The sequence below is a fragment of the Poecilia reticulata genome, chromosome 21 (genome assembly GCF_904066995.2).
Source record: "Poecilia reticulata chromosome 21, P_reticulata-male-v2, whole genome shotgun sequence".
NCBI classification, from domain to species: domain Eukaryota; kingdom Metazoa; phylum Chordata; class Actinopteri; order Cyprinodontiformes; family Poeciliidae; genus Poecilia; species Poecilia reticulata.
The window spans coordinates 22,822,176-23,325,038 of NC_088850.1; the positions used below are offsets into that span (position 1 = coordinate 22,822,176).

At 40.2% G+C, this 502,863-nt stretch overlaps 14 protein-coding genes, 3 long non-coding RNA genes and 1 pseudogene across 31 annotated transcripts; 8 read left to right on the forward strand and 10 right to left on the reverse strand.

The window, feature by feature from the left end:
- Window positions 1–2,102: 2,102 nt before the first annotated feature.
- Window positions 2,103–79,667, reverse strand: cdk19 (cyclin dependent kinase 19). Its single transcript, XM_081602851.1, has 13 exons — window positions 79,402–79,667; window positions 72,941–73,016; window positions 43,721–43,831; window positions 43,310–43,450; window positions 21,192–21,249; window positions 19,461–19,592; window positions 18,352–18,495; window positions 18,095–18,164; window positions 17,864–17,936; window positions 16,634–16,731; window positions 16,400–16,478; window positions 13,349–13,594; window positions 2,103–10,138 (listed from the first exon to the last, which is right to left on the reverse strand). Exons 1-13 carry the CDS (start codon window positions 79,527–79,529, stop codon window positions 10,013–10,015), a joined length of 1,482 nt encoding a protein of 493 aa, XP_081458977.1. The 5' UTR covers window positions 79,530–79,667; the 3' UTR covers window positions 2,103–10,012.
- LOC145549832 (uncharacterized) lies at window positions 29,418–34,089 on the forward strand (annotated as a pseudogene).
- A 1,510-nt stretch (window positions 79,668–81,177) lies between the features above and the next one.
- On the forward strand, window positions 81,178–94,584 carry amd1 (adenosylmethionine decarboxylase 1). Its single transcript, XM_008398545.3, has 9 exons — window positions 81,178–81,507; window positions 88,263–88,349; window positions 88,508–88,634; window positions 89,672–89,774; window positions 89,863–89,905; window positions 91,045–91,189; window positions 92,340–92,432; window positions 92,511–92,666; window positions 94,306–94,584. The coding sequence occupies exons 1-9, from the start codon at window positions 81,395–81,397 to the stop codon at window positions 94,447–94,449; spliced, it is 1,011 nt and encodes a 336-aa protein (XP_008396767.1). The 5' UTR covers window positions 81,178–81,394; the 3' UTR covers window positions 94,450–94,584.
- Window positions 94,585–97,511: 2,927 nt separating this feature from the next.
- rpf2 (ribosome production factor 2 homolog) lies at window positions 97,512–103,035 on the forward strand. Its single transcript, XM_008398544.3, has 10 exons — window positions 97,512–97,714; window positions 98,397–98,529; window positions 98,821–98,858; window positions 99,511–99,550; window positions 99,637–99,718; window positions 99,863–99,939; window positions 100,403–100,502; window positions 100,583–100,685; window positions 101,368–101,512; window positions 102,630–103,035. Exons 1-10 carry the CDS (start codon window positions 97,692–97,694, stop codon window positions 102,804–102,806), a joined length of 918 nt encoding a protein of 305 aa, XP_008396766.1. The 5' UTR covers window positions 97,512–97,691; the 3' UTR covers window positions 102,807–103,035.
- Window positions 103,036–107,848: 4,813 nt separating this feature from the next.
- On the forward strand, window positions 107,849–147,032 carry slc16a10 (solute carrier family 16 member 10). 2 transcript variants are annotated; one of them, XM_081602263.1, is made up of 6 exons: window positions 107,849–108,401; window positions 133,096–133,240; window positions 134,466–134,886; window positions 139,102–139,245; window positions 139,447–139,675; window positions 142,652–147,032. In XM_081602263.1, exons 1-6 carry the CDS (start codon window positions 108,080–108,082, stop codon window positions 142,879–142,881), a joined length of 1,491 nt encoding a protein of 496 aa, XP_081458389.1. In that variant the 5' UTR covers window positions 107,849–108,079; the 3' UTR covers window positions 142,882–147,032. The 2 variants fall into 2 exon arrangements, with proteins under 2 accessions (XP_081458389.1, XP_008396764.2); XM_008398542.3 differs by lacking the exon at window positions 107,849–108,401 and adding an exon at window positions 131,988–132,096.
- A 1,287-nt stretch (window positions 147,033–148,319) lies between these two features.
- On the reverse strand, window positions 148,320–166,459 carry LOC145549677 (solute carrier family 60 member 1-like). 2 transcript variants are annotated; one of them, XM_081602260.1, is made up of 5 exons: window positions 166,392–166,459; window positions 159,438–159,564; window positions 153,246–153,414; window positions 153,020–153,136; window positions 148,320–150,020 (listed from the first exon to the last, which is right to left on the reverse strand). In XM_081602260.1, the coding sequence occupies exons 2-5, from the start codon at window positions 159,480–159,482 to the stop codon at window positions 148,777–148,779; spliced, it is 1,575 nt and encodes a 524-aa protein (XP_081458386.1). In that variant the 5' UTR covers window positions 159,483–159,564; window positions 166,392–166,459; the 3' UTR covers window positions 148,320–148,776. The 2 variants fall into 2 exon arrangements, with proteins under 2 accessions (XP_081458386.1, XP_081458385.1); XM_081602259.1 differs by lacking the exons at window positions 159,438–159,564; window positions 166,392–166,459 and adding an exon at window positions 155,541–156,350.
- slc60a2b (solute carrier family 60 member 2b) lies at window positions 161,576–173,639 on the forward strand. 2 transcript variants are annotated; one of them, XM_081602262.1, is made up of 4 exons: window positions 161,576–161,825; window positions 169,334–169,502; window positions 169,612–169,728; window positions 171,943–173,639. In XM_081602262.1, exons 2-4 carry the CDS (start codon window positions 169,337–169,339, stop codon window positions 173,178–173,180), a joined length of 1,521 nt encoding a protein of 506 aa, XP_081458388.1. In that variant the 5' UTR covers window positions 161,576–161,825; window positions 169,334–169,336; the 3' UTR covers window positions 173,181–173,639. The 2 variants fall into 2 exon arrangements, with proteins under 2 accessions (XP_081458388.1, XP_081458387.1); XM_081602261.1 differs by lacking the exon at window positions 161,576–161,825 and adding an exon at window positions 165,974–166,870.
- rev3l (REV3 like, DNA directed polymerase zeta catalytic subunit) lies at window positions 173,557–235,766 on the reverse strand. Its single transcript, XM_008398541.3, has 32 exons — window positions 235,069–235,766; window positions 216,641–216,830; window positions 216,473–216,547; window positions 214,223–214,383; window positions 211,459–211,597; window positions 211,294–211,388; window positions 210,266–210,370; window positions 209,008–209,092; window positions 204,673–204,809; window positions 204,328–204,456; window positions 200,839–201,076; window positions 200,573–200,715; window positions 195,302–199,061; window positions 193,138–194,006; window positions 191,458–191,531; window positions 191,172–191,297; window positions 190,058–190,250; window positions 189,047–189,158; window positions 188,817–188,932; window positions 186,530–186,648; window positions 185,522–185,640; window positions 185,256–185,397; window positions 183,976–184,220; window positions 183,008–183,116; window positions 182,602–182,808; window positions 181,659–181,768; window positions 180,890–181,004; window positions 180,666–180,803; window positions 180,261–180,451; window positions 176,213–176,459; window positions 175,533–175,751; window positions 173,557–174,298 (listed from the first exon to the last, which is right to left on the reverse strand). Exons 1-32 carry the CDS (start codon window positions 235,205–235,207, stop codon window positions 174,158–174,160), a joined length of 8,988 nt encoding a protein of 2,995 aa, XP_008396763.2. The 5' UTR covers window positions 235,208–235,766; the 3' UTR covers window positions 173,557–174,157.
- Window positions 235,767–243,330: 7,564 nt separating this feature from the next.
- traf3ip2a (TRAF3 interacting protein 2a) lies at window positions 243,331–250,127 on the reverse strand. Of its 4 annotated transcripts, none has more exons than XM_008398538.2 (10): window positions 250,015–250,127; window positions 249,528–249,561; window positions 248,972–249,412; window positions 246,302–246,398; window positions 246,023–246,204; window positions 245,852–245,940; window positions 245,706–245,774; window positions 245,521–245,625; window positions 245,313–245,387; window positions 243,331–244,204 (listed from the first exon to the last, which is right to left on the reverse strand). In XM_008398538.2, the coding sequence occupies exons 2-10, from the start codon at window positions 249,541–249,543 to the stop codon at window positions 244,058–244,060; spliced, it is 1,221 nt and encodes a 406-aa protein (XP_008396760.2). In that variant the 5' UTR covers window positions 249,544–249,561; window positions 250,015–250,127; the 3' UTR covers window positions 243,331–244,057. The 4 variants fall into 4 exon arrangements, with proteins under 4 accessions (XP_008396760.2, XP_017157555.2, XP_008396761.2 ...); XM_017302066.2 differs by having other exon boundaries at window positions 249,528–249,558; window positions 250,015–250,107; XM_008398539.3 differs by having other exon boundaries at window positions 249,528–249,594; window positions 250,015–250,091.
- Window positions 250,128–251,862: 1,735 nt separating this feature from the next.
- Window positions 251,863–259,618, reverse strand: LOC103458011 (putative G-protein coupled receptor 139). The gene is made up of 3 exons (XM_081602780.1): window positions 259,301–259,618; window positions 255,123–255,228; window positions 251,863–254,552 (listed from the first exon to the last, which is right to left on the reverse strand). Exons 2-3 carry the CDS (start codon window positions 255,199–255,201, stop codon window positions 253,543–253,545), a joined length of 1,089 nt encoding a protein of 362 aa, XP_081458906.1. The 5' UTR covers window positions 255,202–255,228; window positions 259,301–259,618; the 3' UTR covers window positions 251,863–253,542.
- A 9,261-nt stretch (window positions 259,619–268,879) lies between these two features.
- On the reverse strand, window positions 268,880–342,917 carry fynb (FYN proto-oncogene, Src family tyrosine kinase b). 4 transcript variants are annotated; one of them, XM_008398532.3, is made up of 14 exons: window positions 342,711–342,917; window positions 324,372–324,451; window positions 293,973–294,229; window positions 288,141–288,237; window positions 283,711–283,809; window positions 282,866–282,969; window positions 282,625–282,774; window positions 278,686–278,850; window positions 278,253–278,408; window positions 276,012–276,191; window positions 274,220–274,296; window positions 272,881–273,034; window positions 272,018–272,149; window positions 268,880–270,478 (listed from the first exon to the last, which is right to left on the reverse strand). In XM_008398532.3, exons 3-14 carry the CDS (start codon window positions 294,217–294,219, stop codon window positions 270,270–270,272), a joined length of 1,770 nt encoding a protein of 589 aa, XP_008396754.1. In that variant the 5' UTR covers window positions 294,220–294,229; window positions 324,372–324,451; window positions 342,711–342,917; the 3' UTR covers window positions 268,880–270,269. The 4 variants fall into 4 exon arrangements, with proteins under 4 accessions (XP_008396754.1, XP_008396757.1, XP_008396755.1 ...); XM_008398535.3 differs by lacking the exon at window positions 278,686–278,850 and having other exon boundaries at window positions 342,711–342,916; XM_008398533.3 differs by lacking the exon at window positions 278,253–278,408 and having other exon boundaries at window positions 342,711–342,910.
- A 5,280-nt stretch (window positions 342,918–348,197) lies between these two features.
- Window positions 348,198–388,948, reverse strand: LOC103458009 (solute carrier family 22 member 6). Of its 4 annotated transcripts, XM_081602701.1 has the most exons (11): window positions 388,860–388,948; window positions 368,388–368,684; window positions 367,624–367,727; window positions 367,353–367,507; window positions 365,490–365,658; window positions 364,995–365,118; window positions 360,888–360,994; window positions 353,584–353,795; window positions 353,355–353,463; window positions 351,178–351,390; window positions 348,198–350,747 (listed from the first exon to the last, which is right to left on the reverse strand). In XM_081602701.1, the coding sequence occupies exons 2-11, from the start codon at window positions 368,664–368,666 to the stop codon at window positions 350,669–350,671; spliced, it is 1,551 nt and encodes a 516-aa protein (XP_081458827.1). In that variant the 5' UTR covers window positions 368,667–368,684; window positions 388,860–388,948; the 3' UTR covers window positions 348,198–350,668. The 4 variants fall into 4 exon arrangements, with proteins under 4 accessions (XP_081458827.1, XP_081458826.1, XP_008396753.2 ...); XM_081602700.1 differs by lacking the exon at window positions 388,860–388,948 and having other exon boundaries at window positions 367,380–367,507; window positions 368,388–370,596; XM_008398531.3 differs by lacking the exon at window positions 388,860–388,948 and having other exon boundaries at window positions 348,198–350,744; window positions 368,388–370,579.
- On the forward strand, window positions 377,308–389,762 carry ccn6 (cellular communication network factor 6). The gene is made up of 5 exons (XM_008398529.3): window positions 377,308–377,634; window positions 381,617–381,896; window positions 385,416–385,652; window positions 387,568–387,740; window positions 388,690–389,762. Exons 1-5 carry the CDS (start codon window positions 377,587–377,589, stop codon window positions 388,969–388,971), a joined length of 1,020 nt encoding a protein of 339 aa, XP_008396751.1. The 5' UTR covers window positions 377,308–377,586; the 3' UTR covers window positions 388,972–389,762.
- A 556-nt stretch (window positions 389,763–390,318) lies between these two features.
- tube1 (tubulin, epsilon 1) lies at window positions 390,319–413,317 on the reverse strand. The gene is made up of 12 exons (XM_008398528.3): window positions 412,615–413,317; window positions 412,415–412,488; window positions 409,240–409,292; window positions 409,100–409,157; window positions 404,528–404,643; window positions 402,571–402,692; window positions 400,049–400,236; window positions 399,777–399,949; window positions 399,015–399,155; window positions 396,534–396,674; window positions 391,345–391,519; window positions 390,319–390,613 (listed from the first exon to the last, which is right to left on the reverse strand). Exons 1-12 carry the CDS (start codon window positions 412,637–412,639, stop codon window positions 390,455–390,457), a joined length of 1,425 nt encoding a protein of 474 aa, XP_008396750.1. The 5' UTR covers window positions 412,640–413,317; the 3' UTR covers window positions 390,319–390,454.
- Window positions 413,318–413,711: 394 nt separating this feature from the next.
- On the reverse strand, window positions 413,712–457,387 carry lama4 (laminin, alpha 4). Of its 3 annotated transcripts, XM_008398526.3 has the most exons (40): window positions 456,558–457,366; window positions 448,811–448,909; window positions 448,604–448,731; window positions 447,678–447,758; window positions 447,294–447,508; window positions 445,642–445,742; window positions 444,675–444,855; window positions 443,238–443,318; window positions 443,002–443,153; window positions 441,971–442,081; window positions 441,263–441,374; window positions 440,602–440,766; window positions 439,210–439,403; window positions 437,495–437,611; window positions 436,524–436,672; window positions 434,990–435,131; window positions 434,808–434,901; window positions 434,607–434,723; window positions 433,327–433,512; window positions 433,068–433,207; window positions 431,688–431,852; window positions 431,051–431,196; window positions 430,037–430,199; window positions 429,816–429,949; window positions 429,152–429,323; window positions 427,919–428,050; window positions 427,698–427,840; window positions 427,471–427,600; window positions 425,891–426,028; window positions 425,444–425,577; window positions 424,626–424,790; window positions 424,343–424,481; window positions 423,632–423,816; window positions 423,328–423,517; window positions 423,085–423,240; window positions 417,131–417,290; window positions 415,760–415,887; window positions 415,585–415,678; window positions 414,337–414,456; window positions 413,712–414,264 (listed from the first exon to the last, which is right to left on the reverse strand). In XM_008398526.3, exons 1-40 carry the CDS (start codon window positions 456,669–456,671, stop codon window positions 414,119–414,121), a joined length of 5,619 nt encoding a protein of 1,872 aa, XP_008396748.2. In that variant the 5' UTR covers window positions 456,672–457,366; the 3' UTR covers window positions 413,712–414,118. The 3 variants fall into 3 exon arrangements, with proteins under 3 accessions (XP_008396748.2, XP_081458824.1, XP_081458825.1); XM_081602698.1 differs by lacking the exons at window positions 413,712–414,264; window positions 414,337–414,456; window positions 415,585–415,678; ... (1 more) ...; window positions 417,131–417,290; window positions 423,085–423,240 and having other exon boundaries at window positions 423,379–423,517; window positions 423,605–423,816; window positions 456,558–457,387; XM_081602699.1 differs by lacking the exons at window positions 413,712–414,264; window positions 414,337–414,456; window positions 415,585–415,678; ... (1 more) ...; window positions 417,131–417,290; window positions 423,085–423,240 and having other exon boundaries at window positions 423,386–423,517; window positions 423,596–423,816; window positions 456,558–457,387.
- A 4,731-nt stretch (window positions 457,388–462,118) lies between these two features.
- Window positions 462,119–463,543, forward strand: LOC145549654 (uncharacterized). Its single transcript, XR_014085495.1, has 2 exons — window positions 462,119–463,355; window positions 463,458–463,543. It is a non-coding gene; the product is annotated as an uncharacterized LOC145549654 (long non-coding RNA).
- A 6,555-nt stretch (window positions 463,544–470,098) lies between these two features.
- On the forward strand, window positions 470,099–470,646 carry LOC145549855 (uncharacterized). Its single transcript, XR_014085707.1, has 2 exons — window positions 470,099–470,458; window positions 470,561–470,646. It is a non-coding gene; the product is annotated as an uncharacterized LOC145549855 (long non-coding RNA).
- Window positions 470,647–488,672: 18,026 nt separating this feature from the next.
- LOC145549750 (uncharacterized) lies at window positions 488,673–490,035 on the reverse strand. Its single transcript, XR_014085594.1, has 2 exons — window positions 489,858–490,035; window positions 488,673–489,056 (listed from the first exon to the last, which is right to left on the reverse strand). It is a non-coding gene; the product is annotated as an uncharacterized LOC145549750 (long non-coding RNA).
- Between the last annotated feature and the right edge of the window lie 12,828 nt (window positions 490,036–502,863).

The window sequence follows — 502,863 nt, forward strand, 5'->3', positions numbered from 1 at the left end:
CTCTAATCTGACCCTTGTTTTCAGTAACAAGTATTCTAACACGTTACTATTTACAATCCAATAATCAGATTAAAGTTATGCATAGTATAATGACCGTCATTCCAGGATGAACACTCACTTTAGCATTTGCCTCACAACTAGCAAGCTACATACTCTGGTAGCACAGACAGGCTACCAGATTCTGATATATCTTATTGGTCAAAAGACATTTGATTATTGGTCAAAATGCACTGATATAAATTGACTTGCAGTTGAACTGGTTCTACATCTTACTAAAACCAAAGTAAAAAACAAATAATAAAATAGGACTCGGCAGTTTTAAACTCAATAAGGCAATTTGACCAACAAAAATAAAATCTAAAAAACAAGTTTTGTTCTTCTTGAACATCTCTCTACATCAGTGCAACAGTTTGATCTACAAAATAAATAAAAATGATACTTTTCACTTCTAACAGACCCTTAGCTCCTCAGTTAACTCAGTATCACATTCCAGCTCTGCATTCAGTAACTTACCAAACATGAGCCATAAAAAACACTGAAGCAAAAAGCCTAAATGATTTTATTCTCCTGTCATTTTTAGCCGCAAACATTTAACTAAAATATCTACAGATATGTGTTTCTGTCTCTGCCTCCCTCTGACTCTCTGCAGCCTGATGTTCCTGCATGGATTCATGGATTTACAACAGACACTACAGTAATGTACAGTGTCAAATTGTGAGCTAAATAAAAGTATGTTTTTATCATACAGAATGAGAATTTAAACAACTTAATTTTCAGATATACATTATTATACATCTCAACTCTATTTACTGTGTAGCAAAAATTTTCACTAATTTATTTTCAAACCTCTCCTCAAGCACTTTTCTTATTATCTCCTGTAATTAATATAATTTTTTATATAATTAATATAATTTTTATATCTTCACACTCTGAAACTCCACCTGGCTCTCCTATGCCTGACCTGCTCCTCTCATAATAAAATAGTTTAAATTATTTAAAAATTAAAAACAGTTCATACATATTTCAATAAACTAAATGAAGATCTCACCAGAGCTTCTTCACCTTTCTTCATCATTCCAACACTGCTGTTCTCCTAAATATCTAAATAATGTAATATATAAATACACGTTAAGTGGTCGAGTATGATCAGGTGTTGCTCACTTTAAATAATAAAAAGGCTCATTTCGCTGCTTTTTCAGTCTCATTCTAAATCATTCTGACTAGACTAGCTAACTTTTAAACAAAGTTAGCAGTACAATTTTGGACATGTGACTATTTCAGAATTAAAACAGCTTAACCAAAAAGATTTAGTTCTATATATGAAAATAAACTAACAAGATGTTATAAACGACCGATATTCATGGCAACATTCCTGACTGGTCGTTCACCTCATTCAAACGGAGTTTCTCTGACTGGGTCTGCTGCTGCCTTTACTCTGAGCCGTTCAGAGGGGGGAGGGAGAGGAAGCGCTCAGCTAATGCGCTGTTGTGCGCCTTCAAAATAAAAGCATGCGAGTGGAAGATTTTAAAATTCTTCGCAACTGAGGTGAAATTATTGGGGGGGGGAATGTGACTGTCTCTAATATTGCTTCCTACACCTATGGTTGGTAAGCCTGAACATTAAAGCACTTTTCAGCATAAGTTGTCTATAAATTTCATAGAGTAATTTTTAAAAGACAATATACCACAAAAATAAATCAAGAACACCTCAGTGTAAATGTTTGAGTTCAATGAACAAACACTTTTATCATTAAAAGCCATCAAGTTTGTAGGAAAAGTGAGTAGTAGTGTAGCTGTTCCTGTTAGCTTAGAAAACATTTCACAATTGGTTTGAAAAGTTATTTAAACTCGTGACAACAAATTACATCAATATTTATGAGTAAAATATTTTGAATAGCTCAACTATTTGTCAACTTAATATTACCAAAAATTCTAAATTAATATTTGTTTAATTTAGATTATTTATCTAAATTAATAGTTGAGTTAACGGGACCTAAAAATGACATGCTGGGTTTACTTGGTAATAAGCAATGGTAAATTAAAATGCTGAGTGGAAATTGTTGCCACAATTTTTCTAAATGAATTTTAAAGGAAAAAAACAAGTCAGACAAAAGAGGTTTTTATTATAGAGGATATAAAATAAATATACATGACTTTTTTCTCATTAACAGTCATCTGTACAGTGACATTTGGACAAGTTTGCTAAAAGCAGCTAAATAAACATCTGATTTTCCTGCGTGGGGCTATTGCTGCCTCATCTATAAACGCTATGAAAAAAGACAACACATTTAGGCCATATGTAGATTCCAAAGTCATGTGCAGGCCAACTCTCTCTCTCACACACACACACACACACACACACACACACACACACACACACACACACACACTCATACCAAATACAGATAGGAGAGTGGACAGACGCTCCAACAAGCAAAGCTCTGTTTCCTCCTGCAGCTCAGGGAGAGCATTCTGGGACAACCAGCGAGGGGGGATTGGAAGGGACTGGGTTCTGCGCCAGGGGGGCAACACCATTAATGATGCGGCAGATGTCACAGTCAGGCAGTGGGGAAGCGGAGGTTTGACCAGTCTGACTGTCTGTTCCCAAAACCACACACACACACACACACAAAATAACCTGTAGAAGCACATGAAGGGTCAGTGCAACCCCACACAAGGTAAAAAGCTCATGGGGTTGAACAGATCCTGTCTCTTAACAGTGCGGGAGGGCTAAAAGAACCAATGGACGCTTGGCACGGCAGGAATGGCAGGAACTGAGCTGTGCAGGTGGAGCATCTGTCCGTCTGTACAAACTGTGGGACAATAAGTGCTAACGTTCTCCACTGGAAAAAAGGCAGGCACATGCAACACTATTCAAAAACAGCGAGAAGAGAAGGAGAGTGGCCTATGGTGCACCAGAGTTTAATAATGTGCACTGCCAGGAACTTTAGTGTCCAAAGCGAGACAATAAAGAACAGTAAATACTTTCTTTCAACTTATCACTATATAAGGTATCTTAGCAACAACAGTGCATTAGAAGACAATTATCTTATTAGTATCTCAATGAGGAAGTCTTAAAATGTGGTTATGTACAGCATCTCAAAACAGACTTGGAACTAGCAATGTGTGACAATAATAATCTGTCAACAGAGGAACCACACGCTCGCCCTCAGTCGGGATTCTCTGCAGTCCTCTGAGGTGAGACGCGTCAAAGTCATGCTAACTGTGGATGCTTAGCTGCTAGGAGTTAAAAAAGGCCAGAGAGCACAAACTGAAATGGCATGTTCGGACGATAAAAAGAAAAGGCACCATCCACACAAAACAAAAGGTGGACCATCATCATTTGGTGCTGTGAAGACAGCTGTGGGCCTACAGCTGCGTTTCCATTGACCTTCAAATTGCGCAAATTGGAATTATGAAAATAGATCCACTTAATGGAAACATGGAAATTTAAAAAAAGGAAACACTCAAGTTTATTGATAAACAGTTTTGGGGCTAGAAACTGCAATTCCGAAATTGTGAGGTTTTTTTTTGGCATTGTTTAGCTTACTGTTGACAAAGTTTTGCACACATTTGTAATGGAAAAGCAGCTTATGTTGGGCTCACAGAAGAGCAAGTTGGACCAACGACCAATCATTCAACAGCAGTTCATCAAAAGGAGCCAGAAAGTATTACATCTAAACAGGTTAGAATGTTGTGCAAAGTGGAATATTTCTTGTCAGTCATCCTGTTTTCTTTACCTGTAAGCAGTAGCCACTAAAATTGCAAAAAATAAAAATAAATAGCTTGAAGCATTTTGCTCTATGCCTAATGAGTCTCTATAAAATGACCGGTTCACTTTCTGAGATAACTCACAAGAAATATTGCACTCTTATTTTTTAAATGGGGGATAACTACAGGTGACAGTGCCTGTAAAAATATTCATACTCAATTTTTTTTCAGTTTGTTGTGTTACTGCCACAAACTTCAGTGGATTTTATTAGGACAGACCAACACAAGGTCATTTTAAACTGTGGAGTTGAAAGAAAATGACAAAAGATCTTCAAAACATCCCTTGATCCTTTGTCTACACCTGCCGTTTCTGGTGGTCAGATCATTTGTACCGTAGTGGCAAAACTACAGTGTAAATGGGTTTTTGTTACAATGTCAGATTTGCAAATTTAAAATCAATAGATCAGAATCTGATCGATCTGCAACAACCTAAAGCTCAATGTAGAATTTAAGCCCCAGAGTTTTTTGGTGCCTACCTCCATCATGAACTCCTGAGTTTTGGTTTATCACATAAAATCCCCAAAAGACAACTTGAGGCTTGTGTGCACATAACTTTTTTCAAAAGTTAAAATGTATGAATGAGTATGAATGTTTTTGCAAAAACTGTATCATGGTCCAATATCAATGTTCTGTAGACGTTTGATGAAAATCTGGGCCCTCAAGAGCCCTGCAGTTTCTGGCAGGTATTAACAGACTGACCCAGCTAGGAGCTATCCCTGCTTCCCAACTGGATCAGACTAGAAGGTGTTCATAAAACAACACAATGGACCCTATACAGAGCCCAAATCAACCTGCCTGACCAACACCCACATGGGGCCCATATTATGGGTGCACTGATAAATTGGCCAGCCAATACATTTCCTTAACTTTGGGACATCAGTGATTGGCTGATGTGAAGCCGATCTTTTCCACTGATCTTATCGACCTCAGCAAAGGTCTAAAAATCAGGCATGAGAAGTTTGACTGATAGACCCGCCCACCAGCTCACATCTACATGTGTACGGTTAATCATAGTCACCCCACTGTTGCCAACTTAGCAACATTTCAGACAAAAAAAATGGCCTAATTAGAATCAGCAGGTCAGGTTTTTTAAGGATCGGTGATCGGCCAAAAATCTGCAATCGGTGCACCCATGGCCCATATCCACATGCTGGTGGACGAAAAGTAGGCTACTGCTTAAAAACATACCGGGTTCATTTCTACAGCTGTCTTTGTTAAGGCAGAGGAAAGTCCGCTGGATGTAGATGCATGGAAATAATAAATATGATAGTATAATATTGATATATATGCATTTTTTTTTACAATAGAACATTTAACATACATTTTAAAAGGAAGTGAACAAAAGTAGGAGCACTGTGTGTGCTGGAGTCATCATCGCAGAAGCTAAGCACGGGTGAAAGCTTTAGTCTGGGGTTTGTTTGCATAGGAGTAGTTTGACGTGACCTGCCACTCACTCGTGCCTAGAGCTCAGTTAATACTTGTGACACCTCGCTTCTTGTCGAGAGAGAAATGTACAACAAAGTGTCTTCAGGTGTCTTTGCTGCAACTCCCTTCTAATATGCATGCTGAAGGGAGGAGGAAAACCTTCAAATATAGCTGCTGGTTTTGATCCACGGCGTCGTGTACAACCCAACCCTGCCCCCCTCCCCATTCGGCTCCTGTCTGCCAAAATGCCATAACACACAAAAACACATCGTACAAAATAACTCAACCACACAGACTTCACAGAGAAAAACTAAACTTCCAGTTTCTGCTTGAATGCTAAGAAATCTAAGCCAAAAAAAACTAAAAGCACAAAAATAAAGGTTAGGAAGACAACTTTACAGATGCCATATGGCAATGTGTATATCAAGATTATGTGTGAAATAGAATTTAGGATCTAATTGGTGGGTCATAATTCTGTTAAACTGTTTTATTCATCTAAAAGTTTGTCCTGTTTTTACTTCAGTTGTTTACCAGTCATTGTCCTGCCTCAACAAATCAAGTCCTGCAAATTGAAAGCAGAGGGTTTAGTTCTACTTTCAGCCACCAGGTGTCAGTGTTTTCCTAATGCTATTGCAGGCAAAATAAAAAACAAGTCTTTTAAGCCTGTGTGAAGACAAACACACACACACACACCTAACAGACCCACTGGGTGCGTTCTTTAATACAGCCTGGATTACAACTGGTCACATGACCAGCCGGGACCAATAAGGATGAAGGAAATGGTCTATTCTTTCATTGTTCATAATGTTCAGTCAATAAACAGCAAATATAGGAGTAGAAAAATACCAAGGATGGTTTTACATCTAACTGATTCCTAAATGTGTTTAGCTAATTTAATGTAGTGAGCTCATTATGGCCTGACAACAAAAGCAAAAACACACAGAAATGCATCATGAAGATCACAATAAAGAGGAACAAGTCTAATGTCAGGCCTTCTGTCTGCAAGGAATCTAAGGAAAATGGACCTGAGTGGAGTTAACACACTCTCTCCCCAACGTAACCTTACTCAAACCAAATCAAACTGGTGTCAAATGCCTGTACAGCAAAAATGTGTGTTTGTGCCTTTATCATTTTAAAGATGTTAATAAAAGTTGCAAGAGACAAAACTGGTCAACTCTGCTACGTTCGTGCTGCTTTTGTTATGAAGATATTGTTTTTAAAATGTGAAGGTTGGGTGCTGTGGTGGTGAAGAGGTAGAGCATCACCCACATATGGAAGCTTTAGTCCTGGAAGCGGCCGTCGCAGGTTTGATTCCTGGTCTGATGACCTTTGCTGCATGTCTTCCCCCTCTTTCAGTACCAACTTTCCTGTCCAGCCATTCTCAAATAAAGGTGGGCTAAGCCAAAAAAAAAGTTATTATATATATAAGTCACATTATAAATGTAGCACAAATCATTGACCAATTTTGTTCTTATTTGGTTAGTGTGAGGTAGGATTGGTTGACCTATCAACAATGTAAATCCTTCATATCCTCAAAAAAAAAAAAAAAAAAGAACAAACAAAAATATCTGCTGCATAAACGTTTGACACCAAATTCGTTTGATTTGAAGAAAGTGGAGGGGATCAACTTCACTCAGGTTTGCAATGGTCCAGTCAAAGCTCAGACCTCAAGCAGACAGGAAGGCAGCAGTGTGACTTTTGGAGAGCTGGTTGGATATGAATCCTTACTTCCATTAACTTTATGAACCAAAAACATGTGGCAAAATTACTCTTAAATAAACTTCTGAACTGAAGAATAATCTTCCTGCTTCTTCCCAACGGCACAAATAATTGGTCCAAGACAAACTGTTTTAGTCTGGAAGATTAAGGGAAAAATAAGAGAGGAGGAAACGCTCTACATCAGAGCTCCTTGTTTCCACGCACAGATTTTCTCAAATCTGGACTCAAGATAATTATGAAATGCAAAACATCTACAGGGCCGATCTGAAGTTTACATAAACTCACCAGGTCTAATGATGTCATATTAATTTTGGACTGTAACTGTTCTGTTTGGGGTTGTGTAGTGTTATGGACATTGGTTGGCCTACGCTCTCTCTGCTTGGTGAGAGCGTAGGCGATGCAGAACATTTGCCGTGGCGCCCCCTAGAGGGAAAAACCAAAAGCGAAGGAGCGCTGATCCAGATGTGTTCTATTAATATTAAAAACAGGAATTTGATGAACAAATTTTACATATTCCACACAGCATCAAAATTATACATGCTGGCTCTAACATATACACTCAAACTAATATTTGGCTTAATGTCTGTGAGAAAGTTGCAGAGAAACCACAAGAAAAGATGATAGCTTAGTTTTAAGGCTGATTAATTAATTGTTAACTAGAGTATACAGACTCAAAAAAAAAATAGACTAAATTTACTTTGCAAATATATCCTATCCAGAACTCCTCTAGTGGCACAGTTTTAGCTTCTCTTATAAAGAAATATGGTTCCATTCTGCGCCGGCCAGATGAGACTTGATTAGCAGTCGGCTACTGATTGGTTCACTGGCTGCGGGGGCGGGTACAGATATGGGTCATCTCCCAGATCTCTCAGGCAGAGGAGTGTTTAGACTTTCTCAGTCTCCATCATTTTGACTGACAGCGTCAAAAACATCCCGTCACCATCTGTTTTTACCTGTCGATTTTTAAATGTCGATTTTTAAATGGCAACTGCATTAAATATTTAACAAGATCACACATCAAGCAGATAAATACATGCAACTTTTTGTCTACAGTGACAAAGAAACCACCAACTGTGTTCCCAATAAGTACAAATAAATATTGAAATTAAACGATTGCAACTGAATGTTTACTTGCTTATGCTTTGATGTTGATCTGACTGGACACTGGAATTGCAAACGCCACTTCACCCATAGTTTTGAAATCTGGGAACATTTCCGGACGTTTGCGGTTTGATATGAAGGTATACACCCACTTTGAAGGCAGAACGCTGTTTAATGCAAGCCAGGCCGAGCTGCGGTCAATGAAGAAGGAGGGCTACCAAGTAATTCATCAGTTAGTTTCAACTCATCAGCTAGATAGTTGAATGTGGAATACACCGTTTGAGTGTAAAAAAGATTCACTTTTGTATCACTTTTCCAAAAGCTAAAGCAGGCTAACGTTGGGTTTCTGGACAATCCTCATCTCAAACATGTGGAAAATGTTTGGATTATGCTCATAATCCAGCTCTGTGCTTGGAAACCAACAACTTTCAGTAATCTGGACCGATTCTGGTAGGAAGAGTGAGTTATGAAAAAAGGCAAAACAAATCATATGGTTTCTATGCAACTTGCTAAAAATACCTACTTAATCTAAGTACCAGTGGGGGTGCATGCACATGTGCACTGTATGATTTTGGCCCTGTAAAAAGCCTGAATAAATCCAAAATTTAATAAATTAAAAACTAACGTGGCATTCATAGAGTTAATAAGCTTAAAAGATTAAACATATTAATGGTAGTAAAGAACGCACCCTTTATCTCTAAATGTGGCCAAATGAGGCTATTGACAAACAACTGTTTGTCATATTTTGGCAAATTTGTCCCAGAAAAAAAGGCAAAAGTTCAGGTGACAAAAACTCACCCAGCGTTTGTTCCAGCTCGTTGCAGAAGGGGTCAGCGCTCAGTGCAATTCTGGTAGGTTTGAAAAAACATGCAAATAAAAACTCATACATGCACACACACTCTCACACACATTTCGTAATAATAATTAAACCTTAAAAAAATAAAAAATAAAAATCTGACATTAGGCAGTAACAGTCTCAAGAATCATATTCCGGGGGGAAGGCAGGGTAATTTTAGCTGCCCTGTACGTAAAGCGCACGTTACATCTCTGTTTAAAATACTAGTTTAAAAAAAGACCTTAAAAGTTCTGATGGTCCGAGATAAGATGGGTATCTGAGCAAAGTTTCCACCGGCACAAACAGGAAGAGTCTGGTAGTCGGCAAAAAGCGGCGGGCTGATCGGAACCCCCAGAAGGTGGCGCTCTATAAGGACGACTGCTTCTCTCGCTTTCCAAATCCAGGTTGAGATGAATTGGATCTAAATATACAAAGTCTATATTACAAAGCTTCCAATAAACTGCGCTTTAATATTTCCCTGCACTGACATCAGCTCAACAGCTGACATCACTCCCCCCCCTGCTGTGTGGGAACAGGAGTCTCTGGGTTATGGTTGCATTTAGGCGGACAGGGTTAACTCCAACGCTCCTTTCCTTCTGATTGGACGACGGAGATGAGGATGAAGGTCTGCTCCTCCACCGTTTCATTGCATCCAGTTGCTCCCATGTGTAACAATATTTCGAGTGACATCAACTATTAAGGTAAACTCCGAAAGTCTAGCAAACGAGCAAGAGAACAAAACAAAAAAGAATCAAATAGAAAAAGGTGTTATATAATATACATATATGAACACAGCTGCAAGTCTTCCTGCTGAGGAACTTTGCATTTATAAGTGCCATGATTCTCAGTTTGCGTGATGCCTTCACATCCCTTTTGCATTTAGTTTCCTTTAGTTTCACCCCACAAGGCAGAACCTGTCTTTTTTTTTTGGTTCCTATTTGTGTTTGCCTTTATGTTTCAGACAATAAGATGACAGATGAGAGCAGCTTCGAATGGAGAAAGGCCAAGTTGGAATGACGTCACCTAAGATTAGGGGTCCGACCGAGGCGAGGAAGGCTGCTGGGTGTCGGTTAAAGATGAGGAGTTGCATCCTCTGCTGGTTCCAGAAGCGGGGAGTGAAGGGTCAGGTGGAGGAGGGGTTCTGGAGGCAGTTCTACGGCTACTAGTAGCGGTGCGTCTGATGGGAGTACTGGGAGCTCTGCTGGGATGATGACGAGTATCCCATGGTGCTCTGAGACTGAGTGGACCCTTGGACGTTGCTTTGGTAACCGAGCCGGGAGCTGGAGTGCTGTGATGGTGAAGAGAAAAATGGTGTCAGAACAACTGTAAAGACATTCCACTGTGATTTCAAAGCCGTCGGTTCCAAAAACAAACTGACAGAAGAATAAAAGAAACAATCTGACTGGTTTAACACAGACTGTCTGATATTCTGTAGTTTGTCCAAAAAACAATAACTGATTTTATAAATTATGAATCTGAGTCTTATTTGTTTATTTATGAATATATATTTATAAATAAATAAATAAATGAATAAATAAATATCAGTGACGTGCGGTCAGGGGAGGCAGGTGAGGCAGAGCCTCACCTGTCATCATGGAAAAATAATATATAAAATCATTTATATTGCTATTTTCACCCTGTGGTTTTGTACTATAAAGTATAACATTTTTTACTTAGCTTAACCAATTCTGATTAGTTTTTTTTCCAAATCGCTGGATTTTTGCATTTTCCCATTCAAATGCTCAGAAGTGAAGCCGGTGAGGCAGCAGCGAGCCGAGCCTCACCTGCGATTGCGCAACCTCTCGCTAACTGCACTGGCTGCCATTATATGACAGCATGTTTGTCCTGTCTGTACGCCGGAAATAAAATGGCAAAGAAACATTTAATATATGGACTGATTTTCCATAATTTTGCTTATGTATATAATGTACAGTGTTTTTTGTCACCAACTGTGTGTGTATCGTGTTTTGTGTGCGGAGGAGCGATCAGAAACGGCAGAGAACAGACTCGAGGTGAGGCAAGCAGTTCTCTTGCCTCACCGCTGGGGGCGCTCATGTTCCCAGATATTGTGACTCCACAACTGCAGAGTAAGACACAGTGAGCTAGCCATGGAGCTAGCTGCACAGTAAATAAGTAAAGTACAGCGATATATTTGTTTTCTTCTCTCTTCCGACGTCAACATGAAAGACAAGACTACATTTCTACACTTAAACAGTTTTCTAAAGTGGATTTTCAATTGAAGCAGGAGATGATTGGTAGAACTATCTGCCTGGAAAATATATTAAAAAGCACTGCAGCTTTTTCATTATTTTGACCATTTCTCATTTTCTGAAAATAAATAAAAAAAACTTTTGCTTAGAATTTTGGAGGCATGTTGTCAGTAGTTCATAGAATAAAAGAATAATGTTCATTTTAGTCAAGCATATACCTATAAAAAGTCAAATCAGATAAACTGCTAACTTTAAGTGATCTCTTAATTTTTTCCAGAGCTGTATATATTTCTAACACTTTTGATTATTACATCTTGATGCAGCTATAACACCCGACTTTCCTCACTATCTGATAGCAAAGGCTGTTTCTATTCTGTGTCCTGCACTTTGATCCCACTGTAGCTCTGACAGTGGAATCAGAGCTACAGTCCCAACAAATACCTGGTAGTAGCAGCACAAAACTTAAATATTGTGTGAACAGCACAATATTTTGTGCAATATTTTGTGCTGTTCACTAAAATATAATTTTTTTGCCTCTGATTGGATGTAGCTAGTCTCCACAAAACACCAAAGGATGTTTTACTGATGCATCAACAGTGAGTTTTAAATATTTCTATTCTTCCTGAGTGAAGTCAGAATGAAACAATTCATGACTTCCTTTGGCCTTTCCAACCTTTATTCCTTACAGAGTGTAGAAACATGGCTCCCAGTCGGACAGAAGAACAATGTTCTATGCTTTGGGTAGGAAGCCTTGTGAGGTCAAGGTGGTAGTAGGTATTTGTTGGGACTTAGAATATGATCAGAGAGGCGTGATGAGAACCAGATGTTGCTTTGATGTGTTGAAAGCAGAGCCACTGCTCTCCTGCTGTGTCAACATGTTTCAAGTTTTAAATGTGGACAACTTGGTCAAGGCAGCCACGTCAAAAAGAGAACTTAAAACGAAATAAAATCTCAGAGTTAGTTAAGTCATTCTTCTGGTGAATTTTGATTAAATGAATCCCAGATTTTTTCCCTGAACAAGGCAGTACTGAATCAGATTTTCCTTCTTGCTCACATTCTGCCTGCCACTTTGGAGGGATCACTGCTTGGACCGGGAAGACTGATAAAAACCCAAAACTTCTCCTCTTGATGGGATGTTTACACTGTTTCTAATGATATGAGCTGTCTCCGGTTTATTTATCACAGTGGCGTTGCCTCAGGAACCTTTCATCAAGGTTTGTTTTCTTCATTTCAGCTCAGCAAACTTCTGCCTAGATGTCGCTGCTCCCTCCCAGATCTCTGGTTTCATTGACGCAGTGATAAGGGTCAGGCCAGCAATACAGCAGGCGCCCGAGTGGACAACACTGATTTCTCATCAGTGCTGTCAGCAGGACGCTGCGGAATGCTCCAATCGGCAGCTGCTGCTGTCTGCTGAGTCAATACGAGGCTGCAAACCAACCACAACCTCTTGCCTTCACTCAGTGGCTTTTACACTGAAAGGTATAGTTGTTAGCAGGGTTAGAATAGTTTTGGGGTTTTTCAGTTTTTACAGTTTAGTTGTTATTTGGTTTGACTTAATCAGTTAGTTTTTATTGCTGGTTTTTAATAGTTAAGTCTTGTTTAGTTTCATTTAGTTTTGATTAGTTATAGCAGTAGTGTTAGTTTTTTCCTACTTTGGTTAATTTATAAGTGTAAAAGGTCAAAGAATATTATTTGTGATTATGTATACATAAAGACTTGGCATAAGTTTACATTTTCAAAAAATGTATTTATTGAATGATAACTGACTGGCATTTTCACTCAACTTTTGCTGACATCTTTTTGCTGACTAGCATAAACAACGCCAGGAGGAACAAAGTGTTGTAATTTACTAACAGCTGACGTAAACTGTGTGTGGGGGGGAAAAATGAGTTTCACATCAGTTCAAAAGGCAAATAAATGAATTCAGAAACACAAAAACAAAGGATATTATATATATATATATATATATATATATATTTTAGTTTTATAAACAACATTATTCCAGTTAGTTATAGTTTTGCCCATTAGTTATCATTTTTATTTCACTTAACAAAAATGTTTTCTTATTTCAGTTTTTGTGATTCTGTTTGTTTAGCGATAACATTAACAGTTAGTTGTCAGTGCCGTCTGTAAGTACTTAGACACTGTAAACAAAAACTAGCTTAGCTTCGTTGTTTCTAACTGGTCAATCAGTGAAAACGTGTCAGTAAAGCATAAAACGTCCTGATTGCAGCAGCCAGCTGATGTTTCTTTTTGTGTATTTCTCAAAAAAATCTTCAAAAACACACCTGATATTCTGACTGTAGCACCCCTGTGCCAGAGGAGGCCCCAGAGGGCCCGATCCGAGGCTTCTTGTTGGGCGGGCCCTGGTCCTGCACATGCTGCATGCCACCTCCCCCGGTGGCCCCGGTGGCCCCCGCGGTGCCGTTGGTCTGAGCCGAGCTCTGCTGGGACGGGGCCTGCTGGGCCGCCGCCTGCTGCTGGGTCTGGGCTTGGGTCTGGCCCGTTGTCTGCTGGTGCTGCTGGGTCTGGTTCTGCAGCAAAGAGGTCAACATGAGAGAGGCCTCAGAAAACTGGACCGTGAGATATTCTGGTTCCTGACTCCCGGCAGACCTCTTTGTTTGCCTCTCTATTTTTATCTTTCTGTCTCGCACCTGCAACCCACTTCTTCCCTGAGATAATCAAATGTTCTGCAGGGAAAACTGTCTGAAATGTTTTTCTCTTGTGAATAATTTTGTTCCCACTGCCGAATGACGACCTTTGAAGTGTTTGGAAAAGGATTTCTAATCTTTTCCAGATTGGGGGGCAGCAGTAGTTATTTCTCTATGATCACAGATACAGAAGCACTGATATGAACATTTGGGTCAGTACTGATATCCAGTATAAATATTGCTGTGATGGCATGTTTTTATATGCCTAAATGAAATATATAATAAATATTTCACCACCCATTTGACACCTTGAAATAAACAACCACAGATAGGTAAAATATCTTAGCTACTAACATTCAACTCCTTTTTTCCTCTGTTCTTATGTTTTCTCTGCTCTCGATTCTTATGATACATATTTTAAAAAGATATGAGAAATGTGTATGGAATATGAACAACTTGGTGTAACCTCTAGATAAACAAACAAACCAAAAAAAAAAAAAACGACCACACTTCCCCACTGCTTCTCTGCTTCAGTTAAACTCCCACAATCCTTTGTTGCATCACTGCCACTATCACATGGCTAAAAAAATACCATATGACCAACCTCCAGAAATAAACAAGATGGAAATAAACAAAAAAAAATCTTCAAAAACACACCTGATATTCCGACTGTAGCACCCTTGTACCGGAGGGGTTACAGATCGGCCCAGTTTTATTTATCGGCCCGATACGATATAAAAAATGACTAATATCAGACAATACAGATATTAGTAATGATATGTCGTACATCCCTAATCACACTTGATGTCTTCCTGCCTCTGCATTGTTAACACACTTCTCTAACCTCCAGTCCTTTATTCCTTTATCAGTACATCAGATGGAAAATCCTTCTGATTCCACATCAGAGAAATGTTTCCTTAACCCAACAACCATCTTTGATGAGAGCTGGATCTTTCAGCTGCTTGCAGCGCAGCGACCTCCACCTCCTGCTGCGGTCCGTCACTGCATGGATGGTGCATTCCTGCCTTTGGCAAAGTCACAGCTGAACCCTTTCAGTGATATATTACACTGTAAAAATAACTGAAAGGCAAGAGGAGAGACTGCAGATTCTAACAGGCTCCAGATTTCTCACAATCCGTTCCACTGTCGCAGTGTGTAAGAAACCAAATCTGTGCTTTTTACAGCAAGAATGTGGAAGTGTCCACACACATCTGGTACTTTGAAATATATGCATAAGGCTGTGAAGGGATCAAACTGCCGAATGTCCCCAAAGACTCCAGAATCAAAGTGACCGTGAATCCTGTGGATATCAACAAACATTCTGATGCCTTATTTTGGTTTAAAGAAGCCAGAATTATGTTGGACAAATCCATAAATTACTGATCTTCATCTCAGAGATGATTCTTTGGGAAATCTTGAGTTTATAACTTATCACAGACCGACTTTTTTTGTTGTTTTTTTTAAATCAACATTAAGACATTTTCTCAGCCTCAATGCAGGATGTTACAATATTACTATCCTGGGATTCTGAACATTTCAAAATAAGAGAGAAGCATCATGTTCTCAACTCAACGCTGTCAACCAGTGTCAGAAAAGTCTGTAATGCTGAAACACTGAATTCTATAAATCAAGACTAGAACCTATTTGTTTAGAGCTGAACAACTGGCTTTTCAAAATGTGGGCCATGTCCCCTCTGGGAGTCACCAGAGTCCAACAAGAGGACAAATATTTAACAAAAAAATAAATGCAAAAATTTTTTATCCAACTTCACCTGTTCATTCCTCCAGCCACCGCAGGCGCTGTTATAACCATTCTGGCTGTGCATGGCTGGATGAAGCCGTTTGGCTTTTATGTCCCAGAACTGGATGAAAACTTGACATGGTGTTACCAAACTCAGCGGTGAGCTGCTTGACATTTAGACTGTTTGGATTGTTTTGTCAAGTGTTAATTTTTCCACTAGGATTTGTTTTCAGGTTTCCTTTATTTTAACACTTCCACAGTTGTTCGATAGCTGAGTTTGGTTATTTTTGATAAGTTTGTGTGTAAAAGTATTTAAGATCTTGAAATTGGACTACTGATTATTCTTGGTTAATTAAGTTAAACTGCCATTAGCCTATTTATTTATTTTCATGGTGTTTTTTGCATCTATTGAAAAGCTAATGCTCGTAGCATTATTAGTGAAGTGCTTATGAAATCTGTGCTTATTTTCAATTTATTCTAACAGTACTGAATGTATTTTAGTGAAGGGCATCATGTTTGTTGCGCCACATGATTGGTGAATTTCTGAATAAGCTAATTTGTAATTAATGTAAAACTCAATTATTAATTGAATCCTAAATATTTATTTTTATTTGTTTGTGCCAAAAACTTAACTAAAGTTTAAAAAAACAACAACTTCTGAACTACCGCCAGAGTTAGTGGGGAAAGACTGAACCTTTTGAAGAATTAGGGAAATGACTGTTGGTGTTATTGGTATAATTTTGTCTGCATGTAATTATTTGATGTCCATTTATTTATTCATTTATTTCTTTTATGCATTTTTTTCGATGCAAGTCAGGTTTTTTGTTTTGCCTGTCCATTCACCAGAAGCCTTAATGGCGAATCTAAAGCAGGTAAATCCCACATCAGTGAAACATATCTGAATGAATCCTGGAGTACAGGAACAGCAAACAGTAGAGAATAAATCACCTTGTCCGTTTTCTCTTCAGGTTCATCTTCGTTAAGAAACTCTCGCTTTGGGTAGGGGATCTGACAGCCAGCAAACACACTGGAGAAAAACACATCAGGTCCTCACATAAAGCATTTCTGCACCAACGTACAGTGTCAACACAGGATTAACAACAGGAAGACATGATGAAAGGGAAAGAGGGAACCTCCCCCCCACTACTAAAGGTCTCGAGGAACAAGTTTTCTTGGGCTCACTCTGTAGTTGGTAAAGGCTCCTCCAGGAAGTAAGCGTCCTGCAGAGCCTGCTCTGACGTGATTCGCTTGGTGGGGTCCATGGTGAGGAGCTTTTGGAGCTGGGGGATAGAGAGCAGAAAGTGTTGCATTAAATAAACAGTTTTAGACCCCACTGCCACTATTCCTTCATTTTTTATATGATACAGAAAAAAAAAATACAACTTAAAATTAAAAACACAGCCATGGTTCTCATTGAACCACAGTGCTGTGGGCCAAAACCTCCCTGGCTCTAATCTGAAATGACTGAATTCAAGAGCAAACATTTCTGTAAAGGAAGGATCCCTTCATTGATGTCATGACCTTTTAAATGTTTTAAATGTCCAACATGGTGAAAATATGAGGCTGGGCAAATTCACATCGAAACACTCATAATGGTCAAGAATTTCATTATTTTTCATTTAATTGAATTATTCAATTCAATTTAATTGAATTATTCAATTCAATTAAAAAAATACTTTAATTTATCCCAAAAAGAAACTAAATGTGGTGTCTTACATCATCCAAGTATCTTCAAAGAGTCACTGTGGATGGTGATGCTGTGGGCAAGAAGGAGCTCCAGTAGCATGAATCTAATGAGGCCTCTGACTGAAGAATGCTGCTGTATGACACTCTCATGACTTCTATGATCTACTGACAGGTCAATATCCAGCCAACAGAAACAATATCCCACAATCATCCTGGATGACATCATCAGTTGTTGTCTAGCTCTGCTAATGCGTCTCATTTGCTTTTGCTGCTCCTCTTCAACTCTCTGTCTGGCCGTTTGGTTAAAAAGCCCGGAAGAGAGACACAGGAGTCTGCAGATATAACTACTGCTTATTCTTTATTACGTACTTCAGAAATTAATATTAGATATTTATTTTTTAAGAATGCTAATGATTTACTCGATTTCTTTTCTAGAAAGAAGTTATTATACAACATAGAACTTTTCGATATTTTAAAAACAAGAGTTGAGTAAAAAATAACTGCTACTTTGTGAGGAGCAACTGCTCCTTATGGGGCCCAAAGCACTGGTCCCAAACAAGCAAGTGCTGTTTTTGAGTTAGGCTATGGAAATAAATTAAAAACTAACTAATGTCAATGACAAGTCCTTGTGAAGACAGAAAGATATACTGTGTGCATGTGTGTGTGTGTGTGTGTGTGTGTGTGTGTGTGTGTGTGTGTGTGTGTGTGTGTGTGCGTGTTGGTTACCAGGAGGAAAACCTTGCTGTCAGGCTTCACTTTGTGTTTCTCCATGTACTTGATGAGGCTGCTGTTTGCATACCTGCTAGGATGAAAACAAATGATGCCATATCTGGTACTTTAGATGATCGGACATCATCATAAACTCAGAACCTCTTCATCAAATTAAAATTCAAAAATACTTTATTGGTCCCAGAGGGAAATGAAATAAAATGCTAAATGAAATAAAGGTTCACTCACGTTGTCCTCCTGAAATCCTTCTGCAGTGTGGGATACTCTGGCATCTTTCTGATGTCCTCCCAGTCTTTATCTGCACACAGAGCAAACATGTAGCTGCTTTAGGGCTAAAACTGGTCAAATTCCTCCAACATTTGTGTTTGTGTATTTATGTACTTTTTAACACACAGCTTAAAGTACACAATGAAAGCTAATGTAACTAACTCAACAGTAAAAGGGTGGTTTGTTTGAAGCTGTGGTTGTGTGTTCTGGATGCAGACCTGCAGGGAAACCCATCACACTGAATATCCTGTCCAGCTGGTCATGGTGGAAAGGGTTGCTGGTCTTGATGTCCTCCTGGCGACAGTGGAAGATGGGCTCCGATGTTAGCAGCTCCGCAAAGATGCAGCCAATTGCCCAAATGTCTGATGTAAACACACACGCACACCCACACACACACACACACACACACACACACACACACACACACACACACACACACACACACACACACACACACACACACAGAGTTTTTAAATCAGTGTTGTTTTGATTACAACTTTGAATCAAGGAGATGAAGGAAGGAGATTAAAATAATGAAAATAATTGCTAAGTATTCCTTGGCAAAATGTTGTGTGAGGGATTTTAAATGTTACGTATGTTGTATTTATTGGTTTATTTACTGTTCACCTTTTCAGTCTTACCAGAACTTGATAGTCAAGTTTTGTGTTTTTAATAACCACTGGTTGCAGCAGTGGAATGTTAGTGCCACGCCCTGCAGTTAAATATTAATTGTTGGTGTGTTGCTATTTTGCTGAAAAATTAATTACCCACTGGGACATTAATGAAGATGACTGAATTCTGAATCTAAAAATCTATTTTATTTATCCAGAGTCTCCAAATCCAACCTACTGAAACAATGGATATCTTTGTCAGTAGGTGGCAATAAGATCAAGATTAACATCAAATTTTAGAAGAGTCTGATCAAAGGTAAAGATTCTTCCAAAGCAATTTTCAGTTTCTCAGTAAAATCTAATTTTACGTCTCAGCAAAAAGTTCAAATGCTACAAGAATCTCTCAATTTAGCAAAAAAATCTGTTAATGAGAAAAGAGGTGGAGTTCTACTTAAAGATCCAACTAATTTGTCTTTTAATTTATACAAAGAATTCAGCCCCTTTTATGTTTTACTGATTTCTACAATATAATGACAGTAAAATACAGATACGTAACATAAATTAAGTGATTGCAGAAATATTCACCCCCTTCAAGTCAGTGGTGGTTAATGGATGCCCCTTCAGCAGCTCGCCTGTTTATGCCCCAGAGTGACTCAACATAAACCACCAAATGCCCGCCTGTTTCATATCTCAATGCTGGGATGAATCACACTCACCGATAGCTTTGGTGTAGTGCCGGGCCCCAAGGAGCAGCTCAGGGGCCCGGTACCAGAAGGTCACCACCACAGGGTCGAGGTCCGCCAGGGGCTTCAGGGGAGAGTTGAAGAGTCTGGCAAACCCCATGTCAGCTGTGTGGTGTTCACAGAAAAGACAAGATGTGCTGAGCAAACAAAGGAATTATGTGACGGTGACATGAGTAAAGGATGCTGTGATTCTCACATGTGACATTCTTCTAAAGCCCTCTCGAAATGTTTCAGACACACTAATGAGACTGTAAAACGGTGCAGATGTCCAACATGACCTCTGCCTATTAGAAGAACTGAAATTTAGAGACACTTCCTTAAAATATTGCACAAATAACCATTTAAGGACATGCACTGACAACTTGTGGCTTATTGCTACAGGTAGCAACAAGTAATAAATCAATTAATCACATGATAAATTAAGATTATTCAATAATTCCTTTGGCATGATTTATTGATTTTCTCTCAACTTTTTTCCTCTTTGGTCTCAACTAGCCAATCTGAGAGACACTTTGTTTACAGAGATTTCATAATTAATTTTATTTGCTCTTTTCTGTTGTTTTGTTTATTTATTTGGGGTATTTAAAATGTCTTAAAGTTCCAGTGTTAAATGTTCACTAAAATTGAAAGTTTATTGATATTTGAGAATGTTTTCTTGAATATAAATTAGCTTAATTTTGAAAAAAAGTTCTGTTTTTTGATATAAAGTTTTGGCAGTAGCATGTTTTTTTGTTTTTTTTTGACCGTATTAACATTTGTGTATTTTGCAAAACTGCAATGGAAACACTTGTATTTAAAATGTCTTAAAGTTCCAGTGTTAAATGTTCACTAGAATTGAAAGTTTATTGATCTTTGAGAATGTTTTCTTGCATCATCATGCTATGGTCACTGCATAAATTGAAAATGGTCTCAAAACAACAATATTATCATTTATCACAATAACCTTTGTTACATTTGTTATTGTGATAGACATACTTGTGGCCCTTAGTCAGTCGATGTTTATTTGGACTGGCTGGTTAGAAAGTAAAAAATAAAAAAATCGCCATTTTGCACAGTTGAATGGTTTCCATAGAAATCATAGGATTTCTCAATCAATGCAAAATTTCAGGTATGTTTTTGATAAAGGAATAAGATAACATAATATAAAACTAAAAAAAGTAGATTTTACATAATACTACTCCTTTAAGGGGCAATGCAAATCTCCAAAAATTGGCATTATGTTCAAAAAAGTCTGATTGATGTATCTCTAATTTAAAAGCCTTGAATATAATTGTACAATTTGAGAAACACGAGCCAATTTGACCAGTTTCTTTTATCAACATAGAAAACTGAAGGTATAAACTAACTGAGAACAAAGTTATTCCCATTCCACTTCTCTTGACTTCTGATCTTCTTGCCCCTGCAGCTCAGCGGGGCTCAGTGTGTCCGCTGCAATCCTCCCTAGAAGCGGAGCTTCAGAGTGTGGCTGTACTGGTACAACACCTTCATTCTATTAGTGGGAGGGTTTAAAAATAGATCCCAGTTCTGCAGCATTACCCTCCAACAGTCTCTTGCCAGATGTCTTATATAACACTGATCTGGGTTCCTGATTTTACCTCCCAAAGGAAGGGTTAAACACCGACAAACCTTCCTGACCCACTGCAATGATGATATCACAGTCTCTGCATTGTATTTCAAACAGACATGAAAACAAAAAATTGTTACCAATTTTAACTCTGCCTCGTTCCAGACCTTCTCCCATCACCAGGATGTTGGCTGGTTTCTGTAGAAGACAAGGAGAGGACACTTTGAACACCACAGAGCAGGGAAATGCTTGTGCAGAAAGCTTGATAAAGCAACCCTGGAAAAGAGAAGTTATAGGGTCCAATATAAGTGCTCCCATCACAAAAGAGCGCAAAACCTTGTTGATATTTGTTGAGAGTTGAAAAACAAAGCAAATTTGCAATTGCAGCATTTCTATTAAACATGAAACGCAATTAAAATCACACAATAAATCATTAAAAAACATTGTCCTACCACTTCCTGTCAACTTTGTCGTTTCCGACAGTAGTGATATCCATTTGTTGATAGGTGACTCGTGATGTGAAACAAGTGTTTCCATTGCAGTTTTGCAAAATACACAAATTTTTATACGGTCAAAAAAAACCCGCATCATCCTACTGCCAAAACTTTATATCAAAAAACATAACTTTTTTCAAAATTAAGCTTATTTTCAAAATTAAGCTTCAAAATGGTAAACTGCGTGATTTTATGGTTACAGAGTTGACAGCTACTGCCGGGTCATTCATGCAGGCATTGGTACCTCTGACCCTCCTAACAGGCTGCCTGACTGGTCACTAAACCGTGCAACCACATGACCGTATCAAACACAGATGGGAAATGAGGTTAAACTCAGAAGTACACAGCTGATCCTCGAGGTTCAGGTTAGAAACTAAACAAAAAACATTCATTTGAGAGAGTGTAAGCTGTTATTTTGCTTCATATGTGGGGGTTTTTTTTAGCATGAAATGAACATAGATGTAAGCAAAATAAACAGTCATCATACAGAGAGGTCATGCAAACGCCATTAATAATATTTTTTTTCTTTTTACACTTTAATTTCCATACAATCAGAGAATCATAAACCTTCAGATGAAGGAACGAGAGATGCATAACAAAAGAAAAAACAAAACCGTGTGGTGATCAGAACTGGATGGTTTTTATTTCGATTGGCAAAAAGTGCTGGCTGGCTTGATGGAAACTCAAAAATCAAACCTTTTTCAAGATCACTGAATGCATCAACTAGTGCCAACAGCAATCTTGTATTTGAAAGTTACTCAGAGAAGAAGACAGAAAGTTTTCCATTTTAGTATTAATTAAGTGTTCAAAAAGGTTTGCTTAGGTGTATTTATGTAGCAACAGAAAACAAAACTTCAAAGGGTGGTGGTCATTTCTTGAGTAGATTTTTATATTTAAGGTTTTTATCTTTAACGTTAAGAATAAGATGGGAAAAAAAATCATGCTTAATTTAGGCTTTGCACACACATAACTGTGCTGTTAAAAAAACAAATATCTCCGTCATATTGTTAAAAAAATAACATGGTACACATGGGATCAGTTTCAGAAGAGTTTTTATCTGCTTGAACCCACACCAACCATTCCGTAGTGTTGCTTTAAACATGCCAAACCCATAGGGGGCAGTGTAGCGCAAAGCTAAAACCTATGTCAACCAATCAGATTGCTTGATTGGGAAGCATATCAAAGCAAGTTCGTGGATATAATGGCAAATTATTTGTTACAGAATGTAATGCGCAGGATTCTAAATCTCCATTTCTCAAATCTCCACTTTGTTTTTATAAGTAATTGTTTTTAATTCTATTAAAAGAGGCCAAAATACATAAAAATTGTGTTGTTTTCCCAGATATCTGGATACATATCAACTAAGCCCTAGTATTTCTGTACTTTTCAAGACTTGAAAAATGATTACATTTTGATCAATGGGAATATAGGGAAAAAAACTTTTCAGAACATGAATGATCATTTATGGCAGGAAGGAAAAATATTTTCTATGCTTTTTAATAAGAGTGCTTAACAGTAAATGTTTGAAGGTCTAATTTCACCATTCAACTCATAAGCAAAACGATCCAGTCTCTATATGTTTTAGATAACTACTGCTAGAGGAGGACGTGGTATCTGCATCTTTATCAGACACTATAGATCACTAGAATCTGCTGAAGCTCCCAGGGTGTCTGCACGTACATGAACCCACCGACTTCCCAGACACAGACCTGCCTGGCAAACACGCTGTGTTGCTATAGAGACGGCACTAATAAGGAGGTCTATTATTCACGCCCACCACATGACCTGCTGCGATCAGAAAACACAAAGAGGAGCATCTCTGAAAAGAGCCGACAAGTTCAAGCTCACCGGCTCGTCTTTGGCGTTTCCCACGTGTGTGATCGGTAAATGACCTGATGGGCCGTTTTCACTAACACAGAACGGAACAAATCAGATCATGTGGACAGTAAACTGAACAAAACAACACAGAACAAAACTAAGTACATAATTGGTCTTGCATTTAAATTAAGTTAAAAACAAACAAATTAAAGAATGAACCAAAACAGAGATTTTGTTCTGAACATTTCCTGGGAGGTTCATCATTTCCAGTTGGTTAGTTTTAGAAATGGATCAGGAGCTGAGGGAAACCCTTCTCTGTCCCTGCGGGGACACAGAAACTCAGTCCTTAAGGGACATGGCCTCTTTTCACAAAACCATCTACATCTTTGTCTTCACAAATAGGCCAACCAGGAGCGAGGAGCTCACTTAAACAACTGATAAACAGAAAACACAAAAGTCTACAGAGGAAATGTATCAAAAGTCAAGGTAGTTTTCCCCTTCCTGCTTTGCATGAACACATTAGCCTCAAGTGGTAATTTTCGAGGGGGTTTGTTCCAGTTGCTACTTGGCTAATAGATTTTAGTGCCCTGCAGTTTTGTGTTGTATCTAGGAGACAAGTTTTATTTTTACTTTTTCTTTCTTTAGCTATATTTAGTTTCCTCGTGTCTTCTTTGTAAGACCCACAGTTGATTCTGCTCTGATTGGACACAGAATGAAGGAAATTCTGTGTCCAATCAGATAGCAATGACATTCCATCAGTGCTTAGATTGTTTAAAGGGGAGGGAACAATGTTTTACTACCTATGTGATTTAATCTTTACCTCTGCTGTCTGCCCTCCGTTGGCATGGCATATGAAGATACACTGTCTTTAGTAGATGTGTTCCAGCATCATCTTTGTCGAAGCCAATAAAATAAAATGTGTAATGTGATCACCGGCTAAGTCAAAGATTTTTAGAAAAAAAAGTACTATGCAATAACTTTGGAATATTGGGACATCATATTTACTGCATGCATTCACCACTGCTTTTGATTCACGTACTACTTTGCAAATGCTGATTACTTAACCTCAAAATACACTGTGCAGATGCTCTGTCTGCATCGACAAAGATTCACTTGACTTGGAATGGCAAAAGCTTGGGTTGGCCTCAACTGAACGCAGTCTGGCTTATTTTTGGAATTATTTAACAAACATTTTTTTCTGAATACTATCAGGCTGAGCACAGATTATTAGTGTTATTAGTATTATCTTAGATTCACAGATTATTGTGAAGCATGGAAGAAGAAAATAGATAACCAAATTCCTGTACAGGCTGTATATTTTATATTTCAGATGTTCGAACACACTTGGTAAAAAGAAAGAGTTTTTCCAAGTTATCATTAGGACCAAATTGTGCCTTTTTAAAATATGAGCAGCCTAAGCAGAGAACTCCAGATACCCTCTCCCCAGCTGCTTGGACCTGCTCCTCTGGTGGAATCCCAAAGCGTTTCCAGGCAGCTGAGAAACATAGTCCCTCCAGGGTGTCCTGGGTCTTTCTGTGAGTCTCCCACTGGCTTCTCACCTTAACTCTGAGGGACAGCCCAGACACCCTGCAGAGAAAGCTCATTTTGGTCGCTTGTGTCCGCAATTTCATTCCGTCATTACCCATCGCTCATGACCATGGATAAGTGTAGGAACGTAGATCAAACAGTAAATTGAGAGCTTTGCCTTTCCCTCAGCTCTCTCATCACCACAACAGACCAGTATGGCGTCTACATCACTGCGGACGCCCCACCAATCCGACTGTCTGTCTACCACTCCATTTTTTCCACATTAGTGACCCACAGAACCGCTGAGATTATTTAACCCATAAAAGTCAGGTGCAACAAGTCCCTTGTAGCCAACTCTAGAACACTCTAGGCCAAGGATCCTCAAGTCCAGGCCTAAAAGGCCAGTGTCCTGCATCAAATAATCAGGTTATTAGCAGGACTCTGGAGAACTTTGCTGCATACTGAGGAGGTAATTCAGTCATTTGACTGAAGCGTATTGAACCAATGACACATCTAAAAGTTGCAGGACACTGGCCCTAAAGGCCTGGATTTGAGGATCTGTGGCCTAGTTTATATCGAGCTGATATCTTTTGTGGTCACATTCCGTTCAATGGAAAAAAGCAAGGCACTGAAAGAAAAAAGAGAAATATGTAAACCACCAAACATTATATTTGGACTTTACAGCAGCACGATGACCAACTGGATACGCAGCTGGTAACACATGTATTTCTGTCCGGAGACAGAAATACAGACAACGGATGGTAATCGTATGCAATGTCTTTGGATTGTTTTGTTGCCAGATGTCCTGGTGCCCTCTGCAAAGACATTGCTAAAATTATCAAGTTTAAAATGAAAACTATGACTGTGATTTTACTCTAAATTTTTTAAAATATTTTAAGTTATAGATGGGTTACTATATCAGTTTAAACTTTACCATTTCACAGATGCATCATTTTTCAGTGACACTGTTTCATACTCCAGTCATCCAGGTGAGCTGTGATGGTTTGTAAAGCAAAGGACCTTGAGCTGGGTCACCTGGTAAGTCAATGTGGAATTGTCGGCTTCGAACAGACTGGATGCACTTTCATAACCCCTGAGCCACACCACACAGCTGGCAGGGGCAAGAAAGGAGGCAGCGGGGGGACAAACAAATAGGGGGATGGGCACTGTGCAGCAGTGCACTGCAGAACACATGCCTGTTCCCAGACAGCCAGAGAAAACTACACAGCAGCACACACTGAAGCTTATGTAACAGCCCGAGTACTGCAGCCGTGAAGGAAGTGGTGGTAGGAGCACTGCTCCCCATGGAGACACAGAGGGCTGGAGATTATACGGCTGCAGTGTCGCTCCTATCCTCCAACTCCTCAGAAAATTTCTGATACAGGCCCAGAGGTTGTTTTCAACCAAGCGTCAACAATCACTCACTTTTCTTTCTTTATTGCTCCCACACAGAGAAAACTAAACAAGAGGCACTGCAAGAGCACCTTCAAGACTCACGATAGTCTGGTCTACAATGAGAGCTAAAGAATTACGCAAGTCAGAGCTTGAACCTGCCACAATGACAGGAAGTCCTGGCAATGAAACATTACAACAACAGGACTAAGGGCAATGCATCACAGTTTAATCTGGCCGCACAGAAAATAGTTGTGGGAGGACGGAAGTGTTGGTGCACCGATAAGACCAGTGTGACCTCCAGAGAGCAAAACAACCACAATGCTCCTGTGGGAGAATTCAGACCCAAGAGGTTTCACTTTTGTCCCTTCAGAGTGAGCTTCTGTTCAATCTATTTCAATCTATGGTACAATGTAAATTATTGCATATAATTCAGGTAAAATATGAGTGTTTTTCTACAGCAGTGAAGTGTTGGAGCAGCGCATGACTCCAGACATACTGCAGCACAGTTTTTGTTCGTAGCTCTAATTTCCCACTGCAGTCGCTGCAGCTCGTTGTATTTCATGTGTTGCAGGAGCAGCAGGAAGAGTCATATCTGTTATCATCTGTAATTTAACTCTGCTACTGCACGGCTGTAAAAGATAAACTTGTGAAACAAGCATCTTGTCATCGCACTCATTTTCTATGATACTTTCCTGATTTTCTTATCTAGCCTTTTCAACTAAAAAATGTCAGCAAATGAAGTTGTTTGAAAATATCAAAGTGCTGGGGATCTGCACACTGGAAAGGCTTCCAATAACCATCGAGAGGCATGACGGTACATGTGCCTTACAGCAGATGGTCACAGGTTTGGTGCAGCTGACTGAAACAAAGCAGAGTCACAATGGCGTGGCTGAATGCCCACATACCCCTGTGCAGGACCACATGTTCACGGCCCATGTGCAGCTGCAGCAAACTCTCGGACCAAATCAGGACCGGTACCAGCGAGGATTTCAGCACCCGGTCACATGGAGGATCCACAGCTTCAGCATGAGCTAATGTTCCCACATGGCAGCTTTATGACGACAGTGACCTGTCTACAGTCAAAACAGACCATAATATCGTTGTTTATTTGGAAACACAGTTCCAGACAGCTAATTACACTAAAAGCTTGAACCAGTGTTCACTGTTCGCCGACACTGGTTCTGTTCCGGTTCTGATCAGGTCTGTGCCTGAGGCAGAGATCGAGCATGTCAATAGCTGCCTTTCTACAACAAATGAGTGCAAAACTTTGTCAATATTCCACTAATGTTGAAAAAACATAATTTCATAATTGTGTGTTTTCATTAAATAAGAATCACAATTAAAATCATGTGTGAATAACTTTGTTCACGCAACAGGTCACTAAAAAAATGCTACACCATCATCCTCCAAATACTTCCTGTCATCTTCATGGTTTGCACCAGTCAAATTGCGCATTTATATGGTCAATGTAAACGCAGCTAATAAGTTAGTCACATCCACTAATGGGTTACACACACCTAGTGAGTATAGAACATAACACTTGAATGTAAAGAATAAACTACAATTAATTTTAAACATTAGTCTGAAAGGTGAAAAAATAAGTTTAATTTATGAAACTGGAATTTTAGAATCTGCAGATGATTTGATTAACCCACCGGCTGGAAATCAGAAGACTAAGAGTCAGGCTGCAATTTCAGTTTAGCCATGGCTCTTCCTATTGTCATTGTCAGTTTTTAAGGTTTACACATAAAGACACAGTTTTTATGTCCAAACCACAGTTCAAGTCCAGTTTAGTCCACAATATTCAGTCAGGAGCAGTTTAGATTAAAATGTCTTGAAGAAGACTACACCAGGGGACACATCTGTCGGTTGACAACAGTAAACTGTGGCTACAACAGAGCTCTCTGCTAACAGCGAAACTAACAGTGGAGCCAATTTTTCATTTAGCGCATTAGCAATTTGCTAACTTTGAGAACATTTAGCCCACTTAACTTTCCTTGAATTAATTTTTGCGGATAAATTCTAAGGTGCTAATTTACTTGGTTGTTTTGTAAACGTTCAGCTGAAGAGAGTTCCAGATCTGTGCTGGAACTCTCTTCAGCGCAGAGAGTTCCAGCACTGCTGGGAAGTTTTGGAAATTGACCATTAGGAATTCTGAACATGATTAGATGTTTATATTCACGCCTCTAGTGGGTGAAGACTGTTTACGCAGCAGTTCTGTTTCCTCTCCAGAAGTTCTTGAAAACTGACGTTGATTCTGTACCCAGAATGCATCACTGTGACAGAGTAAACAGTTTAAAATCTAATGATGTCCTGAGTGCTTTCTGATCGAAGATCCATTGTGGTCAGCTTGGCAAAATAAGCAACGGAGTTAGCAATGCTCAGCTGTAAAACTGCAACTATAAAGAAAATGTATCCAAAGAATCATGTCCTGAAGTACAATGTGACGGAGGAGCCGTCACGAGCCCGGACTTAATTATGAGTCCGTGTCAACATGCGCACACACTTACACATAATCGCTAACTTACTTCTGTTGCAGGTTAAACTGATGCGGTTCATCGTGGGTGCACACGGTGTTCCTGCTTTAGTTGGCATATCCATCTTAACCTGTTTTCAGTTTTCAAGCAGAGTTATTTCCGGATAGTGGCGCGCCAGGGGAGAGTCATGTGATGACGTCATCGGAGCATATTGAGTGTTCTCTATTAAATTGATTATTGTATTTTTGATTACAAGTTTTATTTATTTTTCTTATTATTATTATCATTATCATTATTTTGTATTCTTTAAGAGTTCATTTGAGTGGGAAGTAATTGTTTTTTTGTTTTGTTTGTTTGCTTGTTTGGTTTCTGTGGGCGGAGCCTGTGGCTTTAAAAGCAGGGCTCTGCGCCACAGGGAGGCAGTCTGTGGCTAGACGCCTGCCAGATCACAGTGAAGGTGATAGACTCTTACATGGAAGGTACTGTTGTCTTGTCTGCTGTTAAACCTGCCTTGAACGTCTTTGTATGTCGCCATTTTTTTTTGTTCACTTGAACTGAATAAATTTCACCAAAGTGATCTCTGGCCTTGGTCAGTCATTTTTTGTTTGTCCAAGCATAAGAGAACCCCGTCACATATGGTGTCAGAAGTGGGATTATGGCGAGCCGGAGAAGAGGAACTCGTCTGGTGAAGCAAAGATCTGGTCTTCGATCCCAATCAAAGATGGAAGAACAGGTGGCTGACAAAGCATGGGAAAGCATGCCAACATCTGGATCAGATGAAGAAGGTGAACCAAAACCTGTCCCCAGTGGATCAAGTGCGTCTGGCAGTGAGTTTCTCACTTTGATGAAGGACTTTATGGCAGGTCAGCAAAAGCGAGAGAAAGGGCTGCTGAATGAACTGCGAAATCTTAGGATGTCCCTGCAGCAACCACAGCAAGTGCCACGTCCTTACCTTCAGTCAGGAGCTGGTGCAGAGCAAAGTGATAATGATGATGACAACAGTGATCAAAGCCATCAACCTCAGCCAGTAAGTTACACCACTGATCCAAAGATTCCTCCTTATCAATTAGGAGAAGACCTTGAAAATTATCTACTGCGGTTTGAGCGCATTGCCAAGACCTGGAGGTGGCCAGAGAGTGAATGGGCGTGTCGTCTCATTCCACTCCTTTCTGGGAAGGCGCTGGAGGCCTATGCTGCCATGGATGAGGACCGTGCTCACTGCTACAAGGACTTAAACTGCTTTGTTAACAAAGTTTGACATCTCACCAGAGACTTACAGACAGAAGTTCAGAGCAACAAGTATCCCTGCTGGTGAAACTCCTACTGAAACCTACCACCGCCTTAGAGGTCTCTACCGATGATGGATCCGTCCGGACCAGCATTCCAAAGAGGTCATCGGGGAGCTCATCATCCAGGAACAACTGCTGAGTGTTCTGCCCTCTGATGTAAGGACCTGGGTGAAGGAACATGAACCTGAGGATGGTCTGACTGCGGCAAAGTTGGCTCTACACTACATGAACGCACGTCGAGGAGGAGCAGCACGTTTCTCCAACCCTGTCCAACGACCTGCTCAACCAGCTGGACATCAACGGTATGCCAGAGAGCCAATTCAGGAGGTTAAAGGTACCACCAGTTCTGTGAATCAACCGTCTCATGGTAAGCCACTGATTTGCTATTATTGCCAGCAGCTGGGCCACAAGGCTTCAGTGTGCCCAATAAAGAAAACCAAGTTTACTGGTTCCTGCTATGCTCCTAGAACTGAAAATCAGGCTGGAGTCAAAAACTCTGAAACTAGAACTCATAAAACTGTGACTGTGAATGAACAGCAGGTAACTGCATTAATGGACAGTGGTAGTTCCACATCACTTATAAAAGAGACTCTTGTGCCTGTTGGATGTGTGAACTATGAAAAGAAAACTGAGATTTTGTGTGTGCATGGAGATTGTCATGTTTATCCAAAAGCAGAAGTGACTGTCATTATTGACGATCAACCATATTTGCTAACTGTTGGTGTGGTGAAAAACCTACCTTTTGATATCATTTTGGGTACAGATTTACCTGTCATGTTTCATCTTTTGGGAGAAGTGCAAACTGAGGGGGGCAAAGTTGGCAATGTTTCCTGTCCTGTGGTTACTCGTTCTCAGGCCAAAGAACAAGTTGAGTCCTTACCTGATTTTGATGAGAGTTTGTTTGAGGTTTCAAAGAAGTCTAGAAAATCCAGAAAGCAGAAAAAATTTGAGAAAGTTAATGCTGAGTGGAAATGTGTCAACAGATTTAACAGTAGATGACATGTGGAACGTACCTGAAAATATTGCTACTTTACAGAAACAGGATGTGTCTTTACAACCTTTGTTTGCCCGAGTGAGTGGAAAAGATAATGCCAAGTGGAGTGGGAGAGAATCTTTTGTGTTAAAAAATGGTGTATTGTATGCTTGTAATGAAAAACAACGGTTGGTAGTACCAACTAGCTGTAGGGCACTTGTCATGCATTTGGCACACACCATTCCATGGGCAGGGCACTTGGGGCGTCAAAAAACCTTTATGCGTGTTGGCTCACGTTTTTACTGGCCATCAATGTACAATGACGTTAATACCTTATGTGCTTCTTGTCCCACATGTCAGAAGACTCGTCCCGTTTGGAAGTCAGATCGGGCGCTCCTCCAACCACTACCCATCTCCACTCCTTTTCATAAGGTTGCAATGGACATTGTTGGACCCCTAGTGAAGAGTGGGCGTGGTCATCAGTACATCCTGGTAGTATGTGACTATGCCACCAGATTTCCAGAGGCTTTTCCACTACATACCATTACTGCTCCTGCAATAGTTCGAGCTCTGGTCCAGCTATTTTCAAGAGTTGGAATTCCAGATCAGATTTTGACAGACCAGGGAACTAATTTCACCTCCTAAAACTCTTTCATAAACAGCTTGGGATCTCAGCCATCAGGACGACACCTTATCATCCGCAAACTGATGGACTGGTCGAAAGGTTCAACCAGACGCTAAAGAGGATGCTGCAGAAGTTTGTGAATGACACTGGTAGAGATTGGGACCGCTGGTTACCATTCCTTCTGTTCGCCTATCGTGAGGTGCCGCAAGCGTCAACCGGGTTCTCTCCATTTGAACTCCTGTATGGATGGGATGTTCAGGGACCGCTAGACCTGCTGAGAAAAAGTTGGAATGCAACAGAGAGCTCATCCAGTGCCAAAGGTGTGGTCCAGTATGTGCTGCAGATGAGAAGTCGACTTGCTGAGTACCAGGAAGAGGCTGAAAAAAACCTACTGCAGGCCCAGCAGAAACAAAAGGGGTGGTATGACCAGCAGGCTCGGCAAAGAGTCTTAAGTCCTGGTCAGAAGGTATTACTTCTCCTGCCTTCATCCACCAGCAAGCTTTTGGCAAAGTGGCAAGGGCCCTATACCATCAGCCGACAGCTAGGACCCACCACCTATGAAGTCTACCATCCTGACAAAAAGAAAGCTACACAGGCGTATCATGTGAACTTGTTGAAGGAGTGGAAAGAATCAGCATGTCCAGCTCCAGAAACATCATGCCTGGTGAGGCCAGTGGAGGAGGAAGAAGAGGTTCCTGGTATTGAAGTGATGGCTGAGCAGTCAACCCCTAAACTCAGTCACTTGACCTCACAACTTCAGCAAATATTCCAGAGACTGTCTCCTCTCTTTTCTCCTAATCCGTGCCGGACAACTCTGAGCATGCAATTCGACTGAAAGAGAAGCAGCCAATTCGTCAACGCCCATATAGAGTTCCACAACAGTTGGTGGGGCAGCTGCAAGAAGTTGAGACCATGCTGACATCAGGTATTATTGAACCTTCAAACTCTGAGTGGTGCAGCCCAGTAGTTATTGTGTGTAAAAGATGGCTCACTGCAGATTTGCATTGATTTCAGAAAGCTTAATGCAGTTTCAGAGTTTGATGCCTATCCCATGCCCAGGGTGGATGAGCTTCTGGAAAGGATTGGAAAAGCCAAGTTCATTACCATCCTTGACCTGTGTAAAGGGTACTGGCAGGTTCCATTGGAGCCTTCAAGCAGACGGTACACAGCATTCCGTACCCCGTCTGGTCTTTTCCAGTTTACTGTGATGCCATTCAGCCTGCATGGTGCTCCAGCCACCTTCCAACAGCTGATGGACAAAGTACTGCGAGGAAGTGAAGACTACAGCGCTGCTTATCTAGATGATGTAATCATTTATAGCAGTAGCTGGGAGGAGCATGTCTCACATCTAGCAAGAGTGTTTGAAAAGATTGGAGGAGCAGGACTGACACTTAACATTTCAAAGTGTGTTTGGGTACAACAGGAGACCAGATACCTGGGCTACCAGCTGGGGAGAGGAAAGGTGCGACCACAGATGGATAAAGTAGAAGCGATCCAAAAATGCCCTCGTCCCCGAACCAAGAAGGAAGTGCGGTAATTTCTGGGACTAGCTGGTTGGTATCGAAGGTTTGTGCCTCATTTTTCTACACTTGCTTCTCCACTCACAAGTTTGACAGCTAAAGACAAGAAGAATCCTGTTGTGTGGACCCAGGAGTGTGAAGATTCCTTTAACACTCTGAAAGCTTACCTATGTTCATCTCCTGTCCTCCAAAGTCCTGATTTCAGTAAAAGATTTCTGGTCCAGGTAGATGCATCCACAGTCGGCCTAGGAGCTGTTCTGGCTCAAGGAGATCCTGGGGAGGAGCAACCCATACTCTACCTGAGTCGCAAGCTGCTACCTCGAGAGGTGAGGTATTCTGTGGTGGAAAAAGAAGGCCTGTCCATTAAATGGGCTCTGGAAAGTCTCAAATACTATCTGCTGGGCAGAGAATTTGAGTTGGAGACTGATCATCGTGCCCTGACCTGGATCAACACCATGAAGGACGGTAATCATCGTCTAACTAGGTGGTATTTGTCCTTGCAACCTTACAAGTTTACCATCTGTCATAGGAGTGGCAGACTTAATAAAGTGGCAGACTTTCTTTCTAGGTTGCCGAATTTTGCCAACCTTGGAGAGGAGAGGGGTGGTGTGACGGAGGAGCCGTCACGAGCCGGGACTTAATTATGAGTCCGTGTCAACATGCGCACACACTTACACATAATCGCTAACTTACTTCTGTTGCAGGTTAAACTGATGCGGTTCATCGTGGGTGCACACGGTGTTCCTGCTTTAGTTGGCATATCCATCTTAACCTGTTTTCAGTTCCAAACATTTTCCCGGTTTTGTTTTCAAGCAGAGTTATTTCCGGATAGTGGCGCGCCAGGGGAGAGTCATGTGATGACGTCATCGGAGCATATTGAGTGTTCTCTATTAAATTGATTATTGTATTTTTGATTACAAGTTTTATTTATTTTTCTTATTAGGGGCATGCCATAGCAATGCATAAGGAGAGCAGTACTGACTTGCGAAGCAAGTCAGTACTGCCTCCATGCATTGCATGGCAGGCACCTATTGTTCTACACCCAATAGAATGTCTGTTTATTATTATTAGGGGCATGCCATAGCAATGCATAAGGAGAGCAGTACTGACTTGCGAAGCAAGTCAGTACTGCCTCCATGCATTGCATGGCAGGCACCTATTGTTCTACACCCAATAGAATGTCTCTTTATTATTAGGGGCATGCCATAGCAATGCATAAGGAGAGCAGTACTGACTTGCGAAGCAAGTCAGTACTGCCTCCATGCATTGCATGGCAGGCACCTATTGTTCTACACCCAATAGAATGTCTCTTTATTATTAGGGGCATGCCATAGCAATGCATAAGGAGAGCAGTACTGACTTGCGAAGCAAGTCAGTACTGCCTCCATGCATTGCATGGCAGGCACCTATTGTTCTACACCCAATAGAATGTCTCTTTATTATTATAAATATAATTTATTATTCTTCCGTTACCGTTAATGCGGCTCGTACCGCTGCATGCTGACCCACAAAAGTGGTATCAAAACGTGCGGCTCAATCCCGGCAAGTGAGCTATTACTTTTATTGGGGATTGGAGTTAAAATGATTACATAAATTAATAAAAACGAAAAAATTTGAGATTTTGTGTCTCACAGAATCAGTAATCTTTCTCTATGAAACACACACACAGGACTGTTTATGGCTGACTCAAAAACCCTTTTTAAATCCCCCTCACAGGCATAAATATCGCCCTATTGGTCTGAAAGTTGGTCATAACATAGATACACATGCCTGCTCATGTACAATGTTTACAAAAATTTGCTAGGGCTTATGCTTTTTGTCAGGGTCCTTCAGACTGACGCCTGGTGTCTCCCAAGTATAGAAACTGTGTCTGAAGAGGATTTTCCCGCTCTTTGGCTCTCTCAGCTGCAGGGGATTAATTACCATAGCAACAGAAGAAAAGAGTGTCTGGAACTGCAGCTCCCCAGGACTGCACTGTAGGGTTTACTGGTATTTACAACTGCTTGTGTTTTCAGCATTATACTACTGATTCAAGACTATAACCATTACACATATGTCCCCCATGTTAAAATCTGACATAAATAAGAATAAATAGCTGATTAAAAGTCTATGGACAGAAAATAACGTCGCTGCTCCTTTAAGGAACCAGCGGCACAGACGCAGCGCCTGCGATGCTACAGATCACAAACCTGACAGAGAGCGGAAGAGGATTCGTAGGAAAAGAGCGGTGATGCTCAGCAAGGCAGGTCATTAGCATTTGTACAAAAGTTAGCATTTCACTGTCTATGACTAGTGCACTAGCACTTTTACCTAAAGTTAGCTTTTACCTAATTTTCTCATTAATTAGAAATGTTTAGTATACTGAATAGAGTAGTAAAATTAAAACAACATGGTCGTGTTGCTCCACATCCTACTGCCAGCATTTGAGCTAACATTAGCATATTGGCTAATTTTAGCATATGCATCAATTTTAACATAATGAATGGTACAAGTACAGATTATTCTACATGCTTCTGCCTCTCCACAGGTTATTGACTACGTTGCAGCTTTCTTTAGCATTAATGCTAATTTTTAGTATAAAAACACTGGCTCAAAGCCGACGGGCACACTTTGGCATGCCCCTTTAAAATTTCTGCAGGAATTTTCTAGTTATTATAAATATAATTTATTATTCTTCCGTTACCGTTAATGCGGCTCGTACCGCTGCATGCTGACCCACAAAAGTGGTATCAAAACGTGCGGCTCAATCCCGGCAAGTGAGCTATTACTTTTATTGGGGATTGGAGTTAAAATGATTACATAAATTAATAAAAACGAAAAAATTTGAGATTTTGTGTCTCACAGAATCAGTAATCTTTCTCTATGAAACACACACACAGGACTGTTTATGGCTGACTCAAAAACCCTTTTTAAATCCCCCTCACAGGCATAAATATCGCCCTATTGGTCTGAAAGTTGGTCATAACATAGATACACATGCCTGCTCATGTACAATGTTTACAAAAATTTGCTAGGGCTTATGCTTTTTGTCAGGGTCCTTCAGACTGACGCCTGGTGTCTCCCAAGTATAGAAACTGTGTCTGAAGAGGATTTTCCCGCTCTTTGGCTCTCACAGCTGCAGGGGATTAATTACCATAGCAACAGAAGAACAGAGTGTCTGGAACTGCAGCTCCCCAGGACTGCACTGTAGGGTTTACTGGTATTTACAACTGCTTGTGTTTTCAGCATTATACTACTGATTCAAGACTATAACCATTACACATATGTCCCCCCATGTTAAAATCTGACATAAATAAGAATAAATAGCTGATTAAAAGTCTATGGACAGAAAATAACGTCGCTGCTCCTTTAAGGAACCAGCGGCACAGACGCAGCGCTTGCGATGCTACAGATCACAAACCTGACAGAGAGCAGAAGAGGATTCGTAGGAAAAGAGCGGTGATGCTCAGCAAGGCAGGTCATTAGCATTTGTACAAAAGTTAGCATTTCACTGTCTATGACTAGTGCACTAGCACTTTTACCTAAAGTTAGCTTTTACCTAATTTTCTCATTAATTAGAAATGTTTAGTATACTGAATAGAGTAGTAAAATTAAAACAACATGGTCGTGTTGCTCCACATCCTACTGCCAGCATTTGAGCTAACATTAGCATATTGGCTAATTTTAGCATATGCATCAATTTTAACATAATGAATGGTACAAGTACAGATTATTCTACATGCTTCTGCCTCTCCACAGGTTATTGACTACGTTGCAGCTTTCTTTAGCATTAATGCTAATTTTTAGTATAAAAACACTGGCTCAAAGCCGACGGGCACACTTTGGCATGCCCCTTTAAAATTTCTGCAGGAATTTTCTAGTTATTATTATCATCATCATTATTTTGTATTCTTTAAGAGTTCATTTGAGTGGGAAGTAATTGTTTTTTTTTTGTTTGTTTGTTTGTTTGGTTTCTGTGGGCGGAGCCTGTGGCTTTAAAAGCAGGGCTCTGCGCCACAGGGAGGCAGTCTGTGGCTAGACGCCTGCCAGATCACAGTGAAGGTGATAGACTCTTACATGGAAGGTACTGTTGTCTTGTCTGCTGTTAAACCTGCCTTGGACGTCTTTGTATGTCGCCATTTTTTTTGTTCACTTGAACTGAATAAATTTCACCAAAGTGATCTCTGGCCTTGGTCAGTCATTTTTTGTTTGTCCAAGCATAAGAGAACCCCGTCACATACAATAACACAGGTAGCACTTTAGCTTTAGATTCTGCTAAAAACCATGTTGGTAAAGTGCCTTAGTGCTAGTGGAAGTAATGTTTATGATTAGAAATATGATAGCGTCCAAAAGGATTGTCGAAAATCGGTGAAACATCTTGCTGTGTGAACTAGGACATAGACATGGCAGTGAGCTGACTTTACTCCATCCTCCACAGATTCCAGATGTCAGTCCAACAGAGAACCGTTGGGATGTGGAGGAGCAGTACATTCACATCATGTATGTGCAGTAGACAAATCTACAGCCAGTAGATTTGACAGGTAATTTGACATTACCATGTCAACACGGATAAACATTTTTGAGGAATGTTTCAGATATCATTTTGGCTCTGTCAAAGCAATAAGGCAGAACCTAACAGTTCAGTGTGCTTAATAAAGTTGCCTGTGAGTATAATTTAAGAAACTATAGACGGACATCAAATTGGGAAGCGTCAAAATGCCATTAAATATGATTCCGCCATCAAACAAAGAGAACGACTGAACTATAGCAAAATATTCAAGATGGTAGCAACTCTAATTACAACAGTAACTTATGGAGGAGAGTTATTGATGGTGTGGGCTTGTTTAGCAGCAATGAAACATTTTAGAAAACAATCATGGATTAGTGATACGCACACAAAATCTGATTTAAAGTTGACAAACAGATCTGCAGACCGAGGCCTGAACTGCTGACCTCTGAACTCCACTTATCCACAACTGACAGCTCAGCTGTTTTAACTCACATAGCGTAATATCAGGCTGCTGGGAATTACGTAAAGACAGCCTCTGTTCTGACCATCTGATAATCAAATCAGCGATGGCACCACTCAAGTTGAAGTTCTCCCACCTAATCTGCTCTGTTTGCTTAGTTTTTATTACAGAAAGATCACACGGGCCTTTTTTGTGAGCGGCTGCTGTAGAGGGAACTGGGATGGAAGTGTGGGAGCTGACACACAGATGGGCTGTGGGAGTCTGCAGCGCACAGTCACATGTGAGATGCAGCGAAAGCAAATTGGATCAGTCCTGTTGTTTTAATCTAATGTGACAGATCTGTTTACTAAGAAGCTGCAAGAACACCAATGTGTCTGGTTGTTGGTTCTGCTGCTTATGTAACACACTTAGATCTGTGAGCTGACTGTCAGATACAGAGCTGTTTTGATGAGGGTTACCCTTACATCTTAAGTTTGTTGTTTTAAAGACATCAGATTCATCCTAATTAGAGATATACCGATCAGGTTTTTTCCTGCCGATACAGATTCCGATCACCCATGAGGGCCGATCACCGATACGATCACATTATTATTTTTTTAATCAAAAGCACTACCGGTTTCATTATGTGGAAAAAGGAACCATGAATTCACCTTAATTTAGACAAAAATTTGTTTTTCATAACTTTTTCCAAGAAAAAAACAGGCATTGTGCAAATTGTACTGCTATCAGTAATACTATCTTTAACAGACTGAAAACATATGAAGGCTCTGAAGAGGCTAAATAATGCAAAGAGTCAAAATAAAACCTCTCGTTTTGTACATGCAACTCTTCCTATTGTAACAGTGAATATGAAGTGAAATGTTTCCCAAATATTATTGCTTCTTTCAGAATAAGAATTATTTTCTGTATTCCGGCTATAAGATGCTTGTGGATTAGTTTGTAAAACACTTTGAAGTTTTCTACAACTTCTTTAAATTTAACACTACTGTGTTGTGATACTGTTCAGGGGTATTTTTGAAGTGGATATGTTAAGTGCAATTTGAAATAAAACAGTAAAATGTGATAAAAATACATTTTTGTGTTTATTTGATTCCTATTCAAGATACTTTGATAAGAATGACTATATATGTAATATAGGTGGCTACAGAGTATCTTTGTTTCCATTTTTGTCTCTAAAAATGGAAACATTTGTTTCCAATTTTCCATTAAGTTAAGTTACTTAACTTAATGTTAAGTTAAGTAACTTAAAATGTTAAGTTACTTAACATTTTAAGTTAAGTATAAAACTTAACTTATACTTGAATAAGTATAAGTTAAAACTTAACATTCAAAGGCAAATGCAGGTTCCATTACAATAAACAATCCTGAGTTACTGAATGAAAACGTCCTGATAGCATGGCGGCTAGCTGATTACTGCTAGTTCTGATTGGCTGTTTCTGACTGAGCGGAGTAATTATGCAGAAAAGGGAGGAGGCAGAGGACATTGATTTTTTTTTTTTTTGGAGATTATCTGTCTCATGTTAGGACAGCGAAAGTTTTAATACGTATGTAAAATGTATTTTTGTAAGTTAGATGCTGCAGCTTTAAGCAGAGGTTCGGTGTGAGAGTCACTACCAGGTGGAGCAGAAGCTCCACCTGGTTCAACAGCGAGAGCAGAACCAGCGTCTTACATCGCAGCTCGAAGACTTAAATAATTTTGCGGTTTATTTTTTAGCTTTCTGATGGTCATGCTAATCCGTGTGAGTGTTTGTAGCTGTGCGCTGCTCTACCTGCTGTCTGACCCTCCATATGTCTTTTTTACTGCAGTGAGCCTCGATATAACCAAACTCCTCAAGTATGGCATTGTTTTTATGCCATATTAGATTTGTCGCGTTGATGCATTTTGACGTGCTTCAATTTTCCGCCGCAACATGCAAACTACCCCATTCACTCAGTGCGTTATAGTTCAACATCGCTTAGGATTTGTTGCTGCACGTTTGCGCAGAGTGAAGAAAAGAGGAGACCAGCTGCACAGACAGGCTGCGAAATGAGAAGCAGGTGATCGGTTTGTGTGATCGGCAACAAGAGACCGTGATCGGCCATCACCGATCATACACTTTTTCACGGAAATCGGCCGATTATGATCGATGGCCGATCGATCGGCACACCTCTAATCCTAATGTCTACAAATATTAAGAACTACACAAACATTTCATATCTGAATCTCACCAAACACTGAAACACATTCAGACAATATTTTACATCAGATCTACAATGAGAAACATTTTGAATAAGAAAATCAGGGTATGTACAGAAATTTTTTATTTAATTTAAAACCTTTCAATATATTTTGTAATACTACCACAATATTTTACAAACATGACTTCGAGCTGCAGCTTGAACTTCAGTTAGAGGTAACTAATTACAAAGTGATAGGTTGGTGTCTTTCTCTTAACTTTTGTAGTGAATCTAGTAATATTACAGTTACTAGATCTTCAAGTCTCTTGGTTTTAAAGTAGACATGAAAAATAATGTTGAACAAATAAAGACAAAATTGAAGGTGCTTAAAATCATAAAGAAGTTACTGTTATGATCTAAAAAAAATTATTTATTTGCAGTATTAAGTCTGGCCTCAACAAACTCGTGGCACATATCAACTTACCCTTTATCTGAAAAAAATGTTGAATATTAATTTCCTTTAGATTTTTTACTATAATGATCTACTGTTGTACCCGAGTTCAGGTTTTACCATATTCTGTTCAGCACTTTATTGCTTGAAAGGTCTTGCTATATAGTTTTATTCCTTTGTATTTAGTTTCTTAGTTTATCCAAAATAGAAATGTTCTTTGTGCATTTCCATTAGGTTCTTTAGATTAGTGTTAGCTAAAGAAAATCTACCAGATGAAGGTAATAATAACAGAGAGGTGCCAGTACATCTACCAGCTGATACTGGAAACATTTGCCAAGATTCTTAAACTCCTTTTATTTTATTTTATTCAAATTGTTGGTAATCAGGGTAGTTGAATCCATCACTACCACGTTTTTGTAGTTTTTTGGCCACAATATTTTTATGAGCTATACCAGAAACTTGTACACCACAGTTGGCATTATGTTTTCGACTATTTTAAGGAACACTTCATGGCTACTGTGGCCACATCAGAACACAAATCAGATGGTTTAAAACCTTCGTGCTGTGGTTAGGGCACCAAGTGTTTAAACACAGACAGCATATGAAGGATGAGTCAGATATTTACCAACTCTGATAAGGTCAACAATAACCAAAAGTTACAAAGCTATTATTGTACTAATGGAAAAAAAAAAAACCCACAACAAGCAGCTTTTATTATGAAGTGAAAAGGGGCGGAGCCAGATTGCTCTGGTTTTGTCATCATCATGCCCCTATCAGGCTGTAGTGGACTGTATATCTCTGAATGGAACGTTGAGACCAGATCAAACTAAGATAGTCTACAGGTGTTTGGAATGGTTCACATTCTTCTTAAAGTAGCAATAGGATGAAGATTTTCAGAAAACACTTGCAGGTCATGTTTTTTTCTGACACACACTTTATTTATCCTTTCCTCTCAGTTTCCTCTCAGTTGCTTCTGGCGGGGAAACCGATAGTGAGCATTAGGGTTGCACCGATTGTAGTTTTTTGGCCAATCCCCGATTACAAATTTTTAAAAAGCCTGACCTGCTGCTTTTGATTTTGGCCGATACTGATTTTTTTGTCTGAAATGTTGCTAAGTATAACAAGAACGTTGTTATACGTTGGTAACAGTGGAGTGACTATTGTTAACTGCAAACATGCAGAGATCCATCCATTCATTCATTCATCCATCCATCAGTAAAACCTCTACCACAGCAGAGCAAGACATTATTTTTAGACCTTTACTGATGTTGATAAAAAATTAGTTAAGATTTTCTTCACATGGAAGTATCGGCCGATTAACAATCTCCTAAAATTAAGGAAATCAGGGTCAATTTATTGGCTGGCCAATTTATCGGTGCAACCCTAGTCAGCATGTGTAAAGTAGTTTTCAAATGTGCCAACGGGGATCACAGAAAATGTTCTTTTCTCCAGAGGTCTTGAAGCAGACTGCCTAAAAGGGTTTCTGTTTCTCAAGAACCTGCCCACACATTCCTCCTGGTTCAAGATCTAAAGTCCTTCAACTAGTCAAACTTGAAATTTTGGAGGCACTCTTCTGAAGAAATCTATTTGTGGAATATTATTCCACAAATGTTGGGTTTATTTATTCCACAAATAAACCCAACATTTCATTTTCATTGCATTCATCTGCCAGCTGAAGCATTGGAACACTCCTGCTAACTACTCAATAACATTAACACTCATCAGACCAGGTCAACAAACCCTTATGCAACAATTCAGCTTGTGAACAAATTCATCTCAACCCACGGCTCACACACACGATACTTTCAGATTCCTCCTGAAGGATTGTTGTTGTTTCTGTCTGAGTCTCAGAGAATGTAACTTCCCATCATCAACAACAAAAGAAGTTGTGTGGGAAAAGAAAGAAGTGAAGAATCTCACAGTAACTAATGGTGTGCTGCAGTCAGATTAGATGGTTGAGTTCAGGGCGTTCTGCTCCTCACAGTCCCACTCCTTCACACTATCTCATTTATAATAATAGAACACACTGGGACATAGCAACACCTGCACAGTAGCACAAACACATCTCTGCTGACTGCACTGATTCAGCGTGACAAACTGGAGAGCCACTCAGTCCTTTAGTTTCAGCATTAATTCAGAGACAGCAGCGCTGCTTTAGGCTAATGGAGGATAACTGATGGCCATTGGAGAGTTTTCTCATGTCACACTGCTCCTCATCCAGCTCTACTGGCTCCCATCCACTCTGCAAGATCTTACTTCTTGCTTATAAGGTTTGAATGGTGCATGATTTTGTAAATTATGATAATTTAATACAAAGTTGGCATTTTTAATGGACTTTCAATGCAACTTTTAGAGCAACTTTGCATTAAAGGTGTCATTATTTTCCGAATGACGCTTCATGACAACAGTCAAACATTCATAAAGACTTCTTTATGTTTATGACAGTGTTATGTCAGTCTTATGCACACCCCTTCAAATAAAGTGTTACCGTATATACTTCCAAACTTCAAAACCTGTGTGTCCTTAGGATGTGACCAAGGTCCACTGGTTGTTCCACCTACAGCAGTAAAGTTAGCCGCTTACCAGATCCCTGTGGAGCACCCAGTTGGTGTGGAGATAATGGATCCCATCCAGGATCTGGTACAGGAGAGATTTCACCATCCCTCGGGGGAGCTGCATGGGCTTCTTGTTGGCTTTGGAGGCGCGGTGGAACTTAATGATGTGCTGCAAAGTAAACAAAGTTTGAGACGGTTTGAGTTTCTAAGGCCTCACATCCACCACTCTGTCTGTGGATGTCACTGGAGCAATTTACTGTGACAGACAAAACGCTTTATCTTTCAAACATCTAGAGATAAAACAAAATACTTTTTTAAAAAATTGTAGACAAAATTCGAATCAAATGACTGTTTCGGTACAAAGAGTGTGGATTTGACTGACATCACCACTGCTGCCAGATCCCTGTGAGACAGCGCTGCAACATGCAGAAAGACTCACCCAGAGATCATGTTCGGCATAGTCGAAAAGGAGCCACACCTTCCTGTCGCTGTGGGACAGGAACACTTTCTGAAGGGCGATAACGTTCGGGTGCTTCAGTTCTCGTAACAGCTGGAAGACACACAGAAGAAATATATGAGGAAATATGCCAGAAAATAAGTCATACCCATAAGGTGACAAAGTGTAATATTGTCGCCTTTCTAAAATAATGGCCAAAGTCATTATTTTGCCAAAAATAATTTTGGAAAAAAAGAAAAAGAAGAATCGTCACCCGTTTCTTTCCAAATGATGATTTACACACACACACACGCACACACACACACACACACACACACACACACACACACACACACACTCTCTTGGCAAAATATTTATTTATTTACTTATATTCAGTTATATTTGAATTATTTATATCACTCTTAGGTATATTTAATAAATATAAGGTTTATGGTTATATTTGTATTATCAATATTTAACACCTTGGATGGAGCAGCTTGTCAACTAATAAACAGCTTACACTTGATAATCAATAAAGTATATTCTATTCTATAAGTGATTTTACGAAGGTGACAATACGCCTTCTGATTAACTTTGTGACAATAATGTGTTCACTTAAAATCCTGCATCCTTTAATTTACTCAGTGTATATTATATAAGAAGTGTAATGTAGAAAAAAAATATAAAACCTCAATATTCTGAACTACATGCACATTACTCTGTGAAGAAGTAAACCTCTTGAACAGACCAAAACCAAAACACGGCGATGGTAGCATCATGCTGGGAGGATGCTTTTCTGCTTCGACTGCTAGAAGTTGCAAAAATAAACTGAGGTAGAGGTTTGTCTTCCAGAGTTATGGTGGAATGGTTTACATCAAATTATTTCCATGTGTCTGAACAGCCCAGTTAAACTACAAACCTAAATCCAACAAAGAATCAATGGCAAAACTCAAAAGAACTGTAGTTTACATATGTTCTCCATTCAATCTGGCGGAGCTTCAGCTCAGAACAAAGGACAGAAAGTTTCAGTTTCTAGATGTGCACAGCTGGAAGAGACACTACACTGAGATTTAGATCGACATTTGGAAATGTAATACAGCATGTGGGAATATTGCCTTATGAAGAAATGCTACAATACATTTTATATAGAAAATGTAGAATATACTTTTAAATCTTGTAATGAATGTACACCTATGCCTGCATCACAATAATACATTTCACTTGACCATAAAATGTCCCAGAAATGATTTCAATAAATGATAATATTGTTATTTTGAGACCATTTTCAAAATAATGGCATAATAATGCCAGTTCAAACTCAGAAAGTCTAATAAACGCTCATTTTGTACAGAACACTCCTCAGTGGAACTGGAAGACATTTAAAACATTAAAAAAACAACCCCCAACAAACAAAAACAAGAAAGGAAGAAATAAAAGGAAATAACAACCAAAACCATAAATAGAATGCATTATGAAGAATGGAAATATTGAGCTCAGTTATATTTATTATGCAATTACTTGCTTAATTGCTTATTGTGACAAGTTTATTGTATTTCTGAAAGTGTTACTTGAATGACAAATGCAAATCCACCGACCCAACGGCATGACAACATGACAGAGAGCTGCTGAGTGTGGAGCTGTAACAGCAGCTTATTGGACGTAAACAGTGACAGTATAGTGACAAAGCTGCATAACTGCATTCTACACTCTGTGCTGCACCTTTTGTAATGGTTCACTGATCTGAACAATTCCCACTTGCTCTGCGTCATTCTCTGACCCATAACAGTCTGTCCAGAATCAATCACTGCCTTCAGACAAGCCTCCATTACTGCGAAGCTGGCTCAGCTAAAGGAGAGCTGCAACTGAAACACTTTATAATGAATCCTGTCATGTGCATGAATTATTCAGTAGCAGAAGCTGCAAGGAGTCTAACAGTAAAACTGCTGCAAAGAATGCCAGAGAATCTACAGGTTTTCTTGCATTACATGTCTTTATATATGTAGACTTCAATATCAGAACTTATCTTTGAAATATGGTGCATTTCATTTTGATAGAAAGAAGAAGAAAATGTATCTATGAAGGACCTGGTACTATATCTATGGTGAGCTTATAAGACACTCCACATACAAAGCGTACAAAACAAAATGGCCTCATACAAATCACCAGCTCCACAGAAATAACATTACATCTTTAAACTCAACCAGGACATAGCACTCGTTGTTTTCTTTCCCAAGCTTTACAAACAAAAGCAAAAATGTCCCTAAAATATATCAAACTCAGATTTTTATCAGAGATTTTATGTATTACTTTTTAAAAATTATTTAAAATTATTATTGCCCATATAAACAACCATGGTGGTATACATTACTTTAACAGTGCATGCATTAAAAATTGTTTAGTGGTAAAATATCTGAAAATAAAACAGTAGAACAATAACACGACAGAACATGACAGTATTGTGTGAAAATTGAAGTTTATGTAAACGTAAATAATTTTCTTTGTGAAAACTGATATTTTCACATTTTTGAAACATCTTTTTTTAAGCATATTTGAACAACACCATTCTGACTCACACTTTTCACCAGTCGTTCCCCACTGTGGGAAATGTAGGAACGCTCTGCAATGAAATCTCAAGCGTCCCCTTTCAGTATGCACGGCTCTCCACAGTGCTGCTCACCGTGGCAATAATCGATTCACTGGGTTTTCACAACCAATATTTAATTGGGAAAAAAAATGTTTGTAATGCACTAATGAATAGACATTTTACTCACTCCTATTTATTCTTTTGAGTGTGTCAGCTGAATTTTGAGGGAGAGTAAAAACAGGGAATCTTGCTGTCAAACCCCCATAAAAGAGTTATTTAACTGTTTGCTCTTCACTTTATAGCCAAGTTTAAAAATAGAAGGAGTTAGGAGGGGTAAGTCCAGGAAAATAATGGTGGAATTGTACACAAGCTGTTTGATTCAGCCTCTGGCTGTGGAAGTAGGGTTAGTGTTTGATTACAGCCTTAATCCAAAGACTATAATGGAGCATTGTGGCATTGAGCCCCTGGGTTAGGGGCTGTACAGCCCCATCAGACTGCCACCACTAGTAAACCTGAGGGATACTTGCTGTATGAAAGCAGAACTGTGACTTCAGTCGCCGAAGGCACTGTCACGCACAAGACATCATCAACGGTCGGAAGTCTGTAAAGTTCATCAGGGGTAAGTAGACAGCACAATCAGCCAGTTATCAAAACAATAATTTAAGAAATGTTTGGAGTGGCTAAGCCAGTGTACCAACTTTATTAGGAAAGAGAATCAAGATTATGGTGATAGTAAGAAGACCTTTCCAACATCTTGAATGATGGTGAATCTACTGCAATCTCCCCAAAACACAGCATATGTAGACGATCCCAAGTAGGCGGGGCTTGTTGCTCCAACGCCTGAATAAGATGCCAACATCTCCTCTGATGGCTGATTACCAATCAAACAATTAATCCACAGATAGTCACAAAATCCCCAAGGAAATGTAAGTATCCAGTAGCACATAAAGACCTCAACAAAAACATAAAACATACTTCCATTCATTAATCATTTTGAGTCTACCATGCTGTACATTGTTGTCAGCAACAACAATGTACAGCAATAAAAACAGTGCTCATCAGCGGCACAATTAAAAATATAGAAGAGGAGGAAAAAAAAAAAAGATGTGGTTCATGGTTTAAACTTTAACCATCTAAACACAGTGGTGCTGGTTTGTTGTCCCATTATTACAAGTTCAATGCAGTTTCAAAAAGGTCCCGCCTCTTGGCGTAACATAACAGACAACCACAGAGAAACAGCGGCTGAGCTGATTTTCTAAAATTACCTCACATATAGAAACACTGGGATTTACATGTAGAATATTTATTGTGTGGACTCTGCTGGTGTAACATTACAGCAAACCAACACAACACCGCTGCAGGCTTTAATCATACGGCTGTAATCCAGCCTCAGCCGGAGCAAGCCGGGTGGGAAAATTTTCCATGTGCAGAAAATCTTGTGACTCGCTTTCACGCACTATTAAACAAAGACCATTTAGGCCATTTTAAATGTGGAGGGATGGAGGACACGCTGGGAACACACTGCTGGCTGCTCTGTCCAGTTTTTAGAGATACAACAACTTCAATGGGGTGGAAGACTGAACGAAGTATCAGACATGTTTATTTTGTTTAAAAAAAATACATAGAAGATGGTGGATATTTTGCCAATGTTACTTGAATAACACAATGGGATATTTATGTCTGCAAATACACATGCAGAATGTACACTGTAAAAAAAAAGTCAGTAAATTTCACGGTAAAAAATGGTAAAATACAACAGTTTCTGACCGTAAAATCCGAAACATTTTATTACCGTAGAAAATACATGGAATCACCGTCAATCAACACTGCAAAATAAGTCCGTAAATTTACGGCAAAAAATGGTAAAATAGTTGCAGTTGCTGACTTTAATATAAAAAGCAATTAATTATTGTAGAAAATACATGGAATTACAATAACTCCATAAACATATATTTCAGGTGATTTTGAAATGTAGAAAGCAGAGAAATCTATTGTAAAAATCTAAGTAATTATAAAATTCATAAAAATATATATTATAATATTGCCTGCAGTTAATAACCTTAAAATTAATGGAATAATCAGCCAAAATTCCAAATTTTGCTGATGTTTTTTTAAAGGTTCTGTTGGCTCTGGTTTAGGGTATTTTGGCAGGCAGGAGGGTAATGAGAGAGGGAGAAGACATGTGGCAAATGTCACCAGGTCGGGAATTGAACCTGTGACTACCGGCATAAAAACTAAGGCCTCAATACATGAGTTGTGTTTCACCACTGCGCCACCACAGCACCCCTTGCTAATGTTTATATCTATGATGTAAAACCATAAACCAGACTGCAAAAGTAATTTACATAGAATAGAATGCTCGTGTGATACTTTGGTTTGTTTTTTTAAAAACTAAATCCAAAATGGCTTTGATATATCAAACCGAAATCTCAAAGGAAGACCAGGTATTGAACTGGCAATCGATTGCCGGGCAAACTCCTATAGCTGACGCCACCATCTTTATGAGAGAATTTGATCAAATGATGTATTTGGGATTATTTAATTTTAGGTCGACCATAGATTTATCACATTTAGAGAACTGTATGGTAGACCCTGCTGCTTGGACGAAGGTGAAGTTGGGTAAAGGGTGATTCCACCTAATTTTTCACTACTGTCAAGCATCTTTAATTTACCAAAAGGATATGGTCAATTTTACTAAGGGAAAACCGCAGCTGCCGTTATCTTACCATATTTTAGAAAATACTGTAAAATGCTGGGAGATGTGGTCGACAGCAGTGGCGGAGCAGCGGGGAGCCGCGTATGACTTCAGGGATCCAACCCTTTATCATGACTGACGAGAACTGGAGAAGGCAAACCTACTCCTATTGAGTATGATGTATGGAGGAATATATACAATATTGCCCTAATAGATTATATAGTAGCCTGGCTCCAGTCATTGTTGACTCATGGTTGCTAAAAACTTTACAAGACCAACTGATTTTAGTGACATAGTGGGTGTCAAATATCGAATAAAATGTTGTGCTACGTGACTGGCTTCATTTTCACTTACATTTAACTTCATGACACATTAAATTACAAGTGGATCGTCTTTATTGTCTCCAAGTGCATTCTGGGTAAAGCTCGTCACCAGCCGACTAAGTTAACGTGAGTGGAGCTCCATGAAGTGGCAAAGTGAAAAGGATGGAAAAGAGACCAAAGAAAAGCCAAAGACGCATATTTTGTTCCTCGTCTTGGAGATGAACCGGACCGAATCAGCAAAGGAGCCGGACTAGTTACAGGTACACTGATTGTATCAACCGAGCCGCCTGGCTCACAACCTCTTTTCTCTCTGTCGGTGGAACAGCGGTGATGTCAGGGACTGAAGGCTGAGTTATTGTTGCGCTTTTGACAGTTCGGGTTGAGCGAGTTTTTGAGCCAAGACAGCAGTATGGCGTTTCTAGTTAAGGGTTCACATTGTAGCCGCCTGGAAGGCCATCTTCCAGATTGTCCAGTTTGTATGAACGGCGGCGCGCGCGATCTGCGCCGAGTTACAAACATCCAGAGGTGCACGAGGTGCTGCTACAGGCTGCGCATGCGGCGTGAGTTTTTACGGTGGAATTCTGGGAACCCCACAATGTAAAAAAAACTTTGATTTTAGGTAAAACACCTAAAAATTTTAGGTGCCGCGTTTCATTGGCTAATGCCCATTTTACGTCACAACGCAGCTACTACGTGCGTGACCGTCTCACAAACGCAAGCTACAGTATGCTAATGTACATTGTGGACTAGCAGACCGGCAGAAAGTTTTTGCATCAAGACTCGAAAAAGAATGGTTCTCCACTGTCAGTGGGGTATCTGCACAGGCGATGTCAGGTATCCTGATCGTGTTTGTGGAACTAAAATTTACAGATTTCCAAAATCTGAAACGGAATGGCTTGCTTGGATCAAAGCTTGTGCACAACCGCATTTGCAGCCGTCGTAGGATCAATAAAAACAAAGGAGTGTCTGCTGGTGTAAGTATTATTGCTTTGCTTTCTTTGTGTTTAGTGAATGAAAAAAAGAAAGTCAATAATAAACACATCCATTATGAAAACCTTTTAGCCAAGTACAGCATAATGGCAGTACCGATACATCTACACCTTGAAGCCTGTCTGTTACAGTCTTACGTTAGCTGAACAGATCAATATGCAATGTGTACCGTATCTGACATGCATTAAATATTTTATTTTACCTGAAAAGGCTTTTTACTAAACTGTAATTGTGTTAGCCACGCTAATCGTGTTAGCCTCCAAGTACTGTGTATCAGGCCTAGGCACATACAAACATTTGTCAACAGAAATCACCCTCAAAACCATGAATGCCCGAATTACCCAGCCTTGCAAGAACAATAGGCGTCAGTGATCTTGTCAACAGCTATATTTATGCTGAGGGTGTGAGGATCTGCTGTGTTCCTCATCGACCAGTAGCATTTAGGTGTGACGCGCACAATCTTGGAGGCATCGCGCGGCTCACAAACCTTAATGTCGTCCAAAAAAGATGACATGAACTTGTTGGTTCCCCTGTCCATTGTTGTGGCTGATATTTTTTGAAAATCCGGCAGAAATGCTACACTAATCGACTCAGAAAAACTCTGCAGTCAGTCGAAATGAAATTACACTAAGCACAGTGAGGCTTTGTTTGTGAGACATTTAGTCACGTGAGATTTTCGAGGGGCGTTTCTGGACGGAGCTTGGTAAGGTCCATTTACGGTGTTGGGAACCCGGGTTGTTGGAATGGTTCCTTTTTGCTGCCTTCCCCCTCTTTTACCACCAGAGGGTGCCAAGAGGCTGTTCCCTCCCAAGGGCGTTGCCGTTGATTCTTGCACAGTTGCAAATAATCAGACCATCTGGAGGAGTATATGAGGACGGAGCTGCCAACACTTCAGATCCAGAGTGTTAGCCAGTATTTGGTACTCCAGCCCTCCATGCTTCTCACCGTGATCTCCTGCTGTGGACTTCAAGTGATATCTCTTTGTGCTTCTTCCTCAGGTTATTCCTGGTGATGCTGTGGACCCACTGGTTGCCAGAGCTCCACTGACACCTCCTCAGTAAACCAAACCTCTTTGGATTACCCTGTTGTCAGTCTCACTTAGCGATGGGTAGATGAGGCGTCATGAAGCGTTTCGACCCATAGAAAAACTGTGTCGATTCTGTGACGATACTGTGTCACTGAATACTGACACCTGCTGGACATTAAAAATTCCTACAGGCAACGCAGTGATTTGATGACCTACTAATTTGTATGTTACTGTGTATTATGTCGTTACTGTGTATTATGTCATATCTTCAGTTAAATTTAAAATATATTTGAAATTCTTAGATACAGTCAATAAAAAATGTTAACATGTACTATAAAGTGAAAATTTAAGTGAATGTGTTTGGAAATAGGATGCTTGTGGACTGTTTTTTTCCCCACAAATTTTTTATTTAAAAAAGTAAGTTTTTACAACATTTTGAAATTTAGCCTGTTACGCTTTTTTGACAAAACTTCTGCTGTAGAAAAAAATGAAGTAAACACTACATTTACAGCGAACCAAGAATAAACCCTTGATAGGCGAAATCCATGAAGTAGGTTTTTACAATTATACAGCATAAATAAATACATTGAAACCAAATAACAAAACCTGTTTTCAGGTCAGTGGATGTGCGTGTGCATCAATTCATTAATGTGATCCGGAGTCGTGTCATTAAAGCGTCTCCTCCAAGCTGCTTTGCGAGATTCACAGCTGTATCTACGGCAGAGCGATGGATCTCGTCAAGCGAGCCTCCGGTTGAGTTTTGCGCTGATTCTGGCCAGTTTTTTCCCAGCAGGCATTCAAAATTTCAGCTTTTATCTCCTGAATGGCCAATCTGTATTAAATACCGTCATTTTATTGGCACTCAGGTAGAGAAGAAACTCCGACTGTTTTTTACCAATCATAGGGTCAATCAGGACGTAGAACATAATGCACTGAAAAAAAAAACAGCACAAAAAAAATCTGCATAGCAGCGAGACCATGAAAAGTGAACCGCGTTATAATGAGGGTTCACTGTATATGAAATAATTTATAAAATGCAACTGAGTAATTTGTAGAATGGCTGCATATCTGAGTTTATCTAGGTGTATCTGGGACTTCATTCTCATGCCTGGCCTCATAATGCCTCAGCATTGAAAAGGTGGATTTATTTAAATAAGGCAGTTTAGTTAAACATATGCGACACTTAACCTGCAGAACACAATATGAAAGTAAACTAAGAGTCAATTCCAGCTGAGTTTGGATTCAGATAGATCAAGTAGAACCCGACAAGAACCGGACGAACAACAAAATGAAAACAAATTTATCTTCCAATATGAGATCAAAATGGTCCCACACTGCGGAAACCTTTCGTTTGGGGCTGCTCCATAGTTAACGCTGTAAAAGATCAAGAATTCTTTTGGCAAATGCTTTTGACAGATTGACAGATCACTTCCTTATAAACACAGTTTGGCGCCTTGCTGTCATTTCGAAACAGTTCCTGTATCGGTCACATGACTTGCTGAAACCAATATGAGCAACGACACGGGTTTTGGTCTATGGGCTTGACACATGCGCACTGACGCATCGGTGTTGCTGGACCCATCACTAGTCTCACTCGCTCCTCGCCTTCTGTGATTCAATGCTTACCTGTCTGCCCTCCAATGCAGTCTCTTGGTCAGTCAAGCAGCAACCCTCCATCTGAACCAAACCCCGGTAACCACAGTGATTCTTACCCCCGGACAAGACCTACCTCCACCCAAGTAAGACCAGTCTGTTTATTCTGACACTGCCATTTTCAACGACCCCTGAACTCACCATCTCTCTTTTTTTACCTCCCAGTGCTCCAGTGATCCAGATTGCAGACTTTCCCCAGAACCCAATTGTTGATCATTATTTTGTGTTTACAATAAACTTATTAAACTGATTTCTGCTCTCCGCCTGGTGTTCTGCATGCGAGTTAAGAAATTAGACTCCATTATGACATACAGGTAAAATCATTTTTTTGTTTGTTTGTTTTATGGTAAAACACCAGCAGCCGTGGTTGCCAAAATAATTATGGGTAAAATCTGTTTTTATGTTTTACGGTAAAACGCCGGCAGCCAGGGTTGTCGAAATTCCACCGTAAAAAACAATTACGCGTCAAATCCTTTTTTTTATTTTATGGTGGAATTTTGGCAACCCCAGCTGCCGGAGTTTTACCGTAAAACTACCGGTATGTTTTATTTTTTACAGTGTACATAGTCAAGAAAGAGCCTGCTGTTTCTTTGTTAGTTATAAAGCTAGCAGGGTAGCAGGGACATTATTCTGTACAGCCTTCACCACCAATCAGCAGGTACAACCACTTGTTAATGTTGATTTTGAAGATGGCATTTGACAAAATGTAATGTTTAGTGCTTGTTTCATAATTGGATGCTGTACAATGTTTAAGGTATGATTTAACATGTAAAGCACTTTGTACTGCATCGTTGCTGAAATGTTTTATACAAATAAACTTGACTCTAGTTCATTTGCCTTCACTTTCTAGGAAAACAAACTAGAGTTTGAGATCAATTCAGATAATTTATTTGCTCTATTTCTTCACTTATGCTGCTGCAACATTGAACCTTTTAGCTGATATTGGACAGGAAGTCATATATTATCCATGAAGAACTTTAATGAATCACATAGCATGAGCAAAATTTCTGCAGTCGAAATGGGAAACTCAAAACAAGTAAGGCTGCAAAAACGGCAGTTTATTGCTGCAGCAAACCGGATTTGCATCACACTGACGGAGCAACTGGAGAGAAAGAAAACATGCTGTCCTGCATCAGCCAGCTGCTGTGGACTGATTAATGGCTGCTCTCATGCTGCTGGCGAGCAGCAGATCGATGAATGCTGCAGAGTGCTCTGTGCCAACCGCTGGTTACAGACAGACAGTGCAGGGAAAAGCCAGCTCTCTTCCCTGAACACAGCGGCGGCTAGTTTAGCAGCAGACATTTGGTGTTATTGCATAGAAACCGCTGACTAAACTACAGGCTGCCGCTCCAAGTATAATAGTGTGGGACTGGGCAGGAGGAATGCAGTAATGCGTATTACTGACAGATTAAACACATGAATTATTGTATTATGTTGTTTTTACTGAAGCAGTGAATTCTTTAATGGTTTACCAAGCTTGATCTTCTTATAGAAGTCTAAATCATGGGTTTTAGTAGCCATTTGCTCCATGGTAACCATCTTTTAGGGCTTTATGATCGCCGCTCTTAACATTAAACTGCGGTCCTATTTGCACAGTGATCCGTGTGCTTCTAGGAAGAATTGTCAACATAGGCCAGCACAAACACAGCTTATCAGCCTGGGGGCAGTAAAGATAAAACCTCACCATTCTGTTTCTACCACTGAGGTTAAAGGCCACCCAATGCTGCACAATTTAAAAGGAGAAGTCCTGATTGGACACATCTCCTAACCTGGAACAAGGTGAGGAAAAAACAAACCTGTCAGTCATGTGTGCCAGGCTTTGCTCCACATCTGCCACGTGCTTCTGGGGGCCCGGAGGTAAAAGATTGCATTTGTGAGGCCAGGGCTTTTCCAAACAAAAGCCATTGTGAGCAAACATGGAAATGCTTCGGGAATTACAAGATTCATGAACAATGTTTCAATTCATGAAGGTCAAACTAAGAATGCAGCAGGGTGGAGATGGAGCAGAGGGGAGAGCTGGTGACGAGACTTCAGAACAATGACTAAAAACTGAAAGGCTTTCAGCTATACAGTTCTTTAAGGAAAATTCTGATCCCCCCTAGAGAACAATGGCCACGCACACACACAGGTCACAAGTCAGTTACAGACATGCCACTTCAAGCCTGGTCAAATGATTGCAGTCAGGTAGAAATCAGTCCCTCCAGGAAGTTCATTAATTCATCATTTGGAAATTTTGCAAAGACTTGCCATTTTCATCAAACAATGCAAATTTTCCCCAAATCTGACCAATCACCTTCTCATTTTCCACTTCCTTCCTGCTGAATTTTGAACAATACTCTCGATCCCATTCTATTTTAACTTCCTATTTCACATCTCTTGAAAGTGGAACCTGCAAGACAAAAGCATGTTTTTTGGGGGTTTCTTTGCAAAAACCATTTTGAGATGTTCTTTAGGATTTGTGTAAACAGATCATGTAACTGTAATGACCAATATGGAATTCTTCTTTTGCACTTTGACAGTTCCTCAGGACAGGATTTGATTTGTATTACTTGAGTAATATTACTCAAGTAATATTACTCGAGTAATATTACTTGAGTAATATTATTTTTGCTTCGACTTTTTTTTTTGCTACGATTCATTTTGCCCCCACCAAAATAAGCCGATGCACTGAATATGGGACTGCAAACTGGTCAAACCCTTCTGGGTTAAACATGTGGATTTGCTGAGTAACTGGTTGGATATTGCGGTCCCATTGACACCTGCCCTACTATGCCTGTTAGGAGATAGAACCCAAATAACAAATAAAAATGGGTAGGACGGTAAAGTGGAGGGGCCAATGGTTCCCTGTCTTTATTCATGTTAACTGATAAACAAGCCTCCGGTCACTAGGTGGCAGCAGTGCCACCTCCGGTCACTAGGTGGCAGCAGTGCCACCTCCGGTCACTAGGTGGCAGCAGTGTTCAAACTAATCAACAGCCTGTCTGTTCAAGCCAGTAGAAGTAGCCACAGCCCTGTTGTAAGCGGAGCAGAAGAAAAGAAAAAAAAAAGAGAAAAAAAACGAAGAGAAGGATACAAGCGCGGATGTTTTGAAAAAACTTATAAGAAAACACTTATTTTCTTAGTGTTTCTCAGAAAATTATTGAGAAACACTGATCTAGAGGGACTGATAAATTATTACGTCAACTGATAAAACGTTTCCTATCAAAGGAAACTCAGTCAATTGCAATGTGTGACTGGACTTTGCTGGGTGAATGATACACAAATTTCTGCCCATACGAGTCTCTAAATACATATTTAGTGTGTTCAATCAGGTAGTTAGAATCTTGGAAGTTTGTATGCGAAATAACATTTTTTTAATTTCAAATTAATTTGCTCCAACCCCTCACCACACTTCAACCTGAACATGAAGAATACTCAAAAGCCCTCAAGGTTGTTCTCGGCAGAAAAGAACAACTAAGATTTAAAACGCCCTAATGTTCTTACTGCACAGAATTATCCTGCAATGCACAATAACTTTGTTAAGGTGAAGATGCACAAAGGAGCAGCTTCACCTTTATCCTAATGCTACCCACACCTCTTTTACCGTTCTGGAAGAAAATCCCTCTCCGCCACGGTTGGCTTCATTGCTGTCGCCATAACATCCAGAGAAAAACAGAGAAAGTACAACAATGGATGCAAGGAACACATGTAACTGCAACACAACCATCATGCTGGCAAAACAAAGCCAGGGGTCATGAGAGGAGCACAGGCGGCTGGCTTAAACACCTCACACATGATCATCTTCATATAATGTATGTCCAAGAAAATTTGTGTTCAGGACATTCAAATCTGTAATATATCATTTCATATCATTAGATAAGCAAATAATGATTGAATGTGAATTAGTCAAACTTGAACTGAATTATTTGTCCTTCAGTTACAGATTCTTTAAAACACTTTACGATTTGTAAATCTGTATGTGCAAATAAAATTAATGCTTAGCTTCTGCAAAATCTTGCAAATATCTCTTTCTTTTATGTTCTAGTGAACTTGATACCTTTGCATATTATCACACCTCTCCTTAGTTGGTGCATTATGTGTTTTAGATGCGTCCTGGTTCAAACACACCTGATTCAAAGGGTTGAATTATCTCGCCAGCCTGCTGCCACTTCCTGCAGGCAGGCATGCAAACAAATGCATCATTTGCGTCAGGAAAATATTTTAACATGCAGATTTGTGTAGGACTCATCTCCTCTGATTTAAGGTCATTTGTAACCAACTACTATTCAAGTTCTCAATCTCAGGCAAGAGGGAGTTACGGAGTCCAAATAAAACATACAGACAAGAAGGAGGTCCGTCATGTTTACCTTAATTTGACTGAACTAATCCCAAACAGATTATACAATGGAAATATGGTATAGTATAAAATATTTTTGAAAAATGTAATAAAATAATTATAGATAAACTGTAGCATTTTTAAATATATAGTTACTGATCAAATGCTAACCCTAAATGCTAACAATACCTAAAGAAAAAAGCGGGTCTGGTGGGTCAAAATAAATTCTTAACACTGTTAAATATCATTGTTTCCCGTATTTATCTTAAATTATGATGGCTAAAAGTGAACTAAATTCAGCTGTTCGTTGTTAATAGATGCATTGATTGATGCAAGAAAGGCTCTAACTACTGGGAGGATGTGCTGCAAATCACTTTACTTCAATAATCAGCTATGAAAAAAAATTTAGAATGTGCAACACCACCAAGACTCAAGTACCAAAACCAGGCAAGAAACACCATAATTCAAAAGTAAACATGCACTAACTGGGAGTGTTTTTTCTGGAACTACCGCAAAATCACCAAGTGTTTGGAGTCTTTACACCTGAGTTCCTCCACCCAGACTAAGCTCCGCCCACACTGTTAAACTTAGCTTTGACCTATCACCTCAGACAACCAGAGCATTTACGCAACTCACCCAAGCAGTAGCTAAACCCAGACTGTTTGTGTTCTAGAGCTTTACATGGTTGTGAAACTTTGCTGGGCTTAGTTAAGTAATCTCTGCCTACATTTCCTTCCATTTGTAGGTGGAAGCCCAACAGTGAAATTAAAACAATAAAATATGATATTTGATATTTTTTTGCCATCTAAACTTTTCATACATTTCATACATTTCATCATGGCCAATCATTGAACAGAAGTAGGATTTGTGAACGGTTGACATCGAGTTTTAGAATTGTAATCTGAATATGGTTGTAGTTTAGCAATGGCAGTGGAAGAAGTGAACGAAGCTGTTCAGCTCATGTTGGCCACAGTTCCAAATATTGAGCAGTTAAAGTCGGTGCAAGAGGAATGTGTAAGACATCCTATTGTTGCCAAAGATGCCATGGTTCTACTCGACTCTTCTCTCCTCGCAGTGGAGGATGGTTGTTTCCAGCTCATGCAGTTTTCTCTAAGCTTCCCAGAGCAGCTTCCTTCGTGATCGAGTTGGTGCATTACATACGTCACGGCCAAACGTTAGCATTTGGGTAAAAATCAGTTCTAGTCATTTGAAACGTCAGCACAGCTCCAGGAAGAAATTCTTTCGCAATAGGAAGGTTTCCCAACCCAGAAACAAACCTGACAATAAACATCTGCTATTATCAGTACTATATATTTTCCTGTCACCTAGTGCCGTTTTATAGCACAAACAAGTATCAATCTTACCTTCAGTTGTTACAAAAATTCTACAAACAGTACATCAAATATGACTTAAAGGAAATGCAACTTTGTGATTTAATACCTTGCAATTGGGCTTGTATCTCTTTAAAAACTCCTGCTCTTTCTGAAACGCCGCCTTCAGGAAGTAATCACAACATGGCTCCTCTATTAACTCTTTAACAAGGTTTTTAACAGCATAGTATTGAGGAGTAGTTGGTATAATGAGCTCAGCTGATGTGAAGTTCCACAGGGTGTTTGCTAATTGATGCTGGCTAGTCTGAAGGATCTGAGTGGGGGAGTCACGGGGTGGCATCCTCTGAGAGGTGGAAGCTCAGAAGCTTAGAAACTGCAGCTCTGAGAAGTAGCTCAGTAGATCCAACCAGGCCTTTTGCACAGCTGAATGGTTCCCATGGGAGATAACAGGATTTCTTAAACATGCATGAAAGAATAAAAGCAACACTCCAGGTATATTTTGGATGAGAAAATAAAACTGAGGCCCCGTTTACACGACAACGATTTCGAGGAAAAACAGAAGAGTTTTGTTGCATTTGTAGTGCGCATTTACACGAAACCACCGAATGTTTTCTCTGACAACGGCACAGATTGAAAACGGGTTCCAGAATGCGATGTTTCTGAAACGTACCGTTTTCCGTTGTCGTGTAAACAGAAAACGGATCTTTTCTTCCAGAGAATCCCCAGCTCATGCATAGTATGACGCAAAACATAGCTGCTTCCTACAATCCACAGAAGAAGAAGAAACTACTCACAATGCTGGTGTTACTGTTTCCCCATCAGATACGGTTCCCTTAGCGTCTCTTCACCGCTCCGCACCGCCCAGATGGCAAAATACACGGCTGCTTGTTCAGCGCTCTTATCTAGAGAACTACGGACCAGGACCAGCCCTGCTCCAGACAAGTTTAACAGGGGGGGAGGGGCATCGACTTATTTTGAGGGGGAAAATAAGTCTACGTAGCTGAACATAGACAACAACATCAATAGCCTCAGGTTACTTGTTAACAAGCTTAACATGCTGTATTGATATTAGCTAGTCATCTTTTAGCTATCATCACCTGCATCCAACAGCTTTACTCAACTCAGTCGGTTAGTTTGGGGGAAAAAACTGTGCAGTTATTTGCGTTTTGCTGGTTTGCTGCCATGATTCTTACACACACCCAGTGGCGGAGCTAGACTTTTAAAGTTGGGGGGGCTAAGGAAGGGCCAGGACTACGTCTGGGGGGGCAAAATTTTAAATGTGTGTATATATATATAATTTTAAAAAATAACCAAACTGAATAGTTGGTTATTTTTTAAGCCCCTCTGTCATTTGACATGTTATAATTAACACCTTTGACTGGCGCACATGGAGACATGATAGACTTTACAAAGAGTTCATCGCAGAGGAAACTAAAATCAATCAAATAAAAGATCCTTTCTGAATATCATCTCATGGACACTGAACTAAATGTGTCTTTCTGACCAGGAGCTGACAGCGTGTTGAAGAGTTATGGACACCTTGGTTAGGAAGCTCTGTTTTGACAGGTAATTTGACAGGTAAAAAAAGTTCGGGTCGGACCAGAATTATTTGCCTGATGGTGGTTCGGGCTTCTAATGAGTTTACATGTAATGAGTTTGGAGCACACAGAGAAAACCTAAAGAGAATGTTATGATCTACTTATTGTAGTTTAAGTAGAGGAATAGCAGCTGACTGTTGAGAGAGGAAAGAAATTAAAGTGCAGATCCGTTAGAAACAAGCGCAGTGCGCTGGGCAATAAATGTGCATAAATGCTCCACCGTTACGCTCCAATTAATCACACATGAGATGACAAACGCCAAATATACAAAATATAGTTACACTGCTTAAGTTAATGGTGTTTTAAAAACAAAACCAGTAAAAACTTAACTGAGTTAATATGTCAAATTCCCTCCTCAGCCTCGTCTTGATAAGAACAGAGAGCAGTTCACTGGTTTCTGTCCAGAATGTGACCAAGCGCAGCTGACCACTTGGTGCTCAGACAGTTTCAACTTTACGCACAGAGAACATCGTGGAGCTCATTATTAATCATACTAAGAACAATTTCTGGCAGAGAATCACCTCTGATCCGGAATTGTTACCTGATTTCAAAAACGTTCTCGCAGAGAAATAATAAATGTTTCGTTTGATGACTACAAATGGGAAATAAAATGATTTTTTTCTTTGACGGGCAACGAAAAAAACTCTAGCGCAACCTCTGCTCCAAACTACCAACATTGTCGGCCCCTCTTCGGTTTTTTCTCTTTTTTGCGGAGGATCAATAAATAACTTATTGGTGTTTTACCATCACCACCAGGTATGAAGTGCTTTAGCCTTTGATTTGCACCACAGTGCAGCAACTGAAACACCCAGGAGAAAAATATCAGCTTGTTTTTATGAGTATAAAGGAGGCTGGTATCGCGCCTGAAAAAAATCTATTTATTTATGTCATCACATGGACTTATATAAAGTTTTATACATTTTCTTTTCATATATTTATTATTGTTTTTCTTCTTTAGATATTAGGTTGACTTAGAATGATTCCAAATAATGTACAGGAATAACCTGGTGCTGTTACATGTCAATCATCAAGGGCGACCACTGGGGGGGCCAATCAGATGACGGGGGGGCACTGGACCCCCTGGCCCCCCTCTGGCTCCGCCACTGCACACACCTGCGCAGCAGCAGCAGCAGCAGCAGGTCTCCTTCGCTGCCTCACAGGTGTAAACCCAGCGCAAGCGTCTCAGCTTTCATGTTGCGTCTGAAGGCGGCTCGGAAAAACAGGTTACGACTTGTTAGCGACGGATAAAACTTTTAACTGCTGAAAAAGGTAACAGAGGACACGGATATGGGAAGTGCGGGAACTCCTATTTTATCAAATTGATATAAGAATAACAGACTGTTGGCCATTCCAGATGTCCCCCCTTTAGGGGACATCCCCCTCAATAGACGTATGTTAGTTATGCACCCTCAATAAAGATCCACTTACGTGTCTCTGAATTCAAGGTCTGTCTATATACAAACTTCAGATAAAAACCATATATGATACAATGAATCGTTATATCATGCCTACTTAAACCAGCCTAAAGACATTTTGTCTGCTGCTCAACTTTCATATCTTTAGGAAGAACATTACTATGGAAAAAAATTACCAGCCATTCTGCAAAGCCAAAAACCTAGAGCAGCCAAACCAAACTCTTTCCACCCTTCCCAACGTAACTCTACCACATGTGGCTTGCCAGTTGCTGAACCCGACTGTTTGCTAAACGAAGCGTGGAGGCGGTCTGGGAGCCACAAAGACTCTTTTGTTCAGCTGGGAGAGTCTCAGAGATGTTTTTGAGGAAGACCAAATTCTGGTGGCCATGAAATTTGAGAAATAAATGAGTTTAAGCCTAATCTGCTGAGAAAAAAGAGGAAATACTCTACATGAACATTTTAAACCTCACATTTTAACTAACATCCAGGTGTAGATTATTTTTCTGTGTTGAATTCTATCTACAGGATGATGTGCATGCAACAGTTTACAGGTTTACAAAAAATAAACCCGAACAATAAGGGAAACTCTGAATTTTTCGATTTCAAGCTCTATAGAAAAGGTATGCAGCATGTAGACTCAGTACCAGTTCCAAAAGCAGAACTTGGATCTGAGCTAACAAGCTAACAAGTTAAGTGATGTTTCAAATAGTTTAAAGGGATCCACGATTAGTCGAACATGCCTAAATATGTTGTAATTTTCCTTTTAACTAAAAAATAGCTGTTTATGATACACCAAAACTCGTGATTTCTTCCAAAAATGCATCTTTTGTTATAATTTTCACCCATGGAGTTTGCCATTTTTTCACCTGCTGGTTTGGGTCCGTTCTGTGCTGGAATCTACAGAGTGAACACAGAAAGGCTAACTTCACCTGAGTAGTTGTTTATCTTATTGCATTTAGATAATGCCACACTTGTGTCACTATTGGCTGTAATAAAAAAAAACAAAAACAAAAAAAAACAGCGGGGTGAGTCTGGATCGCTTCCCACATGAAAAAATAAAAATAAAAAGAAGAGCGCAGTGGGAGAGAGCCAAACACAAATTCTGAAGGACCTATTTATGCATTTCTTTCAAGAAGACTGAGTTATTTGTATGAGCAAAATTGGCAAAGGCTCTAACAGATGGCCATTACCTTTGCAAGCTAAAAACAAATACAGTGCTCACCTTTGTTTTTCACAAAGTGCTTTAACCCCGCTGCTGCTGGCTAGTGAGTGAAAAATGCTAAGAGAAACATCAGACATGCAGGGCTGGACATTCTTTTAAATGCTACTGGAGATATCACTACTGCTGCCAGTACTGAATGTGAAACCACGGACCCAACATAGTATGTATGATACAATATTGACCTGATATTGTATCGGCTTAATATTGGTATTGGCCAATACTCAAAGTTGCAATATTGGTGTTGTATCAGAAGTGAAAAAGTTGTATCGGGATACCCCTAATTCGAATTATCCTCCATTCTTTTTAACACAAATATAAAAGGTGAATTCAGTGTAGCAATCTTATCACTGGCTGATTTTTTTTTTAGTCATACTTATATTTTAAATCCTGTGGCTGTCACAAAAACCACAGGATTGGATGTAGTAATGGACTTGAACCTTAGAGTTGCTTTAGAACCATAATCACTGGAACATTGACCAACATATTTGATGTGTATTGAGGACTTTAACGATGGCACTTGTCAAAATGCAATGTCTGTAACTGGTTTCACAATTGCTGACTATATGATTTGTTTATGACGTTTTTATGTTGTCATGATGTAGAGCACTTTGAACTGTCTTGTTGCAGAAATGTGCTATAGAAATAAACTTGATTGATAGATTAAAACAGTTCACATTCCCATCTCAGAGTTTTCTGATTCATTTTAGTTAGTGAGTTCTGACTGAGAGTTAATATATGTGCTGACAACCGTTTGTCCAGGTAAAGGAACGTCACAATAAATGGGTAGTTACACCAACGAAATACAAGGAAATTACTGCAAAGGGGGTTTGTAAACAGGCATGACTCACCATCTATGAAGTCATCAATAACAGGAGACAGCAGTACTCTAGCCTTCCAGGACATAAGTCACTGACCTGTTAGGTGACAATTATGTCACCTAACTCTTAGGCACTTTATACTATTAATTGTCATAGTATTAATTGTCATAGTATAAAGTGCCTTAATCAATAATTGATTAAATTCACAGAATGACTGATGGCAACTTCACCATCAGTCATCCTGGTGGCAATCTGGCAAGAGTGGTGATACTGCTGATTGACAGAATTTTATTTAAAGAGACAAGAGATTTAACCAACCATGATAATAGCACACATACGTCTTGAACAAGGAAATTGTCAAAAACAGTCAAATAGATAACATCTTTTCACCATAGTCACCTTTTTGGATCCAACACTACCTCTGTACCAAAGGAGTGCATAACATGCTTTCAGGGATAAAATCATTTTGAAGAACACTTTCAAAAAGCTACATAAAGGTTCCTAAACATCTGTCGATCCATTGTCTCTGAGCGGGGCATAGGCTTTATCAGATCAGGTAATCCATAGCAAAAAAAAAAAAAAATCACTGCATTTAAGTAAAGAGTAGACATCAATGAGTGGATTAATAAGAAAATTAATCACGTATATTAACTGACCTTGTTGATTTCCTTACAGGTTTAATCTTAGTGTTGTTTGAAGTAAAATTGTAACCCTGAGAAAAAAGTAGAAATCTCCGTTTCTTTTGTATGATGTAAAGATAAAAATAAAACATATTCTCCTTCAGGTTAAACTTGAGATTCAGTTTAACCTGAAGGAGTCCATATCACCTACAATGTGACGGTCATAGAGAAGCAAATGGATGGATGGATTGTAATTCAGTCACGGCACTGGTGCTCATCATCAGCCATCAGAGGAAACGTCAGAGTCTTGAGGCGTTGGAGTGACAAGCCCCTTTTACTCGAAAGCAGCTACAATTGCAACATTTTGGGAAATGGTAGTCAGTGACTTTACAGAACATCTAAGGATTCAACAGTGTCAAATGACAAACTCAACTTTTGATGAACAGTGCCATGCTGTTAGAGCTCTGGTGTGTATTATCCAAGGAGGCCAGCAGGTTGCTGCTGTACACAAATTAGCATGACTCATGGGATATGAAAAAAAGTGTTTCAATTGCAATTTTGTAAAATACACAAATTTCATTATGGATAAAAAGAAAAAAAGAAAAAAAGAAAGAAAAGAAATCTTGAACGGCAACGGTTGGTCTGGAGGCTGATGGATGTTGAAACAACCATTGGATCTGTGTCGCCACCTTCAAAGGCCACCGTGAAGCAGGAGCAGCGCACAGAGGGAATAGTAGGCACTGGCACAGCGAGTGACATTCCAGTGGTTAAAATCAAGCTGGTAAGTAAAGGTAAAGGTAATTTTATTTATATAGCACCTTTTCAGTAACAAGGCAATACAAAGTGCTTTACATGAATGAAAAGGAAATACAAACAAAATAACAAAGCAAAGGAAAGAGCAAAAGAAGAAAAAGCTAATAATGTTGATCGAAAGTAAATAGACTAGATAAACTAGATACTCCTATTCAGGGTTGGTAGACAAGTATAAGTAGGTATCCTCTGATCTAATTCCTTTTCTGGGTTGGGAGAAGAGGAGGCTAGAAGTAATTGCTAAGGTAGTTTTTCTGGATTCCAAGTTCTAATTCCTGTTCTGGGTTGCTAAATAAGTGTAAGTAAGTAAGTATCATCTGGACGTCTGGGTTGCTAGATAAGTATAAGTATTCTCTGGACTTTTTAAGTGTGCTCTAAATTTGTAAAAGTAATGAGTACTCCACAGTTTTTTAGTAATAATAAAAACTAAATGTTCCTGTTCTGGAAGAATTTTTTCTGGATTTTAAGTTTGTTCTAATTCCTTTGAGTCGATGCTACAAAAATTCTGTCCTGACCTTGAACACTCTGCTTGGCTATCTGATTGAGAAACTGTGCCAATTGATGAAATGGAGAAAAATTGACTCAATGCGTAACCGATTTAGTTTGTTTCATATAACTGCAGAGTGCAATTAAGTTGCAGAAATGTACGACCAAAACTCTGGTCATCGTTTTACGCACAGATGGTATGTGTGTCGCTACTTTGAGGCGACCTTATGAATGTCCTCAAAATGAAGACGAGTTTCTTTACCAACTACGACTGATGGTGTCATTGAGGTTACAGAAATTACTCATGACAGGACCACTACAATGCACTGTTTAACTGTGCCAAAAGTAACCCTTTCGTAGTGAGTGAATGTATGCCCACAAGCAATACATATTGCACAGAAAGAAAACAAGGCCTACAATATTATTATCCATCCATCCATTTTCTTACACCCTGGTCCCTCAGTGGGGTCGGGAGGGATGCTGGTGCCTATCTCCAGCTAGCGTACCGGGCGAGAGGCGGGGTCACCCTAATATTATTAATATTATTATTATTTCAGTTCAAACTGGAAAAAAAAAAGATCTGCAACAGAATAAGAAACAGAAAAGAGCTCCCGCAGATGAAGACAATTAACCTATAAAACGTGTATGACAAACGCTAACTGACATCAGAGTATCAAATAAAATGAAAGAGTGCACAAGGAACAAACTATTCAACAAAATACCCCAAATACCAAATACTTTGCTGAAGCAAGCAAAGCACCAATCACACTCCGTTTTGGAGTATTTTCTACCATTTTCTTAACCACAACCACAGTAAGGTTAGGCAGACGCAGTCGATTTTAACTCTTCAATGACTCAAGGCTGTACAGAAATTGCCTTGTATTTATCTTGACAGTGGCTGTAAGGATGGTTTTAGCCAGTTGTTTTAATTGAGCAGTGCCTGTATACCTCCAGATATGACTCTTGGATTTCAGACCAAACAGTAGCTGTGTCTCTGTTACAAATGTGTGCAAAACTTTTTCTGGACCTCTGGTGGAGCCAGCTGTGCATTGTCCAAGGAGGCCAGCAGCAACTATTTGTAAACTGGTGTGACTCATGTAATGTAAAATAAGTATCTCCATTACAATTTTGCAAAATACACAAATTTTGATACTTAAAAAAAACACCATCTTAGAACAAAAGAAAATAAATTATATATATATGTTTTTTTTTTTTAAAGGTTTTGTTGTTTCTAGTGGTCCCCGTCTGAAAGTAGTTTGTCAGGAAATAGGGCAATGAGAGAAAGGGAAGACATGCGGCAAACGTCGCCAGGCAGGGAATCGAACCCGCAACTTCTTAGATTACTCAGTCTGGCTGAGAAGACATGCCTGGGGTGGAGGGATGTTGGTGGTTCTGAACTCCTTCCATTTCCTAACAAAGGAGACTACAGCATTTTGGGGGGCTTTTCTATACTGTCATTTTCTTATCTATACTCAGATTTATGTTCTTAGAAATAAATCTACAGACAGTCATTTTGACTTTGTTGCTTGGTATCTACTCTGTAAAATGTGAGGCCAAGTGTGCTTCATTCCTAATCATCTCCAAACATGATGAGCTCAGTTTTGAGCTCAGGTTGTGAATACTCATGTACATGTGATATTGTTGAAGAAATTAAACAGCCATCGTTAAAAGTGACAACAAGAAAATGAGTGATAAAGGTTTCAAAGGTTTTGTGAAAACTTTGCCACTGTAACATGTCTGGTCATTGTACGCATGCCTTAAACTCGGCTCATATTTGTATGTTTTGGCAGACATGCATGAACAGTCACAGAAGTAGTTTCACTACAGGAGAGCCACCAACCTGTCAGCCCTCATTCTTTTTCTGTCAGAGTTGAACTACGTGAACACAAAACCACAAATATTTTTTAACTAGGGTTGGACAATGTGGTTGAAAAACATATCATGACATAAGCATTTCATATCAGTCAATATCAAAAATTATTGATTAGTCTTTTTGTTTTAAACATCTGAAATACTGCCAAACTGGTGATGTGACCATTCTTGTTTTATCCAGTTTTCACTTCACGTTGTTGTTTTTCACTTTTTAAAAGTTATGAGGCCCAAGTTACTCTAGCAATTGTTGCTAGGTAACAACTGTTCAGTAACAACTCGCTAGAGCAAGTCTCTTAATTGATGCCAACAACTTTTCTTAGCAAGCTGTGAGAGGTGTAATGGAAAATTTTATAATGTGCTTCTCACCCCTCTTCTGCTTTATGTTTTTCTATATAGTCTTATCATGATATTGGTCAAGCTGCTCTCAAGACCTCTGTAGTGTCATATAACAGAAGGGGAGAGCTCCTTAATCCTGGAGACTATCTAAGTGTTACTTCCCCAACGCAGAACTTATCTGCCCTCTTTAGCATGAAAGAACAACCCTCTTTCCTTAACAATAGACATGGCCAGACCATCTGTGTTGGGCTCCACAGAATCCCTGGTACATAACAATCAAGCATTCACACCTATAGTCCAATGAAGTCTCTCTTCTCTGACCAGAACCTATAAAAGGAAGCCAGATCCTTGTTAGTCATAGCAGACTTGACAGACACCTTTGACTCTGTATTTCTGTTCTCACCTTACAAGGTTTTAATATTTTTTTTATTTTCTTCTCATCCAGACTCTTGTTAAAGTCATGTCTTCCATGACAGAGGCTGAGCTGCTAAAGCCTTTCCTCTGCCTTCATCCCCCAGAATGCTGTGTGTTTCTGAATCAGAGTTCAGTGAATCTTCTATAGTGAATATTTTGTCAGATGTGTTATATATTGATACTGATCATGTGTCTATCATGATATATATTGTTACTGATTTATTGTCAAGAATAATGATTGGGGCTGAACAGTTCTCAGTGGCTCAGGATTAAAATATCAATAAATTTGAAAAAGTGATTTAATGCTCTTAATGTCCAAAGTTTAGAGATACAAATCATACTTCTGTCCATATCGCCCACCATATAGTGGTCATACAGAAGCAAATTTTCTGTGTTGTTCATCACAATCATTGACTCGTCAGCTCTTTGAAGCAGAGTTTGGACAATTTTTTGTATCTAATACCTCAGTCCTTAAGTCATGATTCATATCTCATCCCCGCAGGTGAAGGCCGTAATGTAGACAGAGACAGGTAATCACTTTGTGTTCCTGAAAAGTGTGACTTAAATTAGTTAGTACATTGCTAAAATACTTTATCATTTAAAGACCAGGGCTTTATAGCAATTCATAACATACAAAGGCTATTATTATCTTGGGGCCGAGAACAGCTGCGGGGACAATAATTGCACAAAAGCCTGAGCTGCTACCTCTGTTAGGGGCAACAAACCCAGGCTGTCAAACAGTTACTGAATCACAAGAAGTTCAACTATATGGAAAGACACTAGCCTGAAGCTATTAGCATACAGAAGTGCTAGCATAGCTCGGTATCACAGCTCACACACTTAGATCGCTAGCCTGTGTTGGTAGTTGCACAATTAAATCGATTAACCCAATGGTTCTTAACCTTTTTTGAGGTACCAAACCCACCAGCTTCATATGCGCATTCACTGAACCCTTCTGTAGTGATAAATAAAATATGATTTTTTTCCTCCCAAATTCAAGACATATGGGTGACCCAACTAGTGTCTAGTTGGGTCACCCCATGATTACTAAGTCTTCTTAAAAGGTAGAGTCTCTGAGAACAGTTCTTCAACATATAGTCTGTGTTTTCAGCAAAGTTGAGCTGACTGTCCAGGAACGACCCAAGGTATTTAAAATATGCCACAGTTTCAACAGGTTGGCCATCAAGAGAAACTGGAACCACTTTAAGGTCTTGTTTAGATCATTTAATTAACTCTATATTCTTAAGAGAATAAAAAATGTATAATAAATAAAGACTTTGTGGTATTCTGATTTAGTAATGTAATTATATTAGTTGTGTTACCACCCCCACGCCACTAGAGGCAGTAGCAACCCCGAAAAGATGCGACTAAGGAGCAGATTTAGAAGTACACCGAAAGCTACAGAATTTGGTCAAAACTGTGAGCTTTGCTGAAGTAATTAAAGACACAAGTTCAAATCCATGCTGAGAGTGAAGCTCCTTCAATCAGTGCTCCTCCGTAGCACTGATTGGCTAAGCAATGTAACATGATCCTCTGCAGCAAATGATGGCAAAGCGGGGCGTCATCACGACTTTACACAAGTGTGTCTTTACCTCCGCGGCAGAGGCTCTGCCGAACCCCTGAGACCGACTCATCGAACCCCTGGAGTTCAATCGAACCCAGGTTAAGAACCACTGCTTTAGACATCAATAATCATAATAAGGGGACAAGTAGCTAAATATGTTAAATAGATATTTCATGGGTTAATGTTATACATAAGTTATCCCAACGTGGAGGTCCGTTTATATGATTGATTGAAACAAGGAAGTTCTGATTGGTTGCTGATTATTCTGTTAAATAAAAAAGGCGTTTGTGGATTGAGACATCAGGAGAGTCTCAAAACTCACACAGAAATGCAGCAAAGTCCAGAGACCAGAAACGGCTTGTAGATCAAACAGATTTGTGTTTGCATCAAAAATACAGCCAATCACAAGTTGTGAATTTCGTCCTGTGTATTTGTAAATCTTGTTCTGTGCATTTGTGAATATTGACACCGTTTTAGCCACACAGTAAAAAGATAGATTTTCAGATCTTTGCAAAGGTCGATAAACTTGGTGGATAACATCGTTTTCTCAAGTATCAACCAATCGCCAATCACTGAAACTTAAGGAAATTGGAGCAATTTCATAATAATGATGGTGGTTATGAATTGGCGAAGGAGAGTCACAGTGGACTCCAGAGGGAAAAAAACACACCTTAGCTTTCTTCAAACCTGTATAAAAGAGAGACAACTTCAGCTGTTTCGAAATATTTCTGCTGGTGAAAGAAAGAAAGAAAGAAAGAAAGAAAGAAAGAAAGAAAGAAAGAAAGAAAGAAAGAAAGAAAGAAAGAAAGAAAGAAGTGACTGTATCAGTCTCATTAAGATAACTGTTAACAGGGCTGTAAACCGTCAGCGTATCTGCTAAGGAGTCGATAACAGTCGATAGGCTGGCTATCAGTTAAAACCAGTTAATATTTATTTATAATAGCTGCATTACTCATAAGAAATCTTTATCTGTGCAACACAATTTTGAGGGTAAATGAATATAACCTCCTGACTGCCAGTAGTTCATTTTTGTCCTCTGTAGAGGACATTTCTGAACTTGAATATCTCCCACCCCCTGCATTCTACTGAATTAATTCCTTTTTGTATCTGGAGAGGACATTTATGGCTTTTCAATGATACCACATGTGAAGGGGTGGGACTTTTGTACATACCTTTTTCTAATTCCTAAAAATGGCATTTATCAGTAATATGGGAAGAGACAAAGTAAGTGCATAAAACCTTTTATTACCTTACAAAGACTGTGGGATTTTAAAAAAAATGGTGATTGGACAATATTTTTTTTCCTGGTAGTCAGGATAATATAGACCAGTACTTGTATTGATCAATGAATGAAATTATGTCAAGAACATATACGAGTTTCAGGTAGTAAGATTTGTTATTATTATTACTCACTTGTATTATCACTCAGTGAGAATGTCACAGTAGTGCATGAGTACAGGTCACATAGAAACCCGTAATCCTAAACATCTGAATGTATCTGATTAAACAGCGAGTTTACCACTGGCCTTAAATAAATAAACTGGGAATCACTGCAGCGTGGTGAATTCACCAATGCCATCAGGTTCAGAGACAGATAAACTACTGCAATCTAATCACAAACGGCAGCTCATGTATTGGAACAGGTTCCTATACATGATGAGATTCAGTGAGTGCTGTGCTGTAACGGCTATGCTAAGTGTTAGACAGCTATGTTCCAGGATGAGTTGGTGAAAATGCACTTTTTTATTCCAGCACTGAAGCTTCAAACGTCATGTAAATGATTCACTGTGCAGCATTTCCCTCATCTTTAAAGACTTGAACCAACAAGTCTTTAAAGATGTTGCATTGTACACCAAAAGGAACTCCTTAACCTGAGTTACAGAACAGGTTCCATTCCCCAGGAGATAAATGTCCTTACTGCAGCTGAAACATGTCTGAGTCAAGTCAGAAACAAGTGGAGAAAAGGTACACGAGGCATGCTTTGCACTGGTTTAGTCAGAAAAGATGTGACTTCTGTTATGTAACCACCCACACACCTGACCTTAACAAACCTTCTGATTAAACATTACTCAGTGTGTAGCTTCATTCTCTCATGAAAGCCATGCCAAGTCGTGGATTCAGGTCTGTGAACTGAGACGGCCAAGGAGAAAGACAGAATCTGTGTCTTTTGAACCATCTCATGGTTTGGATCATTAATCTGCTGTCTGACTCCATAATGGCTTCTTTCAGTTTATTAACAGAGGACAGCAGCTTTCCAGGAGTCCTTGATGTCTAATTCCTTGAGACTAGCCAGCAGCAATTAGCAAACACCTGGTGAAACTGTGCATCTAATGAGCTCATCACAGGAGCTAATTCTCAGAGCAACCCTGGTAAAAACACTATTAAAGGGTTAATAAAGGAACCATGTTGTGATGACTTCCTGAAGGCAAAGTTTTAGAAAGAGCAGGAGGTTTTTAAAGAGACAGAGGCCCAATTTCAAGGCCTTACATTACAAAGTCAAATTACTTTTAAGTCATATTTGATATACATTCTAATAACAACTGAAGGTAACATAGCTACTTAATTTTGCTGTAAAATGACACAAAGTGCCTAAAAGACACATAATTCTGCCCCTTTAAAGAGATTTTTTGTTTCAAAAATACATTTGTTAAAAGAAATAATTTCTCAACTTGGGAATTTTTTGTCCCCCACTGAAAAACATTGAGAATAAAGATGGAATATTTCTCGGTTTTCCTGTGTGAGATTGTGCTGCTGCAATTAAAGAAATTTATGGTACACATCTATGAAAAAGCTATATATTCAGAGTTTATAGTACTGTACATAAAATAGATATAAAGCAAAAAGCTGTCTTTTTAGTTTTAGCTCATCAACTTATAATGTTCCACCATAATCTGGTGTTCAGTGAGGCAACATGTAATGAATATAGACATTCTCATCTTTACAGTAACTCTTAATATAGAATAATATACCGTATTAACTGTGTAGCACTAAGGGACAACAAAGAATTAAATGTTATTATAAAGTCTAGACTTGAAATATCTGCTAAAAGTGCTTAAAAAGTCAAATGTTTGACTCCATCATGAGATTCTACTGGAGTTTTCTTAAAGGATGGGGATCTTTAAGGCCTCAGTTCGAAAAAGTTGGACTTACAGCAATTTCTCTACAGGCTGACATAGATATTCCAGTGCCTTCAATTTGCTTCAGTGCATATTCCTTCTCATCCTTCCTGTGGAGAGAAAAGCAGAAAGGAGTGGAGATGTTATTACTATTAGACGATAGAGCAGCACAATGTTCTCATGTGAAAAAATCTGACATGAATGTGTTCATATACATTTTAACACTGAGAAACACAAATAAACACCTTATGAAAGAATGTGCTATTCCAATAGCAGGGTATGTGGATTTGTAGTTTTAAGCATAGTATTGCAGTTTTGAGGGAATAACTTCATAACATGATGTAAAACTTTAAAAAAAGAAAAAGAAAAATTGATTTTACATAATACTGCTCATTTAACTTCAGTGAGTTCTCCTGGGTTCTATACAGGCTGATCTGCTGTAGAATTCAGAATGTTCCGCAGCAGAACCACTGGCCTGCAGGAATTCGTCCTTGATGCAAAGACAGAAACTCAAACTGCACGCCGGCCTGGCTGCAGCTCTCAGCTGGCACATTTCCCTTTTATTTCCCATATGCCCTTGAGAATCAGATCTGTGCATGAAAATCAGTTAATAAGTGAAATGTGAGCCTGCAGGGCAGAGCAGAGTCTGCAGGCTAACAGCAGCTTCAACTGAGCAGCCTCCCTGTGTTGAGGGCCACGGGTTGGAGAGGCAGACTGGAGGAAATCAGGGCCAAAGGGAGACACGGCCCCATTAAAACCTGCGCTGAGAGGCATGATTAAAGCGTAAGCAGCATCCAGAGAGGACTTGACAGAGTGCGGAGCCTGCACAGATCAAACACTTCCTGATAGTGCTCACATCAAACCCTCTCCAGCCTCATTTGCATCCCAGATGGACGCGGTTTAAAAAAGGAGCTCTCAGGCACACTTGGCAGACGCTAACCGAGCAGCACAGGCACTCCTCACATTTCAGCTTTTGGTCTGCAAACAAAATAGGTGCTTGTAGTTTAAGCAAATTCAGACCATGAAGTACTTTATCAGGCACTCTGCAGGGCAAAAACACAGATACCCAGAGGTTCACTAGGAACTAAGAGACTTGTTGTCTCTTGTATTCACTCATACATCACTCAAAGCTATGAATCAAACACTTCCTCGCAAAAATGTTAACGACATGTTCAGCTACAAGTCCAGCACAGCAACTTTTAAGATGTTTTTGAATGTTTTTCCTTTAAAATTAATGTACTGTAATATAATACAGACTTGGTCACCAGACAGGTATGAAGCGAAAAGTGCCAAAGTACAATAAATAAATAACTCATAAAATAATTGTTTAAATCAGTGTTTCTCAACCCTGGTCCTCACTGCCCCCCTGTCCTGCATGTTTTAGGTATTTCCCTTCTGCCACACACCTGAATTGTATCTCTGGGTGATTAACAGGCTTCTGCAGTACTTGATGGTCATGCAATCATTTGAATCAGCTGTTCTGGAATAGAGGCACATCTAAAACATACAGAGCAGGGGGATGTGAGGACCAGGGTTGAGAAACACTGGTTTAAATGATTCATTAATTTACTAAAACTGGAAATAAATACTGAAAATAATCATTACACACAAATAATCATATGGGCCTGAATTGTATTGCTTTCATTTTAAGATGTAGATATAATTATTTCAGGATTGTCTCAATTTATCATTGCTCATTGAGACAGGTCTGTAATTTTACAGTAAAAAATAATCAGCTGCTCACCAGAAAAAATGAGATTTTTAATAATTATTATTGAATGCATCATAGCAAAGCAGTTCCAGATTGTGCTAAGAACAACTGTGTAGACAACAACAACTGGTGTAGAAGTTGTTACCAAGGGAAGAGTCAAAGTTTTTGAAAAAGACTGCTTGCTAGCTTGCGCTAATTACGGGTGTCTCGTCAATTGAATCTTCCTCGGTCAGAAGGAATAGGCATGCAGCTCAGAAGTTTTTTTACTGATGGATGTTTTATTGCCACCGAGCCACAGAAGCACAGAAAAACACGATGACTTACTCATCTATTTTTCGCCATCAGAGATGAAACTCAAGGGATGGAAGCAGCTGTTTGAAAGAGAACATGAAATCCTACGAAGACAGCATTTTTAAAGACACTACCATTAAAGAGTGAGTGACGCTTTAGCAGGTCACAAAAGGCTGGTGCTTTTAAGCCTTTGAGAAGTCTCTGTGACAGAAAATACTGGACTTGAAAATATTGGCAGGCTTTTGGAAATTTCACAGTTCATTAAAATTCCCTGGAGATTCCAAACAGACACAGATGCATATAGTTAGTAGCGCTAACCGCCTCAAAAGCTAACACAAGATGCTAAAGACAGTTAACCTAGCTACCTAATTAACACAGAATGTTAACAAGGTAATCAATTTGTTTTTGGAATAATAGTGACTCCATGTTTTACAGTGACTGCTTTCTCTCATGCAACATGCCTTCACCTGTACTCCCAATATAAATACTGTTCAAACAAGAAGTCTACATACACTGACTAAAAAGACACATTCATATTTTATTCTTTACTGTCGAAAGAATAAAATTAGTACAATTCTTTTTTCTAAATGCCAGAAAACATAGTGAAACAATTTTAGAGATTTTTTTTTACTTTCTGTGAATGTGTGGAATTTCAGTCACTTTAAATAATTAATGAGGTTATTTCTGACTAGATTTTTTTTAAAATCACAAACAATTATTAAAGTCTACTCTTCAAATTTAATTATGGCAATACTAAAACTTGAATTTCTCAGGGTGTTTTGTCCACAAACAAAACAAAAATAACCCATTCTCCTGGATCCTCAACCTTTTTTCTTCAGTGAATAGAAACAAACTGGATTTTTTAAAACAAAACTGTAAACAGCTTTCACATACATCATACTTTACTTGTTCATATGGGCACATTCTTCGAGCCACACACTCCTAATCCTGTCTAATAGTCCAAGAGTAGAATTCCAAACTGAATCTGAGGGACAATCCTTCAATTTCTTTTTGCACATTAAACCCTGCTCACACTTTGTTGAGCTCTATCATCCCTCTTGTGGGATTAACTTGCTAAAGCAGCGTATTGCTCTGGTTTTAGGTGTGAAGCGCACCGACGTTAAATAAAAATCATCGAGTATCTTCATATTACCCAAGAAGGTGGATTAATTCGTTCCCGGTGTTCCACTCACAGGGGATGGCACCAGGAGTTTTCACTTTAATAAGCTTTACAGGTTGGGTCCGGTGAGAACAGGTGATGCTTTCTTTCCCTGGAGCCTCCCCTGCTGCCACTGACAATCCAACCCAGGCTCAGGCTCCATCAGAGGGAACCAACTCCTGATACCACTGGCTAATGCTGACTTTTTATCCGCTCCTATTTGGCCACAGTTCTTGCCTGCTAACAATCCATATTTAAGATGTAGCTAAAGAACAATATAAATTGTGAATGGCTGATTTCATTTGTATGTTACTTGTTAAAATCAAATTTTCTAGAAACTTGTTATTAGTCATTTATAACTTTGTGAGTCTTACAAATGGGACTAAAATGCAATACAAATATTCTTGACAGTGTTATGCAAGTACATTACATCACACCTAAGATTTGAACAAATTTATGACCATTTATTGTCTATATTTCATGGCAACACTTAACTACAACATCAAAAAACGGAAACAAATACATTCTGTATGTGCAAAATTATTTATAAACAAGTACAGGAAATGCCAATGTGTAGGCAAAAATTAGAAATAGACTGATTGCAGTTTTCTGACTGATCAGTGATCTTTAAAAAAAACAACAAAAAGCAGCTCCTCATTCCGATATTGGCCAATACTTTTTTTTTGTCTGAAAAGCCACAAAATATAACAATAAGGTCACTAAATTGGAAACAGTCGAGTGATTACTAGTTAACCACATGACCTGGAAGGCGGGTCTGTCAGTCAGTCAGCTTTCTATCAGGGCAGAACAAAACGGGACAGTGGCCAATTTTCAAACCTTTGCAGATGTAGATAAGATCGGTGGAAAACATCGGTTTCACATCTAAGCATCGGCCAATCACAGATCTCTCAAAATGGAGGAGATCAATTTATCGACCGGCCAATTTATCGTTGCACCTCTACAAAATATACCACAATATGCATTAATACAAACAATGTATTGCCTTTGCACCATAGCAAAGGCAGTGTTCATATCCACAGTCGTCCTTTTTCACACTCTCAGAGAGTTCAGCCAATCAGTGGCAAGGAGAATAAATGGATTGGTGGCTTTGCAAGCCCCAGCTGATGATGTGTCGAGAAGCATTGCACCATTTCAACTTCCCATAGCTCCTATGTCTTTTGAATATTTTACTTGTGCTTTATAAAAAAGAAATCTGCAAATACAGAACAGTGAATAGGTGAAGGTCCACTAATACAAAATATATGGTCAGATCAACAGAAAAATGGTTCACCAGGCACAAATTCATCATCATCTCAGTACCAGGAGCTACATCCTACAGAAAGCCTGCAGACTGAGCTGAACTGGAGAGAGCATCAGAGAGGACCAAAGGTTCAAACATCCCTCTGACTAGCATTTGGCCAAAGGGAACTGTGCAACAATTATGCCAAAAGTTAGTAATTTAGTGAAAAACAACTACCTTTTAGCTTGCTCAAGTAAAAATGTTTACTAAAGGGAAATTATGTTGCTACATTTAAAAATATCTATTTTATGGCTTTAAACATATATTTACCAGAGGTGCTAACTAATTTATCTGCATCTGTATGCAACATTAGCAGGAACCTGGGCCCACCAGCGAGGTCACTGGTATCCATGGCCATGTGCGTACAGATACTTATAGGTTTTTCCAGGCATTAAGCTAATGGTACGACTCCATTTAATTCTGCCCAGAGTTATAATAACAGCTTAACAAGACTGAACTGATGAGCCAGACACATGTAAACTGATGAACTGATAATTAAATATGCCTGGGAGCTCATAAATAAACCTAATAATTGAAAATCTGGCTCTTTATTCTTTCGGCGCTCTTCTTATCCCGACCTGCTCATCGCCCTGCGGCAGAGTAAATATGGCTCCATTACACCACATGACATTTTTCCATTGTTAAGGGCTAATCTTTATGGACCCTGGCAAACTGTTTTGATTCGCCTCACTGATGAGAGCTTTTCTAAAAGCTACACAGCTGTTTCATCTCTGTCTACTGTTGACTTTTCTCAATTTCATCAACTCCAAAGTTCACATTCATTTTCATAATCATGTAAGTATGTTTTCCAAACGCAGTATTTCATTGGAGGCAAAAAAAAACCCCATGAGATGAGAGCAAACTGCTTTTTTCTTGTACTTTTACGTCAGATGTGGCACTTCGTGGATTTCAGGGAAGGAGATCCTCAGTACTTAGTATGTTCTTTGCTTTGGGAATTGAAATCTCAGCGGCTGCTGTCACTAAGCCACTGCTGCAGGTATTTTGCAGTCAGTCAAGGACTACGGATCATCCTGCCTCCTCAGAAGTCAGTTGGGAACCTTCAATAGTTTCCCCTCTCTGTTACTGCTTCTCCAAATATGTAGAACATGTATGTTTCATGCAAACATTTGTGTATCATTTCCCTAGTTTTTGAAAAGCAATTATCTATTCTGTGAACTTTCTTTAGTTTTTAAAAATAAGAAACTGTAATAGTTTGATTTACCAATTTAAAACAAACTTGCTGTGTGCAATTGGTAAGTGTGCAGTATGCGTCTCCTATGTCATATTATCACACAGAACTGTCAGAGTATGACGGGGGAAAGTAGCTGATCTTAACCTTTGTAAATAGCACTTACTGCCTTGTTCTCCTTCTATGCTGAAGGGTCAGAGTGATTCACCTCTTGGTTAGCATACAAACGTCAAATAAAAGCCCACACGGAGATAGAAACAGGGTTTGGGTAAGTACTGACAGTAGGAACAGTTAAGCAGAAACGTCAACATCCCATTTACTGTGATGTTGGGCTTGTCTTCTGCTTCACACGGATTGTCAAAAATATAAGGAGCCCCTAATAACCTAGTGTGTCTGTAAACAAAGTTTGGTATTGCTCACTGTTAAAGCTGGGGCCACCGTAACCCGCCGAAGTGTCGCTAGCAGCCCCCTACGGAGCGCTGCAGCACACCGAGCTACCTTCGCCGCCACGCTTTCTAAGAGATAACCAGCAGCCGTGGTTTTAATGTTGCTGTTTGGGGGTGTTGGGAGAGAAGTGGAGGAGGAGGAAAGAGAGGAAGTATGCGCGTGTGTGTATACGTGAGTGTGAGTGCGCGTGAGTGTAGAGGGGGACCGTTGGTGAGTGAATGCGTGCGTTACATGAAAACAAAAACACAGACACACACACACACACGCAGAGGGTTATCGTTTCAGGGAGGTTCAAATCTAACGCTGCGTTCAACACACAAGCGGGACTCGCGGTCCCAAAATGCATCCTGCAATGGGCTGAATCTCAGAACAAACAATACCGATCACGGTTATCTTACCCGTCTTTGCGCTTAGCTTTATAAACGTGCCCGTAGGTGCCTCGACCCACTTTGCAACCTTCATATTCGAACAGATCTTCTACTCTCTCCCTCTCGGCTGCCAGCTTTGTTTTGAAGTCGTAATCCATTTTAACCCATAAATACGTCTTAAATTACAATAAAATAAAATATTAATTATTACATGCATTAATTAAATAATCTGGTCGTTTTATTCCCCCACCATTTCCTTGTTTGGGATTTTGGTCTGCTCCGCTTAATGTTCACTGGCTCGTTGACGTTTCTAATTGGGGCGCGTGGGTTTCTGGGAAAAGCAGTCCTTTGGCCAGTCGCCTCCGCTCGCATACTATCAAACTGAAGACGCAAAAAACTACAACCCGCGTTACTCGCTGCGGTTTAGTGCACTTTGCGTACCCCTGAGCGCTGTTCAAAAATGCAGCTCGGATATTTGAGTTCATGGATAGCTTCAGCTTTTAAATAACCAAATATATCATATTTTGGTAATATATATATATATATATATATATATATATATATATATATATATATATATATATATATATCTATATCGTATTTTGGTGATATCATATTTTGAATATTTACAATATACGCAATTTCCAGTAAGTTTCATAGCGTCCAATCAATGCCTTACATAAGCTGCAGCCAAATGTTATCGACTGGGTAGAATGTACAAATTTCAACAGCAAGCAATCATTTCTCAATAGCCGAGGATCCAGACCTTCTTTGCGTAGAACTGTGGGCTGGCTTTTACCAAGTGGTGAATATGCCACAGCAGTAAATGTCTCAATAACGTGCCATGTTTCCTTGAATATCAATTACAGCTTCACAGTACTACTCATGCTGTTCACAAGTCAGTTCATTGTCTGCTGAGGCATGGCATCCCACTCTTCTTGAAAGGTGGCCTTCAGAGTTAGAGTTGTTTCTCTGGCTTTCATATGGGACTTAAGTCTGGAGAAATTGCAGGTCACTCCGCTAGAGGAACCCCAGTCTCCAGTGTCCATACCCTAATGATGCAATCTTGATGATTTGGAGGCGCCATGAATGTGAAATGAGGCCTGTGTTGTTTATGTAGTGACACAATGACTGGATTCACAAAGTTATTCAGGAAGTCCAGGCTTGTCATTGTACCATTCTCAAACTGTCTTGAAGAATATGTAGCAGTGTACCTGCTTACACTGCAACAGTGGTGGTGTCTGGTAAAAACAGCGGCTGTTGCATAGCTCTCACCTAGACATCTTCAAATTGTCATTTCTGGTCATATAAATATGCAGGGATGTGTGATACTCCAATTAAACTTAAGCTGAATATTAATTCTTGTATGGATAAAAAAATATATTTTCTGACCTAGAATAAAAATCGGTCAGAAAAAATAGAATAAAAATCAAATAAATATTTCATTTGATTATTAAAATACTGTTTTAGCTCATTTCAAAATATGTATTTTTCTTTTTCCCATTATAGTTTGCACAAAAAACATACACATCTTTTTTTCTTAACAAAAAAGTTTTACAAATTCAAATAAAAAAGAAGAATTATCAAATAGTAATGCCCAATATTTGATATTATGTCGTATAAAAACAACAAATCCCCATTGTGCGGTAATTTTTAGTACCTGTAGAAGGGCACGTGAGGAAACCGTTCTCTGTCATAAGTGACATGTCCTCGGACCTATCAGAAATCACAAGAAGTGGCCCTGCTGTCAGATTGGCTCGACGCAGTAGTGACGTAATGAAGCTTTGGTATAAAAGCAACACACGCACTTCATTCAGCGCTTTACACAGTATGGCCGGCGATATTAGCTAGCACTCGCTTACGGTATTCTCTGCAAAAGGGAAGGCGGTAACTCAAGATAATTAACACCTGGATTGCTTAAAGGACTGTACCTCAATAAATTATAACTAACCGAGGAAGGATTAAATAAGCTGTAAACGTTGTAACTGACGTTCTAATAATTCTGTTGGGTGTCTGTTGTCTCATGATGGAGGATAACGGTGCACATTTCTTCGAGGGGACCGAGAAGCTGCTGGAGGTGTGGTTCTCTCGCCAGGACGAGACCAAAGGGACCGGGGACCTCCGCACCATCCCGAGGTTTGAGTCTTTTTCTTGTCTGCACTGTCATGTCATGTCTGTGTAGCCTATTGCGGTAAGCCTTGACCATACTTCAGGTATTGTGTGACATGTAGTTAGTAATATGTTATAAAGTCCAGGCCCCCAGAGACTGTCATTGGTTTACCCGAATCTGGCCTGCTGAGAACCGAAGCAGTTTCTGGCCTTACAGCCCCCTACCAGCGAGTTAGCTAACACCATCTCTGGAAAATGGTCACCTCCCCCTTTAACTGTGCTACTCAGAGGATGACTCATTCATTCATCGTACTTTAAGTTTATCAGTTCTTCCTATTCCACTACTTGACGCTTTATGGTTCGTAATGGATATTTTCTGTCGTGTTTAGAAATACGTAGACTAGCAGGTGGGCAAGCGGTTATTAGCCGAGTAACTCATGCTACTTCCTAAAAGAAAAGTATCAACATCTTTTAAGCGTTGTCCTGCTGACTTTATTGGCCTTTATTTGGATCTTAAAATGCTGTGCTATTTAGGTGACTGATTCGTCCGTCACTGACATGTCTGTCAGTTTTTGCTGCCAAAATTAGGCGGGCTTGATAAATTTTCTTAAACCTTTCCCTATGCTCATGACTCCGAAGTTGGTATCAGATTCGGAGCTTTTGAGTTTCGACTTTCATTAAAGCGTCATTATGCTGCTTTTTATGGAATCTGGGTTTCGCAAAATATGAATTTGTAGAAACACGAATAGATTTTACATTAGTGAGACGCATTGTTTTTGGTAAATATAGTGAACGTGTGAAACATGTCATAACGTGCTGTACTACGGATCTATTTAGTGTAGAATTACCCAATATAACTTTGACCAAAGTATTACACTTTTCAAGTAGGACTCTAAATTAAGATGGAACTGATCATGGGTAGTTCGGGTTCCTTTAGAAGTGTTGAAATAGCCCTTTACTGACGTGACAAAACTGATGCCAACTTCAGCGTCGTGTCTTTGCTCGTATACTTCTGTCACGTTGCTGTCTGCGTGGTTGGTTTGATGGTTTGAATACATTCGAGAAGCGGGGGGGAAAAAAGCAAACTCCATTTTTGTCTTGTCAAACTGTAGCTGCGTTTGTCGTTGAGTTTATTTCTCTCTGCGTCATTCAACAACAAGGAGGGAGGGGAGCGTGAAGCATGTGGTCGGCCTTCCTTTGACTTGTAGCATGGCCACTGCTGCGCTCACCGTTCTAAGAACCGCTTCTGGACGGTTTCATCAGATGCATCCTTTTATTGGACAAGCTTTTGTTTCTGACTGGGTTCCGTTCTTCAGGTGAATTCTGTCAGGTGGGAGGCGCACAGAGACACTGGTCATCAGTTTTTGTTGTACGGTTTAGGTCCCGAATTAAGCGTTTCTGTCCAGTCATCTGCAGTCCTGAAGATTGACTTTCATTGTTTTGTTAAAAAAAAAAAAAAAATCCCTACTGGTCCCTGCACGAGTCACGTTTCCAGCCATGAGGACGCTCCCCTCCCCAGTCCTCTGATTGGTTCAAGGGTTCTGCACTCTGATTTGCTCAGTGGCCCTCGGCTGCATTTGAACAGGATGATGGGACAGGAGGTTCACAAAGATTCACGTGGGGAACTGTTGACCTTTGCCCTGGTTCAGTTCAACAAAATTCACTTCTTGCATGTGCCTCAAAAGGTTATGTAAAAAAAAAAAAAAAAGTTGATCATAGACACAGCAGGTGAGCAGAATAGTGATTCATACATCTGATCAGAATAGGCCTGTTTTGGTTTTGATCAGCTCTGAATGCTGGTTTGCAGCTCAAACTGTTTGCACCTAATGAATGAGAGAAAATGAATTCTCACTGTTTTCAGCCTATAAACACACTTTTTGGTTTTAAAGAAATGAAAGTGGTGCCTATATCTTAAAGCATAAATGGGGTGTGGAGGGGGTATTACAACTTTTATATTGAAAGAGCCTGCAGTCTCACCTGATGTGTGGCATTTATTCCCCTTTTTGTTTTCTACCCTCCAGAAAAATGAAATGTGAACATTTCATTTTCACATTTTCACATGTCTCAAAGAAAAATTTGTGTTTTGGAAAAAGTCTGATTGGTGGAATAATTTAGGTTCTATAATTGAACAAATGCGTATGTGTGGCCAGTGGTGCGATTGAGGAGTGGCATTAATTTACAGCAAAAGGACAGATTAGCGGCTTACGGGGACCCAGTCAGTGGATCAAGCCCGCTGGACATCAGCCAGTGTCCAAATAAGTCCACAAGGGCATCTGAGTGACCGGCGGGGCCGTTGCTCAGATTACCTCTGCTGTCAGGCCTCAGATCTTATGGTCTGCTGCTGGTGACTGCAGGGCAACTTTCCCAAAGGCTGGGAAAGGCTGTGGTATCAAACTTTAGATCTGATAATGTGGCTGTTGGTATCGTGCTCTGAAAGAACCTGCTCATGTTAAACTTTAGTTCATAAATGCTATGGGTGTTTTCTTTTTTTGCGTGTGTGGGATGCTACAAACTTTGTCTGAGTGACATGAAAGCAGAAAAATGGCATTAACCAGAAACCTGGAGTTCTTCCTTTCCTGAGCTAAATGCTCTGAAGGTCCGTGTGAACCTGTTGAACGGGTGAAGACCAGCAGGTCCTGGTAGTTCCCAGGAGTTTCTTGAGGAAATGGGATCGCACTGAGCGCTCTGAAATAGCCTCTGGTGTGCATGTCGCTGTGAAACAGGAGCTGCCTCAGGTTTCTGGTAACATTGTTGCAATGGGCCGAGGAAGGCATGTTGCAACAGTCCTCCCATGCGTTTGTGTGTGAAATGGCGGCCTGTAGCACCATCCCGTAGAGCCAATGGTCACTGTTGTTTGACCTAAATGCTTTGCAAAACGAGCATGCAGCCTGCTGTTGGAATATCTCAATGAAGCTGACTGCCTTTCACCACTCCAAGTCTTAATCTGTTGCTGGAGATGATCAGAAAGAATATCGAGTCAAGATGGCTTCAAGAGACCCCCCCACCCACCCTGCAGTCAGAATCCCTAAGTCATATTTGTCTGTAGGGAAGCTTCTGAGAAAACGGTGTAAACATGTGTTTTCTTGTAAACGATAACTTAAAAAAAAAAAAAAACACCTGGAAATTCATGCAAGCCCCACTTTTTTGGTCTTATGAGATTATTTTTCTTCAGATATGGTGAAAAATATTGGGCTTAACTGTCCAAGTCCCACCTGCAGGTATTTCTGTATATCTTTCTTCTACCACACTGCTACTTAAGCCTTACCTGATGTTGTAGTCCATGATCAATATGGGAGTAACAAAATTTGAGCTATTCAAGTTGGTTAAAAGAATGGAAAAGCATTTCTCTATTTTTTCTTCCATATGTAGATTTTAAAAGGAATTTTAATGAGGAAAACATACAAAATTCCTTTGAAATTTCTAAAGTAGCACCACAAAATCAGTGATCACAAAAGCAGTCATGAAATCCTGCCGGTACTGAATAAATTATTTTCCTTGCTACAAATGTCTCAAGTATCTGATCTGTGAGCCGATAAGTGTGCACCGAGATTCCACCCACATGAAGATGGGACTAAATGAGCATAGTTTTTATTTTGCTTCCTGACCTCCTGTTTAATTTTGTAAACTGTAAAATAAATCTTTAAAAGCTCCTTCAACAATATTAGCAATTCACCAAGAAATCTTTTGGTGACTGACATTGAAGGATTTTTTTCCCCCCTGCTGGTGGCCAGACTGCTACAAACTCAAGACCAGTTTTTGTGTTTTTGTTTTTTTATCAGGCAGAACATAGGGCAGATCAGTGTAGAAATTGTGACTGCAGGAAGATTTAGTGAGCTTTTTCCAGTACCAGTAAGGTGTTTTAAAATTAATTCTGAATATTTTCTTATCAAATCTCTTTTTTTATTATTTTGGATGAGTGAGGCAGTTAGCTGTTCCCAGGAAGGCTGAGTGAACTACAACAACTTTATCCTCTTCAGATTTCAGACTACATCTCTGGTGGAACATGCTGGATTTGGAAACATTGGTGTAATCATAGTTTAGGGTCTCTGTTCTGTAGGGAATGGGCCAGGTATTGAAAACAGACTGTAGAATTCTAATCAGTGTATCTCTAATATGTCATAACTTCATGTACAGGTCTGGCACATGAAGATGTATTGGTCTATTTATGAAGAGATTTTTCAAATCCAAGCAATTAATTGGAAGCCTTTTGGAAACTTATTTGTATTCACAACAAATGCTCTGTGGATTAAATTGGCTGTTTTCTGTCTACAGTCATATTCAGTGTGTTCCATACATTCCAGCCCAGTTGTAGATATAGTGCCGTTAAGTTCAGTTCATTATTCCAATTCCAAAGTTTTCTCTGAACAACTCAGTCGCTGACTTTAGAGTAAAGCTGCGCGATGTAGAAAATCATGTGATGGTCTCTGTAAATATTGCGACATGCAACGCTTCATTCCTAACATGTGCTTCCTGCTCAATGTGAGCTTTAGCATTTTGGTGTGTGTGTGTGTGTGTGTGTGTGTGTGTGTGTGTGTGTGTGTGTGTGTGTGTGTGTGTGTGTGTGTGTGTGTGTGTGTGTGTGTGTGTGTGTGTGTGGTCAGAGCATGCTGCTGTGAGACTGTCCTACTGGCTAAATATTACATTAACATAAAATAATACAACTTCAGGACTCTCAAAGTATATTAGCCAAAGTGCATTGCTCTCCAAACAGTCCTGTTTATTTTGATTTAACACGACATGAAATAAAAATTCTTAAATTTCTCATGATAAACAATACGATAATGCCCACCCCGGTTGACTGCATCGAGCCGTTAACTTGGCAGCGGACTCTCACACCGAGCAGAGATGTGCATGGTGGAGGGGGTCAGTTAACGGGAAGAAATCCTCAACAGAACCAGAGCAGAAGTACAAAAACACTGCAGCACTGAACTAGCTGTACTTTCCACACTGAAGACAGAGTTACTGACAGCAGCTCCTCTAAGTGACTTCATCTCAAAGTGAAACCTAACTAAACATAGAACCACTTTGCACACAATCACAAATCCTAAATTTTGTGCCCTTCCTACAAAACTGTTCTATGTGAGGAATTGCAACACCTCAGCCACCGTTTGTACTGTGGATTAACTGGATAACTTGAAACATAATATGATCTAAGGTGGTGGAGTTGGGCAATGATAGATGAGACAAATAATATCAGAACTTGAACTAGTTCCTTCATGTGTTCATCCAGACTCTAAACATTGACCTGTTGATTATATATTATAGGTGGGCATTTATTGTGTAACTTGCCATTTATTCAGAAAATTTTACGCAAATTTTGATTTACTGTCTTGATAAATGTGCATTAATGTTAAAAAACAAAACCGACGTTACTGGAAACTTTCACATTTATTTTCTTCACTTTCTTCCACAAATATTATTAAATTTGAAAATGTGATTAAATGTAGTTACTGTGAGCCGTTTGTTGCAAATCATGCAGTAAGTGGCGCCCTGAAGGAGCCGATTTAAAATTGGAACATTTTCCAAAGAACAGTATTTGTTTGACACTATGAATGCTAAATCCTTAAAAACGCAACACAAAAAGCAGGATTTCACCCAGTGTGTTATAAGCCTGGTGGGCCACCAGGCTTTACTTGTGCCCCCACCAGGCTAAGCATTGCTTATTTATTTCTTTTTAAATGTTTGCATTTTTTAAGAATTTATTGTTGGTGTTCAGGTATTAATCTTCCAATCTTTCAATAGCACATATTTATAAAGTGATATTTTCTAATTTTCTTTCAACTTTAAACATTTAACTCAAAAACACCACAGGCTGCTGGATGAATGACTGGTGTAGCCAAGTCACCCAACTACCAGGCGTAGCAAGTTTTCTGGGGAAAACCTTGTGTAATAGTTTTTCATTATCATTTGTAGTATCACAATGGTACTACAAACTATTGTAATCAAATTCTAGGTCCATATCGCCCATCCCTGCTACAGATCAGCTGTTGATCTGATTTATTGTGGCATAAACAAAGTATAGTAATAGACATTCACCTCATCTGCAGACAGAAACTCATTCAAGTATGTGCTGATGTCCATCGGGGGTGTGTGTGTGTGTGTGTGTGTGTGTGTGTGTGTGTGTGTGTGTGTGTGTGATGGAACGGTTACTAGCTGAGGGCCGGGGTAGCTGCTGGTACAGTCCCCATTGAGCGCTGCGCTCTTCTCCCGAGCTTTCTCTAATGGCTGATGCCGAGCTGTGAATGGTCCCAGACTGTTCTTCCAAGGCTGTGTTGGAAAACGTGACGCAGCTGCTTTTTGCACTGCAGCTGTTTTTTTTTTTTTTTCCCCCGGTCCTGGTGGGAGGGCAGGAGGAGCAGCAGCAAGTATCGATCCTCCTGTGGAGGAGCGTACAGTGTTTATCTCCTTTTTACTCGGCTATTAATTTCATTTTGCTGAAATTTGTTATTATATTTTAAGGTTTTCGGGCCACACAAGCACATTTTTGTAAATTACTGCAATGATTAAAAATGGTCAACTGGTAGATACTGAATGTCTTGCAAACACTAGGTTCCCTTCCTACGACATATTTTAGGACAGCGGTCTGCAACGTTTGGATGCGTCCCTGCTCCAACACACCTGAATTAAATGACTGGTTGACGTGGATGTGTAAAACACGCCGACATGCTATGAAGGCGTTTTGGTTGAGGTGTGTTTGAACATAGGAACGTTCAAACGCTGCAGCACTGGGAAGGTGTGCAGAGTAATCCCAACATCTATCCTCCTCCTCCTCTGTTTTTCAGGTTTGAGTGGGACAAACTTTTGGAAAATGTGCATTGTTTGATCATAAGTGTGACAAAGACTGACAAGCAGGAAGCTTATATACTCAGGTAAGAATGGCCTGTCCTCTCCAAACATCATCTGGCTCAGTGGTGTCCAATTCCAGACACCACTGGTGTGGATTAACCCTTTACTGATTGATTTCTCTGCTGCAGTAGTATATAATGAAGTTTTACTATTAAAGTTTCTTCTTTTCTCTGCGCCACAGTGAGAGTAGCATGTTTGTCTCCAAGAGACGTTTCATTTTGAAGACATGTGGAACCACCCTCTTACTGCAAGCACTGGTGCCTCTGCTGGAGCTCGCCAGGGAGTACTGTGGCTTCGACGCCATCGAGGTTGGACACACACTGCCTTCATTTAGACACACACTTCCTTCATAATAAAACTCATTACGCTTTATGTATATGATGCAGGAGAAGACCCTTGCTAAGGCTTTTATTAATGTTCAAACCTCAATGTATTTAAACTTGCCAGCTATTCTCTATTCAAAGTTTAGACATGAATACGTTTTGACCAACTTTGCAGCTGTGGCTCATCCAGGATGTTGTCCTGCTGGAAGGTCAGCCTCCATGATGTGTTCAGGGTGATGCCGTGTTGGCTTTCTGTACAGTTTAGGATTTCATGATACTGTTCTAACCAACCTCCAAGTCCAGAAACCGAAAAAATCCATTTGCATTGGGTTTAGTTGCACTGAGGCGCTCAAATTACTGATTAAACCGGTTTCTGGATGTAATCAGTAGCACTAGATTTTATTTAGTGGGAGCAACAAGGGATGAAAACTACATTTTTATTTTTTTTGTTGCCTATACTACTTTGCTCCCACTTCACAAAATGTGGCTCTTTGTTAGTCCGTCACATAAAATGTCATTGTGCAACATTGGGGTTGCACAGTGACAGTAGTTGCATTTCCATTTACTGTGAAATTGCTCAAAAAAGTTTTTCACTCATCTTTTTTGCATTGGTATGAATTTTTTTTTTTCAGCTATATTCAAATTTGTGTATTTTGCAAAACTAGTGGAAACACTTAATTTGCATCATGCTCTTTTATAGCTTCTGCTCTCCTTAAATAATGCATAGCTGGCTCCAGAACTATGACGGCAACACAGTTGATCAAAGGTTGACTTTGACATTTGAAACGTGATGAATCCACAGCTCTTATGTAAACTTTCAGCAGTTTTTTGTTAACTTAAAACATGAACAAATTTTAATGTGATTTTTAGTTGCGTTTCTTGCTTAATGCAAATTCCACAATTGCATTTTTTTTTCTCCAACATTAGCAGAATATCAAAAGTCTTAAGCACATTTGTAATGGAAACAGCTAGTAAGTGGACAGTTTCACCGTGGGGTAACGTTTGGGTGCGTTTTGTTGCAGAATTTCTTCTATTCCCGTAAGAACTTCATGAAGCCGGCCCACCAGGAGTTCCCTCATCGAAACTTTCAGGAGGAAGTGGATTTTCTTAGCCAAATTTTCCCAAGTACGTAAAGCAGGTCTGACCAAGTGTAGTCGTAAAACTCGGACAGTCTGGGATTCCGGTGATAATACAAACTCTGATTTCCTTCCAGACGGAGCAGCCTACTGCATGGGACGTTTGAACTCTGACTGCTGGTAAGTGTCCCGAAGCTGACCGGCTGGAACTAAAGTGCATGTCCAGTGTTGCTGCTTTCACTGGAAAGGCATTCAACAGAATTGAGTAAGCTTCCTCTGCCATAAACGACGACACATAGAACTTCTCATGTTCATCTCTGAACAGATGAACCATCTAGTTGTAGAGCACATGTGTCAAACTCGAGGATCGCTGGCCACATGTGGCCTGCCATGACATTATATGTGGCCCCTCCAAGCGTTTTATAGGCCCATGATTGACTTAAAATGGGTTTTAAGCACGAATTGACTACAAACTACATCTCCCATAATGCATTCCGATTGTTACCAGCCAACATTGCGGCTTCTCGCCACTAGAGAGCAGCAGAATCACCTCAAGCTGTTTATTGGCTTTCCCAGCGAATAAAACTGAGACATCGACAAGCTAACATCAAAATGTCCAACGAAATAAAAATTGATTTACAAGTAAGACTGTGAATGACGATGTGTGTGAGTTGGTGTCAGGGCGGCAGGTCGCGCAAGACTTTTTTTGTTATCCGTTATCTTGACCGACAACATAAAAAAATTAAAAAAAATCTGTCATGTACCATTTTTATCCGTGAAATTACAATCATATTAACATCGGCTATTTAGCCGCATTTTTTGCGGTTTAGCTAATATTCACCGTGAATCCAGATCCCGTCACAAATTAAGCAGATAAATGTAGACATTTTTCTCCGTATTGACAAAAACCACTGATCATGGCCTCAATAACTTCTAATTAAATTAAGCGACTTCACTTAAATTACCATCACTTCACCCGCTGGGGGTCTGAACACACTTCTTCCTGGTCCCCATCTGCAGAAAAATCTGCGCTAATTCATCAGTCAGTTGGATCTGACTGATCAATTGAACTCTGTGTTTTACTCTGCGCGGTCCGATGTGCACTTTTACCAGGATTTTTTTTGTTGTTTTGCGTGGTTTCGCTTCTCAGAAACAGACAGATGTTACGTCTGCAGGGCTCCTCCAGAACACCGCTCTCCTGGATAACGTGCACCAAGAAGGCTCCTGTTGTTAAAACCGCTGAATGCTTAATGGCAGCACATTCCGAGGCGTCAGGCCCCTGCCCCGTGAATCGTCCTGACCGCTCCGTTGCCTTGCAGGTACCTGTTCACCCTGGATCTGCCGGAGTACTGGGAGAACAAGAAGGCCGATCAGACGCTGGAAGTTTTGATGAGCGACCTCGACCCAGCCATTATGGACCAGTTCTACATGAAAGACGGTGTTTCCGCAAGTGAGGTCACTCGTGTAAGTAACCTGAAGCAGCAGTGGCTGTTTGGCGCGACGGGGGAACAGTCCTAATTAGAGATGCACTGATCTGATGTTAAAGGGGCAGTATTATACAACATAAGCTTGTTTGAGCTTACATCATGTTATCATAATATTCCCTCATTTAAAACATAATCTGCAGTATTGCCTTGATTTTTATTTTTTTTCATGCATGTTTGAGAAATCCTTTAATCTCCATGGCAATCTCTGAAAAAAACACCTGCATGGACCTAGCTCCGCCTTCGAGACGCAGCTCCTCCTCAGAACTGCAGTTTCTCATCTTGAGCCTCACAGAGCAGTCCTACCCCACAGAGTTCCTTCAGACTAGCGGCAGCAATTAACAAACACTTGATGGAACTGCACAATTGCTGAATTCATTATACAAGCTACTTCTCAATGCAACACTGGTAAAAATGTTGTTAAAGGGTTAATGTAGGAACAATGGTATGACTTCCTGAAGCAGGAGTTTCAGAAAGAAGTTTTTAAAGACAGAGACCCAATTTCAAGGCATGAAATATCAAAGTCAAATTTCAAGTCATATTTGATAAATATAGCATTCTTGTAACGACAGCAAAAGATATCACAATTACTTGATTCTGCTATAAAATGCATAATATTGCCTCTTTAATATTTGTATTGGTCCCAGTATTGAAAAATTCCAGATTGGTTATCGGTGCCAAAGTCATAAAAGCAGACCTATTCAATCATTATACTTAGAATTCCTAATTGCACTTTCTGAACCATTTGAAAAAGATTTTTATTTTAGGTTTATTCTGAACATGTAGCCAAGGTAGCCAACCTATTATCAGTTTCTTTATTTCTTTTCCATTGGCCGTCATTCTCCTACCTGTACTGACTGAATAAATTGAAGTTGTTTTTACATGTTTAACCAAGCTTTTGTAGCTGTTGTGTATTTAAGTGTGCTGTACTGATGCAGAGTTATTAAATAAATTTGTAATTCAGTACATTTATGTATTTGTATTTAAAAGAAACCCTTCAAGTTTTTCAGCAGTTTTTCTGTGTGGGATCAGTATGGCCCAGAAGTAAACCTCAGATATCGGTACCGTACGTGAAAACAGCGGATGGGTGCATCCCCAGTCCTAACCGTCTCTTCCCATTCTGCCCTCAGAGGAGTGGAATTCGTGACCTGGTACCAGGTTCTGTGATCGACGCCACAATGTTCAACCCTTGTGGATACTCAATGAACGGAATGAAGACTGATGTGAGTTGCGACATCGCCGTCCTCTGCGCCGACGGATGCGAGCGCGTCGGTAACATTGCTGTTGTTTGTGGCGTGCAGGGAACTTACTGGACCATCCACATCACCCCGGAGCCAGAGTTCTCCTACGTCAGCTTCGAGACCAACCTCTCCCAGACGTCCTACGACGATCTGATCAGGAAGGTCGTTGATGTGTTCAAGCCAGGAAAATTTGTGACTACACTTTTTGTCAACCAGGTGTGTGCAGCTGTAATGTCGTTTCAGTCCATTTAATTAACTTCAGTTGACAGCTCATGTCATCTGGAGGCACATTAAAAGCCCAACAGGTTGGATTTCCATCCAGGTATATTGACATATCGTTGAAAATAGGGCTGTTAGAATTAGAATTTATTCTCAACTTAGTTGGTTAGATAAACACCAAAGTAAGGTATTATTTTAGTAACTGAGTAAGGTGGTGATTATTCAGATGACTTATCAAATAAAAAAATTTGTCCTGTGCTGTTTTAGCTACTTAAGCTTGTACAAAAAATGTATGAAAGAGAAAATGCTGGTAAAAACAACTAATTCATATTTTAATAAGAAAACTTTAATTATTTAATGTGCAATACAGTTCAAACATCACTTTTATTCCCTACTTTGAAGTAATTGAAAAAAGTTTTAAGTTGCAAAAACGAATATCTCACTTTAATTTTTAAATACTTAAACTGAGGAATTGTTAAATACTGGCTTTTATGTTATACTTCACTTTCAGTCTCAAGTTTGAAGTATGAAAAACGTAACATTTTCTAATGTATTTTCCCTTTTTTTGGTCATTACTCTTATCAAGAAGTACAAATTTTAGCCAAAATGTATAAATGCAAGATTGTGTACAATCACAGAAGTCTTTAGAAAAGGGAATAAAAATATCACCCAGTAGCAGCCAGAAAATTAGTTTTAGCAACATATAAATCTCCTAAGTTTCTCGTTTTTAACCAGTTTTATTTTTAGTGACTTTTACGTCTCATCATAGTGAGATGCTGCTCCAGATTTTTTTTTTTTTTTTTTAAGCTGTGGTAAATAAATGCTGCCAAAGTTTATGCACTCAAAATAAAGTTTTATATTTGGCTAGTTGTCCTGTGGTCAGAAACGGTCAAATACGTGAACATAAAGCAAATTCTCATGTTAGAGGAAAAACTGTGGGATGCTTCCAAGCCTCAAAGGCCATCCCAACTAGAGCATGGGAGTGGTAGCATCATGTCGTGTGGACACTATTAATACAGTAGGTAATGTCCTGGTTTTATTTTTATATAATCAAGTCAGTCCCATAATTATTAAAAGCAAGTTCTGGTTTAATTGAGTTTATTTAAAATGGGACAGTGTACAACATCCACTGAAGCCTGTCAGACCGTCCACTGACGGAGAGATGTACTGTACCAGGTTATAGCTACCTTCTGTAGTAGCATTTAATCATACAGTAGTATTAAAATTCAACATGCAACAATACAAAACCTGAGGACAAATGATCTCACTGCACAAACCATAAGAACAAAATAAAAACAGTACTCCCCTCTAAACACACAGATAAATATGGGTAAATATTGACAGTTATTTTGAGCATATTTTATGCGAATAAACTTGGTGCAGAAGGAGCCACAGTTTTACGATACCAGAAAACTTACAGAAGTCTGTACATGGTAACATATCGATTGGCAATGTGTTCCAGAACTGTGACACTGCACAAGGAAATGCTGACTTCCTAAAGGAAGTTCTACACTTCAGAATGCTACACTCACCCCTAGTGGTCCATCAAGTATAAATCAATTGTGTATATAGATTAATTGCACTTTGTTTCTTTGTATATTTTCACTCAATTCCCCCCCTTCCCCCCCTTCCACAGAGCTCCAAGTGTCGCAGTGTCTTCTCTTCCCCCCAGAAACTCGAGGGCTACAAGCGTCTCGACCGCCAGTTGGCTCAGTTCAACGATTACAATTTCGTCTTTACAAGTTACGCCAAGAACCGCCAGCAGAACCAGCAGAGCTGAGGGTTGAGAATGAAGAAGAGGCGCAAAAAGAAAGTTGGTGGCGGCTGCTGCCGTCAATCGGGCGCCACATCCTCGCCCCTCGGCGCCTGCTTGGCGCCTGCCCGCCTCGCCCTGAGTTTACCCTCCAGTTTGAGTTGTTTGCGTTGTCGTAACTGTGACTTAAGTCTCTTGCATGAAAGCTCTTCTTGCTGTCTTGATATTCTAGCTCACTCTTGCTGTGATCCTGAGGTGCATGTAGAGGAATTAACTGCGCTCTGTTCCAGGCTGTCCATCGGCGCCCAGTACACCGGTCCCTTCCTGCAGGTCTCCCCCCTCATCCCCCACAGACAGGGTTTCCGCCCACACTAGAGCAGGGCCCTGGCACGCTCAGACTGACCTGCCTCTTCACGGCTCAGCGGTCTTCCACTCTCTTCCCACTCACTTAAGACGCATTGACCTTCCAAATTCTCAGATCTTTTGACTCAGTCGGGATGTTTTGAGTTTTCCTAAAGTTGCGTGATACTTTTCGTTGCTGTACTGAGCACTACAGCAGTGGATCTCTGCTTTGCTGGGCCATAAAGCGTCACTTCATTTCCCAGTTTCTTGGCATCAGCTTTTTTATTTTTCTCCACAATTTGTTCTCGTTGGGCTGATGTGATTTGGCCCACCGTCTGAATGTCCGTTTCCATGGAGAACAGCCTGGAGCGCGTTTGAGCTGAATGTCCGACTCCAGGAGAGCAGCCGGCGCAGTCACAATGCCCTCTGCTGACCAAACGTTTTCCAGTCCTTGCAGACCATGGAGCCGACCATCCTGGCTGCTACCATGTCAAACGCTTTCAATGAATCAGACACATTTAGCTCAGTTGAACAGCAAAGCGTTTTTTTTTTTTTTTTTTTTTCCTCTGTGTCCGTCCTCTCTGTCTCTTTCCGCCCCATACAGAAATCTGTAAAAGCACAATAGAGGCCCACCAGTCTGAGCATGCCAGGGTGAACCCGGATCATTCCACATATAACTCCTGCCTAAACTGCCATTTTATTAAATTGATTGTCTCCCCCCTAACTTTTGAATTAGTTGAAAATAGGACTTCCTAGCAGTTTTCTTTGTTTGGATGGCCGGTCCTTTTGTCCGCTGAGGGGGACGTCCTGTGACACTGTGGTGCATGTGACTTCTAGTACCGTGTTGCTTGACAGCCTAGTGCCACCTCTTCCTCGTTTTGTTTGTGCTTCACCTTCCAGCTGGAAGCACACATAGAAGCTGCTGCATCCTGACAAGTTAAAGGGTTTTATTTTCTTTTCGATATTTTCACAGGTTCAGTTAAGTTGTAGTTTATCTTAAAGCTGCGGGAAAGTTCTTGGAGCAGGTTGGAGGGATTCCCTACCCCTCACTCTTCAGACTTCCCAACAGCTGCTGTGGGATTAAGGACATCTTAATGCTACTTTTTGGGGATCATTGCCATTTTTTTTTTGTTTTTTGTTTTATACAGTGAAGTCAATGCATTGTTACAGTAAAATAATCAGAAAATTTTATACAAAGCATTTTGTATTTCTGCTGCGGACCAATTTTTCATTTCCTCTTTTGTGTTCAAATATTAAAGCGGTTTCCCCAAACTAGTTTGTTCAGAAGTTAAGGGATGACTTGTTTCTTTTTATTTTTTATTTTTTAAAGCTGAATAACTCTTGTGAATAAATAAATGACTCTCCACTCCTTAAAGTTGGAGGGATTTCCCCCTCTGCAGTTATCTGGGTCTGTCAGGATGTACTGAAGGAGACACTTTGCTGTTCTAATTTCTTTTGCTGTTCTTTGGATGGTCAAGATGTGCTAAATATATCTGTGCTATGAGCTTGATGCTTCAATAAAAGATATTTACCTGTTCACTGACTCCGCTTGTTTTCATTTATGTGGAATTTTATCAGCTTAAGTTAAACTTTTCAGCTAGTGCATGGCATATTACTGTGGTATTTAACAAAACCTGATCAGAAGCAGTTTGGTTTAGGGAGGGTTGGCCCAATACAATATTCAAAAGTAAAGACTTGTGTGATCTACTTGGGTTCTCTGAGTAAACTATAAACTAGCTTCAGTCCATATAAGGCATCTTTCTGGCTCTCTGAAGGTGCCACCATAGCATCTTTATCAGCCTGAGGTCCAGAATCAGTAGGCCACTCAACATCAAACTTTTTGTTCAGGTTTTTGAAATGGATTTGTTTGGGATTATTCATCCATTTTGACATCTCTTACAGTGGTACCCCAGAAAAGTTTCATATGGATGGCTAGGCTAGTTAAAATTTTGGAGTGACAACTTAAAAATATTTCGAACATTTTCTTTGGTTTTACATTTATGTCTTGAAGACTATGCTTTTGAACTGAAGTATTTAGTTTATCTAGCCCAAATAGTATTTTTAAGAGGGGCTAGCAGCGCACCACTGATCCAGTTTAGCCTAACGGTCATGTTTTTGGACTGACTTTTTCTTCTCTGTAGAAGCTACACCTGGTCAGTTTTGTTTGGCTGTGGTACCTTCCTGAAGGAAAGCGTTAGCTGAGATGATGCTGCCAACAACTAATCGTTCTCACAATCCTGCACAGTTTTACTTTTCATGGGCAGAAAGTAGTTCTAGAAAGTACTTCCCCACTCAGCCGTGGCAGATGACTGCTTGCACTGCACGAAGTTCTGGTTCTGCTGGAGGTTTCTTCCTGTTGAAGGGGAGTTTTTCTTCCTTGCTGTCGCCACAAGCATGCTTGGTATGACGAATTGCTGTAAAGACAACACAAGCGATTGTCTACTGTCAGTACATGCTGGTTCAGGAGGACTGAATGCTGCTAGCCTACTATTCAATGCAATCTGCTGGATTTCCTTAGAAAACTTAAAACTTAGAATGAATGCATTTGAATTAACTTTTTTTGTTCTCAGTGGCTTGAGATAAGGTGTTGTGAATTGCACTAAAGCTGGAAGACACCAGTGCTACCAACTGCGCGACTCCCAGCGTTTTAATGAGAAGGATCATATCGCCCTCTGATGGACAGAATGTGAATTGTTCACTCTTTTCTGATAAAACTCCTCTGATATCTTCTTAGTATAACTTTTGACAGAAGGATCTGAACTGCAGTGTCAGAGTTGTGACTGTGGGTGGCAGTAACACACAGTGATATTAACCAAACATGAGCAAAGAAGAATCTCTTCCTGTTGTCTTCCGGTGCGAAGCTTCACGTGGATATAAGAGCAGCACGAGCGCAACACTGCTGAACGACAGTAATAAACTCTAAAAAAATGACGCAGTTAGACGGAATAGTGTAAGTAAACTATGATAACTTTTTATAGGAAGCTGCTGGGTTTAAATGTCTATTTGTTCCACATTCATGCAACATTTACTTGAAAGAAAACTTACACTAACTTGCGTGCTCGCTAGTTAGCTAACTAACTCTTGCTGTATAAGGGACGGTTGTTTTCACAGTAACCACGATAATGGAATTTTAAGCCCACACTCATGAATGTTCTCTAATCTTTAAAGTCTGTAATTTCGAGCCCAAACTCGTACCGATATTACTAGTATTACTTAAGTAGTCACATGTACACGGGTATCTGGTGACTATCTGGCGACTTTCTGTCAAGATTGCTGTCATAATTAAAGTCTTGGCAAACGGTTTCCACAGTGACACAAGTTTTGTGTTTGTAACACATGTCAACACAAAGCCAGCAGTTAGCATAGAGAAACCCTTACTGACCAGCGTTAATCAGGCGTATATGGGCGTAACAATGCAACGTAACAGTTTCTAAAATAATTTTCTCAAACGTTTAGCTAACAGATTTCAAATAAATAACTTATTTAAATACAAAATGTCATGTTTTTAAACTCTTTTCCTAAGAGTAACTACACAGTTACGGATTTTAAATGTCTTAAAACACCACTGCCTCAGCTAACCGTGATGCAGCTCTGGTGATTTGTTACTTTTTGCCTTTTCTTGGTTTCCTCAGAAAACCGAAAACAAAGCGGTCAAAGCGGTTCTTGGAGAGCAGAGCGCCCAAACTAATTGAGGATGTGAAGAACACCATGATCATGAAAGGAGGAAACACCAGTCAGACCGTCACTACGGCCCTCAAAGACATAGTAAGTTGCTACTGATGAGGTTATTAAGAAACGCTGTGTTTTTTCTGCTTAGTTTCATATTATGTATAACTCGCTTCAAAACTAGATGGGGGGGAAACGTGCAAAGTTATGCCATTGCTTGTAGTGTTACCTCTACGTGGCTGACACATTTTTATTACAGGGAGAAAGAATAGTAAGCACATAAAGGTGGATCTCAGCATTTGTCTTTTTTATGCCAGATTAGTGAGCTGTGAAAAAAAAACTATTGACAAAATATTATGTAATCTCACAGAAGTGTTTTCTTTTTTGTAGTATTCCTTGAAGAAACCAAATGCTCTGCTGTATAAAAAGTAAGTGAACCTAAAAGCTTATTTGTGACAGATTCAACACATTTAGGAGTCTTAGTCAAATGTAGGCTGATTTTTTTTAATGCTTATTGAATCTAAGCCACATCTAATGTTGTTTTACCATGAATGACCTGAAACACGTGAAATCTGAATATTTGAATGGCTAGAATATCCCTTTGTACCAATCTGATGGTTGAAAAACAGAAATAAAAGATTAGAAGCAATAAATATCTCTGTTTATCTATATAATAATTTAGCAGCAAAGTGGATCCTTGAACTGAAAATGTTGTTTATTTTAGCTATGTATAGTTTTAGGTTAAAATCTGATTATCTAATCATAGACTCTGTAATTAACCTGATTAAAGTCCTGCAATTAATTTCAAGGCTAAAACATGTTATGTTTTTACAAGTTGAAAACTATCTGCTGATCCAGATTTTAGACTTTGACATTCCTGACATTCTTGAACAAATAAGGAAATGGAATCAAAAGTCACACAAACGCATTGTAAATATTTCTGCAGTTGGTAATGGTTTAAGTTAGTTAAATTTAGGGTTGATTTGTTGCACATTACGACAAATCAACCCTCTTATGACTTATTCAACAGGTATATACATATATATTCTGAATGGAGGTACTGTTGTGTGTTATTTCCAGAAAGAACATTACTCGGCCTTTTGAGGACTCCACATCCCTGGTAAGTCAGTGTCACGGTTATCTGACTTGCTTCTTTTACAGTTTGAGTTGCTGTATTCCCAGTGTTCCTTGCTGGTCCCTTTTCAGGAGTTTTTCTCCAAGAAATCAGACTGCTCTCTGTTTCTGTTTGGCTCCCACAACAAGAAACGACCCAACAACTTCATATTTGGTAAATCCTGATCATCTGCTACCTGGAGACTCTCCATGAGTCTGCAGCATGAAAGTAAAGCTGGCACCATTATTTGGTGTGTGAAATGTGTTTGTATTGACTGTGGGTGGTCCCTCATTTATTTATGTTTTTCATACTTTGCAGGTCGAATGTTTGATTTCCATGTCCTGGACATGTTTGAACTAGGAATTGAGAAGTTTATATCTCTGAGTCAGATCAAGGTAATGGTTTGGTTGGGTTTACCATACATTTTATCCCATGTTTAAATTAAAAAAAAAATAATTATTTGCATTTTCAAAATTGTATAAAAAGGCTTAAGTGGTTAATTGAAAAATATGCAGAATGTGCCAATTTCTTATTTTTATGTTATTAATTGATTACTAAAGTAATCATTAGTTGCAGCTCTAGTTGTGTTTTTCAATGTCTGTGACTGAAGTGTTATAAGTAAAATGTTTATGGAAAATGTCTGTAACGATAGAGTTCAGTAAAGCTTCGGTGAACCAGGGAAAACTGGTTCACCTTCTGCTGGGTCAAACATCCAGCTTCTTCTGCTAGAAACGCATACAACCTGGTAGAAATGGATTGTATTAATATGACAATATTTTTTCAGTTCTTGTCCTAAGATAACAGCTCCAGCCTGAGAAACAGATCCTAATAAAAACACCTTGTCTTTGTTGGTTCCAGACCAGCAAGTTTCCTGAAGGAACCAAACCCATGCTCATATTCGCCGGAGAAATTTTTGATACAGACAACAATTACAAACGACTAAAGAGCCTCCTCATAGGTATGCAGAGATCACTCAGAGGGACTGGAGCTCATTACTGCCATGCAGCTGCTCTGCTGACGTATTTGTTTGTCTGTCAGACTTCTTCAGAGGCCCCACTGTGCCTGCAGTGCGTCTGGCAGGTCTGGAGCACGTTCTGCACTTCACCGCCCTGGAAGGAAAAATCTATATGCGCAGTTACAGGCGAGTAAAGGACATGATCCTTAATCCCTTCAGATGCCACACCCTCTGTAGTGGACGTGACTCTTTTTCTGGGTTTAAACCATTTAAAAAACTTATGGAATTTGTAATTTACATTATGCTGCTTGCTAATTAGTTTCTTATTAACCAATGACAATGAAGTTCAGACTCTTAACAACAGAAAAAATTAACATGGGTATGAAACTACAGCAGGGAAGGTGTGATGTATCTCTTTTCAATCAAAAATATACATTTATGTTCATGGTAGACTATAAAATGATGTCAGTATTTGAAGTTATTTTGAAAATATTTTCTGACATTAAATTGTAGGATTATAAGTTAAGTGGTCATCCCAATGGACATCAGGAATTTGGATGCATTATCTAACATTTAATTATTTACTATAATCGCACAAAATAAAAAGTATCTAAGCATTTTGTGTCTAATTTGTGGTTTTAAAATGATCTTATTTTGTGTTTTTTCCTGCTTGAATTTATATTCTCATATTTGCTTGAACTGCTAATAAATGGAGACAAATCTGATATTAGCTGTTTGGATTTAAGAAATAAAGCAAGTGAAACAAGATTGAGATGTATATTGTGAGAAGTGAAGGAAGTTCAGTTTTTAGTAGTTTTTAGTATACCAGAGGCTCCGCAGTAACAGGCATGTCATTGTGGGGCTGCAGGTGTCTGTTGAAGAAGTCTGGGTGTCGCACGCCCAGGATTGAGCTGGAAGAGATCGGCCCATCGTTCAACTTTGTCATGAGAAGAACACACCTGGCGTCAGACGACCTGTACAAGCTAGCTAACAGGCAGCCCAAAGCCCTGAAGGTAAACCTGACCGCTTGCTGCTGCTGATGACAATATACAGCAGCATCTCAGTGGATTAAAGCATCAGAGAGCAGATGATCTATTAAAAAAAATATTGTAAACATAAGACTTGAGACCCAGTTTAGACTTTGGTTCTGAAGACTTGACTTTGTCTTGTGGTCTGAGACTCAAGTCTTCATTGTAGTTTTTATCTGGTGTGATGAAGAGTGACAGGAAGCTGGTATGTTAGCTGCAGACTGCAACAGCTGCACGTTTTACTCTGAATGTATTGATTATTAGTAATTGATGAATTATTGGACATTAATGACTCGTAACCATCTGTTCATGTTAGCTGTAGCTTCATAGTAATGATCACTTTGGGCAAATTGAACACTGTTTAATGACTACAAATCATTTCAGAACAAAATAATCTCTTGCTGCTAAGACAGCTGCAACATTCCAAGGACACTTCCTGCTAAAAATGCCAAAATAAAAGCACTTCCTGTTATGTTCACTCACAAGTTTAACATTTATTTATATACTTATTACATTTTTGTCTTGTACATTATGTTGTAATTTTTACCTTAAATTTGAAAATCTTTACTGTTCAGATTAGTTTTAGATGTGGATGTAGGAAATGTCTCCCAGAATTTAGAAATTACAGGTCACTGTACGGTTGTCATGGTACTAATATTTCACACTTTGTGTCGATACAAGGAAAATTACTCGATGCTATTTTTGATACCGTGGCAAAATCTTTCAGAGGAACAGGATTCTTTCTTCTAATGATCAAAAAATATGATTAATTAAAATATAACTCCATTTAAACTTACTATATTGGGGCAAAGCCAATAATTAGGGAACAATCCAGTTGTAGTAATACATGATTTCAAAATTTTACTTCCCCATGTTACCACAACAGTAGACAAGAGTCAAGAGTAGACAAGAGCAGCCAAAGTACCTAATTCAGTACTAAGAACTAAACTGTTAAAATGTTTTTATGTGTAATGTCTGTAAATGTCCTCAAGATGGTGGTAGAGGGCACCTTACTATGCAGTGTAAAATGAAAACCTTGTCCATCTTGACAGTCCTGATGTTAAAACACCTGTTTTTGTTGTTGTTGTTTTTATTACTACAGCCAAAGAAGAAGAAGAACATTTCCCATGATGTTTTTGGAACCTCGTTTGGCCGGGTGCACATGCAGAAACAGGATCTGTCCAAGCTGAGAACGAGAAAGATGAAGGGCCTGAGGAAGAGGAAAGGGGAGGTGGTTGATGAAGATCAGGAACCTAAAGTGGCCAAAGTGGAGAGCTGAAGCCATGGAGATTTATTCATGGACATCAGCTCATGTGTTGCGGTCAGGGCCTCCTGGCCTGTGAGCAGCCTCCAATCCACTGCAGACCCATATGTAGGTCCTTTTTCATGTGACTTTCAGGAAGTCAGACAACGTTCCAACATCTCCTAATTATCACATTGTAGAAACATTTCGGTCAGTTTTTTTTGTCTACATCATTTAAAAGGAAAAAATAAAATCTCAACTTTTAGGCTTTGTCATTTTATTTGGAACCCAATAGTTTCCAACCCATGCTCACTGCTCCTAAATGGCAGCGCCAAAGATTCCAGGTCAACTTTGAAGCACAATGGTGCAAATCTCAATCTAAAATAGTCTTAGTGTAATGAAGCTTTAAAAAATATTTTTAAGGATTTCTTGAGGTCTGAACAGTATTAAGTATTTAAGAGTTTGAAATGGTCAAATACTGTGTAGATTCATAAATATGAAATACCCCTTAAACTTAGTGTTAAGCCAAAAGCTTTCAATCAGATACAGAATTTTCTATCACCAGCTAATAATGGAGTTCAGCAACGTGATCCCCCTGCACACCACAAGAAGGCGCCTATTCGCCCCTTAATGGACACGCAGTAGTAAACTTCTTCAGAGCACAACTTCCATTATTTTAAAATGTGTCTTGTTTCTCCCCAGGTGTCTGGGCAGACAGCCATGTGACCCATTTCTGAAACTGCCATTTTGGTCAACAATAATTTTTCAATTGGAGAATATTATAGATTTGTTTTAAAAATGTTGATGATAAAATGGTCAAAGCACCATTGTATCAGCAGTTCAGATAAGTACGTTTGGAAAAGTTTTATATGGGGAATAAAAAAATGAAAGTATTTCTGCTAGCAACTATCAACAGTTAGACTAAAAATTAAATGCAGCTTCCTGAATAAATCAGGACAGTAAACAACAGTGTCCACTCACTGCAGATGGAACAGTCTGGAGGCTTTTCAAACTCATTTGCAACATGCATCAGCAGGAAATTAAGTTATGGTTTATCAATGATGACAAGTACTTTCAAATTAATCTGGAGGGTTTGCTTTTCAAACTGATTCTGACCTCTGATCCCTGGACAGATGGAAGCACGTTCCCTGTGTTCGGTTCTTTTTATGGAAAGGAAAATATTCTAAATCTGTTCCTAGCAAGTGTTCCAGATTAATGCTTCCTGTATATGTATGGACAGACTGAACTTAGAAAAAGGTAAGCAGTATGCACTAGTTATTTGTCTTGTAAGTAGTTTATAGATTTAAGACTCTTTTCCAGCCTCCCAGGAGATTTTCTTACAAGTTTATATTTTATTTGGCAATCACCAATTCAGACCAGATTCCCTTCTCCTGCTGGTGGAAAATCATCCCCTCAGAATGATGCTGCCAATACCACCATGTTCACAGTGGCATCAGTGTGTGCAGTGCAGCCATAAAGTTCAGTTTTGGTCTTATCTGCACCGTCCTCTACATCATGTGACCTGCATGACTTGAGGTGTTGTGAACTTCCGGTTTGATTCAAAAGGCAGATTTGTGGAGAGCCTGACTGATACTGTACTATTTACTTAATTAATCATGTGTATTTTTTGCTTTGACTCGGATGTTCAACCATAACAGTAAAGTTCCAAACACTTACCCCAAATTGTGACTTTTTCTTTTAGTACATGGAGTCAACATTTAGTTCTTATATTGCAAAAAGGAGAAAAGATTGGACAAAAGAAACAAAATTAACAAAAAAGTAAATAAATACAAAATGGGCTAGCCTAGATCTTATGGCGGACCAAACTACTTCGACTTATTTTATTAACTTTTCACAGATGTCTGGTTGGCCTTGTTTCTAAATTGTTATTCGTTACTGTAAATTGTTTTTAGCTTACAAATTGAATTTCTAAAACTTCATATTGTTCAATGTTGTAACACAAATTACAGTGCTACAAAGACTCACAATATTTGTACAGAATTGCTGACAAAAATGTTCCTTGTATAACACTTTAGTCAGCAGATTCCAATCTTCAAAATATTAGCTTTCAGATTTGTTCTGTAAATGACTAATGCCGTAGTCATATATTCAATAAATTAGAATATGGATTCGGATGAGGCCTGTTGGTCAGATCAAAAGTACTTTTTGAAAATAACCTTTCAGCAGGTATACTTTCATTTAAATGAAAGGTAATGGTGTTGGTGCCTGTCGCGGCGGCAACCCTCGAACACGTTGGTGGACACCTTCGGTGAGGGATGCTGTCAAGCTGAAGGAGTCCTCTCGGGCCCTTTTGGCCTGTGGGACTCCAGAAGCAGCTAATGGGTACCGGCGGGCGAAGCGGCATGTGGCTTGGGTGGTCGCTGAGGCAAAAACTCGGGCGTGAGAGGAGTTTGGAGAGGCCATGGAGAAAGACTTCCGTATGGCTTCGAGGCGATTCTGGTCCACCATCCGGCGTCTCAGGAGGGGGAAGCAGTGCAGCACCAACACTGTTTATAGTGGGGATGGTGTGCTGCTGACCTCAACTTGGGATGTTGTGGGCCGGTGGGCGGAATACTTCGAAGACCTTCTCAGTCCCACCAACATGCCTTCTGTTGAGGAAGCTGAGCCTGGAGACTCTGGGTTGGGCTCTCCAATCTCTGGGGACGAGGTCGCAGAGGTGGTCAAAAAGCTCCTTGGTAGCAGGGCCCCGGGGGTGGATGAGATCCGCCTGGAGTTCCTTAAGGCTCTGGATGTTGTAGGGTTGTGTTGGTTCACGCGACTGCAATATTGCATGGACATCGGGGGCAGTTCCCCTGGATTGGCAGACTGTGGTGGTGCTCCCCCTGTTCAAAAAGGGGGACCGGAGGGTGTGCTCCAAATATAGAGGGGTCACACTCTTAAGCCTCCCTGGTAAGGTCTATTCAGGGGTCCTGGAGAGGAGGCACTGTCGGATAGTCGAACCTCGGATTCAGGAAGAGCAGTGTGGTTTTCGTCCTGGTCGTGGAACACTGGACCAGCTCTACACCCTCAGCAGGGTCCTGGAGGGTTCATGGGAGTTCGCCCAACCAGTCTACATGTGTTTTGTGGACTTGGAGAAGGCGTTCGACCGTGTCCCTCGGGGGTCCTTGTGGGCGGCTTTCCAGAAGTATGGGGTACCGAGCCCTTTGATACGGGCTGTCAGGTCCCTGTATGACCGGTGTCAGAGTCTGGTCCGCATTGCTGGCAGTAAGTCGGGCTCGTTTCCAGTGAGAGTTGGACTCCGCCAAGGCTGCCCTTTGTCACCGATTCTGTTCATTACTTTCATGGACAGAATTTCTAGGCGCAGCCGAGGTGTTGAGGGGATCCGTTTTGGTGGCCTTAGGATCGCATCTCTGCTTTTTGCGGATGATGTGGTCCTGATGGCTTCATCAGATCGTGGTCTGCAGCTCTCACTGGAGCGGTTCGCGGCCGAGTGTGAAGCGGCCGGAATGAGGCTCAGTGCCTCCAAATCCGAGGCCATGGTCTTGAGCCAGAAAAGGGTAGAGTGCCTTCTCCGGGTCAGGGGGGTCGTCCTGCCTCAAGTGGAGGAGTTTAAGTATCTGGGGATCTTGTTCACGAATGAGGGAAGAAGAGAGTGGGAGATTGACAGGCGGATTGGGGCAGCGTCTGCCGTGAAGCGGGCTCTGTACTGGTCCGTCGTGGTGAAGAGAGAGCTGAGCCAAAAAGCGAAGGTCTCGATTTACCGGTCAATCTACGTTCCTACGCTCATATATGGTCATGAGCTTTGGGTCATGACCGAAAGAACGAGATCACGGATACAAGCGGCCGAAATGGGTTTCCTCCGCAGGGTGGCTGGGTTCTCCCTTAGAGATAGGGTGAGAAGCTCGGTCATCCGGGAGGGACTCAGAGTAGAGCCGCTGCTCCTCCACGTCAAGAGGAGCCAGTTGAGGTGGCTTGGGCATCTGGTAAAGATGCCTCCTGGACGCCTCCCTGGTGAGGTGTTCCAGGGATGTCCCTCGGGGAAGACCCAGGACACACTGGAGGGACTATGTCTCTCAGCTGGCCTGGGAACGCCTTGGGGTTCCCCTGGAGGAGCTGGAAGAAGTGGCTGGGTAGAGGGATGGATGGATGGATGGGTGGGTGGGTGGGTGGATGGATGGATGGATGGATGGGTGGGTGGGTGGATGGATGGATGGATGGATGGATGGATGGATGGATGGATGGATGGATGGATGGATGGATGGATGGATGGATGGATGGATGGATGGATGGATGGATGGATGGATGGATGGATGGATGGATGGATGGATGGATGGATGGATGGATGGATGGTGTTTTTGAACAGCTAACACGTCCCAGTCTTTTGTTGTCCAGCCTTTTTAAACCCGCTGGTAAAAATCTGAATATTAGCCGCATCGCAGAGTTCAAAGCGTTAGAGAAAAAGTAGCAGTCCGGAAATTACAACACTTTAAAAACTTAAAATATAAAATACAATGACAGAAATCAGTTTCTGTGAGTTAATGAAATGAATTAGTTTCCTGATTCAAACATAACATGAACCACTGTTAACATCGTTTCAGTCTATATTGGAATGTTTATTTTTGTATTTAAAAAAAACGTGTTTCTTTGCATCTTTTAATGTGTTTCAAATATTGCATGAAAAAGGCTCCAGAATGTGAGATTTTTAAAAATCTGATTAATCAATTAATCTTCAGAATAATTGTTTGAATGATCGATTGCTAAAATTATAAGTTGCAGCCCTAAAAGAAATTATTGTTTGAAAGCTGCATTTTGGATTTATTCAGACTATCCTTAAGATTTGATTATTGATGTGATGCTTTTGGTTGAAATAAATAAATAAAAATAAATCTGCCATGAGCCAACAACTTTGCTTGGATCCTTTCCAGTTGTTTTGGGGAAACTGGTAAGTAAAGAAGAAGTTCCTGATGCCGGATCAGTTTCCTCTGTGGAATTCTGTAATATTGATAAGCAAAGGGGACGTCTGGTTTCTCCAGAGCTCTGCAGTTAGAAATGTGACTCCTCTGATGCAATGCGTGGCCCTCAGCATCCAATGAGCTGCGGGGTGCCCCGGAGCCCCGCCCCTCCACGATATCTATTTATAATTTTGCAACAGCAGCTTTTTGACAGTTATTACCCTCTGTGTTAGCAGAACCTCAGGAACCACAGCCATATCTCAATGAACGCAACCTCACCTTGACCCAGAGGGGCCCGTTATCGTTCCGACAACTTCACTTTCATCTCCCCGAGCCTCCGTGAGAGACTCCTCCAACTTTTTCCTTCTCTAAGCTGCTTCATCTTCAAGAGAAACAATGACAGAGGGGAACAATGTGACGGAAAGTGACAACAAAGACACTACCGCTGGAGACGTGCCCGTTGAGCCGGTCCCTGCAGAGGAGGAGAAGAAGGAGAACGGAGAGTGTAAGGTGGACTTGGTGGAGAAAGCCTCTCCTCCTGCGGCGGAGGAGGTCGAGTTCGTCCACCCCGAGGGCGGCTGGGGCTGGGTGGTCATGCTGGCATCCATGTGGTGCAACGGCTCGGTGTTCGGGATCCAGAACTCCTTCGGCATACTGTACGTGTCCCTGTTGAAAGAGTTCGACTCGAAGGACGGCGTGGACATGAGCTCCAAAACCTGTGAGTAGCTTCAGCTTACCGTCTGTCAGTCCTGGGGTGAGACCGTGAAGACATGGAGTTGAACCAGCAACCTTTGTAGAAGCAGCATCAACACAAGCACACTCTGTTCTTTCATCTGCTGCATTTCTTTAGGCTCATTTTCTCATATTTAGTTATTACTGAACTTACTGTAAGTGAGCTACTGACATCTAAAGGAAAAAAAAAAAAAGAAAAGTTGTTTCCTGTTGTGACAAGAGGAAACAACCCACACAAGTCAAACAAAAGAGCAGTGGTCCAAGTTGATATGACTACAATAACTGTTGGGGAAATCCCTTCTGCTCTTAGCTTCATAGAATAATACATAGCTAAATATTTAATTTAAGCTTTTACTATTTTTTTTTCATTACCCATGGTATAATGGGTGTTTAATAAGAACTATTTGCAGCTAATAATAAATAAATAAGATCTACAGTTGCAAAAAAATATTAAAAGGTATATTTTTTATGCTATAGTAATAAGAAAAACAGATGCTAGTCTAATTTACTTGGAACATTCATCCACAACGAAACTCAGAGGAATGGATGGATAGAAAATGAAATTCAAGAGAAAAAATAGTCTCATGAAATGACAGTAAAGGTTGAGCTCATGTTAAAACAGATTCATTCCTCAGACATGAAGTATTGTTTGACCTTTTTTGGGAACTCTGGTAAACAATAAGATTGTTGAGTCCCCTTTTTACAAAATCAACCACTCTCTGTACATCTCGAGTTTTCAGAGGGTTGATTCCAGAGCTGAGGAGCATAGATGTTAAATTCTGTTTCTGTATGTTCTGGATCCAGAGTCATCACGTGTGTCTAATGGTTTTACAGGTCTTGAGTGGTAACATCCAACAAACATGATAAATGTCACTGATTTTAAACTTGTAATGTTTTACAATTAAGGGCCACAATGACTTAAAAACTAGTGAAATATGATTCATTTTCTATGTCCTAGTCTTGGTTTTCACATTGACATTGAAAGCATGGATTCGTTTTTCTGTGTCCTGTTTATTCTTTTCAGTTTATTCCCATTATGTTTCTAAGACAGTAATACAATAATTTATTGTATTACTGTAATTGTAGTATTAACAACAAACAAAGTTTGTTGTTAATACTATATCCCATAATTACACCAATTTTTCTTCTTTATGCTCTTTGATGTTTTGGCCTAATGGTGTTGGTCCAGCGCTGATTTTGAACTGTGTATGAAATTGGAAGAAATGCTGACCCATTTGCTCATATAATGCACAGAATCCGACTTTAATGGAGGGGCGGTGGTGCAGATACATAAAGTTTCATGTTATCAGCATTTGATCATAGGTGTCATAAGTTTATGTAAAGTGAGTCAAGAACACAGCCTTGAGGAACCTCATATGTGATCCTTACTGACTTAGATTTCCATATGCCAAATGAAAAAGTAGTTTGGATTTCCAAAATAAGATGTGAATCCCAGCCTTGAGGTTACGTCCTCTGAGTTAATTGCTTATTAGACTTAGGGTTTGAATGATTTAAAAAAAACAAAGCAAAGTAAAAAAAAAAACTATTTTATTCCTGACTGAAATAATTACATCCATCCATTTTCTATACACCCTTGTCCCTTAGTGGGGTCGTGAGGGTTGCTGGTGCCCATCTCCAGCTAATGTTCTAGGCGAGAGGCAGGGTCACCCTGGACAGGTCGCCAGTCTGTCACAGGGCAACGCAGAGAAAGACAGGACACCCAACCATGCACACACACACACTCACACCTAGGGAGAATTTAGAGAAACCAATTAACCTGACAGTGATGTTTTTTGGACTGTGGGAGGAAAGAATCCACCATGAATGAATTTTCCTCAATCCCCAGTGGGTGGAAATGTAGATACACCTGAATCACCTAAATTTGTAATTAAAAGATGCTCAAAGTTCTATAATGTCCTTTTTTTCCTTTTCAAGGCTGAAGTGACTCTTGTTGGTTATCTTTATTTATCTTTATTCGGTTTTTCTTTTTTGCAAGGAAAACCGAATGTATTCTGGAGAAACGTTTTTAGCAGATAAGACTTGAACCGAACAACACTATCAGTTGTCAAACATGGTGGTGGTTGCATCATGCTGTGGGTCTTCTAAACTAGTTTTAAAATCAAGAAAAAAAAATCACCTCAAGTCTGCAGCTGAGTGAGTGAAAGCTGGCCCAGTGAGCCCAAAGACATAAAAAGTGATTTTGGAATAACTAAATTCTTTTTTGGATGTAGATTTACCAAGATCTTACTAATTCACAGAATTCATTTTTCTGCATATCTCTTTGGTCTAAAGCTGTACACAGTAGAAGACTGACAGGAGTTAGACAGGAAAAGGCTATAACAGAGAATTTGTGTGTGTGTTTGCGTGTGTGTGAGTGAGTGAGAGAGAATGGATTTGTCCATGAATAATGTAATTATGACCTTGCTGTTCCACTGTGATGATAGCCACCTGTTATCAATGCTGCTGTCTGAAAGATGAGCATATTAAAAACAGCACAAAGAAGCTGTTGGCTTTCTGTTTCCTGAACATCTCAGAAACCCATTCTGGTGCTGCAGCTTTTGGGAAAGCCTGACCGTACCACAGTCCTCAGTTTCTAAAGGATGAACTGATATTTAACTCTGTTAGAGATAAAGTTGTGATGCAACAGGAATGTCAAATTAGGCTGTTAGATTCAGCAAAAAGTTTTGGTTGTTGCATATTTTGTCATGATTTGCTAGCTCTCTTCAGCAGTTGAAGTTTAAAGAATCTCCAAAGCTCCAGCTCTTGCTCAACCCCCTGCATGAGGCTGTAAAAACGTGCAGTATCTCATATGATGACTGGAGGCATGGTCATGTGTGGACAGGGCATTGACACCAGGGATCAAGGTTCTGTTTTCTGTTATCTTTTCAAACCCACAACCATTCTGTGAGATGCAATCTATAATAGAAAATGTAAATTAGACTGCTATTCTTCTTATATTTTGTAAAAGAACAACCATACTTGTTATAATATCTTAAATAATTATCTGTAAAAACACTAGAAAAAACAAACGAACAATGTATTTAAATACAACAGAATAAATAAAGCTCTGTTTTGATTTGAATCAGAGTACGGTGTAAAGAAGTAGAACCTGGATGGACCTAGATGGTTCATGCCTGACAAGTTTCTAAGATTTATACACCTGAGCCTGGTGGCCCAAAATAATAATAATAAATCTCCTTTTTGAAGACAGAAAACTAGTGCACTGATTTTAAATATCGGCTCAGTTTTCAGTTGTTTTTGTGACAGAGATATCTTCATCTTAGATGTGTTTTCTAGAGGTTCACCAGTTGCAGTTTTCTGGCCAATCGACGATCTTTTGAAAAGCCTTACCTACCGATTCCAATACCAATTGGTATTGACCAATACCAATTTTTTTTTTTGCCTGGAATGTTGCTTAAAATAACAAGAACATTTCTGAATTGGCAACAGTGGGGAACTATTGTTAACTGTAAATGTGCAGACATGACCTGGTGGGCCGGTCAATCAGCCAAACTTCTCTCACAGGAGAGCAGAGGACACTGGCTGATTTTTAGACCTTTGCCGAGGTAGATAAGATCGTCTTTACATGTAAAAATCTATTTCCCAAAATTAATGGGCACTGAAATGAGTTGGCTGGCTGATGAATCGGTGCACCCCTAGTGTTTTCTATGGTCATGTTAGACTGATTCTATTATAGACCAGTAGGTTGTTGTTAAAATTAAGTTCTTAAGCCAAAACTACACTCAGGCTCATCATTTAAGCTATAATATCCACTCAACTCACTTTGAGTAGATACTTTTACTCAATGGAGCATTTATTTTGCTCACCTGATGGATGTGATGTACATCTTGCGCTATCTGATGAGTGTTTAACTTTTTTCTGACTGGATTTGTGTGACAGCGCTATTATTTCCAGCTGTTCTGCAGCTGTCCCTGTCTGTTGTCACACTGGTTCTCGCTGCTTCCCTTAAATATAAATCACAAACACAGAACTCCAGGGATGCTGCCTCCAAGTTTAAACTTGTTAGTATCCTTTGTTAAACTGCATAAACCTTTACCATAAAGGTAGATTAGCTATCTAGATAAGCAAGATTTGCTGTAGTGTAATATGAACTCATTGGCATTAATCTGCAGAGTTCCATGGAGCCTTACAGAAATGCAGCAATGTTTATTATGTCACAGAATGGCTGACGCTCAGAGTAGGAAGCCCTGCTTTAGAAGTGACTGCCACAGGAAAAGTTAACTGTGCATTTCCGGTAATGTCTTTATCCTGCTCTGCTCTACTCATTGACGTAAGCACACATCGACTTATGTTGTTCCTGAATGTGCTTGTCTCCATGAAGTACTACTTGAACGTCTGCATTCAACAACAAGCCTTCCTGTCGTGAGACGTTAAGCCTAAAGGGAATAATAGGCCACTTGACAAATCTAAAGTTGGACCTTGTAGTAAAGGAAGTGCAGTAAAGGCCAAGAGGCATGATATAATAAACATAGTGAATCAATAGAGTTTGGGTTTGACTTTGTAATGACAAACATTTTTAACAACTAGAAAAGAGAGAAACTTTGTTAGATACATGTGAAAAAATCAGAATGACAACTAAAATATTCAGTTGTTTATGAAGAAATGTTCACATCCTGATGTCTTCACTGCAAAAACACAATATCTTACCAAGTATTTGTTGGGATGCTGTGAGGGGATCCAAAGTTAGCTGTGCAGAAAATGACATCTTGGTAGAACAAATACTTTTGATAATGTTCTGTCCTGTAACATGCTGGAATTGAATCAGGGTATACTTTCAGTTCATCTACACAAAAAGGGGGGAGAAAAAAACAAATTTAAAATGAAAAATGATTTAAAGATTCTGAACTGTTTTTATAAAACTTTCAATTATCTCCATACACTGAGAGGCTGATGTGTCTTATCCCTATTCTTAGGTAAAAGTTATATCCCTAGGAATACAACTTATTATTGGCTGTTTGTTACAAGTTTTCTAGGTGTGAAAAACCATGAGTGTACATTATTTATTTGTTATTATTTAGAAAAATAAAAACAAATCCTGGTTCATTGAGAGCAAAATACTGAGTTTTAAGATGTAAAACTTATTCAAAATTGATTTAGATTGCCACATATATTTGTTCATTAATTTATATTAGTTAGTATTAATATTTTATTGTATTACAGAAGTGATGCACCAGCAAGCTAAACTTGACTTAAGTTTAACTTTTAAAAGAAAATGGTGATTTGAGCCAGGTTGACCTGGTCACAGTCACAGCATAGAGACCTATGAATTTCAAATGCGTCAGCAAAAACGTGACACATTATCTTACGAAGCATAAAAAAAGTCATTGTTATGAGCCCATTGTCATGTTTTTAGGTCATTACATAGACGCTGATCTCGGCAGCATCTATGTAAGGACGCTGATTCCTTACTGCTCAGCAATCTCCCACATTTCTTCTTCATGCAGGCAGATCAGAAAGAGGAACATTTTTCCATGACACGAGTTAAACCTCCCTCTGTTTATCTTTGACAGCAATTTTTCTTCCGTAGACGCCACCCAACTTCTACTTTTCTTTTCCGTTTTCTTCCTTGCTTGTATTCTGCTTCACTGTCTGTGACATGTAAATGTGAGGTTTACCGTCTTTTCCCACTCTTTAGACTCAAGACATGTTTAAAGTGGTCGGACTGAATGGGCAATTAGTTTATTTAAAAATGTAAAATATATACACATATAATGTGAATGCTATTGGAGTGACGTAAAGCTACTTAAAATAACTTTAATTTTAAAAAATCCAAAAAGACATTTTAAATGGACCTTCTCGTAGGTGAAAGTTCATATACAAGGAGGATAGTCTATGCCAGACCTCACTGGAGTCACATCACAGCACCTTCATCTGTAGATAGAGACCACTTGTGACAGGCAGCAGGTCTTTTTCACTTATCCATTGATCAGTGTAATTCTCAATACATGGAACTATACTGAATCAGTAAAAAATAACTTCTCTCTATTATCTTCTTGGTTATTATCTTCATTACTGTCAGTGTCATCGTGTTTCTCTCAGGCAACTTTACTTATCTTTGGGGTAAGGTCCAACCTGATATCTAAGTACATCCTTCATCAGTAAGCTATAAGATAAACTGGGATCATAAAATCTCATTATGATGGATTAGTAGGGATAAATTACATCCCACAAGTCTTGTGTACCAATAGAAATAATGTAAACAAAAGGTACAACTGCAAGAAACCTTGAACTTCTGACATTAAAGATTCCCTGATCGATGGTTGATAATTTACTGTTTGACGCCTGTAGCTGTGGGCAGTTTTTGCTCTTTCTACAGTCTTTGCAAACAGAACCTGCATAATTCCCAGGCTTAATGACCACCTCTGGCACATTAATGTAGGTAGTTACACATTAAAAAAACCCCACCTGAGTGTGCTGTGAGCAGCGCAGCATACCAAAGCACATGTCGCAACATGATTCTTTCTCACAAAGTCAAGCACACAATCTCTAGAAGCACCTTAAGCCGTCTGGGATGGTTAGAAACTTTGGAATCAAAACACTGGTGAATTGATGCTTTGTTGGAGGTTGATTTGTCTGTGTTGTATTTTGTCTTCTCTCTGTTGACTGTGGGTCAGTCCACAACTTACAGACTTGTTTGTGCATGTTTGTCTGTTCTTTGGTGTGGAAAGCTTGATACTTTGAGGCATAGCAGAGATTAGATCAGTGTTTCTCAACCCTGGTCCTCACTGCCCCCCTGTCCTGCATGTTTTAGGTATTTCCCTTCTGCCACACACCTGAATTGTATCTCTGGGTGATTAACAGGCTTCTGCAGTACTTGATGGTCATGCAATCATTTGAATCAGCTGTTCTGGAATAGAGGCACATCTAAAACATGCAGAGCAGGGGGACGTGAGGACCAGGGTTGAGAAACACTGGATTAGATGGAACATCTTAAGGCCCTCACATACTCAGGCATATGGTTGAGTTTTTATCAGTAAGCATGCTAATTGCCTGCATTTCTTTTGACAGATTCCTTCATTTCCTTCATTCTGAGTGGATACTAAGAGGTTTGAGGAGTTAGTTGCACACACAAGTGACAGTCTGTGCACAAAGTAGAAGTCTGGCTGATGTGCACCCTTTTGACTGGTTATGCCAACTCTCAACCTCATCAGTTTGGTGTCCTGCACAAAACAGTGTGATGTGATCACCGTTTCCCACCATGCAGTTTTCTGTGTGACACAGGGTACGCAGTCGTAAAAATATACCTTTGCAGATATATATATCTGCCGGATGTCCGCTTTGAGTACGCGCTGATGTCCATGATGTGAAGTATGCCTGGGGTTCTTTAGTCATTCTGTAGTTTAAGAAAAGCATGTGTAGGGGTAAATGAAGGTAATGCAACTTAAGAAGATGAAGAATCAGGATATGACATATATTGCATTATTGTTTTATTGCTTTTGGGCCTCAAATTTGTCTTCATATTCCTTTGATCTATAGAAGAGTTCATGGTGCACTCATTAGCTACAAGTTGCACAGGTTTATTCCTGCATATACAGTCTAAATCGTCATTCCTCTACCACCATGTTTGATGGTAGGTAAAGCTATTGTTGTTGCATGGACCTCAAAGATTACTCCAAAATACGTTGGAAGGCAAAGGAGTTCATTCTTGACTCAACAACCACAATGTTTCCTTCAGGCTCAAATCATGATGCTTCCACCTCAGCTCTTGAATGGGCTGTATGTGCTGATATGCTGTGTTTCTTTCCCCGTCCAGACGTTGCATTGTGCATTAGTGCCGAACACATCCTCTTTGTCTGATGTCCAAAGTCAGTGAACTCATTATTCTTAGATTTCAGACAGAAATTTATTTATTTAACAAAATGAGAGCCGAAATGCAAAACTGATGTCAATCCACCCATTCAGTTGCAGCATGAAGCATTCATCTTCTATATTTCTTTAATATTGCTGATGAAGAATTTTAACCCATTCTTCTTTACAACATTTGGGTTTTAGGAAATGTGTTTCTGCACTACTCTCATAAGGTCTCATAATATTTCCACCACATTAAAGCCTGAACTTTAAGTCATCACAACACAATGATTTGTCCCTCCCAGTCTTTCATTTGCAGGTTTGCAGTTGTATTGATGTCAGTGTCCTGTTGCTCAGTCAAGTCTGGGTCAAGATTCAGGTTCAGTGGTCAGGTACCAATTACATTTGATTCAAGAATAGTTTGGTGAACAGAGGAGTTCATGTTGAGTTCAGGGACTAGAAGCTACTTGGTTTCTGTGAATGTTGAACGAGCCCGTATCATTAGTCCTCCATCTCTGTGTTTTACAGTTTGCCTGAGGTGATTCAGGAGTCAGACGTCATGTCTAGTTACCTTTGTTTCTCTGAAGGACCTCTTTTCAGAAGTCTTGTAATTTGTCCTGATGCAGTGTTGCAAACCTGAGCTATCCTGCTGTTATGTCTGGACAAACAATAATAATAATAATAATAATAAAAATAATAATAATTCAGTTGTTTTTTATTCTTTCATAAACTTTAACATGCAAACTGTAGCTTGAAGAGTCTGAGAATTAGTTCTTTTCTTGTTGCAATTTCTCTGAACATTGCATAGTCTGACCTCGCCATAAATCTCCTCCTGGGAAGAACTGCAGCTGCTCTGAAGGTTTTCCTCTTTGGCCTGGCCTGAACACAGGCCTGAATGCTTCATGAAACAGCAAACTACCAACATTTCTTCTCTAATAAAGCTGTTCACTCTTGCTGATGATCAGTCAGGGTGAAGGTTTCTGTTAATATACAAGGATATTGTGTAATATTTTGTTGTGTTGCCCAGATTTATAGTTTCCTCTCTCTGAGAAAGAATTCATATATTTTGTTCTGATCCATAACTCTCAGAATGTTAAAGAGGGTGTACTTACTTAAATGAATAATTTTATCTCAATAGGACATGTGAAATGAGCCTTTGCTCCCATTTGACCACTAACTTCTCCAGTGGCATGATAGTTGTTGACTGAAAACAGCCATTTCTGCTCAACCAATCACAAAGTGAGATCCAGGGGCGGGAACATCCAGTCCATAGATTGGCCTCAGATTGTCAGCCTCAGTGGTCTTCAACATCTGTTAGGAGTTCCAAGTCCGTCCCTCTGGGAATGCCACATGGTGCTAATCATGGGCTTTGTGCCATTAAAAGCCACATTCTTATTTATTCTTGAACGTGCCAACAACCTTTGACCTCGCCAGAGAGCGTTTGCAGACCTTATCTGCAGTGTTTTGATGACGCTGCTGACAGAATATCAATAACAAGGCATCATCTGACCACATTTTGGCTGAACTTTTTTTTCTTCAATGCCTACGAAATAAAAAGCATAAAATAGGAAGTAAGAAATATGAAGCTGATGTTTTGGTTGTATAGTCGGATAGAAAATATTATTTTAGTATCAGTTCTTGGGAAAACCTGTTGAGATACTGAAGCCTACCTGTGACCCAGTGCACATAAACAGGAGGCAAAAGGCATGTTTCCCCTCTGGTTCACTGCCTTCCTGTCCCAGCTCTGGCACGGTTTTGTAATGGAGAAGCACCATAGTGAGCCGGGTCGAGTTCTGCTTTACAGAAAAGAGATGGATGCTCAGTTTTAGATGTTCTTTGCGTTTTGTTGATTTACCTTGTCTCCAACTTGGCATTAAAAATGAAAAGCAAAAATAACCAGGATGGATCATTCCAGCAGAGCTCAGCATGTTTGAAACATACAGAGATTAATAATTGACGGGGCATTTGGTCTTAGGCGAGCAACATGTGGCTGCAGGTGAAGGTTGTCTGCAGATAAAGTCTTGGAAAGTTGCACGTTGGCTGTGCTAAAAATGTTACACATGAAAGATCAATCTTAAAGCATTGACATATCTTAAACTACAGCCATCGTGTCAATGTGTGTAATATTTAATTTTGGATATGATTGACTGTAATATTTCAAGTGTGACGTATTCACTTTTTGGATGCCAATACCTTACCTCCAAAGAGTGGAGGCAAGGTATAGGACTTCAACTGTACTTAATGCCCCCACAGCTAATACACAGTATTTACAGTAACACTTTATTTGAAGGGGTGACATGACACTGTCATAAACATGACATAACATCTGTCATGAACATAAAGAAGTCTTTATGAATGTTTATGACAGTTGTCATGAAGTGTCATTCGGTAAATAATGACACTTTTAATGCAAAGTTGCTCTAAAAGTTTCATTGAAGATCCAACTTTCGATGCAAAATGCAAAAGTTGGCAAAATGCCAACTTTGCATTAAATTTATATTATTTACAAAATCATACAAAGTTGACACTTTTAATGGACTTTTAATGAAACTTTTAGAGCAACTTTGCATTATAAGTGTCATTATTTACCAAATGACACTTCATGACAACAGTCAAACATTCATAAAGACTTCTTCATGTTCATGACAGATGTTATGTCATGTTTATGACAGTGTCATGTCAGACTTATGAACACCCCTTCAAATAAAGTGTTACCGAATTTACTAGTATTGGATTTCTTCTATTTTTGCTTTTTGTCTCACTTAATGTCCTCATGGCAAGACACACAAACAAATGTTTCAAAGATGCAGACAGAAACGACGCTAACATCGACATCCTTCAAACATCAAGCATCCTCTTTCAAAAGTGCCAAGCTTTTGAAACATTCTGAATTTACTGAAACACATAATACCTAAAAGAGATACTGCAGTTTATCTTCCTCACCCATATGAAATAAATCTGGGTAAACATCAAGGACTTTACCAAATAATTAAATTCTGAGAATTATACACAATTCTCTGAATAAAAATGCCTACAAAGTGCATTTTTACTTTCAATTTCATTTTTAAAGTTTGACCCAAAAGAGCAATTACAGGACAGTTCAAAGGAAATGACTGTATCATTCTAAAGTCATAAAGTAGACCATACATCACAGAGAGCGCCAGGCAGACGCACACAGATCCAACATAACAAGATTCAGAGTTACATGAGAGGACAATCAGTCTGCAGACAACTGCAACATACAGCGTATAACAACACATCCATCAGTTTTACTGTCACGACTTCCTTTCACCATGCTAAACATATATAAAAAAAAAAAAAAAAATTCCCTTCTCACCCTCCGCGGGTGGTCTGTTTCATCCTCTGAGCTCGGGTCCTCTACCAGAGGCCTGGGAGCTTGAGGGTTCTGCGCAGTATCTTGGCTGTGCCTAGAACTGCACATTTCTGGACTGAGATGTCTGATGTTGTTCCTGGGATCTGTTTGAGCCACTGCTCCAGTTTGGGGGTGACTGCCCCGAGGGCCCCGATGACCACAGGCACCACTGTGGTCTTCACCTTCCAGGTCTTTTCCAGTTCCTCCCTGAGGCCCTGGTATTTCTCCAATTTCTCATGCTCCTTTTTCCTGATGTTGTAATCACTTGGTATTGCTACATCCACCACAACGGCTTTCCTCTGTTCTTTATCTACCACCACAATGTCCGGTTGGTTCGCCATTACCATCTTGTCTGTCTGGATCTGGAAGTCCCACAGGATCTTAGCTCGGTCATTCTCCACCACTTTTGGGGGTGTTCCCCACTTTGATCTTGGGGCTTCCAGTCCATATTCTGCACAGGTGTTCCTGTACACTATGCCCGCCACTTGGTTATGTCGTTCCATGTACGCTTTCCCTGCCAGCATCTTGCACCCTGCTATTATGTGCTGGACTGTCTCAGGGGCCTCCTTGCACAACCTACACCTTGGGTCTTGTCTGGTGTGGTAGATCTGAGCCTCTATTGCTCTGGTGTTTAGGGCCTGTTCCTGGGCGGCCAGGATGAGAGCCTCTGTGCTGTCCTTGAGTCCAGCTTTCTCCAGCCATTGGTAGGTTTTCCTGACATCAGCCACTTCAGTTATTTGTCGGTGGTACATCCCATGTAGGGGCTTGTCCTCCCATGATGGTACTTCCAGCACCTTGTCTTCTGTTCCCCATTGCCTGAGACATTCGCTGAGCACATCGTCTGTTGAGGCTTTGTCCTTGATGTATTTATGGATCTTGGATGTTTCATCCTGGACAGTGGCTCTCACACTCACTAGTCCTCTGCCTCCTTCCTTACGGCTCGTGTACAGTCTCAGGGTGCTGGATTTGGGGTGGAACCCTCCATGCATGGTTAGTAGCTTCCTAGTCTTAACATCCGTGGCCTTCATCTCTTCCATTGGCCAGCTAATTATTCCGGCAGGGTATCTGATTACTGGTAAGGCATAGCTGTTTATTGCACGGATCTTGTTCTTGCCATTGAGCTGGCTTCTCAGGACTTGCCTTATTCGTTGAAGGTATTTGGCTGTGGCTCCTTTCCTTGTGACCTCATCGAGGTTGCCATTTGTTTGTGGTATTCCCAGGTACTTGTAGCTGTGCTCTATGTCTGCTATTGTTCCTTCTGGGAGTGAGACCCCTTCTGTGTGGGCGACCTTTCCTCTCTTTGTAACCATCCGACCACACTTCTCTAGTCCGAATGACATCCCAATGTCAGTGCTGTAGATCCTGGTGGTGTGGATCAGTGAGTCGATGTCTCGCTCGCTCTTGGCGTACAGCTTGATGTCATCCATGTAGAGGAGGTGACTGATTGTAGCCCCATTCTTGAGTCGGTATCCGTAGCCAGTCTTGTTGATGATTTGGCTGAGAGGGTTCAGGCCTATGCAGAACAGCAGTGGGGACAGAGCATCTCCTTGGTATATGCCACATTTGATGGACACTTGTGCAAGTGGTTTGCAGTTGGCTTCAAGGGTGGTTTTCCACAGCCCCATCGAGTTTGCAATGAAGGCTCTTAGAGTCCTATTGATGTTGTACATCTCTAAGCATTCAATGATCCAAGTGTGTGGCATTGAGTCATAGGCTTTCTTGTAATCAATCCAAGCGGTACACAGGTTGGTGTGTCGGGTTTTGCAGTCTCGGGCAACTGTGTGGTCTACAAGGAGTTGGTGTTTGGCTCCTCTGCTATTTATGCCTATGCCCTTCTGTGCCTTGCTCATGTATGTATCCATGTGCCCGCTTATCTTAGCCGCTATGATGCCTGACATGAGCTTCCATGTTGTAGAGAGACAGGTTATTGGCCGATAGTTGGATGGGACTGAACCCTTCGAGGGTTCCTTCTGTATCAGGATTGTGCGCCCTTCAGTTAACCATTCAGGGTGAGTCCCATTTTGTAGCAGCTGGTTCAGTTGAGCTGCCAGTCGCTCATGGAGGGCAGTGAGTTTCTTAAGCCAGTAGGCATGGATCATGTCAGGTCCTGGTGCTGTCCAGTTTTTCATACCCGAGACTCTGTCTTGGACATCTGCCACAGTGATGGTTACCGGGGCTTGTTCAGGGAGGTTGCTGTGGTCCTCTCGTAGAGAGGTTAGCCACTGTGCATTGCTGTTGTGGGACGCCTCCCTTTCCCATATGCCTTTCCAGTATTGTTCAGTCTCCAGCCTGGGTGGGTCTGCTCTATTGTTATTACCCTGCCATTGAGAGTACACTTTAGCTGGTTGGGTGGCGAAGAGCCGGTTAATCCTCCTGGCTTCATTCTCTCTCGTGTATCTCTTTAGGCGGCTGGCCAAGGCTTGGAGCCTTTGTTTGGCAGTTTCGAGTGCTTCAGGTATGGGCATCTGGCTGTACTTCTTGGGTACTGATCTTTTCATTGCACCCCTTTGGAGCTCTGACAGTTGACTCACTTCCCTCCTTGTTATCTTGATCTTAGCCTCTAACCGTCTTTTCCATGGTGGGTATTGGGTCTCATGGTTGCTCTTATAACCAAGCATCTCAAGGATCACTGATGCTGAGTTGTATATCAGCTCATTGGTTTCTGTTATGGTGTTGGTAGGGATCGTTCTCAATGCCGAATTCACATCTTCAATGAGACTTTCTGATGGTACTTCACTCAGCCGTTGTAATTGGCGTCGGGGTCGTCTGGTGTCCATTCGGGCCATGATTCTCTCTCTCAGGTCAGTTGCTGCCTCATTCAGCTCAGATGGTTCGTTCATTACTGGGGCTACATACCCAGTCTCTGGGCGGGGAGTTGTAGTTGACTCTCTTCTGACCTGGCATCCTGGCTCCTTCCCGTAGCACTTGTGTCGTACCTCGTCAATCTCCAGTTGTGACAGCAGTTGCCGTTTGCGGATGTTGGAACACTGAGCTACTAGTTGTTTGGCAGTTAGTGTTGACTGGGGATGTCGAGCTAACCATTCCTCCCACAGTCTTTGCATGTAGCCCCTCTGACTAGGATTACTTGAGTAGTAGCATTCCAACAGATCCATGTTTTCATCTCTCGCCCATTTCCGTCTTGTTCCAGTAGCCCACTTTTCATCAGGGTGCTCTGGTCCCCCAGCACCTGACGCAGACCTTGTTTGACCGGGCGACGTCTGAGCCGGCATGTCATGCTTATTTGTGTCTCTCATGGTATGAGGTAGGCTATATAGCTCCAAGGGTCTTGCCTAAGGACCCACACTGACAGCTCAATGTCACCGTTGTAACTTTGCCCCAGCCCCCAGCCTGGCCTCGAACCCGGGTCTCCCGGGTGGAAGACTGGTGACTTACCTATTGAGCTATACAGTCAGCTCAATAGCTCAATATATAGCTCAATATATATATATATATATATATATATATATATATATATATATATATATATATATATAATATATATATATATATATATATATATATATATATATATATATATATATATATATATATATATATATATATAAAATAAAATAAAAATTCCCTTCTCACCCTCCGCGAGTGGTTTCTTACAACCTCTGAGCTCGGGTCCTCTACCAGAGGCCTGGGAGCTTGAGGGTTCTGCGCAGTATCTTGCATGTGCCTAGAACTGCACATTTCTGGACTGAGATGTCTGATGTTGTTCCTGGGATCTGTTTGAGCCACTGCTCCAGTTTGGGGGTGACTGCCCCGAGGGCCCCGATGACCACAGGCACCACTGTGGTCTTCACCTTCCAGGTCTTTTCCAGTTCCTCCCTGAGGCCCTGGTATTTCTCCAGTTTCTCGTGCTCCTTTTTCCTGATGTTGTAATCACTTGGTATTGCTACATCCACCACAACGGCTTTCCTCTGTTCTTTATCCACCACCACAATGTCCGGTTGGTTCGCTATTACCATCCTGTCTGTTTGGATCTGGAAGTCCCACAGGATCTTAGCTCGGTCGTTTTCCACCACCTTTGGGGGTGTTTCCCACTTCGATCTCGGGGCTTCCAGTCCATATTCTGCACAGATGTTCCTGTACACTATGCCCGCCACTTGGTTATGTCGTTCCATGTAAGCTTTCCCTGCCAGCATCTTGCACCCTGCTGTTATGTGCTGGACTGTCTCAGGGGCCTCCTTGCATATATATATATATATATATATATATATATATATATATATATATATATATATATATATATATATATATATATATATATATATATATATATATGCGGTTTATATATAGGGTTTTATGAAATTTAACTTCATTTTGACATTTACAAAGAGACAAACAATATGAACATTGCACATTTTTATATGATTGTAAAACCCATTGTTCATCTTTTCTTTTGTACTTTAAAAAGTTTTTATATCTATTTTATATGAGTTTTTGTTTAAATGTATTACGTAATATGCTGGTAAAGAAATTCAACTCTTTACTTCTTCACCAGCTTGTAGATTACATGTGTGCTAAAATATAAGATCATGTTATAAAGGTTTAGTACATTATGCTCTCTTGGTTAGAGTATGGTATATAAAATGTTAGAACTAAATAATGAGTTAATGTGTTTCCAGAAATTAAAAAGTAAATTAAATATTCTGGTGTTAGTGTGGGATTTTAGTTATATATTAGAAAAGTCAAATTAATTTATCATTTTATGTTTGGTATTGTTAACTTAAAGTGCTGTATGTCTCTCTCAGTTTCCTTCTGATGTTTCCTTGTTTACAAGAAGCTGCCAGAAATCTAGTCTGTGCTATAGTTAGCCACAGATAGCTTCTTGGAGTAAATAGTAGGAAGGAAGAATCCTGACGTGCTTCAGCAATCTCAAAAAAGTCAAGTGTTTCTAGAACACAATAAAATGTCTGTAAGAGAAGTTGAGCTAACTGGCTTCATGATTTCCAACAGACCATGTGTCACGTTACCAAATCTTGTCTGAATTTTGTACAGGCAGTCAGTGACAAGGACAACAACCATTGCCTGTTTAGCAGCAACACTAACATAGTAACCATTTTGAGCAGAAGGGATGCCTACAAAGTTAATGACTTAATGCACTTGGCAGCACTTTTTTTAATACATAATGTTATACTTCTTCATGTGGGCTGCACAGTGGTATGGTTGGTAGAGCTGTTGCCTTGCAGCTAGAAGGTTCTGGGTTCGATTCCCGGCCTTTGGTCTTTCTGCATGGAGTTTGCATGTTCTCCCTGTGCATGGTGGTTTCTCTCTGGGTACTCCAGTTTCCTCCCACAGTCTAAAAGCATGACTCTCAGGTTAATTGGTCTCTCCAAATTGCCCCTAGGTGTGAGTGTGCATGGTTGTTTGTCTCTGTGTTGCCCTGCTACAGACTGGCGACCTGTCCAGGGTGACCCCGGCTCTCGCCCAGAACGTTAGCTGGAGATAGGCACCGGCACCCCTCCTGACCCCATTAAGGAACAAGGGTGTAAAGAGGATGGATGGATACTTCTTTATAGGGAGGTATACCTCCCTTATTTAAAGGGATCAAAATCCTTCTTCTCCCCTATCCAGAACTGGACCTATTATTGTGGACTACCAGGATTTATGATTCCCAGTGCTTGTTTTTCTAAGATTTCATTGGTGTAGCTTGTATCTGATCTGCTGGATAGGAAACAAATCCAGTAAAAGACCTTACTAGACATCATCCTTCTATTTTAAGCCGAGGTTTTAACTTGTAGCTTTTTGGGAATCACTTTGCAGGTGATAAAACAGGCTACCCTAAAATACAGCAGCGATAAAAAGCCCACGCATCCTTTGATGCTTTATCCTTTTTATTGCTTTTACAAATCAGTTATGATCAGTAAATATACAAGAAACCCTTTAGAGCTGTATTTATGAAAAAATACTTCTTTATATATATATATATATATATATATATATATATATATATATATATATATATATATATATATATATATACTGCTCAAAAAAATAAAGGGAACACTTCAGTGTTCACTAAAATGTTAAAGTGTTCCCTTTATTTTTTTGAGCAGTGTATATAACTTGAAGAAGGTTAAACTTTCTACTGGCTCTGTACATGAGAGATCACAAAAAGAAAGTTTCAGTTTGAAGGTAAACGTGATGTATGAGGAGACAAGCATTTTTTGCTGTATCCTCTAATTTAAATACCAGACTGGCATGTTTGTACATAAAGAGTTAACTCTTTGGGGTCCGTCTACACTCTTACGTTTTACCATCTGTAGATTCTGAGCTTAATAAGTGGGTGGATGGTAATGTCCCCCAATCAGCAGCCAGATTCAGCATACCACCCCTCTTCCTCTGCCCCCCTCACATGAAACACAACCCCCATTTAACGTTTTTCATCTGGTCTTCTTCCAGCCACAGAACTCCGGAGTAATTCCAAGCATGCATATGAATTGTTTTCATCTGTGCTCTTTGCTCAGCTAGGAATCAATCTGCGACTTTCCTAAACATATTTGCCATGTCATCAGAGTGGAGCTTTCACTTCCTGCAGCACAAGGTCAGAAAACACGTACCAGACAAATGTTTGAAACACAAATAAGGACAACCATGACTTACTCCCTTCCACCCTCCGTCTCAAGCGAGGCCAGCTCTTTTAAATGCTTCCAGCTGCTTTTGTCGAGACACAGTGTGGATGATGGACGGTACGCTGCAGCCCAGATGTGGAGCTGCAGCACCAAGAGGCCCTGATCGGGGATCTCTCTTTCTCTCTCTGTAGCTGAACAGCATCTGCGGTGCGCTCACCAAGTAACACAGACTGCAGCTGCAGCACAAATACTTCCTCAATTAGACAGAGTTTGGACTTTAGCTGTGGAGCTGTGCCATGAAAAGTCACAACAGTTTGAACAAACCGTTTACTTGGACCACTTCTTTCAGTGCTAGGAGTGTTGAGCAACAAGACAGGAAGCTTTCACATCCTATGAAAAGTGCAGAAGGCTTTTGCATTCTGCTCATGTGATTCTGTATTAAGCTTAACTTGTAATCTTTGTCCTATACTCGCAAAACTGACTTTAAAATTCTATATCTGAAGACTCGGTTCTGATTCACCTCAGGTCAGGACTCTTATTGTTGCCTGGTCAAATATGTTATATTAAATAGATATGATCAGAAATGTGAAACTGAAGCTGATGCGACATCAGGGTGCGAAGAGGATCTTAGAAAACCCTGTAAACCAACAACTCACACTCCATGTAGTCATCCATTAAAGAGTTGTTGTCTTAGCAACCCTCAGTTTTGTCCACCATTAACCCCGCTGATTTTTGGTTTTAAACATGATGCTATTTCTGTGTGAATTTATGGATCACTGTCCCTCTGTTGTTTACCTTGGCAGGTGTGGAACATGTCAGACTGTTGCTGTGCATTGCCTTTGCTCCTGGTTGTAACATCAACACATCTTCCTTCAGATAAGATGCTAGGCATCACTCTCAGTTAAGTGCTGACTTATGAACTCATAAATCAGCACTATGACAGTTTTAATTGGAGAATAATTTGGTCATTGTGACCTAATTATATGAGAACAAGTTAGCATGAAGGCTATTAGCATCTCCAAGACATGCTTACTGATGTTTAACTTTACCCGCCAATACATGCTTCTGTTTTTCACCTTCCTTTTGGAGCCAGCAGTGTGCTGAGTGCAGTTTTATTTACTTCCAAAACCTGCAATGTTGTCTAATAAATCCCTCACTATCATGTCAGCAAGCATGTGTCTTATTTGTGATGCAAGTTGTCTACCCCCTCATGATTCCTTTGGATGTATTCAACCATGCTGTAAAAAAGTATTCATAAATTTAATCTGCTGTTGTTTCTTTGTCACATTTAAATGATTCAGACTCACAAGCAAATTGAAACAATTTTTGTATATCTTGTTTCCAGGTTCTGGGACAAAAAGTGTTGCTTTGAACATTAGGTGTTAAATTCACCTGCGGTTTCCACATATTCTAATTTTACTTTCAAACACAGCTGATTAATATCCAATATTTTAATCACTGAAATGGTCCAAAATAGAAGCAAAGCGTAGAGCAAGAGGTTGTTTTTTACAAGGTTACCCCCATTGATTGATGGCCGTGTTAATATAAGAGTTCAGAAATGAAAAAGCCCTTTTGATGAGAGGCGTAACATCAAGAAGCACCAGCAGAAGTCTAGTTGCCTTCCACTTAAGGACTTAGGGTTGGAACTGAGAAACTGCACCAGCGTTGTACAGCTGTTTATTATTTATAGTAATATTCTGTACCTTGGGGGTTTTCTATCAATGTTTTATTTTTATTTCAATCCAACAACATTGCAGTGAGCTGTGATAAGGAAGGTCTCAAAAGAATCTCCTTAAGATTCTATCAACATAATGACAAAACAATAATACATCTGTCCAGGATGGTACTAAGTAATTTTTGTCTCACTATTCACAAAAGTTTCTGAATTTTTAAAAGCTTTTTCTCCTCCTTTGGCTGTTCATTCATCTGAAAGAGCTGATGACTTGGAACAGAGTCCTAAGTGGTGTTGGGTGTTAGATGAGGCTTGTCTTCATCCAACACATAGAATCTGACATCAAAAGAGTCTAAAAATGGACTGTTTATTTGAACTGTCGGAAAATCACCTGCCACCTCACTGCAGCGTAAGCTGAGTGTTCCAGTTCATTAGCTGTTTCCATCAGTTTTATTTAATGCAGCATCAGCCTTTACATTAGCCCTTTGACTTTATTGACCAAATTAATTAATGAGGTTCCATTAAAGCCTTTAAGTGGATGTTTCAATCTGTCTTATTTGATAGCTTAGACCAGTTACTTCAAAAGGGGGACACCTACTGTGGGCAACTGTGGCTGTGTGGGTAGTCGTCTTGCAATCGGAAGGTTGTAGGTTCGATTCCAGCTTTTTCCTGCCACATGTCGATGTGCCCCAAATTGCCTACCGAGCTGCGTATCGGTGTATAAATGTATGAGCGTTTGTGAGTGGGTGAATGTGACTCTAGTGTAAAGCGCTTTGAGTGGTCAAAAATGATTGGATAAAGCACTATATAAGTTCATTCCATTTACCTAGAGCTGGTTCTGTACATAGAAAAGTAATATTAGTGACTTCGTTTGTTAAATATGAATTCAATTGATTAAAGCTACTAAAGCCATTCTAAAAGCAATCTCCAACTGCTTAAAGTAAGCAGATAAAAGTTTAAATTAGGTGAAACTTAGTTTTAGTTCTCACTTAATCTTCCTAACTGAAAATTTGAATAAGTGAATTAAATTGACTGGATGAAAACATTAAGATAACCCTGAAATAGTCAGACATTTTTTTGCTTACTCACATCCAGTTTATTACCCACTCAAAAGAATACGCACAATCTTTGGCTGCTTTATTAAGTACACAGTAGTGGGTTGGACTGCTGGTTTCCTTCACAGCTGCTTTAATTCTTTTTGACAGAACCAACATTGTATCAGAAACATTCCTCAGAGATTGCTGTAGATCTGTTGATTGTACATCTAGGCTGTTTGTCTCCACATCCCAAGGTGCTCTGTATGATTGAGGTCTGTGGATTGCACAACTGACTCATTCTTAATGTTCAAGAAACCGGTTTGAGATGATTTGAAACATCATCTGAAGGTGGGTACACTGGAGTCATAATGCATGGACACAAACACCACATATGGTGTTTGTGTCCCAGTAGACAGAAGTCCATATGGACCCTTTGCGACTACGTCACCTAAACACGTTGAAACGCTATGACAGATGTCGCAACGAGGGACAGGAGTATTGAAGGAAGTGAGAGAGAGTGTGATCCATATCATTTCTCTGTCAAACAGAAAATAGGATAAACAGTTACACAGGTGACCTCTCCATGGTTTTTGAACCCATTCTTTCAGACTGATAAGCAGAAGTATGCCAGGTAGGTTGTTTCTGCTGCTGCTTTCGTCATTTCAGGGTGACCAGGTTCACAGCACAGTAGTGTCCAACAAAGCTCTTAGCAGACAGACCACACGTGGCAACCAATTGGGAGAGCCTGTGGCTACTGATGGATGTTGCCGGGGCAAAACAAACCCTAATATTACATTTTTGAATTTCTTTTTGGTCTGAAGCGTAAATGCGTTTAAATCAAGACGGCCGGCACAAGACAGCTGCAATTTCCTGTTGTCTTTGAGGCATTCTGTGCTCTTTATGTTCACAGCCATTTATTACATTATGTAGCTTAAAGGAGGATTTCTCCATAAATATGAAAGTAAACAGAATCAACTCCATCAAATTCAGGGTATTTTTCTGACTGTGTGTTGTCTGGACAAGCTTTACGGAGGCTTTGACAGTTTATTAGATCACAGAGGGAATAGTATTATGCCAAGGGATGCAAACAGAATAAAAAGTGTCCCATTTGTATTTTTACATGGACTTCTGTCTACTGGGAAGTTGCTTTCATCTCTTGGTCTTTTAACTGCAGATCAACAGAGTACACTAATCCACAAAGCAACGGCACGAACAGTGGGCGACAGAATGTGTAAATACAAGTAGATCTAAAGTGGGAGGAACCATTCCAATTGATGAAAGGTGCTACATGTAACATTGATTTTAGACACACTCTTGAATATCTTCGAAAATCAACATGTCTCGTCTTCCCAGTCGGAATTTCCCAGTTCTGAGTACAACTGAAAAGCAGCAAATAACTAGACACCAAGCAAAGTTGAGAAATAGTTTAGTAGATGTAAGAAAGGCTCCCAGGTGGGAGTCTCTTATAGCCAAAGTGTTTGAAGTTCGCAATGAACTCAATTATGCATCACCACAAAAATATGCTGGGATCTGCTTATTTTGCATGGATTTCAGGGAAAGTGGTATCATGAAAAACAGGAGGAATTGATTAGAGAACAACCAGCATCACGAAGACTGAGGAACACAACAGACAGGTCAATCAAAGGATGGCACAACTGTTTAAACCCAACCCTGTATAAAGTTTTTCACAATCCATCCAAGAAAAAGTGACAGAAAACAAGTTGGCCTGGATGAGAAGTAGCCAAAATGGAACTTTTTTGCTTGCATGTGTCAGAAACTTTACATTGAACACACCATCCTCACAATGAAACATGGTGGTGGCAAGATCATCACTTCTTGAGCAGAGACAAGGTCAGAGCTGATAGGAGCTAAATCCAACAGAGTTGAGGTGGAAATCCTGTTAAAGACAGCACTGAGACTGGTGTTCACCTTACAGACTGTTGAGTAATTCAAGGGGTTTTGCAAGGCACTAGGTGTGCTTCATTGGCTGGCAGCAATCCCAACCATCCACCAAATAAGAAGGTTCAGATCATTTTGAAACAAAGGCTGAGATGATGACATGGAAAATGCTTCCATGATTGATGTCCTTAATGACAGAGTGTTTTGATCCAGTCAGAAGCTGTATTTTACTCCATGAAAAAATTACAGATGTAAACAAAATCATCGTCATCAGTTACAAATATTTTCAGATTTACAGACGACTACCAGCTACTGTTGTAGTTTGTTCTTTCTATTCCCAGAACAGCTAAAGCCCCACATCCAGCTGGATCACTCTCTCTCTCAGAGCTTTTAACAAAGTTCATATAGACGCTGTAAAATGTAAATTTTGTTTGAACTTGACCCTTATTGAAAACTTAACTCTTCAATCTTTGAAGTGAATCTCTTTAAATTGTTTTACATGGACGACCTGACTAGAACCAGTCAATAAGTATTTTTGTGGCCTCTACGCAAAAATGTGAACTTTTCTCAGTTATTTGTTTAAAATGAACCTAAAAAACACCCATAAAACTACTGTGTGATTGACTGTTGAGTTTTTGCGTGTTTCCTTCGGTCCTGTTAGGGTGTTTTTCTGTTAAGCCTCATACCATCAGCATTGAGTAGGTGGAGCTGTTTAATCGCATGGAGTGAGATAAGGATTCAGACAGATTAAAGACATCAGTCAAGCAGGCAACAGCTCAGAACCCGGAGTTTCTCTCAGTGCTCTCTAGTTACTCACGTATGAAGCGGATGAGAAACCCCCCCGCCGCCAGCTGCTTTTTTTTTTATTCTCACAGGTTTCATTTGACTGAGGTTAGATCTGAGAACAACAATTAGACATGTTATCCTCGGCTGGAAGGCTGTGTGGTACTACTGGAAACACTTTAATGGTCACAAAGTTATTTCTTTCTAAATGCACCATCTGCTGACTTAACTCAATTTACTTAAAAATTGGGGGAGTTGTACATTTTCAGAAATACAATCTGATTGAAATGATTCAACGAGTTTTATTTTGAAACTCTTTCAATAATTTTTTTTCTCGTGCCGTTTAGAACTTGCCTTTCTGCAGGGCTCTAAGTCTGTTCCCTGTGTCTTTACAGAGGGATCTGCTGCACAATGGCTGAGTGCTGTTTAACTTTAGACTCACATGATGCTGCTGACCAAGCAAGCAGCAAAAGTACAGCTGTTTCCTCTGATGGAGGCAGCTCCAGCTCTGCTAAAACTACCAAAAGGTCATTTTTACTAGACTCAATATGCACCTTAAAACATCATTGCTGATATTCTTACAATTTTAAAACGTTTTGTGGAGTTAATGAAAAGGAAGCATTTAGCAATTTTTAATAAGTTTCCTTGTGTATTTGACCTGCAGCACAGGAAAAAAAGAATTAAAAATCAAAATGATTTTTACTTTTCAAATACAATCCAGTCAAATTAAAACTAAACAACATATTTAACTAAACATGATTTGTGTGTCAAATACCAATGTATCTTGAAGACAAAGAAAACATCCTCATTATTTATCACAAAATGAGGTAAAAAGCCATTTTAATATGTTTTTGCATAATAGTCACACCTTTAAAAAATAGCTAAGCATAAGAAAACTTGTGCAAAAATAATAAAAACAAAATCCCCTTCAAATTAGTAGTTCAATTGTATTTGTTGACAACACAACTTATGGAGCATCCAAAAATTGTTTAGAAGTTAAGCTGTGGACAGTGTTATCCATAGAGAGCAGCCATAAAGGATTCTCTACATACAGAGATCTAAATATCTTGAGTTTCTGCCATGTAATTGGTTAATTTTTGTGTTGTGGATGACCATGGTAACCATAGGGAGGTGTTTTATTTGCCATAGCATAATTGTCTTCAATAAGAGACTTACGCTAACAGGACGTGTGGTTTGAGGACTCTCGCAGCTCACTTGAGCTTTGTTTTAAAACCCAGACATTGTAGTATTTTATTTAAAAATGACATAAGCCTAAATGTTATGGCAGATTCTTTTATTAATAATACACACACAAAAAACATCTGAAGAATAGCAACAAATTTAAAGGTTCATCATTCATTGAAATCGAAGATGAAAAATCAGAATGCTCCTTCTGATTTCTGTGTTTGTTAGGATACAAAAATTAAAAGCATAATTTTACTTTACTTACTTATACATGTATTTTTTGCCTTTCACCTTTTAGAAACATGATTTATTCATATTTGCTCCGTGTGTGTCTCTTTCAGCATTTGTGGGTTCCCTCTCCATGGGGATGATCTTCTTCTGCTCCCCCATCGTCAGCATCTTCACAGACATCTTCGGCTGCAGGATTACTGCAGTAGGTGGCGCTGCTGTCGGCCTGGTCGGCCTCCTGGCCAGCTCCTTCATCAAGTAAGGAAGTTATGATGTTTATCATCACATTGAGACGGTGATGTGGGGTTTTATTTTGCGGTGTGAGTGGCAGATTACGAATGAAAACTTAATGATAATTTTCATTCTGCCTGACAGCTCTATATTATTTTGTGTTGGTCTCATTAAAATACATGAAACGTTGGGATTTTAGCAAGTAGAATGTGCAACAGTTGTGTATAAATATTTTTTTAGGTAACTGAATATGTAATCAAAGTCACATATCCAGTACTAACGGGTTGTACACATCTCTGTAAAATTAATATTGTATAACGTTCTCTTAGCTGGCCTCTGCTGGTTTTCTAATGTGAACAGAAGAAGTTAGGATGAACAAAAACAGGGAAATGTCCAAATATTACTCCATTTTATACCAGGTCAATAAATTCACTGCTTTTAGATGTACCTTTCTGTAGGTTGATGTCTTTGCACTAACCCTGTAAATCATTTCCTAAGAACTCATGCTCATCTGCACGTGAGGCAACAAAGCTGCAGTGTTCTCAGTTTTGGGTGGACTGAATAAGTAATAAAACTGCTGAATTACTGCTTATCAGGTGACTTTTTAAAGAGGCTTTCACAAGACCATGGGTAGGATGGCAGCCAACTTCTGCACAGGACAGTGCATAGGGCAGGTAACTCTACTAGTGCCAAGTTATTTTCAAAGGCTAGAACACTGATCTTTTTACCCCAATCTGGATAATAAAAATCTATTTGAAGTTTAGTACTTGATATATCCTGACACCTCATTACAGTAAAATCAGAAAAATGAATCATTTTTGTGTTATTTCTGTTCAACCTAATGTGTTTGGCAAAATGAGCATCTGGATTAATCTAAGCCATGTATTATATCTAAAATTCAAATAAACTGAAATAAAGCTCAGTTTGGTCCTGTTCAATATACAACTGATTTTATTTGGTGCATATTCATTATGGAGAAGGAATGCATATAATGATTAGTAACCCTTTAGAAAATGTCCTACTACAACGTACATGAAAAAAACTGGTGAGCAGAAACTGGTAACGAGATCCTGTTAGTGTCAGACTATTGCCTAGTTTCCACTAAGCGGGACAGAGTGGACTCTCACTGGGAAGACCAGGTCAAACCCAAGGCATGTTTTTAGATACACCATGATAAGGTGGGAGACAGCAGCTTCAGGGCTGACCCATACTGCTTTCCTTTGAGTTGTCTTTTGTCTGTCTTACCCCACAGGAGCCTTGATGTGATGTATTTCACATATGGCATTGTGTTCGCCTGCGGCTGCTCCTTTGCCTACCAGCCCAGCCTGGTCATCCTGGGTCACTACTTTAAGAAGCGCCTGGGCCTGGTGAACGGCATTGTGACGGCCGGCAGCGGCGTCTTCACCGTCACTTTGCCCTTCATTCTGTCAAAGCTGCTGGATGAAGTGGGCCTGCAAAACACTCTGCGTGTTTTATGCATTCTCATGTTTGTACTGATATTAGCAGGCTTTACTTACAAGCCCCTGCTGCCAACCAAACCCGCCGAGACCCAAACAGGATTCCGACTGAGTCGGCTCTTCAACAAGAACATCTGGAAGTCTGTGGGATACCGTATTTGGGCCTTCGGAATACCTGCTGCTCTTTATGGGTATTATGTACCCTATGTCCATCTGGTAAGTTCTGCTGCCTTGTAGTGTTGACATCGATATCAGCCCAAATTTTCATATGCAGCCATTGTGTTAACACAAACCAGTTAACAGCTCAGCCAAATGTATCTCCATCACTTCATGTATTCATGCTTCCTTCTTTTTCCTAACATGCTTGTGGTTGCTACTAGCTACGTATGCAGTGATTTGGAGAAATTATAGACAGTGATTTTACAGAAGAGCTAAAGATTTAATACATTTTAATGACAAACTCAACATTTTATAGGCTGTGTTATGCTGTGAGAGCTCTGGTGGACCCAGCTGCATATTGTCTGAAAAAAACAAAAACAAACCATCATCCTACTACTACTTCCTGTCATCTTCTTTGTGATTTTTGCCAGTAATAACATTTGTCTATTGATGATGTCACTAGTGTGATATGGAAAAAAGTGTTTCCTTTGCAGTTTTGTGAAATATGTCTATTTCCATAGAGCTGAAAATAACTTCATTTGTAATGCACTTTTTTTTAGCTGAAATGTTGAGCTTTATCATACTTTACATGTTCCCAGTAAGCAAATTTATTTTCATAATTTCAATTTGTCCAATTTTATGGTTAATGGAAATGCAAACCTTTACAACAAGTCTTGTCATTTGAAGTCTGTTTAGAGCCTTGAATTGTTCTGAAAGAGTAGACGACTGTTTGATGAATGGAGTCAAACGTATTTTTTACCTCAGTCCTATGATCTACTGTTAGTCGTAAGTGATTATTTTATCTCTGCTTGAAGAAGAAACACGCTGACTTGAAGTAAACACACTCTCAGTAGGGCCGTGAAGGAGAAGGGCTTGGACATTCTGGAGAGCCTCAGGGCGGGGGGTTCTGTTTATTTGGGCACCAAGACTTTGTTATTCGAAGGAGATCAGCTGTGTTTTCACAACACTTCTCCAGTGTCGGCTACTCAGACTGGGTCGCCACGGGGGTGAAGCTGCGGCCTCAGCACCAACGCTGGCCTTGTAGCCACAGCAGCCCCTGTACTCTCAGAAAGACCCACAGTTTCTTTGTCTCCTTGAGAAGGAAAATCCCACCAGTCACATGGCACTTTGTTAGCTACAGGAAAGAGAGGGCTGCCAGGCATCATCTGTGTGTAGTGTATGTATGGGTGGGTCTGGTTGCTTTAAGTGTCAGGGAAGATTGTCTGTAAAAAGGGAAGAATGAGCTAATCCTTCTGTCGCACAATTGATTTTACTGGACTAATGGAATGACTCACAGTGTCAGGTTCATGCAGTACGCCTGGGAGACAAACCAAAAACACACAAAAAAAACAAGTTTGAGAGAGGAAGAAGGTAGAGGGTCACCTGCGAAACCTAACACAAACGATCACATCAGTAAGGCATCTGAGCTGATGCATTATTCCTGTGTCTGAAGATGTGGGCTAGCTCCTGCTCCCATGACCTTCCTGTACAGACGTTCTGGCAGAAGCTGCAGTTAAATTGTGGGATCAGGAAGGATAAATTCCCATCGAGGTTTTGAGCAGACACCTGAGCTTGATAACAGAATGCTACATGCTGTTTTTAATAGTATTTGGTGTCATCGTTGTTTCATTCTATGTTGACTTTGCTCAGGATTCTCTTCCATCAGACTAGACCTGTTGAGTCCATGACCAATAGTGTTCATGCTAACCACTTCTCCTACCTAATGTCAGTGAAGTCACTGACACCTCACAGAGTTTGGTAGCATTACAATACGGCTCCGGATGAGGCTTTTTAAACACTGTTAAAAAGTGTTTTAACCATTAAAAGTTAAAACATTTTTAACTGTACTGAGTAATTCAAGTCACATAAACAAAGAATGAGAGCTGAGACGTAAAAACCGTTATGTAATTTTTTGAGGTAAATTTTGATAAACTTTTGCAAAAAAAAAAGCAAATACTAGTGATGTGAAACACCTCCTGGTGCTGGTAGAGCAGGGATGTTAAGTTCAAACATACAAGGGGCCAAAAGTTGAAACATGGGTGACTTGCATGCCGAGCAAATACATTTCCATTTGAAATTCCATTCAGTTTAATTATTTAGTAGCCTGGTAAAAACCAGCCCTCTGCTCTACGCTTTGCTTCGTACTGAAGGGCTGAACTAAAGTCGGCTGATATGGCTGAAAAATGTATAACAATATTAGTGTTTCATATCGGTGAATATGAGTAATGATTGATTTGTTTCTTTATTTTACCTACTTGAAACAAGAAATAGAAGAAAAAAGGAAACGGAAGAAAAAAGACTTATTTTTAACCTTTAAAAAGAAGTCAAACAACTATGAATAACTGTCAAATAAATAAGCATACTGGTCAATGTGCTGAAGGAGACATTAAGCAAACAAAATGTGCAAAGCGGCTTGTAAATGATGTGGAACGGACATGTTTGACATAAACTGCAGACAATAGGAGAGCAGATGGAGAAAATAGCAACGTGAGGAAAGTGATCAATGATTACCTGAACTTTTGTAACTATGAAAGATCTGCGTCATGTTCAAGTTTAAAAATAAAAACTAGAAATCACTAAACCTGCAGTCTGAGAGCCAAGGGCTGCGTTCGGAACATCGGGGGTTAATTATTAACAGAGAGGAGAGGAATTTCTAATTCTATTCAGTGAATGAAGAAAAGTACATCAGTGAAAGAAAACTTTCAGAATAAAACGGCAAAGACTGAAACCAATAAACCATCCATCCGGTTGGAATGTCGGACACATCTGCTGTCTTTGTCTGATTCCTCCCTCTGGGCTTCAGTCTCAGAATAGTTTATGTATCATGAGTTACTCTGCTGATGCATGCAAAGTATGCATACACACACACACACACACACACGCACACACACACACGCACACAAACGCACACACACACACACACACACACACGCACACACACACACACGCACGCACACACACACACACACACACGCACACACACACACGCACACACACGCGCACACACACACACACACACACGCACACACACGCACGCACGCACACACACACACACACACACACGCACACACACACACACACACACACACACACACACACACACACACACACACACACGCACACTCCCCCACTGAGCATCCCGTTAGGTCTGCAGCATGTAGCTGTCTCTGAGCTGGAAAGCTGTGAACACAGAGCATCTTGTTGTACGTTGATGGAGACAATAAGTGAGCCGGAGGTTGTTGCAGACAGATGTGAGACCTGCAAAGGGCTGCAGACAGACGGGCTCTTTGAGCTGGACTGCTGGTGCGTGCCTGGAGGTAGAAGTAGCTGGCAGCTCACTATCTGACTCTTAAACAGTAGAGAGAACTTGACTGCACTATAATACATCACCTCTCCAGTAAACCAGCAGAACTGGTTTACTGGAGAGGTGATGTATTTTACTTGCTGCAGGAACCTTAAAAATAAACACTGCACTGATTTACTCCTTAAGTTACAAGATTCTATTTCTGCATCGTTTTAAAACATTAATGTGCACACATTTTTGTCAGGTGGGTCAAACTGATCATGTCAAAGTACTCGCAGGGAAGGCCCCAAAAAATTCTGAAAATACAAAGAAATTACAGTATTTTTTATTTTTTTATTTTTTGCTGTTCAACAATAAAATAAGCAAACAATAATTCTAATTAAATAAGTCAGAGTTTGTTTGTTTTTTGTGAGGGAAGTTTAAATCATTGTAGATCCAAAACTTGAAAAAGCTCATGTTACTCAAAGAAAGACATCCGGCTTGCAAATTCTTCTGGGCTCAGATGAAAAAACAAAATAGCAGAAAACATTCAGACTGTTTTCAGCAATAAGAACAGGATTCAAGTCATTCTCTCTTTAGAATGACTCCAGTATCAAGCAAGGTTTAATAAATTCAATAGAGGCAGATTTGAGTTCTCTAAAGTCTGATTCTAAGTAGAAGTCAGTTAATATATGTGGTTCTATTTACTTTGACATGAAAGGAAAACCAAAAAGCAGGGTTGTTAAGACAAATACTTTGTGTAGTGCTTAATATTTTCCATAGTAGAAAATTTTATTTAATCTGTATTATTTTTGCTCTAATTTAAAAGAAAAGAAAAAAATCTCCATCTGTTCTGGCGGGCCACACAGAATTAGTCAATAGGTCGCAAATGGCCCCTGGGCCGCAGTTTGAAGACCCAAGTTTTGACTATGATTGAGTTTTTTGAATGTAAATATGTCATTCTCATCTGTTCCACCTGTCATGCTCAGATGAAACACGTGCAGGAGCGCTTTGGGCCAACCGTAAACAAGGAGATCCTGCTGCTGTGCATCGGCATCACGTCCTGCCTGGGCAGGTTCATCTTCGGCAGCGTGGCGGACTTTGTGAAGGGATCCAACAAAGTGTTCTTGCAGGTGAGGCCTCAGAGAGAAGGCGTCATATGATCACTATCATGCAGTGAGATCTTAACGATGATGAAAAGAAGAGCAAAAAGACATTCAAAAAACATGTAGATTTATGAGAATAAGCTATCATGAATTGAAGACAGCCAGTTTTAGGCGATACAAAATTCTTTTGCCCTGAATTTGTAAGTGTGAAACGATCTCCTGCTGCAGGTCCTTTCGTTCTTTATCATCGGCGTCATGTCCATGATGATCCCGCTGTGCAACATCTTTGGAGGGCTGATCGCCGTGTGCCTGCTGATGGGGCTTTTTGACGGCTGCTTCATCTGCATCATGGCGCCCATCGCCTTTGAGCTGGTCGGAGCCAAAGATGTCTCCCAGGCTATCGGCTTCCTGCTCGGCCTGATGTCCATTCCCATGGTTGCAGGTCCCCCGATTGCAGGTAAAATGGAAAGAAAGGATGAATTGAGGGCATGCTTTTTTAAGAGACAAGCTAAAATCGGAAATAAAGTGATTTATGATTTTTTGCTTGTCTTTGAAGTAGTTGCCCTGCTGATGCGAATGCACTTTTAACATCTTCTGTGTTATGTTGGGACTTACCTCACTCTGGAAATAGATTGCTTCTCCCTGTCAGCCAGAGAGAATTAGTGCAGCAATCTAATGCAGCTCAGTTACCAGACTGCTTATAGAGCACTGAGATACTTGTCACTTATTTTTAGGCCTGTTCCCCCATCTAGTGTCTATTCCACCTCATGACCTTCCCCCAAAAAGACATGATTTTAACCTAGTTTATAAAGTGCAAATAACATTTTAGGTACCTTCTTGAAATAGCGCCTTTAATACAAATCAAATCATGTCCTGAGGAGTTGTCAAAGTGAAAAAGAACAATTCCACACCAGTCATTCCAGTTAACATGAATTGTACACAAATTATGAGTAAATCCTACAGAATATATCAAAATGTTTTTCACAAAAGAAGAAAAATATTACCATTTGGCATCACAGATACTTATATTTTTTATTCTGAGCTTGGGTTCTACACCAGAATCGTCATTACCGGGACAATAACGACAATTTCTATCTTCTATCTCCATCTTGAATTAGTCATTGTAACTTATGTTTTTTTTCTCATCGTCCCTCCAACTTTCTGAGGCCGCCCTATAGCGCCCCTTGGTGGCGTTGAAAAACACTGTTATAAACCACCACTCCCTCCTGCAATACAAAGAGGTTCTTCTTTTTGTATTTTCAATCTGTCTCCCAGATTTGATGGTTCATGCAAAGAGAACAGAGCTGGATTTTCTCATCATTACTCTGGCAGTTCAGTTCAGAACCCTGAATGGTTCTGAAAGTCGTTTCATAATCCCGTTATTAAGAAAAGATATGAGAATGTCAGTGAGGATTCCTAAAAGGAATTAACCTTTGAGGCTTAGTTTAGATTTTTGGGAATTCTATTGAGCGGTATGAGATTCTTACTGTATGTAAAGACCTATGTGTGTGTGGTGTGTGTGTACATCCATCCATTTTCTGTAGACTCTTATCCCTAGTGGGGTCGGGAGGATTGCTGGTGCCTATCTCCAGCTAATGTTCCGGGCGAGAGGCGAGGTTCACCCTGGACAGGTCACCAGTCTGTCACAGGGCAACAAAGACAGACAGGACAAACAACCATGCACACACACACTCACACCTAGGGACAATTTAGAGAGACCAATTAACCGTGGGAGAAAGTCGGAGTACCCGGAGAGAACCCACACATGCACAGGGAGAACATGCAAACTCCATGCAGAAAGACCCCAGGCCAGGAATCGAACCCAGAACCTTCTTGTTGCAAGGCAACCGCGCCGCTGTGCAGCCTGTATAATATATATATATATGTATTAAAGATTTGCCGATCAGGTTTTTTCCTGCCAATACTGATACCGATCACCCATGAGGGCCAATCAACGATACCAATCACATAATTATTAATTTTTTTTTTTTTTTATCATAAACACTACCGGTTACATTATGTGGAAAAAAGAACCATGAATTCACCTTAATTTAGACAAAAACTTGTTTTTAATAACTTTTTCCAAGAAGAAAACTAAACAAAACAGGCATTGTGCAAATTGTACTGCTATCAGTAATACTATCTTTAACAGACTGATAACATATGAAGGCTCTGAAGAGGTTAAATAATGCAAAGAGCCAAAATAAAACCTCTCAACATTGACAAAAAAAAGTAAGTATAAAACTTAACATTCAAAGGCAAATACAGGATCCATTACAATAAACAATCCTGAGTTATTGAATGAAAACTTCCTGATAGCATGGCGGCTAGCTGATTACTGCTAGTTCTGATTGGCTGTTTCTGACTGAGCGGAGTAATTATGCAGAACAGGGAGGAGATCGATTATTATTTTAGAGATTATCTGTCTCATGTTAGGACAGCGAAAGTTTTAATATGTATGTAAAATGTATTTTTTTAGGTTAGATGCTGCAGCTTTAAACAGAGGTTTGGTGTGAGAGTCACTACCAGGTGGAGCAGAAGCGGCGCTCCGTCTGTGAAATATTACTACCTGTAGCGCGTAGCAGTGGTTCAACAGCGAGAGCAGAACCAGCGTCTTACATCGCAGCTCCAAGACTTAAATAAATAATTTTGCAGGTTATTTGTTTAGCTTTCTGACCATCATACTAATCCGGGTGAGTGTTTGTAGCTGTGTGCTGCTTTACCTGCTATCTGATCCTCCATATGTCTTTTTTACTGCAGTGAGCCTCGATGTAGCCAAACTCCGTCAAGTATGGCATTGTTTTTATGTCGTATTAGCTTCGTTGTGTTGATGCATTTTGACGTGCTTCAATTTTCCGCCGCAACACTCAAACGTCCCCATTCACTCAGTGCGTTATAGTTCCACATAGCTTAGGATTTGTTGCTGCACGTTGTGTGAAGGAAAGAGGAGACCAGCTGCACAGACAGGCTGCGAAATGAGAAGCAGGTGATCGGTTTGTGTGATCGGCAACAAGAGTCAATGATCGCCAATCACCGATCATGCACCTTTTCACGAAAATCCGCCGATTAGGATCAGTGACCGATCGATTGGCACACCTCTAATATATATATATATATATATATATATATATATATATATATATATATATATATATATATATATATATATATATATATATATATATATATATATATAGACAGGAAAACTGTTAACCCTTCACTGTCATCGGTGGCCACTCTAACTAGCCTGAGCATTCACAGCAAGTTCCTCTGTGGGGAACTAACTGTAGCATAGAAGAAAGTAAGAAGGGTAATGTGTACACCAGGGTGATTGTTAAATTTTCTTTCTTTTCATTTCAATTTCCATTTTGCCATCTGAGGCTAAATTTGCTGCCATCTTTCCATCCATGTAACCTCCTGTTTTGTTTTGCAGGGTTCCTGAGGGACAAACTGGGCAGCTACGACATGGCCTTCTATCTGGCAGGCATCCCCCCGATCATTGGGGGGATCGTGTTGTGTCTTATACCATGGGTGGAGGCCAAGAACAGGAGGAAGCAAAAGAAGGAGGGCCTGAGCAAGGAGCAAGATGTCAGCCAGAAGATGATAGAGCTTGAGAAGGCTCAGGAAGATGCAAAAAACAAAAGAGGAGATTCTGTCCTCTAAGGCCTTTCCACTGCCGCCTCCCCCAAAACAAACTGAAAGAGACAATCATTGGGTCAGCCTGGGGTCAGTGCTGATCGGCAGTGTTAAAATGCTGTTCCTTTGTTTGGTTTTTTTAGCCTTCAGTATGATGGAATTCCAAAGCAATGCAACATATCAAAGGTAAAGTGTTTGAACTAATTTCAAGATAGACATGATCCTGATCTCTTTCCAGACAGTAGACCTCACTATAATGCTGCTCTTTCAGTCCTCAGTGTCTTTACCAAAACACAGAAGTCTTGTCTTGCAGCTTAACCTGCAGCTATAGCTGTAGCTGTAGCCATATAGCTCAAAACAAGCATTTAAAGGATTAAGCATGTTTACATTTAGCTTGCTTTTAGCTTTGTTTTACAGATGAATCAGCTTCAAGGATTCCTGCTTAACCACAATCCTAGTTTCAGTAAAGTTGGGTAAAACATAAAAAAAACAGAAAATAATGATTTACAAATTCTATTCAACCTCTATTCAATTGAGTTCACTACAAAGACAAGATATTTATTGATCAAACAGATAAACTTTGTTGTTTTTTGCAAATATTCACTTATTTGGAATTTGATTTGTTCAAACCCATTCCAAAAAAGTTGGGACAGTTTGAATGAAGCAGTAACACCTGCAGAATGTGGCTCGGTGTTGTCTATCTGGAACAACCAGGGACGTCCCTGAAAAAGACGTAGCTTGGACGGTACTACATGTTGCTCCAAAACCCGTATATAGCGCTCAGCATCAATGGTGCCTTCACAGATGTGCAAGTTATCCATGTCATGGGTTATTTTCAATTCCCATACAAACATCTGAGGTTTAGTACCAGCCGACACAGATCAGATACAAAAAACATAAATGTACTGAATTACAAATTTATATAACTCTTCACCAGCACAGCACACTTACATACACCGGTTGCTTCACAAGTTTGGTCAACATGTAAATAAACAACTTTCATTTGTTCAATCAGTGTAATTAGGAGTAGAAAAGCCAAAGGAAAATAAATAATAAATAAACTGAAACTCACAAAAAAACAGGTTGACTACTTTGGTCAAACATTTAAAAATAAATAGCAAAGAGCCTTCTTTCAAATGGTTCAGAAAGTGCAATTAGGAATTCTAAATATAATGTAAAATAAATAAGCATGACGTTGCTTTAGCTTCTTGGCATGGTAGAGTTTTACCTGTAATGTAGCGACGAGCTGTGTACACAGACCATGGTGTTCTGAAGTGTTCCTGAGCCCATGTGGTAATATCAATTACCAAATTATGTCAGTTTTTAGTGCAGTGGAACAGGAGGGGTCAAAGGTAACAGATATTCAATGTTGGTTTTCGGCCTTGCTGCTTTCTTGCAGAGATTTCTCCAGATTCTCTGAATCTTTTGATGATATTATGGATAGTAGATGTTGAAATCCCTAAATTTGTTGCAATTGTAGGTTGAGGAATGTTGTTCCTAAACTGCTGGACTATTTGCTCACATAGTTGTTCAAGAAATACTTATGAATGACTGAGTCTTTTTATGGATCCTCCCTTTATTCCCAATCACAGCTCTCACTTGTTTCAAACTAACTTGTTCACCTGTGAAATGTTCCAAATGAAGATTTTTTGAGCATGCATAATTTTCCTAATCTTTTGCTGCCCCTTGTCCAAACTTTTTGGAACATTTTTGCAGGAATCAAATTCCAAATAAGTAAATATTTGCAAAAACACTATAGTTAATCTGTTGAACATTAAATATCTTTGTTGTGAATTCAAGTGAATATTGGTTGCAAAATATTTTCAAATCGTTGTATTCTGTTACGTTTTACAAAGCCTCCCAACTTCATTGGAATTGGGGCTTCCCAGATGTACAAGTTAACCATGCCATGGGTTATTTTCAATTCCATGGAATTCCATGGATGTAATCCATGTTTCTGTGTCTTAAAGTTTGCAGGAGCTGCACAAATGGGAGTCATTAGTATCTGAAAGGGACATTTGTTGAGAAATCTTGAAGGTTTGTGTTAATTTGTGATTGAAACTGTGAGAACACTCAAACATTTCTATTTAAGCTGCTCTTGAAATTCCTGTTTCCATTTCAGACTGGTGATGGTGGTGGTTTTGACAGCACAAACCAAAACAGGAGTATTGCCAACCGTCCCTTTTAGTTTGCATTTCAGAGTTTTAAAATGAAGTTATGATTTTTTTTTTAAAGTACATTTTTAACAGATGTAAACAAAGCAGGAAACAGGAGGAGGCTGTTTGCCAAATGCTACATAACCAGAATTTAACTAACTCAGGAATTTTCACAGTGTTAAATGTGAGCAATTAAGATATTTTTTGCTTCCTAAATGTTGAACTATTCCTTTAACAATGCTACATCTTGCTTCACTGTTATGAATTGAATAGTGACTCAGAATTAAAGTGTTGCCTTCATATTTCTCTATATGCCTTAAAATAACAATGTACCAATTATTGGTTGCTGGGTTTTTTTGGCTGTGATTTAGGCAAAGGTTCAAAACCCAAAAGCACCTCACTAAAGTTGTAGTACTATTTCAACTTCTCCGCATCATACAGCAAACATGGCCTTCAACATATTTACTTGGGATTTCATGTGTCAGACCAACACAAAAGCCTCCCCACAGCATTATGCAGCCACCACCATGTTCCACTGTGGGGGCGGTGCATTCAGGGTGAGGTGCACTGCACTTTCCAAAACGTTTGCTGTATCTCATTTGGCAAATTCCAGATTAGACTAAATGAGAATTCATATATTAATATATATGAATTATCACATATAATGCATTATATGTGATATCACATATTATCACATATAATGCATTATATGTGATAACATTTTAAAAACTTCATATCATTTTCTCTCCATCTTGCAATTACGCACTGCTTTGTGCTGGTCTGCTGCCACAAAATCCCAATAATTTACATGTAATACAAAACAAAACACAAAGTCCAGGTCAGAAAGCTGCTGATAAAACATCCCACAGATCACCTGCTTGGATGGAGGATCAAATCATTTTACACCCCATAAAGTCGAACTGGATGATGAGTTGGTAAAAATGCTATTACTTATTCACCTCTAGTATCTTATCATTTTAAATGCCTTCACTTTTGAATGGACCTGGAACTTAAACATTAACTATATGACCATCAGGAGATCCAGGCCCAGTTAATCAGTAACTTTGCATAAGGTCCAGTAATATATAGGAAAAAAATATGACTTGTATTTATTTGTATCTTGTTTTTGTTGGAATTTAATGCCATAATCAGTCAGCATTCACCTGCAGCCTTTACCTTGTTCGCTGAAGAGCAAAGAGTGATGACGTGAGTTTATCTGAGAGTGCGTTTGTCCTGTTTGTCTGCTGTCATGCCACTCTGTGAGGCCTACCTGCTGGTAGTGCCAGGTCCCATGTCGAGTTTCCTGGAGCAACATGGCTGCCCCGCAGCGGAGCAGGAAGTGAGTGAAGACAGAGCTGAGTCCGAACTCTCTCCACAGCTCGGAGCTGTGAAGCACTTTCTACACAAAGCCAGAGAAACCTTTATTTAATACAAGAAGTGGGAGAAGTTTATGGGTGTTTACTAGAGAGATATTTTGACTAAAACTGACTTTTTACTATACACTTTTCTGAATGGAGCTTTTGCCTGCCTTAAATGCTGCAACTTTTTGTCACCAAAGTTTAGAACTTTTATTATGCTGCTTATACCTTATTTTCACATTTTGCTTAGCTGATTTTACATAAAAGCTTTAAAACACAAGATGTGCCATTAAAAAAGACATATTGCTGTAAAGAGGTAAATTATTTAGAAGTGCTTTCTGTCTCTTAGAAGTCTACCTGTCATGCTGGACTCTCATCAGCCACAATGCTTTAGGCATTTTGCTGTTTACTAATCCTGAATCTGACCACTGGCCTTATGCAAAATATCTGCACACATGATTGGCTGTTCTTCACTGTCTTTGTCTGAGTTTTGTATATTTTTGTCTTAAATTCATTTTTTTAATGTTCTGTGACTACAAATTCAAAATGTATCCAAACATGAGTCATCTACACCAACAGTGCTGTGCTTGGGTTTTACTGTTAAACTGTAGTGGTAAGCACAGTCACATATCAGTGTTTTACAGAGTAAAAGAGATTTTCATTATTTTCTTGACTTCTTGCTTTATTTCTGTCTGTCTCACTTTGTATGGCATGAAAACACTGGGCTCCGAGCTTCATTCTATTTCATCATAAACAGTCATATTCTGTAAATTAGAATATTATTGAAAATGTGTTTATTTAATTAACTCTTTCCAACTAGTGAAACAGATTACATAACTTAATTTCATGTAGATTAATGATTTTTCAAGTCTTTATTTCTGTGAATTATGACATTCTGCTGACAGTGAATGAAAACATGATACTTAAGATTAATTACATCAGATAATTTTTTTTTCTTTTTGTACATGAATGAAAAGAAGATTCACATGAAAACCACGTTTCTGTGAGCTTTTCCCAAATGGTTCACATTTTACCACATGCATTCCCGTTTAAAACACACAACTCACATGCCTGATCAGATATGTACTATATGTTTAAAATATGCAGTAAAGGCATTCTTATATTTTTATGTAATGTCATTCAACCTCTCCCTTAACACAAAACGGCAACTCTAACAACATAAATTAAAGATACAGTGAATGGATGGATGGATGGATGGATGGATGGATGGATCATTGGGGTGAATGCTCAGACAAACACTCATAGGATAACTATCAACTATGTCGTTCTCTGTAGATCAGTGTTTCTCAACCTTTTTCGGGCCAGCGCCCCCCTAGCCCTAATCCAGGTCCCTCACCGCCCCCCACCAAAGAATTTGTAGGCTACTTTGCACTGACAATTATTTTACTATCAATGTTACTATCATTATTGTAGATGTTTTGAATCGGCGCACCGATTATGTTTTCCCGTACACTTCAGCGCGCCTTACGCTCCTTCACCTCGCGCACATAACGGGGTAAATGTAGCGAGTTTTGCCCTAAACGTATCGGCGTCTGGAGGAGAGGGGCTTGGGGGGGGGGCGAACGTATGTTTCTACGCTCCTTCGTGGAGGGGGGGCGCCGATTTAGGTTTTCGCATCCACCTGAATAATGTGTAGTAGCGCTTCTGCCCATGGCACTTCAACAATATTAATTTACCTTTTATCTGGAAATAGTGTCTGTTTATTCTTGCCATACAGTCCTCTATATTAATTATTGCTCGAAAGGTCTTGCCATACCAGTTTATTCCTCTATATTTACTTTAGTTTCTTAGTTCATTCTTGCATTTCACAGTGTAAGAACTGGAAACACATTTATCAATCTGGGACTGTTGCAATACTGTATTATAATTTGCCATGAAGAGTTTATAATTTGTACACAGCTTGTTTGTAAAAATGTAAAAACTGAAGATATTGAAGGTGTTTCTGATTGTTTTTAATTGATATTGCTGTGGGTGGAGGTTTGAGATTGATATAATAAACTCAGTATTCATAAACCACCTTGTTCAATAATTCAAATGTAACCCTCAAAGTGGCTCACAGTGATAAACCTCAATACACTGCATCACAAAAACAAAACCCTTCATATAAGTGCAACAAAATGTACTTTAAACATAAGTCTGGCAGCTGATTGGCTGGATGATCAGGGGTGTGTCCTCAGGAAGGCACTGAACTGTTAGCTGTTGGCGTCTCCTGTAGAGGGCACCAGCAGAGCAGGAAGTCTCTCTAAGCCCGTTTTAACAGCTCAAACTGTTAAAACAGTGGAGACACATGGAGGCCCAGCGTCTCCATGGAAATGCTGGGCCAGAAATGAGAACAAGCATCACTCATGTAATGCTCAGTGCAGGATCAGTAGATGGCGCTACAGCATTCAGTCTCTTTTCTGTCTGTCCAGTGAGAGCTGCAGCTTGCCTCTGGGAGAGTCTGCTACAGGGCTGTTTAATGAAGCAGAGGGGCTCGTTACAGCGCCACCACCTGGAGGAGATGACCCCTTGCTGGGGGAATTAACACTTGACGTGTCATCCATTTCGATGACCTCAGACTCTGCATCGTTCCACTGATCTGCCTCATTCTGCTCTTGCTTTTCCTTGTCATCCTTGGTGGCTCCAGAGTCCAGCAGGACCTGGCGGACCTTTCCGTTGTCGGTGTCCATCTGGCCCCCAACGCGGAGCTTCCTGCCCGTAGTGCCAGACGCCAAGGCTACCTTATACATGACGGGGAACAGGATGGAGGTGAAGACTGCAGTGATGAGGGACAGGTACATCAGCAGAGGCTGCTTGGGAAAAATCCCGATGAGGAATCCCACCAGAGCTGGGAGGACCATCTCCCCCGTGGCGGCCCCCACCACGAAGGCTGCCGCCGTGTGGCTCGTCACCGTGGTGTACTGTTCCAGCCAGGAGATCCCACTTGGGAAGGTGGTGGCCATGGAGGCCCCGTAGAGGCCGGTGCCTACCCACAGCACCGCACTGTGGTTGGTGAAAAAGCAGAGAAGAAGAGAGGAGATCATAGTGCCCAGCAGGCAGAGGACGATCATGGTGCCAGGGTACAAGCAGGCTGCAAAGAAGATGGCCACCCCCCGAGTGGCCGCAAAGGTCCCCCAGAACAGGGAGTTGAGGCCAGCTGCGTGAGCCTCAGGCATGTGGATGTAGTCCGTGGCAAATGTGAAGATGAAGGAGCCGTACGCCACCTCAGCGCCCACATAGGCAAAGAAGAAGAAGAAAAGCAGGATGACAAGAGCCAGGTGGTGTTTGGCCATCTTGGGCTTCTCTGCCGCTGCCTGCGGTTTGTCACTGGACACGCCACCACGAGAGTACAGGACGAAGAAGAGTAAGGAGATGAAGAGGAGGAAGGAGCCGATTACGATATAGGCCCACAAGGACTTCAGGGTGCTGCTCTTGGCGTGGATGTAGTGGATCACGGAGTTAGAGACAGTTGTCGAGGTGTCGTTTGGCGGGTTGGTGGGTTTGGCCAGAGTGCTGCCGTTTCCATCATGGCCAAACAACAGCTTGGCTATGATGGGGGACGCGAAGGCCCCTGCTGCAAAGCTGAAGTGGAGGGCTTGCAGGTGAGGGCCCGACTGCTCCCCCCATGTGTTCAGGATGAGCACATTCCCACCTGAAACACAGGAGACATAAAAACATCACTGAAAATACTGAAAACAACAACAGAGATACACAATGTAATGAAATGTTAAGACTTATAAAGCACTTTTCAGAACTCTCAAAGACACTTTACAATGAAATCAATCAATCACCCATTCAAGCACACATTCACGCGTTGAAGATGGCAAACTACTGGATAGTAGCCACAACTGCCCTGGGCCAGGCTTCCATATTGCACCATCGGCCCTTCTGACCAACACCAGCAGGCAAGGTGGGTGAAGTGTCTTGCCCAAGGGCACAGCGGCAGATTGAACCCACCAGTTGTAGTCAGAACTCCTACTGCCATTAGCCCAATATATTGGCACCAACATCGGTATGAGCCAATAGTCTTTTTTTATGTTGTATCAGTCTGATGAATAAAACTGGTCATCATTTGAGGGAGGAGGTTGGTCATGGTATTTGTTTGGTCATGTGATAGTGATGCAGAAAAGAATTCTGGGGATTTAACTGAAGCAGTGGTGAAGTCACTGGCATGGCTGTCTCAGTGCTAAAAGGGTAATGAATTATAATGTATACAATATTGGGAAATATACATTTTTGGCCATAACAGCAATATTTATATCCGATATTGACCCAAATCTTTATATCAGTGCATCCCTAAATAACAGGTACAGAGTATCCCATGATGAGTTCTACTGGTGACTGCTTAGCTTCCTGCAAGAGGCTCTAGATAGGATGGTACCATCTAATGCATGTTGTCCAAAGTCGGTCCTTGAGGACCGACAACCTGCATGTTTTAGTTCTCTCCCTGGTTTAGCGCACCTGGATAAAATGATGGCTCATTAGAAGGCGTAAAAAGAACATTGACATGCTGAAAAGGTCGTTACTACCACCAGGGAGAGAACTAAAACGTGCAGGATGCCGGCCCTCGAGGACCGACTTTGGGCACCCCTGATCTAATGCATCGGTCTCAAACCAAATGAAATCGTCAGTAGGAGTCACTTCATCCCAAGAAGTTGTGGAGCAGGAACAGGTATCGGAATCATCCTCAAGTCCTTCAGACTGTCACACCAACAAATAAAACCACTTTGACTGAATTATACTGCCTGGGGTCATAATGAAGGATCCGAGATCTAACATTCATTTCAGGCTGGCATGATGGCAGAAGGATGAAGAACTATTTCTAATAACAGGACCAATAAGATGCAGCATGTTAAACATTTTCTGAGCTCCAGGAAGCATTTACTTAGTTTCATTGCTCAGATTACTGTGCATAAAGAAGGCAAAGGCTCCACTGCAGTCCAGAGGAAGTAGGAGCTGCAAACACTGAAGAATAACAAACCAGAAAATATTCAACATGACGAGTCTGTTTTACCAGAGCCTGCAGCTTGGAGGGCAGCCATGTTATTTACCATGTTTTATGTTGCAAAGTGAATGATCATCTGCAACCTCAGAGTGTATAGCTGCCAGCAACTACAAAGCATCATATAGATGTAAACATATAGAAGCAATGTACATCATTCAGCAGGTTAAAAACAGGAAGTTTGGTTCGTTTGGGGTCAGGAATGCTGGCTGAGCCAGCAAACAAACTTATTTGTCACATGGTAAAAACAGGAGTTAAGTCTGAGTCGGAGTTAACTGAACAAAAGAAGTTTCCATGTTCTGCAGTCACAATGTGTTCAGCCGTTAAATACAGAAATTACACTGTATGTTAATGTGCACAGTTTGACATTTTTCTCAAATTTAGAACCTAAAATTGAGTAGAAAATAAATTTCCTACTGTAGATATGCATCAAAAATGAAATGTCATTTTTCAAATGGTCAGAAAACATTTGCAGCTGTAGATAAGTTTTTTTGGGCCAAAATTAAAAAGGATTGGAAACATTTCTGACCTCTTACAGAGGAAGTTAGAGATAGTCATTTTCTGAGGATCAAATAAAAAACCTAGATTTCTGAAGCAGGATAATAACTTCTGTAAGTTTTGTCATTAACTGGAACTTAGAGCTAAGCAATAACATTATATTTTGTGAAATAATTTTCATTAATAGACATACGAGAAGATCATCGACATTTAATAGAGAAAAGATGAATACCCAATGGTAAGAGTTGCTCTGCGCTGGACCACTTGTGGCTGGAACAGCCATGCAAAGTTGATGCAAACAGCACAGCAGCAGTCAGACATGCTAACTGCTAACGTTTCTGCGACTGTAGCCTCTTACTCAGCTAACAGGTAGAACATGACTGACAAGACAATTGAGTGTCCTAAAGGGAAGGAAAAACAGTGAATGACAGTGTTGACAAGAAGGGCCCAATCAGTGCAGTTGTGTGAAGGTAATTTAGATTTTTTAAGTTGTACAAAAAAAGCAAAGTACACCGTAAATTATGCAGAGTGCAATTTAGGAGTCCATTAAAGACTGGAGTTAAACTGAACAAAAGAAGTTTCCATGTTCTGTTTAGAAATAAACTCCTTTAAGACAGAAAATCTGTCGCTGTCAAGAAAGTAAGAAAAGTAGGACCCAATCAGTCCAATGTACACCATGGAATGAAAATGACATGCATGTTATTTTCCAACAGTTCAAAGCCGCACACTGAATGGGGGGATCCAAAAAGAAACCATACCAGAACATGCTTTAGAATAATGTTTTAAATCATTTACAGCGCAATTTCAATAGGCCTTCGCAGAGCTTAGCTGCTCGGGCCTAAATAGTCCTTATCCTCACTTTTTAGTTTTCTTGGAAAAAGTTATTAAAAACAAGTTTTTGTCTAAATTAAGGTGAATTCATGGTTCCTTTTTCCACATAATGTAACCGGTAGTGTTTATGATAAAAAAATTAAAAAAAAGTATGTGATCGGTATCGGTGATCGGCCCTCATGGGTGATCGGTATCGGCAGGAAAAAACCTGATCCGCACATCTCTAGTCCTTATCCTCACTTTTATTGTTAACGCAATAGAACCACAAATATTGTGATAAAACTTAAAGCCCACCAATGCATCTTGCCTAGTAGCCTTACCTGTGTCTAAGATTCCCATAGAGATCCCAACCATAGTCATAATTCCAGTGAGGAACAGGACCTGCTTACAGAATGGGATGGCAAACATCCCAAACGCTGTGAGCAGCATGGAGACGCCTGCAAGCACAGAGTCGGCTGTTAGCTCCAGCCATGCATGCAGCTGGGAGTGTTGACGAGGCTCTACATAGGCAGCCACCAAGACAAAAACATCAGGGTCAGGGGTCACCTAGCAGGACGTGAGGGTTCATCAATTCAAACAGAATGCCTCCAATGAGAGAGCCGCCAATGTAGCCGGCAGCGCGGCCCACAAAGATGTAGGAGATGTCGCTGATGTTCTTGTGCACATTGGCAGCCAGGTCCTCAAACGTGGGGCCGACAACAGAGATTCCCATTCCCTGGAGAGAGAGAAAAAAAGTCTATGCATGATTGAACATCATTAGGATTGGCATGATACCAACATGGAATCCAAACCAACGTTGTTGAGCTTATTTCCTCAAGAACATTTTAAAATGTTATTAGTCAAATTTTGCTTTTTCTTCCTGGCAACAAAAACAGAAGAAGAGTTGTGAAGGAGAGTTGATATTACTATAAGAATTTACAAGTTATAATCCATAATTATACAAGAAAATTATTAAGCATTATCAGTGTGAGCTGAACTTTGAACTGGTTCTTGTAGAGGAGCTTTCCTAGAGCTAACCACGGTGCTGCAAGGGGAACAAAGAGCTGATTATGTTTCATTTCTGCAAGCTGAAGTGAAGACGTTGAAAACAGCAGCAGGCCGACATCTAGGAGTGTATGCTGGTGGTTTTATGTAATCTGAGGTGCTGGGAGCTGTGGTAGAGCAAGTTTTGCAACTATGGAAATCCTGTGTGTGCAGGACACTGCAGCACTCGGCCTGCAGTGTCCCACAGCTGGCTGATAACCCGACACTTATTTGTTACAGCTCACAAAATATCATCCAACAGCCATGTGGGGTTTTTATTAGCAAGTGAACGCAGTTCAGACTGAAATAAGAAGCCAATATAAATATGTTTTGCAACAACTGAGGATGATCAAGAGCAAAGCACCCGACGGGTTTGTTACTTAGCAATAGTTTCTGCAATAAATCAGCTTCATGGCTCTCAGACTGCAGACAGGAACTGGAATCTGAGCACCTCCACAAAAGGAGCTGCAGAAACCAAACTGACCAACAAGAGGCAGGATTATATCTAACAAGATCCGAGGCTGAAATTATTGCTAAAGATGTGATGAGGAAATGTTGTGAATATTCATGTCAACTGATGTCTAAAGAAATCAAAATGTTTGTTTTTATGGTTTCACACACGCTAGAAAGATGGTCCCTAACAGACCTCAGAGTGTGTGGGGAAGAAATGATACAAATAATCTTTCTCTCCATTTTTTTAATAGTGAGAAACAATGCAGCAATGTTGGATTTAGAGTTGAGATTGAGATGTCCCTTTATTTTGGGGGTTAAAAACTGAACACATAATTAGAGAAAAGTGGGGGTGGAGTTTTTATTTAAAGTAACTTTAAAACGAGCCAAAGACCATAAAACTTCTAATTAAAATATGTACTTATATTTCAGAATGTGGTGCGTCCCTGGTAATAATTGCAACAATTTTATCAGTTTAGTTTGATGTAAATATTTGAGAGAATATTATAATTTTCCTTTTCAGCAATTTTATTTTATTGCCGTCTAAAGCTCATTCTTCTCAAATGTGTCCTTTGGAGAGGGAATTATGACTTTAGTGGATACATGTACATGACCTAAATTGGCAGAACAACCAATTTTGTCACGTGATAATTATTCTGGATTTGGTTCCCTGAAAAATGGGTGGCTGCTCTGCAAATGTCACATGGTTACAATGAGAAAATGTAAATATAACTAGAATAAAATAGTGACACAAATCACTCCATACTCACCATTTCTTTTTTTTTTAAATGCAGTTTTCAGCTAGCTGTGTGGACTCAGAGTCACTTATACCATAAAAACATGTGTGAAATATTTTCAAACTTGTCCATAACAGACAATAATCAAAAATCCTTGACTACCTAGAAAATTTTACTTTGAAAGGAAAAAACTGTGTCTGGCAGTCATCCATTGTGGCTCTGTTCTTTCCATGATGTGTAAATTGGCTCAGTCATCTAAACTATGTGGTTAAATGATCAATTTCTTCTATGGCTCTTGAGAAAAATGAGGATACACAGTTTCCCAGCTGGAACAATTCACCCCAATTTCCCCCACATTGCTTCCTGCCATCGAATCGGAGGGCTGTTTGTTCCATTTTGCGACAGTTTGATAACAAATTATGCCAGTGGACTGAGGTGGAAGCTGTTAGAGAAAATTAACAAAACAAAGCAATTCAACATATTAAAACAATTTCCACAGAAAAATATATTTCAGCTTGCATAATTCTAGCAGAGGCCTCCAGAAAGCACCCTATGAATTAAACCCCACAACAACTAGGCTATTAACTAGCCTTCTTTAGTTGGTCCATATATATAACGTGCTGATATTTACCAAGCCCAAGAAGGACCCACACAGCGCGAGCGTAACCATCCAACGGCCGCACGCCCCGCTTCTTCCACCGACCACTTTCACCCGGTTGTCTCCTCCCGGCTTTATAGTCCTCTTCGCCAACTTCAGTGGGCTCTTCAGCCCCTGACCGGCCTCCTTCCTCTTGTCAAACAGCGTGTTCTCCTCCTGCTCGTCGTTGTCGTCCTCCTCTTCCATGCTACCGAAACGAACGGGCTTCTTTTTGGCAACGCTCTCGCGCACGGCGGACGAAGCCATACCTGGATATTTGTCAGTATCGCAACCGGTGCGTCCAAAATTCAGCTGTGTAAACGACCTCCTTTAGCTACCGCAGCCTAGTATTTGGGTTGAATGTTACTACACTAAAGTTAGCAGGTTCATATCAACAAACGGTGCAGAATGAAGAGCGACAACTGCAAGGGCGTAGGAACGAGTCTGTCATTGGGGGGACGCATATCGGAAACCTAACAGATCAATAAATAGCTTGACCAGAAATGTCATAAACTATTGTGCCATCATCACGTCACTAATGCGTTACTCTAATCTGACCCCCTGTTTCAGTAACAAGTATTCTAACACGTTACTATTTACAATCCAATAATCCCTGCATTCAGTAACTTACCAAACATGAGCCATAAAAAACACTGAAGCAAAAAGCCTAAATGTTTTTATTCTCCTGTCATTTTCAGCCGCAAACATTTAACTAAAATATCTACAGATATGTGTTTCTGTCTCTGCCTCCCTCTGACTCTCTGCAGCCTGATGTTCCTGCATGGATTCATGGATTTACAACAGACACTACAGTAATGTACAGTGTCAAATTGTGAGCTAAATAAAAGTATGTTTTTATCATACAGAATGAGAATTTAAACAACTTAATTTTCAGATATACATTATTATACATCTCAACTCTATTTACTGTGTAGCAAAAATTTTCACTAATTTATTTTTAAACCTCTCCTCAAGCACTTTTCTTATTGTCTCCTAACCATTACCCTTATAGTGTGGAAATAATGAAAAAAATATTGAAACGTTGAAAGAAATCAACCTGACATCAGTCTTCACCTGTTCTCCTTTCTGGTTTTATTGTAATTAATATAATTTTTATATCTTCACACTCTGAAACTCCACCTGGCTCTCCTATGTCTTCCCTGACCTGCTCCTCTCATAATAAAATAGTTTAGTTTATTTAAAAATTAAAACTGGTTAATACATATTTCAATAAACTAAATGAAGACTTCACCAGAGCTTCTTCACCTTTCGTCAACATCATTCTAGCACTGCTGTTCTTAAATATTTATATAATATAATATAATATAATATAATTAATATAAATACATGGTAAGTGGTCGAGTATGATCAGGTGTTGGTCACTTTAAATAATAAAAAAGGCTAATTTGGCTGCTGTTTCAGTCTCATTCTGATTAAATAAATCATTATGGCTAGAGTAGCTAACTTTTAGACAAAGTTAGCAGTATAATATTGGACATGTGACTATTTCAGAATTAAAACGGCTTAACCAAAAAGATTTAGTTCTATTTATGAAAGTAAACTGACAACAAGATGTTATAACCGAGCGATATTCATGGCAACATTCCTGACTGGTCGTTCACCTCATTCAAACGGAGTTTCTCTGACTGGGTCTGCTGCTGCCTTTACTCTGAGCCGTTCAGAGGGGGGAGGGGGAGGAAGCGCTCTGCTAATGCGCTGTTGTGCGCCTTCAAAATAAAAGCATGCGAGTGGAAGATTTTAAAATTCTTCGCAACTGCGGTGAAATTATTGCGGGGGACGAATGTGACTGTCTCTAATATTGGGGGGACATGTCCCCCGCGCAGCCCCCGCTTCCTACGCCAAAGCAGACATCTGCGGTTTAGTGTCAGCCGACACAGATCAGATACAAAAAACATAAATGTACTGAATTACAAATTTATATGACAACTCTTCACCAGCACAGCACACTTACATACACCGGTTGCTTCACAAGTTTGGTCAACATGTAAATAAACAACTTTCATTTGTTCAATCAGTGTAATTAGGAGTAGAAAAGCCAAAGGAAAATAAATAATAAATAAACTGAAACTCACAAAAAAACAGGTTGACTACTTTGGTCAAACATTTAAAAATAAATAGCAAAGAGCCTTCTTTCAAATGGTTCAGAAAGTGCAATTAGGAATTCTAAATATAATGTAAAATAAATAAGCATGACGTTGCTTTAGCTTCTTGGCATGGTAGAGTTTTACCTGTAATGTAGCGACGAGCTGTGTACACAGACCATGGTGTTCTGAAGTGTTCCTGAGCCCATGTGGTAATATCAATTACCAAATTATGTCAGTTTTTAGTGCAGTGGAACAGGAGGGGTCAAAGGTAACAGATATTCAATGTTGGTTTTCGGCCTTGCTGCTTTCTTGCAGAGATTTCTCCAGATTCTCTGAATCTTTTGATGATATTATGGATAGTAGATGTTGAAATCCCTAAATTTGTTGCAATTGTAGGTTGAGGAATGTTGTTCCTAAACTGCTGGACTATTTGCTCACATAGTTGTTCAAGAAATACTTATGAATGACTGAGTCTTTTTATGGATCCTCCCTTTATTCCCAATCACAGCTCTCACTTGTTTCAAACTAACTTGTTCACCTGTGAAATGTTCCAAATGAAGATTTTTTGAGCATGCATAATTTTCCTAATCTTTTGCTGCCCCTTGTCCAAACTTTTTGGAACATTTTTGCAGGAATCAAATTCCAAATAAGTAAATATTTGCAAAAACACTATAGTTAATCTGTTGAACATTAAATATCTTTGTTGTGAATTCAAGTGAATATTGGTTGCAAAATATTTTCAAATCATTGTATTCTGTTACGTTTTACAAAGCTTCCCAACTTCATTGGAATTGGGGCTTCCCAGATGTACAAGTTAACCATGCCATGGGTTATTTTCAATTCCATGGAATTCCATGGAATTCCATGGATGTAATCCATGTTTCTGTGTCTTAAAGTTTGCAGGAGCTGCACAAACGGGAGTCATTAGTTTGTTTTTTTTTGCTGTGATTTAGGCAAAGGTTCAAAACCCAAAAGCACCTCACTAAAGTTGTAGTACTATTTCAACTTCTCCGCATCATACAGCAAACATGGCCTTCAACATATTTACTTGGGATTTCATGTGTCAGACCAACACAAAAGCCTCCCCACAGCATTATGCAGCCACCACCATGTTCCACTGTGGGGGCGGTGCATTCAGGGTGAGGTGCACTGCACTTTCCAAAACGTTTGCTGTATCTCATTTGGCAAATTCCAGATTAGACTAAATGAGAATTCATATATTAATATGTGATAGTATTTTAAAAGCCTTGTATCATTTTCTCTAAATCTTGCAATTACGCACTGCTTTGTGCTGGTCTGCTGCCACAAAATCCCAATAATTTACATGTAATACAAAACAAAACACAAAGTCCAGGTCAGAAAGCTGCTGATAAAACATCCCACAGATCACCTGCTTGGATGGAGGATCAAATCATTTTACACCCCATAAAGTCGAACTGGATGATGAGTTGGTAAAAATGCTATTACTTATTCACCTCTAGTATCTTATCATTTTAAATGCCTTCACTTTTGAATGGACCTGGAACTTAAACATTAACTATATGACCATCAGGAGATCCAGGCCCAGTTAATCAGTAACTTTGCATAAGGTCCAGTAATATATAGGAAAAAAATATGACTTGTATTTATTTGTATCTTGTTTTTGTTGGAATTTAATGCCATAATCAGTCAGCATTCACCTGCAGCCTTTACCTTGTTCGCTGAAGAGCAAAGAGTGATGACGTGAGTTTATCTGAGAGTGCGTTTGTCCTGTTTGTCTGCTGTCATGCCACTCTGTGAGGCCTACCTGCTGGTAGTGCCAGGTCCCATGACGAGTTTCCTGGAGCAACATGGCTGCCCCGCAGCGGAGCAGGAAGTGAGTGAAGACAGCTGAGTCTGAACTCTCTCCACAGCTCGGAGCTGTGAAGCACTTTCTACACAAAGCCAGAGAAACCTTTATTTAATACAAGAAGTGGGAGAAGTTTATGGGTGTTTACTAGAGAGATATTTTGACTAAAACTGACTTTTTACTATACACTTTTCTGAATGGAGCTTTTGCCTGCCTTAAATGCTGCAACTTTTTGTCACCAAAGTTTAGAACTTTTATTATGCTGCTTATACCTTATTTTCACATTTTGCTTAGCTGATTTTACATAAAAGCTTTAAAACACAAGATGTGCCATTAAAAAAGACATATTGCTGTAAAGAGGTAAATTATTTAGAAGTGCTTTCTGTCTCTTAGAAGTCTACCTGTCATGCTGGACTCTCATCAGCCACAATGCTTTAGGCATTTTGCTGTTTACTAATCCTGAATCCGACCACTGGCCTTATGCAAAATATCTGCACATATGATTGGCTGTTCTTCACTGTCTTTGTCTGAGTTTTGTATATTTTTGTCTTAAACTCATTTTTTTAATGTTCTGTGACTACAAATTCAAAATGTATCCAAACATGAGTCATCTACACCAACAGTGCTGTGCTTGGGTTTTACTGTTAAACTGTAGTGGTAAGCACAGTCACATATCAGTGTTTTACAGAGTAAAAGAGATTTTCATTATTTTCTTGACTTCTTGCTTTATTTCTGTCTGTCTCACTTTGTATGGCATGAAAACACTGGGCTCCGAGCTTCATTCTATTTCATCATAAACAGTCATATTCTGTAAATTAGAATATTATTGAAAATGTGTTTATTTAATTAACTCTTTCCAACTAGTGAAACAGATTACATAACTTAATTTCATGTAGATTAATGATTTTTCAAGTCTTTATTTCTGTGAATTATGACATTCTGCTGACAGTGAATGAAAACATGATACTTAAGATTAATTACATCAGATATTTTTTTTTCTTTTTGTACATGAATGAAAAGAAGATTCACATGAAAACCACGTTTCTGTGAGCTTTTCCTAAATGGTTCACATTTTACCACATGCATTCCCGTTTAAAACACACAACTCACATGCCTGATCAGATATTTATGTACTATATGTTTAAAATATGCAGTAAAGGCATTCTTATATTTTTATGTAATGTCACTCAACCTCTCCCTTAACACAAAACAGCAACATAAATTAAAGATACAGTGAATGGATGGATGGATGGATCATTGGGGTGAATGCTCAGACAAACACTCATAGGATAACTATCAACTATGTCATTCTCTGTAGAATGATGGACTCCAACCTTGTTATATCCATTATTATTATTATGATTATTATTTAATTATTATTATTAGCCAACGTATTATGTTATTGATCATTTCGAATTGAATAAGTTTAAAACCTGGTGAATATCTTTTTTCCCCCAACATATACATAATGTGTAAGAACTAAAGGGCTTAATTTAACAGCTAAAACATTATTTTCGATACATTTCGGGTTATTAAAAGGAAACAAGCTTTCTCCAAATACTAGATGTTGTCAATTTATTTAACAGTAAGTATAAGGCTCAGGTACTTCCCATAGCTCTGAATCATTTTGATGATTTTGACGCGTCAGCTGAAACTCAGATGCACAACAAATACAGATGTAGTACTCTGCTCCGAGTTCAGAATATAAAAGTTAAAAACAACATAACATAAATAGATGTTGTTTTAGAGCCTCATTATATGAAAAATTGCACATAATGAGTGCGCTTTTGTTTCTGAACCAACCAAGACTTCACAATTTTTTGTAAACAAAACAACAACTGTAAGCTCTGCAATCAATTACAGCTTAGTAGAGACAAAGGCCATGTAAGAAAACAAAGAGAAATTTGACCATCACCACTTGAAGAACCTGGTAGATCTGTTACGACTGTGAGCTGATGGAATTACGAACAGGTGGTGGTGCAAGTCCATTGGAACGTTTAAATATTAAAATATACACATAAAGGAATAAAAAGTCTGATAGTCATGAATAACTTACAGGCCACTTCGATACGTGTAGCTCACTATGTCTGTGCTGCACAGTGACTAAAATTGAATGAATTCATCGCTTTCAAGTCGCAATAAACAACGATGTTCCAACTCATGGTCAATAGACGATCTCTGCACACCTCCAGTAGCCATACTTTGGAGCGTCAAAGTGCGGCTGATTGGATGCACCTGCGGGAGTTTTCGGACGAAGCATTGAGGAGTTAGTTGCTTTTGAACGAAAGATCTAGGATTGTGGAACAAAACTTGGAGTGTGGAAAAGGCGGTTTTTGGCATAAACTGGTATGTGAATGGTTCGGATGGAAATGGAGATAAGTAATGAAGAAGAAGGGGAATATTAAGGGTGGACGCCAGTGGGAAGAGGGACAGGAAGAGGACGAGGAAGAATTAAAATAGATTAAGGAGGGAATCAGAGATAGTCAAGGTAGTAAACGGGATCTAGAAGGAAGCAGTTCAGAGGAAGAGAGGGTAGTTAGGAGAAAAGTTGTGAGTGAGGAATTTAAAGTAATTCTGAAACTTAAGAGTGAGGAAGGTCAGGAGAAAATTAGGCCAATTGGGGTGTCAAGAGAAATTAAAAAGAAAATAGGAGACGTTGAAATGGTAAAGATTTTGAGAGACGGAAGTCTTTTGATAGAATTTAAGGATATAGAGCAAAAGAATAAGGCCTTCAATGTGGATAATATATGTAAAAGAGCTGTGCTGGATAAAAAAATGTTGGGAGAAAATAAAATAAAAATATTTTCTCCCAAAAGGGGGCGCGCGCCCCCTGCGTTTAGAGGACGGCAGGGGGCGCTGGCGGAAATTTTTACAAAAGGGGGGCGCTGGGATTCCTTTGGGGGGCGTTTGGTCGAAGTTAAACGTTACACCTTAAATGCACAATACCAGATTAGACTTTGAGCAACTTGTTAAAACTGTATTGTGTAACATTAAATCATGCTTGGCTGCAACTGTATCCATGGCAGCTCTTCTTCTTTTCAGTGTTTGTAGCTTCTAGATGAGGATCTGGAAAAACTTAAGAGTTGGAGCAAAAGTGACTAATGTGAAAAGGCTGTTAAGAACTGTGGATGATGAGTTAGTGAGGAGTCTGTCAATCCTAATGGAGTTTGAAGGAAAAAAGTTGCCAATTAATATAAAAATAGGATATATAAGTTTCCAAGTCAGACCTTATGTACCTCCACCACTTCGGTGTTTTAAATGCCAAAGGTACGGACATATTGCGGCAGTTTGTAAAGGAAAGCAGAGATGTCCAAAATGTGGGGAAGATCATAAATTTGAAGAATGTAAGGAAGATGTACTTGAGAAATGTTGTAACTGTGGGGGAAATAATAGGGTTACATACGGAGGATGTGAGGTAAAGAAGAGGGCTAAAGAAGTTGTGCAGATTAAAACATCTAAAAATATAAGCTATGCAGAAGCTGTAAAAAATGTGAAGGAGCAGGAAAAAAGAGAAGTTGAGCAAATGGTTAGTCAAACAATACAGCAATCTAAAATAATACCAGAAGATAAGGTCACTTACTCAGTGGAAAATCTAGTTTTATTCATAGCTTATGTTATCAACTGTACTGATCAAGCTAAGCACAAAACCAAGAAGATTAAAATAGTGAGAGGAGCTGAAAAATTCTTGGGGTTTAAGGAAGGCACATGGGAAGAAATAAATAAAAAGTTAGAGGTGGATAAGAAGTCAGGACTTGCAAGCGAAAGTAATTTATGTTAATATTGCAATGGAACGCTAGGGGTTTTGTAGCTAATGGACAGGAATTTAAAGGTTATATTGATGAGTTTGAAGTCCAACCAGGTATAATATGTGTGCAGGAAACTTGGTTAAAACTAACATTAGATTTTGTGATTAGAGGTTATTGTTGGTGTAAGAAATCGAGAAGGGGGAGGTGGATGTGGATGTGGAATATTTATAAAACGAGGGATACAATATCAAGTTTTAGGAAAAGGGAAAGAACTAGAATTCGTAGTAATTGAGGTATGGGAGCAGGGAGGTAAATTTAAAATAATAAATTTTTATAATCCATGTAAATCGTTATCGGTTGAAATAATGGTGGAATTATTAAATTATTTGGAGGGCAGAGTAATTTGGTGTGGGGATTTCAATGCAAAAAGTACACTGTGGGGTAATAGTAATGATAAAAATGGACAGGTTATAGAAGAAGTGATGGAAATGAAAACTTTAGTTTGTGTTAATGAGAGAAAGGGTACAAGAATCAATATAAGAACGGGGATGGAATCAACTATTGATCAAATGATATAGCTGGTATTTGTGAGTGGTCGGTTGATAAAGAAACTAAAGTAGGAAGTGATCATTATCCTATATAAGGGTAGGAATAATTGGCAATGAGTATAAAAAGAGTGGGGAGAGATTGAACTTTAATAAAGCAGATTGGAGCAAGTTTAGATATTTGAGTCAAATGTCTTTAGAAAAGGTAGATTTTAATATGCATATAAATGAAGTAAATGCAAGTATCTCAAAAATAAAAACGGAAGCAGCAGAAAATTCTATTAAAAAGTCAGGCAGTATTAATGATGAGAAAACGGTGCCATGGTGGACAAGTGAGTGTAAGGAAGAAATTAAATTAAGAAATAAAGCCTTGAAGGTATTAAAACATAACCCAATTTATACGAACTTAATTGATTATAAAAGGAAGCAAGCAGTAGTAAGGAGGATTATAAAGAAAGCTAAGAGAAACTATTGGAGAAATTTTTGTAGTACAGTAGGGAGAGATACAAAAATTGAGAAGATATGGAAAGTAATAAAAAAAAGAATGGTATTAAAAAAAGAGTTTGATTATCCAGTATTAAAAGTAGAGAATGTTGATATAATTAGAGATGAGGATAAAGCTGAGGTATTGGCAAAATTATTTAGTAAGATACATAGCACAAATAATATTAGCGAAGAGGGAAGAAAAGGAAGAGAATATACTGTTAAGTATAAAAATTTAATACAGAGTGTTGAAGAAATAAATAATTTTTTGAATGTTGAATTTACCAAAGTGGAATTGTGTGCTTAAAAAGACCAAAAATACAGCGCTAGGTAAAGATAAAATTTGGTATAGAATGATAAAACTAAGTGATACAATAAGTCAAAAGCTATAATATTACAATTATTTAATAAAATCTGGGAGGAGGGATAATTACCAGAGTTATGGAAGGAATCTATTATTGTACCGATGGCTAAACCAGCATAAGATCATTCAACCAGAAAGTTATAGGCCATAGGCCAAAAGCATTAACTTCGAACTTATGTAAAATAATGGAAAAATGATTAATAATAGATTAGTGTATTATTTAAATAAAAAGGGATATATTTCTAATTATCAAAGTGGTTTTGATAAAGGGAGGAGCACTAATGATTCAACGTTATGTCTAGAGCATGAAGTTAGAAGAGAACAAAGAAAGTAAACAAAGAAAGTGTAGTGGCTGTATTTTTCTATATTGAAAAAGCATATGATGTGGGTAGAGGGTTTATTAATTAAATTACACAAATTGGGGATTAAAGGAAAAATATATGAATGGATTAAAGACTTTTTAGCAAACAGGAAATTACAGGTAAGAATTGGAGAAGTAGTTTCAGGTAAATATGTAGTGGAACATGGAATGCCACAGGGGAGTATTATAAGTCCATTATTGTTTTCTGTTATGATAAATGACATATTCAAAAATATTGGAAAGGATATGGGCTGTTCACTCTTTGCAGATGATGGAGCAATATGGAAAAGAGGAAAAAATGTAGAGTTTATAGTAAAAAATTACAAAAGGTCATTATTGATATAGAGTTGTGGGCACTGCAATGGGGATTTAAATTCTCAGTGGATAAAACAAAAGTAATTATATTTTCTCAGAAAAAAAACAAACAAGGTAATTAAAATTATATAATCAAGAATGGAGCAGATAAAGAGTATAACATTTTTAGGTTTGTGGTTTGATGAAAAATTAAAATGGAATATTCACATTCAAAAGATTGTTGATAAATGTAAGAGAAAGTTGAATATATTAAGGTGTTTGGCTGGTAGTGAATGGGGCAGACAGACAATCGTTAAAACAGATTTATACAGGGATGATAAGATCTGACTTTGATTTTGGTTTAGTTTACAGTTCAGCAGCTAAAACTCATCTCAATAAATTAGACAATATTCAACATCAAGCATTAAGATTGTGTACTGGAACATTCAAAACAACACCTGCAGCAGCATTAGAAATAGAAACGGGAAAAATACCATTAGATCTAAGGAGAACTAATTAATTATTGGTTAAATTTGATGGGTAATAAATGTGATCATCCAACTCGGGGAAATTTAAAAATCATGTTGGGAAAAGAAAGAGATAAGGAGTTATGGATGGAAAAGGTTCAGGTATATAGGGCTTAATTATTCACTTTCTAAAATACAGAAGCATAAAATTGGAAAGTGTGATTATTGTGAGAAGTTTGAAACAATAGAGCATGTTATTTTAGAGTGTTATAAATATGAAGAAGAGAGAAGATGCATGTTGAGTGTGAAGGTATTAAAGAGAGGTTTAATTTATCAGATTTTTTTGAGAAGGGATTTGGGGAGTAGACGTATTCAAATAATTATTCGGTTTCTTAAGTTATTTAATAGAATCTGAGTAGAGTAAGATGGTTGTGAATGTGTAAAGAATAATGAGTGGTATATAAAGCTATCTGCAAGGAAGGTTATATAAGTAGATGTGTATGTTTAGTCAGAAATTATTGTAGGGATTAGGTATGAAGTAATAGTATATAGATCATCACGAACCACACTCCATACCAGTAAGTGGCGGTAATGCTACTGAAAGTTTGTTGCCAACCGCCAATAAAAACCCAACAAGAAGAAGAAGACGTACCCTGGCTGTTGACATTTGGAGGTACTCCGATGCTTCTTCAGCGGCGGTCAGCTGTCGCTCTTCATTCTGCACCGTTTGTTGATATGAACCTGCTAACTTTAGTGTAGTAACATCCAACCCAAATACTAGGCTGCGGTAGCTAAAGGAGGTCGTTCACACAGCTGAATTTTGGACGCACCGGTTGCGATACTGACAAATATCCAGGTATGGCTTCGTCCGCCGTGCGCGAGAGCGTTGCCAAAAAGAAGCACGTTCGTTTCGCTAGCATGGAAGAGGAGGACGACAACGACGAGCAGGAGGAGAACACGCTGTTTGACAAGAGGAAGGAGGCCGGTCAGGGGCTGAAGAGCCCACTGAAGTTGGCGAAGAGGACTATAAAGCCGGGAGGAGACAACCGGGTGAAAGTGGTCGGCGGAAGAAGCGGGGCGTGCGGCCGTTGGATGGTTACGCTCGCGCTGTGTGGGTCCTTCTTGGGCTTGGTAAATATCAGCACGTTATATATATGGACCAACTAAAGGAGGCTAGTTAATAGCCTAGTTGTTGTGGGGTTTAATTCATAGGGTGCTTTCTGGAGGCCTCTGCTAGAATTATGCAAGCTGAAATATATTTTTCTGTGGAAATTGTTTTAATATGTTGAATTGCTTTGTTTTGTTAATTTTCTCTAACAGCTTCCACCTCAGTCCACTGGCATAATTTGTTATCAAACTGTCGCAAAATGGAACAAACAGCCCTCCGATTCGATGGCAGGAAGCAATGTGGGGGAAATTGGGGTGAATTGTTCCAGCTGGGAAACTGTGTATCCTCATTTTTCTCAAGAGCCATAGAAGAAATTGATCATTTAACCACATAGTTAAGATGACTGAGCCAATTTACACATCATGGAAAGAACAGAGCCACAATGGATGACTGCCAGACAGTTTTTTCCTTTTAAAGTACAATTTTCTAGGAGGTTAAGGATTTGTGATTGTCTGTTATGGATAAGTTTGAAAATATTTCACACATGTTTTCATGGTATAAGTGACTCTGAGTCCATACAGCTAGCTGAAAACTGCATTTTTTAAAAAAGAAATTGTGAGTTTGGAGTGATTTATGCCATTATTTTATTCTAGTTATATTTACATTTTCTCATTGTAACCATGTGACATTTGCAGAGCAGTCACCCATTTTTCAGGGAACCAAATCCAGAATAATTATCAAGTGACAAAATTGGTTGTTCTGCCAATTTAGGTCATGTACATGTATCCACTAAAGTCATAATTCCCTCTCCAAAGGACACATTTGAGAAGAAGGAGCTTTAGACGGCAATAAAATAAAATTGCTGAAAAGGAAAATTATAATATTCTCTCAAATATTTACATCAAACTAAACTGATAATATTGTTGCAATTATTACCAGGGACGCACCACATCCTGAAATATATGTACATATTTTAATTAGAAGTTTTATGGTCTTTGGCTCGTTTTAAAGTTACTTTAAATAATTATGTGTTCAGTTTTTAACCCCTAAAATAAAGGGACATCTCAATCTCAGCTCTAAATCCAACATTGCTGCATTGTTTCTCACTATTAAAAAAAAATGGTGAGAAAGATTATTTGTATCGTTTCTTCCCCACACACTCTGAGGTCTGTTAGGGACCATCTTTCTAGCATGTGTGAAACCATAAAAATAAAAATCGAAGTGTTACATTGTTACTTTACATTCCTAATAATAGTTAGCTTTGTCCTGAGCAGAGTGTCCTCTAAGTATTCACATTTCCCACCATTTGTTTTAATCCAACCTTATATCAAAATGGATTAAATTTACATTTTCTCTTGAAGCACGACAGAAATGGTGTCTAAAGTGGGTCCTGGAGGGTCGGCATCCTGCATGTTTTAGTTCCCTCCCTGGTTTAACACACCTGGATCAAATGATGGCTCGTTAGAAGACCTAAGGAGAACAATGACATGCTGAAAAGGTTGTTACTGTTGAAGAACTAAAACATGCTCATGTCCCTTCAGGACCGACTTTTGGCACCACTGCACTACACGCAACACTCCATAAAACAAACATTTTGATTTCTTTAGACATCAGTTGACATGAATATTCACAACATTTCCTCATCACATCTTTGGCAATAATTTCAGCCTCAGATCTTGTTAGATATAATCCTGCCTCTTGTTGGTCAGTTTGGTTTCTGCAGCTCCTTTTGTGGAGGTGCTCAGATTCCAGTTCCTGTCTGCAGTCTGAGAGCCATGAAGCTGATTTATTGCAGAAACTATTGCTAAGTAACAAACCCGTCGGGTGCTTTGCTCTTGATCATCCTCAGTTGTTGCAAAACATATTTATATTGGCTTCTTATTTCAGTCTGAACTGCGTTCACTTGCTAATAAAAACCCCACATGGCTGTTGGATGATATTTTGTGAGCTGTAACAAATAAGTGTCGGGTTATCAGCCAGCTGTGGGACACTGCAGGCCGAGTGCTGCAGTGTCCTGCACACACAGGATTTCCATAGTTGCAAAACTTGCTCTACCACAGCTCCCAGCACCTCAGATTACATAAAACCACCAGCATACACTCCTAGATGTCGGCCTGCTGCTGTTTTCAACGTCTTCACTTCAGCTTGCAGAAATGAAACATAATCAGCTCTTTGTTCCCCTTGCAGCACCGTGGTTAGCTCTAGGAAAGCTCCTCTACAAGAACCAGTTCAAAGTTCAGCTCACACTGATGATGCTTAATAATTTTCTCATGAATTATAACTTGTAAATTCTTATAGTAATATCAACTCTCCTTCACAAATTCTTCTGTTTTTGTTGCCAGGAAGAAAAAGCAAAATTTGACTAATAACATTTTAAAATGTTCTTGAGGAAATAAGCTCAACAACGTTGGTTTGGATTCCATGTTGGTATCATGCCAATCCTAATGATGTTCAATCATGCATAGACTTTTTTTCTCTCTCTCCAGGGAATGGGAATCTCTGTTGTCGGCCCCACGTTTGAGGACCTGGCTGCCAATGTGCACAAGAACATCAGCAACATCTCCTACATCTTTGTGGGCCGCGCTGCCGGCTACATTGGCGGCTCTCTCATTGGAGGCATTCTGTTTGAATTGATGAACCCTCAAGTCCTGCTAGGTGACCCCTGACCCTGATGTTTTTGTCTTGGTGGCTGCCTATGTAGAGCCTCGTCAACACTCCCAGCTGCATGCATGGCTGGAGCTAACAGCCGACTCTGTGCTTGCAGGCGTCTCCATGCTGCTCACAGCGTTTGGGATGTTTGCCATCCCATTCTGTAAGCAGGTCCTGTTCCTCACTGGAATTATGTCTGTGGTTGGGATCTCTATGGGAATCTTAGACACAGGTAAGGCTACTAGGCAAGATGTATCGGTGGGCTTTAAGTTTGATCACAATATTTGTGGTTCTATTGCGTTAACAATAAAAGTGAGGATAAGGACTAGAGATGTGCGGATCAGGTTTTTTCCTGCCGATACCGATCACCCATGAGGGCCGATCACCGATACCGATCACATACTTTTTTTTTATTTTTATCATAAACACTACCGGTTACATTATGTGGAAAAAGGAACCATGAATTCACCTTAATTTAGACAAAAACTTGTTTTTAATAACTTTTTCCAAGAAAACTAAAAAGTGAGGATAAGGACTATTTAGGCCCGAGCAGCTAAGCTCTGCGAAGGCCTATTGAAATTGCGCTGTAAATGATTTAAAACATTATTCTAAAGCATGTTCTGGTATGGTTTCTTTTTGGATCCCCCCATTCAGTGTGCGGCTTTGAACTGTTGGAAAATAACATGCATGTCATTTTCATTCCATGGTGTACATTGGACTGATTGGGTCCTACTTTTCTTACTTTCTTGACAGCGACAGATTTTCTGTCTTAAAGGAGTTTATTTCTAAACAGAACATGGAAACTTCTTTTGTTCAGTTAACTCCGACTCAGACTTAACTCCTGTTTTTACCATGTGATAAATAAGTTTGTTTGCTGGCTCAGCCAGCATTCCTGACCCCAAACGAACCAAACTTCCTGTTTTTAACCTGCTGAATGATGTACATTGCTTCTATATGTTTACATCTATATGATGCTTTGTAGTTGCTGGCAGCTATACACTCTGAGGTTGCAGATCATTCACTTTGCAACATAAAACATGGTAAATAACATGGCTGCCCTCCAAGCTGCAGGCTCTGGTAAAACAGGCTCGTCATGTTGAATATTTTCTGGTTTGTTATTCTTCAGTGTTTGCAGCTCCTACTTCCTCTGGACTGCAGTGGAGCCTTTGCCTTCTTTATGCACAGTAATCTGAGCAATGAAACTAAGTAAATGCTTCCTGGAGCTCAGAAAATGTTTAACATGCTGCATCTTATTGGTCCTATTATTAGAAATAGTTCTTCATCCTTCTGCCATCATGCCAGCCTGAAATGAATGTTAGATCTCGGATCCTTCATCCTTCATTATGACCCCAGGCAGTATAATTCAGTCAAAGTGGTTTTATTTGTTGGTGTGACAGTCTGAAGGACTTGAGGATGATTCCGATACCTGTTCCTGCTCCACAACTTCTTGGGATGAAGTGACTCCCACTGACGATTTCACTTGGTTTGAGACAGATGCATTAGATCAGGGGTGCCCAAAGTCGGTCCTCGAGGGCCGGCATCCTGCACGTTTTAGTTCTCTCCCTGGTGGTAGTAACGACCTTTTCAGCATGTCAATGTTCTTTTTACGCCTTCTAATGAGCCATCATTTTATCCAGGTGCGCTAAACCAGGGAGAGAACTAAAACATGCAGGTTGTCGGTCCTCAAGGACCGACTTTGGACAACATGCATTAGATGGTACCATCCTATCTAGAGCCTCTTGCAGGAAGCTAAGCAGTCACCAGTAGAACTCATCATGGGATACTCTGTGCCTGTTATTTAGGGATGCACTGATATAAAGATTTGGGTCAATATCGGATATAAATATTGCTGTTATGGCCAAAAAATTATATTTCCCAATATTGTATACATTATAATTCATTACCCTTTTAGCACTGAGACAGCCATGCCAGTGACTTCACCACTGCTTCAGTTAAATCCCCACAATTCTTTTCTGCATCACTATCACATGACCAAACAAATACCATGACCAACCTCCTCCCTCAAATGATAACCAGTTTTATTCATCAGACTGATACAACATAAAAAAAGACTATTGGCTCATACCGATGTTGGTGCCAATATATTGGGCTAATGGCAGTAGGAGTTCTGACTACAACTGGTGGGTTCCATCTGCCGCTGTGCCCTTGGGCAAGACACTTCACCCACCTTGCCTGCTGGTGTTGGTCAGAAGGGCCGATGGTGCAATATGGAAGCCTGGCCCAGGGCAGTTGTGGCTACTATCCAGTAGTTTGCCATCTTCAACGTGTGAATGTGTGCTTGAATGGGTGATTGATTGATTTCATTGTAAAGTGTCTTTGAGAGTTCTGAAAAGTGCTTTATAAGTCTTAACATTTCATTACATTGTGTATCTCTGTTGTTGTTTTCAGTATTTTCAGTGATGTTTTTATGTCTCCTGTGTTTCAGGTGGGAATGTGCTCATCCTGAACACATGGGGGGAGCAGTCGGGCCCTCACCTGCAAGCCCTCCACTTCAGCTTTGCAGCAGGGGCCTTCGCGTCCCCCATCATAGCCAAGCTGTTGTTTGGCCATGATGGAAACGGCAGCACTCTGGCCAAACCCACCAACCCGCCAAACGACACCTCGACAACTGTCTCTAACTCCATGATCCGCTACATCCACGCCAAGAGCAGCATCCTGAAGTCCATGTGGGCCTACATCGTAATCGGCTCCTGCCTCCTCTTCATCTCCTTACTCTTCTTCGTCCTGTACTCTCGTGGTGGCGTGTCCCGGGACAAAGCGCAGGCAGCGGCAGAGAAGCCCAAGATGGCCAAACACCACCTGGCTCTTGTCATCCTGCTTTTCTTCTTCTTCTTTGCCTATGTGGGCGCTGAGGTGGCGTACGGCTCCTTCATCTTCACATTTGCCAAGGACTACATCCACATGCCTGAGGCTCACGCAGCTGGCCTCAACTCCCTGTTCTGGGGGACCTTTGCGGCCACTCGGGGGGTGGCCATCTTCTTTGCAGCCTGCTTGTACCCTGGCACCATGATCGTCCTCTGCCTGCTGGGCACTATGATCTCCTCTCTTCTTCTCTGCTTTTTCACCAACCACAGTGCGGTGCTGTGGGTAGGCACCGGCCTCTACGGGGCCTCCATGGCCACCACCTTCCCAAGTGGGATCTCCTGGCTGGAACAGTACACCACGGTGACGAGCCACACGGCGGCAGCCTTCGTGGTGGGGGCCGCCACGGGGGAGATGGTCCTCCCAGCTCTGGTGGGATTCCTCATCGGGATTTTTCCCAAGCAGCCTCTGCTGATGTACCTGTCCCTCATCACTGCAGTCTTCACCTCCATCCTGTTCCCCGTCATGTATAAGGTAGCCTTGGCGTCTGGCACTACGGGCAGGAAGCTCCGCGTTGGGGGCCGGATGGACACTGACAACGGTGAGGACCGCCAGGCCCTGCTGGACTCTGGAGCCGCCGAGGATGACGAGGAAGAGCAGAATGAGGCAGATCAGTGGAACGATGCAGACTTTGAGGTCATCGAAATGGATGACACGTCAAGTGTTAATTCCCCCAGCAAGGGGTCATCTCCTCCAGGTGGTGGCGCTGTAACGAGCCCCTCTGCTTCATTAAACAGCCCTGTAGCAGACTCTCCCAGAGGCAAGCTGCAGCTCTCACTGGACAGACAGAAAAGAGACTGAATGCTGTAGCGCCATCTACTGATCCTGCACTGAGCATTACATGAGTGATGCTTGTTCTCGTTTCTGGCCCAGCATTTCCATGGAGACGCTGGGCCTCCATGTGTCTCCACTGTTTTAACAGTTTGAGCTGTTAAAACGGGCTTAGAGACAGACTTCCTGCTCTGCTGGTGCCCTCTACAGGAGACGCCAACAGCTAACAGTTCAGTGCCTTCCTGAGGACACACCCCTGATCATCCAGCCAATCAGCTGCCAGACTTATGTTTAAAGTACATTTTGTTGCACTTACATGAAGGGTTTTGTTTTTGTGATGCAGTGTATTGAGGTTTATCACTGTGAGCCACTTTGAGGGTTACATTTGAATTATTGAACAAGGTGGTTTATGAATACTGAGTTTATTATATCAATCTCAAACCTCCACCCACAGCAATATCAATTAAAAACAATCAGAAACACCTTCAATATCTTCAGTTTTTACATTTTTACAAACAGATCCTGTGTGCGGCTGTACGGAAAGCTGGACATAAAACCGTATATGCACAAAAATGATAAACTTTTCATGACAAATTATAATACAGTATTGCAACAGTCCCAGATTGATAAATGTGTTTCCAGTTCTTGCACTGTGAAGTTGATAGAGGAAACATGGCAGGATTTGAATTCATGGCTGGAGTTTCAGTTTTCAGGTTAATCCAGTGAGACAGTAGAAAGATCTGCACAGGAAAACTTTAGGTACCACAGTCTGTAAGGATGAAGTGAAGTTAGCCCGTGGTTGATGTCAAACTGCTGCAGTCAATCATCCCAGCAGACACGAGCTTCACTCAGCAGCTTATGGAGGTTACCGTAAACGAGCATGACTGACTAACTGGAATAAGTTAGTGTTACAAGAATGAATAAAAAAAAATAATCAAAGCACTGTTCAATAAAGCGTCAGCGGGTAGCACCAAATCAGTGGGGTTTCCAAAATGTTCAGCAGCCAATCAGAACTGCTCCAGCAGCTGTCGGAGGTATGGGGCCTTGGAGATCTGCCTGTTGACTCGGGACAGCTTGTAGAGGACGGGACAGTCCAGGGACACACAGGAAACCTGTCGCTCAGCACAACTGCTGCAGTTCCTGCAGATCTAAACACACACGCTCATCAGTAACAAGACCAACTTATTACCTGTGATATAACAATCAGTATGTTCCCACACAGAGTTCTCTAATAAAATGGAACACTGACCAGTTTATATCTAAAAGATTGTAGGTAACTGCCTAAAATATGTTTGGCTAAGCTGTGAGGTAACTATTGTTCATACAATTATTGGCTCCTCTGGTAAAGATGTGTGCATACTTTAAAAATTCAATTTTCATTACAGTAAGAATGTAACAAAATAAAACCCCACCTTTATTTTGACAACATTTATTCAGTGAGGAAAGAAAAATCCAAAACTGTTCCTCTGCTGGCCCTCTATAACTCCCTTTGTCATTTAGTACAGAGGGTTCCTACTGATGTTTCACTCCTAAATCCCACTTTTCCAGGCTTACATTTCAATGTTTTCTGAAGGTTTTAAAAACTAATTTTACAAACATTTAGATACAAGACATTTACTGAGCTTAAAAGAATTGAGGTTTGATTTGTAGATTCCACAATTCATAAAAAAATGCTACAATGTCAGATTCATCAATAAGGGTCATTTCACTGATTGACATCTAGATGAAAAACTAAACAAAAACTCCAGTGTTCTGCAACTTTTAGACGTGTTTCTACTTCAACACACCTGAGTCATCAGCAGAATTTGACTGCATTCAGGTGGGTGTGTTGGACAAGAAACATGTCTAAAAGTTGCAGGAAACCAGATTGTGAGGTCTGGATTTGAAGATCCCTGCCTCAGAGAATAGCTTGTTAACGGTGGTGCCTTCAATTGTTTATGCTAAGAAAACCTTTTAAGCTATTTTGCCCAGCCCTACGGTCCTGTTGGCTGGCCTAAAAGGAAAAGGCCTCTATAAGTTCATATTTACACCGCAGAGAAACAAAATCATGGATTCTCTGAGAGCCACTGTCCTGCAGCTTTTCAATACAAAATTCAGGCATTTGATGAATTATGTACATGAACTACATGAGCCACTTTTAGACAGTGGCTCTCGAGGATTTGAGTAGGAAACCCCTGACCCTAATCTCTCTTCGACTTAAGAATAAATCCAAAATGATTTTAAGAGTTGTTGTGGGTACCAATAATTGCACCATCTGCGATTTTCTAAACAATAAATATTTCCTAATCAGTATTTGTCCCGTTTCATATTCATGTTAGTATCTTTGTACTTCCAGCAGACCCGGGTGCATAAATAGCAGACATATCCTAAAGGTGGACTCACCTTGAGCAGCTGCTCCTGCTGGCTCTCCCACTGCCTCATGTCCTGGTACAGGGTCACAGCCACCCGCTGGGGGTCGGCTCTGCACCGTGCGCACACCCCTAGCTGGGTCAGCTCGTCACACACAGGGCAGTGAAGCGTGGTGAAATACTGAGAAATGGTTCCCTTCCTCCCAGCGGGCTCCTCGCCCACCACCACAGAGGAGCAGGACGCTTTCTGGATCTGATGAGGGACGACAGACAGAAACAGCTCTAAACAACACTGAACATCCTCTGCTTTTAACTTCCAACAGCTTCAAGTTTGACACAGCCAACTGGACTGAGCTTCATCCCAGTAACACTGGGCAAAATCTTTCCCTACAAAACCAAGATTGCTCTCTCTGGTCAGTCTGGATGTTGACCAGCAGATGGCAGCAGTGCTCTGTCAAAAAACACCGACTTCAAACAGCATTTTATTAATGAACCTGATTCTCAAGAGGAACCAGAAAAGGTATATATAAAATATAAAACTTTTATATTCTGTATATATACAGAATATAAAAGTTAAAAACAACAATGGTGGCTGGGTTTTATTTAAGGTTTTTTTCACAATAAGATGAGAACCTTTTCTTTCAATAAGGTTCTCTTCTTATTGTGGAAGTTTCCATGCGAGTTAAAACTGTAAAATGAGTCCCGACCACTCACTCTGGGGAGCTCCTGGTACCATCCGAACACGTCCACTCCGATGAGCTGGAACAAGCGGCCCAGTGGCGGCAGGATCTGTTTGGTGATGTAGTAGGTGGTGTTGATGCGCAGGCTGGGGTCCAGCAGCACCTCCATGGGCCGGCGCACTAGCTGGATGAGGGGCACGCCGGGCATCCCATACACGATCACATAGGGGACTCTCTCGCCCACGCGAGGCTCTAGGCGCCGGTCGTACGCCATCATCCGCCTGAGAACCCACAGAACACCAGAACCTGATGGGTTGGGCCGTCTGCTGTGACTCTGCTGCCTCACTGCACTTAGAAACTAAATGAACTCTCCTAGTCTTTAGGAATGGCATATTTTCTACCATCTGACACCAAATTCTTTTTCTTTCCTCCCACCCCAATAAGAGCTGGGTTGCCTAGCAACAGATGCAAGTAACTATAAACCAGGCTGCTGCAGGAAGACAGTAAGCACTGTGGGGAAAAAAAAAAAGAATAAGCAGGTTCATGCTGCTCATTTCTGTACAACCAGCTGGGATTTCAGTGTGCATCGTTCAGTTAGGGCAGGCATGTCCAAAGTCTGGCCCGGGGACTTTGGACATGCCTGCGGCCCGTGGTCAAATTTCATCCGGCCCGCAGCCTCTGTCATAAAATTAATAACGTCTGGCCCGCACGCAGAATTAATATATCGGGCAGCAGTACTGTTACCTGCATATGGCGTAGCTTACACACTAAATGCTGTTCCTCAATTACCCACTAGAGGGCAGCAGCCCGTGTGACTCTTTCACCTCAATTTTCTAAAATGGCGACTATCAACCAAAAAAAAGGAAAGTTGACTGCGAGGGCCGACGGTTCAAGGATGGGTGGAAATTAGACTATTTCTTCACTGAAATACGCAACAACTGTGTCTGCCTCATTTGTAAAGAGACTGTGGCTGTTTTTAAAGAGTTCAATGTGAAGCGACATTACCAAACGAGACATGCTGACATATACGACAAGATCACAGGGAAGGAGTGCAGCTAGAAAACGGAAGCAACTTGAAGCTAGTTTAATCTCACAGCAGCAATATTTTGCAAGAGCCCGAGAGTCAAATGAGAAGCTACAAAGGCTAGTTATGAGGTAGCCGCGCTGATAGCAAAGCATTGCAAACCTTTCACCGAGGGTGTATTTATCAAAGACTGCGTGATGACTATGGTGAAGAAACTCTGTCCTGAGAAGCAGCAAGAGTTTGCCAAAGTCTGCTTGGCATGTAACACTGTGGCACCCAGGGTTGAAGACGTGTCATCAGACATCAAGACAATGGACCTTACCAAGCTCCGTCCAGAAACGCCCCTCGAAAGTCTCACGTGACTGAATGTGTAATTGTGTAATTTCATTTCGACTGACTGCAGAGTATTTCTGAGTCGATTAGTGTAGCATTTCTGCCGGATTTTCAAAAAATATCAGCCACGACAATGGACAGGGGAACCAACAAGTTCATGTCATCTTTTTTGAACATCATCAAGGTTTTTGAGCCACGCGATGCCTCCAAGATTGTGTGCGTCACAGCTAAATGCTACCGGTCGATGAGGAACACAGCAGATCCTCAAACCCTCAGCATAGATATAGCTGTGGACAAGATCACTGACGCCTATTGTTCTTGCAAGGCTGGGTAAGTCGGGCATTCATGGTTTTGAGGGTGATTTCTGTTGACAAATGTTTGTATGTGCCTAGGCCTGATACACAGTACTCGGAGGCTAACACGATTAGCGTGGCTAACACAATTACAGTTTAGTAAAAAGCCTTTTCAGGTAAAATAAAATCTTTAATGTATGTCAGATACGGTACACATTGCATATTGATCTGTTCAGCTAACGTAAGACTGTAACAGACAGGCTTCAAGGTGGAGAAGTTGTATCGGTACTGCCATTATGCTGTACTTGGCTAAAAGGTTTTCATAATGGATGTGTTTATTATTGACTTTCTTTTTTTCATTCACTAAACACAAAGAAAGCAAAGCAATAATACTTACACCAGCTCTTATTGTTCTTATTGATCCTATGAGGGTTGAGCTGCAAATGCCGTCGTGCACAAGCTTTGATCCAAGCAAGGCATTCAGTTTCAGATTTTGGAAATCTGTGAATTTTAGTTCCACAAACACGATCAGGATACCTGACATCGCCTGTGCAGATACCCCACTGACAGTGGAGAACCATTCTTTTTCGAGTCCTGACACAAAAACTTTCTGCCGGTCTGCTAGTCCACAATGTACATTAGCATGTGTTTACTACTGTAGCTTGCGTTTGTGAGATGGTCATGCACGTGGTAGCTGCGCTATGACGTAAAATGGGCATTAGCCAATGAAACGCGGCCCCTGTGGTAAGGTCCATTGGGAGTCAGAGGAAAGGAGTTTAACTTTTTTTTTTGCTAGCTTGCGACGAAAGCACAGACGCCTCTGACACTGCTCAGTTACTTATTTTTTTGAGAGGAGTGGACAACAAAATGAACGTTACCGAAGAGCTACTTGACCTCAAGAGCCTGAAAAACCAAACGAGAGGAACAGATTTATTCTCTTCTGTTTGTGCTGCCGTGGATGACACGAAACTCCCGTGGAATAAAATTTCTGGGATTATTACAGACGGCGCACCATCCAAGACTGGCGAATGAAGTTGATTAGCAACACTAATAAGTAACAAAGTAAGTGAAAAAGGGGGTAAAGCTCTAAAACTCCATTGTCAGCAAGTTCTGTGTGCTAAACATCTCCAATACGAACATGTTATGGAACCGGTGAGAGGATATTAACTATATCCGCTCCAGAGCGCTATGCCACCGTCAGTTCCAACAGTTTCTAAGCGAGATTCATGCGGAATATGGAGATGTTGTCTATCTCACTGACGTGAGATGGCTCAGTCGGGGTTCTGCATTGTCACGCTTCTACTCTCTCAGGCAAGAAATCGTTGAGTTTTTGGCTGAAAAAGGACAACCTATGCGAGAACTAAGTAACCCTATGTGGCTGGCTGATTTGGGGTTTCTAGTTGATGTTACAAAGCACCTTAATGTCCTGAACACCAGTCTCCAAGGATCAGACGCAGTCATAAGCCAACTATATTCACACATCAAAGCCTTTGGAACCAAGCTGCAACTGTTTGAAAGACACCTGTCGCCGACCCAACCCAATACTGCACACTTTTCAGCGCTGTAAGAAATCATGACCAGATTCCCACAGAGAAATGTCAGTGCGCAAACGAGGCGGTTTTTGTTTTTTAAGTTCAAAATCAGTCATAAATTCAGACAAGTTTTCAGTTTTCACTCCAGAATAATAAACTTTTAAAAATTTAATCAACATTTAGTTACTAATGTCAAATGAACCCTGCACTTGTTGATAGGACCATTACCTGCTCATTTCTGTTATTTTATTTAAAGATTCTATAAATATTGAACTGCCATGGTGAGATATATTTTTATGTTTCAAATATAATTTGCACTCAAGAGTACAATTACTTCTGTTTAACCGTTAGAAAGAAGTGTTAAAAAAGTGATTATTCAATTGCATATGATATGCATGTTTCAAATGAACCAAAAGACATGCTTAAGATCGCTGAAATTAAAATAAAAAAGTAAATGTGAAACACAGAATGGCTTGCTGAAATTTGTTTAAATATATTGCTGTTCTATGTAAAGAACGTCCACTAAGGTTGGCCCCCCTACATTTTTAACACACCAAATCAGCCCCCTTTGCAAAAAGTTTGGACACCCCTGAGTTAGGCATAGTTAGTTTACAGGAGTAAGTCCCGACCACTTAGCTTACAGGAGTAAGCTATCTATGCCTAACTGAATGTATATCAAGTCAAAGTTTAATATCGTTAAAAAATACCAATGTATGTGTAAAACTTTGTTTTGACACTTCTTGTGTTCACCAAATTAAGGTAAAGATACGTCCCTATAAACACTCTAAAAGTCATAATTCCCAATAAGTCCCAAAAGCACAAATGTGTGTGTGTGTGTGTGTGAGCGTGTGTGTGTGTGTAAATGAGTGTTTTGTTTTTAAGTGTTTCACACAAACACACCTGGTGAGTTCCAGGGCAGGCACGCAGGCTCCAGGGCGGTATGAGCCACTGCCTCGGTACTCCTTGGCAAAGGTCAGGTCCTGCATGCTAGCCCGGCCGTCCAGAACCTTCACACACTGACGTTGGACAAACTGCTTCACCTGACTGATGTCCCGTGTCTCAAACAGCAGCTTAATGGAACGCTCCAGAATCTGGGACAAAGGAGCAGATATGAATACAATACTGTAAAGAAGCAGTAGTGTGTTGTCTTCAGGTCATCAAAAGAAGCGACACATTACTGCTGCCACATTCCCCTGAGTGACTCATGCAGACAGATCAGGCGAAACCAGTGCAGGAACGACTCTGGCACGGCTATGATTGGTGCAAAGAACTGTGACAGCAAGGGGACAGTGGTTTTCCTGTTACCTTGGAAACAGCGGGGCATCCGTCGCGACGCACCGTTTCTATTCCTTTGGCATCAAACACAGGCTCTTTTTGGTCCAGGCTCTCGTACATGTAGCCCACGTAGCGCTTCTTTGTCTGCAGCACGCAGGGCAAATACACCTGGAGCACAGAAACACAGTGAGGTTCCCGTCAGACATACTAGCTGCTGCCGGAGTCTGCGTGTTTCTGAAGCAGCTCCAGTTTACCTTCTCAAACTTGAGCTTGACAGGTTTGGGGTTGGTCGCGGTCACGGCCTCTGCAATCTCATGGCCGATCTTGAAGGCCTGCTCTTTGGTGGCTCCTTTCAGCAGAACAAACATGCTGCCGACACGTGACAGAGACAAACATTCACAGTATGGTCACTGGGAACCTGCAGGCAGCTCCACTTTCTCATTTTTCTCAATCCAAGTTCATTTAACAAAGACCTAATGAGTGAAATTCTGCAGTGCTGGTAGACGGGCTAAATCGTTTCAGGAAGAAGACGTTTCTAACTGTGTTGTCACAGGTTTACACTTTAAACTCATTAAAATACCTGCAAAGTAGTCTTTTTATTGTAATACTTACAAAAACTACGAAAGTAAAAATAACACGGTTGATGGAGCATAAAGAGATACTTTAAACAGTGAGGAACTCTGAAGAAGAAACAAAAATCGTACAGTCTGAGATCTCCACCAATCATCTTTCAATCTTCTCCTCCTCCTCTCTTTCCAGAGTAAAACAGCTCTGCCTGAAGGCGGGGTCAGTTAGTTAAATGTCTCGTCTCATCAACCTTCCCTGCTGTTTTTCCGGACAGTGTGAGGCCGTGGTGGGCTACACTGACTCCATGATGGATCTGAGGTGCATCCAGAACTCATGTTTTCATTCCCCTCACTCACCACGGCCCTGTGGTGAGGGGCAGTCAGTCGATATCAGGAGTGTGTGTGAGATGTATGACCTGCAGGTGGGGCTACATGTACTCACGGTGAGAAATCATACCTGTCTGTGTCTCCATACACGACTCGGGCTCCCCACTTCTTGGTGTCGTTGACCAGCTTGATGGCTCTCTCCAGGGTCTCCCTGGCTTTGTGGACAATGCTGTCTCCCACCTGCAGAAAAACCACACCTCCATGAAACCTGTCTGATACACATTTGAGATATTTCACCTTCTTTGAGAAAATCTCAAGCTCAGTTAGACTGGAAGTTCACAGTATTCTGTGAACATCAGTTATCAACCATTGCCACCAATTATCATTTGGCTTTAAGTGTGGACTTTGACTAGACCATACTTTCAAACAAAGTCCTCCATGTTTAGAGCTGTCATCCTGCAGGAGGTGAACTCAGCTCAGGTTCTCTGCAGTCTAACAGATTTTCTAACAGCTGCCCAGTCAACAGGTTCTCCCTCCTGAGGAACAGATCTGTGCAGCTCCTCCAGGGTTACCAAGGAGGATTAATGCTGTCCTTGCCCAGCCTGTCAGCTTAGGTAGAAGTCCGTGTTCAGATGATGGATTGGTCTGTGAGATGTTCAATGTTTGGGATGTTGTTATAAAAGTGAACCCTGCTCTCCTCAGCTTCCTCCCTGACCCATCTGCTGGTCTTCATGATGGCAGTTGTTCACTGATGTTCTCATTAAGACTGACATCAAATTACACACAAGTAATCCTTGAATACGCTTGATTTTATTGAGGAGAATCAGATTTTTATTTGCTAAAATGTCAGAAAACCACATAGCCTTTTCCCTCCAGAGCAGAAATACACCCTATTTTGTGTTGGTCTGTCTAATAAAATCTAAATATAAAGTTTGTGGTTGTACCAGGAAAACATTGTGAAGCTGAAGCTTCATACGTTCACAGGATTCTACATGTAAGATAGAAATACATAATCTTCCTATGAGGTGAGCATTGGGGTGTTCAGTGAACAGTATGGATGCTGATGGCCTCACCTCCACGCTGGGCATGCGTCCTGAATAGTTTGCTGATGTGTAGCCAAAGGTGACGTTAGCGATGAGCTTGAGTCCAAGCTGCCGGGCGTCCAGCAGCCTCATCAGGGCCTTGTCCTGCCTGTAGCTCTTCATGGACTGCTTCACCATGATCCTGGTGCTCAGGATCTCCTCCAGCATGCTAGGCAGGACGCCTTTACGCACCGACGACTGAACACACACATGCACACACACACGCGCACACGCACACGCACACACACACACACACGCACACACACACACACACACACACACGCCTACAACTTCAGTCCGAAAAAATTATTTTTTCCAGACAAACTTATGGAGACCGTTCTGAAAACAGCTGAGGTAGCGTTTCTGGAAGGTGTCGGAGTTTCAGAGGGAGCCGAACCTTTACAAAGGCGATACCGCTCGGGGACACGGTGATGTCATTACGGAGCTGGTGGAGGAGGTCAGGAGGAACCCGCAGGGAGGTGCAGCCAAACTTAAATTCATCTGGCCTAAAAAGGAGAACAAGGCAACGATGTTCATTACCATGAAGCTCAACTGATTAGCTCTGTAATCTAGTTCAAAGTCTTTAGTAAGAAGACTGAACACATTACAGTAAACTTACTCTGCTTTGTGATTTAGGAAGTCTCATAGTAAACAGGTACACACTCTATATGGAGTGCACACACACACTGCTGTTAGCAGCAAGTGCTATCTGTGATTATCTCCAAAATGAAATACTAAAATACTTAAAATATTAAAATTTTAAAATTTCAAAATATTCTAAAATAAAAGCTATAAAAAGAACTTACAGAACAGACATTTATAGAACTGGATTTTGAAAATAATAAGCCTCAAAATCACTGACTGGTATTAGTTTGCTAGGAAATACAGTCGCCATGGCAGCCATCTGTTCTCCTGCAAATTAAACAGTGCAGTTATTTAATTTATATAAAGAGATCAAAAAGAATTTATAAGCTAAACTAGACTATACAAACAGAAAACTTTTAAAACTCCTCAATCTTGAAGATTTCCATGTCTTCCTCTGACTGTGGAGTAGAAACACTGCCAGACACTACTTTATTATTATTCCCCTGCAGTTGCAAACATATTCATGTTGAAAAGAAGTGTTCACCACTCTGCTGTTGCCATGCAACAACATTAACCCAGCAGAAAAGCTCAAATAAATAGTAAGTGTGTGTGTGTGTGTGTGTGTGTGTGTGTGTGTGTGTGTGTAAGCTGCTCTAAGCTTTTAGTATGTCTGTTCAATTCAAACTAATGAGGGAACGAAACAAGGCGGGTTCTCGGTTGGTGCAGGTGTGTGGGGGTGTGTGTGCGTGTGTGTGTGTGTGTGTCGTGCCGTGTCCTTACGTTCCCAGGCCGTCCACATGGCCGAGGCATGTGGAGAAGCAGTAGTTGTATGCGATGACGATGGAGGGGTACAGCGACTGGAAATCCAGCACCACCACAGAGTTGCTGTAGAATCGGGACTCGGGCTCCATCACCAAGGGAATGCACTGCGGCGCCCTCTGCTGGGCTCGCTGCTGCACGCTGGGTGTCACCGGGATGTAGTTCAGGGGCTTGGCCACACGTAGCATCATGGACTCAACACGGTACTGAGGGAAGGAGGAGACTGATGACTGCAGGCAAAATGTTTATGAGCTTCGTAAGTTAACAGTTAGAGCAAGTCAAGACAAGATTGGATCATTTTCACTAAGTAAATATATAGTAATAGCATTGAGTGAAGATCCTGAGAATTGTAGGACAAAAACTTACTAAACTGATCAGTTTGATTTGCGCACCAGATTTGACATCAATATATGAAGAAACAAGAAAAACTACAATATTTTAACATTTGCATTTAAAAAAAATCTGAATGACCGGTTTAAACTTTATGCTCTATCCACTTAAAGTGGACACTAACATTACCCTGTTTATAACTGACTGGTAACTGTCATGAGCCTATTTTATGGCCTGACTGGTGATTGGTTGTTCAGGAGGTGAAGAAAACAGGATTTTTTGGCAATAGTTGCAAGTTATCAAGGGATCACACAAACACTCTTCAATGTAGAAGTTGCTACTGAACTTCAGTAGCAACTGAATGTGGATCCAATTTCAGAATCTGTACGGTGCTGACAAAGGAAGTCAGAGGAAGCAAAAACTAAAGCTGTGTATTTTACACAGTGGGTGTCGAGATAAACGATTTAAAATGTCAATTCCAAGTTTTTGTTTCATATATACTACAACCCTGTTTTAATAATCATATTAATAATTAATGAACACTCATTACTGCAAAAACAGAAAAGTGCTTCAAGACAATCAGACTTTCAGATCAAAGTAAACTGCCATTCAGCTCTGATCGCTGCATTTCTACAAAAAAAAAAACCTCACCAAATTTCTTCCTTTAGTGTAAAATGGAATAAATACAGCTGAATAGCTTACAGAATGTAAACATACTGCTTTCTGAGTGCAGCTGCATTTACAAAACAGCATTAAAAAGCTATGTTAAGTGTTTAACAGCCTTGTAAATACCTGCTATTGGTTGGAAAGTGAAAAATCCCCAACAGTTACCTCAGCGAGAAACGCTGCAGCACAGAGATGCAGTGTGTTTCAGGACACTATTAACAGTATGTATATGTGCGTGCGTGTACCTGGGATCCTCGAGTCAAAACATGGAGGAACTGGATTCCAAAGAGCCGGGCCAGCTCGCTGGTTCTGCCAATGATGTCCTGCTGCTGCAGCAGCTGCATGGTGCCGTGTAAACGACTCACATAATGATCCACCATCTTCCACCTGCAGCAACATGCAGATCAAAGACACAGCGTGCTTTACTACAGAACAGGTCGGGTCAAACCTTCACTGCTTCTGTCCACCCAGCGTTGGATAACAGAACATGGAGTGTGTGACTGTGCTTGACCTGTGCAAGTGTGTGATGTGGTCAAACCAGTCGGACAGTGTGCGGGGGCTGTAGAGGGGGAAGCGCTGATGGAGCACATGGAAAGCCACGTTCTCAAAGCTGTAGTTGTTCAGCGTCACCTGCAGAGCCGAGAAGATCATAATAAGACCTGGGCAGGAGCAAGGCATTAGGTCATCATTCATCAATTATTCTGATTATTAATCGGAAAACAATGGTACATCCTGGAGATTTTTCAATTAACTACTTTTTTATACAATATTAAAAATACACTTGGAAAATCCAAAACAACAAATAATTCACAACAAACATGTTATTCCCTAAAATGCAATAACAACATTCTTTTACTGAAAGCAACAAAGGAGTTAAAAACATCAGCAGTACAGTGAGCTGTACAGTATTGCAGTACAGTATAGATTAAAACCAGTTAAGAATTGGAGAGCAACAGGTGTCCAATAGGAGATTTTGTTTTACAGAATTTGAACCAGGTGAAGTTAAAACTGGGCCACTTGAGGAGTTCTGGGTAGAACAGAATTATCTGAAAAAGACTCCAAACATACAGCTAAGAACATTTGTGTCTTAGAATGTCCCAGTCAAAGTCAAGGCATAATTTCAATTGAGAAATAGCAGCAAGGATTGAATTTTTTTTGCTTATAGAGATTCTCTTCAATCTGACTGAGCTTTTCTGCAAAGATAAATCTATTGGAGAAATGTGGCTAAAAACATCCTTTATTTGACAGAAAAGAAAAAAAATGATAAATATTTTTTTTTCTATTTTGCAATTGTGCACTAATTTGTGTAGGCCTATAACAAACCCCAGTAGTATCCAGGGAGTTGAGGTTAGAGTTAACGTGACATTGAGACCATCTTTTTAAGATAATGCCAGATACTGATGCAGAGAGCAAAAGTTTGTCAAAACATTTTTTGTGGCAATAAATGATTTTTTTAAATAGAAACAGCAGACTGAAGGTCACCACAGCCTGAAGAGAGAAAGCTGGGAGAGGAACCTGCCTCGCTCTTCATCACCCTCCACAGGTTGAGGGTGACGCGGCCGATGATGTTGATCTCAGTCATGGTGTCGGCGCCGTACTCGTCCCTCTCTGCGGCAAAGCGGTTCTCTTTGGAGTCACCTGAAGACACGCAAAGCCAGACAGAAAGCTAATTGGAGAGGCTGGCAGTTGCCTAAGGCGCTTCATTCAGTTGGAGCACACACACAAACCCACTGCCATGGAGACGCTCGTCTGTCCACATGTGCTACGCTCAGTCCTAGGGAAGCCTGCATTAACACTCACAGCATGTTCAAAACAGAAACCTCTCTCTTTCACACGCACGCACGCACGCACGCACGCACGCACGCACGCACACACACACACCTCCTAACATCAATGTTAGGATTTTTTTAGAAAGAGAGGCGGTCATAAAACTCATTCTCCGCAGAGCAAAATCATAAAAATAAACCGCGACTGCAAATTAACACTTGCATGTTAATCTTTTCCAGAAATCCATGTTGGTTTTTGGAACCAAAAACCAAAAATCTACCTGTTGTTGAAACCTGCTAGATCCCCAGTGCAGAAAAGTTATCAAAAATGTGTTAAAACTTCTCTGTTAGGAGGAAGCAGCTGCTGAATCTACACCACCATGTTTCATATTTTCAGTCAACTTTAACTGATACAACAGTAGCAATTACTGTCTTTGTTTGCAAACACCAACTCATATGGTTTGCAGTGTTTAACATCATGAAACTTTAGTGGGAATTAGAGATCATTTTAATTAAGGATGGACTTGTGCTTTCACTGTAAGCAAGACTAAATGCCAGTTCTAGCAATTATTACAGGCTAGATTGGAAAGTTTAACAGAGCTTACTCTCCAAGACATAAATGAGAACAGCTTCCAGGATTGTTACATGGTGAATGACTTTTAGTTTTAAAGTGTGTCTGGATAATGGTCTTTGTGATGAAAAAAGATTCTATAAATGTTAAAAAAGTCCTGACTTAAAGTGAATTTAATTTTGTTCTGCAGTGTAACCATGGTGAAATAATCACATTATAACAGGTCAGAAACCTCTCCTCTAAACAAAGTAGCCCAAACATGGAACATGAAACCAGTTCAATATATTTAAAATGTGTCACAGTTACACCTTTAAATGTATTTAGAGTTTCTTACATGTTACAACTTGTAATTACTGTGACAGAATATTCACGCATAGTGTCATTACTGCTCAGAAAAAAAAAAAGATTTTCATTTTGCAGATCAAGGCTTTTTTATTTTCTCCCTCTTTCCCAAACACATGATGTCTTAATAAGTTGTCACAATTTTTTAACTCAATTACAATCACACAGTTTATAAGCTCTAATAAACTGTGACTGCTCTGTAAAATTCTGAGATCAATTTCTATCCAGAAGGGGGGACTCTTCCATATCACTGCAGTATTCCTTTATATTTAACAATGTAACAGGTTTAGTGGCTGTAATTCTTTTCCAAAGCAGAAACACCTGCTGCAGCAGAAATGACCACGCTCAGTGTCGCAACTTACAAACCCAGCAGCACCCAGAAATGAAAATGGTTCCACTGTGGAAAGGTTCTAGTAAATTATGTTCTGGAACTAAGAGGCCCCTGAATGCATTGTGTTTATTATCGGAGGAGACAATCACAGCATCAATGATTGATGCTATGATTTAAAGCTGCAGTATGTAACTTTTATAAAAAAATGTTTGACATATTTGTTAAAACCGTCACCATGTCGTGCCAGTATAATATGAGAAAGATAATCTGTGAAAAAAATCAATCTCCTCCTCATCCTCCTCCCTTAGCTGCTATGGTCATCTGAAGAAATGCACCGCTCCAAAAACAACCAATCAGAGCCAGGAGGAGGGGCTTAGTGCTGTCAATTAACCTTGCATGTGCTGTTCAATGTGCTAAAGGTGGATGACAACTTATTGCTATGGGGAAAAAAACTGTTTATGTGGCATTATTGGTGGCCATGCTAACTAGCCTAGCATTCAGAACAGCATGTCATCAGGAAGAAGCTGTAGCATAGCAGAGGAGTGTAGCATAGCAGGCACATGCGAGGGTGATTGACAGCTCTAAGACCCGCGTCCTCGCTCTAATTGGTTGTTTCTAGTTAGCAGTCGGAGCACTGAGAGAAGAGCTTGATTTTTAATTTATTTAATTTCCCTTTGGGATTGACAAAGTATTTTTTAATTTGAATTTAACAGATTTAACAGTCTCATACTGTCTCAACAAAGTAACAGTTTCAACAAACCAGACCCTGAACCACCAAGGTGAGTCCTGGAGGTACCTGGGATCCGTGACAGCTGCTGGCAGAGGTCCACTCCTAGTGCAGCGGCGCGCTGTAGAAGGTAGCCCCATGAATGCATCTGCACCTCGTATCCCAGCAGGATGTCTGGGTCAAACCTGGAGGAACAGCATGCAGACTGAAAGCAGGATCAACAACCCTCCTCCACCTGAATGGTTCACTCCGATAGGACTGTAGCACAAACCGTTCCCAGTCAGTGAGAGAACACACACCTTCTCATGATGGCAATGAGCTCCTGAAACAGCATCTTCTCCTCCCTGGCGTAGGTAACTTGTAGCCCAGAGACTCCTGACCTGACCAGCAGCGGCGCCGTCAATCTGGGACCTGCAGACGGATCCCAACAGCTGCATCAGCCCAGACTCACAGACATGACTGAAACACTGAGGATCACACAGTAATCCTCAGTGGACCTGGACCAAAACAGAGTGGTCCAGGTCCAAAGCAAACAGCACATCAACAGACTGAAGGAACAAAACCACCAGTAGGGGGCAGTAACAAAAGACATCCTAAGAATTCAGACAATGTATATTTCATTGCCACTCCACCATAGAATGAATAAGATGTTACTTTTAATACAAGTGAAAATGATTTGGATAGTGTTGACTGTATTCTGTATGTTTTAGAAGCACCATTCAGCTTCTATGTACCACAAACCTGGAACAAACGTCAGTAGAAACACAGTTTCTAAACTTAAACCCAGCTGTTTAGACTTGCCAAATTGTTCAATTAAGTTCCATTACTACTGTGTTCAATGCATGAATTGTTTGTGGTATTTCAATATGACCCAAAAAACTAACAGGCCATTGTTTTAAGAAGGTCACAAAATAAAGTATAAGAGAACAAAAGTTTTCCATTGGATTTGGTAATTAGTTCACACTGCTCAACTGTAATTATTTTAATTATTGTTGTTATTATTATTCTAAATTTTTTCCTTATTAATGGACTTCTAAATACTTTGTGCAATATAATTGTTAAATATAATTTTTACTGAACCCTCCCGACCCCACTGAGGGGCAAGGGTGAAAGAAAATGGATGGATGGATAATTTTTACTGTATGTACTGTTGAATAGAGAGAGTGGGTGTGATTGGTGGGGTTTTAGTTTTGTAGTTTCCGTTTTTCAATGAAAAATGGAACGCACTGTTGTCCACTGCTTGTACATTTTAATTAGTGGTTGTGCATTCTCAGTAATTATATCTATACCAACATGTAGAAGGACTTCACCTTGACCACAGCTGTCATGGTCTTTGTCCACCATGATGGCACCCGTCAGCTGAGTTCTGTCTCCGCCCTGCAGCGGTGCGTCGGAGCTGAAGCAGTAGAATAAGGCACATATTGGGTCAAACTCCGGGTCAGGTTCCAGGTCCCGGCGGCTTCTAGCATGGAGCTCCATTCCCATTAACGTAAGGTGTTGGACCTGAAGAGTCAAAACAAACTGCACTGTAAGCTAAATATGGAGCTTGCAAAAACAGAAATCTGGAGACAAAATTCAGTTCATTCATTTCTATATCAATAGTTCACAACAAATGTCATCTCAAGAAATTTTACCAAAAATATAATTTCAATACAATTTTTTTCCAATTGATGTTAGTTATCAAACAGTGCAGTATGCTCAACTAATGATTCACAGTAGATTAAAGGTTTCTATGGAAACCCAGCAGATTGCATCGAGTCATCGACTTGCAGCATTTTACGTCTTCCTGCTGGACGAAAACGTAAAAAGCAACATGTCAACTTTTTAGTCCAGTCAGTGATGTCATTACCTTTGTTAACTTCCCATGGAAGTTTCTCCTAATTCAGTGCTGCTGTGAGTCACTGGAGTCTTTCTTGAGGGAGAAGTTGGTGCCATTATCTATCTCTACTGCAGTTTTTTTTTTTTTTTTTTGCTCCATAAAAATGATTTTCCAGTTTCTTGTGTGTTTGGAATGTATTTTTTCCATTCCAAAGTTCTGCTGGAAATGTGGAATGGATCGTCTCCAGGACTAACTCAAAGCCATCAACTAGGCAACCTTAGTTGTTACCTAGGATTTTAACCTTAGTTTAATTATTGACATTACATCATTAACTGAATGTGAATGGGTTGTACTGAAACTAATATTGATTTGCATGGAGTTGGTGCTGAACCTGACCATTTGATTGAACTGAAATCATTTAAAATAAATTGGATGCTACAAAAAATAAAAAAATAAAAAAATCAACAAGACTTTGGTTTTGATTGATCCTAATTAAACTTTTGAATCTACTTATCTAATTACTTCATGTGCCACATGAGTGAGGTGTGGACCCGGACCGGAGCACAGCAGCTGCTGGTCCCAACCTGTCCTGCGGAGCTGCTCACCTCATGCAGAGCTTTGGCATCCTGCAGATTCTGCATGCTGACCTTGAAGCCATACGAGTTGGCGATACTTGGTCCTTCAATCTGAGACTGTTCTTTCTTTGGCACATTTATAGCAGCAAATTGGTTCTGTGGAGAAAAGAGAGAGCATAAAAAGCACTGCAAAGACCCAGACAACAGGTCAATCACACAACATGATGCTTCAGCCCCGTTAAAGTAAAAGATAAAAGACAGCCGTCAAACACTGACCTGTAAACTGGAAATCACACAGACAGGGGTAAGTTCTAACCTTCATTTGTGTGGTCAGTAATACTCTCCTCAAAGGATCAGTCTGGCTTCTTCTTCTCTGAGAAACAGGATCCTCTGCAGCAGGGAAAGATCAAGACAGGAGCTCAGTTAACAGCAGAGCCGCTGGGTTAGACACATTTATGTTTACACATTTACAACCTTTATGTTCAGTAGCTGGACACCGTTTCCCAAATTGTAAACAAGCTTAATAAGCCCAGATGTGATGGAAACAGGGTTTTTAATGCTTCTTAAAGAACAAAAACAGAAGACAAAATAAGCAAGTCTTTAAATAGTAACTTTTTTAACAGCCACTTTTAAAATCTGAAAATGGCATTAAGCAAAATACATCAGTATGTATTAAACCATGCGTGGGTAAAAACGATTACCGTATTTTCCGCACTAGAAGGCGCACCTAAAAACCTTCAATTTCCTCAAAAGCCGACAGTGAGCCTTATAATCCGGTGCACCTTTTATATGGACCGGTATTGAGCCACAACAGGTCTAGCAACTACGGTAAGCAGCCACCGACTTCCTTTTCGCCCGCAGAAGAAGAAATGCGCGGTGCATTCTGGGATAGTTGTCAGAACGCTGGTTTGTTAATAAAGTTTGACTGACCTATCTACCTACCGACCTGATAATCAGGTCGTCTGCAGGTCATTTAGCACCACGTTCTCCACCAACATGCTGTGTGCGAACGGAGAAGGGTGACCATCGTCCGGCCACGCCCCGGCCCAGTCGCGGAAGAAAATACGGTAATAGAATTAATAGTTGTGGTTTATTGAAATAATTGTCAAGTAATTTAGTAATAAATTAATTGTTAACTGGAGTGCATGGACTCAAAAGCAGGCTCAGAGAACACCATCAGAGTAGTAATTACACCATAAACTGCTCAAAAAATAGACATTTTTCATTTAAGTTGCAAAACATTATTTGTCTGCAAATATGCTCAATCCAGAAAAACTTAAGACATTTTTAGTTTCACCTGGTTCAAATTCCGTAAGAATATATGAAACTCCTTTTGTTATCCAGCTTTATTTTGCTTTATTTTTTTAATAATAAAAAAATAAAGCAATCAGCTCTATACTTTATTGATGTTACGTCCAGCAGAACGGGCTGAGCTGTTCACATGTTGAAATATTTTTAGCTGCAGATGCATGCTTTGCTATAAATGATCAAACGTTCACTAAAAGGAAGCTGCTATGGCCTTTTAATGCATCAGGCAGCTACACACATTAGGACAGTTCAATTAATTTATATTTGATATATTGCGCAGTTTTGAGTTATAATAGATTAGAACCATTTAAACTAGATATAACACTAGTTATTGTGACATTCAAAATATGTCACAACACTTTGCAATCTGATGGTTGAAGCACCTGAATAACAAATTAAAAACAAATATTTTTGATGTTGAGCTCAGGTCTACTTATTGAGTAATTTAGCAGCAAAAAAAGACTTGAATGAAAATGGTTGCTTATTTGGTCAATATATGGTTTTTGGTTAAAATGTAACTAATTCATTAGACCTTGTAATTAATTAGTAAATTAGTCCCACCACAAGTTAATAAGTTCTATATAATTCTATTGCTTTTAATCAAAGTAACTAATAATTCAACGTCTCTTTGTTCAGATATGCAATATGATATGAACACTCTCTACTGAGCCCTGCTAGTGAAACTTACTGTCACTTATAGGCGTGCTGCAGACTGGGTCCAGATCTTCCGTGCTCCTCCGCCTTTTCCTTAAGAAGGGGGTGGTGTGTAGGCGGTGTGGACTGCTGCTGCCACCGTTCCTGTCTGCACCATGGAAAGGAGAGGGAGAATGGTTCGTTCCAAATTTCTCCTGTGAATCAGGGAGCCTGGGTGATGGTGGTTCTGGTGAGTTCTTGCTGCCAAGTCGCTCAGGTGCAGATGGGCTAAGCTGGTGAGACTCCTGCCAGGGAGGCAGCTCTGGGGATTCTGGAGACGTCATGTTGGAGGCGTCCTCCTGTTTCTCAGGCTGGGGGCTCACAGTGCTCTCATCTGAAACCGGACTCAGTGCTGCGGTGCTGGACCGAGGGTCGGGGTCCACCAGAGGAGACAAGGCTAAGGACAGGCTGAGCTTCTTTCTCCTGCGAGTTCTCACACTGGAAGTATTCCCACAGTGTTCAACGTTAACTGAAATGCATCTGGAAACATCTGGCAGTTTGGTTCTGTCAGGGTTCTCCTGCTCCAAATCTGCCCCCTCCCGCTCCTTCCTCTCTTTCTGCAGGCTGTCGTACTGCTTCCTGGCTTCCAGCCACAGCTGCACGCGCTCGTGGCTCGGTGGGTTCCTGCAGGGCAGAAGGACGACCTTCTTGTCGCTGGCCGAGGATGCGAGAAGCCCCGTCTTTTCTTCTTTTGTCTGCTCGACCTCCGCTCCCTGAGAGGAGGTGATGGTGGTGGCAGGGTGCGTCATGACGGAGAAGGCGGTCTTCCAGAAATGGAGGCCCTCCAAAGACAGGTCTCCTCCAAACTCTTGGAGCTCCCTCACTAATCTGGTTCCCACGGTGAGTTTACGGCCTCCAACCTCCCTGGAAGACAGCAGGAAAGACGAGAAATCATTTAAATGACACCAGACAACAGGAAGAACCACAGATCAGGACAGGAGAACTGGATCCTTCAATTGTGTGGTCAGTAATACTCTCCTCAACAGGACTGTATTTATCATAATATATCTTTTACTTAAATATTATATTGTATTTGTATTAGTGTCCAAAGTAAGCAGAGTAAATTACCTTGAGACAAATACTTAGTCACAAAAAGATTTGCAATAAGACTGCAGAGGAAAAATTATTCCATCTGCTGCTGAAATTTAAAAAAAAAAATTAACAATCAGAAATGTGTCAAATTTAACATTTACGTTGGCTTTGATACAACAGGAGAGTAATGACAATCATCCGTTTAAAAAACAGTTATTTCATGTGCAGTGATTTAATAAAACTTATGAACTTCCTTTTACACATCATTTCAGCTTTTATTTTATTTTATGGTGATAATTTTAGTTGTGTGGCACAAATCTCTAAAACAATCTAAAAGAACTGCTTTTGAATTTCAAATTTTTTTATGCTTACATGCCTTTTATGCTTCAATAAAGCAATTTGGCTGTTCTTAACACATTGGTGGGGAAAACAAGTATATTTTGATAAAACTATTAAATCATTTAACATAAATCTAATCAACTCTGTAACTGCTTAGAACCACCAAATATTCAGTCAGGATTTTAAGCCTGGGCTTCCATCACATTATTTCACTAAAAACTCAATTTTCCAGACTAAACTTTCAAGAGACGTAAGGAAGAGAAGAGGAGATAAAAGAAAGAAATGAAAGAAAGAAGGAAAATTGGAAGGACATAATTGAGAAAGGGAGGAAGGAAAGGTAGATTCAAGAGGAGGTATACAAGGAAGACAAGGACACATGGAAGAAAAAAACAAAAAAAGGAAAACTTTCAGACATTTCACAGCATAGAGCCTGAAGATAAAAATATATTTTCATAACCTTATTTCTTTTCCCCACACTTATTTGACTTTTAAAATAATTAAATCCATCAGACTGTGTAAAAATCCTGTAGCACTTCAAATAACAGATTGATTATCTGACTTCCTAGTCGTTTATTACCAAAAAAAACATAGTTTCTATGAACTGTAGACTTAGTGGACGATTAGAGTCTTAGACAAAATCTATTCTTCCTGACCAGTCGGCTGATCTGTGGCATTCTAGTGTTTTAACCAGTTCTATTGTTAAATAAGCATATCTAAATACCTGCAGGAACAAACGGCTAACTCTAAGCTTCAAAAGAACATCATAACGTGAGAAAGTGTGATCTTACATTGGCTTGTTTGGGATGTCAGATGGATCGCTGCAGAAGGGCTCCTGGAACGAGGCTTCTGACATCTCCAGGTCCATCAGAGTGCTGAGGATCTCGTCTCGACTCGGAGGGGACATGAGGGGCTTGAGGACATGTGCTCCACCTCCGGCGCCCCGCTGAAGCTGGCTTGCTCTCACATGTGACAGAGAACTGATTGAGTGTGGGGAGCTGCTGGGTGTGGTGGACGTAAGTCCATCGATGCTCTCGTGAAGTTCGCTAGTCAGTGAGCCCTCCTGGTCGACAAACGACACAGAGCTTAGAGACAAAGGTATGATCGGGTCGAAGGCTGAGAAGAGGAACTCCTTTCTCTCACAGTGGAAGTCTTGAAAAGGGCTGAGGGTATGGGATTTACAGAAAGAAAGGTCCCACTCTCTTTGTCTTTCTGGTCTGTGCTTCTCAGATTGAAGGTTTGTTGAGGGCTCTCCATTCCCAGACCTGTCAAAGAGTTCAGGGCTGACAGACCTGACTTTGCACACATCAGAGTCTCTCTCGGTCTGACTCTGAGGAAGACCTTCCAAGCTCTGCGCCTGAGCAGATGGAGGTTCATGGCAGACGTCACTGAGGAACTTGACAGGCAGGTTTTTATCTGTCAAAACAAACTGATTGCCGCTGTAGGGACTGGAGAACTCTGCTTGGTGAATAGTGTTTATATCGAAGGTGTAGTCCTGTGGGAGCTCTGGGGACAAGCTGTCCTCTATGAAGTTGCAGCTGGCAAGACTCGGTGCAGAGGAGAAGAGAAGGCAGTCATCAGACATACTGCCATCCTGCTTCACTGATTGGTCTGGTTGAGTACTGCTGGTCCTGCTTTTCCTGTTTCTGGGCTTCTTCTCCTTAGGAGCGGTAGACTTTGGGACCCGGGGTTTCCGAGGAGCAGTGGAAGGGGTTCTAATGGGCTTAGTGTGTTTAGCACAGGGGTTTAGCAGCACTGCGGCCTGAGCTATGGCAGCGGCATGTCTGTCTGTTCCAACTACTTGCAGAGGAAGGGCCTGTCCCTGCTGCCTCTTCTGGAGGAGCTGCTTAAGGACAGCCAAGCCAGACGGGGTCTCAGTGAGAGCTCGTGTCTCTCCGTTTTTAGGAGCTGAAGGGGGACAACCTTTGTCTTTCTGGACATCATTACTCATCTCTGGAGGCTGAGGGGCAATGCAATCTTCTGGACAAGATTCTACCTTTACCACAGTGGTCTGACAACCCTGCTGCTTCATCTCAACAGGTGTCAGCATGTTTTGGTTAACTTGCATGATTGAGGTCTCGCAGGCCTCAGCCTTTGGTTCAATAAAGCAAGCTGAGGTGGGCATCGATGTGTCTGAAGCCGAGGACCTGCTCTGACCGGTGCCATCGGTGCCTAGTGACTGCTGAAAGGAGGTGATGTCTTGAGAGGAACTCTCTGATGGAGCCAACCCGCCATCAGAGAAAAGCAGCTGGGAGTCTTCTTTGCATAAATCATCACTTTTAGGTTTGTCGGTTTTCTTTTTGCGGGACCTTCTGGGTTGTGGAGATATTGTGGGACTTTCAGCTGAATTGCTAGCTTTCTTTCTTTGCCTTGCAGCAGCAGCAACACCTCTCCTTGGTTTCTCCTGTTTGGGCTCTTGTACCTCTGAGGGCTTAGCAGCAGACATGTTTACTTTTCTCTTAGACTCCGTGGACTTCTTAGGTTTGGCTGTTCGACTTCTCCTTTGGGCTCTTTTAGTCACAGACTTTTTGAATGGATTTAGTGATGCAGAGCTAAGGCAAGGATCACTGAGTGGATTTATCAGTTGTTCTGAACTGTTTAGAAAAGAGTCACTTGGGGACCAACAACGTGGGGGCGTTGATTCTGTTGGGCTTGGAGATCTATCAGAAAGATAGCCCAGTTCTACCATGACATCGGTGTACTCTTTGTCAAAGTCATCTGCTAGTTCACAGTAACATGGCCGAGGGGGGGGCAGAGAGGGCAGAAGTGGGCCTCTCTGACAGCCTGTGCTCCTTCTCATCCTTTGCCCTCGTCTGACGATAGGCATTTTGGGAGAGATGTTGATGGTGTTCTTGACCCTAGCTTTTCGCTTGGGCGATTTTTTGGCTTTGGGCTCTTTGACGGGAAACCTGACAGCAGTGGACTCTGGCACTTTAGGCCAGAAGCTCTTGAGAGGAGCCAGTTTATTGTAATGTTCCACTTTATCTGCAGTCAACATAACCAGCTGTTCATCTGCATTCACTTTGGACATTTTCACCAACATGTTTTTCTGACCTTTGAACCTGTTGATTATGATGTACTTAATAATTACAGGAGGTTCTTTCTTGCGTTTTTTCTGGTATTTGGTCTCCTGGCCCCTAGGAAACTTGCTGGAGTTTTTAAAACGACTGGAACCTGGCTGATCTTCATCAGTACCATCAAAGTTCTGTTTCCGTTTAGCCCTCAGTGTGTATTTACTCCCCGGCAGTGCTGATGGTTTAGTACAGCTAACTTTTGCAGATACATCTGGACCAAGGCTCAACTGATCCTCTGTTACATCTTTGGCTTCTTCACAAAGAGAGGAAGTAATGGTGGTGTTGGAAACTACAACCTCTGAGACTGGTTCTATCTGCTCATCGACTGTCTTTTCCTCACTGTCCAACTCTTCATTTATAGCTGGCTCAACTTCTTCATTTGGCTCGTCTTCATTTACCTCCGCCTGTGGTTTTGGTTGATCCTCTGAAACTGGCCCTTCTGTGTCTGAAGTCTGGTTGCAAGCAGATGTTTCTGAACAGAGGCCAGTGCAAACTGGACTGTCGGAGATCGGGTTTTGAGTTGCTTCTGCTTTGTTCCTGTGCCCCGTCATTCCTAACCGTTTTTTAGGAAGTTTCAGCTTCAGCTTGCAAGTCGGAGACAGCTCTGGCTTGCTGCAGGTGTCAGCCGGCTTTTTATTTCCAGTCTTCTTTCTATTGAGACAGTTGGAGAGAATAACACTGGGGAAGAACTTGTAATGTGCCTCCTGCTGGGCCACAATAGTCCTCTCAGTTTTATTTTCCTGGTAGTCTTCATATCTGATTTTGAGCTCCCCAACATCTCCTTCCTCACTCTCCGGGGCCAGTTCTTCCTCTCTGTGGTTGATGAACTCGCCCTCCTTCATGAGGGATGGCGTTGAGGTGAGGCTCCTCAGAATTGGGCTTTTTCTCTCCTTAGTGCTCAGCTCCAGCTCTGTCTTAGCGGAGCAGGCTCTGAGGTCTGAGTAACAAAGGGAGATGGTGCTGTGGTTCTGAAAGATTGATAAACGGTTAGTTTCCACAGTCTCAAGGCTGCTGTACCTTTTTCTATTTTTTGACACCTTTCCACTGCTAAAAGGGAAGGCTTCCAGATCAGCCTTCTCCACAGGTTTGGAGCTTTTCTTGTTATACGTGTACAACGGTCGAATGTCCTCCTTGTTCATGCAGATAGTAGACACCTCAGAGTGATTGGCTATTTTGCGAGGAATTGGGTGCTTCACTGGCAGGATGTATGGGATTTCTTTATTAACCCTGAACCCTGCTGAACATTCACTGGAGCCGTCTGAGCTGCTTTTTAACTGAAAGGAGTTTTTGAGTTGTTCCTCCGTGTCCAGTCCACGGACTGGCCTGTGCTCAGGATGTTTGCAAAGCAGGATCTTAGCTGACGACGGCGGCTCCAGGTGGACGGTCTCTCCAGTGCAGGGATTTGTTTTTCCCAACAGCTTCTCTGTGACTGTAAGCGAAGACTGAGACATGGAGCCACTGTCTGTTAAGGAAGAATCTAGGAATACAGAAGAAAAAAGAAATGGTAGGAATGGCAGGACATGAACAGCACAACAATGAAATGAAATGAAAGAAAATGGATTTGTATATACTCTATATTGCCAAAATCATTTGCTCACCTACCCTCACTCATAGGGACTTCAGTGACATCTCATTCTGAATCTATAGAGTCCAATAAAATGGTGCTCCATCCTTTGAGGCTACAACAGATTTAGAAATGTGCCAACGCTGCAAGGACGTAACTTTTTAAAAAATATTTGTTTTAGACATTTTTTTAAATCATTGCACTATAACATGAACATCATCTTTGGGGAAACTAAAGTTCCTCCATGTTGTCCTACTGCCATCTGCAGAAATACGCTGCTCAATCAGAAACAATCAACCAGCGTCAGGAGGAGGTTGTTAGCGCTGACCTTAACCCTGTTGTATGGACTCAATCTCTTTTTGCTATGTTGGAACAAGAAGAAAACATCCCAAAAGACAAAACAGACCAGAATGTTTGTATGTTGAAGAATTAGAAGTTCCTCTCATTGACTCAAAGGAACAGAGTCACACTACTAAGAAAAGAAACTTGCACCATAAATTCCCATTCCAGACTTTACACTTGACACAAGAGAAAGTAACTGCTTTTATCAGCATATAGAGGTAGGCAGATGGGGAGCAGCAGCTCCTGAAAATGTTGTGTCCTGCTTAAAAAGTGTTAAACTTTTCGACTGCTTAAAATGAACATAAATAAGTAAATTACAAAATGTTGAATTAGAATCAGAATAACTCAGTATGTCTCATCATCCTGTAGTTGACTTTAAACTCAGCTGAGAGTTTAAGTTAATGCTTTACTCACAGCTGATCACATTCCACTGAATCCATGAATCTCATTTATGACTTCTTTACCACTCAGTCTTTTTAAAATACCTTGAAGTTGTCAATAAATGATTAATTAATCTGTGTTTAACTCCTATTTTCCAGCTGCTGGTGCAGATGAGGATTGTGAAGCATTCACAAGCCCTGGTTGTTTAAAAAACACATTAATAATCTAATGTTCTGATATTAGAGCATATGCGTGCAGGAATACAGCTACACATTTTCTCTATGCACTAAGTTTGATGGATAAGATTGGCTTCACGTTCAAGTATCGCAGATATCCCAAATTTAAGTCGATTTATAGGTGCACCCTTAGATTTTACACAGCCCCACCACCTTGTGGCCAAGTTGCTTTTATTCCCTTTTGCTTCCATTTTATAACACCAGAATACAGTTCACAAGGACATTTTCATCAAGAAATTCCTCAACAGAATATAATGTCACAGTTTCCTGTCTGACTTCACTGATCTGAGAGCAAGCAATCCTTTCCCAAATGTCTGCTGAAGCAGTCTGTATCCCTAGGTGCTGGATTTTAGACACCTGTGGACGTGGAAGTGATTGGAACAGCTGTGTCCAATGATTTGGAAGGATAAACAAATACTTTTGGCGACACTAGCGTATGCCAGCACTGAGCAGAAAATGCCTCACCACTGCTTTCGTCTGCTGCCCCGTCCAGCTGTGGGATGGACAGATTAGCAAACAGAGAGTGAGTCCCACTCCACTCCATGTCTTCGTCAGAGGACTCTTGCTGCTCATCACTGAAGCCGTCCTCTGCCTCCCTTACCCCAGGTCTGTGTAAACAGCAACAACAGGAGACAGCTTAGCCCTGCCTCTAACTGCAATGAAACCAATAAAAGTGTCCGGGTAGGACTTGGATTATTATTTTTCTCTCTGAGTTCTAGTTAAAAACTCGCCTCGGTGGGTTTGTTCTCCCAGGATGTTCGCTGTCCCACCGCTGTGACATTATCATACTAAGCTCAGCCTCTTCTTTATCCAGCTCTGGTCCGGCTTCTTCTTCATCACTGTTGCAGTTGTATGTCGATGCACCGGTAAGCGACTGAGGCTGAGAGTTGTGTATTAGTGGAGTCCTGTGGAAACCATCGTCTTCCAGGCCAGCCAGCAAATCAATGAGGGCATGATCCTGGCTGCTTTCTACAGAGACGAGAAAACGGACACTTCACACATAAATGTACTGAACAACACTTTATTGGGGTCTGCCACAGAAATGCATAGGACAGCATTGAAATGCCTCCATGCAATGTGTGGAGGGCACCTATTATTCTACACCTCAAAATAACTGCCGCTTCCTTTCACTTTATATATATATATATATATATATATATATATATATATATATATATATATATATATATATATATATATATCAAAACATGCGGCTCTTGGCATGCGGGCTATTACTTCTGTCATTTTGAGTAACAAAAATGCCAACAAAATCACGTTTTTCGTAATTAGCGAAAAACGAGCCAAATTCAAATCAAAACAAATTCTAACTAGGGTGCGTTCACACTAGGGCTGAAACGATTCCTCGAATAATTCGAGTACCTCGATTATTAAAATTATTCAAGGAAAATTTACCTGCCTCGAAGCTTCGTTAATTTATGCTAGCATACCGTGTTGCAGCCGTAACATTATTTGCGGTGCGCGGAGCTCTCACTTCCGCCTCTGAGTTGTTTACCAAAAGCTAAGTTTTAGCGGCATAACGTCCAATTTTCAAGTTCAGCCTGTGGGGATTTTATTGATTGATGATAATGCCCGGGTTTTCATCGTTTTTGGGATTGGCGCTATGCCTGGAGTACGGCAGCCTTTCTCTTCCAGGACCTGCTGGTTCAGACCGAACGGCGGGAAGAGCGCTGCAGGAGTAGGTAAGCGGATAGACTGAGCACGGCGGCCGGCTGAGTTGTTGATGCTTTCAGTGTAAGTGTAGCTTTACGGACGAACCGCACAATAAATTTCATGTCATCCCGGTCTGAATAAACGGGTGACGGAGCGCACCCGCGGTACGTGGCTTGTAGATGAGTTTCTGAGTGTGACGAACGAAGGTGCCGTAAATATTCAGTTTCTCCCCCCTGTTCTCATGTTCGTCTCCTGGTCGATCGGTCGTGTGTCTCCCCCCACCGCCCCCATTAAGTTTGCTCGTTCTCTTTCCCACTTGGACTTACGTTTGTCTACCCCCTGGTCTATTTTCTCCCCTCCACCCCCGTCATACGTTCGTTCGTTCGCTCGCCTTTCCCCCCACCACCACCACTCTAAGCCCCTCACTCCAGGTGTCATTTCACGTATTCTCAAGCCCAAAGCTCGACAGGTATGGGTCAAGGTGAGAGTTCATCTATTAAACTCACTTTTTACATAAACTAAAAGCTGAAGCATATACATTTTTATAAGCGTATTTGTGAGCCTGCCACTTTATTATTAAATTGAATATAATTTGAAATCTTTGTTTAACTTTTCTTCAGGTTAAAGTGAACTATTATTGTTACAAGTTAATTTTCTAAACTACAAAAACGTAATTGTTGGGGATGCTCAAATATGAAAAACTGGACTGATATCCTATAGCAACACTAGTGTTATGCCAGATTTACCAATATTTTATTTTACAAATTGTTTTTATCCGATTACTCGATTAATCGTAAGAATAATCGATAGATTACTCGATTACTAAAATATTCGTTTACAACAGCCCTAGTTCACACTGCAGCCTGAAGTGAATTGGGTCATTGGGTCACTTCAGGCTGCAGTGTGAACGCACCCTTAGACTCAAGCAGAGATAGAATTTTGTCCACACTACACGATTTTTTGCCCCAATTTTCCCCTTGTGTGTGTGTGATGTGGTACGACTGATCGGGTCCAGTCAGTATGTAACATAACCACTATGTTTGTTTGTTCAGGTAATATTGGTTTTTTAGGTGTGGCTGATAATGTATAAAAAGGGGTATGTGCGTCGGCGCGCAGCGGCGCAATCAGAGAGGAAGACGCTCACCGTCAGGTCCGTGTAGCGAGAGACTTGAATTGACTGAACGTTTAGAACAATTAATAAAGCGAAGAAAAGACATAAAACGGCAATCAAAGTTCGCCGCAGCGCAGCGGACCGAGCGCTTTAGGAGCTGGATTGGAGCTTGCACCCAGGAAACGCCGCCAGGTGCAGGACGACGCCAATTGGCTAGAGGACGCCGACGAAGCGAGAAGACGCCACCGGGGGGAAAAGAAAAGCATTCCCGGTGAGATCTGGACTTTGTTTCTTTTTGGGGATTTTTAGTGGTACAACTCTTTTTTTCTCATTTTTCGGGGGGAGGTTTTGACGGATTTTTCGTTTTGGATTGGGACCTTTTGGATTAAAATGGAGAAATTCTCCCAATATATGGAACTCTTTTGTGGACAATATTTGCATTAAAAAGGATCGAGAGTTTTTGAACATTTAATCATCTGAGTTTCTTTACTGACATGAACTAAGTGAATTAAATATATCCTAAACTTATTTTGAGGGATTTTTGGTTACTGACTTATTTATCAGGATAACTATTATTATTTTCTTAGTTTGTGGTTTTTGTAATAAATCATTGTGGCTAAAAGTCAAACAAAATTTCATACTGAGTGGTTGACTATTTTTGTTGTCAATTTAACTGGTGTAACATATTTTACCTGATGCCTGTGAAGTATCCCCCTTGTGTGTATTTGTGAGTTCTGCTTTAAATAGAAGCTGAATTTTACAAGTAGAACGTCGTGGCCAGTCTGACCTAATTTGGGTATATTCAACATGTTGGATTGTCTTGACCAGTTCATGACTGGTTTTCCCTGACTGGAAGAGAGAACGCAACCTGTTGAATGTGATAGGTAGCCAATCAGAAAGAATGGATTTCCCTCAGGGAATCGCAAACAGCTGACACGTCGCAACCCATAGTCCAGTGGACATAGAAGATGATATGTGGAAAGTCCGTGTTACTCAACATGCTTGTGACTCTCCACATGCTATCGAGTACATTGTAGCTTACATTAGCATTGATGCTAATTTTTAGCCCCAGAACGCTGGGTTCCACCCAACGGGCCCCGTTTAAATTTCTTCAGAAATTTTCTAGATTGGAATTGTGATACAAGGACACATTGAACTAAATTGGTAAACATTGCAGGAAAAAAAATCTCATCGGTTAACTACATGCCTTTCGGAGGCTATGGGAGGCTATATCATCATGAGAAGAACAAACACGAGGATGTGAGCTGTGACCATGGACCAATCTGAAAAAATCTGTGTTAGCAACACAACACAGCACTACTTCTAAAGCCAGCAGAGATCCTCCACAACAGAAGGAATTTATAAACAGCTGTTTAATATCAAATGATAAGGCCAGCAGACTTTACCAGAAAGATGAGTAATGGGTTAGATGCTATACCTAACAGAGTGGAGTGGTTGGACGTTTGTGAGAGAGGGAGAAACGTCTGGCTGTTTTCCAGAAGACTTAAGATGGCTTCTTCATCAACAACAGCTTCCTCTGGGACTTTTCCAACGCTCCTCACAGAGTCTGAACACAGGAACAGGTAGAAAAACACAGAAACCGCCAAACTTCAATCAGCAGTGGAAGTAAACCAAAACTGAACTGAAATGAGTCGAAGGAAGACATCTTTAAAGGCTTGTGTTTATTGTAGACCAATGATCTGAGAAGAGCTTGATTTATGTTTGCAATAGGAAGCTTCGTACATTCAGCTGTACGTTGCTCTGTGATGGTTTCCTGCCTCACCTGGCTGGGAGTCTCTGTGCGCCTCTACGGCGTTTGCAGCTGTACACGGCACTAAGTCAGAGCTCAGGAGGTCAGGATGCAGAGTGAGTTCGGCTGACAAACTCTCCTGTTCATCATCCACAAACAAATCTTGGGTCCTGAAGAAAAAAAACAACATTCAAATAATTGAAGCTCAGCAAGGAGAACAACAGGTCAATACTGAAGCTTCAGTTGTAGAGACGCAGCGATCAGGCTTTCCTCTGACCAATACAGAGTTCTGGTTTTCTGAGACGTCTCACCTGAATATTGCTATTTTGATAGCTTTAATTTTTTCTTTCCAAGGAACTCAATCCATAAAAGAGAAACATGCTACATTCTCTGAAAGATGTTTTCTCCAAACTAAGAGTGACATCAAAGTTAAATCAATACAAGTACACAGATAAAGTCATAATAAATATTTGATCTCTGTTGCATTATACCTGCAAAGGTGATCCTTTGCAGGCCTCCTGTTGCCATGCTTTATTATGAGTCTTAATCAGGGAAGTGCTGTTTAAAGTGGTAGGGCCACACAGCTCTGAGGAGTTTCTGTTGTCCGATGGAGTGTGCGTGCATATGAGTGGGCAACGCTACGTTGTTTGAGTGTGCATGCAGACGAGGGGAATATGAATGGAAACCTGGCAGGCGGCCAACTGGGCTTTTGTATCTGTCCAGATTGCTCTCAGATACAAGCTGCCAAAAGTGCTCCTTTACCCATGCTGCTCTGCTGCCCTGCCTAACAACTCACCACTAAGAGACTGGGAAACACTGAAATGTAAACAAGGCGGGTGGCTGACACTCACAGGTAAAACGCATTGCACAGATTTGTAGATGTAATGGAGAAAAAAAATGTCCAGCTCCTGTTACCGTCTGCCGGTAGGCTTTATTTATTTATTGTTTTAAAACCTGATCATATCTTTATGTAAATCATTCATTGTCATCTAAGTGCATAGAAGCCACATACAGGGTACCCTATGGTTCAGTCCTGGGGCCCCTCTTATTCAGTATCTATATGTTCCCACTAGTTTAGGTTGTAACGGGTGTAAAATTATATACGATGACCACACAGACGATGTCACCAGGTGACTCTGAACTGTCCATGCACTGAACAGATATTTAAAACAAATCGTTGCATGAATGTGCAAAAACTTTCTCCAGCTGAACAGAAACCAAACTGAAGTTATTATCTTTGGACCTAAAGAGGAACGATCTTGAGTCAACGCACAGCTTCACTTATTACACCTGGAAACTAGATGCCAGGCATGAAATCTGGATGTAATACTCAACTCTGACCTTAACATTCACGGCCACTTAAAGACAGTTACAAAGTTGGCCTTTTACCACCTGAAGAACATTTCAAGGATTAAAGGACGAATGCGGCGACAGTCACTTGTCCTCATCCAGCCCAGCGACCAGAGCAATTCATGCATGTGAAATTTTAAGCTCGTACCTGTAGATGTGAATATTCAGGCTGGAGACGCGACTCGAGAAAGTTGACAAATGTTCAACTTTTGATACTGTAGAAGAAAACTTTCACATTTTGTCAGTGTGTAACAACTCATGACGCACTGCTGTGAACTAGATAACCCTCCCAGGGAGAGAGGGCTCCAGGTGGGAAGATTAAACTGTGCTATGTAATTTTAAAGCGTTAAACTTTCAGATTGATTCTTGACAGCCCCAACTTTGACTTCTGAAATTATAATTCTGAGCTTCAAGTCACTTTTTTTCCAGTGACCCTAATTCTCGTCCATGGAACATAATGGGTTTGGAAATGCTGGCAGCCTTGTGAGACTATCCATGGTAAAGTATGTTGTTGATCATAATTGTTAAGGGGAAATTGGAATTGGCTAAAAATGGCAAATTGTAGCTTTACCAAAAGCTCTCATTGGTTTGCTTCTAATAAAAAAATAAAAAAATTGTATCTTATGTAAGTATGTCAATGACGCCTCCACACTAGTGTGAGAGACTTAGGCTGGCTGAGAGACTGTACCGCAGTCTGATTGTTATTCAGAGACTTTGTTATGAGGAGAAGGCTCCAGAGAGTCGGCGTGCATGTGCCTGAGTCTGTCTCTTAATTAGTCTGGTACTTAATGACTTTAGAGGCAACGGGGGAGGGACCCTGGCAGGCGTCTGGAGATTACTGCAGTGATTAACACATTTTACCACAACGACACACCCCTCTCCCCTCCAGCACAGGTTGGGAGAGAGGGAACTCATATGACATGTAGGAATTTTAGAAAATGTTCAAATTCAGTTCAGAAAATGTCAAACAAGACAAGGAAAGAAACTACACTGGGTTCAGTGTCTGTCTAAAGGGAATCATCATTCGCTCATTTTTTCCTTTGTGAAAAACTTTGAGACAAGAAAAGGACGGATTTCTTACTGCATGATGGAGTAAAAATACTACGAGTGCACTAATAAATTGATGCATATAAAGTTGTTTATATTGATTTTAGATCTTTTTATATAAAAAAAATGGCATATTTTGTTAGTATGCTGCTGTAACAAAGGAATTTTTCCAATGTGGGATAAATAAAGGATTATTCTAGTGTAATCAGCTCCAATTTCCTTAATTTTGGACATTAATTACTTATGAAGGGCTGCACAGTGGCACAGTTGGTAGAGCTGTTCCCTTGCAGCAAGAAGGTTCTGTGTTCGATTCCCGGCCCAGGTCTTTCTACATGGAGTTTGCATGTTCTCCCTGCGCAGGCGTGGGTTTTCTCCGGGTACTCCGGTTTCCTCCCACAGTCCAAAAACATGACTGTCAGGTTAATTGGCCTCTCCAAATTGCCCCTAGGTGTGAGTGTGTGTGTGCATGATTGTGTGTCCTGTGTGTCTCTGTGTTGCCCTGTGACAGACTGGCGACCTGTCCAGGGTGAACCCCGCCTCTCGCCCGGTACGCTAGCTGGAGATGGGCACCAGCACCTCTCCCGACCCCACTGAGGGACAAGGGTGTAAGAAAACGGATGGATGGACGGATTACTTATAAAATCCATTTTATCTACCTCTGAAATGGTGTGAAAATCCACCATTGCTCTGAAACAAAATTGGAATTGGCAAGTCAAGTGTTTTAAAGATTGTCCAGAAAACGGCAATCAGTGCACCCCTAAAAAATATCAGAATATATCAGCAAAATGTACAACATCAATTCATTCATTTAAATTGGAAAAAAAACTCTACTGCTTCAAATTCATTATGCATTCATAATTATAGTTACAATGTCCTCTGTTACTTTTAATTTTTGATTGACATAGACTCAATCAATTATGTTTGCAAAACCCCAATTAGTTTAGAAGTAGCAGCTTAGTATAACAAAGTTGTATTGGCAGGTCAATTAGTGTGTCCATTAGCTCTGGTACCAAGCCTGCACTCTGCTGTTTACCAGGCTGGTTTTGAAAGACCTGATGTCTAATTAAGACTGAGGAGAGCTTCTTTAGCTTCCCCACCAGGAATGTTTGTGTTTTCAGTGACAGGAGAATATTTACACTGGGCCACGTTTGCCTTTCTTACACGAATGAGACAATAGAGGGGCATTAAATCATCTAGCTGACCAACAGTATAGCGCAACAGGTAGGGGAGGGGCCACACTGCACTACTCTATGCTCCACAAAGTCACAAAAACCTAATAAAATAAAATTTCTAGGTAAATAATACCAGTCTCAGGAGGAAACCACAAGATAACAGAGGGAGGAAATGTAACAGACTGTGTGAACATTATCAGCACGAGTGACTAACTAAGAGAGCGTGTCCAGCTTCCACTTCCTAACTTAAAACCCTATTCAGATGGGAGGCCCACCCCTGCGCTCCCTCTCTCTCCCCTCTGCTCATATTCACTAACCTCTCATAGATATGAGAGGTTAGTGAATGGAAGCCATCTGGATCTGATAAAGCAGCGTGTGCGGATGTAGGGCCAACTGTACTAGAATTTATAACAGGAAATACTTGGAGGCTGTACATTGTAGAGGAAGGTGGAGCTTTGAGGTGACCTCAGCCACTTCATTTCACCCCCATTTTCTCCAACATCTGCTCTGACTTCACTTTCCCATCTCCAACCCTGCTCTGCACTCAGAGGAAAGTTGGCAGGGCCGAAGGAAAGAAAGAGAGGAAGGACATGCAACAGCTTCATTGTAGTAAAATAAAAAACTTAAGGACAAAAAGGAATTGTTTGATGTTTCGAGGAAATTTTTCATTGAGATCTTGTGCTTGTAATACTTAAATCAAAGTCGATTCCATCTGCTGCAGATCTCCTCAGGGAAAAGGAAACAAAGACCAAACTATTTATTTAGATAACAGAGTAAAATAATGTGTGAAGGAACTTACACATCAAACTTGTTCTCCCTCAGAATCTCCTTCAGTCTGTTCATGAATGTTTTTTCACTCTCTGTTGAAGTGACCGAGTCCCGATCTGCAACAGAGACAGACGTTTTTCAAAGAACAAACTTCTCTGCTGGAATTCAATCCTTTTGACTCTGAATAGTTAGAAACAAATAATTATGAACTTTGGCAGTAGTTCTATACAGCAGGATCTTTCTAAGCTAAACAGTTTCTTTTCACACTACAGTCCGTGGTAAAACCTGGTCAGTTGCATTTCTTCTCTGTATTGCTGATCAGAACTGAAACCTAAAAGCTTGGAAGTTTTTCTGAAAACTAAAGATTTCATCACAGCAACAGAACAGCCTGTGGTTTATTTATCACCTGGTTTCCATGGCAGCTTCCTTTGTGGGCATGTCGGGGGGCAGAGAGGTTACTGAGTCTACTGAGTTTTTTATTTATGGTTACAAGACAAGGCAGCTGACACCCATCACATGGTCTGCTCACAGAAAACACATTTTATTTTAGCAAACCTTTTGCAGATTTGCTGCTATGTTTATGATAAGTCAGTTTTGGTCCAGCTTCATCTAGAGTCTCACTTTGGATTCTAGAAATAGTTTGTGAGCAGAGGAGTTCATGGTGCACTCAACAAGGTCATACCACCACCATGTTTGATAGCAGCCATAGGTGTTTATGTTGATTTACTGCTTTGAGCTTTTTGATTCTGACCAAACATGCTCACTTTGGTTTTCTGTGACTAAAACAGGAATATTACAGTTTGTGCAGTTCCCATTTGGAAACTTCAAATAAGTTGCTGGAAAATGTTTTCTTTTCATCAGTCCACAGGTAGTTCAGGCTTTTTCTTATTGTTCTTCCAAGAACTTTAACATGCTGACTGCAGGCAGGGACAGCCTGCAGGCAGCATGGGCCCATCATTGTTTACAGGTACTATGAGACGTAAAGGTCATTTTGCTTGGATGTTCAATTAGTTTTTGTATTTGAAAGAAAAGAAGCATTAATGTGGTAGAATAGGGTGCTGTTGTTAATCTGAAACTTGAATTTATCTGACTGAGGCATAGTGGTAGAATACAGATCATTTTCAATAACATGTCCTGACACATTAAACCAAAAAAAATTTAATTAAGCGTTTTCATAACTGGGTGAAAACCCAACTGGGAATCCTAAGCAATAGACAATAAGCAAATGGTACAAAATGCAGAATAACAATGGAAAACCAAGTTTTCGCTCCCACTGCAGCGTTCCTCACCTTGTGAATCCGGTGCTTCTATCTGGGAGGTCTGGTTGTTCTCCCTCCTCCTCTGCTTCTCATCCTCCCAAATAGCCTGCAGTCCGGGATTCCTGCCGATCTGATCTGGAGGAGGAGGCAAGGTTAGAAAACAAAATCCTTATGCTTCTCATATTAAACATGTTCCCTCCCCTACAGCTGCCCTACAGGTACTCCACACACAAAGCACAGATAGTGTAGCGTAGTCCTGTTTAAAAGTCAAGTACACCTGAGAAAACCTGCACTGCCTGGGATTCTTCTGTAAGATTCCAGATCCCTCATCAAAACGTTCAGTAATTAAATTCAAAAAGTGTCTGCTATATAAATTAATCAAACAAAAAATTATATATTTCAGGTGTTTATATCTGTGAATTTTGATGATTATAGCTAACAGTCTTAGAATGCAACAATTTCTAATTCTCTGAATATTAAATTTTTTTACAATTGTATTTTATATAGGACCAATCAAAAAAGGATTTTAAAATCAGATAAAGAAAAAAATATTTAGCAGTATGTTGGGATAATGATGCAATCAAACAGTTCCAATTTTTCTGTTTTGGGTTTTGTAACAAACAAACACCCAGACAAATCTGTCAAAAATATATCTTATTTCTTTAAAAATGGAAATGTTTGGCATCTTGATGAGAGCAGGTGACCAGAAGGACAGTTTTCTTTTTCATTTCCTGGCAGATTAAGATGCAGGCCATTTAGAGAGAATCAGGACAAACAGTTACATCTGTTCTGAAAGCACATAACAGCTGTTCTTTACTTTGCTCAGTTCATCTGCTGACCCCAAACTCCCTCATCTCTGATCATTTCTTCGCCTCTGCTCCCCTGTGACTGAAGACTGAGGTCTGTTCCACTATGCTCATGTTCAGGTCTGCTAACAGACTCTGTGTGGAGCCATAATCAGTGGTGTGAGCTGAGTGTGCTGCAGCTGCCTTTCATCTTTTGCTTTTCGTCATGTCAGCTGGTGTTGCAGAGAACACAGCAGATCAGACTGCACCTACTTTCAATATCAAGACGGTTCAGGATGTCCACGGCCACAGCATCCACCTCCAGCTCACAGGTGCTCTGCCTCTCAACGTCATCCAGAACTAACGAGCTGCAGATAGAGCAGAGTTAATAATGGAAATGATCCAGAGCAGAGTGATGTCTGTGACGGCGCGGCCTACGAGGGCAGAGCATTCTCTTCCCAGCGGACAAAGGTGCCTGCGAGGCTGCTGTCGTTCAGCTTGGTGCTGCAGGGAATCTTCCAGGGACTGACGCTGGAGTGAGAGCTGGAGTACGGCTGGTCCGGGTCTGCAAGGCCCACTTCCAGAAACACACACAATCACATTGACATGTTAGGAAATGACTCTGGGGATTTATCAAGAGAGGCTATAATTCTTTCCCTTCTCCAGTTTGTTGTTTATTAGTCTACAGAAGAGTTGATAAAAAATATGTGACTGCATAATTTCCTTTTTTTTTTTTAAAAAAAAGAGTAAATAAATACAGAAAAAATATATACAGCTCTGGAAAAAATTAAGAGACTACTTAAAATGATCAGTTTCTCTGATTTTACTCTTTATAGTTATATGTTTGACTATTATTCTTTTATTCTATGAACTACTGACAACATGTCTCTGAAATTCCTAGCAAAAACAGTATTTATTTATTTGCAGAAAATGAGAAATGGTCAAAATAACACTAAAGTTGCAGTGCTTTCAGACCTCAAATAATGTAAAGAAACAAGTTGATATTCATTTAGAAACAACAATACTAATTTGTTTCAACTCAGGGAGAGTTCAGAAATCAATATTTGGTGGAAGAACCAGGAGGTTTTCAGTGGGGATAAGAGCAGTGGGCTCTTCATTTTGTTGCCATAGTGAGTCTGGTTGTGTATTAAGGTCAAACATCTCCCCTCCCAGCCCAGAGCTACAAACATCTTCCTGATAGGCTCAGTAGTTACAGTAAGTGTTCCTCTAATTCTACTTCTGTGATCTGGAACAATTCAGAAGGTCTGTAGAGTGTGACATGCAACGCACAAATTTCTGCAGTTCTACTCTGATATCTGTCCTTTGAGGCCGTTTACCTGAGGTAGTACAGCTGAAAATAGAACTGCGGTTGTGGCGCAACTTGGTTTTCAAATTGATTCAGGTAATTTCAGAGTGAAAAAGTAATGTCTGTTTAAGAACAAGGATGTGAATACTTGTAGTGATGTGTGAGTACAGTGAACAATAGTTCTCTATCCAGTTTTACCCAGACTTTTTTAGTTCAATTAGACCGCTGCTACTGTGTGACGTCTACAGAGTAAACAGTCTGAAACGTTTTGGGTTTTCAGGTTCTTATCAGGGAAACTTTCAGTTTTTAAGCTGTGTTGTGGAGTTCAGAACACATTAAAGTTTTCATTCATCTTAAACTGACCTTTTGCAGCCAAGCCTTTAATCCCCTTGATCCTAGATTAACTTGCTTTTAAAGTTCAAATCTGAGGGAGGCTCGGGAGGGATAAGCAGGTGTGTCCAGTATTTGGGTTTTTGTTGTCTTTGTTCCATGGGGCATTAGAGTCCTCCATTGATTTCAAATGTATAGAAGTGGATCAATCATTAGAACCTCCTTTTATTAGAAGTCAGTCAAATGGGATTTAAAAAAAAAATAAAAAGTATGTCATTATGTTCTGGTAAAGGATGTTAATTTCTGTAATCTTATTGGGGTTTAGGATGTGTTCAAACCTGATTGTCCAGTAAACTCGGTTTGGTTGGGAACCAAAGTTGCAACATTTGTTCCATTTCAGCTTCTCGGTTTCTCTACGTCAAACAAACTAAAGCCTTACCTCCTCGCCTGTAGGGGGGCTGCACCAAGAACCACTGAAGGAAACGACATGTAAAGCCCTGAACAAGGCACTGAGTGCAACTTCTTTCTCCATGAAATGTAAACAAAGATGGAGTAGTGTCAGATTTTAGCAGTTGTAGGATTTCTCTTTTGTCTTTAACAAAAGACCACAAGCCATTTCTCCACTAGTGTTAGACAGTCTTGTTTGTTTTGGTTGCATTTGCACAGCTGTAGTCCACTTCCTGCTTTTGGAGCGGACTCCGGTTCGCTCGGCATCCAAATATGAATGCAAACTGCATCGAAGTTCACTTCAAACAAACTGAGATCTATGTGTCTAGGCAGACCAGAGTTCACCTTTTTGGTTCGCCTCAGAGTTTGATTATGCATTCACGCCTCCCAAAACCATCCAGACTTTCTAGGCAAATGAACTGGAGTTTAATTAAAATGGACTAAACAGGGCTGGTGTGAAGGCAACCTTAGCAACCAGGGTTGTTTCTCCCTGCTTCCTTTCCACTCCTGGAACCACGGCCAAATCAGACAGAAGTGATTCATCTACTCCAAAAACCTTGATGGTTGTTAAGGAAAAGCTTTGTGGATGAATTCTAAACTAAAGGTGGGGCTATATGATGAGAATATGCTAAACATTTCTCACTGGTTGAATGTCCCCAGCATTTTATTTCAGTCATCTCTCTGCGTGTTGTGTTTTTTTGTTTGCGAACAACATTTACCGGCGACCGATGCAGAATATCGGTGCTCTAGGATTTGTATTCAAATTCATTAATAAAATCCTGCAACCTTAGTAGAAATATTTTTTTAAAGGAAACACACACTTTTTCTTTCAGTATCTTTATGGAGACGCACAGGAACACTAGCGCCAAAAGCTTTTTAAGAGATTTTAACTGGTAAAATATTTTTTATTGCTTATGTTCCAAGTTATAGGTTAAAGTTATCACAACTGCTCAGGATTGTTGATTTTTAACTAATTTAAATTTAAATGGAACAGGTATAAAGTCTGGGTAAACACTGAATACAATTGTATATAAAGATGTAAATCTAAACTTGTGTCAGAAACTCCAGTTGGATAAATAGACATTGTGAGAAAAGACAGATCCCTACAGCTGAGCTTACCTTTCTTCTGGCTCCTGCGGAACTTCACTGCTGTCATGTTTATCAGGTTCATGCCATACAGGTTGTAGTCCATGAAGAGCTGCAGCAGGTAGGGGATGTGGCCCTCATGAGGCTGGTAACTCTTATTCATCACCGCTCCACTTTGTAATAGCTCACACACTCTGGGAAATATAATAAAAATTTTAAAGAAGTTCAGTAAAAGGGATATGAAAAGAAGTAGACAGTGTTGATTTCAGCTCCTTCTAATTTAAAAAAAGAAACTAGATGTTTTATTGAAATATTACTGTAAATCTTTGGACATGTTTTCTCTGCCATAAGAATTAAAAATAAAGAAGACAATCGCAGCAGTCTGATTTAAATATATTTGAACACAAATTAAATATGGAACCTAATAGAGATGATACATGAAACACAGTGGATTTTAGAAATGAGGGTGTATCTGAATGAGAACATATCCAATCGCTGGACGATATGGCTGAAAAACTTATTGCAATGTAAGCATTTTATATCAGTCATATTGACTAGTCTTTTGTTTTAAATATCTGAAATACTGCCAAACTGGTGGTGTGACTTTTTCTGTTTTATCCACAGTTTTTACTCCATGCTGCCGTTTTTATTTTTTAAACAGTGATGAGGCTCTGTGAACGCGCTGTGAAGGTTACGGGTTACCTTGAAACAGGTTGTTGCTATGCAACCAAAGAGTGAGTGAGTCAGTTGATGCCACTCATATTGCTTAGTTGGCTGTGAGATTGAACAGCTAAAGTCTTTCATCTGCCTACATCTCCCAGAATGCTGTGTGGTTCTGGTTCGAAGTTTAGTGAATATTCTATATATTGAATAGTATATCAGATGTATTATCTATTCGTATTGATCACATGTCTATCGTGGTACATATTGTTATTAATTTATTGTCTAGCCCTGTCCAAATACAAATGATCCAAGGCAACCCTGATCACAAAGCTTCCTAAACAAACAAATGTCTAGATTTTCATTAGTGTGATCCTGAGCTCACTGCATAGCTCTCACATTTATATAATAGTTCCCATAAACAACACGAGAAAAAAGTTCTTCCCAGATGAAGTGTAAAGAACAAGCCGTCAGAATTGCAAGAACAGAATGTCATTCTATTCTTGCAGCTCCAGGAGAGAACATTTCTCTGTTCTTGCAGATTGTTTAAGCCTCAAGTCAGATCCATAGACTTTTGACCTTCCATAAATTAAAAAAATATTGGAAGTAAATCATTAAATCAATTAAATTTAACCTCTCAGCTATTTCCATCATTGACCAATAGTGGCTATGTATGTTTCCAATTTGCCACTTTATGTTGTTTTGTTTTGCAGGTTTGTTTTGTATGTACTGCCCCAAACTTCCACACAATAACTCAAATAGGGTACAATGATTCACGTTGGTACTATGACTGGGCTGCTTTCGGTTAAAAGAAAAAGGTTGGTGAAATTGAAATACTCCTTTAAAGGGGCAGTATTATGCATTTTTCAGGAACATAGAGCTATTTTATAGCACAATCAAGCAACTATGTTACCTTCAGTTGTTATAAGAATACTATACAGGTCCTTCTCCTATTGTGATAAAGTTCATTATTTTCCATGATGTAATGATAAAAATATATTTTAGATTTTAGATTCGTTGCACACCAACTGAAATATTTCAGGTCTTTTATTGTTTTAATACTGATGATTTTGGCATACAGCTCATGAAAACCCAAAATCCCTGTCTCAAAAAATTAGCATATTTCACCTGACAAAGAAAAGAAAAGTGTTTTAATGCCAAAAAAGTCAACCTTCAAATAATTATGTTCAGTTATGCACTCAATACTTGGTCAGGAATCCTTTTGCAGCCTTCAATGCAGCGTGGCATGGAGGCTATCAGCCTGTGGCACTGCTGAGGTGTTATGGAGCCCAGGATGCTTCGATAGCCTTAAACTCGTCCAGAGTGTTGGGTCTTGCGTCTCTCAACTTTCTCTTCACAATATCCCACAGATTCTCTATGGGGTTCAGGTCAGGAGAGTTGGCAGGTCAATTGAGCACAGTAATACCATGGTCAGTAATACCAGTGGTTTTTGGAACTGTGAGCAGGTGGCAGGTTGTGCTGAAAATTAAATCTTCATCTCCATAAAGTAGGGTCAATGCAGCAGCTATCAGGAGATTTTGGAACACCTCATGCTTCCATCTGCTGAAAAGCTTTATGGCTCCTCTGTTAACCCTTTAACAATGTTTTAACCAGCATTATTACCTTTTCACTATCTGAGGATTGTACAAGTAGATCTTCATAAAGTGCTTCTCCTTGGCATGATAACCATAGAAAGGCCTAAAAGAAAATAAAACAAACAAATTAGTGAATCAGTTTGCGTTATTGGTGTTTATTGTCATTGGTAAAACCCAGCTGTTGGGAGACACCTACATGCCAGAGACCAGGACCACCTTGAAGACGTGCTGGGTGCTGGCGGCGGGGTTTCCCATGGCAACGTTGAGGGCCCTGTCGATGCTGAAGGCCACCTGTCGCATATAGCGCTCCGGCTGCTGTCTACAGCCACCATATGGCACATAGATGTATGGGAACACACCGTGGAGGTGGAGGCACGTCTTCTGACCTGCAACACAACAGGAACAAGATGTAAGGTTTTTGTTTTCATTCATTCTGTTATCTCTGTTCTATACGGAACATTGACAAGACTTCATCCTCTAAATCGGCATTACTAAATATATTCTACTCATATTCTAAACGTTTCCCATGTGATCGGCTGTCACTGAAAAGCTTCATGAACAGGTGCAGCAAACGTTCATAATACCAAACCTAGAATAGAAATGAATGCGTTCATTAGATAAAACAAAAAGATTAAGTGTGATAGTCAGAGTTTAGCCCAAGACGAAAGTGAACTATATGGCTTTTTAGGCCCTCCAGGCCAGTAGGTGTCCTTCAAGAGCAGATTTTTAACCAGTTTAAATGAAAATATTTCATACTGAATAACAGTTGTCATTACATTTTCCATGTCTGTAGCATCTCAATCTTAAAGGACCACTTTGATGCAATATTTGGTCAAATATTATATTTTAAGTGCCATATGTGTAAACTCTTTCCCCAAGTTCCAGTATGTTGGAAGGACTACCAGTGTCCTGGGTGCTTACACTTTATATATTTTTAATAGCAGAGATGCTGGAGTCAAAGTGTAGTCGAAACTGATGAAAGAAAAGAAAGACCCGGGAAAATATGGATTTTGAGTTGAACCTGCACACTGAAGGAACCAGGCTCATATAACTGCTACCTACAGGCGTGTAGAGTATGAACAAGGCAGAACATGAAATCAATCATGTTGATTTCATGAGCGCAACCCTACCCAGTCAGAGAAATGCTGACTAATAGATGAACAGGAGGAGGCAGCACAGAGCGGGACTTTTTAAATCAGGACATGTCTGCACATGTTCAGAAATAAGTCCACAACATAAAAGGTATAATATTAGGTTCCAAAGGTTGAGGAAGAGCATATACTCCTACTGGTTCCAGAACCAAAATGATAAGAGTGAGGACTTCATTTTACTTTTTATTAAGAGTTAAAGTAAATGAAGCTTCTGATTTGGGAAATAAACTATAAAGTGGGGTTGTGTTTTTAGTTGATATCACTTCAAAGTAAGACCACAAAAAAGTGTTCATGGGTAAGCCAATTAAAAAATATATAAAATATACTTTGTAACTCTTGCTAGAGATTGTTCTATGAGTTTTTGGTTTGACTGTGGGTTTTAAAAACCTAGGCCTTCAGCTAACATTACCAAGCAGTCCGGAGACCGCGCCAAAAGCAGAAAGTGGACTTTAATGAAGGGTATTCTGGGTAAATACAAACACAAAAAAACATAAGGGTCTGAAATGACTCGTGGTCTTTTAACAAAGACCAAAGAGAAATCCTATGACCTCTAAAATATGTTTTGTTTACATTTTGCGGAAAAAAAAAAAAAGAGTTGTGCTCAGTGGAGCCCCCCTCAGGTTATTGGTGCAGCTCCCCTACAAGTGAGGGGATGAACAGGTTTTTGAACAGGTTTGTTTTGCTTGACAGTGCAGTGTGAAAGCAAACCTCACCAGCTGACAATGGAACAAATGTTTTCATATTTAGTCTCCGATCAAACCGAGTTTCACATTTTAACCCTTTATACAGCCACAGCAAAGTTGGTGCTCAAAAACACCTCTATTGTTATATGCCCAGTGCCCTACTAATACAGGGTTTCCTGGTCTCTGGCATGTAGGTGTCTCCCAACATTGATTAAAAAATATCACAGTAACTGTTTAACCATATAATTATAGACTATATATCCAAATAAATGTATCAACATAGTTGTGATGGGTAAGAGAGGTAGACATGTCTGAAGCACAAAACAATTTTCTTTCCATTAAAAAAAAAAAAAAAATCTTTCACTGACAGAAACCATAGTGTGACAGCAAAAAAAGGGAAGACGGGGAGTGTGTATTTGTCTCTCAGGTGGACCTCACCAAGGTGTGCCACTGCTACGCTACTCCACCAGTCACACAAAGGCTGGCAGCGGCACGACGCCGAGGGAGCTGTGAGTGCGCCATGCGTCTGTCTGTCCTCCACCGAGTCAACGAGAAGCTGCTCTCCGTCTCACACACACAGAACAGGCAGCCAATACCAGCTTCTGCTGCAGTTGCTAGGCGACGACACCAGCAAAGCAAAAGTCCTTGATGGACAGCGGGAGAGATAAACAAGTGATTCTTTCCACCCAGCTGGTCAGGCGGCAAAATGAGAGGTGAAGAAGAAGTGCTAGTGCAGAGAATGACTGAAAGATGGAGATGAGAAAAGAAATGCATCTCTGAATGAAGGGAAAAACATGGGAGAGAAGATGGGGGGCATAAAATAAGAGCATAATGTGTGTAATTAGGAGGGTGTGTGGGTGTATATTTTCAAGTGAGAAAGCCTAAGATGTTACTGAAGTAAGAGAAGCCAGATGAGCTGAAGTAGAGACGGAAAGAACTGAAAGTTGTATCTTCCTTAAAGAAAAGAATATATGTGCTGTTTTGACCCGATGTTGATCATCCTGCTCTCTTCAAACTGGAGTGTCAACTTACTACTGAAACAACCAGGAGAAGTTTATTCTCTGCATATTTTGTAACTTAACTTCTACATAGAAGGTGTAAGAACTGCTTAAGATGATCATAACGTAAAAAACATCAACACTCAGAGCATGGCTAAAGTGGTGCCTGGCTGAAGAGTTTGAATTTTTTTAACAATTTCTTCTACTTTTATTGTTTGGTAAATATTTAAAATTTAAAATTAAAAAAAGAGAATTCTGAAAAAAGTTAAGAGGAAATTTAACAACACTACGTTTTCTACCACCCTTTGTTTGCCAAGAATCCCAGGACTCACATATTAATGAGATAAGACTGCTGACCCAGGGAGCAATGATTTAAATACTCATATTTCAGTTATAACTTATAACTTCGAAAAGAAAATTAAATATTGTACAAGTAGTTAAAGTATCAAGGAGAATCTGACTGAAGACAATCTTGTATTCCAGTCTAAAGAAGAGAATGCTCAATGTCAGAGCAATGCAATGAAGGCTGCCTAAATTTGAATGATGCTCAAAAGGCGGCCCACAAATATGTCCTTCTTTTCCCTCAATTTGAAGGACAGATCCAGTGTGTATCCTTGTAAACCCACCCAATCCCAAGATCCAATCCAGGCCAAAGGGGAGATTTTCTTTCTTATAATAACAGCAGACTGAGCAGGAGGAGAACCAATTTTAATAGTCAGTATGTAACTTCCATAATAAATGTTTTTTTGTTTTTTTACATATTTCTTCAAACTTTTACTATGTTGTGACAGTATGACATGAGAAATAATATGTGAAAAAAGAAATAGAGCTCCTTTTTATTCTCCTTGTAGTTCCATTGCGATCTGCAGAAATGCATAGCCCCCAGTCAGAAACAACCAATCAGAGCCAGGAGGCGGGTCTAAGTGCAGTCAATCATGCTCGTGCTCATGAGCATCACTTACATGACTGACAGAGCTCAGACCCTCCTCTTGGCTCCGATTGGTTACTCCAGAGGTGGTTTACTTCTGGACATAGTAGTAGAACCACATGGACACACAGGAGCTTGATTTTTTCCAGATTACTCGACTCATATTACACTGTCACAATGTAGTGACAGTTTTGACCTACAACATGTTTAAATATAATACAATCTGGTGAAGCTTAAAGAGGTTGTGTTTTTTTTGCAATTGAATGCATGTTTGCTACATATAAAATCAATTCATCAATTAAGGATTACATAAATAATAAAAGAGATTTTTAACCAGCTTATGTTTAGCACAGTCACGGCTGCTAGGCGACAGGACATACACAGAGGTAAGAGCAGGAATAATCTGAAGGCTAGACATCCAGTTTCACAGCTGCTCACTTTTCTTCTAGTCCTTGAGATCAACAAAGAACCCGGCCTAACCGCCCAGGTAGCCTGGGTTCTTCCGTGGATGCAGCCCCTGGGCTTGGACATGTTATAATTTACTCAGAAAACACAACCGCTTACACTTGCAGACGTACACATAATGAGGAGTCTCCAGAAAGAAAAATGTGCTTCCACCGAAAAACACAAATGTCCATAAACACACCAAAGCCTGCCGATGAAATTAGAAAAGCTGGAACGCTTCTGTGTGTGTGACCCAGTAAATGTATGAATCCAGTTAATGGCAGACAGAAATGGACATTCTGGATCACAACAGCAGCCAATCAATAGCTTCTATCAAATCATAGCAGCTCTGGTGGCAGCACGTCCACCCAATTGGCTTTCCTGAATTAAATATCAGTGGTGTTTGCAGATATGTTCTTGTCATTCCAATGGATTAAAACAAAGACTTCATGGAGTGAAGCCCCAGATTGCCTTGCTGGAAGTGAGGCTTTAGTGTTTACTTGCTGAGGCACGATAAAAAATATCAGGCACAAGCAGCGAGCATGGGTCAGTGTTTGTGCATGAGAGTGTCTGTGTGTGTTGCTGAGGAAGAGAGCATTAAGAGCGCAATGAAAGGAGAGAGAGAACAGAGGAGGGCGACAACCCTGTAAATCACAGGCTTTCTAATGGATCCACTGCCATCATCTGCTCTCCAAATTAACTGCAGAGGACAAAGGGGCGCAAATATACAGATGAGCAGTCAGCACACAAGGACTTTATGCTCCCTGCTGTGCAATTACACAGAGCTGCATTGTATAATCTTTGGTCAGATTCTGGGTCAGGCTGGAGCAAGTATGGCTCTGATAGGAGAGCTGGTATCACACTCCAGCTCTGTTTCATACAAGAACATCATATGTTACATTTCACTTCTTTACATAGGCGGTATTCCAGACACGTAGTGTCATTTTAAAGCACAACCAAGTGACTATACATTCAGTTGTTATAAAATGCTGTAGAAAATATGACTTAAAAGAAAAATGACTAAGCAATTTGATACCTTGAAATTTGCCTCTTTAGGAAGTTCTTGTTCTTCCTCCATGATGTCCTTTACAACCATTCTTAGGTGCACTAGAAGGAGACGTAGTTCCTATAGTCATGCAGATTTCATCACTCTCCTGTGCGGCTGGAGTACTTTATTTTTGAAAAATATTTTATTTCGAAAATGATAAACTTCCACTTCCCTTAGACTTCTATTCAGCAAAGACACATCTGCAATTCTCTATTGCAGTTACTTCAGGTGATCCATTAGCATTAGCACATTTAAAGCAGGAAGTTCTACCACCTCATGACACAAGCTAGACATCGAGACATCAATGGGACTAACGTTAGTTTGTTATGTTTTCAGCTGGCTGCACTAGCGATGTGCTTGGATCATACAGTGCAGCAAGTTCTGTAGCTAACCCAGAAAACCCAGAGCAGCATTTTTGCATTGTGAGTATTCCATCAATCAAGTTGAATGGGTTCGATCGCAAAGCAACAAAAGCAGCAATGAGGACAGTAATATTTTAAAGTTAATATGGGACGTCCAAATGAGTAGATTATAGATAAGATGGAGACAGTTTCCCTTCACACACAATGCAATAGGCAACTGTCTACATCATATTACATGTCATGTTATCAAGTTATTACAACTTTATAACATGAGTTATAATGTTTATAACAGCCATATTTGCTCCAGCCAGACCCAGAGCTGCATCATACAATGCAGCTCTGTGTAATTTGAATGCTAAGGAATGACCGCTTCAGCAACAAGCACTATTCTTACAGAATGAAATAAAAAATACTTTATTGTGACACAGTGAGAATATTAGATGCAACAGCAGTTAGTCAAAGTGGAACATTCAGATTTTCACCAAGTGTAAAGTGGAGCAAAGTCAGAACATAAGAGTAATAATACTACAGTTATTAAAAACAGCAAATGCAGATTAAGAGAAATGTACAGAGACCGTTTGCAGGTAGTAACGCTAGCCGAATTAAATTTGCTAGGGGCAGCTTGTCTTAGACAGAAGGGGAAGCTGTCAAAGACAAGCTGCCCCTTCTCAGTGGGTATGAAGCAGCTTCCCTTAAGCACTGTGTACCCACCATGTCTCTCTTCTACATGATGAGCTTGAAAAAGGAAAGATGTCCACACCTCGTTGCCAGCTCTCTCAGACACCTCCCTGGCAGAGGACACAGACAGAACGCTGCCGAGCCTGTTCTCTGAGCAGAAAGGTCGAAGCTGACCAGATGGTGACTTGGAAGGTATCGTACGCCCATCGTCACTTTGCAGAATATCTTGAATCTTCAGAAATATGGGCAAAGAAACAGAGCCTGGCTGCAGTATGATGCTGGTCAGCTGTAACTTTGTTTCTGCTAGCTGAGTTGTGTGGCTGCAGATGAAGGCAGCAGACTGTATATCTCTATATCATAGAATTGTGCCTTTCAGTCAGCAATGAAAAAAAAGTCGGAGATGGGTGGCATCTGGAAAAAAGATTTTTTAAAGAGGCAGTAATATGCGTTTTCCAGCCATATAGTGGCATTTTATAGCCCAATCAAGTAACCATGTTACCTTCAGTTGTTATAACAACGCTATATATATATATATATATATATATATATATATATTATATATATATATTACTTAAAGGAAATGTGACCTTGTATTTAATGCCTTGAAGTTGGGTCTCTGTCTCTTTAAAAACTCCTGCTCTTTCTGAAACTCATGAAGTCATCACAACATGGCTCCTCTATTAACCCTTTATCAACATTTTTACCAGTATTGCTCTGAGAATTAGCTCCTGTAATGAGCTCAGCAGATGTGCAGTTCCACCAGGTGTTTGCCAATTGTTGCTGGCTAGTCTGAAGGAGCTAGCTAGTTCCTTCAATTGTGAGAGGGTTGCTCTGTGAGGCGGAATCTGTGACTCTCCAGCTCTGAAAAGCTTTAAAAGAGGAAGAGCTGCACTTTGGTGCACCCAGCCATTTTGTACAGTTGAATGGTTGCCATGGGAGACTAAATTTCTCAAACATGCATGAAAGAATCAAGGCAACACTCCAGGATATTGTTTTGATGAGGGAATAACACTATACCATGATGGAAAGCTCAAAAAGGTTGATGTTATTCAATACTGTCCCTTTAAAAAAAACAACAAAACCATCAGGTGCCGGCTGCATTTACCTGCTGTGTGAATGTAGATATGGCACGAGTGAATCAGAGACAGCCTGGTGTGTGATCAGCCTAAGATCACACACCACAGAGCCACCAAAGTCTATTTTAAATGGGCAAAGATTAAGTCCAGAGGTGCACCAACAAATTGGTCTCAATTTCCTTGATTTTGGGCGTTTGGTTTTCAGCCGATACATTAGAAACCAATCTTGCATATCTCTGCAAAGACGTGAAAATCCACCACTGTCCACTTTATGTTTGCTGTGAGAGAGGACTGACTGATGGACCCACCCACTGTAGCCAATTTTATGTTTTTTTTGTTGTTTTTTTTAGATCAGTGACCAGCCAGAAAACTGCAATTTGTGCAATTCTAATTAAGTCTACATTCAATATTCCTAAACTTCAAGAATAAAGTAAGCCAGTTGTTGCATTATTCAAAGAGCTGTTTTCAATTACCCTCACAACATTCGTTTCACAATATCTAACAGTTTAATACCTTACTGCAAGGTCATATCTCTGACTCAGTCATGTTTTTCAAAGCCGACTCAGAGTAAGGAAACAAGACCCAGTGCTTAAGCATCCAAGCAAAGTTATAGATTACTGATGAATTTACTCTTGCAGAGTAAATGTGTTAAGCTTTTCCACTTAAAACGGGAAAAGTTTCCTTAGTGAAACTTTTCATTAATGTTTCATGACGTTATTATGACGATAATACATTTTTTAAAATCACAAATAAATATAAACTTATAAAATGTGAAATTCCATTTCATTTGCTGTTCATAAACAAATTTAAATCCATGTTCATTCTTCATAAGCTGAAGTTTTTAAAAGTGTGCATAATGAAAGTTGCAAAAACCAAGTCATGTCCTTAAGAAAGCTTCTCGTTAGAGAGGCAAAGACGGAATGAGTGGGAGAAGAATGGGCAACTGTAGTGGGTCTTTTTGGGACCAGCACTGCACATATCAATACTAGGACCCATCAGCGTGGGACATGTAGGCCAAGCACAGCCTGAAGGCAGCAGCAAGACGGGGCACAGAGTGCACTCACTAACAGACACACTGAACACAAATCACCTCAGAATTATCTGGACTGACCGTATGCACCAGCTTCCCTTATCTTTTAACATTTTCTAAGATCTATTAGATTAAATTGTAATCTACTTTGCATATTTTTGTTTCTTCCAGTGAGTTTTAAATGGTATTTGATGTTTTAACCCGTGTGTCATTCTGGTCAGAACACGCTCCACACAGCATCAAAAGGGGCTTTGCCATTTCACTTGGATCCACTTCCAATTTGTCCCAAATAATGACTGTGACCACCTGATGTTAAGGAATGTGAGTGTGGGGCCACAGAATGAGTGGAGGAGGAGGGTAGGGACTGCCCACAGCAGTTTAAAGGCATTCAGTGGGGACCTCCGAGTTCACAGGAGGCCTGCAAGAAAGGCCTGGGGGGTTAAGGACAGGGGGGCATGAGGTGAGAACAAAGGGCAAAGGAGCTCCTGTTGAAAACACTCCTTCCCCTCTACGCAACATGGACTGCAGCAAAAGTTTAAAATGGGGTGATGATATTCAGTAAAAAAAAAAAAAAAAAAAAGGCTGGAATTAAAAAACATAGGCCGGATTTGAGGTTCGATGTATGCTTTAAAAGACAAGTTTTAAACTATTAAACATTTTAAGTCACACTAAACCTACAGTTTAAAGTCCTTTTAGTGAGATTCCAGGAAAAACCCTAATGTAACCCGAGATTTCTGCAGCACGTCCTACCTTCTGCTGAGCACTGCATGTCAGCTGGCTAAAAGAATGCTCTTACACCCCATTATGTTCCTTATAAGAGAGCCACATTGGAACATTTGTAATGGCAAAATAATGTGATTTTTTTATATTTAAAAAATCATTATTTTGGAGGAGGAAGAGAAGATGGATCTTTTCATAGCTTATGTCTCATTCTCACAACATGGCGGCAGTTTCAACAAATGTCCAAACCAATTTTTAGAAAAGTTAAATACTGTGCCTTTAAGGATTTATTCAAGATTTTTGTAAAAGCATGTATATTATTTATACTACTACTACTACTAATAATAATAACATTGTACATCCTGTTTTATAAATTAGATTTCACTCTAGGTTAACATACTAAGGGACTGTCATAATGACCCATGTTTACCTGGAGCAGGGCATCAGGGATCAGCACATAGAGGCTGCCTGAGCAACACAGAGGAAATCCTTCAGCTGCCTGCAGCTACTCTGATAACATCCAGAGATTTCTATTCATACCCTGGTCACAAAACTCAGCAAATTGCATCCTGTTATGCCGTACACACACGTCCTTCAGTTTCAAAGTTCTAGAAGAACTTTTAAAGCTAATAAAACCCAATCTGCTGGATGATAGTGTGTGTGTGTGTTAGTGTGTGACAGTTTGCCTGCATCTACAGAATGACTCATTAATGCATCGATCAGAGGACCGCTGTGGGTTTTCACTACACAACAGAGATTTCTGAGCACCGCCTGCCCTCCTTTTCTCTGCTTCTCCAAATTTGATATTCACAGCGCGTCTCGCTCTCCGGCACACATCATGAAGAGTGGGAACGGAACGGCGGCTCTGCTGGCGCATTGGTGGAGCAATGCTCACACGTATGCCTGCTCTCTTCAACAGCACCCTCCCTCCTTCATCCTCCCCTTTTGCTCTCTTCTTCTCGGCTTCTGTCATTCCCACTCTCGGCATCGTTAACAGATTACGGTCTGAAAAACAAATGGCCATGAAAAACTGTTAAGAAATAAAGGTTTCATTTTGAGGCAATGAAGAAGATCTACATTTTGTGTGAGATAGCCACTGGGGGTATGGAGAGGAAGTTAACACATGAAAGTAACAGCACAGGGGTTTCATCACCTCACTGGAAAGAAGACTGCCCCTGAAAGCTTCTCACATATGCAGAACTCAAGCTGAAGATGCCAATTACAGTTTTTAACAGCACAGAGAGAAACACTCCATTTGTGTTTCTTTTTAATTTTTTTGGCCAGAAACTCTCTCCACCTCTTCTCTCTGCTCTCCTTCTTCAGATTAAGCATACACTGCTATGGAATTAAGAATTGATCATAAGGACTCGGGCAGTGTGAAGCCTTATGGGGAAAGGCTCGTGGTTACAGCAACGCTGAACTGTGAGGAGGTGAAAGAGTTCATTGACTTTCACACCGTGCAGCTGAAATGCATGCAGACTGCTGCTGTAAAGAACAAAGCATATTTGTTCAATTGCACTCCATACCAAATGAACGTTTTCCAAGACCTCCTCACATAAACAAACAAAAGAGCAGGCTCTTTATAAACCATCTTCACAGAAACTCTCGGAATGTAGTTCACTTCCACAAATATGTTTGCACACAGGCATTAATCTGCATTGTCGGTGTGTTGTGCACAAGCATGCATCACATCCACACAGTCCTCAATGGTAGACAGCAGAGCATCACAGTTTTAACCCACCGCTGCACTGATTCAGGTTTTTTCTTAGACCCCTAACCCTCTCATTCACTTTCAACAAGGTCTTATTCTGCTGCTAACCCCTGCAGGATTCTCCTACCAGCACTAACAATAGCCCTCTGGGACCACCGAGTGGGGAGCCTTCTTTTTGGCTTCCAAAGCTGCCCTCCCCTTTTTTTTTCTCTTGATGATGCAGGAGACAAGCCAGAAGACCTGACATGACCCGACACCACGCGTCAACATGGGCCTCTCTCTTTATAGACGGCTGATAAACAACAGAAGAATGGACAGCTTTAGTAAAAACCTGCTTCACAGTTGCCTCGCTATTAACCAGCACTTCATATTAAATGCTGGTGTATTCCTAAAATTAAATCAAAGGACACACACACTTTCTGTTATCTGCTCCCAAAAAGACTACTTGCTCACCATGGCGATAAATGAAGGCTAGCTCACTCTTCAACAGCATTATAACCGGCAGTACCTGAAGCATCCAGCTTAAAGACGTTGTAATTTGCTTAGTTATTAATTATAAATGTAAATCTGCATTTGTATTCTGGGTAAAATACTGTGATTGTTGCTTTTTAATATTACAATGACTCTCACAAGATGTGCTTTTATTTCTTAAAACTGTCATTATGTTCTGACAGTTTATGATCAGACAGATTATGTGGGGAAAAAATACATATATAGGAGCTCTTCGACCTTCTCCCTGTGGTCCTACTGCTATCTGCAGAAATACACCACTCAGTCAGAGCCAGGAGGTGGATCTTAGATAATCACACTTATGTACAAGATGCAGCTGTGCTACTGGTGGAGAAACAATTTACTGTTCCTGGAAAACTCTTTGTTTTCCATTAACAAAGAGTTCCTGGAGAATATGAAAGCTAGTTAGCATGTGCTCCACACAGCAGGCTCCTGTGTGGAGAAGAAGCTGTAGCTTAGCAGAGACTAAGAGGAGGATGTGAGCAGTGTGTACAAAAGGGTGATTGACAATGCTAAGACCCTCCTCCTGGCTCTGATTGGTTGTTTCTGACAGGCAGCTGTAGGACCACAGGGAGGAGGCAGAGGAACTTGATTTTTTTTCAGATTACCTGTCTGATATTACACTGTCACAACATCATAATTTTAACATATATGCTAAAAGAAACATTCTTATATAAAACGTTACTTACTATAGTTTTAACCACTCATTCGATTCAGTTTTCTTGAGGTTGCAGGACGGTAGCTCTGGAGAACTGGAGTTACAGTTCCCTGATTGAGAACATGAGATTTAAAGACAAATCATGGTTTCATCGAGATTATCCAACTGCTGGGTGTGTGTCCTTGTGTCTGGATCACTAACAGCTGGGCCACAACCACAGACATAAAGGGGTTTTTTTTTCCAACAGAAGACAAAAAATATTCAGGCTTAGGATTTTACAATTTGAAGATTGCTGAGAGAAAAAAGCTCCAGATGTTACTGTCCCACCTGAAACCATGAAGAGGAGAGGACTGCGGCAGCGTCATCCCTGTAGTCTGCAAGTACCTGCAGAGGAGCTGTGCTGAGCTCTAGATCCATCAATCTGATTTAATGAGCTAAAACAGCAGCAAGGACAACAAGGCAGCCACTGTATGCTCAGATAAACAAGGAACCCCACTAAAGAAAGGCTGGTGTGGGCAGCACAGCAGCCTCTGCATGGGAAGGATTAAAGGTTCATGTAGGCTCTTTTTTTTCTCCAGGTCTGACAGTGAAATATGTTTTAAAGGGAAACATGACAGTGAAAGATGATGAGGCCTGTTTCTCTATCTGTGGGTGGGGCTGCATGCAGAAAAAAAAACATTCTGATTTTGAGAACGCATTAGCTTTAATCAATAAATCTCATAGATCAAATGCTGACATGACCTTTGATAAGACTTTTGCAAGACGCGTTTGTTTAGGAACAGAAGATAAATTAAAAGGACAGCTTGTTTCTTTTGTGATGTTTGAAAAGAACACAGAAACATGACATGAACAGCATGAGGCCTGTCGCTATAACATATTTTGTTGGGCAATAAATTGTCCCAGACGTTACTACGAAAAGCAAGTAATGTAATGGAAATGCCATAATAATGGAAGAACACACTGTGAAAGATCAATAAACTTTAAAAATTCTAAAGACCATTTAATACTAGAACGGGAAGAGATTTTGGTAGAAAGAGAAAAACAATAAATCATGCAAATGGGAATTACTGAGCTTGTTTTAATTTATTATGCAATTAATTAATTTATTGCGACAGGCCTAAACAGCATAATATGAAAACTATCTGGACCTTGAACAGCAGTGGCTGTTCTTTCAATCTCTAACCCCAGTATAATGGATCCATGTCTGATATGACAGCCATTAAATTCATTAGCTGAAAAGCTCTAAGCGCCACAGGAGACTTTATGTCACAAAGCTGTAGGTCTAAAGCATCTGATTTAAAAACAAAAAAAAAATCACCAAATGTGATTCATGGCATTGTAGAATTAGATAATACAGTTCAGTGACTTCTAATAAAACTGTTCGGACTCTTATTGAAGTTATATGCTTAGTTTAGAGTTAAAGGATTTTCCTGGTTTCCGTCAGTCATCCAGACTGTGGTACTACAGCCTCTAAGCACAAAGCCTCCTCCCAATTTTTTCTGTGATTTACACAGACGAGTAAAAGGCAGAGGGAAGACTTCAGTGGCTGTTTACCTATTAAAGCTCTAGGCTGTGGCAGCCCTGATGGTGTCTGGACAAGCCTCTCTGAAACCAGATACCACACACCACAAATCATCTGGATGCCTGGTGACTGAGAAACAGAAAAGTTGCCAAATCTGTTTGTAGTAGTTATAAACTAAATACAGGCAACACAGACAGAAATTAGAACAGAATTAGAAATTAACCCAAGTAAACAGGGAGCAAGGACAATAGAAAAGCACACCACAAGATCAGCTGGTTGAGTGGAATAGGCCGATTTTCAGCATCATAAGATTTGGTCAATGACCCACCGATCAAAAGAAATAATTCAGACCTTTATCTGACAAGTTAAAGTTCTAAATACAAGTACTTCTAGGCCACAATCGCAACAGAACTAATCTTAGTTGTAAATGCAGACAAGACTCAAACTTAGCCATCTTTTGGATAAGTAGATGAATCACAAAAACTTTAAGAATCTAGTCTAAAGAAAACTTCCTAATGCCTTTGGCATCAGGAAGCACAACAGTGCTTCTCTATGATACCATTTACAACTGAGAAGTAGTACGTATGATGAGCTCAGCAGATGCTCAGTTCCAGTAAGTGTTTGCTAATTGCTGCTCCCGCTAGTCTGGAGGAGCTGAGTTTGGGAGTCGCAAGGAAGACAGAAGCTTGGCTGAAGACTGCAACTTTAGGTACCAGGCTACAGAAACAGAATATTTTTGGTTAAGGATCCTCTAATAAAACTTTCCCCATCCTCTTGCCAACCTTTGCATAAAAGCAAAAACCCATCACTGAAGGATTACTCTGGAGAGGGAGCTAAATCCGTCCCTGCTTGGCCTCCCATTCTGTTTGGCTGGTCATGCAGTTTCCCTCTCTCTGTTTATGCAAACTTAATAAACATTTAGATGTACAAGTAAAGATCTAAACCAGCCAGCCTCTCCGCCTTAAGACCCAGAACATATCGGCAACAGCAACATCTGGGCCGAGCCGACTATCACCAAGTGTGAAAAATCGATTCTGGCAATCCTCAAAAGGTTGCATCATAAGCTCTTAGGATACATTAACACAGCAGGCCTTAATGCTCAATTGTGACTTTTGTGAAATCGTTTTTTTCTTTTTGTGTGTGTGTGTGTGTGGTTGTTTTCATTTCCAATGTAGCTTGTATGTGATCTCCTGTGTGAACTACAAATGTCCTAAAAGTGTCCCACATGTGCAGTACAAGACGCAGTAAGATCACACGTAGTGTAGCTCAGTGTTTGAGGAAGTAAACATGGATGCTAGTGGTGTAGTGTATCTTGGGATTTTAAAGTGGTTGTTCAAACGGACCCAGCACATTATCGTCTGATGGGGTTCACCGATTGCAGTTTTCTGGCCAATCCCTGCCTACCAATTTTTAAAAAGCCTGACCTGCGTATTTCAATTTTGATTTCAACTTTTTTTTTTTTTTTTACTGAAATGTTGGTGTTCCCGGTAAAGCCTCAATATGCCCAATTTGGTTCTTCTTGGCCTTTTTATCGCAGTCTGTGGGGTTTTCCCTGACTGGGAACGAGAATAAAACCTGTTGAATGTGACAGGTAGCCAATCAGAAAGCGCGGTGACGTAAGAACAGAGGGGAATCCCAAACAGCTGACATATCGCTCAACTGTGAGTCCGGTGGATATCGGAGATGATATGTGGAAATGTTTATTATTATATGTAAAGGTCATTATTATATATGTTTATTGTGTTTATTCGGTTAAAAATGTTAAAAAAACATAGTCACCTCCAAATCATAGTGCAGCAAATAAAGCGGCTGCTCCCGTCGCATTTTATCCACCGCCTTTTCTTTTTGTTACGTCTTTTATCTCTTAAAACTAGTACACAAACTATCACTACTGCTATTACATCGTCATCCGTGTTTGGTTATTCTAAATTCCCACTATGTTGGGGGTTTTACTGGATTATCCTCTGGAATCGGGATGTTCGTGACTGGACTCGGTTCGTGCCGTGTGGCTGAACACGAACCGATGAACCTGTTGTACTTTTATCAGCTCTGTGGTCACAGAGGTTTGGAGAATCGGCCGACAATTCTTAAATCTTGCCGTCTAAACTAGACTTCAGACTCACAAGCTCTACTCATCTCCTCTTGACCACTGCCCAAACGCTCTCCGACTCTGGTCGCTATGGTAACGTTTACATATCCCTTCAAAATAAGATACAGATGCGCCACAAAAACTAACATTTTACTTTTGTGAAAATTTTAACTCACGATAATGACTAACGGGAGCCCTGAGCTTGCTTCTCTGCAACGAGACGGTCCCATCTGGGAGTGATGGGAGACAATGACACCCGAAGTGTTGCTTATATCCACAGCCTGCTTGGTCTCTACGTGGCGAAGCAGCTTGAAGCTTCATTGCCTCATTAGCAGCCGGTCGCCGCATGTTACGCAGAGCGGGCTTGTAATGTGGGATTCACCTACCGGTCCGGGATAAATCCATTCTCCTGTCTCTTCTCTGGGCCTTTTCCCCTTTGCAAAGAAACTTTCCAAAGACGTCTGATCTGTTTCTTACTCATTTTGCTGCTTGTGGCCTCAGTGTTGGTGCGCAAGTAACCGAGAGAATCCGGTCAAAGGATTTTCAAAATAAAAGATCCTCCAGACTCAGATAAACATAAAAAGGAAATATTTAATCATTTCTTGCACGGCCCGGTACCAATTGGTCCACGGACCGGTACCGGGCCATGGACCGGGGGTTGGGGACCACTGACCTACACCATACACACAGGTCACATTTGAAAAGATATACATATCAGATTTAGGAAAGCATATCCAAGTGGTCTGGGTCACATTTGTAAAAATCTGATCTGTGTTGTTCAGAGTCATGACAAGATCAGACATGGGTTGCATAAGGACAAAAAAATAAAGAACTTTAGGTTGCAGTGTGAATGTAGTTTTATTGCTGAACTTTGCTGCCTGTGAAGCTAGAAACAAACTGATCAGAAATAAAACTTTCACAACAGATTTTCTTTATCTCCTCTCTCCAGGAATGCTCTCGTATGCAACAGTCTGCCACACCAGCAGGACCGCCTCTGAATACTTCCAGCAAGGGGAAAGAGGGTGGGAGCAGGAAGTGTGGCATCAAATTACACATGAGATGGATGGGAGTGTTCACTGCTTAGGTCAGGGAAGGACAGGGAACATGAGGCATGGGTATCCAGCCAGAGCCACATGGTGGCTAAAAACAGGGATTAGCTGGCACACAACTACCTAAACTGCTCACTGGTCAACTAAACTCAATGCAAGGACAAAAGAAAAGCATGGAGAGTGAATGGACCTGGAAGGGTGTGGTCCGATTTTCAATGAGGAAAGAATTTTTTTGAGAAAAAAAAACAAAACAAAAAAAAAAACCAAGAAAGATCCCCGTTTGCTGCAATATGTTCCAGATGGTAATGGGATTTTATTTCTGGGAATAGAGTCATAAAATGAACCGGAGGAGGATGAAACTGTGAGAATATGGAGGGAACCAGTCACAGAGAGAGCTCAGTAGCATCCAAACTAAACATTCCCCACAAAGGAAGGTTAGACCCAAGAGAACAAAGGTGTTGCCATTTTAGCAGAACTTGGAATATCGTCAGTGCTTCTTTATGAGTGAGACAAACGTGATCCAACAAAAATTCTATCTTTGATGGAAAATACATATTTTAAGCAGGTCTAGCAAAAGGTTTTAATAATTGACTTGTGTTGTGTCACACAAGATACTGTTACCTGCTTAGAAGAAATGAATGCCCAGATGTTACTGAGTGGATTCTGCTGTATTTTCTGAGGTTGTTCACTTCTCTTCCTTTTCCCCAAACATAATTTCCAGTTAGATGATATTCATTCCAATGGGACACTGCTCATAATTGGGACTGATGTTTTGTACTAGATTAGCTTTATTCTGTTTTGATAAGTGGAAATCCTCGTTTTAACACAACCGTACACAAGTAGATGCAAACAGGCCCAAATTACAACCGACACTCTGACCCACTCCATCCTAAATCCTTTAATCCTCAATGGAGATAAATCCTTAGTGGAGGTTGCAATGTAGCGGGGGTTGGCTGATTGGGGAATGGAAGGGTGGGGGGGGGTTAACTTTCTTTTTTTAAGTGGGGGAACTAAGAACTGAAAATACAGTTAAGGCAAAATAATTGCATTTTGATCTGTTGGGAAAATATAGGGAGAAAAGAAAACAAGGTAGTTTGGGCTATTAAGAAGGGAAATGATACTATGTGCAGTCTGTGTGTGTGTGTGTGGGGGGGGGGGGGTGTTAATGTGCCTAAAGTGGGTATCTTAAAAACACATTTAATACAGTAAAGGCAGTGCGTCAAACTGAGGGAAATGTCTAAATCACATACTGATACGTCTTTTTTTTATGTATGACATTTCTACTAATGGGAATAATTAAGGCATGAAATAAAAACAAGATGTTCTCACACAAAAGACTCTCCTTTTATGTGATCAGGAGGACAACTACTGCTTAACCAGCTCTACTCTTCACATCAGGATGCTGATCCAGTCCACTCGTGTATCCTTTTATATCCCTGAACTCCATGTCGGGTTTTTTTATTATTATTTTTTTAATGCTTGTTTGTTTTAAAAGCAACGTATTCAAACTAACTAGACAATGTGGCAGCACGCTGTCCGCGCTCCACAGGTTGCTGTAAGTACAATAAAAGCCACCACAACGCTATGGTTGGAAGTTGCTCCTGGGCAGCACATATGTGCCACTGCTACCAGCAGAAACATGTCCACCACCAGCACACCGTGATGGAGCAGGAGGAGAAAACAAAGCAGCGCGAAGGGGAGGAGGGAGCGGAGGACTCCCACCGCTGCTGCTGCTGGCAGCAACAGCGGCTCAGGTCGCGTCGCCACAACGTGTCAACACCCAAACTACATCTTCCTGCCGTTTTGCATACAACACCCGACCCGCTAGGTTTCCCTCAACACTGTATTTGTGCACGCGAGAGTCCAAACAGCAGCAACAAGCACGTCCCATGCGCGTGCGCGCTTAAAGACTGTATAAGTGAGGTTATGCTTTTTTTTCGCCAAAGGAAGAAAAATGAGTGACAAACCTGCAGGCGTTGCTCCAAATATCCGCACCACCGGTACCTTCTTCACCTCACTCTCCCTGAATTCAGAGTAAGACACGTCCAGGCCTTTAATGGGACTTGCGAGATAGTAGTCTGCGGTGACTATGCGCACTGCAAACATGACTGCCGCGTCCGTCAGAAAGAGCGGTAGAGAAAAAAGCTTAAAAAAAAAAAAAAAAACTATTGCAGGGAGTCCGTAAGATTCCGGGACTTTATAGGCTACTCCAAGTCAGCCAAATGGAGGGTTGTCACCGCGGTAAAACTGGTAACAAAGCGAGGAGAAAGCCCAGCTGTGTCCCATGAAGAAAAACAAAACGGCAACAAAGATTCCCGTGTCTTCCGCGCGCCTAGATAGTCACCGCCGTAAAAGGTTCGACTGCTGCCGCGAAACCTAACCTCGATGGGGGAGGGCTGCCGCTGCTTCTGGCGCTGCTGCCCGGTTCTCTCCAGCTGCTGGATCCATGCTGGACTTAGTGCTAACTCGTGATTTTAGCTCTCGGTTATGTTATTGTTTAAAGCCGAGGAAGACGTTTCGCAGGCTTCCGGTATGCAGGGTTATCTTCCCAAATCACGTCTCAGAGAGCTAATCCCAGCCAGTCCTTCTCAATCAGACATCCCCCGGCTTCTGCTCCCCCTTCTTCCATAATAGGCTACATACAGGAGGTTAACTAACAGATGATGAAGTTGGACACAACTTCATCATCTGTACTTCCGATGTTCGTTTCAAAACAAAGCAAATACTCCTTTTCACAGTCAGAGAATTACAAAGAATGCGTTAATTTGGTTATTTATGGTCTTCAGTTTCACGACTAATAATACATACTTTCAAAAATACATATTTTCAAACATACACAGCAGTCAAACAAGCCCTACCAGCAATATGAGGTACAATTTATTTCTACGGGACCTCCGGTAAGGAAATTATGTCATAGACCTAACGGAAGTACTGAAACCGGAAAATTTCAAAGTTAAGTTGAAAAATAATGTTGATGTATCCTTAAGGTGTGCTGCCTCCTTAAAGGGCGCTTTAGTAAAATTAGCTGTAGCTACCAGAGTTTATTTTTCTCAACTTATTTGGTTTTGATAAAATAAAACAAATTGAAAAATAATGCCCACGCTATCACCGCTGGATTTCTACGGATTTAGTAGTGATGGGTCCAGCAACACCGACGCGCCGGCGCATGCATCAAGCCCATAGACAAACACCGGAGTCGGTGCGCGTATTGGTTTCAGCAAGTCACGTGACCAATTCCAGAACTGTTTCGAAATGACGCTGGATGCCAAACTGTGTTTATAAGGAAGCGAATCTGTCAAAAGCATTTGCCAAACAAATTCTTTATTTTTTACATTGTCAACTATGGAGCAGCCTCAAAGGAAATATTTCCGCAGTGTGGGACCATTTTGATCTTATATTGGAAAATACATTTGTTTTCATTTTTGTCGTTTCATCCGGTTCTTGTCATTTTCTGTTTAATCTATCTGAACCCAAATTCAGCTGAAACTGACTTTTAGTTTACTTTCATATTATGTTCTGCAGGTTAAGTGTCGCATATGTTTCACTAAACTGTCTTATTTAAATAAATCCACCTTTTCAATGCTGAGGCATTATGAGGCCAGGCATGAGAATGAAGTCCCAGATAAACTCAGATATGCAGCCATTCTACAAATTACTCAGTTGCTTTTTATAAATTATTTCATATACAGTGAACCCTCGCTGTAACGCGGTTCACTTTTCACGGTATCGCTGCTTCGCAGATTTTTTTTCCCCCACAGTGTTCTTCGTCCTAATTGACCATATGATTGGTAAAAAGTCTCCGCGCTACCTGAGTGCCAATAACGTTACGGTGTTTAATACAGATTGGCCACTCAGGAAATGGAAACTGAAACTTTCAATGTCTGCCGGAAAAAAAAAAAACTGTGGCCAGAGGCAGCGCAAAAACCCGACAGGAGGCTCGTTTGATGAGATCCGTCGCTCTGCCGTAGATCCAGCTGTGAATCTGGCGGTGCAGGTTGGAGGAGACGCTTTAATGACATGACTGCGGATCACATTAATAAGGCCCGATTGATGCACACGCACATCCGCTGACCTGAAAACAGGTTTTGTTCTTTGGTTTCAATGTAGAGTATTTATTTATGCTGTGTAATAACTGTAAAAAAAATAAAGGTAACTACTTCACGGATTTCGCCTATCACGAGTTATTTTCGGAACGCAACCCCTAAGAAAAACAAGGGTTCGCTGTAAATGTAGTGTTTACTTAATTTTTTTCTACAGCAGAAGTTGTCAAAAAAGCGTAATAGGCTTAATTTCAAAAGGTTGTGCAAACTTTTTTTTTAAATAAAAATGTGTGGGAAAAAACAGTCCATGCATCCTCATTCCAAACACATTCACTTAAATTTTCACTTCATGGTACGTTCACATTCTTTATTGACTGTATATCAAATATATTTTAAATGTAACTGAAGATATGACATAATACAACATATCATATACAAGGAGGTCAATAGAGATAGACATATAGGTGAGAGAAAGCAATAATTTGTGTATTGAAGATAACACTTGGTGTAAGGGTTTGGAAAGACAAACCAGCATAAAAAGGGAAAATGTATAGGTAAATATTAGTAACTGCTGACTGCCACTTGACTTTGACTTGACTTTGATTTTGTTAATAACAGTAGGACTGTAATTTTTCAAGTGTTTAGGGGGTAGGAGTTAATAAGTTCTCACTTCTTCCTACCCCATTTTGAGCATATGTTAATTGAAACAAATATCTGTATTTACTCTTCTTTTTTATGCACTTCTTGTTACTGTGCACTATTTTATTTTTATATTTGTATCATGTTCGAATAAAATTTCAAATTTCAAAAAAAAAAAAAATTTCAAATAAAATTTAAAGACTTAAATCTTATTACAGACTTGTTCATCAAATCACTACGTTGCCTGTAGGAATTTTTAATGTCCAGCAGGTGTCAGTATTGAGTGACACAGTATCGACACAGTATCAATACAGTGTTGCTATGAGTCGAAACGCCTCAAGACGCCTCATTTACCCATCAATAGGATTTAGTTCCCCAAGAAGATGAAACTCTTATCACACCTGACACTTTTCTCCACCCATTCCACCCTGCTTGCATACACGTCTTCACCTCTTCTCCACACTCTCCATTGAATTGGACCGTTTAAATATTAACATCTTGTCCCATATTACTTCTACTCCCTATCCCACTTATGCTCCTCCCATATACACACATTATGTCTTTTGGCGACTAATCTTCATTCCTCGCTTTTCCAGAACATACCTCCACCTCTCTTACATCCTCCTCTACGTGTCCCCTGCTTTATTTGTATATTTGCATAAATGCACATATTTTTTACCGCCTAATAATGGCCAGACAGTGAAAAAAGTTACAGCTGACCGATTTTTTTTCAAATACCCAACTCCTCTAAAAGCTAAACTCTCTAAGAAATATGCTTGAAATGTGGTTTTATCACACATTTGTGACAAAGCAATGCAAAACAGTCCATTGTGGTGTAGTGGAAGAACTATTATTCATGACATAAAAATAAAAAAATTGTTAGAAATCTGTATATGCACAATATGCACTTCCCGTAGACTCTACTTTGTATTTAGATCTTGACTTTGACTGGGTCATTCAAACATATAGGCTAACTATGTTTTAATCTAATTCCATAGCACATCTGGCCATGTTTAGGAACGTTGTCCTGCTTGACTGTGAACCTTAACCCCAGTTTCAAGTATTTTGAAGCTTTTAACAAGTTTTACCTCAGGATTGTTCTCTGTTTATCTCCATCCACTCTGATCAGCTTCAATGTCCCTGCTAGAGAAAAGGATGATGTACAATGTTAGTGTTTTGCCTGCAGCTACAGTTCCATCGTTGTCTAATTCCAGTGCTCAGTGAGATAATCAAAGTTTGAGATTATGCAATTTCACAAAGGTGCACTACACTGGATGTTAATTAAGGGCTAAAATGTGGTCCCGATGCTAATCACGCTTTTTTAGATTTTTATTAAGAACTAAACCAAACCCTTTTTCTTTTGCATCCAGTTTGGGCACTGTTGTAAGTTGGTCCATCATATAAAATTGGGGCAAAATGAATTAAAGTAATATACATTTACAAAGCTCCATACATTGAGAAAATGCTAATGTAATGGCACTGTTTAGTCTTGTTAGAATGAACATTTCTGGATTCCAATTTCAAATTGGAATTTGAAAACTCCAAATTTGAATGAATTTCAAACAATTCATTTCTGGTCCTCCAACCTATTTTCAGTCTTGTAATTTACATGACCAGTCCTGGGTGTCTCTAGAGGCTGCTTCCCTGGCACAGCGGCCTCTCTTCCTCTTCAGAGTCCCACTCAGTCTAATGTAGCAGCCTGAAAGTGGCAGGAAGCAAAGGGGGGTGGGTTGGCCTCCCTACGGTCTCCCCTCTCCACTGGAGGAGCCGACCGCCTCTCCAAACAGCTGGTTCATCCCGGGGACATCACATTTAATGACTTCACGGCGATGAAAAATGCCTCATCAGCATCCTCACATTGATGGAAAGGGAATCTTAACCTGACAGAGAGTAGGCTGACCTTGAGTGAGAGCCTGGCATTCCTAATGAGCCAATCAGCAAGCATCTGCTCAGGTTTGCCGACAGCCAGCCTGAGGGCTGAGAGCGCATCTGAGGGACAAATTTACCATCAAACTAATCTAAAAAAAATATGATATATGCCACAGTTAATGCAGTGTTTGGTGTGAGCTTTTATCTAAAGTGCCTCATAATACATCGAGTGCAGATGATTTCACCATGGATGGTCCCAAAGGGAGAGGAGCCATTTTCTGCTCAGATAAGCCTTTGGATTTAAAGAGCATGTCACAGTGATGGAGATGGAGATGAATCAAGGATAGACAGGGGCAAAGTTCTGACTCATTGTCACAGTTTTTTCCTGAAATGAAAACTTGTGGATATGCTAACAGGGTAGAAGTTTGCCAATTTACTGCTCTGGTACCTGATCCAGAAATGAGAATAGGACAGATAGTTTGGATAACTTTGAGGCTATACTACTAATCAAACTTTGTGAATTCCCATCTTCTGTTATAGTACAGGTCTTCTATTGTTTAAAGGGCCAGTGTTAAGTATTTTCCAAGCACATAGTGCCTTTTTATAGCACAATCAAATAACTATGTTCCCATCAATTGTTATAAAAATGGTATATATTTTATGCATTGAAATCGGGCCTCTCTCTCTTTAAAAACTCCTGGTCTTTCTGAAACTCCGCCTTCAGGACGTTGTCACATCACTCCTTTATTAACCCTTTAACAACATTTTACCAGTGTTGCACTGAAAAGTGGCTTGTATGATGAGCTCAGAAGATGCACAATTCCATCAGGTGTTTGCTAATTGCTGCTGCTAGTCTGAAGGAGCTGAGTGGGGAAGTTGTGAGGAAGGGTGCCTTGTGAGACAGAAATTATAAACTGTAGCTTTAAGGACTGCGACAAAATGGCGACCTGTCCAGGGTGACCCCGCCTCTCGTTCGGAACATTAGCTGGAGATAGGCACCAGCAAACCTCCCGACCCCACTGAGGGACAAGGGTGTACAGAAAATGGATGGATGGATGGATGCATGAATGGATGGATGGATGGATGGATGGATGGATGGATGGATGGATGGATGGATGGATGGATGGATGGATAGCTTCAAGGAGGAGATTCGTCCTCAAAGGTGGCGCTAGGTCCACTCAAGCATTTTGTGAAGCTGAATGGTTGCTACGGGAGATTAAAGGTTTTCTCAAACATTCATGAAAGAATCAAAGCAACACTCCAGTTCTGTTTTTGATTAGGGAATAAACTTATGTAAACTTCAGAAAATTTGATTTGACATAATATTGTTTGTTTAATAAAATGAACCAAAACAACATTAATTTGATCAATTAGGCAAGATTTTTTCCTGTTTGCAAAACTAAACATTTGGAGCAGTTTACATTACACAGAAACATTAAAACACGTGTCGCTTTCTTATAGCTAGCTGTTATATAAATGAATGACATAAACAACCTTATGCACCACTATTAGCAGCCAGTTGGGGGAGGCATGGGCTGGTATAAGACTATTTATTATAGCATAGCAAACTTGAGATGAATAACACTTTCAATAAAGCCAATAAAATGGTTGCCATAATTTAACTGGCCGACAGTGCCAGTTAAATTATTATATTTCAAAACAGCCAAATCTGTCTTTTTCAGTCTTTCAGTCTCATCAAGACATTGAACTTATATTAATATTTCTGGTCAATCAACCAGAATTGGCTAGAAAAAAAAAAAGATGATACATGAAAATGGAGACATTTCATACCCTTTGAACATTTTCATAGTTTGTCATGGTAGAACTACAAACATGAGTTTGTTTTGTCAGGATTTTGTGTGACAGACTAACACAAATTGTGAAGAATTATGACAATGAATGCAAGGTTTCAACATCCTTCCATTATCACATACTCTTATCCTTACTGGGGAAGCCAGGGGTACTGGTACCAGCGGTCAACAGGCGAGAGGTGGGATCACCCTGGACAGATCGCCAGCCTATTGCAGGGCAACACAAAGACAGACAGGACAACAAACAATAATGCACACACACTTATAAACACTTACACACACACACTTAAGGAGAATTTAAAGAACCCAAATAACCTGACAGTCATGTTGTCTTTAATTTTTTGGTCTGTGGGAGGAAGCCAGAGTACCCAGAGAGAGCCCATACATGGACAGAGAGAACATGCAAACTCCATGCAGAAAGACCCGAGGCCGGGATTCAAATCCAGGACCTTCTATATGCAAAGCAGGAGTGCTAGGTTTCAACACGTTTTACAGAAATATATATATTGTTTGAGCATTAATATGGTTGTACTCTGATATTATCATGAACAAGGAACCCAGCAGACAGGTTAGGGAAGAAGATGTTTAAAGCAAGGTTAGGTTCTGAGACAATATGATCTGAACATCTTAGAGAGCTCTGTTCAATCCATCATCATGGAGAACATAACAGAAAACCTTTAACTCACTCAAGACATGTAAACTCACAGATCAGGGCAAGGAGAGCATCATTCAGACAAGAGGATGGATAAACTCCAGTTTGACAACCTGTTGACAGTGTTATTATGAGTTATGCACTCCAAAAATCTGGCTTTCATAAAACAGAAGAATGGGTAAAACTATTATCGAATGAAGTCCAATTTAAAGTTTGTAGCAAGTCATGTAGGGGCAAGAGTAAGAAGGTATAGAAATGGAACTGTCTTACATACCTGTACAACCCTATGTGTGGCACAATAGTACTGCCACACATACTATGTTTCACCGTACCCACAGTGAAACATGGTGGTGGAGGGGTCAGGAACATCCCTGTTCCTTTGTTGGTCATATAGCTGATGAATAGATGTAGATAAATGAAGGAAAACTCTACTAGAAAACCTATTTGATGGCACATAAGACTGAGTGAAAGTTTACCTTCCATGAATGGTTCACATCACTGCAGATTCATCTGCCATAATGATGCAGTCTAAAGACCAGGATCTAAATCAAATTGAGAATAAATGCTTTCCTTCTAATCAAACTGAGTTTAATAAAATCTAAAACCAAAACATATACGAATTGTGATATGCAAGTCTGTGTGAAAAGATGGAAGCAAGGTCCAGTTCAAAAATGGGGAAAATGTCTGCGCCTGATAAGGCTGCGTGGAGCGGCCTGGGTGTCCAGCAGCACAATAACAAAGGCTGGATTTATTGGTTCTGGTTGCATTTGTGCTTAGATTAAAAAACACCTGGTGCTGATAACACACACATGCACATACATCCACGCGTCACACGCACGCGCGCGCGCGCGCACGCACGCACGCACGCACGCACGCACGCACGCACACACACACACACACACACACACACGCACACACACACACACACACACACACACACCACACACACACACAGAACAATAGCAGATGTGAGCAAATCATCCATTGCTGGCAGCTTTAACAACCTTCTGAGTGAGTCGGGGCACAGCGGCAGGGCAGGAGGATGAAGTCCAGGTCGTTGCAGGCACAATGCTCCCTTATCAGGGCGCTGGTGTGGAACATCTGGACCGGATGTGTGAGCTGTGGCTCGCCTACAGAACACGGTAACACGCTGATGCTTTACTAATCCACTTATGTTTTTTTTTCTTCTCCCGCAAAATAAAATCCCCACCATTTAGCTTCCATTCATGATTTTATTACAACGGCAAAGCGAAACAGCACAACAGTAAAGCGATTCTTAGTTCTTGTAGGGTTAACATTGATGCATACTGCCACCTTCTGGTCAATCATCCCAAACATTGACAGAGTGTAAAATGAAGCTGATGAATCTACTAATGATGTTATCTAGAATGACATAATAAATATGCCTATGTAATCTGAGAAGTCTCGGAAATGTAATAGCTGAAAATTAACTACGTAGCTACAGTTCCAGTAAAGATGTGTTTATACTCAGAGAGCTTCCTTGTACCTGAATGGTCAAATGTTTCATCAACAAAAGAAATAAAAAATGATTCCACAGAAATATACATGTTTGTAAATGTTAATGCCTTTGAATGTGTGCTTAACTGAAAATTGTTTACCAAAGAATGTTGTAAACTAATCAGATTTGAGTGTATAGTCTCTTCTGCTGCCCCCTGCTGGTCAAAAAATAATTATTTCCAAGCATATCAATAATCAATGATAATAACAACTTTAAATGCTTAGGTTCTTGGATTTTCCTGTGCCTGCTTTCATCTGTTCTAAGAGTATGGCTTGAGTAATAAATACTGGAGGTGAAGCTACCTCAAATCAACAAAAACGTGAAAACAGAGGAACAAACAACAAAGATTAAAACTGAATTGTTTGATTCTCTATGTCTGGTTTCTGGGAAGAAAACCTGTTTTCTAAGAGTTAATTTTTTTCATCATTACAAAGGACGAACAGTGAGGGTGATGTCAGGGCCCCGCTGCGGGATGATGTAGCGCTCCTCCCTGAGCAGACGCAGCAGTAAGTCCTGGGTGTCGCTGGGCCAGCGGTAGATCCTGGTGTTCTGGAGCCAGCTGGGCACGTGTCTCTAACAGAAACAGAGGCAGCAGAATGGGTCAGCAAACAGGGGACCCGTCTCTTGAAGTCTCTTTATCTCAGCTCTACACACTCCCAACAGCTCATTCCCCTTTTTATCACAGCGCTCGTCTGTTTAGTATGGCTCAAACGTTAAGAAGAACCGAACATATTTTAAATTAGGATGAAGACGCCATGTGGTCCAGACCAAAGACAGAGACCATCCATGCTGTTATCAACTTCAGTCCAAATTCCATTCTTTGTGATGCTGTGGGAGTTCCCAGGGTAGTTTGAAAACCACATTTACTTCCCTTTCTTAACTGACAGAAGAAGGGGAGGGTACTGCACAGAGGTTGTTTTAAAATATACAATGGTGTTTAAATTAAAAAGGCACTAAATAATGTTTTCTCTGCTATTTCAGGTTAGATGGTGTCTCTGATTTTAATAAGTTTTGTCATGCAGTCAAGTCAAGTTTATTTGGCACATTTCATCAAGGCAGTTCAAAGTGTTTTGCTTCATAAAAACGTCATACAGTCACCAAGTATGAAAAAAAGTAATAAACGTTACATTTTGTCAAATGCCAACATCAAAATCAGTAAACATGCAGAAAGAATCTCTGGGGTTGAATCCTAACCTGGGATCTTTCTGAGCTTATATGTTCTTCCTGCTCATTCATGGGTTCTCTTTGGGTATACCAGCTTCCTCTTACAGTCCATACATAAACAGGACTGTTGGGTCAAATTGTTCACTCTGAATTGTCAATTGGTAAGTGTGTGCGTTCCCGGTTGTCTTGTGTTTCCCTGTGGTGATCTGGTCAGAGTGTACTCTACCTCTTCAGAGTTCAGATCCTGGTCTTTGTGTATAGAATTTGTAAGTTCTCCCTATCCATGGTATTTGGACAATTTAAATTTCTTATTGGTGTTCGCCTGGTAGTTTGCTTTGACTTCTTTGATGAATTGGCAACATGTCCAGGGTGTACCTTGAACACTGACAACTTGATATGGGCACTGGCTCCTCATGACATGCAGGAGTTGTGCTGGTATTAAAGCTGGATGGATCTTAGGAGATGTTTAATAGTCAGAATTAACAACATGAAGATTTTTGTGAAAGTCGGTTCTTACCTTAGTTGCATTGGGAAACAGCACAGGAACCAGTCTGAAGTTTAGACAGCCTTGTTGGATGTACTCATTTTGAATCTGTGGCAGAGCAAAGGATAGATAGTGGTACACCACAACTTTCACATAGGGTAAACCATCTACTTGTTTTTTTCTGTTAGGAGTGTCACTGTCCAGCATGACTGCAATCAGATCCTGTGCACAGCCAACTGACCTGGTTGTGAATGTACTTGGTGTGGAGGCCGTGGTCGTTATCTCCACCTCCCTCCACATCCTCCTTATACTTGGGGCTGATGACCACGATGATGAGCACTGATTTCTGTCAAACAACACCACTCAGTCAACTTTTAGAAAATACTCTGTATTGATGGGTATTGACAGGTCATCAGACAGACTCACATCATTCAGGTAGCGATCCATCCACTTATTAATGCCCATTCTTCGGATCGGATTGTCAAAGATGTCGATCTGTGGAGATTCATGCAAGCTCAGTGTGTGAAACGTCTGATTGCCTCAAACGCTGATTGAAAGGTTAGGAGACTTACAGCTGGTTTGAAACCCTGGCTGGTCAAAAATCCGACAAAATTAATGATTTCGCCAGCAGTGTCCACGGAATATGTGATAAAAACATTCCCTGGAATAGAGAGGTGAGTGAAACACCTTTTACCAGGAGAGGATGACGTAGCAAGCACCTGCTATATAAGGATATAGCTTACTGCTCTCCTCAGGCAAGCTGATGGTCTTCCTGATCTCTCCAGTGAACGCTCCTGCACCTGCAGCAGAACAACCCACGCTGACTTCACGCATCACGTTAACAGGAGGGGGTGTGCACTGAGGCATTAAACCTTGAGCAACATCTGGAGCCTCTTCAAGCTGAGGAGTGCTCTGTGGGACATTCCTGCAGAGGAATCCAAGATATAATCCACCGTGAAGACAAAGTGCAGAGAGTATTATATACACACCACTGCTAAATAAGTAGAGATCTGAAAACAAACTGTTGTTTTTGCAGTGGAAGGTCCTGATAGTAGCGACAGTTATTCTTCTGGTGATGGGGTGTGGGATGGTGATACTGTCTCTGTACTGGAGCAGGGCCTGCAGGGAAGAATGGTAGAACAAATATATATAGGCCTGTCACAATAAGCAATAAATCAATTAATTGGTTTCCCCCAGAAAACTTGCTAAGCCCGGTGGTCGGGGCATCGAGGCGGTCCACCGTGTTTTTGTATTAAAAATATTAAGTTGACAGGAAATGTAAAAGTATTACTGTGTAATTATATGTTACAGGAAAAGATCTCCAGTGAAATGCTATTTAAACCCACAACTAGTCTAAAAACAACAAATTTGCACTTCTGTTTAATCCAAATTAAGTCAGCGGCTCCATCAGGCCCCGAGGGCCTCAGTGCCCCCATAAACACTAATATTTTAAAACAGACCACAGATACATAAATGTAACACTTGTTTATTGAGATTATCAATGCTGTTAAATTTTATCCAATTGTTTAGGCATACATACATTAAATGATTTTAAATTGTTTAACATTTAAATACAAGATTTTAAGGAGCTGTCAAGTTCACTTTGTAAAACTTCAAAGAACAATATTCATAGTTAGATTGTTTTGTTACCATAGCAACAATCTGATGCTGTGAGTTTAATCTTTGAACTACTCCCTTCTCCCAGATTTCACTAAATCTAACACAGAAGCTGTTAGAGGTGCTGATATTTTTAGCAACAAAAGGGGCCCCTAAATCAAATTCTGCTCAAGGCCTCATCCAGCCTTGGACCCGCCCTGCAGGATGAGTTAAATCTGCTGCACTAGCAGAGATGCGCAACAAACAGGAGATTTAATTCAATGCTGCTTATGTGGCTTTAGTAGCTCTTCCATTTTATGTCTGTTGAGTTTTTAATAAGTGTCACAGAAACTATTCTGGTTGGTCGAGTTTATGGGACGAGTTTCTCAGATCTCCGTGCGGCTGCGCGTATTAACTCTAAGTAGACAACACATTTGATATGGTTTGATACATCGTGTAACCGGAAAAATAATACTAAAAAAAATAATAAAATAATATAAAATCAGTGTGGTGCGTGACTCCGAGGAGAGCGCGAAAGCTCATCACCAGGCTGAACCTGCATGATGAGGTTAGCGCTGCTGGTTATCCACAAACTCTCCAGCCAACCGGGAACACAGACATAAACTTTACAGGGAAGACAGACACAGAGCCACACGCTGGGCAGCGTGTTGAGATGTAAACCCTGCATATAATTGTTCGTTCACAAAGATAAATCATTCTCACCACTTCGCTACAAGTTATTCCTGCAGTTCACATTGAGCTGCGCAACCAGAGCTAACGCTGCGGGTTTTAAACTCTTACCTAGAGTTCTCCAAAGGTTCATAATTCCTCACAGTAGGTTTGTGTAAATATCCATACAGGTCAGCCTGTGTCCAGTTTGAGAGAAAGGAGGCGGCAGCGCGAGCCCGCTGAGGTAAAGCAGCTGCAGCGCGCGAGGCGAAGCGCAGAGACGCCAGCTGAGTGATTAGTCTGCGCGCGTCGGCTTTAAATGCATAAACTATAAACCTTTAGGAATAAATCTGCTCTGCTGGTGAAATGCTAAGAGAAAAGAGACGCTTGCAGCCCGGCTTTAAAAAACAAACAAACAAACAAACAAAAAAAGATTTTTTTATTTTTTGAATTTTCCTAGAAACGTAAACAAGCAAGGCTTAGCCTGGTGGCGGGGCTAGTAAAGCATGGCGGGCCGCCAGGCTTATAATACACAGGGGGAAACCCTGAATTGCATAATAAATAAAAACAAACTCAGTAATTTACATTTGTATAATTTATCAATTTTCCCTTTTCTCTTTCTTTCCACCATTACCTGGATGACAGTATTTAGTTTGGTGCTTTGATTTCAACTATTTCTTTTTTTGAAGGATAATTTTGTCCACGGAGACTTCATAATTCATTTTATTTGTTGTTTTTATTTTTTATTTTAGATATTTAAAGAGTTCCAGTGTTGAATGTTTGTTAAAATATACAGTTTATTGTTCTTTTAGAATGAGTTGTAATATAATTAATGTTATATTATTTGAAAATTGTCTCAAATAAACAATATAATTGTTTATCGCAATAACTTCTGGGACAATTTATCGTCCATAAAAATCTGTTATCATCACAGGCCTACTTGTATAGATGGTGTGCATTTCAGCCACAACGGATTAACCTTTCACACAAACACAAAACTCTTTATCACAGATGCTCAAACTTTTGAAAGCTGATACCAGATATGTTCAGTAACCTTGAATTCATTGTTAGAGCAACACGGAAGTGGCTGAATTACATAACAGACCATATAAATCTGTCTCAGCATGGGTCTTCACTGACAGTCTTTGTGTTTCATGACATGTTAACAAATTAACATCATCGATATTGAGTTACATATGGATAAATCAAGAACATGAATTACTTTGGAAGGCACAGTATGGGTTCCCTTTTCACAGACTTCATTTTCTTACTTACTTAAAAGGTTAACTATTCAAAATAATGGATTGAAAAGAGGTGTAAACAAAAGGTTCTTCAGGGTAAACACATGTGCACTGTGTTTACAAGGGTACATGTTACCCTTACTGTTAGAGTGAACATCATGTTGAATATACAGCAGTTCCACTGACCTGGCATACACAGTTGGTGTTGTGGCACACTGTGGTGAACCCAGTTCATGTTTGACATGAGTGGTAACGGAGGCTCCAAGGATTCTGCTTCTTCAAAAGAATAGTCTGAAGTGCCTGTGAGGCCCCTCCTCTGACCATTCCTGGGGTCCTGTTCGTAAAATGGCTGGTTCTGTCTTACTGGGTGAGCCGCATGTTGGGGCATAAAGCGAGGGTCAGCATAAGCCTGAGAAGCTGCTCTTCCTTCGTATTGACACAGTCCCTCAGGGAGCATAGCAGGGCCCACCCCACTCACTTCCCTACCACAGCCATGCTTCTCAACTTTCCTGACGCTCTCTTCATGTCCGCCACACTGGTCACAAGAAGGGAACGAGGCCAAGTCAATACCTGAGACTGTCATCCGCTCATCCGTCTCAACAGGAATGCTCCGATGAGAGCAAGGACCTAAGAGAACAAGCCAAAAGGAAAATAAGTTTACAGTTTACAGGGAACTACTTTCTGATCAACAAGACAGATCTTCCTGAAACACAGCAAGACTGAGGAAGAAAGTGTTGCCTACCTTTGTGACTGTCCATTTTCTTCACAGGAAGCTACTTTAGGGGAAAGGAGAACAACATTTCAGCAACCTAAGAAAACAGAACACCCTTCATACCATTCTACCCAACATAGAGAAACAAACACAGAATGTTGCATAAGAACTGCTATGACAGTTTTTATGCTTACCCGGAGTCAGGATCAACAAACAGAAACTGCTGCTACTACTGAAAATATCACAGAACATGGAAAAGCCTTTCCCAGGAGTACCTTTACTAGGTTATTAATCTTTGTCACTGAAGTGTATGAAGCAACAACTCTACCTGTTCAGGCTGGCTGGGATGTAATGCGATCACACAGAAACTAGTACAAAGGTCAGAAATACTGATTTGAAGCTAAGGCAGGTGTGTTTCCCAAAGAAGGAGAAAATCTCACAAGTTTTGGTGTTCAGAACTACAAAACAAGAACAAATAAGAACAAATAAGAATAAAGAGAAACGTGATCTGACCCACCTTAGCTAAAGTCTTCCGATTCCTCAACTACTGAGCAGACCTGTTCTGAAGCAAACAGGAAACATTCCTTCTTCCTGGTTTATGCAAAGTTTTTCAGTCTCGTGACCCATTTATGCAAATGGCATTGGGCAATAAGTCCAGTACTGCCCATCAGGTTGTTTCTACAGCTACACTGTCAGGTGTAACTGTTTGACCTGATATTTAAACGGGAAAGAACAATAACCCCTCCCACCCTCTCCCCCCTAAAAAAAACATACTTTTAAAACAGCTTATTGAATATATCTTTCTCTGTGATACATTGCACAGTTAATTTATTTTATAGATTATTTTGCTTTAATCTTCACTAAAAATATAAAAGCTTTATTATATAAGTAAGATTAAAACAAAGTGCACAACATAAACTAACTGCTTTGGTTAAAAAAACAAACTTGCCAGTCATCTTATAGTTTGTCAACAATAAGTTTAAAATAGGTTTATCTTAATAAGAATAATGGGTAACACTTTATTTGAAGGGCGTGAATAAGACTGACATGACACTGTCATAAACACCTGTAATTGAACATGAATAAGCCTTCATGAATATTTATGACTGTTGTCATAAAGCGTCATTCGGTAAATTATGACACTTTTGACAAAGTTGACATTGTTCATTATGTCTTTGTTATGACAACTTGACATTAACCAATAAATTATTACTGATATAAATTTGTTCTAAAAGTATTACTGATTGCACTTTAAAAATTAGGTAACTTTATGTTAATAAAGGTAAAGTTTAAACAGTGGTGTGAGGCCTGTCGCGATAAACGATAAATCAATTAATCGCACGATAAATTAAACCTATTGACCTCATTTTAATTATCGGCTTTATCGTCTCTTCCTGCCTTTTTTCTTTCTGTTGATGACACTGAACGAAAAAAGGCTAAACTCCGGTGCTCTCCACTGACAAATCTCTTCCTCATTTTCTTAGTGTAATGTCCAGCGCACATTACACGAGTTGTCGGCCGACAGTCGGCCCATTTTCAAAACCTAAGACACATTAGCCGACAGAAATCCCAGGTATAACGGTTCGATAGGGTTCGTCGTGCTGTGTGGTGTCCAGCCACATGAGCACAAAATAAAGGCTACAAGTCCAGTTAACTAATTTTAAAATCAGGCATTAATCAATGCTTTACTAGAATCTACCTGCAATGCATGCGGCTAGAGTCAGCGTAAAGTCCTGACTCAATGAAAATCATTATAACCTATTTATGTCACGTTAACGAAGAACAGCTGAAAACTTACCGGGTTTATCAACTGCGGTAGCAATTTGGCTCCAATTCCTCCCCTTGTCATTTCTATATTCTTTGCACAAAATGTTAAATAAATATTAATGTTAATGTATTAATGACATAAACACTGGCAATCACCCTAGTGTATGCACTACTACACCCTCCTCCTTGCTCTACTGCCACAGCTAGTCCCCTCATCAGAGCCTGGTGTGAATGTTCAGATTAGATGATGACAGATAAACAGTTTTCCTGTAATGGTGAGTTTTTTCTCTGCCATTTACACAGCTGCAGAGAATACATGAGCATGATTGAGAGCGTGATAGCACCAAGGCCCTCCTCCTGGCTCTGATTGGTTGTTTCTGATAGAGCTGTGTACTTCTGCAGAAGACAGTAGGAGCATAAGGAGGCAGAGGAGCTGAATATTTTCACATCTGTCTTGTGTTTTACTGCTGTGACATCTTGACAGTTTTAACAAATATGTAAAAACTCATATCGTTTATAAAAGTTACATACTGCAGCTTTAAAATAAGACATAAATGTTTAAACTTTAAAATTGAAACATGTTAAAACTGTCGCATGCCTTCATACTGGTAACTGGCCCGTTTTCAGATAAATTGAAATTTCAACTTGGACAAAATTAACTGACAAAAACCAAGTTTTATTCATCAACAAGACAATCTCCAGTTCCTTTTATTATGTTCAATGATCCACCAAGAGCCTGAATAAACTCTTAACAACACACAGGTTTACAGTAATAGCCACACAAGATGTTACTATCAGAAATACTTTAGCTCAGACGTTTTCAAAGTGTGTTAGAGTTAGCGCCCTCTCAGAGAGCAAAGTTAACAGCTCCTCCCCAAAACAATACACTTTCTGCTGTTGGTATTCTAGATGTTCCAGGTTCCACTTGATGATGTTGGGTTTACCTGCTTTAGCTTTGTGTAGCACCACACAATATGATAAAACACTAAAAGTATGAACTACTCTGATGTGACTACAGTTCATTTAGCTTCCTGTAACAAAAAACAAACTCACAGGTTTTTGCAAACACTGCATCTTCAGACCCAACCCATTAAAATCCCAACTTCAAATAATTAATATCATACTTTCCTTCATTTTTGTTTGGCCCAGAGTCTGTCTCCTTAGCCATGATACTTCAGGTATTAAAAATGTATCCATTTTTCTTCTGGTATAGACTTGGTGAAGTTGGCTAAATGTTTGCAGTTACTTTTTCTGGTTTATTTATTTTCCTCAAGTCCCTGAAGAATTCTACTTCTCCTCTTGCTTTCCCTTCGTGCAGCGGTGCGTGCCCTACACTTTGAAAAGCCCTGCTTTAGTATGTTATGCTATATGCTATGCTAAAGCATTTTGCTAAAGTATTTTCAAACTACAACTACACATAAAAAACAGCTAAGTTAAACATATATGTTGTCATACACTTCAGGCTGATTAAAGAAATTACCACCTGATCGACCAATCAAGGCATCCACAAATTTTTTTTTGATTTGGACAATTTGGTACATATGTAGACCAAGGATGGAGTACAGAAAGCCAGGGTTAGAAAATTACACCCGTTTGGAGGTTAATGCAACTTCCAACATTTTTCAGAAGTTAGAGGTTGAATGTCTAGAACAAGAATCAGAAGGTAGAAAGAGGCAGCCGAAGGCTCTAATAGTCAGTGAAAATCACACTGCTGAACTCAGTGTGATTTTCAGATGGTGCCACATGGTTGTCTGAGACTTCAATTGTAGCACTTGACAAAGTTTGGAGATATTAGGAATGTGGGTCTACATGATGTCAGGAAGCGGTGTTCAATTGCCTAGCATGCTGGATGTACAGGCAACATGGTGGCTCAATGTTGGAACTAATATATGAGTTCATTCAGAATGCATTGCACTGTGAGAAGTAGTCATTACATTTTTGGCATCACCTGGTACAGGCATCCTCAGGGCAAGCCAAAGTGTGACCCCATCAAACTTTGTCAGGTGTTAATGAAGGATGCTCAGTGTCTGATGGTCTTTACTCACTGTGTCACAGTCAGTTGGCCTCTCTAGCAAATGCCTGGCTATAATAATCCAATTGTGATACAACCACTCATCTTGTCTTGGGTCTACTAGACGTCCAAGCATCTTGTAATTTAAATTATTGCACCGTAGGACCAGACTGGAGGACTGGATAAAAATCCATGTTGGCATCCTAATGGTAGCATCATAGAGATTGAATCTATGAAGGCCAGAATTCAATGGAATTAAGTTCTATTCTATTCTGTCTGTTTCAGACTGGTTAACACCACAGTCACCGGGCTGCTGGATAGTGAAGCCTTATGATTTACAACAGAGAAAACTTTCATTGTAGTGTGGTTCAGGAGAGTACTCAGCTCGCGGGCCTTTGCCTTGCAGGTCATAGCCTGTACCAGCTCCTGCCTGAAGCGGCGGCTGACCATGCAGTAGAGCAGGAAGTTGGTGGTGGAGTTGAGGTTCTGGAGCATGTTAGCCACGTCCCCGGCTACGTTGATTGGAATGCTGTAGTCGTTCCTGTTGAAGCTTTCATCATTGTACCTGGTTCTTAGGATGCAGTATGTGACAAAGCGAGGAAGACTAAGCACGACAAAGGCCACAGAGACAGTCCCCAGGATGAGAATGGTTCTTTTCAATGTACCTCTGGTGTTCCTTCCATACATGATGCGCCGTTCCTCCTTAGTGAAGAGGTTGCTGGCCCGGCACAGGTGGTACCCAATGAGGTAGTTGAAGATGATGACGAGCACAATGGGGATTCCTCCAGAGAGAAAGGTAGCTATCCAGACTGTAACTGTAGAATAGGTGTGATTACGATATCGACAGCGGGGGAGTGTCATGTTCTCTCCGTCCATGGTTAGGTTTACAGGTGTGACAATGTTGATCCAACCCATTGGCACCGAGACCAGGTGGGACAGTAGGACAATAGCTGTGCAGAACATTTTAGTGTCCCATGTTTGAGAAAAATTCTGTTTGGAAGTGGTGCTTCTGAGGACGAGGTAGCGCTCAATGGTGAACACCACCACGATCCAGGAGGAGCTGTAGAGGGAGCCATACTGAAGGAATCCAAGAATAACACACCATGGGTACGAGTGCCAGAAGGGCTGCACAGTCCAAAAGGTCAGAGTCAGGTCCAGAAGTATAACCCACACCAGGTAGAAGGTGTCCACAATGGCCAGACAGCTCAGGTAAACGATGGCCGTGTTGGACATCCCACATTTACGAAAACAGATCATATAGAACGTGAAGAGGTTTGCTGGAAGAAAACACAAAACCAAAAAGCTGTGTTGTTTACCTCAGCTCATCAATGTCCTTTATTTTATTTCTGGAATTCTGTTGACCCTGTATTCAAAAGCAGATGGTTCTTTACTTTAAATAAATAATTCTTAAAATGTTTCTCAGGTTATTCTTTTCAATTTATATTTCTTGTTTTGACACTAACACTCCACAGCAATAACCTTGTAAATATTAATTATAAATAATCTATTTATTTCCACAGTTAGCACAAAGTAACATAATGTAAACTATAAGCTGGCAGTTATTCATATACTTCATGCATTAATCTTTTTTAAATGTTTTATTTAGCTGATCATAACTCACAGTTAATGAAAATCCCCAAATTCCAAAGAACAAATAATAAAATAGAATACTACCTAAAAACAACAAGACTACTTAAATCAATATGGAATAATCACATTTTCTGTGGAGCTGAAGTTTGAACTTTATTAATTATAAGCCATGATCATTGGATTAAAGAGAAGTAAACATTTGAAACACACCGCTCTGTGTGTAATAAATCTATAGGCTTTCATAAGTGATGACAAACCTGGAATACCCACGATGCAAAGCAACGGGTAGTAGATTTTCTGCACGGTGACAAACACAGAGACGCTGGCTCCCTCCATGATTCATCCACTTCGTACATGTAATACCTGCAGTAAAGCCAGTAAGAATACATTAACTACACACAGACCTATTACTGACAATTTTAAATACTAAATTTGTAAACATAAATACGGCCTCTTACTGAGCTGTAATTTAAGAAATTATATAGTGGAATGAATTGAAAGACTATATTTAGCTGATAAATAGTTTAGTAAATATATAGATTTTCTGCTGTTAATTTCATCTGTCAGTGATTAACGAGGAGGAAGCAGTGGAGTAAACGAGTCTGTCAATGGGGGGACGCATATCAGAAACCTGACAGATCAGTAAATAGCTTGAGCAGAAATGTCATAAACTATTGTGCCATCAACATGTTAGGGCTGTAGTGATACAATAATCTCACGATACGATACTCTGCTCACGATACGATATATATTGTGATATTCAGAAAAAGATACAATTCAATACACTTTTGCGATTTTCTGAAAGATTTTAGAGGGACAGAGTGATTTGTGATTGTTATAGAGTTGGATTGAATTAATTTAACTGAAAACTGCATTTGTAAAGTAAATAAAGTGCACCAAGTACCCCACTCTGAATAATTTGATACCTTTTTAACCTTGACACTTAACATCTGAAGGAATCACTCTAAGCCTGATGACCGAATCACTCTCCCGGCGAAGCAAGCAGTGAGTGAGCAAGGTGACAGTTGTATGTTACGATACTTGTGGATGAATATTGATTTTTTTTCTAGGAAAGAAAATATCGATATATATATTGCAAAATCGATGTTATTACACAGCCCTACAACATGTCAGTAATGCGTTACTCTAATCTGACCCTTGTTTTCAGTGACAAGTATTCTAACATGTTACTATTTACAATCCAATAATCAGGTTAAAGTTATGCATAGTATAATGACCGTCATTCCAGGATGAACACTCACTTTAGCATTTGCCTCACAACTAGCAAGCTACATACTCTGGTAGCACAGACAGGCTAAATGTTTTTTTCCTTGTCATTTTCAGCCGCAAACATTTAACTAAAATATCTACGGATATGTGTTTCTGTCTCTGCCTCCCTCTGACTCTCTGCAGCCTGATGTTCCTGCATGGATTCATGGATTTACAATAGACACTACAGTAATGTACAGTGTCAAATTGTGAGCTAAATAAAAGTATGTTTTTATCATACAGAATGAGAATTTAAACAACTTAATTTTCAGATATACATTATTATACATCTCAACTCTATTTACTGTGTAGCAAAAATTTTCACTAATTTATTTTTAAACCTGTCCTCAAGCACTTTTCTTATTGTCTCCTAACCATTACCCTTATAGTGTGGAAATAATGAAAAAAATATTTAAACGTTGAAAGAAATCAACCTGACATCAGTCTTCACCTGTTCTGCTTTCTGGTTTTATTGAAATTAATGTAATTTTTATATCTTCACATTCTGAAACTCCACCTGGCTCTATGTCTTCCCTGACCTGCTCCTCTCATAATAAAATTGTTTAGTTTATTTAAAAATTAAAACCGGTTAATACATATTTCAATAAACTAAATGAAGACTTCACCAGAGCTTCTTCACCTTTCGTCAACATCATTCTAGCACTGCTGTTCTCCTTAATATCTAAATAATATAATATAATATAATATAATATAATATAATATAATATAATATAATATAATATAATATAATATAATATAATATTATTATGTATTATATATAATATATTATATATAATATATTATCATTATATTAATAATAATAATATATTATTATTATAATAATAATATAATAATAATAATAATAATATAATGGTTTTCCATCCATTATATTATGGATGGAAAACCATCCATATTATATTATATTATATTATATTATATTATATTATATTATATTATATTATATTATATTATAATATAATATAATATAATATAATATAATATAATATAATATAATATAATATAATATAATATAATATAAATACATGTAAAGTGGTCGAGTACGATCAGGTGTTGCTCACTTTAAATAATAAAAAGGCTCATTTCGTTGCTGTTTCAGTCTCATTCTGACTAGACTTGCTAACTTTTAAACAAAGTTAACAGTAAAATTTTGAACATGTGACGATCCCAGAATTAAAACGGCTTAACCAAAAAGATTTAGTTCTATATATGAAAATAAACTGACAAGATGTTATAACCGAGCGATATTCATGGCAACATTCCTGACTGGTCGTTCACCTCATTCAAACGGAGTTTCTCTGACTGGGTCTGCTGCTGCCTTTACTCTGAGCCGTTCAGAGGGGGGAGGGAGAGGAAGCGCTCTGCTAATGCGCTGTTATGCGCCTTCAAAATAAAAGCACGTGAGTGGAAGATTTTAAAATTCTTCGCAACTGCGGTGAAATTATTGGGGGGGAATGTGACTGTCTCTAATATGGGGGGGGAGGGGGAGACATGTCCCCTCCGTCCCCCCCCCCGCTTCTTACGCCTATGGATAGGCGTTAAATTCATCATACTCATCCTTGTAACTACTGATGTCAAAAGTGACCCCAGGAAGAAGCTTATTAAAAAGCTTTCTCACTCCTGTGGTGATCAAATAACCTGCTCCAAACGTCAGGGGAAAAAACATGGTCTTGACTGCAATCTGTTCCATTGTCAAAATATTTGTCCAACACGGTGCTAACGATCACAGAGCTGCTTGGATATAACCTCCTGTTTTGAGATCCAAACATTCATAACCTCAGATGTTCTTTGATCTATGTCATAGATGAGGTCATAGCTACAATGAGCTCACTGTAGTTCTGGGGGAATGTCTTGCTTCTGAGAGTTGCTATGGAAACGGTCAAATCAGTTCTGCATGACTCAAACTATTAACCCTTTGCAACTGCGTCTCTTAATCATTCGAGGCGCCATGACGGACTTCGGAAGGGTATATTTCAGGAGGCTAGGAATTAAAACAGAGATTCTAATGGTTAAATATTAAGTTTAGATTGATGATGGTATATTAAAACCTTTAATTTAAGTGGGATTTTTCATCATTCTATCCAGGTTTAAAATTTTTTAATCATACTTGACTTAAAAAAATTAAATACTAACAAACATTTGCTGCTGCTGTTGTAAATTGTGACAAGAAATTTTGCCTGCTTGGAAAAGAGCTACAAAGAAATCATTTTGGTTTAATAATTTTACACGTTAGCATAGAAATAGAATAAAGGATGATCCCAAAGAAATGATGACCCACTTGAACACATTTGTTCTGTACGGTGCGGAAACGTAAACAATAGACAGAACAAAATGTCTTCAAGCTTTTTCAGTGTAACTGAGAGCTTGACACCAACGGCAGCACAGCGTCAGCAGCCCACATTGCTGATAGCCGGGCAGGAGATAAATGAGTCCATTTCTATGCTTTCCTGTAAACTGGTTATGAATCTGTTGGTTTTTCAATTTTATTGTATTTTAACTATTAAACCAACTGATGAACAAATGTTTATATCTGTTTTTAAAAGAATAGTAGCTTCTCTCTTATGTCTCCATCAGATGAGCAGCATTAGCAGCTTTTGGTGACATTATTATTAATAATAGATTGTTTTTGAATACGATGCAGGATTTAAAATGAACTGATGAAGATGGTGTTTGTGTCTAGTCTAGTGTGTCTATGGTTCCCTTCTGGACCCGTTACCCCATCAACCCAATGTGGAAGACTACGTTCAGAATTTAGATCTCACTGCATCTCGCGGTGTCAACATTGCAGCCAGTGGGCTGAAGGAAATACAGCTCCATTTTGTAGCAATTCAAGAGCTACACAGCTTTTATCGCTTTGCAAAAATTTCATACGCACAGAAACTCCAAAGCACACAAAGAAGCAAATGTATAATTTCTGTGTATGTATGTATATATATATATATATACACACACACACACACACACACACACACACACACACACACACACACACACACACACACACACACACACACACACACACACACACACACACATACTCTTGTCATAGAACCCCCATAGAATAATTTAAAACTACTTTCACCCCCTGTGATCAACCAAAAACAACATTCCTACTTTTTAATCTCTAATTGTTTTAAATCAGTCAAACCTGTTGGATCTCAGGCGGTGCTCCGTCTAGCTATGCTCCTGCCATAAAACAGTCTTGTAAACAGATACAGGCTGATTACAGCTCCATATGGACGAGGCTTTGCTAAATAGAAGGAGGGATCTAACAGACTGAAGAAGGAGGGATTCATTCTCTTTATAGGTGAATGGAGGAGAATGTCCCCAAACTGATCCTCAACTGATGCTAATGACTGTTGGAGGAAAAGAAACAGAATGGTAGAGTGAGCCATGTTTTAACGATGGAGATTTTATTTGATCCTGAGAGTCTGGTGGATCCAGAGATTCTGGAGAGCTAGCCATCTTTTTCCTAGGATATAGAAGGAAATATTGTTACTTTTTTAAAATTTTTATTTTTTTTCAAAAATGATTTTCGAAATGATAATGTAAAAAAAATCCGTTTGATATTTATAGCCCTATTGAAAACCATCCATAAATTACCTTCAGCTTATCTGGGGTCGGGTTGCGGGGGCAGCAGTGTAAGCTGAGAGACCCAGACTCTCCCATACCTTTGGGCTAGTTCCTCCAGGGGAATCCCAGGGCATTCCCAGACCATCTGGGTCTTGCTCTGGGTCTCTTCCAGGTGGGATGAACTTTAAACACCTCACCAGGGAGGTGTCCATGAAGCAGGCTAACTAGATGCCTGAGCCACCTCAACTGGCTCTCGATGTGGAGAAGCAGAAGCTCTACTCCTGTTCATCCTGCTGACTGAGCTTCTCATCCTAATTCTAAGGGAGAGCCCAGAGCTCGTAACCATATGAGGGTAGAACACAGATCGACCAATAAATGGAGAGATTCACTTTTTGACTAAGCTCTCTCTTCACCACTACAGACCGGTACAGCACTCGGAGCAACAATCCGCCTGCATATATAGCGCTCTAAGTTTTCCATAATTTATGAACAAGACCCAGACATACATAAACTCCTCCACTTGGGGTAGGACTTTTTCCAGAAACTAAAATAGGCGTTCTACCCTTTTGTGACTCAAGACCACGGTCCCGGATTTGGAAACACTGATTCTCATCCTGGTGACTTCTGACTTGGCTGAAAACTATATCAGCGAAAGTTGTGAATCATAATCATCTGGGGCCTCATGCATAAAAGGCTGTGCAGTTTTCACAATAAAACTTGGCGTACGGGTGCGGCGCACAAAAAAAATCTGATACCTAAAGCTGTGCGCACGCACGTGGCCGCGCACCTTTCCTTTATAAATCCTAATTTGCGGAAATAGAGCGCAGCTGCTGGTTCGCCCTGTCGCCACCCACAAATACATATGTAAATTAGTATAAATACCCGGAAGTCTGCCACCACGTGAAGCAGTAACCATGGCAATGTCCTTGTTTGAAGCGGTTTTAAGTATTTATAATAATAATAATAATAATATTATTATTATTATTATTATTATTATTATTATTATTATTATTATTATTATTATATATTTTATTTAAAAGGTGATGTAAGGGCACGTAATGTCACCTCACAAAAGTAAAAATAAATTTTAAAGAAAAAAAAATCCAAATAATAAAAAAATAATAATAAGGAGATCATGCGAATGCCTGAACAGTAGCGCGTTCAGCCGGGATTTAAAGACAGACAGGGAGTCAGAGGGTCCTTCCAGTGGGAATGTGGACGTTGTTTTTAAATAACAGAATGAGTTGTACATTTACAGAATAAAGATGTCCATAAGGCGCATTCACAAAACGGGACTGTGAAAATCTGTTCCCCTGTGTCGGGAGCCGGTTGCAGCCAGAGAAGTTAATCCGGCGGATCTGACCATTTTCACGGCGCTTCTGATCGATTTCTCGGTAAAAACTATTCATATAATCATGTCAATGTTGTAACTTTCAGTTTAATCGGCAGCTATCAAAAATAAAAATACATACATAAATAAACGAGGTCTTCTGTGGAGGTCTTTTTTACCCTGTTTTGTGTTATTTTAAACGCGAAGAGAATCGATCTTTTTTCAGCTTTTGTCTCGTAAGCCAATAAAAGTCAGTCAACAAACACAGGTTTCCAACACGCATTTATAATTTTTCATTTCTGATAAAGGAGGAGGGAAGCTGGCCGATAGCAGCGCACAAAAATAAAGACTTCCTGAAAAGATCAGAGTGTAAACTTTTTGGCCAATCCCGTTCTAATGTGAAATATGACAGATTACCGGATTAAGGAAATGTCTAGTATGCTATCACACATAATTTTTGAGAATTTAGAAACAGTTGCTTTTATTTCCAAAGTTATGGGGGGAGAAGAGGAGAGAATGGATATTTCAGCTGCCTGAAATAATCTGTTCCCCCTCTATAAAATGGAAACAAATTAATTTATCTGCAAAGTCTTTTACTGTTTTCATTCCTCTCATTATCAACAAGAAATCTTGGGATTTTCATAACATTTGCTCTTTTTTTGCCAAAGTTAGGATGGGGGAACAAAATATTTCAACCGCCTGATATAATCTGTTCCCCCTCTGCAAAATGGAAACAAATTAATTAAACTGCTAAGTATTTTACTGTGTTAATTCCCCTCATCATCAACAAGAAATCCTGAAAGTTTAAAAACATCCATCCATCCATCCATCCATTTTCTTCCGCTTATCCGGGGTTGGGTCGCGGGGGCAGCAGCTTCAGAAGGGAGGCCCAGACTTCCCTCTCCCCAGCCACTTCTTCCAGCTCCTCCGGGGGAATCCCAAGGCGTTCCCAGGCCAGCCGAGAGACATAATCCCTCCAGCGTGTCCTGGGTTTCCCCGAGGCCTGCTCCCGGTGGGACGTGCCCGGAACACCTCACCAGGGAGGCGACCAGGAGGCATCCTGACCAGATGCCCGAGCCACCTCAACTGGCTCCTCTCGACGTGGAGGAGCAGCGGCTCTACTCTGAGTCCCTCCTGGATGACCGAGCTTCTCACCCTATCTCTAAGGGAGAACCCAGCCACCCTGCGGAGGAAACCCATTTCGGCCTGATCTCGTTCTTTCGGTCATGACCCCAAAGCTCATGACCATAGATGAGGGTGGGAACGTATATATATATATATATATATATATATATATATATATATATATATATATATATATATATATATATATATATATATATATATATAGACTAGATAGATGTGCGCACACACATTATAAATTTTGCCCCCCCAGAGGGGTAGTCCTGGCCTCCCCTTGGCCCCCCCAACTTTAAAAGTCTAGCTCCGCCACTGTTTCCAAGCCCAAATGAGGAACTTCTTGTTCAACGAGCCCAAAAAACCGCAACCCGCGACTCATTACGTTTGCTAGCGACGTTAAAAAAAACAAGCCCAAAGTAACTTATAATAATCGGACTTGACAGAAACTCAAAATAGTTCTTGATTTTCCAGCAACAAAATGCGCATCTCCCTCCTCCCTCCATTGTTCATGTTTCTTTCTCATCAGCTGATCAGCTGATAAATGTCGCGTAGAAACGGCGGTCGCTCCCCAAGACGCGCAGAGAAAATATAATGACATTACTAAAGAAAATAGTAACGCGCATGATTTGGATAAGTAACTTTTATCTGATTGCTGGATTTGGAATAGTAACGCCTTAGATTACTCATTACTGAAAAAGAAGTGGTCAGATAAGACAAAGTGACGAGGTAGCACAGATCGTCAGAACACTTGCATGCCGATTACGTCATTGCTCTGCATGTATTTCTGTGCTGATGCGTCATAGTTTGTGATGTCACAAGCGCTTTGTTGTGTAACACGTATATAACTCCTGTTGGTAAAATTCTACCTCATTACAAGTCAGTTCGAGGAGAAGAGGATCTCGTTTAATCTAGGAAAATGGCGCTGATGAATTCAATAAGAGCAGATCTCCATGTCTTAGTGGATGATCTTGCAATTCCTGCGATTGAGGAATATTACCAACAAATCCCAGAGGAAGATTGGGACGATTTGACTTTGGAATATGAGGACATCAGAGAGAACACCGAACATCTTTTGAATTATCTGACAGATGTCTTTTCAGATGTGGTTTCAGACCTGGTTGAGAACCAGGGATTTACATATCAGGACTTGAAAGCCACATTTGATAATATTGTTTCTCAGGCCTTCGTCCAGGCCATGGGTATTGAGAAGAATATAAAAGACGAGTGTACGGAGGTATTTAACATGCTTTTTATAAAGCATGTCATATCGATGGTGACATCTCCCTCAGATGACCAGGACCCCAACGAGTGGCTCAAGGTGGAGTTAGAATTTAGATCTCTGGTGAATCCTGTCATCTGGTTTGTCCAGGAACTGAGAGCAATGAGGAAATCACTCGAGGAAGAGCGAAAAGACGCGGTACACCTTTTTGTACAGTTGTTGATTTCTCAAGGAATCAAGAAGTCAAAGAAACGTTGGAATCTTAGCTACCTGAGAGAGACACATGATCGCATTGTCGACCAAATCTGGGCTGAATTTGAGGGACGGCAATACAAAATCCAGCAGAAATGGATTCCTGCCCTAAGTAAAAAGGTTTTTAGGGATATCACTAAACGCTGCGGGTCTGCTGGATGGGTGCTGTCCTTCAGGAAGAAAGAGGAGGTCGACGATGCGATCGTGTGGTGTCTCGAAAGTCACCTAAAAAAGCACCAGAAAAAGAGAGCCAGCTTTGTTTCAAGGTTTTTTTCTGGTGCTGTTAATGCCGTGAGATGCCATTTCTCTCAGTTAGGGCCAATAGTGTCTTGTCTCTCTGTGCCTCCGTCAGAAATGGACCGATGATGCTTTTCTGTGCTTATGTTGATTCCGGACCCAAGAAGCCTCCCCATGCCACATCCGATTCCAGCGACAAGGATCTCTTAGCCCTCCGCTTGTCCCAGGGCTTCCAGCTTGTGCCGTTCCAGTGAGCCAGAGTCTCCAGCTGTCGAGCCTTCAGCTGTCGAGCCTTCAGCTGTCGAGCCTTCAGATGTCGAGCCTTCAGTTGTCGAGCTTTCAGTTGAAGATCCTTCAGATGTCGAGCCTTCAGATTTCCATCCGTCAGTTGTCGAGCCTTCAGTTGTCGAGCCTTCAGACGTCGAACCTTAAGTTGTCGAGCCTTCAGCTGTCCATCCTTCAGCTGTCCATCCTTCAGTTGTCCATCCTTCAGTTGTTGAGCCTTCAGTTGTCAAGCCTTCAGACGTCGAGCCTTCAGACGTCGAGCCTTCAGACGTCGAGCCTTCAGACGTCGAACCTTCAGATGTCTGTCCTTCAGTTGTCGAGCCTTCAGATGTCGAGCCTTCAGTTGTCAAACCTTCAGTTGTCGACCCTTCAGTTGTCGAGCCTTCATACGTCCATCCTTCAGTTGTCGAGCCTTCAGTTGTCGAGCCTTCAGACGTCGAGCCTTCAGACATCGAACCTTCAGATGTCTATCCTTCAGTTGTCAAACCTTCAGATGTCAAGCCTTCAGGTGTCGAGCCTTCAGTTGTCGAGCCTTCAGATGTCCATCCTTCAGTTGCTGAGCCTTCAGTTGTCGAGCCTTCAGACGTCGAGCCTTCAGACATGGAACCTTCAGATGTCCATCCTTCAGTTGCTGAGCCTTCAGTTGTCGAGCCTTCAGACGTCGAACCTTCAGACATGGAACCTTCAGATGTCGACCCTTCAGTTGTCAAACCTTCAGATGTCAAGCCTTCAGGTGTCGAGCCTTCAGTTGTCGAGCCTTCAGTTGTCGAGCCTTCAGATGTTGAACCTTCAGTTGTCGAGCCTTCAGATGTCGAGCCTTCAGATGTCGAGCCTTCAGATGTCGAGCCTTCAGATGTCGATCCTTTAGATGTCGAGCCTTCAGATGTCGAGCCTTCAGTTGTCGAGCCTTCAGTTGTCGAGCCTTCAGTTGTCGAGCCTTCAGATGTTGACCCTTCAGTTGTCGACCCTTCAGATGTTGACCCTTCAGTTGTCGACCCTTCAGATGTCGAGCCTTCAGATGTCAAGCCTTCAGATGTCGACCCTTCAGTTGTCGAGCCTTCAGATGTCGAGCCTTCAGTTGTCGAGCCTTCAGATGTCGAACTTTCAGTTGTCGTGCCTTCAGCTGTCGAACCTTCAGCTGTCGAACCTTCAGCTGTCGAGCCTTCAGTTGTCGAGCCTTCAGTTGTTGAGCCTTCAGTTGTCGAGCCTTCAGTTGTCAAGCCTTCTGATGTCTATCCTTCAGTTGTCTAGCCTTCAGATGTCCATCCTTCAGTTGTCGAGCCTTCAGATGTTGAACCTTCAGTTGTCAACCCTTCAGATGTCAAACTTTCAGTTGTCGTGCCTTCAGCTGTCGAGCCTTCAGATGTCCATCCTTCAGTTGTCAAACCTTCAGATGTCAATCCTTAAGGTGTCGAGCCTTCAGATGTCGACCCTTCAGTTGTCGAGCCTTCAGATGTCGAGCCTTCAGACGTCGACCCTTCAGTTGTCGAGCCTTCAGCTGTCCATCCTTCAGCTGTCTATCCTTCAGTTGTCCATCCTTCAGTTGTTGAGCCTTCAGTTGTCGAGCCTTCAGACGTTGAGCCTTCAGTTGTCGAGCCTTCAGATGTCTATCCTTCACTTGTCGAGCCTTCAGTTGTCGAGCCTTCAGATGTCCATCCTTCAGTTGTCAAGCCTTCAGTTGTCGAGCCTTCAGTTGCTTATGAATTTTACATGCAGCAGTTTACATACTGTATGCAAGTAGGTTGCTTCCTTTTTTTCTATTACTGAAATGTCTCTCCCCACAAGCAACAGTCATAGGCAATGTGCAAAATATACATAAAGCAAGCCAGACTTCTCAAAAAATGCCACATAGTTGCATTTTATTCAAGCTGCGGAATACAACTTTAATAAAAATGTTTTTTCTATATTTGTTAAAGCTGTCACAATGTCGTAGCAGTTTGTTACAGATGATCTGTGAAAACAATCTCCTCCATTTAGGGTTGCCACCTTTCAGAAATTAAAATAAGGGACGCTCCCCATGGCGCGTCACCCTACTCTCATTGGGTGGGACTTCCACTGCAGTGATAGTTGTTTTTAAAAAGTGATCCGTAGAGCAATCATTCATGCATTAGAATATCCCTATGAGCCTCGGCAGATGATTGAGGGATGAAGAGACGTGTTTTAGGTTCTGACGGGTCTGCAGTTCTTCTCCCAAATATGGGACGATTCCGTATTTTACGGGATGGGTGGCATCCCTACCTCCATCTCCTTCCTGAACTACTATTGCTAGCTATAGAAACGCAATGTTCTGGCCAAAACAACAAATCAGAACCAGCAGGACGCTCTTAGCGCTGTTAATCAACTTCATTCACTCACTGCTAAATATGCTAATGGGGGAGAAACAACTTATCGTTACAGGAAAACCGTTTATCTGCCATCACTGGTAGCTATGCTAACCAGAATGAGCATTCAAAACAGGCAGTGCTAGCTGCAGCATAGCACAGAGCAAGGAGAGGGAGGATGAGCAGCCACATGAGATGGTGATTGACAGCACTAAAACTCTCCTGCTACTGATTGGTTGTTTCTAGATTGCATTTCATGCAGATCCAGGAGGATCCAGGGGAGGATTCAGTCCAAATATGGATGTGTGCTTTTTGGTCTGGGAGTGGTAACATTTGATTTTTATTGCTAAAAACAATTTTAGAAAACACAATATGATTAATTTTGTAATTGACAGGGCCCCATTTTTATTTAATTTCTATGAAAGAAAAAAATGTGGAGGGCCCCCTGTTGGTCAGGGTACATATATATATGCACCACAGCTTGAGAACCATGAATGTAAACAGTAACAATCCCTAGTGTAAGTTCATTTGTAGTCTTATAACTTATTAAGAAATGAATAATAGGCATGCAGTTTCTGAACTCTTTAGAAGAAAGGAGAAGTACAGAAACAGTAAGAAAAGCAAACTCATACCTCGTTTTGTGTTAAGTCATCGTACATCAAGACCACAATCTGTCCGTCCGGGATGCCATTCCTGTTGACAATCTGGTAGGCAGTGGTGTGAAGTAACGAAGTACAAGTACTTCGCTACTTCACACCGGTTGTTTCAGTTGTGCTGTGCTGTGGGGCAACTCAAAGGCTAAAGCACTTCATACCTGGCATTTCAGCCGCTTGTATCCGTGATCTCGTTCTTTCGGTCATGACCCAAAGCTCATGACCATAGATGAGGGTGGGATGAGGGTGGTGAGTTTAAAAACATTTGCTCTTTTATTTTTGTCAAAGTTAGGATGGGGGAACAAAATATTTTAACCGCCTGATATATTGTGTGATGGATTGGCTGAGTCAAACTCTCATGAGGGCCTGGTGCCCCATGCTCCTGCTGTGCAGAAACACATTGATTGGCCACTCTTGATTACATAGTTTGTTTCAACCAGAGAGCCTGATTCCCTGTTGCTTGGGAAACTTTGACTTTGGAATAGATACTGGAACAAGATGTAAAGACAGCGTCCATCAACAAGGTCAAACAGTGCAGGAGAGAACCAGCCTGACTGACGGGTGGCAAAGCAGGGAAAATTCCCATTCTCTTTTATGACTCCTACAGCTTCAATACAGAAGGTATGGAGATTTATGCTAAAGCATCAATAACATTTTCAAATAACTTGTATTTTGTTTTGACAATAAACAAAACTGGTAAAAAGCCAAACCCAAAGAGTTCTGCAACAGTACCCGGGTGACAGGATTGCCAAAGTCGTCACTTAGCACATTCTGACCTTTCACACACATGGAAAGTATCCTCATGGTGCTTGTAGATAAGTGAGAGCAGGCTGTTATTCCACATGAATGGTGTCCTCAAACCATTGCATGAATGGTTTTATGACCCTTAAAGTGTTAAAATGCCTGCTGGCCTGAATGCTTGATGACACTTATCTTTTAAATGAAGGATTTTATTTTACTAATTAAAAATACAGTAAAGTCCCTTTAAGGACTCCATGATTATTAGTTTAGATTATGATTAATTGCTGTGATTGCAGGGTGTTTGAGATTTGGGTTCAGGGTTAGAATAATCTTGGGTTTTTTTATTATGGTTTAGTTTTATTTCATTGTGACTTTTTGTCTAATTATATTAGTTTTAGTTATTGTGTTTGCTAGTTTTTAAATATTTAGTTTTTCATAGTTATAGTAGTTTTAGTTTTATCATACGTAGGTTAAATTTTAGCAGCAGAATTAGAAAAGGTTCAAGTATTACACTGTGATTATGTATACAATAATTGAGTAATCAACAAAGATAGCGTGTTCAAAAAATGTATACTGCTCAAAAAAATAAAGGGAACACTTTAGTGTTCACTTAAATGTTAAAGTGTTCCCTTTATTTTTTTGAGCAGTGTATTTAGTTATTATTGAACAGCTGTTTTCTCCCAAATTTTACAGTCCGCCAGGAGGAATATGGAGTCATTTGAGGGAAGGGAAAATGTGTGAGGGGAAATGACTGCAGATTGATCAGAAAAGAATGTCAGCTTTTAATCTAAAGAAAGTTTAAGAAGATTCTTTGAAGCTATTCTCTGTCTGTTCATTTAGCAAAGGCAAATTATTTTAGCTATCCTTACTAAAATAAATTTGAGAAAGTTTAGTCCAATTTCATTTGAAATTGTTTCTTTATTCGGTATGTGTACAGATGTTTCAATTGTAATTCCAGTCAGAAATGAGTCTCAGAAAGAGTGTAAAATGTTTATTCGTCTTTTCTGAATACCAAACGGCAAAAAAAAGAAAAGAAAAAAATTACTGAATTAATAAAAACAAGAAATGTTAAAAAATGGAAATGTCAGATACAAAGGAGTGAGGTTAGCCACACTTACAAATCATTCAGCTGTACAACTGAAGACAAAAAGAGAGGACTATTCAGCGACTCTGGGCTGAATCCTCATTTCTACTGGCTCCACATTCAGACTTCTTCACACGTTACCTGAATTGGTCCCCGAGTTTTCCCGACTCAACATTACAACCACGTCTTTAAAGAACCACCTGGAACAAAGACTCGGTACGGAGCTGAATTATATGAGGAGAGCAGATAGAAGCAACTCAGCAAGTGAACTGGTTTGGGCTCAGCAGCTGGAGAAGATGGGAACTCTCTCCAAGCTGCACCAAAAGAAGAAGAAGAAAAACATTTAAATGAGCAACAAGAACATGTGCAGACTCCTCTTTGCTCGCACATGGTCCAAAGAGTAGAAAGAGAAGAAGCAGCCGGCCGAGCTGTGAGGAAGGAGCGTGATTGGTAGAAACATAATCCTCGTTAAGGAGAGCACAGAGCTTCTTATAGAAGCTCGTATAAAAACAACAGAATAAAATCTAAATACGAATGGGGATGAAGCACAAAGATTTGGCCCACTCAAAAAAAAACAAATTATGACTTTAACCTCAAAATTCGGACTTTTTCTCTCAGAATTCCCCACTGTAATCTAAAAATGGTCAGAATTATTTTTTTTCAGTGGCCCTAAATCCTCTCCTGTAATGAAGTCATGATTTATGGAAGGATTTTTTTCCCAGAAAAAAAAGAAAAAGAATGAGGCATCAGATTTAATCTTAAAAAATAACACTGGAGCTTCTGCCTGATCCATGCGCTGCTCGGCGCTCCTCTCCCTGCTGTTTGTCTTTTCATTATTATTTTTGTGCAGGAGAAAATAAAATCTGGAACAGAGGCAGACAAACTAAAACAAGCTTTTCTTATTTACAGAGAATACAGGTTATTTCTTTGCATGAGCGCTCCCCTTTACCCAACCCCCTCACTCCCCCGTCCGGGTTCAGTTTGTGAGCCTTCATCTGCCGGGTTCAGACACCCGGGAAGTCAGAGAGTCGGGTTTTTATTCTTTTTTTGCAGGAAGGAAAATCTGAGAGGCTCGAGTTGAGCTGAGGAAGCTGACCAGATCCCTGGAACTAGAAGCCTGGCTGCTCCACAGTCTGTTGGGTTTTCTTATTTAAATACAACACTTCTGGGGTCAGCCCTGCCCCCAGCAGCAGTTCCACCTGAGCCCTGAAGGGCTGCAGGGTTGGAGGGGGAGGACATGGGACAGCGGGTGGGTTTTTTTGGGGTGGAGGGCGGCGGGTGTTTAGAGGTTATCCCCAGGCTGGTACTGAGGCTCGGTGGCTGTGAAGTAGTCCTCCAAGAAGGCCTGCAGGTACTCGAAGGTGGGCCTCTCCTCGGCGTCCTTCTTCCAGCACTGCAGCATGAGCTCGTGCAGCGAGCTGGGGCAGTCCTGGGGGCACGGCATCCGGTAGCCCCGCTCCACCTGCTCCAGAACCTCACGGTTGTTCATGCCTGGGGAGCCAAACGAGAGCAGAGTGAGGCCAGACACAGGCTCCTGAGCTGATCCACAACGGACACGTTAAGGCCGTTCAAACGGGCCGGTATCAGGTCTCCTGGGTGACCCGACTGAGTGAGCAAACACCCAGTCAGCAAAAACACAAAGACACTCATTGAATCCTGCAGATCAGGTGTTTAAAGGAGAAATACGATAGAAAGACATGAAGGAATATGAATCTGTGGTGTTGCAGAACTCAGCGTTCCTCTGCAAACTAGAGATGAACTGATCCACTTTTTCACTTCCGTTACCGATACAGATATCTGAGGTTTAGTATCGACCGATACCGATCTGACACAGAAAAACAGTTGAACTGACTGAAAATATTTCTTTTTTTAATCAGACACAAATGTACTAAATTGCATTTATTTGATAACTGCACCAGCACAGCACACTGACATACACCAACAGCTTCACCAGTTTGGTCAAACATGTAAAAACAACTTGAATTTGTTCAGTCAGTGGAATTAGAACAGCCAATGGAAAATCAATAATAAATTCTATTTTCACTGAAGGTCCAGAGCAGGGCACATCAAGGAGCAACACAACACGCATGTAGCTAATAATTAAGAATGTTCTCCTTTAAAGGGACAGTCCTCATTAATCAATATGAGTGGCATGGCTTTGATTTGCCTGGGAAGATCTATGAAACCGCCATGTCTGAGCTGATGTGCCAATTGTTGTGGTGCTAAGCTACCGTTAGCATACCAGTCAATAGCAACGCTGTTCTCTCTATTTTATCACAGTGTGGCCGAACCAGGACAGAAAAGAATTAGGGAGGAACCCCAAACCAACCAACAATAATCAATATGTTTTATTGATTGGACTTTACGTCCTGTGTGAGGGGGAGTCATGGCCCCCATTGGATCCCTCTTAGGGAACCATCTGTGTTTAGATTTAGATTGTTCTGGCTTTTCCGACTGGAAACGATAACAATTGAGTTGCAGGAACATGAAGAACTCTGTGTGCTCCCAGTAGAACCGGATCTGGCGGGAGAGTCTGGTTCTACTGAATAATGGCTGGATGTTTCATCACGGATCATCAGAGCCTCTTAATGAGCCAGTAGCTGTGTGTGATAACCTTCATCACCTCAGCCTGTGGAACAGTCAGTCAGACAGCATTATCCAGACAAACATGACCCTCCCACAGACCTCCCAGAACCCCCAGGCCCACCCACCCAGTCATCCATCCTTCCACCTCCCAGCTTGATTGACACTCAGCCAACCTCAGGACAGACTGTGCCATCTCCTCCTCTCTGTTGGACATGAGACCGTCCCAGAGGCCAGCAGTGGCAATTAGCCGTTATCTCCCCGTCTTCCTCTGGCAGTGAGACAAAGGTTAGCCAGGCTGAAAGGAAGCTTTTACTCCCATAAAGAGCAGGAAGGGCCAGATGGATCAGTGTGTACTTTAGTAACAGCTCTGTGTTCTGAACAGGACAGGCTTGTCCTTCATCACCACGGATCAGTGAAGGCGGCCGGCGGGCTGAGGGTTCTCACCTGGGTACGGCACGCGGCCCTTTGTCACCAGCTCCGTCAGCAGGATGCCGAACGACCAAACGTCTGACTTGATGGTGAAGCGGCCGTACAGTGCCGCCTCCGGGGCCGTCCACTTGATGGGAAACTTTGCTCCTGAAAACAAAACAAAAATCCAGCAGGCCAGATAAAATTCAACATTAAAAGTAAATCTATCGTTTATACACAGAATTATCTTCCATCCCTTCAACCAACCTGCTCTGATATGAGCAGCTGAGACTAACTTTGACACAATTATTACTGGAGAACTCCACGAATCTGACCTATAGGGAAGTAAGAAAGTCATTACTGAAGCAAAACCAGGAGAAGTCCTGTCTGCAGGAGACCGAGTTCCCTGAACGCACCGTCTCCACAGCGCAGCATGATGGTGGCAGCATCTTGAATCCCAGCCCACATGTGTTGTAGGTGGGAGTCTTCAGGATGAAGAACATGTGTTCAGTAAAATGACTTCATCTGTTTTAGGTTGTGTTTCCAGAGGCAGGACTGGATGTACTTTATGCTGGCAGCTGTAAACCTCTCTGTTTTTACCACCGCTTGTTTTTCTCCTTTATTCTAACAGCGGTCAGGAGAAAGACCCAATGACTAAAGCTAAAAAAGCTCATTCTACTAACAGGCTTGTAAAATATGTTCAATCAGCAGGCAGCAGGCGGACGGCCTTCTGAACTGAGATAAGGAGGAAGTTCTGGTTCTGTGGAGCTGTGAGGAACTACTGAGATCTGCAGTGGGTGTGCTGTGTGTATATCTCTCTAAGTGGATTTCCTGCACATAGCCAGGTTGCTGTGGTGTGTGTGAAAGCGTGAGTGGGGCGGGGACGGGGGGAGCCCCACCTTGCCGGGCCGTGTACTCGTTGTCCTCGATTAGCCGGGCCAGGCCGAAGTCGGCGATCTTACACACCAGGTTGTCTCCCACCAGGATGTTAGCCGAGCGCAGGTCTCTGTGGATGTAGTTCATCCTCTCGATGTAGGCCATGCCTGCTGCCACCTGAAGAACAGAGGGGGAAAAATGCATTGGTAAGTTGAGTGGAAGGAAAAAAAAGTGTGGTGGAAAGAGGTGCTAAAGCAACAAGGTTATCTGCATGAGTTTGATTCTGCAGTTGGAGCTTAAAAAGCAGCCACACTGAGCGATTCAGGACAAAAGGAAACATGAAAGAAACAGGAACTGTGCGTTTCACATGGGACATTTTATGACACGGTGATGTGGGGAGTAAAATCTGCTTCAAAACAGTCCAAACAAAAGACTCTGAAAAACTTTACTCAAAAACACAACGAACAAAAAAACAGATGCGTAAAAGTTTTCTGTAAGATCAACGCAAAGTAGACACTCAAACTGTTCTGTGATATTTTTTTCTCAGGCTCAGACAGAATGAAGAGCATTTCTAACCCTGTCACAGATCTTGAATTTGATTTGGTTGTGGACTTTAACTATTTAACATTGTGTGTCTGTTCATTGTATTAATATTTCATTCACATGAAGCATTTTGCATGGAGGCCAGAATCGTCCCCATTATGGCCATGACAGATTCGTCTCAGCAATGATTTTCTTCTTACTGCAGATTTGAGGACTAAACAACAACAAACACTGCTTTTCTGTAAAAAATATTCTAATAAGCACATTATGACAAGTAATCACCAGATCAGCCCTGTACTGTACTGACATGAAGTCGAGCAGAAGTGTCCTCTAAAGGAGAACTGCTGTTGCATTTTTAATAAAATGTCTATTTTCTTAATTAACAAAGAAATTTGAGTATTTGTTAATTTGCATATTTTATTCGATTTCTAATATTGGATAGAAAAGGCTTAAATGAAAAATCAGCAGAATGTGCCACTTCAGAATAATCGATGACTGAAATAGTGGTTGGTGGTAGTGTTGCATTTAATGCAGAGGCGATCCGAGCCCGTTTGGCGCCCTGGGTGACCCACCTTTTTGGCGCTCCATGAACATTGTTGGGATGCGGGGGAGGGGAGTGAGGGGTGGGGTGATGGTGTTGTAAGAATCAGGGGGTCAGGTATTGTGGGAGGGCAGAGCACTCATGCTGCCCCCCCACACACACACAAAATCACAAAATGCCACCCTGAGTGGTTGCCCATGTGGTTCATATCAGAAACCACCACTGATTTTATGCTTAAAAGTACATGTAGAAATATGAGCGTTGAGGCCGATACACACCTGTGCTGCCATGTCCACCAGGTTGGGCAGCTTCAGCGCTCGTCCCTCTCCGTCCTTTAAGAAGTCCAGCAGGCTGCCTGCAGCACACAAACACATGCAGCTGAAAAAGGTTTCCCCTTTCCTGTAACCTCAACCCAAACCTGCTGTTCAGCCTCCACACACCGCATCTAACAAATCTGACAGACTGAGTCTGTGGGTTGGGACTGTCTGCTTCAGGTCATCAAAAGTAGCGATGGCTCTGAGGGACAAACAGGACCGGTGGCTTCACAAAGACTCAGAAAGTTCACAGAGCTTCAGCTTGTTTTAAAAAGACACTCGAGCATTTCAGGCTGCACAGATGGATGCTGATCAGACGCGGTGATGATGCACATCAAAGCTTCCCTTCGTGCATGTCCTCGGCTCGCTCTGCGTTCTCTCTCTGAATTACTGCTCGGCTTTGATGGTCTTAACGATCTGTAGTCCGTTTCACCAGACCAGAGCGGTTGCTGCTCCGCAGAGGAACAGAAGCAGCTCAGACTAAATGAAACGGACTTCACAGAGACTCCAGTGGTTCACTGTTCTGGACTTTTTACTGGGCTGGAGTGTCAGACTGCAGGTCTGGGTGAAGGTCAGACCAGTGGGGTCCACATCTTCAGCAATGAGGGCCGAAAATGTGACATGGACAGTTACTTTTTCACCTGCTCAACAAGAAACTGCAAGGCAGTTTGAAATCCTGTAGAAAAAGGGATCTGAAAATCCTTTTAGATCCAAACATGAAAATGGTCTAAAAGGATGCAATGTCCCAATTCTTGCTTTATTCAGCCAAGTTTAAAGTCATTAAGCAACTTATTGAGTTTTTGGAGGATTTTAACAAAGACAGGAGTTCTTTCTGTTTGCTCCAGAACACGCACTCAAGCATTAATGATAAAAAATTAATGTAACATCTATCCATTTCTTTTTATAATAGTTCTATTTTCTGGTGAACTGCACATGAGAAAGCTACTTAACTGAGCCGGCTTCAGAGTTCTGCAGCGCAGCAGAATTCTACACTGTGCCGATCAGTGGTGACCATACTTAAATAAAAGCAGAGCTAATGTTTTGTTCAGGGATTTTGCTGACCTTGGAAATATTCAGCACCTCGAAATCAATTTTCTAAATAAATTCCGATGCACCAATTTGCTTAGCTGCTTAGCAAACCTTGGGTTGAAGAACGTTCGACAGCTGTGTCGAAGTTTTGGTTATTGACTCTTCAAGTAGTTAAACATTTATGTACATGCTCTTATTTTGAAGAGGGTGAAGACAGCAGCAGTTCTGTTTCCTCTCCTCATGTTCTCACTCTTTTTCTCCAATGATTTTATTTCAAACAAGAAACAGACCAGAACAAAATAAAACACGAACAGCAGAGAACAAGTCATAAACATAAATACATAACTACATTATTGAACATCAATACTTGATGCTCAAGGATCGTGGTCTTTCAAGGACAGGTATAATTTAAATTGAAGTTAGCCCTTTAGAATCAGCTAACCCTGTGTCAGTGTAGCGGTTTAGCGTTAACGGAACTGATGTTTATAATTAGTGCCTCTCGCTCTTCATTTATATCGATGAATATAACTAAAGAGATTGACTAATCTACAGATGGAATAAAAAATATGAACATCCGGATCAGTTAAAAAGTGGAACATTAATTATTTCCTCTGTGAAAAGCAGATCTTAAAGAAAACCTGAAATGTAACTGATTTCTACTCTTGAAAACCACGTGATCCTCCTCAGTGCATCTCTATGACGACCAGGCTTTCCCATGTGGCGGTACCTTTGCTCATGTACTCTGTAACGATGTAGATGGGCTCCTCAGACACCACGGCGTACAGCTGCACCAGCTTGTCATGGCGGAGCTTCTTCATGATCTGAGCCTCCTCCAGGAACGACTCGGGGGACATGGTGCCGGGCTTCAGCGTCTTCACCGCCACTTTGGTGGTGCCGTTCCACGTTCCTGCTCATATGCACACACACGCACACACACATGCCAGCGTCAGCACAGCAGGAGCCTCTGCTGCCATTCACACTGCGTCAGGTACACAGGCAGTCGACGGGAGGCAGGCATGCACATGGGGGGAATCAGGAGGGCTTTCTTTGAAATGTCATGCAATACAGAGTGAGATCGGAGATGATGTGATTTACGTTGCTTTCTGATGACAAACACAGCGAACTGAACCTTTACTTTGAGCTGGGGTTCCTACATGGTTTCCAAATCATCATTCCAGACTTTTCCAGATAAAAATGTTTACAGATATTCTCACTCAGCAGGTCTTAATGCTCAATTATTATTTTATGATGAAGTTCACTGTTTAATGAAGGTTAGAGTCCCAGTTAAACAGCGTTTATCTAAAGTCCTACGGGGTTTAGAGTCCCAGTTGACAGCGTTTCAACTAAAAACCTAGAGGTTGGAGTACTTGTCAAACGGCGTTTTTGACTAAAGTCCCAGAACGGGCTTGAGTCCCAGATAAGGCAGGGGTGCAGGTGTCGTCCCCCCTAGTTGAAAAGGGGTGCGGGTTTTAATGTTTTTATCTTTTTTTTTTTTTCAAAATCTCTCTTACAGTTTATACAATGTCACATTTTTAATTATGTAAAGCACTTTGAAATGCCTTGCTGCTGAAATGTGCTATACAGATAAAATTTGATTGATTGATTGAATGTTTTATTTATTTATTTTTGCTTGGTTGTTCATGTTTCTGAATGATGCGACTGTAAGGAGGTTCTGTGTGAGCGGTTTTTGCTCAGAGGAGGAATGTCGTCGTCACACAGCAGGAGGAAGCCGTCTGCAGATCAATATTAAAGAAATCACAACTAACGGTAACTTCTGTAAAGATATGTTTAGATGTTTATCCAGAATCAGGAGTGTTGAAAATTATGATGCATGTCTCACATCAATGACAGACTGTGACTTGATCATTCTGACTAACGGAATTAGTTCCACGTATGAAAGTGGGACAGATCAGTTTTTTTTTGGGAGGTTTAAATATGAGAATTGTGCCGTTCAGGTTACCATGAAAACTTTGGATCAAGCTTTTATAGGGGGAAAAAAAACAACAATCACAGGTTTGGGACATTTTCCAGCTGAGTGACTGCAGCCTGATTCTCAGATGGGTTTTGAACCGTTTAATGTTGATGACCAAATCCACAGTCATGCATTAGAAACATGCCGCTGTGTGAACCTGAACGTTTCAGTCAACTAATAAAAACATCGCCATGAATTTGAAAAATTCTCTTTTTGCTTAAAATCCTTAATTAAATTTACTTTTCATTTAATTTGGTCCAAGAATGAAACAGAAAAACAGATTTGTTCCAGACTGCAGGAACCCTGCTGTCTGGAACTCACAGACTCTCTCCTCTGATCTCACTCTGAGTCAAACATACACACTGTAGAGGGGATGTTAGTATTGCATGAACTAACTGAGTTTGGAATGAGTTGGAGGGATTTATTCAGTAATCACAGTTAGCTGGTGTTAGCGGAGCAGCTGGGTGGAGGCCTCCTGCTGATCACCGCCTGTCCTGCTGGGAATGTCGACATTCAAACATCTGCAGTCCCTGAAAAACTATTCACACCCCTTGAACATTTTTTGCATTTTGACTGACAACCACCAACTCAATGTGTGTTACTTAGTTACAATAGTTTGGTAAAGAGAAATGGTGAAAAAAAAGTCTTAGTCTTTAGGAGACTAGAGACTTGCAGCTGGGATTGAAGTAAAAGGTGATTCTAGAGGGTGTGTGTGCATGTGTGTGTGTGAGAGAGAGGAGTCTTGTTTTGTATTGGAGAATCACATATAATGGATATAATTAGCTCCCCCCAAAAGGAGAAAGAAAGCAGTGGAGCTCATATCTGGACGTGTAGAAGTTGAGGAACAGATTTGCTGGTTGAATCAAGGAGCTGAAACTCTGTAAGGAATATTCCAGAACACCTGAGAGCCCCCGTCTGTCTCATCACAGACCTCCTGAGGAACATGTGAAAAAGGGAAGCTCAGGTTTTATTTGGATTTTTTTCTGATTTTCTTACCGTAGAACACTTCAGCAAAGCATCCCGTCCCCAGCTGCTCCTCCAGGTTCAGGGCGTCTCTGCTGATCTCCCAGGCATCGTGGCTCAAGCCCACAGTGTCGGGGATGTAGTTCATGCACACGCCCGTTAAATTAAAGCACAAACCATCCGCACTCTCTACATGGTTGGGGGAAGGGGGGAGGCAAGGCACAAGGGTTAACTACGGGGAGAGGAGCATGCACGGAGGCGCACACGGAGGGAGGCCATGTTGGTTGGGGAAGCAGAGCCTCCTGACACAATCTGTGTTTTTGTGATTTAGAATCTTTGCTTTATGATTCTCTCAGCTTCCACATTATTCATTATTCTCCTGTTTTGATTTCAAGGTGTGTCTGGAGTCTCTGTTCCCATCCCAATCCCCCCCCGGTGTGACCACCGGAGACGGCTGGGTCCGTACCCATCCAGACCTCCCCAAACTGCCCGTTCCCCAGGCGCTTGATGAGCTGCAGCGACTCCCGTGGGATCTCCCACACATCTTTGGTTTTCACCGACAGGTCGGCGAGGCGGGGCATCCCCTTGTGGCAGGGAACCACCAAGCGACAGCAGAGGCCTGCAGCGCGGTCTGCAAGGCCACGCAGCAGCAAAGAGGAGCAGAGGGAGACATGTGCAGAGAGTTAGCAAAGAGTCCGGCCGGGCGGAGAGGACAGAGGATACAGAAGACATGGAGGCAGAGGGGGGAAAAACACAGCGGGAGGGAAATAAAAAGGTTTCTGTAGAAGGAACATGGGAAAAAAATATCCAGGTCAGAGAAACAAACAGGACAAAGATGAACCAAGAAGAAGAATTTATTTTACAATTCAACAGGAGCAGAAGGAGGAGAAGCTGTGGATCAGTTCAGATTACCAAACTATATCAATATCAGACAGAGATGATCTGAGGAAACACAAAAATGAGATTTCAGGAAGGAAGTCTTTCCAAACCAACCTGGTTCTATCTGAAAACGTAACAGCCCAATAAACCCAACACCAGCCACCAAGCGTTACCTGACAACCAGAGCTTTACACTGGACTGGTTTAAATAACCTGCTTTACAGAACAGTTCTTATTGGGTTTAACTCCAGACTTTGACTAGGGTGTTTTCATGAGGCTTTTAGAGTTTGATTCATCAAGAATCCAACTTCATGAAGTGTGTGTCTTTCTTGGCTTCCCTTCACGACATGAACCAAGAGACCCTAAATTATAATTATTATTATCATGCATTTTCCAGGCACACAGTGTCATTCTATATCACAATCAAGTAACTATTAGGCCTGTCAGGATAACAAATTTTGCTGGATGATAAATTATTCCAGAAATTATTGCAATAAATGATAATATTATTGTTTTCAGTGCCTTTTCAAGTTATTTAATGGTTATGGCAAAAATAATGCAAGACACATTCTCAAATATCAATAAACTTTAAATTGCAATGAGCATCTAGCATTTAACACTGGAAGTGTTAAATGTGTTCCTTCATCATCCAGTTTTTAGTAGAAAGAGAAAAACGTTAAATTATGCAAATAAAAATTATTGAGCTTGCAATTTAATTGTATTCATTTTTTTAAAGTTATCATGCAATTAGTTGATTTATTGTTTATTGCGACAGGCCTAGTAACTATGATTGATACCTTCAGTTGTTATAAAAAAGCTAAATGTATCAAACGTGATTTTGTAAAATGAACTCAGGATTGTTTAATCATTTAATTTAATCCCTGAGAATGCATTTGATCTGACATTTTTAGACGATTCAACTTTAAACATTCCGCTCATGTAGCGTTTTCTTCTCTCATATCGGCTCTCAGCCTCATATACATTTTATGGCATGTTCTGCTCTTGGTGCCAGTGGAACATTGCGTCCTGGTCTGGGTCAAACATGAAGCATTAGAGGCTGTTTCCACCCCACTGACCTCACATCAGCTGACGACACCCGGACGCCGCCCAGATCATGGAACCAAAACACCACAAAGCTCTGCTGTTTGCTCAGCATTGATTAAAGCAGTGGATTGGAGCAGAGCTTCCGCCAGTCCCTTCATGCTGATATGTAGAGGAGGACACCCCCCAGCCCCCAGCCCATTATAAGGCCCTCAGGTGTTTGCACACAGCAGTAAAGACAAGATAAAGGGCTGGATGTCTCCTGTGGGAGGATTAATGCTGCGGACCGGACCATCAGAGCCCATCTGGGCCACCTCAGCTCCACGCAGTGATCGATACATCAATACGCCGCTGCGTTCACTCTGCTCATAAAACCCGTCAATGTGAGGCGGGTTGCTACGCAGCGAGTGTGAAAACAGAGCCCAGGGAGAGATCAATCTGAGATTAGCTCTGAACTCTGATAACTGCTCTGAAAAAACAAAAATCACTCAACACAATGTTTAGGTAGGAAAAAGTTCAAAAGAATCATGGAATTTTAAAGGTAATGAAAGAAAAGAAATAAAAAATAAAAAACGAGCTTATTGTTTTAAGTCATTTTGATCAGAGTCCGAGTGGAGCTGGAAATAAAAAAAAAAAACGAAATACCTTAAATGATCCGTCGTGTTTATTAATCCTGACACATTTAGAAGGACATAAACTTCGTCCCAGGATTTCACTGACATGCAGAACTGCCTTTTATTATTATGGGGGATGGGGCTCTCTGACCAGGGCGGCACAGCTGGTGGGGTCAGCTGTACCTACAGCAAATGTTTATTACTCATCTACTTTGTACATGTCCAGTGGACAGTGTCAGAACTTTAAAGAAAAAAAACAAAACAAAATACAACCGTCTCTACAGATGGCCGACGGTGCTGAAGCTGACCTCTGATTTGAAGCTGATGTGAATTGGTGAAAAATGAAAAAGCTACTTCAGCTTATAAAGGCATTTCAACTGAACAACGTCTTCCCTACCTACTCATATTAATACATATTGATAAATGAACCTGGTTTGATGTGGAGTGGCAGAAAGACAGGCCTACCCATAGTTCTACACTAAAAACATCTGCTGCACACCAAAAATAAACCGTTCTTCCATCAGATCTGCTGCAGGTACAGTTCTGATCCTAAATCACAGGAAATGTCTCAAACATGTCAAGTCTGACAGTTTTCCACCTGAGCATTTTGAGCATGTGGTTTTATTTACTTACATTTTTTCAACATAGACCAAACAACAAGTATGTTGTTGCTTCTGAGAGCTTTAAAGAACGGTGTCTGTATGTGACTGTCACAGAAGAAAAGCCAATAAACAGCAAGATGCCAAACAAGCAGAAGCCCTGAAAAGAGTTGAGGTCTGATGTGGATACAGACATCGCCCAGAGTCGATACGAGGCAGAAGGATGGTTAGAGAATCCATGTTGTTGACCATGCAGGTCGATGAGCCAATGTGCCAACTAGAGCGTGTCAAAGAATCTCCCTTTTCCCCATGAGGGGGAGCCAGTGGGTGGGACTGGAGACAGTAACCAGCTCAAGACATACAGTCACATCAGTGACTCCAGCTGGATGCACATATAGGAACGGAGCGGAGTGAAAAGTTAGAGGATGAATGAAAACTAAAGCAGTGAAGGTCCATTACTGTGAGGATCTGATACTCCATCTCTGAGCAGCTCACAGCGATGGAGCTGGAGAACCTATATAGTCTGCTGCTTTGCAAAATACAGTGGATATAGTCAAAGAAGAAGAAGCAGTTGACTTGGAGCCGTTTGCAAAGTTAGTCAAAAATTAACAGCAATAATCTGGGTTACTTTATGGTGGCTCACAGGTCCAAACGAGCTGCAGACATGTATGATGCCAACACGCAAAAACAAAAAACAGATGCAACAGAAAAATGCTACAAGCACAAAAAAATATGCGACAATAACAGAAAATAGAAGTAAAAAAATTAAATCAACAAAATGCTGGAATCACAGGAGAAAGGAAAAAGGGGGGAAGTACTGCAAATAGTAAAAAACAACTTTTAATGCAAAGTTGCTCTAAAAGTTGCATTGAAAGTCCATTAAAAGTGCTAAGTTGGCATTAAAGTGTCATTATTTACAAAATAGTACAAAGTTGGTACTTCTAATGGAGTTTAAATGCAACTTTTAGAGCAACTTCGCATTAAAAGTGTCATTATTTACCGAATGACACTTCATGACAACTGTCAGACATTCATAAAGACTCCTTCAGGTTCATGACAGTGTCATAAACACTCTGTCAAATAAAGTGTTATTGACTTTATTTATTCAGGTCTTGAAAATAACCAGTGGAACTATTACCGGTTCTATTACTAAAAACCCGATTAGAGAAAGTTTTAATCTTCAGGTCTTAACGTGTCAGACGCTGATCATTTACTGTAAACTGAACATTTTCCTAATAAACTGTAAACATGGAAGAAACGCTCTTCGTTTTACCCGAGTAGTGCTGAACCAGCTGCTGCAGCGTGTCAAACTGAGCCCTGGTGGTGATGTAATATCCTCCGCTGTCCAGCTTACGAATCTTATAGTGCTTGACGTGATCTCCTTTCACATCATCCCAGTCCCGTATGGACAGGGAGAAGGCCCCTGGGGGACACACAGAGGGGGTTAGGAGGGAAGAGAGGCTCAGTGTGTGTGTGTGTGTGTGTGTGTGTGTGTGTGTGTGTGCTCGCTTTACCCTTTGTGGTTTCGCTCTCTCGGATCAGATAGGTGCCCCGAGGATTGCCAGTGGACAGCAGCTGTCTCTCTGCGTCCTTGCGGCCCAGTTTACCAAAGTACCAACTGAAAGAAAGCAGTCAGCTCAAACAGTCTGGATAACTTTTCCTTAATTCATTCTGTCATGTGTTGGTAACATGAGTTAAAACACAGTTTAAAGCTTTAAGAAATAAAGTCCCAGAAGTTCGTTGTCTAAAAAAAGTTATTCCCTAACGTGTTTTCCAAAAAGACAGAAAAACGTGCGATCTTTACTTTAATGAGTGTAGTAGGTTGGATAATTAATTACATTTTTTTTTGTTTAGAAACTGTATTAATCAGTGGTTTACACCTAGTGCTGCTTGCTTTAGTCAAACTTTATTTGATTTACTTTAGTTTCTCTTTAGTTTATGCTGCTGCGTTTTTAATTAGATCAGAATAGATAAAACATTTATTTATGTGTCTTAAGAGACAATAATAACTAAAGCAGTTTAATTGTGAGTTTATTCTCTCCATTATTTCTCAATATGATTATATTGTTCATTTTTGACATTTCATTCAGGTTTTATGTTATTCACTGTTTGGTGATGTAAACCTGCTTGTTTCTTGGTTCAACTTCTGCAAAAGGACTTTATGTTTCCTTTGATTGTATAAAGTTGTAGACTAATAAACCCTGATTCACTGATTGGTAGATTGATAAGGTGGGTGGAGCCTAACCTAACACCTGTCTGCGTGGGCTGACAGTGGAGTCTACCCTAACTGCCTCAAACCAGTCCCATTCCTCCGTTCTTTTACAGCCTCCCATTAAAACCATTAAAGACCAGAACTTACTCTTCAGCTTGGATGGAGTCTACTGGAGCCACGTAGTTACTGGGGATGTAACCGCTGCCCCCGGTGGTCAGCGAGCGCGCGTCCCACCAGTCCCCCTCACTGAAAAACACAGACATCATTGTCATTGGTCGGTTTGTAATGCAAACTGAAGAACAAAGGTTCGACGTGTGTATAAGTCACATTTCCATATGACCTAGCATGACTTTCTTACAAAATTCTGCTAGAAATGATTATTACATTGCTACATTCCATCCTCTCAGTCCTTCTCCTGTATTGTTCTTAAAGTCCTACTTCCTCGTTATTTGCTAATAATTAGTCTTTCTCTATAATGGAGAACTCCAAGTAAAAAACATGGCGCTGTTCATCTTGAAGCCTCATTTACATGCTGCTTTTGGTGTAAAACAAAACAAGAATGCACATGTCATCTGAAATCTGCAGAAGTTATTACACTGATAGATGTTTTAGCAGAAGACACGGGGCTGGATGATAAAAATAAAACCCCATGTGAAGGCGGCTGACTGACGCTCAGACACTCTCAGGATGTTTCACCAACAGGGGAAAAGCAGGAAGGAGTCTCAGCCGACGGAGGAACATCTTTCCAGAACAACAAGGCTGTGTTTTAGTGTCTCCGGCTCAGATTTTTAAATACTGCTTGCTTGTGCTGAACGTCTCTGTCAGACAGGTCTTCATGCCAATCACGTTGTTCAGAACTTCCTCCAGTTCTAAAGGAGGAAAACACGTTTGAATAATGTGCATCTCTGTCTCCATCTCAGGGCGAGTCAGGTCAGGTCAAGTCAGGCTCTAAAAGAAGCATTTACAGGGTTTGCTTCATCCAGAGCAGCTAAACAATAAGCTGCTTCACTTGTCTCTGGAATAATGTCCACCTGATGGGTCACATCACATGAGCTCAGTGAGAAGTGCTGGCTCTTCTCCAGGACCTAGCTAAAGTGCACAAACCACCTTCACTTCTCAGTAATAACTCCAAACTCAACATTCCAGACATGTCAGTCACACATCTATTCTAACATAGAGCATTAAAGCAGATATTTACACTGTGGATATGAAATTATCCAGGACTGTTTGAGTTTTGTTTTTGTGTTTCCTTTTCGATCATTATTGACATTAAGGTCTTTCCATACGCCGTTCAGTTTTGTGTTCATTATCGTCATTAGGGTCTTATCATATTTGTCTTTTAGTTTGATTTCTTATTTTATTATTATTACTTCTTTCATCGATACGTTTTGGTTCAGGTCTTTCTGTTTTCAGTTGCTGCTGATCACTTTGTGGTAATCAGTCTATATCCGTCACTTTCTTTTCCGTCATCATTTGTCTGTCTCATTGTGTTCCTTTGTCTTTCTCCACTCTTATATATTATTTTCCACATATTCTTTGTAACTGTATGCTGATTCAGAGGATAAAAGACAGAAGGATACAAAGAAAAATGAAGAGGAGTAAAGAAGGAAGAACATCAGAGAGAGAGGAAGGAAGGTAAGATAGAGGGACGTTGGATAGAAAGATAGAAGCAGAAAATAAAAGACAGATGGATCCAGTTAGATGATGGGACATGAAAGAGTTTTTTCTGCTTTTCCCAAACTGGTCTTGACTGCAGAAACAGCTAAACTCTGATTCCTCTCCAGACAGTGCAGGACATGGGGCGACCTGAGCAGGCAGAGCAGAGTGGAGCTGTTTCCCCTTCAACCATCTCTGCAGCACCACAAACAGAAAACAGCAGCAGCAGTGAACCAGCAGCCTCCTGCTGCCTCTGATGGACCCAGAGCCTCTGCAGACCCCAAGGCCGCAGACTGGGACAGGCCATCACAGCACTGCTGTGTTTGTCCACAGCAGTCAGTCGGACCAGCGCAACTCCGGCTGAGCAGCAAACAGCTCACATGTTTTTGCTTCAACAGGCAGGCTGAGAGCCGTACGCAGCGAATGCCTCATCCCCTCCAGGGACGCAGACCTGCTTCCTAAAGGATGTCAGCACACAACACAACCAAACATCAACACGTCTGAGGCTCTGCCTCACTTCCTCACACAGCGGGTGGCCCCTTCCTACCAGCTCTCACAGCCTGGAGCAGAGGAGTTCGAACTCCACCCCACCCCACCTTTTTTTTTTTTTTGCTGTTTTACCACCGCTTTCCAGCAGGTGGCAGTGGAAGGCAGCTGGATGAAGCCCGGAATTTGGGCAGAGAGTGGGTGGAGGGGAGACGGAGCAAAAGATGCAGCTCTGTCTGGCTCCTGCTGATGAAGAGGAGGATGAGGAATGACAGAGAGGAGGAGGAAGAGCGAGTTTTTCCTGTCCCGGCTGAGTTTGGCTGGGGGGAGCAGTGTGTGTGTGGGGGGATGCTGGGACTGAGGCGTGTAGGAATGTGAAAGATGGCGGCTGGGCTGAGACAGGATGCTAACAGGGTGTGGTGACCTTGCAGAGCTAAAGGCTGAGGTGGTGAGACAGTCAGAGGGAAAGTGTGAAGTCTTCAGCAGGCTGCTGGACTCACATTTATTATTCAGTGTGTGTCAGCTCAGGAGATAAAACACAGCAGAAGAATAAGCAAAAGTATTCAATCCCTAGAATATTGTCACATCTCAGTAGGGGTCGGCGATATGGAGCTAAAGTTTTATCGCGATTTTTTGTGGTATTATTTTGATAACAATAAGTGACGATAAGAACTATTCATTAGTTCTCTTTTAGGTAACTGTATCACTAACAGCACCGCAGCAAAAATGCTGCTCTTGAAAAACAAGAACATTTGTGATGGACTTCTGTAGGACACCAGTCACATAAAGAAATGTGATTTGTAACACTAAACTGCACAAAGTAACTGTATTGAATCATATGTTCATTTCAACTGGAATTTATGGTGACAATGATAAATCTAAATTTTTATCATATGAAGAAATTTATCACAATAAACAGTAAACGATACGATATGCCTACATTACAGCCACAATTTGAAGTGAACTGCTTATGTGTGTGGGGGAAATGAATAGATTCATAAACTCAAAAAACAGAGAATATATTATCTATTATTTCAGTATGCTTCATATAAGCAAGACATAGTTCCATATACTTATCGCTTTTCCCCCATCAATTAACATTATTTATTTATTTATTTATTTATTTATTTATTTATTTATTTCAGCTAACAAAAAGGTTTTCTCAATTTTCAGTTTTCATTATTTCGTTTGTTTAAGCTAACTACGATAACCTTGATTTAGACGCAGCATTTTTTTTATTACAGTAACTGCAGCAGAGGTTTGACTGTGCCTCAGCGTTCTGCAGCGTTCTCAGCGTACAGCGGAACAGAAAGGAGAGCAGGGTGACAGCGCTGCCCCTGAAACTTCCCCCTGCCTCCTCAAATGTCACTGCACTGCTGCAGAGCGCTGCACAGACAGAGAGACACACGCTCCGACTCAGCCTGCTGGAGTGAAAATCATCTCCGGACTGAAACAGCAGGCGGATGATGGTGTATCCACTCTGAAACTCACACACACTCACACACACGCACGCAAGGTCTGCACTTCTGCCGACTGGAAGGAAGACGAGCCAACCTCCCTGTGGGTGTAACTGGGCACTTCCTGCTGGAGTTCAGATGGAAGCCTGCAGCACTCTGCTCTGCTCCACCCTCTGCAGGCCCAGAATAAACTTTGTTTACTCCACGTTGTCATAAATTGTTCAGGCCGTCAGTTTAGCCTCATGAAAATTGCCAGTGGGTTCAGTGAAGCTGGAGCCAGTCCTGTTTTGGATTTAAGCCTTTTTTTGTTTATGCATGCGTAAACAAAAATGTTTTCTGGACGTTTGTTCCAGATTCCCGTCTCAGAGACAAAAACATGACAGAAGGAAAGAAAAATACACCCAAACTATATGGATTATTTAGAGTTAGTGACAATTTTGCTGCTTGTGTCTTTTTCATGTCGGTAGTTAATAGATCGATTCTCAACCTGCATCTGCACCAAAGAGTTAAGAATGTACAAACATGCTCTCACCGAGGCTTGTTCATATGTGCAGTTTTAAACGGACATTTATTATCTCTATGACTATATAAAACAGACCTGTTGCGTATTTGCTCATTTATGGCCCCTAGGGGTCGCCATACACGTCTCTCTGACTGACGTATGGAAGTGAAAACAACAACAGTGTTTTCCTTGTGGGGCCTCTCATCTCAGGCTGGTGTTATAGTTAAACATGACATTTATGGTTTTCCAACTCCACAAACAGCAGCAGGCTTATTCTGGGCTCTGTCCTGTCCCAGATCATGAAAGCAAACCTCAGCCTGCCTGGTGCAAGCCGCCGCTTTGACCCCGGCTCAGTCAGGGAGCGCGCCCGCTCTCCTCCCAGCTGCCTCCACTAACTCCTTCAGCTAAGAGACAAGGGGTCGTATTTGCATCCCGCCTGCATGTGGACGCTGTGATAAGCAGCTGCGGGGACTTACGTGCTATTGAGGATTTGGAACCTTTCTCCTTTCCTGAAGCTCAGGTCATCCTCTGTCCGCGCCTCGTAGTCGTAAAGTGCCACAAAGAGAGTGACTCCTGCAGTGGGGAAAAGCAGAGGAAACACAGAGTCAGCTCTTGGAAGATTAGCAAGAGAAAATGAAGCTGAAGACGTGAAATGAGCTCCAGAACACTGAATAAACAGCAGAGTGTCTGCTCTGGACGAACAGGGAGGCAGTCATGGTGAATGTTCCGGCAAATCATTCTGGTTAGCAGGGAGAAGAGCTGTGCTATATCAGCAAATTACACAAATATAACACTATGTATGAATGATGGAAGATGTGTATCAGTTGTGATTAACCTGCATTTTCTGTTTTTTTCTATCACCACAAAATTCCCACCTATAGCATCACATCAGACTGGCTGAATGGCAGGCAGAGAGGAAATGCATGACGCATGAAATATTATAGCCTCTCAGATACTGCACCAGTGCAGTCCTTTTGGATGGCAGAAACACACCGACACTGCAACACTGGCAGTAACATGATATGACTATTCCCTCCAGGAAGTTGTGATGCTGTGATCACAACAATTAAATCAAATTCTCGCAGCACTGCAACTTTCTGGCAAATCAGCTCAACTTTATCCGTTTCCCGTCTTTTCTGACTGATCACTGCAACTCAGCAACTCGAATTGTGACCAAAACTCGAGTTTTCTATCTCATGACAAAAACACGTGTGCTGCTAAACTGTAACGTTTGTCTTTTATTTTATTTGCAAATCCATTTAGAGATGTTCTGTAGGAGTTGAGTCTACTGTTTGGATCCGTTTGGATCATGTAACTTGGAAGAACAACATGGAATTGTTTTTTTTGCACTTTGACAATCCATCAGGACTGGCTTTAATTTGTATTAAAGGTATATGGAAATGTTTTTTACACTTTAAATGTTAACTAGGTTAAAATGCTGCCTCTTTGTAAAACGTATGTGCAGCAATTTCAACTTCTGTGTTACATGTTACGACAAAAGTAAAGCTCGAAAGAAAATTTCAACTTTGGCTGCAACGTTTTGAAAAAGTTGCTGCAAAATCAATTTATCCTGCAACAATCACAAAACAGTATTGCAACACCCTGGAGAGACGACAGTGTGAACCATCAGCATCTTTCAGAACAGGCTGTTCTCAAAGACGCTGAGAACATCTTGAAATGCATTTCTTCATACATCTTTTAATGTATGTAGAAATTATTAATTCTTGAAGCTAAACAAATCTTCTTTATCCATTTTTTGCATCAGATAAACTGTCAGGGCTCTGCCAGCAACACTGGAGTCAGGTTTAGAGGAGTATTTATAATGTATAAAAAAATGGCTTACATGAAAAATGCTTTTCATATTGTCGGTATAAGCAATAGAATCTGTAGAATGTGCCAAACATTTTTTATTTGATTAAGAGATTAATCATCAGAATAATAGAACGATCAACTACTAACATAATCATTAGTTGCAACCCTACTTTTGTTTGTTATCTGAAACAAAGTCTAAAATAACACAGTATCTGAACAAGGTGATTTCCAAAGAGTTATAAAATCAAAACCTGGTTAGAGTAGATGACCTAACTAAAGAACCTCACAGCTCTTTGCTGGATGATCAATAACGTCACAATACTTTCAGTTATTGATCATGCTGAAGACAGTTATTGGAAGTCTTGTATTATTATTGCATCCTTCCCTCTCCATCTTCTAGTCAGGCCTGATAAAAACTGGACAGAGTGTAAATGACAAACTCAGAGACGAAAGCAAATATTCTGAGCACTTCCAGGTTTCTGTGTAGCTAAAGACACTGAAACCCACTGAAACGGATAAACTGTGACAAAGTTGCATCAGGTTGAAGTGATGCAGAGGGGCAGTGGTTAGCACCCTGCAGGCGTTTACAGTAAGGAGCTGTGTGTGTTCTGCAAGACGTCTTTAACAAGCTTTCAGTTTTACACATAGCCTTGCTAAGGTGGAGCATTTTTAGTTCCGTTTCACCAAAATTGTATTTTATTTATTTTTTTAATTGCATCCACTAAATAATAACTATAACAAGTTCATGCAACAACCAGAAGAAATCATGAATGAGTAGAAAAAAGTATAAACTTATATCTGACAAATAAAAAGAACTCAGAAAACTATGACAGATGTTTCACATACACAAAAACACACAAAAAACAAAATACACAACATGAGCTTATTTAATCCTGTATCACTTCATCATAATAATTTTCACATTTCTTTAAAATGCAGAAAGAGATTTTGATTATTTCAGGGTAGCTCTATAAACTGACAAATTTAACTGAAATGCATTATTGTTGCTGTTCTGAATCAAATTTTTTTTAAACTCTAGTTTCTTTTAAGTTGTATTTGCTTCATCTTTTAAACATCTGCTTTGAAAAGCTCAGTCCTTCTATGTATAAAAATCTTAAATCCAATGTGGTTTTTAATCTAAAACTGAGCTGCATACGTCTCCGTTCATGTGAAGAGTCCAGCCTGCTTAGAATAAAATCCTGACCTGAGCTGGAGAGAGTCTAGACTTGTAGGGCAGATGCTGAGTCAGTGACTCCGATCACCCGGGCACAAACGCTTCAGATAAAGAGCAGTGGCCTGAAAAAACCTTTTCAGTCACTCCAGCATTATCCAAGTCTGGCTGAAATAGAGCAAGTTCGTCCCCCACAAAGTTTCCAACGGCAGGAAGACTGTGCTGACAGAGACGCATTGCGCCAGCCGCAGCTAGGAAAAGTCTGACAGCAAACTCTTCATAGTAAGACTCCATGTGAGGAGGTCGTGTGAGGCTAACAGGACTGCACAGACTGGAGCTGATGCTGAAGCAGGATGATGGAAACCCTTCTGGGTGCATCGCTCCAAATGTTCCATCAGATCAGAGGCTGAAACTCATTCATTGATTGGTTTCTGTGTTGTCTGTTGGAATGCCAGTCAATGCGTTGCGTGACGTCGTGGCACTGGCTCCGTATTCCAGTTTGGGAAAATGACATCAGCAAATCCGCTGGTCATCGATACGACGGTGGATACACACGGGAGTGTGGAGGCAGCCGCCTGCTAGCGGGCTGGAGTGAAGCCAAGGTTTACGTCTAAATGTCTCCCACCAGGACAAAGTAAAAAAAAAAACCACTCAGTTCAGCTCTTCTGCCTCTCTGTGGATTTACATCACACAGCAGAGAAAATCATCCACACCTTGAGTTCAAGGTGTTGTGTTAGGATCAGTTCAACAGAAATGCTGAGTTCCTCTGCAGAGCCGCTTGGCTCAGTCAAACAGAAAGGATTTCCTGAGTAAGAAAATTCTCTCCCTAAACAATGAGCTCAGAGCACAAAGACTTGTGCTAATGCCAAGCGGACGAGCTGACAGGACCGGTCTGGGGTCAGGGAGAGAGAGAGACGATCACGTGACCACACCAACATGAAACTCTGTAGTGACAAGAAGGAAACCTCAAAAACACAACTTCATCTCATCTCTCAAAAGGCACCATTAAAATGAAATACTGGAATTGTATTTCCTAAAATATTTTCATCATATTTATGTTACAGAATATTTGCATTTTATCAAGGAGACATAGAGATTGGCTTTCATTTCACCTAATGGTGGAATTTGTTTAAAAAACAGTTCTGCATACCTCAGGCAACAAGAACAGTGTCCCAGTGTTTTTTTTGGGGTACCAGTTTAAAAAGTAATATATAAATATGACTATAAACAAAGTCATTTATAAATCAGCTAGGACTTTAAGCTTTGTCTGCACATGATTAATTCAACTCCATTGTTCTGTTACGAGCTGAACTATCAACAAGTCATATCAAAACATGTTAGCGTTAGCCTAGCATTTCAACAATGTGCCCCATCTCCCATAAGGCAGCCATTCATTGTGCCTAATCTCTTGCTCTCACAAAGCACCACCTATTTCTACAAAGCTCCGTCTTTGAGCTGCAGACTCCATCTTGCTTCCTCCTCAGCCCTCCACCGTTCCTCCCTGACTCAGCTCCTCCTTTTTCCTTTCTTGTTTTTGAGTTCCAATGGCAGCGTTGTAAATTGAGCTAACATGTGTTGGAACTGTACATCAAAGCCGTTCTGTAGAGCCCCTGGTTGGGACAAAATACCTGTCACTATGAAAAAAGCTACAACAGACACTACGGTAGAGACTGAACATTGTTGGTAGGTAAAGAGGCATGTGACCCCACTAATAATGTATCCCATGTAATACTCGAGAATAGATATAATATTGTTATACTTTTTTACATTGTTTACATAACATTAGATGTAATGAAGGATCAGACGGAGAGTTGCTATTGGCAACCAATCTCCAGTGACAACCAGACCACCGCTGTGAGTGTCCATCTTTGATCCATCAGGTTTAATCCTTTGACTCTCGCAGTGTTGGGACGACTGCTGTAGTCACATTGCTTTGTGACTTTGAATAGGACGTTCTGAGTCATACTCCAAGTCGGTGTAATTTTGTCTTCATCTTCACAGCTTTCTTTTAGTTGCTTAAAATGAGCTGAATTAATTCACAATAAATCATTCTGCTGCAGATGTTTATCTTTTGGTTTTTCCACTGGGCCTGCTGCCTGGGTGAATTCAGGTCAGTGAATTCAGGTTGAGTCATAAAGCTTAGGTGGGCTTCTAGCAGTGTGAATTGTGTTAGAGCCACGCAATGCGCCATGGTGACTCATCTTTTTCTGTTAAAAGTAAAATACTCGACATTTGAGGCAGCGCTGCTTCAGATGTTGGGTCCCGCTTAGCGCTGGAAGGCTCGCTGCTGCTGAGCTTACTTTGACTTTGCTACTAAAACTCCAGTTTGCTAATAAAATCTGCGAGTCCTGAGAGAAACCCAAAAGTGATAAAATGATATAAATAATATAAAATGAAACCAGTCAGCCTCAGGGTTTCTATGAGAATGTTTTAACATAGAAACCCCAGATGACCTGCAAAATGTATTTTATCAGCGTTTTAAATAGCAGATCACTAAATGCAGAGCATTTAGTGATCTGCTGAGAAGCAGAAGAAAAATTAAACAGTTTCAACATAAGAATCTAATCTGAAACTGTTTCATGTGTTTGGATTCAGCTCGCCCGAGTCGATACTTTGCAGAACCACGTTTCCTGCAGTTACAGCCGCAGACTAACATTTATCTGACAGATTAATCTCAGATCTAACAGAAAGCTTCTGTGAAGATTCATTTTAAAGTCTTTCCTTATGTTAGTTTTGGACTTTGACTGAGCCAGGATTAATAGGTAATCTGCCTCTGTTTACTTTTTCATCTTCATCAACTCTGACTGGCCTGCTGAAGAACATCATTGTGCCACCATGATGCTGCCACCACCACCACATTTTAATATGAGGACTCTGTGATGTGCAGTGTTAGTTTTGTTTTTCTAAACACCATAAAGGTTCAGTTTTAGTCTCTTAATGTTCAGCATTTTTCTTTGCTCTCCAATCACCGATACTTTTAAAACAGGCCACATTTGGCAATAAAAAAAAACATACATCTATTATATATTCTTTCATTATTGTTTCATTTCACAAATATACTTACTTTTGGTAATCCTAACTAATCTAAAACAAGAGAGGTTTGGTCTGATTTAACTTCAGACAGTGAGAAAAAAAATGTGTATTTGTCTTTTTATGTGGTGTAAACTTCAGCTTTCTAAAGCTGAAGTTTATACAAAAAACAAACAGCATGTATTATGATGTTAAAAAAATCTAACAACAACCACTTTAGTTTGTGGTAGTAAGGCAATGTCAGGTATGTGGACATTGCCTTACTACATGTGGAAGGTGCTGCCGGGTTCCTTACCCGTCCCTCCACGGGTCCGCAGGGTCCCGGTGTGAGAGGAGGTGTTGACCCCCCCGAAGACGGTCACCCCCTGTCCGACGGGGGCGTGGAAGTTGTTGTAGTTGGGAATGGCGGTGACCCCGAAGTTGGGATAGTGCTGCGGCGTTGGGTCGGCCCCATAGCGGTACCCGGCTCCCTGGGAGATGCTGGTGTCTCGGTCGTCTGTGAGTTTGGTTGCCTCCTTATCCTTGCATTGCACACAGCCCATTATCTATAATCTGGTGGCAACAAACACACAGAGACAGAAAGTTAGGCAGCTGAATGAAGACGTGAAATAAATAGGAGTGTGTGCTTGTGGCTTAACAGAAAGAGTCAGGGGGAAGTTTACATCAATGATGTCAGATGATAAAAAGGTTGAAAGTAAAAAGAGATGCAAGTCAGCTGATAATGTTAACCTGAGTCCTCCCAGGCCAACAGGTGCAGGAGAGGGAGCCAAACAACGTTAAGGTTGCTTTTTACTGATTCCTCTACAGTTGGCACCTTCCACTGATCTGCCTCTGAGAACTCATCCACCCGTATACCAAACACGAATATCGTTTGAACAAACAAATATTGTTTGAACAAATAACATCATACACACAGGATTGGTTTCAGAAAAGTTTTCATCCACATGAACCTAAACAAATCCACCTCTCAGTGTTGTTAAAAATATGCCAAACCAATAGAGGACAGTGCAGCGCAAAGCTACAACATGTCAGCCAATCAGATTGCTTCAAAACAAACATCACTTCCTGTTAGAAATTAAACATGTTTTTCTTGTGTGGAGAAATTTAGATGTTGAACTACTTATAAATAGTGTGTTAGAATGTAAAGTTAATAAAACACAAGGCGATGTTGATTAGGAATCATGTTAAAGTAAGTATGTGGATATTGTAGCATTATTTGTCACAGACTGTAATGAACGGGAGGGCTGCACAGTGGCGCAGTTGGTAGAGCTGTTGCCTTGCAGCAAGAAGGTCCTGGGTTCGATTCCAGGCCCCAGTCTTTCTGCATGTTCTCCCTGTGCATGCGTGGTTTTCTCTGGGTACTGTCAGGTTAATTGGCCTCTCCAAATTGCCCCTAGGTGTGAGTGTGTGTGTGCATGGTTGGGTGTCCTGTGTGTCTCTGTGTTGCCCTGCGACAGACTGGCAACCTGTCCAGGGTGACTCCGCCTCTCGCCCGGTACACTAGCTGGAGATAGACACCAGCAATCCTCCCGACCCCACTGAGGGACAAGGGTGTAAAGAAAATGGATAGATGGATGTAATGAACGGGATCCTAAGACTCCATCCACACTGGAGAGGATTTTTGGTGCGTCTGCAAAAGTCTTCGTTGCTTAGGGTGTGTGTCTACATGGACACATTTCTGATCTTGTGAGAAAAGAAACCATCTCACAAGATCGTGAGATCTCACAGAACTGATAAATTCAGTTTCAAGTTTGACCATGAGAGCTGCGTCTTTTTGTCGTTTTAAATGATGACGTTGCAGCTCTTCCTCACTCTCACCAATAACACACAAGGTTCCATTCTGTGTTTTGCGTCGTTCTCTGGCCATGTTACAGCGCCACTGCTTGGCCTGGCAGACCTACTACATCATTTTCCAAGGCGCTGCTGCCCGTCTGCAGATGCACATTTTTTCTAAATCATTCTACCAAAATATAATGTGCTCTTCTCTGGACTAAATCTCTTACTTTTTAATATCCACTTTGGTTGGGTTTTTTTTATAAATAATCATTTTTAGCGATAATAAAGAAAGATGTAAGGTGGATGAGAGGGCATAAAAATCTGGGCACCGCTGTGTGGAGGTGCAGTGACGCACAGCGGCACCGTCAGACCCTCCAGGGTGATGGCAGCAAGCAGAAAACTGATTTAATCCCAGAACCCTGACCGGCCTTTTAATCAGAATCAGAATCAATATCTTTCCTCTCTTTCACCCTCTCCACAGGTGTCCTATAGCAAGTCAGGACTAGGTTCCAGTACCAGAAAAAACCCAGCAGGAAGGGGAACCAACAGGATTCTTTAAAGATCCAACTTATGAGTCAATACAGATTCACCGGAGACTCATTAGGAAATGACAACTCAATATCCGAGCAGCAGCGAACTCCCAAAGGAGCTGATGGCATCTAATTGTGAACATGTAAAATGAAAACAGCTGCAGAATGACAGAGGAGGCGGTTTTCTTTCTCGCCGTGTCGTATCTGCCTGCAGTGAGCCGCTCGTTACCCGCTGTGTCATCTATAAACAAGTGGAGGAGTGTTGGACGAAGCTTCCGTTCCCTACAAATATCTCAAAACGATAAGATCACACGACAACCTCCTGAGAAGCTGGTGAAGCCATCATTCTGCAGGACAAATACAACCCATCAGGTACTGGATGTTCAACCTTACCAGATGGAACCCCTCATTGGCATCCAGAACTGTCTTTTTTAGTGCCAGAAGCCTTCTTGTGCTAATTATTATAATATGTAGGCATAATTATTTCTAGAGCAAAGAAGAAGAGATACAATTTAGTCAAGAATTTGACAAATATTGGTTGTTGACCAGAATCAGCTCGATGAACCGATCATTGAAGGAGTAAAACAAGTAGGAAGTAGAAACGTTGGCCTTTTGTAAAACTCAGCTGAGGTAAACCTTTTACATTCTCTAGGGAATATACATAGAAAATACAGTTGTAGGTATGAAACCATCTCCAATGTAAAAAAGCTTAAAATATAAACATAATCTTGTCTCTTCATAAAACTAGTCAACCTTGTGTAATAGCTCCTTAACACACAGATTATGCATCAGCTCCTATTATGTTATTATTACCAAGAGTGAAAATCTCACTTTTTATGCTCACTTATGTTATTGGTCGTACATTTTCTAAAAGTCTATTTAGAAAATTCACAGTCATTAAAACACTGCTGAAATGAACAATGATAGTAATCAATAAGGTCAGTTATTTGGATCATACAGACGCACTATTCATAAAATCTAAACTGTTCAGCTTTGCTGACATAGTGGAATTACAAACAGCTATTTTCTTGTTTAAAGCCTATATAATTTATTACTGACCTTTTCTGAAAAATTTAAATATAAATGCATTGTATAAGTAAATAGAAAATTGAGAAAAAATGTTATAACTAAGTTAAGATGAATAATAGTTTATTGGATGATGCTGTAGTAGGAAGGTTGGTTGTAAAAATAAGCTTCTTTGACAGGCTTCTTTCACTACTGTTCTTCTTTTTGCTTGCTTTTGTTTTTAATGTATTTTCTATGTATGTAACTTTGCTTATTCTTTTATTTTATGTTTAATGAAATCAAACTTCAAACCTAAAAGAAAGAGGAAATCAGAAATCAATCTTAAAACGGATCAGTGTCAGATTTTGTTTTGTTTTTACTTCTCTCCAGTGGTGCTTTTTTTAAGTTAGAATCAGTGATGGGAGATCATTTCGATTAATCCAGTTCAGAGGCCACTAGCACTCTGTTAGCGGCCGTTGACAGAGAATTAGCCCCACACTGACTGAGCCGCCATCACGTTGTTTCAATGTGATTACATGCTGATCTCACAGGCAGGAGAGTTCAACTGTTGGAGAAATCCAGCCTCTTTATTTACATGTTTTTACTGTAGTGAAAGATTAGGGACTTTCAAACTTTTCACTTCATATTTCACGTCATTTTTGATGTCTTTGGCTTTTCAATCGAGATAATTTAAGATTTGTTGCGCAATGTAAAGTCTGAAATGTCAGCGCACATCATTGCACTTACATAAGGACTTAGTGGATCCATCTCAGGCAGAACAGACGCAATCAGGAGGAGTGCGGTCGGAGCTTTGTGCTCTCTCTAATCAATTTGGTTTTGATCTGTGTCAAAGCCATGAAACAAGCAGGCAGAGTGAAAAGGAAAGACTCACACTCACAGTTGCATGCCCAGATATCTCTGTCAATAGACTCTGTAATCGTCTGTGACAGGATGAGGGGAATGCATGGTGTGTGCGCGTGTGTGCATGCGTGTATGTATGTGTGTGTGGGGGGCAACAACAGCAGCAATGCTACGCTCAGTCCAAAACTGCAGAGCATCTCTAATCGCGTCTGCTCTCAGCAGAAGCCGACAACTTGCTGAGAAAAACTGCTTCTGCATTCAGACTATAAACCTTAACCGGCAGAGACGGACTGGAGCGACCTTTAAGAAGACGGGGAACTGTTGTATTGATTCTTCTGAACGGACGCAAAGCTGCTCCTTTCCTGCTTCTGAGATGTTAACCTGGGACGGATTGGATCAGGACTGTCAGAGCAGATCTCACAACTCCTCTGTGGGAGCTGTGATGTCACCCACAGCGACAGCATGCAGCGGCTTCAGGTCGCCCACGTGAAGCGTTCCTGTCCTGCTGTTCCTCAGATCTAACGCAGGCAGCCAGAGAGAAAAACCTGACAGTAACCATTTAGTTTCCCACCACAGGGCAGCCAGGGAAAAACACAACAACTTCCTCAATTAGATCACTTGTGATTTCATTGGTTTAAATTTGTGCTGTCAATCGACTGAAAAATATGATCAGATTAATCACATTCTGGCATTGTGAATAATCATGATTAATCACTATGCTTAACGTTGTAAGCTTGAAATGTAAATATGTGCACAGCTGTTCAAACCCCTCCTGCGGCACTCAACCAATTAAAATGCAAGAACTGATTTGAATTTGGTGAGGGAAACTTTGTCCATTACTACATGAAAACAAGTAATAGCAACTTGCTCAGGGAACACCTGACAGATAAAATATTTGTGTGCACAACTTCACAGAATGTTTTATTGTTTCAAACCAAACATGTCTGAAGTCTCTTGATTTTCCAGGTTTTAATATTGAGGAAGGTTTAAAGGAAGCCATTTTGTTTTAAATGTTAAACTCCCAAACAGCTGGAAGAAACAACCACAGTGATGCTCAGAGAAATCAGCAGGCCTAGGGGGGCTTGAGCATCTGCCCTTTTTGCTCCTTGCCCCCAAGTGCCCTTTTGGTCAATTTATTTATTTTTTGGTATTATTATTTCCTAAGCATTCTTCTGACACATAAAACATGTGCTAAAATTCTTTGCTTTTTTGTTTCTTTTTTGTACAACATAATAAGCCCTCCGGTCACCTTGTTACCTTTGACCTTTTGCTCGTGACGCATGACGCAGTTGCCTCTCGCGCAGTGAGATAAGGCGGCTAACTGGAGCTCAACGTAGTGTACGTTCCAGATTACAGAACAGTTTTTGGTGAATTATATATAAAAAAAACGTTTTTGGTAATAAAGTGGAGTAGACTTGCTACTTGTCAGATGACGGAAAACGTTGAAGTATCGTTTCTGCTTCAGCTCGGAGTCGCGGTTTAAGCAGAGAGGTAATGAAATACAACAGACACTGACAGGCCTCTGCGTCTGCCTTTCTCTGAAGAACTACTGAGCGGGAGGAGACAGCCAGGTGAGGAAAAACTGTTCTTATCTATCGATTCAGTATTTCTATCATACAGACATTAGGCTGTTGTTGTGTTATTAGCTAGCTGATAGCTAACGACTTTGCTAGCAAAGCAAGATAACTAAAAAGCTTCACCCCTGTATCTTTAATTATATCAGTCATTCTTTAGTATTGCTTATGCAATAAGGGCACATCGCCCGTCCAAAACCGATCATCTCCATATGGATATATGTCCGATCTTCTAATTTCCTTTGCTGCATAATGTACATTTCATTTATTCTGGCGTTAGGTAAATCTATCTTGAAGGAAAATAACACTTAAATAATAGTCCAACAAGGATATTCATTTAGAATTAAAAATAACTCACCCTAAATTACCATGATAGATATAATGAATGTAATAAAAGTGTCATTAATGAAGGGGGAAAAAAACTCAACCCAGACTTTTAGTTTAGTTTCTGGTTCGCAGAGGATGAAGTTAAATTTGTTTCCTAATTATTCTATAGAGCTTTGGAGCTGACGTCATGCTCCAAAGCTCTATGGGAAAAAAAAAAAAACTAACCTCAGTTAAGTAAAATAAAATTGTAATCAAAACTTTTGGAATTGCAATGATTCCTTTAAAAAAAAGTTTTGTTTAAAAGACTTTTTTTTTTAATTAAATAACTAATTTTTTACCAAACAAACATTTATTTGCACACATCAGAAATCTTTTGTTGTGATTTTAGGCCCTGCTCAAGACGTCATGTGAGAATAACAAGCAAAACTTTGAGTCACAAACAAAAACTTAGAATATTAAGAAAAGATTTCTGACAAGTGCAAATAAGTTTGTTTTGCAAAAAAAGTTAACTTCATGAGACAAAAATGTGTGATTTAAATTTTTTAAAAAGTTTTTTTTAAGCAAACTCAGTAGGCTTTTCTCATGGTGGCATGCATTAACAATTCAATTTTTGCTTTTGTTTTTTTTTGTTTTTCTGCAGTTCCAGTTAAAGTTTGATGCAGCTCTGCTTTCCTGAATGGACCATCATCTCCACTGCAGCAAACAGGCAGCTCTTTTATAGATTACAGTCACTAAAAGGTTGCATTGTGCCTTTGTTTATATTTTTAATAGTGTAATTCTGTAAAGACAAAATATGTCTGGTCCAGCTCATTTAAGCACCATGGCAACCTCCTGCGCTCCACAAGCCGACCAGAGATTACATTAAAAACAACATTTAGTCCGTTACAATATTAGGTTTTCAGGCTTGATATTTATTTTGCGATCATTAATAAGCCTCTCATGAACACAGCGGTGGTTGATTAGTTCATTTTAAACTCCTGCTCTGCTCGTTATTTTGATAATGGAACCGAAATCCACAGAATTGCGCAACACCTTGTTGAAACAATAATCACTGAGATTATTATTGTTGTTGAATCATTAATTTGAGCATGTTTTATTGATTTTTTTGTTGTTCTTTAATAAAGTTATTAACGTTTTGATGAGGAGTCAGAGGAGGACGTGCTGGTCTCAGCATCCTGGCGGCGTTCAGTTTGTCACCTAATGCCGAGATCGACTCAAAACCTTCTGCGATCAACGTGTTGCAGCCCTGTTCTAGTGAAGCACGAACAGTTCAGAGACCATATGAAATGGGAAAAAAGTTATCAACTGATTAAGTCTGTTTTAGATTGTTCTTGAAAAACGAATCAGTCACAGCTAATTAGTGAACCCACTGATTTTTTACAGCAGACAGCCGCTCCTCTCTCTTGCAGGTACTGCGTACCCCCTCTAAATCTTTTAGGGGTAAGCAGTACCCTGCCGTACCCCCCTACTTTCACCCCTGCTCATTTGATAAAGTGATGGGGGAGCTTGGTGTAGAATCATTTAACAAGCACCAACATAATCCTAAAAAAAAAAAAAAAAATCACCACACAGTATCAATCACTTCTCACATTTCTGCTGCTGATAAAAGCAATCACTAAAGTTGTCGGATTCTTAAAGTGACAAAGTCTGCGCTCATAAAGCCGGATTCCTCTCAGGCTGCTGCGGGTCCAGTAAGGGCCGGGGTAATCACTGGCTGCTCTCTTTGAACTGAAGCTTCTTTCATCTCCTCTCTCCCCACTTCCTGCCCTCTCCTCTGCTGATTAATTATTCTTCCCTTGCAGAAAGAGCCGGCACCTGCTGGCTGGAGGGGCCGTTCAGCTGCATGCTCCCCCGCTAGGAAGCCACTACAGAAGCCAGTTTATCACCCCTTAACTTCCAGCATAGTACAAACATTTCAGGTCAGTGTGAATAATTCCCTTGACATAAGAAAAAATAAATAAAAATAATGAAAGCACGCCTAAGACATCTTTCAGATTCACAGCAGACCTGGAATCTTCTCACGGTTCATCTGTTGTCAACATGAAATCAAGCAACATTAAACCAAAACCCAATAAAACCGCAGCATAGTGCCGGGGCCGGAGCCACATCTACTATTAGTTCCTGCAACAGGCAGCTCATATAACACTAGGGCGCTACGTTTATTAGCTTCTCTAATTAGAAGCAAAAACCTGAAGCACCTAAAGGACTAAGAGGTTGACGAAGAGATTAGGAAGAAGAAGACTTATTAAGTCAGAGCAAAATAAAGGGCTGTCAAGTAAAACAGTGGAGGGGGCTGATCACAACCCCCCCGTTGCCCCATGGCCGTGTGGCTGGATGAATAATTCATTGGCTGGTTTTGCTGACCAGAAGGTATGCTGCTGCGTCTCAGGGGAAGATTTTAAAGGTGTGGGTGGGATTCACTAAATGTAGGAGAGAGAAGGCTGAGAGTGGCTGATGGGGGAAAGAGGGTGGAAACAATGGATAAAAGCTGTGCTGCCTGTTGCAGGGCCTGATAAAAGAATAGATTTGGAGACTACTCAAGAGGAATGTACCCATGTGAAAATTTGGGTTAATATCAATTCCAATATTAATTATATTATGCGGAGGCCAGCTGTTATTTACCAATTTTATATATAGGGGTAGGGCTATACACTACTCCTAGAGTGATATTATATATATGAATGAAAAAAATGAAGAGCCCGCTGCTCTGAGCCCCACTTAAAACCTCCTGTTTCTTCCACCAAATATTGATTTCTGAACTCTTCCCGAGTTCAGACATTTTATTATTGTTGTTTCTAAATGAATATCACATTGTTTTCTTTACATTATTTGAGGTCTGAAAGCACTGCAACTTTTTTTGTTATTTTGATCATTTCTCATTTTCTGTAAATAAATAAATACTAAATTTTTGCTTGGAATTCCGGAGACATGTCAGTAGTTCATAGAATAAAAGAATAATGTTCATTTTTCTCAAACATATAACTATAAAAAGACAAATCAGAGAAACTGCTAACTTTAAGTAGTCTCTTAATTTTTTTCCAGAGCTGTATAAATAAATAAATAAATAAATAAATAAATAAATAAATAAATAAATAAATAAATATCTGCTATTAATATCTGCAAATGTTTACTTATCAGAGCAATACAGATGTGTTAAAAAATGTCTGACATTAGCCAACACCGATTTTAAAGCTCATTTAATGTGTTATTTACTATCAAAGCCATAAAAGTTTGGAAGACAGGTTTATTTTAAAACTGAAAAAGTGGTTGGCTGAATAATTGCTTCCTGTGGTTAAAGCACAAGAAAAGCAGTTTAAATAAAGAACTTACAAAAGATGCACTTTACTCAAATCTAAAAAATGATGCACAGGGAGAACATGCGAGCTTCATGCAGAAAGGCTCCAGTTCAGGATTCAAACGGCTTGACCTGAACGTCCAACCAGAACCGCTGCTCTCTAAACCCAACAGCTGATGGTTTCTGCTGATGCAGGAGGATTAACTGTCTTCCACTCTAACAAACTTCCAGGGTAAAACCGTGCTGCACACTCGCTAGAACTGTCACTACCCGCTTAGAAAACGTTAGTGAATTATTGAGCTGCTTTGACAAAACTGACCTTTGAGAGACCAGAGAGAACCAGAATCCACTATCATGACAGCTGGGGGACGCCTCCCACCGGTGGTCAAAATGTCAAGAGACAAAGCGTCCAGCGCTGCAGATTTCTGCCCCGGCTGTGTCTGCAGTGTCCTTGTTTGGCTTGTTCACCCAGCAGGACTGCGGACAGCGCAACCAAAGCTGCTGTTTCTCACCGCGCCGTCAAACAGGCATTAATTATTCTCTTCAGTCTGTATCCGTGCTGTGCCCTTCATCACAGGATGAACATGAGCAGAGGAGGAGGAGGACGAGGAGGAAGGCAGTTTGGAGTAATAATGTCGTAAAATGAAGAGAAAAGCAACATGAGGGTGTATCTGTGGCAGGAGCAACGAAGGTTTAAGACAGTCAGATTTGATTTTTGTTGGAAATTGTTAAAAAAATACAAGTTATACACCGTTTAGGCATAAGATTATGACTATCTGCTTAAATTCTTTAACATAATGTACTAGTTCCACTTGCAGATTATTTCACTTATACAATATTTCCCATGTTTTTATGTGGAAATATCTGCCAATATAACTAGTACTTTTTAAATACTACATTAAAGAAATATTGATGTTAGAATAAGCTCCTTTAATTTGCAGAAAAGTTACTTGTAACTTAGTTTTGTCTTATTTTAAGTCTTCAGAGATATTTGCACTAGAAAATAGACAAAAATACCTGGTATGATTTTGTGTTTTTGCAGGGAGCGCTATGCTAGGTCATAGTTGACTAAAACTGATGAAATTACAACAACTTTTGTTATGGATTTACAATTGTGTGTCTTTCTTCTGTCTCTTTTATCTGCTCACATGCACCCTGCTGCACCCTCACATTACCATAACATATCAGACTGGTGACAGTCACAGTAAACAAAAACTGATGAAGCAGGCCAACACCCTGAAGAGATGCTGCAGAATGAGGAGGAGATATAAGCAGAACTTTCTCTACAATCTTTGCTTCACTTGGTGTGACCCTTGAGGTGAGCTGAGTGAAGCCCAGCGCTGGACGCTGGATGTCACTCTGCATCTGTTCCATGTATGACTTGTAACATTTGATCATTTTTGGCATTAAAGCCTGTTTTATACTTAAGCAAATCTCATTATTTCTCAAAGTTATGAGTCTGAGGGGTTTTGGTCAGGTCCAGGAACTGCTAAACGGACCTGAGGGCTGCAGGGAAAATGAGTGCATTAAAACATTTTAATTGAGGAAACATTTTTGTTAACTGAAATAACTAAAAATGGTAATTAATAGGGAAAACTAACTAACTGGAATAACGTAGTGCATTTATAAAACTAAAATATACTGAAATGACAGATATAATGTCCTTAGATTTCATGCTTATGAATCCATTTATTAGCATTTCGAATTGAGGTGAAATAGATTTTTTTCCCCACACAAGAAGTTTACATCAACTGTCAGCAAATGACCACACTCCATATTCCTCCTAGCGGCACTGAAGCTAGTCCATGAACTTGTGACACAAAGCTTTTCAGCAATAATTGAATACATTTTTGAAAATGTTATCTTCTGTTGAGTTTTCATAACCCAGTCAATGTAAACATAAACCCAATTAAATACTTTTGGAATTCTTCACCTAAAATTACCCAAACTATGAAAAAACTAAAACTAATCAAAACTATAACTAAATATTTAACCAATAATCACTAATAAAAACTAGCAAACATGTTCTAAAGACTAAGACTAGTGAATTAGACAAACAAAAAGTCACAACTAAATAAAACGAAACTATCATGAAAACCCCAAAACCATTCTAACCCTGGTGCTATGATGGAGAGAGATGATCAGTGTTATTGTGTCTGTCAGCGGTCATAATGTTATGCCTGATCACTGTACTATACTAGGAACCTCTGAGTGTCACGCTGTGCTTGTTGTAGGCCACTTCTTAGAGACCGTTCTTGTGTTATGACAACAGAAGAGGATTCTCCTTGACTCCTGTCAGAGAGCGAGGCCGGGGTTCTGCCCGGGGCCCCGCTCCACTCGGCAGGGGTCAGTGGGGGCCACCTGGCACAGAATGGAGGAAATGCTGCGGGCTCAGCAGCAGCACCTGCAGCCGGTCCTGCCTGGTTCTCCTTCGCCTAAACACAGCGGAACGGAGCCAGCTCGGGTCTGCAAACGGACCCCGGCTGGTTGGGAGCGAGCAGGAAAACGTTTCTATTTACGGCTGCCCTGGAAACTGGCAACAGCTGCTCCAACTGTGGGATATGATTTATGACCAATGGATGGTATTAATGAAACAGAATAAACACATTTCCACAGCCTCCCTGTCTGGATCGTCTCTAGAGCAGATAGAGCCGGTGTTCATCCGATTCTTTTGAAACGACCCTTTGAAAGGGTTAATTCAGTCTCATTTGTATGTCTCATTTAGTGACTTACAAACCGACGTAGCTCTTATTCTATTTAATTTATAAATATATTTATTTAATCCAGGAAAAAAGTAGGAGAAAGGAGCTGGAATTTTAGATTTTATGAAAATACATTTTTTTCTGTACTGCGGTTATTTACGTGATGAGTCAACTTTTTTTGTTAATTTCACTCACAAAAACAATTAAAACAAAACTGCTATGAATGGCTTGTTCTTAGAAAAACAAAATTTCAAAACCTGATCTTTTGACCGGCTCCTTGATGTGAACAGGTCCTTCATAAGTCCCACCACTAGGTGGAGCAGAGTGTGGGAGGCTGACGATATCGTTCTCCCTCTCCTCTCCCCAGACCCCCAACAGGAGAGCGCCTCAAACAGCCGTCATTAAGAGTCAGAGTGGATCCTCCGTCTTTCATCCCCGCCCTGAATGTCAGCTTGCTGCTTTCAGACTAGCAGCCAGAAAACACAGAGGAGGGGAAGAAGTCAAATTTGGCTGTTAAGGATCTATGTTTTTAAGATGCTCCCCATATTTTTGTGCACAGCATGTGCTTTCTGGTTGAGATTACAGGCTTCAAGCTGTCAAAGCTGGAACAATCCGTCCTGCCGCTCTGCTTAAGTGTAGCGCCGCTGGAGGAAGCAGCAAAGCCGAGCTTAGATCACAGAAACACAGACCTCCTCATCTTTATCTGCTCCAAATTTTCTCTCCCGCCCCCTGTTTGCAGCTCTTCCCAGATGATGCCCAGGGTACGGGGGGTCTGTGGCTTCCAGCTCCTGCCAGTCAAAACAAGGCGAGGTGGAGTCAGCCATGACACCATTGTGTCAGGATGGCTCAGTGTCAGAAACAGCAGCAGCGGGGTGAAGAGTTCACATGTGGACAATGGAAAAGAAAACTCCTCCAAGGTGGAGACGTCCAGAACTCCTGATAACAGAGTCAGCCGCAGGACCAAGACTTTAACAGGACTGAAGTACAATGTCCTTGATGACTTTGGAGTGAAAATAACTCTCCATGACGGCTCCTAAAGGAAAAGTTCCAATCTGGCTCTGCCTCAGGTGAAGGAACAGGTGAAATAACAGAATCCTGATCAATCAAAGCACATCTCATATAATCCCTTGCAAGTCTAACTAGGGGTGCACCGATTCATCAGCCTGGCGATTTCCTTAATTTTGGGAGCCGAGTGATTGGCTGATGCTTCCATGTGAAGTCGATCTTATTTACCTCAGCGACTGCCCTATTTTCCTCTGCTGTGAGAGGTTTGTCTGACAGACCGGCCCACCAGGTCATGTCTGCACCTTTGCAGTTAATAGTTACTCCAACTCGGCTACTTTTTTGCTATATTTAGCTACATTTCAGACCAAAAAAAATTGGTATCAACCAAAATCAGAATCGACAGGTCAGGCTTTTGAAAGATCAGTAATCAGGGAACGGTTGATAAACTGCAATCGGTGCAGCCCTATATGAAACCAATCTCATCTTCCTCTACAAAGAATCAGCCACTGTCCTTTAGCTCTGCAGAGAGAGAGCTGACTGGCTTAATCCCCCGACCCACGTCTACATGAGCGCGGTCAATGATCGCCAACCACAGACTTAGTGACTTTTCAAACAAAAACAATCAGAATCAGCAAGTCAAGCTTTGTAAAGATTGGTAATCTTTATACTGATCAACTGTAAGACAAACTTGTATATTAATACTGAGAGCTGAAGATCAATACCAACTCCAGAGTGACTTCATCAGACTCTTAAAAGTCAGGGAGCAAAAACAAGATTTGAAATCAGTTACTGATGCAGCTTGTCTGATATCTAACGGTCTTCAGCCAGAGACATCCTGAGGTCCCAGTAGAACTGACCGCTACAGGAGATCCTTCCTGCCCACGGCCATCAACATCTACGACTCTTTGAAGTAACCTGTGTAATATGAGCTGTAATAACATTTAATTTTCCTCCTGGGTTTTTGAATTGAACTGAATGCAGAGGCTAGCTGTTCCACAGAGTTGAGCTCTGGATTTACAGAGTACCATAAGTATGGTTAAAAGTATCTGATCTGAGCTGACAGTACGAGTCAGAACTGGGTGGAGTAGTTCAGAGAGCAAGACAGCCTCTCTGAACTCTCTTACCCTTAATAAGGTGGAGTTATTAAAAACAAATTAGGAAATGTTAAATTTAACCTTAATATCAACTGGAAGCCAGTAAAGTGTGGCGTGTTGAGCTCCTGTTTGCTTGTATCTGTTAAAACCAGATGGCAGCATTTTGAACCAAAAAAAGAAAAGAAAAGATCTAAGACTGTAGCTTTGTGGTACACCCCGGTTTTCTTGGAATCAGACAAAAATCTCTGATTAGAGAAAAGATTTCATCCATTGGAACAGCACAGAGTTTATGTTCCAGACAGTTTAAGTGGTTATGAGATGGACTAATTTTCTATTAATGCTGCTCTTCATCACCACACAGTGTTGGAATCAAATGGAATTAGTCCTTAATGCCGCAATATTGAACTGATGTTGATGCATTAAAAATAATGAGTAATAAATATGTTAACAAGGTCAATCAATTTCTCTCTTTTTAGTTTTTTGTGCCTGTTGTAAAACATTTTGGTCAATCTTGTTGTTTTCAAGATGATCTATGAATAAACTTGATTAAAATTTTGGCATGAATAAAATGTTTATATTACAAGGGATTATAAGAAAAATCACCTGGCAGTGGCAATTAATTCAATTAGTAACTAATTTTCCTCTCAATTAAAAAATTAGGTAAAAAAAACAATAACTCTACAATAGTAACACCAACTACTCTATAATATATTACTACAGCTTGGAATAAAAGTGCTATGAATATGACAGCAGATACTCAGGTTATTTTAAAAGATAACGAAAGTATTTAAAACTCTAACAGACTCGGGCTAATTTTGAGTTTTCTGTTCTTATTCAAGTTTAATTTGAAAGAAACAAGAAAACCCATGAAGAATTAGACATTGCTTAGAAGTATATCAGCAATGTGATCAGAAATAGAACTGGAGTCTGAAAAGAGGAAGAAAATTAAGATAATTATTTGCTTTATAGGTTTTAAAATGGTTCTGAAGAGACTAATTCACTTAATCAATAAACATATTTTTTAATGCCATTGTCCTTCAGGTTGTTCTCATCTTCAGTTGAGGTTTTCCTCTGTGTGCTCCATGTGGTTCTCTGTTATTAAAGCTAAAAGTGTGAAATGTGAGGGGGAAGCTCTCCAGGCCTTCATTAAATGGCCTAAACCAAGTCAGCCGGAGAGCCAGAAATGGCCCGAGCTGCTTGATGTGAGCCCTGCAGACGTGTGCTGACAGCTGACCTTCTGTTCTTCTGTTAATAATGCAGCTGTGTCCAAGACTTGACCTGGCAGCCCCCGCACTCCTGCGTCCCCCTGGGCGCCCGATGAATCAACACCAACACTAATGGCTTCCTCCTCCCTCTTCATTGCAACAAAAATACAGACAATTATCATTTTATTACAGTTAATTGCTTTTGAAAGTTTGCCTGAGACACAACAAGAGACTAAGCTCTAACCACACTTTGAGGTCTGCTGGAAGACTTCATTCTTCATTGTCAACTAGGGATGTATCAGCACTAACATCTCCCGATATTAGTGGTTATTTAATATATCGCCATTAGTCCAGTATATTAACATTCGATGTGTATTTCCATCTTGGTGCCATTTGTTTGTGGACAGGACAGGAGGAGGTTGGTTATTATGTGACAGAGAGATGCAGCAAAGGATTGTGGGAAGTTTAACAGAAGCAGAGAAGCAGTAGTGAAGTCTGCCATGTGGCTAAGCCTGTCACCAGAAATTCTGCTGGACGATAAAATTGTCCCAGTAATTATTGTGATAAACGATAATGTTGCTTTGAAAAAATTTCAAGCAATGCATTGATAATGGCATCATAAAGCATCATAATGCTTTATTTGCCCTGTCAAATACCAATGAACTTTAATTTAGTAAACAACACTTAACACTGGAACTGGAGGATATTCTAAATATCCCAAAAGAAAAAATGAAAACCAGAAATAAAATTGATTATTGATGTCTCTGTAAACAAAACTACCATTCAAAAATATGAATAATCAGAATGGACATTTCTGAGCTCATTTTAATTTATTATGCAATTCATTTGTTAATTCATTTATTGCTTATTGTGACAGAGTTAAGCGAGGCTATTTATTTGAAGGTGTGGTATTGAAATATAGATCATATCTCTTATCAGCAATAACAATAACATTAATATTTGACATCGATATTGGGCCTAATTTTCATATCGGTGCATCCCTACTGTCACCAGGACAGCTCAGAGAAAATGATGGAAACAACATAATATCTGAACACACCATTCATTTATGTTTTAGCAAAAAGAATGGAAATATTTTATTTTAAAAAATTATAAGTCTAATCCCCGTCACAACAGTGAGTCTGATTTTTATAAGATGCCTGTTGACAAAGAACATGAAGGAGTTGGTGAAAATGCCAGACTGAAGGCTACAAACGGTCGTCTCTGGGACAAAACGGTCAGGATGGTTTCTGAAATCCCCTCAGAGGGAAAAGGAGACATTTTCAGTTTCATATTTATATGCACCAAACAGGAGAGGGCAAACGGAGAGGTTGAACATCTGCTGATATGACTTGCTAAGACAGATGACTGTTGGACTAACATTTGAAAATGCCAAAACATGATTTCAGTTCAAGGCTGTTCATTTTCTGGAAGTCTGGATGGACAAAACGAAGATTTTAATCACCTCTGGAAGTGAAATCAGAATCATGCATGGCACATGCATGGTAAACCAACTGCAATGCAGAGATGTTCACTTCAGGTTTCAGACTCCAGGTTAAAGGTCAAGTCTCTAGAGCTAGAGTCTGAATCAAAGTCAAACTCCGGGCCAAGTCCGAGTTGCAGCCTCAAGGCAGCATGTCTGCTGCCATGATCCAGACACAGCATGTAAGTAGGGACTGAAGGCAAATGTTACTTTAGTAACTGATTAATTGAATAATTTCATTAAAAATTGGCACATCCTGCAAATTTTTTATTGACCTTAAGCATTTTTTCCAGGAAAAAATGCAAAGGGACAGTGGCTGATTTTCAAACCTTTGCAGAGGAAGATAAGATCAGTTTACATGCAAGTATCAGACTGTGGCCAGAATGAAGAAAATGATGGCCAATTTATGGGTTCATTACTATGAGTTATACTTTTATTACTCTTTATTACAGAGCATCAAAAACATAATATTCTGTTAAAAAAATCATTTAAAAATGTATATGAATAAATTTAATGGGTGATTATTCTATATTTTCACTTTGGTCCACGAGTCACACTTAAAATAATCAGATGTTACTAGATTATGTTAAAAACCTTGTTCTTGCAAATATACCAGCAGAAATATGTATTCCATAATTATAACAGAATAACAGGGAGACATCACACATAAACAGAACGCTTTTTTCCTTCATTTTCACTATTAAAACACAAAAAATGTTTACTAGCCACTTTTGCTTTATTAGCCACCAATTTTATGTCCCAAGCTGTAACCTCTCCAGAAGAAAACAAATGAAAGCAGATTATAGACGTTCAGAGGCTGTTTAATGTGCAGCCCGGTGTGGAAAAAGCCAGAGGGAGGAAAATCTCCAACAGACTAACAACACCGTTCATTAAAACTAAATTCTGACAGCAGACTGTACTGGAACGTATCACTGAGTGAATGGAGAGAGAGAGAGAGAGAGACGAGTGACAGCACCGCGCCTGCTGATCAACATCACAAGTGTTGCTTTTCAATTCACTTTAGTGAAAAACAAAGGGGAAGCCGCCTGTCACGAACACATCCTCTGATTACGGAGAGTCTCCTGAGGCTGCTGCCACGTTGAAAGCGCGCTGCAGGAAACAGAGCAAATAAAGAGCCGCTGCAGTTTCCCCGACATTCAGGGCAGAGAAACCACAGCGGGAGCTTTCAGGGTCGCAGGTTCTGTTTCATCAGTCAGTAGACAGACAGTGATGGATGGAACCAGGAGGATGGTTCACACCAGCCTCCTCTGGCTCTCCACACTGTTGACTGTGAGTCAGAACTTTGTATAACTACACCTGCTCACATCAATGGTTAGGTCTTACCACAGATTCTCATTTAGATTTTGCTTCGGACTTTGACTGGGCCATATTAACACATGGCTATGCAGTGATTCAAACTGTTCCTTTATAGCTCTGGCTGCATACAAACTAAACCTCAGCTCCAGTTCTGTCTTTTGTGGCCTCCAACAGATTATCTTCCTGGATTTTCCTCCTTGAATGATCCAGTCATCCTATCTGCTGAAGAAAACCATCCCCACACCATGATACTGCCACCCCCATGTCTGATGGTGTGGATGGTGTTCTCAGTTTCTTCCACAAAAACGGTTTTGCAAAAAAATGTATCTTAGTTTCCTCTGACCAGAACACCTCCTTCCACATATTTACTGTGTGATGATTAATCGATTAGTCTGATGATTAGTCAATTATTTTGATGATTAGTCGATTATTCTGACAATCAATTAATCATTTAAGTCTTCAAATGAGAAAATACTCTTTTTTTAGCTTAAAATTAGATAATACAGCATTCCTTTAGTGAACGTTTGATCACTTGTAGCATAGGACGCATCATGTGAAAAGCTCAGCCCATTCTGTAGCGTCAGTACAGTTTAGGGTTGTGTGGGGATCTTTTATATTTTAACAACCCAATAATAATTGGATAGCAACTCAGATTATTTTGCAGAGTTTGAAACAGGTGAAGCTAAATCTGTCTCAAGTAGTTCAGGGTGGAACAGATTTACAGACAAAAATCTAACTTTTGTCTGTAAATTTTGATCTCAAATATAAAGTGGATGTATTTTATTGTACCGTTTTGTCTTAGTTACTGCTGAGTGTTTTGTTCTTTCAGCAAGTGGCCTGTTTTAAAGTCTATACTCCCAGACCCTCCTCATTTAGTGATGATTAATTGAACACTAAATTAGTTGACAGTTCAATAATCGTTTCATCACGATTAATGCAAATAATTGTTTCAGCCCCACAGCAAACATAACTTCTTATAGTTTTCCTTACATGTCTTTCTGCTGAGTTCCTTGTGTTGGTCTATTAAATAAAATACAAAGTTAATAGAAAGCTTTTCGAAGGCATGAAAATGCCAATAATAATTTAGTTTGTGTGTGGGGGACTCATCTATAATAGTGCTGATGTTTGATGAAAAAAAAAAAAGATGACAGAGAAGAAAGGGGGTTATAATTCAGTTAGTGGGTGATGCGTCTTCCTGTGTGCAAATGCAAAAAAAAAAAAAAGAAGGTGCAACCCTGTGATCTACAAGCTGACAGCCGTGTCAGCATCATCACGGCCTGCAGGATGTGGTTAGGAGCTTCAGATGCTAAGTTTCCATTCAGCTCAGAGAGCCTGGCTGCTGAACCAAACCGGGTTTCAGCGGTCCTCATCATGAAGGGTCCTACGCAAAAACCAGATTCAGCTTCACCTGCTTCAAATTATGTAAAATTTAAAAAAAAACTCATATTAAGCTTCTGCTTCTGAATAATCAGAAGCAGAAGCTTCTTTATGAACAGACTGAGGAGGCCTCTGGTCCGGCCAGGGTTCAGGTCCATTTCAGGCCATTTACTTAAATTATGATTCACAATTCAAAACAAATAATATGTCAGAGTATTCTAACATATTGTTGTTTATTTTGTATATTTAAAATATCTTCCAGTTTCAGTGTTCTTTACAAAATTAAAGTTTACTAGACTCTGACAGTGTGAACTTGCATTATTATGCCATTGTCATTATATTACTTCAAAATGATGTCAAAGCAACAGTGTCATTGTTTATTGTAATGATTACTTGGTCAATTTATCGTCCAGCAGGACGTGTCATCATGACAGGCCGACTCAGTCGTCACGTTGCTCTGTACAGCAACGGCCAACTAAAAGCTCGGTGCCACTGAAGCCTTGATGTCTGCAGTCGCAGGTTGAACACCTGAGAGAAAGCAGAAGCAGAGGTCAAAGTGCCGGTTTAAAGAGCAGGAATCAGGGCTAGCTGTGACTGACGGCATGCGAGACGCTCATCACTGACCTAATGCACTGATCTGTCTCTCCGAGCCCGTTGCTAGGTTACCACGTTCCCGAGCACACAGCTATAAGAGCGCTTTGTGTGCCCAAACAGCCAGACCCGAGCTGGCAGAGCGGGGGTGGGGGTGCGATGCAGCGGGTGGGCTGATTTAAGGGCCCATAGAGAATCAAATACAAAAAAGTGGAATATAAATGACATGTTGGAGCCGGAGGGCGCAGCCTGACCATGACGCTGAGAATCAGGAAAGATGCAACTACTTGTCCCAGAGAGCAGACTGACCTGCAGCTCCAGGAAATACTCTGATCCAGTAGAGTATTATAGACATGGCATTTTTACAGGGACGCTCCAACACCCAGCATGAACAAGCTGGGAAAACCCCAAAAGTACATCAGCTCTGGACAAAAGAAAATAATGATTTCCGTTATTCTTTTAGTTATTCTTTAATTACTTCATAAGGTAACACTTTATTTAAAGGTGTGTGCACAATACTGACAAGACAGTGTCATAAACATGACATAACAGCTGTTATGAACATAAAGGAGTCTTTTTCAATGTTTATGGCTATTGTCATTATGTGTCATTTGGAAAATAATGACACTTTTAACAGGGCCGGCCCAAAGCATAAGCAAATTAAGCACCCAGGGCGCCGATCTCCCAAAATTCAGGAAATCTGCATGAACAAATGTATCATATATGATACATGCATATAGGATATAATGTAAACTGTCAGAGATGTTCAGACAGTGCTGAACAGTGAGCAGGTGTGTGAATGATCTAATCATCTGAGTGTTGATTATAGCAATGCCCCAAAACCAAATACCCCACCGAGAGAAAGCATGAGGCGACAGTGGAGAGAAACAACTTCCCTTTAACACCCTCATATGGCTGGGACTGCAGAGGACAGAAGAGGTTCAGAGGTGTTTGAAGTAGCCACCCTCTCATTTCTTCTGTTGTTGCCATGGTGACTGCTTGTAGGTGGAGCCTCTGTAAAGATGGCGGCGGTCACTGTATTGTGGTGGGATGCTTGGCCAGGCCTGAACATGGCTGCATGTTCGCAGTTCCATAGAGTGTGAGGATGATCAACAGGTGTGTGTTGAACATACATCCAAAGTGAAACAGAATTGCTCATGTGGTTTACTTTCCAACTGCTCTGAACCGACAAGGAATCAAGACAAATGTAGCAGAAGCTTGTCAACAAAAAGCCCAGAAAAGAAAATCCTGATTTCTCTGTTGGGCTGACATCAGACACCAGAGAAGAAATATGTCAGCATCAGAAAAAGATCCACAGCTGTGCCGATTCAGGATTTGATATCAACGATTTCAGGTTTCAGAAATACGTGATTTATGATAGGTAAATTATAAAGTCCAGGAAAGTCATAAACTGTACTTTTCTGGAGGACCGGCCGTACGTCAAACCACGCTTATATTCAACTACTTAAGGAGTTTGTCATTATTGCAGTTTCCCACATATTAAATAGCAAAAAACAAACTACGGTAACCTGAAAGTGAACACTTTTGTGATTATAACAGGAGTTAGAGCTGACCTCCATCCAGAGAAAGCATTAGGTGAGGTAAGGCAACATAACATTTTCTATGCAACTTTTTCCACAACTCTTGGTCAGATTAAAACACGTCTGGAAACAAATGTATTTATTTTTTTCCTCCCATTGTCTTCAGAAAACCTAAACGTCTTCCATGTTGGCAGCGGCTGTAAACACTTAAGTTTAGCTTTACAAGGACTGGGAAAAGGGAATCAGCTCCAGTCAGTAATGAAAGCTTGAGGAAGAAAGAGCTCAAATAACATGGCAACATCTTTACTGCCTGGCGGCAGCATGAGGCGGTGAGAGCTCTCTGGTCTGTATATGAACATGCAGACTTTTTATGGACTGTTTACAATAAAATCAAGCTCATTTGAAGGAACTATAATTTTCCGAATCTGTTATTATATTTATAACAACGTACTGTGATGACCTGTCACTTCATTTGTTTATATGCTTAGGTAAGTTTTGTTTCTGTTGAAGAGCAGAATTTAGACCCATAAACTCCCAAAATAGAATCAAACCAGAGGCTAAACTCCCTCATGTGTCCTGAAAACAGCCTCCAGTGAGCAGAAAACTTACTAAAACTGTGCTCTCAGTTTCCGTCAGCGCCCCCACTGGGATGACGCGTTGCACCTTTGGCATGGTTTCACAGATTGTTTGCTTCCTGTGCTCAGGTGGGGTGACACGAAGGATCCTCAGACTGTATCACTACGGCTATATTTATATATCTATAAAAAGCAGAGCCTCTAATTATAGCAGTTGTGGGCCTGAGAGATGGGGCCGTATCTAATTTGTCTCCTGCTGTTTACTCTTTTGTTTTCACCAAGGCTACAGAAGCAGCAGGGCGGGCGGGTGGTCACCTTTAAAGTTAGTCAATAAATTACTGTGAACTGGAGCGGCATGACGACAGCCAGTCAGCTTCCAGGACTACATGCTGAATGACATTTATTGGATTCTATCACAAAACCCAATAAAAAGCTTTATTTCCGAATAAAAACAAAGGCAAAATGCATATGTCTTTTTTTTTTTTTTACTTATGATTTTTATTTTCTTCGTAAAAAAAACAAAACAAAACAAAAAAAAACATATACAGCTCTGGAAAAAAATTAGAGATCACTTAAGATGATCAGTTTCTCTGATTTGACTTTTTACACTTATATGTCTGAGTAAAATGAATATTATTCTTTTATTTCTATGAACTACTGACAACATGTCTCCAAAATTCCAAGCAAAATTTAGTTTTATTTATTTGCAGAAAATGTGAAATGGTCAAAATAACAAAAAAGCTGCAGTGCATTCAGATCTCAAATAATGCAAAGAAACAAGTTGATATTCATTTAGAAACAACAATACTAATGTCTGAACTCAGGAAGAATTCAGAAACAATATTTGGTAGAAGAACCAGGAGGTTTTAAGTGCAGCGGGCTCTTCATTATTTTTCAGAGCTGTATGTATATAAAAAGGAAAAATAGAACAGAGTGATATCCGATCTTATTACAATCTAAAGTTTGTGTATTAAAACTGATAGGATAGAAACAAAAGAAGCTGAAAAGAAAATGAAATTTCTAGATCAAACTTACTACGAAGGTGAACCAAAAGCTACCAAATCCTTAGGAAATTTAATTGATAGAATTTGTCGTTTTTCCAATCAGTAAAGACAATTTAATAAGAACAAGCAGCTGCATGAAAAGTTGCAGGAAGAGTTACATTGATAGAAAAATAAGTTTGTGGTAATCGGATCAAGTTGCCTTCCTCCTGTAAGCGTCACATAAATACTGCGTATGTGGCTGAGTGCAAAACACAAATCACTACTACAGTTTTTGCAAGAATTTAAGGGCATTATTTCAAGTGTTTTGAAGTTGAAAAAATGGAATCACCTAACAGGGCTGCAACTAATGTTTATTTTAGTTATTTGATCATTCTGATAATTATTTGGTTTAAAATGCTGCAGCTTTTTTATTTAACCACCCAAGTCTTTTTTGTGTAATATTAAAACTACATTAAAAAACTACAAATAAATAATTCAGTTTCTTTTATATATAATAAAAGGAACATTTTATGACCTAAAATGCAGAAACACAGAATATTCACAGAGTTTCTCAGCCAAATTCAGTGCAGTCGACTTATTATGCACTTCTGCTTCCAAAGTTCACACTTTGATCACTAGACAGGCTTCAAAACACGTTGGAAGCAGCTTCATATGAAGCATATGTATAAAGCAACATTGAAGAATTCCCCCCTGGCTGCCAGAACAACACAGCCATGAAGCTAACGAGGGACGTATGATGTTATCGGCATAGTATCGGCATCGGCAGATATTAGCTGTAAAATTTAATATGGGACATCAGCCATTCCATCAAAAATAACTCACAGACATAAATGGTGTTTTTATATGACAAACCAGTGACAATGATGCCTGAAGCACAGAACGTCAAATTTGTGTTGTCATTGTCTTAGAGAAAGCAGATGTCATTAATAAATTTGACATTGAACATAATGCAAGTTGAAAGTGTTACATCATTTTCAGCCTGCTTTTTAGAGTTTAAATTTGGTAGCAGGCTAAACTGACAAAGATAATGCAGTATTTTAATTCCACAGTAGGTGGGGACAGGAAAGAAATATTGGTGTTGGCATCTGTTATCGATGCCAACACCAATAATCTAACATCGTGAGTCCCTATAGCTAACTAGCTTCACTAGTGCATGGGGTTCAAAGTTTAACAGTATGAGTGAGCAAATGAAAATAAGCCTAATAGATCTTGGAACTGTTAGATGTTCAGGGAACATCAGGGGAGGAAGAAGCGTTTCTGTGTTCTCTGGCTGAAGAGCGGCAGTCGTGTGCGGGGCAAAGACAACCCGTGGTGGACTGGACGACCCAGCTGAGAGTCAGACGTGGTTTCTGCGCTGTGGTCAAGTTCATCTCTTTGTTTACCAAATTGAGTCAACAACCTGGAAGCTCAGAAGTTTGCAGTTTTATTTACAGGCCACAGCAGTGAAACGGCACAAGTTTCTGATTTCCTTTTTGAAAAAAATGTTGAAAACTATAGCTTTGCAGCAGAAAATGGTTGTGCTGTTTGTTTTTTGCCTCATTTCTGGCTCACTCCTAGGATTCAGTTTCTCTATTTTTTTCTGCTTCTGCAGCATTCTTAAAATAAACAAGGAAGCCATTGTGTTATTTGTCCCCTCCATTCCAAGTCTTGTCGCCATCGCTCTTTGGAAGCAGCATGCACACAGAAATGTGAGCCTTTTCTTTTCTACACTTGTATGGAAATGTTACAACCAAGCCAAACATGTTTGTTTTTATCTCCAAGTGATAAATTGTGGTCTGAAATCCCTCCTGAGTGGATGAACTGTACATCATCTGTAATTAAAGTTTGGTGAGAAATAGCTTGTGGGGCTGCATAGACCGAAATGATCCGAGTCAAGTCTGGGCCTGAATCTCAGGGGTGACCAAGATGGAGTCCCCCCCCCCATACAGGCTACATACTGCGGCGACCTAAATCAGCATTAAATCCTGCTGGGACGTTCATTAAGCTGCTGCTGTAGCCCCTGGGGACCGTAGGCGGCATATGGCTGCAGCCCCACCCCAATTAGAATTAAAGCCACAGTACCACTAAACCTCCAACATGTGGGAGGCTGATGGAGGCTGTGGCTGATTACCGACAGGCCGAAATGCTCTCGTGTTGGTGCTTAACTGTGGTGAACCACTCTGTAGCCCTGTGTGGTGTAACTGGTAAATGAACCTTAATGACAAAGCAGAGAGTGAACAGAGACAGTTTGGACCAAAGCGTCTGCTGCATTCAGGAAGCTGAACCTCAGTCACAACATCTGCTCAGATGACCTTACTGTGACCCTGAAATTTTAAGAGTTCTCCTTCAGTCAGGAGGCCTTTCCCTCCTTAAGGAAAGTTGGTTTTAAAATTGTGATGAAATAAATAACTGAAGAAAAAATGAACCCATAAGAATCATCAGAGGAAGCAGCAGAGAAGGGATCAAATGCACTGACTGAACTGATCATGTGACCTTCTCTACAGCAGCAGAGGTCAGTGTGAAAAGTGTCAGGGATGAAACTAACAATTATTTTAATAATTGATTACTCTGATGATTTAAAAACATTCTTTCTGCTGATTCTTCATGTAACCACTTAAGATTTTTTTTATACAATATGTCTATGAAATCTCAGCTGTCTGCAGACAGTTTGTGCAGACGGTTTGAACACACACAGTATGCCTGAGTATGTGAGAGTTGTAAAGGTGATCCAATGTAGTCCAGGTTTCCCACAAACTGAAGTGACCCTTTTGTTTACTGGACATTAGAAACGACAAACTTTGTTGTCATTAGCGACTGATGGTTTGCTAGTGTTGGTATTTCCATCCTGCTCATCATAAAACATTTGAATCTCATCAGTCAGCATCTGTCTCTTCTCTAAAAATAGACAAGATCAATGATAAAAATCAAACCCATCATCTCATCAGAAACACCTCAAATGAACCCAAAAGCACAGTAGTGGAGAGGTGATGATGAGGACCAGGAGCTTCTCTGTATTCTGAAGCAGATGTCCACAACGTTATCGATGTGAAAGATCAGAAACTCTAAGCAGCAGCAAACCAACAACAGAACAGCTGAAGAATCTCAGAGGGAGTCGCCACCCAAACGGCGGCGTGTTCCCTGCTGATCTCAGAAGTTAGCATGGAAGATAACGGCAGTGACGCAAAGAGAACACGGAGCGCCTCCACTTTACAAGGAAGCGTCTGCCATCTCCTGCCTGTGTTAAAGGGAGGGCGGGTTGAGAGGGTAACACAGGAAGAGGTTAGGGAGCTGCACCATCTGCACAGTCACACACCAACATGAGCCTCACACCGCCACTTACAGCCTGGATGCTACCCAGAAACACAGGCGGAGCTCTGCAGCAGCCGGCTGTTTGTGAGCTGTAGCTGAACTCTAAACACTCTCAGTCCAACAGCAGTTAAATCAGCACCAGCAGATGACACACTCCACAAACATCCAACCTCAGCTGGCTGAGTGCTTTGCTTTCTGCAGGACAACCTTCCTGCGTTTCGGGCGACGCTGGGGATTCAAAGACACACCGCTGACCTGGGTGTGTTTCCCTCCTGACAGAGTCGGGAGTAAAAACTGGATCAAATCCTTCTCTGTGGATGTGCAGGTTGAACTCAGGTGGAACCTTTCCTCTGTTGTGTTGGACAGAAACATAAAGGCTGTTGCTCCAAACAAATCTGCTGCAACTGAGTGAGGATCATAGGCTGCCTCGTTTCACATGGCTGTTTGTGTCGGCGTACAGCTGGACAGATGAGCGAGTTTCATCCTCAGGAACCTGAAGGTGTCAGGAAGCTGCACCAGCCCTGTGGAGCGCCACAAAGCTCCCCCTGATATCTCGCCTGATTCCTTTTCATTTTTCCATGATGTCACAAAAGGTGTGGCCTTAAAATACATCCAGCAGTGGGCCTTCACTGGCCTCAGCAGCTGGAAATGAGCCCACAGGCTGATGACATCATCGCCTGGCCTTTCCAGAGGCAGTGCTGTCCAAACCTTTAGCAGCTTGTTAAAAGAACACTAAAACGCAAAAATAATTTGATCGCGTTTTCACTTGCGCAACAATAAAATAAACACAATATTGTAATGAAAGCTCATTATTAATAGAAAGTAGAGAATAAATTATTGCAAGTTCCCCCCAAAAAAGGGCTTGCCTTAATAAAACAAAGGCGGACAGTTTCCTAATTTCTTGGATACAGTCTGGTAATGTTTAGTCTATTCCCCAACTTGCTGTTTTTGCTATTTGCACCATTTTTTATTTAGATTCTATTTATGGTGGTGGCAGAATTATTTTTCCTTCCTTCCTGCTCCTGTTTCTGGTTTGTCCAGCTTTCATATTAAAAGCCTTCCCACTTCACAGATATCAGACATAACTGCACAATAAATTTTACAAACATACTTTTCAAAACAGGTGAAAATGACTGAGCTCGTTCCGTCTCTCCTTCGATAGCCGTAGTTAGCAAAGACAGAAATAATCTTTGTGACTTTGTTCCACCCAGAGCCAGCATGCAGTGACAGCCATATAATGAGTCTGGAGGAACAGGAAGGTGTCAGCAGACAGATCAGTTCAGTTCATGTTGGGGGAGAGAGACGGCAGCACATGAAAAAGCCATACTCTGTGACTGTATAATGTTGCTTAACAAGGTTCATTAGTGTTGCTCTTTCTGCATCTCGGTACCATGAGGCAAACTGGGTTACAACAATAGCGACACACGGGCCTGGAGCTGCTAACATCCAGCTAATGCTGAGCCAGTGTGTGTTGGTAGAATCACCAGGCCTGGGATGAAACCAGGATAATTACCTGCTGATTTTCTCCTGCGCGCAGCGGAAACTCTCAGAGACACCGAGAAGCGTCTGAGTCGTACAAGATGATTGGAATCTGTGACTCATTTGATGCTTCTCACCAGCTTTGCTACAATGCAGCCCACGCACGCACGCACGCACGCACGCACGCACACACACACACACACACGTGGGCCCGGGTTCCCACAGAAGGGCTGCATTTGATGTGCTAACGCTGCAAAGCCCCGCTAGGCTTCTTCTGTCACACGTCTTTCCTTTCGCTGTGGCACGGCGGAGGCCGGCGCTCTGAAAAAGGTTGAATCACACCCAGAATGGTGACTGGCCCACACTGTACCACCGCTCACAGACATGCACGCGCACACACATACACACACACAGGAAATACACCGCATCATAAATACACCTTCTGAGAGTGGAAGACGGAGCTGGAACCCCTCCATCAAGTTACTCACACTCAGTTCCAATTCCTATCACCACGATGAATTCTCCCAAGAATTATTGCAATAAATTCCATTGCTTTGCTTGGTCTCAAAGCAAATGTTAGTTGCTTTGAGACCATGCTCAGTAATAGTAAATTAATTAATGATAACTATATTATTATCATTAACTAAAAAATTGTCTGGGATTTTTCGACTGTTTTGGGGTCATGTTGATGAGCTGAAACCAAAAATCACATTAGTTCTGCTCAATCAGGTCAACTTTCTGAACTATGGAGCAACATGAGCATCAAAATGCATGACTTGTTCTCACATCTGGAGAATCTGATCAATGATGAGCAGGAGGAGAGATTCCATCAGGACAGAAAAGAGATGGAGAATTTTGCACAATGAAGACGAAATGTTCAATTTGAATGTACTTACACGTATTAGTGTTTATTATTCAATTTACAGAAATCCAAGTTTGTAACATTTAATTAATACATTCTGTTAGAATTTTTTTTTTCTCCTAAAACCTTTTTTGGATGAGAAATATTAACGGAAATGAACTGATGATGTCACAAAAATCTAATCCATTTAGTCAGAAGATCAGATTTCAGAAGTCAAATTAGAATAAAAACCTGATTGAGAAAAATGTATCATTTTTGAATTCAGTGGTGAAAAATAATCCTAATTCAGTTGAAAAAACAAAGACAGCTTCCAAAAATATATTTTTGTAGCCCAGTGTTATTGGTCTGTGTTCTCTTAAAGACCAATACATTTTTGTAGAGGGCAGTTAACCAGAAGAGATTTTAAATATCCAAAATAAAACATAACAACCAAAAACAAGACAAAAAAATGGAAAAAAAATCCCTTCTTACAACCAAAATCATAAATAAAATGGATAATGATTTCTGTTTTGCATTAATAAATTATTCTTATTTTTTAGGATACGGCACCAGAACTGGCTACAGCCCAGGGAGCCACCACCTTCTAGATCCGGCCCTGTTTAGACCTGACATTTACGGAGCAGAGCAGAGCAGAGCAGAGTCAGGATTGCAGCCTGGTGTTCTACGTTGTGATTAGTATGGGTGGGAATTATCGTACCGTTTAGAAATTTCTTGAGAATTTTGATGCATCATTGTCAATAAGGTTTAAAACCTTCCGAAACTATCTGTGCTGTTAGTTTGACTACTTTCTCCACCTTTTGATAAATGGGAGTAGCAATGAATATCTATATCTCTGAATATATGATGAAATGGAGTTATTGTGTGCAGCTTAGTGATACAAATCATACTTTATGTGACTAGTGTCCTAAAGAAAAGGAATGGAGTGTTTTTTAGGAGCAGTATTTGTGTGGTTATGATTGCTGCCATGCAGGAAGAAAGATAGTTCTTATCATCACTTTTACCGTCATCGCAACAGTACCATAAAATCCTATGATAAAGCTTTAAGTCCATATCGCCCGTTCCTGGTTATCAGTGTCGAATTACAGTAGCTCAATAGAATTCAAATAATGTCCAGATCAGAGGGAGCTTGTAATGTCCACACAGATTTCCAATAATTAAAGTCTGCACTTTGTGTTCCAAGGGAGCATTAACCACAATCACAGAGCATTCGCTCTGAGAACACACTACCCTGTTCCCTCAAAGAGATTTGGATCATTTTCCTCTCTGCTTCCGTTTATTCCTCAGACTGGCTTTTATCTGGTGAGGAAGTCAGGCTGGACGGGAGCTAAGGATGAGATCCAGACAACCTGCGGTAGAGGAGGGATGGAGCGCGTTGCTCTCTGCTGACCTCACATCAGGTCTCCGGACAAGCGGGACAGGTTGACCTTACTGACCTTTTCCAAAGGCAGCAGGAAAACATGGAGCTCCAGGTCACAAAGAAATACAGCCTGAGCTTTTAGCTGCTTGCATCTGCTGACCTGTGAGTGGAACCCCGTGAAAGCCTCTTCAGTAAGAGGAACTAACCTTTTGTGAAGCACAGCCTCCTCAAACACACTAATGTCCAACAGGTACGGAGGGAGCAGCAAGCCAACAATCTCTGACCTACATCCCTTTAAAAAAATAACAGACTCTCTCCAGAAGGAGCGGCGTGACCGTCTGCTGCTGCTCGCCGTATCAGTCACACTTCCACACAGACATGGCAACAAACATGTCTGGCTCTCTGGATGGTGTGCGTATATGTGTGTGTGTTAAGAGTCATCATACCTCTGGTTTATGCGCCGTATCAGGATCTTTATTTCGTCCACATTGCTTTGTGCACCGCCAAAAAAAAAAACACACAGGCCCTGTGGAGCAGAGGAGATCAATTATTCATCACTGCATTCAATAAAATATGAAAAATCATCTGCTTGTGCCAGTAGCAGCCACTCGTCGCTTCTTTGTGAAAACGGAACGTGCTAGTTTCTTTTTGCCCCAGAATGCTTTGGGAAGGCCGGGGCCAGTCGGAGCCGCTGCTCCAGCCTTGTATCGGTGGATTACAGCGTTTCCAGGTTACACAGGAGAAGAAAGACATGGAAGCTCAGTGAAGGCAGATTAGAGCAGCTGGGATGAATAATCCCATCCACAGGGGAGAATAAAAAAAAATCCCAGCAACATGGAAACATGTCAGCACCAATGAGGCTGCCGGGTTTCATCTGGTAAACAACAGGTAGCAGCAGAGCATGCACCGGTTGCCAGCATGTTAAAACCTCGTCCAATATACGAAAAGATCAGTGCAACATGGTGCGCACCACGACAGCAGTTTATTCATCACTGAAGAGGAGACGGAGAAGAGAGCATTTCGAAAAACAATATTAAAGTTTATGCTTTTTTTCACTAACGTCCTACCTGGAGGTAGTGCCCGTTTCCCTGTGTGAGCCAATGATGAATGTATTTTGAAGGACATGTTTTTTACAGACTTCATAATCTGTTTTATTTGTTTTTGGTGTATTTATTTTGGATATTTAAAATGTGCAAATATCTTTTCACTTGAAGTAAAAGAAACTTACAAGTAACATTTCAGCAAAATAAAACCTTGTTTTAAGACAATAATTATGTAATATAAAAAGTAGTTCCACTGGCAGATCATTTCACTTATATCATCAGAAAAATGTTTTGATCAATATTGAAGAATTATGGACTTAAAACCTCCTATATGTTTTTGCAGTGTGGTTGGTTTGCCCAGCGCCTCTATCCTGGCCTCATCCGTAAAAAGAGACATTGGGTCAAAAGTCTCGTGGTTCATTCAGGTACAACGTTGCAACCTTCTGTCGTGCTGCTACGTAGTTCTACGTGGTCAGAGGAGTTTTAATTTTTCCGACATTAGTTTGATCCGACTCCTGACAATCAGGGAAATTTACTGGGACAGACTTCTGGGAGGAAGTTCAGTGTTTTGCACAATCCTTTGAGTGATAAAGAAACTGAAACTACACTTAGGGATGCAGCTCTGACGCATTTTGAGCTTCAAAAATGTAGTGAAAGTGACTTAAGTATCCCACTGTGTTCTGGAAAGAGTTTCAATCAGAATGAGAATCAAATGTTTATTATGTAATCTGTATTCCAGTGTAACTTGTACACACATTATTCTCCAAAAAGCTTAAGCTTTGAGTTAATTTTTGAGTCTATTCCGGTCCAGCAGGATCCCTGACTGCTTTCACAAACTCCCTGGAACAAAACGGCAGAAAAAAAAGGAAATTTATGATGTGCACACATGGCAACTTTTGTTCAGAAGATAAAGTTTTCAGCCGCTGCCAGCTGACAGGGCACAGTGGACATATTGTATGGCAGGAGGGCCAGGGTCAACTGCACAGCCTGCCACCCAGCTGACCTTTATTTACAAAAGATGCGTTGTCACTGCTGCCAAAAATGCTCAAAGTCATTAGCCACCGATTTGACTTTAAAGCTCAGCGTTGCTAATCTAATTTAATCTGCCTCTGTAGATTCACAGTTAGCCGGAGCAGAGCATTAATGGAGGCGAGATTATGAGCAGGCTTTGCTGTAAAGCAGCAGCAGACACCTGCACAGCACAGCACAGCTCATGAAAGAGTCTTTCACATGAGTTCTTCCTGTTTCTGGCTGAATGATGCAGAAGCATACAAGAAAGGCCAGAGGAACTCACTCACACTCAGGACATGAGAGAGAGAGAAAACACAGAAATAATGAGGACAACAGGATGAGGTGGTGTGAATTTGGTTTGACAAGTTTCCTCTGCAGACTGTGGTGAAGCGTTCTCACATATAGGAACGGCATCAGACATGTGGACTGCAGAGTGACAAACGCCACAGCAGAGTCGTCTGAAAGCTTTCCAGACTTTACAAAATAAAATATGAAAGGTGTAGCATACATCAACCTGACAATGCCTTCCTATGCAATTCCACTCGATTCTCATCTCCCTTCAGTTTGCCATCTGGGCTTTCTTCCATTGACATGGATTTCTATTATAGATTTACATTTTTACAAGGCCAATCAGCAAACAGGAAAAGTTGTGATCGATGACGCTGCTTTTTTAGAATTGTACTCTGCTTGTAGTTTTAGCAACAGCAGCAATGAAATTGACCAAAGCCGTTAAGTCCATGTTGGTCAAGCTTATAAATATTGAATTAACAGTAACAACCGCTTCGTTCAGCTCTGCACTTTTCACAGTGGAGAATGATTGTTGATGTCTCAGGCCATTTCTCACCACAATGAGCTGTTTTTACCAAGCTATGCGTACATTTGTAGTCAGTCTAAGGGCTCAAAACATGAAAGGCAACATCAGTTCCTCTCTTGCTTGATGAGGCGACAATTTCCTGCCCTCTTCAAGAGAAGCTACCGGCAAAACCAGTGCATATAAAATTTGGAGCTGGTACACAGGGGCTAGTGATGCAACACAAGAAAGTTGAAAAGGATGTCACTGCTGTCACCATCATGTCCCATATGTTTGGCAGAACCCACCACCGTTCCCCGACTGTTGAGCCCACAGCACGTTCGCTTCCAGTACCTCTGCATGGTGAAATACACCTGAGTATGTAGGGGCCTTTAGAGATCATTGATGAGCAAATAGCATCATAAAAACCAAGGAAGGCAGCAGGCGGGTCAGAATGGAAGATGTCGAGAAGCTTAAAGTCAAAATCCAAAGCTCTGACCGTCTCCCAGGGTTCTGTCCAATCCATCATCTGGACATGGAGAGAGGAAGGAGCAACTGGAGACCTACCACAGCAAGGACCTCCACCTCAACTGAAGCACTGAGCGTGGAAAACACTAGCCTGTATGTAAAACTCTTAGTGGTGGGAAAACTATCGCCACTAAGATAGTGAACACTTCACCCCCAATCCTGAACACTTCACCCCCCTGATAAAGCATGGTAGGGGCAGCTTCAGGCTGTGGGGCGGCTTTTCTTTAGCAGGGATATTGGTCTGAACTAGAAACAGGTGAGTCCTGGAAGAAAATCTGTGAGGCAGGAAAATATTTGAGACTGCAAAGGAGGTTCACAATCCAGTGGGAAGCATTTTAAAATGGCCTAGTTAAAGTCCACACCCAAATCCAATTAGAGGGCCTGAATAAAAATATAGAAAAGCCTCATAAAAACAACAATAAAAAAAGATAATCATCATCCATTTCCTCTCACTTCACAATCATACACTGAAGTTGAACATTAGGATACTGTTCTTATTCAGAGGCTTTTAGCTTCAGTGATTGAAGTCTTCATTAGCATTAGAAAAGCTTCGCTGTTATTTGTCTGCTTCACGCCTGACACCGTGTCGGTCCGGACAGACATGGTGAGAGGCCACTGCGCCGACTCCTTTCAGAAGCAGACCCCTCTGGTTAAACATAAAGGCAGAGCAGCTGCGGGTTTATAGTTCTTCAGCCTCAGAGCCGTCACAAGGCAGTCCACACCACAACAAGCCGTCTCATTCTGCCCTGCTGCAGATCCAGTCAGATGTGTGGGCTGCTCAAGTGGCTGAACACAGCAGGACTCAGAGAAAAGAGCCCAGACTCTAGGTGTTGAGGGGCCAACAGGTTCCAACCATTTTCATTTTATAAAGTCACCAAGTAGTACAAGAATTTCAATGACGTTTAGATACATTTGATATATGAAAGGTGGATTACCTGGTCTTTTCTGTGTTAAAAAAAATTACGTTTATCAAAAACATTTTTTTTTCCTGGCAAAACATTGAGTCAGCAAGGCAAACTTTATTGGAGTGGGGGTTTCTAGCAAACAGAAAGAATAAAATGACTTAGTCACTGTTTTTTTTTTTTATCCCGACCTTAAACCAGATTGGACATCTGGTGTTCAGAACTGTGTGGTAGATGATGGTTTGCTACAACCTCGGTTTGTTTAACCATTCCAAAACCAGCGTTTGAGAAGTAGCCCAAAGCTTTTCAGATGGAGCCAATGTTCCAGAGAAACGAATCAGTCATCTGAATTCCTGGAGGCAGAATTAACGGGGAAACATTTCAGTCACAAGATGAGCTGCAACTTCTGCATTTCTGTAATCTGACGGAAAAGTGAGTCACTAATAACTGAATAAGCTCTTTGTAAAACACTTGCTTATCAAGCACTGGTGCAACATTTCTTTATAATATGTGAGCAACACTGAATCTCTTTTATGTGTAAACAATAACCTAAAACTTTAATATGACAGTTCATCATTCAGCCAACTCTGTAGCCAGTCTGTCAGACAACAGCAGCAGAGAGACCCATATGAAAATTTGAGATCGCCATTTGATATTAATAGTGCTGCTCTGGCTGATAAAATGTATTTAGCAATATTACATATTTATTTCAGTTCCTCCAGGATGTTACAATGTTTTTTGGGACTTTTGCGGCCTAAAATGACTCATTCTGTGGCACATTTTTCATAAAGTGAATTTTGTACATTTTTAAGCTTTATTTTTGTCACAACATGGTCCAACAAAAATATTAAAGTGTGACATTTTCTAGCACCTTATTGAAATAGCAGCATTAATAAAAGGAAGAATTCCATATTAGTCATTAAGGTTAATATGAACTGTATTCCTGGAAATTCCTGTATTCCTGGATTTGTAAGCAAATCCTACCGAACAGTTTTATTTATCAGATAATTACAAACGTGCTGATTTGCATCCCTTTAGAAGAGCTCTAATCCTCTGTCCCACTGGACATCTTGTGGGTCCAGACTCCAGGTTTATATTGAGAATTTAATGCAGAAAAACAGTTGACGAATTAGTCAAACAACAGAAAAATCACACTAAGAAAGTAGATTCTGAGATGGTTTGACTACTGAAAAAACCACATGTGTTCAGGCACAGCTGCCTCCCGTCTCTTTTCACTTTCTGTGTTTCCCCGTCTCATTTCCTCTCAGGTCCTTCAGTGAACCAATGCAGGAAATGATGAAACTCACAGAAAATCTAGAAGTCACCATCATCTTTTCGACCTACAAAAATTAAACACTAGCTGTTCTCTTGTGAGGGTTCTGGCTGATTCTGAGGTTTCCCTGCTAGGAAATGAACCCCAGTCTGCAGGCTGATCAGTTAAACATCAAGGTTAGTCTCTGAAGAACAAGTCGGGCCACTTCAACACCAGCTAGATGTGAAAGACATCCAGGCTGCAGCACTCCCGTGGATTTCCAGTAACCCTGCCGACTGTGTGCTGGAAGAGGCGTGTTCGAATAATCAGCATCTTTATATCTTTCTCTAAAACTTGGACGCAGCGTGAAGCTATTACATGCTCCCGTGAACCCAGATCAGCTGTGATTTGATTGACACATCACCCACTCCTGAGGGTGGCCAACTCTGAGTGGAATACCGAGTAGTAGCGGCTGCTCAGGAGCGGATTAATCCTCACTACACTGGGAGGGATTTGCAAGTCGATTAAAGGAAGGCCTTGCTCCGGATCAGGAGTTCAGATCCAGAATTCCCAACGTCTTTGGTTAAATAACCTCCCTGTCCCTTTGGTTGAGCGCTTTTATGTAATGATGACCTCTTTATAGTTCATACAAATATGTGTCATCTAAGGCCTGGATCAGACCAGTGACAGTGGTGTCATCTGCAAACTTCAGGAGTTTCACAGATGAGTGAGGACAGAAGACACCACTAGGGGGCGCTGGTTCTGATAGTTGTCATGAGTAGTGTGCAATAGAACTGGTCAACTCCAAAGTTGTTAGATACGTGAATGTTTATATCTTCTAATAAGGGGTGACGTTAACCAAATGTTTTCCATCTTTGAGTGGAAAACGATGACGAAAATATCTTTCGTCATTCTCCAAATGAAGGCTGTCATTTTGAGAGATCAGAATTCACACCCCTGACCACTTTGTACTAGTCTGGTAAAAACCAGCTGCTCGTTCTACACTTGGCTTCGTAAAGATGGTCTGGGCTCTACACTATTGAGAAACAACGGCTTGCTGGAAGCATGGACTCTGTTGAAGTTTGAAACTTTACGCAATTGTTAACGAATATCCGTGACGTATGTAATTCACCAGTTTGACGTTATGAAGTTTATTAGAAATTCCCTGCACTGAATGGAGATGAGAATTGAACAGACTTGTGTAGGAAGGCTAAAGGCTTTGGTGCAATCATTCTAAACTTTTTTCAAAGAGCACATGTAATTAAATCAAACAAAATAAGATTCCCACAAGTGTTTGCAGAACCAGCAATCGCCTCATTCTGAAAGTGTTCCTATCACTTCAATTGAAAAATTGTTCCCCGATTTCAAAACTTTGGATGAAGTGGTGCTTGCAACTCCAGACTCCAGTGTGGCAGCAGAACCTGCATTCAGCTTCCTGATCAACATCAAAACCCCCATGAGAAGTCATCTGTAAAACTGAACTGTTCATAATTTAATTGCAATTGTTTATTTTCATTATTTATATGAGGTTATTGAGGCCACAGTCAGTGGTGTTTTGCACTGCGGAAGAAAAGTTACATGGAGCCTTCAGTATTCATCTGACTGACTGATAATTCTCTGTTCAGCGTCTTTGGATTGAATATAAATTAAGATGAATGAAAATTAAATATTGTTGAATATGCAATTATTATTATTTTTAAAAGATTAAGATGGGATACCTTGGATCCCATCAGTCAAAACGCCAGACAATGAAAAAGTCTGGAGCAACATTTACTCCAAATAGAGATTTTGTAAATTCTAACATTTCAAACTTCACTCAATAAAATTTTAGCCCAGATGTAATAAATTAAAATGGTCCATTTCGACTAGTTTCTGCAGTCTGTGAAAAACATCAATGAAAAATGTTTGGGTACAATAAGACATCAGTGGAAACAATAAAGCTTTAATATGACAGCTCAGCATTTTGCAGCCAAGACATTACAACAGGGAAAAAAAACAACATATATTCATATCAAATAATAATGAGTACATTAACTCCTCTTATTGCCGCTGTGTTGTCATTTGGGCACATAAATAGACCTTTGAGTCGCGGTGGTAATTCTTTTGACCAAACAGAAGCAGCTCGGTTTCACATCAGTGTGTTAAAATCCACACTTCCTCTGATCTCTAGAGTGCTCCGAGAATGAGAGCCGCTTGGGACCAAAACGAGTGTGTGTTCAGTCCTCCATGAATCTGTGTGTGATCAAGGGAAGTCTGTACAGTCGGTCAGGGAGGATGGCTCAGTAAACTTCTGAAACCAAGCAAACACTGGAAAAAAGACATCTCTCAGCAGTTCAAAAAAAGTTTAAACAATCTGTACTCAGGTAATGATCAGTTAAAGTTAAAGGTGCATCGATTGCAGTTTTCTGGACAATCACCAATCTTTAAAAAAAAAACCACCTGCTGATTCCAATTTGGGCTGATAGTTATTTATTTTTTTACATTAAAAAAAAATCTGGGCAAATTAATCAATTAATCAGTGCATCCCGACTTAAAATATTACCGTCATGTCTTTTCTAATCGATTAATTAGCTAGTTTCACTTTGAATACTCAAGACGAGAGCATTCAGACACCAGTGCATTGGGACTGCCATCCTGAGCTCTGATTTTCTTTGTCTGCATCTTAAATCCAAGTTGAGCAATGCAGAGAAAAGAGGCTGCAGTCAAAGTGAGGAGCTGAGAACACACAGACCACGAGGCGGGATGCTGCAGAGGGAGCCGGCTGTGACACGGCTCATTTCAGAGGTGAGACGCTGGTTAAAGCCTCGCTCTGCTCAAGCTACAGCTCAACATGCATCCATAAGATTACAGGAAGCACATTGGCTTGTCTGTCACAACCAGGCGTTGTTTAGTCAGACTGCAGCGCTCGTCACTCCCCCTCAGTTAATCACTGGTGAAAGAAAAACAACAACCTCACAGGAGGTTAATTATGGATGAAATCTCTCTGAGCGATAAACATGCACGCATAAAGCACTGTTGTTTTCCCCTCAAAACCCAAACAGCAGCCATCAGCCCGCCTCCCACAGGATAAACATATCATCAATAAGTAATGAAACAGCCAGATGTACGGTATGACCCACCTGTTTGAGCAAACACAAGAAAGAACTGCAAAACACAGAGATCAGGAAGGTTACCATGTGCTGCTGGAGAGATGGATTATAAATCTAAACCCCAGACATGAGCTGACCCATAACTGCCCTTTGACCCAACAACAGCTTGACCTCATAGCAGTAAATGATTTAAAACACTTCCAGGAAGACTGATTGAGATTCTTTGAGGGTTGTAGTCAAGTGGAAAGCTATGCCAGCTATGTGTGGGCCTGGCATTATTACATTTAAACATGCTTCAACTTCTCATTGCTTGCATTGGAGTTAGGCTTATTAGTTTCCATAAACATGAGCATGAATGTCATCTAAATGTTATTTTTGGATAATTTACTTGAGTTGTTCTTCCAGGGTTGGATGAACATGTGACATCATTTTAAAAGAGTCGCAGTTTTAAAAGTCATGGTGCTCAACTTCAAGGTGTGCCACCGTCACTGCTTTTCTAAAGCACAGCTACCTGCACTAGATTAGCTAGTCCAGGCTTCTTTGGGTGTTCTTACTTCCAGCTGTGTTCTCACTAAAAATAGGAAGATAGAGATCATCAAGTACCAATGCAGCAACTCAACCACAAAAACTTAGAACTTATAAAACAATTAAGCTCCTCCCCCTGCTGTCTGGACAAATCAGTACTGCAGATTTACAGGTCAATCTCACCTGTGGTGGCGCTGCACCAAGAGCCACTAAAGATAATGACACAAAAGTGTCTCTGAGGAAAACACTGACCACAGCTTCCTTCTTCACATAATGTAAACTAAAATGGAGTGTCAGACTTTAGCAGTTGTAAGATTTTTCTTTGGCATAAGACCATGAGCCATTTCTCCCGCTAGCGCATTTGTTTTGGCTATATTTACCCAGAATCCCTGGTGCTATAGTCCACTTTCTGCTTTTGGAGCGGCCTCTGGTCTGCATGGCGTTCATATATGCATTCCAACCAAATCAGAGTTTGATCAACCATTCACACTTCCCAAAACCAACTGGAGTTTCTAGGTAAACAAACTAGAGTTTAATTGGAGCGGACTAAATAGACGGCTGGTGTAAATATGAATGGATGACATCTATTTTACCTTTTACCCCACCAGAAGAACAGGTTCAGGTTCAACACAGAGTCACCTAGTAGATTATTTGCCTGAGAAATACACCAGTCAAAGTTGTGTTATAGTTTCTTTCAACATAAATATGCACTATGGGTTTTTACCTCTATTTTCATCAGGCTGCTACAGTGTAACATTTAGAAACACCCGAGTTAAATGTCGGGTCAAACTGGATGTGTTTTAATGTGAGGGTTGTAGTCAAGTGGAAAGCTATGGCAGCTATGTGTGGCTGCCATAGCTTTCACATCCAGGCGCTGTCTGAACTCAAAGAGTTCTTTGTAGAACTTATTAATTAATTAACTCCTGTTAATTCATAAATTACATTCTGTATGCGGCAAGCAAAAAGCCATGTCGCATACAGAATGGCCCATGATGTCGCATTCTGTATGCGACATCATGGGGCATTCAAAGGAAATGAGAAAGGAGAAGTGTTGAGCTTGATTCATCCGTAGGAGCAACTTCCAGATCCAGTCATCTGTTCAAATAGCTTCACACAAATATAAGTGCGATGGGAATGTCCAGCCATCACATGCTCTCCGGTGTGTCTCACTGTTGTTAGGAGCAAATGCTAGGTGCTCCTAAATGTTTGACTGTGTTGCCTTTAACATTGCAGTTTTAAGTGTTCTCATTAAAAACAAAACAAAAAAAACTGGTTAAAGGCAACATTGACTTATAATGGCTAAACAACTACATAGTAAACAAAAGGTTGTTTATCTGGGGGAGAATTGTAGAAAGCAGGTAAGTGACTGAAAAAGTGTTTTGAGTCAATCTGCTGAAATTTAAATTGAAAAAAGTCTCCAGATAAATAAATGAAAAAAAACAAAAACAATGAGATAAATGAGTGAAAATGTTAAGGATTATGAACATCTCAAATCAAATATTTCATTATGCTCAAGCCTTTTTTCTTATGAAAAATGCCTTCAGATTGTCTATTTTTTTTATTAACTGGTTAATAATTGGACAGCAAAAGGTGCTTCATTGGAAGATTTTTGTTTAGTTTAGTTTTTTTATACAAAATTTGAATCATGTGAAGTTAAAACTTCCATTCAAAGAGTTCTGGGTAGAACATTTTAATTAATTACTGCTCTGCACATTGCCTTTTTAGAGTGTACACTCCTGTTAACAATTCATAAATTATTAAATTGGTTGACAGTCATTTCAAAAATCGATTCAGGCCTAGTTACAGTCAAAGATTGTAGGTTTTGACTCCAGAATACTGAAGAGCGGATGGAAAAAAGATAGAAATGTGAGACAATGCCAGTGATGCTGATTTTAGTCTAATTTTTCTTCCTATACTTCAATGCTAATCAACCTCTAACATATACAGTATCTACAAAAAGAGAGGCTTAACACTGCTCTCCACTATAGTGACCACTAAGTGCATTAAGATTCCTCCATCAGGTCCTTTCAGACATTAAGAGCTGTCCATTAATTTTCCATCTGTTTTTCATTTTCTGAAGTCCCAGAAAATCAGCAGTAATCACAGATTTGCAGAGCCCAGCCTCCAACATGTGGCTGAAACATGTCTCAGTAACCTAGCATTAGTTCTCCTCTGCCTCAGCAGCGGTACAAACTTTCAGGCCAAATTAAAAGACTTCTGCTCAATTTATTCAGCTTTTAAATATAGAACGAGGCGCTCCAGTGCACTGCTGAACTCCTGAATACGGGCTAAATGGACTTGAGAGCAAAATGGAATTGGAGCGATTAACTGGGAGGAGAAAAAAAAAAAAGCAAAGGGAGATTAAAAATGGAAAAATGTTGGGCAGGGTATGAGAGGAAGCTCGGCTTGCCTGTGCACCAGATGCAAACGAGCAACTCTGATTCCTTTCAGAGGAAATGAAGCCGCAATCGAAAGGCTCTGACTGACTTTGCACGTAGTAATCAAGCAAAAAGCCAAGCTGTGGCAGGTGGAAGTGCAGGGCCAACGATAAGGGAGCGTGCAAACAGGATGTGCGTCAGCTCTTGAAGCAAGACAAAAGGCTAACTGAATTCAGAGAAAAGAAAAATTAAAGAAATGCTTACATCACGAAAGTCATGCACTCATTCCTCCTTGGATATCACTGTGACACTACAAGCATGTTTTAGTAATTGTAAAAGTAACTTTTAATCAGCAGCCACTTTAGAGGTAAGATGGAACCAATGAAGGAACTGCAGACCAAGGTTATTATAGTTAACTAAAAAGAACAAAATAACGAAAACTGAAACCGAGAAAACATTTTTGTAACTGAAATAAATAAAAACGGTAATTAATGGGGGAAAATTAAAACTAGCCGGAACTACATCATGTGTTTTTAAAGCTAACTAATGCATACTGAAAGTATGCAATATACTTTGTTTATGAATCTATTTATTAGCTTTTTGAACTGCACACAAGCAATTTACACCAGCTGTTGGTGAGTTATGACACTGCTTAATCCTGCTGGTGGAACTGAAGCTGGCCCTCAAAAAAAGCGACAGTGAAAGTTGGGAGAAAACAGCAGAGTCAGTTATTGTTTAACAATAGTTGAATACATTTGTTGAAAATGGTCTCAACTGTTGAGTCTTCATTACCCAATTGGTATATCCATAATTACAATAAAATACTATGACCTTTTTGAATTCTGCCACTAAATTTTTACCAGGGTATGGAAAAACTAAAACTACAACTTTATTAGAACTAAATTGAAGCTAAACAATAACTAATAAAAACGAGCTAATCCACTCTAAAAACTCATTCAAACTAACTCAATTAGACAGAATGTCACAACAAAATAAAATTAAACTATACTGAAAAACCCAAAGCAATTGTAACCCGCTGCAGAGTCAGAGATGACCATCTGATGGGGAGCTCTCCAGCAGCTCTGACAGCTCGCATTCATCCGCGCCGCGCACTATTTACTTGTGTGTAACAACAACTTCGCTTGAGCCTGAGAGCGGACCATGACTCAGCAGGAACGGGAGAGAAAGAGAGACGGATGGAGAGCGACTTTCCCCTCCACTGTAAGCATGACACAAAGTGCGGCATTGTAGCGGTCCCTGTCTGACGTGGAGCAGCACAGAGGAGCGGCTGAACGGACCTCCAGTTGTGAGCGCGCGAGTCGGGTTCGTCTGACGCCACGAAGGCTCCGCGTGACGACATCACGGCTCGTTAAGGGAACAAATTTTCATCTCAAGAAGGACTTCAGCTGAAAGCCACATCTGAAGGAGTCGTCTATGAAAGCGTTCTTTGATGTGGAAATTATCGTATTTCTGAGAAAAACTCAGACGTGATATTATCCAGCTGGTTTTGTAGCTCTGCGCTTCAGGCTGAGACCACAGAAGGGCTCCTGATGAACAGGAGCTGCGCTTTCTGTCAGCTTGGCTTTGTTGACTCTATTTATTCGACATCTAATTTTTAGCTTCTAGAGTTTTGGTGTATTCTACCCTGTTCGAAAATGCATATAAAAATGGTGTAGCTACTTTATGTCACACGAATATCCCATCGCCACTTAAGAGAGAATTTATGTGCAACTTTACAAAGATGGCAAGATGGAGGCCAATGTTGAAAGGAAACCAGATGAGTTTTGTCACATCAAGGACACAGCAGACTTGCTGTGAACACATCAGACCTAAAACTGAAAGTTTGCATGTCCCCTGACTGCGTTTGAAGAATGAGGCAAATTTGGTCATCCGGCATATGGAGTCGATGCCTGTGGAGACATCGAGTAATTATTTTAGGGTTTATATTTTGAACCTTAAATGGAATGTGAACGACACAAAAAAGTTTTTCTTTTTTGTTTTTATTTCATAGAAATAGACACTTTTTGCTTAAACACTTGGGCTAAACACAGTGAATGTTTTAAACTGACTTTTATTGCTGGAAGAGATCTAAAACATTTTTATAGACCAAAAAAAAAGAAGAAACTAATCGGCCCAAAAGGTTAAACAAGTGTAAACATTAAGGCAAATGTCACACTGATTTATTTAATTCATTGTTGTGCAAGTAAAGAAGAACGAACTCGCAATAAGACTATTTTTGCCTTTTTTATGGTCAGGATAAAGCTCATTTTGGTCCTTGAGGACTGTCAGATTGGGGGTTTTCACCCTTTGTCCTAAAAGTTTGGACACCACTGCTATAAATATTCACATAGTGAAACATGGTGGAGGTGGTATCATGCTGTGGAGATGCTTCTCATTGCCAGGGGTTGTGTTCAGTTGGAAGGACATAGACACAGGTGGATAATGCAACTTGTTAAGAGGCTGAAAATGACTGGAGAAGGACAAACAGCCAAAACATCCAACCAGAGCTTTGACCGAACGGTTCAGATCACAGAGCTGACTCAGGGGGCTGGATGCACATGTACGTCACTTTCTACACAAATGTTTAACTGACACACCTTAGAAATACATTTTGTTATAATGAGAAAGTTTTTTACTAGAAGAATAACGTTTTTGTCAAAATAATGATAATAATGAGATGCAAAGTTTGTTCAAATGAGAAGGATTCTCGCTATAGCAGGTTTTATATCAAGTTATTACGGAAAATTTTCTAGCAATAAGATATAAAAATACACTCCTCATACAGATTACAACTTGTTAAAAAGGCATAAAGGGGCTCACTACGTTCATTCCTCGAACCTGATTCTTCTAGACGATAGCTGAAACTCCTCAGAGGTGTTTCCATTTTACACTTACAACATTTCTTATTAAAATGAAAAGATATTTTTGTTTAAATTACGTTTTACATTTTGTCGTTTAGACACTGCTCCTGAATCCATTTCCCAGCTCTGGCAGTTCAAATGTTTCTGTACTTTTCAGATTTATATTTGCAGAACATTTTGAAACATCCTGCATCATTTTACCTCTGCCAATGTTGCTCAACTTTGTGTCGCTCTGTTCCATAAAATCCAGATAAAATGAACTGGACTTGGACATGTAATGTGAAAAAAATTTGGATTTTCTTTTTTTTATAAACTGTAGGTGTGAAGAAATTCCAAGAAACACAACTTACTTTGGTTATAAAAATGTATCTTATTAGTATCTAGTCTCCAACACCTGATCCAAGCAGAAAGCTTTCGAAATACTCTGACTGCCAGGGGAACTGATGGAGTCTCATGATGTCAGTTCTTGTCATCATCAGCATCTTCCCTCACAATTTACTCAACTTGACCTCTATCAAGTGCGTTCACATTGATTTGACCCCTGCTTCAGAAATATTACCACGCAAGGAACAGGCCTGATGCAGTCATCACCAAGGCAACCGTCACTGTACTGTGTGTCAGCTGTTCTGTGTTCACTTGGTGGAAACATGACTGAATGAAGTTCATTATCAGCTAAGCGATTGGCCCTTGAAGTGGGTTCTGGTATATTTCATAATCACGGCAACATTTTTATCATTCTTCTCATTTCTGGTAGAGACTTATTCATATTGCTACAGAACTAATTAAAGTGGAGCAGCTCCTCCCTGCTGATCTGTGGGTGGAGGAGGAGGATAGCAGAGATTGTTTGGAAGAAAAGACTGACCGCTAACGAAAACAGAGATAACCACAAGAACATGACAGCAAACACATCGCGGTCTACATCTGCTCTGGTTTATCATCTAAGCCTTTCATTTCAGCTCAACATGTTCTCCTGTTTCTGTGGAAGAGCTCTCCATCATGGCCGGCAGAATAAAAACCAGGTGGAAAACCTGAGACGTAGAGATGAACTGACCAATCAGACAGACACACAGCGGAAACTTTCGATTTTCTCTTGATTTAGTCGCTAAGGAGATAAAAAATCTTTTTCTATACGTTTAGTAGATACATCAAAACTAAACCGTTCCCATCAACTCATTAACAATCAGCAAGTGTTTTATAGAGAAAGGTTTCTGATGGTTTTTGGTGTGATGCTAGCTAAAAGGCTAACTTTGCCAACACTAAAGCACTAACCATAAACATTAACCCCACCAACCGTAAAGAACTACACCAACATGGTGTTTAGCAGAAGCTAATGCTACAGCGTTAACTTCAAAATATATCTGCTCTTTAAAGGAAACTACTGTCGATCAACAGTTTGATTTTAACATTAGAATTTCCATGTGTCATATAATAAAAGAGAGAACATGAGGAGAGGAAATTGAGCTGGTCCATAAACAGACTTCACCAATTTCAAAATAAGAGCATGAATATAAATGTCTAACTATTTAAACAATTTCTAACAGTCGATAACCAACACTTCACTGAACTTTATTTAACTAAAACTTTACAAAACAGCCAGGTTGGAATTAAAATGAGTGTGTATACAAGTATAAAAATTTGCTGCACAAGTTGGGAATCAGTATTGGACAGGAAAACCTTGATCAATTCATGTTTACTGACATGAGAGGAAATTTTTTTCTGAAAAACAAAAAAAACACACACAAAAAAAACAGAAGATGACTATGTATCTGCAACATTTAATAAAACCTGTTTAATAATAATTAGTGCCGCCATTTTACGTGGAATAATGAATGCATAGGTTTAAAGCATAAACTACTGTTCTACTGTACAGGACTGCTGGTTCTGCACAGAGCTCACCCTAAAGATGAATCCACCTGAACGATACTCGCTGCACCTGCAGCACCTCAACTCGGCGTGCTTCACCGCCACATGGCTGGAAACCACAACCTGCTTACACTCTCTGCAGCGAGAAGCCGGTAAACCGAGTGACCTTCTAGTTTTTCTGCAAACCCAGCTCGTGGAACAAAATGGCTGTGATCCATACCTGGTGGGGTTTTATCTGCCAAGACAATAGATGGCGGAACACCCAGCACTGTTCTCAAAGGAAACGGAGGTGATGAGAATGTTTAACCCCAATTAGAAACTACAGAAAAAGTGCTGCTGCATGATGGAAAGATAACAGGAAATAATATATTTACTTGCGGTTTACCCTCCTTCAAGTGCAGGAATGAAATAGAAAGTCAGGCATTACATTTTAAAACACAATCCAACTCAAATCAGAGAAGCAAATGCTGAAAACCAATCCCAGCAGATAAGGTGGTGATTAACGGCCTCTAAGTGTCAGCCCTGCTGCAGATGAAGAATCTGACGTAGTTTGTTGGTCTTCAGCTCCGACCACTGGGCACAAGCTAAACACAAAGACTCTCACACTAACGATAAAGCATGGGAGAGGAGGGATGATGACTTGGGATCATTTGAAGCCACAATATATGTGCAACATGCTAAAAAACGAAAAAAATATCATCACAATGTTTAGTTAGTATTTACGTGTTCAAGTGGTTTCGCTACAGACCACAGCATAAATATAGATACGCCTGCTAAGTTTAGCTGCATGGACTGAAATAAGTTCATCGCCTTTTATCGAACCTCTAGCTGAAGAGTTTGTGTGAAAATGAAGCCGAATGCAAAGCTGATCAGCACAAACAGCCAGAAGATTTCACACTTTCAAAGTATTCTAAACCACCGATATTTTTGAAGAGTAATAAAGAGAAAAGAAAAAACAACACACAAAACAAAACAAAAGAAAATGGAGAGAAAAAGTGCAACGTACACTGATTGACATTCACTTGTGAAGTCAGGAGTTTCATTCAGAATAAATAACCAACATGCAAGTCCAGAAATCAGTAGGATTTATCTGTTGTACTCAATGAGGCACATATTTACAGAAAAACGCTATAAAAACATGTTCACAGGGTTTCTGCACCTGTTTGTGTGTAGAATCAATATAATGAACAATGAAAAATGCAGATAAACTGTTCAGTAATAAAGTTATTTTAAACACACATTAGCCATGAGGTTGGGGTCGGTGTGCTACCTCCGACTTTCCCTCTTGGGAGCAGCCAGTTAGCATTTGAAAAGCTAATTTAATATCTGACCTATGACCCCAAATCCCAGAGGAGTTGAACAAGAGGCTTCATGGATGCAGAGCAGAGGAGGAAGTTCAATATCCCCAACTCCAACATCTATGAGCTGAGTCACGAGACTATCACACAGCAACAATCTTCTGTCAGAGGCCTCCGCTGATTTGTTGCAAGACTGACTGCTAGTGGAGATCCTTCCTGCGCACAGCATCACCATCCACAGCGCTCTTTGTGGATGGATAACAAGGGTACCCAAGCATTTCCTTTAACTTTGGGGTAAATCATTTTGAACTGAATTATGCTGAAGCTTTACCAATAATAGGAAAACTTTCAATATCAACAGCAATTAAATTGAATTTCTTGCTTTTCATAATCACAACGTCCTGTTCACTTTCAGGTTTGGCATCTAGGTCAGTACAATCCACTGAAACTTTCATCTGATTGGCCACATTAAAAAAAAAGAAGACAGATATTAGCCAGTCAAACACAGGATCCAAAACTATCCTTTGGGGTCGCGGTTTTCCTTACTATTAATGTGGGGATGGTGACTGGAAGCAGGACCACAAACTGGTTGAGAAGAGTTGAGCAGCAGCGTGGTGTTCCAGCCTCATGATTCAGACACATTTAAAGCTGCACTGCACCGACTGCTTAGCGTGGATCCAGACAGCTTCACCCCCCAAAACCCTGCAGCATCACCAGAAACACACAGAAGCCGAATCATGTGTCCTTCATCTGACTCCACCAAGCATCGATATGAGATGTTGATGGTTTGATGGGAGGAAAGCCAGGGATGCAGGGGGAGGGGGAGGAGGTGGGGGGGCACTGTGGTAAATAAGAGGATCAAAATGCGTCAGTGCTTGGAGAACTAAGAGCCCCCTCCCCTCCACCCTCCACCCCCTCAAACCCCCACCAGCACCAGCTTAATTAGCTTCGTGTTGATTCTTCCATTAAGTCACAAAGAGGATGTGAGCTGCTGGAGCAGCGACCAGGGCATCACGTTCAAACCAGGACGACGCCTCAGCTCCACAGCCCCACTGGAGCAGCAGCAGGAGGAAAACACCGGCCGACAGAGCTAACGCTGCCCGACTGCCTTCATGTTTAAAGAAACGCCAATAAAAAAAGAAATACTGTCTGTGGGTGGAAATGAATAAATCCCAGCTCTTCACTGCGCTTTAGAGACAGGACAGAGCAGAATGATGTGGAAAACCAGAGCAGAGCGTCACTTACCGATATAAGCGGCACTAATGTCCCATAGCGCCGTATTCCATCGCTTTAAGCTGAACGAATGTGTCGGTAATAAAGGCTGAGCGGCGGCGGCGGCGGTGGCGGCGGCGGCCCTGTTCTTCTTTCGCCCTGCTGCTCCGTAGTAGCCGCTGCGTGTGATGGCGTTAGATCTACAGGGCCACAATGAGACTGGCGATGCCTTCACGAGCTGTCGGAAATATCCCCATAGACAGCGACGGGTAAACAAATGTCGGCTCCAGAAGCATTTAGGGGAGAGTTGGGGAGGGAGAAGCGAACTTGTTTTCCCACTTATTAAGACGTGGTAAGTAATCGTAAGTATTTGTACACAAATTATCCAACAATTGAATTACAACGTTTTATAGTGAGCAAACTCATTCAAACTGGAGCCAATTTAAATCGGTCCCATGCAACTACAAATATCCTAGTAAGTTATTAGCTTAAGCATGTTTCCAAATATTGTGACCAACTTATAACACAGTTCACCTTGGAGTATTAACTTTCCAGACCCTTTCTGGATGATTACCTATACGCTCTCACTTGCAGCTGGAAAACCCGAGCTGTATAAAACTACACAACCGAGTCGTGATGTTTGAGTGGCAGCAGGTCTGTCCAATCATTGCTGGTTTAAGGGGCTCGAGTGAAGCGCTGGATGTAAATACACAGATTTCTATACCACAGATGTCGGGTAAATTTTGAGATAATGCTATTTATAAAACAATAGCCAAAAGCAGGTGTTTGTTGTAGTAACTTATATGATTTTTTTTTAAAAGTCTGAATTTGTCTGGGGAGCTGAATGAGATGCTGTTTTTACCTCTGTTTGTTAACCAACTATAATTGACAGGTGTGTGAACTGCAGTGTGGGGTTTCCGACGTCTCCTGACTGCTTTGAGTACTGCACTTTTCTGCTTTATTGCCGCAAAACACAATCTAGCTGAAAGAACCTCCTCATCAATCTAAAGTTATTTAAAACATTACCACAGCATGATGCTGTCACCACCAGGTCTCGCTGTATGAATGCCGTGTTCAGGTGGGGTGTGTTTGTTTCGCTTCACATTTAGCGCTTTTCTAAAAGGTTCAGCGTTGCTCTCATCTGACCAGAGCAGCTTTTAACTTGCTTTCTGTAAACTGCGCTGTCTTCTTGTCATTCTCCCTCAGGAACATGTTTTTCTCCTGTGAACAGATGATCCCATCTGAGCAGCAGAGCCATGTAGCTCCTCTAGAGTGACCATTCAGGGACTTCTTGGTTGCTTTAACACAAACCTTACAATCCAACGAGCCATTTCTTTCTTCGTTCATAGTCTGCCTGCCATAATTTATTCTGATATAAAACTCTTTAGCCGACTTTTAAACAAAATCGTTTGCGCTGAAACTGGTAGAGTTTTTGCCAGGCTTGCATTGTAACAAAATGACCTTTGTGAGTGCATGGTGACTTCTGGACATCGGCTCCAGGCCTCTTAGTGTGTAGAAAAAGAACGGATAGACAGGCGAGTGGATTCATTTTTACAGGTTGTAACATTTGGGCGCCATCTTCTGTCTACATTTAGAATAACACTTTTCTGCTTTAGCAGCACAATATACATGTGTAACCTCTGGACAATATGCTCCGCCAGCCGCCTTAATACTCAGGCTTTTTCAAACTTCCTTAAGAAATATTGTAATTATTTATTCAGAAAAAAGCTGAAGTAGGCTATGTAACTTTTATAAACAATATGTATTTTTCCCCATATCGGCAAAAAAATTGCCTCTATGTTGAGAAAGTACATGCTGAGACAGATAATCTGTGAAAAAAATAGAGTTTCTCTGGTCCGACATCCATCTGCAGAAATAAACAGCTCCCGGTTAGAATAAACCAATCAGAGCCACGAGGAGGATCTTAGCGCTGTCAATCAAGCTTGTGTCTCTGCTGCAGTTGTGCTAATGGTGAAGTAATAACTTACCATTACTGGAAAGCTAACTGAGCATTCACATCAGGCTCCGTTGTGTATTAATAGTTGTTGAATAATCTACCCTTTATCCTTTTTACATTTTACTAAGCAGGATAAATTATGACAGCGACAGCAGTGCCCTGACAGCCCACTAGTGGGTGGTGTTGTGGCTCCGTGGCCCCTCTGAGCCTCAGTGTCAGCTGCCAGGCACGTGCAGAGAGGGGGGGGGGAGGTGGGGTGGGGCTTGAGCACCTGCTCTTTTTGCTCCTTGCCCCCAAGTGCCCTTTTGGTCAATTTAAAAAAAAAAAAATAATTTATTTTTATTTTTTGTATTATTTTCTAAGCCCTCTTCTGACACATAACATGTAGTGAAATTATTATTATTATTATTATTATTATTATTATTTTTTTTTATTTTTTTTTTTTTTTTTTTTTTTTGCTAATTATTTTTTTTGTACAACATAATAAGCCGGTCACCTTGTTACCTTTGACCTTTTGCTCGTGACGCATGACGCAGTTGCCTCTCGCGCAGTGAGATAAGGCGGCTAACTGGAGCTCAACGTAGCAAACGTTCCAGATTACAGAACAGTTTTTGGTGAATAAAAAAAAAAACGTTTTTGGTGAATCAAGTAGAGCAGACTTGCTGCTTGTCAGATGAGGGAAAACAAAGTAACTTTTCTGCTTCAGCTCGGAGTCGCAGTTTAAGCAGAGAGGTAATGAAATACAACAACAGACACTGATAGGCCTCTGCTTCTGCCTTTCTCTGAAGAACTACTGAGCGGGAGGAGAAACTGTTCTTATCTATCGATTCAGTATTTCTATCATATAGACATTAGGCTGTTGTTGTTGTGCTATTAGCTAGCTGCTAGCTAACGACTTTGCTAGCAAAGCAAGATAACTAAAAGCTTCTTCCCTGTGTACGAGGCACATCGCCCGTCCAAAACCGATCATCTCCATATGGATATATGTCCGATCTTCTAATTTTCTTTTACTGCATGATGTACATTTCATTTATTCTGGCATTACGTAAATCTAGCTTGAAGGAAAATAACACTTAAATAAAAGTCCAACAAAGATATTCATTTAGAATTAAAAATAACTCACTGTGAATTACCATGATAGATGTATGTAATACAAGTGTGTCATTAATGAAGGGGAAAAACTCAATCCAGACTTTAAGTAAGTTTAGGGTCTGGTTCGCAGAGTATGAAGTTTTTTTTTTTTTCCAATTATTCAATTGGGGAAAAGAACTAACCTCAGTTAAGTAAAATAAAATTGTAATCAAAACTTTTGGAATTGTAATGATTTCTTTTTTCAAATCATTTTGTTTAATTTTTTTTAAAATTAAATAACAAATTTTTGTCTTGTTAACTTAGTTATTTGCCAAACATAAACTTTTATTTGCACACATCAGAAATCTTTTGTTGTGATTTTGGGCCCTGCCCACAACGTCATGTGAGAATCACAAGCAAAACTATGAGTCAAACAAAAACTTAGGATATTAAGAAAAGATTTCTGACATGCACAAATAAGTTTGTTTTGCAAAAAAATGCACTTCATGAGACGAATGTGATTTAAATGTTTAAAAAAGTTTTTTTAAGCAAAACTCAGTAGGCTTTTCTCATGGTGACATTCATTAACAATTAAATTTTTGCTTTTGTTTTTTTCTTTTTTCTGCAGTTCCATGTTAAAGTTTGATGCAGCTCTGCTTTCCTGAATGGACCATCTTCATCTCCACTGCAGCAAACAGGCAGATCTTTTTTAGATTACAGTCACTAAAAGGTGGCATTGTGCCCTTGTTTATATTTTTAATAGTGTAATTCTGTAAAGACAAAATATGTCTGGTGCTCTTGCTCTGATTTACATATCTTGCTAAATTGCGGGTTTGAATATTGCAATACTTTCCTATAACAAAATAGACCTGCAGAAAGAAATTCCTAATAAAATATCTTACATAGGCATATATAGAGATGTTCGTTAGCTTTGATTGTATATGTCACATTTTTGTAATTTATCATTGTTTATTAAACTCTGAAAGCTGAGTGGCTTTGTTAATATTCTGTCCTAGAATGCGGTTAGATGTGCCCTTTTTTTGAGCACCTGCCCCTTTAGTGGTCTCTGCACGGCCCTGTCAGCTGCTGTGTGATGTCTCAGTGATGACAGACACATTTAGCCTTTGCCATCTTGCCCCGGCTCAGAAGCTAAAGCGGTTCCCACATGGCATCAGAGAGACCACCTCCCATTGATTACTTGCCAGCATGTAAGCAACCCCGTCTCATACCAAAGTCTGTCTGCTAAAAACTCTGCGGGAGTTGAGGAATTACGGTGCCTTGCAAAAATATTCATACCTCTTGACTCATTTTATCTTGTTGCAGCTACAGACTTTTTTTGACAGGTTTCTTTGGGTTTTTATCTGATAGACCAACAGAAAGTGGTACAAAACTGTAAAGTCAAAGATCAATTCAAAATTATTAATATCCCTGGGGATATTTTATCTTGGCAAACAAGTTTCTCCTTACGGCAAATGACATACAGTAGGTGTGCGTTAAAATATCAGAGAAAAAAATTCTATTCAACTTACTTTATAAGTAAAGAGCATGTCATGTTGTTTAAATGACGACGGTTCAAAGGACGATTGTACTGTGGCTACTTACTCCTACCACTAAAAGTGGCTTTTAGTAGGAAGCCAAAGGTGATACATGTAAGACTGTTGACAAGAGAGATGATAAAGAGTCAAAGGATCCAAGAATTAGACCATGCTGATGGAAACATTAGGCCATGCTGATGGCAACATCTTAATGCACACAGCCCAGCAGATGCATCAAACTGCTGGTTACCATGGAATCAGATCAAGGAGGAAGCCAAACAATTTATTTGGGTATGTTAATGGAACCTTGATTTAGTAATAAATTGAAGACTCGTTCAATACCAAGAACCTCATTGATCAAGCATGGTGGTAGGAACATCATTATTTGGGGATTTTTTCAGTCAATGAGAAAGATGATCTAATCAATGTGAACAAAGTGTCAGCTGCTGACACTTAAAGATAAGAATCTTTGTGGAGTCGTCTTTGTTCACATTGATTAGATCATCCTTCTCATTGACTGAAAAAATCCCCAAAGCATGACGTTTTGCTAAGAAGCAACAACACTGGGCAGACTGCAGAGAAACCTGGGCTTGAGGAACACCAGACATTCCTGCAGGATGACGAACCAAACCACACAGATAAAATAGTTAAGACATGCTTAGCAGAGAAACAACCAAACATTTTGGAGCAGCCTAGTCAGATGCCGAGTTCAATCTGACAGAGATCCAAAGGATCCATCAGTATTATATGCTGAACCAATTTTTTTAGATTCCTTTAGAATCTATCAAAGTCAATATTTTGTAGTCTTAAAACAGTTGCTTCTGATTATATGAAGCTTTGTTCCTACAAAATATATGACATTGGACTTTTTACACGCCTAAGCTTTCAAACAACTGGAGTACATTCTAGTTCAAATTATCTCAAGGATTTCCACATAAACACCCTGTGACACATGCATGCTCTCGGACAACCTTTATTTCGCAAAGTTAGTAAAAATATACAGTATCAACAACATAATCTGAAAAATAACGTGAACGTACATAGATGCATGGATGAGACATAAAGTTTTTCACATATCAGATACTGGTTGAGCTGCCAGAGAGGAGGTGACACCCTCTATCCACAAGAGAGAGTTTCCTCAAAGACATGTTTTGCTGCGAGTTATCACTGTAAACATGGAGGCACTTCCACTCCCACCTGCCTTTAACTGGGCCAGTGGGAGGCAGCAGAGATGCGCCAGCCGTAGCTCAACTGGCCTAGGTCTGCAAATGTAGCAGCAAACCCTTAAGCAAAACTACATGATGAGGCAAAACAAAGTAAAAACAAAGTCTGAATGATAAGTCCTACAGCTGCTGGATGCTTTGAAGGTTAGAACTCCCAGCAAGCCGGAGAAAGTCCTTCACAACAGTCTGGGAAAGCAGTTTCTTCACAGAGACGGCTTTGTTCACAGGCTAACAGCCGTTATTGGTGAGGAAGGCGCCGATAAACTTCGGACAGCAAATTGGGAGAACAATACTGAACAAAATGCCTCTGGGCCCCTTTATTTTAACCATATAACTTTCAGACAAAATAATGCAAGAAAAGAAAAAAAAGAAAATGAAATTGCACAAATATCATCTGATTGATACCATCAGACGAGAACTGTTTGTTTTCACACATCCAGAACCGAGCTGTGAGGTGAAAGTGTCTCAGGATGGCCTGTTTAATTTGCTCTGAAGGACTCAGTTAAAGTCTGCTCTCCCTGTAGCTTCAGGCACCACCAACTCATCATCAGGCAGTACTTGTTATACACATATGGATAAATAAAATTCTTACAAAGTACAATACCTTACCAAATAAAATGCCCTACCTTCTAAAGCTGTTACAAAAAGATTAAATTATCTTTTGTAGCAGCCGAATAATCTCAACAAAAAAAAAAAAAAATGTTGAAAAATACAGTCTATTATAAGTGCATTAATTGAGTGGGGTAAAAATCCCATGTTGAGGAATAGTTATATTTAATAAAATTAGCAGTGGCAAAATTATTGGTTCTCCAAACATGTACTGTCTACATTCTTGTCATTGGTACATATTTCAAATGGTGGTTTGGTGAGAGACGTGGAAAAACCCAGATACATCGCTGGTCCTTCACTGGACAACACAGAAACACACAGGACAAACAGCAACACACACACACACACACACGCACACACACGCACACACACACACACACACACACACGCACACGCATACACACACACACACACGCACACGCATACACACGCACACGCACACACACGCACACGCACGCACGCACGCACACCCCTAAAAACAATTTAGAGAGACTAATTAACCTGACAGTCATGTTTTTGCACCGTGAGAGGAAGTCGGAGTACCCGGAGCAAATCCATGCATGCACAGGCAGAACATGCAAACTCCACACAGAAGGAGCCCTGGTCAGGATTCCAACCCAGGACCTTTTTGTTGCCATCAACTGTGCAGGCAATTCTAAAAACAACAACAAAAAACCCCTCAAAAACAATCAAAAAATTAAAAGCAATAAACACAATGTTGTAATCCCAACCTTAATCATTTCGATATTGATCAGAGTTTATAGGAACTCTAATAATTTTCAGTTTTTCTAGGGAAAAACATAATCTGACACAAAGGCCAATTTCTTTTAGCAGGTAGGCAGAACAAGGAGCCAGCAAAATGTGACAGTCTGGCTCCACGGAACCATTAGACTAGTTTGGGAATGATGTAAGAAAAAAAACCCCTTCCTGTCTTACCATCAAAAATGTAAACATGTAGAGTTTGCTGGGAATTTAATCAGATCTGTTTTTAGTAACAAGTATGGTGAAGGCTCTGTGTTGCTGTGGGCTCATGTTTTTGTTTCAAGGCACTGAGAACTTTGGATAGACAGGCATCATAAACCAGACGGTTTCAAACTAAACTTTGGTGGCTTCCAGCATCAAACTTCAACGAAGTCGTCCAAAAATTGTGCCGTTGAGGAAATTGTAAAAACAATTATTCCTCAGAGAATTTACTTTCAGACCTAATAAACACACATTACATTAGAGATTTGAGTTTTCTACATTCTTCTGTGATGATATGCTGCTGGAATTTAGTCATTTATTATAAGAATTTTACACATCTTTACCAGAATGACACTTTCTATATTCACTAAATTTACCACGCAGGAACAAGAGAAATTATTCCATAACGCCCCCCCCCCCCCCACCCCAAAAAAAAAAAACATACAAAAATGATCAAGAAGGAATAAAAACACTTTCACACATACCATTGTTTAAAGAGTTTGGGTAGCTTGTAAAGACCCATAATCACAAAGTTTAACTGAAACTTCCACTGGAAGTAAAGACTTATGTCTCAAAAACGTAAACTGAAAAATACTGAATGCCACATGACATATGTCAGCCAGTGCTGGGAGGCTAATCCTTCCTGGGGGTGTCCATGGTAACATTCCTCGGATCAAAGATGGCTGCCGTCACACCTTCCTCCTCATTACTACTGAAAGGAGGGGAAAAAAAGAAAGAAATTTTGTACATCAGACCTTTGGAGCAAAACTTTGCTACTTTTTTCTGCAACTATTTTTATTTGATCACATGCAGCGCCGTGCTAAGGTAATCAGAACTCTAAATTTTACACATACTCACTTAAAAATACTTTACTGCTTCTATGTAAAAGTCCAACAGCAAGTAGGACTGAAATGATTAGTCTGATGAATTGTTATGAATCAATCTTTGAAATAATCCTCAACTAATTTAGCAATTAGTTTATCATTAACTGGAGTATTTAGACTCAAAAAGGCCATTTGCTGAAATATCTCAGAGTGATAAGGAAGACAACACTATACAAAAAAATCTATATGTTTTACACACGTGGCCTAGTTTTAATCCCACATCACCTGAACAGAAGAGTAAAACCTATGAAGTCAGACCTGAGGCTTTCTCCCTCGATGTCCTTGATCGTGTCCGGTAGAGGCTTGTTGGCCGTCTCAGGCAGCAGCAGGGTCAACCCAGCGCCCAGCAGCGGGCACAGGCCAGAGACAATCATGGGAGCATGAGGATTGATGTTCCTCAGAAGGTACATCATTGGAGCCAGGACACCGCCGATCCGCGCACACATGGAGCCTATACCAATCCCGTTTTGCCTGTAGATCAGAGCAGTGAGAGAGCAGACAGTCCAGTTAGACAGGCTGTTCACAAAGGAACTTCATTAGCATATGGAAATGTAGGCAGTCATCAGGAATTTGTCTCAAAATAGAAGTGAGCTGAATGGAAGACTCGATGTCGGTGTATAACAGAGGTGTACGGTCATGGTTCAGTAACTTTTTGATACACAGCAATACAAGAAACAAAAAACAACAACTAATAATCTACAGCAGTGAACAAATAAAAACAAATCTAAACTTGTTAAAATAGTCTGACTTTCAGTTTGTTTTTAAATGTTGAATCAAAATGTTTAAATGTTAAATTAGTGGATAATAAACTGGAAATTTGTTTAGATTTTTCTTATTTAAGTCGATGCCTGAATAAGTTATGCAATAGAGCAACCAGAAAATGGCCAAGGTTATTATTTAGGAATGTTTGAATAAAACTGTTCTGATATGTGAGATTAACAAACATTTACATAAGGGATGCACTGATTCAATATTAATATTGCTGTTATGGCCAATAAGCAATATTTACCGACATTATATCTTTTTCATTACCCTTTCAACACCATCGATTTCACCACTGCTCTTGCTTAGGCTAAACTCCCCACAATCCTTTGCTGCATCACTGTCACATGACCAACCTCTTTCTCTCTCCTTCCACAAACAAATGACAACATTGGAAATAAATATCAGCTGTTAATATTAACCCAGTTTATTTATCCGACCGGTACCAATATGTTAAAAAAAAAGATTGATATTGGCCGATACCAATATTAGTGCCGATATATTGTGCAACAGCAGCTTACAGCACTTTTGAGTTGTTTTATATACAATGCAGAGTCCAAGTCGTCCCTGAATGCACCTTAAAAGTTCAGCTGTAATGTCCCATCCCCTCACAGGGAACCCTGGGAAATATTGGCTCTACTTTATCTTTCTTCAGTATCAGTGGTGTTTGCATTTGGCTAGTTGTTCCTGGGGCCCCTGTAGGCCCCTGGTATGTCGGCACTGAGGTAAGACAGCACTACGGCTGAAAGATTCCCTTGACAAGGAAGATGTAATGTGAATACATTTTAACTAACATTTGCAAGTAATAAGAAACTGGACAACACTTTACTACCTTAAATAGTCAGATAAAAACCAAATGCCTATATCATGACATCATGACACTAAATGTTTATGTTTTTATCTGTTTGGCTTTAGACTATTGGACTCTCAATCAAATTTAATGGTGACATTAGATAAATGTTTGTTTGGTAACACTTTATTTGAAGGGGTGTGCATAAGACTGACATGACGCTGTCATAAACATGACATAACATCTGTCATGAATATAAAGGAGTCTTTATGAATGTTTAGAACAGTTGTCATAAAGTGTCATTCGGTAAATAATGACACTTTTAATGCAAAGTTGCTCTAAAAGTTGCATTAAAAGTCCATTAAAAGTGCCAACTTTGCATGATCTTGTAAATTATAATTTAATGCAAAGTTGGCATTTCTAATGGACTTTTACTACAACTTTTAGATCAACTTTGCATTAAAAGTGTCATTATTTACCGAATTACACTTCATGACAATAGTCATAAACATTCATAAAAACTTCTTTATGTTCATGACAGATGTTATGTCATGTTTATGACAGTGTCATGTCAGTCTTATGCACACCCCTTCAAATAAAGTGTTACCGTTTGTTTTGACAAAAAACACCTCATAGCCGAGTTGCCACAAACATTTTTCATTTCAACTTCTCCAAAACAGTTCCCATTAAGTAAAGACTGACTGGACCGGATCAAATGGCTGTGAGAGCATCCAGTTTCTCTTACAACACACCGGCAGCTGGCCGTGTTTCAACGTAAATCCTGGACGGCATTGTTAAAACAGATTAAGTACGCTGAGCAAAGGGTTTTAGGATCTTTTTTCACCAAACAACACACAGAAATGCACAGCAGGGCAACACCCACCTGATCACTGTTGGAAATATTTCAGCTGAGTAGACATAAATGATAGACAGAGAGGCTGTAATCCCAAACTTCCCGATCATGGCCAGGACCGTTCGGACAACGGGCAGGTCTAAAGAAAAAAATGACACAATAAGTTGTCACCACTCAAAAACAGTGTTTAAAAAGACTTGTCTATTTTTTATTCGACTAGACAGATTAAGTAAAGACTGTTTGCCCTGTGTTTACATACCGCTGGGGATGCAGGTGGTCAGCAGGCAGGCAGAACCTCCCACTGCTAGGAAAGCCAGCTGAGAGAACTTGCGTGAGCGGTTGAGGGTGAACAGTGTGATGGTGCGTGCAGGCATCTCCACCAGGCCAAAGATCATCTGGGTCAGGTAGATGTTCATTCCGAAGTCGGAAATGTTGAGGGACAAGCCGTAGTACACCAGGACGTTGACGAACCTGGAACATGAAGGATGATGTTAGGACGCTTCTTTGTGTCCAGCGAAAAGAAAGACACACATTAGCGCATGGCATCATTCTAGATGGAGACTGTTCCAAAATGACATAAAGTCCTGTGCTTAGGTTCTGGCGGTTAAGCAAGTGTTTGTTGCTTTCATGTCTCTTGCTCTGTTTTATGTTTCTGTGGTCTAAGAGCAATTGGAACATTTTAAGAGGTTGTTTTATCAGCCAGTTCAGAATATTTCAAATCTTATGTAATTTTTCAGTTGAATATTGTCTTCTGGACCTGATCAGATCAAAATTAGACAAAACGGCCATTTAGACCCAAGACTCCAAAGGGTTAATGTTGCTTAGGATCATTGGAGTTTCTTGAGTGTTCATCTAAAACATCACACAGTCATTGTGATTGAATTATTTATAGATTGTTAGAAGATATTTCTCTTGGAAGGGGTTTGAATCCACTTTTCATGATAGCAGTGTTTTTTTTAAAAAAAAACTTCTTTATTTATAGATTAAATTCTCTCGTCATTTCCTAACAGCGGGGTTTTTTTCTTGGAAAAAAACGTGTGTTTTGATAGTAACACTGCATTTTATTCAAAATGTCATTCCTAATATGACCACAGGATGGCGACAGAGAGGGAAATTATGAAACCCTACACGTAAGAACTTTCATAAGCGCATTTTATAAGGAGTTTTTGTGGCTTTCATAAACAGTGGTTTAGTCAGCTACTGCTTTGGTCATTTTGCTGTTTCATTCCCCTTCATAACGTAGAGGAGGAAAAGTTTTAATGCAAATCAAATATAAAAAAGACATATTACACAAAATGTTGCTAATTTTTCTTGATACTGTTGTAATTTTGAAGGTAAGCAGTGTAAAATTATCTGTCATAGTTTCTATTAAAGATATTTCATAGTGTAAGAACAATAACGATCCAATATCAGTTGAAGCTCACTCTGCCAGATGCTGACTGTCACATTCAGATCACAGAATCCAAATTCAGAGCTGTGGTCTGAAACTGAAGCTACTTTTCTCTTTTCATTCAGGTTTCATTCAAACTGCTGCATTTCCAAAAGCAGTTCTTGCTCTTTTTATTTTTGGGTAGCATATTCTATGATATCATAGAGAATAATGTAGTACATTATACCTCAGCTAAGCCTGAATGTTTTTCTTTAGTTTACTAATTTCTCTACATGGTCTGCAAATATGAGTTTTGTAGTTCAGAGAACAGCAAACCGCCTGGTTATGCACTAGTCATTTTTGCAGCAACAGGTAACTCAGCCGCTGTGGGCGTGGCAGAGAGACTCCTGGGCTTGCTGGCACTAAATGTTTCGGCACCAATTGTTGCTAAACGTGGCACATTTTGTGTCACGTTTAGCAACATTTAGAAACACTAAATGTGACAGAGTTACATTTAGACCGGTTTTATTTAGAGCCTACCGTCTAAAGAAGGTCTTTCTGCAGCTCAGAGCTCCCATTTTAACAGCTGAACAAAGGGACGTTTCAAGGCACACCAAAAACTTGTGATGGGAGCGTTCCACTCAGTGGAAATAACCATTTATTGACTTTGTTTTTCCAACTTTTCTTTGCAGGAGTTATTTTTTTAAAAAGTCATCTAAAAGCACAAGGTTGTATTTTGGGTTTGTACTGAATTATATGCAAATAATTATGCCAATCTGAACGTGTCATCTGTGTAAGAACAGAATGCAGGTCACAGTAGAGGGTTTGTGACCCCATTACTTCCCGCCTGCTGCTCTGATGAATGTTTCACGCAGACTCTGTTTGACTTGACAGAGAGGTAAATTAACAGGCTGCGAGGAAAATGATACAATAATCCAGATCTCGGCTAACTGGATGGGACGCCAGGCGTGGAGTCTGGTTCACTTGTGAACACCTAAAAAGTCTACAGTGACAAGCTTCGGCTTACAAGCTGTATTTTCCTGGGAAACTGGTTCTTTCTGAAGCCTTGTGAGAACTGGTCTGGCAGGTTGAGACTGTTCACTTCTGTTTATGTTACCATAAGTACTCAGAATTAGAGTTAGACATATGAAGTGGTGCCACAGAGCATCCAGTGGATTCTACAGAGCACATAGTTAGTGTCACCAAACATTATCCTGGTTGACTGTTCCAACATTCGCTGTCCATGAAAGTGATATTGGATGGAATTATATGAGTTAGATTGCTGGTCACAGGATATGAAGTAGACCTTCTTGTTTTTGCACCAAGAACATTTCAACTTTCCATGATATTATTTCAGTATTGTAACATTTCTTTTAATGAGAGCGTTGACGATTTCTCAGGCTGCAAAGAATAATACAGTGCCCCCGATTAGCCCTAAAGATGGCTCCTTGTTGTTCCCCTGAGCTTACAAGGCAGGTGAATTTGCCTAAACAAACATTCGCTCATGGTGTGGAAGCTAAGATACCTCCACTTGTTGCTTACTTAAGTTTTAAGGCTACAGTTGCAAAGCTACAAGGTGCATTTTCTATTAAAAATCTCCCAGCAAGCAGAACACAAAACTCAGATATCTCAACCAGCTAATAGCTTGCTAGCAAATTGGCTAAAAGAACTGACAGAAATATGGGGAGGCCAAGAAACCTTGGTGTTGTTGGGAACTTGAAAAATACCAGAAAAATAAATCATATATGAACCATGTTGATGCCTCAGGTCTTCAGAGTTTCCAGAACCAGATCTAAACAAAGTCAGGCAACATTTAGTTTCTCTGCTCCTTAGCTCAGAACAAACTCCCTGAAAACCTGAGATATACACAAACGGTCGGTTCCTCTAAATCAGGACTGAAGTCTGGATTTGTGTCGGGTATATATCTAAAATTAAACTTCAGTCTAAACTTTGATTAAAATTAGCTTTCGCTCCAGGAAGTAGTCACTATAATCAACAGACAATTATACTATACTTTTGCCTAAATCTTTGCTCAAGATCAAAATAACAATAAATATCAAAGATAACATTTTTAATTCTTTCTTACTGTAAAACTCTATGTTACATTTGTAGGGGCACCAGGAGCGATACTTTCCTTTTCTGATCAAAAGGAAGTAGTTTGATGTTTGTGTGAATTTCTTGTTATAATATGTTAAAATATTATTTTTAACCACTGTTGTTAAAGATCAGGGCTGATTTTCAGAATAAATAAAGTGTGCTTGGTTCTGTCTGATCTACTGCTGACTAAGACATGCTTCAATGAGTGTTGAGAGTAATTTGGGATCAAGTTTGAGTTTGTATGATACAGTGGGGCCGAGGGTCATGGGGTCCATGCAACCAGTAAAGAACCTGTCTGTGGCAAACAGAACTGTATTCACACCCAATGAACTTTTTGTCTCATGTAGTCTTGATTTAAACAAAAGTTTCCATGTTTGCTTAAGATTTTATGAGGCAAAATAACACAGAATGTCAGCAAAGAACATTTCAATAGAACACATTGTCAACTTTCTAAAGTAATGTCTTCAATCATTTTTTGCCAAGAGTGTTTTTTTTTTTTATCTAAAAACATCTTTTGGAAAGGTGGCAAAAAATGACTTGTGCCATTTATTTTAGGAAGGTGACGATATTTGAGGTTTGTTGTGATGTTACAAAATGTGACAAAAGTAGCTTCTAGATTAGTAGAAATGACTATAACTGCAAACTTTCCATGTCTTTTTAGAGAAATGTGAAGCAAAAACTAAAAATAAATCAAGATTATAAAGAAACTCAAAAGAGGGGAATATTCTTTCTGTGCTCTACTCTCTCTGCCCGTTCTGTCACTTTGACTTGTTTTGCTTCTGCTCTTTTGCACTCAATTTGCTGATTTTCCTGCAGTGGTCCAGAACCTGACCCAGTTGGGGGAAAAAACGAGTAGATGGGAGAAGCTTCCAGGCTGAGAGGAATGTTGAAAGGTCATAAAATTCCAAGAGCTTCCCTCTCTTTTTCATAGCGGAGCCAGAAAACGCCTGCTGTTTGGCTTGGAAATTTTAAAATGCAGAAGAGACTGAAAAATGAGTTCACATCCAGAAGAAAGCTTCCAATGCAAGGTCAAATATGAACTTTCCATCATTTATAATTTATTCCTGTCTGTTTTATTACATATTAATATGATTACTGTATTAGAGTCTGGTTAGTTAGAAACCACGCCTGTAAAAACTAAGTGTGTGTGAAACCAAGAAGTTGTTCGGTAAGCAGAAAAACATCCTACTAGTGGAGGGACATTCCTGTCCGCTGAATACGCTGCATGCAGATGGAGCAAGGAAAAATTCTAAGAGGCAAAAAGTATCACAGCATCGCTGCTTTTTACAGTCACAAATATTCTGCTTCCTCAGAACCCAAGAAAACAAATACAGACCCAGATCACACAGCAAAAGAATATTCAGACCTCGCCTTGTAAAATATTTAATGTGTCACCCTGCGACCAAATTTCACAAATCAAATTATTTCTATGACAGTTATTGCTTTCACTTGGCACCCTGCTGTTTTCAGCATCGAGTTACAAAAGTGTTTGCCATCCAGTGAATGGAGGACTTGTTAGCTTAGAGCATAGAGGCGGGATGGAGGGAGAAAATATGTGACCCAGTTAGATAGAAATCACTCTCTGCTCTGATCGCTCTAAAGCGTGTCAGATCCATCAGCTTATCCATTCATTCATTCTTCTTCTAGGCTCCTAGTTATAATAATGCTGCTAATTATAATACTAATGTAAACCTGAAATCCACTGCTGGATCACTTTCCACATACAGAGGAAATGTTTTTGGTATGAGTGTTGCAGTCAGAGCAAATTTGACATGAGAAACTGGTTCTGTTCTGTGACCACTGGGTCCAAACGGCCGTGTTTCTGAGCTCTGGGAGGAAGCTGGAGTACCCAGAGAGAACATGCAAACTAAAAGCAGACTGGACCGTCCTGCTGCTAGGCAACAGAGTTAGCATCTGCTCCACAATGCAGCCAGGAAGGAAGGAAGCCAATCACAAGAAGTTTCCCTCTTTAGGTAAGGTCTCTGACATGGAGAGGCACTTTAATCAAAATTAAACAATTAGACAAATACAGTTACTAATTATTCATAATATTTCATCAACGAAGCTAAAAAATACAAGTCCATAAAATACGGAAAGTAGCGTAACAAAAAAAGTCACAAAATAAAACACTATTGTGAAATGAATAATTCACAAATAAATAAATATATGGAAACAAATACATATCAAAAATAAATAAAAAATAAGGTAAAAATATTCTATTTGAAAATATTTATTTTGTTTTATTTAATGGATACATGTATTTATTTCATAAAATATTTATTATCAGCATTTATTTATTTAAATTTTGAATGAAACAGCTCTGCTTTGACTTGTTAAAGATCTCAACACTAAGGAGAAAAATATCAACAGGCCTGTGTCACTCCAGGAAGAAGTCAGGACTGGGAAACAACTTCACACACTCTGGCAGAATACTAGCTTTTTTTAATTTTATTTTATTTATTTTTATTTTTTTACGATTTTTCAAAAAGAAAATGAATGATCACATAGCAATGCTTCCTTCCTCCATGATGAGGCTTTTTATTTCAAGTAACTAAATTTGCTTTCTTGAAATCAGAATGAAAAGAGAAACTTTCCATCCATATAGACAGAGAGCAGCAGCAGGGAGGTGGGATATGTAGTCTGCTAGCATTCAGATTTTTTTTTTATACAGTTAAACCTCATTGAGCTGTTTGCTCTTAGTTTACACCTACAACAAACCAGAAATGCTGCTCCAACATGCAGACTCCTGGATTAGCATTCTGAGAATTTTTAAAACTTGAGAACACATTCTTACTGTAAACAGGGTAAGACAAGAAGCTCCCTGATAGAATTTCCTGCACAGATGAAAATATATATTGTAATCCATATTGCAGGCTATAACCTCCACCTAATACCCGCCACGCAAAGCTTTTATGGAAAACCACTAAGGCAAATATTCAACAGTAAGTGAGTTACTTTCTACTCATCTGACAGAATAATGTGATGGTTTCACGATTATATAGCTTTTTTTTTTATAAAGTGCATTTAAAACAACAAGGCAGAAAAACATAAAATTTTTTGGTTTATAACCAAATTTCACAGTGGTCTACAACTGGAAGCTAATATCCGGTATCTGGTAATGGAAAAGTGTTCACAGCCGTCCGTTTCCCACAGCGACTCCCGGAAGGCATGTGGGAATTCTTTTTCCTGTTACGATATCTCGCTAAAGTATTGAATTCCTTTACAATAAATGAGCAAATACAACCTGTTCTATTTTGCTTACAGTCACAGTGACAATAAAAGTTTATTTAGAATTAGACATATTTAAAGGACCTCAGTGAAAACATGTTTTATATATTCTTAAACTCCTTGGTGCAGAAAACTGGTTGAAAATTGATCCATTAACTGTGAGTTCATGTTTGTTTGTGTAAGGTGGAGATGGGACTGCACATGAAAACCAGCCAGACTGCCAGCATGAAGAAGACAAAAGCAAAACTAACTCTAAATACTCCAAATACTTTGTATTTTTCTTTCTTTCTTCCAGAAAGTTTCTGTCGTCTTCATGTCTCAGAGGACGGCTGTAGACCATGTTTGACCAGATTTTCTCTCACATTTTGTACATCGGTTGCGGTGCGCTTGCATCCTGATATCTCAGAAACGAGATATTAACATACATGGACAAACCTTACAAAAAACTTTTATTGTAACAGAAAAACTTTCAGTACTTTCAGTAGCAAAAACTGACAGGAAACGCAAAAGGAAAAAGATCCCCCCCATGTCCCTCTGGGGTCTCTGAAGTTCTCTCTCTATTAAACTCAGTAATATTATTTTCAGTATAGTTTTCTATTGTTTCTGACTTCAACGCAACCAAGAATGAACTCCTTGCACGTCAATGAGTTTAAGACAATCTAAAAGGTGCTCTAGTAAGACGGCCCGACCTTGGACATGACCCGACCTTGGACATGACCCGACCTTGGACATGACCCGACCTTGGACATGACCCGACCTTGTCTGGTTTGGTTTGGGCGCACAGCGTCCCAGTTTTGATCAGACCAAGGCTGTTTCAGATTAATCCTTCTATAGAGGAGATAAAGAGGTAAAGTTCTGCGAGTACTCACCAAAGATAAAAGACGATCAGGGACTGCTTCCTCATTGTCGGGGTTCGAACGAGGTCAACCAGGGAGTGTTTTTTCTTCAGCTTGGTTTTGTCTTCAGTCTGATAAACCTGGTGAAAAGAGAAACAGGGGGGCGGCTGAAACATCCAGCTCTCGGAATGGTTTGCATGTTCAAACGAGAGCCTGTTATCAAACGAATTTATTCAAAGTCAGAACAGAAGCCACTACAGTGTGCAGTAGCAGGGCCATACAGTGAGCGAGCCGTTGCCACAGCAACACCGTCAAGCGTATGCTGCTGATTTATGTTTATTAGTTTATTTAGGTCATCTTCTCTAATAGATCTACCTCATTTAATGAGCTTCCACTCTGCAGCCCCGCTGAGTGAATGCACACAGTCTGGACTGGGAATGCAACCCGAGCAGAACCAGATCCAGACACCTGTGTGTGTGTGTGTATGTGTGTGTGTCTAGACTGGAGATGGTCAGGTACTGCTGGTCACAGGCAAACTGGTGGAATTGATCTCATAGTAATGCAGCTTTGCTCATAAATCACAGAGAAACCAAGTTGAGGCATGAAAATACATGCTGGATTTAATTTATGGACCAATCTGGAGGTGGATTAATTTGGAGCAGATATTTGACTTGAAATAAATGTGCTATCAGAATGAAGTCAGAGATGTTTAGGATAACAGCAGTGCCCCCTCTGGCAGAGAAAGTTTGCCCATGTGACTCTGGAATCTATTCACTGCCTGAATTCATTTTTGTTTGTGTAAGCAGGAGAATGATTGGTTCTGCTGAGGAAACGTTACGGCAAACATTTGGCCGAGCTAAAAAAAGAGGAAAGGAGAGGGAGGGAGACTAACCATCCCCTGAAGGATGAGGCCTGATGTGGAGGAGAGAACCAGATGTTTCAAACACAGGACACCTTTCTGACTATTCACACTAAACTCTGATAACTCCAGGATAGTAAGTGGTCAGGTGTAAAGTGTCTTCCTGAAATACTCTCTCTCTTTTCTCCCACCTCTGAATTTTTACTCTCATCAGCATCTTACAGAACATTTTTTTACAGTTACACCTTTCTATGGAGTTTGCAGTGAATTGAAAATTGGTTCTGTGATGGAATCAATAGCTATAGTTTTATTGTGAAATTATGCCTTTTAATTTTCAACTGGACTTTATCTTGTACTCAGGGGCAGTATTATGTAAAATCAATTTCTTTCAGCTTTGCATCATGTTGTGATGTTATTCCCTCATTAAAATATACCTGGAGTATTGCTGTGATTCTTTCAAACATGTTTGAGAAATCCTTTAATCTCCATGGCAACCATTCAGGTGTACAAAAACGCCTGGGTGGACCTAGCTGCGCCTTCGAAATGCAGCTCCTCCTCTGAGTTGCAGTTTCTAAGCACAGAGCAGCAATTCTCCACTCAGCTCCTTCAGACTAGCCAGCAGCAATTAGCAAATACCTGGTGGAGCTGTACATCAGTTGAGCTCATCATAGAAGCTACTTCTTTGTGCAGTGCTGGTAAAAACTTTGTTAAAGGGTTAATAGAGGAGACATGTTGTGATGACTTCCTGAAGGCGGAGTTTCAGAAAGAGCAGGAGTTTTTAAAGAGACAGAGAACCAATGTCAAAGTGTTGAATTACAAAGTCAAATTTTGTTTAAATCATATTTCATATATAAAGCATTTATGTAAAAACTGAAAGCCACATAGTTACTTGCCTGTCCTATAAAGTGCCATTATGTGGCTGGAAAATACATAGTACTGCCCCTTTAATCACTAAACAAGACCTAGACGGAGGTGGCTGCAGTGGGAGGCGTTGCTGCTCAGAGTCAGTTACTCCGTTTGAACTTCACTGAGGAAATGCTCAGAAAAACCCTCTGGGGTCACTGACAGTTCCAGGAAAAAAGCAAACCAGGTGTCATTGCTGAATCATGTCTAAAATGTGAAGTGAAAGCGGGGGACTAGAGAGCTTGCCCAATTTTGCTAAACTGCATGAGCCGTTACTGTCAGCTCCTGCAGTGAAAATAACCCTGAAAGTCTTCTCTCTGCAAACATATAAGCTTGGTGTCGGGATTTATGAACAGAAAACTTTGTTTACAGCTCCCGTATCCTTCCCTTCTGGATCAAAACCACTAGCTGCTAATTTGAGCTAAGGCTAACATTGGCAGCTGAACACCAACCTGCTGCCACTAGTTGTTCAGGTCAACAAACCAAAGTCATCTCTGGCCGTTTGAAGCAGCAGCTTTAAAGGAAATGTGGATCTACACTATGCTTTTGTGTCATTTACTTCTGCTGTATGTTTTCATTTATCAAAGCAGTGAGAGTTGAGATGACATCACATGTTGCTCTGGCTTTATGGTGAATCACTTAATTGCTACATGCGGCTTTAAGAGCGGAAACCTGCAGGTGGGATGCGTCTCTCTGCTCCTCTTGTTGGTTTGAAATCCTGCAGTTCAGTCTGATCTGCAGATGTCCCATGACTGATACATTGTCAAAGAAGGAAGCTTATACACACATCACATGAGTGAGGGAGTGCTCAGTCACCAGTGTGGATTATAAAATTACACAATCTGAGACCACAAAGGGAAGAAAAACTTCCTCCTTGGATTAAAAACATGTCGCCAGTTGTATTGTTTTTAATTTGTGGAATAATCAAAATGTCTTAAATGTTACTTAAATGCAGCATGACACCCCTTTAATCTTTTCACATTGCTGTTTTACAACAAACAACAATATAATCTACTGAGATCTAATTTCATTGACCAAAACAAAGTGCAGAATTGTACAGTAAAAGAAAAGCGGCGATGCATGATTTTCAAAAACTTATAGTATCACATATAGAAATCAGACAAGTGGTGTTCACTTGGAATCTCCAAATAGCTTTGTAAATGTGGAGACTGAAATGTTCCTTTTCTTATTTGTCTGCATGCTCAAATTGGATGGAGAACGTCTGTTAGCATCAGGTTTTAACTATTGGCAAAAAATTCTCATTTGGATTTAGATCTGGACTTTGACTGGCCAGTTCTATCCTATCCTACTTTGTTCTTAGTAGCTTTGACTGAATGTTGAAGGTCAAAATTATGCACGACTTTGAGTGGGTTGGTCACATAAAATCCCAATAATTCACATTGAGGTTTGTGGTTGTAGTGTCATTTGTAGCGGTTGGAGTATTTTGGCATGAAATCATTTAGAACCAAAAACATGGAAGAAATCAGCAACACGCTAATGTGAAACCTTTTTGAGCATGGTACCTTTTAGAGTTTTGTTCATTACTGATTATTTATTAAAGCTGCAGTCGGTTTTATAACAATATGTTTTTTTTTTTTTACATATTTGTTAAAACTATCAGTATGTAATATGAGAATATGAATCTGTGAAAAGACTGAGCTCCTCTGCCTTCTCACTGTGGTCCTGCTGCCATCTGCAGAAATACACTACTCACAGTCAGAAACAACCAATCAGAGCCAGGAGGAGGGTCTTAACACTGTCAATCATTTTCATGTAGACTCTGCTCACACTCTACTACATGTTTTCTGCTGAGTGAATGGTCAGGCTAATTAGCACGGCCACCGATAACGGTGGATGAACAGCTACCTTAAAATGTTAAGTTGTTTCTCCATCATCAGCACACCTGCAGCAAACAGGCAAATTTGCATACACAAGCTTGATTAACTTTGCTAAGACCTGCCTCCCAGCTCTGATTGGTTGTTTCTGACTGATTGGTGTATTTCTGCAGATGACAGTAGGACCACAGCGAGAAGGCAGAGGGGATCGATCAATCTTTTCATAAATTATCTGTCTCATATTATACTGCCACAACAAGGTGACAGCTTTACCAAATATGAAAAAATTTAATAAAAGTTACATACTGCAACTTTAATAGAAACATTTCCAGTCCAAAAACGAAAGAAAAAAAATAAAAGAGGATTATCATTCCATAAAATTAAAAGTCAGATACTGACAGCTTCTAACAAAAAAAGGTGGGACTTGGCTACAGTTGGTAATTTCTCAGTGCAGGTTGTGACACATTTTATGTCAGCATTCTGTCAACATAAAATTACTTGTGACTCTCGTGGAAGGAAGAACTACTAAAGCCACATTCCTACCTGACACATCTCCACGTCCTTACTGATGGGCTTCCCATTCATCTCTGCTGCCTTCAGGATCACGTCCCATGCTTCCTCCTTCCTGTCGTTGGCCATCAACCAGCGGGCCGACTTCGGCAAAACCCTGTAAGGAAAAACACTCTATGTCAAACATTTATCTTAAACATCACCTCAAAGTCCTTTAGGGCTTTTTCTGACTGACTTGTTCCCGAAACTCACACCTTCACTGGAATGAAGCCATTACTCTGTTTATCTCTCTCTCTCTCTCTCTCTCTGTGTTTTTGCATATGTCAAATGTAAATGAGAATCATAAATAACTTGCATGGCAAGAGGCATGCGAGGCAACCTCAAAGAAGGTCAGCACATTTTCCTCTGGTCTGAGGAATGCCTTGTAGACAGAGAATGAATCGCCATAATTCACAAGCAGAAAACAAGTCAGACAATCAGCTTTTGTTTTTTTATTTTCTATGCTTGTTCAGACTGCAGCCCACTCACCAAATGTAGACGATGAAGAGAAAGCCAGGTGCAGATATAGCCAGCTGCAGCTTGCGCCAGTCCCTTATGAAGTATGCCACCGCGGCCAGGAGGATGTACCCAAATCCGAAGAAGTAGTCTGTGATTATCCCGGCCAGCATGCGCTGTCTCAGGCCCGTCCATTCAGTACCTGAGAGGAAGGGACTGATGAGCACACTGCAAAGCACACGCTGACCTCTGAACCTTCCCCTGTGTTTCTCAGTTCTGGTCATCCGGGAGAACTGCTCTGTGTGTTCTGGATGTGTCTCTGCTCCAGAACACCTGATTTAAATGACGGCATGATCTCCTCTGCAGGTGTTAGGGTGTTTTAACACCTGGTAGTCAGGTGGACTCGGTTCGGTTGACGTGTTACATTTTCAGGTAGTGCACTTTGCTGTCATGATGCACTGTGTTAAATGATCCAAACCCTGAGAAAAACTAGTTCCCCACCCTCACCTGTGGGGGCGCTGTACCAAGAACCACTGAAGGAACGACATGAAAACCTCAGACAATGACACATAGCACAACTTCCTTCTTTACAAAATGTAAACAAAATGGAGTGGCGTCAGATTTTAGCGGTTAGTATTTTCTATTTTGCATTTTGGCGAAAAAAACCCAACAAGTGCTAGTTTCTCGTGTTTGTTTTGGTTGTATTTACCCAGAATGCCCAGCGTTGTAGTCCACTTCCTGCTTTAAAGCAGTCTCCAGTACACTTGGTGATTCACATATTTATTCAAACAGCACCAGAGTTCACTTCAACCAGATCAGGAAACAGATTTATAGGTGGACAAGACTTTGCTTTATTGGTCTGCATCATATTTTGATGCATCATATTTCTCACACCTAGCCCCAAACAAACCGGACTTTCCAGGCAAAGGAACTGGAGTTTGATTAAAACAAACTGAACAACGTAAGTGTGAATGCTCCCTAAATCACCCTTATTCAGGTCAGGTATGTGGCAGACACCTAAAAGCTTCATGGCAGTGGCTCCTGAGGACCAGAACTGAGAAACCATTACCTACACAATGACATCTAGCTGATTTTCCAACATACCCCTTGTCAAACTCTTGGTTCTGGTATTTTTGACAGAGACCAACCCATTGACCTCACTAATAAACCTGTTGAGGTTCAGTCTGACCCCTGGGTCCCCAGGCTACACCCCACAGCACCTAGACAGTCCAAAACAAACACCCCAGTGCCAGACGCACACAAAAGTCCTGAGACCATGACCTGAAAGGTCATGAATTTATGGTTGAGTTACTACTTCATGGCCGACAACATTAGATCAGTAATTTTAGTCTTCATAACCATCTACAATTGTTAAAGCTGTTTAAATTAAAGTATTTTTGCTGTTATAGGACATTTCTCTGGAGGTTACTATGCTACAGCATTGATATAAAGAGGAACAATTTGTTCCGTGTTGTTTTAGAATAGCATTAGTTTGGAACGCTGATTGTGTTGCTTGGTATCTGTAGTTATCTATTATGTACATAGGAAGATTCAGTAGAGTTCTGGAACATCTTATCATGCGTTAACCTTGTAGGCCTCTAGAAAGAAGGAAAGGATAAAACTTTCCTCTCATGGGCCACACATCAGCTCTGAAGACTGTCAACAATACACACCACGTCTTTTTAATTCTGAGGTTGGGTTTTTAAGTGGGTGCACTCATCAAGAAGAGCCTGAATCCTGAACAAGTTCTTTCCACATGAACATGCGAGTGAGTTTAATTGACCTGTCCAGGGTGAACCCGCCTCTCGCTCACTGATTACTGGAGATATGAACCAAACTCCTATGATCCTGACTGGATCAACCAGCCAACAACCTCAGGTTCTGCAGGATACTGACCCAAAACAAAGGCGTTCATGATAATACCGGAGATGGACGTTCCCACCATGAAGCGAAGGGCTGTGTAGACGTAGAAATTGGGAGCAAAAGCAGCGGCCACGCCAAAGGTCGCTTGAATAGCCAGGCAAATGAGGATGATGATTCGGCGGCCATATCTGACAAACACAAAAAGACAAAAAATGTTCTAGAAAGCAATACATAAAGGGGGAATACCACCCATTGGGGATGACGTAGTGTTTTCAAGGAAATATTTGAATGGTTATCAACTTACTTATCAGCCAGGTAACCAAATAAAACAGCACCGATGAGGAGTCCGAACATGTAGAGGGACGAGCCAAGGTTGTTGAGGCTGGAGTTGGAACAGACCAGGTCCCACTGGAACACAGAAAGACAGATGTAGGTGAAAAAGTCTGAAGCTTTTTGCAACGGGTCTTTAACTGGAGCAGAGCTGAAGGGCATTAGTGATGAAATCTGTAACTGATTTCTGTTTGAGCTGAAGAACCGTGAACTCTGAGAACAGCAGCAACACACAGAAAAACAGGTTTAGGTTTTCAGTTTTTTGTGAAAACTCTGAGATTTAAGGTCAGAGCTGAAGCTCTCCAGTTCCTCCCTTTGACAGCTAATACACTTTTAGTGTTTAAGTGTGTGTAAGTGTGATTAACTGGTGCAGAATTATGAAATAAATTTGTAATTCAGAACATTTATGTCTGTATTCAGAAACAATTAAGTCAGTTCAGAAGATGATTTTCTGTGTCGGATCGGTTTCGGTAACCTTAGATATCGGTACCAGTATGGGAAGCGAATAAAGTGGATCGGTGCGTCCCTATCCAGGATGAACATCCGTCACCTTCACGTGTCATAACCATACTCTGCTGTGGCGTGCAGAGAGGAGTTTGAACTGCATGTGTCCGTCTCCTCTCCCCAGCCAGTGTCAGATATCACAGAGCCGACTGTAGTAAAAACCTTCCACATTCCACAGCTGCACCACTTCTTATGTTTAACACATTAATGGAAACTGTGTGGTGTTCCACTCACCTCAGTGACAGTGGTGCTTTGGAATGTCTCCTTGCTGTACTCCCAGCCGTCCTGGCAGCTCACGGTGGGGTGCCCGTCTCTGGGGGCCACAGTGCCATCAGGGGCCACGGTGCCACCGCCGGCGCCGCTGTGGTTCAGGGCCATGTTGCAGGACAGCTCGGGTCGGCCGTCGGGCCCGCTCAGAAGGCTGAAGTTCAAAGCGGTGGGGGTGGCCCCTGAAGGCCAAGCTGAGCGGCACAGATGACGGGGAACGGCCCCAGTGAACACGGACACCAGCATGTGGAACGCCAGGAAGATCTGAGGCACACAGATCCACACATACAGGAGCTTCTGAAACTTCCCAAAGCCTCCAATTTTGCTCAAAATGTCATCGAAGTTCATTGTGCTGGCCGGCTGGAGATGCACACCTCAAATGTTTCTAACCCGTCTGTTCTGACAGAGAAGATCCCCAGATGATAATACACTCAAACTGGCAACCAGGAGAGCTCAGCAGCAGGCACAAGTCTGCAGCTGGAGTCTGCAACAGGCAGGTGATTAGCAGCCAGTCGGCATGCAGACGCAGTCACACCTGCTGGGCTCTGACAGCGACCTGTATCTGTGCAGCGCGGGACGCTCTGAGGCTGTTCTGACTTCAGTGTGATGGGGAAGAGCTTAAAGCAGGAGGGAGGAGCCTGCAACCTCTGGGAGGAGCCAGTGGAGGATGCTCCACTGTCCCTCCGCCCTCACTGAAAGAGTTTCATAAGATTAAATTAAGTAACTGGCTTGGAGGTGAAACCGGGAGTTGGTCATGATGTGGGGGGAGAAGGAGGCAGAGGGGAGGCCAGCTCCGTTCTGATGAAGAAAAAAAGCCAAAGCATCACATGACATGTGTGTAATTCCTGAGATTACACTCCAGTTGTTCTCTGGAGATTCCTCCTGGTGTTACGTTCTGAATGCTGCTGGGTGGAGTGAGACCCAGACACAAAGACAGCAGAAAGATAGCAGGGCGAGATTAGGACTGCATTCACTTCTTCAGCCATCAGCATGGGTAATCCTGCATGCTGCTGGGTTTAAAGTGACTCCTGTAAAAAGCATTCAGGAAAAGTGGAGCAGAGCAGAGAGGTAATCTGAGAGCTGTGGTGTGTGTCAGGATCAGGGATCTGGCCTCCATGAGCTTTAAAGATAATTCTACAAATCTTACAGAAAGAGTTCCAAGAGTCGGGGAACCAAAGTAGAAAAAGACGAGGTGGTGAGGAGTGGAGGTCGGGGGGCCAAGAGGAAGAGACAACTCACCTCAAACTTTCTGTTAAAACTAAAAGCAGGAAATAGAAAAGCGAGGGCAAAAAGAAGCATTTATCTCCCAAAACACAGGAACATGTCAGCTAAAGACACTAAAATAAGTTTCCATCTTATTTTACCATAACACTGAGGGAGTTGTGGATAAAACCTGCAGTGTGTTGATTTGAAAAAGAAAAACTTTGACTACAGCAGAAGCTGCAGATGGATCAGGGCCATGTGCAGTCTGAACGGCTCTGACTACCACGTTCCTGAATGAAAACCTCTTGGAATCTTTCCAGATTCATATGAGCACGCTGATATGAAAATGACGTTTCGACTTCCTATGAATGCACCAACATGGTGGCATCCACCGGCATCCCTGTGACTCACAGCATCGTCACAGCAGCTGGCACACAGCAGGCTCCGCCCCCAACAAGATCCTTTAAGTAACTTGCACGTGTTACACAAAGGCTCACGTGTATCTGCAGCTAAAAAAATATTTTGCATATCAACATGTGAAAACTCAGTTTTATCTGCTGGACTTAACATCAATACGGTGTAGAGCTGATCTGGTGATGAGTTTTTCTGATGATTTGATTCTTGGATCGCAAAAGGTGACCAACAGGAGAAAATCTATGACAGTGAGGAGTTCTGGTAGAACATATACAGTTTGTCATAGCATAAATGCAAAATGTCAATATCCTTTGTATAGTTCTGGATTAATTACTTTGTTCCTTCAGCAAACAGCCGTTAAAGTCTGTATGCTCCAGTTAACAATAAATAGATTAATACATTTGTTTGTTGATTATTTCAAAAAGCAATTAATAATGATTCATCTGATAAAACATTTCAGCCCTAAAAAAAATGCCTTTCTGCTTTAATAAATAAAATTGTGTCTCTAAATCTAAATAAAATCCAAAGCCTCCATTTGTAAATAAACAAACACAATTTTGTGTTACAGCAACAACTTTTGCCCCTAACTAAATATATATTCCATTAAGTTGTTTCTTTTTGACAAAGATACCCATAGATATTATGAACTACTGTTAAATGTCATTCAGACTGTCACTGAGCAAACATGCTCTCCTTTCTGACCTCTGCAGATTCCAAGGATGTCAATAAATCTCAGCTTTAATTCATTTACATTCACGTGGAAAAACTGTAGGGGGAGATAGAGTCTTTTTCACATGCAGTGCTCAAAGTTTAGGGAGTTCAACATTTATAAGGCTTTCAACTTGTGTTGGCCACATGGAGGTCCTTTCAGTTTATATGTAAATGAGTTGAGAATGAGCAGAGGCAGTTACATGGATATAAATGCTAGTTGGTCTGCTGGTTTCGCTCTGAAAAATGCAGAAATGCTGGAAAATACCAAACCAGCTTAGACAAGCAGCAAAAGGGGAAAAAGTTCATTTTGATCAAATCTGAAGGGATTTCTCCAAGAACCAGAGGAACAATCTGTTCAGCATGAACAGGAGGAGGAGGCACAGCAGATGCTTTTTATGGACTCACGTGAAGTAAATTGAGTGAACTCAATTCACTTCACTTTACTTATATATAGTGTCAATTCACAACATATTCTGTCTTAAACATAAAAAAAATCATTTCAATTCAATCAAACATACATCCCAATAAAATTCTATAAAATCAGATGATCTGAAAAGACACTTGAGGTTTATAATACATCATAAGCAAAATGAGAGGGTGGATGGTCAAGACAAAACCTTCAAAGTATGGCCCAGACTTATTGTCACTAACAATTTTTTTTAAAGCAATCAATCTCGGGAATATAAAGGTTCCAGGAGAACCTTTGTATTCTCGTGTTTCTTGTACGCCTGTAAATGCGACACACAAGCAACGTCCTCAAACAGCGATGGACATTAAAGCTGCTTCTCTTGGTTCAGTTTTACTTCAAAACCTGATCTGATTGAACGCTGGAAAAGAATGTTGCGTTCAAGTTGTGCTAAAAGGAGTTAGCCTACCAGTGAAGCTATTTAAACCTAAAATAGCATCTCAATGCTAAACATGTAGCAGCAGCACAGACATCACATTTCTAAAGAAGCTTCATGAATGATCAGGAGTTCCTGAAACTCTAAGACGAATGTGTATTAAAACATTCTGCACCAATCTGATGGTTGTATATGTGATAAATAATATATTATTGCACTAAATATATTTGTTGTTGAGCTAACAACAAAGACATGCTAGATATTTTAGCAGCAGAAGGGCTTTCTGAACAGAAAATGTTGCTTATTTTATTGACATATGAACAGTTTGCGATGAACTAATGGCAACACTTTATTTGAAGGGGTGTGCATAAGACTGACATGACACTGTCATAAACATGACATAACATCTGTCATGACCATGAATGAGTCTTTCTGAATGTTTATGACTCTTGTCATGAAGTGTCATCTGGTAAATAATGACACTTTTAATGCAAAGTTGCTCTAAAAGTTGCAGTAAAAGTCCATTAAAAGTGCCAACTTTGCATTAAATATGTAATTATTTACAAAATCATGCAAAGGCATCACGCTACACATTACCGCAAAATAACTTGTTTGGAGAAAGACAGCAGCTACAGCTGCAGCACAGACCCAGTTCAATGTGATTAATGTCGTCATCTGCATGGGTTTGTTTCCCCACTTATGACTAAATAAAGGTAATAATTGTAACATATTTTGCCAAATGTCCCCATTGTGTGGCTATTGAGTCACATCATGTCATTCTTGTTGTGTTAGTTTCTCTGACTGTCTCAGTGTTGGAGGAAGAATTGCTTATGATGCTTTTTTATTGAACTAAAATGTTTTGATGTCCCACTGTGCAACTATTCATCCTTTGGAAGTAAATCTTGATTTTGAAATGTGGAATTCGTGGTGGGGTTTGAAATATGCTGCAGCTTGCACTAACATAATTAGACACAGTACAGAGCGCAGTATGTGTTCTTAATGCTGCTCCAGAAACACCAGGTTCAAGGCAGCTTGCTTAACTTTAGAAGCTGATCATGCATTTCACTGAATACGGCTTTCTGCCGTCGACCTCTTCCTTCCTGTGTGTCTCTCTCTGTGTGTGAATAACTAGTATTAGTTATTAATTTGAGTGAAAGGCAGGCTGATCCCTGCCCTTCTAGAGTATCCAAAAAAAATTGTCCTGCAGCAATCCCAGGCGGGTTAGAAATCTAATCTTAGGTCAACTCTGTGGATCATAGTTTTGGAAATTGGAGCCTCACTGAGTCTCTGCTAAGACTGAGGAAAATACAGAGGAACACACAGAGGAGCCACTAAGCCCTCTAACCAAACACACAACCAGGAAGTGGAGCATCAAAAAGAAAAAAACAACAACAAAAGCATCAGACCTGTGGCTAAAAGTACAGTTGCTAAAATAAAAGTAAAAAGTATCCGTTCAAGAAATGTTTCACGTAAGAGTCAGAAAGTGTTTGGTAGAAAGGTTATTCACTGATCAGAACATTTTATTTAATATTTTAAGGTGAGGTGATTTTATTTATATAGCACATTTTCAGCAACAATTAAAAGTGCTTTACATGATTATGTACAAAACAATAAACGAAAGAAAAGAGCAAAGAGAGAGAAAGAGAGAGAGAGAAAGAAAAAAAGCTAAATGTTGATCTAAAGCATATAAACTAAATGTTCCTGTTCTGAACTTAGAGCTTAGAAAATTATGTAACAAGTGAGAAAAAGCAGAAAGTTATGTGCAAAATTTGGTATTTTGAAGACTAAAATGATAAAAAAAACAAAAAAAAACTGGCAACACTGCAAGATTTTTCAGTCAATGTTCTGATTGTATGAGGCACAGACATGTAGAGTCGGCCTGTTAGTGAGAAGAAACACAAGGAAACGATAAAACTATTAAGCTTATTGAAATATTAATAACTTATGACTTATTAATATGTTAAGGAGCTTTTATGAATTTATATTGTTTGGTTCTGATTTCATCTTTGTGATTTCTGTACAATAAAGCTATTGATTTATTGATAGATCTTCATAAAAATATCCTCCATGTTTCTGTCCCATATCTGTGTAACATTAGGAGGGTATGTTTTTACAGCTAAAGCACCGAGTGAATATATTTACAACATATTCTTAACATTAAAACATTAAATATATATCTGAATGTAAGTTAAGGTCATTTTATTTATGTAGCACATTTTCAGCAACAAGGCAGTTCAAAGTGCTTTACATGAATTAGAAGGAAATGCAACAAAATAACAAACCAAAGGAAAGACCAAAAGAAGAAAAAAATAAAACAAAAACAATATAACCCCCTGTTTAAGAATAAGTAGTCTATGATTTATAAACTAGTAGTTTCCCTGGAAATCCCTACCAGGATGTCCTGAAGCAAACTTTGACCCCGGACCCCAAGGGGTCACGTCAGTCACAGAGACTCAGCCGTACTGTCAGAGTGGCAGGTGAGAAGAAACGTCCCGACAAAGTTGGAATGCGAAACCAGCGCCCCTGTTTAAGCATGAGCATGACAGAAAAATGGTAATTATACATCTAAAAGGTGTGATGAGCCTGAGGCAGTTCCCGCACTCAAAGAGAACGTACTGTAAGCGCAGGATTGAGACGCTTTGACTTCACATACCGATTATTCAACATGGTTTGAAGTGCGGCCGTTTGGAAGAAATGCTTTCATCCTTTCAGCTGCTATCACAATCAGCAAAAATGATTTGGGATCCTGAAAGTGAGCTGCACATGGGAATGCTGTGTTCTAAAGCGCTGAGATGAGGCGTGCAGCTGACTGAGCATGTTCAGCCGTCCTGTCCCAAAGCTTTTGGGAATTATGTTTGGAAAATCCTGACCAGAATTCTTGCATTCAAACGGTCTCATGCCGAGATAACCCAGTTAGCACATGTAGGAACATCAGTGTTTACACACTAGAGCTGGAAGAGACCAAAATATGCTTTTTAATGTTTTTGCTAAACTCTCACTATTAACTCAGATATATAATTGCAGAAAAAAAAAATTCCTCTACTTCTTCCCTCTGGTTTTGCTGCCATCTGCAGAAATACCCAACTCAGTCAACCAACCAATCAGAGCGAGGCTGAGGGTCTTAGTGCTGCCAATCACCCTTGTGTTTACTGCGATCACCACCAGTGCACAGCAGCGGGTAGGGAGGGGCAACACAACGCTGCTCTATGCTCAACTGTTTACTCCAGCACTTCCTCTGGCTTCTCATTAATATGACTTTAGATTACAATGATGTCTTCAGTCTGCACTGCAGTAATCTTACATCAACAACCTTTCATTATTGGATATCGTGCATTCTCAAATGTTTTGTTTATTTCTGCTTGCTTGTAAAATAAAAACCACGAGGCGTTTCAGTCATTTCATTGAACAGTTGTCATCTGGTGTTGGGTTTGGAAGTGATGAGTGGGCACAAACATGTGGGAGCATTCCCCGCTCATAAAAGAAGCAACTAGAGGAAGGAAAATGGGGCCAAAGTGTGCATTCCTCACAGCCAGCAGACATGTTGTTCTGAACTGATAAAAATGACAAAGGAAAAAAAAAAATCTGGAATAAATAAGTCTGCTGGTCCAGCAGTTTTAAAGGAACATTCTGTGCTTTTCTGCGAGTAAATATTAAAGGTATATGCTCAGTCCCTTCACAACTCCAGATGACAGGATGTTATAATCAGGCACACGGATCTGCACGCAAACTCACAATCAATAGGAAGCTGCAAAAAGCCCAGTGGATGAAAAGTTTCAGAAATCTGACCAAAAATGTATATTTCCGGTTGTTTATGGAAGCTATCTTTTGGCTTTGAATCCAGAGTTTCTCTTGTCCCTGCTGGTAAAACAAACAAACTGCAGCCGAGGCCTTGGATGACGTCTGATATAATCATCACCAACACATGTTAGCATCCAGCAGCTCATCTGGATGAAGTCTCAGTCTCAAAATCTCTATAAATCCTGCAACTTTAAGAGGAAAAAAACTGAAGCATACCTTCAAATTTTAAGGTGAAAAGTCTGAGAAAAAGTAAATAAGCAAGTGTAAAAATGTTTCTAAAAACAAGCATGCAAAATATTTTCTGATATTTCAGCTTGTGTGCACAGCCTCATTTACCCTAAATACAGCATTTAAAATAAAATAACAATAAAATAACATTTTGTTTTATTCTAATCTCATTAAAACTATTTAATCAATTTTGATTCACTTTTAGGACCATCCTAAATTTGGTGAAGTTAATAATTTCCCAAGTGAGCTCATGAAAGGCAGCAGAAGACCGAAGGCATTATTGATCCTAACCTTGAGACTCATCAGATCTGAGTCTCTGCCATGTGAGTGCAGGTTGGCAGGCCGTCCTGAGTGACGGCGTCACAGAGGAGGAGCCACGTTTCACTGCAGCAGTTATGAAAATCCTCTGCATAACTTTACGCTTTACAAAGTTATGGATCAACAGAAATTTGTGAACGGTACAAAGCAAATGTCCGACAGCCCTGATTTATTGCTGGTTCAATCATTGCTAATAATCATCACATTCATAATAGAACAATTTTATTCGGAGACGGCGTTTGGAGATGGTGTGTGTCATAAAAAACAAGGCTACTACAGAAACATGCTATCACAAATCTACACGTGACAGCGTGGTGTGTTGCTTCGTTCTGCCAGTAAGAACAGCTGTGGGGTGAACATGAACATGAACGGAGCTGGGTGTGTCTGCTGGCTTCTCATTTTGTGGTAAGAAATATTTACACTCCCCTGTTCACCTCACCTGGCTGTAAAGACCCTGGCTGTGGGCTGAACCCAGAGAGAGCAACACTCTGCACTTTTCACTTTCACGTCCTTATTGTAGCAACAAAGTCTTGCTACAATAAAATCACAATGTAAAATGTGGTTTATTTTGATTTTACATGATAGAGCAAAACAATGTGAGTACATTTGTGAAGTGGAGGGAAAGTGATGCGTTCATTTTCACGTCTTCCAGCAGATTTGATTTTGTTCTATACTTTTAGTTCTATACTTTGACTTTGCTGTTGTAACAAATATACTTTATTCTGAACCATTTTGGTACCACTGCAGCTGAGCGCTTAGGGTCGTGACCCCGCTGGAAGGTAACCCACACCTTATCATGACAGAGTACAAAACAGTTCCATGTGAACATGACTTCCTGCCAAACGGTTTACTGTGACAGAGTGAACACACAGCGTCAAAAAAATTGACCTTTGAGTGGATGTGATATATGGAGTCTGTATTGATTCTCTATTGACTGTGCATTGACTCTGTATTGAGTATGTGTGGACCTCTGAGGAGTGAAGTGTTTGGCCTTTACTGTAAGAAGAAGCTGCTCCCTCCTGCATCGTTCCATGTGAAGCTTCAAAGGCGTTTTGGCTCAAGAGATTGAGGTTGTGTCACATGGAGTCTTTAATCAGTGTAACAGAAAGAAAATATCATCTCAAATACATACCACATTAAGTTGGACCTTACAGCTTTAGCACCAAATCAACCAAACCAGGAAAGGCTGAACAGGTTTAATGAGAAGAACTTTGCTCATGAAATCAGGTTTGTTCAGCACATTCTCCTGAAAACAGGCCTCTCTCTTCTCTGCTAAATTATTCCTGGGTGTGTGTCTGTGCAGCCTTGCAACGTGGATTTCAGATTTAGCTCTTTCACCAAGATCAATCTTAGCAAGGTCCACAGATGTAGAATAAACAAGTGGGCCGGGCTGGACGGCCCGGGAGCCACCCAGCAGTTATGAAGACAAATATTTCCCTTCTGGATCGGCGGAGCGAGGAAAGGTGTGTTTGCAGAGGAGACAGAGAGGCGCTTTGTCCCCTTCCCCAACAGGTCGGCTCTCCAATCTCTCCCCGCCCGACCCGACCCCATTCCACTCTCCCTCTACCACTCTGTCCACCCTGAAGCTCACTGTCCGACTCCCTCAGCGCCCTGTGAGTCCTGGAGCTCACCACAGCCTTCACACTGAAGAGATGCTATCACTTCTCTGCTGCTCTCTTGTGCTCATCTTTGCTCAGCAGGTAAGAAGAGAAATCTTTTTCTGCTCTCACATCACTGACAGGGTGGATCTGTGACAGGTGATACAGGACATCACTCAGCATCCATCTTTGAGGAAAAAACACCAGCTTAAAGACGATTTGGTGCTCTGCATAGCATCACAAACTGACCATCATACAAAAAGACATAGATATGCTAACATGTTGTTTACATGCAGGCTGTATTCAGGGACTGAGTTCAGTCTTTCAACAGACTAAGTAGGCAAAAGCAGTTTTCTAAAGTCTGTGTGGTAAAAGCTCATGGAGATCCGTTTTCACACCATCAAATGAGCTCATTCAGTGAAGTCAGCAGACAGGCTTCAGATTTTTGGCATAACCCTCAGTGACCTTTGGAAAATTGTCAGCAGCAGCAGCAGCTAAAGCAGCAGCTAAAGCAGCAGCAGCTGCAGCTGCAGCTAAAGCAGCAGCAGCAGCAGCAGCAGCATGCTGGATCACAACAACGCAGCGCTGAAAATGTTTAGAAGCTCCTGACAAGTTAGCGGTTAGCTGCAGGTCCAAACCCTCTGAGCAGTCAGGGCGATGCTTCAGGGTGTAACCATTGGTGGAGGTGCTGAACCTCAGCCAGCATGCTGTCTCTGATTTGTTTAGACCATGAGACTGACAGGAAGTGGATTATGTGGGAACAATAGTAAGGACTAGGACAGAAATGAGCCTCAGTGTTGCATATTCACCATGATAATAGCAAAATATGAATGACAGACACATAGTCCAACACTCATCAAGAACAATGTCATCAAGTAAACAAGCAACAGAAGGATGGAGAACTCAGCTGCAGTGGGTGGTGGCTCAGACTGCAGCAGGGATGCAGCATCCAGCTCCGTACTTTATCTTCCACTGTTCCACAAATGCAGTATTTTATAATATATTACACAAAAATCTCAATAACTGTTGTAAAGGGATTTGACTCTGTTGGACTTTAATCCAGATAACCAACATGGAGGTATTTTCATTACTGGTGGGACTTGATTAAAATCTTTAATAAAGCTAATTAAAGGGTCTGTAATGAATTAAAATGAATCACATTCTAGTAGAAAACCACACATCGACCAAAAATATACATTTCTAATTTTTTGCTGCTAAATTATTGAATAGACCTGAGATCAGCAACAAATACATTTCAGATAAATTTTAAATGAACTAATCTTTAGAGATATCCTCATAATTTTTAAACAAATGTTTTCTTCTCAGGATAGAGAAATAAAGTCAGCGTTCCTTTGTTCCTTACAAAGTTATCATTAATATGTTGTTTATAAATCAGCCATTTATAATCAAAGATGGTCTTTTGGGGTAACAGCTGAATATGTAGTCATTGTATGTTTAATTAGCTGAATCATAGCAGGAGGAACTGCTTTTAAGACTGTTAAACTGAATTTTAGTGCATTTTAGTACGTGTGCATTTTTTTTTTTTTTTGACAAAATCATCATGTGATGAAAATTTGTCATATATGAGCAAGCTGTCACCCAAAAAGAAAAAAAAAACAGTTTGAATACACATTACCGCAAGTGAATAATATCAAATTCTGTCATTGTGTCACAACAAAACACATTTTCAACAGCCAAATATCTCCTGCAAAAACTTTGGAAAGCAAAAATATCTATAGTGTACATTTAAAATCAATTGCTTGTTGTAGTTGTGCTGCCATTTTTGGCAGCACAGATGCCTAATCAGCAACTCTTCTGCCATTTTGGTTGCGATGCATAGGCATGTTGTTCCAATTTTCAAACGTTTGCACACTTGTAAAATGGCACCCAAACCCCTATGTTCACTTTGACTGAGTACACACTCCGTAGAGGGCGTAGTGTGAGTATTGGGATTGGGCTGTCATCTATCGCTTAGTTTGTGGATGTTGCTTGTGCATCGGATTAACAGGTGTACCAGGAACACACAAAAACAAAGGTTCCTACTGGAACAAAAATAAGATTAATTTGCCTTAATTTTTTTTTTACATGATCAGATCTATATAATGAACTAATGTAAATGAACACATTTATGTACCAGCCCTAATTTAAACTCTTTCTCCAGATGCGTTTAGTTTGGCAATGAGGGAACATTTTTATTGTCACAGTATATAGCATAATAATAATAATAATAATAATAATAATAATAATTATATATATATATATATATATATATATATATATATATATATATATATATATATATATATATATAAAATTATAATTATTTATTTATTGTGCAGTAAATTTTCTTAATTTGGAACCTGAGTCCGAATTTCGTACCACACACAAGCAAAGGTGCTATGACATTAAGAAATCCTTGAATACTGTAGTGTATATCAAAAGACCTGGAATACAGATTCTGGGGAAAAGAATTGTTCTATCAAAGTATGTAGAAAGCCAGACTTCTGAAATATTTTTAATTTTAAAAAATGCCAGAAAAAGACAAGAAAATTCTGAATGGATGCTTCCATGCATGTTTTTATTCTTTGCATGTAGGCCTGAAATTCTCCTGGGCATGTAGCTATCTGCTGTGGAATCTTAACCTTCAGTGGATTTACTGAACAAAAGCAAAGGATCTTCAATAAATAATCTGCAGTTGCTCTCTCTTTGTAGTGTTATTTTCTGACTGACAGGCTGAGCATCAGGCATGTAGAAGCAGTTTACAGATGTACAGTGAAATGTTCTGTCATATGATGATTTCAGATCAGAGGCTCGTTGCACATTTAATTACACTCACTGACAAACTAGTTAAGCACCCGGACATAATAATGGGATTAAAGCGAGGTGTGTTAAAGGTCATAAAAATATGTTGTAAAAATATTACATCAGATCAGCTCAGTAGTAGATCCAGATACTACACTACAGTGTAGGAAACTTCCGCCTAGTCAACTCAAGTACAGGTAATGATCCCTGAAAAACACAGCACCCTTTGGTCTGGGTAACAGACCCGAGAGGGAAACAGAGACCTCCTATGTCCCATGACACTCCCCAGTGTTCCCAGGGCAGAAGGGATGTCAAAACGTCTGGGGCCTAGTGGTATGTGGGATGTACCCAGAAAACCAACAAAGGGAGGTTCACAGAAATCATCATGATCACATGAAGATGTGGAGGAGCAGTGGTTCCACTCCAGGCCACACTACAGAGAAAGCTTCAGTTTCATTTGTCTCCTTCCTTCGGTCAAAAACTGTAAATCATGGTCATAGATGAGGTTTGGAACCTCAAAAGAGCTCAACACACTGGATACCAGTAACATCACTGGCCTTCATGTGTACCAAAATACAACTGAGTGTTCCTACATACTGTTTGGCTCGTTTAGTTCAAGAGTGTACTCCATTCACAGCAGGACAGTCCTCTGGTCCACTTCTTTGATCTGGACCAAAAGCAAACTTCATCCTTTTCATTTGTTGCGGTTTGCTTTCACATTATGCTTTTTTGCAAGCGGACTATAACTTGTAAACAAATCCATAATTTCTCCCATTGGACAGAAACAATAAGGGCAGGACAAAGCAAAGACCCAGAGACAACAAAGTTTGGAAGTCAAGAGCAGCTCATTCAATGCAAGTTTTGTTGCTGCATGCTGAAGGAGGCAAGATGCTCTGACCCACTACATGCTGGCAGCAGCATCACTTGGCAGGAAACAACAAACCAAGTGAGATTTCAGGGTAATCGGTACATGCAGCAGTACCAATAGCAACACTGAAGGGCTAATATTTACCATAATGCCTAGAACAAGTAGCTCATGAAATCCATAGATAGTTTGTATTCACACCAGGAGCAAACTGTACCAGTTTGTTTGGAAGTGGACAGACACCACCTCACAAAGTGGGTTTGGGTTCAGTTGTTTGGTTCACACAGGATTCACTTATACAAAAAATCCAAACCAACAGGGCGGAAAGATGTGAATACACCCATAGAGTGTACGTCTAAAGGAAGTGTTGTGTTAAAAAACTGATTCTTAATGAATGTTCTGTCTCTCTGTACACAGCCCACCAGTGATGCTCAGAGAAACGGGCAACAGTCGGCTGCCAGAGGAGGATGGGGGCCGGCCGAAAGGCGGCAGTTCTGCCAGTGGCCTTGCAAGTGTGCTGAGAGGACGTACTGCGCCCCGGGAGTGAGCTCCGTCCTTGACGGCTGCGGCTGCTGCAAAAGCTGTGCGAGGCAGATAGGGGAGCGCTGCAATGAGAGGGATGTGTGTGACCCACACAAGGGCATGTATTGTGACTTCTCAGCAGACAAGCCTAGATATGAGGTTGGGGTGTGTGCATGTAAGTGTTTCTACTCCATGGCAACCATTCAGCTGTGCAAAACACCTGGTTGGACCTAGCTCTGCCTTCTAACGGTTCCTCCACTTCAGAAAGAGCTAAACTGTCTTAAACGGACATAGGCCCAATTTCAAAGTGTTCAATTAAAAAGTCAAATTTCTTTTAAGTCATGTTTGATATATGCAGCATTTTTATAACAACTGAAGGTAGCCTTTACTTGATTGTGCTTTAAAATGGCAAACATAATACTGTCCCTTTAAGTCACCTAAATGACAGAGGAACACAGCATATCGGTCAGGGAGAACTGAAGAAGCTGCAGAGAGTCACAGCAAAAAAAGAAAACTCTGCTACTAAGACAACTTTTAGTTTTACCCCAAATATGACCTTTATGAACAGCTGGCAAGAAGAAAATCATGAGAAGTCCACTTCCAATCAATCAATCAATCAATCAAATTTTATTTGTATAGCACATTTCAGCAGCAAGGCATTTCAAAGTGCTTTACATAATTAAAATAAAAACAGAAATAAACAGTGAGAAAGAGAGAAATTTAAAAAGTAAAAATAAAAAAAACAAACTCCCGTTGTCCTTTGCGGAATTTAACTAACTATAGAGGACTCCGCCGTCCTTTGCGGAATTTAACTATTTCATAGAGGACTCCACCGTCCTTTAGCAGGGGACGCTGCCGTCCCACACAGAATTTAACTAACTTAGAGTTAGGGGAGTCTGCCCTCCCGCGGACTTTAACTGCTTTTATTGTACCTGACAGTGCCTAGGATTCTCAGGGTTTAACTTCTTACCAGAGGACGCCGCCGTCCCACACAGAATTTAACTAACTTATAATTAGAGGAGTCTGCCCTCCCGCGGACTTTAACTGGTTTTATTTTATTTTTATTTTATTTTTAATTTTTATCGTTTTTTATTTTTATTTTTTATTTTCTTCCCCATACATAAAAGAAAGAAGAAAAAAAAATTAAAAACATTAAAGACATAAAAACATGGAAGACATCAAAACCTGCACTCTAACCCTAATTTAGCCATAAGCAACTCTAAACAGGTGGGTTTTAAGTTGAGATTTAAAGGCACCCAGTGTTTCAGCTGTTTTACAGTTTTCTGGAAGTTTGTTCCAAATCTGTGGTGCGTAGAAACTGAATGCTGCTTCTCCTCGTCTGGTTCTGGTTCTGGGGATGCAGAGCAGACCAGAACCAGAAGATCTGAGGGGTCTAGATGGTTGGTACAGTAATAACAGATCTTTAAGGTATTGTGGTGCTAAACCGTTCAGAGATTTATAAACTAACATCAGTATTTTAAAGTCTATTCTCTGAGCAGGGAGCCAGTGTAGGGACCTTAAAACTGGTGTTATGTGCTCTATCTTCCTGGTTTTAGTGAGAACCCGAGCAGCAGCATTCTGGATCAGCTGCAGCTGTTTGATTGATTTATTAGTCAGACCTGTGAAGACGCTGTTGCAGTAATCAATGCGGCTAAAGATAAATGCATGGATGAGTTTCTCTAGATCGTGCTGAGACATAAGTTCTCTAATCCTAGAGATGTTCTTCAGGTGATAGAAGGCCGACTTTGTGACTGTCTTAATGTGGCTCTGAAGGTTCAGGTCAGAGTCCATCACTACTCCCAGGTTTCGGGTCTGATCGCTGGTTTTTAGTTGTAATAACTGAAGCTGTGCATTGATTTTAGTTCGTTCCTCTTTAGGTCCAAAGATAATAACTTCAGTTTTGTTTCTGTTTAGCTGGAGAAAGTTTTGGCACATCCACATATTTATCTGTTCTAAACATCTATTCAGTGATTGGATGGGTTCAGAGTCACCTGGTGACTTCACAAGCCATGAATCATTTGTGCATCACAATTCAGATGCACAACACACTATTCAGATTTTAAGTTGTAAATAATTTAGTGAACAAAGTTTCATTTGTCCTTCACTTCACAGTTACATGACTTTATGTTGGTCGATCCCTTAGTTGTATTTTATATAGAAATATTTCCATACATATGAACACAAAGTCTGACAGGTTTTGTGGGAATGTCAATATGAAAACTGTCAAGAGCAAAAAGCACAGGTGAAGTAGAAACACAGCTGGCCTCCGGGCAGCTCAGCTGGAAGCCAATCCAAAAACACGCTGGTGTGAAAAACGCCTGCGGAGATTTTTTTAGATATATTACTCTGTGGGGAGCTTTCAAAGAAGCCCTCTGTTATCTTTACATCAGACACATTCCAGAGATCTTTGTTATTCACATGCGTGTGATAAAGATCTACTGTTTAATTAGACTATTAAGCTCACCTAAAGCTGCCATGTCAGTCACAGTTTAATTGTTTCTATCATAAAATCAGATTGAAATCTGATCTTCGGGGGTGATACATAGGAGGGCTCATATTGATGACGTAAAAGCTAAAATGTCAATACCTATTGCATTATCAAATACAATAACATATTTTGTAAATAAGAAATCCCTTTAATGTTATGGTGTTGCCCAACACTTCCATACATGAGTTATGGTGTGGAGATCTGGAGAAACTCGTATGAAACTAACACAGAAAAGAGCTGTATGAATTATAACTGCCTCAGATTATTTTCATCCAACTAATGAAATATTTCTCACACTGCATGCATTAAAATGTTACAAATTAGTTGTGGTCAGAACAGCCTTGACTATGTACAAATCCCATAATAAACTCCTTTCCAGGTGTACAGGAAAGTGAAGAAACAAATGAGAAAAGAGGAGGATTTATTAAAAAAACAACTAAAGGTCAGGGTGAATATTAAAAACAAAAGTTCTTCAGTCTGAGGGCTGCAGGTGTGGAGTAATTATGGTGATGAGTTAAAACTGTTTTTCACTCTTTAAATAAAAAAAAAGTATTTAAGCCATTTGCTAAACAAATACAATAATTGTCTGATTATGTTTACATTCATGATTTTGTCTACAGATTTAGCTGGAGTTCTTTGGAGTTATGTTTTAGAAAAAATATGACGATGCTTTATGCATCACAAAGTGAAGGTAGAATAAGCTACACTTTTCTCAGTCTACACTTTGTGTTCTTGCCATCGACAGGAATCTAAGTATTCTTTATCTATTTCTGTACTGGTTTTGTCTTATGTTTTCAGTATTATTATTTTTTGACTTGTGTATGGAAAGGTTGAAATGGCTGAAAAAAAAGAAAGAAAAGTGGTCTACAACAGCATCTGTCCGTCCTGCAGTTTTGGCAAATAGTGCAACAGCATAATGATTTGTGTGTTGACGATTCTCTAAAGTTGCATTTCCTAAAACTTTAATCTTGAATGAGGATTAAATAGTTTGTTAAAACAAACACTGAAATTATAAGAGACTAACTTTATATCCTCATAAGTAATGAAACTAAGTCTGGTCTTTATCTCTATGCTGGAGAACATTAAGTGTGGAAAACCTCATTCCATATTTTCAAAGGAGCGTATTTATCATGAAAAAAATGAACTGGCCCTGAGCTCAAAGGCAAACCACATGAGGAGTCCTGACGCATTTCCCCTCTCTAACAGACATGATGGCGGTTGGCTGCGACCTGAATGGGGTCCACTATGAGAACGGGGAAACCTTCCAGCCCAGCCCCCTCTATAAGTGCACATGCATAGCCGGAGCCATCGGCTGCACGCCTGCTTTCATCCAGAAGCCTCCGGGCCTGCTGGGCCCCGCTCCGCTCATGAGCAACAGACCGGCCGGCCTCCGCAACGGCCCAAACCCTGGCAAACACCAGCAGGAGACCACATACATGACAGGTGTGTGATCAGGGTAACTGGCCTGGGCGTCCATGCTGGAGATGATTGTAGCCAGATGATTCAACGTTGCAGAAACACAAAATCTCACTCATTAAGTTCTGTGTCTAATGCAAATATCTTTGTTCACTTGAAATAAGACAAAACTAACTTACAAGTAACTTTTCAGCAAAACATAGGAACTTGTTTTCAGTCAATAATTCCTTAATATTGATAAAAACATGCCAGTTTCATTGGCAGATTACTTCACTTATAACAAGACATTTTTGCCACATAATGAGTGAAATAATCTGACAGTGTAACTAGATTTATTTTAATCAATATTCAATAATTATTAACGTAAAACAAGCTCTTATATCTTTTTGAAATGTTCCTTGTAAGTTAGTTTTGTCTTATTTCAGGTCAACTAAGATATTTGCATTAGAAACCAAACCAAACAATCTGGGTAGGATTTTGTGTTTTGTGAAATAAGAGTAGTTACCATAGATACGCAGATGATACACAGTTATACATTGCGATGTCACCAGGTGATTGAACCCGTCCAAATCAATTAGAACAAATCAATATGTGGACGGGTCATAACTTCTTCAGCTGAAGAAAAACAAAACTGAAGATTTCCAGCTACAAACTAGAAATCAAGCCTGAAATCTGGACGATGGAGTCAGAGCTGAACCTTCAGAGCCACATAAAGACAGTTACAAAGTCAGCTTTCTATCACCTGAAGAATATTTCCAGGATTAAAGGACTAATGTCCCAGCAAGATCTAGAGAAACTCATCCATGCATTTATATTTAGTTGAATTGATTACTGCAAAAGTGTCCTCACAGGTCTGTCTAAAATATCAATCTTCCAGTTGCAGCTGATCCAGATCGCTGCCACTCACATTGTCACATCACCCAGTTCCAAAGTCCCTACACTGGCTCCATGTAAATTAGCCAAAATAGGCTCAAAATTAGGATTATTTTGAGCCTATTTAAATCCCCTGTCAGACTCAAGAGCAGTTAGAATCTCCTAGTTAGCTCTATGGATCTCAGCAACTTATCTACTGGCAAGAAGTCTGAGCTTTAAATAGACCAGAATCCATCAAAATGCTAAGTAATGATCCTCTAACCATGTAGACATGGTGGTGCTATAGCTTGTGATTATTTTAGTAATCATTTATTATATCGATTATTCTGATGATTAATCGAGTCGTGGCAAAAAAGGCACATTCAGCAGACTTTTCATTATCCATTAAAGCTTATTTTGTAGAGCATACCAAAATGCAAATAAACATTTCAAAATAATAATAAGCATCGTCTTGCCTAAAATGTAACAGCATTCCTTTAGTGAATACTTGAACATTTGGAGCTAAAAAGAAAATACTTCTAACAACAACATGTGAAAATATTAGCCGTTTCTGCTTGACTTAACATCAATACAGTGTAGAGCTGGTGAGTTTTTTTTTTATTAATAACTGGATAGTACCGGTATCTTAAATGCAAAATATACTTTTTTGTACAGTTTTGGCATAATCACTGCTCTGAGTGAGTCATTCTTTCAGCAGAGGGCCTTTTTTGAACCTATATACTCCAGTTAACAACTATTCAATTATTAAATTAGTTGACAATTATTTCAATAATAGATTAATCACAGTTAATATTTTTTTTCAGCTCTAAATCCGATTAGTTTTCTCACTATTTTCGAATTGTCAAAGTTAAGAAAAAATGCCTACGTGTCCAAATATTCTACAAAAATAAAAATGGCCGTCTTGGGATATTCTAACTTTCTCACCTGACTGTATTACACATTGAAACATTTCCAAGCCTAAGTTGCCATCTGTGTTGTAATTAGGATCAGACCAGCGCCCCCTGCAGGGTGCTGGTGACACAGCACCCTTTAACTGTAACACTGAAGGCTTACAGGGATCCTCCTTTAGCTTGGAAGAAGAACTGTCTGGTCCAGACGACCCCCTGGAGCCCCTGCTCCAAGACCTGCGGACTGGGCATCTCCGTCCGTGTCAACAACGACAACGGAAAATGTGAGATGAGGAAAGATCGGCGCCTGTGCCTGCTGCGGCCGTGTGAAAAAAACCTGCTGAAGAGCATCAAGGTGATGACTTCGTCTCAGTTAACGTGTGTTTTCAATATGACGATGTTGGGGTGCACTGATATGAACATTTAGGCTAATATCGCTGTCCCATATTAATATTGCTGTCATGGTTAACAATCCATTATATGTTTCATTACTGCTTTCATGGCCACACCACTGACTTCACAATGCTTCAGTTAGACTCTCCACCTTTGCTGCAAACAAATACCAAACCACCGACCTCCTTCTCTACCCCTCCAGAAAAAAACCCAACAAAAAACAGCAAGATGGAGATAAATATTGGCTTTATGTATTGGACTGACATCAACGTGTTAGAAAATGACTGATATGGGTCGATACCGATGTTGGTGCTGATACATCGTAAACCCCAACACCGGTGCATCTCAGTATCATTGAAACGTGCGTGTGGTTCAGCAATTTGACTTAAAAGGTGAAATTCATGACATATTTAGAGAAGAATTAACAAAAAGGTCTATATTGATTAATGTATGTTGATTATGGCTAAACGATTATGAAAACCTGAAACTGATATTAGGAAACTTAAATATCCAATCTGACTAATAAGAGTCATTCTCAGACAGACATGTGGATCATCAGAAATTAATGTTAACTTATTAGCAGAACTCCAGTGAAAAATCAATAAATATTACCAACTTTTTTTGGTCATTTTTCTTGTACAAACATTACAGTATTCTTGACATAAAACTGAACCAACTTATAAATAACTTTTTGGCAACATATAAGAGCTCGTCTTATGTCAAGGAATCTTAATGTAAGACAACTTAAGTCAGTAGTTTTCAGCATGAATGTGTAGGGCCAACAACATATTTCTGCAATAAAATCCCATTTCACTTTTTATGTTGAATTACTGAAATTAACTTAAGAATATTGTAATTTTTTTAGCCTGCTTCTGTAATACCCATAAAGACAACTAGAGTTTTTCATCCAGGTGCCAAAGGGGAAGACATGCAGACCAAAGTTCCAGGCGAAGAAGGCAGAGAAACTGCGCCTGTCGGGCTGCACCAGCACCAAGAAGTTCAGACCCACGTACTGCGGCGTTTGCAAGGACAAACGCTGCTGTATCCCCAACAAGTCCCGCATGATCAAAGTGAACTTCACCTGCAAAACGGGCTCCAGCGTTCAGTGGAAGATGCAATGGATCTCGTCCTGCGTATGCCAGAAGAAGTGCACGGATCCAGGAGACATGTTTTCTGACCTGCAGTTACTTTAAAAAGAGCCAGAGACGATCAGCCCTTAGAAATTCTACAAGAACGAACACAAAAGAAAAAAAAAGATTGAAGTCAGTCATCAAATGAAGGAAAACATGTTATGTTGAAAGATTTTATGAGCTCCGTCTTTAAGACAGCTGTGTGCAATAGGATGGAGAGACGGGTGTAAAGCTGGAACTCCAACAGGAGATGAAGAAAACTCTGTGGCTTCATGACTAAACCTTTTAACCCGATTTCAGCTTCTCAGTTTCAACTTCTGAACCGTTATTCTCTCAATTTTACTTATGTAATATGCATCTAAATCTCAGACAGAATTTATTGAATTTAGCAACAAAATTTCCTTTTGGGATTAAAAAAAAAGTTCTGATTCTGATTCCTGAAACCCAGGATGAGGTTTAAATGCCTCTTTAAACCAGATTGATATAAGGTGATGTTTGGATTTTTTTTTAACAATTGTGGTCTTGATAACCCATGACTCACTTAAACGATGTTTCCGTTTCTGTTCTTTTTAGGTGAAACAGTCAGATGTAGAAGCACTAAAATGTCTCCAGGTGATTTATAAGCTGGCAGGTGGAGTTCAGATGAGCAATATGAGCAGCATTAAATGTTTCATCAGGCTCTTTATTAAGAAATTGTAGTAAAACTGTTTTGGGGCATGTAATGTATAGAAAAAAATCTTGCAATATTTTGACATTTGCATTTGTAAGTTCAGCCAAATAAATGTTTCAGATGTCCTTAAATGACATGAGTGAAGGTTGTCAGCTGATGTGCCTGAATAAAATGTTAAAATGTATTTAAAAGATTGGTTAAAACTCATTCTGAAGCAGCTCACAGTGCTTTGAACACAATCTTCACAAAGTTTTACAGTAACAGAAAAGATGTGAATCCCTGCAGCTTCGTTCAGAAAAAGTCCCACATTAAACATGGCATCCAGAACAGGAGAAAACCAAACACACATATTTACCCAGGCCAAGTAAAATTGTAGCTACTGCTTCATGATGGAAATAACTGACATGACATCACCTGCAGTCATCCATTTTAGAAGACATGAAAACCTGATAACAGAACATGAACCAACTTCTACAGATGAATAAGGAAGCAGCTGTGAAGGTTTTTGTAATTTTTGTAATAAGTAGGCCTATATTAAAATGAAGAAAGTAAGAGAAGCACATAAATGTAGTTTTAAGCAAAATCCAAAGTAAAAAATGAGAGAATTAAAAATGATATTTTCTATCCATTCAGACCAGAACATCAGGAGATCCTTCCTCACATCCAGCTGTGGACCCGTTCAGATTAGCTTACAGGAGTCACAGATCCTTAAAACGCTGCCAATACTGACCGAGTCACACTCAACCTTCTCACATGTTCTTTTTAATTCCAACAGAAAATTTGATTTTATTCACATCATAAATTAAATGCATCAAAATTACAAAAGGTGTGTGTGTGTTTTTTGGGAAGTATTTTGTGAAATGTCTGAGTGGATCTTCATCTGGCGATGGAGAGTCTGGGTGCGTCCGGTATGAGTCGGGCTTTTGTGGCGTCCAGATGATGATACTCCTCAATCAGTGCACTGAGAGAGGACAGCGCCTCAGAGAAGGTGCTTTGCTCCATGCCGTCTATGTGCAGGTAGTGATGTAAGTGAGCCTACACACACAGGCAGAGACAAAAAACAAGGATGTTAGGGGAAAAGTACAGGTTCAAAGGAATGCACATTAGATCCTGATGTTGAACAGAAAATCAGTACTGCTTTCAGCTAAACAGAAGCATCATGCAGCCTCTGCCATGCTGGGCCCAAGCTGCTTTTCCATTTACCTTAAAATTGAGTAAGTTGGAATTACAAAAATAAATTCAATGGAAACAACAATTTAAAAAAAAAGTGCCTCACAACTGAAGGACATCAGAAGCAGAAGTGGCTGAAGCTCACTGTGCAGTCTACATGGAGACTAAACTTTCATTCACTATCTGTGTCTACTCTGCAGTCAGGTCTTGACGTCATCAGGTCCACATTACAGCTGCAAACTGATTGGCGAGTTTGAGATCTTCCTGCTTTGTTGGATGTTTTTAGGTCTGAAGCTTCACTTCGGCTTCAGTGACACGATGTGAGCTTGGAGTCAAATAGTTCAGTCTTTATTTTGCTTGACTGGAAAACATTCCCTCCAGAATACATGGGGCTTCTAAATGTGGGCTTTAGTCTTAAAAGTCTGTTTATGATAGATGCGGTGTGGTTTGATACAAATAATATTGACTTTAAATGTCTTGTGCATTAAAGTTGCATACTGTACCTATCTAGACAGAATTTCACTGATAAATGAATAAAAGCCCACGAATGTAACATTCATTTCTATGACAGGTGTAAAGGTTTATGCAATAATCACCTTCTTCTTGTAGAGCTTTGTGAAGCGGTCTCTCAGCTCCATGAAGGTGGGCTTCACACAGGTGTTGTTGGCCAGCGCCAGCAGGGAGTGGGTGTGTCCTACAGGGGGGACGGAGCACAGGCCCGTCTTCCAGCCCTCCTGATTCCACGATACAAAGGGCAGCGATGGTCTCAGCCTGAGGATGGGCACACAGAAGATGACCACTGCGGCTCTGGTGGTTCGCTTAAAGCAGTCAAATCTAAATTTATGCCAGTAAATAAAGCAAAGAACTGACAAATACCTGGGATGTACAGATCAAGGGTCAACAATACAGACTATGTTCACAATTTTAATATTAGTGAAATTAGAAATGCACCAAACCGATATCTGTATCGTTCCCAATTGGATCTATTAAGTCTAATTCTATGCTTAATTATTTTATTTGTTTTAGTCAGTTTCTTTATTATTTATTTCCATTGGCTGTTATTATTCTACTTGCACTGATTGAAGAAATTCAAGTTGTTTTAACACATTGACCAAGCTGATGAAGCTGTTGCTGTATGGAAATTAAACTGGAAATTATTTTAAACTGATTGCAGAGTTTAATATTTGTGTATTCATATCTAAAAGTCACATGACAATATCTAAAAATGTTTTAGGAATGAAGTTATTGAGTAACAACCTTTTACAGGTTTTAATATAATGTGAAGGATGTAAATTTTACCAGAATTTCAACATTTAAAACGCTGTAGATGTAGAAGTTTTTATGCAGTTGGTGACATACAGTGGTGTGAAAAAGTGTTTGCCCCCTTCCTTATTTCCTGTTTTTTTGCATGTTTGTCACACTTAAGTGTTTCGGAACATCAAACCAATTTAAACAATAGTCAAGGACAACACAAGTAAACACAAAATGCAATTTGTAAATGAAGGTGTTTATTATTAAAAGGAGAAAAAAAATCCAAACCATCATGGCCTTGTGTGAAAAAGTGATTGCCCCCGAAACCTAATAACTGGTTGGGCCACCCTTAGCAGCAACAACTGCAACCAATCGTTTGCGATAACTTGCAATTAGTCTTTTACAGCGTTCTGGAGGAATTTTGGCCCACTCATCTTTGCAGAATTGTTCTAATTCCGTTACATTACAGGGTTTTCGAGCATGAACGGCCTTTTTAAGGTCATACCACAACATCTCAATAGGAATTAGGTCAGAACTTTGGCTAGGCCACTCCAAAGTCTTCATTTTGTTTTTCTTCAGCCATTCAGTGGTGGACTTGCTGGTGTGTTTAGGATCATTGTCCTGCTGCAGAACCCAAGTTCGTTTCAGCTTGAGTTGACGAACAGATGGTCGGACATTCTCCTTCAGGATCTTTTGGTAGACAGCAGAATTCATAGTTCCATTTATCACAGCAAGTTTTCCAGGTCCTGACGCAGCAAAACAACCCCAGACCATCACACTACCACCACCATATTTTACTGTTGGTATAATGTTCTTTTTCTGAAATGCCGTGTTCCTTTAACGCCAGATGTAATGGGGGACACACTTCCAAAGAGTTCCACTTTTGTCTCATCGGTCCACAGAATGTTTTCCCAAAAGTCTTGGGGATCATCAAGATGTGTTTTGGAAAAATTGAGACAAGCTTTAATGTTCTTTTTGCTCAGCAGTGGTTTACTTCTTGGAACTCTGCCATGCAGGCCATTTTTGCCCAGTCTTTTTCTGATGGTGGAGGCATGAACGCTGACCTTAACTGAGGCAAGTGAGGCCTGCAGTTCTTTGGAAGTTGTTGTGGGGTCTTTTGTGACCTCTTGGATGAGTCTTCGCTGTGCTCTTGGGGTAATTTTGGGAGGCCGGCCACTGCTGGGAAGGTTCACCACTGTTCCATGTCTTCGCCATTTGTGGATAATGGTTCTCACTGTGGTTCGCTGGATTCCCAAAGCTTTGGAAATGGCTTTATAACCCTTTCCAGACTGATAGATTTTAATTACTTTCTTTCTCAATTGTTCCTGAATTTCTTTGGATCTCGGCATGATGTGTAGCTTTTAAGGATCTTTTGGTGGACTTTACTGTGTCAGGCAGCTCCTATTTAAGTGATGTCTTGATTGAAAATAGATGTGGCAATAATCAGGCCTGGGTGTGGCTAGAGAAATTGAACTCGGGTGTTAAAAACCACAGTTATAGTATATTTTAACGAGGGGGCAATCACTTTTTCACACAGGGCCATGATGGTTTGGATTTTTTTTCTCCTTTAATAATAAACACCTTCATTTTCAAATTGCATTTTGTGTTTACTTGTGTTGTCCTTGACTATTGTTTAAATTGGTTTGATGTTCCGAAACACTTAAGTGGGATAAACATGCAAAAAAAACAGGAAATGAGGAAGGGGGCAAACACTTTTTCACACCACTGTACCTGCTACGTGAATCATTGCTTTTTTTTGACAAAAAGTAAATATTACTGTTGATTAAAAACTGTCCAGAAGTAGAAAATCTTACCATGGTGCCAATTCTGGTACTTATTGCAATGATGATATAAGTTCCATCATTCTGTGATCTTTAGCCTTTTGTGGGCTAAAGTTGCTGTAGCGAGACTCTGTCAGAGCCATTAAATATTATGTTAGCATGCAATAAAAAGCAAGTTCATAACACTTGGAATATATTAGCTAAGAATTATTGCACTCTAAACAGTCCTATGAATATTGCAACAATGAGTAATATTTATTAGTTAATGTCACTGATCATGGCAAAAAGTTATCAAACCCAAAATTCAGTTTTTCAGAAATATAAAATATTAATTTGGAGCAATACAAAAATGAATTTGTATTTTGATCTACCCACAGCAGTTTTCTGTGGGTAAAACTGCTGACTCAGCAGTTTTACCCACAGAGTGGTAAGCCTAAAAATTGATTGATTCAACTTCCTTTTGGGATTAATAATGCACTTTAAATTCAGCGTGTACTGACACAGTGCTGTCTCCAAGCACTTCAATGGAAAATTGAGTGGAAAGAAAAGGTGCGACAGTGAAGGTGCACATGCATCGTTAAGTTTGAGAAGCAAAGCCAATTTAAGAGTGTGTGGAAGATTTATGAGGTTTGGACAGCTGAGTCTGAGTTTCAACAGGCTTCAACTTTATTTGGGTGAAGGCTGAAGAGGAAAGTCTTTAGTAGGGCTGCACCCATAAATCAGCCCCAGATTACTTCATTTTAGGAGATTGGTCATTGGTTACATGCAAAACTGATCTTACCTACTGATCTCATCTAAAAAAGGTCTAAAAATCAGACACAATCCTCTTTGCTCTGTTATGAGAAAGGTTTGACTGACAGACCGGTCCACCAGGTCAGGTCTGCACAGGCATGGTTAACAGTCACTCTACTGTTGCCAACTATTTAGTGACTTTCTAGACCAAAACTAAAAATCTAATCAGCAGGTCAGACTTTTAAAAGACCAGAAAGCTGCAATCGGTGTACTCTATAGCCATCGATCCTGTTAATGTGTTAAAATGAATCTGGATCAGAACCCCATAACGTGATCTGGCATCTCAAAGACTGTTCAAGCAACAGCATACAAACACAGACAACAGATCACACACTGACATTATTTAATCTCACCTTTTCCATTTTGGAAAAATACCAAGGGCAGCCCAAAGTGAGGAACTGGTAGAACCACCTGTAAGCAGCAGCTTTAATTGGCCCTCTCTCCTCAGCTTTGTCAGCCGCTCAGATCTTCATGAAGGAATTTCAGTTCACTCTTCTTAAGAATCGGTTTGCGGTTTAACTAGGCCAGATTGGCCGCTGCTGTGTGGAATCATTAAAGTTTGGGTTGAACTTCAGCCATTTAGTTTCACTAAATATTATTTAATTCAGGAACAATCCTGCAGACCTAAGGCAGAGAGAGGCCAACACTTCCAAACAAACCACACCTGTTTATACTTGCTCTGGTGGTGGAGATGAAGATCTGGGCTCTGTGGTAATTCTACTGAAGACTAGATGATCCGCCCTCAGGGTGAATTAGCTGGGATATGAAGCAGGTGGCTATAGGACGGGTACTAGTGCTGACAGCCTGATTTATTCACCAGTTAGTGTCAGCTGGGGACACTTCAACAATAATAGGCTGTTAATTATTAATCAATCTAAGAAATAGTCGCTTTCAGTAAATTTGTGTATGTAAAAAAGTCTACCTATAAGATCTACAACAGGCTTCTAAAAGTAACCAGCTTCAAACTATGATCCATATCCCTCTTTATTTACTTCAACAGAAAAGGCTCATGCAATAAAATTGTATTTTTCATTTTGGAAAAGAGGATTAATTTTGTTTTAAAATGGGAATTAATTTTTGTTAATTTTGTTGGCTTTCAAAATAAAATATTTTACATAGCACATATTTATAAATACATATTTTATAAAAGTAGCTCTTTGAATGGAAAAGGTTGCAGAATAATCTGCAACCACATCTACACAAGTCAAAACTACTTTTTAAGCATTGCTGACATACTGACAAACTCAGTATGTGTATCTTCATACAGTGAAGGGAACAAACTGCAAAAACACAAAATCTTACACAGGATTTTTTGTCTAGTTTCTAATGCAAATGTATCAATAGATTCAAAATAAGATAAAACTAACTTGCAAGTATCTTTTCAGCAACAAGAGCTTGTTTTAATTAAATAATTCCTTAATATTAATAAAAACAAGAGTACTAGTTCCACAGGGAGATTATTTCACTTATAACGGGACATATTTCCATTGATATAAGTGAAACATTCTGTCAATGGAACTAGTGAAGGACGTATGGACTTGAAACAAGCTCATATATCAGGTGTACTAAGATATTTGCACTAGAAACTAGACCAAAAATACTTGGCATGGGAACAGGGACAACACACACACATCCCAGAGACAGACCCCTGCTGGGATTCCAAGCAGGAACCTTCTTGTATGCCAACAGCTCCCCTCTCCCTTGCCTCTCAACTCTTTTTAATAGAAACTTCACACACAGATATGTGCTCTGACACCAGCCTGTGCTTCGATTTGTCAGGAAAACAAGCTCAGGGCAGCAGAAGGGCGGCAGTCATGAGTCGGTGCTGCCACTGCTGAATGGGGGTATTATAGGAACGCATGAGGGTTGAGGTTATGGTGGAGTTTCTAAGGGTGGGTGAAGAAACTCCTGGCCTGTTTTGGTGAGGAAATGGAGGGTGAAGGGGGGTTTGATATTCTGACCTCTCGATATTCCTGCGGAGGTCAGACACCTGCACGTTGCCCCGGACCATCAGAGCACAGGCCAAGTAGAGGCTGTGCTTCGGGTCGGCCCGGATCAGCTGGTGCTCCTTACTGAAGGCGTCGCTGAACATCTGATCCAATCTATAGTACAAGAGGGAAAATATACAGATTATATGAAAAATGTTCTTAGGAAATGACAGTCCATGTAAATGGACTGACATTTACATGACAATGTAAATGTCAGCCTACCAACTCGTTTCTAAAGCCTCCTTTCTTTAGATACTGTAAATGTCTTTATGAGACGCTGAGTGAAGTCTTGTTAAACTAGGAAGGTTTTCTATAACTTTATTTGTTAAAGGGGCAGTATTATGTAAAATCTACTTTTTTGAGCTTTACATCATGTCATAATGCTATTCTCTCATCAAAAACACACCAGAAGTGTTGCCTTGATTCTTTCATGCATGTTTCATTAATCTTTTAATCTCCATAGCAACCACTCAACTGTGAAAAACACCTATCTCCAACTTTGAGATGAAGCTCCTCCTCAAATCTGCAGTTTCCATGTTACCAAGCTTCTGCCTCACAGAGCAGACCGACCCCGTGATTCCCCCACTCAGTTCCTTCAGACTAGTCAGCAGAAATTAGCAAACACCTGTTAGAACTGTCTACTGATGCTGAGCTCATTATAGGAGCTAGTTCTCAGAGCAACACCTGTAAAAATGTCATTAAGAGGTTAATGACATTTTTACATTAACCTCTTAATGTTAAGAGGTTAACATTAAGAGGTTAACCTCTGCTCTTTCTGTTTTAGAAAGAACAGGAGTTTTTAAAGAGAGAATTAAATTAGGAAGTAAATTTCTTTTAAGTCATATTTGACATATGTATGCTTTTTATAACAACTTATAGCGTGGCTAATTAAATATGCTATAATATGCTATTTATGGCTGGAAAACACATACTGTCCCTTTAAAGGAAGTGGGCTATTTTAACATAACAGCCCACAATGCAATAAGACATCTGTGTCTTCAACTGTAAGAGCTGCTCCATAAAAATAAAAATAAAAACTTTTTACTCCGAGTTGATCCAGATTTGATAAATCTGTTCCTTTCCAAGGAAACTAAACGTTAATGAAATCCTAGACATTTCCAGCCCACAGAGCTTCAGTCAAACTCGATGCTCTGAGCCAGCCCTTCTCCAGTTTGAAACCAGTCAATATTCCTCAAATCCTTCTGATTGCCCACTTGCTCTGCATCCAACTCGCAAACGTCTAGAACAGAGTGTCCATGCCTCATATGGACACTCTACCCAACATGTCCTGCCTCCAGTCAGCAGCCTGATGAGCAACATGCTCACTGTTTTCTACTCCACAGTTGTTTGGTAGAGCGGTCTATACCAGTTATTTTGCAGCAATTTTTATTCTTAATGTTTGACATAAATTTAGACTAACTTTTTAGGCTTTGAGGGCTGTTTAGCAAAATTATTTATATCAAGTCAGAATAATGGAAGGAAGACATTTCATAGTATTTTACTTAGGTCAAAATGCATCCAAATGTATTCTCCTTCAAATGTTTTTTTAAAAAGGTTTGTATTTGGTAGAATTAGTTTTTAAACTGCATGGCTTCAGTCAACAACAATTTGCTGGGATTCTGGCCCATCCCTTCTGACAGAACCGAGTCAGGTGTTCAGGTCTCCTTACCCCTCAGTTTCAGCTCTGTTCACAAACAGTCTACTAGACTTTAATGGCTTCAACACTTCAATTTTAGGTCCATCAGATAATTGCTGTGTCCAAGCTCAGGTGCTGTGTCCTTTGAAGGACCTTAGTGGTCAACAAAGGAGCTTTCGATGAACACAAGAACTGCTCAACAAACTGGGACAGCCTTCACATCAGTGGTGTCAAACTGCATTCCTAAAGGGCCGTTGTCCTGCAACTTTTAGATATCTAAAACATATCTCTGCTTCAGCAGCATAACTCTGTAGAACTTAGCTGCATGTTGGTGAGGCAGTTTTGTCATTTAATTAAAGTATGTAGGACAAAAGACACATCTAAAAGTTTGGCCAGACTCTGGCCCTTGAGGATGGAGTTTGAGAGCACTGCTTTAGATGTATTCCCATCCTCACCTTGACATGTGTCTCGTCACTTAGCAGTATTAGTATGAAGTAGTATGTAATTTTAAATACATAGTTCTGAAGTTTTTTTTGTTTTTTCCCCACAATTAAAACCTGAACTTTGGCTTTCGTTTGCATCCATCCCTTTTGGGTTATGAAGATTTTACAAGCCACTGTCTATTGTAATATTAACTCTAACTGAAGTCATCGTTCAAAACGCAGGGAGGGAAGCATCTGTTGCTGAGCTTGCTGCTACCTCTTCATGTTCTAAATAAACACCATGGATGCCATCACTGAGGACTTCACGTGAGCTCAACTCCCAGAGCTCAGTGGGTGGGAAGTAAAAATATCTGCCCTGACAGTATGAAAGCAGACCTTCTAGTAGGAATGTTGACATCCGCCAGTGTGTACAGGGGTGTGAGGCTGGGAACTAGGTAGTGTAAACGAGGGAAGGGGACCAGGTTCATGGCAATCTCATTCAAATCCATGTTGAGAGAACCATCAAAACGCGAAGAACTGAAATCAAAAAGAAATCATTGTGAGTCACCGATCCCCCAATTTCAACATATGAAATATAAACCAACCTTCACTTCAATTCCACTGGAAATTACATTAATAATAATAAACATTCATTACATTAAGGTAAATGACATTCCTGATCAAATTAAAAGCATAAACAGTTGGCACAAAAAAAAATAAAAATAAAAATCAGCCATGACATGACAGTTTCCATCAAATTTGGATAACTCAAGTTTGTTCATAGTTTGAATATTATATTTCCTTTTTAGTGTGTCAAAAACGTATTTTTATTTGCAAACTATAACAGTTGATCTTGGGGTCATATGAAAATGTTTTTAGAATTAGTTGCAAAACAACTGTTGATTAAATAGAATTTAGATGAACATGTTTGTTTTCGGTTTGAATACTTTACAAGTTGGTTTTATACAAACATTGTAAAAAGAAAGGATGCTTCAGTAAGTCAACCACAATCATTTAGCATAACTCAGAAATAACAGCTCCAGTATATACCTCAATAGAATCCGTTTTATCATAAACTTAGAATCTTAGGACATTAAACTTAGAATCTTAGAATTTGATTAAACCCCAAATGTTCATTAATAAAATGCAGCTTCATACCTGGTGATGTTGAGCAGCAGGTTAGCTACTATGTTATTCATGGCATCAAATGGCCTCTCTGTTGGACTGACCCCTCCCTGTCCAGAGGTGACTGTGCTTTCTTTCTTTAGCACACATCCAGGTTTTGCATCATGAGACATGAGACTGATCTTGTTCACGATGTCCACCAGAGACTGGAATAGAAAAAGTGATGGAAAACACGGAAAAAATAAATAAATCAAGGTTTTATTTAACATGTAATCTGTGGGTTTCTGAAAGAAGAAAAGTGAAACCTGGTTTTCAACAGGCAGGACACAATCTGCATGCTCTGTCAGCTCTTTCATAGCAAGGACACTGTTATAGGGAGAAGTGATGACATCGTCTTCTGCTGATGGATACATGGCAGTGACAATGCGACAAACATCAGGAAACTCCTCCTCCAGCAGGCTGAGCACTCTGGTCCCCAGACCGGACCCTGTACCTTAAAGTCAGAGTCAGAGTGTTACTGCAGTTTACAGGCACAAAGGAAACTGTGGGAACATCCTTCAGTCATGACACATGGCATGAGACAAAGAAAACAGTTTCCAAAGACTAATAACATCTGTCCAGGTTGGAGTGCCACCTCAGTTAGATATTTTTTATTTTTGGTGAAGCCACTGTCCTTAATTGATCAGAGGAAGACACATATGACTAGGTCCAAACCCTGAAGCTTTTATTTAGTTGATATGAAATACTTGAAAATTGAAGTAGAATATGCCACTAATTTGCTCCTCAGTTTTTCTGCAGTTGTGTTATAAGTGACTTAATGATGGATTCACTGAAGAAGGATATCTGCAGAAAATGCACTCTGACTGAAATCAGATTCAAACTGTCCAAGAATTTGTAAAGCCAAGACACACTAATGGATCAAAACTGCTAAAATAACTTTTATAAAAGAATGTTAGCCAAGTATTGCATGCATCTCATTAAATACATTGCCGAAAACAATTCAATCTCCTGCTGGTTTTGCTCACAAAGAAGTTAACCATCTGTAATTTTATAGCAGTTTCAGTTTAATATAATAATATGAAACGATACATAAAAGTCACTGTAGTGAAGGTTTTATTGTAGACCACATTGTGAAGATTTTTCACCTGCTTTGCAGATGTCTCTGGGATTCTGACATCCTTTAAGTTTCTTGGAGTTGATGACAAAAATGTCAATTTTGTTCTCATTTGACCACAGAAATTTCTCCCACATCTTCTCTGAATCATTAAGATGCTTAAGCTTAATATTAATAGAGACATTTCATACACATGCAGAAATGGGATTAAATTTAACTATGTATGTAGTCGACAGAGAACATAGAAGAGGTCCAAGGAAGGACTCCTGAGGAACCCCACAGCTCACCTTCACTGAAGACGACTGTAACCAACCACTTATCCACAGCAAAAGATCTCCCAAGCAAACAAAGAGTTAAATCACCTCAAAACTAGATAACTTAATAAGATGCAAATGAGCCGCAGGGTTGCATGCAGAACTCCAGGATAATAAAACTAGCATAGGCAGCAAGCAGCTAATCAAGTGAGTTCTTAAAGTAATACTGTCTCTGTGCAATTATAAGGTCAATGAATAAGGACAAGTCTGTACAAATGTCATTTTTACCAGGAACTATTTATTCCCATATAGTGTAATGATGTTCTTGCCTCAAACTTAAAGATCCTTAACAACTGGTTGTGGGCTTATCCTGCAACTTTCACATAATCCACCCATGATCCTGCATGGAGCTCCAGACAGAGGATAAACAGCATTTCTTTCATTTGTGAATGTTTAAAAACACAGTTGCCACCATCTCTCAAAGTGTCTTGCTAGTCATCTTGTAGTCAGTTACAAGATGACTACATCTTGCAACTGATGCAGATCAACCATCATGTTCCTGATATGCAGGCAGCTCTTTGGTCCGGAACATGCTGGTGGAGAGGCTGCAATGGAAAACATCGATTCTGTGTACAGGTGTGCTTAAAATGTAGTAAGCTGGGGTCACTAGTTGGTCTGCGGGAATATGACAAGGAACATAGGCAGTCTGGAGGAGACATAATACTACATGGGTTGTAGAAGGTCATATTTGAAATTTATTTCTTTTCCAATTTTTCTGTGATCTCACTTATGTTAAATGTTGGAAATTATGTAAAATTAACAGCATTGTCATTCTCAATAAAAAAAAATTCTGAAATTCTACATCTATGGTCTGTGTTAAAATGTTAGCATTTATGGGGCCCTGAAGGTCTGAGGGAGGCTTAGGCAGCTGCTTAGTTCGTCTATGCCTTGTGTTACCTCTAAATTTGACTAGTATTACGTTGTGTTTTAAGGTGCACTGGCTGGTTACCTAACTGAAATGAAAAGACAAAAAGAAACAAAAGATATACAAGGTGTGCAAATATCGAGTTTCATCTGAATGTTTTGATGCAGAAATGAGAATTAGTATGTCAATCCCTTCATATCTTGTATTCATTTCACAACCTAGATCAAATGACTCACAGCATGTTTGAATTATTTTATAGTTCCTCCTTGTTACATTTCATTATATCAATGAGAGCTTTTAAAAAGATGAAATGAGTCAAGGTTGGAATAGATAGGTCAGAGGTCAAAGAAAACTACAAACAGGCATCAGCCAAGAAAAGCTAAGTAATACTTCCAAATTCTATACAAAGATCTTTGCTGAGGAAGTACTGGCTTGTCAGGCCTGAAATATAGGAAAGGTAGGAACACATTGAGATCCTCTGTACAGTAAATTAACTCATTTATACAACAGGGGGTCAGAGGATGTGTGGCTTACCTCCTCCCATTGAGTGAATGAGAAAGAAGCACTGCAGACAGTCACAGTGTTCGGCTGCCTTTCTCAGTTTGTTCACTATGGAGTCCATGTAGGCCGAGCCGTACGTCAGGTTTCCAACAGCCCTGAGTGGATGAAGATTAATACAATGGAACCAATGATTATTGATTAATAAGAAATAGTTGCACCTGTATGTAGTATGTTATGTATGCATGTATGTTACACCTGTATGTAGTTTGAGCTCAGTATAAATTCAGATGTGCCATTTTTGTAATTAAAGGGGCAGTTTGATATGTTTTCCAGGCACATGGTGAGGCTAGGGGATTGGGCTGCTCTATGAGGCAGAAGTCCATAAGATTGGAAACAACAGTTCTGAGGAGGAGTTATCCCTCAAAGGCATGGGCAGGTCCACCCAGGAGTTTTGCACAGTTGAATAGTTGCCAAGGAGATTAAATTATTTCTCAAACATAAAAAAAAAAAAAAAAAAAAAAAAAAAAATCAAGGCAACATTCCAAGTATGTTTTTGATGAAGTAATAACGTTATAACATGATGTAAAGCTCAAAAAAAGTTGAATTTACATTTTGTTTTGTTTGGTCAGGTGACAGAGTTCATGATGCAGCACAGAATTGCAGCGGATTTAACAGGAGCTGAGAAGTAGTGTAAACAGAGGGCAGGGAAATATGCATGAAACAATTAAATATTGGTTATCAGACATAAGAGCAACATTAACAACAGGCATGGGTATTGGCAACATTTTTCAGATCAGTGCTTTCCTAATAAAAACCTGACAAAATGTGAAATGCTAATTGTTTTTCCAAGGCAGTGAAACTGTTAAGGAGATTATGTTACACTGAGTGTTACACTTTTCAAAACTGTTTTCAACGGAATTTCTGAGAGCCTGCCCCCTGGAAGTGGAATGAATGACAGCCAAGACGTCATCATGCGCTTTGACACGAGATACATAGATTAAGATTACAGGGTGAGCTTCCTCCCTGTGTACAGCTACAGGTTGAACAGCCCAATTGTTCTAGAAGAATAAGACATTAAAGAGGTTTTGGATGTCTTGTGGGAACTCCCCTTTAATATGCCTCGAATTCTTTTCTCAGTGAGTCACTAGCAGCTCTGGCTCACATGCATCTTTTCTTTGTTTTTTAACAGTAACTGTCACGCGGCAGAACAAATGCAGGGAACATTTTCACACGTTCCAAAATGGAATCCCTTTAGTTTTTAACTACAAGTAACAGAATGTGTGTGTGTGACCTTGTATTTCATCCAGAGTAAGGACCATTTTTTCAACAAATACCATGTTGTGGGGACCGACTGCTCCTTATGGGGCCAAAAGCCCAGGCCCCATGAGAGGATATATTGTTTTTGGTTAGGGGTCAGGTTTAGCATTAAGTTGTGATTTGAGTTCATGTCAGGCTTAGGGTTATGTGTGCACTAGCAATGGCTATGTTCAGGGTAAAAATCGGAGTCAGGAGCAGGCTGCAGAAAGGAATGAAAAACCAATGGAAGTCAATAAAGTCCCTGTGAAAATGGAAAGACATACTGTGTGTGTGTGCATTGTCAATATTATGCGTTTCTGTGTTGCCATGTGATGGACTGACAACCTCTCCAGGGCATACGTCCCCTCTCACCCTGAAGATAGACACCAGCCCCCACACAACCCTGAAAAAATAAACGGATATAGACGATGGTTTGTAAAATGAAATTACAGATTAGTTTGGTCTTCTAACGTAGTTGTGCTTTCAAAACATAACAGAAAATTCTGATTTAATGTTTTACTTCCTTGAACCAAAACAACAACAACCAAACTACCCCTGAGCACAGCGCCATGAGAAACAGTGTGTCGTAACAGAATGTGTGAATGATTGTAAAATAGCTGTAGAATGATAAGAATGATGGTGCGCCACAGTTGCTCCACCCTGACAGAACTCCTGTGGAGAGTCTGTCTCTCACCAGTTGTTGCCTGAACCCGAAACGTCCGTGAGGAGCTGAGCGCTGTCGAACACCTCCCTCAGTGGGCCCTGCAGGATCCTGTGGACCACGCCCTCCTCCATGTCGATCAAGACCGCCTGTGGATGCAAGTATGTGAGAATGTGGCCCCAGCAGACGCTATATTACTATCACACACGGGCACATTCCTTCAGTCACTGCAGGCAAGTCATAGCAGTTTTAAGATGTTTCCACAACTGATACTGATAGTCCAGTAGACTCCCCCGAACCATAACCAAACGTGGAGAAGCAGCATTCAGCTTCTACATACCACAAATCTGTAACAAATTTCCAGAAAACTACAAAACAGTCAAAACACTGAGTTCCTTTAAATAAAGACAAAAAAAAATTACATGTTTAGAGTTGCTTTTGAAACATTAACATTTTTAAACATTCTGATGTGTATCAATGGCACTTGACAAAATGTAATGCTTCAATTGTTGACTGTGTTCTATGTCATTGTATTTTTATGACGTTAAGCATGTTGAACTGCCTCTTTGCTAAAATATGCTATGTAAACAAACTTAATTGATTGATGACCAAGATTCCAATGTTTGTGTTTTCAGCTGCTGTGGTTTGTTTTCACACTGCATTCTCTCAAGTAAACCAAACCTTTTCAAAAACCTGTTCCTCCTCTCGCCTGTGGTGGCGCTGCACCAAGAACCACTGAAGGAAACAGAAAATCTCAGAAGAAGACCCCGAGTGCAACTTCCTTCACAAAATGTAAACTAAAATGGTTTAGTGTCAGATTTTAATGGCTGTAGGCCTTAGAGTTCCTTGGTTTTTACATTTCAAAACACAATTGCAAAAATAAAGCAACCATATTTTCCTTTCTTATAAAGCTAAATGTAAAAACGTGAAACCAAAATAATTAAAAATCCAGTGTTCTTATATCTTTAGACAGAATGAAATATGTGTTTGTTGTTTTGTATGTAGCTTTTCAGAACCAGACAAGACAAAAAAAATGCAAGTTACAACTAACCAACATTTTATAGATTATTCTGATGATTAATCAGATAAAAATGGGCAGATTCTGCATTAACCACTTAAGCCTGTAATATGCAATCTTAGAATCATACGCAAAAAACGCATGATTAATCCAATCATGCATTGGGCCTGGGTTCAGGATCCCATACATTTCACATAGAAAAGTCGCATGTTAAAAACATGTTGCAAATGAAAAATGAACATGTGGCTGCAGTCATCAGAAGTGCAGCAAGCTGAACGGGCGGCAGTGCCAGATGGAGAGATGCTGTCCTAAAAACAACATCTCTGATATCTGCAGCAGATGCTGCAAAGCTGCATACGGAAGTTGCGAGTTATAAATAATTGTATTACCCTAATTATAAATAGTGTAAACAGTTAGAATAACATATTTTTGTTTTAAAACGTGCCCAGTACAGTAGGTGCTGTCATAGTGTGACATCAACACTATCGAATCACAGCGTGCCAACATTGTTAGGTAATTATGGAGTGAAAATAATCTCAAAATATCTCTTTGTGTAAAAAGATTTGTGCGTGCGTAAAAATATCTGTGCGTGTGTAATACTGGATTTGTAAACCTTAAAAATAAAATAAACCTTCTCCTACGCCTATAAATGTTGAAAAAGTACACACAAATCCCCTGGTACACACACAAAACTGCATTTACACACAGATCCGGTTACAAGTGCACAAGTATTTTTGAGACTCATTTCACGCTTCGGGGAAGCTCCCAGATTTGTGTGTAGATGGTGCGTTTACATGCTAGTAAAAGCTGGGACATCCGAGTTTTGCTCGGAGTCTAGTGTTTTTATCCTCTGACGTCTCTCAGTGTGCTTGTGCCGAAGTGGCAAATATGTTAGTTTGGTGGAAAACGGTATATCTCAGCACTTTCTTATAATATCCTAAAATTATTTATAGACATATTGTGCATTTTTGAGTGGTACAGGAGACTAAGTGGTCTGAAGAAAGGCCACTGGGTGGCGGAATGGTTCACTGGCCGGAAAAATAGCCAGGCAAAGCCAGAAGCAAGACGTAGCGTCCCGGTGGTCTGTCCTCTTAAGTAAGTAGGAGCTAAACCTGCAGGCTTTGCCCTCCGATTATAATGAGACATGGAGTAATTATAAATGATTTCAGATTACCTTTTATATGTCTGGCAATTTGATACTCTGGCCTCCTCATACGTTTCTAAAAATGGAACAATAATTCAATGGTGCAATAATTCACTTTGCAATGAAAGATAAACTAGCTCAAAGATCAGAACCTTGCCAGGCTGGAGCTGAAGTGAGGATTTGAACTTAACTTGGAATCTGTGGTCTATGGCCAAAAGCAACTGGATACAAAGGAGGAAACGACTCCAACTAACTACATCTAAAATGAAACAACAGGGAAGACATTCTTAAAACATTACGTGTTTACTCTTCATTCATTTGAACTGACTGATGATGCTCATTCAAGATGTTGAGAGATGAACATAACTCGTTCCTGTTCTGAAAACCTGGATCTGAAGTTACACATGACTAGCTGTCCAGGGAGCACCAATACCAAACAAGTACTAAAGATTTAATGCATACTTTAGATATGCATACTAAGATTTAATGCATACTTAGAATTAAAAGCTTCCAAGTGTGCATCGTGTAAGATATGCTAACCAACAAAAGCATACAGCTTATTCTGATCCTAATGGCAGCAAAAAACCCCAATAGTTGAGCTGCATGAGTGACATGATGAATATAAACAGCAGAAAATGACAACACGTGATAGTTTGAGGCAAACTGCTATCGTTAGAAGATGAAAGCTAAAAAAAGACCCTGCTTGACAGGAACATCTGGTACGGTAAGAACTCAATGACTTGGTTGTGTTAATAGTGACTCAAAATAATGTGCTTAGTCAGACCATAAATAATAAGTTTATTCAGTTCAATAAAAAAAATTATTTATTGAAAAAGGACATTAAATGTTGCTGTACTTTATTATGGAATTTTCTTCAAAGAGCCGCCAGAGCAGCTAGAGGACAAGAGCAAAAGTTCTGTCGCAGTCTTCCTAAAGCAAACTTTTTCTATCCTTGAGAACTCTCAAGCTATTACAAATAACACACAAACATATCTCCGAGATCATCTAAGCTACATAAGGAGGCGTTTTGTTCTTCTTGCAAAGGAAAAAGCTGAAGTTTGTTTAGATTGTTTTCAGTGCATCAGCAAAAGTTCTACTGTAGCTTACAGGAAACCTAAAGTAGGGAGATAATGGGTTTCATATGCCCTACAGACCATATGCAAGGTAAATGGCTTATATCTAAAACTTAAAAATTTATGAAAATGGCACAAAATCATAGATGAAATGAAATGTTTCTTTCAATTAAATTTGCCATCCCCTTATGCAAAATTAACTGAATGAAGTCTAGTCCATTATTTCTAGCCTCTCCCCAGTGGTCTCTCTGGGCAAGCTGCCAGGCCTGAACAACTTTTCCTAATGTACAAACAAAAGAATAATTACAGCGTTAAACACTCAGCCCACACTTGTTTTGACACTTTTAGAGTACCAGATGGTGCTGTTAAATATATGATGGCCTTTTTTTTAAAATCATGGGACAGTGCTTGAAGTATTTAACTGGTTATTGAACTTAAAAAGGGTTGCAAAACATGCTACCAAATGTTTGCTTTAAAAAAATCTATCACTTGTTGAAGTGTCACAGCTTTGTAAATGTTTCACACTGTTTTGGTGTGAAATGCTTCTGAAGCATTTCTTGCAATTGGAAAGTTTTGGGTTTGATTCTAGCTTTCTCCCATCATGTATCAATGTGCTTCAGTTTGCCTCCCAGTGCATGAAACACTGAAAGCAGTGTGTATGAATGTGTGCACATTTTTAGGTGAATGTGGTTATAGTTTTATCTGTACATTCAATCCATCTTCATGGACCTGTTTCGTGATGTAGCTGGTTGCCTGTGAATAATGTGTCCTTTGACTGACAGTGTGACATCTGTTGTACGATGGTTTAGGATGAAGAAATCTACCTAGAAACCTTTCATATAAAAACATCATTATAAGTATTGGGCTTTTTTTTGGTACACTTTATTAAATCAATGTCTCGGCTGAACATTTTTTTCAATTGGATGGAGTAAGCCATTTTTAATAATAGTATTTTTGCATTTACTCTACAGTATGTTATTCAAGCTTTTGTTTTTATACTTTTATTTTGTGAAAATCTACATGCTTTGACTTTCCTGCCACTTTGCTGCTGTTGGACCTGAAATTTCCCACCTATGGACAAAAAGGTCATTTCTATTCCTTTCTCTCTTTTTACACAAAATCCTGACAAACTCCTTTGTCACCAGCTGATCGAAGAATCCTCTGTTGATACTTGAATCATTTATAAACACCTCCTTTTTTCTAATCTGTCTTCCACTTTTTGTTGAGCATGTTGGGGCCTCTTCTTGTAGTCATTTAATTAATTGAAAAAACATTTCATAATACTTAAATCTTGTAAAACGCTGTTTTTTTTTGTTTGTTTTTTTGCCATTTTAGAGACATCATTGTTACCCAGGTGAGGCAGGACTTACTCTAGCCTTCAGGTGTTGGATCCTCCCTCCAACACAACAGGCTCCACCATCACTTTTCCTGGAAACATGTGTCAAACATCAAAATAGACAAAGCTACAGCTATTGCATCTCCACCTTTCTGTGAATTAAGGTGCAATTACCTTGGATCCACATTACGGAAGAAGCTGCTGAGGGCCTCGTCGTACAATCCTCTCTGAGGAAGGAGGAAAACACAAGATGTTAGGACGAGCTGTAGCGCCAAACAACTTCTAGGATTCTCTTTGACTGATTTTTAGACTGCTGCTCCGACCTGCATAATTCATTAAGGTGCAGCAGTTTGTTTCCTGGTACAGTGTTACTGTAACTGAAAGGTATGAAGGATAAATGATTAAAGCTATTTTTGCCTAACAGAATAACAAAGACAGTTCACCGCAAATTCCTTTACTTCAGATACTTTAAAACTGCATTGTGGTGAATGTTAAAACCAAAACTTATTTTTAATTATTGTTTGATCTAGAGCAGGGCTCACCAACTCCAGTCCTTGAGGGCCACTGTCCTGCAACTTTTAGATGCGTCTCTGCTCAAACACACCTGGATCAAATAAACTGCTAATTTCCAGCCTATTGCAGAGAGGAATGAATGCTGGTGAGGAAATTCAGACATTTTGGAGCAGAGGTGAATCTAAAAGTTGCAGGATGGTAGCCCATGAGGACTGGAGTTGGTGACCCGTGATCTAGAGCAATAATCACATTCTCTAGGGAGAAGAGGAAGTGCTGCTGAAAATGAATAAGGCTAAATCTCTGCACATAGTGAAAACAATCCATTGATAAGGAGAAAAAAAAAGAACTTACTGAAATTGTTTGTAGTGCTTACATTCAGAAAATTTGAAGTCAATAAAGCCATTCATTAAAAAAAATGGTTCCACATGTTTCATGTGCAAGTAAAACGGGTCACATTTTACCATCCAAATCTTTCAGAGAAAGCATGTGTTCATGCAAGTATAACTGTATCTGACTCCACCCCCAGTGCTGCTAGTGTTTAGGAGGAGTCTTAACATAACCAAATTTAAGATTTATTTATCTCTTCAGCTTGTCTCCACATATTCCCTGTATGTGTAGGTGTGTACAAGCAGTGAAACATCCAAAAACTTGCAGGACACCAAAGTTACAAAGGACAAGCATTTTAGCTTTAACAGGACCCAATAATCAGTCCAAACGATACATAGAACCCTTTATTATAATTCATTCCCAAAACAAGAGCCATAAATGATCCAAAATGGAAAACAGCAGATCCCTCCTCACCACAGTTCTTTTTAAATGTGTTCATATTCTTCTGTTGATGGTCTGGTAAATATCTGGCGCCATCTTCTGCCTGAGACCATTATTGGCCCTGCTGGCAGAGACGACCAACACTTACATCTGGTCTCCATAGTTGTTCAGATAGTCACAGTCTCTTTTGGCCTCTTGGATGAGATGCAGAGTAAATTTTGGTAGACCAGTCACTCCTGGTAAGGTTCACCACTATTATTAGCCATTATTCACCATTAGTGAATAATGGCTCTCTGTGGTTCACTGAAGACCCAACACCTTGGAAGTTACTGTAATACTTTCCACACTGGTGTCAATGACTGTCTCTCATCTGTTCATACATTTCTTTAAATCACGGACTAATGTGTTACTTTTTAAGACCTTTCAGCCTACTTCATGTTGTCAAACAAGTTCTAACCTGTTTGACAACAGTAATTTAGTAACACAAGTAATTTCTTGATTCTACAGTCCAGATAAAGGTTAAAACCATACAACTCCAAACCAGACAGACTTTAGAGGAACATTTGTTCCCTCTGGCCTAGGAACACTGTATGATCCCCACAATGTCCAAATCCCATTTGGACAAAACTTTGGTTTATTCACTGGGCAAACAGAAGCTGATAACAGAAGACTTCTGAGAAGTTGTTCTGTTTTTGAACTTCCAGAACTGCTCTGTTCAAGGTCACAGATGCATGTGAAAAGACTGTCTTGAGCATGTTTGAGAAATGCATCTATTGATTTCTTTTCTCTTGGATTTGTCAAAAGTCTCAACAGTCATTCTTTTCTTTGACCCTTAAATAAAAAGATGACAGAATACATTCTGCGTTATTCTTGATTTGTTGTTAACTAGAACAGTGTTTCATATCAAAATAAGATTAATTTATCTCCTTAACATTTTTTTACTTTCTTCAAATTCAAATGTTTGCATACCTTTCCTGAGTATTTGGCAGCATTGTCTTTAAAACTGTATGACTTGAATGAAGTGTTCTTTTACAAACTTTTCAAAAGAGTTTCCTGGATTTTTGGACCATTCGTTCTGACAGAACTGAGTCAGGTTTGTGGGTCACTTGCCTTCACAAATTTTCTATGAGCCTGGGACTTTGTAATACCCACCTATCTTCTCCATCTCTGCAAAGGTCTGCAAATCAGCCACTGTCCCCTTTTGCTCTGCTGTGAGAACAAAAGGGGGCAGCAGAGAGTACTGGCTTCCAGGTACTTAGATGTGAGCAGGAGTGACCTGCATGTGAGCAGTCAACAAATGTCACCCTAGTGTTATTAACTTTACATCTATGCTATACTTAGTGGTTTTGTAGATAATAAAAAATAGTTAAAAAGCAATTAGATTAATAATAATGATAATAAATAAAAACTGTATCCACAAAAATCATAATCGGCAGATTAAGCTTTTTAAACATCGGTGATCTTCAGAACTGCAATTGGAGCACCGCTAGTAAATCTACCTAAGTTGGCTGTATGTTTAAGGTCACTATCCATTTGGAAGATCCATTTGTGCCTGAGCTTGAACTTCCTGGTTTAGGTCTTCAGATGTTGCTTTAATATTTTCACACTGTTCTCCTGTTCTCTGTTTATGATGCCATCTATGTTGTGAAATAAGCCAGCCTTCCTGCAGCAAAACACTCCTACAACATGATGCTGCCAACCCACAAGATTATCAATATGCCTTAACATTTTTTGTTACAACAGATGACACTACTAAGGGCTTTGTCCCAGAACGTATTTCATAACTGTATTATGCCTTTTTATGTTGCTTTTGGGTGAATGGCTTTTTCCTGAAGGAGTGGTATGATAGGATATTCCCATGCAGTTAATGCTTGTATACAACACATATTCAAGAATACAAATCCAAGAAGAATATATTCTTATTTATGGTAGTTTTGATCTAAAAGGAATATTTTTGTATTATAGCTTACAAAAAACATCAGCTAAGAGGCTTATATATATTATACTGATGTTTTTCAGTAAATCTGAAAGCACAGGTGTCTGTACTTGGTCGTACGTGCGCGCCTACCTTGTTGACGTGTGCGTGCTCGCGCAGAGCCAGATCCCAGAATCTGCAACCGACCTGGTTTCCACACTGCCCGACTTGAAGAGAACATTTCAGTTTAGCTAGCAGCCGTTCTTCCGACATTAAGTATTAAATTGGCTACATATAAGAAATAATTTAAAGCAGTTTCCCAGAAAACAAAACCAAACCACAGTTCAGCTTACCTTGGACAACAACTGACTGAGTCATGACAACAACGAACCGGAGACAGCAGCACCGGCTATACTGGTTAATGCTTCGGTGTACACAGGAATTTTGAAGGCTGTGTTAAGTCGCGCCTTCACTGTGTTTGGTCCAGTACTGATGACGTAATTGCAGTGCAGCCGTACGTAGAAGACGTAAGGCTGTACGTAGAAAACGTAAGGCTGTAAGCCGATATCCCGTTATATGAAATTGTGGAAGTTGTTTTTGTTATTCACTTATAATTTGCATAAATTGAAATCTTAAAGTTACAGGCGTCTCATAGCAATGGTTTACGAAATTTACTTTCTAACCTATTAGCTTTTTCACAGCCCAAGTTACTTGTTTTTTAAAAGAAGTGTAGACAATTTCTCCATCTCTGAAGTCTGCCAAAATTGGAAATAAACTGGACAATTTGCTGCTGGGCAGTATTCATTTAAAACAGTCACTTTTTCGTAAAAGAAAAAAACCCCTCATACATTTCTATATGCATAGAGGACGCCGTTTCTGCTTCCCCAGCCTGTCATTGGAACCTCGTTTATCACAGAAATGCGTTCATTGGTAGAATCTGTAATAATTAAAATGCAGCCTTGTCATTCTTTCACCCATCTTCTTCTTTAGGAATCACCACAGTGAATCATCTCCCTTAGAAATGTGTTGTTCGCTCCAAGCCGAGCTTATTTTCTTTCCCTATCACATACTGCTCTATCCCTCGTGCCCTTCTCGTCTTCTCTTGCCTCTGATTTGTTGTCCAGAGTACATGACCTGGTTGTCCCTCTGATAAGTTCACTTCACACTTTTTATTGCCATCATAATAGATCACACTAGCAACTTGTTCTTCTTCTCCATCTTCTTCAGCTATTCTTCCCTTCTTCCTGCTCTGGATTTTCCTCTTCACCTCTCTTGTGCGCAGGTTGTTGCTTTGGATAGTTGATCCCAGGAAGTGATACATCTGCAGAGCGTCTGTTCCTACCTGCGTCCATGTCATTATACTTGTAAAAATGAACAAATGTGAGCAGTACTTTAATAGAAAATAACCAACCTTCTCATAATTATGTAAATAAACTAAAAAAATATAAGCTTTTAATTGGATGTAAAAAAATTTTTATTATCAGATATAAACAGCACAAACGAAATCAAGATTTTAGATTGATCATGTTAATAAAAATGTGCCTAGAAAGAGATATTGTGGACACTAAACCTTCCAATGATACAATGTTTATGTGTGTTTTCTGCATTGCTGAGTGTGAATAAAGGAAGTCTACATTCTAAATAAATTCCACAGGATATATTTGATCTTGAAACGTTTTTACTCGTCAGATTTTAAACTTTGATCTGGAAGCTTTGGTCATTTTCTTGGTGGAAAACAAAAACGGTGACTTAAACGAAGCAAGCACTGGAGCGAATGAACACACTCTTAGTGGGTATTATTAAGAAATTCTAAAATGAGTTTGGTCGGTGCTGTGATGAGGCTACTGATAAATAGCATTATGCTCCAGGACAGCTTCCCACACTGACGGCTCCAATCACCAAAACCGTCTTGCTGAAGCTTGCTGGTCTCTTGTTGATGGTCAGGTTCTTCATGCAGCCCACGTAGGGCTTCCTGGTAGCAACGCTGCCTGGGAGGAAGTCATCTGAGAAGAACAGGAAGTTGGTTAGGAAATGTGTGACTTTGCTCCAAGGAGCTGCTGGCATTGCTTTCTCACCTGGAGCTCCACCGATAAATATCGGCTTCCTGGTGTCCATGGAGCGGGGGTTCACAGGGCCCACAACGTGTTTGACCTCAGAGTCCACATCCAGCTGGACAACGTTGGCATCCCGGATCACTGTGGGCACAATGATCATTGGACTACATTTATATAGAGGTTGATTTATACAGAAAACACTGCAGAAAAAAAAACTAAGTAAGAGAAACTGAGTTCCACTGGAAGGGAATGGAGCAAATAGAACAACCTGACAGATTCAGTTTTAAAATTATCTTCTCATTTCAATTTCAGTTCAGCTTATTTATGTAGCACCTATTAACACATGTACTTTACAAAGAGAGAAAAAAAGTTTCAGTGCAGTTATACAGACATTCCAATTGATCTAATTTTCTCAAACGATGCATCTTATAATTTCTTTAATATTAATGTTTAGGAGTGACCCAGCCAGAGTCTGGATTCTGTCTGAGAATCTGTAGGGAGTGCTAAAATTAGGGCGATGGTGAAAGCTTACTATGCTTCTAAAGAACGTTTTTCTACCGACTATTGAGCAGGTTGTAAATATTGTCGGACACTGTATTATTTAATAAAATGTGAAACACAAAATGCCAGGTATGTATATATAATTTTGGGTTCAACTGTAAAAGAATTACCAGTAAAAATCTGAAAAGTGTGGCATGCATTTCTGTTCAGCCCTCTGAATCTTTTGCCAGTTTTACAAGAGTAAATGTTATGTTATTGAGTTCTGTCAGATATGATGGAAACTGTCTGTAAACATAAAGTTTTAACTTTTGCCACAAAATCTCAATTGAAAACAAGATACTTTTCTCGTGTTTAAAGTAAAATAATCTGCCAGTGGAACTACTACTTTTTTATCAATATTAAGAAATTACCGACTTAAAATAAACTCCTATATCTTGCTGAAAAGTTGTAAATTAGTATTGACTTATTTTAATCGTACCAAGATATTTGTACTAGAAACTAGGCAAAATATTTGGTAATTTTTGGTGCTTTTGCAGTGAATGCAGTTGGTGGAACTGTATGAATACAATTACACATTTTGTTTCCTAAAAACATAAAACATGAAACCAGGCATGATTCTTTTTCCACCTCATTGGACAGTCAGTCAACAAAATACTTTTGAAGTTTATGCTTGCAGAGTAATAATTTGTGAAATTGCAAAGAGCCGTGAATAGTACTGTTGCCCAGATCATCCATTTTCACCGTGCTTCCCTATTGTGTGATTCTGACCTGTTATTCTGTGCCAGGAGTCGTCACACACACCGTGTCTCGGTGACACCTTCGTGGAGAACTCATGTTTTCCGTCATGAACGACAACAACCACCTGGGAGGAGAAAAAGGAAATATTTTGACTGACTGGTCAGAAAGAGTCTGTCCTATTCACATTATGACTGTTAAGACTCACCGCTCCTTGATGGATGTACATTATGAAGTAACCCCCAGCCGTGCGCACATGCAGTAGCACCGCTGAGGCCACACGAGGGCGCACCTCCATTGTTAACTCGAACCTCAATCCCAGCTCAAAGGATTCATCTGAAGGAAGGAAGAATCACATTCAGCATTTAACAGATGTTTTGAATATCTTGACCACACAGGCCCATAACTCTGGATGTTCAGCATGTATTATATCGGTCAGGATGGATGGAGATGTGATCAAAGCAATGTTTTCCCTGTCAGCACCCTCCATCTCCCTCTTCTACTGACATAGTTTGTCTGCAGCTGCTAAAGATATGAGGTCATTTTACCTAGCTACACATTTTTTCATTGCACACAAGTTTGTGAGACACAAAGGAACTTATGACCTGATGAACTAGCAACATAACAGATGGTCAGTTTTGCATACTGGAAAATATATTAGGTGGTTAAACTGTGGAGGATAAATGAACAAAATCAGCATCTAGATGGCATCTAATTAGATCTAGAACATTATATTAGGCTGTGTTTAAAGCTGCAAGGAAACTTTTATAACAATAGTTTTTTAAAATATATTTGTTCAAACTATCACTATGTTGCGAGACAGATAAATTGTGAAAAGAAAGTTCCATTGCCTCAAGGTCCTCTGTGGTCCTACTGCCATCTCCAGAAATACCCAGCTCAGTCAGAAACAGCCAATCAGAGCCAGGTGGAGGGTCTTAGCGCTGTCAATCAACCTCATGTAAGCGCTGCTCAAGATTGCCAGTTTGCTACAGCTCTGCTAATGGTAGAGGAACAACTTAACCGTTTATCCATCATAATCGGTGGCCATGCTAACTAGCCTGAGCATTCACAGGAAAATAACTGTTGGAAATCAGCTATAGCATAGCAGAGAGCAAGGGGGAGGGTGTGAGCAGCATGTACACAAGAGTGAATGACAGTGATGAGACCCTCCTCCTGGCTTTGATTGGTTGTTTCTGACCAAGCGGTGTATTTCTGGAGAAAGCAGTGGTTACATAGAGGTTACATAGAGGAGTCAGAGAAGCTGGAGTTTTTTTACACTCATACTACCAAGACAGTGATGGTTTTAACAAATATGTAAAAAAAAAACATATTTTTAAGCGCCTTTAACTATAGCACTCGGACAATGCAACAATAGGCTGACAGGATGAGGGGAGGAGAGCGCAAGTAGTGGGCGGAGCTTTGGCAAAGGTCGGACTTCCAATGGGTTCCAGGCAAGTTTTATCTGATTTAACTTCAGAGAGTGAGACAAAAAAAGTTGTATGTGACATTTTATTTTCTCTATGCACAATTCTGGTTTCAACTGTATATGTAGGGAAACTGAATTTGTGAAACAACATACCCAAAACCACATATCCTCCCTCCTCTGAGAAGTACGTTCCATCCTCAGAGAGTCCTTCAAAACATGGACCGACCCCGAAACTCTCAGTCGCAGAGGACAGCCTCCGTCCATTAAGCTGAAGGTTCTTCAAACAGCCAGTGAAGCTGTAAGCAGAGTTTCTCTGCAGGAAATACAAACACACTGAACTTTAATTTCCAAATCAGAAGCACAAACTGCTACAAAGTTCATGTTAAGCACACAGCAAAAAAGGAATCTTCCAGTAAGTTCTCTCTCTTTTCTCCAACTCCAGAAGATGTTCTGCCGATACTGATGTCCATAAAGGGGAGAGGACAGAAGGGGCAGTGTATGATGTTTTTCTTTTACTGTGCATCATCTCAATATGGCTGCACAGAAACTGATCATTACTTGATTATGTTTAGCAAAATGCTAAAAGTGATATTCCTAGCTATTTATTTGCTAATGTTAACTTAGGTGTACAGCTATAGTTACTTTACAGTGGAAAATTATTCATAATTCGTGAATATTTTCACAGTTTGTGATGTTTTAACTGCAACATTTGATTTGTTTAAAAAGGATTTTATGCAAATACCTAGAGGCCGTAAATAGAAATATTACAAGAATAATACATGATTAACTGAAAATAAATCTGAAAAGTGTGGCATGCATTTGTATTTCTCCCCCCCTAAAATGTACTTTGTAGAACCACCTTTTTGATGCATGTCAGCGCACATATAGTAACAAATATGCAAATTCTTCATAAAATAGCTCAACCTCTGTCCGACTGGCTGGAGATGACAGCAACAGCAACTTTGAAGCCTTGTGACAGATTTCAGTTGGGTTCAGGTATGGACCCAGGTAACACCAACTTGGTGAAAAATTTTCCTATTTGCAAATATTTAAAAATATATTCAAAATAAAATGCTATTTGCGGAGCTGAAATATGTAGGTCCAATTTTACTTGACATGCTATTAGCTGACATTTGCAAAACAGCCAATTCAGACGCAGCATTTATTTTCCTTTGTGCTGACTGGCACTGTTGGGGGTCTTATCCCCCAACAGTGGGGATAAGACTGTAGATGTTAGCTTTTGCAGTAGCAACTAGAAAATTCCTGCAGAAATTTTAAAGGGGCATGCCAAAGTGTGCCCGTCGGCTTTGAGCCAGTGTTTTTATACTAAAAATTAGCATTAATGCTAAAGAAAGCTGCAACGTAGTCAATAACCTGTGGAGAGGCAGAAGCATGTAGAATAATCTGTACTTGTACCATTCATTATGTTAAAATTGATGCATATGCTAAAATTAGCCAATATGCTAATGTTAGCTCAAATGCTGGCAGTAGGATGTGGAGCAACACGACCATGTTGTTTTAATTTTACTACTCTATTCAGTATACTAAACATTTCTAATTAATGAGAAAATTAGGTAAAAGCTAACTTTAGGTAAAAGTGCTAGTGCACTAGTCATAGACAGTGAAATGCTAACTTTTGTACAAATGCTAATGACCTGCCTTGCTGAGCATCACCGCTCTTTTCCTACGAATCCTCTTCCGCTCTCTGTCAGGTTTGTGATCTGTAGCATCGCAGGCGCTGCGTCTGTGCCGCTGGTTCCTTAAAGGAGCAGCGACGTTATTTTCTGTCCATAGACTTTTAATCAGCTATTTATTCTTATTTATGTCAGATTTTAACATGGGGGGACATATGTGTAATGGTTATAGTCTTGAATCAGTAGTATAATGCTGAAAACACAAGCAGTTGTAAATACCAGAAAACCCTACAGTGCAGTCCTGGGGAGCTGCAGTTCCAGACACTCTGTTCTTCTGTTGCTATGGTAATTAATCCCCTGCAGCTGTGAGAGCCAAAGAGCGGGAAAATCCTCTTCAGACACAGTTTCTATACTTGGGAGACACCAGGCGTCAGTCTGAAGGACCCTGACAAAAAGCATAAGCCCTAGCAAATTTTTGTAAACATTGTACATGAGCAGGCATGTGTATCTATGTTATGACCAACTTTCAGACCAATAGGGCGATATTTATGCCTGTGAGGGGGATTTAAAAAGGGTTTTTGAGTCAGCCATAAACAGTCCTGTGTGTGTGTTTCATAGAGAAAGATTACTGATTCTGTGAGACACAAAATCTCAAATTTTTTAGTTTTTATTAATTTATGTAATCATTTTAACTCCAATCCCCAATAAAAGTAATAGCTCCCTTCTCGGGTACGAGCCGCACGTTTTGATACCACTTTTGTGGGTGGGCACACAGCGGTACGAGCCGCATTAACGGTGACGGAAGAATAAATATATAATAACTAGAAAAATAGCTGTTCCTAGCGAAACAGCCGTGAGAATGCATATTTGCAGAATGACTGCTGCAGAAATGCAAGAAAAAGTAGAGAAAAGTTTAAGGAGTAGAAGAAAGTAGAAGAAAGTAGAAGAAAGCAGAAGAAAGCAGAAGATAGTGGAAGAAATAGAAATAGTTGAAACTATTGAATAGTGAATATACTATATTAATATATTTAATAGTGAATTAATAGTGAATTATACTGCATAAATTATACAATTATATAATATATAAATTATAGCAGAATTCAGCAGAAGCAGGAGTTTGTGTGCAACCTGAATTATTTGAAAAAGTGAAACAGAGTTTAAGAAAGAGCATAATTGAAACAACAGGAAAAAATTTGTGCAATCCCAGGAATAGTTGAAACAATTGAATAGTGAAACAGTAATAAGTATAACAAGCAAAGCCAGTGATGCAGCACCTGGGATTGCACAACTTCTCGCTAACTGCACTGGTTGTTATTCTATGAGAGCATGCTCCGTCTGTCTGTACGTCGCAAATAACATGGTTAAAAACATTTAATGTCTTAACTGATTTCCCATAATTAATTCCAAGTATTTAATGTACTGTTTTTATAGTCACCAACTGTGTGTGTAACGTGTTTCGTGTGCTGAGGAGCGATCGAAAACGGCATGTTACTCGAGACGGCAAACGCCATACAGATTCGAGGTGAGGTATTCAGTTCTCTGCCTCATCGCTGGGGGCGCTCATGAACCCAGATATTGTAACTCCACAAACGAAGAAGGGAGAACGTAACGGCAGAGAACGCCAAGCAGAACGTCAGAGACATTCAGGAGCACTTGGATATTTTCACTTCGAAAGATTTGGCACCAGTTTGGCACACACACACTATATATCAGTGACGTACGGTGAGGTTCATTGCTGGTGAGGCACTGACTTATGACTTAGACACCATGCATGCTATTGGACCTACGGAAATTTCGCGCATGCATACAACGCTGTGGGGCAAAAAGACTAATATTTTACATGTCATCTATAGCCGCGTTAACTCAGTGAAACTTAAATGTAGGTATTAATTTCGTGCTATGATCCACAGCAAAGTGATCTGTTTTCCCCAAGCTACGCAGACTCGCTGCCATAGCAACTGACAATAATGCCACTTTATGTTTTAGGATTTAACACCAAAAAAAAATCAAGAATTTTGCACACACAACAAATCATTCAGTCTGTTGTTGTAGTACGTTTTAAGCTTAATGTTTTATTAATAAATTATTGCTGTGGTAGATTAGCTACCGCTTCTACTTTACTGAATTATTTAAACATTAACTGTAGCCCACCAAATGCACATTTCATTAAAAAACTAAACAAAAACATCTTATTGCTGTCTTACCTTTACCTATCAATGAAATCCATGCACCCCTAATTCTGCACAAAAATATCTGTTCATCCAAAGCCAAGTTGATCCTCGGCATGTCTTTTCTACTCGGTTTGAGAATCATCAAACTGTCTTGAAGTAAAACCTTCAGCTCCGGTGTTGGTCTTCCTTTAGTTATCATCTCCTGCTTCAATTGAAAATCCACTTTAGAAAACTGTTTAAGGGTAGAAATGTAATCTTTCATGTTGACGTCGGAGGAGAGAAGAAAACAAATATATCGCTGTACTTTACTTATTTACTGTGTGGCTAGCTCCATGGCTAGCTCACTGTGTATTACTCTGCAGTTGTGCAGTCACAATATCTGGGATCATGAGCGCCCCCAGCGGTGAGGCAAGAGAACTGCCTGCCTCACCTCGAGTCTGTTCTCTGCCGATTGTTATCGCTCCTTCGCACACAAAACACGATACACACACAGTTAGAGACAAAAAACAATGTGCATTATATACATAAGCAAAATTATGGAAAATAAGACCATATATTAAATGTTTTTAGCCATTTTATTGCTGGCGTACAGACAGGACGAACAGGCTCCCATAGAATGGCAGCCAGTGCAGTTAGCGAGAGGTTGCGCAATAGCACGTGAGGCTAAGCTCGCTGCTTCCTCACCGGCTTCGCTCCTGAGGTTTTACAGTCATGTTTTTGGACTGTGGGAGGAAACCGGAGTACCCGGAGAGAACCCACGCATGCACAGGGAGAACATGCAAACTCCATGCAGAAGGACCCCAGGCCGGGAATCGAACCCAGAACCTTCTTGCTGCAAGGCAACAGCTCTACCAACTGCGCCACTGTGCCGCCTACCAATTAAACCCAGAAATTAAATAATAATTTCTGGGTTTTTGCCAACGCTAAAGAGAACACTCACCTTTAATGCTTTTCTTTATTATCATTATTATTTATTTTTTTAGCTTTTAAAAAGAGGCTTGAAGTCATATATGAAGTATATATGACTTCAATATATATATATATATATATATATATATATATATATATATATATATATATATATATATATATATATATATATATATATATATATATATATATATATATATATATAGTGAAACTTAGTGAAGGTATACCAGAATTCAGCAGAAGCAGGAGTTTGTGTGCAACCTGAATTATTTGAAAAAGTCAAAAAGTGAAACAGAGTTGAAGAAAGAGCATAATTGAAACAACAGGAAATTAGTGCAATCCCAGGAATAGTTGAAACAATTGAATAGTGAAACAGTAATAAGTATAAAAAATTAGTGGAAACAGTAAACCAGAAATATTTGAAGGAGTAAAACAGAGGAAAACCAAAAGCAAAAAGGTTCAGAAGAAGTAGAAATGTTTGATATATGAATTGATAAAATTGATTAAAGATAGTAGAAGATCTTAAAAGATAGTAAAACCAGTAAAACCAGAAGGCAAACAGAAAAGTAGACAAGCAGAATGCATAGACACAGATAAAAACAGAGCACAAGAAGAAAATACATTGAAAGAATAGGAGAAAGTGTGACAAGGTTGTACTCCAGAGGAGTTTAACAGAAAACAGTAAATCCTGTAGTAATTATAGTAATAATTCCATAAAGTAGACACTAGTGGCTATATTTTAATGCATAAAATATTTCTCTACAGTGAAATATGTATGAACAGCATAATTTTGTTTGTCAAACAGCAGAAAAAGTTCAAAAACGGCAGTTCGCCGAATTTCCCCATTCATTTCAATGGGCAAAATATTTGCACAAAAGTGCAATTATTTCAAAAAGTGCAATAGTGAAGGTTACCAAAAGTCATAGCACCATTCTCCTGAAGGAGCTGAACGTTTTGATATATAATTTAGTACAATTAGTGAAAGATAGTGAAAGTAGTTAAGCGACAAAAAACGTACGGAAGTCAGAATAATAATAATAAAGAAATACAGAAACACTATAAGTGAGAATGCAGAATGCATTCTCACTGATAATAAAGAGACATTCTATTGGGTGTAGAACAATAGGTGCCTGCCATGCAATGCATGGAGGCAGTACTGACTTGCTTCGCAAGTCAGTACTGCTCTCCTTATGCATTGCTATGGCATGCCCCTAATAAGACTGTTTCCACTGTGCTTATTAATGCACATTAAGTGATATTTGACATTTGAACTGTTAAAATAGGAAGTTAAAAGCATTTTGAGAGGGGTTCTCAAGTGTTAAATACTTGCAGGCAGTTCCACTGAATACCAGCGCTACACTGTAACTCATACCTGAATATTCCTTTGTGCTTTTCCTGGAGGAACTCCTCCGACAAAGAGGGAGTCGCTGACACGCCAGGGGACATTGTTTGCCTGAGCTCCGTCCTCAAACTCTGTCAGCCTGTCGATAGTTATTCGCCCCATACTCCCATCACGGACACAAACAATCTGAAGCAAAAAGAACAGGTTATCAGTCTGAAACACGAGAGAACATATGTCATCAACATACAAAAAAAACGCACACTGTGAACTTACACTGTGCCATGCACCATCATCATATTTCTCTTCACTCCTAATTTGAACCTTCTGGTCTCCCACACTGAAACTAAACACGAGTTTTCCATCGGCCACAAACAGAGCCATAAAGTTGTCCTCTTGGACATCTGATGCATAAAAGATGAGGCCGAAAGGTGACTCCATCTTCAGGGACAGAGACAAGTGGCACCTGGAAGACGAAACATGGATCAAGTTATGGATGTAGAAACAAAAGCATGCATGAACACAGCAAGCTTTGAGCAGACACCTGGCTTACTACGAGCAGGTTGTGGGCCTGACACACCTGTCAGACAGAGAATCAGGAATTCCCTCGTAGTGCTGTCTGCTGTTGGCAACGCCGCCATAGTGGAAGGCTTGGCGAGTTGATCTAGGTCTGGGGGAGAGATGGCAAGACTGGACGTTTGGCTCTGATGACTCCAGATTAGAACTAGGCAGTTCTGGAAGATGACTGGACTTATCTCTGGCAACCTGTGAAAAGCATTGTTGGGTAAGAATTGATCCTTCTAGGTTTCACTATGGGCAGCAATAGATTCCCAAAGATCTCAAGTAGGCATGTCTGCAGGTGAAGTAAGCGTTTCCAAAGGATAAAGGAAACGCCTGCATGTCATTGCAGGCGTTTCGGAAGGACCATCCAATCCAACGTCTGATTGGATGAAATGAGCGTCGGCCGTTCGACCTTTTCTTTTTTTAAAACACTGATACCTTACATCTCTGACAACAGCCTTTCATTTATTTATTTATTTAGTTTCACGAGCTTGCTGTTGTAGCCTGGGGTATCGGGAGACTTTTTAGTAGGGATACACGATATTATCTGCAGGGTATCAGTACCAGCTGATATTAGAACGCCTGGTTACATTCCAAAATATAATAACCAATCATATTTTGCGCTGTAGAAACAAGTCTGCAGAAAACCAGCTCTCATTGATCTAGGCAGACGACTGAGCAGAAGATGAGGAGCACGCATGACCCAACCGAGCTGCTGTGTTTGTTTTACCTTTTGTTTAGCTTTAGAAGACCCCCTGTGGTGAGACATCAGTGCAGCGGGAGGTTGCTGTACCGGACAGTTCTCCAGGGAAACATTCACCTTCTTGGTGTACTTCTGGAAGTCCTCACCCTCAATGTCTCGGTCTTGTCTACAGACATAGAGTGACAGGGACAGAATACAAATTGCATTAGAACATAGCGAAAACTCTTCATTCTCATGGTTCTTAGTACTGAACAGAAGGAGGCCTGTGGAGCCAGATGGAAGCTGTGTTCACAGTGTGGTGGAGACTTACCTGCTGATGTATGCATGGCTGATGCAACCAGTGAAATTCTTTAAGCTGCTGCTTGGAGAGCCTCCATAGTAAAATGTCTTTATAGGAGAATCAGAAGAGGACTTTGCAGCTGACGGCGATCGCTTTGTCTCCTTTTTCTCTTTGTCGTCCACTATCAGTAAATTCCTGAGGTGAAGCAGAATGAAGTAGTTAGAAACCTTTGTTGTAACACTGCAGTATTTAACTTTTACAGTTTTTTTTTTTGCTTATTTGTTGAAATTGTCACTATGGTGTGACAGTTTAATATGAGACAAATCTGTGAAAAAAATGGAGCTCCTCTGCCTTATCCCAGTGCCAACTAGAAACAACCAATCAGAATCAGGAGGCAGGTTTTAGAGCCTTCAATCACCCTCTGCTCACCTCCCCCTCTTACTCCACCCCGTGCTCTCTACTACCCTACAGCTAGCATAGCCTGTTATGAATGCTCAAGCTAGTTACAGTGGCCACATATGACGCAGGATAAACAGTTTTCCTGTAGTAGTAAATTGTTTCTCCACCATTAGCACATTTAGCAGTGAGTACATGAGGACCACTTGACCATCTTGAAAAGTGATCACAATAGAAAAATACTAAAAAGCTTAAAGATATGTTTGATTTATGTTTTCAACATGAGGCAGCTTCCCTCTGGTTGTCTGCTTGTACAGAGCATTTCTCTGCAGATGCATTTGACAGTCACGTAAAGCTGTTCTGTTTGGGTTCGTCATGGTAACCCAGTGGTCTCTCTCTCATCCCAGCCATTCTTCCCCTAATAAATAAAAACATCATTTGAAACCTCCGACCTCTGCTTGTTCACTGAAGCCAGTAAGAAGTGTGTCCTTCCGTCGTTGTATTGCTTCTTCTGTGATTTGACCTTTAACCCTCTGTGGTTCAGTGTGACCGCTCCGTTCTCCAGCGCGATGCTGAACTCATCAGACTGAGGAGGAATGTCTTCCAGTTAGTCAGGCAAGTATTAAAGAACTTGTTTCTTTAATACTCATCAGATGTGATGCATTAAAAAAATCATTCAACAACATTACTTTATAATATCTCGCAGTGTTTCAACAAGTTTTTCTGTCATGGACAACCTGCTCCCAGGATTACATGGACGATAAAACTCAAATTGATCATTACTTTGGAAGGAAATGTCACTTTCACAGAATTTTAGGAGTGTCAGAAAATGAGACAAAAATGTGACATAGAAACGTTTGTGGAAGTTTGTGGAATGCGTGTGTGTAAGATGTTTTTACCCCTTGAGCATGGTAGAACAGTAGTCCACTGGGCTGCAGCGTTCTGAAGTTAAGCCCTCCTTCGAAGTTGTCGAAGGGTGAGATTTTTGCGGTGGATCCCAGGTAGCTGTGGCCACTGAACGAAGCTTCGCGGGACATCTGGTACAGAAACACACACTGCAGTTTCAGAAACTCTTCATTTCTCAGACAGAACATTTAGAGGCTATTTAGAAACCACTTATTTGACTCTGACCACACCTCCCCCACTCAGCTCCTTTAATTAGCAAACACCTAGTGGAACTGTGCTTATGAGCTATTTCTCAATCCTAATGACTGTTAACGGCATCATAAAAGACGAATTGTTGAGATGACATGCTAAAGGGAGAGTGTTGGAAAGAGTAGGAGCTTCTTAAAGAGACAGAAGGCAATTTCAAGTCAAAAAGTCAAATTTCTTTTGTGTTGTTTTCGATATGTATTTTCATTATGGCTGAAGGTAACACAAGCTGCATTTCCATTGACTGTATAATTCATAAACTACAATTCCGAAAATAAATTACCTTAATGGAAACACGCCAATTTGGAAAAAACTCTCGGTTTTAAATAAATATTTTTGGTCGGCAAGATGAGGTGATTTTGTTGGCCTTATCAAAATTAGTGTATTTTGCAAAACTGCAATTGAAACTTTTCATGTGTGAGTCATGTGATCAACAACAGGATGTTACTACTGGTGGAAAAGATGAAGAAGACAACAGGAAGTGATGGGAGAAGGATGGTGCGGGTAGTTTTTAACACCTTATTGCATGTACAAACTTATTCACATGTGATTTCAATTGTGTTATGGAAACTCCGCAATTACGTATTTATTATTATTTTTAATTAACAGAATATTGGAAAAGCCTTATGTACTTTTGTAATAGAAACACAGCTACAGTTACTTTATTGTACCATAAAATGGCACTTTGTGATTGGAAAATACATGATACTGCCCCTTTAACATCAGGGCCAGTAAAAGTAGCACCATTGTTTTTGTGATAAATTACCTTGGTTTTAATGTCAGATCATTTTTTCTCTCTCTGAATAAATGTACTTGAATTAGAAGTTGAGTATTTCTTCTCAATTATCATTGTGTGAAAAAACTACTTCAATAAAAACTTGATTTATTTTAGAGCTAATTTTACATCTTTATTAGGGACTGTTTAATCATCTCTAAATTTGTTTTGCATAAATCCTGCCTCATGCTTTCTGATTTTAATTAGCAATTGTTTTTTTTTTCCTTGGGGGAAACTTGTCCATTTTGCACTTGCTATGCTAACTTGAGGAGCAAAGTACCTTGATAAATTTGATTGGCAGCCAATCAGAAAGATGAGCATGGTATTTTAACATATTTTGTAATATAGATTGAAAAACAGTCTATATTTTATTATACAAAATACACTCAAAATGTACTAGATAATTAATTTTTTCTCAACTTCGCTCCAGCTTTCTGAGACCCTCATACAGCCGACTTTGAAAAACACTGTCTTAGTGCTTCGGATTACAGCTAGAGATAAGCACTCTGTCCATCGAGTGTAGGAGTGTGAGTTGATAAATTGGTCTCTTACAACCAACTCCTCTGGGCAGCCGCTGCTGATCCCAACAGTACCAGGCTCCTCCAGCAGGTTAAAGTCTTTTTTCTGGAACAGGAATCCTTTGACACAACCCTTCAGGCCAACCACAGAAGACAGCTCCGGCCTGTGTGGATACATCTCGTTAAATCATTTCCTTTGTGAAACTACAGACGTTCAACTTCTAATCGACAGGGTTTCTTTGGTTGCAGGTAGCGACTCACCTGGATTGGAGGATGCTGGAGGGAGCTCCACCGATGTAGATATCTGAGAAAGGCAGGGAGGTTTGGGGATTCTCGACAGTTTTAACAAGGGTCTTGTCCACCAGTAGAATAACTTTCTTTAACATATGGTAGAACACTGATACCTGTTAAACAGAGACAGTTGTAACAATATTTTGGATCACAGGAACATTATAAAAAATAAAAATAAGAAGATGATCTACCTCGTGGTATTTTGCATCGTTTATTTGAAACTTAGGTGAGTTATTCTCCAGAAGTTTTGGTCCATTGCTGAAGCTAAAGTCGTATGTTAGGCGCAGGAAGCCATTCTTTATCTCTAAAAGGAAAAAATTTTTCTGGAAAGAAAGAACGAACATTTTTCAGGACTCAAATATTTTAAATGTTTAACTAATGGAAATTAACTTTTACAAAAAGCAGCAATACGGACGCTTACAAGTCTGTCTTTCATTAACAAGACCAGCAGAAGGTCTTCAATATGACACTAACGGATGTCATATTGACCTCAACAATCTTTAATTCCACTGGTTATTGGTCTAAGATTACCAAACCTAATAGTGTTTATCACTAAGAAACACAATAAGTAAAAACGTTTATTTGGGTGCAAATCATCTTTCCATCCATCCATCGCTTATAGCCACTTGTCCATGTAGGGTCGAGGTGGGGAGGGGGGTTGTGAGGTAAACACTGGACCAATAGATTACAGTCAGTACATCTCAAATAATGTTCTTATTTGAACATTATCATTTTTTTAGGCTCAGCAAACTCTTAAAATGAACATATTTCTGGCCATTTCTGTACAGAAAACCTTGAGTAAAAATTGTCTGACTATTTGTAATTTTCTGGATTTGACAAAAAATCTAAAAAATAAAAAATACTGGACCCTAACAATCCTCTTCTTAGACAAAGAGTATCTTTAGTCAGAGGCTTCTCAAATTTGCTGTAATACTGACTGCTACATGAACCACCAAGATATCCAGGATGTACCACAGAACCAACATCTTCCCAACCTCAGAACCACATAGATCCTAGGAGTTTCAGGAGTCCTTAGATCCAGTCCTCAAGGATTGGTGACCCTTACACCCATTAATATTGAACCAGAGCCATATTAATGGGTGTAAGGTGTAAGTTTCTTTTTTAAACTCCTCCTTCAGGAAGTCATTAAAACATGACTCCTTTCCCTTTGACAACGTTTTTAGCAGCACTGCACTCAGAAGTGGACTGCTGAAAACAGACCACAGCCCCTGCGAAAACCCTACATGGATAGACAATGAATGGATGGATCAATTGCTGAAATATGAAATAAAAGTTTAAAAGTTGCTGCATTGAAGTTGGAAACTAAATCTGGTAGAGGTAACAATAAGTAAAGGTAAGAGCTCAGAAGTTGGGAAGAACAGTGCTTCCCTGGTGGAAGCAAGCGGTCTCCGTTTCAGACGTACCCCGTTGACCATGAGGAAGACGATGCAGTTGTTTGTGATTGTTCGTACAGAAATATCAAATCTTATGACTTGACCAAACTTGGCTCTCCTCTCAATGTTACTGACAAGTGCGTAGCCCGTTCCATCAAACAGATAGCTGGCAATGCGACTCTGGGAGAACGCCAACTTGTACCTGACAGAGGAGAACGTGTGATCAGGACCTGAACATGATTTTACACCATATGAGTGGTTTTAGATTCCAAACCCCTGGAAGCAAAAATACAATGTGGGGAAATTGCCATATTCATATGATTTTAAAATGCTTTTAAAATGCATGAAGTTTAATCTATATACTTTTCATCTATGAAAGCAATTTCTGTGTGACTAACCCAGTCACAGAATCCTAAATCTGTCCCTGCAGGAAGACATAAAGCCCTGAAAACCTGTAGCTGTATTTGCAAAGAAAAGTGGTTCTATACTGAGCTGAATATACTGAGCACAACTAATTTTGGATGTTTATATGTCAAACATTTTGAAATCCATGCATCCTATTCCTTCCATTTCACAGGTCTACACTGCTTTGTGTTGGATTATCACATAAAATCCACATGAAACACTTTGAATGTAACATAAGGAGTGCACTGTAAGGAGTGTGAATCCTCTCTGGAGGAGCTGTAATGAGTACCTGGGGCAGGGAAGAGAAGCCGCTATATTTAAAAAGTGAGTCTCTTTGAAGTTGTACAGACTGATGACATCGTTGTTGAGAGAAGCCAACTCGATGCAGCCCACAAACGGGGCAAGGCTCAGAGGAGGAGGTAGCTAGTTTAGAGATAAAAAAAACAAAAGACATTTGTCAACATTCAGGAAACGCTGGGATTACAGGAGGACTAGGATTAAACTCACTACCTCGATTTCTGGTGGGACACCTCCGATGAAGAACACCAGATTCTTGGGGTCGATATCGAACAGTGAGTCTACGATGGGAGCTTCACCTTTCTGGATGAATTTCTGCTCATCTGTGGAGCCCTGACTGGGAATAGTCAAGAAGACCTTTCCGTGCCTCCCCAACCTGCAAGAAGAAAATCATGAATAACCACACATCTGACATTCATGATTCATAAAAGTAGTCTGATGTGTTCTCTGAAACTGAAATGACCATGTTAGGTTTTACTATAAACCATTTTTGCTACAAACCACCACAAGTTTTGCATGACTTGAACATGTGTAGTCCTTTAGTGCCAATTCCCCAATTACAGCTGCAGTATGTAACTTTTATGAAAGATGTTTTTTTTGAAGATTTATTAAAACTGTCACTATGTTGTGACTGTAGGGGACAGATGAAAAGTAAAAAGATAAAAAAAAGATTAAAATTAAATATCCTCCTCCTTCTTGTGCTACTATTGCTGTCTGAAGAAATACAAAGCTTCAAAAGGAAACAATCAGAGCAAGGAGGAGGGTCTTAGTACTGCCAATCAATCTCAGGTACTTGCTACTCATTGTGCTAATGGTGGAGGAACAACTCAGTTACGGGAAAATCATTTATCTGCCATTATCAGTGCCAAGCATTCACAACACACTCTCTTATCAGCACAGCAGGGAGAAAGGAGGCAATGGGAGGCAGAAGCAAGCAACCCTGGTTCTGATTGGTTGTTTCAAGTTAACACTGGGAGAAGGCACAGATTTATAGCAAACTGTCACAACATGGTGACAGTTTCAACAAATATTTAAAAAGTGTTTTTATATATAAAAGTTACATACTGCTTCTTTAATGAAATAAAAAAAATAAGCTTCACATTAAACTGATTGGATTTCGTCAACATGATTTTTGTGACAAATATAAATGCCAGCTGCCAGAGAATATTAATGATAGCCAACGATTCTGTAGTAGATGCTTTGAGTTTACTCTTAAAGGTACTTTACCTTTCTATTTTGATATAGTTGAAGACTGCTGGCCACTGACTGACAGGCTTGGAGGTCAGAGGGATTTCCACATCGTCTCTCCCGAGGTTGTACACAAACACAAGTTTGTCATTCTTGATGGCCAAACCCATGTAGTCCTTCCTGCCCTGAAAGCAGAAACAGTTTATTTTCCCACTGTGAGTTTTGACATGGCTTTACCATCTTATAACAAGCTGGGAAAGATCATTTTAATTCTGTATTTTACTCATTTTAAATATCTGACTCTCATGTGTGCATATTATTAAGGTTTATGTGTGGGCTATTATTCCAAATAATAAAAAATTGAACAGACAACTGCATGGACACAAGAGATTCTCAGAGAAACCACACTGACTGGCTGAGCGTTAGAGTCATGGATATGAACAGATGAACTCCAAGTTGAACGGACACAATTGGACTTTTGTCTCAGACGTCTCCTGGAAACCCTCAGTCTGGGCCAACTGGCTTGCTTCAAAGCTTTTCACACTAACTGCCAAGATTACAACAAATGCTCCCCGTCTCTTTGCTGCTTTCTCTCTTTGCCATGACCACCGGCTCCAAGTCAGGGTAAACAGCTTTTCTCTGACCCTAAAAAATGCAATCTGCCTGGATTCCTCACACTTCTGTCTCCCAAATACAGGATGAAGCGGTCCTCTATGGGGTCTTTGTCTGGGTCCACCCTCATGAACAGGTTGATGGATGTCACCGTCTTCAGCTCCTCTGGGTTGCTGGGTGGATGAACCTCAACTGAAGACCGTCCAGTAAATTTCATGGACACCTGAACCTGAAGCCAAATGAAAACCACGTGTTAGAGCTTCTTGTAATATGAACACCTTACACCCTAACCCACTAGAAATAAACAAAGAAAAGAAGTATAATTGGATAATTATAATCACAGGAGCCCTGAAGCTGAAGTTAAAGTTGAATTTCATCCTCTGAGCCATTTTTATAGACCTGAGCAAATGCATACTTTCTAGAATTTAAGAGCAAGTGACATAAAAAAGATACAAAAAAACCAAAACGTACATAAATACAGGAACCCTTTGATCACAATTGCTTATGTCAATTGATATGTCCTATATCAAGGTGGTGAGGAGGTGTTCTGCTGCTGCAGCAACAGAAACATCTGCTTACTGAGCAGCAGTCATGGTGTTGCCAGGGCAACCAAGGGTGGCATAATCTTTGCTGTTTTGTTGTCATTTTGGTTAACGTGATATGAAATCATTTTTATGTGCCCAGCAGATATATCAACTTTCTGCAGCAGCTTAATATGCAGGGATAATTGACCATTTGTTGTCAGCAAACAAAAATAACACTGTTTTGGTGTAAAAATTAAAAAATAAAAATAAAAGAAACACTTCTCCAAACATTCTCTTACCCTTGCAGAATGAGTTTTACATCTTGGACTATTTGAAACACATATCTCTGTCCAAACTCATCAGCATTTTCAGACTTGTATTTATTCTGTTTGTCAATGTTCATTTGTATTTGTCTTATAAGAGAAAAGTAGTTGGAAGACACTACTTTCAATAGTTGTTCTGAATGATTTAAAAGTTTTATACAATGTTTGTCCACAATCATCAAATCATACATATCACAAATTACTGAAAATACTGAAAATGTTATATGTCCAAACATAATAAACAGAGACGAACAAAGATGATTAAGCCCTGCTGGGCTTTAACTGGACCTGAATGCTTTGGTCAGATCAGACAAGACGACTCTTCTCCAGGTTAAATTTGGCATAAACATAGAATAGCATGTAGAAAGGCACCTAGTATCCACTGCCAGTAAATGTGATCTTTATTTTTTATTTTATCACTGAATATATGATTTCAAATTCAAGGTGGGATTTTCTAATATTATTTAGAGATTATTTTACTGCAGTGAAGTAATATGGTTCAGTAAACTGGATGGATGGAGGTTACCAAGTAGATCTGATGTTTTTCATTGTGACTGTGAAGTGGTTTGTAGTCAAACATAAACGTAACAAACTAACTTTCTTGGCCACACTCCTGGCTTGAGCGATGAGCTCTCTGATCCTCAGGATGTTGGTGGTCACGTTGTTCACAGGCTTCTTCTCTTCAACCGCCTTCAGCTTGTCCAGCAGCTCAGGAACAAGCACATTCAGATTTTCCACTGCAGGACAGATCCAGGAACATGAGCAGAAATTAGCTTATGATTTTTTTATTTTATTTTTTTTTTTCACTGTTTTCACAACTTTCACTCAGAAACTGTTGTAAACAGAAACTTTTCACCTGCTTCCCCGGCAGATGCAACAGCATTTTCGTACGCAGCAGCAGAGTACTCGTTGTTTCTCATGTTGTGAGCCCACTGCTGCACTTTGCTGTTGATGGGAGTGACGGTTTCAAGCACCTCTTCTGAGCGGTTCAGTGTCTCTTCTGCCACTTCCAAGGAAAAGTTCAGACGCTGCGGGGTTCTGTCTGAAAACGGTTGCAGATTGACAAGAAACAGAAAAACAGAGAATTGAACTCAGTGAATATTTCAGCTTGAAGAAGGACTACTGATGGTTAAAAACCAATTCAGACATGCTTAATAAAAGTATGACAATTTGAAATACAGAAAAGAGAATTCAGTTTTGTACATCGGATTCTGTTAAAAGGACAGAATTATGCATTTCTGAGGCATACGGTGGCATTTTGTGGCACAGCACTTCATTAACTTCAGTTGTTATAAAAATGTTGTATATATATCAAATATGACTCAAAAGAAATTTTACTCTGTAATTTAATGCCTTAAAATTGGGCCTCCGTGGCTTTAAACTGCTCACAACGTTTTACCAGGATTTCACTGGGAAGTAGCTCCTACAATGAGTTTGCTAATTGCTGCTGGCTAGTCTGAAGGAAGGGGATCAAAGGGGGAGGATAATTCTGTGAGGCGTAAGCCTGGAAACTGCAGCTCTGAGGAGGAGCTGCAACTCGAAGGCGGAGATTGGTCTACCCAGGTGCATGGAAATTAGAGGATTTTCTTACCAATGCACAAAAGAATCAAGGCAACATCCAGGTATGTTTGTGATGAGGGAACAACATTATATCATAATGTAAAGTGTAAAAAGTTTTATGTAACACTCAGAGGTTGCACTAGACTTTTTTTGTACTCCGTCATCTTATATAAATAATTCCCTTCTCACAATCTGAGCTATCATCGGGTCCTTCTGTAGTATCTTGGCTGTGCCTAGAACTGCACATTTCTGGACTGAGATGTCTGATGTTGTTCTTGGGATCTGTTTTATCCACTGCTCCAGTTTGGGGTTGAGGGACCCGATGACCACAGGCACCACTGTGGTCTTCACCTTCCAGGTCTTTTCCGGTTCCTCTCTGAGGTCCTCGTATTTCTCCAGTTTCTCGTGCTCCTTTTTCCTGATGTTGCAAATCACTTGGTATTGCTACATCCACCACAACAGCTTTCCTCTGTTGTTTATCCACCACCACAATGTCCGTATCTATTTTGCGGCTCCAGGCTCAGTTTCTACTAGGACCCCAAACAGATGAACAAAGACACCCAGACATATTCTTACCTGTCTGAATCACCTGGATGTCATTCGTTATCTCTTCTAGTTTTTTCTGATTTTTTTCCATGGTCCTCTGGGTCTCCTCGATATATAGCACACTGTCAGCCACTTGTGTATCTACATCTGTGAAAGAGTAACGAGTTGAGCAGCAGAAGCACACCACACAGTACAGACAGTGAAGGTGCCGGACACTTGAACTTTTCCTACCATGCTGTTCTGATCTCAGTGTAACAGATTGCCGGAAGGCATTTTCACTCTGTGTCACCAGATATCCAAGCTGGGTTTTAATCGCACCAATGGCCTAAAACACAAAAGAAAACTCTCACTAAAGTCACACTGACTCACAAGGGTAGAACACTCTGGAAGGTGGACAGTGATTGGCAGCATACGTCTTCTGCTCTCTGAGATAAGTTGAGCGTAGTGAGGGAAGTGATGTTGGCATCGTCGATGTATTTCACTATGTTGTTGTAGACGTTGGCAGCACTTATTGCTCTCTGAACAAAACCATTGGCATCGCCTTCTTTCAGATCCCTGGAGAAGATAGATTTATAAATCATTCAAAGTGGATAGAAAAATAGAAAAAACAATTCACTTAAGCACAGACAGGAGAATTTGGGCTGATATTGATATCAATAACTTCCCGGCTGCTTTGCTGTTTCAGTTAAACTCCCCACAATCCTGCACTGTCACATGACCAAATACCACATGACCAACAGATGGAAATAAATATCAATTGTTAATGTTGGTAGGCTTTACTCCAGATAGTTGGGGAGCGGTGCATTTCTTTAGACGGCAATAATAGCTCGAGTTCGATCTTTCACAGATTTGTTTCATAACAAACTGTCATGGCATGGTGATAGTTTTAACATATATGTAAAAACTTTTTTTTAAATAAAAGTTACAAACTGCACCTTTAATTTGCTATTATGTAACATAAAACATCCAAATTGCAATAGAGCTGCATTGCTAAAAAAATAAAATAAAATAAAGAAAACAGAATCCTTTCATTATCACAAAAAGATTTCTACAAGTTAGCTTTTTGGATCCATTGCCTACAGAAGTGGTTCCCAAACTTTTTCTCCTGCGCCCCCATAGTGGTTTCCAAACATTTTCTGGGCCCCCCCTATGGATTACAAATGGCTGTCTGGCTGAACGACGTTTGTGAGGTGGGGGAGGGGGTGAGGGGAGGATTCTTGAGACTCCACATCTCTAAGGATGAGCAGGGTGGGGGGAAATTGACTTCTTTTGGGGGCAAAATGAATGTACGTAGCTGGACATAGACAACAACATCGGTAGCCTACAGGCTACTTGTTAAGCTTAAGGTGATGTATTGATATTAGCTAGTCATCTTTTAGCTAACTTTACCTGCATCCAACATCTTTACTCAACTCAGTCGGTTAGTTTGGAGGGAAAACTGTGAAAAGTTCTTTGCGTTTTGCTGGTTTGCTGCCATGATTCTAACACACACCTGCGTAGCTCTGTGCAGCAGCAGCAGGTCTCCTTCACTGCCGCACAGGTGTAAACCCAGTGCGAGTGTCGTAGCGCTCATGTTGCGTTTAAAGGCGGCTTAACAACGGATTAGACAGCTTTAACTGCTGATAAAAGTGACAGAGGACACAGATATGGGAAGTGTGGAAGCCCCTATTCTATCAAATTGACATAGGAATAACAGAGTTGGCCATTCTAAGGTTAAAACCGAGTGCATACAACATTCTTTTTTTTTTTTTTTTCATCCATCCAGGCGGCTTCCCGCGCCCCCCCTGCAATGTTATGGCACGCCCCACAGTTTGGGAACCTCTGGCCTACAGGATGCCAAACACTACTTCCTGTACTTCATGAAGTAACATGTACTGGATGTTACATGTTTCAGTAACATGATATGTGTGTATAGAGGGAGTGTCTGGTTGCAGAGAGGTTTCTCACTCTTCCAGCTCGTAGGCCAGCCTCTCCAGCTGCACTGCGTGGTCATCGGCCTTCTGGACCAAGTCTCTGTCTACCTGCGACAGACGCTCAGTCTTCTCAGTCAGCTTCTGGCTGGCGCCGTCGATCTCGGCGTGGTACTCTGTCACATTCTGCAGAGGTTAACACACAGCTCAAGCCAGACATTTACATATGCTGTATAGAAATAAGCTTTTTTGTTTTTGTTCTAGAGTCTGACACCAAAGCAGACTCCAGCGTTCCTGTTTCAGGTACGTAGCTGAAACACGTACCTGAAACAGGAACACTGGAGAAATAATTGATCCTATTATTAGGATCAATAAATTCCAGAATAATGAGAGAGAATTTTTTTTTAACCTCAAACTTTAACAGATAATTTTACAAAGAACCAAGGAAATGTATGTTAACTTCTGACTCTGCACAAAGCTTATTACTTGAGTCAGGTTCTTTCCAGTTTGTTGGATATTTGGCCCATTCCTCCTGACAGAACTGGGTCTGATTCATACATCACTTGCTCAAACACACATTTTCAGATCTGCCCTCAGGCTTGTCAGTTGGACAGAAGTCCTAGCTTTGTGATGGCCAGGTCAAAACATTAGCCACTTACTTACTTGAATCTATGCTGAAGGTCACTAAACATTAGGAGGAGTCAGTTGGGACCAATTTACACTGAATGGCTGATGTGTCATATGCCCTAATATTTCCACAAAATATTTGTTAATTATGGAGTGCCATTTTATGAAGCACTCCAGTCTTCACTCTCCTATGTATGAATGGATTGCACTTGATAACTAAACATAAAATCACAGTTCACTCTTTGCAGGTTAATATTGAGCAGACAATTGTACAGTTGTAATTTTTAAGTTTGAATAATAACAGCACCAAAATGTGAACAAAGTGTTTGATTATCTCTATGTAGAGAAAGCTGTTTCATATTTAGCTGTCCACCATCTTACCTGTGCTATAGCGTCCACCTCAGCCACTGTCCTCTCAGCGTCAGAGATGAAGGTTCTGCTGGTCTCCAGTGTGTCATTGATGGCCAGCTGGTCGTCTGTCAGCCTCTGCTGTTTTGTCTGGAGTCAGAAAAACAACAGAGGTCATTTAGAATTATTATATGTTGATGCTGGGTGGGGTTGTCCTTCTTGTTAAATAAAAAAAGGAAATGAAATGACTTTTTTAAACCTCTGGGTATTATACCTGAATAGATAAATGTGTTTCCATAAACAGAGAAAAGGCTGCTTAATATCATATGTCAGGAAATATTAAATGGTTTCTATTTAATAATGTGAATAGGGCTGCATCTAAGGTCAGAGAGAGGTTTGGAGACAAAGTCGGAGGCGAGGCACAGATGGTTTAGACGTGCAGAGGAAGTAAACTGGACATAGTGCTCACTTTGTATAGTTTTGTCCAGTTAAACTTATTGGTTGATGTCTCCCTAATATTTCCATAAAATGATCTTTCATTATGAGACCATTGTGAAAGAACATTATGTCATCATTATGGCATCGGACATTAAATGTGAAGATGCCAGATGGGATGAGGAAGATGACAGAATTCCTGGGCGTAGTGATGAAGAAGATGAAGGAGTCTGGTGTGACAGAGGAAGATGTTTGGGGCATGATTGGATGGAAACAGATGATCCACTGTGGGAGGCAGAAAGAAGAAGTTGGGGTTATGTCAGAAGCCTCAGAGCAATCTGAGGGGTTTGTTGCACAGTCTGATGTTTTTCCAACTAAAAAAAAAAAAAAGAAAAAAAAAGTAAAATCCCACCCTTCATTCCAGACTTCCCAGTGGAATCCGGTTAGAAAGACACAAAACAGGCAGAAACAAAAATCTCATTTCTAGACTTATTTAATAAAAGAGAAAAATTCAACAGGTATTATTTCCAGTTTTTCATTTACTATCAAAGGAAATGTTCTCCTTTGGTTTCTGCCTTGCATGTGGTTCCTGTGCAGTAATTCTCCCTCGGCTTCCTGAGCTGCAGATGTTCAGAGGTACAACCTGTGATGCACCCTGTGAAGCATCCATGCAGGCTTTTAATTGGAAATGTGGTTAACTGGAATGTTTTAAAGCCAGAAACAAGAACTAGCTGTAGATGTTAGTGAACTGGGAGAGATTTTACCCTCCTGATGTTTGGTTGTTGCAGTAATCCGGTAAGTCCAATGAGTCCGTTTTCCTTTATCTTGATTTAGTCTTTTGTTTTAAACAAAAATAATAAGGAAAAAAAATGAAATGAAGATATCCCTATTTGTGACTTGGAGAACTCCAAACCATTAACTGGTACTGTTTTAATTATAGATTCCCCCCCACAAAGAAGAAATATGTCTGTCAAAATAAGTTACAGTACTGTGGGAATCTAAAGTTATTTTCATGGGGAGATGATATCATGAGAGCAAGCACTCCCTCTCCCCCTTTTAATGTAATGCTCCCAAACTCCCACAGATGGTTTCGCGTTTCTGTTCTCACCGCTTAAAAACACGAGGACCAGACTGCCCAAACATGCGTGACCGAGTCCAAAATCAAGATAAGAATCAGCAGACACCACCTGGAGCAGCTTCATGTTGGAACCTTTTCTAATGGCGGGGTTTTGGGGAATTGATTCCACCAGTGCATTCTGATCAAAAAGTAACAACAAAGTGTGGTTCCAAGAGCACAATGATGGGGAAATCACCTCTTTCCTCTGGAATTTGAGGAAGTTGGCTCTGTTCTTGTCTTCTGCTTCCTGCACAGTGTCGGCTGCGCTCAGCAGAAAGTCCCGGGCCTCAGAGAGTCTGGAGGAGAAACGGGACAGGATCTCCTGGACGGACGGGACTCGGCCCTGTGAGATCATCAGCTTCTTCTCCAACTGACGAACGCGCGTCAGCACTGGAAACAAGAATCAAATGTTGATTCGTTACGACTAGAGGTGCTAATGATCTCATAGCTTTGAATTTCACAGGCACTGTGTGCTTTCATAGCAAGCTATTGAGACCGGGGAGCCAAATGGGCGTGGCTTAGACCATACAGGGTTCACCTGAGCAACGGGAAATGTGACGGCTTTCCTGAGGGGAAAGTATGTTACATCAACCGGCGTTGATAGACAACCGTCATCTGAGCAATGTTCATCAAGCGTGATTTATCAATTAATAAATAAATGTAAATACATTAACCAGTATTTTATTTTACACTGTTAGTACTGCAGCGTTAGAATAGTTTTCTTGTGAAAATAGAAATATTAGCATTTATTTTTAAGCTACATTCACACAGCAGGTTTTGATGCTCAATTCAGATTTTTAGCTGAAATCTGATGTTTTTGTGTGTTGTCGTTGATACTATTAATTTATCAGTCAGACGGCTGTGAGAACAGTTTACAACCCCAAAGCAACCTGCATGCACAGAGGAACAATGTAGACGTCACACAGCATTATTACTTCTGATTACATTAGTAATAATAGGTATAATGGGAATGGATCAATTTTAAAGTTATTCCACAACGGGAGTTGACAGTACTGTTACAAGATCATAACACAAAGGAAGCTACTGAAAAGAAAGCACAGCTAATAGCAATGCTAGTTTATGGAGCATTGACTGCAGCTCCTGTAGAGAGTTCAGTTTGGATGTGTAGTCGGAACCAGGACTGGTGGGATGTGATGTGATGAGCTTCATGTCGAACCTCTGCTGATGCAGGATTATGGTCCATGTACCACATCCACAATGTAGACGTTAGATAAAATGCTACATGACCATTCTACAGACTTTGAAAACAATTATTACCACATATGGCATTGGGACAGATCAGAAATTTCTTTTGGCCTGAGCAGTTTTTCTTACACCTTAACCTTTGATATAATAGTGATATAAATGACAAAAAAAAAAAAAATTACGAGACTCATATATTCATATTTTAAAGTCTCTGTATGAGTTTCTCTGCCCTCTGTTTGACTGGGAAGTTACCAGGACAGAACAGGATCTGGTTTAATAAATGAACCAATGCTGAGCAGAACCAATCACAGCTCGGCGTGAGGAAGTCATCACTGTGTATGTGCAGAATCCTGCTTTGCAATGAATAAATAGTTTTTCTCACAGTCGTGGGCTTCAGTTGTTTCATCCGTGGCGATGGGTTCCCGTGGTGATAAGTCGAGCTGTCTCATCCATGACACCATTTCCAGTGCGACTTCTGTTTTACGCCTGACGGTCTCTGGATCCATCTCCTGCTGGATGTTGTACAGTTCCCAGTCGTGGATCATATCTGTGGACACACACACACACGCACACACACATGGGCTCTAATGAGAAATCTAAGGGCCTTGGTCTAATCAAGTTAACAGACATCCAAGCACCTGCAAAGGAAGTTATTAGAAACTTTTATTTCAATATTTGTCTGTACAGCCGGTGTTTGATTTTGAACTTCATGATTTACAGAAAATCCCCCAAAATTCAAACTTGTACAAACAGTTTGAATCAGAACAATGATGGATGCTAACCATTGGCTAGAGCAACATCAAATTCAACAACAAAAAAAAGAACAGGATTTATTTCTCCTCAGTTGGTTGGCAGACTGTTGTTTAATCTGCTTTGACACATTCATAGGTGGTGATATCTTCAACTTCTCCGTTTTCATTTCAAATTATTGTTTATCACCTGTAAGTTCAGTTTTTATGAAAGCTCCACTAATTAAAAAATGTTTTTCTCATCCACCAAAACTGCCAGAATATATCTGGAGACTGAACAGCCCATGTTGGTACCTTCGATGCGTTTGTTGAGATCTGTGAGGTTGGTGCCGAGCTGCTCAGCCACGGCCAACATGTCCATCGTCTCGTTTTCCAACTGAACCCCCAGTCTGTTCATCTGGCTCTCCTGAACACAAACACAAACACAGCAGATTCTACAGCAGCCCATTAGGTCAATTCATGTCTTGTCAGGGCTAAGAAAAACTGGATTTGAGGAGTTGTTTTTTTTTTTAATAATATTTGGACAGTGCCATCTACAAATTATCAAACAGCTCTTCTTCTGCACTGAGCTACAGATGCCGTCATATTACTTTTTGTTTTTAACCTTCAGTAAGTGGTTTGTTCTTTGAGTCTTCTTAAAAAGTTTACATTTTCCAAAGCACCTTACAGGTTATAGAATACAATTGAAAATTAAACCAAACAACTTTTATTAATAAATGAAACTTGTATCTAACAATGGAATTCCATCGACACAAAGGCTAAAGTACTTTATCCCTCCATCCATCCATCCATCCATCGATTTTCTTTACACCCTTGTCCCTTAGTAGGGTTGGGTAAAGTATTTTATTGAAATATAATTCATTTAACTGAATAATAATACACATGGTAAGAGATTTGGGCTGGAATAGGATTCATTCATCTTTAAAGGTGAAAATAACAATATGACTCATAATAAGCAGCCGTCTCCTTTTCTTTAATCCAACAGAAGAAGACTTTACTGACCGACTCTCCAAGTGCGTTGATGTCCACCACCACAGCATCTGCAGCCTCTTCCAGCTCACCAGTCCTTCCTTTCATTGCAGACAAATTATTCCTCCAGGTTTCAAACTGCCTCTGAAAGGAAAGCAGTGAAGCTTCTTTACTCCAAAACATTCCAGAAAGTTAAAAATGGGGAAAAATTATTGTACTGTGCAAAAGGTTTGAAGCGATGTTAAGACATAATTTGTTTGACTGCCGTCCCCAAAAGTGGGAGCAGAAACTTTCCTTCTTTGGCAAGTAGTCTTTGCAATAATTTACATTATTTATGTCAAAGTCTACAGATTGCTATAATCTTTTCAAACAAACTGTTGTCTGAATATATACTCAGCAAAAATGGAGCCATAAAAACACCCAATAGGAGCCACATGGTGGTGAATATTTAATAACCTCCAAATCTATTCAACAGTTGATTAAGTTTTTAACTTTCGTCTGGATGTGATGCAGATATGAATACCATTTTTCCTCCAATATTTAAGATAAAAGCATTATCATATTCAGCCAGATTAAAACTGAAAACATTACAAAAGTATTAAACACTGCTCTTAAATCAAGAATTCATTTCTTTATCTTTGGCATTTTGATCCTGCGTTTCAACAAATTTGAGTAATTTGATGAAAATATGGGGACAGAAATACAAACAGAAGTCTTGATCTCATTGTGCCAATATTGATCCAAATATCAATACTCACTTTATTATAGTTAGCATTGATATTTAGATCAGTATTTATATTGACAGAGCCAAGACCCGCCTTCTGGCTGTGACTGGCTGTTTCTAGTTAGCGCTGAGACAAGGCAGAGAACTCAATTTTTTCACAGAATACCCGTTTGATCACAGTGATGACTGCGTGATTTTACATAAATATGTAAAAAAAAAAAAAAAAATTTATGCTGCATCTTTGAGGCATTTTGTGAAAACAGCTACAAAGTGATGTTAAAATACAATCTCACTGTTGCCATGAGAAAAATAAAAACACGACTGCATATTGCTGGTTCACCTGCAGGAGGTGAGCAGTGTAGTTATAGTACTTGAGCCTGTCGTTGGCAGCGGCCCCCGTGGAGATGTTCAGAACTCCAACCTTTAGCTGGTCCAGCGTCTTATTGGACAATGTTAGGTCTCTGATCAGCTGCCAGATGCAATCATCACAGTCTGGAAGCAGAGAAATATCCAGAAACGTTGAAGCAGTTCTCCTCCTGTCTGCTGGGTGGTGAGCTGATGCTCAGCTCCACTCACCGTTGTAGCAGAGGTTGACCGTGGCCTCCGACAGGCATTCTCCTGTGTGCATGTTGCAGTGGCCGCTCTCGCAGTCACATTCTGCAGACAAACACACGTCCAGTCAGGATCTGATGAAACACTTCAGAGCTCTTATTGTATATGCTGTACTGAAGGTGGGTGATATCGCCAAAACAGGATATCACAGTATATATTTTCAAATACCTTCATAAAGATATCACAGACAATACTCCACATTTGATGCTGTTTTTAAAACTGAATTTGGCCAAATATATAATTTCAAACTTAAAGACAGATTTCATTTTAGAAACTGTCACCAGAATTGAAAATGTATTCATATAAATGTATACAAAATAACACAATACATGTTTCCATGTATCAAAGAAAAATATAAAATAGGTAAATAAATATAAATACAAGATAATTTTGAATGTCAAAAAACATTCTGAAATCCTCCACCAAATTTAAATAAAAACACTTAAATACACAAATGAAACAAACCGCAGCGGCTCAGAACATCAGTTTTATAACATGTTAAATGTTTTTTTAAGAACTCAAACATTGTGTGCAAGATTAAAAATCTTGTTTTAATATGAAAGGAAAACTTCCTTTTAGAAACATTCAACACACCAAAATATGTCACATAAAAACCCCACAAAAACTAACACACTTTGTATTGATCAGGATCTTTCTTTTTTTTCATTTTTTCCATGTGTGATGGACATCTCCACTGAAACAATGATGGTCTGTTGGTGTTCTGTTTTTAGCTTTCATTTTCCTGCAACTGCACCAGCAGCTAAAATGCTAAAGCACTACAGAAACTATTAGACATCAGTCCCTTATCAGTGAATTCTGTGGAAGTTAGTCCAGACTGTGGACCGGCTGGCCTCTTCTTTGCTTTAATGGTTGATGGCAAACAACTATAGGTAGCATTGCTATAGTTTAGTTAACTGAACCTGTGCCTCGCGCTGCATAGGTTCAGTTAACTGGCGTCATCATTTGATTTCACATTATTCATTTTTATACCAGTGTCAAGAAATCCACCTGTATTACCATAAACAAGACGATATGGCATACACTTATGCTGTCTATATAAATATCAGGAGCTGCAGAGGGTGGTTTGGCAGGAGGCCTGAACATCTGCCTTGTGGTCTCCCTGCTGAGGGATTAATGGCTTTAGCAGCTGCACAATGTATACACATTTAAGCTGCATGGTGATGTCATCCAGTTCTCTGCAGAGAGTCTTCAGGCTAAGGGTCACAGCTCTTAACGCATTCTCCTCTGATAACACCAGCGCTGCTGCAATCGTGGGTGTGGGAATGGAAGGCTGAGTTCTTCCTGTTCCAACAGGAATGCACACTCCATTCTTCAACAAGCTCTTCTAATTCTCTGCCTTCTAATTTGGAGACAGAAGGAACATTTGCTCTCCTGACTTACTCTGGCAGCCAGATGGACTGTAATCCCAGTATCCTGTGAGGCAGCGCTCGCAGTAGCGGCCTCCGGCCCCCGGGCGGCAGGGACAGCTGTGGGTGAGCGGATGGCACGTTGTGCGAAGGGAAGCTGGCCCACATTCACACCTCCTGCAGCCCTGACAGCTGGAGAAGCCAAAGTAACCCTCCTGGAATAAGAAAGCCCCCCAAAACAAACAAGTCAAGTTATATTGAATCTGAGAACTGTGGGACTATTTTCCTTTTCTGTTTGTGAAATGTCTGAACAAATGCTGCAGCTCATTATTTGAAAGGAAATGCAACCACAGTGCAGTTTTGCCAGAGCTACCTTTACTGTCACTGGAGTATTATATGATGGTCCAGTTGGGATGGAGTTATTAATTGTTTTGATAGCAGTCGATGTAAAATGAATTGTATCAAATATCTATGTAACAGTTATAAATTATTGTTACATACTGTTAAAAAAGGGGAAGTTCCTGGGTGTGAAATTTTTGACAATGTGGTGTATGATACAATCAGCAGGTATTTTTGTTTAGTTGTTGATCATCTTGTGGAAAATAATTCCTACGCATATTGACTATGTTGATGATTTTCCATTGATAATATGGTAAACTGATTTATTCCAGATGAGGATCAGAACCTCAGGTTGAAATTCAGATTGATTAATCAGAGTTCAAGTATTTAAGATTTGTTGCTCAATTTTATTTTTACATATGTTATTACAATGTTACTGAGGTCAAAATGAAGTTCAGATAGTCTAGAAATTTAAATTTTATTACAGCATGAATATGTTAGTCAAGATATTTAATGAAGGCCAAGGAGAAACATTGATTTTGTGATTAATGTGTTTGAAAACTTTCATTCTGTCCTTCAACATTTTCATGAAATACAACAATTTGTTTCTTCTAACCACTGATTCACAGTATTAGTGAGCAGAATCCTGCAGTCAGTCTCACCTCACACTGGTCACAGAGACGACCTTTGACTCCGGGCTTGCAGTGACACACTCCTGTCCTGTCGTCACATGACGAGGTGCCGCATTTGTCACACTCGCATTCTGGGACAAACAAGGACACACACACACACACCGATGAGAACCTGCGGCTTTGTAGCACACAGCGTGCAAGGTGAAAGGGGTTTGTTCTAGAATTAGCTGTACAGTAATCTGTCAGCCAGAGCGGTGGCCTCGACTTGTTTTTCCACAGAGCAGCCATACACACAGTCGTACACACCTGTTAATCTTAAGTAGTCAGGACTTAAAGGTTATTGTGGCACTAGAAGTCTTTATTTATTGGTAGCTGGACAGGAAGAGAAGTGGGCCGGGAATCGCAGCAGAGACAGCTGCGCTGAGGACTGCAGCCTCTGCATATGATGCGTCTGGGACAGAACAATCACATCACAATGCTGCCACTAAAGAAACGCCCAACTGCTGTCACAGAAACAGACCACAGCTAATGACAGCTGTGTCCACAAGCTTTCCTCCTGTCCCGATCTTGCAGACAACTGACTCACTGACATTACCCCATGACTTCTTCAAAGAAGATTAAAGATGCGCCTATAAAACTTATTTATAGATTACTTTACCCTTTTATTGCTTCTACAAATCAATCATGATCCAAAATTTGGCATTTTTAACCAATAAAAACATACAATAAAAACCTTTAATGTGAAAGTGAAATTGACTGCTACAAAATAAAGACAATTAAAGGGGCAGCATTGTGTACTTTCCAGACACATGGTGCCATTTTATAGCATAATCGAGTAACTCTGTTATATTAAATATGACTTAAAAGAAATTTGACTTTTTAATTTAATTATTTAAAATTGGGAAAATTCTGTCTTACCCTAAACTCCTGCTCTTTCTGAAAATCTGCCTTCAGGAAGTCATCACAACATATCTCCTCTATTAAACCTTGAACAACGTTTTTACCAGTGTTGCACTAAGAAGTAGCTCCTATAATGAGCTCAGAAGATGTGCATTTCAACCAGGTGTTTGCTAATTGTTGCTGGCTAGTCTGAAGGAGCCGGTGGAGAGTTGTTCTGTGAGGTAGAACCTCGGAAGCTTGTATACTGCAGCTCCGAGGAGGAGCTTCATCCTCGAAGGCGGAGCTAGGTCCAACTAGGCGTTTTGCACAGCTGAATGGTTGCCATGGAGATTAAAGGATTTCTCAAACATGCATGAAAGAATCAAGGCAAAACCCCAGTTATGACTTAGAAGATGGAAAAAAACATATTAGGATGATGTAAAGCTCATTGTAATACTGCATAAAATGACTGTTTAAGTTAAAAATATGAAACATAAAATAAGTGACTGCATAAATATTTAGGTGATTTCCATTCCACTCATTGTGACCTCTGAACCTTCGCAGAATTAGCTTAGTTACTTTAAAGGAGGTGAATCTTTAAGCTTTCACTTATGTTAAATGTTTTTTATTTAACTGTCATTATATTATAGAAATCAGTTTTCACCATTGAAGCATTTTTTTTGTAAATGTTTTTGGTCAAAAAGATCAAATTTTGTTGATGATGGTGAATTAAAGCGGTGAATGTTTTTAATAGGCACAGTATTTTCTTGAGATATTCCTCCCCCCCAAACCGTCCTCCCTACCTCTGCAGTTCTTGGCACTGATGGCATCGCCATAGAAACCAGGGGCACAGCGCTCGCAGCTGGCGCCGGCTGTGTTTCCCCAGCAGTGCTGGCAGCGGCCCGTCACGTTGTGGCACTCGTTGAAGATCAGGTTGGGGTCTGTGTTGCCGTTGCAGTCGCACCTCTTACAAGATGAACCAATAAGCATTGGGTTGCCATAGTAACCTGGGGCACACCTGTGGTGTGGTGTGAACAGTTATAGAATGCAAGGTTACAATGAACACTTTTGACAGGAAAGTGATGCAGTTAATGCTGAACACTACATATGACTGATTTTAAAAATAAATCACTTTAATCAAAGAGCGGAGAAACAATGTGGACAAAGAGATTCTGATCAGCTCTGACCTCTCACAGTGATTTCCAGCGTAGCCCTCTTTGCACTTGCACTGCAGAGTGCTAATCCCTTTTTTGCAGTACACAGCGAAGCTGCCCAGAAACACACACGCGCACGCACACACACACACACACACACACACACACAAAAGTATGTCAGAGAATAGACTCACTTACCAATACTCAACCTTAACAGAAAGACACAAAATACTACCAATTTTTTTACTAGTTTCTTGTGCAAATGTCTTAGTTCACTTGAAAAAGACAAAACAAGATATAGGAACTTATTTTATGTCAGTAATTCCTTAGTATAAATAAAGTACTAGTTCAGCTTACGGGTGCAGCGATTGCAGTTTTCTGGCCGATCTTTTAAAAAGCTTAACCTGCCCATTCCAATTTTGGCCAATACCATTTTTCTTTGTCTGAAATGTTGCTCAATATAGCAAGAAAGTTCCTGAGTTGGCAACATTGGGGTCACTATTGTTAATTAAAAACACGCAGACATAACTTGGTGGGCAGGTCGGTCAGTCAAACCTTCCTCACCCAACAGCAAAAGAGGACAGTAGTTGATTCTTAGACCTTTGCCAAGCTGTATAAGATCACTGGATCATACGTAAAAATCAACCAATCACCGATCTTCCAAAATTAAGGAAATCATTACCGATTAATTGATGAACCCCTAGTTCAGTTCTAACATGGGCCAAATGTCTTGTTACAAATGAAATAATCTGCCAGTGGGACTAGTACCAATTTTTAAGAATTAACTTAAAACAAGCTCTTATATCTTGCTAAAAAGTTACTTGTAAGTTAGTTTTGTCTTATGTAAAATGTCCTAAGGTATTTGAACTGGGAATTAGACAAAAAAAACAAAAAAACTTGATAAGATTTAGTGTTTTTGCAGTGTTGAGACCGCCTCAGGAAGAGCAAAAGCAGCTTACTTATTGGAGGGGACAGAGAGGGGGCAGGAGCAGGGGACGCAGGCATGGAGCCCGTCCTTTCTGGAGCTCAGGATGTAGCCGTCTTCACACATTTCACAAAAATCCCCTATGCTGTGATCCTTACAATTCTGGAGGTGGCAGACGGGGGTCATTTATTACACTTGGCACCAAAGTGATTACCCAGGATGGTCTAAAAGCGATACTTACAATACAGATGCCAGTGATGTCTTCACAGTAGTCGGCGTGGCCCTTGCAGTTGCATGGCAGACAGGTGTTTTGTTGACTGACAAAGGAACCTCTTGGACACTGAAAAAAAAGAAATTCACCCACTTAATCAACATTGTGCATGTTATCTGGTTCTTGCATCTTGAAGAAGACAAGATGAATATGGAACATTTACCCAACATGGGGAGAAATGTGTTTATGATTCTTTATTAAATAACTAAAGATTGTGTGGTGGACTCTGTGATCGTTTTGAGAATGAAGGAATGGAGGGCTTCCTTCTAAGCATGGATTAATATACAACTTAATACATGTCAGAAAGACACTTTCATGTCTCCATTTGTCATTCTGCCTTCCAAAGCAGACTGGATCACAAGGATCCTTTGAGTACAAATAAATTACAGTAGAAATAGTTCATCAAAAATTTATATATGATCAAATCATGACCCAAAGAATCAATCAAATTGAGAAACAGTAAGATTCCCACCCTTAATGTTCTTTCCTCATGGTGACTGCCTATTTTCTTCCAATAACCATCCCCCAACATGATGCTACCATATCGTCCTTTATGACTGGGGTGGTGGTGTCAGGCTGAGTTTTTCCCCCCTTTTTTCCTCCAACTGTAACCGACATGGTCAAACCTTTAAATTTTGGTTTCATTAAGGTGTGTTTCCAAATGTTAATGATTTTATCCCGGAGACTGTTGAGACGCGAAGTGTTATTTTGTTTAGAACAGCTTTCTGAATCAAAAGCAGGCTTCCAACTCTGAGCTTTACCCATTGGGTGTTACCGGACATCGAATCGCGTGAACACACACACACACACACTATGTCCGTGTGTATGATGCACAGTTGCAAAATAGTGAAGAAAAAGAATTGTGACAATTTCGCTGAAACACGTTTGAGCTTTCACGGTGTCTGTAGTTCTCTATAGACAAGAGCACTGAACAAGCGCGTGCTGCGGAGCAGGGAGGAGACCTTGAGGGAACAGAATCTTATGGGGAAACGCGAACGGTCGTAACAGCCGTTACACCGGCAGATCTTCAAAATAAAAGCAGCCTGGCTGTGCTTCATCCCCATGGAGCCATTTTACCATCTTCATCAGTTTCAGTTAATTCCTCAATTCTCAGCTCTTCTTCTGGTTCTTCTCACCAGACTGCGCGACTGCTGCTGCCGCGGTCTTCGTGCTCCGTCACACTGGTTGGTCGATTCCGTCTCAACTATCTCAGGTGGATCAGTCATCAGATTAGTGGGCGGGGCTTATGGGACTGCACATTTTTTGCACGTTTGATTGACTTGTTCATAGTTGCCACCAACAATAGCAGCATGGATGATGCTTGTGACCAGCAGGTGGTGATCTTTTTAAAAGTAAAAAGATGTACCCGAACACAGATTCTTCAGTATTTTATGGTGTTTAAATATTTTATTTAAACAATTTCCTTTAAAAACGAGGCTTCAGGCCCACTACTCGGTCCCTGGAACAAAAGGCACACACAAGGAAAAAGGACGGACAAGATCAATTATTCCAAAAGAAATAAAACATGCGATGCAAAAGAAATTAGTAAATCAAAAACAAGAAAAATTAGTAACTTCAATCACAAAACAAAACTTAAAGAAAATGGAACGAATAGTTGTCATCCGCTTCCAAATGCCCTTCTATGGGGCCAGAGGAGTAACGCCCCGCCCACACAGCAACAGGTTTAGTTGAGAGCGGGCCAAACAAACAGTAAGACAAGACAAGACAGCAGAGCGTCCAAAGTGCTGCAGCTCCAAACACAATCAGATGCCTGAAACAGAAAACCCATTAACGGTGGATCCAGATAAAAGAAATCAAAAGCTAAATAGCAGGTAGCTTACCCAGGGGTGGAAACACAGCCTAACCCGGGAGGAAGCGGGTCAGCAGGTGAGGACCAGACGGAAGCCGCCCGCCACAGCAGGCAACGCCATCAGAGCAACACTGGAGAAACGCACGACAGGTGTAGCACCCAAAAACCAACCATGATCTTAGCCACGGATAGCAAAACTGCCACTTACGATCGCAGACGAGTCGACCAAACCCACAAGCCGACATGTAGCCGCCGACCGTAGCAACAGTGAGAGAAACAAAGACACAGCCCTGCAGCGGTCCGCCCAACTATAAAGCCATTCGCCCCGCCCACCAATCAACGGTGCCCGGTGCACAGAGTGGGGGAGAGTGGAACACCATCCAACCACACTTTGTTGTTTGTGTGAGTTGGAACACTATTGTGATTTATGACACGTCATGTTGATTTTCATCACCCATAACAAACGTTAATGATTTGCTTGTGTCTTGGGGAAAGTGTGAAGCAGAGGGGGAAAGGAAGGCCGTTCTTTTGACATAAAGGGAATAATAATAGTAGTAATAACAATAATAATAATAATAATAATAATAATAATAATAATAATAATAATAATAATAATAATATATATTTGCATCTTTAGCAGCTTTTTAACACCCTGTTTGGTCAAATCTGAGTGAGTTCTGGTTGGTCCAATTCCAGCTGTTATGGAGCTAAAGCGGAAGTTCAGACTGGAAGACTCCACCCCCTCCGTTCGCCCATCAACGTCATGCTCATCTCTGACCTCAGCGCTGGACCTCACCCGGCTTGTTCAATCAGCTATCAGGCTCTGCATAAAGGATTCACACCCAAGCCGTCAGCCGCTTCCCAGCTGCGTTCAACCCACCCCCTCCCCTTCTCCACCCACATCCTTCGGCTCTCTAGGATGGCACCCTTTCCTGACCACCCCCACCAGTGTCGGGCCCCGGGGGAGAGCATCCCTAGTCAGTTATCGGGATGTTCATCGAGTTCACATCAAATCTCAGCTCAAATTAGCTGCCGGGGTCCGAGCGCCAAAGAAGTGCTATTCATTCCTGTCATTAAATCTTTTAATTGCTCCCCTTTTGTCCGTCTGAGTCTTTCCAGATTGACCTAGAGGATTCTTCATGCCTGGTGAATAATTTTTCATTTAAAACACACATAGCACATGTTAGTGTCCATGTAATGTCTGTCTGCCTTACATCCAACTGACACACATGGATTTTCTTTATTGCTTCCCCTCATTCTTGTTCCCTGTGGCTTTAGTCTGTTTTGTTTATTGGCCTCCATTTACAGACTTCCAGCTCTGCTCCTCCTTCTCTTGAGAAATCAACTGACTGATCTCCTCCACAGTATATTCTCCTCGGCTCTCAAACTATGTCTCACCAGACTGTTGTTGCAGCCACTGCGGTGGGGAACTCTCCACGGCGCTCCTCTCAGCTCGCCCTGATTGCCTCACAGCTTTCAGAATAAATTCCACCGCCTCCTGCTTTCTTTGTCTGCTTTCTTGTTTTCCATTGGGCCTTCCCTCTTTTCAAATGCCTCGATTGATACCCCTTAAACTTTTGAAGGTCAACTTTTTAAAAGTTGGATATTTTGTTTTTCTTTACTGAGATTTTATCATCTGCCAACAGAAACTGGTGGATAACTAAGAAGTGAAGGGAATTAAACAGACACAGACCATTCCATATTGGATTGACTAGAAATCCAATATGGAATGGATTTCTAATCAGCCCCTCCGAATCAATGCCATAGAATTGTTGTGCTTGGCTTAAGGGACCCAAATGCAGAAAGCTATGCATTGAGTCCTTGATAAACAAAACAAAGAAAATGTAGAGTTTAGTGTGCTGGAAAGCAGATACATGGAGCCAGGATGGAGAAACTGTCAGAGAAAACTTAAACACTCTGAGCAGAGAAGAGCGAGGCATGGGGACCAGGAGAGGCAGCTGACTCAGTTTATAAAGATGAACCGATTTGAAAATTTGGGCAAATGCCAATATTCGATACTACTTTTGCTATTATGCCCGATAACTGATATTATACGTATTATATGTATTTTGATACCTCAAAAAACCCCACAGCCACATCAGTTCCCTCTGCTTTGCCTTAATTCCCCATAATCCTTTGCTGTATCACTATTGCATGATCAAACAAATACCACATCAGCATCCCCCCATCCCTCCCCACCATCACAACCATCTGAGAAGCAAATAGCAGCATGATGGAAATACATATTTATTAATATCAAACTAAAACTAATGTGTTAAACGATGTCTAATATAATGATATATTGTAATCCTTTCTTTGCTTTCCAACCATTCTCCTAAATCTATTGAAAAAAAGTCTCTTTCATATCAGCTTGTTGTTCTGAGGAAGCAGGTCTGAGCTGAAGCTTCCTGTCTCATGTCTCGGGATGTTCCACACTGTCTCTTGGTGTCTCACACACACTCTTACATCCTCAGATCATCTTTGAACTTCAGGAGCTGCAGCTCTCAATGATGCCTACAATGGCACTTTGTGAGCTGCGGCCAGAAGGACGCCCAGCGTTTGACCTCCCTGCTACATACAGCCAGCCGGACGTTGACATTCAGAGGGTGGAACATTCCACAGACATCCAGCTGTGGATGCTTGTGATTCATACTGCATTTAATCCACAGATGGACTGTGAGACAAAGATGTGTTTGTTGCCAGCTCATGTTAAACATCCTGAAAAACGGAGCGCTGTCTCCCACACAGGACAGACTTCCTGTGGGTTCCCTCACTGTCAGGATTTGAACCTGGGACGTCTGCCTCATTATGTGAGTTGTGCTCTGTGCCACAGCAGCAAAACACATCTGGTCCATCTTACAGCCAGTACAAAGACACATGTGTCACTTTGTCTGATACCACTTCATTATGATGTCAGCCTGTCCATGGTGAACCTGGCCTTGCCACCAGTGAGCTCTGTAACTGGCCATAGTAACTGTGCGAAGAAAATTGGAACTGGCAGCAGATTGGTTAATTAATTTTGATGACTGGTGTATGTTAGACAAGAAATTGTTTGGTATGTCATCTAAAAAGTGCATCATCTTGGCCATAACTACATCTTTTTGATGCAAACAGATACCCAATTTATTTTAGATCCCTGCAAACCTAAAAAAATAAATAAATAAATGTTTTGTGCTGCATTGATTCAACCAGCACATGGTGACACTGGTAGTGGTTGAAAGTCAATCTAAACCGGTCAGCAAAAGGATTGAAAACTGCAACAGAGTCTGTGAAGTTTAATCTCTAATGCGTTGTATGACTAAAACAGAGCCTCCGCTTCTCCTTTGTTTTCTTTCTTTGTTTTCTTACATTTTTGACCTCAGATTCCCCTGAGAGGAAACACTGCCTGAGACTTTGAGGCCGGGTGAGATTCTCATGACCTGGGATCTGAGTTTTCCTGAGGATGTTCACCAGACTTGAATCTAGTGTCTGATACCCCCCAACCTCCACCACCCACTTCTCCAAGCTATTATAATAACAGCACAGCATAAAGCGATGGGAGGAGATGAGTCAGGCTGTTTTACTCCAGATTTACTCCTCACTGCAGGAAAAACTAACCAAACACATGATAAAGAGATGTGACTGAAGGTTTATTCTGCCAAACTTACTGTACACACTCAGCAGAAATAAAGGCTTCCTGCAAAACTATAGAATGATGGTGTGGCTGCACAGGCATGAAGCTGCAGTGCCAGAGAGAGTATTTACTTTACAAACCGTTCATCTGTAGAACCAGATCCTGCTATTGTGTTTGATGGCAGTTCTGCAGAGCTTTCTGAAGGCAGTTCAAGCTGAACTGATGCATTGTAAATACTGGAATGCCTCGTCAGAAAGCGGCTGGAGTGGACCGGCTGAGAGGCAGCTTTGTGTATTGTAATGGATGCAGTGGGAAGACTGACCATGGTAGATATGACAGAGGGTGTTTGTAATGTTGCTGCTAAAAAATGAAAGCTGCTTCTTAGGATATGACTGAAAAACATAACACGATATAAGTCAATATTGATAATTATTGATTAGTTTTCAGTTTTAACTATCTTAAATGCTGCCAAAGCGGTGGCATGACCTATCCTGTTTTATCCACGGTTTTTACTCCACACACTGTTGTTATTTTTAAAGGGATAGTATGTGCTTTCCAACAACATAGAATCATTTCATAGCACAATCAAGTAACTATGTAGCCTTCAGATGTTATAAAATGCTGTATATATCAAATATAAGGAAGAGGAGCTGCATCTCGTAGGCGGAGCTAGGTCCACTCAGACATTTTGCACAGGCCAGTGGTTGCCAAGGAGATTAAAGGATTTCTCAAACATACATAAAATAATCAAGGCAACACTCCAGGTATGTTTGTGATAAGGGAGTAACATTATAACATGATGCGAAGCTCAAAAAAGTCAATTTTACATAACACTGCCACTTTAAGCAGTTATGAAGCACTGTGCTGCTGTTGCTTGGTAACAAATGAGTGAGTGCTTAGTATTGCTTAGCTGGTGGTGAGAGGTTGAGCAGCTGAAACCTCTCCTCTGACTACATCTCCCAGAATGCTGTGCAGTTCTGCATAGCATAAGTGATTAATTATTCTGTCAGACAAATTATCTGTTAGTATAGAGTCTATTGTGATATACATTATTATATTATTACTGTTCATCCCCACTAATTCTGCTCCCATCGCTGACCATCATCCATATCATCATCTTCCTAAATAATGGTCAAAGATTTGCCCAAAGTGATTTTTGAAAAGTAAACTTGCCACGTCTTTTGGCAAAAATGACTTTGGCTATTATTTTAGGAAGTTGATATTAAATTCAGTTACTCACTGCTACAAATGAAAATGGCTGTAAATAGAATATTAAAGGCCCAGATGTAGAAGAAGAGCCTCCTGCACAACCATCAAACATGTAGGGGTTTCTGGCAAGTCAACCAAAAAAACTTGGATTTTCCTGCAGCCATTGTACATCTTGCACAGCAGTAAAACTAGCTGACCAAATGTGTTTGTCTTCTAATAATATAGTGGGTGGAGCTCAACTTGGGTGGCTAGTTGAAGTGCTGGGCTTGGCCGAGGTTGCTAAGTGAAGGGCAATGCCCGGTCTTTGTGACCATATAACCAGGAGGGTTTTAAATAACTTGTTTTCTAGAAATCAATGAACATTAACAGAAAAAGAATTGCTGGATGTTATTTTTGGCATTTTGTTTCCAAATGGAAGTACAAAAATGTGCCAAAAGCAAATTTTGCATAATATGCCCCCTTCATAAACAAACAAGAAAGAAATAGTTTTCTGATTCTATTTATAACTTGGCTATAACCAACAACCAACTATAGCCTTTTGCGGTACAACTTCAGATCTCTGCATATCCCTACAAGGTCTGCCTTTCTAAGTCAAGCATGAAGAAATGAGGGTGGTTCTATAGACTTCTTAAAAGGTCCTCTGGGTTTATGACATATCACACTTTGTTCATCTGGTAAGGCTAAGCTAAGCCAGTGGGACTAAAGCTGTACTGCCTCTTGGTTTTCTTTCCCTCGACCCTCGCTCAAAGCCTGGCAGCTTGTTTCCATTAAGAAACTGTCAGGGAGGGGCAGCAGGCACATGACAGCAGGGGAGACAGTATCTCCGGAGATTTTCTGAGCTCCATTCTCAGGGTAACCCTAATGCAAACACGTACCAACATTATGGACATAATGCACTGCCAAAACAGGGCGGAGTATTTGTAAAGTTTCAAACAGACGATGTTTTTCTCACTTAGAAAGCAGACCTATTGCCTATAAGTCAAAATGATGTATGGATCATGTCAGGAGCAGGTCAGGACAGTCAGACCAAGCAACGTGCCAAACAACATGAACAACAGACCAGTTGAAAGCTTTAAGATTCTTACTTTTGTGAGAGTTTGTTGTGGTTCCTTGTACCGCAACCGGCTGGCAGAAGTTGGGCAGATAATTCCTGAGAGGATGGAGACAAGGCAAAGGCAGGACAGGGGTATTGCAGCCATATTTAGGTTTAACCAGCGTCCCCTCGTCTTTGTCTCAGTCACAGCAGTGTCCTCTGGGCCTCGTCAGTCTTTAACTTCACTTCTCCACTCCTCCTGATGTCCAGATCCAGCGCTGCCCCTTGTATCAGCCCGAGCTGAATCCTGTAAAACTAACTTTTTTGGACTTCCTCTCTTCTCTCTCCTCCCTCCCTGCCCTTGTGGTCTTGCTTCTTCCCTGAGCTGGGCCCAAATCACATACAGATGGGAAACTGAGCGAAACAGGGAGAGAGGGAGGCAGAGAGAGAGAGAGACACACACACAGAAAGAGAGAGAAAGGAGCAAGAGAAGGATTTCTGTCTCCTGACGGCTCAAGGCAGACAGTGCACCCATCTGAACTGCTCACCCCACCCCCAACCCAATTGGCAGAGTCATACTGAGTGCTCTCAACTCGTCTCCATTTCCAGGACCATGGCACCCTTTTCACCTTGGTTTGAGCAGGCAGTGACTACCCCTCCCCCTCTACTCAGCCAGGGTGGGCAGAAGGTCTAAAGCTTCAACACTCACTCTTCAGTCAGTGGACAGAAACCAAACAGCTGCTCTTAGATCTTGGTCTTGCTCTCAGCCCAGGACATTAGCGTTCTGTTTGTTTACCCTGGTCAGGAACCTGAAAAGCGGCTGAATTTGCAGGGACTGTGTCAGGCTGCTACACAGGAAGCGCCTGAACGCCAGACATCCTGGATACTGTTAGAAAATGGAGTGTGAAAGCTCCTGTTTCGTGCTTCGTGCGACTCCAAATGCTTGAACGGCATGCAGTGTTAGCCTGTGGGGCCATGAGGAGGCTGTGTCTCAAGTGACTAATAAACAGGAAGTTACATTCCATATGTGTATGGAAGCGATATCACACCAAAACACAACGTGCTTAACACTTCTGACTAAAATAGACCACTAGCATACTAGTTTCTAGATTTCTCCAAAAAAAAAAAAATGTAAAAGGATAAGCAGAAGGGTGATGATAATGGAAATGATTGATTAGTTTTTACTACCATTAGCAAAGTATTGGTAGTTATTGTAATGTCAGGGAGCATGCTTGATTTGGAAGACTAACATTTGCCAGGACAGTTTCCTTCTCTTCCAGTACTGTCAAAGACACATGGTACAGATACTGGTTAATTTAAGGGTGATTCACACCAGCCCTGTTTAGTCGCCTTTAATCCAGCTCTAGCTTGTTATCCTATAAAGCAGGGGTGGGCAATCCTGGTCCTCGAGGGCCGGTGTCCTGCAACTCTTAGATGTCTCCCTGGTCCAACACACTGAAATCCAACAGCTGATTCACCTCCTCAGTGCAGTCAAGTTCTCCAGAGTCCTGCTACCGTCCTCATTAGGTGTGTTGAAGTAGAGACATGTGTAAAAGTTACAGGAGACCGGCCCTCGAGGCCTGGAGTTGCCCACCCCTGCTATAAAGTCTGGTTCATTTGAAAAGATGTGAACAGGCAATCAAACTCTGACCAAAAAAAACAAACTGGTCTGGTGTGTCTGGTCCAAACCTCCAGCACAGAGGAGAAAACTGTAGGTCAGAGTGGCCAGTGTGAGGTGGTCTAGGCTGGGATAGGAGTGGTGGATCGCTCCCATCTACTGGAGGATCTGTGCCGTACCAGAGGCATCGAGCAAACTAGCAGATTGAAACACACATATTCAACAATTTAGATTTTAGTCTCTCTTTTTTATTTTGCAACATTTCAAAAGTTTCTTTAAATTAATTCCTATGACAATTAGATGGAAACATCGCTCCAGTTCTGTTGTGAAATTGTCGACCTTTGTGTTGTTTTGAGCAATTTGAAAAACAAAGCATGGGTTCGTCAATAATTTTATCTTGAACCACTTCTCCAATGTAACACTGATCACACAATAATAAACAAGTTGAGATGACTTCACCACATTCCCATGTAAAGCAACTGTTTGCCTCTCTCTTCTCTCTTGTGAGAAATGTGGTTTCAAGTTATGCATCTTTGAACCTTGTTTGGTGGCCTATAAAACCTTTTAAATGTTAGTAATCATCAATAATTAATCAGTAATCAATTAGATATCGACAACACAAAGCAACACAAACATTTCGTTGGGTCTCCAGTTCATCAGAGGCGACTGTGGCTCTGTGGGTAGAGTAGTCGTCTTGTGATCACAAGGTTGTAGCTTCGATTCCAGTTTCCTCCTGCCTCATGTTGATGTGCCCTTGGGCATTTAGCACCAAATTTCCTACTGATCTGCGTATCGGTGTATAAATGTGTGAGCGTTTGTGAGTGCGAATGGGTGAATGTGACTCCAGTGTAAAGCGCTTTGAGTGGTCAAAAATGATTGGAAAACCACTATATAAGTTCAGTCCATTTACCATTTTACCATCAGTTAGCTCAGTGACACAAACGAGAATTCCTTCTTCATGTTTGTTGAGCAGCACATTGGTAGTGTGAGCACAGGCCCAGTAGAAACACCACAGATTGGCTGTCATGGATCCTTCCTGGGTGGTCCTCTTCACTATCCTCCTCAGATTAGGTCAGATTGATCCAATGTCATTACTGGATTTGGTAGCAGAGTGATACAGAAGGCAACCAATGCAACACAGCACTCTGTGCCAAGTCCAGCAAGATAGTTTCAGCAACTGCTGCACGATGGATCAATAAACCGGTCATTGACACTCCGAGAGTTTAAACAAACACGCAAACATTTTATTTTCTTGTTTATTCTATAGTATTCTGTCCTGTTCTCACTGGTGGAGGGTCAGTGAGAGCAGGACATCAGGGTCACCCCTCAGCCCGGGTATCTTCTTACGCTCTCCACACATACCAGAGAAAAGTAGAATCTCTGTCACAACAAATGCTTTCACAGTTTAACGCTGCACTCCTGCTGGTAGCTAAGAGCTCACTGGGGAGAACACGAAGGATAAACAGCAACACAAATAATTACATATCGGCATGATGCAGAAATTATAAAAAAAAGAAGAAAAATCCTTTTGAGGTACAACTTCAGATCTCTTCATATCCCTACACGCTCTGCCATTCTAAGTCAAGCATGAAGAAATGCTTGACTTCACATCTTTTTTAAATGTATAAAAAAAGACTTTCTTCACCAGTTGAGTTACAAAAAGCTATATGTTAAGGGCATCATTATTGTATACCATGAAAAGAGAAGAAGTCCTGCGAGTATTACAGCATAATTACAACATAATTTACTTTATTTATCTTTAATTAAGTAAATTGTTATTCACTTAATTATAGATAAATTGGTCTAGGCCTGTGGGGGCGCTGCACTGAGAACCACTGAGGAAAACGACAAGAAAACCTCTGGAGTAGACTGAACGAAACTTCCTTCTTCACAAAATGGAAACAAAATGGAGTGGAGTCAGATTCTAGTGGTTTTAGGATTTCTCTTTTGTCTTTGGCAAAATACCACAAGCCAATTTTCCCACAAGCCCTAGACTCATACGTTTATTTTGGTTGTATTTACCCAGAATGCTCTGTGCTGTAATCCACTTCCTGCATTTGGAGCCTTCTCCGGTCTGCTTGATGTTCACATATACATTCAAATCACACCAGATTTCACTTCAACCGAACCGAGGCTGAGGTTTGTAGGGGGACCAGAGTTTATTTGGTTTGCATCAGTTTGATTATTCATTCACGCCTCCCCAAACCAAGATTGTAGGCAAACATCCTGGAGTTGGATTAAAACGAACTAAACAGGGCTGCTGTGAATGCACACAAGATTGACTTATTTGATATAAATATCTAATAAGTAAAAAGTATGTGTATGTGTACTTATTTAATACACTTATTACATGGTCTGCTAAAAGTCAAAGATAAACTAGCTGTTAGTAGAGGTGGCAGTGTAGAAGTTCTTCAGAACCGTTTAAATCATAGGAGTTTTGTAAGCTTTGCTTTTCCTGTGGGATCGCTCGCTAACTCTTGAGGTTACTGAGTATGATTTTTGTTGGTGTGTGAGCTGGCTCTTAGTGGGGAAGTAAACCTTTGTTTTGGCAGTGAGTGTTGATTGGAAACAGATGGAAGGAAGGGAGGAGGCATAGAGGAGGGGGGTTAAAATGTAGAGCAGCGGTAGGAAATCCAGCGGTCTGGATTGGTGGGAAAATGGAATGGTTCTGTCTCCACACTGGAGCCACCTTCACTAAAAACTGAAAGTAGAAAGCCGGACGTCTCCTGTGGAACTGCTGGCTGAGTCCATGTCATGCTGTCCTGGTTTAGTCTGGACTCAGATTGTGACCACTCACTACACTCCAACGTCTCCCTGTCCCTGCTGTAGCATTCAAAGTTCAACACAAATACAGGATAATGCAACTGCTTCTCTGACATGTGGAGTTTTGATTCATGTAAGACAGCGTTTAAACTTGCCAGGCTTTCCTAATGCTTTCAGAACAAATCTCCTAAATCTAAGGTTCAGAGAGAGGGACAGAAAAACGGTGGAGGGAGAACTGCAGCAACTATTTGCAGAGCGGTTAAAGTTTATGAGAAGATGGATGGAAGGCTCAGCCTTGCTGTGCTCCCAGTCACACATTTGGCTGGAGAAATGAGCTCACAGCCCAATTAGTTGACACAGAGAGAGCTGGTGTTACGCTGAGATGGAGACCAGGCTGCAGATGATCACTCTTCTCTGTGTGTCCTGCAGTTTTTTCCATCATCCCTGATACTTTGCTCTAACTCTGCCCTCAGACAGCTGGACTGACCCTGTGTTTGGTCAATCAGATCTGTTGATGTTCTCTTTAGATGAACAAATCAGCAAACAGGAGCTGTCTTACACACTTCAGAACTTAGGAAACATTACTGAACCTCTTCTTTTGATGTTTCATTTTTAATCTCCCCCAAAAAACCTTGTCAGTTTTAAACAGGAGTTTTATGTCTATTAGTCACTTACGATCTATGTCACAATGTAATTATAAATGCCATTCTTTCTTTACCTGTAAGTAATACATTCTCATGTTTAACAGAAGTAAAAGCTTTCAAACATTTATCTGTGTTTAATTAATAGATATAATGTGTTCACTCAATGACAAAGCCCCTGAAATTAATGGGTTTGTCAGTAACATTGCAATATTGTTAGTATTAATATTGTGTATATATATATATATATATATATATATTTCGGTATATATATACCGCAGGCTATATAAACACTTTAATATTATACAGGAGAATCTTTGAATAACTATAAATTGGACTGAGCCAACAGTTTGGGAGTACTATTGAGCACCTACGTTTATGACATAGGTGATCGGTTATTTAATAACAGTTCTAATGTACAGATTTCACAACATAATGCAAGATATTATCAGAGCATTCTTATTTTTGATCATCATAATACCTCTGCCTTTCCCAACAAACAGACATTTTGTGATTCCATATTCATGTAGCCATTAGTTACATCTGACACTAAACCCCCTCAGGCAATCATCTGGACTCATAATTCAGACTCAAGTCACCTGAACTGCCTTGTTGCTAAAAATGTGCTACATAAATAAAATGACCTTACCTTAACTCACCAAGGATCTGCAGCCACACTTGGTGTCGGAGCCTTTTTCCAGCTCTGAGTCTCTGCAGCTGCAGCACCAGACACTCCAGAGGGCAGTGTTGTTCTCACAAAGAAAGCAGCTGCAGCGTTTCCTTCAGGGCTCCTGGAGTGGATGACTGAGCTGTTCCTCCTCCTTTGTCTCAGAGTTGCTGCTGGATAAGAAACCTGGGAGTAAATGTGTGGCAGAGCGAGTACCATACAAGAATTATAGCCTTTGTTGATGAATCAATAAAGCTTTTTATTTCCTCTTAGTTTGTAATAGAAGTTAAATGCTCACCAGGTCAGAGTGTCACGTTACTGCTTCACAAAGAAATGGGAGCTAGATGAAAACAAGCTGGTGGGAAACAGGAAGGAAACCTTTGAATGAATTCCACCAGGTGATTGTACTCATGGATTACTGTTCCCATGAAAAAAACCTTTTTTGTCAATGAACCAGGATGATTTTCTCTGCAGTAGACTCTGCAGTGTTGACATAACCTTTACTACATAAGTCTTCATGAGGTCTGGGAAGTGAATCATTAATCCTCCTTTTATGAGAACCAGAGGTGGGTAAAGTACACAAATATCACACACTGTGTTCGCACAGCAAGATTTGGCTGTTTTTTTTTTTGAATACTGTATTTGTAGTATTTTTAAAACTACAACCTGATGCTCAATTTAACTTTTTTTTTTTTTTTTTTACTTTTTGTATGGACATTCATACTGTGAGATTTCTGTGTGAACGGTTTAGGAGCCCAAAATGATCTGCATACACAGAAGCACATTGTTTAGAACTTCCTTCATAAATTCACAGTTTTCTGAATTATAATTTTCAGCCATTGCTTACGTCCCATCCAGTGTAAATGCCCGTTCCATGTTTTATGTCCTGTTTGTAGGTTGTTACCCATGGTACCCAGTAGGGGCGCTGTAGTTTGGTTCATGTTGAGTTAGTGCCTTTATTTAAACCGTAAAATAAGATGAAGTGTTGCTAGCTTCCTGTCAGTCAGCACTTTGGGCTGAAATATCCCAGGGACAAGAGGAAGAAGAGGATATTCTTCATCTTAATGACTGGACTGTAGCACACTCTTCAGAACAGGCTAAAGACAGCACAGCACGGACTTTACCGCCATAAACTTTGCAGCCCTTGGACAGCGGAGCGAGGTACATGTTTAGAGCTCTATAAGTTTAAGTTAGCGTTATTATTATGTATTCATGTTTGTCAAACAAAAGCACTTAAGCAAAATGTATTTTCTTTTCTTTTAGTTTTCACGGTGTATTCGAAGCACGGTGTATTCAGTGCAACAACTTGGTTCGAAAGAAGTAAATATAATTCTATTGCACCCGTCGAAGCTCTCCGTGTTTTCTTGGGTCTGAGGGACTGCTACAGTGAAAACTCGTCGCTGAGTGTAAGACGGTCCTATATCTGGCGAGTACAACCCACGTGTCAGTCGAGCAAGGCCTGCGCCAGCCGAGAGAGACTCAACTCCTGTCAAGAATCATTGCGACTTCCTCACGACTCTTCATATTGGACTCTGTCTCGGTTATTCATAAAGGTTCAGGTATTTTACTCAATAAGGACTCTGCTGATAAAAGGACCAAATTACCTGCACAGTAATTAAGAATTTGAAGCCTTAAATGCAGTCGTGGTTTTATTGTCTTAAAGCTACAGTTCGTGTGCATTAAGTAAATGCTATTTCTTAAATTGTATGGGTTACTTATCCTCTGAATAATTTGTGGTATATCAGCAGTATTTACAGTCACATTTGTTATGTGTGGATGCTAAAATGTACACCTATATGGTTTAAATGTCTTATTTGAGTGTTGTTTCCCATATAGTCTTGAAGTTAAAGCAACACTTATTCAATTTTAAGTCCAGACATTACTACAAAGAGCAAACACGCATTAAAGGAACAAAATGTTGTACCCTGCTGAAGAACCTGACAACTTAGAACAGCAAGAGGTGAGATCCAGCAATCGTGAAAGACGCCTAACCGAAAAGGGCAAAGAAATGCATGAACAGGATGCAAAGAAACATGAACGAGCATTTAACAGAGCATATAATTCTTGGAAGGAGTCTGCTAAAGAAATTAGAACAAAACTGAAGGCCTTCTGCTCACCTGGAGATTTAAACAGTGCTAGTCATGACATAAGGGACAAGCATGCGGCTGTACAACAACATTATGAACCCATTCGCCGCAACCAAAACATGACTCCAAACGTAGTAAAAAGAATGGATGCCTGCACTGTGCTTACAACAGACATTTGTGAGATTATTGCTAAACGACAAGAAAATATTGATCAGCCCTTCAATGATCATCTTGAGAAGGAAAGAGTAAGGCTGATACTAAACAAAATGACTATGGCTCTGTGTTTGGAGATACAAAAACTGAAACATCGTTCCCAGACGGTTCAGTTGCACACTCAAAGACGGATTCTTCAAGCAACCGTGAAGCAGAAGCTGAATTTGCAGCTAAAATGGAACAAGCAAAGGCTACGCATGAAATACTTGCACAGCAAACTAAAGTCAACCACATGGAGAATGAATGGAAGTTGAAGGAAAATGAAACACTGGCAAAGTTAAAACAAGAAGAAGTGGAAACGAAGGCAAGGCTTGAGCAGGAAAAATTAAACTGCAGCATTTAAAGGCAGAAAGTGAAGTAAGAATAGCAGCAGCACGTGTAAGAGCTTTAAGCACTCTAAATGATGTTGAAAGCTGTGATCTAGCATCCTGCAACAACTTTGAGAACGCTCTAAATGACTCTGTCAGTGTACCACAGCCCTCCTTAAATCCGTTGGCTCCGTCGTTTAAGCATCACTACACCGGTGCAGAACGAGGAGAACTTAGTTTAGCTGAAGCTCTAGCAAACTCCCTTACTTTAAACCGACTTCCAGTACCTGAGCCGGCTATTTTAGTGGTGACCCTCTGAAGTTTGTTGACTGGAAAGTATCCTTTATGGCACTAATTGGCAACAAACCCCTACCTGCATGTGAGAAAATATTGTATCTAAAGAGTTATATTGCAGGTGAAGCTCGAAAGGCAGTAGAGGGATATTTTTATCGTAACACTGAAGAGGCATACCAGAGCATCTGGAATGTTCTGCAAGAAAGGTATGGCAGCCCATTCATTGTGCAAAGAGCATTTAGAAACAAGCTTACAAAATGGCCCAAAATAGCTGCCAACGATCCTTTAGCACTGAGAGAGTTTGCAGACTTTCTTCAGAGCTGCGCAGAGGCTATTCCCCAAGTCAAGGGCCTAGAAATCCTTAATGATTGTGAGGAAAATCACAAGCTTCTCAAAAAACTGCCAGACTGGATAATACAGAGATGGAGTCGTATTGTTGTGGAAGAGTTAGACAAACATCAGGAGTACCCCAGCTTTGCTCACTTCACACAGTTCTTACAAAAGGAAGCGAAAGTTGCTTGCCACCCTGTCGCCTCACCATTCCTAATAAGTGAAAAAACAGAAGAGAGACACATTAAGAGAGCTAAAGCACTTACTACAACTGTCCAGTCAAAGTCTCCCTTCCCCACAGTGGTCGTTCCTAAACTTAAGCCACCTTGTTTGTTTTGCAAGGACGAACTGCATGGTGTGGCCAAGTGTCCTACATTTGCAGCAAAAACCATTGATGAAAAGAAAGTTTTCATTTGTGAAAATCACCTCTGTTTCGGATGTTTGAGAAAAGGCCATGTGACTAAAGAATGCAAAGTACGTCACTCATGCAGTAAGTGTGGCCGACGTCACCCTACCTGTCTCCACAAAGAGGGGATAAAAGAACCCAAAGAAACTAAAACTGAGGACTCCGTTTCTCCAGCTGAAAATGCAAACAGGGAAGTACATAAAGTCATAACCCATGTACTTACAAGAAAAACATCTGCAACATCCAGCATAGTACCAGTTTTGTGTCAGCTACATCAGAGCCACAGAAAGAAATACTCACATATGCCCTGCTTGACACCCAAAGTGACTCTTCCTTCATTTTAGGAGACCTGGCCTCTGAGCTGAATGTGGATAAGCAACCAGTGCAATTAAAGCTCAGCACAATGACCTCTGTTGACACAGTTGTGGCAAGTAGACTTGCTAGCAACTTACAGGTGCGTAGCTTTGACTCTGATGCTCATGTCAAAATAAAACAAGCCTACTCTCGTGACTTTATCCCAGTTGACAAGTCCCATATTCCCACTAGAGAAACTGCACTTCAGTGGCCACACCTTAAAGACTTAGCCAACCAGTTACAGCCACTTCAAGATTGTGAAGTGGGCTTGTTAATCGGTTATGACTGTCCATCAGCTCTAGCTCCCTTAGAAATTGTCACAGGACAATTAAATGAGCCTTTTGCACAAAGAACCATACTTGGTTGGAGTATCATTGGGTCTGGTAATCCCCACTTAGACAGAGAGGGAAGTCAGAGTTATGTGCATCGTGTCAATGTCAAACAAATGCTGACACCCTCAACTTCTGATGTGCTTAAAGTCTTGGAGTCAGACTTCAATGAGAGAAACTATGAGGATAAGTACGTATCCCAGGACGATGTTCGTTTCCTACAACTACTCAGTGACACAATAAAGCAGAGAGAAGATGGACATTATCAGATGCCCCTTCCCTTCAAGGACAGCAAGCCACCAGCCCTTCCCAACAATAAGAGGCTAGCCACGGTTCGACTGCAACACCTAAAGAAAAGGCTAAAAGCTGACAAACAGTATCATGAGCATTACAACGCCTTTATGAAAGATGTTATTAGCAGTGGTGATGCAGAACTAGCCCCTCCTGTGACTGATGATGAGATCGCTTGGTACATCCCACACCACGGGGTGTACCATCCCAAAAAGCCAACAAAGTTAAGAGTCGTCTTTGATTGTTCTGCTAAGTTTCTTGGCGTCTCACTGAACGATACTCTTCTCACAGGTCCTGATATGATTAATTCACTGGTGGGAGTGCTCTGTCGTTTCAGAAGGGAGAATGTAGCCATCATCTGCGACATCGAACGAATGTTCCATCAGTTCTTTGTCTGCCCAGAGATGCGTAACTACTTACGATTTCTATGGTGGCCGGATGGACAACTAGATGTAGAGCCCAAAGAGTACAGAATGGCTGTGCATTTGTTTGGTGCTGGATCCTCCCCTGGATGTGCTAATTTTGCCCTTAAGTACCTAGCACAACAGCACAAATCCGACTACCCAAAGGCCTCCGACTTTGTCGAAAGAAGTTTTTATGTAGACGATGGGTTGACAATTGTCCCATCAGTCAAAGAGGCTCAAGAGCTCATAAACGAAACACAAGCCCTGTGCAAACTTGGAGGTTTACGTCTGCACAAGTTTAATTCCAACCAAAGTGATACTCTCTCTCATCTACCACCCTCAGAAAGAGCCGATACAACAGAGTCACTCGACCTCAAACCTGATACTACATCTGAAGGCCATGTGCTTGGAATCCAGTGGTCAGTCAAAAATGACACCTTCAACTTCAGTGTAAACACAAAGGACCAGCCTCCTACTCGCCGGAGCCTACTGTCAGTTATCTCATCTTTGTACGACCCCTGGGGTTTGTAGCTCCATTCACTTTGAGTGGCAAAAGTATACTACAGGAGCTCTGCCGTAGAGGTACCGAATGGGATGATCCCATTCCCGACAATCTGCGCTCACGGTGGGAGGACTGGAAAAATGGTTTGGGAAAACTGAAATCAGTCGTAGTACCCAGATGTTACCATCCACCTGAACTAAAGGACATTGCTAAAGTGGAACTGCATCACTTTTCCGACGCCAGTAACATAGGCTATGGAGCATGTTCCTACATTAGGTTCATAAGTGATGACAGCAAAGTGCACTGTAGTCTGGTTATAGCTAAAGCTAGAGTCGCACCTACCAAAGTTATAAGCATACCACGACTCGAACTGTCAGCTGCAGTCACTTCAGCAAAGATGAGCGTTATGCTAAGATCAGAGCTTGAGATTAACGTTGATGAGGAGTTCTTTTGGACTGACTCCCAAGTAGTCTTGGCGTATATCAACAACGAGGCACGAAGATTTCACATCTTTGTCGCAAATCGTGTCCAGTTGATTAGGGAAACTACAGATGCCAAACAGTGGCACTACATTGACACAGCTCAGAATCCAGCGGACCATGCCTCTAGGGGCCTTGGTGCATCAGAGATTATGACAACCTGCTGGTTGTCTGGCCCAAAGTTTCTGTGGGAACAAGAGATTTCCTACTCAGCTGCCCCCTCAGCTGAACTGTTGGTAGGTGATCCAGAAGTTAAAGCAGTCAAAACCTTTACAACTCAAACAAGCGAACAAGACACTATCCTCAGACGCTTCAACAGGCTCTCTAGCTGGTCAATGCTTCTTAAAGTAGTGGCAAGAATAAAAAGACTGAGACCAAACAAAACCCAATATGGCAGTGTCATAACAGCAGATGAACGCAAGGGAGCAGCTGACATAATAATAAAACTCCTCCAGCAGCAATCCTTCTTTCAAGAACTGAGAGCATTGAAAGTAAATGATAGTCTTCCAAGTTCAAGTCCTCTCTTTCAGCTAGATCCCGTTGTAGATCAGGGACTTCTCCGGGTTGGAGGAAGACTAAAAAAGTCAACACTCTGCCAAGGTTTGAAACATCCTATTATTCTCCCAAAGGACCATCACATTACAAACCTGATCATGTCTCACTTTCATTCAAAGATTTGTCATCAAGGCCGAAGCCAGACGCTCATGGAGATCAGAGCAAATGGGTTTTGGGTGATTGGTGGGAGCAAAGAAGTTGCAAAGCTAATAAGCAGATGTGTTCAATGTCGAAAACTTCGGCGGCCTCCTGAAGAACAGCGCATGTCTGAACTACCGAAGGAACGAGTTGAAGTCTCAGATCCTTTCATTTACAGTGGAATGGATTGTTTCGGACCATTCATCACCAAGCAAGGTCGCAAAGAGCAAAAGAGGTACGGACTCCTCTTTACCTGCCTTTCCTCACGCTCAGTCCACATTGAAATGCTAGAGAACCTATCTACAGACTCTTTCATTAATGGCCTACGATGCTTTATCAGCTTAAGAGGAGCTGTCTGTAAGCTGTACTGCGATCAAGGTACAAATTTCATTGGGGCCAAAAATGAGCTAAAAGAGGCTCTCAAGGAATGTGACAGAAATGCCCTGCAGGCTTTTCTTGCAGATAAACAGTGCGAGTTCGTATTTAATGCCCCATCTGCCAGTCATGCCGGAGGTGTGTGGGAACGACAGATTCGAACCATCCGCAGCGTTCTCAATGCCACCATTGCTCAATCACAAGGCAGGCTGGATGACGCTTCTCTAAGAACACTGTTTTATGAGGCAATGTCTATTATCAATAGCCGACCATTAAGCATTGATGGAATCAATGACCCTAAATCACCTGAACCTCTAACTCCAAACCATCTCATATTAATGAAATCAAAGGTTGCATTGCCTCCTCCTGGAAAGTTTGTGAAGGAGGACTTGTACGCAAGAAAAAGATGGCGCAGAGTGCAATATCTAACGGAACAGTTTTGGAGTAGGTGGAAAGTGGAGTACCTTCTGAACATATCCACAAGACAAAAATGGCACCTGCCTCGTCGCAATCTTGAGGTCAATGACATCGTCATCATAAAGGAAGACATGCTTCCCAGAAGTCAGTGGCAACTGGGTCGAGTTGTTGAAGCACCACAAGAGGATGATGGCTTGGTGCGCAGAGTCAAGCTTCAAGTTGGTGATCGAAATCCAGCAAAGAAGCAGGGTACAACACACAAACCTCACATTATTGAAAGACCTGTTCAAAAACTTGTGGTTCTTTTAGAAAGTCACTAATTGATGCTCATTAGTCTCACATCAGACATTATGTCGCTGAAGGTTAATGTGTGGCGTTAACTGTATTTTTGTTTGTTCACTTCTTTAACGTCCATTTGTCATGCTTAAAATCATGCATGAATCGTTGATAAGCTCTCATCATACATGATTTGGTGGGAGTGTAAATGCCCGTTCCATGTTTTATGTCCTGTTTGTAGGTTGTTACCCATGGTACCCAGTAGGGGCGCTGTAGTTTGGTTCATGTTGAGTTAGTGCCTTTATTTAAACCGTAAAATAAGATGAAGTGTTGCTAGCTTCCTGTCAGTCAGCACTTTGGGCTGAAATATCCCAGGGACAAGAGGAAGAAGAGGATATTCTTCATCTTAATGACTGGACTGTAGCACACTCTTCAGAACAGGCTAAAGACAGCACAGCACGGACTTTACCGCCATAAACTTTGCAGCCCTTGGACAGCGGAGCGAGGTACATGTTTAGAGCTCTATAAGTTTAAGTTAGCGTTATTATTATGTATTCATGTTTGTCAAACAAAAGCACTTAAGCAAAATGTATTTTCTTTTCTTTTAGTTTTCACGGTGTATTCGAAGCACGGTGTATTCAGTGCAACAACTTGGTTCGAAAGAAGTAAATATAATTCTATTGCACCCGTCGAAGCTCTCCGTGTTTTCTTGGGTCTGAGGGACTGCTACATCCAGATTGACTGTTTCTGGCTTCTATTGGTGCAGAAATATGATGTCAATGACATAAAAGTTGGACAAAATTCAACGTGGCTGTTATGACTTTGGACACTTGATATATGTGGTCCTAATGTTATTTACGTCCATATATAAGTAACATTACATACGTTACTTACACATATGTGGATTTTGTTCCACATATGTGTGGAACAAAATCTGATATGTATCTGATTATACATTTTTGGGGGATTGGTGGTGAAAAGATTAGATCTGACTTTGAAAACAAGTACTGTTGAAGAAGGTTGCAATCACAAACTTGACCACTAGGTGTCAGAAGCCAGTGCTGTGCCATAAATTTGAGTCAGCTGTGTTGGAGCAGGGATGCATCCAGATCCTGTGTTCATCCTGGTGTGGACGAACACAAACCTCCTTATTTCACTTTGAAATAATTTATTTCACATACGAAGGCTCCTGGAAGGATACATGTTCAAACATGATATAAATTAAAACTGGAAAAGACTGAGTGCACATAAACCGGGTCTGTGGAGCTCAGTCTGAAATTTAGGACAAAGCATCCAGTAGTGAGCAAAGCTCTTGGCATGACTTGAACCTGTTAGAGTTCTTTGGAAGGTTCTGCCAGCACCGCAGGCTGACAGGAACTCTTCTCCAATACTGTCACATTCTGCCAGAGTCGCTGTTAGCCAGTCATTAGTCATAGTAATAAAATGTAAGTTACTTTTTAACTCCTTAATTTTTTACATATTTGTATTTAGTTGCCATTTTGTAGAACTCAGCTTTTATTTCGACATTAAAATTGACTTTTGAAATTTTGTTAAAATTGGAAAAGCAATAAAACAGTAAAATATCCTACGGATTGAGATTCAACTCCTCATTGCTACCATGACCTTTAACCTTCTGGGTTAATGTTACATCAATTTCCAAACTGTTCTCCATAAAAACATTAGAAAAGTTCCCTTCTAAAACCAATTACATCTTATTGGTTTTTAGCAGACAATAGAAAAACAGTTTGAGTTTTACTTTGCAAACTTCATTTATTGCTTCAGTTCCTTACTTTTCAGATTACTTTTGTTTTGTTGAAGGTTTCTCCTTGAGGTTTGGATGCTGTGCAGCTGGAAGAATTTTTGCTCTTTTTTTATTTGCTGTTTTGACGCAATAACCATGGCAACAACAAGGTATTGTGTTTACAACTGGGAGCAACTGATTCGCTTCTCAAAGCACAAATAGTACCAAACTATGTCCCCAGAAATTGAAGTTTTAACTTTTCCTCTAAACATTTAAATTACAGGTTTCAATGGCAGAAACTGAACTGGAAATTAAAGATTTGCTGCATCCTTGAGTTCCAAATGAAATTCTCTCTGGTCAATGTGAGCACACACCTGCTTAAATAACAGCAACCAAATTGGATAGCAATTTGGTTGATTGATATCCAAAGTCAAACAACCAAATCATGAAATCATGCAATAGTCACATTTATCAGATTGCATTCAGCACCTCAGAGTCAGTTTTACTCATAATGTCTGTGTATTGCAGTTAATCTGAAGGGTGCTCATGTAAAATGGATCCTCAGAACTCCAGTGGTGAAATGTCAGGTTATTATGTTGGTGTAGAGAGCAGAGGAGGCAGACAGCAGCGATTAGCCACGTGTTGCTGCTCAGTCTGGCTACTAATCATGAGATCAGGAGGAGGGCAGGGGGGAGGACAGTCTTCTCCACAAGAAAAGCCTGGAAGGTGCTGGAGCTTCACCGCAGGATGAGCAGAGGACAACAACTGTAATCAGGCAGCTGTAATGTGGAGGAGCTGTCCATGCAGCTGGGCAGAGAGCAGGCTGCACCGCTGAGTTCAGGAGAAAACAGATCTGTTCCTCACCTCCGGTGTGTCATCTACATTTGCTGCTTCTCACCAGATTTTAAAATAGTTCAAGTAAAAAAAAAGAAACAGATTTCAGACAGTCAGTCAAGTAACAAAGGGGAACCTCAGTGTGAAAAACTGAGCATGTCTTTGCCATCTTCATGAAATACAGGAGATAAGGAGGCATCTAAAGCACCTGATGCAGTAATCACCCTCAGTTTGATCACCCATGTAAAAGCTGAGGATCAGACAGTCTGCATGTCTGGACCACACAGGTGTGTATTACCAGGTAAGACTTCAGTAATCACCAGAGAAGCAATTGTTAATAAAATAATTTTAAAACAAGCTTAACATCCTTATCCAGTGAGAAAAATTATTCAAACAATGAAATACAAAGAGAGCCTCTAATCTTCCCAGGAATAAATGTTGCAGTAAATCCAGCCCAGACGCTGATCTGTGGGCTTGGAGAAGCAATCAGCTAATATTGGTAATCTATAACACAAAATATGAACACTGCCATTGTGTGTCTAGCTGTAAGCAGGAGAAATGGCACAGAACCTGGCAGTTACTAAACAGTCAGGTGGAGGATAGATACATCAAGTCTTTGCTGTTGTGATTCTGTGGATTTGATGCGATTTACTTAAAGGTTTCCGTCCCTTTTGATCTGCTTTTGTTTTCGCTCGCTGTTCTTAAAAGGTTAATGTCTGGAACATGTTGCAGGAAGTAAAGAACTGGTAGGAAATGCTTCCATGATATTCCGTAAAAGCCCTCCTGTGATCCTCCATAGTTACATTCAGTCCTGCAGCTGTCATCCAGGGGCCCTGGCAGGAACCCGGGCCCCTCCTCTGCTGCGTCCTCCTACAGACCTCATTGTACAGTAAGTGGCAGTTGGTGCAGCACTCTCAGCACAGCGGTGTCCAGTAATGTCAATGCCAGCACTGCACACGAATAATAGGAACCCTGTGCAGCAGCCCAGCTGCTCTAGTCGGACCCCGAAGAAGTCAAAGTCAGACCGCCCGCCACCTCCAGCATATCCCAGGTCTTCCAGCTCTGATAACACTCTCACATCCAGCTACACAGGAACTGGGGTAATCACAACCAAACCCAGCCTGTGGTGAGAACGCAGACCTGCCCATCTGCTTCCTGACCTTGGAGGTCGCTATGACAACGAAGGAGAGGCTGGTGCGGATGACCTCTGCTGGAGCCTGTCTGACCTCTGCTGATAGGACAGTAAAGAGTTTAGAAGAGACAAGAGTTACCCTTCACAAAACAAAAGTAGATTGCAGCAAGTTGGAAAATATCATGTAATACATCATCAGACATGAGATTTCATATAGAATTTTTGTGCAGTTTTTTTTCACAGTGCATTGTGTTCTGCGTTCTGATTGGCTAAACAGTTTCCGCACTTCTTCTCTACCTCTGTGCCAATAACGTTATTGTATTTAAATATATTTAAAATACAACTGAGCTTTTATTTACAGAACAACTAAAGAAAATAATTCTGGAGTGCTTTCATGTTAGCATTCTTCATAAGTTCCTCCATTCACCTACTTTTTGGGTATGATCTTGTTGCAATAAGCAATAAATCAATTAATCAATCAATTAATCACGTGGTAAATTAAGACAAGCTAAACTGACATTCTGATGATTAATAGTTTTTGAAGTGCATCACAATCCATTTATTGATGGATAAGTGGATTATTTATCCAAAAATAATAAATTTATTTGGATAATTTATTTTATCCTCAATATTTTTTATCCTCAATATTTTTGAGGATAAAAATATCCTTAATATTTTTAATATTGAGGATGTTAAAAATATCTTCTAGTTCCAGTGTTAAGTGTTCTTTTACAGAATTACAATTTATTGATCTGTGACAGGGCATTATTGATCCATTACCAATATATTACTTAAATATTGCCTCAAAGCAACAATGTTATCGTTTATAACAATAATTTCTGGGACAATTAATTTATATATTAATTATCCAGAAAAATGTACTATTGTGACAGCACATATAGAATGATCTACTGCTTTTCATCATGATATATGAGATGTGATCATATCTCAGTATTTCAAATAAAAACAGTCCAGTTGTCTTTATCCCTTCACTGCTCCAGACTGGTTTTAGTCATTAGCTGTAAAGTACCAGCAGCTGGTCGTGGGTTGGACCGTAGCCTGGTTCCTCATGGCTCTTTTCTTTCAGGCAGCTTTTTGAAAATAGTTTGTATTATTATATGTCAACCTCCTGGAGCTCTTTAAACACACTCAGATGCTCCGAGGTCCTGGAGGATCGTTCTGTAACGGTGGAGCTCTTCCTACCTTTGGAGGGATGGAAACTTCCATGGGAAGCAGAGGGGAAAGTGGCTGGATGTGTATGTTAGTGAGGGGAGTGAGGTTGGGGGGAGGAGGGAGGTTGGGGGGTGTGGGGTGGGTCACTGACAGGAAGCAGACCCCGTCTCCATCCCCACATTCCTCTAACAGATGTTTGACAGGGAAACTATTTTCACAGCTGAGGGCTGGGGGGTGGGGGTGAGTGTCATAAGTTTTACGATGTATTACATACGAAATGGAGAAATGAAAAAGCTCACCTGATGATTTCTACATAAATATTTCTAATGTGTTGAAGTTTCCCCGATGCTCAGTGACGTTCCTCCTCCTCATCTACAACACTTCTCTAGTTTTATCTGTGGAGGATAACACATCTATCAGTTACTCTCTGACTTGGAATGGAACGTGAGCTAAAGTTCGTAATGATTAATGAAGCAGAAACAGCCTCTAATGGCTCCAGTATGACCTTCCTCTGATTACAGTGAATATGATGATAGTGTAAGAGAAAAAACAAGCAGTGAAGGAAACCAGCAGCGAGAAAACAGTTAATATGAACTGAAGATCTGTTTGAATGACAGGAAGCAGAAATTTGGGTATGAAACTTAGGAATCTATAGAATCTATAGATTCCTAAGTTTCATACCTCAATTTTAAACCTATTTTAAACCTCTTAAAATAGCAGGATTCACAAATTGCTCATTATTGTAGCACTTTACAATAGGGCTCCACTTATAGATGACTAATAAATAATACAGACTTTAATGGTTTACATCTACAATGAGAATCAGAGGACAGATGATGTGCAGTTGTCTGAGCGTCCATCGTTGAGGTAACCAGTCATATTTTTATTTTAATTGCAAACGAGTTTACCTCAGTCAGAAAGAAACAAACAAAAAAAACTTTAAAATATGATCTATTTCTGCATATTTGACACATGTTTCAGGAACTCTAAACTAACTAACTCTACCCAGTTGCCTCAGACTGAACCCTTTACTCCGTCTTTTGTGTTTTTACAACTGGAAGGTCTGAATTGAAGGAATAGAGAAGGAAACCACAGCATGGAGAGGATCAAAATTCCTGCAGGTGTCACGGCTGTGGTCAGGTTCAGACCAGATGAAGGTTTGTGGCTTCAGCAGCTCCAGCTGGAGATTAAAACCCAAACTGAATCTTTTAGAGAAACTGTTGTACAGTAACAGACACAGTCAGCTACTCACAATGAAAAGCCTTTAAACAGGTTACATGCTTTTATTTGGTTAAAAAGGAAGAGTCTGGCTGACATTTTTGGTTAATAAGTATTAAAAGCTAAATTACCCACAGATTTTAAGCGTTCCAGCCACCAGACCTACAGGAGCAGCTCCACCAAAGCTGGAGTTGCTCCTCTATGGGAAGTCTGTTCCAGGGAGGGAACGCCACCGCCAGGGTGAAAAGAAAGCGCTCAGCCACTGTGAAATATCTGCAAAGTATTAGTATTGCTCAGTCACAATGGCACACAATGCTGGGAAGTTCTGCACTGCGGTGCAAGATGACACATCCGGTGTGGGTCAAAAGAACACATCATCCCATTGTACACTGCCATCACTGTGTAGCATGGAGTGGAGGGATTGAGGGATGGAGCGGGGAGGGGGCAGAGCAGCAATGTTGCTCTTTGTATTTATTTCCAACTGTCTCAATTTTTACTCCATTCATAGAGGGTTTGTGTTCCAGACTTAGTCTTTGGAGCAGGGAGAAAACCCCCATCTAAGCCTGTGGTAAACTGGCTCTTACTTTAGTTAGACCCTGCCATGGATTCCACTTTAAATTTTCTGTCTGAGTCAAAGTTAGCCTGAATTGCATCTCTCTTCCGGCTCTGGAAAAGCACTGCGCTACAGATTCTCCAAATCTGAAGCTGAAGATGAAATTTTGGACTGTGATCGTGTCAGAAACCCTCCAAATTCAAGGCAGATCATACTGTAGTGAAAATCTTAAATGGCCATTTTGTACTCCCATTTTTTCTTAAGCTTTTCACATCAGTAAGATCCAGTTGGAATATGTCGAGTGTTTCTGACATCTAATTTCCTTTATACCCCAAGTGGAAGGGGAGCAGTGTCATGTAAAAAGAAACTTTTTTGAGTTACATATGATGTAATAATGTTCTTCCGTCATCAGGAATGTGCCTGGAGTGTTGCTTCAAGTCTTCAATGAATGTTTGAGGAATTCTTTAATCTCCCATGGCAACCAGTCAGGATAACTAAGCACTTGCTCACCACAGCACTGCCTATTTCCACAAAGCTCCTCCTTGGAGCTGCGTCTCCACCGTAGCTGCACACAGCTCCTTCCCCAATTCAGACTAGCAGCAGCATAAATGAACAAACACCTGGATGAACTGTGAGTCTGCTGAGCTTCTCATATGATCTACTTCTCAATCCAACGTACCTAAGAACAGTTTGTAAACGCTCTTTAAGAGCGGGATCTTCTTAAAGAGACAGAGACCAATTTCCAGGCGTCAATTGCGAAGTCCAATTTCTTAACCCACGGTTGATATGTACAGCATTTTTACAACTGAAGGTGATTGTGCTATACTACTATGATGCTGCAGCAAACAAACAAAAAAAAAGACTGCACTCTAACTTTTCAAAGAACAAAACTTCCTTATTAACTTTCTTTACATAAACATATCAGGCTCCTCCATCAGAAGACAGAACATACCTGAAGTTTACTTCAACAGCTGCCAAAAGAGCTTTAATAAAAGTGGGAAAGGCATGCAAGCGCTTTCTATGAGGCTGTCTGCATTGTATGTAGCAGGCTTCCACATGCTAAAGTTTGCATGTATGAACATGTATGCTGCTTTGATGTCTATTTTTTTTCTTTTTCATTGAGTGCATGTGGTGTAACTGGAACACTAACAGGAAGAAAACTGCAAAGTTCTCCTTCCAGCAGCAGCACAGCCCAGTCTGTTGCTGAAATCCAACCCGACAAATTGGAGCAAACAGAGATGCGAGCTCAGACCCGGCAGCAGAGCGCTACATGTGTTTAACGTCATATCCTGGGAAGAAGAAGAACACAGAGTTTCTCACTGTAGATAAGAAATTATATTATTAATTGCAGAGTATTGCACTTTAATAAAAACAACACTGATTTGTTGGCTAATTAATTTTGCATCTCTAATTGTTCTAAACTGAATCATTTATCTCCCAAAAAACCCTGTTAGAGTATAGAATCATTGGTCACAGCAGCAGCTTCCACAGGCTCTGGAAACATGTTCGCATCCCATGAACTTTTGCACATTTTGTCATACCACCAATATCCACGATACTGATACAATTTTACCAGAAGCACTGGAAATGTAAAACCACTTATGAAATGCTTTGAGGATGACAAAATCAACTCTTAATATTGCAGATTTTCCTGTCAGTCTGTATTTATGATGAATCCTGTCTGGAGTAAAGTTCATGGAGAATTTTCAGGAGAAAATGTTAGTCTGCTTAGGGAAATCAATGCTCTCAATAAATGTCAATGGAGTCTTTCCATCAGACCCCTTCCTGTCTGAAGAAAATAGAAAATATCATGTGTGCACGCTTGTATTCATGTAGTGATTTGTTAGGTTAATGTGCATAGCCTTCACTTCAGTTCTGATGCTGTCTCATCATGTCTGGATGAAATGTAGTTTGAGGTTAGCAACCTTATCACTCTGGTCACTGATGAAGAAATGTTTTTATTAATTTATAATTTTAAGAAATTACATATGTTGCCTCAGTGTAGATCTTGCTAGATTATATGTAAGAACTAGTCATCAGGAGAGGAGTGTGTTCCCATGGAGACAGCTAACTATGTAATTAAAATGTGCCATGTGTAAAATCTTCTGGTCAGTTCTGCCGTTAGCCTACCAAGTCTAAGAGCTGTTAATCTTTTTTTAAATGTTGCTTGCAAACTCATTTCTTAACGCTGTCAGACATCTAAATGTTATCAGCTGGTGTTGATCAAATTAAAATTAAAAGATCAAATGTTGAGAATGCTGGTTGGATTGTAAAGATCAGTTAGAAACAATATACAACACAACAGCAACAGCCTTTATAAATCAGACCAGTGTTATTTGTAATGGTTCTTCCTCAGCTGGTGGCCACATAGGCTGCTGCAAGAACTGAACAATAATGGAAAAACAGGAGAAAAAAATATTAATATGAAATGTTGAATAAACATTTTATTTCCCCGTTGACTGTAAAACATAAGACGTTTTCAGTCAAGTTCTTATTGTCTAAAGAATAGAGTAGAAGTTCTGGGTCCTGGCCATGAACGACTGACTGCACACAAGAAATAATGAAACTATTAAAAAAAACTCTGGTTCCCAGAATACAGACTGCCGACCTGTCCAGGGTGACCCTGCCTCTCGCCTGGAAGATTAGCTGGAGATGGGCACCAGCACCTCCCGACCCCACTAAGGGACAAGGGTGTAAAGAAAATGGATGGATGGATGGATGGATGGATCCCAGAATGCACTGTATTAACTGGTTTTCAAACACAATTTTCAGAAAAAAATAGTTTCAAATCGTGATCACGTAACATCACAAAACAGTGATGTATGCCTGTCTTTTCTTCAAGTAAAAGAAACCCTGGATCCAAAACCGATCAGCTTCCTGTTTGTTTAACTGAATGAAAATAAAGTCTAGGTCTGGCTTTTCTGACCTCCAGCAGAAAAGGAATCATAAAAGAATCATAGATTCTCCAATAAGAGACAATGTCTCTGTCTAATAATTTACTCTCACCGTTTTTAGAGAACACAATAAAGTTGAAGCAGGAGCTGTGGAGATGCAGATGTGATGTTTGTCATCATGAGTATTTGAGCCGTCTGCCGAGACGAGATGAGACTAGAGCGGACAGAAAGGGCGGAGAGAGGAAGTGACTGTGTTAAAGGATGAGAGCACATGTTTCACCAGAACCTTGGAGTTTTCTCTTTCTAATGAGCTAGGTTCATGGGTCATCAAGTACCTCCAGAACCAGGAAAGAGTCGCTGCTTTGAACTGAGAAATCAAAGACTGTTTTCTTCTAACGTCACACATTGTGAACATCCACTTTGACTGTGGCAAAGTGCTGAGCTGACATTTAGACGGATAATGCTGAATAATGCCGGGTTTCTCCTGCCCAGTTCCAGATACATCTCCATATTTCATGGCCAACTCTTGGACTTAAAACGGTAAAACTGCTTCAGGTGTAATTGTGAGTAGTTCTTCATTTGCACTTACTTGTCATTGTTCACAATATTTACTTGTGAACAATGACAAAGCGAAGCATGCAGCTCTCATTAATGCACCAGTGTGTGTCGCATTTCATGTCAACTCAGCTGAATCCATGTAAGGATTCAGCTGAGTGGTCACCTACTCTACTACTTTCTTTTCCTTTTTTTTTTTTTTTTTACTTCAGCCAAATGCCTCTGTGTCCTGGTTTCTTGTTCTCAAGCAACAACTGGTTTACTGAACTGTCAATACCAGTTAACTGAATTTGTTTAAAGATCTAAATGGAGTGAACTGTGGAATGTGCTCTCCTCCTTTGGTACTACACTAGTGTGGGGGTGGAGGGAACAGGTGGGGGCCAGTTGGAGAGAATGTCCCACCCCCTCCTCCCTAACTTATGCAGCACCACACCTCAAGAGGGTCTTGGATTGTGGGATGATGGCTCCTGTAGGGGTGGGTGCAGCTCTATGCAGGGTGTCTGGGTGACAGACGTCTTTAGGCCTCGATATAGTTGGCCATATTTCACTCTGCGGAGGTTCATGTGGACACCTGTAGACACATCCATGGTGCCCAACTAGCTCATCACACTTGCTAGTATCCATTTGGCTGTCGGTACACTACACTATACTGTTCAAAATCTCAACATTTTGAACAGCAGCATGTTGAAGCCTTTACCCTGCGCCTGCCTGACCTGACAGGCTGGTGACCTGCCTCTGGGTTTCTGCCTGCCTGGGCTGTTGTAGCCACCAGTCCTTCGCTGCTCCTCTGTACCAACAACTACCCACCTCCAGGTGGAAAACCTACTCACATACACCCACTCCAAAACTTTTAAAATCAGAGACATAAAGAGGAAAGATTCCTAAAACTCTAGAAACCATGCAACAGAGCATCCAGCAAGGCGAGACTCTGTTACACACAGACACATTTAAAAAAAGGAAAAGATGAGTCCAAATAAACTACAGCAGAGTATTAGTTTGAACTGAAGAGCTGAGGGAAGATGACATGAAGACACAAAAACGGTCAACTCAATAAAAGTCAAAAGACCATCCCAAATCTAAATCAGTACATAAAGAACCAAATAAGATCTGGACCATCAACCACGACAAAACCCAAAACTAATCTCAAAATAAAATCAAATTATTGAGGATCATGAAAGTCGGACTCTCTCAGGTATTAGATGAAGGTCTTGAATGGGTCCAGGAAATGAAAAAATATCTTTCTTCAATAATGGTTTTTAATGAAAGACAGTTAGGTCTTTATTATATCACAGAGAATAGTCCATCTTAGAAGGAATTACACCTACAGTTGGTTTGTGGGAAGATGGTTGAGTTGTTCATCCTGGAAGAAAAAACCAAAGACAGACACTAATCTGTCATAATGCCCAAAAAGAAAAAACTAGCATGTCATGACAAATTAACATGAATGAATGAATGAATGAATGAATGAATGAATGAATGAATGAATGAATGAATGAAAACACTATTAGGTATTGACTTGAAGCCATCAGACTGCATCCCTTGCTTTGATCTAGTTCACCTATGAACAGAGGAGAGCAAAATGAGGGAAGGAAAGGTTTCTAGGTTCTTGGCTCAGTAAGTTTCTTTCAAGTCCAACATGAAAGCTGGTGTGGTTTTGTGGCTGAATGCTTTGAGAGGAGAAAGAGAAGCTTTGCACAAAAGCAAAATTGAACAGCTGTTTTAGAAATGCAGCAGTGTGAATGCAACTTGCTTTTCTTTTTAAACGGCTGGTCCAACAGATAAAAGCTTCCTTTCAGCCTGGAAGTGAGGGGTGGTCCATTCAGGTGGCTCCCAAAATCTAGACAAAGCGGTAAATAACTCAAACGTGCAAGAAGCTTGGCTAGAGTAAAAACGAGCTTAGAGGAGTCTCGAACACACTTCCTGAAGAATATTTTCTCACATGTGGTTTCAAGTGTTTGAAGCAAAATAAGACAGGGGGCTCTGCCAGAGGAGGCGGTGCTCTGCCGTCACGCTGCAGCGCTGCTCCACTCCACGTCTCTCCAGTTCAAAGCGGGTCGCTTCCAGACGAGTCAGGCCACACAGAGGAGCTCATTTAGGACAGTCTGATGATGCGTCTTCGTTTCAGTCCCACAGTTTTTTGTCACAACCGTCACAAAAGCACAGACACAGAACAACGACAACATCCTGGCTGAAATTTCAGTCTGAGCCACATCTGTTTCCTGTCTGTAAGAACACAGAGAGGGTTACGTTTGTTCCTGCTGGAATCAGACCAGAGCGCGTAAAGACTGGGGGAAGTTTGAAAGCATGGCTTTGAATTCATTTAGCTGGTTATCAGCAGGAAGACATTTAATCAGCATCCATCTGACTTAAAACATCATTTATGCTTTCATGTTCCTCTTCTGGACTGTTTCAAATCATGTTTCTTCTGCAGATCAGAGTCACAAAACATTTACTTGGATTATACTACACATAATTCAACCATATCTGAGGCTTTGGCATACATTTCTATTTATCGTGAATTGTGAGCACTGTGAGTGTTGGTCAACATTTAGTAGAACTGCTACACCTGAATTTCCCTTCTGCTGGACAAGAATGGCTACTTCTATTCTATTCTATTCTATTCTATTCTATTCTATTCTATTCTATTCTATTCTATTCTATTCTATTCTATTCACACCCTTTGCTAAATAAATTAAAGCAATAGCAATAATCTTAATCTCTTGTTTCTTTAGGATTGCAATGTGTAAAGTTAAACAGAAAAACATTAACAGCAATAACTAATAAACTAAATTAATATTTACTTTGCAAATTAAATATATAGTTTTGGAAATGAAATGTTTAGTTCTGTGCACCATTCTTTTTCCACATCTTTTACACACTGCTGTGTATGTTGATGTTTTACATGATTTCCAATTAAAATCCAATTAAAATACACTGAAATGTACGGTTCTGATGTGATGAAATTCAAATTTAAAAATACTGTATTAGGGACTTAATTAGGGAAATTAAATGTTGTTGTAACTCATTCGTTTATATTCTTCAAAGAGTTATTAAAGATGGTGATGGCTGTTGGCAGGAAAGATCTTCTGCAGCAGTCTGTGCTGCAGAGGATCTTTGAGTCTGAAGAAGCCTCTGACTGAAGATGCTCTGCCTTCCCAAAACAGTCATGTGAAGAGCATGGTCATAATTTGTTTGATCCTATGAAGAATTCTTCTGTTCATCATCATCTCTATGGATTCTATAGTCGTCCCTAAAACAGAACCAGACAGAACCAGACAGAACCAGCCTTCTGTATCTGGCTGCTCAGTCTTTGTGGTACTGTGTTTTCTTTTTGATTTCCTGCATGTTAAAACCTCAGAAACGTGGAAAAAATACATAATTCACTTCCTGCGGCTTGTCATGTAGCTTCTGTGACCATGGAAACAAAGGCTTTTGAAAACTAATTTTCACCAGCACGGCTAAAGGCAGTAAGAATGAGCTGCATCTGTTTCCCTCAGTCAGTTTCATGAGAACGCAGTGAGAATCCATGAGGTGATGTAATCCAGGCAGATCTGTCTGACAGCCATCTTAAACTTCTACTACTCACGGGACCGTTTCCACATCAGTGAGCTCACAGCTCCTTCAACTCACTCTGTTGCCACGACAACCACGTACCACCTCTGGCTTTCAATGTGTCTGAAGGGCAGTAACCCCTAAAACACCCCCTACACCCTTCAAACAAAACAGACTGTCGTTTTTTATTCTTTAGAAAGTGGGTGTAGAAAAACCCCTCTGGAGTTTTTTTGTAAATCCGTCATACACTGTGAACAGATCTAAATATTTTGACCCATCCTGCCAGTGTTTACCTGAAGAGGGCAGTGTTGAGTCTTTTCTCACAGCTCCAGAGAGAAATCTACACAAACCTGCTGTGTCACAACCAGCAGTATGAATCCTGGACCACCCATCCACCATTAAAGGTCCTGGCTAGGTTCTAAACCTCGCTGACCCTCACCCCAGAGGAAAAACATCTCTGTGTGTGTGTGTGCATGCATGTGTATTTGTGTGTGTGTTCTGCTATGCACGCATCAATGAATGTGTGGAGCAGCCAGAATGCGAAGGAAGGTGAAAGAGGAGGAGGCCAGGGAGCAGCTCTCTCTCATCACTGAGTAATGTTTGGCGCTGGCTTTTTTCTTTTTTTTTTCCCCTTTCAGAAAAGAGTGGAGCAGCATTGTTCCTTCAGCTGCTCCGTATGTGTCTGTTCTCTTTCTGCCCTCTTCTCTTTCTCTGGCCATCCCTCTCTTTTGTCACCCTAAACCCTCCCCGCCTTTTTAAAGTCGCCCCTCAACCCCACCCAGTTAAACCCCTCTGAAGTCCCCACACTTCATCTAGAAAGGCATCACACGGTGGTGTGTGTGTGTGTGTGTGTGTGTGTGTGCGTGCGTGTGTGTGTGTGTGTGTGTGTGTGTGTGCGTGCGTGTGTGTGTGTGTGTTGTGACCTGGGGGAGGGACACAGTGAGGTTGTATTCTGTGATTGTTACAGTCTGGGACCTTGCTACGCTGTCACCATCCCGAATTGATTCAACCATCAATGGTCATGGCCCTTTAAGGTTCCCGGTGCGCTGGCTCCCTGGCTGCCCGGGTCCTGTTGAATGTGCAGGGAGCCCCCTTCTTTTCTCCCTTCTTTTCTCTCGTTCCCACCACTGCCTACCAAAGCCTATTGTGTCCAGAGAAAGTGGAGGGGTCACCCGTTTACCCCCCACAGGTCAACCACGAGCTGGGACGGAGGTGAGAATAGCTGGCAGTGCCGGAGCAACGTCAAGGAAGGGGCGGGGCTCCTGTCGGGGTCCTTCAGGCTACAGGAGGGGCGGGTTTACACGGACCCCTGACGTCAAAGCAGTCAATCAGTGTGAGCCACTGAAAACATTTGGAATCCAAGGTATTTGCCTATACTGGCTTCTTCACTGAGCCAATGTCTGTTGGCTTCTGCAAAAGGAAGCAAAACTTTAACCTTGATGCGTTTCAGATTGTTTTGTGTGTGTTTGATTTGGGTCCACATGATTCTGTGCTTCTCTTCTTGTGTTGTTTCTGGAAGAAACACAGACTTGTGTTCATTAGCAGCGAGCTGGGAGGAGAAAATCTCACTGAGCGTAGTGAGGTTATAAACTTCCAAAGTTCAAATGTTTAGAACTCTGATTTTGGTGCTTTAATGATAGAGACAATTTGGCATCTTGTCTCAAATCTCTGCAAAAGTCTAGCAGGACAAGTTAAGAGTACATCGGTCATTAAATGGAATCACCTATTTGAGCTGAAGAACCTTAAAGACTCAGTCCTGAGGATTTGGTTGCATCTGAAATCTTTGTTCAGGTTCGGCTGCTTAGAGTTATTTATTTACTGCTAATATTTCGCTCAGCAGTTGTTCCCCTGTCTCTTCTTGTGTCTTTTCATGACTATATTTTGCCTTTTCGAGTCTAATGATTCTGTCCATTAGACTCGTCTGGACCTGGTTTCCACTAATCACCTCTACAGCATTTTGAAGCCAGTCTGTTTCTTCCACTCCATACTACACTACCCATGATGTCTTCAACTTTGTTTCATTTTACCTCCAGCTTCAGCAACCTTCTTAATTTTATTTCATTGCCTCGTTCACCGTGATGTAATCACTCTCCATTTGGGTCCACAACAAACGTGGGAAAAAGAAAGCCGTCCCTGAAACCATGCCAGATAAAGTCCTAATGGTCCCAAACAGACAATAAAGCACTTTGATTTATTCAGAAATTCAACATTAACAGATTTTATTCAAAGCTTCTTATTTATTTATTTTTTTAGAGTTTCACATGATTACAGATCAGTCTTTTTCACTTTTTTGATGTGAATAAAATGTTAAATAATTGTGAAATGATTAAAAGATAAATGTAATAATTATCAAAAAAAAAGATAATTGTCAAATGTTCATGTAACAGTTTGGGATATATATATATATATATGAGAGATGTGCCGATCAGGTTATTTCCTGCCGATAACGATCACCCATGAGGGCTGATCGCCGATACCAATCACCGATACCGATCACATAATTATTATTATTATTATATTTTTATCATAAACACTACCGGTTACATTATGTGGAAAAAGGAGCCATGAATTCACCTTAATTTAGACAAAAACTTGTTTTTAATAACTTTTTCCAAGAAGAAAACTAAACAAAACAGGCATTGTGCAAATTGTACTGCTATCAGTAATACTATCTTTAACAGACTGATAACATATGAAGGCTCTGAAGAGGCTAAATAATGCAAAGAGCCAAAACAAAACCTCTCAACATTGCCAAAAAATATTCAAGTATAAAACTTAACATTCAAAGGCAAATACAGGTTCCATTACAATAAACAATCCAGAGTTACTGAATGAAAACTTCCTGATAGCATGGCGGCTAGCTGATTACTGCTAGTTCTGATTGGCTGTTTCTGACTGAGCGGAGTAATTATGCAGAACAGGTAGGAGATCGATTATTTTTTTAGAGATTATCTGTCTCATGTTAGGACAGCGAAAGTTTTAATACGTATGTAAAATGTATTTTTTAGGTTAGATGCTGCAGCTTTAAGCAGAGGTTTGGTGTGAGAGTCACTACCAGGTGGAGCAGAAGCGGCACTCCGTCTGAGAAATATTACTACCTGTAGCGCGTAGCAGCGGTTCAACAGCGAGAGCAGAACCAGCGTCTTACATCGCAGCTCAAAGACTTAAATAATTTTGCGGGTTATTTGTTTAGCTTTCTGACCGTCATGCTAATCCGGGTGAGTGTTTGTAGCTGTGCGCTGCTTTACCTGCTATCTGATCCTCCATATGTCTTTTTTACTGCAGTGAGCCTCGATGTAGCCAAACTCCGTCAAGTATGGCATTGTTTTTATGTCGTATTAGCTTCGTTGTGTTGATGCATTTTGACGTGCTTCAATTTTCTGCCGCAACACTCAAACGTCCCCATTCCCTCAGTGCGTTATTGTTCCACATCGCTCAGGATTTGTTGCTGCACGTTTGCGCAGTGTGAAGGAAAGAGGAGACCAGCTGCACAGGCAGGCTGTGAAATGAGAAGCAGGTGATCGGTTTGTGTGATCGGCAACAAGAGACCGTGATCGGCCATCACCGATCATACACTTTTTCACGGAAATCGGCACGATTATGATCGGTGACTGATCGATCGGCACACCTCTAATATATATATATATATATATATATATATATATATATATATATATATATATATATATATATATATATATATATATATATATATATCTGGACTTGGATGAATGACTTGTGAACTTCTCTGATGGCTACTGGTTTATAATGAATGTGTTTGCATCTGTAACACTTCATGTAGTGAATAAAGGTTTAGTGAAAGTGAGAATAAATATGGTGCATCAATGCTTAAACTAGAGAATAATCTGAAAAATGAGCACATTTAACCAATGAGGACTACTTGAGTAGTTGCAGCTGATTTGTTTGTAACTACATCAACTAAGTTAACCATTTTTTCTAATCAGGAGTTTCTGATCATTGAGTTGGTGGAAACCTCCAGGCTGTGTGACTCAGATCCAGCTGATAATAACTCTGATGCTGTTGAACTGAACAGGCATCATCCAGCACAGGAACAAGTCATTATTTCATGTCTTCATATGCGCCCTGGTGTCAGCTGGAGCTGTTTTATTTGGTGACATGCTTCAGTTGTATACTCTGTGCTGAGCTAATGGTCAAAGTTCAGGTGGGCAATGTGCTGTAACACAGGACAGGAAGCATCTTATATTCTCTTTAAAAAAAAAAACTGAAAAAACTCCATCAATACTGTCACCTTGGAGCGAGCCTTTGCAATTTTTCTCTGTTTTCTCTCTCAATTTTTCCTCCTGATGTTTCCATGGTTACTTGAATACTATTTACCCTTTTCAGTGACTGCAGGTGGCTGTAAGAGTAAAGAATGCTATGAATGTGACTTCCTGAAAACAATCAGGGCTTTTTCTTTGACCTCCTCGGCCTCAGATGCTAATTTCTTCCAGCTGATTAATAGATAAGATTAATAAATGAAAAGCTGCATCTTTAGCTCTAATAGCCGAGTCACATCTGGAGGTTGAAATGTTTATGTGTCACCAGATCTGGAGGAGATGAGCGTTTTAACGACCTGTTGGAATATTTTCCTTGGTATAAAACGGTGGGGGAGGGGAGAGGTTGGGATATGAGACTGATGTAACACTAGTGTTTCTACGTAGAACTTGTCGCTGAGTAACCAGTTGCCTTGGTAACCCTCTCTTACTCCCTTACTCCACCAGTACTACTTCTCAGCCACACACACACACGCGCGCGCACGCACGCGCACACACACACACGCACACGCACACACACACACACACACACACACACACACACACACACACATACTGGTTTTGGTGTACTAGCAGGACACTTTTTTCAAACCAGTTTTTTGCAACACTAAACGGACACCCCTTTCCACTTATGCTAGAAAGACGTAGTAAGTTGTCAAAAATCTTGTTAGAGCTACACAACATAGATCTCACTTAAAAATTTAGATACACACTTCAGAACTCAAAATACAAGAATGTGACCCAATGCTGTATTAAAAGGACAAACGATAATGAGGTGCTTGGCTCCGCCCATGACACCAACAGTAATTGTCAGGGCCAATTTTATTTATCAGGACCATGGCATACACATACAAAAAACATAAAATTTATGTGCATTAAGAAGTCCAAAAATGGAAATATGGACTATAACTACTCCATATTTCTGTGGAGTGCATTTGTCATCCCATGAGATGTCTGAATCATCTACGGAATCAGGAGCATACTCCTCTTCTGATGATATCGCTTCACTTGAACTTTGTTCTGGACAGACCTGTTGATTAAAAACATATTTTGTATACATTGAAAGCGTTTCAGCAAGAATATTTCTACTAAAAGCTTACCAGTGATGTCCTCCTTTTATTTACAATAACACATTTTGTGCAGGGACTGGTTGCAAACTAGACAGAGAAAAGTAAGAATTGACAAAGGGAGGTAGCATAAGTATTTAAAAAGTCAGTGCTGCACTATGACTCAATTTCAACATACAGCACAACTAGACATGGAAGATCATATTCAAAAGATGAACCCAATTCCCATTCTCAAAAAAATGACCTTTACATCACACACCACTCCATTTCAGAGGTGAAAACAGTCCTTCACATAAAACATTTTTCTAAACTTGACATTTCATCATGGATGATATCATGATCTCACACACAGTTAACCACTGTTAACCAAAAAAGTGTAATCTTAAAATAAGAATTTTATCCTGACACTTGTGTAGGTATCAAAACCAATGAATTGTTATGATTAATTGTTTTGAATCGTAATAACCATGTGTTTGAACAGTACTTAGTATTCTCATGACTATTTTAGAAAATAAAAAGGTCATTGAGATAAAACTTATGTCAGGTGAGTTGCCAGAAAATAATTTGCATGCATCCAACTCAGCAGCCTGACAAGGCATCTCTATGGAGAGCTAAAATGAAGGTATACACACTGAATGATTGTTTCTAAAAATAAAACAATGTCCACCTAATGTATGAACCTATCCAGTTTATTACAGAGGATCCATGTGTCTGTGCTCATCTGAACTTAACTTTCATTCTTTTCTACATGTAATTTCAAAACTCAGTCCTCCAAATTTCTGCACCTTACATGATGAGTATTACACAAGACCAGTGTGTTTGAATAGTACTTAATATTATTTCAATGACTTTATATAAGAAACAAAGTTGGTTGTCGGAGACTAAAATTACCTCTGGAGGGTTGGTTGAACAGGATCCGCATACATCCACGTCACCAGCCTGACACAGTTCATCTTTGGAAATCTGAAATGTAATGAACACTCACTAAATGTGAGTTTGTTGCCAATGTAGAGAACAGTCCTCCCTATTCCTGCACCTTACATTTTGAGTATTACACAGGACCTGTGTGTATGTGTGCTCCTCAATGTAACTTTCATTCTTATATACTTGTAATTTCAAAACTCAGTCCTCCCTATTCCTGCACCTTATATTATGAGTACTACACAGGACCCGTGTGTATGTGCGTTTCTAAATGTAATTTTCATTCTTTTCAACCTGTAATTTCAAAATTCAGGTTTCCAAATTTCTGCAACTTACATGATGAGTATTACATAAGACCTGTGTGTATGTGCACTCCTAAATGTGACTTTCATTTTTCTGTACTTGTAATTTCAATACTCAGTCCTCACTATTCCTGCACCTTATATTTTGAGTATTACACAGGACCTGTGTGTATGTGCGTTTCTAAATGTCATTTTCATTCTTTTCAACCTGTAATTTCAAAATTCAGGTTTCCAAATTTCTGCAACTTACATGATGAGTATTACACAAGACCAGTGTGTATGTGCACTCCTAAATGTGACTTTCATTTTTCTGTACTTGTAATTTCAATACTCAGTCCTCACTATTCCTGAACCTTATATTTTGAGTATTACACAGGACCTGTGTGTATGTGCGTTTCTTAATGTAATTTTCATTCTTTTCTACCTGTAATTTCAAAATTCAAGTTTCCAAATTTCTGCAACTTACATGATGAGTATTACACAAGACCAGTGTGTATGTGCACTCCTAAATGTGACTTTTATTTTTCTGTACTTGTAATTTCAATACTCAGTCCTCCCTATTCCTGCACCTTACATTTTGAGTATTACACAGGACCTGTGTGTATGTGCGCTTCTAAATGTAGCTTTCATTCTTTTGTACTTGTAATTTCAAACCTCAGTTCTCTCCTTTTATGCAGCTTACATATCAAGTGTTACGCAAGACTTGTGTGTTTGAACTGTACTTAACATCATATCAAAAACTGTATTTTAGAAAATAAGTTGGTCGTTGGAGACCAAAATTACCTCTGGATGGTTGATTGAACAGGACCCGCCTGAATCCACGTCACCAGCCTGACACGGTTCATCTTTGGAAATCTGAAATATAAAGAACACTCACTGAATATGAGTTTGTTCCCAATTTAGAAAACAGTCCTCCCTATTCCTGCTCCTTACATTTTGAGTATTACACAGGACCTGTGTGTATGATTGCTTCTAAAACAGCTTTCATTCTTCTGTACTTGTAATTTCAAAACGTAGTCCTCCTTATTCCAGCACCTTACATTTTGAGTATTACACTGGACCTGTGTGTATGTGCGTTTCTAAATGTAACTTTCATTCTTTTGTACATGTAATTTCAAAACTCAGTCCTCCCTTTTTATGCAGCTTACATATCAAGTATTACACAAGACCTGTGTGTTTGAACCATACTTAACAGTCATCCCCAACCACAGGCCGCAGATCAGTACCAGTCCGTGAACCAATTGGTACCGGGCCGCACAAGAAAAATATTTTCGTGTTACATATTGTCTGAGTATGGAGGATCGTTTATTTTGAAAACCCTTTAACCGGATTCTCTCGGTTATGTCTTGCTCACTAACATTGAGCCCACAATGAGTAAGAAAGCGATATGTTTGGAAAGTTTCTTTGGAAAAGGGGAAAAGGACCAGAGACAGGAGAGTGGATTTATCCTGGACTTGTAGGTGACTCCCATGTTCCAAGCCCACTCTGCATAATATGTACCGGCTTACAAATGAGGCAATGGAGCTTCAAACTGCTTTGCCATTACACCCTCTGCATTGTGTGTCATCATTTCCAAAGTGGGATCATCTCATTGCAGAGAAACAAGCTCAGGACTCCCATTAATTTGTCATTGTCGTAAGTTAAAATTTTCATGAAAATAAATATTTGTTTTTGTGGCATTTTCAAATCTTATATTGAAGGGATGTGTGAACGTTAGCATAGCGACTAGAGTCAGAGAGCATTATGGCAGTGATCGAGACGAGAAACAAGGAGTATAGCTTGTAAGTCTTAAGTGTGGTTCACACGGCAAGATTTTAGGATTGTCAGACGATTTTCCAAATTCTGTGACCACAGAGCTGATAAAAGTACAACAGGTTTGTGTGTCCAGCCACATAACAGGAGCAAATCTTGCCATGTGAGCAGGCTTTAGTACAAAATGATGTCACAACTACAATCTACCTACAATGCATATAGCTAGTGTAAGCATCAAGCCTTGACTGAATGAATAGCCTTGTGTCACGTTAATTTAATGATGGATAGCTGAAAAGTTACCGGGTTTATCAACTGTGGTAGCAATTTTGCTCCAACTCCACTTGTCATCATTTCTGTGGATATTCTTTGTACGAAATGCTGAATAAACATTCATGCTGTTTCCACATATCTCCGATGTCCACCGGACTCATTTTGGGCATGTCAGCTCAGCTGTTTGGGATTCCCCTCCATGAGCTACGTCACAGCGCTTTCTGATTGGCTGCCTGTCAAATTGAACAGGTTGAGTTCTAGCTCCCAATCAAGGAAAACCCTACAAGCTGTGAGAATATGCCCGATTTTAGATCGGAGCAGTCCCAATGTTCCAACGACTGGATGCGATCAGTCTTAGCATGCCATAGATGGCAGGATGAACGGTTACGATTATTGCAAGCAACGTTCTAAGATTGTTGTAAGGGGAAATTTGGGGTAATAAAAGAAGAACCCGAGCCACAGAAAAATGGCCAAGTCTTCACCGGTCCGCGGTGATAAAAAGGATGGGGACCACTGGTACTTAATATCATTTCAAAGACTTTATCTTAGAAAACAAGTTGGTCGATGGAGACCAAAATTACCTCTGCAAGGGTTGGTTGAACAGAATCCGCATGCATCCACGTCACCAGCCTGACACAGTTCATCTTTGGAAATCTGAAATGTAAAGAACACTCACTAAATGTGAGTTTGTTCCCAATGTAGAAAACAGTCCTCCCTATTCCTGCACCTTACATTTTGAGTATTACACAGGACCTGTGTGTATGTGTGCTCCTCAATGTAACTTTCATTCTTCTGTACCTGTAATTTCAAAACTCAGTCCTCCCTATTCCTGCACCTTACATTTTGAGTATTACACAGGACCCGTGTGTATGTGTGCTTCTAAATGTAATTTTCATTCTTCTATACTTGTAATTTCAAAACTCAGTCCTCCCTTTTAATCCAGCTAACATATTTAGTATTACACAACACCTATGTGTTTGAACAGTACTTAATATGATTTCAATTACTTTATTTTAGAGAATAAGTTGGTCGATGGAGACCAAAATTACCTCTGCAAGTGTTGGTTGAACAGAATCCGCATGCATCCACGTCACCAGCCTGACACAGTTCATCTTTAGAAATCTGAAATGTAAAGAACACTCACTATATGTGAGTTTGTTCCCAATGTAGAAAACAGTCCTCCCTATTCCTGCACCTTACATTTTGAGTATTACACAGGACCTGTTTGTATGTGTGCTCCTCAATGTAACTTTCATTCTTCTATACTTGTAATTTCAAAACTCAGTCCTCCCTATTCCTGCACCTTACATTTTGAGTATTACACAGGACCTGTGTGTATGTGCGCTTCTAAATGTAATTTTCATTCTTCTATATTTGTCATTCCAAAACTCAGTCCTCCTTTTTATGCAGCTAACATATCTAGTATTACACAACACCTATGTGTTTGAACAGTACTTAATATGATTTCAATTACTTTATTTTAGAGAATAAGTTGGTCGATGGAGACCAAAATTACCTCTGCAAGGGTTGGTTGAACAGAATCCGCATGCATCCACGTCACCAGCCTGACACAGTTCATCTTTAGAAATCTGAAATGTAAAGAACACTCACTATATGTGAGTTTGTTCCCAATGTAGAAAACAGTCCTCCCTATTCCTGCACCTTACATTTTGAGTATTACACAGGACCTGTGTGTATGTGTGCTCCTCAATGTAACTTTCATTCTTCTATACTTGTAATTTCAAAACTCAGTCCTCCCTATTCCTGCACCTTACATTTTGAGTATTACACAGGACCTGTGTGTATGTGCGCTTCTAAATGTAATTTCATTCTTCTATATTTGTCATTCCAAAACTCAGTCCTCCTTTTTATGCAGCTAACATATCTAGTATTACACAACACATGTGTGTTTGAACAATATTTAATATCATTTCAATTACTTTATTTTAGAGAATAAGTTGGTCGTTGGAGACCAAAATTACCTCTGGAGGGTTGGTTGAACAGGATCCGCATGTCCACATCACCAGCCTGACGGTTCAACTTTGGAAATCTGAAATGAAGGGATGTACACTGAATTATTCCATAAATAAAGTCCACCAACTGTATGAGCAAAGCACCTTTAGCTGAACACACCTCTACCTGTAGGTACACATAATAAGTAGGATAAACTTTAAACAATGCAGATATATCAAATAGTAGCAAATGAAATGAAAATTTTTCAAAATCAGTCAATTGATCTAAATGTATGTCTTTCTGTGGTTACTTAAACCAACTGAATGCAACTCATTATTTTGTAATTGTAATTTCAAAACTCAGTCCTCATATATATATATATATATATATATATATATATATATATATATATATATATATATATATAAGCTTTTGTATTTTGAGCAGTTGCTTGTCTCCTTTGGAAAAAGAAAGGTATTCTGATTATAATGATCATCGAACATGATCTATGCTAATAATGTGTAGTATAAAAATAGTTTAAAAGTGAAAAAGCAAAACAAAGGAAAAAACAATCCTTTAATAAACACTGGAATCCTATGCATAATAAAGTCACAACTCACCTTTAAATGAATTGGGGTATTTTACATCAAATCCTTCTTTATCTTCACCTAAGGAGCAATAACAATTGTTACTCAGCAACACATTCTCTGATCTTTGCAGAAGATGTCAGCAAAGAGGTCTCAGAGAGCAAACATGATTCCAACATGATACTGTACACCAGGGGTGTCAAACTCCAGGCCTCCTGGGCCAGTGTACTGCAACTTTTACATTTCTGTCTGGTCTAAAACACCTTAAGTATATTACTGAAATAGCTTCTCAGTGCAGTCAAGTTGATGACCATCCCATCTGATCCAGCCATGTGACATCAGAAACACATCTAAATGTTGCTGGACACCAGCCCTCAAGACCTTGAGTTTGACACCCCTGCTGTACATAATATGATTTGGTGTTATTTTATGCGAAAATGATGTACTGAAGTACACAGTTCTACATAATTGACTTTCTATTGACAGGTTCTCAAAATCTTTTAAAAAATTAAAACATCATCTTAATACTAATGATTACTATCTAGGATAATTTGTGCCTGTGAAACAATATCACTCACTGATGTACAGAAAATGACCAAATACAGTTTTATCTAATTCTGGAGTGAGCCACCTTCCCTTTAAACTCTGGTACACTGGCTAACATGGTTGGTAATTACTAGCTAAACTGCTGCAAATCAGATGCTTTGGTGTATCCAAGCATCAAGTAACCTACAACATTCTGCAAAATTACTAAACTATATGTACTTAAATGTCTTAAGAGATTCTGTATGAGTCTTACCTCTTTCTCCACGCAAAACAAATGAAACAAGTTAAATGAATACTAATGGCTTGCACCTGGACTTGTCGGATTGTACCAAGTTGATAGAGGAGGAGGGATACAACAAAAGGAGAATTCCATTTTGTTTCTGAAGCACACAAGGTCTGATTTTTTTCCAGGAACAAGAAAAAACTATTTGAGTAATATTTGTTATCTTTCATTCAATATTTCAAAGTTAAATAGTTTATCATACATTTTTCTTTATTTAAGAGGCAACAGTTAGATGGTATCTCCCACCAGCAATGTTGTCACTTCTTTTAATCATTTCTGTTCAATCAATTAATCATGTTTATTTGTATAGCACATTTCAGCAGCAGGGCAGTTCCAAACACTATCATAAAAAGATCCAACATAAACTGTTGTCTAATGGCAGACACAACACCTGCAGAAAAAGGTTGGCTGATGTACCTGCCAATAGACAATTTAGACTACCTAGACAATCTACATGTATGCAGAGTAGCGACATTGAGATAACGACAACATATACATATTAAAAGTTTTGTGCTAACAGTAACATAAGTAATCATGATATTTTTGGCACTTTAAATATTTTTTAAATAAATGCTTTTTATTTTTATATTTGTAATTCTGTATTACTCCATGACTGGTTATCCCTTCTTTCAAATTCAAAAATACTTTATTGATCCTAAAAGGGAAATTAAATTAAAAAAAAGCTTGGGTCCTCTACCACAAGCCTGAGTGGTCTTCACAGTATATTAGCAGTTCCCAAAGGTGTGCTTCTCTGTATCAAGAGGTCTGATGTATCTCCAGGTATTTGTTTGAGTCACTCTTCCAGTTTAGGGGTCATTACCCTGAGGGTTTCAGTGACCACAGGCACTACTGTTGACTTCAACTTCCACATTCTTTGTAACCACCTAAGACCCAAACTCTTGCATGGCATGCATTATTAATTCGTCTGATATTTGGGTTGATTGGGACCTAATGATTGCAAAAACAAAGAATTATCTTTTTACATGATATCTGGACATCATTTTTCTCAGAAAAATACTTATTCATTTTAAATCACCATGTTTAGCACCATGGTAAAGCTATACAGCTGCTAACTTTTGTAAACTTACACAACAAAAGAAACACTGGACATCTTGAGTCTAACCTGTAATGTGTTATAATCTTCCACCACCACTAAGTCTTAAAATAATGGCCTAACGTGTGGACACCAGACCCCATCTAGAGCAAAATTTAGTATTGTGGACTAGACAGTCCAAAATAAGTCATCCACTTATGTGGACAAATTTTTTCACAGGTTCTAGGAGGATGATGGTTCTTTTTAGTCTTTGGTATTTCTCTAGTTTTTTTCTGTACCTTCGGTTCATTCAGGATAGCTACATCATAACAACTGCTTTGCTCTGCTGCTCAATGATCACCATGTTCAGTTGGTTTGCTTTTCCTGTTTTGTCTTCCTGTATATGGAAGGCCCACAGAATCTTAGCTTGTTCGTTTTCTACCACCTTGTGTGGCATTTCCCATTTTAAAGAGGTGTGTTCAAGGTTATATTCCCTTCAGATGTTTCTTCACACTATTCTGGGTACTTGGTTGTGGCGTTCCATGTATTCTTATCATGCTACCATCTTGCATCCTGGTGTTAGCTACTAGATTGTCTCAGGGGACTCATTGCATAGCATTCACTGAATATCTTGCTTGGTATTACAAATCTGGGTCGTTATTGCTCTGGTTCTAGGGACCTGCTTATGTGCCATCATGAATACTGCCTCTGTGCTGTGGTTCAGTCTAAGACTTTGTCAAATGGAGCTGTCAGTGCATACCTGTTGATTGTCTGGACCTTGTTTCTGTCATTGGACTTGCCTTACTATTTGTAAGTACAGTGGCTTGCAAAAGTATCCATAGCCCTTGAACTTTTCCATATTTTGTCACAACTGCAATATATTTTCACAGAATTTTATGGAAAATAAAGCTAAAAGTCCAGTATTCAGCCCCCGTCCCCTGAATGCAACCAATTGTCTTCAGAAGTTGACTGCTAATGGTAAAAATTCAACTCCTCTATGACTGCCACAAAAGTTGGCTAAGAGAATATTGGGGAACAAACAGCATGAAGTCCAAGGAACACACCAGACAGGACAGGGATAAAGTTGTGGAGAAGCTTAAAGCAGGCTTAGGCCATCTCACAGAGTACTGTTCCATTAATCATCTGGAAATGGAAAGAGCAAATCACACAGCTGTGAACCTACCAAGAAAAGGTCATCCACCTAAACTTACAGGCTGAGCAAGAAGAGCACTGATCAGAGATACAGCCAAGAGGCTCATGGTGGATCTGGATGAAATGCAGAGATATCCACACCTCAGGTGGGGGAATCTGTCCACATTATAACTTAGTCATGCACTGCAAAAATGTGGTTTTATGGAAGAGTGGCAATAGAAAAGCCATGGTATAAAGAAAACTATAAGAAGTCCCTATAACTATGAGAAGTTGCAGTTTGCCAAAAGCTAAATTGGGATACAGCAAAAATGATAAGACAAGACCAAAATGAACTTTTTGGCAAAAATGCAAAGCACTAATTGTGGTGGAGAACAAACACTGCACATCAATCTGAACACACCTTCCCCACTGACAAACATGGTGGTGGCAGCATCTTGCTCTGAGGGTGCTTCTTTTCTTCAGGTACAGGGAAAATTGTTAGAGTTGATTGTAAGATGGACTAAGCCAAATACAGGATAATCTTGGAAGAAACCTGAACACACCTGAACCTGAAGTCTGCAAAAGACTTGAGGCTGGGGCAGAGGTTCACCTTCCAGAAGGACAACTACCCTAAACATAAAGCCAGATCTACAATGGAATGGTTTAAATAAAAACATATTTATGTTTTAGAAAGGCAAAGTCAAAGTCTAGACATAAACTCAGCAGAGATTCTTTGGCAAGATCTGAAAACTGCTGACAAGTCAATTTTATTTGTATAGCATATTTCAGCCACAAGGCCAAAGTGCTTTACATCAAAGAACTAAAAAGTAATAAAATAACATACATTCACCATAAAAGAAAAAAGAAATTAAATTCAAAGTAAAATCAAAATTAAAATCATATACATAAAATATATTGATACATCTACCAATGATTAAGATTCAGAAACAACTGTAAATTGGTGTGGTTTTAGCCTTGATTTAAAGGAATTCAACTGTGTTGCAGTTTTCTGGAAGTTTATTCAAGATTTGTGGTACATTGAAGCTAAATTCTGCTTCAAAATGCTTGGTTCTGGGGATGCAGAGCAGACCAGAATCAACAAACTGTTAGCAGTGGAATAGTTTGGTGAAAAAATTGCTTTATTATGGTTTATATTTATTTTAATCCATGCACTTATTCCACATATTTATTATTCATAATATTTTAATTAAACAAAATTTGATCAAAATATATATTAATTTCTGTATATTTTTAGGTGCCACATACATTCCAAGGTTGGGTTTAGGCATCCAACTAACCTTTATAAAATATTCAGTCTTATAGCACAGAGTAATCATATTGCCATCTCATCCCCAGTGTAAGAGTTGGCAATTTACACACAATTCATGTGTGTAAACAGCGACACGTGAATTAGAAAGACACTGTAGTAATTAGCAGGACCTTCCGGCAGACAACCAATCAGAATGAGAGGTTGTGTGAATATTCATGAGGTCCTGCTATTACACAAACCTGCCATAGGGGGCGCTGTGGTGATACACAGATTATACACAAAATCAGGTTTATGTGTATTAACCGGACATCTCGTTTTTTTTGCATTTTTGGGGTTATTAGACCAATAGAAACCTTTCTACGCTTTTAGATTTTTGTCAAAATTAGCAGGACACCGCTCCTGTCCCGTTAATTCAAAATGTCCTGCTAGTGTTGTGTGTATTCTGACGAAATGTCCTGCTAAACCACATTTACCAACGCACACACACACACACACACACACACACACACACACACACGCACACACACACACACATCTCTCTCCCTGTGTTCAGCACTGTGTGATCACCATGCTGGTTGTGTGCACGCCGTGGTGGTGGAGCTCCGGTCCAGATGCCGGACTCGGCTCCAGAGTCTCCGACCATCCGGTCCAGAGCTGCTGTCAGAAGAACGGCCCTCCGCCTCTGACACCGGCTCTGCACAGACAAATGAAACCTGCAGGCTGCAGCGCAGCACACACACTTCAGAGGAACCAGAACACACCAGTTTGGTAGAATGTGGGAATATGTTCATAGTAGTCAATTGTTTCATGACTAACATGGGATCAGAGCTCTCTGATTCCAGATCCAATTCTGCTGATATCAACTCCATTAAACAGATACTTAAAGTCTGAGTTATAGTGCCATCCAAATATATTTGTAACCTTTGACCTTTCCCATATTTTCCTTGAGACTATAACCATAAAATTGTCAGACTAATAGCATAATTGCCTAAGTCCTATTTTGGGACTTAGCCAGTTATGCTATCAGGTTGACAAAATGTATTTATTTTACAGTTATTTTACTAACTCAAATTAGCACATAATTCTGACTGCTATCAAGTGCACCACCATGCAGACATTGTTTAACTTTTTTCCTGTTTGCAGCCAAATTGCCTTACCTTTTCCAAGCCTTATACTTAGCTTGAGAAAACTATTAACTCCCAAATGTTTAGTCATTTTATGCATCAGATCAGATAACAGCCATCATAACTCTGGTCTGGTTGGCCCGTTGACAGCATGGTGCTGACTCACTCTGCGCCGCACTTCACCAACTGTGCAACTGTGGTTACTGGTGAGAATGCTGGGTCTGTTGCTCACACACAGCTACATGTCTCTTTCATGATGTGCTGTAATTAAAAAGTGGGATTACAAGAATGTACTTCATCACAGCGAACACATCTGTCTGCGTTACAGAAAGGATTTCTTGTTTCCTGACACAGACCTCTGGCTCAAAGTTACACCACTGCTACAAACAGGAAGGTATTGATTCTCTTCTACTGAAGAAGTGTTGAATGAACCATTATTATTATTATAACAGTTAAATACTTGGTGCTATTAGATTTTAAAGAAGATTTTAGTTTTGATTAGTTTCTTCAGCTGGAGGGGTTTGTGTGTGTGTTGGTTTCTTGTTCATGACTGATTGTGTTTCAAAAGAGAGATGGACGAATGGGTTGGGACTTTGCAGTTATGGTAAGTTATTTTTTTGAGGAGCACGTACCTAATCTTGATTGACGGCGCTAAGACCCTCCTCCTGGCTCTGATCGGTTGCTTGTGACAGACCTGTGTTTTTCTACTAACAGCAATAGGAGGGAAGAGGTCGACTTTTTCACAAATGATCTCTTATGTTATACTGTCACCACAAAGTGACAGTTTTATGAAATCTGTAAAAAAACAAACAAAAAAAACCATGTTTGTTTAAAAGTTACATAGTGCAGCTTTAACTACATCCAGTAAACATCTTGATGAGTTTGATGCAACGCGCCATTTTCTCATGCAGCTACAGCAACGGTGGAAAGGTGAACCAATCAAAACTCTGTCAACATTTTTTAACACCAGTAAGGTATTAACTGGTGTTAATACCAGTTAATACTGCTCTATGCTCTTCAGCATAGAGCACTTACTGCTCTATGCTGAACCCATAATTACTTTATTATAAAAGTCTTAATATTCCATGTGCTACCTGATGAGGTGGAGAAAAACACTTTCTAGGCTAGCGCTAAAAGATTGTTTGTGTTTCTCTCCTCTGTGCCTGGTAGACAGGTAAGGATGCTGTGTTTATGATGAAGAGGTGGGAACATGGTGCACCCCTCTGAGCCCTGTTTGATTACAGTACCAGGTGCTCCTTGGGGTTCAGGCTGAGAAAAGAAGAGGTTCTGTTCATTTATTCTGCTCACAGAAATAAAACCAGCCCCAGAGTTCCCCCAGGCTGGATCAGGGTAGTTCTGTGTTCTCTTTACGGTTCAGAATGTTTCAGCACCGTTCAGAATATGTTTGACAACAACATACATTAGTTTCTATTTACTTTTTAATGAGCTGAAGACAGTTTCATCGGAGGAGGTTCCTGCTGCTTCCTGGTCTACCAAGCTCTGAGGAGATGTAGTCTGTTCTCTTTGTCACAGTAACATGATGCTAATTAAAAAAAAACATGGAACCAGAACATGAGCTCATCCAAATCAATGAATCCTGACTGAATCCACTGAGGAAATGACTGATTTATGTTTAACAAATGCATAATACAAAAATGATTTATGCTGTCTGAGATGTCAGAATTGCTGTAACTTAATTAATTGAATTCTAATTTCATCTCCTTCCCAGACATTTTATTCAGAGATATGCAACCTGATATTCTACTGATGATGCCCAGCAGGGCTGGCCCTAGACTCTGTGGGGCCTGGAGGTCTGTAATCAATTAATAACATTTTAATCAAAAACCACATACTGACAAAATACCCAGTACTTTTAATTCATAAAGCCTTTTTCTCTGCAAAATTATTGAATAAATAAATAAATATACAAGCTCAACAACAAAGATAAATATATTTGTTTTTTAGATTTTTCAACCAACACATTGGTCCAAATACAGCATGATTAGCATTAAGATTCTAATAGCGGTGCTGATGGGCTAACTCCTTTTAGCACGACTTGAACACATCAACAGTGTTTTCCTCCATCTCATCAGATTGTTTCTAGAAGCAGGAATGAATCCCCAGTGGGTCAAGAGAAGCAGCTTATTTGCAGGTGTCAGATCTACAGGCGTAGATCACAAAGGCTGCGGCTCGGGACTTTAGCATGGAAAAAAGAAAATGAGATTAATTGCATTAAAATTAACTCATAAAAGTCCCAGGTCTTGTAAAAACAGCAAAAGTAAAATTATTTGGAGAAAGCTTACAGATGGAACAGAGAACAAGCTTAGCAGTTTATTTATCACTCATGAGAGGTTAGAGACGGTACAAAAGCCTGCTTGTCCTGCAGCTGATTCATGCGTGCAGCTGGGATCTGTGATTTACAGTGGCTGAAGCCACACTGAAGCTGCTTTCTTGCTTGATACCAAAACTAATGGCTCAGACTGATGGAATGCAGAAAAAGACAGAAACTGCACAAGCTGCGACTCAGAAAACTTTCTGGCTTCTAGCAGCTCAGAGAATCTGGATCTGGGTCTTTAGGTTCAGTGATCAGAGTCAGCAGATCTGCTGGGATCAAACACAGGCGACAATCTGATAACATCTTTAAGGAAACATCAGGCTACATATGAACAAAGAACACCAAATTCTAATTAGTTTTAGATGATATCATGTTTATTGCTCTCTGGTG

Bases quoted from the DNA above. Each gene is read 5' to 3' on its own strand.
- slc60a2b (XM_081602261.1), top strand. From the start codon at position 166,598: ATGGCTTCGTCCGCCGTGCGCGAGAGCGTTGCCAAAAAGAAGCACGTT. The intron at 166,871-169,333 runs GTAAATATCAGC...CTCTCTCTCCAG, and splicing joins GTGGGTCCTTCTTGGGCTTG to GGAATGGGAATCTCTGTTGT. The intron at 169,729-171,942 runs GTAAGGCTACTA...CCTGTGTTTCAG, and splicing joins TATGGGAATCTTAGACACAG to GTGGGAATGTGCTCATCCTG.
- traf3ip2a (XM_008398538.2), bottom strand. The intron at 246,399-248,971 runs GTCAGTGGAACT...TCTTCCCTGCAG, and splicing joins ACACCAACTGTGTATGCCAG to GCCCTGCTCCAGTACAGAGA. The intron at 245,626-245,705 runs GTGAGTCTGTCT...GTTGTTTGACAG, and splicing joins TGGATCGCTACCTGAATGAT to AAATCAGTGCTCATCATCGT.
- LOC103458009 (XM_008398530.3), bottom strand. From the start codon at position 368,768: ATGAACTTCGATGACATTTTGAGCAAAATTGGAGGCTTTGGGAAGTTT. The intron at 367,728-368,387 runs GTGAGTGGAACA...TCTGTGTTCCAG, and splicing joins AAAGCACCACTGTCACTGAG to TGGGACCTGGTCTGTTCCAA. The intron at 365,659-367,352 runs GTCAGTATCCTG...CCTTCCTCTCAG, and splicing joins CATGAACGCCTTTGTTTTGG to GTACTGAATGGACGGGCCTG.
- slc16a10 (XM_081602263.1), top strand. From the start codon at position 108,080: ATGACAGAGGGGAACAATGTGACGGAAAGTGACAACAAAGACACTACC. The intron at 108,402-133,095 runs GTGAGTAGCTTC...TGTCTCTTTCAG, and splicing joins GGACATGAGCTCCAAAACCT to CATTTGTGGGTTCCCTCTCC. The intron at 139,246-139,446 runs GTGAGGCCTCAG...CTCCTGCTGCAG, and splicing joins CCAACAAAGTGTTCTTGCAG to GTCCTTTCGTTCTTTATCAT.
- fynb (XM_008398532.3), bottom strand. From the start codon at position 294,219: ATGGGCTGTGTGCAATGCAAGGATAAGGAGGCAACCAAACTCACAGAC. The intron at 282,775-282,865 runs GTAAAGCGAGCA...TGTGTCCCCCAG, and splicing joins AGAGAGCGAAACCACAAAGG to GGGCCTTCTCCCTGTCCATA. The intron at 278,851-282,624 runs GTAAAACGAAGA...GTGGCCTTGCAG, and splicing joins GCTGGTTCAGCACTACTCGG to ACCGCGCTGCAGGCCTCTGC.
- cdk19 (XM_081602851.1), bottom strand. From the start codon at position 79,529: ATGGATTACGACTTCAAAACAAAGCTGGCAGCCGAGAGGGAGAGAGTA. The intron at 73,017-79,401 runs GTAAGATAACCG...TTCTCTCCACAG, and splicing joins AAAGCTAAGCGCAAAGACGG to GAAGGATGAGAAGGAATATG. The intron at 17,937-18,094 runs GTGAGTGAACCT...TCATCCTAGCAG, and splicing joins AAGGATTTCAGGAGGACAAC to GTATGCAAACAGCAGCCTCA.
- amd1 (XM_008398545.3), top strand. From the start codon at position 81,395: ATGATGGAGGATAACGGTGCACATTTCTTCGAGGGGACCGAGAAGCTG. The intron at 89,775-89,862 runs GTACGTAAAGCA...ATTTCCTTCCAG, and splicing joins TCTTAGCCAAATTTTCCCAA to ACGGAGCAGCCTACTGCATG. The intron at 92,667-94,305 runs GTGTGTGCAGCT...CCCCTTCCACAG, and splicing joins CTACACTTTTTGTCAACCAG to AGCTCCAAGTGTCGCAGTGT.
- LOC103458011 (XM_081602780.1), bottom strand. From the start codon at position 255,201: ATGGAGGGAGCCAGCGTCTCTGTGTTTGTCACCGTGCAGAAAATCTAC. The intron at 254,553-255,122 runs GTTTGTCATCAC...GTTTTCTTCCAG, and splicing joins TTGCATCGTGGGTATTCCAG to CAAACCTCTTCACGTTCTAT.
- ccn6 (XM_008398529.3), top strand. From the start codon at position 377,587: ATGCTATCACTTCTCTGCTGCTCTCTTGTGCTCATCTTTGCTCAGCAG. The intron at 377,635-381,616 runs GTAAGAAGAGAA...CTCTGTACACAG, and splicing joins TGCTCATCTTTGCTCAGCAG to CCCACCAGTGATGCTCAGAG. The intron at 385,653-387,567 runs GTGTGTGATCAG...ATCCTCCTTTAG, and splicing joins GGAGACCACATACATGACAG to CTTGGAAGAAGAACTGTCTG.
- LOC145549677 (XM_081602259.1), bottom strand. From the start codon at position 155,813: ATGGCTTCGTCCGCCGTGCGCGAGAGCGTTGCCAAAAAGAAGCCCGTT. The intron at 153,137-153,245 runs GTGACCCCTGAC...CTGTGCTTGCAG, and splicing joins GAACCCTCACGTCCTGCTAG to GCGTCTCCATGCTGCTCACA. The intron at 150,021-153,019 runs GTAAGGCTACTA...CCTGTGTTTCAG, and splicing joins TATGGGAATCTTAGACACAG to GTGGGAATGTGCTCATCCTG.
- rev3l (XM_008398541.3), bottom strand. From the start codon at position 235,207: ATGTTTGCAGTGCGCATAGTCACCGCAGACTACTATCTCGCAAGTCCC. The intron at 204,457-204,672 runs GTGAGGCAGGAA...TCCTGTGTTCAG, and splicing joins GCACAGAGACTCCCAGCCAG to ACTCTGTGAGGAGCGTTGGA. The intron at 191,532-193,137 runs GTAAGTTTCACT...TCCCTGCTGCAG, and splicing joins CAGCACGCCTATAAGTGACA to AGGATCCTGTTTCTCAGAGA.
- tube1 (XM_008398528.3), bottom strand. From the start codon at position 412,639: ATGACTCAGTCAGTTGTTGTCCAAG. The intron at 400,237-402,570 runs GTAAGCCACACA...TCTGACTTTAAG, and splicing joins CATTCACTCAATGGGAGGAG to GTACAGGGTCCGGTCTGGGG. The intron at 391,520-396,533 runs GTCAGAATATCA...GCCCATCCTCAG, and splicing joins CTCCGCAGGAATATCGAGAG to GCTGAGACCATCGCTGCCCT.
- lama4 (XM_008398526.3), bottom strand. From the start codon at position 456,671: ATGGCTGCAATACCCCTGTCCTGCCTTTGCCTTGTCTCCATCCTCTCA. The intron at 439,404-440,601 runs GTGAGAAAAACT...TCTTGTTTCCAG, and splicing joins AACAACTGAAGCCCACGACT to TGCTGACGCGCGTTCGTCAG. The intron at 437,612-439,209 runs GTGATTTCCCCA...TTCTGACTCCAG, and splicing joins TCAAATTCCAGAGGAAAGAG to ACAAAACAGCAGAGGCTGAC.
- rpf2 (XM_008398544.3), top strand. From the start codon at position 97,692: ATGACGCAGTTAGACGGAATAGT. The intron at 98,530-98,820 runs GTAAGTTGCTAC...TCTTTTTTGTAG, and splicing joins CTACGGCCCTCAAAGACATA to TATTCCTTGAAGAAACCAAA. The intron at 99,719-99,862 runs GTAAATCCTGAT...CATACTTTGCAG, and splicing joins ACCCAACAACTTCATATTTG to GTCGAATGTTTGATTTCCAT.